The following is a 576,716-nucleotide window of genomic DNA, read 5'->3' as shown; positions in this document are numbered from 1 at the left end:
AAAAAAAAAAATCTTGAGTAAGAAATGAAGGATTTGACAAGGGGAAATGGGAAATGACTTAAAGCCAAACTTCCTTGTTTGCAAGCACTGACAACCTCTGTAGAATTACAGCGTGAATTTACAAACTTTAATGGAGGCCCAAAGCCGTAAGGTCCTCTTTAGCCCTTGAGTTTCTTCTCCAGCTCTAATGCAACCTGTGATGTAGTCCTGTGTAGATTGGTGTTGCCTAATGCTTGCTGAGAGGACATAGAAATGAGATTGTGAAGAAATCCATGTCAGAGTTTAGAAACAATGTTTATTTCTGAATAATTTTTTTTTTACCATAGAGCAAATTGATATTTCTACACTTTATACACCAGAAAAATGTTACAGCAGAGCTATCAGACAAAAGACGACGCATACTGATAACTTTCTTAAAGAAAGGATAATTCAGAGACCAAACGGTCTTTCTTGACAGTTGCCCAGTGGCAGTGACTATTGTTGCAGAAAAAATATTTTCAAAACTACGAGTTTAAAAGGTGCAGAACTGCATCATCATGAACTGCCTCGTGGAACGGTGCCATCCAAAGCTGAGGAGTTACACCGGCAAGACGCTTGCTCATTCAAGGTGGTAACCACCAGCTGCTTTTCAGGTGTCAAGTAACTAGATGTGTCAAAATGAAGTTTAGTTCTGTTTGTTGATCTTTTAGAAAGACATAGTTATCGTAATTGAAAAGTGAATATTTAACTTTCCCATTCTTTGAAAATTAGCATTCAAAGCCATTCCTTTACAAAGGAATCTTATCCCAAGATGAAGGACTGAAGGAGGAGCAAGGCAGACTAGTGAGGTCTTTCTGCTAGGTCAGAGCACAATATTGAAAAGATGAACTGGAAATTACTAAGGAAATAAAATTGCCTAAAAAATTTGTTGACATTTTCCTAAGAGAAATTAACGTGATGGAGAAAATTCAGCAGAGGGAGGGCAGAGCTGCTCCCCAAGTGTGGGAGGTGCCGGGGAGGAAACGAACCAAATGCATGACTTGTCCTTGGGTGGTGGCACAGGACATGCCCGTGGTAAGAGTGGAAGAGTCAAGCTGAACTACCAGCTGAACTGAAGAAGAGACCAGACACTATGGACAAGAGAAAGATCTCTGGTAATATCCTGGCTGAATCAGGAGTCTTATTCCTAAAACATGCCGCTACAGCTTTAGGCAGAGCCAGTCCTCTCCCAAGTGCTGAACTGGCCAGGGACATGTACAGTGGGACAAAAGCCCAACAAGAGCCTTTTCTTCTTCTCATCGAATGCCTAATCATAGTGTAAACCGTTCATAATAACATCAGTGGCCTCAGTTGATGGGCTAGGAAAGATTGATAATTGCTTTAGGGTGCTGGGGGAGAGGGAAGGAGCCTGAAGCAGAGGCAATCCCAGCAGTCTGTGGAGCTCAGCTCCTGAGGGGAATATCGCTTTGGATGGATGATAATGAATTGGTCACTATGAAAGGACAAATAAATCTAATGCCGGCTTCCCAGGCTGCCTCCCCGTGTTACAGATGTGTACATTGAGGGCAGCAGGGGCTGTGGAAAAGCTCTATCTGAAGGGCCGTAATTTCAACAGTTCTGCATGGTCTTTGTGGCTGTAACTCTGCTCTCTGAAGGAGGGCAAATATTTCCTTCTCGTTCTTCCTTCAGAGGAATTCCGCACAGCTTGACTGTCTCTATCACATGTGAAAGGTGCATAGCTAGTGCTGTTCTAGGTGTTTGCACAGATGATCTCCTTGGGCTATTCCTAGGCATAACACGAGCCCTGGAGGCATTACCCTCGGTTCCGCTTTGTAGCACGTCATTGGGCAGAACTCACTGAATTTGGTATTTACACATTTTATCCGATGCTTCGTAAACACAAAGCACCTCCTACAAAAAAGAAGATGTTAGGGAAAGTTGTACCAGTATAAAATTTTAGAAGCTCCATTCCTTCCGTGGAAATTAATGCAGATTTACATCAGTGTTGCTGCTGAGGAGAAATTGTGGTCCACAAGGAGGATGCTGGAATTTCCAGTGTGAAGGGAAGAGCACCAGTAAAAATGCATGGGAAGTTGCATTGAGTAATATTAAATGAAAAAATAGAAATATATGTAACTTTTTGAAAGTAAATTCTGTCTGATTAGAATGAATGATTTGGGAATACTCTCTAAGGTAATTAAGCACCTAGTAGATTACAAGGGTTCGATGCAGAAGACAGGGAATATAACCATGTCCAGATTCTGCCGTATGGTTAATTTAATGTTCCACCCCCATTAAGAAGATCTCAGCCTCTCCTGGAGTCTCCCCAGCCCGTCCCCTGTGCTGGCTTTGGTGGAGCAGCATCCGAAGACCTTCTGCCAAGACACGGGATATCAGCTGCTCAAACACAGCTGAGGGAAAGTGCAAAATGTGAGGTGGGGTGTCAACAGTCAGCGTTTCGCTGATCAATAGCTGCTGATTTTTGAAGGATACACAGTGAATGCTCCAAAATTAATTGCTGGAAGCTGATATTAATGCATAGGGGGGAAAAAAAAAAAATCAAAGGAAGATACATTTAAACTCCACCCACGAGTGATTTCTCCATAAAGAGCACTCTAGGTTATATTTTTCTGCCAAGGGTAACTCAGCATCCTTCCTCAGTAAGAATGAATTAATTGTTCAGTTCTTAAGGCAAAGGCATGAAGCTTATCTTGGTTACTTAATATTTTTAAAAGTGCCATCTGCAGGTGTTGCTTTGGCCCTCGATAACTCATTTTTCTCTGCCTACTGACTCACAATTTTTTGTACAAAAGACCCTAGAACACCACCCTTTGACCATGCAGGTGTGTTTGCATCATCCCCTCTGGAGCTTGATGCAGCTGAGGTGAATCCCTGGACAAGTCAGATCATTCACAGCAACATTAGATCCTGTATCTTGAAAGGGGAAGGAAATCTCCTGTTTTACCATGAGAGCGTGTCCTCCTGGGAAGTGGGAAAGGAGAAACAAAGCTACTGTAAAAGTAGTTTATAATACCCAAACATGAATATACTGAAATAGACTGATTGTAATTTTTTTTAGAGGAATACAGGAATGCGTACACTGGCCACTTTGCCATGCTGGAGACTAGAGAGCAGAAGTGGGTTTTGAAAACTGGGGCTCAGGAGAGCTGGAGTACCAGAAAGCGCCAGATGTGAAAAATTCTCAATGCTGCAGCTTGTGCTTTTTGCTGTCCTGAACACAAAGATCTTTCTAGTTGGTTTTGGGTTTTTGTTTTGTTTTTTATTTGTTCGGGTTTTGGTTTTGTTTTTTTTTTTTTTTGTAAAAACTGTTCCTTTGCCTAATGCGCTTATAATGCCACTTAAAAATCCTCTCATTTTACTGCTTTTTCTGTGACAAAGAAAAAAAAAAAAGCCCATAAAATCAATTTTCATTGAAAATTTCACAATATTCATCCACAGGATTTTTCGAGCAGATCAATGTGATTTAATTAGCTTCAGCTCACCTTGTACGTTCACGTAGAAAAATTTGTAACTGCAACACAGGGAGGTCCACCAAGGTGGAGTTGTGTACCTGCTTCAGAAGGCTTTGTCAGATATTTGTCCGGAGATCTCTGGGGAAGCCCATGATCGATAAATGAGTGGTAATAAAGGAAGAAGTAAGTTGTGTATTGATGATATGGAGTACAGCTCCACTAAACATCCACCTCCTAAAGCTTTACCAGCCCAGGAGATAATGGCCTGGCTCATGTATCCACAAACAAGTACCGTAAGGTTCAGGTCTAGATGGAAATCTTTGCATCTCGCAGCCTTTTAGTAATATTTTTGGCCGGAATTACAGCTCACATTGCGTATCATCATTTTTTTCCACATGAAGAGAAAGCATTGCCACATTTGGAAGATGAAAAATTACAATTCATTATTCAAGATACCTACTGAATTGCCTACATTTTCTTTGCCTTCATTACTAATTAGGATATTTGTGGGTAAACAGCAGCGATTCCATTTGCACTTAGCCGGAGTTCCTGCCCTGTCCATGCAGTAATGTTATAATCAAGTTTTTGTGACATTACCCATTTGTCACCATGGGAACAATTTCGAGATCACAAATATGGGCTGTGGCACTAATGAATAAATAAGGAGGAAAGAGTGCTGATTACAAAGAGGGCATTAAAAATTTTTGCAATCAGCAGTAATAACAATAGAAAAAAATATGCATGACAGATAATAAATGAGAAAATTCTCAGCATTACAGTTGGAAAACTCTAGTTGTGTCCTGCACTGTTTCTGTGCATCAGGCCAAGATGAATCTTCACGAGGCCGCCATCTGCCTTGGAGAAAAATAACTGCCGATCAGAGCTTCATTTTAAAGGATGAATTTTCATTATAAGAATAGCATTTAACCAGTATCAGTTTCCAAAATCTTGTGAAGAGAAATATAAACCTGAAAATGACCATGAACAAAAATAATTTCCTTTCCACATTTGATTTTTAAATACTTAGTAATGATGGATTTTTTATTGTTTGTTTTTATTATTTGATGAAGTGAAAAGAAACCAAGTAGGACCCTCAGGCTGAAATATCTTCTTATATTAGTAGAAAAGTTTCATTTTGACCAGATTTCTGGTCTCTCTATCTACAGGTTATAAGGAACCTTGGCCGCTGGTTGATGATGTAGCAAAGCTGTCACATCCCTACGGACAGTGATTATTGTTCCTGGAGCGGGCTAGACCTCTTTCTTAGACCCGTTCTTCCAAAGCCTTCAGCATCCAGCATAGACCAGTGGGTCAGGGCTCTGCAGTGCAGCCGGCAGCCTCTGTGATGCTCAGGAGCTTTGCAATCCTCCCAACCCCCCTGTGCACGCCCAGGGGAAATACTGGGTGTGGGGAGACTTGTTTGCAATATAGTCCACGTCATGAACGTGTTCAGCTGAAGAGCCGGGTGTCAGTTCTTCCTGGTGGTGTGGGTCGATGACAGACCTCCATGAGTCAGAGCCAGGACTGGCATTAAAGAGAAGACCAAGCAGCCCATCCACAAGATTTTTTAATGCCGGGTTCTGAGTCTGGCTCAAACGCAGTGGGAAGATGTAAGCTTCTCCCTTCTCTCTGCCAACTGCTGCTCCCAGCTTTGCTGAAGAAACCATGATCACTGGGGTTTAAAGATTTTCAGAGCAGCAAAAAAGGCCGGTCTGCTGGCATGTCTGAGGCACAAATGCATCCCCCCCTCTCCCTGCTGCTGCCCAGCTGCCCTCCATGTTCTCATCCAGCACTTTCTCTTAATTTCTCGTTGTGAAATAAGGCAGCTAGTTCATGCCACAGATCCTTTAATTCATTCTCATGCGAAAACATTTACAAAAGGCTTGTGGGTTTTGGCTGTCAAGCCATGGAAAGCTGGTGTTTCTGACAGTGCATTTAGTAAACATCCTTCCTCCCATAGGGAAGGGAGAGAACAACTACAGTTTCCAGCTCTATTAGGGTAAAGACTTTTAATCAACAGATTTTAATCAAGAAGGTAGGCAGGATAAACCACATAACTAATATATTTGGCTGTTATGCCAAGCTCCAGACAGCGTCTGTTGAGGATTGTAAAGGCCAGGGAGGATGGGGAAACAGTAATATTGACAATTATAAAACTCAATTACGCCGAAACTTAGAAGAACAATGGAGCAAAAGCAGATTCCAAGGCAGATAAGCGGTAACAGCCCAATGGAATTATGTCTTCTCTGCAATTCATTAACAGCTGGCGTTAATAATAAGAACACTGGTGTCACATGAACTCCTGCCTCACCGAGTTCATTGGCCTGCTACTTTAGCACTTCACTGTGAAATCCCTTCTATATAAGTTTATACAACACAGAGTAAGCACTGCAACAAATAAACCACAGTGCCAGTATGTGTCTTGTGTGCGCAGAAGCTGAGCCTCCCCTCCTGGAAATGAGGAGGCCGTAGACCAACCATCTCCAGATTTTTGAGAGTACCAGTGCAAAACTCTCCGTCAAGTCCCTGACGCCACTGCCATGATGCTCGTTATTCCACAAACATTTTAGAAGGTTTTGCAATAAGCCAGATCATCTCCTCACAAGCTTCAGTGTTATTCAGTCAGGGTTTGTACCTTTTTTCCTGGGTTAAGTCCCCTGGCCAAATAGTGGAGTTTCTTCCCTGTTTTGCAATTATCTTTTATGGTAAATTCCGAGAAAATAAGTCCATAAGTTCATACGTTGATTAAATTAACTCATGTTCTTGTTCCCATTGGAGTGGTCCAAAATCTTGTACCTGTACAGAGAAGCTGTCCTCACTAAGATTTTCTTGTCACTGTTGGCTTCTTTTCTGGACATTCATACATTCAGAATCTATTTGCATGACCAAACAAATGTGATTTTGCAAGAGTTTATAAAATCACCTCTTCAATTTGTTAATACACATTACAGTAACATGCCGTTAGTACATAGACAGATATTGCTGGATGCATTTTATTGTTCAAGCTGCCAAAATCATACATTTAAATATACTCAAAACTAGAACTCACATCTGGAGAATCTGTCTACCAATATTGCAGAGAAGCAGCGACCTACTCGAGGATTTTTGTATTTTTCAGGCCTTTCTGAGGAAGAAAGGAGTACGAATGACCTTCAGATCTTAAAGGGAAAACCGATTTTCTCAAATGTTTAAACAAGTGTATGTAAAGTTATCGTGCTGGACAGAGATAATTCTGTAATATGCATTCAGTAATATTAATGTAATATGCTAATATGCATAGCTTATGTTATACGTCTTCTCTTTAAAGAAGTTAACATTTTAGTCCTCATGTGTATCGTATCTCACTAGAGCAAAGAAATGTGTCTTTATTTCCTATTATCCCTATTATTTTACGATTTATTTCTTTCAGAACCCTCAGAATTTTTACCCCTGAGGGTTTACTGTTCTTTAAATTCTTGTGGTTTGGGTTGTTGGTTTGTTTTTTTTTTTATAGCTTCCTCAGAGACCTCAGTCTCTGCCAAGGCCTCATTCTAAGCTCCCAAAGCAAGTGCCCTTGGATAAAGAAATTTTGCATTGTATTTTAAATGGAAAGGCAAATTGAAACCCCATCATCCCACTTTCCAGCTACTTCACCATCCTTCAATCAGTTCATTTCCTCTTCCTTATCAAGAGGTCCCATAGTCATCCAGTAAACTTTCTTGTTACTAGGAATTTTTAGTAACTATTATTTCTTTATTCAAAGCTCTTCATGATGTAAGTGAAGGTTTGAAATTGGCAGCTTATTTTGGTGATAGGAGTGTTACCATACTCCAAATGGCCTGGCCTGTTGTTTGGCAAGTTCTTACCCTCCAGCAAAGAAAGGCTTGCAAGGTGACCTGCTCTCTTTCTGCAAGCTCAGTTGAGTTTCATTAAAAAAATCCGGGCTAAGCCCGCACGCAATTCCAGCTGAGCATCTGGAGGGGTCCAGCTGAAGCCATGTGTACTTTGTGCCTGAGGGCAGAATCTGGCTGTTTCCCAGTTTTTTAGATAAAACAATTAGGACACGGGAAAATCAGCTTGAGAGCCGCTCTCTCTCAGTTTCACAGAATCCCAGAATCATCTCAGTTGGAAAAGACCTTGCAGGATCATCTAGTCCAAGCATTAACCTCACGCTGACGGTTCTCAACTCCACCAGATCCCCAAGTGCTGGGTCAACCCAAACTTGAACCGAATTTGATGGGATATTTTTAAGTAGTTGTTTTTTCTTACATTTCCATATTACCTTTTCAGCATTATTATATTTTTTTTTTAGCTTTAGTGCCCATTCTAGTTGAATAGTGTCTTTTTAGAGTACATAGAATCTTGCTCTACCATAGAAGTCCAGTAGATGGTTCCAAGCAAAACACCTACAAGACCTACCATCATTTTTTCCACCATTTCTACACTTGTTACCTTACACCTTAACTGTCTGTGGTTAGTTAGTTATGTTGCTGTTTCCACTTTCTGCTTCCTCATATGAAATTTCTTTGGCTGTGATCTTCACTGCACTGGAGCCTCGGTCTCTCTCGGGGTGCCATGCAGTCAATGTTACCTTCTCTTCCTTTGAGGGAAACCCCTGTTGCATGTATCCGTGATCAGATGGTCACATCTGGTCCCAAACGTGCATTAACACTCTGGGAATAAACACAACAAGAGTTACGCTTACACTGTATGGGAAGAAATCAAAACTTTACACGGTCCACAAAATTTATATAAATTATATCTGCGTAAATTATAATGCATTTATATAAATTACATCTGCGTTCTACAAAAAAATTGATTCTGGTAAAAATAATGCTGAAATTATATACTTTTAAAGTAGAAACCTTGATACCAAAGATATTTAAGGCTACAAAATATTTTTATTTTTTTAAGGTCAAACCATCTGGACATCTTGGAGTTGCATAAATTTTCCACAAATATTAGTTTATATAATACGCTGTAATATTCATCATATCAAAAAAAGATATCATCAACCCATTTGACCATTATTAAAATGTGAATTATATACAATCCCCTCTCTCTTATTATTACAGTTCTTTTGTATTTCTTAAGCCACATGAAATTTAATAAATCTTTGCAGGACTTAATAAAGAGCAGAAGATTTATATATGTACTGAGACATTCATTCAGTCTTCATAGCTGTATTGAATTTATTTTCATCGGATTCCTCATCACCTGCTAGTTACCATATTTATTGCATTCCCTCCATTGCTTTTCCAAGCACGTACGCTTGAAATGTTCTTGGAAGACTGTGCAGATGTTGTGTTCATCAGGTAAATGTAACAAAACCGCCTGGTCAGCCAGGACTTAGAGTAATTGAGAGGTTATGGGTTCAAGGAATCACTGTCAGTTGTGTGACAGCTCCTGGAAGGCAAGAAGTTGCTCTTTTTAATTTTTTTTTTTTTTTTTTTTTTTTTCCCCAGAAAGGGCCCTACTGTTTCAAAGAATAACCAGAAATCTGCCTGAATATTAGCAAGAAACAAGTGTCGTATTTGATAGCAAATAGATTATTTATGACGCTTGAACAGACCCAGTTCTGAATCCATTAGTTCCTCAACAATTCCAGTGTGCAGGTTTGTCCAGAGAGGAAATAGTTTCCTTCCGAAACCAGTTACAACAGCACTGCCTCCTGCAGTGATGCCCAGATTGACCGTGCGACTGCCTGGGACCTCCCCTGGGAATTAATGAATATGTCCAGAGATTAATAGGAATGAAATTACTTGAGACTGTTGACTGATGAGGATCTGAGAGATCCACCCTGCCTTTGTAATACCGGTATCTCTCCTTGAAACAAGGGACTTCAGGGACAAATTGTGGGGCTGTCCACGTGCTCTTCTGCCTCCACAGAGAGTGGCTTCCAACTGTGTCAAGAGTACAGGGCGAGTTTGCAGCAGACACTGCGAGAGCATCAGTCTGGCTCAACTGCCAGCGACTTCAGCCCTCTGACCAGGTATTAGTCACCATTAGTGAAAAATTCACCTCGTGAGGAGTAAAATACGTTGCATCTACTCGGGCAGAAGTTGTGTTTAAAATGCTTTTCTGCCCTAAGGCATGAGAGATCCCGCTCCTTACTAGCTGCAGGAACAAAAATAGGTTCTACTTGTAAAAAGTAATTCTCTCCAACTTCCTCTCCGACACCTTCTCCATCAGATAATACTATTTGTCTCCCTTTTCAGCCTGGCCTACAGGGCTAGACCAAAAACCCCTCTGGAAGGGAACCACAGGTCAGTCCCTGTTCTGTGTTGGGTCAGCTACACTTAAAACAATTCAGTCATGGCACTAAAAAAATGTATTAATTGCCAGCTATCTTATCTCTAATCAGCAATGGAAAAGAAAATCAGATTATCTGTGTAAAAATAATTTTTGACCAGATCACTTCAGATCAAAATTTTATCTACCGCATCATCCTGCCCTCGACTACAGCCAACAGAGATGGTTAAGTAAGAGCGTAACACAATGTGAATAAGCAGTGAGAGACTTGCCGTAAAACATCTTTTTTTTTTTTTTTTTTTTTTGTCTTATTTCCAGTGACTAAAACTGTCTTCTTGGATGAGGTTTGGTACATACAGAACGATGAATCGTGTATAAGAACAGGCCCTAATACCATGACGAGATTTTTAGTTAGCAATTGTTCCCCACTGGCATTCAGTTCAGTGAAGCCCTTGGTGTTATAACATGATTACATTTATATTACTTGAAAAGATATCTCTAAAAAGAAACAATTTGCTATAAAAATTTAATGCCACTGAGACAGGTCGTGTTTTGAACCATGTAAAATTGTCCTGAAATGATTAACTTGTTTACCTGTTTTATCCAGATACCTGGCATTAAACATTTTCATGAAATTTCTGATTTTTTTTTTCTATTTTTCGATACTGCCTGTCTATAAAAATATTATTTATTTATTTTGCTGCCTGTCTGCAAAGATACAATCCCAACTCAGGAAAAGAAAGAGTCAAAATATTGACTGAAGCGATGCCAACAGAAACACAGAGAATATTGCTTTTGGTTGTAAAAAGGCAGTTTTATCTGGAGAAAATTCAACTCTGCTAACGCTGTGGAACTACACATCTGTCTAAGCATTTGTAAAGCTGTTTCCATACCTCAGAGAAAGATTGCAACATGCCTCACTCACTGAAATAGAACAAATATGTCCTGGAAAATTGTATTAGAATAGCCCAGATGGAGATTGTCAAAATATAAATCTTTGTAAGTAACTGATATATATCTCAGGGAAAAAAAAGAAACAAACAGCACATGTAGGCCGCTGCTAATGAATCACATTATTCATAATGCTGTTAATGACTCAGGCATGGATACCTTGTGTAATTAAATTATAAGGAAGCATAGTTTAAGCAGATGGAGCTTGTCAGAATTTTAATATGTTGCAAACTGCATTTCATACTAGAAACGAGGCTAATTGTTTTGTCAAGATTTGTATTCTAGTACTATTTTTATATATTACGATCCAGCAGTTCAGATTTTCTCTTTCCAAATAACTGCATCCTATGCACATCAGCCTGAGAGTTGCTTAAACGACATTTCTTGATTTTTTTTTTTTTTTTTTTTTGCTTTCAATGACATCTTCTGAATTCTTAGTTTAGCCTCCATTTCTACATTCCTCACAATATAGATAGGAGTTATATCGGAGTAGAAGTTTTATTCTAAAGAGCTGTACCAGCTTCCAGTTCAGGGATTCCCTGGGAGCAAAAAAAAAAATTATGCTGATAGAAGGAAATGTTACAGAAGTAACACCATGCTAGATGCACAGACAAGAAAGTGCTATTAAGGAATTCTGACAGGTAGACAACCAATTGTGTCCATCTTTGTTTCAGATAGACGAAACCGAGTAAACACCAACAACTCTCCTCAACAGCTTTTGTCCCCTGGTCTCTGCGATTTGCTGTGAGAGTTTGCATAGGGCCGGGTGTGAGTTCAACGTAAGAACCCATGAGACCCTTCTCCATGGATGTGGAAATGTAGGACAGTGACTTTCCTTCAGTAACGTGTAAGTAAGAACAATCACTGCCTGGTTAAGGACACAGAACAATAAGCAGTTATTTTTGGACAGAAAATGGAATAATATTTTTGGTAAATTTGTGTCCTTTCAGTCTTCCCTCTTGTCCTATGTCCTATTTTCAATTGATAGTCTTAGAGTACGTGAAAATAAACACACTCAGTGTGAAATAAATAGTCAAATAGGATTGCTGCATAGAATCGTAGAATGGTTCTTATTGGAAGGGACCTTAAAGATCACCTAGTTTCAACCCCCTGCCCCGGGCAGGGCCACCTTCCACCAGCCCAGGTTGCCCAAAGCCCCGTCCAGCCTGGCCTTGAACCCTTCCAGGGAGGGGGCAGCCACAGCTTCTCTGGGCAGCCTGTGCCAGGGCCTCACCCCCTCACAGGGAGGAATTTCTGTTTATTATAAGAAGGTCCGTGTCCTTCTGCTGTTGGTGCCCCAGAGCTGGACCCAGCCCTGCAGGGGGGTCTCCCAGAGCAGAGCAGAGGGGAGAATCCCCCCTGGCCCTGTGCCCCCCCTGCTCTGGGTGCAGCCCAGCACACCGTTGCCTTTCTGGGCTGCCAGCGCACGGTGCTGGCTCACAGGCAGTTTCCACCCTCCGACCCCCCCAAGCCCTTCTCCTCGGGGCTGCTCTCCAGCCCCTCCTCGCCCAGCCTGGGTTTGTGCCTGAGGCTGAGGCACTTGACATGATCCCTCCCCATGGTCAGATCTCTTCTGACCTCCTGTATATTATAGACTTCTATATTTCACCCACATACCTCTACACAGATTCCCAGAAAAGTCATGTAAAATATACCATTTTTGTTCTCATGACACTGAAATGCTGTGGTGTTACCCCCAGCCCCACACTAAGGCTGACATCTGGGTGATCCCCCCAGCCCTTCCCAAAGGGGGGTGAGTTTCCCTTTAGGCTCCCCCCAGGGTGGGGCGGCCTGGCAGACAGAGCCATGGGGTAAAGGAGCCCCAGGGGTCCCGCAGTGAGTAACCCAAGGTCAGGGGTCCCACGCAGGGAGAACAGCCGGGACCCCTGGCAGGAGGGGCAGTGTCTGTGTGTGAGGGGGATGCCCCGTGCAGAGTTCCCTGCTGGGGAAGGACCTCCCGCCTCCCTGGGACTGGGCTCCGCTCAGCTCTGGCTTTTGTAAACGCGGGCTCTGTAGAGATTCGTGATGGGGCTTCCTTGGTCTGATGCGTTGGGCTGTTGCCCTGGTTGTCTCCCGTCCCTTCTCTGGGAGACTCTATTTCACTGTTTCTTGCCCCCGTTGCTGGTCGTGCGGTGTCGTTGTTGGGGTCGTTGGGATTGATGTCGGTTATGTATAACCTGATAGGCTTGTTTGTGCCCCCAGCGCTCACCCATGTACTGACCCTTTTGTGTCAAGTACAGTTTGGTTATTGGTTCATCTTTACACTGGCTGTGTCCCTTATGCTAGGCCTGGTATTTGGCAAAACAGAGACTAAACAAGGGCCACTGAGATCTACCAGTACTGAAGACTCTGGAGGAAATCAAGGACCTACACTTAGAGGAAGGCAAAATCCAATATCAACACAATTGAAGCTCGTAAAATTCTTACTAGGAACAGCCCTTTTACCATTTGTCTATGGCCAGCTGTCCAAACATACCCCACACCTGCTTATGCTCTGTGTCTGTGTTGCGTGTAGGGTGAGAATAAATTTGGTAAGAGATAAATCCCCTTGCATTCTTGTCAGTCCTCAGATATTAGAGGGGCTAGGGGTGGCTGGACTTATCTCTTAATAGATGTGCCAACTGGGGCCATAACTATAGGCCTGACCTAGTCACCTGAACAGCCCCTATGCTGTAGGTCCAGCTACATTCAAAAGAAGCCATCAGATTCACAGACAGTGTGGATTAGTGGCCGTCACTATAGGTCTGACCCAGCCCGAACACCCCCTACACTGTAAGTCTGATTGCATTCAAGAGCAGCCGTCAGATTCATGAACAGGACAGTTTATTTTCATGCAACGTTTACAGATTCTTTAAGATTGTCTACGATAAATGCACAAACTGCAGGTTGGCTCTAGAGCACTACACAAAAGAAAAGGATTGCAATCACACACACAGAGTTCCCAGGGATAGACTCAGCATAGCCAAGGAAGTCTTACCAAAAGGTGTCCCTTCTCCGGGGGGGTGTGTGTGTGAGAGAGAGCACAAACCCATCGATCTGTCCCTCCGATCTGGTGTTGGATTATCATCCCTCCACGTTAGGTACAAACTTGGAGTACTGTTTATCTTAGTAGGCACGGTGAGTGGGTGGGACTGTAGTCAAATCATTATTCTGTCTGTAATGACATAATTAATGTCGTGGTGCCAAGGGGTACAGCTGGGTTTTGTGGGGAAAAAAGAGGGATGACAGGAAGCAAGGTAAGCTTGGTATAATGGGTGCAGCTGGGTTGTGTGGGGCAGAAGGGAGGATGAGGCACAGAGCTGGACGGTTGCTACAAAAAAAATCCTATTTCGAGGGAAACGAGTAGAGCAGGAGATAAATCTGTCCTTGAAGTGAAAGAATGGGACCACACGGCCTGCACCCCACTTCGCATCCCTCCTTGGCGCCACAGCAAACACCAATCACCGGACCTTTGTCCCGTTCTGTGTTTATTTCTGTCAAGGAAAATGTGTGCGTCGCAAATTTCTCATTGGTTTGCTGTTTTGTCTTCCTCATGCTTCCAATACCTAAGAGTCTGAAAAATGGAGAAATTTAGAAGTGATCCTTAGCTAGTTCCTTTAAGACTCGGATGTGCTATAAAAACGTTTAATTTTCCTTTGCTAACTCCTACCTCATCAATGCTAAAATGGAACAACTGAACAAGTCTTCCTTTTCTACATCACCACTTAAAGGGTTACAGTCTGTATGTAGCAACGATCTATATGCAAAACCTGGCCTGGAGGGTTTTTTTACTAATATTTCTAATGACTGTTACTTATCTTTAATCCTGATAGGGATTTCCAACTCATTCCTAACTCTAGCTTCTCTGGACAGTTGCTTCCTTTTTCAAATTTTGAATTTCTATTTCCTTTGCCATGATGCCATGACCCTCAGTATTCTTTTAACTAGTATGTTTTCTCAGAGAGTTTTGAAACCAGCTAATAGGGTATTTTTAAAAACTGTTATCTTTATATTTCTCGTTTTAAATATTCACCCCCAGGCTATACTGCCAGCAGCTCCATAAACTCTGGATGTTTTTTTTTGAAGGCGCGGGTCTATGTGGTCTGAGCTCGCGTCAAATCCCATGAGACACTGGTCCCCATCAACCACCACCTCACTGTGCACTGCTCACTTTAAAATCTCGGCTTAGAGGCACTACAAGAAGGTTGTTTCTCAATACTAAAAGGGCGTCTATGTTGTTTTTTTGCTGTGTTTCTGTGAGACATATTTAATAAGATGTCTAGCTGATGCTGCCTCATGTGACATTTCCAGGAGCTGAAAAGTGGGGTTATATGTGAAACCACCATATGGTAAGCACGATCAGTGTTTTGTTGTCAGATTCAGAGGACATTTCAAATGAATTCCCATGAGATTTAGTCATGAGTTCAGTTCTAGTCAATGCTTTAATAGCCTGCATGATGGAATAAAGGACTCACCCACACAATTTGTGGATGGCAGCTACGAAGGACTGCGAGAGCTTTGAAGTTAGGATTGAAATTTTGGGCAAACGGCACAAGAATCATAGAGAAACAATCCAGCCAAGACAAGGAAAGCAGGAAACATTGGAATTTCATGTAGAAAACTGGAATTTCCTGATGCAGAGCAGTATGGGGTTAAAGATGAATTCCACCGATAGCCAGAGGGATGTTGCAGAGCACACAGACACGCAGCAGTACAATTCCATGTGTAGGACCCAGGGGCTTGGGAAAGGATCCATAGGGTTCAGGAAGTCTGCTCCCCTTCCCAAAAGCAGGACAAGCTGATCTCGAGATGTAAGAACATCCATTAATGGAGATTTTCACAGTCTCGTCATGTAATTTATTCCTTCTCCTTTCTTCCCCCACATACAACTCATAGTATATGCATCTGATGAAATCAGAAAAAAAAAATAAATTTAAAAAAAAAAAATAATTTACCTGTTGTGTTTTGGAACCTCTGCAATAACTTTTGGAAGTCCTTCTTCTTCCATCCCTCTGACAACAGTATGTCATCCGGTTGGAAAACCTTTGTCCTAAGGCACATCATTGCTGTGAGGGAGTCCCAGGTGTGCTGGGGCTTTTCTCCCTGTGAGGCTCTACATCCCTGACCTCTAAGCCTCCTTCCTCCTCTTCCTAATAAAAAAAAAAAAAAAAAAAAAAGCACAGGTTTTCAACGCATCAGTGCTTTTTTTTTGGTTACTCAGACCACAGATTGCTAAGACATGTCTAGCCAGAACATGCTTATAAATCATCCTTGTTTGGAGGGGAAGCTGTGCATATAATGTTGTACCATTTTCCTGGGTTGGGTTGGGTTTTTGGTTTGTGGTTTTATTTTATTTTTTTTTTAGTTCCACATCTCTTAATTAAATCATGCATTTACATAAAAAAGTCTTACAGTCCAAAGCATAATCACCTCACTGTACTGAACAAGTCACAGCCTGCACTTAGATTATTACATAGCTATTCCATATTAAATTATCTTCACAGCTATTAAAGGTGAAAGAAAAAGCAGCACGGAGGAACACGTGGCTACTGCTGGATGGCAATAGCCTTACAGAAGGCATTACAAGAACCACAAGGTCGTTTGCAATTCACCATGCCTAATTAAGTTGTTCTCAACGTTAACAGCTGAAAAGCCATTCAAAGTAGTTTATGTATCAGCTTTGTGAAGTAGAATGTTAGCTGTACGGGGGTAAAAGCAAATAATGGACAAGGGAAAATTCCTCCCGCCTTAAACAATCAGAACACGATCTAAAGGAAAAGCTAATTATAATGCTTCCTTTCCGTGCAAGTTAACAGATTTCATATGGGGAAAATACACAGCCATGCCAACTTTGGGACCTGACAAAGCCAAAACAACTTTCTCTCTGTTAGAGCTCTGAAGAAAAGAGGACTGAGAGAAGCTTTTCACAGCTCTTGCTGTTTCTCATTACAGCCCAGGAGGCTGCCTGGAACCACAATCTACTATTGGAGTAAACCAACAAAATTCAAGCTTTTAATGTTGGTTATGCAGAGACATAAAAATACCATTTCCATCACTGCATTCTTCTCCCTTTGAATGCATGAATATACTTTAAAAAAAATGTATTGGGAATTCTGAAACAATAGGAATATTAAAATTAAAGTGAACACTGAGGAGACCAGGCTGTAGATTTGATCCACTACAACACCCCCCTAAAGTTTAACTCCCTTCTTATTCTCTGCTCATGGCAGCTACAAAGAATAATTTTCTTTGACTGAATGATTTTTTTTTAAGGCATTTCATTTCAGTTGAATGAAAAAGTGTTTCTCCAGAACTGAAATTGTCTCTGGGAATTCTACCCTCCTCCTAATAAAAAAGATGATCTTATTGAGATGTTTACTTTCAGGTCATTGAGAACTGAAATAGAATAATTTTTTATTTTTTCAGCCCAGTCGTGGTCTCTGCACCACTTCTACAAAAAGTCCCCAAAGTGTCACCAAATTCCCAGGCACGTGATTTTTCCTGCATTGCTTCCGGGAGAGCCCGTATTTCTCTGCCAGTCTCCCAGCCCCTCTGCGGGCATCTGGGGAGCGATTCCTGCCTGCTGCCAGATTGGTATGCAGAGCCTGTCCTCACGGCAGACCTGGAGCCAGCAGACTGCTTTCCACCCAGATGACCTCGATAAATTTATCCAGTGAACTGCAATTAAAATGAACTGAGTAGTTCCGCTCAAACCAAGACATTTAGACCATCTCAGTAGGCGACATTGGGACATTCAGCATGAAAATGCCAGAGATTCATAACTTTGCTGTGTTTTACACAATGCAGAAAATTAAATGTCTCTCTGCCTGAAGAACAAGTCAGCTTGTCCACACTGTTTTCCTACTTCATATGAGTCATTGAGACACGGGAAAGGAAAGATGTGGTGGAGAAGCCCAAATCCAGTTGTCCGTTGAAGTTAGTGCATATTGGAACATATATAATTATTCAATTTAAACTGTCCATTTGAGAGGACAATAATAAATGAATTATTTAGAATAATTCGTTTAGAACAGAGATACAAAATAATCTAATAATTATTAATCAAATTCTGACCAACCCGCCGTTTGCAGTTTTACCTCTCGTGTCCACGACCGACATTTCTTTAAAGGACAAAAAAATTTCCAAAAATTAATCACTCTTTTCGTTCTTTTTCCTAAGCAACAATTCATTGTATTTTACAACCAGCGGTAGGACTTTGGGAGTTTATATCTGCAGCTGCTCACTGCAGCTCCACAGCCCCGTCTGACATAATTCAATGCAGCACTTGTGACTTTCAGTGGAGCAGTGCGTAGTTACGCTGCCTGACAATCCTGCTTGCAAATTTTTGTGACGCTCTGAAATCCTGCAGGATCTGCCACCATTTTCCCTCGCTAACCACCTCCACCATGCTTCTGAGTCCGTGCGGCGTGTACGTGACAGGGAAACATGCCTCGCTGCCTTAAAAACATACGATTTCTATGTCAGGCTGTGCCGAGCATCGCGTTCAACTGCCGGCGTTACATCACAAGCTGATGCAACGCACAAATCCAGAGCTGCTGAATTGATGGTTCAGGTGATTCTTTAGCTGTCTAAATGCTAAAATAGCTGCAGTAGTCAGAAAATGCCAAACGCAGTGATGCACTCTCTACTATTGAATTATTCAGGATACTCCTCTCCAAGATCTGAAAGGGCTTCATTGATGTATTCTGCAACATTCACCAGGGTGCCACATCTGCACGGGAGGCTGCTGTTTGCACATGTTAGGGTAGAAATCCCGCCTTTGAAAACATGGCACTGTATACAGGGGTCTGTGGATTGTGCATCACTTCACTGCCTTGGAGGATGCTCTGTGGATGTGCGAGCTAAAAGCGAACCGGTTCGTGTTAACATGTCAGTTTTCCAGTTCCATGTGATCTCATTCTTAGAACCGGAGAATTGTTTAGGCTGGAAAAGACCAAAAGATCATTGAATCAAACCATTCACCCAGCCCTGCCAAGGCCACCACTAAACCACGTCCCTAAGCGCCGCATCTACACAGCTTTTAAATCCCCCCAGGGATGGTGACTCCACCACTGCCCTGGGCAGCCTGTCCCAGTGCTCCACAACCCTTTTGGTGAAGAAATTTTTCCTAATATCCAATGTAAACCTGCCCTGGTGTAGCTTGAGGCTGTCTCCTCTCATCCTGTCACTTGGTACTTGGGAGAAGAGACCAACCCACCCACCTTGCTACAACCCCCTTTCAGGTAGTTGTAGAGAGAAATAATGTCTCCCCTCAGCCTCTTTTTCTCCGGGTTACCCCCCTCCCAGTTCCCTCAGCTGCTCCTCGTAAGACTTGTGCTCCAGACCCTTCACCAGCTTTGTTGCTCTTCTTTGGACATGCTCCAGCCCCAGAATGTGTTTCTTGTAGGGTCTGCCTTTCACAAACCCGTGGCTGACTGGGCCTGATTGCTTGTTTGTCCTGTACGTGCCGTGTGATGGCACTCGACATGATCTGCTCCATAACCTTCCCTGGGACCGAGGTCAGGCTGACAGGCCTGTAGTTCCCGGGATCCTCCTTCCAGCCCTTCCTATAGTTGGGTGTCACATTTGCCAACCTCCAGTCACCTGGGACCTCCCCGGTTAACCAGGACTGGTGATGAATGATGGGAAGTGGCTTGGTGAGCGCCTCCGCCAGCTCCCTCAGCATCCCTGGGTGGATCCGTCCAGCCCCACAGACCTGTCTGTGTCTAATGGTGAAACGGGTCACTGACCATTTCCCCTTGGTTTATGGGGGCTTCATTCTGCTCCTCATCCCTGTCTTCCAGCTCAGGGGCTGGGTACCCTGAGAACAACTGGTCTGACTATTATAGAGAGTGTAAAGATATGCTTTACTGATCATTTTATTTCACAGCCTCTTGGAGCTACTGGGGAAAAGAAAAAAAAAAAAAAAAGTTTATCAAAGTCTTGTGGTCTCAGACTTGCAGAGGTGCTGGTGGAGTGGGCTCTCTACCATGTAGGATATGAGGAAAACAGCACACGTCCTACACCTGCTCTCACCCCTGGCAGCCATGGCTTCGCAAGGCACTTCACTGCTTGTGTTGAGTGTGTTCAAATGCCATTTTCACCTGCAAATGACTAAGCAGACTCTATATAAATTTTAAAGTCAGGGTTACTGCCCTGCATACGTGTCTGGCATCAGCACTGTCTCTCCACAGAGAGAATCTCTTGTAACACAGTTAAGGAAAAGCTGTAATTGTTGACTGTCTGTTGCCCCCCCATCAGTCCCTGAGGGATGCTCTTTGGTCAGAGCCCCAGCCCCATCCCACACAAGTGCAAGAAAAGAAGAGCACACAGCAGTGTGTGTAATAAGCAGAGAGCTCATTAACAATTAAGACATCAAATTTGCAGAAAACTTCAATTATTTATTTATGCTTTCTTTGCCTAAGCTCAAATCCGTTGTGAATCTCGAAAGGGAAGTGACAAGTTTGCTGACAAGAAGGAAGTCTCTGCCTCTCGGTGTTGGAAGTGGGGTGAGTAATCTGGAGAAGTGCAGCAGTTATTCTTTTCCCTGAGTATCCCTTTCGGTCTCTGAGATGGGATACTGTGCAACCGAAATTACTGCTCTGATCCAGTATATTGTTTCTTAAACTTTTGGTGTGATGCAGGAATGCGTTTATATTACAGCACAGTTAACTGAGTGGGGAAAGGAGAGAGAGAGCAACAAATGCAAGTGCATTGTTGTTAATTCCAGTACGCTGCTCAAATAGTAAAACTACTATTTACATTTTGTCAATATGTAGAGCAGGGAGAGCAGCAGGAACTCCTCTGGACTCTGACCCAACTCATGCTGCAGTGTACCTCCCAGCAAAGGATGGGCTTGCTTACCTTTCTGTAAGGACAGAGTTGGAGGATTTACAAAAAAAAAAAAAAAAAAAAAAAAAAAAATCAATTACAAAGTTGTCAGCTACAACAAAAAAACTTCCATGATTGTTCTGCACCTGAAACGAGTGAGGAAAACAGGGGGGGGTCAGCTCCTAGACTGGCCAAGGTTCTTTGTGCTCTGCTCTGGGGAAAAATGAAGGCGTAAAGAGCTGATGTTGATGAAACTATGCAGGTTTATATTCATAAACGCTCTGGGTTGCTACCTATGGACCAGTACAGGCAGCCAAAGCCAGGCAGCTCCTTGTATTTACTCTGAGCATTGAATCCAACCCTACTCCCTCCCATTACATGCTAGACTGGCTTGTTTTAACCAGCCTCTGTGCTTACAGAACAACTCAATCTCTCGTCCCCATCCTCTGGCTACTTATGTTTCAGGTGAAGCAGCTTTATGCAAGGAACTAACTGGGATTTGATGAGGGAGATGGACACCAGCCAGGGCAGGAGGCCAAAAGCTAACCTGCCACGGCTTTTTGATTAGCTTGGCAGGTAGTGACTTGCTGTAGCTTTGCACAGGATCCCAGCCTCCACGGTGAGACACCTCATTGCTTTCATGCCCTCACCCCAAGCCCATCGTCCTGTGGAGCTGGCAGGGAGCCCACTGCCACCTCCCGGCGCCTCCCTGGCTGTAAATTGCCGGGGTTGGCTCCCATGTGCTGCATCCGCTGTGAAAAATGAACTTTCAAATAAAGAAGAAATGCAGTCCTATAAATCTGTTGAGGAAAGGGAGAGGAATATACTCTGCACGTGCTTTGGTTGTAGAATAAGAGATTCAGCCACAAAGCTTTTCTTCTAAGAATAAAGCATTCAAAAAAAAAAAAAAAAAAAAAAAAAAAAAGGACGTGCAGAAAACGAGAAGCCTGCAAAGGCACAGCCGGTGCTTTTTCGGCTTGGTGCTGAGTGATGGGTCAGAGTCACAAAGCCTCCTTTCCCCTGCAATGCAGCCATGCTCTCCGGCATGCCAGGAAGGTTGATCAACCCAAGCTGCCCAGTGGCAGGGCCCCAGCTCTCACGTTTTGCACAGAGCAGCAATTCCCCCCCTCAAAACACAGCAATCCCTCCATCAAAACACGGCAATCCCTCCATCTAAACACACCCCGCTCTTAAATGCCAAATTGTGCCATTTTTCAGGTTCTTCAGAGGAAAAGGAAACTGCCTTAATTTCTGTACTGTTATATTTCACTCATTATATTTATTGTTTCTCACTGTGCTCGTTTATTACAAATGCATATTCTGCCTTGAAGTTGATTGCCTCGGCAATTCATCATTCCTGAAACCGCTTTGCTTTGCTTCCCTAACTTACAGCCCAGAGCTTGCCTCATCTGAATCTCTTCTCTTTTGTTATTGACTTTACTTTCAGCCACAGTTCTTTAACCAGGCCAGCGCTCTGCCTGCCTGATCATCCCTGAGTGCCTCAGCACGTGGCTGTGTTGCAGGGGAGAAGAGGTCTTGAGGCTCTGACCCATCATTCAGCACTGAGCTGAAAAGGTGCATTTATGTCTTTGCAGAAGTCTCATTTTCTGTCCGTATTCTTTGAGTGCAGTATCTTCGGGAGAAAAAATGTTCTTTTTTAGATGGTCAGTCAAGAATTATAGCTTCTTACTTTACCTGAGTGCTCTTTTTGTACTTCTCTCTGTTTATTCCTTCCTCTCGAGGATGGATAGAGCAGACATTCAGTGAGTAAAACACTTGCCATAGGAAACTGTAATGTTAGCCTGAATGCCTGAAGTGTTCTGCATTCATCCCCAGTAATACCTTCCTCTGCAAGAGCCGCATCTCCCCTGGGCTAGCAACACGGCAACCATCAGCTCGCAAGTAGCTTTCAGGGGAAATTTAGCCCTTTCTGTCCAAAACTCAGGTTCCAAAAATGGTTCAGCTGTTACTAAATGGTGAAAGTGTCTAAAATCCATCAATCCGCTTTTTGCTTTGAAAGCAGGACTGGCTGTCTTTAGTGTGTAAAGTCAAAACAAATTCTGGGGGAGAACAGTTATGGGGTTTGGTTCCATCCTTACACATAAGTGTAGTTATGCTTTGTTTTTACCTGATTTGAGTGAAAAATAAGCACACCTGTGGTCATGTCACTTCATGGTAGATTTTCTCAGTGCATTTAAGTGACTTCACCCCGTGAGGGGTGTTATGGGGAGTTGTAGGTCCACCCACAGCACCTGAGGGACAGGCGGAGATGGGCAGGACCGGGGCGTGCTGGAATGCCCGCGGCACCCTGGGCTTTATCCCTGGAGCTGCCCGGACGCAGGGCGTGCAGGCACAGCTCAGTACATGAATGACCCCAGGCACTGCAGCACCTCAGCCCGTCAGAACATTGCCCAAAATAGCAAATATAGCTCTCAGGTTTAGATAAGTCCATGAAAAAAAAACCTAGAAATACGGTTTCTTCTTGTTGTGGAAGAATTCGTCAAATCTCCACTGAAGCCAAATCAGTTGATCGTTGCTGATCGCCCTGAGTGCTTCACTAAAAACTGGTTATTTCACAAAAACTTCCAAGCTACTGATCCCTGGCCATCTGCTCTCCGGAGGCTTAGTCTGGCCTAAATGCTGTGCTCAGCTTCTAGCATGGGTCAAGGTGCTTTAGCTGATGGCGGGGGCTTGTCAACCTGCTGGGCTGGGAGCTGAGTTCATTAGGAAAGTGTGTTTCATTTTTAAATATGTTGGGTCAAAATTTCTATTTCTTAAAAACAAATCAAAATAACAACAGTGACAATAACAACAAAAACACTTCAAAAGGGTTGGTACCTAAAATATAAAAGTCATCATTAGAATAACTTGTTTTAGTTTGGAGAGTAGAGTCTAATTAACTTTTTTTAAAAAAAATTTTGTAATATTAGCTCAATTTCTATCTTACACTATCTAACAAAGAAATAGTTGCAGGAAGACATAAATTATCTTAAAAAAGAAAAAAAAAAAAAGATCATTTCATCTGGCTTTTGTGTGACTTCATTTTAGACTTGATTGAGCTAAGGTTGAACAAGAAAGTTTAGTTCATTGAAACCAGAATTACCAACTGTAACGAGAACGACGCTGGTGTTGAATTGTGGTGGTTTTGTACCAACTATGTTTTAATTTCGAATTAAAATTCTTCTTGTTCTCCCAAAGTCTGTCTAGTTTTGCCCACAGGTCTCCTGCACACCAGCATCAGCATATTTCTTGAATGTTACCTTGCAAACCTCATACATGTGGGAATTACTATGAAATAAAAATAAGCTTGGGCTTGTTCTCATCCACCTGCTGTTTTCAAGATGAAAACACATAGGAAAGCAATTTAGAGTGACAGAACACTTTTTAATTAAAAAAAAAAAAATAAAAATTGTTTTTATGGAAGCCTAGAGCATCAGATGAACTGTGAACCCGAGGAGAAACATTATGTTTTAGACTTACTAACATCTCCTGTACGGCACAGTACTGTTAAATACCATGGAGGTCCACCAGGAATCTAAAATTCTCCAATCAATTAAAGCAAGCTAATTCAAGGCAGCAGCGTATGTCAGACCCTTTTTTATAAATGTTTCCACAGTTTAGAACTTTTTTATATACTGTATCTGAATTGTCAAATGTTTCAAAGCTCGATTTTCTTTACTTTTGTGTTTTATTTTTGTTTTTTTCTTTTTTTTTTTTTTTTTTTTTTTTTTTTCCCCACGGACTTACTGAGACTTCCTGCAACTAGGAAAGGCTTATTTTGGTCTTCCCCCAAGCTTTTGTAGTTTCCCGGGTTTCAGCATTTCTTTTGCATGTTTGAAAACACACCACTGGGATAGAGAAATGCCTTTGCTGACATACAGTGTTTCATCTACAGCTGCAGCAAGGCAAATGCTTCACTCCAAGTCCCATTAATAACCCAACTTCAACGAGCAGCACTTTTCTTCTGTAGTCAGTTCTGACTTTCCCAACTTTTAACTAATTCAGGCAAAAAGACACTTTTCCACTGCAACAAAACGCATCCTGTAGAAAGGCCTGAAAGGGACTGTCTTTGTTGAGTCCTGCCTTTCCACATGGGGATATCCTCTTCAAGATGCTTGGAGTGCAGACAACCTCTGAGCAAACACCTTATAACTCTTCTTAAAGCCTTTCATGTCTCTGCCCAGCAGGTCTTGGTGTCATTTACCGCCACTTTTGCTCCCCGAAGCAGCACTGCATGTGGGTCAGCGGGTCCCCCAGCCATGTCTGTCTGTCCTTGCAGCCTGACCTGATCCATGGAAACATGTGGCTAACAGGAGCCTTGCCCTCGGGCTCGTGCCCGGGATGCAGCTCTGCAACAACGAGATGAATCTGGTTAGCTGCTCACTGCTTGTCTACCAGGAAGAACATCAGGAGCCAACAAAAAGTAATATATTTTGACACATCAGGATCGTTCAGATTGCACAATTTCTATCCCTGGGTGTGTACTCGCACCGCTGCCCCCATCTCTACCCAGATGTGCCTGCAGGACCTCAGCTGTGCCACCACATCCAGGTGGCCAAATTTGTGCTTACTCAAGTTAGACTTTAAGCCTGAAAACATTTGTGTAACATAATGTTAAGTGTCCGTACTCCACTCACATGGCTGGAGATGCTGTTGCGTTGGGAGTCACACGCTGGTGTAGGGTTTGCTCCAGAGCTTCTCAGTTTGGGTGGTTTAGGAGCGAGTACAGAATGTTTCCAACCTCACTCGTGAATGGGGCAAAACTAAGAAGGGGTGCTTACATCAATAAATCCGGTAGGCATTTGTCCTCCTATTGGTTAGTAGAAATTAAAGTAATTGACAGAGATATGCTGGGGTTTTATTTATTTTATTTTTTTATTGGAAGAACACACAAGAATTAAGTGGGTTTTTGACTTTGGGTCTTCTGTTTCAACCCAACTGCTCAAATATGTAGTCAAAGAGAAAATAAATAAATAAATAAATAATTTCAATTTATTGAAATATGATTTTCAGCTGACTCCAAACACATTTCTGATGGTTTCTCTTCAGCAGCTTTCTCTGTCCTCTCTTCAAAACCAGACAGTTTTTAAATCCCAGATTTTCTTGAGAAACCCAGCCCCTGCCCAGTGCTGCTTAGTACCAGTTCAGTGGCTTTTACAGGGGAGTGCTGCACAGGGGAGTGCATCCCTTTCAAAATCAATACTGTAAAACATGAGAAATATTTCCAGCCTTAATTTTGTGCAAAAAAAGTCTCAAGGTTTCCTGGACAGCTTAGGGCTACCAGGATCTAAGCGAGTACAATTAATAGCTAAGCCATAGGAAGGCTACCAAAGAGTCCTACTAGCACTGAAGCTGCTTTGACTCAGAAGGATCAATAACACTTATTTGCAAGTGTTTAGAGTACATTATTTGCATTTGTGAAGGTAATGAAAAAGCTATTGAATTTTAATTAGCATTTTCTGACTCTTATGGGAGAACTCTGATTCAACCCATTGATACTTTCAGTATATTTCAAGACAACATGTGGGCAAAATTCAGAATAGTTTCTGATGTTCTGCCATTACAGAAAACACCTCCAAAGCATAGATTTCCATAAACTACCCACTGCCACAAGTTATTACAGAAGCATAATAATGGTTCTATTGTACTATAAATTGTTTTGTCATTTTAAATTTCTGGTAACTGCTGAGAAGAAAAATTAAATAAATAAAATGACCAATTTTCTTTTATGAAACTAAGCTTCATCTGTGAAAACGATTTTTTTTTTCTACTGCACATAACATTTAGATAAATAGATCAGCTTTTCCTCTACTACATGCTTCAGAACAAATAATTGTACTAGATGTCCATGTAAATGTTTTAGAGAGAAAAATACACAATGGGAAAGAATAAATACTGTAAGTCAGAATGGTCACACAGTGTAGGATTGCTATTCATCTGATGAGAATGGGTGTACCGTGAACAGGCTTTTCAGATAAGAAAGGTAGATAGAATAATGCACAGCTATTTTAAAACAGATCATAAAAAAAAAAAAAAAAAAAAAAAAAAAAAAGCATTAGGGTTGTGTTCACAGAAAAAAACTGAAATGCCTCAATTGCAATGAATGTTATTAATGTGTAGACAGAGTTGAGACATTCAGATTCCTTAACTCTTATTTCCCACTCGCAATCCATTTATATCTTTAACCGTTCTTGGCTCTATGCTCCGAGTGGGTTTTAATTCTTATTTTAAATACATATTTCCAGACTATGAACGAGTAAGTAAACTCTTTTGTATTGATCTTCATTACTTCAGCGATGAGAGCAAAGATTCCGACTCATCAAGAATCAATCTCGATTTCTGTCAGGAAAGACATGACCCAAGTGAATTTTCAAAATAACAACCCCCTGTGCCCAGCATGGAAGTTCTCCAAGATGAAGAAGCTTCAACAAAACTGATGTGGTCTTTATCTGGTCCTTAGTTTAGGTGAGTAAATCGCTTTCAGTCAGGCCTGGATGGTTTTCTAGAAGCTGGCAAGAATAGCTGGTGCTCTGGACATGTGTGTGGTTCTTCAGGATTAGAAATATATTCCTATAGAGGGGGTTAAACAAGACAAAATAGTGGTAAAATCTTTGTCTGAATCAGTTGGCCATAGACAGAACAGGAGCTTGGAGAAATAATCTAACCTGAAGACTAGCACTGCTTTAGAACTGAAGGAGGCTATAATCGAAGCTGTGCAGAGCGATGCAGGATGAGATGAACGTGGCAGGTGATCGCCAAACATAGCTCCTGCCAGCAAAACACAATAGTTTTTCCTGTACCAGCTAATTTTTTAGTCAAAAAAAACCCACCGTAGGACCTATATGTTGGGATTTCAGTGTCATGTTTACTGCAGTGACACATCTCTAGTCAATGTGGAGCTCAGAGTGTAAATTCAAGACGACGGGATCAGTATAAAGAAAACAGTGATGTGATGTCCATGGCTGGGAAAGGACCTGACGGTCTCTTTTGGTTTGTCTCAAACCCCAGCGCCTCGGTGGCGTCAGATCTTGTGGTCCTCACGGAACCCACACTGAGTAGGGATGTTTTCAGGCTCACCCTGGGTTGCTCTGAAACCTGGTACGTGATGGAACAGCACATCCCGAAGAGAAAAAAACCTCTACAAAGGGGTAAGCAGCATCAGAGTGCTCCGTCTTCCAGTCCCTCTTCCACGAAGGCTGTCTGAATGGACCATACCCTCACACCACACCTGCTTGGTCCCAAAGACGAGCACAGGCGGTTTGTGGCATTCACAGGGCAGAGTTTAAGACCTTCAGTACAGAGGTTGGCGTGTCTGGAATACGTAAGAAGAAAACCAAAACCAACCAGTCTTTGTGTTGCCCACCTTCCACAATTTGCATACCTTCTGGGTATTCTCTGTCAGTGTCTTCAATGTGGCTTATACACACATCATCTGCATCACGTCTGCGCACGTGTAACACCATCCAACGGCAAATTAAACTCTGAGAACTTTGGTACATGGTTAGAAATAGGGTGTCTGTCACTAGTTTGGAGTAAATAGCTTTGGCTCTACACGCTTGGAAGATGATCTTGAATCATCGCTGCTACCTGCTAAGACTGGCTAGTGCAGTTTTTTGGTTTTTTTTAATTCCTCCATTGAAATTCTGCCCTAGCTCTAGTCCCCTCCTTGCAAGCATCCCATTCATCAGCTCTCTCATGCTGCTTCAATTAAATCCTATCGCGCTCCGAGGCAATGTAGCATCCGCTCTGGAGAAGAATTTCAATTCGGTAAACAGGCCTGTAAATATGCTGCTGTGGATAAATTGGCCATCAGTGTGATAGAGAGAAGTAAAGTAAAATGTGTGATTACAGCTCGTTTTTATGTGCTAGGAAGCCACTGAGACATTATTGAGAGCAGGAACTATGTTTTTGCACCCCGTGCTTATCAGGCAGTTTTGTACCTATTTTATATTAGCTATTTTCAGGCAAATGTTCTATGTCTGACTGATACTTCTCCCTTGGAAAGCTACTTTTAAAATAATCTTGACCTAGATTTTTGTAATGAAAAGCAGCAGACAGTGCCAGAAAATGTTGTGCTGTTAGTGCCATTTCATCTCCATTCCTTAAACACAGTTCATTTAAAAGATACGAATTTAATCCACAGCAGAAGACTGATGGACAAACACTTAGATTTCGGGCTTGTGTGGATTTCAAGCAGAGCGCTCGACTCCAACATGTTTCTGCTGGTGGAAGAGAGGGCTGTCCTTTTGCAGAGGGTATTTCTGGTTGCATCCTTGCTTGGTTTTGGCCCTCTGCTGGAGGCAGTAATGATGCAAAGACAATTTTTGGTGGCTTGGCCGTCATCCAGAAGGCCAGGGTAGCACTCCTGGCCCATCGTGATCCCTCTAAAGCTCATCCCAGAGCCTCAGCAGTGAAAAAAGATAAACTCTTTTTTTCCAGTTCACTGGCCAGGAGGACCTCTGGGCTGTGGAGCAGCAGTAACTACCTCATTTTGGCACCCTGGGGACCAAGCAAGTGCAGTCTGGTACCTAATGCCAAAATATTAGTGACTACCTGAACTCCTTTCCCATCTCCCAGAAGGATCTGTAAGCTGCAGGTATTACATACATCAAATATTCCACTGCATCCTCATAATCTTTCTTCTTTATAGCAACATGTCCAAGAATGAGGAAACAGCCCTTAGGAACAAAACAAACTTTTACCTTTTACCAGGTAAATGGCAAGAACCCAAACCCAGGTTCTCACAGACAAGCACAGAAAACTACCACATCGCTGACGTGGCAGATGGCAAACAGAGGAGAACACCCCAAACACAAAGACAGAGCAGTCTCCTTCCCAAGCTGCAGTCATCTGGTGACTCTCCTTCGAAATGCTGAGTTCAGCTACACTCGGGCTCCTGAAAGCAGGGAAATGTGCAATAAATAATTAAACTATGATGTTATTGTTAAGGTGTTTCCCCAAATAGAAATGTTTTCAGAAAGGATTAGCCATAGTCACAGGAGGTAGGTCCTTCGGAGCGTTTTAAAAATGCTGATTTGGAACTAGCTTAAACTGCTTATTGCTGGCAGCAGGGAGAATATCCTGGGGCAGAGGTGATCCCTCATACACAGCCTTCCCCGGCATCTGCTGTTGCTCACCTGCAGACAGGACACCGGGATGGAGGATCTTTAGGGGTTTTTTAATGCAGAAAGCAGTTGCTACCCACTGATAGGCATTCAACCGTTTCCCCATGCAGATGAGGAGCAGCTTTTACCCATTCCTGCACCCTGCCACATCTGCTCAGGTCACGTCCTGGTGCACGGAGACTTCCACGGGTGAAGTGATGGGGGGATGCATTAGCGCTAAAGCTGTGTCTATACCGTGACTTTTCAATTATACACTCTGCAGAGCTGGAGTTTAAATTTCTTCAAGGTCACAAAGCACCATGGACCAACCTTAGTTCTACAGCGACCATTGTCCTCCCCTGCTCAGTGGTGCCTGGAGCAGTGATGGGCTGGCTGCAGTGCCAAGGGGCTCTGGCATGTCCCCGAGACCTGAGATCCCTTCGGGGAGGCTGGGAGCTTGTGGGACCTGACCACGTGTCTCGGCAACATTCATTCAACCTGCTGAATATCGATACAGCTTGCTAATCCCTTCATACCTGTCAGGATGCATTTCTCTGGAAAAAGAGAAAAAAAAGAATCCAATATCTGAATGATTTCCTTTGGACTGTCTGTGTTCATCTTGAAGTCATCTGTGTATATATGAATATGGGTATAACAGTTAGAAAGGAAAGGGGAATTGATTTAGCCTGTTTGTTGGTGAGCTGGTGGTGGATTAGCCTGGGTTTCACTGCTGCATATTGGTTATGTTCGGAGAGGAATTCCTGTCTGCGCTATCCTCACAACACCTAGAGCATACGGAGAGTACGTCCATAAACAGATATAACAAGCACATGAAATATTGTTCTTTTATAGCATGCTTTCCCTCAAAGGGCTTGATGCTATGCCATTGCAAGGGTGAGAATTCAACTGCAATAGTAAGGCCACGATATTCAATGAATTAAATTTTGACAAGCTGTTTCTATACAATTCTATGAAGGCGGAAGAATCCCAGTTATTATTATGATTTCAGTATGATCTGACATTGAGACAGCTCTGCATGGGCCGAAAGCACCCATCAGAGCTCCTGGGAGTGCTCTGCCGTGGCCTTGCTCGAGATCTATAAAGTAAATACAGCTGCATTAAGTGCAAGCAAGCTCTATCCGTTGGGTTGATTATAGACTCCTAGTCAATCTTTTCAATCTGCTCTTACAGTTTGAAATGCTTGTAATTCCCTTCCTTCTTCACCTCTTTCACTGCAGCACAATAGTCAAGAGAAACATTAAAGGTTCTCGCTGTCAGATGAAAAAAAAAAACCCACAAAAAACCAAAACTGCACTGTCTCCCAGTTGCCCTTGCACAAATCCCTCAGGTTGCTGATCAGTTTAGCCAGTTTTCCAGTGTCTTTCGTAAGCTGCTCCTTGTAAGGCATTTTATTTCCCTGTAGGAACCTGAAGCTCAGCAAAATCCATGCCCTGAATAAAGGAGTTATCCACTGGAGCTGCTGCATCTCTTTCTCCTCTCAGTAGATTACTGTTTTATGCAGGGAGAGGTGACGAAGGACAGCATGCAATTCAACTCTGATGGGAAAGAAGCAGCTTGCACTGTATTTTGGGGGAGCCATATCACCTCATCAGGACCAGAGAGCTACCAAATATCAGCAGAGTACTGCACTCTGGCAAGGCTGGGTCACCCAAACCCCAACTGAAGGAGGGCTGCCCAGGATTGGGAGCACTGGGAAGTATTAACTGGTTTATTTATGGTCCCTGTTAGATACTTTCAGATACCCTTCCTCCCAGCCTCAGACATTTCAGGTGCTTAATGCTGTGCTACAAATATGTGAGACCACTTCACCCATTCATTAAAAACGAGATCTGCCCTAGTGACTCAGATGAAATAATCCTCCAGCCCTGCATTTTGTCTCCTACACAATCAACAGGGAAAGACTATGAGGACATGTACAGAATGACCCTTGCTCTGGTGTGGTGGTGTAATTCTTACCCCTCCCTGCCATCCTTGTTGGGCTGCTTGGTGCCAGGTGTGATTCCATCCACATTCCCCCGAGCCATACACCAATCTATGGAGATAAGGACTGATAACCTTGAGGAGCCTGGCTCCTGCCCCTCCCAATTGCTTGGAAAAGGTTGTAATGGCCCATCACCTCCTGATGGCCTGACACCCCTGTGCCTGGGATGTGGTCAGATGGAACAATAACAGGGTTGCATGTTATTCAAATTCTTGTGCAACTGTCGGAAGGCAGCAGATAGTATTTGACAAAAGTCAATTATCTTGGATCCGATAAACTGCGACCACCAGAGAGGCCCTTTGAGCTCTCCTGGATCGCAGCGGGCTGTGACCAGCATCTCCCCTGAGCTGGGAGCCTCTCAGGTGTCGTCTGCTCCAGACGGAAGGCCAGGGCAAAGTCCCCCGGCTCGAGTCTCAATTATCGCCCGTTGAGGAATGCCAAGGCATTGGGAGTGTTTGCTCCAAACTCGAGAGGGAAATTTTCTTTGAGCTAGCTTCTATTTCACCTGTTTATTGGTGTGTGTGTGTGTGCGGGTACGTACCCTTACCCTTGTTCCTGTGTGCTTGTCCCTTTTGTGTTCATGTTACCGAATCCAAACCCCTTTGTTTCTGTACGTATATGTCTTGTTTGTGAATGCGCATGTACATATGTGTATAAATTAAGGTACCGTTAAGTAAGTTAGAGTGAATCTTGTCATTTTAGAACCTGAATAAGTCGCTTTTCTTTCTGAGTTATTTTGTATTGACAAATAGTTGTTAGTTATTAATAAATCTAGATTATTTTTACTAAATCATTACCGTGTCAATACTTTCACCCACGACATCTGGTATGTCCCCTCCCGTAGAAGGGCTACAGCTGGCACAATGAGGTTAAAGTAGTGGACACGTGCAGAAGATGTGTGGCAACAGGTAGATGATGCCATAGTGGCTCTTGTCTGGACACCCTTGGCCCATGGTACTTGCTGGAGCTACCAGCAGAAGGACACAGCATTTGCAGGGTTACTCACTTCCCAAGGTAAGTTTTAGGAGGAACATGCACAAAAGGAAAAAATAAAGGCACCAAAAAAACCCCTCCAAAATATTACTGCAGGGCTTCCCTGTGTTATTGCAGGGGCTCAGTGTCATGAGCCTGAAGACAATAACAGGAGGAGAATTGTGTCAGAATTGGGACTGCAAATGAAGACACTTGAGAGCTACCAGTGTAATGTGTTGTGTGTAGTTTTTGCATTAGTCTCTAAGTGTATTAAAACATTAATTTCTAGCTCTGCCTAAAAGCTCTTCTGCCAAACTCCCAAAAGGATCTGCATATTAAAAATCGCTCAGGTATTCATACCCGTCTCATGAAAATTCAGTTCCAAATTAAAATAACTTGTGCAAAATCTCGTAAGGTATCTGTCTTTTTTTTTTTTTTTTTTTTTTTTTTTTTCTACTTTCTGTTGCCCAAGTACTCTTTTTAATGAGCACCGGCTGGGATAAATCACCCAAAGGATGCTCTGTTTGTAAATAGGTCATCAGTCAGTCATTAGTCATCATCCAGCACGACAGCTCACCTCTGCTGATGTTTGAGCACGTCGGCAATAATCTGGGGAATGCAGCTCAAAAGCTCAGTTTAGGAGGAAGTTGTAAAGTTTGAGGCTCCACCACCTGGAATGAAAATGAGCCGGGATGGTGGGCAGGGAAGAGAGCTCTCTCCCAATTTGTAGAGGTGATCCTGGCTTCAGATGCCACTTCAGGGATTAAGACTGTGATGCTGCTTAGCAACATTTCAGCGATGGTCCTTTGTGGATACAATCACTGTGATCTTCAACAATTGTATTGCTGTAATATAGAAACTCAACACGTGTTATTTTTACAGCTATTTTCTTTCTGATCATCTTCCTAAAATGTCGCAGGGTTTTTAGGTATTCCTAAAATAGATTTCTCTACCGTGCTTTGTGTTCAACTTGAAAAACAGCAAAAAATCCTTCTTTTTTAATCTTTTTTTTTTTCTTTTTTTTTTTTTTTTTTTTTTCTCCCCGTCACTGAAAGGTCACGAGCAATAAGAGATTTCATGTTGGCAGCTTCCAGCGGTCCCACTTGCACATACAACACTATTGTTGACCTGGACTCAGCTCCCTCATCTCTCACCTTAGCCAGAAAATGCTCCCCATAGTTCTCCAGAGCAGCACTGCTCAAAGAACAGGGCTGGCAGTGCTCCATTTCTGTTGTGCATCGTCTAAATATTATCAGATCTGATCCGCGTTTTAATTGTCCTTTGAATTTACGTTTTCCAGCAGGAACTTCACAAGAGTTTTGTTGGGGGTGGTCGGTGTGTATGTGAATATTCTAAATTTAAGCTCTAAATTTGCAGAAAGGCTTCAGCAGAATGGAAATCTGAAATTTTGTTACCAAATTCAAACAGTTTTTCTAGGTTGTTTTTTTTTTTTTTTTTTTTTTTTACCATTTTGAGTTCATCCAGTGTAATGTCTGCCATTCTTCACTACACGTACCTTGTTTTCTGGAGCCAACTATTCTCTTGCAAAATGCTTATTCTGAGGTAGTTTGGGGAAAGAACTGTGTTTTTACTACATGAAAATTATATTTCTTTACCAAAGAATATAATAGCTTAGAAAGTGATACAGATGGATTATAGTTCTAATTGTCCAAAAGCTGCATTGCAGCTCTGTACCAACAGGTGGGAAATTCGATATTTTTGACTTTTGTTACTAACTGGAGCAGCATTATGTCCTCTAGGGTATGATAAGAGCTGGGGAAAAACCGAACCACCTGTAATGAGTTACCATAGAAAACTAAAATTCTCAAAATCAGTTTCATTTATTGTGTTAAAACAGAAAGTAAAATTTTGATTTTCATTTAAAGCATTTATTATTTTTTTTTTTATTTTACTCCATTTTTCTTTGCTTTTTGTATTCAGGTTTTTTTGTTTGTTTGGGGTTTTTTGTTTGTTTGTTTGTTTTTTCTTTTTCCCCTTTGTCTGCTTTTTGTTCCAATAGGAATGGGAAATGAAAACAAACAAAAAATGCAAACCAAACTCTTTTTAAGATATATTTTTTTTATAAAATACTTGATAAATTAAAAAGTCCTCTCTCCTCAAAGACCAGGCATTTACAGTGGTTATTCCAGCCCTTTTCCTTCTCTTCTTTTTTACTTTTAGGGTTCACACTGTCAGAGACATCTCAACACCTCCAGCCTCCACCTGGTCGTTTGGTTACACCCCATCTTCCTTCCTCCAGCTTCTTTCTTGAAATCCCCTCAAGCTTTGCTTCATTGACTGACACAACCTTCATCAAGTCCACATAGAGCTGCAAACACATCCTGTCCACAAAATAAAATGCGAATCTGTCTCTATTAACAGCAGGGTAAATACTTCCTACGTAGCCTTAGGACAAAACTACGTCATTAGGACCAAAGAGTATTGGTGTGTCAGGTCCACTGTCGCCTGGCGCTGTGCTTTGTCATGACTTTATGAACTCCTTGATGCTGCTAAAGTGGACAGTCCAGTATTAGGATAACATGAGGATTATTTACTTATTATAATTAGGGTTAGTTTGCCCATGATTGGTGGCTACTCATGATGACTCTGGAGAGGCACCCAGTTGCTTAAGTAGTATTCTAGTCTTGTATACTCCTACCTACCAAAACTCTGCCTGGAAATCAGAAACCTCACCGCTATCTTTAAGGTACTGTGACCCTCACTGGTCCATGTCTCCAGTTAAACACAGACACTCAACATCTTTTTAAGGAATATGTATTTTTCAAACTGTGTCATCTCACTAAGCACCCAGGTTCCAGCTCAGCCTTTAGCTTTTGATTCGATCCAGGAAGTGTGGATCCAACACTCGGGGCAGCCCAGAGCTTGGCCCTCCTGCCTTTTGGCAGCAGCCGAAAGAGAAAGAAGTTAATTTGGGTTTGTTTGAGTTTATTAACAGGCTCGATGTGACGAGGTATGTCCAGGTAACGTAGATCTACCTTGGCATGATGTTGTATCATTTCTTGACCCTTCACCATTGCAACCCAACAGGCAGCAGCTGAGCTACTGCCATCACCCAGGGACAGCAGCTTTGTTTTTCCTGGCACATCAAGATCCACAAATTCATTGCTGATTAAGAGGGTGATAGCTTCTCACCCAGTGCTGCACTGAATCATGGATCTGTTTTCTGAGCACCAGATTTATCGGCCAGCCCCATAATGTGTTAAATTGTTATGACACATTTTGCTTGTTTAGAACAACTGCAGTTCTAATTAAGATTAAAAGCAAGTTATGACTCAGAGTCCAATAGAAATACTATGTGAATTACATACCCTTAAATTGAATTTATTTACCCATAGGCTGAATATCCTCATGAATGCAGGAAATGCAGCAAAACAATTATTCCAATTAAAAGGAAAGATTTGGTTAAGCTAATTTGCATTTTAGTCCAGTCTCAGCTGTCCATTAAGAAAAAAAATCAAAGTGGTTAAATTGAATTATAGATTAGGATCTTGTTGACAAACCCTAGAGAGCAAGAGACCGACAGGAATAAGTAGAAAAGAAGCTGTAACAGATTCACGGGCAAAGTCAGAAGAGTTTCAAAAACTCCTGGCGCTAGTTCAGACGTACGGGTTATAAAACCCGAGGTGACCACTGGCGATTTGTCCTTCCACACAGCACAAACTGCTGGAGCTCGAGTGAACACAGGACAGAGCAAAGAAGGGCTGGAAAACCAAAATAACAGAATAGAGAATTCACTGGTGGTTTCTTTGCTAAACTGTTCCAGTGATTAATTAACTACCACTGGGTGAAGCAAGCAAGGAGATGCACGGTTACATGCGGACTGGGGATCAACTTGAATACTTCAGAAGAGCCCTGGGAAAGCTGGTTGGACTGGTGGAGGCAAGACAAGGAGCTCACCGAGTGTCCAGGCACCGGTGGGATGTGAAGGGACAAACGCTGCCCAGTTTGGGACCGAAGGCTGGACTGCATGGGTCGTTAATGAGAGCCAGCGGTCAGGCACAGACACCTGAAACTTTCCCCTCTCTGGCCATACCCTTTGTCAGTGATTTATACAGCGCCACCAGGCAGAGCAACAAGAGTCCTTTACGCACTAAAGATATGAAACACAAAGCGTACCTGAGTACCCAGAGCTACGTGTCTTTTGAATAATTACCTCTGGTTTGGGGATGACGATTGCAGGAACAAAATTTGTGTGAAGACATCCACCTCTGAACACATACAACCTGGTAAGTGCGTACGTAACTGAGGAAGGCACAAGAATAAGATTGTCTTCTTGGTAGCGTAGAATCCATCAAAAACCTCTGTCCTGAAGTTTTATGACCCGACTTCTTCAACGCTTATTCAATATGGAAATTTTTATGTAGGTCTCATTAACAGATTGCATGGTGGTGCTGTTACACACAGTGTTAGGCCACTGAGGGAGAAAAGTATTTTTCAATGGCCAATGGATACATTGCTCATAGAATCACAGAATCATCTCGGTTGGAAAAGACTTTGAAGATCATCTAGTCCAACCCTTAACCCAGCACTGCCCGTTCCCAACTCCCCCAGATCCCTCAGCGCTGGCTCAGCCCGACTCTTCAACCCCTCCAGGGATCCCGGGGACTCCCCCCTGCCCTGGGCAGCCCATTCCAAGGCCCAACAGCCCCTTCTGCACAGAAATCCTTCCTCAGAGCCAGCCTGACCCTGCCCTGGGCAGCTTGAGGCCATTCCCTCGGGGCCTGGCGCTGGGGCCTTGGCTCCAGAGACTCATCCCCCCTCTCTGCCCCCTCCTGGCAGGGAGTTGCAGAGGGCCAGGAGGTCTCCCCTCAGCCTCCTCTTCTCCAGACTGAACCCCCCCAGTTCCCCCAGCCGCTCCCCAGCAGACCTGTGCTCCAGACCCTGCCCCAGCTCCGTTGCCCTTCTCTGGCCACGCTCGAGTCATTCAATGGCCTTTTTGGGGTGAGGGGCCCAGAACTGAACCCAGGAATCGAGGGGCGGCCTCCCCAGTGCCGAGCCCAGGGCTCAGATCCCTTCCCTGTCCCTGCTGGACATAATATAAATAAATACATTAGGCCCTCTAATATAGAAGTATGACAAGGTGTAATACATTCGACTGGTGATGACCAAGACCTTGTACTCTGTTTCTGGTTTCTTTGCCTTTCTGTTCTCGGTAACACATGAGATTTCAACAATGATTATGATCAATTTAGAAGATACATGGAATGATTAAGACAAAGGCAGGCGGAATTGTATTATTTCGGGTGAAAATTGGAAAATAATCCTTCTGGTCACATACTTATTATAGGGGTAAGATTTTCATGCTTCCTCTGTTACAACATAACCACGCAGTTCTGCTGGATGCACTCTTCCGCCCCAGGATTTTCTAAAAGTGTCATTCTCATCTTGCACCTCTCATTCACTACCAAAAAAAAAAAAAAAATCAGCTCGTCCTCATCTCCTGCTATTCCTCAGCTGATGCTGCGACTTCTGCTGTTACTGGGTTTTCTCTTGTGCTGTTTAGAAAGTACTCTGTAGGAATACTCTTGCCACTGTTTGAATAGCTATTTTATTACTTTTGATCCAATTCCATTTATCTTGAAAAAAAATGAAAAAAATCCTACCAAGAGATTACATTTAGATATCCGTATGGTATAACGTTTATTCTGCTGTTGGCCAGTATAGAGCTGCTTATCTGCTGCACGAATTGGAAAATGTACTTCAAACAGGGAAGTGTGAAATATAAATGAAGCACAACTGACTGTCTGAAGGGATTCTGTGAGTAAGCCGCTACTTGCGATAAATGATTAAAAAATGAATTGGTTTTGTCTGTATTTTTATTATTATTATTATTATTATTATTATTATTAATTGTTATTTGACTTTTGTTGTTGTTAAACTGCCAAATAAAGAAATCAATTCCCTGAGAGGTTTCAGACTTAGTTTTGTAGAAAGTTCATCCCATTTTTTTTGCTTCTGACCAGAAGTGTTAATTATAGGTGTTTTTCTCCATGGGTTTCCTACAACACATATCCCTATAGTATGGTGCTAAACTAACTTAATTTTCCATTGAATTCCTTAACACACTCTATTTTTTACAATTTTGACATTGCCCTTCTATATTTATTAGTGAAAAAAATGTAAAACTTCACATTCAGAAACTGTGGCTTTATGTTTTTCATGCTAAATCCACAGATTTTTATACCAACCATTTTTTTTTATATATATACCATCAAGGTATAATATTTATTTTATACCATCAAGGAGAGCATCTGGCTGCCCCAAGGAAAACCATTTTAATTTTGATTTTAGATTTCATAGTGACGTTAAAACTGGAATTGCATAAAACTGATTTTGGAGAACAAATTAAGAATTTCATTTCTACAATCTTTAAATAGAAGTTTTTAAATACTCATTTAAATTGCAAAGAAATGTTTATTCTTTCAGCTGTAAGTGAAATAATTAAAAAATAGCTCAGTAATTCCGAGTCTTAGTTCTTGTAATCTGTCTTTATGAAGAAATCTCTCCTCACATCCACACTGCAGACTCCTTCACAGTTTCCTAATTAAAGAAAATGAATTAATTTTGGTTAAGGCTTTAAATTTTAAGTTTAGAAACAACAGGGAAGTGTAACAGGCCTGGGAAGTTATCAATGTGATCTGCAGATACTGAGTCCTGTTAACGCCCACTGAAACTGCAGCAGATCCATTATTTTTCACCCAAATATTTTTAACCAGAAAATCCCAAATTCCTGAAACTGAAAAACCTAATGAGAAACAACTTGTTTCAACTAATAACCCAGAACTGTACTAAAAAGAAACAACAATTTCACATGTTCAAACTGTCAGAATCGAAGGTTTCATTTTAATTGGCGGTAAATGATCTAACACATTGGTCTAAACACTCACAGGCATACAAAACCAAACAATATCCTTTTTGTGGTTTTTTTTTTTTTTTTTTTGGGGGGGGTTTGGTTTGTTTGTTTGTTTAGGTTTTTGTGGGTTTTTTTCCCCCATTGCTGTTGACAATACATTTCAAGCCATTAATTTTTCCGCTTGAATATATTTCTCTTCCTTTAAATAGTGAGGTTTAATAGAAGCTGGAAAAAAAGCTAAAAAAACTCCTAAACAACTACTCCAGCTGCCTTTGACAGGGGTGAGCCCAGCTTCTGTGGCAGTCAGGCTGCTACATACACCTCTCGTGCTGGGTACGCGCTGTTGCTAGCTGATGCAAAAGGAGAAATAAGTGTTAAAAATCATTCTCACTCTATCCTAGACATCCTTAAAGCTGGCATAGCTGGAGGGGAAGATTTTTTTTTTTTTTCCCATGTGATTTATAAGAGAATACTATGCACAGTGGAGAGCCTGTGTTATGCTTTGTATTCAATTTCTATGGGATTGAAAGAAAATAGAGAAGTCCTACCTGTGTGTCACGAACACAACGATGAGAATAGATGAACCCTGTGTTCTCTTGTGCGATTGCAGCAGGGTGTTGGATTTGATTTGTTTAAAACAAGTGTTTTCATTGTGCTGAGGCATGTTGGGGAGGCTGGAGGTCTCACAGGCTCTGTCACTTCCCAGCGCCCCAGGGTAAAACCAACAAAACCAACACCAACATGAAAAGCTGCAAATATTGTCCAGTTAGCAAACCAAGACGAGGGTTGGAGATAAAGCGGGTAAACATTAGCTAGATTGTCTCCTGCCAAAAGGTTAAGGACAAATCCTCCTTTAGAGGGAGTATGAGAGGCCACTCCTGGGCTGGAAGGACAGACTCGGTGGCAAAGCACCTCCCAGGGTGATGTTCCACCAGAAATGCAGGTTACAGAGCGGTTCTTCACTTTTCCATGTTGTGTTTCTACCAGCCTGGCCCAATCTTGCAGTGAAATCCATTGAGGCATGAAGCCAGCGGATGCTCTGTTCAGGACAGGAAAAAAAAAAATCAGAGCATCCTCACACAGCATGCTGCTCTCGCACAGCTCGGTCTCAGGACACTGCGGGTGATAAAACTTGACATGGGTTTAAGAACTGATTAGGCAATTTAATGGAAAAAAAAATAATATTTGTCTAGGGTTTTACATTAAGAGTAGAAATATTGATGATCTCTCAGACTGCCCCGTTTGCCCCTGCCAGCACCCTGCTCTGAACTGGGGTCCCTGTGCAGTACCCTCTTGCAGACATCAGCCATGCATGGCACCTCTGTCGGGTTTCCATGACAACGTGGAGATGGATCCTCCAGGAGAGCAAGGAAGGAGAGGAGAGGAGGAGAGGGAGGAAGGAAGGAAGGAAGGAAGGAAGGAAGGAAGGAAGGAAGGAAGGAAGGAAGGAAGGAAGGAAGGAAGGAAGGAAGGAAGGAAGGAAGGAAGGAAGGAAGGGAGGAAGGAAGGGAGGAAGGAAGGAAGGGAGGAAGGGAGGAAGGGAGGAAGGGAGGAAGGAAGGAAGGAAGGAAGGAAGGAAGGAAGGAAGGAAGGAAGGAAGGAAGGAAGGAAGGAAGGGAGGAAGGAAGGGAGGAAGGGAGGAAGGGAGGAAGGGAGGAAGGGAGGAAGGAAGGGAGGGAGGGAGGAAGGAAGGAAGGAAGGAAGGAAGGAAGGAAGGAAGGAAGGAAGGAAGGAAGGGAGGAAGGAAGGGAGGAAGGAAGGAAGGGAGGAAGGAAGGAAGGGAGGAAGGGAGGAAGGAAGGAAGGAAGGAAGGAAGGAAGGAAGGAAGGAAGGAAGGAAGGAAGGAAGGAAGGAAGGAAGGAAGGAAGGAAGGAAGGAGGAAAAGGAAGGAAGGAAGGAAGGAAGGAAGGAAGGAAGGAAGGAAGGAAGGAAGGAAGGAAGGAAGGCAGTTGAACACGCAGAATAAGGCATGCTTTTCACAGTGCCACAAAAGTTTCTGGGTCACCAAGTGAATTGTAATCCTATAATCTCTTAGGGGTGTCCCTCTGCCCTTTTGCTTTTTATACTCACCTGCAGACCTTTAAATGTTAAACAGGAACATGTTTCATCATAGACAAAGATTGATGAGTCTCTGGTAGTTGATGAGCTTCAGACTCCCCCTCAGGAGTCTATACAGGACCATACCAACCTCCTTATGTTCAAATGGAGGCAAATATTTTCCCCTTGCCTTGTCTGGTGGTCATGGTTCTCCACGTTAGCTCTTTCTAATGACTGTCAGGCAGCAGAATACATTTTGTTTTTCATTGGCATTTGTTTCTCATTCAAGGTTTAGGCCAAGCTCTTCCCAGCATCCCTGTGATGTCTGTGGTGAAAATAAATGAGGAACAGGAGGCTGACGCAGATACATCAGTGTCAGATTCATGGAAGCACAGATGAAGTTAAACAAGCCAGAGTATTGCCATTATTGCTGGTGAACTTTTCAACCAGGAGAATCTGTGAGCAATTGCCAAAAGGCTCCAACCACTGCAGCACCTTCACAGCTGCACTGAGGTTGGGTTCATTCTGGACCCTGCAAATCAAGCCAGTGAAGTACTCTGCCTTTTTTTTTTTGACCTAATGTATGGCACCTGCAGAAAATGAGATTTAGTTTGGGTGCCTAATCAGTTCATCTGTCCTGGAAGCTCACGAACTCCTGGGCACATCATTTCCTCCTCTGTTTAAATGGATGGTAACTCCTCATCCGATGAGCCACTGCAGGTTTTGAAGAATGAAGACTTGTACATCCATCCACCAAACACCTGTAGCAAAAAACAGAATTAAAACTAAGCTGTTAAAAAAAAAAAAAAAAATAAATAAAATTGGGCTTTTTACTTTCTTGTTATTAGTTTTAAATATCACCATTTACTTTCAAAAATATGGCAGAATTAGGAAGTTTATTCCAATAAGCTGTTCCAATGACTGCCCAAAGAAGCCAACTGCCATGTGGCCTTAAAAAAAAAAAAAAGCCAAAGTTGTTTCTTATAAATGAAGAACACAGGGAGCACAGGGTTAGTTGATAGCAATAGCTAGTGTTTCCAAATCCCGTTATAAACGAAAACCCTTCCTTGCTATTGAGATAAAAGAAGAACAATTTTAAACTCCTGAAATTTGCTATCAGGTTTTATGTTAAAAGCTTTCTGTGAACATACATGCAGACGCCCTTAAAGAACTATCATTGTGTACGGTTTTTTTTTAGCTTTTATGAGAGATGGCGTTAGCTGATAGAATAAAACTTTCAGCTGAGGATAAAAGGGAATAAATGCTGATGTTGTTTTTAATGAAAATCCGTTAAATTCATATGGCATCATATTATGTTTCAGCGCACGCTTGTAGAAAGCCCGATACAAGTGGTTTCGTACTCTGCAGTGATTTGCAAGTGCTGTTGTAATAGAGAATAAAAATGTTGTCTTTTGTAATATAGATAAAAAATTATCCTTTTTTGCACTTTTTGGCTTGATTCGAACGCACATTTTTACTTAAAATACTGCCAAGATGGTTACAAACATTTTTAATTATTCAAAAAAACAATTCCATAAATATATTATATCGACTACTACAATGGTTTTCCTAAACATGTGGATTGAGTATGCTCTTAGGAATGTGTTAAATTAAAAGAATTGTTCTACCTGAATTCTGAAAAACCAAACCAATGGTGATCTCTTCCAAAAATACTTTTCTTTTTTTCATTTTTTTTGGCTTTTTTTTTTTTTTTTTTAATTTGATCTAATAATGAATCAGAAGGGTAAGCATATTTAACACAAGTAGAACAAAGAAACTATTCTGGTATTTTCATTTTCTCATGACATGTAAATGCCATAAAAAAAGCACCAGAAATTTGTAAAGCAGCATTCAAGAGAGGAAGTAACTTTCTTTCTCTTTTTTTTTTTTTTTTTTCCTCCTGATTTTGAAAGTAGGCTGTACTTTGGTTAGTTCTTACTTTATTCAGGCACATTTCTCAGGAATATCTGGTGCAATGCTGTTGCAGGCCATAAAATTGCATTATTTACATTCTGTCATTTGTGAGGACCCGAGTTTATAGTCATAATTCACTGTTGTTTCCTTTCACACCTCGGTGAGATTGATAAGATGAGACAAAGAGTTTAGCATTTCCAGCTGCAAGACACAATGCCTGGAAGCATTTAGCTTCCAGAAATAAAACCAAAGCTGCTCCTTTGGCCAGCATTTACAGCTAATTTCCTTTCTGGTGAAAGCTGGAATCAATCACCTTTACGATATTTTATCACCAGGATCTGGAGTAGACGGGCAGATGGATCTACTCCAGAATAATCAGATGTTTGCCTTTCCTCGTGCTTTTTGCTTTTCACGGGGAAGTGTCTCCAAAGGTGCAGGTCTGGAGAAGCACCTTAACCAAACTGCTGTGGTGCTCTGGGTTTGCTGAGTGTTACAGCAAGAAGAGTCACCGCACACGATTTCATCCTCTCCTGTTGCAATGAGAATTTGGAAACACAGAAAAAGACATATTGCTACTTTGTGAAGCGTGCCCGCTTGATCCTTAAGGCATTCGTAATTCAGGGCAGAAGGTACTGTACTTTCCCCAGGAGACAACCTACCAGTTTTTTTTTTTGTTGTTGTCGTTGTTTTTTATCTAATCTCTACTGGCTGTATCTGTCTTATATATATTTTTTTTCTTAGCTACATCTAGCAAGACTCTAAGCAACACATTACTGAGCAGTCATTATGTCAGAGTAGTGTCACAACAGTAGAAATCTCAGTATACATTAATGAGTATGCAATCTATCACATGGGAGACCTGCTCTGACATTCTGGAACTTGAAATGGGCCACTTCTAGGAACTGCTGTTAAAATAGACATGGGGACTTCATAGATAAGCAGAACTGATGCTGTTACTTATGTTTTCTTCTGTGCCACTAGAAAAAAAAGCCCACTGGAAACTATTTTTTTCCATTTTACAAGTGAACCTCTAAAAAGCCATGTATGTTTTGCCATGTATTAATTTCCTCTGGGCCATATTCCTCTATTTTACTTACAGTAAGTATGATAAGGTCAAAAGCTTTACTAAATCAAAATATAAAATGTTCTTACCTCTCCCCAATCCACCGAGTCCATTACAACGTCACAAAAAGAAATTAGATGACAGAATCATCTAGGTTGGAAAGGACCTTGGAGATCATCCAGTCCAACCGTTCAAACATGACATGATCTGAATAAGCCGCGTTGAATCTTCATTCCTTGACATCTCCTAAGTCTTTATCAACACCCATTTCAGGACACATCGCAGTATTTTTGCAGGAATTGAAGTTGGTGGAGGTTGAAGTATTAAAAAGCATTGCAAATCTTGACCTTCCCTGAATTATCAGACGATAAATTTTCATACTTCCATTACTAGATGATCAGTTTGCTCTTGTTCAACTACTAACACACTCATCAGGGTGATTTCCTGATGTTTCTTTCTCGGCAGTATCTCACCTTGTGGTTCATACCTTCTCATTTTATCCTATCGTATGATTGCTATTCTTTTTTTTAACTCTTTTGCAATGAGGTGAAACAACTTTCAATTTCTGTGGCCTTGGTCATCATCTTGTGCCCTTCCTCGGCCCTGCTGGGACAGGCTGGTGGATTCATGGAGCTGGAGTTGCTGGGGTAAATCGCTGTAGGCTTTTCACTGATGGAGCCGTGTCCCCAGCTGCGGAGTATTATTCACATACAACCAACCCAAATTCAACTCTGTATTCACCAACCCTCCAAGCTGCTGACTGACTTAGTAAAGTCACTAACCAGCTTGAGTGGTTATTGCAAAATCATGCAAAAACCAAACATATCCTTCCAGTCAATCCTAATTTCTCAGTTCAGAATTTTTAGATTTTAATTTAATTTTAATGCACAATTTAAAATAGTGAAAATATATCCTTATATTATTATATTAAGCCAGTTGGTAAATAATTATTTGGCAATAATTAAAAAAAAAAAATAATAATTATAAAATGTAAATGTGTATTGCTTACTTTTCAGCCCAAAAGAAAGAAATGTTATTGGAATTGTAGGATTTGTTTGGCGTTTTTTTGTTGGTGGGTTTTTGGTGGGTTTTGTTGTGTTGGTTTTTTTGTGTGGTTTTTGTTTTGTTTTGTTTTGTTTTTTTCCCAAAAAAATAATATGACTAAATTGTCACTTTAAGTAGCAGGAGAAAATGTGAGGCTTTTTCCTTTGAAGAAAAAATAATGCAGAGAGATGTTTGAATCACAAGAAACTGAAATTGTAGAGTTAGAAGAATTTTTGAAACTATATTTTATATGTAATCAAGTTAAATCAATCAACAAGGTTGATTTCTGATTGCATAGGGTATTTAAAACACAAAGTGAGAATATTACAACCATTTAGTTTTCAGACTGAATTATGTTTGTATTTTCATGGAAATACTATGCTGTCTATGTTTGACTGACAGAAAGATTTCTTGGAGGTTTTTTTACGATTTTTTTTTGTAAATCACTTCAGTATGTTACATTATTGCCATCTCCTTAATGGCTTTGTAAGTATTTTTTTAAAGGTTATTGAATATTTTTTTTAAAGCACAACTTACTGCTTTTTAGCTTTACTAGGAAAAGTTAAACTGATGTGGAGGTTGAGTATAACCTGGTAGAAAGAAGAAGTCCAGCTGCATAGAGACCTAGGTCAAACACAAGAAGTTGTAGAGCAGGCCGACCCATCTGGCCAGGACTTTCATTACTTCATGGAAGAGTTGCTTTCTGCAGAGGATGTTGTAGTGCTGCCCAAGCGCCTGAAACGAGATGATGAAGGGTGCTCACGGCAACCCAGGAGGATTTGGGCTCCTGCTCCTCCTGGGGATCTTGATGGTGGCTAAGCAGCCTGCTGGGAAACATAGCCAGCTTTGAAGCCAACTTCATTTCTCCACATCCTGGCACGTGCCTTGGACCACTGCGGTGTCTCCGAGATCATCAACTGCAGAACCAAGGAGAAATGTGAACTGTGGCTCACAGCACGGCAGAATCTTCCTGTCTTTTGCTCTTTTGATCAAACAAGATGAATATATATACAGGACACTTCTGTCTTTGCATACTACCCACTGACACATGGTTGAACTGAGACACTAGGCAGGACTTCTGCCTTTTGCCTGCACTTCTTTTATTTCTCTTCTGATCATCCCTTTTATATTCTTTTGATTTGTTCTTTAATTTTTCTTTTATGAGAAGCTTGGTACCTAGTGATGGTCCTGGGCCATGAAGGTAAAATCATTTCTTGGATGATCTGGGGAGTGATTTGAATACCACACAAAGCCAGAAGCCAGAAGTATTGCAAACTGTCTAATAGGGAGGGACTACTTGGTCCTTCATTTATGGGGGCACACTGATCTTTGATGTGCTGGATGGAAAAATTTGTGTTGCTTCAGGCAGCAACATGAAATAGTAAAAATTATCAGTCTATTTTCTATTTGCCATCTCTTTATTTGTTCAAAGTCTAATATGGGTAGGGTGGAGCGATAAGGCAAGGTTGTGAATTCTGAGCATCATAAACTGAACACAGAAGTCTAGCCCTAGGAAGCCTAAAAAAGAATAAGAAAAGTCACAAGTATATAGAGGGAAAAGCACATTTCCTCTGGTTGGGGTTCCCGGTGTTCCTTTTCACTATCTGCTGAGTTCACCATCTGACTGAATTAACGGAATGATTTTATCCTCTTTCTTTTGATTTTAAAAAATAATCTAAAGCAAGTAAAATATATATATATATATGTTTTTTTTTTTTTTTTAAATCACATTCACTCCTTTTTTTATTTATGAGCTATGCAATTCCTTCTGATCCATGTGCATATATGTTTCCAGCCTCGGCCACTTTTACACTCTTCAGTATATATCTAACCAGGAGCTGGACATTAAAACAGTTTTACTGAGTTCCACTAAAAGTTGTCTTAAAAAAAACCCCAAAAACTTTTACTTTTAGCGAATTCATTAGGGACTTAGAAGTAGGCAAGGAAAGATTCTGAAATACCTCGAGCACACAATCGTTAGCTTCCAATAAGGCCTTTGAAAGTATTAACCTTTAACTGACTGATCTATTTATTGAGTATTGATCCATGGATTTGCTAGATGGAAGATGAAAAGCTCTGGACACTCTCTCTGCTTCTTTGTGAAGAGTAATAGATTCACTCCCTGATGCCAATCTCTATGGCATCACATCCACTGGAAACTTCTTTACAGCTCTCCTGAGCACTTTCAGATAGACCTACTTTGGGAGGCATTTTTTTAAGAGCTCCACTACATTTTGAACTATTCTTTAAATTCCACATCTTCAAGTAAGTTTTGCATGAATATGTAAATAAAACTTTTTCCGATTTTTTTTTTTTTCTCCTAAGAGATAAAACCACACAAACCCAAACATAATACCTATGAATATGTTTTGCCTGGAAGCAGTGATCATAAAAAGGCTGTGCTAAATGTGGGTGTTGCCTGCTACAGAGCTGGTTTGTTTTCCTGCTGAAAATGGATTAATAAGTCATGGTATTTCTGTGGTTTCAGGGATGCAGTCTGCTCTCTGTCATGTGAGACAGACCCAAATTTGAACCAGTTTTGGGCATGCAGAGAGCTAAGGTAGCTGACTGGAATCTCTACAGGCCCTTTAACGAAGAGAAGAGTTTTTGTGGTGAATTGGAGCACTGAGTTCCTCGGTGTCTCGGCAGACGGTCCCAAACCTGGCATCCAGCAGGACTATGCACACCACCATACGAGCAGTACTTGTGTCTGCTAAGCAATACCCACCTCCTTACCAGCTCATAACTGTCCTCTAAAGCCCTGCAGACATCTACAGAAAACATAATCTGGCAATAATCACTGAGGACAAACACTGGTTTCCAGTACAGACTGGCAAAGGGCTAAACCCTGAGTTTGTCGTTTGTTCACGATCATTGCCTGAAAGTAGGGTTGTCACAATACTGTCCCAGTATTAGAAGGGTTTTTTTTCAGGAATACAGACAAATCTCTTCTTTACCTGAAGGCTTTACAAAGGAAAAAAGATGAATGTAGCAAGCAAGAGACAGTTTGTTCACAGTAATGGGCTGTCATAGCTTGGGAATCTCGAGCTATGACAGCCCATTACCGTGAACAAACTGTCTCTTTTCTAGTTTGCATAGGCATTGCATATTCTTTTAATATTAATAATGATATAGAATTAATGATTCTAATAACCAAGCTATTGTAAACACATCACAATGTACCTTGCTCACATTCTTTCCTAATGGGGTTGTTCAATTTTAGCTCTGTACGACTGCAAAGCAAAAAGAATACTTGATCCCAGAGCAAGAAATTCCTCAGGTGTCCCAGAGGCTATCAGCCGTTTGGGCAAGACTTAGTGTGTAAAACAGTGATTCTCCATTTTATCGGAGGAAAATGAGATACATTAGCTACAGCGTGTCCACAAATGGTTCTTGTGTTACTGACGCTGGAGATGGCAGAGCAGGGAATGTTCTCCTTTGAAAAATCCAATCGTGCTTTGTCCGTAAGCTGGTTTCCATTAATACACACACTCATGAGAAGAGGACAGAATACAACCAAAATTGCCTTCCATTAAACCAGACTGTTTTGTCTAAAAACGTTTGAATTCTTTGTTTTCAGATCTACCTGGACGGTGTCAGAAAAAAAACCCAACCAAACTTCTGTATTATTAACCACACTGGCTTCTCTAGTATCCTCTCTCCATCTTTTTTAAAGTATGAGGACAACACTGGAAAACAGTTAACCATTAAGTATTAACCCAGCTTTCCTTCCAAGTAAAGTAGTGGTTTGCAAACCTCCTCAATATTTCCCTTTGGGATGCTTGTATCCTTTTTATCTGAGATGTTTGGCTTCAGCAGATACTATCTCACATCTGTCTTGCTGACAAAGATAAAACTCTCATTCCACATACAACAGCAGAAAGATACCTGCTGGATACGTCTGCATTTCCCATGCGATCTAATTCCCTCAAAGGCCTCATATTTCATTTTTAAGAAATGCTACAACTGCCCAATGGGCACCGCCTCGTCCTTGCTCTATTTGCCTTCCCTTATCAGTCATTCCCATACTCCCTTTTAACGATGAGAGCAGTTTGCCCTGCATCGCTCTTATTGCATCTGTGGGATTTTATCGTGTGCGAGCACATGTCCTAAGTTTCATAAATATTCCCCCCATTACATTGGCAGGGCTAATCATGCCAAAGATTGCTCGGAGCTTTGGAAGAGAAGTTTTGATTATCCATACTCTCTGGTGTCCTTTTTGTCAAATACTCTCCAAGTATCAGAGCGAACACCCAAGCCCACAAGCAATAAAACACTGTTGAGGTCTACAACGTCTCTCTCACTATGACAGTGCAAGAGTTAATGCACTTTTATAGACTTGTAGCTCCCGGAGTGTCTCAGAGTGCATAGTTCTCCTTGCTTTTAGACACCTCATGGAGAGCTGGAAGGTTTCATAACCTGGTGTCAGGCATGACAAATGCGCTAGCTGAGTGGGGCACTCAAACTATAAATGAGAAATGATTACTCCAGGAGCACCTTGATGAATTTGGAGAAAATCAGAGATCACTTTCTGTCCAGATAGTCAGTGAAACAAATGAATGGAAAGGTTGCTGGAATGATAATAATCTGTAAAAGCATATGTTATGAGTAGCTAATAATGTCCCTTCTTTGTTGGGAGTGATTATTTTCCTTTAGCAGATCTGAACAGCTAAGTAACTTGCATCTTTGCTTATTCCATTCCTCTGTACCAAATTACAGTACAAAGAGTGAAGTTATCCTAAGGGTAAAAAGAAAATAGAACAATATATTAAACCTAGTTGTAAGTAATTGCGTATTTTCTTAAATGGTCCTTTTAAAAATTACATTTTCTCAAATCCTTGAATTATGCAGCGCATTGAAAACATGAAAACAGACACAACTTACATGCTCTGAAAAAACAGCTGCTATTTTATTTACAATCTTTACATCAGTGGGACAAAATTGCAAAGGTTTTAGAGTAACATTTACAGGTCTGAGGACAAACTAAGGATGGATTGTTAGTTATAAAGAACAATCAGTTTGCATAAAATGTCATCACGTATTAATGGCTTTTTTATGGATTTGTGGTACCGCAGGTCTTACTATATTAAAGTTTTTGTCACTAGTTTTCTTGTTTCCTGTTGACTAAAGGGAACTGCACTGGATACCTTGTTATGTAGCCAAAGCCTGGGAAATACTGAGATTTCTCGTCCAGGCTAGTGCTGTGATTATGTCTGCAGTGACGTACCCACTGCTTCTTACCAACAGTCAATGCCCATTCTTAATGCTCCACGTTAAATTAAATTCAATTGTCCATTAAAATTCTCATCTCTTTATTTTAGGAATAGTTGTGTCAGCTTCAGCTTTGGGAAGCGTATGAGAAATATGGGATGCCTGACCTTGGAGAGGGGAATTTTAGGTGTGGCTAATTGAGGGGTTTTATGTAGACTTTTTGTACATCTTTTCCTGAAGATACCTCTGTTCAGTTATCTTCTTAGAAGATTCTCTGTCTTACTACTGGTGTGGATCACAAACATCTTTTTCTAGCACGTGCAGAGAGAGACTTTCTCATCTCTCACTTCAGGATGTGAGATCTTTCACGTAATAAATTTGGACTTTTACATTTTGCCCTTCTTACAGTCTTTTCCTGTTGATGCATCCAATTCTGCACGAGAATTATCCTCAGGGACAGTCACTGTTAGTTCATATTTTCTGTTTCCAGATAAAGCAGATAGGGTGGGCTCTTCCCGATGTCCCTCAGCTTCAGAAGGACAAATGCTTCCTTCTTTGGGGACCATCAGTAACGTGTGTGGTGCCTCTGTGGGGAAAAAAAAAAAAAAAAAAAAAAAAAAAAGTGCAGTAAGAGGTGTCTGGAGTGGACACACAGAGAGAGACTGAACCAGGTCAGAGCAACAGGAGGCGCTCCATGACAGAGCAGGTACAGCCCCGAAGGGAACACGGCTCAGGGATTACCCGTGCCAGTGCAGAGGGAGGGCATAAGAAGGAAGGAGCAGCAGAAGAAAAGAATAAGAAAGGAGTGGCACGGAGAAAACACTACAGATTTCCATAATTTTCAAGGAAAGATGGTTTGAAAACTTCCCACATTTATCCATATCTGTGTAAATTTTCTATTAATAATTAAAAATACTGCCATGGTTTGGAGGTAAGGGATATATATTACCTCTGCTGTTCTTTTCTTCGGAGACTGGATGCATAATCTCCATCTATATTAGAAGCGGTTCCCCTGTCATTACAGAAACATGACAGATTGATACCTCCACTTACCAGCTAGCTTACTGCTGCAGCAAATTAACACTGAAATACACAGAATTAAATTAAACAGATGTCCAAGTGTGATCACAGACAAACAAAATTTAAACTTAAATAATATGAAAATCCATCAGAGCTTTCGGACTGTATGTTTTCTTCACCCAGGAAGGTTTATGGTTTCACTACAGTGAACATTTCACTCTGCTTTCAATTTGGGGGAAACTGTAGTTGCCAGTCACCTGCAGAGGGGAAGGTTTTTGTCTCCATGTTCCAGGAGAATTCCTATCTAACTTCCCTAAATTACCAGCAGCATTAAATGCATTGTAAGAAAAGATACAACAATTTCGCCTGCTGCAGGGCATGACAAATTTCACTTAACCATAACAAAGCCATATCTTAGGCATCAATTCTCATTTTCTGTTCTGGATGATCCATCATTTTCAGGATAGGCCAATCTTGCTCAAAGAAAGGGAAAAAATTCCTATTCTTCTCCCTGACAAAGCTTTCAGATCCATTACGCTGGCATTTTAATAGATGAATACCTGCAGGGTATGAAGCATATTCATCCTTTAAAAGTTAAAACATACAAAATAAGGTATATTATACATAATAACTCCTCCACCATCTCCTAAGCATTAAAAGGCAGAGTAGATTTATGCAAAAAATGGCACTACTGATATTATTGATAATATTAAGCAACACTCAGCTTCTTGGCTAAATTATATTTTAATATCACATAGTCTTGATACAAAAGGCATAACAACTCTCTCCCAAGCTTAGGTCTTAGGAGGCCTGGTTTTCAAAACCCGACCAGGGAAAGAGTATTTGTTCAGTTAACTTACATAACGGATGCTTGGTAACTATATGCCCCTCATATGAATTTCAAGTGTGTTTGGCTGGAGAAGCCTTTCACAGTCAAATAAAAATGCTTGTTGAGCAGTGCTGGTAGCCAGGCTCATTGCAGTGGAAAAGCATCTGCTGCTGGAGTTCAATCTGGATGAGCCTGTAAGAAGCCAAATGAAGTTCTAAAGCCAAATTCAATGACTTTGTGGGAATGCAACAACGATGACCTATGGAAATGCTTACTATTGGATTTGTAACGGAGTTATCCGTTCTGATTAATTAATCATGGAAGGAAAAGAGAGAAAGGGGTAAAGAAGATGCCAAGAACATTGTACGAAGTCCTTTACATCTAGAGAGAGACTTACACAATCTTACTAAATAAAATTTCCCAAGGAAATGAATGCCCAGAAAAAGACCACAATTATTTCAACCAAATACCTGTTTTTAAAACAGCGCGTTCCCATGTGGAAGGCTGGTCCTGCCCTCTGTGAGATGACGGAGATGGAGCCTCTGCATCCCAAGGGACAAAGAGCTCCCTGGCCACTCTCCTAGGTCTGACTTCAGTGGTGCCGTGGGATGTCCGGGAAACCCTCTGCTGTGCAAGCAGTCATTCACCGCCTCGCAGCCCTGGGACACAAATGAAGGAAGAACAAAAGCAAAACTGTCGAGAATAGGGGTAAATTAGGAGAAAAAGAGTTACAGCTGGAAAGAACATAAGGCAAAGTAGCAGTAAGACACTAGAAGTAATGAGAGACAGAAAAATGTCATTTTGTTATTTCATGGGCAAGAAGAAACAATGAATAAGAAAGAGGCTTGAATTCTTAAAGCCCATTTTTCTCAGTCTTCATGGGGAAAAAAAAAACCAAACCACTAATTATGTTCTCCTAAGAATTACTATTAATGTAGCTAACAACAACACAACGCAGAATCAGTGCAACATTATTTATCCGAGTTATAAATATTCAGCTCATCAAGACCTGGTGAAATCCATCTGAGCACTCAGGGAACTAAACATAGCAATTTCTAAACCGTTAGTGATTGCTTTGGAAAACTCGGAAAGGGCTGGTAGGGTCCCCAAGGTACAAGAAAGAGCAAATACGGGATCTCTTTTTAAAAAGAGAAAAGATAAGGAGACAGAACTATAGACTTATCAGCATAACCTCTGTAAAGAAGGACACTGAAACATTGTTTAGCAATCTATTTATAAGTGCTAGGAAAAAGAGTCAGAAGATAAAACATCCAATGTGATTTTCTCAAAGGCAGTAGTGTCAAGCCAACAAATTTTCTGTTATCAAAAGAATAATTGGAGAGAGAGGAGAGAGTCCCTATTTTTGCTCTAGCAGCTCTTTGTACATAGTTGTACGTGACATTCCCATGAATGAAATATGATGAAGGTGAAATCATCAGATTATTGATGGGCCATCAGCTGAAACACTCTGAGATTAGTTATCAGTGGTCTATTTTAGGGCATGTGAAATGCGTCTTGCAAAGGGCTGCCCTGGATTTAAATATTTTCCTTAGCATGCAGATAATGAAACGGAGAATCTGGGACATACTGTGTGGCTGTGAAACCATTGATAGTAGTGATACTAAAGAGGGGTTTTTTTGTGTGTGTTTGACAAAAATATCCTGAGGATTGCTTAGAAGCTTTTGATCCTGTTTTAGAGCAGGGAGATGGAAAAGATGACCTCCCAAGGTCCCTTTGAGATGTATTTTTCAGTGTCCATATTACTCTCAAACTTTGATAATTTAGTAAAGTGATTGGAAAAAATCCGTCTCGTCATTACAGTGATGGCCAATTATCTGTCTTTGGGAAGATTGTTGCTCATGCTTATAGAAATGATGATATTAAGAAGAATAATACGTTCCAACAACACTATAAAGTGGGAACAGGGTTCTAAGTACTGAGCCACCAGTTTGTGAGATCACCCAGAGAGATGTGGTAAGAAATGCACAACAAACTGGAAATCATTGACTAATAAATACGAGGGAAAATAAAACAGGGCAAGACCCAAGAATAGTTAAAATTAAAATTGAGTGATCATATATAAGAACAATTAGCATCGCTCAAAGGCTCTATATTATGATTATTAAGAAAAGTTTTTTGTTTTCTCATATCATTTGTTAGTCAAATGGAAAGAGGGTCTGACTTCTTTCTGAGCTGTCAGTGATTGCAGCTGTGGCTTTTATCTGGTTTTAATAAAGCAGATGAAAGGATGTAAAAAAATGGTCGTACCAGGGGGAAGCATAGCACTTCTCTGCTTGTGGATGAGTTTTCGGAGTGGCCAAAGGACCTGAGCACGTCAGCCACAAAGCCAGCTCCCTTTCTCTTCCATGGCTTTAGTAAGCCTGGGTGGTTCCTCTCCATCAGCACCCTCCTCTTGGGGAGGAAGGGTTGAGTTGGGTCTTGGCTCACCATTGGCACTGCAAGAAAAGCTCAGGGAAGAGGAAAGACTCAGGGAAAAAAGATGGGAGAAACACTGGAAGGACAAAGAGGAATGCGCTGCCTCTGAAAGGGGCTGCAGCGTACGAGTGGCGAGGTGGCTGTGACCTGCCATAAATGAAAAACAAAATCCTTGGCAGCCTCTCAAAGGGACTCTCCTTCAGTTGTTTGGTTACTGTCCTTTCTCCCGCAGCAAACTCTCATTTGAGAAAGGGATAACATCCAGCATCACTCTGTCATTTTATTCAAGAAATAGATCCTCCTCACACACAAATTTTGGGGTTTTTTAAAAGCTGTCCTTGAGCTACGTCACTCGGCATATATACTTGAATGAAATGCAGCCACTACTCCTTCTTTTTGGTCTTTCCAGGCATTTCAGTGATCCAGAGGTCTGGGACACTTCATACGTGCCCTTTGGCTTGTTTTGAGCACAGCTTTCAGCAGACAGGGCACTGTCGGTCTGGGGGGACACAGAGCCCATTCTGGGGTCCCCCTGCCCTGCACGGCCACAGAGTCACGGCTCCCTGTTGCCCATCCTGGCTTAACCGAGCATCACGGTGTGTTGTGAAAAACACAGAGAACCCGTCACATTATAAGACAGTATGAAGGTGCAGGCAAGCAAGTGCTCAACCTTGGTTTGTACAGGGTGAGAAAAGTTCCACTTTGAATATTTCAAGCCTCTTTAAAAAGAAGCACTGCCACCAGCTCACGGGAGCTCCTCCGTGATTATCCCAGGGAATGGGCTGTGGTTTGTTCCAAGTGAAATGGCGTCTGGACTGTCACTCGAAGAGGTAACAAAATGCTCGACTAGGGAGGACTATTCCCTGCAAGCAGAACCCTCAGTAGGAGCCGTTGTTATTTCTCCACTGTGCTACTGGGATTCTTGCAGCCCAGCCGCAGGCTTTCACCTCCGCTGTTTGCCCACATTAGTAAAAAAGATGTATCTGACTTGCACCAAACTTCCCCTTTCAGTCATTCTAGAAGTGCTGCATCCTCCTTCAGTCTACAGCTGCAGAAAAAAGCCGGTTTTCCCCATTGCCTCTGGCTTTGAGACGTGTCTGCTATCACCACACGCCTTCTTCCGCCGTGCACAGAGAGGGCAACCTCCACCCAGCTCTGTGTTTCTGGCTTTCTCTGCGTGCAGCCTTTTCACTCTGCTTTTCCTCCCTCCCTCTCCTGCTCATCCGTTTAGATATAGTGCTAACAAAGTCTCAGGAGTGGGTAAAAGCACTGGAGGGAATTTTTTGAAATATATACACGCTGTTTGCGGAGAAGGATTTATTTAAGCGCTCATTTCTAATTCACCCCAGTAGCCTCACTTCTCCTTTCACGTGGTGTACGATAGTTTATTAGTTAGCTTGAACTTTAGGTTTCTGAGATCGGATGTGAAATAATGGTCTTGGATTTTGATACTAGCCTCAGTATTGGAAACAGGGTTTAATTTTAATTCTATTTAAAATGCCCTTTCTCTGATCTTGCATGAATTTCCTACCCGTGTAATGAGAACAGCAGTGTCTCCTACCTCCCAGCCTTTGGCTCTCTGGTGCACTGAGGCTATCGATGCTTCAGAACAGAGGTTGTGGTGCCAGGGGTAGCTCCACTCTTTGCTGTGATGAGTGGGTTGTCTTGGCTAAAGCATCTGTAGAATTGCAATAATAATTATCAATATTAAGATGTAAAACATTGCTATTTAGCATAAATGAAAATAAATTCTGAAGCATGAAATATAAGCTCCGGATTTTGAACTCGGTTGCCATTTTGTAACTCCTTGGGACTCGCTTTACCTTTTTTTTCCTTTTTTTTAATCTTATACACAAAGCATTTTGTGTCAATAGAGTAATTTACAGGGGGCTGGTATAGTTCTTGGCCTTTTATAAATTAGTGTAATAGAATATTACCTCCTTCTTTCATTCTCAACCAGCAACCCTCATGATTTATGACATTTAATGACACTTGATGGCATAACGCACTTATTTATTTTAGAATCTCTGCCATGCAAAGCACTGCACAATGAAAAATGTCATTTTTTAATGGTGCCTAGAAGATTCAGAAATAAAATGTAGAAAGCTGCACTTTATTTCCATTCTGGCAGTCACATTCATTAGAGCAATTAAATTAAATTGAAATTAACTTCAGAAGATCTTCCACATGCTTAAACCAGCATATTTCCCTACAGTCTTTTGTTGTTACTATTCTTTTGACATTACTGCCTGATCAGTTCAGAAATGGTGATTAATGACACTTAAGAAATGAACTTGATTGCCCTGAATGCTCGAACCGATTATTTACGAAAATATTGGAATGCTGAACACAGAATATTGATTCTCTTTCACGAGATGGTAGACCTCAGTCCCATCCACGCTCACGGGGCTTGTCACTTCCCTGACATAATAAGTAATAAACCCTCTCAGTTTCCCCCATCACGTCTCAAAGCACTTCACAAACATGACTATATCTCTTCACATTAATGAAGCAGGTTAAGGAAAAGGACTCAAACGTCCTTAAATCTGAAGCGTTTATGCTCTACCCTTATGCCTGATCCAACAACTTAGCTAAAGTCTAGCACTGAGTGGCTGAATAAAGGGAAAATCCCCACCCTCATACACGGCATATCCTCAGTTCTGCCTCCTGAGTCAAGATCACTTACTGAGAAAACGCTCTTCTGCTGACCAAATAGCTGAAAAGAAACTTTTATAAGGTTTCTGATTAGCAGATCGAATTCTGTGGTCATCAGTGGTGAAACACACCCTGCCAACGTGAGTAACACAAAGCACTCGAGCAATGATTAAAAATGAACATTAACAGTCATAGAATCTTCATAGTTGCTTCAGTACCTGAAGGATTTGCCGTATCTGGGACAATTGTTATCAACATTTAAAGTAATGAAACGATGGACAATAACAGATGCCCAGATTTTAACAACTCTCTTGGTACAGATATTAATTGAATGAAGGATAAGAATTTTCTTTTTATTGGCTATAAGCCGCAGATCACAGTTCTAGTTCTGTTTTTTGCTCTGTAGCTGTTGCAGGCTGTAGATTTTCATGCAGGAAATCTGTATCTATTATCCCTGCACACAGTCATAAAGATAGCAGGCTGAAAAGTTTCCAGGCAGAGCCCTGGGTACCAAAGGCCGAAGGGCTGGATGTTTGTGGATGCAATAGATATCAGGCCACTTACCAGCAAACCAGCAGCAATATAATGTCAGCAAATACAAGCCGATAATTTGGCTATAATAAACGTTGCGGTGTTTCTGCATCGCTCATCAGCGGCGCCGTTCACGAGTGCGGTGAGGGTGTATTTAAGAGCATTTTAATTCAGGGATGCGAAAGGTGGTTGCGATGCTCGTTATGGATCCAGGAGTGGACAGAGGCTTCCCCAGGGCTCTGTACAAATGCAATTACTATTAATTACTGCACAACCCTCCCTTTAAGGGTAAACACCCCACTTCCAAAAACCAGGTTGGGAAGTCAAATAGAACAATGGGATGAGCTGCCTTTTACCCTCTGTTTAAGTGATGGACCATGTTTCCCCTCATAAGCGTTTCCACAGCAACAGTAAATAGTACCCCTGTTGAGACAACAGTATATTGCACTCCTGCTGAGAGGAATTTGCATTTCATTTGCAGATTATTATACCCGAGGCTTAGTCTAAACTGCTTTCAAATTTCCTTTGCTTCTATTGGGTATTCATGTCTGTGTCTAGATAGAATTTAGAAACTTGAAATTATTCTCATATCACGTACAAGACCATATGTTTCACCACAAGAAGCTTGAAATAAGAAATGTCCATCATTTTGCATGGATAGCTAATGTAAAACAGACAGATTAATAAATCCAGGAAGAGCCACATCCTCTTTCATCTACGTGGATATACTTTCTGTGGAGGAAAATGGAGCTACAGAAAGTAGCTGGCCATCCAATTTAAAAGTTAGGCTGAGTTTGTTTAGGAAAAAAGATATTTCACAGAATCGCTGAGGTTGGAGGCAGCTCTGGAGATTGTCTCATCCAAGGGGCAGTGAGAGCAGGTTGTTCAGTGCTGCATCCAGCTGGGTTCTGACTCTCTCCAGGGATGGAGACTCTACAACCTCACTGAGCAACCTGCTCCAGGGTTCAAACTCCCTCATAATAGAAAGTTTTTTCAGGTGTTTAAGTGGAATTTCCTGGTTTGGTTTTTGTTTGTTGTTTTTTTTGGGGGTTGGTTTTGGGGTTTTTTGGTTGGGTTTTTTTTTTTTTTTTTTTTTTTTTTTTAATTTGTGCCCATTGTCCTGTTGCTGGGCACCACCGAGAAGAGTCTGGCTCCATCTCCATCACTACTTCCCACAGAATCCTTCAGGCTGGAAAAGCCCCTCGGGATCACCGAGTCCAACCCTCAGCCCGACTCTACAGAGTTCTCCCCTACCCCACATCCCCCACAGCTCATCCCAACGGCCCTGAAACCCCCCCAGGGATGGGGACTCCCCCCTCCCTGGGCAGCCTGTTCCACTCTCGGACCACTCTTGCTGGGAAACATTTTTTCCTAATGTTCCCATCAGGCTGTGGATAAGATCCCCACCCTGAGCCTTCTCGTCCCCAGGCTGAGCAGTCCCAGCATTCCCAGCCTTTCCCCATGATGCTCCGTTCCCTTCATCACCTTTGTGTTCCTGAGCTGGACACTCTCCAGTAAGCCCATGTCTCTCCTCTACTAGGGGAGCCCAACACTGGACCCAGCACCCAACTGTGTCCCACCAGTGCTGAGCAGAGGGGCTGAATCCCCTCCCTTGACCCAGGAGGGTGGTGGCCAGACTTACCCCAAGGACACGTTGCTGGCTTGTACACTCCATCTAATATTACAACATCACTCTTCTTCCTACCTGTAGATTTGATCTTCTTGTTCATATTACTCACTTCTTTAGTCTTTTCTGTTTAAATCATTTTTGTGAGGAAACGCCGCTCGCAGTGAAGAGCTGGTGAGGTGGGACTCACTGCCAGAGTTCTGGTGCACATCAGCAGCGCTGTCTCCACACTCTGTCTCAGGTTCTGTCGTGACGTATCTTTTGCTTGAGGTCTCTTGCTTCTGTCCCCATCACAAAAGTCAAATGCCATACACAGAAGATAAAAATTAACTAAATAGTTCTACTGAACAGATGGGCAAGGCACATTATTAGCACAACATCATCAAGTTAAAGCATCTTTGAGAGAAAAAAAAAAAAAAATTAAATACAAGTTCTAAATGACACATATATAAAGCAGCATAACCCAAACCTTCAGAGCACTTCTAATCCCACTGTGGTTGCTCAGAGGCTCAGTTAGACAAACCTGCCCTTCCACTGGCAGGGAACAAGCGTGACCAAACCCTCAGGCACAGCACCCTACGCTCAGTCAATGAAGAGATGATGGTGAAACGGGTTTTTGATCATTAAAATGTTGCAAATTCTCCTAAAGCAAATAGATCAGCACAACATATTGTATAGAGATGAGAATTCAGGAAGCAGCCAGAAATTATGTTTGGTAATTCTTGTATCATTACAGGTTTTCCGGGTCACTTTGCCTTTGTCAATAAGTGCAGCGGTACGGCTCTTTTACCGTCAGGCCAGGTAAGCAGTATAATATTTTATTAAAATATAAGACAGATAAGGATAACACCATTAGGTATCCATTATTATTAGAATGTCTATCTAATATGTTAAAAGAAAAATGGCCAGTTTCACATTCAAAACTATTCTTGGAAAATGCCTCCTTTAGCAAAGAACTGTATTCCATTAAGAAAATAAATCAAAAGTGTGGAAAGACTATGTCTTAGGTAACTAAATTCTGAAAAATGTTACGGCTGTGCTAGGTTGCCAAGTCAGGTGCTTAGTTTCCATTATGGAAAACTGAATTATATTATTGCTGTTCTTGCAGGTTTTCGTATTCAGGTGAAAATTTGATACATGCTGAAGAAACTCGGGCAAACCTATTTCTTCACTAGGTATTTTTTTATGGTAAAAAAACTGTGCTGGACAACAAAATCCGTTACTTATTTGTCAACACAGAGGCAGACTGACATTACTGGAGTAAAATTTCAGCAATGAGAGGATGACTTGGGGTGCTGTTCTTTCCAAGGCACGGTGGTGCAGAATGTGCCCTCATCCAGGCTGGGCAGGCACCAGGATTTGCATTAAGCAAGAGATCAGTCTCTGTCCAGAACTTTCCCCAAGATCAGAGCAGATGCCAAAGTGCAAAGGTAAACTCTTGAGACCCTTCCAGACCAAAATCTGTAGGATTTCAAATGGAATTAACGAGGAGATGGGAAAGGCAGTAAGGACTGCTCAGGTCCAGCGCTGGGGATGTCACTGGGGACCATTTTTGAAGGCTGGGAGAAGAGCAGATCTGTTGGCATCACCTTGTTCAATAACAGGGAGATGTAGAGCTCGGACGGGCCAACCCTACACTCAGCTACAGAGATTTTATGCATTTAACCTCCAGGGCTGGGGCAAGAAGCATGAGACCACGCTGCCCTGTATGACACAGGACAGGAGGGATCAAGGCGCAGTAGTGGGTCCTTCCAAGGGACACGGTCATGGCCGTGCTCTGTCGTTTCTCAGACCTCCTCAAAAATGAGCTACTTCATTTTTCCCTAAGCCATAAACTCTGGACAGTGACAATAGTGGCCGTGCTTTGCTTTTCAGCTTACAAAACTGTGATCGATGGAAAGATTTAGCTACGAGTTTTTTCCAAAGTAGCAGTGGAGACCTCACATGTATGAACTGTCATCCCTTCGCAGTTTTTTTCCTTAGGAGAAATAAGCATGGTAATACTTCCTCCTTAAGATGTCCAGGACTTAGAGCAAGTTCAGCATCCAAATTACGGTTTTGATAGTTCTAATTACCCTTCGGCCCTCAGTTCTGTCCATTTGACACGGACATGGCTGTCCCCTGCCACCGCTCCAGTACAACGTACCTTTGCAGAACTGGAAAATATTTTTCTTCTCTCTAAGATAAAAGATAGGAAAAGTAACATTTCACAATAATTATTCTCTCCTCTCTCTCTTTTTCTTTTTTTGGTTTTTAATTGCAGGTAGGGACTAGATCCTATTCTGTGAGAGAAGACTCTGATTCACCATTATCATGTTCCTAACCCATATGGCTATTTTACAGTTTTATGGACTTTGAAAGGAAAAAAAAAAGCCAAATGCTGCTTAACTGCACAATAACATGAAACCTTATTAATAGTTACACATTGGTTATTAACCCCAGACATAGCCTGAATCATTTACTGAGGCAACCAGTCGCTTTCGTGACATTTACGGAGTGTTTGGGTAAAATAGAAGGTGGCCCTGAAGAGGAAGCAGCCCTCCCTCTTCCTCCAAGTGACAGACAGAGGTCAGAAAGGAATGTTTCTGTCCCTGCGAATTATCATTTTTTGTGTTTTTCGAGCTGCCACAGCTTCAATGAAAGGAACAAGCCCTGTTCTCAGTTTTTCCCAGACCAGCCTGAATCCTGAGGCCGTGGTGTTCCCTCTCGCATTCAGCTGGGGTCGGCAATAACAGAAGATGTGTTCTGGTTCGTGTGAATGTTCCGGTCAACCTTGCATGGTGATTTTGTCTGGGGAGCTGTGGCATGTTCAGAGCATGGACAATCTGCTGGGCAGGGAAAGGAGGAACCACAGCTTCCACCTTCCAACCCACAATCCTGAGGACAGAGCAGCCCCATCTAAATCTTTTCCCCTGGTTTGGTTTAAAGCAGATCTTCGCTACCCTTTTTGGTGGCACCGAAGGAAATGTTCAGTATGTACGTACAGAGAGCGGCTCACGTCCCCAGCTTCCTACGTTCCTGTGTGCCTATTGCCCATCTCAGCTCTCTGCAGCACATGGGATGCAGCTGTATCCTCTGCACTGCAAGGGCTGCACAGAGGGAACCCCAACTCTGCCAGATTTGAGGCCACCTACTTACTGCATGGTGATTCCGAAGAAAATGTCGGAATTCCTGCAATAAATAAATTGGGAAAATAATAATAAGAATACATTTTCTCATTCTTTTCTGCAAGCTGTTGACTTATTTCCTAAGGAGGTGGGTTTATATCCCTTCCCAAAATAATCACGGAGAATATAAACCCATTAAATAATTGAAAAACCATTGCACATCTTACAAATGAAATATAGAGAACTAAATGAATTTGGAGGAGCATTATTCTAATGTCCTTCAAAAGTGTGTCAAATGCTTCTATTTACTGCCTGTTACATTACCCAGTCATTAAACATGTATTATCTTTTGAAGGAAAAGCAGAGATTAATAACCTGAACCAAAATGATGAATTCACTGTGCAAGATGAGGTAGACTTCTGAAACAAGCCAGCAAACAGAGAGAAGAAATATTAAAACTAGATAAATAATAGAACAAGAAGGTCAAAGAAGGAGAAATTAATAGGCTGTTATTTTAAATTATTTGAATTCCATTCCCTACAGTTTAAAAAAATATTAACCAGATATATATTTATATTTTCTCTGCTCTGACTTTCCTCCACAAGGAAATCTCTCCCTATCATAGTGAAAAAGTTCCATATTGCAGCAGAAAGCGAGGCTGTTTTAGATGGGACCTGAGAAGGAAGCTTGTCCTTTGCTGAAGCTGGGCTGCTTCTGACGAGGAACCCAGGGCAGCAGGGCTGGGAGACCGGGGGGATTCACTGCACCAGGCTCGTCCTCCTGTCCAGCATGAGCCCCACCACTGCCACAGAGGGAAACGCAGTAAAGCAATTCTGAATAACCACACTTTGCTTTTAGCGTTTAATCATCTCCTTTCTATGCCACACGTGAATTATAGTCGCTGAAATTGAAATTTGTTACATAAAGGATATTAATGTAGTTAATAAGACAAGTAATCGCCCACCAGTGGCCCTAGATATATCCAATAAGTTTTTAATGTTTTTTTATTGTTGCAGTTTGCTACGATAAAATCACTAGGCCGATTTATGTCTGTTTCATCTGTAACAAGAGGTTTTTCTGATGCGAGTAGCTTTAAGCATTGGTCCTTTTCCCTAACATTTGGGTATGCGCTATTTTCAAGCGGCGCTGACCATTTGCAGGGTCAGTTTGCTCCAGTGTTCATTTAAGTCTGCTCAGAGGAACATATTTGCGTTTATGGTAAGGAGAATGCACTGGGTGGGCTTTCAGACCGTAAGGTGCATAAAGCTGAAGCAATTACCGGAGCTTCATGGCAAGCAGTGACACACGCAGGTGCCAGAGCAGCGTGGGTAGCCACCATGGCTGTCCCGTTGCACGGAGGAAGGCACCGATCATAGCAGGTGTCGGACCTGTTGCCTTTCCAAAATTGCGGAAGCCGTTCCAGCTGGGGAGGAGACACATCACTTCATGACAAAGCGAGAAACTTTTCTACCCTCCTCCCTTAGCGGTTTACATGGACGCGTAACACTTCACCGCCGGTTTGATTTCTTCAGCTCAAGTGCAGGGTTTGCAGTAGAGAGAGGAAAGCCAGGAGTTTGTTCCCTACTAGCAATCCTCGCTGGGAGCTGCAGTGAGGAGAAACAAACGTCAGGAGAACAAAAATAAATGGATATAAACAAGCCTTTTGCCTGTGCCGGAATGGAGACGGAAACAAAGAGAACTGTAATAGCAGGAGATAGGAGGGGTTGCTGAAACAGTCGCTGCTGCAGAAGTCTGCTGCTGTCCTCTCGGATTTGAAAAGGTATCCCAGTTTAGAGCTGCCTTCGGGGCAGAATAGCGGGAGACCATGCAGAGAGCAAAGCAAACAGGGATCAGTGCCCTCCCGAAAAGCAAAATGACTGTTAGGGAGGAGAGAGGCAGCGCTCACCATGAGTGCCGGTGGAGACTGAACCTGATGTACAAAGAAAAAAAGTAGGAAAATATCATCCGGAAACTAACGGAAAAGTACATCCTCAAGGTAAGGAGTGCTACACACATGAATAATGCTAATCCGGTGAACTGCAGCAGCATGCCTGGCACTGCCTTTGGGGTGTTTGAAATATAGATTGGTTTTGTAAACCCGTATTTGCAGTTCAGCAAGGCTGTGACATTCCAGGCAGCAAATAGACACGTTGGTCAGGGCAAAGTGTTGTTATTCATTCCCTGAGAGGAACACATTTTAAGGTGTTCTGAGTACCAGCTAAAATCTTCAGCCATCCTCTCTCCTGTTAAGAACACCATCAGGTTTCCCAGCGATGGTGCCAAAGCAGGAGATGGTGGGTGTGCCTTGGGCAAGGAGCGTGGCTGGTCCCAGGGCATCCCGTCCCCAGGCAGCGGCTGAGCCCCTCACTGTGCCCAGGAGCTCCTGGCAGATTGCTGCCTGTTAGAAGGACTGACCGAGGAATGAAAGAGATCAAATATCACAAAGCAGAACATGGTCCAAAGTGGTAAGGTTGCAAACATGGGATACCTCAAGATTTCACAGTCTGCATCAAGAAAAAATCATGACTGCGGTACCAGCGCTCTTCCTTTGTAGGTGAAAAAATATTTTACTGCTCACTGGGAATAATGACAATTTCTACTCGCTGTGCACTGTTCTGTGGACAGATACTGCAGGGTTTTAGAAGACAGTTATTGCAAAATAGCATTAAAATGTTTAAAACTAGCAACCTCCAAGGCCTTGAGCGACTGACAATAATGATTCAAGTTCAGGCATGACACGATGCAAACGAAAGGTACCTATTGCAGCAAAGTCCTTTGGAGCGCCTGTAAAGAGCTCTCTGACTTCTGGCCAGAGCTTGGCAGGTACAAAAAGAATTAGTGATCGAATTTATACCACGAGAAAAATGCCACAAGTATTAATTTTGCAGAGCTGCAATGTCAAATCACAAATTATTAGAGCCCACACTTAATGAATCATGAACAGGATCTGTTAGATCAGAGGACAATACTATTGCTACTGAAAAGGAATTTTTCTGTGGTCTCTACCGGGACGCAGACCTGTTGTGTCGGGTCACACAGTAGGGAACAAAAGCACGCACTGACAGCAAAGAGAGTGATTGCTTTTAAAATAATTGAGATATTTGACAAAGAGATTAGCTGGGACCTGAGGTCCAAGGATACAAAACGCTGCAGCTCATCACACAACCTCACGTAGTATCATTACCGGCAGTGGGAGAAAAGACACCCTTAGTAGATTGTGAGACATGACCTAAGGGTCCAGACCTAACTTAAAGTAGTGAAGAGCAGTGGTAAGAGAAAGGAGTCCCCTACTGAGTATTCAATTTGTGCATCAGATTTGAATGTTTTGTGCATCATATTGAATATCTAGTTTCTTGTAGCAGATAAGGTTTTCATCACCAGGTACGAGTCTCTCTCTCTTCTCGCTCACAGATGCTGATGTTTCTCTTCTAATTTTCCTCCTAGTCCCCTCAACCTAAACCAGTCCACCCTCCACAGTCTTCCTTGTATCCTCTTTAATTCCCTTACTATTCTCTATTTTCACCTCTTCTTGTCCTCCGGCTCTTTGCTTGCATGACAGAAGCATTTACACATCTTAAAAAATACCCCAGTGACTCTACTGATCCGTTTCACACAAAGCCCAGAAAGTGTTTTTATCCTTTGTAACCTCACAGCTGTCTTCAAAAATACACATCTGTAAGTCTTTTTGCTGTTGGGTCCTCACTTGTCTCTCAGCCTCACCTTTCCCACTTCTCTGTGTAGGTACCATAGGACTGAGAGCTGTAGGACTCCATTTCCTTCCTCCCCACCTTAACCACAGAGACTTCAAGTTCAAGCATAAGTTTAACTACTTCTAACAACCCTTCAGCTTCCAGTCTGTGTGACCCTGTCCCAAATAAATCAGCAAATATCTCAGATTTTTGTTACTGGCTGTTGAACCATGAGCTCATGTTCAACATAACTAATAAGCTTCTACTTTTCCAGGATCTCTTTGCTCCTGCCCAGGACAAAAATACAATTGATAATGTTGCTAACCATCAAAGCAATTGATCACTATGTATCTGAAGCAAAAAAAAAGGATCGAGGAATGAAACAGAAAACTTTTGTGAGTACCTTTAGTGATGTAACACGTACCCATCCTAATCTTCTATCCCCCAGAAGGAAAGAATTACACCAGAGGGAAGTTCACCTGGCTGAGAACCAAAAGCTTATTAACAGGGGGAAAGAGTGGTCCAAGAGTGTCTTGGCCATTATAAAATAAACTGTAAATATGAAATGCACATTACATTAAAATCCTGACAGGTTATAAAGAGCTATTGAACTCTGATGTCACGGTTTAACCCAGCCAGCAAGTCAGGCCCATACAGCTGCTCACTCACTCCGCCCTGGTGGGGTTGTGGAGAGAATCGGAAAAGTGAGAAAACTCATAGACTGAGATAAACACAGTTTAATAGATAAAGCAAAACCCACGTGCACAAGCAAAGCAAAACAAGAGATTCATTCCCCCCTTCCCATGGGCAGGCTGGTGCTCAGCCATCCCCAGGACAGCCGCGCTCCATCACACACGTCGGTGACAAACGCCATCACTCCAAACATCCCCCGCTCCCTTTTCCTTTCCCCAGCTGCATGTGCCGAGCGTGATGTCACATGGTCTGGGACATCCCTTGGGTCAGTTGGGGTTAGCTGTCTCGGCTGCGCCCCCTCCCAGTTTGCTGCAGGGGAGCAGTGAGGATCAGAAAAGGCCTTGACGTTGTGCAAGCACTGCTCAGCAACAACAAAAACATCTGAATTGTCAACACCGTTTCCAGGACAAACCCAAATCCTAGCCCCATACTAGCTACCATGCAGAAAATTAACTCTGCCCCAGCCAAAACCAGCACATCTGGGAAGATAGATCTTTCGTGAGTGGCAAAAACCCACACAACCGTAATGGCTGGGAAACGCAATCTTTATCTTTAAATGATAGACCATGGAACCTGGGAAGAAAATCTAGAAATAATTTCATGGACAAGGCAGCGTTCCACAGAGAGAGGAATGAGAACTCTGTATTACATATTTTCTCATCAACAAATCTGGCCCATGACTCCCATCTTTCATCACTTTTATCTTTCTTGACAAGGTCTGGTTTTTGGGGAAAACCTTCTCTTCTCTTTCATGATACACCAAAGGAACAACAATATTCTTACAATTTTTTTCTTTGTGGTGTTAAAAGGAAAGGGAAAAAAAAAAAAACAAAAAGACTTAGTCGCAGTTGATAAATCAAATCACTTATTTTCCTGTAAATACTTTGGTTAAATCTTGACATATTAAATTTGCCAAGTATGACACATGGCTGGTTTTTCCACCCATACCTCCAAGGCAGTTCCGCCAATCATTTGTATGACTTTGCTGCTCATCATAGCAGAGACAGAAAAATAAGCTTTGGCCTTTGACCGCCTGCCTTTTTTAGCAAGCTTGATAGTGAAAAATAAAAATATATATAAAAATAAAATTAAAAAAAGACATAAACAAGAAGACTAGAGAGGAACAGAGATTTGGTCAAGTGATAGCTCCAGAAGGCAACCTCTAAGAAAACTTTTTTGCTGATTCTCCCTTCCCCAGTCCCTCCTTTTCACTGCTGAAATCTTGGAGGTGGCTTAGCTTGCGAATATGCCAAAGAAAACCTGTTGCTGATCCATTCTGAGCCTTCTTGGCAACTGGAATTTGTCTGCCATCCTCTCACAGGCTCTCTGCCTTCTCCCCGGCCTGGAGGTGTGTTTGGGTCAGGAAATAATAATGCACCTTGTTACAGCTGGAGGACAATCCACTGGTTTAGGTCAGTGACCGCTTATAATGGGATGCAAGTGTTCCCCCCGAGCATTTACACTATTTGGAGGAAAACCTATAGATTTTTAACTGCAATGCAGGGTTACAGAAGCGTGGATAAGAGCAGTATGCTTGAATCAGTGGGACAAGTACCGTGAGCCCCAGAAAAAGACCCATCTGACAACAAAGTGAACACATCTCTTCACTGTAGCACATAAAGCTTACTCAAGAAATATCTATTAGACCAGGCATTTTATGTTTTTACAATCCTTCCCTGGGCAAGTTTTTGATAAGTGTAAGCCCACAGCATAGCTCCCTCTTGTGCAATAAGTGTCTGGGTCAAAATTCCTCTCACTGGCACTAACATTTCTTCTTTACTAACTTTTCTCTTTAGCTGGAAACTGAGGAGAGGAGGGATGTTTCCAGCACAGCAGATAACATCAAACAGCGCGATAAGAATTTATGAATGGGAGATATGGACACCTCAGAAATTAGTAATGACTGAGTATAGATTACTAAAAGCAAAAAATCTGCGCATCCGAGAATCCACAGTCTAAGTTGCAGCACTGAGCAATTTTATTTGTGGTTTGTTTTTTTTTTTTTTCCCTCCATGGTTAATTTTTTGGCTCCAGTAAATCCAAACAGATAGTGATTTATTATGAGCTTCTATTTTGTGTCATTTGTTCTACAATAATACTAATATTCAGAGATTCATGTCCTTGTTGAGAAAGAAAGTCAATATTGCAAATCCCTCTGACTTCCACCCAGCAGCTGCTTTGGGACACTGCAGTGTCTCACTGACTTTGTGCTTTCCCTAGTGCTAGGACTAAACCTTCCTCGCCTCGGGGATCTGTTCCCTTCTTTGGTGTCTGCGTCTCCCAGACAGCCAGAGATATGACGTTACCTCTGCCATTACGAAGGCAATCCCCCGCGCACCTTAATTTTTCGTCTTTTGTTCTGTCAATACCACTCTAGATTGCTGGCGATCATATTTTAACTTTGGCCATTCCTGCACCCTCTGTCATCTGCCATGACAAATCTGATGTGTCTTACATGTAAATACATCTCAGGACGACAGACACGGGAGAAAGCGACTCTGAGGAATACAGGAACATCAACAGTAGGACAGATGAGGGTCCACTCTGACTATACCCTTTGTTCCACGTGGGAGATAAGGACAGAACATTCTTTCAACTTTGAAGGAAGAATATAGTTAATTTAGCTGAAAAAAGTTTATAGTTGTTGGCTACTGTGACCTAAAGCATTTCAAAACAAGTGATTTAATAAGAATCAGTCCATTGAAATATAGCGAATTACCAAGGGAAAAGAATAAGAGACAGGGATCAATTTCTCAATATTTACACATTTCTGCTTGTGTCTCTCAGGACTCAAACAAACATACAGGTGAAACTCTCAAAGTTAGTGTTAAATCCAGTGCTGGACCTACCGTTTTCCCCAGCTAATCTCAGATCTGTCCCTCATTCTCTCCCCCATGGTGGCAGATACATCTTCATCATTTTGATGACAGAAAAAGACTTTTAGATATCAGATCCCTTTGCTCTGAGATTGAAGGAGAAAGTTACGTGACGTACTTGCTGATAACGTTTCAATAATAAAATTCTTTCTACCAAACTATTAATTTCTTTATGAATTCGGCCAGCAATGTAATGTGTTCTATACCATACCAAAATATCATTTTGAACTGTCACTGCTTATTCTGAGCGCTTGATTCTTTCATACTTCATTGTTCTTTTAATTGAAGAGACATTTTCTTCCTTCCCTCACTGTCATGAATTTAAGGTTGATGGCTGTTTAATTTTTTTGTAGCACACCCAGGTTCAGAAACCATTAAAGAGCAAGGTGCTACCCAGGGCAAATTTGAGCTGAAAATGGACCAGTATCCACCCCTCCCTCTGCCCCTGACGGCTCAGCAGGGTTGAGTGGCACAATTACTGCAGAGGCTGCAATAAAGACTCCTTGAGTTTTAGGTTTTAGGGAAATTTTGCCTGAAGTATTGCACGTTTAATTAGTGGAGAATTCAGCTCGCCGACAGACTGAGTATTGCTATATTCCTCAAGTGTACAAGTTTTACTGCTAATCTGCAAGTGATCTGCTTTTATTCCTCCGTATGCCTCTGCTGCTGCGAATATCATCATTCAATCACCCTTGTTTCAGAATCTCCTTCAGCTATTTTTGTATTTAATAGGGCACATCTCAATCCGGGGAAGTTACTGTGATCTCAGAAGACCTGGAGATGTTGGCAGAGCCAAGATAACTCCGTAAAGCTGCATAAAGCTCAAAGCTGTGCCAAGGGATGAGGGAGGCACCAACATATCCAAGAGCTGCGGCCAAGATGTCAGCCCAGCAGTCGTCCCAGTGTACAGACTGGTCCCAGCAGAGCCAGCACGACCTATTTGATCCTCGTGTTAGAGACATGGGCAGGGGGTCCCAGGGGTGTGTTTTAGCATCAAATTTTCAACTCTCACTCTAGGATACAAAGAAAGCTTTTACTTCTTGATTTGCCAAAAAAGAATGGAAAATATGGCTTCTAAAGACTTAGAAATCAGATGTAATTGGGGGGCAGGGGGAGAAACAATGGAAAAATTTTATTATTTGAATGCAGGGATCATGGATACAAAATAAGGACAACTACTGAATAGTATATTTACCTGGTATGTCAGCCAACAATAAATAGCTTTTTTTCCCCCTGCTCTAACAAACACTTTGGTGTTTTAGACTGGCTTCTGGAAGGCTGGAGAGCCTTCCTGTGTAAGCTGATGCCTCCAGCGCTGGGAAAAGCTTGGCTATGGCAGACCTTGTCTGATCCGCTCACCGAGCGCAACCACACAGAGATGTAGCTGTGGGCAGCAGGTCAAGGCAGGGGGATTCTCCCCCTCTACTCCATTCTCATGAGATCCCGCTTCAAGTACCTCATTTAGCCCTGGGAACCCCAGTAAAAGACAGACATGGACCTGTGGGAGCAGGTCTAAAGGAAGGTCACAAAAATAGACAGAGGGCTGGAACACTTCTCCTGTGAGGAAGGGCTGAGAGAGTTGGGGTTGTTCAGCCTAGAGAAGGGAGGCCTTACAGTGGTCTTTCTCCATCTTATAAGCCCCATATATGTTGAAAGACTTTTTATCAAGACCTATAGGACAAGGGGTGATGGTTTTAAACTGACAGAGGGGAGATTTAGATGAGATGTAAGGCAGAAATTCCTCCCTGTGAGGGGGTGAGGCCCTGGCACAGGCTGCCCAGAGAAGCTGTGGCTGTCCCCTCCCTGGAAGGGTTCAAGCCCAGGTTGGACGGGGCTTTGGGCAACCTGGGCTGGTGGAAGGTGGCCCTGCCCGGGGCAGGGGGTGGCACTGGATGGGCTTTAAGCTCCCTTCCAACCCAGACCAGTCTGTGATTCTATGATAAGTCAAAAAGGCATTTGAAAGCAAATGAAGCATACCAGTTTTGATATGAATTCTGCCCAGCCATTTCAGGTCTGTCACCCCAGATCATGCATAAAGCTGTTAGTTCATTTATTCTCTCAATCATTACTACCAACTGTGCTAACTAACATAAAAAAGACTAATGGATTCCTTGAGGGAAAATTTATATGCAAGGGTCAACTGTTTTTTCTTTTTTAAAAGAGGCAGGCAATTATCACTACTTTTATTTAATGATGCCTTCTTTGAATATATGTCATATTTCTTGGAATAAAAGGCTACAAATTTGAGCATTCACTTGAAATAGAATTATTAATTCATTCAACATCAAATCTACTGTCTCATAATTACAGACAATGAAAAGCTCATCTCTCCCTCCTAACAGTGTCAAGCTGTTAATGCCAATCAAAAATACTGAAGAACATGATAAAAATTGAACAGTGCAAGATGAATGTTGAGACTTACTGTTCAGCCCAATCATAGGAGATGCTGAATGTCACCAGGGCACATGGTAAAATGTCAGTGTTATTTTCTTGTAATCTGTAAAAGGAAAATAACACAATTGTGTTGCAAGAAAGATTAGTGTATATTTTGAGTGTAATTACAGCATGGACTATATATCTTGAGCTAGCATTAGAGTTATGGCCAAGAGAAGATTTCTTGTAAAAATAGTTTTGAGAGAGAACAACCCGTGGTGTGGCTTTTTTTTTTTTTTAAAGCAAAACCTGTACAATTTTAATTTCATTTAATATGTCCCATTTTGCACCGAAACACAAATAGCAGCTTCTGTAGTTTTAAAAATACAAAATTTTATTTTCATATCAATATTTCCTTATCTTATCCCTTTCTTATCTTTATTTCCTTGTGAGCTAGGAAGTTTTCTTGAAGATCTAGGAAAGGCCACAATTCCACTTCTTTTTGAACCATCAGCGACAGCGTGCAGCAATCACTGTGAACTCTTCACTTGACTTCTCACTCGCACGATCCAATACGAATAACGACAACTCAAAACACCTATGTAAGCAACGCAAAACCTTAATGAGGTTTAGGTTTAAATTTCCAAAAATCTGTGTTTTTTCTTGCAATGCGAAAAGCAAAGTTTTTAAAGCTAAGGTACTAAAAGCCATGTAGTTGCTTTTGAGATGTGTTAGACCTCCGTGCCCTCTCTGCCTTCTGGAAAGAGCTGAAACTTGGCATCTCTGAAAACAGCCTGGACAGTTTTAAGAGGTTAAGCCTGGCATTTCACCCGCAGAATACTGGCATACCATGCAAAAAGACACCAGATCTCAAAGAAAACACTTTTGTTTGAGGAGCTACTCACCCAAACAGACACTCAAACCTTATTCTGGATTTCACAGAATCAACTAGGCTGGAAAGGACCTTGAAGATTATCTAGTCCATTTGTGTTACCGAATTCCGGCCACGGCTGGCGTTGCCCTGTACGAGATGGCACCTAAGTGCTTTGTATCAGACAGCCTCGGCTCAAGTGCTCACGCTCCAGAGAGACGAGACGATGTACCTCTGGCACTGGGACACTGAGGCACGACTGCTTCAGTAGCCGGGATGGCAAGGGATCTCCAAGGGAGTCAGGGCCCCGTTCTCCAGAGCACAAAGCCCTTGCCTAAAGCAACTCACGTCGCTCCTCTGCCACGGTGCAGCACTGGCATGGGACAGCCATTAGAAGGTGCCCAACCTTGTTAGGCTCCCAGTAACAACTGGAGCACGATCTCCCAGCTTCCCGAGAGAGCTTTCCATCCCTTGGTCGCTGCTGTGGGTGATGACTGCAACGAGGACCCACGATCACCACAAAAGGGGGCACAATCATTCCATTTTCTTACTGGTCTGAAGGTTGCTGTTGACTGCTCACCTGCCCTTGGTTAATAGATCAGACTGGGCTGGTTTACTCCAGGTCTCCCCTTCAGGTCCTGCAATGAGTTGCAAACGCTGCATTTAAAGGCAGATTTCTGTAAAACTATGTACTGCCACAGCTTAATAAAGCAGCCTAAAAACATGACACTTGGTTTAATCCGTGTGCTTTGCTATCTTCCCTAAAAGCTTAAGCAGCTCTACCTTGTACCCAGCCATACATCTCTTATTCGAAATATCAGTCCTTCTGTTGCCTTCCAGAGCTCTCTTCCAACCCAACAACTGGTCTCAGTGCCCAGCAGCTCAGTCTGTCTCCAGAGGTGGACTTCAGCCTGTGGATAGGAGGCTCCAGCCCGTTCCTCCCAAGGTCTATAACCTGACAAACCTACTATGGAATTAATTCAATAGGAATTCACAGTAAAGTCCAAAATAACCGTCATCTTTCACAGAAGTATTTTGAGCAGCTTCATATTTTTTCATATGATGGATTACTTGTTTCCCACCTTCCCCCATAAAATCATCTCATATTGACTTTAAACTAAGCTGCCTGAGTCCATGGAAATGTGCTGCATTATTTGATTCTATAGTAGGTGAGTCCCTAGGTTTTGAGATCATTTAATCATACATTTCCCTGTCCTTTACAATTCTGTTACATCACACTTTTCCGCAGCAGCGGTGTCCAGTAACTAAACCTTTTGCTGCACACTGAAATTTTTGCTACTGCGGATATTGCTGAATTACATGATGCTCTGGGATAATTTGTTGTTGCCAACTTTCTCTGAAGTCCAGTGCTTCTTGGTATGCTTTGTTACATTGTGATGGGCATGTTTTATGATGAACGGAATATCCTTTATTTCTAACATGCAACTATTCATTTGTTTTCCATTAGTTGGAAAGAAATGAGGCAAAACTACTTACTTGCTGGTCCCCAGGCAGAGTCTAGAAGGAGGAAGAAAGATTTTAAATTATGTGGGCTGATATAATTCTAACTTTCAAGCACAAGCGATTGAAAGTATGAAATCAAAATGAAGGAAAAAGAAATAACAGCCAGTCTGAAAGATTTTAGCAGGGAAACATTTTCACCTCTGCTCCTGCAGAAGGAGTTTGTCCCCAGCCTCCAGAACAAAATGAAGTGCAGAAGAAAGGAAATTGCTGCAAGAAGGAGTAAGTGCATTGTGGATGGGATTTTCAGAACAACACTAAATGCTAGCTCTTGCTGCACTCACTGGAATACAAATTAAAACTCCTATAACCACTGTAAGTAACTTACCTCTTCTGCATCAACCTGCAAAAAGACCATAGACACGTTAACTCTGCTCTGTTCAGAGCTGAGGTACACTCATGGGGTGCCTGGGCAGGAGCTGAAAGAGGGATCTCTCCTACGTCCTGCTCCTGCAGTGCATCACCAACCCCCTTGTGCCTCTACCCAAGAGCCTAGCTTGGTCCAGCCAGCACTATGGGGCTCCTGAATTACTCAAGTCACCATAGAATCAATTTTATCATCATAAAGTCATCATCACAGAACGGTTTGGGTTGGAAGGGAGCTTAAAGCCCATCCAGTGCCACCCCCTGCCCCAGGCAGGGCCACCTTCCACCAGCTCAGGTTGCCCAAAGCCCCGTCCAACCTGGCCTTGAACCCTTCCAGGGAGGGGGCAGCCACAGCTTCTCTGGGCAGCCTGTGCCAGGGCCTCACTCCCTCACAGGGAGGAATTTCTGCCTTACATCTAATCAAGGTATCATCCCTACACCAGGACCCCTCATCTTATTCTGCCCCTACACACACATCTGACCACCAATCAAATCAGGAAAATGGAAAAACTACTTAATGGAAAGCAATAGTACCTACCTGCCTAGCAGGGATACCTCCTGTCAACTCAGCTGATGCAGAAGGAATGGGATTGCCTGATCGACACCATTAGTACAAAGTACAAGAAAGAAGAGTTCTGTGAACATAGAAACTTTTGAAGTTAGGCTTGACGTAATAAATGTGTAAGGCCTTGTACACACTCTCTGATGCCTAATATTGGGCAAAACACAAAAGCAACCATTTCTCAGTTATTGGAGAAATTCTGAGGAGGAAGCAGGCTACAAATTTCCTTGAAGAGCGTATATACCTGGATACCTGCACATCACTGCCACATTCGTTTGAAGATGACTAAAAATTTGAAGGTATATTAAGTAAATGCAAAGGAGTTTGGCGGGTGCTCTCAGGGCTGGATTTCTTCTTTAGGCAGCCAGATTAAAGTTGCATTAATTAAATTGGAGAAAGTGAAATCACGCAACAGCTGCCAGACTTCCGTTTCAAAATAAACCGTCCTTGCTCAAGAATAATCTCAGATTCAGTGCCTTTTTAAGGACTAAATATTTTGCAGTCACAGAAACCTATTTCAACCAACCTGGAAATACAGCTCTGGGCATACAGTGTTACACCTGCACAAATTACATACACCGGTTACATGGATTTTACAGAAATCTGGGATCAAGCGAACAGCCCTGTTTGGTGGGGAAGAGAGGCTGCCCTTCAGCGACTGAGCTGGCAGCACAACCACACAATATGTTGCATGGTGACCTGGGGTGGGGGCACACAACAGCGAAGGACAGGAGGGAGCAGGAGCCACTGCTCTGCCTCAGGACGTGGGTGCCCGCAGTGGTAGCACTGGGTGGCTCTGGAAAAGATGGAACTTCCAGCTGTTATTTCACTCCCATCACCGAGTGAAAGCCAGGGGCTTGGCGATACGCGCACCAGTGGTTTGTCTCTCCCTTGAATATAGACAGTGCTAAGGGTATCCTGGACACGGCATTTTGTCTCTTCTTCTTCTCCTGCCTTTTATCTTCCTTTTTAGGTTGCGAATTCCTTGGATCGGGAATATTTCCTCAGAACAGCATCCTGCACCTGGCATTGCAGAGCCTCCATGGCTGCAGAAATGCAACTAGTAACTATAATAAAAACAGTAATAGTCATAGTAGCGATAATAAAATAAATCACACAAAGCTGACAGTCACGGCTGGACTCATGCCAACAGATGGTGCTTTAGCAACTAAAAAACTCCCCCCCAAAACAAGTCAGCAAGGTGAGAAAACAGAATCGTTGCTCACCCAACTTGCGTCAGACTCTTAGCCAGGTCATGAGAGACTATAACAGTAATTTATTAAATGGGGTATAAATCAGATATATCAAATTAATATTGCACAAATATTTTTAAAGCCCATGTTTTAGAATGCTTCAGGTAATTAACTAAACACTGGAGTAAATTCAGCCCCCACCTACTTTATTTTGGAAGGAAAATGGGAGGAATAAATTATACACTTACTGCAGGCCCTTATTGCCACCTGTATGTTTGCTAACAGCTTTTCTTTTCCTTCTGAATATGTATTATTTATGCATGTTAAAGAACAGCACGCAGCACAAAAGGACCTGGCCCTCAGCCTGCTCTCTTAAAGCAGGAAAAAGCAAGGTCATGCTGCAGATTATCCGTTTCATAGTGAATGAGTTTATATGCTAATTTTGTGGGCTGGTAACAGATTGAAATGTTTTACCGTTCCTCACACACATGGCAAGGTGGAGTGTGATTATTTTATGTTGCATTTTGTTTTGAGATTTAATAATGTGTGGGGAAAAAAAAAAAAAAAAAAAGTGCTTCATTCCCCTTTTTCCCCTACTAGAAGCTACCAAAACCTCACGGAAACTTCACAATCGACTCAATACTGAAAACATTTATTTTCTTTTTGCTTCTTCTGTTTTTATTTTATTGCTTTTGGGTTTTAATTGAAGCAGAACTTTTCTATTTCAAGACTAGCTGCAATTTTGCAGCAACAGTAAATAAAACCCAAGTTACTCTGGCTCTATTCCACAGCGTTTATAATTTTGTTCAGCAAATACATCTCACCTGAAAGCTGTACCTTGAGCAGCAAAGTAAATACTAGACTGGTAAGAGCTGCCAGTGGACTCATGCTTCTGTAGCTTCACGGACTTCTGCCATGGTGAAGACACATAAACCATCTGAAGCCTCTGGTTCAAAGGCATGAGGTGCTGGTGAGCATGAATGCCTGTGCTTACCTTACCTGTCAGGGAAAAAAAACACATGTGGCCACGATCAAAGCAATGCTCACCAAGGAACAGCTTTACTCCCTGGGCTTTCTCTGGAGGCAGGAGTCCTTTCAGAGCAGGTTTCACCATTGCACACCAAAGAGCACGTGGCTGGGCACAGAACAGGGTGGTGGAGGAGGCTCCCCTGGCCTGCCCTTGGCAAATTACATGAATAAAAACCACCTGCCATGAAAGGAATGTCGGTGCAAGCCACACAGGTTTGGGCAAATGCACTATTCTACACCCAAAGCTGACCATGCTATGGAGGAAGATGACCGCCACCTGGATTAAGCAGTAAATCAGTAATCACAAAAAGACTTTGCGAATGAAGAAGCTTGAGAAGAGTTAGCAAAGCAGCGTGAACAATTGTAATGGTAGGAAGAGACCTTGGGTGGAAAGTAGTAAAAGCTGGTTTGATGCTACCAGAAGCAGAGCACATGTCACCGTGACCCCAACAGGAAGGCTGCTCTGTGGAGCCTTGGAGGACACCACATCTGGGAGGGGTTTGTACACACACATCCTCTGTGTTTGCGTGTGTGCACCTGTAATTACAACTTTCTGGGATTAAAAACAAGTGTTCAGACTTTTGTAGGCATTTATCACCATTTTGTGAGTGTCTAGCACTGTTGGCTTACCTGTGGTACCACTGGCATTGATCCTGAATGTGCAGTTCACTGATTGCCAGTTAATTAAGTGTTGTTAATAAATCAATAATCCACTTCAGCCCTGATTTGGTTTAAACTACGTGAGCCAAGCAGGTTTTTTTTTCCTGCAGCAGAGGGGTCATGGTGGTAATTCCCCATCAGGGGACCAGCCATTTCTAGTGCAGAAAGAGGTGGGAGGGGATCTAGGCTGCATCCATGATCAGTTGTATGTGCTGGTATAAGAAAACACAGATGAAGACTATAGTTGGGATGGACATGCAGAGCAGGGGACTCCAAATCTTCTCATTTTTCTCCACTGCATGAGTAAAGCAAACAAAAGAGATGAAGCTTCCTACAAATGGCACCTTGGATGGGACCTCCTAGTACGAGGAGCATTGTGCAAGAGGAATATTAGTTATATATTAAAAATTCAAAGTGCTAAACCTCATGTGCTGCTTCCACTCACTTCGCTGTTGCAAATTATTTATGTTTGAATGCATATTTCAGCAAAACATATGCACAAAGAGCACGTTCACTCCTGCCCTACTGCTTCTGTCTTTCTGATGTGGCCACGAGACACTGCCTGGACCATAAGAACTCATCGCAGCCTGAGCAGAAAGGCATCAGTGCAGCAAATGAGCCCTGGGAGCCCAGGGTCCCTGTGGACCCCAGCAGCAGGCACCCGAACATCACCCTTCCCTGTGAGGTTTGCCAAACCCTCCCTTCACCCTCCTGCACCCCCGTTCTGTGCCCAGGATGGGCTATAGAGTGATACGGAGAGCCAAGAGCTCAGCAGAACCTGGAAATATCCCTCATCCCATCCCTCTCCCAAGGCTGCAGGGCACCCCAGCACGGACCCAGCATGCCAATACAAAGCAGATATTTCCCCAGCAGTAAACACTAGATGAGCCCTGTGAGGCCCAGAGTGCTAACTCAGAGCAATCCTTGACACACCTCAAGCAGCTACGGCACCCCAGGATGGCCTCTAAGTCCTGAATTTACAAGCTTGGGCCCTCACCCAACCTCTCACCTTCATGGCTCAGCTCGTCAAAAAGAGCGGGCAGGGACCTACTAGACTGGTGGGACACAGGAAAGCTGCTATTTGCAAAGCTGGGGACATTAAATTCTTTGCCTTTTTTGTTTGTTTTCTGTTTTCTGTTGGAGAGTGAGTCTGGGCAGAAAGATGGGGTTGGGGATAGGCACGTAGCTGCAGGTTCTGTCCCAGCTCTCTCTGGCAGACAGACATTGCCAAGAGCCAGCGGTGCCAGGGCCTGGGTGGTGTCCCCAGGGATTGCAAAGCTTGGAGAGCTCTGGGAAATGCTCATTGCAGTTTGTCTCCTGCAGACTCTTAGCGCAAAGATGCAGCTGAGCTGGGAGGGACTAGGGAGGAGGTCTGCAAATGGACTGAAAGTTTCTTCTGGGAGGGAAGAGGGAAAAAAAAAAAAAAAAAATATCCCAAAACTGGTAGGAAGGAGAAGTTACCATAGCAACAAGCACCACTTTTGCCAGAGAAAGGGAGGAAAGGAGAAAAGATAAGAAAGAAGTAATCAAACCAGCTTAAGGAATATAAAAAAATAGAAATTGTTTATGAATTATATATAAGTCTGCTAAGAACTCTTATAAATCAATTCAAAGGAAAATAGATATGTTGAATGAATTTCAAGAAAAGGAAAAGATACTATTTGCATTCTAACACTTCACTATAAATTATGGATTTTTTGTTTGGCATCGCTGCTTTGTTTGGGAAACAACTCTGTGAGGCAAGTGAATTAATGAAAGTTCAGATATGTAAATATAACTCAGATGGAGCCACCTTGCTGCTTACACCAGCGCAGGATAAACCACCACCAGTTTGGGAGAGCAGGCAGAGTGCCACTTCGGTTTTCACTGTGGCTCTTGTGAGTACCCCTGTGAAGAGACTGAATTACCCTGAAGAGTAGCTTGCCCTAAAAATAAAATATTTTCTGGCATAACAGTCATCCTAGGAAATTAATTGTCATAAGAGTCTCAGTGGTAAAAAAGGACTATGGTTAGGAAGAACAAGATTTTAAGTTACAAGACTGAAGATATAAAATCTGAGCAGAGTCTTCATTACAGAGTTTTGCAAAGATTGTGAAATCCTCATGCCTGGTACATAAAGTGGTTTGAAACCCGTATGACTGGAGGAAATTAAGTTGAAGGTTATTGCACACCCAACACACCTGCCTTGAGCTTCCCCAGACCGGCGGGCGCTGCCAGCACGAGCACGTGGGATGACAGGGACCACGGGGCTGGCTCACACCTGCAGTGCCTGTGATCACCCCGAGCTGGGTTTTCCCAGCAGCATGGAGATGGTTTCCGTTTGCCTTCTCTTCAGGAGCGAGTCTGGGCAGAGGGCAGCCAGTGCATCAAACCCATGAATTTTTCCTGACTTCCAAAACACATCCCTGAGGTTTCATTTGCATCTTCCACTCGTGTTACCCCAAACAACCACAGGCCATGTTGTTGCTCTCTCCCGATGTCCTAACTAACACCGTTAATCACAGGCCTCCGCAGCGGTATCGGCATGCTGCTTGCATTGCTTTGTGAGCAGCACACGCTTGCCTCGCCCCTCCCTGCTCCGAGGACGTCCTTGATGCAAGACCTCTCTCTGCATTCTGCTCCTCTGCCTCACTGAGGCACATTAAAGTCTTTCTCTGCAAGAGTGTCCCACTCAGAGACATAAATCTTGAGCTCCTAAAAGCAACTTCACAGAGCAGGTGGTTTATTTATTAATGCACACATTTATATAAAGTGCCGGCTGCTGCAAGGGCTTACTGCTTTAAATAAATATACCAGCCAAACAGTGCCAGACAGAAGAGGTCAAAGCCCTCTGTGTTAGCACGCACGCTGCAAAGGCTTCAACACCCACTCCTGGAGATGTGCTGGCCTCTGAAGAGGAGCTCCTCATCATTTGGCGGGGGCAGGCTCAGCAGGATCCGGAGAAACCCGCTCTTCATGATTTTACCCCTAGCACAAAGCCCCTTACAGCTCCCTGGGTGCGGGTGCATGAGAACCCACAACAGCAGGTTGGACACAGGCTTTTCCAGAATATCCTTTCTAATCTGATCAGAAGTGGGGAAAAGAACAAGGATTAAGTTCCTAATGGCTGTATCTTCTAGGAAACGCAGGCATGGGAAGATGTAGGCAGACCTACAGGAATACAGATGAACTGGAGAGATGCTTCATTACATACGTGTGAGGATTTGGGTCTTACTGGGCACAAGGGCTTGATCCAGCTGGGCCACCAAGTCTCAGTAAACAGCAGCAAAGGGAGATCCTTTCTTGGCCATTGCAGACCCTACCTGTGCATCCTCCTGCATCTTGAGACGTGGCCTATTTTTTAAATACCACTTTGGGAACCAAAAACCGACACCAATGGATGCGAGACACCCAAGTGTTCTGTCAAACCTATTCCTGCCTGCCACGGTCCCTTCCATAAGGGGAGACTTTTAAAATATTGTATTACATTGCAACATGTGGCAGCTTCATAATAAATATATGCATTACATACCATAATGATATCAATCATTATCGTTAATATTTCATATCGCACCGTGCATAAAATCAACTAGAAAAAAAGTAATTGAACATAGAAGCGGTCGCGTTAGGGTGGAAATTTTTTACAGATACCAAGAGCAACCAGAGGTAGAATAGGAAACATGAGCAGAAATAAACAGAGTTTGGGACAGTCTATATCTGATGTTCCCTAAATGCGTACAGTTGGCTACAGACGGTGTTCCCTAAAACTTCAGACTACAAAAAAAATGAACAACTTTGTGCCCATTGTGCCCCACTGCTGTCCCACGGCTCTTCTAGAAGCTGACCAGACTAGGTGGGTTTTTTTAAAGAATAAATGAAATACCTATCCTATAAAACTGTTTGAGGTATTCCTAGAAATTGCCCATCTATTTTTTCTTAGTTCCTTTAAAGAAGGAAACCCTCAAAAAAGTCAAATGTTAAGTTCCAACTTCAGCTTATGTTTTATCCATTAAAAAAACCCCAAAAAACATCCAAACTAAAACACGTCTTAAAAAAAAAAAAAATATCAATGAAACAATAAACTGTGTTCTACAAAATTATGCTTAAACTGAGCAATCTTTTGAAAAAAATTTCCATAAAAATAGGTCAGACACAGGGTAGACACTCCTTTGCTAAGCATCAGCATATAACTGATTGCTGTTTTACGGGAGATTTTTCTGTATATTGAAGACAAAGCAAAGCCACCTCCACTGAAGAGGTGGAAAAACCACAACTGCACCTATGAGTCTCCTGAACCCATTTTTTTACCTCTAGGAGCCTTTTGAAAACAGGAGTGCTGCAGTATGCGAGCCCCACCCCAGACACCTCAGCTCAGGGAGGGGGTTGAAAAGAAAAAAAGTTAAAGACGGCGTTTTACTAATTTAGGAACATGACCCAGATTGCCGAGGCCAACACATCACCTTGCTGTAAATAGCAGAGGAGGAGCCAGTGGTGGGAGAGGTATTTTGCTCTGTTAGTTCAGATCTTTTTTACTTGCCGTTGGCTTCTCAACGCACCACTAAATCTGTCATTTGGTAAATTGGAAAATACTTTTAAAGCCGTTCTGAGTACAGCTACGTGAGCAAAGCCAGCGCCAGCAAAGGAGACCAGGAAATAATGCTGAACATACACATTGGAGTGTACGCTGCATAAAATGCAGGAAAGCGTTTCATGTGCCACAAACCAGCCTGAAATGGAACCATTGACTGCTGCCAGGCAGCGCCTCTGTCACTGCCGATAGCAACCTCAGTACATGCTACAAATCCCCCATCATTTCCATAAATATTTTTGCTACTGAAGCAGCTCAGAAGCAGCAGGAGCTGAAATCAATACCTGGCGCTTTTAATTAATAAATTTCTGCTACCTCCAGTCAATTATAAGAACATTTTATAGGAATGCAGTGGGACATTATGACATTGGAAGTTCTTTCAATTCTGCCAATCTTGGTTTCAATGGTAACTCTGAATATTTTATAGGGATGACAAAAGTTGACATTTGTCACCCTCACATGGCCCGCAAGGCAAAACTTGATCTCCAAGTCCTAATCTATAGACTGGGACGATGAAAATATTTTTGTTTCTTGGGGAGGCATGCAGAAATAGTAGGGAGAAGGAATCAGTTTGCAACAATAACGAGAAGAAAAATGAATATTTTTTTCTTGCTAAAATGAAAAACTGAAAAATTCTGTTTCATCTGAAACGTTGTAGAAAGGCACATGACAAAGCTCTTTTCAGTCATAGTTAGTGCAACTAAATGGAAGCAAGGTCTGGCACAAGAGTGCTCTGGTACAGCAGGGAGGACATAGGACACTTGCCCATGGGCACCCCATGGCTCAGCACGCCTGCTTCCCAAGGAAACATTGATGGAAGCATTCATCACTATTGCTGGTTAGAGAGCGCGTGTGATGTTGGCATCTCCCATCAATGTTGTACACCACAGGTATTCCCTGAACCCAATGGAGAAACGCACCATTCTCCCTGATCAGTTTTCAGATCCGTTTTCTTGGATTAGACAGTGATTGTCTTAAGTAAAAAAGGTGAGAAAAAAAAAAGCAAAACAAACCTGCGTGAAGATTAAGATTTCAAGGGAACTGTAAAATCCATATTGTTTACTTGCCTGCTAAGGATTCAAGCCCATTGAAGAATTTTCAGCTAATTAAATTGCTTAATTGGCCAAAAGATCTGGCATTAAATAATGAAAATAATTTTCCATTCCCAACACAGAGTATCTAACAGGGCAGCTCCTCGAGTACAGAGAAGACAGACATTAATCCAGTCTTGGGGTGTTCACTGTGAAGACTTATTATGTCATTTTAAGCGTCCACTTCTCAAACTATTTACCTGATGCAAAGACACGCAGGGGAAGATGGGCTGTATAAAATCCCCCTGGGTGGGGACTGGAACGTGCCACTTGGTGAAAGTTTAACCCGTCACCTCTAGCAGTCCTGGTGGTCTTTGTACAGATTGGTTGAATATTTCCGTGGTATCAAGTCTATGCTGCCCACTTAAGTAATTTTGAAAGAACAACAACAACAAAAATATCAGCCACTCCACACAGACTTCATTTAAACCCCTTAATTCCGGACCCGTTTCTATCAGTCTATGAAGTCAAAAGGAAAGTGCAAAATGCATAAAGTAACAAAGGTGAATTAAAGTATGAACAGCCTTTCGTACGAGTAATGATTAAATAGCCTAAACTCAGCTTGGGAGGACGCGCATGACAGAAGTCTGTAAAGTCAAGAACGGCCTGAAGAAACGGTGCAGGGAATAATTGTTCCTGTCACATCCAATAAAAGAGCAAAGTAGCATCAGATGGGAGAGATACTCACAGTGGGCACAAGAGGTTCTCCTTCACGAACCGTGTGGATAATCTGTGACATCCCTTTCTGCACGTTCCTGTGGATGTTCCTGTTAACAGGGACTCAAAGAGCAATTGGATAAATATACAAAAGAAAAAATATAAGAGCTACAGTGTAGAGATACTTGAAATCTCTTAGCCGCAGCTCTCCGGGGAGTACTCTAAGGCAATGTGAGCACACGTGTGGTTTAATTTTTGTTTCTTATTTCCTATTGACACTGCTGAGGACAGCATGTTAGACCTGATAAATCTTTGTTGCGGTCTTATAAAGCAGTTGGCGTGGTTTTAGTTTTGGGGATCTGCTGCTGAGGGGTTGCTTTCCACAAAACCTATTAGCTGATAGAAAAATTAATTTCATTTTGTGTGTTCTGTGGTCAAAACAGAGCAGTTGCCTCTGAAGGTCTCTGTGTCCCAGTGCTGGTCCCACAGGGCACAGCATCTGTTTTTAACAGCTGCCTGCCAGGAGAGAGACCAGAGAGACAGCACCTCAGGCAGGTCAAGGCACCACTATTGCTTCTGCATAGTGATGTCCAGGCTACATCGAAGGTGTTACAGGCCAGAAGAGCACAACTACACCAGAAGCAGCCACCACAGCTGTTAGCTCTTCCAAGACCTTCTCTCTTCTACCTGGAATGAGACCAAAGTTCATTCCCCAAAGTGTTCCTGTAACATCTCCTCTGAAGGCACATGGAGATCAGCATCTTCCTTTTGACCAGTTGTGGCAAACCTACACCAGAGTTTTACTTTTGTATGCTACCCCTTACACTTCTCACTGAAAATTTGTGGTTACCTTGACCCTCACGTTAACTCTGAGAGACGTTGCCAACTGGGATGGACAACACAGAAGCAATAAAGTAGTAAAATAGCTGTTTAACTGGTAACTAATATATAGTTACACGCTTGAAGCATTTTTTGTTTTTCATTCCAGGTCTTCAAATTAGAGAGGAAAAATGAGAAGTGTATTCTGTTGGTTTTATTTCTAAGCTTCTCGAGCTGCATTATTTTAAGCCCTAACTTTTTAAATAATCAGAGATACAGCCACGTCCCTCGAAAGCATGCTGCTATTAACAGTGTACTCGTTTTAGTGGATGCATTATTGTTACAGAGCGCAAGAAACTAATTCATATTACCGTAACGTAACCTCAACTGATCCTGCATCACGTTAGCAACACATGGAGTTGTAGTCGAGGATGAAATATTCCAGTGCCAAACCAAATTCTCTTTATACAATTTTTCGGCAGGTTAGACACTTCTTCCCACTGGTGAAAGTCATCAGGCAATAAAATTAGTCTAAATGATCTTACAAGAGAGGGCTGTGGCCTTTCATCACAGATAGCTAGAAGGCCTCTACCCAACTAGATGGTATTTAGATGGACTTCAACAACCGCGTGGGTGAGTTAATCTCCACAGGCTTCAGAGTATTTTTAGTTTTTGAAGTCACTTCAACACATTCCTCCTTTCCCCTGCTCCTGAGCTGAAGGCTATTAAATATGTTACAATGGAAGCAATTTATCCCTGCCTACTACAATATAAAGGAAAATCAAATAGCATACAAGCAGAAGACAAGACACAGGTCTGATTCTGCTCTCACGCTGACCAGTGACATGGACACACAGTTTCTGTCACTGATGCAGCATCACTGCACATTTATACCAGCACAATCAAAAGCAGAGCTCAGCCTGAAGGATTTTTGGTTGTTTTGGTTGGAGTGATTTTTTGTTGGTTTTTTTTTGGTTTTTTTTTAATATTGGAGCACATTGTTTAAAGACTTTTAATCTTAAATGAACTCATTTCACCGATAGAGTGAACTGGTATTCCATGAATGAAGTTCTGCCTTTTCTCCAGGCAGCCTGAACACTAAATTTACTGTCCCAGGGACACAACAACCCAGGCAGACAGTTATTTCCTCATAAGAAAACCCCACGTTGAGCAAAGGATGGATATTCAAGGCTACAGTCACCTTAAAGCACATTACCAGGGGATTTCACTCACTTCTCACTAATTCCACATTAATTTCACACATCTCACTTAATAGAGTCCCTGCATTTCAAAAACAACACATGGGGGAAAAGATTCACACAGTGAGTAAAACACTTCATAATTTCTTTACATCCACACAGAAGCTTGCTATACTTTCACACATACCCCAAAGCCTAAGAGTGTAATCCTGCACCCCTCTGAAAATGAAAATAATAAAAAGCAGGCTTTTTCTGCTTTTGAGCTGACCATGTCCAACCCTGTTATGAACAGGGAATTAATCCAGGTCCAATATGTACACACGCACTGTTTGACAAAAGAGGTAATTCGTTAGCCAGAACAGGAACCGGGCTGGTACTAATTAGTAAGCTGTCCCTAGGAAACTTTCCAGAATATGTAAATGCTCTAGTGCATGAATCCAGGTTGTCACAAAAACAGTTAATGGTGAAATTATCCCAATCGAGAGCGATTTAAAGTAGCTATAAATGACATATCCATCTTCCTGATTCAAGCAGCACTAAAAAGCAGTTAGGAAAACAGTCCATATCGATATGTACTTGGCAATAAAAGTTTTTCAGAGATGAAACAGCAGAATTTCTAGTCCACAAAATGACTATGGAAAAACAATGTTTAGCAGCTCTTGCACTGACATAATAAAGATCAAAATATTCCAATTGTTTAAATAAATTATGAAAGGAAGCAGGGAAAATAAAAGGAGGATAATGGACTTCAAGAATGATTAGAGAAAATATATCCGAAAACAGATTATCACATCAACATCAGAGTCAGCGAGCTTGATAAATCACAATTAAAACACCCAGAGAGCACTGAGAAGTAAATCCTTGACATTACTACAAGAACAGAGGAGAAACCGCGGACCAGCCTCCAGAAGGACCCAGTTCTCACATGGGGTACCCAGTACAGGTTTGCTTGATGCTTCACCGCAGCTATTACAAACTCAACTAAGATTCAGTAAATTATTTACGTACCTGAATCAGTAAATCATTATTAATCAAGAATCAAGGTGCATATATTTAACAATAGATAAAGGGTGAGGTTTTTCCAGCATTTTTCAGCTTTCCCAGGACCTGTTGCAGACCGCAGAACCTGAGGACAGCCAAGGGTCTGAGCTAGAACCCGCCTTGGACCAGTCCAGCTAAAGCCTCGGGCTGGCTTTGGCTCACTTTGCTTCAGGCCAGTTTTTATCTAGAGGTAACAGAAGCACCGGTCACCTCCAGGAATCTCACTCCACGTCACCCAGAAAATTAAATGGTGTTTTTGGCAATGCCTCTCACTCCCAAAAACAACATGGTAGGCCTAAACACGTCGATTTTTTTTTTAGCTATATTTATGTGGAATTAAGCCTTTCCTTAGTTTACATCAACTATATTAACAGCAAATCCCATTGCTGACTTTTTTTTTTTCCTCCCCTGTCATAAACCATGTTGCACAGGATGGTTGAGGTTGGAAGGGACTTTTGGAGGTCATCTGGCTAAACCCCCCCCCGCTCCAGCAGGGTCAGTTATAGCAGATGGCCCAGGGATGTGTCCAGATGGCTTTTTAATATCTCCAAGGATGGAGACTCTAAAACCTCCTTGGGTAATTTGTACCAGTGCTTGGTCAACCTCGCAGGAAAAATACATTTAAGTGGAATTTCCCATGTTCCAGTTTGTACCTTTGCCCCTCATCCTCTCCCTGGGCACCGCAAGAGCCTGGCTCCTTCTTATTTTCACCCTCCCTCCAAGTATTTATCCACATTGATAAATGCCCCTGAACCTAAGCAGACCCAACTCTCTCTCAGACTCTCCACAGATGAAAGATGCTCCAGTCCCTTCACCATCTTCATGGTCCTTTGTTAGACCCTATCTAACACATCCCCATTCTTTCTTTTCCTGGGGAGCCCAGACCTGGACACAGCACTCCAGGTGTCCTCAGTGAAGGAATTTGTCATCAAGTTCACAGTTAAATCACGACCATGTCATCAGCAAAGCTGATGACCACCCACCAGGAGGCTGCTGTCTGCTTGTCTCATGGGAATAAGATCATACAGTTAAAATAAAGTTATAACACAAAAACTGTGGGTTTTTTTTTTAAAAAAAAGTGAAATGTTTTTTTCTTATCAGTCAACAAAAATAGTGGGTATCGGGAAAAAAAAGGAATCTGGTTAATTCATTGTTTGACAACTGAAGATAAATGGTTTTAAATAAAACCAACAGATGTGTATATAATCACTCTGTGGAGGTGAAAGAACAAAGAAAGAGCTGATGACTGGAGAGAAAGCTGAGGCAGGCTGGCCACGTTCAAGACAATAAACTTGGTTAGGTTGGATGGGATCACTGACCACATTGCTTGTGTCACACTGTTTACCGACTTCTTTTTAAAACCATGAGAAACTTCTTCATGAACTGCCTGATTACAGGGCAGTTTATATTTACAGGGCATGCTGCTTATTTATATTTGTGAAATTTCTTGATTCAGAGCTTGTTGGTTTAGCTTCTGTATGTATAGGCAGGAAAAACAGACAAAAGACCTAACTGACAATTATAAAAGACAAAAAATGAAAAATGGAGTGGAAAAGCTAGGTGAAGAAAAAGTTACGGCATTTATACGTGTATTGGAATAGGCATATGTACCCTTCTTATCAACAGAGAATGTGGGCAAGTCATACAAAGAACCTCATTTTTGCAGCTCATTCCCTTTCTATTCTTACAACTTCAGCTTCTTTTGGGCAATGAGGAAGGATGAGACTTGAGAATTTGAAGGAAGATGGATAGAGAGAGATTCTTTTCTACCTCTTCCAGTCAGAAGGTCACACCATCTGATCTTGTTATGACATAATCTGTGCTTTAATTGCACACTTGAGTTTTTCAAAGAAATAGATTATTTTATTTTTAAAGGTATTTTAAACACTAAAGCATGCTGGTACTGAGCAGACTATTCCCATTGGCTATTTTGATAGCACAAAAAAATAACTTTACCAAGGTGTTAGTTAAATTTCAAGAACTAAATCAAGTTAGCTAGATTCATAAATAAAATATAGCCAGCTGGAGACAGAATGTAAGCTATCATCATTCAGAGTTTGGAGAGTACAAGATTACTACTTTTAAACTAAATTGTTTTTTAGGTCAACTTCACCTTGGAGAGAAAAATCAAAAGTCTGATATTCTTAAGCAGCCAGCCAGGAACTGCACGACTACATAAATTTCCAAGAAGTATGTACCCAGGTCATTAACAATGCAACTATTAAATATAACTAAAACAAATGTTGCCAGCACGTGCCGAACATTTGCACACAGACTTGCAAGAGATTACCATGAACGTTTTGCTGTCAGACCACATGGGACCAATCCAAAGCATCTGTAAGGTTGAATTCACTCACGGGACTTTGGAAGAGAACAGGGACTTTTCTCCTAGGGCACTTTTGAAAACAGTCACCCTGTCATCCAAACCACTGGATAAAAGTTGGACCTCAAATGCTTTCAGCGTTGCTAGTTACCCTGACAAGTTTGGGCTGCAAATCAGGCCCATAAACCCCAAACAATTTAAAAGAAAAATCCAAAATACTCTCTCTAAGGTCTTACTGCAGAAATACCCCTAAAAATATTTCAAAATCATTTCTCAGGTAAGCTTTCAAGTGTTCTTCTCCTCTGGGCAGGACGTTGCCCAGCTGTCCATCTTGTCCCCCAACAGCCCCACAGCCACCGACAGGCAACAGGAACACGCTGCTCCTGGCTGGCCCTGGGTGACTGTTTGCATTTCAGGTCTCTGACCTTTCACTGCTCTCATTGTAGCCTACGGACGATGATATTATTTTAAAAATCTCTCTAACGTTATTTTGTTTTCAGTCGGAAGATTGTAACGGCTTATTCGATATAAAAATTGTGCTTGAGTATTGGTACAAGCTCCTGGAAAAGTTCCTCTGTTAAAAATACCTGGATAAGATACAAGTTTGAAACTTAAATAACTTGTTTACCTTTCTAAAATATTTTCCTTCTCTTTCTGTATATGTATTACCTTAGGAACAAAAAAAAAAAAAAAAAAGGATGTTTAGGCTTTTTTAAACTGATTTAACCTACTCTATACATACCTCAGCTTACCCCTAATGCGTTCCTTTCTATATTCTGTACAGTTTATAACAGGGTATGAAAACAGACAAGACACCGATATGATTTCGAGCATGCAGAAGCGCACAGATCTTACCTGGAAAGAAAACTATGTTTAAACAATAAATAATTGTAGATTTGGCTCATAAATATATAGTTTCTCATTTGAGGTGTAATGGGTATATGGGGCTTTGATGAAGTTATGTTTTTTAATAACACAGGAGGTTGATGCTAGCTGTCCATCAGTTAAATTAACAATGTCGTCTTCTGACTCATTCACAATATTCTTTTGTAGGACAGACAGCTTTGCTCTTCAACAATATTTTTGGGATTATTTTAGCTTGTGCACACAGAAAAAGGAATTTATCTACAGGTAAATTCAAGAGAGGCTTATCTGACAGGTCAAACAATAATCTTCTTTAGAAATCTGCATGTGCCCACAGTCCGGTGAAGGCAGAATTTACCTCACTGAGATTTAAGCAACCCAGTGTGGGTACCTCAAAAAGGTGAAGTGTAACAGCACAGGTCTGGGCTACAGCTGAGATACCCGACTCAAGGCATACCCTAGCTTCTACCCCTAGAGTAAAGATACAGAACAAGGGAAAAAAACCCAGATTTAACTGGTCAATGGTTTATTAAACACAGAGCTATAAATAATTCAATTTCTTCTCATTTATAATACAGACATTCAGAACTACACTGGCTTCATTTGAAAGTAGCTAGAGTGAATAAACTACCTGTCTGGCTGGAAGCTGGCGGACGTAGTTGTAACCATATCATTCACATATTCATCAGTATTTCATGGCTGCTAAATCATTCGCCGCCTTGGAGACTTTGGTCCTACTCTGATTGGTGTAGATTTCATGGCTGTATGACTTGTATTTCACTTTGTATTTCAGCGACAGAATAATTTTGCTGTACCAAAGCCACCCTACAATGACAGACTACGGTTTAGTTGGCCCAGAAATAATCTTGAAGTGGAAGAAACCAATGATGTATGAAGATTTGCATGTATGGTAAGTGAGAACATACAATGGCAGAAATATGCTTTATCTCTGCTATGTTGAAAAGAGAGAAATATTCCCCCTTGAATCCGACAAAACAGGAAATTAAGTAGATCAAGACATTTTAATGGTGCGAGATTTAACTGTAGAGATCGACTGCTAGGGAAAATATTTGGTTTTAATATCTTAAAAAACCTTCAAGCCTAAATGCCTTCCTGGAAAACGCATCTTAATCAATCACCATTTATAAGGCAGAATTCAAAGGCAATAGAGAAATACAAGACCTTTAACATGAAAGTTAGCCAATTAGAATAATTTGAATTTCTGCTTCAAGTCACAATATTTTTTATTAAAACTTACCCGGCATGCTTTAAAATATCACACAGAGAGAACTCCTTCTTCAGAAAGATCAGTCCCAGTGAAACCAAAAGCACACACACGCAGGAAAGGTTGATCTTGTTTTCCCCTTAAATTAAACTGAAGTAATTACAAAATTTGGAACAGCTGGAAGTGGTCAGTGGTCAGCTGAAGGAAATCATAGGAGTGGCTCCTCAATTTGTCAGGACTTGGGCTGTGTTTGAATGAGGGTTCCCTTTTTGTTCATCATTAGTTCTTTATGACTCTAAGAAATAGGGAAAAAATAAAAGAAAAAAAAAAAAAAAGGAAGAGAAGATCCTCAATTTCTTAAATAATTGGTGCTCCGCTAGCTGCCTTGTTCCCAGTATCTTTAGATCAGCAAAAAATCCAGGGCATCTTTTACAAGCTGCTGTACCTACTTGTTTCTCTAAGTGGCTTACTGGCCTTGGAAAAGCTTCTCGTTGTTCTTTTGTTGAGTAATGGAGAATTTTTCACACAAGAACGAACTACCTTGATTTACACTGAGGAAAAACAAACTGTTACCATTCGCGGGCCATATATCCTCTAGGATATGGCCATTGAACTCGTCATTAAAAATTTGTTAGCTTGAAGATTTATTACCAAAGCTCCTACAGAGCTCTAAGCAAAGCCCTGGAGAAGGGCACGGGAAAATCCCCTTAAAGGACCTGGCTGGGAAACCCAGGCTGACTTCTTCACTAAAATTAATTAGAACCGATACAGCCCAAGGAATATTTCAGTACTATTTAGCAGCATTTTCCAGCAAACTTCTCCCTTGACTTCCCATCTCTTAGAAGACTCTTAACTACGTCTCGTCACAGCAAATGGCTCTTGGGGAAGGTTTACCCCTTGCCATTGTCAAACCAGCTAAAAGCCCCCCCTGGGGTGGAGGGTCCTTAAGTCAAGTTGACCAGCAAATGCATCCGTCACAGCTTTGGCACTGAGGCTTGACCAGGTGCCCCTGGACCACGCCAGGTCTACTCTGCTCCTAAGGAAACTTCTCCATGGAGGTGGCATCCTGATGATTTCACTGTCCAGATGCAAACAGCTGCATGATAGACAACCTCACCTCCAGCGCCCGCCTGGGTCCTGCCACCCCATGCTTCCCCGGTGACACAGGCAGAGAAACGGGATGAATATTTTGATAATAAACTCTCAGATACTACAAGATTCGCAGCTTTACTCATCTCTGTTCTCCAGTGATCCGGGACAACTGATCATCATCACTCAGATGATCATCAGGTCACCCTGCTCATCTGTGGGCCACATAAATATCTGCTGATACTTTCTTGCCAAAAAGACTTATCCCATCCCCTTCCGTTATCTCTCTTCCAGACAAGACAAAGCCATTTCTCACACCTTTCCTCAGGAGAAAGGCCAAGCTGCTCAAGCACCTTCTCAGTCACGGCAGCGTCCTGTAGGATATCCAGCTTCTCTGGATATCTCCTGAGTTGTAATGCCCCAAACTGAACACAGTTTTCCAGACCACTCTTAATCAGTGCTGAGCAGACCCCAGTAGGTACATCCATCTTGCGTTGACACATTTCCTAACAGTCCAGAGCATTTTTTTCAGAGATGAACCATGGTTTATTTCTGCACTGGGGAAGTGAATGCATTCTTCACTGGGAAATCATATTTTACGGGTAAGTAGAATAAGCATCTATTCCTCTCCTGATTCCCACTACACCTTCTTACACCTCCTGATCAGCAAAGGGCACGGTGCTGACGGAGAGCATACTAATTCCTCTCTTCTCATCAGATTAAACCTACTGTGTTGTTGTGTTGTGGGTTTGTTGTTTTTTTTTTTTTTTTTTTCTGTCGGGTTGTTGTTTTGTTTTTGTTTTTTTTCTTCCCAATGAAAAGCAAATAAATGAATTTTCAGCTAGATGCTCAAAAATAGCCTAAACATCGTAGTTCATTCCAGGATTTCCATGATAATATCTTACCAGAATATTTCCATTTCTCCCCTCCATCCTTGACTACGTCTCTGATAATGAACTGTATCTCATACTAGTTTTGAAGTGTGGAGCCAGGTGTGATTTTCAGCAGGAGATAATCTTGGCTTTTCTCATATGTGAAATGAAACTCTCAGATGTTAATTATAATCCATTTGAATGAATTTTCAAATAAAGCAATTGGAAAGATTTTTAAATAATTTCTGCCTAGATGAAAGAGAATAAGCAATAACTTTTAGCTTAAAGAGAGAAAAAAAACAAAAAAAACAAACCCACCAAGTTCAGCTGGCATCTAGTCCTAAATTTATAGAAAGGAAAGCCAAGAAAACGGTGGATATGCTAGCGCTGCTCACGATATCTTTGGAAAGGATAGCAAAAGCATGGAGGCACTAGAGTTTCTCTGCAAGGATTCTTCTCACAACTGGAGGCAGAGGGATCTTGAGAGCAAAAGCCAGCACAGCCAAGAAGCAGAATTTGTTGGCTTAGGAGCGCTAGAGAGAAAACACGCCCTTTTCTACATCCATAAACTCTAATAAAGTTGTGCTGCATGATGTTTCCTAGACCTACACTGGTCAGCAGTGTGGGTCTCTCTGAAGCGTGCTGCCTGATAGATAGACCCTTAGAGTCCCAGGTGCCAGAGATTTAGTCACATGAGTATGTGAACACGATCCCTTCCAGAGGATTGTTCACTTGTGCAAAACTGAACATATGCATAAATTTGGCAGGATTAAGATCTTCGGTTGCATCTTCCAAGTTATTTCAAAGCAAAGCATAACGGGTGTTGGTGAGACTCTGAAGACTCATCCAAAGCTGGCATAATTAGAATTGACGTGAGTTTTCCACTGGATTAAAGTAACCAAGATTAAAAGAAACATGAGCAATACAGCCAGTGCATGGAGGTGTGCCTGGAAAACTGATTAACATACATTAAAAAATAAAGATGGTTACTTAAAAAGTCTTGTCTCCTTTAAGATTAATCAAACGAACCAATAAATCTAATACATTCTGAGTAATGTCTACAACTCAAAGAAAAATGCAGGATTTAGTCTGGATCTCAATATGATCATGTTCCTTAAGGGACTAAAATTAAGTTTTATTAGAAAAATAAATATACCACTTAAAAAAGTGAAATGGAACACGTACTTTTAGTAATGAAATTAAATTTCACTACGTATAGCAACAGCAGAAGCAGGATGATTAGTTCTTCAATTAGTTTTTCATCTTAAATAAAAGAACTATCTCTATATTATAGAGGAAATACATTTAATATGCCAGCTAGGTGTATAATGTATGTCCCAGATGTCAGAAGATTTTCATTAGGGGCGACAAAGCAAGAAAATATGATCGTCTGCAAAACAGCAAAGGAAGAACTCAATTCAATTAATAAAATTGAAGGAACGTTTACGGCGGTACCAATTCTTCATCATTCTCTGAAGAGATTCTCATTGTCCCAAGGAGTATGTCCATGAATCATGTAATCATCTTGCAAAATGAGACAGATCCTGCGCTTTGCTCAGGCTGTGCTCAAGAGGGGCTGTGCAAGAGGCACACAGCTCCTAAGTGTGTGTTCCCCCTCCTTTTGCACTGAAGCCCACACACCTGGCTCCGGGGGGGAGGACAGGGCACGCAGCTCCCTGCCCCAGCTGAAGCTGCTGAAGGTGGCACAGCCACGCTGCCTTTTGTGGTTACACTCCTTAATGCTGCGAATTTTGCGATTTTTGCTGAACAGGCCAAACGCAATCAGGGGAAAAGTGGCCATCTGGATTCATCCGGCCTCTCCATTGCAGAAACCGCGAGGAGAAGCGCTAAGGTGTGATGCGAAAGCATCATCAGCTGGAACTGGCTAGAGCTGCGTTTGCAGGGACCACAGTCCTGCTGGCACGGACTACAGCCGTGCACCACAGAGCCCCTGAAGAGGATCGGGTTGGAGATAAAAGCCTGGCTAAACCTGCTGAAACTCTAAAAGTTCTTGGCACGCTCAGAAATTATATATAGTATGCAAAGGTTGCAAGGTGGGGGTGGCAGGGACATCTTTAGAGTGAACAGGCAACTCCAGGACTAAATGGTATCGGGCCAGAGGTTATTTTCATTGCGGATTTGGAATCTTGTGCCAACACCTCTATCAAATTAAGCCCCTGAGCACTCAACCACAACACTCTCACTGGACCAGGGCAGAAACTGCCAGCAGGAATGTGGTCAGACTCATCCTGTCCTGGCTTAAGGTACGGGTTTGCAACCTCATCCCAGAGTCCCCTCCAGCCTCTCGCTGCTGCTGGTGCTCATTTCTCACAGGGAGTGAGGGCAGATTGGCCGGGAGGAGAGGCTCGGCACCAGCGGCAGTCAGCAGCCTGATCACCGTGTACATCCAGGGACCCAAGCGCTGGGTACTACATCCTAGTACCAACCCTGGCTCCTATCTCCAGGCCCATCCTTTCCCTGAGCGCCACATCCCAGCCAACCTCCCCAGATAAGCCAGACCTCACTTGCAAACTCCCTGGACAACATCCAGTCCTGTTGGGATAGATTTCACAACCTACATCTGCTCTGAAAATGTCTCAGTGCCTTCAGCTTCCTTCTTCCTCAAGTTGTTTCCATCCGAGATGTCTCCCAACACCCAACGAGGTGGAAGGCAGAGCCGTGCAGGAGATCGTGAATGTGTAGAGAAAGACCAGTGTTTCAAGGGGGGAGTGGAGGAAGGAGGTGGGACTCAGTCATGGGGCTGGTCCCAATAAAGTCGCCAGCCACTACCATATTTATTTAGAGTGTCAGATGCTCAGCTTTGACCATGCTGTAATATGACATACAGGTCATTAAATGACAGCAGCCCACGGAAACAGATGAATTGCAATCAGAAATTCTCCACACAAGGTGACTTAAATATTGTTATCGCCAAAGCCAAATTTTGTCAACTGCTCTACAAACACCAGTCCCACGTGTGTCTCCATTCCCAGGGCAGGATGATGGATTTGTGTGATTTAAATCCTGGCATTAGAGACACAGAGAAGTCCTAGCTAGGTAGGGCCTTGTTTTACAGGTCTATAAAAGGCTGAGTTCCATCAGGAAGGCACCACAATGTTTCTCCCTTTAACCACATAACAAATATAAAATCCTGCCAGATTACTAATTTGAAAAATATACTTCTGCTGTGAGGCTCATCTCTACACTAAGAAAAAATGCATACAGTTTAAGTGCAGATGAATTTCTTAGATCACCTGGATCGTAACCTGAATGTCACAGATCATTAAACTTCATTGGAAACCCCTATTCCACTCTCAGGGCAGTAAGTGCATGGAAATCTTTCATTCTTTGCAAAATGATCAGCTGTTCTGTGCTGCAGGAGACCAGCACATCATGGATGCATGGGCTGGGCAGGGAATTGGATAGATGACCCGTGCCAGACTGTCCTGTGGAGGAAAGCAGGAAAGAAGAAAACAGTCTCTATTAGTTCCACCTGCTTAAAAATTCCTGCATGACCTGCAAATACTCCCGCTTACCCTACAAATGTGAACAAGAACCACCTGGCAGGGATCCGGACAGAGCAGCCACAAGTACAACGCGCACAGCCACCCTGTCCATCTCCAGCTGGGGCAAATCTCCTCTGCTTCCGCATAACAGCGAGCAAATACAGCCGGAATGAGTGTGAGCAGCTGTGCCTGGAGGTGGATTCCTTCCTGGCACCTGCAAGCAATTGCCTGAAGCTGTGAGACATGAGATTATAATCATGGTCTTCACACGTTTGGAGCGTGCTTTGGGCAAGATGGGCTTTTCTCTCCTCTGTGGCCCATGAAGGGTGGGTGGGAGGTTGCAGAGAGTCATAGACCCCAATGTCAAAGAGGACCACAAAGGCTGACCGTGGCTGGATTCCTCTTCCCACGATAAATCTTATCTTTTACAGTAAAATCTACTCTCACCTGACACACCCAAACCGATGGTAAACTCACCATTTCTCCTGGCAAGCTGTTTCAGTGTTGGCACCTACACCTGCTAGCAAATTGCACCCTAGTTCCCGGATTGATGTCACTAATGCAACTCCAAAGCACTTTTTTGCTGAAAATGGTGCTTTCACCGTGGGTTCCTGGCATGCAAACTTTCACATGTAGCTTTGGGACAACTACGAGCTCTGCAACCACCCACCAGCCCATTGCTGTACCCAGGCCCACAGAGTCAGGCCCCACTTTAGAGTCGTCTCTCTCCGCTCAGACTCAGTGACAAGTAAAAATCACAGCATCTTCCTATTTTCCTTTATTTTCTGAAAGATGATTACGTCTTTGTTATCAAAAGTCAGACCTAATGCAAAGAGCCGCTGCCTCTCTTCCTGACAGTTCCTCTGTCCCACAGGGCATTGCTATCATTATTATAATGCTGTTGTTACTGGAAACAGCACTAATATCAAATTTACATCCAGTGCTCCTATCAGGCAGCCTCATTATACCCAATATGGAACAAATACCCAGGGACGCATGTTCCCCGCCACGCGAAGGGATGCTGTCCCAGATGTTCCCTAGACTGAATCAAACAGAAAATGTCAGACTGCACTTTCAGCCAGTTATCCCAATAAATAAGTCTCTTTAATTAAAAAGAGCTCTTGATTTTTTTTTTTTTAATCTAATCAAATACTTTTTTTCCTTTCAAGTGGTCAATCTCCCCAGCATTAGCTCCACATTAGTATTCATCTGTGTTCAAACCCAGCAGGGAATGGGACTTGCACTGAGAAGCCTCTTGCTGAGTGAGCAGCCGGACCCATAATGACAATTAGAAAGAGGTTTAGAGGCTATTTAAGCCTCAGTCAGTCTCTCTCAGTGCCTTCACACAGGATGCAATTACCACCTATTAGCAATGAAGACAATTCATTAGTAAGTTTTTGAACTTTTTGCCCTTTAAGGCAAAACCAGCTTTGTATTTGTCTTATTTCTCACTTTCTGTAAGGAAAAGGGAGTCTAGGGACACTATTAACCCCTAGGATGGATCTCTCCAAGGTTAACGAAATGAGGCAAAGGTGTGAGAGAGCATCAGTGATGTTTCACAAGGGAATTGGAAGAACAGCATCGAAGGGGAGTTGTCAGAGATGACAATAACCAGAGGAAGAACGAGGGGGACATACAGGGTAGAAACCCATGACTGTTACCAGCCATTCATCAGCCCGAGAAGAACTCCTGGAGAAGTTTCTAAACGTGACTGTCCTGGTCCACGTCTTGGACTGCATTTGCGAGAGTTACTATTTGCCTTTGCTCTTCGAAAGCCGGGACGGGGAGAATGCGTGTCCAGAGGAAGGCAACAAAGCTGGTGAAAGAGCTGGAAGGAATGTTCTATGAGAAGCAGGACTTTGGGTTTGTCTAGCTTGAAGAAAAGGAGGCTGAGGAGTGACCTCAGTGCTCTCTACAACTTCTTGAGGAGGGGACATGGAGAGGGATGTCCTGAGCTCTTCTCCCTGGGATCCAGGGACAGGATGAGTGGGAACGGTTCAAAGCTGGGCCAGGGGAGGGTCAGACTGGACATGAGGAAGCATTTCTTTACTGGGGGGGTGCTCAAGCACTGGGGCAGGCTTCCTAGAGAGGTGGTCGATGCCCCAAAGAGTGCTGAAGAGGACAATGTCCTTAACAACATGGTTTATCTTTTGGTCATCCCTGACATGGTCGGGCAGTTGGACTAGATGATCATTGTGGGTCCCTTCCAAGTGAAAATATTCTACTCTACTCAATTTCAAACCAGAAGGTGCCTGCCTGTGGGATCTCCTAGGAAGTAGGTGGGGAAATGCAGGACAAGTCAGGCTGCAACACAGGACAGCAGTGTATCAGCACATGGTATTTGTTGACACTGAGACAAACTCAGGAGGAAAAGCTTCTATAAGGCTGAGTAATTCTTTCTGTATTAGGAGGAATATGAGCAATCATTCCCACCTCTTTTCCAGACCCTGCTAGAATTAGCAGACTTCTGTTACACCCTCTTTTTTTTACCCAGTGCCTCTTTTTCAGGCTGAAGAGCCTTGACTTTGTGTCCCCCCTACCATGCAAAACCTCTTTGAATCCCTTCCCTTACCTCTCTCCATGCAGATGGCAAAAGCAGAAAGTCTCCAGACCATGAGCCCTTTCAAGGCTTGGTTCTTGGGAGCATGACACAGCTGGTTGGAAATCTGGCTGATTGAGCCGTTAGAGTGCCTTATTATCACCTAATTAGCAGTGTAAATATTGAGTAGTGCCTGATGCTGTCCTTAATAACAAGTCCTTTGCCCCTAAAGGAAGAACTGGATGCTGGTAGCTACACTGACTCCAGGAGATTATGGGTCAAAAAACTAAAATAATAATAATAAAACACCAAAGGGGTCTCTCTTCTCCATGGCCACTGTTCCTTAATATACCTCCTGCTTTAATTCAACTACTGCAGGATTGAGCCTGATGCTATTTTCAGGCCACTGCATGAATCTGGCTTCCTCTCAATGCATTTTCCCTGGCTAGATTTTTTTTTTTTTTTTGCTGGCCACTAAATCTTCCCCACACTCAAGAAATATTCACTGGAGACTCATCCTCCCCAGGGAGCAGTAACAAAACAACATTACCTGGTGGCTCATTTCCAAAAAAAAAAAAAAAAAAAATCCCCATTTTTAAATAAACCAAATTGTTATCGTGATCTCAACTGCCCTTCAAGCCCATTTGAAATAGGACAAAAATCACAGGACTTATGAAAATGAAAGGACAGAGATACAAAAATGGTTCATAGGAGGATTGTGTAAGCCTTGTTCCCGGAGGAGTTAGGCTGAAAATGTCAAGTATTACTGAACACAGCAGAAACAATTTTTTGCTGCACCCAAAATAAATTGGGATTTATATCCCTCATCAGAATGTCATTTTTTTATAGCTATTTTTTATTAATTTTCACTCTGTAATTAAGAAGCATTGTATTCTGGTGGGATTAGAGCAAATAATGGGGATTGTGAAAGGCCTAGAGCCACTACAATAAGGCTTTAATCCTTGCAAATACACCCCTGCCCTTCTTGTCATTAAAAAAAAAAAAAAAAAAAAAGGAAAGCAACATGCCAAGAAGTTCCAACAAGAATAAAAAGCCTTCCCTAGGGAGATCTGACAGTCCTGGCAGCTTGACATGCTGTGCTACTCATGTCCAGAGCACTAATACACCAACCCCCACAAAAAACCACGACTGATTAGGAGCAAGCGTTGTCCTAACCATGCAGTCTGTCTTACAGGCTAGGCTTGCCACTCAGTCCTAACTAATTTTACTCTGAAGTGGTCCTTTTCCCATCGATAAAAAGTTTCCACAAACCAAAAGTCAGCTAAAATCTAAAGTCAGCTAAAATCTATCCAACAAATTTAACAGTGTGGTTTTTGGGTTTGGGTTTGTTTTTGTTTGTTTTTTTTTTTTTTTTAAAAAGAGTGCCAAAATCAAATATTTTTTATAGATGTTTGTGTCAATCTATCAACCTCCACAAACCTTCCTAGAATAGTCTGAGGCAGATTGCAGACGGGGTGACAACTGCAGGCAATGATGCAGAGCACCTCCGTTTGACAGTGGATAGCTTAGCCAGGGTGTAAATACGATATATATATATATATATATATAAATACTTCTAACAGTAACATATATGATACTGACTGTCTTCATACTTCATGGTATGTGCCCTTGGATCTCTTCTTGGCCCAATGTGGAGCTAAGACATAATTACCATGAGCGAAAGAGGGAGCAGATCAATGTGACTGAAACGAAGGAAGGGCTGCAGCCCACCAGTGTGAGTACTGAACATCCTCAGGATAGGGTGAGGGCATGGAGAACAGTTTCAGGTCGTGAGATCCAATGGGAGAGTGGAATTTTTTGAGCTGAAAAAGAAGAGACCAGCAAGTTTATTTTTTTAAGATGTGAATTTCAGTGTGTTGCTGTTTGTCACCATCTGCGGTGGAGGCCACTGGAGAGCAAGACTTGCCTGGAAACTCTTGAGTTTTATCTTGTGAATTAATTTGAACATGTGCTTAGAAGCTGACAGCTGACAGTCACAAATCTAATCAAGAAAATGATGGAGGCAACCACCGTAACTGAAAAGGGCAAAGAAATGTCAGCGCTTGCAAAATGTAACAAGAAACAAAGTATGGTCTTATTTATGTAGATTGTAGCCTCATTTCACCTACAATAAAAATAGACTTCTAATTCTGAAAGGTTATAAAAAAAGTTTATCTCTGCGCAGAGACCAACACAGCTGCAGAAGGACCCACAAGTGAGGGCTCCCTCTTCAGTGCTGCTTTGCTCTTTCTGCATTCATTTTTCCAGCAGCGTGACACGGAGACACGACACGACCAAATCAGAGCACAGCACTTTACCCTTGATTTGCACCAAACACCAGAGAAGTTTAATGGTTTACTTAGACCTCTTCAGAATATAGAGGAGCTAGCCAGTGAAAACCTGGAGTGTTCATGTTCTTCACAAAGCTGGAGATGGTTCCTGGCCCCAAACAGCAGCCGCAATAAAAAATCTGGACAAAAAATAGAAATGCCCAGGTCACGCCTGCAGAGGACAACGGGCATCGACCCCACGACTGCTGAGGTGCGGATGGACAACCTCCACATGGGGCTGTGTATGCACTGACCTTGACAAACCCAGACTCGGCATGTAGTAAGGTCCAGGTTGGATCTGGGCACGCTGTCCTACACCGCAGCGTTACCCAAGGGCAGAGATACACTGGATGGTTGTGTGTGCCCATCACATCTATACCCACATGGCTGGCACGGGGAGGAGTGCTCTGAAACAGCCGGGTCTGGCACGGCACACACATCTTCACACAGGTTTCTCATGTTTTGCTTCTCAGGGATTGTGTGGGTTTTATAGAAAGTCAAAGAAATGGACTTTAACCCTCAACAGCCCGCAGAGCTGAGTACAACCTGGTTATTCTGCTGGCACCAAGGGAAGGAAAGGCCCCGGTAGAGAAGAGGGTGGCACGGTCTCTTCATGGTCTAATCAAAACCTTCCAGTGCCCAGCAAGAAGTGGAGGCATGAGACGGGGAGAGAGAGTCCTCCATAGTTACATCCCTCAGGAAGGCCAGGACACACCGAGCAAGAAATATCACCCACCAAACCGAGTCCCTCCCAACTGCCCTCCGCTCTTCAGTAGATCTGGGAGTCAGGAGTAAAGGCAGCATGTGGCCGAAGAGGAAAAGACAGAAAATACTGCTGGCAATTGCAAAGGTAACCAAAAATACTGAAGTGATTTTTTTTTTGTTGTTTCTTTATAAAATGTACATAAAGAACATATACCCTTTGAGGTAAAAGTGAGACCAGTTTGTAATTTAACCAGATACATTAACAACAATGACAAAAAAATAAATCTACAGTGGGTGTGCTAGTAAAATAAGAGACCAAGTTTTGGCTATATACAATACTTGAGATCGTTAAAATGTAATAATCATTATATATACATTAAATACATACAATTACAGTTATTTATAGAATATTTACACACACAGACACACAGATTTTTTTTTTTTTTTTTTTTTCCCTTTGCAGTTGGTAGTGTGCAAGCAGAAGCGCATCTAATCTTTCCTGAGAAGGTGCTGAGGCTGCTAATTCCTACTCACAGCAACGTGTGTTTCTTCAATCTCTTTTGTGGTCATATCCATCAAAACCAATTCAGTAGATTTACAGTCGTGGTTGTTGCAGGTGTTCCTGTTTCTTCCCTACAAGCGGGGGACTGCAAACCTCCAGCCTGCGGAAGGTGAAGACTTGTTGCATGCAAAGATCCTGGATCCTGAGGAATTGGCCGTGATATTTCTCCAGTTGTCAGCCATGACCTTAGCTGTGAGCAAAGCTACATTAATATTCATTTGTCCAAGCACTTGCCAACATTCAAGTCTCTTTCTCAATGGAAAAAAAAAAAAAAAATGTACAGAGAAAAGAAATGGAAGGAAATTGGCTGCAAGTCACCTGTCATAGGTCCTTGGTAGGCTCCGATAAGGTGACATTCAACCTGACCATGTCATACAAAGAACCAGCTAGGAGAGACCATGTTAGGTGAGGCTACCAGGATGCATGCAGACACACCTACAGAGGGAACGCAATCAAAACCATCCTATTTCTGTTTCAGTTTCTTGTCAGGTGGCAGACACAGATTTTATAATTAAAGTACTACCGTTGCTCTCAGTAAGTTACAAAATGTGGCGCATGACCAGGAGCTCATGGCTTGAACTTGGAGGGTTTTGGGGTGTTTGAGGAGGGGCACAGGGGGATGGGGGGAATTACTGCCCACAGGTACAGCGTCGCTGCGTTCTCTGATGACCTGATCAGTTTGTTCTCATTTAAGCGGTCGCATTATAACACAACTATTGCTCTGAGAGGTAAGATGCTACTTTCATAAAGGAAAGTCTTAGTGTCACCACTGAAACCTCTGAAAGACTCGCTTTCCAGAAGCACTCCAGTGTAAGCGGGATGGCGTCTTCACAGACTTTAGATGTGGTGCTCTGGGGAGAAAATACAACACACTTCCCATGATACAAAGCTCCTAGTAACGAGCTCCCTAATCCGGCAGATAAAAAGGAAAATTATATTGGAATTTAGCAAATCACACCAGGATGTACCACCCCAAGTACCCTGTATTTGGGCTAATCATAGCTGTTCATTTTTATTATATCTCTTTTCTAACCCAGAGATACAAATATTGTAGCTTGGCCAAAAACAGCCAAAGGGGGACCTGAAAGTGGTCTGGGGACACAGAGGGAGAGTAGCTTAACACCAGAAAGGGAGGAAACTACGTTTTAACATTACTGGCACAGGAACAAAAGACGCTCAACTGACCGTGAACACATCTATGCTGGCAACAAGAATGGTGGTGGCAAACCTCCCAGCAGCGAGGTTTTCCAACAGCCCTAAGAGGGCAAAAATCAAATGCATCTTCCCTCTTCTACCTCTTAATTGGTTTTAAGATTAATGAGTCGGTGAGCAGGGCCATGGCGGGTGGTTGCCGGCAGCGGGTGTGCCCAGCACATCCCTCCCCAGCCCAAGTCCTGCAGAGCTCCTGTTCCTGCCTACACCTCCCTGGGCCAGAGCCCGTTCCCGTGGGCTCTATGGGGGGACACCAGAATTGGGGGTTTAGGGCGACATAAAACTTCTGAACACTGAAGGGCCGATGTCTGCGGGAGTGCATGGGCTATGGGTCACTGAGCTCTTTTGCACGAAGGAAAAAAAAAAAGCTGGTTTAATTCCTTTATTTCCACACTGGCATCGTGGTGGGGCAGCCGTAAACAAGGGAACACGGTCCTGTGGTGTAGCTTTTTTACAAAAAAACAGCCAAAAAAAAAAAAAAAAAAAAGGAATTTAAAATGTAATAATAACCTTTTTTTACAGCTTTTTATAGTTTTATGGGAAGATACAAGAATTAATCCAGATGGCACCCAATCTCTTTATTAGCATATATAGGCAGAGAGTGCTTATAATACCAAACTGTATCTTTTTTATTGAACTGCTCTAGAAAGCCATTCTTGTGATGGATCACAGTTCTTCTTGGGGAGGAAGAGAGTTTCAATTATCCTTTGATACATGAAAAAACATTACTAGCAAGTAAACCCTCAAAAATAAAACCAGGTAAGCCTCTTCCACTAAGGGTGGAAAAAAAAAATCTGATTGTTCTGACTGAATTACTCACTATAGAGGGATTTCAGTGACATTACAAGGCAGTAAAAGAGAAAACAAATGAACAAGAAGCTGTTCTTTCAACTGATCAACTTTGTTTTAAAGTTAGGGGATACCAATTGCCCCAAAAGCTGTTCAAACTAAACTACGCTAGTTGCACTGGTGAATGCAGCAGAGATTCAAGTGCTGGGTGTCAAGAGGGAAACTGCTCCGCCAGTGGAGACTGGTATTTGTGCGTGGGGCTTGCAGCCATCTGGGGACTGGCGGCTGCAGATCCATTTCAATTGGGTGAACCAGCAGTTCCTCTCCCAAATTAGGAGGAAATTTCACATTTCCAAGGATTTCAGTGGGCTTGGCAGTAGCACACCCTTAGATAACCGTCTCCAAAAACTGGCTGATATGAGATGGGCTCGGAGCAAAGACCCTATCCTCCACTAGTTAACGCCTTCATCACGTAAGCCATCGCCACTTCGATGGGCTCTCAAGGAGCTGCTCGTGCTTTCAAATAACTGTGCATTTGTAGTAGGATTTGTACTGTGTTTGCCCCCTTTTAGTCTATGCTCTCGTGCATAGGCTGCAAGCCTGGCTGGGGAAGTGGTGGGTTGGGAGCACAGTGAGATCAAAGTGCTTCATAACTGTATGTGGGATTTCACATTCCGAGGACATGCTCTGTGAAAGAAATGAACTTGCATGGCTTTGTTGGAGGCAATGAAAGGGAAGCATTCCAATCATGTCCTTATTCTCCCAGATCATCCTGAGGTGGAATTAAAAAAAATTGGAAAGTTTATCATAGGCTCCACCTACCTCTGCCTTGGGAACCTACTGCTAACTCCCACAGCCACGCCCACAAAAAATATGGTCGTCGATCCCAACAGCCAAGTGCTGTAGATTCTGCAAAGGCCACATTTGCACAATCACGTATTTAATGTCCAATTTTAAAATACATCAGAAACATAACTGGATTGAATACCCAAGAACTAAATCATAGGGTTTGGCAAATTTCATAGAAGAGTGTCCAGTTCAAATTCCCTTTGTCTGTCCGTTCAAAAATTTTAGAAATACTACATCCATTTTCACACCAAAATGAAAAAGAAAAAGAAATTAAAAGTCAAGACTAGGAAATACATATCTCACTTTGTATTTCTTACAGCTCAAAGTAAAAACCCATTGCCTTTTCAGTGGCTTATATTGGGAACGTAGAGGAAGATAACCCTACTCCTAAATCAACACCTGAAAGAGAAAACCAGCTTCGGCACCCAAGCAGAGAAAACCAGAAATAGGCAATGGGAAATAAATTTCCTTCCACACAAAGACCTGGGCTTTTCAGGACAAGCAGATTATCCTGTCCCAAAAGAAGATGTCTGTGGTCTTTGTCTGTCAATCAAAAAACCTTTATCAACTACTCAATGTGGTCCTCGACCAGAGGAAAGAATAATCAAAACACAAAGAGGAAATATGAATTTCAGCTTGCAGTCTTAGCTTGGGATCTAAACAAGCAAGCACAATCTCCATGTCATTATCTTCCAGCTGCCTTCATCACAGCTGCCCGAGCATGAGAGGACATTGGAGGGGGTTTCCAAATCCTCCCTTCCCACAGAGTTCCCCGTCACACCGCTGCCATCAACCCTGGAGCTGGAGGTCTGCCTGCTGCTTCCAAGATGCCTCTCCTGGCCTGTGGCGATCAATTGGCATCTGAATTTCAGTTTATTTTGAGTCTATTTTTGGAAGGGATAAAGTCAAGGGGAAAAGTGCAAGATTATTTTAAAGGAAATGGAATGTTTCACATTTTACTTTAAAATGACTGACAGATTGCCACTCTTTTTTTTTTTTTTTTTTTTTCTGTATTCCCCAATTCATCTGAGCAAGACAGTGAAATCGGGTGTCATAAAATACAGCAGAACAAGGTCTGGCATCAGCTTAGTGTGGCAAGGCATTCCCCTGAGTGGCAGGGACCTGAAGCAACACCCGCCAGGAGCATCCCTGCAGCTGCTGCCCAAACCAGAAAATGAGCAAAAAGGAGCCGCTTAGATCGCACGATGGACAGAAAGAGAATAGGAAACGTAACAGGAGAGTCTGCTGAAAAACAGCCCTGTGCATCCACTTCTGGCAGGGCTCCTAGCGGCCTCGGGCAAAGCCAGCCCCTGGGAAGAGAGTCACACCAAACACACCCACAGAGAAGCCTCTCAGAAGATTCCGCCGTTCTGGGGCTTTCAGGAGAGATCAGCAGGGGGATTCGTGCCAAGGTTGGGTTTCCACAAATCCTGAATTACCAGACACACCAACCTCCAAAGCAAAAATATGCATCGAGGTCTCACCATACCTGACCTGGTCCTCTGTTCACAGTTAAAATCCAGTGCTTGCCAGTGGGAAATTTGGGGTTTTATTTAGGGTGTCAAACCCCACAATCCATCCAGACTTGGGTCTCCCACCATCTTCCGAGCAGCCTTCTCGCCGCAGCGAGGGAGATTACAAACTGCCTACAAACCAGAGAGCTGACAGCATCCTCGGAAAGCTCCAGCCACTGAGCATCACCAGTATGGACCATTATATCTTCAGACAACACCAGTTTACCAGGGGGAAAAAAAAAAAAAAACAAACCCCAAGCCATCCCAGTCACACCCCATCTGGGGTGAACAGGCACATTGCTCAACAAACACACATACCACTTGGCATACCTTACCTGGAAAGAGGCTTTATTGAACATAGCTGTAAAATTATCTCTTCAGTTGAATTACTGAATTTGCACAAACATTTCTCTACAGAATAAAAAAAATCAAGCCTTGATCATTGTTTTACTGCATCTTGTTGTGCTTTTTTATATTCATATTTGCAAATATTAGACTCGTCTGTTTGTTTTCATGTTTGTACTCCAATTACTTGCATATCAGTTGTTTGTTTGTGTTTTTTTTTTTTTTTTAAATCCTAGGGTGTTGAGAGAACACAGAATAATAATTATAATAATTATAATAATTATAATAATAATACTCTTCTTTAGACAAAAGTCTTTTTTTTTTTTTTTTTTTTTTTAAATGAAGTTAAAAGCTGAGATAATTTAAGGAAAAAGGTCTTCAAATTGTCATAACCAACTGTAAGGGAACTTTACAATGCAGTGGAAAACCGGCTGGCTAACGGTACGTGTTCGGGTAGCTCAAAACCATTTGTACAGCTTTTATTTTTTCGTTGTAAAAGTGGATTTTTTGGTTTTGTTTTTTTTGATTTTTTTTTGTTTTGTTTTTTGTTTTTTTTAAATTTCGCTACAGTAACAAAATAATCTTTCGCGATCTGCACAGAGTCTGGCTCCAGGGCAGAGGCACGGCACCCTGGGTGCTTCGCTGGCGCCAGGTTTGCAGAGGTTGCCAGGTTGCTGGCTCTGCGGTTCGCTCGGGGTCTCGGTACGCGCTGCCGTCCCCCACGCACGCCTCCCCGTCCCGCTAACGCTGGGGCCGGCCGCCTTGCGAATGGAGGTTAGAGTAAGAAAATCACTTCTGTGTGTTACCACCTTCTGCGCTAAGTGTGTCTTAACAACCTTCTCCTCTGGTTGACCCACTTGATAACCTGAAAAAACAACAACAACAACAAAAAAAGTGCTGCTCCCATTTCCAGGACCAACGGAAGCTATTTTCTAATGGATAATAAGCTGAAAGGCCATGGCTGTCTGGAAGGTTAAACAACAAACATCTCATCCGAAAGGGCTTACGCAGCAGCTTAGGTCCATCCATCTCCAGAAACGGCTTCGTCTCCTTGCCTGCAGTCTGCACACCCAGGCTCCGTAGTTTGTTTAGAAAATAGTTTGCACAAACCACATTTTAGCAGTGCAAGCTTCGTTGTTGAAACTATTATTATTATTTTATTTTATTTTTATTTTTTTTTTTTAAATCAGGCTTGTTTCATTGAAGGCACTTGGTTTCCATGGCAATTTATAAAAGACGGTGGTTTGGTTTCTTCACTTCATTAGAACAGATGACTTAGTCGGGGAGGGGAGAGGGGTGTTCGAGTGGCCGCAAGCAAACTCCGATAAGCCTGTGTAATATGTAAGCCCAGGTCGCATATCCTGGATAGTAATGCATGCAAAAGGAGACAGCATACAGTTATCAAGCATAGCCATGAGAAATGAAACATAAATGTCTTAAAACAGCTCTGATTTAGGGTTATTCTCTAGGGGAGGTGACAGCCAAAGTAGAAAGGGCCTACAATTATTTAAGTCTAGACTAAAAACCTTCTTGAAGGGAAAATGAATGCCAGCGCTTCACATACCCTGTTTACAGTGAGGTGTTTCTCTCTCTCTCTCTCTCTGTTTTTGTTTTTATTTCCTCTCTCTCTCTCTCCTTCCTTTTTTTTTTTTGTTTTGTTTTTTTTTTGGCAGGCCATTAGGTTTCCATGGTAACAAGCAAACTATTCATTTGAAACAAAACCAGCCATGACTTTGTGCTTTGACAAGGGTTTCTATAGCTCTTTTCCAAGAGTTCAACCAGATGATGCTGTATTCATTATTGACCACAAAAGCACCTGAAGGTCTCTTCCTTACTTAGGCCAGATCTCGTTCTCACACGTGGTTCATAGTGTGTTACACTCCCGTGATGCCTTTTATGTCCCCAGTGCTTTTTAATTTTTTTTTTTATTTATTTATGTATTTATTTAACTTTTGAGTCAGTCAGTGGAGGAATCTTTGGTAGTTTGTTTTTAAATGTCCATTTTACAAAGACTCTTTCTTCATGCCAGTGCCTGGTGAATCTTTTGTAGCCTCTGCCAGGATAAGGTCACCTCTGATGACTTAAGACAGACATGAGGATGATAACTGGGATAAGTCGTATATGCGCTAATGTCCCAACAGCACCTGATCGTAAATCTACAAAAAGGGGGGAAAAAGGTAGAATTAAAGAGCTGCCCAGACACAGTCAGCGTTGCTACAAGGCTTAGAAGACAAAGGGCTCAGCCACCACACTCTGTCCTGCACACCAGCACGGAGGCAGTCGGGGAGGACAACGTGCTCACTCGGGCTGTGCCCGCTCGTCCCGACCTCCCTGGCAGAGCCCTGGTCTCTGCAGGGACAGCGCTCTGCAAGGCCACCTCCTACAAAGAGGGGACGAGAACTGTGCTCGCCAACCGAATGAGGCAGGAGACGTTGGGATAAAAAACCACCTCGCTGTGTATAGGGGTCTGTATCGTAACGCACACGTGGGGGTGGAAGGATGAAACAAGGTCCACAGGGAATCACAACACTGATATTCATTAATTTCATATCGTTTGGACCCCCTGAATATTTTTTGAACGGTGCTTTCTCTGTCTTCCCACCTCAAATCATGGCCGTCCAGCCCAGCCCCACCATGGAGTGCAGCCCACTGCTCTCCCCTCTGCCTAATGTCTATCAGCCCTTCACTTGCATCTCTGCTAAACCAGCATTTTCCTATCTGAACAAAGACATTTTGACTCCAGAGCTTGCTTCCAAGGAAAACAGTTCACTTTAAGCCTCTCCAACTGAATCGAACAATATATTATTCTCCCGGAGAAAATCCATTTCAGAAGATGTCTCAAATTTATAACCACGAGAAGCAATTTGCTCTCCCCTGCGTGTGGAAGAGTCACTTACTGTTGGCCGGTTGGTCTGATTTCATACACTCTCCTTCCACGATTGATACATCATCAATAGCAATATCACCTTCGATGCCGGGACCCCTGATCCCTTCAAATATGAGCTGCACAAAAAATAAAGGAGCAGCAGATCAGAGGATGACGAATGGAAAACATTCAGCTGCATTAAACTACATCAGTGGGCTTGGAATAATTCACAAACAATTTATATGGTGCAAAAAAACTGCAAATGAGTTCAGATGTACTTGTCAGGTGCGCACGGAAGATATGTGAGCTGTGGAGGCTTTTACTCTTCAGAATGAGCTGAAAAATACCAGAGATACTAGTCACCTGCCTAGCTGTCTACCTGGTGTCTCCAGGTCAGCTTCACCACTACGCTAACTGTAACATGTGCTTATGTAAGTGGGATATTTCTGGAGCCAAGAGCAGGATTAAATGGAGGAAAAGACTTAAAAAAGATTTGGGGTGTTTTTCCCAGAAAATCCTGCCACCTGAAGTGAGTCACAGAGGCACGGGCACAGCTGGAAGAACAGCATCTGTGACGTGTTGCGGGACTGAGCATCCACTTGACCACAGACTGCATGAAGATACCGGAAAAATTCCACAGCAAAATGAGGTTTCTGGCTCTTGCAGGCAGCCCAGCCAGTCCCTCCCCTCCATCTCCCACACTGGGATCCCATCTGCACGCCAGTGGCACTTTTCTGCAGGCAGGAGAGGGACAGGAGCTGCCCCCCCTGCAACCTTCCCCTGGCCCATGAAAGCTTGGGTGAAACCTCTCAGGAGGCAGGCTGGTGTCCCTTCACCCGTAACACAAATCTGAATTTATCTCAAGGGGTCAGGAAGGGAAGACCTTTGATTTGGAACCCCTGCGGTCCCACAGTGATCTCCTGCGATCACCTCGGTGGATTTTAACCTCCTGGCTATCCTGCCGTGGCAGGAATTGATGACGGTGACAGTTGTGCTTCTCTCCTGCTCCTTTCAGTGGCTCATCATCATATCCAGAAGCTTTGATCCCTTCTAGGAACGGTCTTAGATTTATCAGAGGACATTGTGATGTGTTTTATGGCAGAGAGGGTCAGGGTAAAGATTTTATTCCTCTTTAAGGCTTTAACCTCTCTAAATGGATGCCTGTGATTTCAAGGTCCTATTAATCACTTTCTGTCAAATATTCCTAGTCTGAAACCCCAACTGCTACAGCTGGGAAAGGAAATGGTGTCTGTACGGAGATGGGTGGCTCGTTGCAAGGTCAGGAACATTATTTGCCGTGATGTTCGCTATTAGCTAAGGATCACTATTGTACTAAAGAAACAAAGTTACCCACTCTCCTTCCCCAAACCCGACGTGATGCTGGCCTGCATTACTGCTGCTTAATTAGCTTTGCAGAAGAGTGGACTCATTCTGTGTCGTCAGAAATTTATTCACTAGAAAACTTCAAAGCCTTTCTAAAGAGATGAAGGAATTATGTAAGGAATATATTTCCCAAGCAGAACCTTTGGTACAGTTATCTCTTCTTTCCCTTCCCCCTCCCCACGCCCCAGTCCTTTGAAATATTTTTGGCTAACTTAGATGACAAGTTTTTTAACTTTAATCTGCAACAATATATGCATGAAATTCAATGAATACTGTAAGGGCGTGCTGTGGCACTAATGGAGACATTAACTCTAGGGGGTAGAGTCAATTTGAAAAAAAAAAAAAAATTAATTCCATCTGGAGCAAAATACTTAAATTACACTTCATAATGATCTAACTGCACCAGGGAGATGTCTGGGGCACTCGGATGGGCTCTGTTGTCATTGATTTCAGCAGGACACAGATCCAAGCCTCTTCTTTTGGCAGCTTCCAACATTTCTTTGCTCATTAATACAGTTGAACGAGAGCTGCTCGTTTGAAATGAATACCTTTCATTACCAACGACGAGTAAACACTCGGGGCAGTGGAAGATGACCCCGTAAATCACAGGGCTCCTGTAGCGAGCCCAGCTGGATGACTATCCCCCAAGGACCGTATCACAAAGGTGCACGATGCCACCGGTATCGCATCGCAGACGCAATTCTCCGCTCTGCCTCTCCAGAGAGGGCACGTCCCTCAACCGTGGCCACTGACACAGCTCGTCCTTCTGCTAAGCTGAGCGTCTCCAGGAGGTGCCTGACCCTGCAGCCGCAACCTGGCAAGGTAAGGCACGTATTTACAGCCTGCCTGTTGTGTCCTAGGCCAGGCGCAAGGTCTGTGCTGGGAGCACTAAATCAACCTGAAAGCTCCGCATTTGGAGCAGGAGACTCCATCGGTGTTTTATTGAAGTGCGGCGCTGTAGGTTAATTACTCTAACAAGGTGGATATGAATGCAACGGGGAACCGTAATTGGGAAAACAGTAAGTTTTTTCCATAATTTACCCTGTTGTCTGAAAACAGTGTCTCAAGTAATTATCCCTCTGACAATTCTTCAACTCTACCTCTGATGATGGGAAGAATTCAGCTTGAAGGGAGGGTGTCTCCTCTTCTCCCCCAAAGTACAGCTTGCCCTCCTGCTCCTTGGCAGCAGGCAGATAACCAGCCAACGGAGTTTAAAGTCAAATCTTTCCCGATAATGAAAAAACACTGTTTCCAGACAAAAGGACTCTATACAAATACAACGGCCAGCATTTAATTAAAACCTCCATTTGGCAGTACGTTTTATGGGCCTGAGAGACGAGTTGCTCTTAGCCAGCTTGGCCACATGCTCAGAACAAATCACCGCAGATGAGTGTTGGCAAGGCCTGGAGCACAATCCAGCCTGCAGTTCACAGCTATTTGTGGGACGTGCCAGATGATCAGAATCCCCTATCAGTACCCCGCAAAACCTATTATCTGCACGTCCGTGACTTTACAAAGCTGCTGGTAAAAATACTGCGTTGAGCTGACGAATAGAGGGGGCTTGTGTGGACACCGCTCTGACCTCTTAACAAAAGAAATGGAAATAAACCCCTGTCGTGCCTCCAGAGTTATTCCGAGTGTCTCCAGTGATTCAGCTCGTGCTTCTTCAACAGGATTTCAGACAGATTTTACCCTCCTGGCCAGTCTCCTAATCGTAAAGAGGAGCCACATGATTGTCCCCAGCCGGAGAGTGTGGTGACAAGGGTGTAAGCCCCTTGGACCCACTGTAAGGGGATGAAAATCTCAGTGGTCATTTACTTAAGGGCAGATCAGGCCCTCTCCTGCCAAAAATGTCTTTGACACAAGAAGGTGTCAAGGAAAGTGTAGCTGAAGGCAGTGGTAGTGCTCCTGCTCAAATCTGGACAAAACCTGACACCTTCCTAGATGCCAGCGTGCAGTGTATCACTTCCAATTGCTCTTTTTTTTTTTTTTTTTTTTTTGTGTGTGTGTTTATTCTTCAAAAATACCTAATAAGCCAATATCTTACTGAGATAGATTTTATGCATTACTTTTTCTGATTCAAAGCACTGTAGGCCTCTCAGTTCTTCATGACAGAAGCTTTGGTATATATCACAGGGACTGGGAAGGTATAAACCAAATCTGAGCGGTGCTTTTACCCATATAAATTAACACATAAAAAGTTTTAATTTCTGTGTCAGTGTACTGTGCTACTGCAAAGATTCACTTCAATTCACTCTCCTTAAATTTAACTGGGAAGTTTATATTCTTTCCTAGTTAGGCTCCTAAACGGAAAATAAAGTTTGCTTGATGCAAGAGCTGCTAAAAAAGTAATTTAAGGTTCCAACCACTCTGACATTTATTTGTTATATTTGTGCAGAGCTTTATGGCTTTACATTCATTTTATGCTGAGGCCTTTAAACACAACAATGTAAAAGGTGAAAAATAGCCAAGCAGAGGAGCTTCCATTTTGTGTGCCAGCTAGCGGCACCAGTGCATACAGTTTCAAAGCAACGCGAGTGAGGTGCACCAGTAGCAGAAGTGACCCCTGTAACTTTTCTGAAAGCGTCGGGGCCCCGTGCAAGGGCTGATGCTCAGACTCCACGGTGAAAGCAGCAACCTGGGTACTGGCAGGTTGCTGGCTGTGGCCTCCGGCTGCCCCGCCAATGCCTCACCCCGCACGGCCCCCTGCAAGGCAGACACCCCAGCTTGCCCCCCCCACCCCAAACCCACGCCTTCCTCTTCATGCTGATGAGCCCCAGGTTTGCACCTCATCACCCTCCTCCACTCCTCTGCGTGTCTGGTGACAAACCCTTTGCATCTTTCTGCCTGGGGCTGATGTCCTCGTCCTTCCCCTGCTTCTGCTGAAGCCCATCCCAGGTCTCAGGGATCTGTCTCAGACACAACTACAATCACTTCAGTTTCAGCTTCCACAGCCGTGGAAGCTCTCCTCTCCCTTTACCAGTCCATTCATTATGTTCAGATACTAAATCATTTTTCTCTCCTTCACTGTTCAGACTTCTTGGATTTAACCTAACGTCACCAAAGCAGAACTCACCCCCCACGCTGCTCAGCTCCCTTCTACCTGGCCCCAAGCTCTGAGTCTACATTAAGACTCGTATCCCTCTTCTCCGCATTCTTCTCCCCAGTTCTGCCACTTTGTTCCACTCAAACATCATGCAACGCCACACTTCGCACATCCCTCTCCTGCAATTTCCCTCGAATTTTCCCCCCTGCAATGCTTCTGCGATCCCGTATGCCAAACCATTTCTGTCTGTCGTTGCCTCTCATGCATGGAAATAAAAACAAAGGGTCAGGATCAGTAATTACCCATAAAGTGAATCCCAATCTGCATGTGTAAGATAGCAGTTCTGACGTGCACTGAATGACTTTTTTCCCCAAAAGCTATTATCTCCCCCAGGAGACCTGAAGGTTACAGAGAGGGGAGAGAGGACCCCGGAGACCATCGCACCGCAGGGCACAGCTCGTGACTCCCCTATTCCATCATGACACTCCCAGGCTCAAACACACGAGGGCTTGCTCGCGGCAGCTGCCTTTTTGGGTCTGTTCCAGTTACAAACAGCTCACAGCGGGAATGAGAACTGCCCATAATAGTCTATCAGCATCTCGCTGTCAAACCAAAAATGAAATGTGCGAAAACCTGTCATAACTTGCATGCGCCTGGTGAATGAGGTGTGCAGCTCTGCCGTGCCAGGAGCTCTGCACAGGCAGCACTGCTGCTCTGGCACCTTTCAGCAAAGGCTCGGAGATCATTCCTTTTTCTGCAGAAAATGCATGTATTTCGAAACCTCTAACACAGGCACTGTACCATGGACCCTCAATATTTTTGTTCACAGGAAGCAATTTTGTATTCTAGTTGCTAATCTCAAATAGAAAAAGGTTTCATACTGGCTGCTAGCATCTTCTGAAAACTGAAAGACATTTTGCCTTCGAGCAAATAGCTGCTGCTCGGCCATTAAAGTGTGCCTTATTAATCTCTACGGTGCTCACCTATTTAAAACAAAGAAAGGAATTGTCTGTCCATAGAGCAGCTTTCAGAGCTGAAACGAAGATGTGAAATCCTGTCAGAAGGAAAGGGTCAGCGTACACAGGCCCCCCGCTCTGAAAACCAAATATTCCCGGTCCCGGTGTGCGATGCACAAGCCATTACCTGAAATGACGTTGGGGGATTTATATTAACGCGGGCTTGGTTCCAGTGCTGTCCCTTATTTCCACTTGAAGACCACAATGGGTTCTCTATCGCGGTCTGACCTTTCAACCGCAGGTAAACGTTCAAGCTTCCTAGAAAAGAGGTGGAGAACTGGAATTGGTTAGGCTCGCTGATGGAGCCGGGTACAGCAGCAGTCCCCTGCTCAACCCCCCTTCCCGTTTTGCATGGGCCTCTGCTGGGTCTGAGTGGATATGGAAAGTTTCTTGTTGTAAATTCAAAAGCTTTTAAGCTCGGGAACACTGTGAACTGGTGAAGTGAATTCACAGCGGAGGTAAACTGAGTGCGCGGGGAGTGCGCTCCCCCGCTGGGACACAAGGCTTCCCAGGGTGAGGTGGGCAACATGGAGTTCCCCGTGCTTTACTGAAAATGAGGCATTTATAACCTCCTTAACCAAGGAAAATAAGCAAGTTGGCTGCTTTATGCTTAGCTCTTACTTATAAAGACTGTCCAACTTGTTTACTCTGTACGTCGTTTAACTAATCAGGTGGAGTCTGGCAAATCTATCTCAGAGATAGATGTGATGTCCTTACTCCTGCTAAGGAGTGTTTTTCAAGGACAACACAATCGTCTGAGTTAAAACAACCTCGGTAAAGTCCCTCACTGTGGAGAAAAACCCCACAGACCTGGGTCTTTCTTCTCTGCTGACCATTAAGTTACTGGTTCCAGCACAGACATTATTTGCAACAGGTAACAGATCATCTGCACTCAGCAGCCCTTCCCTCTAGTTAACTTCGCTGGTTCAGACCATGAACAGAAACCAGACTGCCTTGGTGCACCAAGAGACAGCAAATGCATGGATTCCATTTATCGGGGTTCAGAAATTCACAGTTTGGAGATGTTGTTCCTTCTTGCCCACCACTGTCATCTGCAGATGTGTGGGCAGTGGCCTCTTTGTGCTGCGTAAAACATTGCGTTTAGCCTTCATTTGAGAAAGTTCTGACAGACAAGTTCACACAAAACTACTGGGTTTTTTTAGGGTGTTAGACATGGCAGCTGGGAAGCTCATACAAATTATATTTGCAGTGAAACCTCTCAGATCTGAGGCAGCTGCACAGTGACTCAGCTCCTGCTAATAAAAAGTTCTTATTTCTAGCAATAGCAAAACTCGGTGCCTTGAAAAACATAAGGCTAGACGTGTAATGGAGCAGCAAATATTCTCATCACGGCTATTTCACCAGGGTGCCCAGAATGAGGCCATACATCTTCTTTGAAGGAGGTGGGGGAAGCAGTGCTCGCCGGAGCGACTGGGCGGCACCGTGTCTCCCACCTACCTCCCACTGCAGCATTTTATTTTTCAAATGCAGGGGAGGGTGCAGAAGCAGCACAAAGGAAACACGGCTTCGAACGAGGACATTCCGCCCCTGCCTGTACACACACTCCTGGGTAAAACAAAAAGACCTGAAACAAAAAGGGCTTGGAAGGGGAATGCTCAGGAGGGTTGCCCGGAGCAGCCCTAGAGCCCAGCCCAGTAATAATTCACAGGGTTGTGCAGGGCTGCTCACAGCGAGTGCCTGCTTGGCCTCAGCCCTCTTCCAGACAGCAGCAACAGTTCTTGGGCAAGTTTATATTGGTCAGCTACAACAGTTTTCCCTTCCTTCCCATCTGCTGCTCTCCAAGACTTTTTCCAACAGCTGTGCTGGGTCTATGGTCTGAAAGAAGGCAGAGTCTTAGACAAGACTATCTAAAGTTATAAAATAGAGTTATATATAATGTTATTTTTCTAAAAGACACAAAGCAATGCCCATATCACGCAAGGGGTGAATTGCCAGCTACTAATTTCACCTGTTTTTGCAGGCTGATACAGCCCATGCCACAGGGCTGTTTGGAATAAGTGAATAATTTGGGTATGAAAAGTATGCAATGCCATTACTGCAGAGGTTACAGAGATTTAAGATTGTTCATGGCATACTCAGCCTCTCTGTGTCACATAATTTCTTCAAATTAATCACAGAATGATAGCAGTCTGACTTAAAATACAAATTAGCCATTACTGTGGCAGATATGCTCTGTTGTTGCCCAGCGTGTTGGTTAGTGCGGGTGTACCTGCCTGACCCTCACTGCTGGAGATGCACACACACCGGCCCGAAACGTCACTGACAACTTAACTAATGACATCTGAAACAGATGCTGATCCTTGACATTCTGCCAGTAAGGTTTTGGCAACGTTACATGGCCTTTGCAAAGCCGACGCTGCGGGGGAGGATGGGTTGGCTATAGGGTTCACGCCAAGGTGTGTCCAGCAAGAACCCATCTAAAGATTTCAAACTCTTCCAAACTCTAAAGAAATGGCTAATGAAGTGACTTTTAACAAAAAACAGTGGGCAGGAGTAACAACTGTGAATTAAGGAACAAAGTTTACTTCCTGACAGCATCGTCCTGCCAAGAGAGCGCAGGGTGCTCCGGAGATGCCGCCAGCCGCAACAGTGGGGCGGCACTTTGAGCGCTCAGCACTCTGCAGACACAAAGAGCTCTCACACTGTGCCCTGACAGCATGTTCCGCTCACATTTTTTTTTTTGTTTTGTTTTGTTTTGTTTTGTGATGGCTGTCTAATGACAAGAAGAATGATTGTTCTTAAGAGCATCAATTAGAAGTGCCCCATCTTGGGGTGTAGATGGAAAAATCAGACATATAGATTGTTTTACGAGACGGTGACAGCTCTAATGGAACTATAACCTATTTCTGTCTTAACATAGAGACACGATGAGGACAGTGACTCTTCATTTTTTTCTTCCCCAACAATGGTTTGCTGCAAATCAAGTAATGGGAACTTTTATTTCTCTTATGTTTTAGGGATGATCTACCTTCTCCTTTTGATGGGTGTGGAGCAAAGCGCACGCAGTTTCTCTGGCAGCCAGCACTCTGCGATCTGTCAGGAATTACAGTCTGACTGCTAAGTAAGAGCCATCTATTTCAGGTAAAGAAACACTTTATCTCTCTGAATCTAACTGCCATGGCATGGGATGTAGGTCCTTGTTTATCTCATCAGAGCTGTGCTGTAGCGTTAAGTGCTAATCTCAGATCTGTGCTCCGCTCTCTGCAAAGACTCCCAAGTACCTCTCCTTATCACTACAGAAATTTTCAGCCTCTTCTCCAGAGACACCAAAGACCTGAACAGAAGGCACAGAAGCTGAGCTGGATAAACTGGTAGAGTGTTTTTTTTCCCAATGTAGGGCAACAGGCATATTCTCAAATTGATGTCACTGGAATCACTTTTTTCTTTTTGTTTTTTTTTTTTTTTAAGAATGGAGAATGAAGTATCTTCACCCCAAAGCCTCCAAGACCAGTCCACAGAGGATCATTCCCGGATGACATTTTGTTTTATTAGGGATCCTTCAAAACCTTGTTGGAAATGCAGAAACATTTTGAAGAGCGCTGAAACTGTTTTGGAAACAAAGTGCTTTGCCCCTGAGACATGGGAACAATAACCCAAATACTGCTTGGAAATCTTATGGATATTGATAACTAGGGAGAATAAAGCAATCCAGTGGAAAGGCACCAAAGTCTGGTGAACTTTGCTACAGCATTTTGGATGAAAAATCAAAGGTTAATGGCCAAAGCATCTTCTCTGAACATGCTGTCACCAGGTCCAAGGAGGAAAAGGCTGGAATTTATTTAAGCCAAATTCCCCTGAAAGATACTTCCAGTTTTCAATAAAGTCAGGTCAAGAATCAGCAGCTCACAGTTATTCAAAAGAGAGATCCTACAGCACAGGGATAATACACGAAGTCTCAGCAGCTCCTATCCTGCTCTTGTGAAGAAACCTCTGAGCTGGCAACGCATATTGCAGCCAACAGCTGCCCTGACTGGCAGCACTCCTTCCCAAATGGGGATAAGAAACACCTTCTATATGTCAACTGCAAATTCCAGAACAGGCATGAAGGGTCAAGGCTTCTAACAGCCTATGATAAAACAGTCAATCTGTTCTAGCAATAAGATTCAGAATTATTCACGGGGCATTAATACTTAATTAAATGTAATTCGTCTGAAAAAAAAAATATATTACCAATTAAATATTTCCCACAGAACGGTTGAGGTTCGAGGCACCTCTGGAGGTTGTCCCATCCAAACCCTGGCCCAAAGCATGGCAGATCAGAACAGGTTGTCCAGGACAAGATTTCCAAGGATAGAGACTCCACAACCTCCCTGGGCAACCTGTGCCTATGTCTGACCACCTTCACAGTGATAGGTTTTTTTTCTTATGTTTAAATAGAATTGCCTCTATTTCAGCTTGTGCCCACTGCCTCTTGTCCTGTCCCTGAGCATCTCTGAGCTTCACCTTCTTTACACTTTCCCTTCAGGTATTCCTATACATTGATGAGATCCCCTGAGCCTTCTCCACGCTGAGCAGTCCCAGCTCTCTCAGCCTCTCTTCACCTGAGAGATGCTCCGTTCCCTTCAGCACTTTTGTGGTCCTGAGCTGGACTCTCTCCAGTAAGCCCATGTCTCTCATGTACTGGGGGGCCCAGCACTGGACGCAGCACCCAGCTGTGTCCCACCAGTGCTGAGCAGAGGGGCAGGATCCCCTCCCTCAGCCTGCTGGCCACACTCTGCCTGATGCAGAAGGTGGTGGCCATCCTTAACATGAGAGCTCATCATCTGAAACGCAGAAGGAGGCAGAGGGGAGACCTTATGGCTCTCTACAACTACCCGACAGGAGGTTGTAGCAAGGTGAGGCTGGTCTCTTCTCCCAAGTAAATAGGGAATAGGGCAAAAGGAAACAGCCTCAAGTTGCACCAGGGCAGGTTTATGTTGGGTATTAGGAAAAATTTCTTCACCGAAAGAGTTGTCAAGCACTGGGAACAGGCTGCCCAGGGCAGTGGTGGAGTCACCATCCCTGAAGGTATTTAAAAGCTGTGTAGATGTGGCACTGAGGGACGTGGTTTAGCGGTGGCCTTGGCAGGGCTGGGTTAACGGTTGGACTTGATGATCTTAAAAGTCCTTTCCAACCTGATTCTATGATAAGGTTTGATTTGTCTGGGCAAATCACCATGTGAAAATATTTCTAAATTTCTAAGACAACAAACCTTTAAAAACTCATTCAAGTAGTTACCTCATCAATACAACTATTCATAAAATGATCATGTGCTTAAATCATTGAAGTCTTAGAATTTCATCATTCATTAGTTTTTTCTTTTCATTATCCTCATGTGGAAAAATTTCAGTGACAGTTCACATCTGGGAAATCAAACGGTATATATTTTCTGATTTCATAATTTTTTTTCTCGTGTGCATGCTGCATTCTCCTGTGTTTCATAACATTTTATCATTATAAGGAATTGAAATTTTGAATTTAGTAGACATGTATGAGCATCTAGACGCATGGCTGACATTATTAATTTATGATTTTTCTGTCAGTCTGCTCCTTAAAGACAGAATAATACGTTTATTGTTGTACAAAACTACTCAAAAGTTGGTAATTTTGAACATTAGCTAAAATGATGGTAACTACATTTTTTAACATTAAGGAACAAAAACGATATTGAGCAATTTTGGTTTTCGACAACTAGGTGTCCACACTGGCATGATCAAATCCTATGCAACTATGATCCCTAATCATCACTGTCACCATCTCTACCCGTGGGTCAGCTCCTTCATCAGCCAGCATTATACATGGCAATTCAAGAAATTACACATAAAGAGGAAAGGTTGGTCTCAAGAAAAAAGCTAAGGACACAGACACTTGCTGAAAAGGTAGCCCACGAAAAAAAAAAAAAAAAAAAATTGCACCAATGAGAGGTCACTGTTTTATGGACAGATGTCAGCCTCAGTGGTTGATTTTTCTTATATTTTATCCCAACTGTAAGGTATTCCAGAAAAACTCTTTGACCCTTTGTGTTTATAGCTTTGCCCTTCACTGTAATACACCAGAAATAGTCTGGTATATGACCATATAGAGAAGTTTATATTTTTGTCATTAAGCGTGGCATGGCTCAATCGCTTCCTTCCAATAAACAGCCAAGCTCCCACTGCAATACTGAATCAGGAGAATTTAAACCTGGAGCTGCATTCACGCACTTGCAGTGCAGAGACAACTAAAAAAAAAAAAAACAAAAAACAAAACCAACCAACCCTAAGCGAACTTGTCTTCTCTATTTAAAACCTGAACTCTGCCTCGGGTCAGACAAAGGTTTTCTGAAGCAACCACCAGAATGCACTGTGAGGATGTGCCTGCCCTTGAAATACATATAAAAATATATCTAGTCAGGTCAGCTTGGCACTGGAAAACCTCTTGACACACTGGTAAGCACCAAGTACCCCACCGGGATTTACAGGATTTATAAAAACTGGTTCTCTATCATTTATACATTCATATTTTCCCACTTTTTTTTTTTTTTTTTCATACCATGCCAAGAAATTAAACGTGTGCGTTGAAAGAGCTGTGACTAAAAATAGACGTACAGATACACCTTGAAAATATATAATCCCACAGCTTGTGAGCAAATTTTTCACGCCTGTTGCAAAGGAGCCGTATGCTGCTGCGTCGCACACGGGCTGTGCCGCTCCAGCTGCCAGCACGCGAGGAGTGCTGCTGGTAATTGCTTGATCCTGAATCTAGCCAGGAGTGACTCAAAACACCGTGTTAGTATCCGGCAAAGTCCTTGAAAGGATCACCTTTTCTGTTTTCACGCTCTAAAGTGCTCAAAACCTCACACGTGCACTTCCCAGGTGTAAGAGGGGCCCCTGCTAGCGTGCTGGTTAGTGGGAAACACAATTTTACAGCAATTAGGGGCTATCGGGCACCTCTCTTGCCTGCTTTGGTTGTTAACTGGCCCTTGCAGGTGTTGGCGGTCCTCCCGTGCCCTTGTCCCATACAAGTGGCCATTCCTCCTGCTATTTCTCCCCAAGTGAAAAGACAAGGTCATTGGCTTTCTCTCACCTATGTGCTGTCCATACATGTGATAGTAGAAGCTGAAACAATAGGCTGTGTTCGTAGCTCCATAAGGGTTTTTTGGAGCGACACTGAAAACAGGACTAACAAGTCTGGCCTTTTCTCCTTCCAGCCTGGGGCGTGATGTCTCAATGTACATGTAGAAACCTAGGGGAAGTCCAAATGGAAATCATTAGGTTACAGTCTTCAAAACCCAACACGTGTACATGCAGGAAGACACCAGGGCTATCCAGCATCTTGGATTAATTTTTCACATTCATCTGACATCATCGTTTTTTCTGGAATATATTTCTTCTGCATTAAGCCTACGTGCTTTCCACAACTGCTTCAACGATGCGTTTTCTACCGAGAGTAAAATCAGGGCTAGCAGGTCAGTACTCGTCAACAACTTCAAATTGGCATAATGTCGTATATGCACAAGAAAACAAAAAAAAATCTTTATGGCGAGGTTCAGCCTTCAGTCTCAAGGTTGCAATTTGTACCTATAAACAGTGTGCAGGGAGGACTTGTAAAGTAAAGGGAAAATATCTCGATAGAAACCTTTCAAGGAACTTTTTCAACTGGCCATGTCAATCAGATGTTCAAAAGCTCACTTTCACGAAAGAAGACATTATTCATTTATTCTGATCCTGGACTGTGCCCACAACAGAGATAGTATTTACTTAATCCACCCAAGCAAATACAATGCAGCATGATTTTTTTTTTTTTCCCCCTTTTGGTAGTGCAAGGAGGGGGCATACAATAAAATAGCATGAGTTACTGCAGCACTCGATAAATTCAGCGCAATATGTCTGACTTTTCAAATGCAAATATACACTGCAGTCAAGATGGCACACTTCTGTTAACCAGGGTAGCAGACTGAAAATTACACATTTTAGCAACACCCGAAGTAAAAACAGGGCAAAAAAAAAAAAAATTCTCATTGTGACAGTCCAAGTTAGAATTTAAATGACATAAGCCAGAAGACTATTTCAAGATGTGCCAGAATATTTCCCCACTAGACTATAACAAAAAAGCAATCGCTTTGAAAATGGCACAACAGAAACAATACAAGATGCTTAATGGCACCATTAGCAGGTTGTGCTTTGGGACCAGCCGCACGCATCGGCACCAGCAATTTCTTTTAGAAGTCCTTGAAGTATGTTTATTCTTGGTACGATCAGGAAAAAACGAAGTAGCGGGCTGAATTGGCTGTCCTGGACAGGTCCCTCGCCCCGGGAAGCAGCAGTGCCGGGGGAACAGGCACACCGCTGGCGCTTACCTTCCTTAGAGCCAGTCCGATCCGCGTTTGGCCCCGTGTTCGGGGTGTATTTTGTGTCTCTAGTGGCAGTGCTTTGTTTTGTCCAGTCAAAATTGTCCGTGTCATCTTGAGTAAAAAGGCAAATGTTACCATCCTCAAACCCACAGTGGAACTCTCCTGCCAACGCAGAAAATGAGCAGAAAGTTAGTGGCTGACGTTATTCATCCTACGCTTCTTTCTCAAAGTACTTGTCAATTATAGCAAACACATTGTGGGATGATGCTTATTAGCAGCACTGGAAAATCAACGTACATTTATCTCACGTCAGCTTCTAGTGTTTAGCGTGTGTTTCCTTTTGCAGTAACCTCAATGAAAAAGAAATCATGGTCATCAATGTGTGTTGGGGTTACTTGAAATTATATTGCAGTATAGCCGCTCCTCACGTACTCAGATGTGTACAACCGCCCTTAGAGACATTGTCTCTTCTTACCCAGCCAGTATTTCTAAAAAGCTCAGAACAGGCAGCATGTCCATAAAACATGAAGTAAGGGAACAAAAGCGATAAGTGGATTATTTTGGTTTAGGGGTAAACCATTAGGCAAAAGAAGACAGCAGTTTTGCAAAATGAAAACATTATCCCCAAGTGACATCTCCTAAACTATTATTGGTTTTCAATAGGGATGGGAAAGCAAGTAATAGCTAAAATGAGAGCAAAGGAGCTTTAGTGTAGACACGAAGAAAATCTCTAAAAATCAGGACGGTGAAGCACATGAATGGATTGCTCGGGAAGAGCACTGAGTCCCCATCACTGGATTATAATAACCAATTAGACAAATACCTGAGAGGAAGGTTTAGGTCTATCTGAACCTATATGGGCAGGACAGGTAACTGTATGATGTCCCAAAGAGATCTAGACTTTCACTAAGATTTCTGTTAGGTACTTGACATAGGGTGGTAAAAGCTTAAGTCTAAAGAATAAAAATGCCAAGAACCCCAGAGAGGATTACTGGGAACCTCTCCTTTGAGAAACAGAGGTCCCTGAGGCACACCAGTCCAGCGTTCCTACCTGCTGGATTACGATGGGATGAGAAACTCCTACTGCCAGACATTTAGGAACCAAAATAAATCTAAAATTCAAAGTTCAGTTTTCATCCCAGGACAGAATAAGGCCCCATGCAGAACGTGCAAAAGCTTAATTTTATGCACATGAACAGTTCCTGCCAAGTTTACTCTTCCAGCAAAGTCAATTGATTTATCTGAGAAAACAAGCAAATCTCTCTTCTCTAGGGAGAATGCAGCTGTCTGCACACTGTGTCAGCTATGGCCTTCTTTATAGGGGTGCAATTTATATTCATTGTTATGAGGAACTCTAACACCAGGCGCCATGGGATTATTCATCTGTGTTACACTGAGAAGGTATATAAATGTTTGCAGGTTTGGGGTTTCAGTGAACTATAAATCCACTTAAGCCAGTGGAGCTTCCCTGTAAATCAGTGAAGACAGAGGGACCTGGAGCTTAGCTTCGATATGTACTGCTAAGCAAGGATGCTGGTCTGAAGCTTATTTAAAATCAGGTAATACTGCAGACTGAAAAAGCAGGCTTGAAAAATTCATCCCAAACCACAAGGTGCATTAGGAGTGATTTCCAAATCTTCCTCCTTCTGCTTCTGCCTGTCCAAAGAGCAACACAAACTGTACTCCCCCCACAAGTCCATATAAAACACCATTCTATAAAAAGCAGGTTACCACAAAAATGCAGACCACAGAAACTTCCTTGGCTATTAGTACCTCAAGCAGATTGGCTTGATTTCTCGGTAAATCCATCAAATTTATTAGAACCTCCAGGAGAATTAATTCCCTAAAGCACCGTTCTTTCAGTGGCAAATAAAACTGATAACCGTCAGCACGATGGGGAGCCAATTTCAAGACCTTGCCCCTTGGTTTGGTTCTGGAAGCAGGGTCTTCTCAATCCTGAATTTTGAACGATGAACAAGCGGCGATACAGAAAATCATTCCATGGAGGAGCACCATCATGAGCATTGCAGAGGAGAAATACAAGTGGAGGCCTGATTGTGGTTCTTCCTGAGAGGTGAGCAAATCAAAAACCCAGGCCACAAGGAATACACACGGACAGATTACCTCCAAAATCCCTTCAGAGAGAAGCATGTGAATAGATGCAGACCAACATCTCCGTCTTTATCCCAAAGACCAGAAAGAGAAAGCAAAGACCCTGACAAAGACACAAGGACTCAAATGGAGCACTCTGAACAAAATGCCAGCTGTGCCTCTCATCTTCAAGAATACTTTTTACATGACTTGAGCTCCAAATTCGCTTGGTTTACACTATATTTTGTGCATTTGCTTCAACCTCCACTTATGCAAGCCCTTCCCATAGCAAAAACGGTGCTGCTTCTACACAACATGATGAAATTAAAGGGCAAAACAGTAACTAAGGGAGAAAAGTTCTGACTACCAGATCCCGTCCTGCAGCAAAGCGAATGAACACAAAGATTTTTCAGCCATTCAGCGTTTTCCAACGCTGCCCCTCCAGTACCTTAAAAGCTGCATTTGCATGTCGCACCATGCCCTCAGAGCTTCATCAAGAAATTCCACATCAGCAAAATAAAAGATTTTTCTTCAAGTTAAAAAAAAAAAAAAAAAAAAATCAGGCCAGGATGAAAAGAGGTAAGTAAAAGTTTGCCATTTACTTAATAGGAAAACACTGGTTTCATGTGGGACCCTGCCATTTAGAATACATTGGAAAAGGTTAGTGCTAAATATTTTTGGCACTAAACGCTCCATAAAAACTGACAGAAGAATAAAAATGGGAAGTAGCTCCTGAGGATCAGCTCAGGACTTTTCTTATGCAAGAAGTAGGAGCATTTAAATAGATCTGGATGGTCTTGACCTGTTCATTAACGGGGCACACCGAGTGCAGGAGGAACTGCCGGCCCTTCCCCAAGCACCCATGGGTGCTCCAGCTCATGACACGGCTCAGACACTACGGTTGGCTGAAAGCACTAGCAATGGTGTTACTTATCGTTAAAGATAGGGGTCAGTGTTTGTCAAAGTAAACGCCAGCTCTGGAAGTGGACTCAGGTTATTAATAATTTCATTGGTAATTAGGGCAAAACCTGAAACTGTTCTCAAGGTGAAACAATCTTCATTGTAGTATGAATTTTTTGTCATCTATTTCCATAAAATTAAGGTTTCATATGACTAACATCTAATCTCTTCCGTTATTCAAGTGCAACTTCTAGCTGCACTAATTGATATGAAATCCTTATGATTTACATCAAATGGCTTATATTATGTTACAAAATAAAATGTAGCTCTCAGGCTACATCTCAGTGTTTAAGTCATTTGATGCTACTTCCTTATTTATTTCATAAATTTCATAATATCATAAAAAAAGAGAAGGATTTATGCAATGTGGTTATTCAAGAACTGAAGCAGGAAGAATGTGACTTCAGTTTCTAATACAGTTATCTTATCCCAGTTGAATACAGCTCTTATTTTCCATTCACAACAGTGTAAATAAAATCAGAATTCAGCCCAACAAGTTTAGAAAAAAACCCCAGAACTTTTGTAGAAAGCACGGAAAACAATGAGATTGAATTCATTATGGGAGACGGAATCTCTCTTCTCCACCTTACAGTTTTGAACCCTGTTGCAGAGCAAGATTTATTCCCTGTCAAAGGATTTCACTCAAAAAGTCTTTGGGGAAAAAAGGCAAACCAAAATTTTAACATGTTTTGATCATCGGAAAGAAGTTACCCTGGGTACCCTACAGTTCTGGTGGGCAAACTTTCCCATCGCTACCAGTGCCGACCTAGCGAGCAGCTGAAGGGTGGCCAGGATGCCAGAGCTGCCCCCCCTGCCCTAACACACTCCCCATTGCACGGTCCATTTGGATGTCGCCTGCACTCGACCACGTGGCCGCTACAGCTACAGAGATATTTCGAAAATTAAGAGTTTCGGAGCTTAAAATCATAGAGGATTACATTGTGAAGCACTCAGGATTGCAATGCGTTTTCTTCGTAACATCAGAGAGTATACGTTTAATATATTAATTAGCAAAGATCTCATCTACCGCTCGTTTAAGTCAATGGGAGTGGTCCCTTCAGCTCCCGTGAGCTTTGAGCTAAGCCCCGATTAATTATTAATGCGTTGCGCAAGATCTTCCGCAAATAAGTTTAAAATTTACAGAAAGGTTAAGCCGTTGCATGTGAGAGATGGAGAGAGAGGCTGCTCGCACAGCTCGGCCTGATTACTGCTGCACTACGGCACCAATAATGTCAGACTGAACCCCATTCCCTACGCAGGAATATTTTTTGCACATGTTGTTAAAGAAAGAGTGACGGCAGAATATGTTGCGACAGCACAACATGTATTGGCTGCGGCGTGGAAGAAAATCAGGAAGCGGATGTGGGGGCTGTTAGGAATAACTGGGTGGTTTTACTGGGACATACTAAAGCTCCAGCCCAGTCTCCTGTCTGCAAACGTTTGTGGGGATTTGGTGCCCGTGGAAAAGCGTAAGAACAAGCTGCGGGAGAAGTTCTTTCTACCCTGCAACATCCCTGCGCCCCAGCACCAGCACATTAGTGAATAAATAGTCAGAGTTTGCATTTTCAATCGTGCCTGTGGAGCTGCCTCCTGTGAATTTGTCTAAGCACTTTCACACCCTAGTTACACTTTTGGTCTCCACATTTCTCTGTGCAAATGAGGTCCATGATTCCTGTAAGCGCTGCATAAAAAAAAAAAAAAAAAATAACATTCTTCTTTTGGTTTTAAAGCTGCAGACGAGCTCTTGACTACCCTTGGAAGTATCAAAATAACTCAAGAACTGCAAACCTAGTTCTTATGCAAGGGCAAATGAATTTAGAACATTTCATCAACTGACTTCTCCTTCAAGATTTTTATCACACCTGTTGAGGCGCAGACACGGTTCCTACACAGTACTTGAACTTTCAGCTTTTTAATTTATCGGTGTGTAGCTATTCCCATGACTAAACCACAGCATCACCCATACACAGAGAGCTGCGATGCCCACAAATGGATGTTATTTCAAAACATTAGTAATTTCCTTTAGATGGACTCTTTGGGCAGTGGGAAAGAAAGATGAGGCGGAGCTATCATTTTTCTTTCCTCCATCTACTCTTGCTTTAGCGCCTAGGTGTGACATCTTCAGCCACCAGCCCAGCTTGCACGCAAAACTAAGGTGGTCCCTGCAATCCACAGGCTCCAACTGAAGGTGAAATAATTTTCTTTTTAACTGTAAGGGACAACAGGTTTAAGGATAATTTTATGCACATAAAAGCTAAAAGGATAAAGAAATACTTACGTAGATGTGGATTTACTGGAGCTGGAAGACAGAGCAAAAAGAAAATTAGTACAAAGAAGAAATTCTAGTTCATCAATATTCAGATTATCCTAAATTTCCTGTTGTTCCCTCCCCCTCAAGACTTTGATCATGGTTCCTACACCGACAGCCAGCAAGACTGTTAACTTCCTTTTTGAGCAAATTTTGTGGCCCCCTGGCTATCCAAAGGCAACGATTTCAGTGAGAAATGATAGCCTCTCCCATCCACGATGTGTACGCTCCATCACCAGGACCTGCAGCTTGGGGAACAAGATGCTGTGATTAAGCATCAAACCTAGATTACGGGCGCAGATACTGTAAGGGAGGGGACAGCTGCACAGCAAAACTCCAGGGTGATGCCTTTGTATAGGAATTCAAGAAATGAATGGAATATTGTATAGGAATTCCAGGATGAATTCATCAAAAGCAGAGGTTCTGCACTGGACCTTGTTCATCACTTAAAGTTTCCTTTTAGCACTGCTCAAGAATACTTAGCATAATAAATTACTGTTCTCAATAAATAATAAGATTCTTCAAGATGTCTGTGTAAACATGAGTCTTAAGAAACACACAACACTTGCATTCTTCTTAGAAATGCTATTTTTTTTTTTCTTTTAAATAGCAGAAAACATAAGCACAGCAAGTTTGTGAGAAGAGGTTTGATCTCATTAGACCAAGAGACACAACCCAGAAAAAAACATGAGAGTCTGCTGGCACATAAACCCTTTTCCAGGGAGGACATACTTCAAAGACAATGACAAAGGAAGGTGAAGTGTGCTGTCCTAAAAAGCTGCCAGCAGAGCCAGCACATCCTGTGCCTGCAGGGGAGCCATGACCAGGACAGGGACCCGCTAGCACGGCCGGGTCCTGGATGCTGCTCTCCTGGCGCTGTGCTCTCAGAGACGGGAGCATCAGTGCAGCATCCCGCCTCCCTGCATCCCACCTCTGCCCATTCCCTATCCCATGGCAGGAGAAGCCTTGAGATAACTTTGCCGAAAAATATTATTTCTGTCTGTTCTTTTGTGAGCCTGTGAAACGCCCCGCATGGCAGCTGGGCACGGGGAATCTTTGGGGCAACTGATAAAACTGGTACTCTTATTTCACAGGCAAAATGACAAAACCTCTACGTGCACAATTCTCTAATATTGAAATTCAATTATTTATCTATCACCTTAATAGGCTGAAACAGAATGAAATGTAGCAGTACCTGCAGATATCTTAACCATGGGAATGGCCACCCAGGCTGAGGTCCAGAGTAACCTCTACTAAAAACTGGAAATCAGGTTTGAATGAGAAATTAGTCTGCGGTTCTGTGCCACCTGTTTGCAGAAGGGTGAATTTGAGGATGGATGGCTTAGGAAACAGCCCTTCTGCTATAAGCCCTTACGTGAGAAACAGAAGGATGCTAAGCTCGCAGTTGGAATTGCATGTTACTGGCAGAAAATTTGAAATAAATGTTTATCTCCAAATAATGGGTACGTCTGGTAACGCCAGACACCACGTTGCTCCATGTTTCCTTGCTGCCCTTCTCACACCTTGTTTAGAGACACGAACTTTTCTTTGTGACCCCAGCCGCAGATTCTGCATAGCTCTAGATTCAATCTAAAAGTTGCAAACCAGCTCTGAATTAGCAACTCTGCCATTTTGTCTTGACTTTTCTGGAACAAATGAACAGTGATTTGCCCTAGTGCAATGTTCTTAAAATCAGTCATTACGTTATGTTAGATAACCTCGTGGCTTTTACCAACAAATTACCTTTCATCCTCCAAGAAACATTCATTTTGTGAAATCCTTGGGTGATTGAACTTGGAATTAGTTGAAATTGCTGGGAACTACGTTTACTGATGCTTGATTTGTAACTAAACATACAGGCTTTTATGGGAAACGATCATCAGCATGTAACCTCGAGTCATGCTATTCAAATTGTTCACAGCAGAGTGAAAAAAGGCTTCTTGCCAAACTAGCTTCAGTTTGCACTGATTGACAAGAGCAGAAAAGAAAATTCGAGCAGTTAGGCTGAACTTTTCTAAGATCGTAAATTAGGGAAAAAACCCACCACAACCAAAAACCCAAGGCAGCTCACTCTTCTAGGTAACAGAGCACATTGCTGTAAGACAAGGGGTAACGGCTCTGGCTCTCACTGCGGAAAGGTAAGGCTGCTGCCTGCACGACACACGGGCAGCAAGTTAAATTACCCATAAAGGGAAATTAATGGATGGCTGAGGGAGTAAATTCCCAAGGCTGACTTTGAAATGTCTGCAAAATCTGTGCACCTCGGAGGGTTCTCACCGCCCTGCGCGGCTGACCCGGGCTCACACTGGGAGGAAGGTTTTGCTGGCGGAGAATCTCGGGAGGAGAACAAAGTGTCAGGAAATGTTTGAGCTTCGTTAGAGCCAAGACAGATGATCCCTTAATCTTCCTGCCTTTCCTCCAGCAAGCGGAGAATAAAACCTGCTGGAATTCCGTTTTCTTGGATGATTTTAGCTTTCAGTGATCTGTACTTGTGCAGATCACAGCAGAAACATGTAGGCTGAATGGTTTTTCTGAATTCTTGCCCTTCTACTAGGAGTAACTGCAGTTATACCAAGACAGTTAAATTTCTCACAGATCCTTCCCAACACAGACGCTTGTTCAGGTTACAAGTGAGGTGGCCTTCAGGGACTGTGACATGATGTCCCTCTAAAAAACCAGCTGCAAATCAAAAACTATAAAAAAACAGAGGTAAGTAGAAGAATGCTAGATGTTCAGCTGCTATGTTTTCTGCCACTGGAAACTGGTTACTTGTGGTAATTATAACCAGCACCTAAAAGCTTTAATCAAGATCAAGAGTCCATACCTCTGAGCACTTGGTTTGCACAGGAAAAGCAATCTTCAGTGTAAATATTGCTGGTCTACAAGGACAGGGCTTTCTTCCTCCCATACTAGCAATCTGCCTAACTTACTATTTATAACACTAGATAATAACGGAAATATCTATCTGTGCAAACTTATAAAACCTAACATTTATGCCCTATTTGGTGCCAATATTATTTTTCTGGGGCTCACAATATAATCCTAAGAATAGTAATAAATAATAACTACAATATATACTCTTTTTCCATACAGAATTTGGGGAGTGTCTAAACCTCATATGAAAACGTGCAAGCTGCCCTACAAAGCAACTGGCCACCATCATCCATCTGCTGCAGATTCTACATACCAATAGTAGTAATGCTAAGTTGTTGGTTGTTTGGGGGGGTTTTGTTGGGTTTTTTGTTTGTTTGTTTTTCACAGAAGAGACCTAAGCTTGCTTCTTTGATCACTGGTTAACTTTAAAAATATTTAAACGCAAGTGCATGTCTAAAACAGCGAGTGCTGAAGCTTTAATTGGAGGAGTTGGAGGACTTTACAGCCAGTTCATATCAACCAGGCTGACACAGATTTATGTAAAGTGATGGAGATAATATTTAAACTGTTACTACGACACATATCTCTGTTACTATGAGACATATCTGTTTTGTATTAGCCTGCAAAACACTCATTAGTGCTACTGAAATTGCCCTGTTTGTATTTACTCGGCAGACTGTGTTCACTAGCAGAGTAACATATGTATCTACCAAAGAATTTGTCAAGTGATGTTTGGCTGTAATTATCAATGTCACTCCTACTGTGATGATTGCTCTTTTCTCCCGTCCTTTTGGCATTCAGAGGAGAGAATAATTCACGGCAGGCGAGGGATTTCCCTATGAAATGCCTGCACTATGGGTAAGTTTTTGATTCATGGGATTGGATACTGCAGAGTTTTTATTTTGTATTTACAGCTCCCACTTGGGATGGCAGGGTATACTGTAAAGAGCTCATTACTGAGGTTTTCCTGCTTTAATATCTCCTTATTTTGGACACTCAGATGGCTACCAGCAGCCTAGCACATTGGAAGCTGTTATTTTTATATATTAGCAATTTCCACGTTCCCCCAGTTGTGGGGTTTAATTTAAAAGGTGATGTGCTCTGCACCATGTATGAAGGAGTGTAAGCCAATAAAAACGGCTTCACAGGTAGGATTAATGTGGCTTAACTTTAACAATCTGGAAGTTCGACACCTCATCTAAGAGTGTCATTGGAGTGTCTCTGAAGTCACTGGAGAGATACGGGCATGTCCAGAGGGTGATTCATGCCCCGGAAGAAATCTGAGCATCCTTCTCCTCTCCAGTAAGACAGCAAATGCAGCCAACGCTCTAGAAATGTCGCGTTGATCCTTACACACTTTATTCTAGAGAGATCAGTTCTGTGCAGCACCTACCCAAGATTGTCCTACCACAAAAGATAAGCGTAAGCTGTCAAGGTAAAAACTAGGTAGTGCCTGGCCTACCTATCCTCCATTTGCACAAAAATGAAACTCAACTGTAAAAGTTAATGCATTTCTTAAAGGCAAAAAACTGCTACCATTTTTAGCAGCTCTAACTACAATGCGTCTGATCCGCTTTTCAAACTGCATTTCTTTAAAATGGGGTGAAATCCTATTAGCCTGCTTAAAGTTTAAAAAAAGAAAAAAATGAGGGGAAAAATGTTCGCAATGGGAATCCTCGCCAGCAATACAAATACATCTTATACCTAAGAAAAGAGCTTTTGTACTCCAAGGCTGATTGAGCACCAGACAGGTTGCCTAGAGAGATTCTGAAGTCTCCATCCTTGGAGATATTCAAGACCTGAATGGACATCATTCTGAGTCCTGGTCCTCCAAAAAGAGTATTCTTAACGTGGTGGGATGAGAAAGAAGTGCTGATAGTGCCAGAGGCAGGCGTACTTCTGGGTTACTGACCCGAACTGAACACACAGGGGCACACGCATACACACACAGAATCCTACTGGAACTATGAAAATTCAAATGTTTCCTTCCTTGCCTGAGGTCTCACAATCAAAAAAAAAAAAAAAAAAAAAAAAAAAAGTAATGGGAGAAAAATGTAAAAAAGTATTAATTTAGTTCTCCTTTTAAGAAACATTCCCATGATGTCTTTTATTTCCTGGGTAATGTTTATAATTATTTCTTACATTGATGCAGGCCTGCTGCTGTGCATCCTGCTAGCCCATTAACCGCTTTTCTAAGGCTCCACCATTTCAGATTATAACTATTGGATTTGCACTATAATAATGTATGTGATATCGTTATTTTACAGCTGAAGCTATAACATCCTTAAAATTAGCTTGGTAACAGTTTGCTGACACTGTAGTCATTGGACAAATGCTGAGATAAAAATGCATATTTTAAGCACACAAAGCCTCATCGGTTCTGGGATCCCTCTTCAAAGGGAAGTCGCTTTAGGTTTATCTTATTGATTAGCATCTGGCTCATGATTTCCGAAGCTGTGAATTTGTCAGCACCAGAGTAACAGCACTGCTCGTTGCTCCAAAAGCATCTCTCCATCTGGGGCACAGGCAACGGCTGCCTCTCTCCTGGGCGGCTGGATTTCGCATTGGCACCTCATCAGCACGTTTGAAATGGGATGTTGCTCGCGTCTGCGCTAATGGCAGATTCTAGCAGAAAAAATTTTCGGTAGACAAAATAACGCCTTTTATGCTGCATGGGAACGTTCTTCCTGCCAGCCAGGGGCTAGAAACGTAAATCACATAATGTTTCCTTAAAACCTCAAACTCAGCACGGTTGCGAGCCATAGCGGAGACCTCAATCAACCTCCTGAGACTTGCCAGAGTATAACCACCACCAAAAAGGAGCAGTAGTGACTGAGTGACCTAAATGGTGGGGTTTTTCCTCCTTATAGGAGTACTGGTCAGTATTTAAGTCACGGGAGAAATTTTGAGGCCCATGGAAGAGGGCAGGGGCTGCCTGGCACGAGCTGGCTGTGAGGATACATCTCCCTATCACAGCCAGCATGGAGAGACTGGGATTCTGCAGAGAAATCCCAAACATCTGAAGGAAGCTTCTGCTCCTCATCACCTTCGGGAAGACTCTGGGCCTTTCCCTTGTGCACGTGGGGAGCCCTAAAGAGACCGGACTCCTCCCGCTAGTGCCAGAAAATAGACCCTCAATAGGGTAAAGAGGTCCAACAAGGAGCCAAAGTCCAACAGGAACCGCAGCACAATGGCCATCTTCTCCTCATTTGCATGTCCACAGATTTAGCAAACAAGTCCTTTAATTGAGAGTTTGTTCTCGAGAGCTTTGGGAAACACAGACTTTGCAAACACTTACCTGTAACAAGCAAAACCTAAGGTTCACTCATTGCCACCGTTAGCAAATCTGGTAGTGAAACGTGCCACTACATTCTTTAGAACTGATACTTGAGATTGCTTAATGTTTTTTGTTTTTTTTTTTTCCCCTTGATATTAAAACAGTGATAAAAATAGTCTGTGATGAGGTTGAGTACAGCTGAGCTAATGATTGATCAGAAAGAACTGCACACACAATGCACAAGACATTTACATTTTTTTTCAGATTTGTTCACTACTTAAAATTATTTGATAACATTTTTTAAAAGTAATTCTCGATCTGTGGGTGGTTTCTGGGCCTTCTGCTGCATGTGATTTCCTGCTCTGGGCTCTCCAATCTGCACGGCACTGATCACTGTTGGATCCAGCTCCTGACCTATGTGCCTGGCTGTGACTTGACCTGTGTGTCACATGGCTTTTGTCTCGTGGGATTAGCAAGGTTCCTCACGACAGAATCACAGAATGGTTTGGGTTGGGAGGGACCTTTAAGGATCATCCTCCATCCTAGACCAACCTCCCCACAATGAGCAGGGACATCTTCAACCAGACCAGGTTGCTCAGAGCCACACCCAACTTGACCTTGAATGTCTCCAGGGATGGGGCATCGACCACCTCTCTGGGCAACCCGCTCCAGTGTTTCACCACCCTCGCTGTAAAAAATTGCTTTCTTACATCTAGTCCAAATGTTCCCTTTTTTACTTTAAAACCCCTATCCCTTCTCCTATCGCGATAGGCCCTACTCCAAAAGTCTGTCCCCAAATGATAAACTCGTACTATCACGATTCCATATTTACAAATATCTCCCCCTGCCACACACTTCCCTTTTTCAATTATAAAACATGCTCAGCACATCAGGTTCCACTGCAAACTGCACAACGATATCTTTAGCAGAGCTACCTTCTCTCTAAGGTACGTCTTGCCCATTCACTATAATTTTTGCAGAAGAAAAACAGAAAAGCAATTCAGTTATTCATTAAATAAATATCCTAACAAAGTTATTTTGAGGGATTTTTCAGAACTCTAGGAATGAATTCCTGGTAATGCTGGGAGACTGAATGGAAGGATGTATGGATACTTTATTTTTCTTTGTCATGGCAAGACCTTTTAGACGAAAATGTACAAATGCCCTTTTCCACTTGCAGAGGACTGGAAATGGTCACTTTCTTTTTTAAATCATTCACATTCAAATAAAAACTTCTCCATTCTGGGGTGAAAAAAAAAAAAAAAGGATTTTGATGATATCACCACACTGATTTGACACTTCCAGATTACTACTTGTTTTGTAGAGTTCTCTTCAAAACTGATTGCCCTTCAAAGTGTTCAAAGTAAGAACAAACCCTTAAAACGAGCTATTTCACAAAGCTAACATTAATCTGTTCTTTTTTTTTTTTTTTTTTTTTTTTTTTCCCCCCTTTATTTCACAAAAACTTTGATACGATTTTGCATTTTGGTTGTTCAGATTTGTTGTTCTACTGGAGACTTTAATTTCAACCCAGTTTTACCCAGAACCTTCCTTCCCGGGAGCCCCCCTGGAAGCAGCATTATGTGCAGGACTGGTAATCAGTTCACACCGTGCAACCCAGCGCAGCCACACCCTGCACAGCAGACAGAATCGTGCAGAACGCACCGCAACGCATTCGCTCGTACACAAAGGTCTTCTTACCACTATACTTGATGACCCGAATAGTTGAGTCCCCCTCCCCAAATCTGGTGATGGGTGTTAGACGGACTTCATACGCCTCTGGCTTGATCAGCTCAGTTAGGTTGTAGGTAATTAATTCTCCCTTTTGAATATTTCCATTCACTGTAATTTCCTGTTCCCACCAACGCTGTTGTCCAGCCTAAAATCAAAAGAAGGATGCAAATGTCAGAGCTTTTGGGATAGATGTTCTCTGCACCTTAGAAATGAGCAGGAGCACACACAGACCTGGGCAACCCCGGGTGCGTCCTTAAACCTTCAGACAGCCCACGAGAATTAGCAACACAGCAAGAACACAAACCTCCCTGAAACAACCCACTACTGGTGTTTTCTGTAAGATATAGATGAGCTGACAGATTGCAAACCCATGTCACCGAGAGGCCACCCCTGCCTGCCACCTGCCCTGTCCTCTGCCTGCGCAGGTCCCGCACCAAACCTTGGGCAGCCCCAACGGCATTTTTAAAAATCTCACTGAATCCTTCCACCTTTAGGACCCTAAATTTCTTTGCAAATCTGCCCCTCTCTTTAAAACCTACTTGTCAAAAAAATCTATTTTTTTTTTCCCTTAAAAAAATGCTGTTCATTTCAATTCAATTTCATCAGCTCACTGAGGCTGAGTCTACTGGCTGTCAAACGTTACACTTACAAACCTGACCAGGTAAATTGGCTCTTCATGTTTAGAAGCCCCATTCCCTCCATGATTTTAAAATAATATTGGGCAACTGGAGTGGGAGATGCGTTCTGTGCTGCTGTGTACACCAGGCTGGGTCAGCCGCGGCTCCGTGAGCTGGGTGCTGCCTCCTCGTTAGAGGCGATGAGGTTTCACAGCTGTCATTTGGGGCTTCATTTGAAGCTAATAAGAGCACACTGAAGAACTGAAATGCAGTTTGATTTCCAAGCACTTACCACTTCTGTTGATGAGTGAGAAAGAAATAGGCTAGCTATTAATGGCCTTAGTGCATAATTATCAGCAATCCTTGTAGTCTCAAAGATGGATGGATTTCAGAGAACAATGAAAGTCAATAGAAGCAATCAAGGGGCTGTTTTATTAAAAAAAAAATTTAAAAAAAAGCAAAGCATAGATTTTTGTGCTTTATAGACTGCACATTCTTTTCAACATCAAATCCATATTTTCTTTTATTTATATGTCTTACCAAGAAATGAAAAGGAAAAAAAAAAATCTAATTAAGAAGAAGCCATCACAAGAAGAGAGTGCCACACTGTCTCTAACATTAACTAGTTTATAGATAAGCAGAAATCATACACATTTTGGGCAGCTGAGTGATTTGATACTGCAATATTACTTGCAGATACTCTTGCCTTATTACAGACACTATCTGCAGAAAACAAAGGAAAAAAAATCATTAAATATTTACCGCACATCCCAAGACAACTGTACAGGTGCAGTGATGCTAAAATCAGATGTTCCACTAAGCTTACTACACCTGCCGGCACGCTCGAGTTCTTACCTATTACATGCTCACCAATACAGATTTTTTAAGGACAGCAAACTTTTTATTCCAAAACTTTAATTTGCTGATGCAATAAAAATGGGCACTGAAATCGCTGAAATCTAGTACTAAATCTACCACATTTCATCCAAATAAATTTGCAGCAACATTAACAGGCTCCAAGCCTTAAATTCATAGCGCTGGGACAGAGATGTCGATACTGTAGCATCAATACATATCGTATGTTACACAGCTATATGCCGATTAAATGAAACTCAGACTGCAAAACAAAAAAGCAAGAGGAATTCTTAAGAAAGTTGGGATGATGGAACAGCTCTAGACATCAGCTTTGCTTTGCTGCCACCAGTCAATGTGAGGTTTACTGCACTTTGAGTCTTTGCAGGGCTTGAGTTAGACCAATGCTGAGCGCATCTAAGATGTTACCTCAGGGTTTCTGCTCTTGCACATGCTGGGTGAGCCATGCCATAAGGCTCAGGTGGCTTTTCAGGGCTGGGCCTGTAGGGGTTAAGTCACATATAGGAGAAACGCCAGGAAAAAAACCCTCAGATTAGGTTAGAAACGTAAAAACAAGTTACCGTAATGGAAAACCACGTTGCTGCCTGCCTGATGTGCAAGGCAGGGGGATGCTGGTTAATACAAATCCCGCACGTGCACAGGGTGGTGATCTGCCTTTGAAACCTGGCCCTGGCACCAGCAAGCTTTGGGATGGACATGTGGGTGTAGAGCAGGACGAAAGGTAAGTGAATCGCTGAGGGCACCCCAGCGCAGGGGCCCTCTGCTGAGCCCAGAGATGCTGCAGCCCAGCAACCTGCAGTGTCTGCCCCGAGAAGCACCACCAGAGCGCCCAGCCCCGGTCGCGTCACCTTCTCCCTCTCGCAAGCATTAAAATGTCCCACTTCATAAGACGTGATATTCATGAAGTGTCCACCACAGCTTTGTACACAGCCTGGGCTACGAGGCGTTCCTCTGTTAATGGCCTCCCGAGGCCACAAAGCTATAGAGAGTTATTAAATGTAATAACGATACTGAAAATATGTATCTTTAAGAGATCATCCCAGTGGAGCTCATGAAAAATTTCAATTTGACAGATTCTGTTAGATGCCAACCCTTTCACAGCTCTTTGTACCCAAGTACCGAGACCAACAAAACAAGACGAAACCCAAGATACAGGTTGTTTAACAGAAATTCAGTCTTTTCTCCTTGACTTTTCTTTGGATAGCTGAGAATAAGAATGTGCCACGGACACCGCCTTCACCCAGGTTTTGCTGTGTGATATTTTGACATTGCACAGCTCACGAGACAAATATCAGCGTGCGTTAGGGGAACTGTTCCTCCCACCCTCTGCTCCGTGTTTATGCCACACACACGCCTCTCCTGCTCCCGTCTCACCGAAATCTTCCAGGCACCGCCGAAACCTGAAAGCTCAGGAGAAAAGTGACAAACACTCCGTACGGTCAACGTTGCGTCTGGAAAATCACGGGAAGGTGCAAGGCCAAGGCTCTGCTTCTCACGCACGCCAGGCAGAACAGCCATTGAGTTCTGATCTGCATTGAACGCTCACAACAGAGATGCACAGATTATTTAAAACGTTGCAAAAAAACAAACAGAAACAGCACCGGGACGTTTCATATCCGTTGAATAATGCATAAGCACACCTCACAGGCTGTCAGGGAGCCCTCCCAGTGACAGGTAAGCCCTGTCTTGAGTAGACCCTTATCCTTGAGAGCAAAGCAATGACTGTGCTGCAGAGACAATATTAAGGATAATTACAAGAAGATTTAGACTGTATTTTTAAAGAGGAGCACGAGGAATTTGCCCATATGGATCATCTCACGTGGACAGACACTCTCCTCGCCCAGAGTGGTCAAACTGGAAAGTGTTTCCAGGGAGGAACTGGAAACAAGCTCCTGTGACTATCTGTACATGTACCAAGTTACCCAGCCAGTCAAATAAGTTTTTAAATGTGCAAGTACTTTTGGTTTTGTATTTCTCAAACATCACTTTAAAATTTTCTAAACTCAACGTGGCTATTTTTAAAATGTCCTTCAAGTAAAATGACCAAAGTAAATGAGAACTTTTTTTCTCAGAGCGTCACTTTTTCATTCACATACCCCTGAGCCCATACTGAAAAATAAATAAATAAAAATAAAATTCCATTTTACCCAACATTTCTGACCATACCAAACTGTGGTAGGAGCTGAACTCACAGTATCTTTCTAGACAGTGATTACAGCAAGGCACCTAGTGCGGTTCCTGGCACAATTTCTAAAATATTTTATAATTAAGACTGAGTGGTTTATCTGAAATATGTGCTTGAATTTACATTTTAATTTTTAATATTTTTTTTAATATGCAGCAATTTATAGAATTCTCAAACGGGCAACAAATTTATATGCAACTAATTCAGCCCACAAATGGAAACATAAGTTCTATATATTTTTCTTATTTTGTCCGAACAGCTCCTCAAAACATTTAAGTGATATTTATACACTGGAACAGAAACTGCTCTGCAGACCTCACAAAGGCTGCTGGTCCTTCAGAAGAAAAATTCCCTGATTGTACTTCTGATTCCAATTTTTATTTTATTTTCTATTCTTAAATCCAAACTATCAAGTTAAATCCAACCAGTCTTCGCAAGGAAGATTAAAACCATTGACTATGTCCCCAAAGTGAGTGGTATACTACTGAACATAATTTCATGATTGTGTCTGTCCCTTTCAAAAAAATTAGGAAACAGAGAAACATAAAACTCTGAAGAAAATTACCTAATTTTCAACATTTTAAAAAAAAATAAAATATACATCATTAGTGGGTTTTTAAGCCACATTTTTTATGCCAGCATGTTGGTTACCAATTACATTTGTGAGCTCTGTTAACAATTCTGTGCTTCCAGTTGCGTTGAGCTAATACTGACTTTCTGGCAGCTCACCTTTGCTTCAAGGTACTTCTGTCTCATTTACAGTGGTCTTGTAAAAAAAAAAAAAATCCTTATTACACTTCATCTTTGGATAAGGAAATACGAAACCAGAGATTTCAGCAAATATTTTTGATAATTAATACTTCGTGTTTAAAGTTTGCAATTAACAAAACTAGTCATGAATCTGTATCAAATTCAGCTGCTGCTTTTTATCACCCTCTTCTACAGCCACCCAAATAAAAGCAATAAAGAAGCTCCATTATTTTATTCATTCTAAAAGCAAAACAGTTTGATTTTTCTTTTCGGTATTATGCATCCTAAGCCGGTAATGGGTATTGGTATTTCTCCATAGGAAGCAACACACATCTTTTTGCCTTGCAGTCAACACCAGATCTGTTTTAATTCTCATTTTTAGCATGGAAACCAGAAAAAAAAAAACCAAAACAAAAAAACCCCAAAAAACACAAACATCTCAAAATTTTCACTAGGTTTGGCACAAAACGTCCCCTGGCCTGATTTTTTAGCTCTGCTGTTGAACAAATAAATAAAGAAAATCAGTATCTGCACAAGTTTTGCCACATCCAGCTTTCAACCTCCTTCTTCCACTGGGAAATTAAACCCAGCCTCACGCTGGAAGTGAAGCAGCTGAATGGAGGCATCGCTCCCAGAGCCGGGGACAGCCCTGACAGACCCCTGCCAGCCGCGGCCTCACAAATCTGGTGTGAAACAGCAGCAGCACCCTTGGCTGACAAATATTAACTGTTGAAAATAAGGGTAGAAGTTGAGCCCACTTACTTGCTGATACAGAAAAAAATGAAGGTCAGATCTACATGGAATCGGATGCAACCGACTGGAAGAACGAGTGTTTTCTAGCACAACGTTTTTAAAGGTCTTCATGATGCTGAGGCACCTAACGGCAGCACTGAAATACCCAAGACACCCTAAAAATAGGATTTAGATTCCCACAATGCCTGAGGGTGGTTCAAACTCCTAGCATGAAACTGGGGAGGCTCTGGAGGCACCCAAAGCTCTTGGTCACTCACTGGTTGGCATTAAAGAACCAAGAACATCCCAGCTCTCTGCCTTTGCTCCTGCCTCCAGAGCTCTGGGCATTTATTTTGGGTCCCTTGGGTGAGAAGGAGCCTAATCCGCATCACCCACTTCCTCAAAACCACCTGTACAGCCTCTCCCTTACATCCAGGCTGTGCTTTTTTGTATCAAAAAGCGAAGACTGATGCTTCAAAGAGAGAGAATACACAAGGAAACACAACCGTAAAACATCTGCCTGCACATCAAACCATGTGTCCAGATCTTTAAGAATCGGGATTTGCTTGAAAAAGAATTTCTGAAGGAGAAAAATTCTTATCATCAAAGCCTTTTACCTTAGGCAGATAAGGATGAAACACATTTTAGGAAATTTACTTTGACATGCTGAATCAACAGTTTTCCAATGGTTTTTGAATATTTGTAAAGCACTGAGGAGAAATCACATTAGTTTCTGGGAGCTTTTATTAGCATTATCCTGTGCCTAACCTGTAATTAATTTAGCAGATCATACCTACGTTCAGTCAACCCAGAGCACGGAAGCCTTCACAGGGCCTTTCTCCTTGATTACTTTTGAATATTTAGAAACCTTTGATCCCTAAAACTAACAGAAAAGCAAAATGTATTTCCCTGAAGTCCGAGAACGGGACTGTACAAATGTGGCAGTGTTTTATTGCAGCAGGCTGGAACCATCTCCTCCATGTTGTCAATGGAAGGGTATTTATTCTGTGCCTGCTGCTGAGAAACACTATATTCTCTAAAACACTTGAACATATAGATTTCTTGAGAAATTAATCCTATGGGATGATTAAATATTGATTGCCTATATGCACAGTTATGTTTATAAAAAATAAACACATCCTTAGTCCATTGTACTTGGCCTATTGATTTCAACCATAAATTTCTTCATTGACTCAAAAAGTCAGACAAGCATCTCCTTAATTAATGACAACTGAATGCAGTGTAAATTAATCTACCGTATACTCCTATTAAAAAAAAAAAAAAAAAAAAAAAAAAAAGTGGCAGTCTTTAAAGTAATTTCTTTACAATTTATAACAATGACGACAATTGATTTTCCTTAATAAAAAAAAGAGTTTTCTTTAGCAGTTATATATATAAAGTAGCAATGTTCAGTTCATGGGCAAATACTTCTATCCGCAGCACACCACAGAGGAAAAACTCCCTTATTTCTGCCGTGGAAACCCAGTGGCTGCTCTTCTTTAACAATTTTGCCCAGCAATATAATCAGAGCTATCCAGTTTTGAACATAAACCCTATCAGGTAGGTGTCTCCTGTGTCATCGTCATTTCAAAGGACAGTTACGGCCCTGAAATGACTCACGGTGACAAATATCTGTAATTCGGGCAAAAACAACCAGGCCAGCTGCAAAGCATGTTCTGCCATGCTCATCATCAGTTTATTTTCCACCGTGCATCCCGTAACACCGCTCTTGATGACATCTCTTTTCTTTTTTGGTGTTTTCACACACTGTCAGTGGAACCGCCCCAACCTCACACTTGTTTCCGTGCCGAGCTGGTACCTGCTCTCTGCTCTCCTGCAAATGCAGATGCCAGATGCTCTTGAGGCAACAGGGACCAAGAGGTCAAACCCAGCATGCCATGAGGTTTGTCAGGGACGTCCCCTGAGCTGAAGTGCCCTGCAGGAGGTTGGACACCGTTCTGAGGCTGGAGATATTTGCTGGAGGAGGACGTGGCCACCCCTTCGCTGGGCAGGACCTGCCGCTGCTGCCACCAGCACCCAGTGGACCAGCACCCACCTCCCTTCACCAGGAGACGAGGCACATGGAAACGGCAGCCACATGATAAACCTCTTCCTTCCCTCTTTTCTGCCTGGAAAACAGAATCTAAAACAAATTTAACAGTGGGCACAATCCTTTTCAATTAGCTAACTTCTAATCCATAAGAACAATCGCAGGCATGTAATCAACTTTCTTCTTGCAGGATTACATTAACAATCGTTCTGTATTTGCTCCTACCATTCATTTCACTTATTTTGTGTTTACCATGTTGTGTAATTGGTTTTATGTGGCACACACAAAAGCATAAGAAAAAAATTACTCTATTTTTTTTTTCTTTTTTAAGGAACTAGAAGTCCTTGAGTCTTTACTAATTAAGAACTTGGACTCCAAAGATGAAGAATGTTATAGACACAGTTTTTATGGTCTACAGATTGATGGAGGAGTGATTCAGATGTCAGAAACATCTGTCCATGATCCAAATTTATGGCCTAATATTTGAAGAAGAGACAGGAACAATTTAAGGAAAGCTGGTACAGAAAAGCCGGAAGCTAGATGATCCAACAGTTAAGTCCTCTTTAAATACGCATTACATCGGAGGTTTTAAAGGCAGGGTGGAAAATGGTAGCCCAGGAAAAGAGAGGTGATTTTTATTAGAGTAAAATCAAAGTACAGCACAAATATCTGCTAAAAACTTTTTTACTGGAAGAATAAACACACTGCCTTCTGTTTTTTCCATACAAATTAATGATAATAAAAACATCTGTTATCATATCAATTAGGACACTTCAGCCCATTTGCTAGGTAAACTGTAATTGAGGATATTTCATAGCTGGAAGGTTGTTGTTGTTTCTTTCCTTTTAAGAACCTTGCACACAGGGACAAAGGGTAAGCTCTGGATTTATAACAGGTATGACTTTTTTTCTAATCAGAAAGGCAATAAAATTTATTCCCATTCACTTTTTCGTTTGTGGCAAAGTTGACGCCCATCTGTACGTGCATGGCTATGGGAACTACATGCTATGGCACAGACAGAAAACGATATACTCCATTTTGCAGGCAGCGGCCATGCAACCTTCACAGAGATCCCTTTCACGAGCACATAATATGTATTTGAATACGTCTGACCCTGTATGGCGCTGAATGAAAGCAGGAGTTAAAAATACAATAAAGCCAAACGGTGACCAGAAGGAAGCACACAGAGAAGTGACCTGCTCCGGGCTGTTTGAAGAGACTTTCTTATTATCAACTGACTGGGACCGCAGACATCTGTAGACTGAAAAATAAAGGAAAGGTAGGAACTTTAATCTTTCAAATAACAAGCTTGAACAAGTTACTCTCCGGTTTACAGGTACCGCTTGACTTTTTATTACTTCTTTAAAGCGGAGCTGTTCGTTTTCTAGGTCACCGTGGCTGCATCGCTGCTGGCGGTGCGTGAACGTGGCTATCGCCTGCTGAGGAGCAGAGCAGCCACCACGGAGATCAGAGCTGCAGCCCCTTCGTGTCTGCTCCGTCAAAGTCTCACTCATTTGTGTTCATCCTGCTGACAGTAAATAGCGGAGAGCTGGAAGCACTCGCTCATCACTGCTTGAATGTTTGTGCAACTCGGGATTCACTGTTATCATTTATAAAAACACCTACCTGAATCTGTCTCCGGTGAAAGACAAACTATGGAAAAGAAAAACCTCCACGTGATGCCCAGACAGAACCAGGAGTGTTGTGAGCAGCTTCCACCCTCTTAGGAGCCGGTATGGAAAAGCACAAAGATATTCACAGCTGCTCAAGAAAAACTGAACATGTGCTCGGTGAAGCAAGAGCTTGAAGGTGAGGTTCCAAAGAGGGTTTGTTCTGAGTGGATAAACTTCCAGAAACACTCTGAGTGATGTTTGGGACCATTTCTGTATGCACTTTGACAACACACAAGAATACGTCAAGGCAATTCAACATGTCGGGTTTCACGGCCCTTTAGCCCCGAATCCTGAATCTGCCCATGTTCCTAGCCGGGTGCATGCTATGCTATATCCCTTTGCTCATTTATTTAATGATCTTCAGGCTCCCCCCGAGGCAGGGCTCCACTTTATCACTGAACATCTAATGAAAGCAACTACTAGAGCACTGGCCATTTCCAAAGGCTGACCACAAACATGTACAAGGATGCTTTGAAATACAAAAAAAATCGGAGGAATCTGGGTCACTATTTCCAAAGCCAAACCCAAAACTGAAACACATTCATGTCAGAATATTTTTCAGAGAGCTATTAATGAGACAGAAGAACATTCCTTTGTGCAGACAATGTCTTGGCAGACCTCAGCACCTTCAGAAGCAAGCAGAGGGTGAGCAAATCTATGCAGTTCACCATGATGAAAGACAGACAAAGTTGTCCTCATTCTTCAAGTCCAGTGTTAGGCAGGATAGTTACAAACAGAAGGCTGTGTGCAAGAGTGACCCTGAGAAATGGAAACTCCCTGTACTCTACACTGCTTTTTCCATAAATGCTATACGCAGGAGGATTTATTATCTCCTGAGTTACACTGCGATACACAACAGGTGCCTTGATGGTGTCGTGCGGGAGAGCTGAGCACGCACACGACCAGTGTGATCAAGCAATGCCCGTTTATTACAGCTAAGAAAGCCCTTTTATAATGTTCTCCCGCACACGTGAGTAACATGCAGTACAAGTCCTCACGATTGGACAGTTAACTTAACCCGCGCTTTAAACCTTCTTATGATTGGATAAAAAGTGCCCCATCAGCCTTGCCAGGCTTCCCGCCTTGTGGAACTTCCTCTTCCAACCCAACCCCTTCCGGGGGTTGTTTGTCTCGTCGAGTTTCTCCCCCCTCATTCAGGGTCACATCCTTATCGCATTCTTGCTCTGCTGAGGCTCTTATCGGTCTTGTTCTCACGCAGGATTCCTCACATGGCCATTCTCTCGCAGAAAGCCCTCTAGAATCCCAACAGTGTCGCACATGCCAGTTTTATTGCCAGTTAGTTTGGACGCATCCTCACTCTACGGTTTAAATTAAAACCAACTAAATAAATCCAGTCTGCTGTTACTGATGGATGAAGTGTTGTAGCCGTCAGCTAACTCTACTCACCGATCAGAGGCCGCACCTCACACTGATCATATTCCCCACCAACACTTCAGGACCCCCGGGCTCTGCCACAGCACCCCCAGTGCCACCTTCCCTTCTCTGTTCTGCTCCAGGATCAAAGCTCACCTGAGCACTACGACAAGCTAATGTTTCCTGATTATCATATTGATGCTTATTATCAACTGTCTGTCTGGGTTACTGCTTCCAGTATTGTTTCGGAACTCTTCTCGAAACAAAGTTATCTACAGTTTGAATAAAAATGTGAACGCTACCAAGAAGTCAAGTATAAAAACCTTCTAAAAAATTATTTCCTTTCTTCCTGCGGCTGTAATATGTGGCTCTGATCTCCCCACAGTATTTTCATCACTGCCATCACCCATTCAGTCCTAACCCTGTCAGAGTCCACCATGCCGTGTTTGGTTTGACCCACTGGAGACGCGTCCTCTCTGCCTTCATTTTCATGGGAACAGTGGATCCACCCATTGACTGAAAGTGGGTGGTATGATTTTGCTTTTGGTAGAGCAAGTCTTGGTCACAATGTGAAGCTGATGTGTGGACTCAGATCAATCCCAACCTTGAATGTGATGACACTGCGTTCAAGTCACTATCTTTTTTTTTTTTTTTTTTTACTCCTTAAAGAATCCATTTTAAGACTTTAAAAATGGCTGGCTCCCACATGAATTCATTGAAGTCTGTGGGATTAAACAGGAGCTGCACTGTTCCCAACCTCAGCGGGGCAGGTTCTCCTGCTTTTTCACTACTGCTAGACTTCTACCAAGAGTTTTTAATTTTTTAATCCCTGTCCTGCTGGACATTCACAAAATGTGGGCTAATTATTAAGCCCCGTTAAGGCTAGTTTTCAGAAAAAGTGTTCTCATTCCTTCTCAGTGAAATATCAAACTTGAAGTTCAGATATTAGGAAACTGGGCTGGCACTGACTCTCACACTTCAAAGCTCACAGTACAGCCACATCACGGGTGAGCTGGGCCCCACCAAGCAATGCTCCTGCCAACAGCACGATGTGGGTTTGCATATTAAACAGCGGGTTCATCTATCTGCAATAGGCAGACCATTATTTTTATCAGGGCAACAAGAGTTACAATTATCAAAGTGGCATCAAGATTAAGTTCCTGTGTTTAAATTAAACACTTCATGCTTATACCAACAACTACATTTCCATGATCAAGAATCTATCTATCCCAAGACACATTTCATATTTCAGTGGTGACGACTTAGTGAGAATCCCACAGTGCTACAACCTTCTCCGGATGGATCTCGAATGACAGATAGTGCACTCCTGTCACTACTGAACTAACTAATTTTCTTGTGATTTCTAAAAGCTATTTACAAATGACCGTATTTTTTTCATACAAAATAATTACACAGTGACAAATTAATGACTGTAGCTGCAATCAAGATGACAAACCCAACCCTTTTAAAGTACGGCACGCTGGAGCTTCGCTGCTTAGTCAATACTATGAACAAGCGAGGTTGTCTTGGTAAATGAACTGGAAAAACAAGGCTGCATTTTAAGCAATCTACATGAGTCTCTGCATAAATAGATCAAGGAGTAACAATGCGTTAAGACAAGCGCATGATGCCAAAGTGCATTTCTAAGGAAAGTGAACATACTGATTTTGCTTAACTTTTTAAGTAAGAATGAATTTTTGCCAATAAATAACTGCTCAACTGTCAGATATGAATGTTTCAACAAACCATTTCTTAACTACTTAAGACAATTGCTGCACAAAAGGAGAGGAAATAGCCACTAGATGTTTAATGAAGTTCTCAAAATGTAAATGTGATGTTTTAAATCAGCTCAGAAACACAGATGCATTGCAGTAGGGTGCTCGTTTGCTTATTGAAAGGCAATATGGTTTGTATTCAATTTAAACATACGTATGTTTCAGAGAATAAACAGTTTTCTAACAACAAAAGAATGGATGAAGCAGTTGTCTATAGGAACAAATCACGCTCATCCCGATTTATAAGTTTTGTAATGCACAGGATTTTACAAAAGTGCCTACTTGGCTAGTATATTCTTGATATAACTACAAACAACCCTCACCTAGGAGCAAGCAAAACCTGTGTTTAAGGAATTGCCACGCTAGTTGTGTTATTAAAAAAGGATAATTATCAGTTACCACCTCTTCTCTCCAAACTACAACTAAATTTTGTACAGGACTTTTAAAAACAAAGCAATTCTTTCTAGCCTCAACTGGAAGAACAGAGACAGTACCACACTGGAACAGAAACAGGTTTTGTTTCATAATGGCACTTTTTTTTTTTTTTTTTTTGGGTTGGCATAATGTATTTTTTATAATTATTATTTTCCTAAATTACGTATATCTGTTTCAGTAAGGAGAGAATTTATGGTGAGAGACAAAGAGACTGTGTCCAGTAAAAAATACCCAAGTGTCTAGAAGATATCTGGGATTCCTAATCTATTCTCTTCAGATCGATATAAAAGTTAAGACTTTTAAAAGTAATAGCTGGTTTTGCAGAAACCTGGAGGCAGGAGACACGGGATCATCCCAACAAGAGGAAGCCCCAGTCTGCAGAACTCCCAGGGTCTGTCCTGCACTGGCTGTCCCTTAGGCAGTCATTAAGGCTGCTCAGGAGGAGTAACGTTTGTCAGGTGTCAGCTTTGATCACTGGCAAACAGTTAATTCATCTCATTTTTATTTTTTACATCCAAAGACCTGCAGTGTTCATTTTGTAAACGCACTCATTAACAGCGCTAGGGAAAAGCCAGGCAGACCTCAAAGAGATTTAATAGTTTTTGTTCATGCACTGTATCTAGATGTGCAGATACTTATTCAACTTGCGTGGCCTCAGAAACAGGTCAGGGAGCTCAGAAGATAAATATTCCCTTTAAAGGTTGCCAGAATTGCTCATCCCAGAGGGGAGTGCAGAGGGGAGATGCTAAGGGATGTGACAGCTTTCTTAGCCACACAAGAGCAGTTCCATTTCTTACCAAGGACCAGAAACACAGTGAATACTCAATACTTGCCTGACAGAAAAAACGCAAACTGGACTTTTTTCACCGTGAAGTATAGTGCAGTGAAGCTCCGTGTTCTTGTTTGAATTTGGTAGCCCTTGGAGTCTAAACTCTTTTGCCACGCTCTGCTGAGAGCTGCCCCTGCCCTCCTTATACCTGGCCGCGGCGCTGAGTTTGAAGATAACCTGCCCATGAGACCAGATGCAAAGCCTACAGAAACAGAGATGTCTCAGGAGGGTGGTGAGGGGAAACACTGCACAAAAACGTCCAGCGTGAGAGTGACAGCACGTATTCTTGGTGACATGGGACGTCCAGATTTCAGGCGAAGTCTCTCTGAGGGTGAATCTTGATGCTACCTTTAAATACGCAGAGGTAAAATCCCTCTCCCAAAGCGAGCCCTACTAGCAGTGAATATTTCTGACCATTCTCTCTGTTTCAGTTTCATAAAATCATCTCAGAGGAATGATGGGAAAAAAGTTCCTTACAGCCCATGAAATAAGGCACGGATCTATCCTACCGACACAGGGAGAACACAGCAAATCTATCTTTAGATCAGGTCTTGAAGGTGAGAGAACAAAGAAGACGTAAGGACACATATGGAAGGACATACGGAAGACACATAAGGACACAGGGAGAGAGCTGAAGCTCATTGAACGAGCAGTATTTATCCAGTGGGTCAAACAGCTCTATTCTGGCATTATTTAATTTTGGGCCAGGTGATGGTGTCAGGAATAGTGTTCTTTAGGCTACTTCAGCGTGCTTGCTTCTCCTGCAAGGGGCAGTGGCAGCCATGAACTGGCTGACGTGGGGTGATTGATATGGGGATCAAAAGTGCAAATAGTCCAAAGGGAACTCAACCAGTTCAGGGAAGAACGGTACATGAGGGGACACAAAATGTCACGGCTGAAGGACAACCTTTGGCTCAGACACCTTCCACCTCCATTCCCCTTTGGGTTGCACCTCTCCTTCAGCACCCATGGCTTGTCTGGGGCACCGATAAACTCCTGGGATAAGAGAACTACACCCTGAGCAAGGGCAGGCAAGTTTTATCCGGGTACCCTAATATATTTTAACAGGGTACCTGCAATATACTATGCAATTTTATTTACGATTCCTAGGCATCGATGCTGATCTGAAACTATCTTCACCAAAGACGATGCATTCCTCATCAGAATTAAGTTTCTGTAATGCTCAAAGGCCTCTTCAAAATTTATTTATGCTATATTTTACTATGACGAAAAGCATGCCGCATGCCAGACACACAACTCTTACTTGTCGTGCATTTGCCTGAGGACATATGCCATAATTTTTATGTAGATCTTCAGTTTTCAAAGTTTCATTGCTCTGTTTCTCTGTTAGTTTTCATTTTTGCATTAATATTTCTGAGCAATTGTATGACATCATATGAAATCAACACTAACAAGAAAATCGTTGCTGCCATTTACAGATTTTTTTAAAAAACCAGTCCTGCCTCAAAGGAATTTATATAAGTAAGGCAGAGTAATGAAAAATATTTCTAGGGAATCATATTTTTCATTTTAAACCTGGATCTGATCAGTGTCAAAATCCTGACTGCCTGCTGTTTGCATTCATTGGACAAGTACACAACAGCAGGGGGAAAAAAAACAAGTCGCGAAAACACACATCCCATCATATCTGCTCTTCTGCTGTTTGTACCGTAAGTGGAGCATGCTTTCATTAAGGGCCGAGCTTCTGCTGGAGGGGTGCCCACATGTGCTAGACAACGTAAAGAAAAGCACATCCTTGTTTGGGTGGTGATGGCGATTCGTGCAGTTCAGCCACCGCCACCCGAGGCTCTGGCTGCAGCCCACAAAGCCAGCGCTGTGCTTCCGTGCACGCACAAGGTCCATCAGGATGGGGAGCCTCAACCCTACCACGAGGGTGTAAATGTAGTCAAAAGCAAATAACTCATTGACTAAAACAAATTTCTGCAGCTTGAGTCATTTTTCTCACTAAATTGCTCTTCAGTTTACTCCATTTTCTCCCGCATGTTTCCTAAAGTTGGACTGATGCGCTGCCTTTGCCAACAGTAATCAATTCATATTGCAGATTCTTCTGCTGAGACAGAATAAATGAAAGTTGAGTGTTACCACCACGCACAGGCTGAGGCCACAGCCTGGGCCTTGATTTTGGCAATGTTGGGTGAAAGCGTACACTCCTAAGTACAAATAACTGTATTTTTTTTTCACTGAAGGGAACAGTGCAACAGAAGCCTCAGGTTACATCACCGTTACTGCTTCAAGCACAAGAGCGTGATAACCTCCTTCTCCTCAGGATTTGTCCTTTAGGGAATTACCGTTTTGCCATTGTTGGCAAAAGCCAAGAAGGAGACTTGGCAACAGAGCTCTCTGGCTCCTGCAATGCATAAATGTACATGAATATCTGCATAAATGTACAGATATGCCTGAGACACCCTGAAGACAAAGATCAGATATTGCCCCAAAATGCAAGGTATCCCAGGAGGAGGTTGCACAGAGCTTGCTATGAAGCTAGGGAATTCATACAGTCGGCCCCAGGTCCGTGTTTTTTTCTTTTTCATTAATGTGAATCTACCCTTCTTCTTTCTTTTTTTTTTTTTTTTTTTTTTTTTCTTCTTTTTTTCCTATAAATACATCTTTCTCAGCTTTCTCATGCTTTCACAGTACTGGTGGGACCCTCCTTGCCTGCTGCACCTCTCTTCCCCATCAGATCTGACCAAACTGATGAGCTGGCTTTAGAAATCACACGCAGTTAATTTTAGGACATACTCATGTGTCTTGTTTCCTTAAGAAACCAGACTAAAAAGTTAATATGAATTAGGTATTAACATTACTAATGAAATAGCCAGAGGTTATGCTTATATAATGAAAATCAGACCAAGGCGGCCCCAGCAGGCAGTAATTGCTTGGATCAAATGAGCGTGTTAGATTTTGCCTGTAAATTTTTATGAAGAAAGGGAGTTTAGTTTCACGCTCCATGTTTTGCGGTAACGTGAATGGGCACCGCTCTGCCTGGGGTGTTTTCTGTTTGCATCTCTAGAAAATACAGCCCACAGCCTTCAAAAGAAGCTACTCCAGAGGTGCACGGCTCAATTCCCAGACCAGGAAGAGTGGTTACCGTCAGGAGCCTCTTTGGGATCAAAGTCAGAAATTTGGGACCTCACAGAAAAAGATGTATTTATGTGTATCTGAATTTCTTAAGAGGTAATCAGTAGAATTTTTTTTTTCAGAATTATACATAAGAATTTGCTTAATCTATCCAAACATTGGGACACGTAACTGTTTTTAAATGGTAATTAGAAGACTTTGGTACAAAACTGAAATGACAGCCCTCAGCTTGCTATTTCGACAGTCAAGCCTCAGGCTTGCAAAGAATAAGCAAAGGAGGTATCAGTATTGCAAACTGCAAATTGTAAAACAGAACCAATGCTTCTCTAATTCGATTTACCAAACCCTAGAAAATCAATAAGAAACATGCCTTTGCATGTTGCACTCTTTTTCTTATTCCCCCCCCCAAAAAAAACCCCTGTGTCTCATTTCACAAGTGCAGACATAACAGGAAGGAGAAAAAAAAAAAAAAAAAAAAAAAAAGCAAAGCCTTGTTTAGACTTCCAAAAAGAAATGTGAAGTCTTTGGGGCAGCTTACAACTCTCTGTAGAAGGCAGCTTAAAATTTTTCATGAAAACAGCAGGAGAAATATTTCAATATACATGTGAATTTTCAACCCTCTCACTTCCCCGCCCTGAAATTAATTACTACAGATGTAAGTAATAATTATTTTTTGAATGGTTCTGAATACAGCTTCTGGATATATTTGGACGTACAGCTATTTTACGTGTTTTATAGTAAACCAAATGAAAATACTCAGCTTGCAAACATCTTTCCCTTTGCAGTAGATTGTGTGATGGCAGCACCATGATCCCGAGAGAAGGAACATCTGGAGAATTACTACCTATCAGGAGGAGGCCTTGAGTGCGCTGAAGTAAATTCCTTGTGACTTTCATTCTAAATACTTCAGTAAATAACAATTTCCATTCATTTATTTCCATTTTCATTCTATAGGTAGAAAAATGACACTATACTTGTGACTCCCTCCTTCAACTGACAGGACCTCCCCTTTCCCTTCTTGACTTTCTTACCTTCCCTCATATGTCATTAAACACATCTCCACTTTTTTTTCCTCAAATAACTTTTCTAGCATTTGCTGTACCAGTTTCTCTCAACTTCTCTTTAACCAGTGCTTAAAATGGCAGATAAATTTCTCCTATGCCCTGCTTTCCTACCCTTATATTATCCTCTTGTGCCTGAGACATGCCTTTATTTTAACTCTGGTAGGTGACAAGAAGCAGGATCTGACAGAAATGTGTAACACTGTGCTGGTAATTAATACACGGTGGAATCTGGCAGCCCCATTCCAGGAATATTAAGAAAAATAAAGCAAACTCCAGAGAAAGAGGGCTGGAGACAGATGGACCCACAGAGGCGATGGGCCATGCAATGCTCTGCGTTGTTGAGCACAGCCAAGAAGAAGATGGACTCTGAGCCCTAATTCACTGCAAACACATGCCGGTGTGTCCAAGAGCTCCACTCACAGAATGCAAACATGTCAAAATCCTTGCATTTTCAATATAATACTATCCCTTTTGGTCACTGCAAGAGGCAACGTGGGCTCTTTAGGGGTCAAGGAGGTAACTGGACTTGCTCTGCCGGGTAAAGGCTGCACGGCCATGGTCCTGCAGAAGAAGCTGTAGAACCCCTCCATGACTAGGTCGGGATCGCTGAGATGAACTGACTTCATTTGTTCTTCCTCTGCTTTCAGATCTGTATCTTCAAGTATGAAATGTCTTCCCCCCCATTCTCTACCAACAAGTGGTCGTAGACTCCTACCTATTCCTCTTGACTATACCCTGCTCTTGCTGTATCCCTAATTTCCAACTTAGTCTGCCATACAAGACTCTGGTAAACATAAATGAGCATCTCAAATGGACCTTAGTTTAGGCTTCATATGTCTCTTATTTTTCTGCTCAGATCTGTATTCAGATTCTTCCTTCGGCAGTGGGAAAACCTACTGATGCTCTGAGGTATTAGAATGGTGTGCTGCTCTTGAATCAGGAGTGTGTCCTCCTCTCACTGCCAGCCTGGAAAAAAAACCTCATGAAAACTAATAGGCAGAATGGATGGGCTCAATTCTTTCTTTCCTTATTTTGACACGTGGAACTCAGATGGCAGATGTGCCCAGATGTACCAAGATGGTTGTTCACCACCTTTATGCTCTCTAAATTTGGGCATCATGCAGGAGAATGCATGGTAGTGAAAGGAATACTTTAATCTTTGCTTCCTTTGGCTCTGGCGGCCCATGGAGATATTATATACATTGTGGTATTTCTCTGTCACCTTCAGAACGTTTCTTTATGTCAAAGGTTGGCAGCAGGACTGGTGGTACACTGAATCCATTGTCCTCAAGGGCATTCCCCCTTTCGGGAAAGGGACCAACCACTTCAAGCCCCTTTTACCCTGCCAAAATTGTCTAGACTGGTTTTACAAGAACTGCAAATCAGTCCAGGTCCCTTGCTTTTTTTTTTTTTTTTTTTTTTTTTTTAAATGAACAAGCCCGAAATTTCCGTGAGGAGAAGAACACATCCATAATAACTCCTTGGAGGGCCAGGGCCTGGATGCATACTGCAGAGCTGTGCCGTCTCCTCAAGACATGCTTGAGGGCTCTGAGCACTGTCAAAGCACATGAACAGCAGCTCTTACACTCACTCAAAAAGCAAAACTCTATGGCCACTTAGTTAGCGCCGCTTTTTTTAAAACGGTTATTTGTCACTGTTCAATTAAAGAGGAGCGCAGCCATGCAGACTGCTTGGTGACTAGATGCTCCGTCACAGCAGGCTTGGCAGATACTGCAGCTCAGCATCCTCAAAGATCATTAAAACCCAGCACCGGGAAGCCACTGTCCATGTGTCCATGTGGACAAACGTGGACAAGAGCTGGTGCTTGTTAAAAAATAAAGTGAAGCACAAAATGAATCCCCAAAAGGCAACGAGAGGAGTGTCTGGGCTTAAGTAGAAAACAAAGTGCTCTAAATAACTCCTGTTCCTCCCTGGTTCTCCCAGGAGGGAGCATCTGTCACACACTACCATGCCAGCAGGATAAATTCAACTGAACAGACTTCTGCTCACCATCAGTGTGCTGTACGTGCATTAAATAGTTTCAATAATTTTAATAATTTTAGCTTTAAATAGAGGGGTGGAGGGAGAGCTAGAAAATGACCTTAACGGAAGACACATAGATAACATACATATAAATGAAGTGATTCTTACGGATTTCCAATTCACTTCTCAAATGGATTAGTTTTGTTCTTCAAACGTTTCTTTTCCGTGTTACAAAGCACCCATGGAATCCTGAAAGTCCTGACAGCACATCAGCTCCTGGCATCCATGGTGAAACAGCTCGTTCCTCCTCCTTGTGCCTCTACGTACACAGAACTGAATTATTTTCATTGCATGCACCCCGCTCAGCACGGCATGGCAACTTTGCTTCAGCATCTCTGTTCCACCTGCTTCCTGCCTGCACTGTACCTCTGGCTCTGGCCTTTTCTCTCCAATAGTTTCTGCTCACAGCAAAACTTTTCAAAACTCTTTTTGCCTGAGCTGGTCATTAGAGACAACTCCAACTCTACAATCTTACTATATGCCAACCAGTGAAGATACTTTCCTGTCGTTATAACACTGTCTAATCTAATTATTCCTAGCAGAACAATCTGTCTTTAGTGAAAATCCTCAGTCTAGCACATTCTATTATCAGGCTTCTTTGCCCTTTAAAAGTTTCATTATTAAGCACATCCTCTGCGTTGGTTTCTACAACCACCTGGCAAATACAGAAATGGAGCTAAACCACTCTGCGTCTCATAAGAAAGTCTCACTTTTGTAAAATGGCATTAAAAATATTGTCAGTGTTAGAGACTTCAACAATTCCACAGAAAATTCAGCAAGCCTAAACCAGCAATCTACTAAATATTCCCCAAATCCTGCCTGGATTCTGTCTCAAGTGAAGCAGCAATGTACAGGTCAGGTAAAGAGGAAGAGATGCTTGTGCTCTGATTTTGGCATTCTTAATACAAAAGCAATTTACTGATCAGATAAAGGTAATGGTGTTAATCGAATCAGAAGCAGCTACCAAGACACTGACCCACTGCATAGCCCACTGGCAGTGTTTTGCAATGCATTAGAAGATTAAAACGAAGATTAAGAGCAGTCACTTCTTACAACAGCGGCGTGTTGGGCTTCAGGCTGCTCTCTAGCTCAGACCCTCGCTTCAACCTGGAAACCCTCCAGCCCTGACTCTGTGATGAACTTTGCGCAGCTGGGAGCTGTGTTTTCTGTCACTCCTGAAGGATGCTCATCCCCACTTTTATTGTTAAATAAAAGCCACAGCAAACCCCAGTAAAAAATACATTGCTAAGTCAAATAAACTAAACACAAACAGTGAAGAAGGCAATTTGCTGGTAGCTAGTACCCGTAGGTGCCAACAAAAATAAGAAGTTTAATTATCACCCTCGTTTCAGGGGGAATTACTGCAATAATGGATGTGTGTGTCCAGATAGCTCACTAGGTTCTAAATCACCCACTTTTAAATGTGGCTTCAGATAGACGAAAATATTTTGATTAACCTGACAGAGAGTGTTGTCAAGGAAATTAGAGCAAAGTAAGTCTAGATAATTATATAAATAGATAATTAAAAGTAAAGTAAAACGAAATGGAAAAAAAAAGGAGCTAAAAATCCTAATGCAATTAATTTAATTATATATTCTTTTACTTCAGCTTTTTTTTTTTATTATTTTTTTTATTTTATTAATTCCTCTCTGGCACTGGGAATAACGGAACCGATTTGTGCCCAATGATGCAAACACGTATTGAAAGTCACCAATTTTCCTTTCAAATTAGTTAGATTCAGGCAGAGACAAACTCTGAGTGAAGGAGAGTCAGCACCCTCCAAGTATCAAAGCCCTTCCCTGGACATGTCCCAGTCAACTGCACAAGTACCACGGAAATTATACAAGAAAAAAACCCCATCCACTCAGCATAAATAACATGCTCAAATTGTGTATTTATTTTGCAGTTTACAAAGCTAATCACAGTAGGAGATCTGCAAGATAAGAAAATACTTTCTGCACTCACATTTTCAATGTCTTCAAGAATCTGTCTTAATCCCTGGTCTCTTTCTCCCCACATGAACTATTATTTCAGGCACTGAATAACCAAACATATACTTTCTGAATCAATTTGTTGTGGTATTATTTGAAGAAAAGCAAGCTCAACAGGAGAGCGTAAAACAAGAACAAAACAATATCAGATGGATTCTCACAAGTAAGCAGCAAAACATCCTCATTCGATCATGGCAGGTCCCAGTGGGGAGCGGCAGCTGGGGGCACACGGGTGGTTGGACCCCCAAGACCCCAACCAGGCACGGCACGCCTCAGCCAGACCCCAAATCTGGCAGCCCAGCTGGTAACATACGACTCAGAGGTGGACATGGTGGCCAAAGAGGTGTTCGTAGCAAGGCACATAATTTTCTAACCATAATTTTCTCCCTGAGAAAGCCTAGCAATGCCGAAACCCGAGGCATCAGTATCAAACTGGCACACGGGTAGCGTTTGGTGTGGACAGACTGTAAGCAGGATCACGAATGAGTGTTACGGCACAACAATTTTCTGCCTTTAGAAGATAAAATTGTGAGATTTTCTATGGGCTTTTCTAGAGGAAAGTGCAAGTGCAAAGATCACTTTGCCCTGCAAAGGGGAGTAAGCAGAGGTGTTGCCATTTAACGAGAGTTTAAGCAATGCACAGATTAATTCTTTCACTACTAAACCTCAGGTTTGTAGCCTTCAAACCTTCAAACAATTACAAACAACCTTCAAACAATTCCTTTAGAATTGTTAAAGGGGAAATTAACAGGGATGGTTATGTTAATTCAACAATTCCTCTGCAAGTGGGTCAGTCCCACGCTGCTTTAACAGTGCCAATTCCCATTGAACAGTTCACAGTGAATTTGTGAAGACACAAGTGTGATCAGCTTTAATGTGGTCAAAAAACCATCTTGGTTCTCAGGGATCACCGCGTGTTCCCATAGGAAAGCTACAGCTCTCCCTGTATTTATCTATTTACATGGAAGATCTAATAAAAGATATATAGATACATACAGAGAGAGAAAAAGTTTAATTTCACTGCAAGTTTCTTTCATGTAATCTTTCTAGCGTATCTTGAGCCACAGCCTCTGCAAACTCTCTGAGGAACAGCTCTTTAATCTCTGAGTTTCACACTGCAAAGGTGCAAATTAGTTTCCGGGATCTGCAAGTGGCAGAGGACTACCTCTGCAAGATGGGAGCAAACCTTCCAGAAGGAGGAGAAACAATTCTGACTCACAGAAGATGAAAAGAAGGAGGAAAAAATAAATACATTTTAAAATAACATAAAATAAAATTTAAATAAATAACATTTAATAAAATTTAATAAAAATTTAATAAAATAAAATAAAATAAAATTAAATGAAAACCTGTCACTCCTCACAGAGGTCAGCAGACTTGAAAGGCACATCCTGCACCAACGAATTTCTTTCCTCACCTGCCTGATCCCTAAGCGATAGGCGAGGATGCGGTCCACGGCGTCGGGGTTCATCTGGGTCCACTGGAGGCTGTAGGAGTAGACACGGGGTCTGTTCTGCCACAGCGGGTTGTAGGTGTCGTAGTAGAACTCGGGCGCGTAGGCTTTGCCTGTAGGAGACAGGAACAAAACCAGGGAGAACAAAGAAACCGGAAAATGATCAGGCAGTCAGTTTTGGAGCCAAGTGTTGAGACCTGTTGAGATCCAGCCTGCAACCATCCCCTCCCCCTGTGTTTTGAGTCATTTTGTTAAATATCTTCTTCCAGAAACGCATTTTGGAATTATTCGCCTCCATCCACTTTATTTTAAAGGATTTGTGGCTATGGTTTGCCTTTATCATTAACTCACTCCTCAGTGGCATCCATGGCCCAGGTGTGGCCGTGGGAGGGGAAAAATTAACTGAGCCCCTAGCAAAGGCAAGCTGGAGAGATGTACAATGCCTCTGCACTAATTTTTCATGGCCCATGCTGACTAAAATAGAGAGATCAAACCAATCTGCACTTAACTGAGCCGAGAAAGACTCAGTGACAGCTGCTGTACCTGGCACAAATAATATGAACTGACAGCCGTGAGCTGGAAATACAAGATGGATATTTCCAGCGACTGCTGCCTTCATCACATCTTCCCCTCTCCAACTTCCCAAGTGAAAATGCACGCAAGCCGTCCTTCATAACACCGCAGATGTGCACACTTACATTGCTTAGCTGAACGTGCCGATTTGCACAACAGAGGGAATCGACATCTCACAGTGCACGTTGGGTACACGAGTGTTTCACCAGACTGTTATTACAGCCTTCGCCCTTTATAAATATGAAAAAAACCTAAGGATGATTTCCCGAACGCATGCCAAAATGTTTCTTGAACTCATTAAATTTTAGTTCCCTTCGACTTAAACCCAGGAATGCTAATGACACCTTTACATATAAATTACCTTTGCACCATCCCATAACGAGTGATTTGTCTATAATAGCAAAAATGACACCGGGTGCCCAACATGTTTGCCCAGCCAAATGGGCAATCTGAGATGCATTAGGGCAGCCGAGCCATCTAGACCAGGTGGAAGATGCGACACCAGAGCTACAGGAGACCCAGGACCTGCTAGAGCCATAGTTGGAGCTGCGTGCACCATCCCAGAGCATCTCATATACCACGGGGCATCTACATACAGGCTAATCAGTTGAGTCCATTAAGGCTACAAATACACGTGTGTCTGCAAAACCCTTTGGGGGAACTTCACTCCACTGGAATACACAATTCCAACATACTTCCCCCACCCCAAAAAAAAAAAAAAATCTCAGTGGATTTGTCCTAAAGAAAAGTCAAAGAACCTTAGAGCACACACCAGTACGTGCCAGAAAGACATAGATCAGCTTTCTATTTTTTAAGTCATTTTGCATTGATCTTTTTTTAGCATGTCATACCAACAACGCAGCATTGCTTCCGTTTCTTAAAGCAAAAAGGTTTGGATTGACTTGAAATGATTTTAACAGCTGCATTTGTAGGGAGCATCGTTAACCACCAGCTTTTGCCCTGACTGATACAACAGGAACAAAACCCCTTTGGCTACCAAAAAAATTGGGAACCAAAAAATTAAATTAAAAAAAAAAATATAAATGAGTGCAGCCCTGCCTGGGTGTACATGTGGATGAAAGGCTGGACATTATTCAGCAATGTGTGCTCACCAGCCAACCATGTCCTGGGCTGCACCCAGAGCAGGGGGGGCACAGGGCCAGGGGGGATTCTCCCCTCTTCTCCGCTCTGGGAGACCCCCCTGCAGGGCTGGTTCCAGCTCTGGGGCACCAACAGCAGAAGGACACGGACCTGCTCCAGCGGGGCCAGAGGAGGCCACGGAGATGCTGGGGGGGCTGGAGCCCCCCTGTGAGGACAGGCTGGGTGAGTTGGGGGGTTCAGCTGGAGGAGAGAAGGCTCCGGGGAGACCTTAGAGCGGCCCCCCAGGGCTGAAAGGGGCTGCGGGAAAGGGGGGGGGACTCGTCATCAGGGGGAGGGATAGGATGAGGGGGAACAGTTTTAAACTGGAAGAGAAAAGATTTAGATGAGATGTAAGGCAGAAATTCCTCCCTGTGAGGGGGGTGAGGCCCTGGCACAGGCTGCCCAGAGAAGCTGTGGCTGCCCCCTCCCTGGAAGGGTTCAAGGTCAGGTTGGACGGGGCTTTGGGCAACCTGGGCTGGTGGAAGGTGGCCCTGCCGGGGGCAGGGGGTGGCACTGGATGGGCTTTGAGGTCCCTTCCAATCCAAACCATCCCATGATCCTATGATCTTTCACAGAACAGGTCCATCCTTGCCTTGCCTGCCTCTGCCTCCGTTCTCTGGAGTTCCTGTGATTTGAGCTTAACGCTATTAGAAACAGAACGGGGGCAAACACAAACCGGGTTCCGCTGTGTTAAACGCTACTTTTCATCACTTGAACAATGCAAAAAGGAGACGAAACATGGGAAACCAAAACATTTGTAGAAGTTATCCTGCGAAGATCTAAAAGAGCGTTGGTATTAAAGAAAAACAGAAGCAGAGCGAGGTCCTTCCACCTCCCAAAGCTTATACCTCTGTCCTTCTATTTCCGCAGGGTTTTTTTTCAGGGGCATTAATTGTGAAATGCAGTAAAAAAAACAAAAACCAGAACAGCCTCATGGGAAGACGTGGTCTGCCTGCTCATGTTGACCTACGGGAGGGGTATGTATTTGTTACTCACCTCCTTTAATTCAGTTAGTAGCTTGTGCCAAAACACATACTGTATTTAGGGGTTTTTTGTCCTCAAAACTATTCTTATCTATAGGTGTAAATAGAGACGGCTGGGGAGGCGTTTTGACCTAGAAGTCTGAGAATTTCAACCATCAGAAAGGTAGAGAGAAGAGGGAAAAAGCATATAAAAATATTTCTTTTTTTAAAAAAGGGACAAGGGGAAAAATTCTGTGAATATATATACCAATCGTGTAGTTATTGATCAAGCTTTTATCTTTGGGTGTGTCATCCCCTCCAACCATGCTTTTCTTTTCAAAGGATGAAAAGCCCTCTTAGCCAAGATATTTTTGCCAATTGCCCAACAAAGCTGCACATTCAATTAGACCAGACTAAAGTAGGTATGTTAGTGCCGAAGTAGCAAACAACAGTACTACAAGGACAAGCAAAGCAAAACTGCTGGTTTTAAAAAAATGCAATGTAAGATAAATGAAAAGATCAGTGGTCGACAAGATTTGTTTTCCTTATTTATGTGCAGTGGAAATAATAGAGAAAAGCTCAAGCTGAATGCAAATTATAATCTTCCCCCTTCTATTGCAGGTGGACATAATGGCATCTTTGGGGGTCTGCAGAAAGGATCCATAATTAGACGTTTCTCTCAATACGGGCACTTGAACAACACAGTCACCTTTTGAGAAATAATGAGGACTCATGAAGAGTCACATTATTCTAAATCCCTCTGAACAGAAGAGCTTTCTGGTGTGAATGGAGATGTTGGAAATTTAACAACACAACATTAAGACCTTAACTCGTGAACTCCAGAAGTACAAGGAAGCCGGGCGGTGTCTCGGAGCGCACACAAAGCAGAGTTTGCCTTTGGAGGGGCGGGAGCTACGGGACACGTAGGGTCCCTGCCTGGGCTTGGCAGGCGTCCCCGTGGCCACTGTTCCCGTGACCATTTGCTCTGACTCTGGACAAACATCCCAACCAAGCCTGCCACCACCCAACCGTGCCTCTTCCAGAGTCAAGGCTGTCCAGCAAAGATTATTCTCCACTAGAGAAACTAAGAAATGATCAAGAGCTGAACAGACCTAGGAACAGCCTTGGCTTAACACCACTGTAGGGAGGCAGAAGCTTCCTTGGAGGAAATCACGGGCAGTACAGGTTAGCTCAGCGGCTCTGGCCATGCCTGGAAGAGGTTATCACATAGTCCCCACCTGCAGAGATGTCCCCAACACCCCATCCCTCAGGGCTGCCAGCTCTACCTCAACCTGCCTTTCTTCTACAGCCATGCCAGCTTCCCCTTGCAAAAGCAAACCCCTTTGTTTTGTTCTGAGTACAAGGAAACATTTTCCCGCCTCACATCATTTGCCCTTTTTAAGCACAGGCAGCAAAAATGGCCGTTCTTTCACTCCATCTTTCACAGCATTCAAGGATTTTTTTTAAAACATTTTAGGACGGGCAGGCAGAGCTCAGCCAAACCTGGGACCAAACCTTGCGAGGCTTCACCTCACTGGAGATAGTGGTGGGTGACCAACTGGCCACTCTGCTGCCCATTGAAGGGGATTGTGGTGTGCTGGGAGGGACCCTCAGTCTGTGACAATTCAGATATATATATAGGGGAAAATGGTGAAAATTTTCTCGGTCCTCAGAAGGCTACTGGTGAGAGGAGCAGCACGCTGTGGCTGTTGGTCGAGGGGCAAAGTCAGGGCAGCTTCTATGGATCCAGGAGCGCCGCATCCCTGGGAAGGGCAGCCTCGCAGTGATGTCCCAAGGGAGAAGAGATAATGCCATGATATTTTTTGTTAAAGCAATCTGAACTCGGGTTTAGAGCTCCATTAACACGTACTAGTTTTAATTAATCCCTCCCTCCGTGCTCACGCTGCTGGAATCCGACTAACTGTGATGCTTGGGGTTCTGCCAGGGAGAGGATACATGACACAGTCTGATGTGGAGTGCATTGCTTGTTTTCCTTTCTATCACTAACAAAACTTTTTTTTTTTTTTACCTTCTGAATATGTAACACGTGCAAAATAAAGTTGGGATTGTGCACATGGGGAAGGTGGGAGCGGGGTAAGGAGAGCTAATACTGAATGCAGTTTTGCTCCTCTGGGTTGGCCCCTGCATGAGACAAAAAAAAAAAAAAAATCATAAACAGGACAAAAGTTTCTGTTTGAAGACTACACTGCTAAAATAAAGCATGAATTCCTCCCCGGCACGCTTGCGGAGGCCACCCAGCACGACCAGCACAATTAGACCATTACATATCCTGCTGCATTTGTTGCTGTTGTTCCATCAGCCTGAACGCATCTGCATATGAAGCCCACAATTATCAATTAGGGTTAACGGCACTCCTGGGCACACGGGGCTTGTTCAGGATTTTAGTTGTCTCTCTCCTCAGGTTAGCACAGGGGGAAGAAATAAAAACCCAGCACCCAATTCTCCACTCCCATTCTTCTGGATTCACAAAGCACATCCCAGCCCTGCTGAAGCTCCTGAATAGTAGAAACACTGCAGAGGCCTGTGATTATTGGCAGTGAGCAGCAATTTTTCCTTCTTGCATCTTTAATTTCTAGAGGCCAAACAGCTCTTTTTATGGGGCATTATTGGTGCGTTTTCTGCATCTGCACTTAACACCCAGCAGCCAGGGCAAAGTCCTACTCACAGACCCCCTCCTAGGGAAGCAGCCACAGGCTCTGTAGGAGAGAGTCCCCCTCTCTGTCCTCTACCACCATAGTTACAACTTGCTCCGTATTAATTTATGTGAAAGTCTGAAATAGGACTTTAGGGAGATGCGATACCAGGTCTCAAGAAACACTGATCTGAGGACATGACTGTGATTAATCAGTGTGGCACAAAGGAATGTACATCCCAAGGTCCTTTCTGAGTAGCAGTTCCCAAGCACTAATGTGTCTTCTGGGTGGGACAAGAATATACTCACTTCTAAAATGTACTGAGCGTGAGGACTTAGTTGAAGAGTACTTCAAACAGTGGATAGGCAGCTAGGGACAACTTAAACAGGTATATTCATAGGAAGAAAAAGCTTACTGCCTGCAGACAGTCGCAGTTATCTGAGCCAGCTTCAAATGAGACAGCATCTCTGCTGAAAGCACTGTGGCTGCTCCATTGATGTGCGCGGGCAGGAGAAGCCAACGTGGTGGCAGGCAAATCAGTTCAGCGTTGCCCCACGCTCCCCATCGGCTCTCGGCCTCTCGGAAATAAGCACCGAGCACTTCTCTGCTGCTTGGCACCACGTGCCTGCGGGCAAGCAGTAGGTAGGGCACTGTACAGCTTAGATGAAGAAGAAACTATTCATTGTACAGCAAACTGAAGAAAGCCCATGGAAAAATATACTTAATGATGAATTTGGAAAATATTTCCATAGAAGTGTTTTATCGGTGGTTTGTGTTTTGTTTTTCTGGTGACAGGTTACATCCGCTCTAGGTGTGCTCCCTTCAGCACTGCCTGCTGCTGTGCGAGCAGAAACTCAGACACGTGGGGATGGGCTGCACTGCTCAGCCTAAACCCCGCTGAAATGCACCCAGGACTGGCCAGGAAACAGTCCCCGGGTGAAAGTTTCACGGGGAAAAAAAAGTGGGATTTGAGAGGAGAGGAATGCAGTGACTCTGCAGAAGCGATGGAGCAAGCTGCTTCCCTGGGGGCAGTGGGAACCCCTTTCTCCTGCCACACAAACCTTCTCTGGAGCAAAGCCAGCCCAGGGATGGGATGGGATGGGATGCTCTGAGATGGCTCAGGGCTGCCTGGAGACACTTCTCAAGGTCGAGCAGCTCTGCCACACCTACAGCATCACAACCACCCTCATAAACGAGGTCACCAAAGTGCACTGCCTCTTTCTTCCTTTCTAGCACCAAGACTCCCCGCGACAAACAGGAGCATCCCCGAGTTTCTGCAGAACAGGGCGCAAAGTTTGCAAAACCGCCTCAACAGCTCTGGCACACCCGAGCCTTAACCACTTCTGCTCTTGATTTACAGAAATACTTGCCAGCGTGGCGTGGGTTACAGCAGGACTCCCTTGGGTACTCCCTAGTGCCCAAGAAGGTACAGCTTATTTGATTATAACGGATACGATGTGTTTACCCATGTTTCTAAACAGTAATTAGTTTTTCATTCAATGTGCAACAGCTGACCAAGCCACAAGCAGACACGCATCTTTTTCTGATGTACAGATGAGACGGCAGCAGCTCCCTAGTGTTAAAGAGCATCCTATAGCAGACAGCGCTAAAACATCATCATTTGCTGATGGGTGAGTCATTAAGTTACAAGCCTAGTTTCAGTAATTACTTATTACATAATGAATCTGAGACTGGATCAGGAAGAGGAACAAGCATCACCTGTCACCGGACCCAGTGCTGCAGAACAAATGCCGTACTCGTCCCCAGTAACAGCCCCTCTCACTCACAGAGCCCCTTTGCAGCCATTGGCATCTCTTGTGCACCACTTGAATTCCTCCAGGCAGTACATCCAAAATATTATCTACCGATTCTCTACTAGCGTGGGGTTAAAAATGATATGAAAGTCAGTATGGAACTGATCCATAGACAACAAGCAAACAAAGAGAAAAGCTGCTCCAGCTGCTTACCCTTAGATTCATGTTACATCCCACTGCACCACTGGGACCTCAGCAAATGCCAAAGTGCCATCCTGAACACGAGTGGGCTGATGCACTTACTCAGATGGGTCCTGAACTGGTACCCATCAGAAAAACTCCTCGACCAGGCATAGGAGATCTTCCTGTTTTGTTTTGTTTTGTTGTTTTTGTTTTTTTTTTTTTCAGACCACTCAGTCATTTATCCCTTAGAAACATAGGAAAATAAAATAATCCTCTAAAAGGATTGTTGCGTTTCACTTACCGGTACACGGTTTCCAAAGTAACGTGAGAAATCAAGAACACGCACGGCAAATTTAAATTGTAATGAGTGCAAACATAACCCACTGATTTCCAGCAATGGCAATAAACGAAACAACGACATTCTCTCCCTAATTATAGCAGCTGACTACATACCCCAGATGGAGTTTCAGAGTACTGGGTTAGTGTTTATGCTAGCTTGTCATGCAGAAACAAACAGTAGTAACTGTTCAGGCACAGCACCAGTTACAGTGACAGCTTTAGTAGACACACAGACAGAGCACTAAAGGAATCATTTCCTTCCTTTGTCAGTTTATGTTCCCCTTATCTTCATATCTATTTCTGCTAATTCGCCCGGCGTTAGATGGTTTGCGAACGCAGCCTCTTTGCCATCTCCGTTCCGTATTGGCAGCACATACGCACTTTAGCTTATCATGACAAGGAGTTCAGCAGAAGCGATGATCAGGGTGTCTTGCACTTTATAACAGCAGCTATAAACGTTTAGCGAAAAATAAAATAAAATCAGAGATTTACAAATACTTCCCCTTTTGGCAAATTCAGCTCCAGAGCTTTCTATCTTTAAAATGCATAACGAGTGTAAATCCTAAACAAAACAATATATTTAACTGGGTAAAATACTGGGAGACACAGAGTTTATGAAAAATGCTGCCCATTACTGTTCTCTCTTTTATTACAGGATATATATTTTATGAAGGATATTCAACAAGAAAGAGAAGATACTTTGTTCTTTATTTGCATATGGGAAAGGAAACATATGTCTTCTGCCAGATCTGCTCCTCCTCCCTACACGGTCCCAGCCCGGCAGCCAAAGTGTCCCTGTCACCTCCAGCCTCCCTGGAATCCCACCCCTTTAGCTCTCCACATCCCTGTTTTGGCCTTTCCACCATCACTGACCCGACCGCCTGTGCCCATCCATCCCCAGTCCAGGCTGGAAGGTGGCTGATACACAAGTAGTTCAGGATGAACACCACAAAGGAATGCATTTCAACGTTTGAAAAAGTCTCTCCCTATGATTTTTTTGGCCAAAACTGCTCTTAGAGGCAAATATCCGTTTTCATCCAGACTCAGTACTTTCGGAAACTCCACCTGGTCAGGTACCAGAACCACCCGTCCACCCTTGTGCTCCCCAACTTTCCCCACAGCTTTCCTAAACCAAGCTTCCTCCTTTATTGAAAGCTCATTGTGCTTCGCAGATCAGCCCCCACTGCAGCTTTCTGAGGGTCCTCTGCTCTGTGACACCATTTAGAGTTCTCTTTGGTATTCTGTATTTCACATGCTGCCAGCTTCACACCAGAAGTTAACAGTGCTTTTTCTTCCATAGCAGTCTAGCTCTAACCAAACTAAAAGCTTGGTTTATTCCTTTCTCCAGCTACGCAGCTACAGATCCCCTCTTCCCCTGCTTGCAACCACCATCATCCTCACATCACACACTTTCAGATGGCATTTTTTTCATTTGGAACTTTCCACCGAGCCTCAAATCTTTCCATTTGCACTCGCGGGTTTAATCTGCACAGCATCGCTAAAATATTGCCTGGCCAAAACTTGAGGATTGACAGCAAACAGTGCAGACATGGCCCTCCCTTAGTCCTCCTAAAGAGTGACTTCCAGGGAGTAGTATTGTTTGGAGACAACCACAGAGCCTGAGAGTTGCAGTTCTGCAGTTCTACAGTCCGTACCTGTAGCCCCACTTGTGACACCTTGGTAAATTCTGAAATAGTCATTTATGCTTGCATGAGAAAATTAACACTGATACCTGGCTGGTCAGACAGAGCAGGCTGCAAAGCAAAGCCCAGACTAGAGTCCAGAGCTCTAGATCCTAAGTCGGGGTTCCTGCCCCACCGAAAGCAGGTTTCCCACGGGAAGATCTTTAGGCTTTGCTTTCCAGGAAAAGTCAACCTAAGCTGTGACAGAACAGTCAGCTGAGCAGCTGAAGAGGCATTTAAGTGCAGAGTAGTACTAAAGCTAATCGAGTACAAGAATTAATGATAAATAATCCCCACAAAGTAGGTGGATGAGGCTGCTCTCCTAGGGAATTCTGTACTGCAGGAACAGAGAACCATATACCGGCTGCTCCCAACACCGTGAACTTGAGGATGACACTTTCCCACACTTTCCAGTAAAAGCCTTTTCCAAGGGATGAATAGATTTGCTAATATATTGTAACTGGCAGGGAAGGAATGATTTGAGAATTGAACTGAGCTCTCAAATGTTTTATTAGAGCACATATTTAAATGTATACGTGCTCCGTCCATCCTAAATGATTTAAGAGGTTCCCATTCCAGGTAGAGAAGAGTCTGCTTTGACCCTGTAAACCAACATCCCAGTTAACACTTACACTAATACAAGTTTAAACCATGGAGTATGCTACACATTTCACCCATGAGATGCCTTCTCCATCGGCTTTTTAATGCTTTTTTTTCCCCTTTCTCCCTGCTTCTCCTGGTCCAGTCCCGATTCTCACACAGACAGCCGCACTTCCATCAAACGCCTCGCCACCGATAACCAAACGTGACATCTGCTGGCTGAGCCGTGGAAGAGCCCGCACTGCTCTCTCTGCAATTCCTCCTCCTTCCAACACAGTAAAAAACATCATTCCTTTTCACATCAAGACCAGATCTCACCAAGAACTAAACACAGCGTGTTGCAGAGTTTCAATCCGTTTGGGCCTAACCCGTCTGTGCTTGTTGACAACAAGCTTCAATACAATTTGAAATCAAGTTTATAACATGGCACAACAGATTTGGATTTCCTTTCAAACAGGTCACGGTAAGACGTGACCTGTGCGATGACATTTTGAGGGATAAATAAATCTAGTTTAGAACAGTCTCTGAAGCTGGCGGATTCAGACACACAGCCCCCCTTTTTACTGGCGAGCTTTCTGCAAGCTCACATGCACATATATACATACTTGCCATAATTTAATGTATTTTTATAGGTATTTACACACACGCTTACATATACCCTACATATGTATGCGTGCATGTTTGCAGACACGTGTCTGTGCCTGACTAGAAAGCTGTTACTAAATCAAGGTGAAATACAGCTCAACAGAAAACAAAGCGAAGCCTCTGCTCCAGGTGGAGGCAGTAATATACCTGTCACCAAAGTGAACTCTACAGAAATCCCCCAGGAACTGCGGGCGTGGAAGGGGGAAGCGGTGTCACTTGCCAGGAAGCGCTAAAGACCTGATAAACGAACGATGGGTAGGGAAACGAGAGTGGTGTCATAGGGAGAGCAGGATGCTGTTGTGAAATCATAAATAATAACGTGTCACCACATGCACGTAAAGAAAACTGTGGCCTCAGAGAAGGGGCTGAGGTGGGGAAGCTCTGACAGAGCCCGGCAAAACACATATCTCGGGATCAGAGCGCAACCCTGAGCCACAGGGGAAAAATTTTGCAGCCGGGAGAGGATGCGGCTCTGTGCAGTCCTTTGGGAGCAACGCAAGGAACAGGCAGCTGGACCAGCACCATCCATCCCTCAGCCACGTTGCCCCCACAGCCCACGGGTGAGCCTGGGGATCGCTCACGCCACCCCCGAGCATCCCCCCGTTGTCGGGTACCGCTGTTCTCCCTCCACACATGCCTGTGGCCACGCCCGCCCGTGGCTCCATCCATCAGACCCAGCTCAAGCCTAGCTCCTCAGCCAAGCTCCCCTGACGCTTTCTAAGCTTATCAGGTCTTCCTAGGCAGCGGTAAACTCTTCGCATGCAGAGTCAAGCAGCTGCCTTACTCCCATCCCTTCCCTACCGTGGGCTCCCCAGTTCCTGGTAAATACAACAGCTCGTGGCTGTTCCAATCCACTCCAGAACCAGCATGAAATAGCCTCACAACACACAAGCAAACAATCATTTTGGAGGAAGAAACTAAAGAAAATGCCAGCCAGCAAATGAACTGCCCCTGCTTCCCACCAGCAGTATTGAACTGCACATTTTCACTCCACCCTGGGCGCTCCTTGGGTCAGCTCCACAGTGGCGATGCTCAAGGGCTCCCTGCTAAATGCTCTTTAGTGCACGTTGTTCGTGCTCTGGGGGATTAAAATGCCGCTGAAATTATTTGCAGCAATGACGGCAGGCAGGCTTCTTCATGGGGAGGGCCGGGTTCAGCTCCAATATTAACTGGGGAATGTTCTTCACTCCCATGTGTGAGGCTCTCCAAAAACACACCATCAGGGCTGCCAGTAACAGAGCAGCCAGCCCATGGAGGGGATGCCTTTTGCTCTTTTCTTTTATTTTTCTGCTTATCCAACATGAAATAACTACCACCCGCCCAGAGCATCGCAAACACAAGTGTCATCCAAGGAGGCAGCTCCATGTTCTCTAACTCTCAGGGTCACCAGTTTGGCACCCAGACATAGACCCTTGAGCCCAGCCACCGAGAGCTCTCTACTTCAAAAGCTGCACCATTCTTCTTTATTCTTCTGGTTGCACAAAGCATCCTGTGCTCAACAAGAAGGGACGCGTTTACTCTTAACTGTCAGACTCTAGAGGGTGCTTTGAAACATCCTGCGATGCAATGCCAAAGTAGAGAAGCAGCAGCAACGCTGTGCTTGGGGATGTCCGGCTGCAGCTCACCTCCTTCCCCTGGGGACCACACTGTAACATCCCAAACCACTGCAAACCATGGAGGTCAACAGCACATCAGATGTTTAGACACATTCCTGGAGGCCACATCCACCAGTGCCCAAGAAACAGTGGGATGGCAGCCTCCTACGGTACTGCTCGCCAGCAGACCGGGAAGCGGGAGATGGCAATGTCGTCTGGGCTCCGTGCTCACGCTGAGCCCGTGGGACTGGTCACTGCTGGAAACTCCTGCCCAGGACCTGGCGTAGTGCTGGGATTTCCCTCGTATTGGCTTTATTGCACTGCAAAGGGAGAACCAGGCCAGGCTCGTCGCCTTCTGCCGTGGCTTTCAAGCAGCAACGCACAGAAACATGACTAAAACCAAACAGTACATGCAAGCGGTAGTTTCTCAGGTGGTGCAATCCACTGTTGCATTCACAATCCTTTCCTTTTTTGGGTGCACTAACTTTATTTTCCTTCTTCCCCTAGGGCCGACTTGCATTAAAAATTAGTAAGTCTGAAGCACAGTGAAAACCTCAGATAACCCCTCCCTCCACTCCTCAAATTAGATACTTCAGCCTCAGGATGGAAATAATTAACTTCATTTTTCTCTTCTTACTAGATGACAGAAAAAGCATGGTTGAGATCCAGTAATAACACCTTGCCACTTTTGCTAAAAGGTCACATTTGGCACTGCCTGCTCCACTGATGACCTGCAAGAAGTAAATATCCCAAATTTTAAAACTCTGCTGAGTTTGGAAATTAATTGTCAAGAAGGCAGCCTCTGGCTCAGAGTCCACTGCCTTCACTGGGCTTCGGACCAGGAGAATGGTGAAAAAACCTGTTAACACAGTAAGAACTGTCTTTCATATTTGACCACCCACAGTTTAAACTGCCCTGGTCAATCATGTGGGGTAGGGCAGCAATCTGCTTCCGAGGGGGCTGGCAAAGTTCCTCTTAATTCAGATTCTCCACCAGCAGGAGCGAGTTCAGCGGGAAACAAAACAACATCAATACTCGGCGTGCTTTGGAAATGGTCTTTCCTGTTGTACATTTTTAGGAGACGCTCTGGGCTCAGTCGCACTGTTACAGTCTCCACGGCCTCCAGGGTCTTTAATTAAAACCACATACCTACTGTGCTTAGCAGATGAATAAAAAATATATATTTTTTTTTTAAATGGCAGTGATATTTTAGGAGAAATTTTAAAGACCACACAAGTGAGAACATAGGTGACATATGGTCTTTGACTATTTTTTCCTCTTCCTAGAGTTCCCAGCCATCCATGACTGAAATGATTGAGAAATATTCAAACAAGCAGGGAGATAAAATTACTTATTCTGACATTTTTGCATGTATTTCTGATTTAAGGTAAGCATTGACTAGTTAATATTTAATGAAGGTAGAGCTTAACCGCTTATTCCTAAGGTCTGAGAATACAACAGACCTCTTGCCGCAGCTGGGAAAGCTGTGGTACCCCCCAAAGCGGGGGCATACACCGATGTGGAGGACAGATGTGTCCTGCTCGTAAGGAACAAAGTGCTGCAAGAGACAAAAACCAAACCAAACCAAACCTGAAAGGGCCACGTGCTACTTTTCCTGGAGGAAGAGATGGTCCATGCCCAACTCCAGCTCCATGATGCATTTTCCATCGGGAACGGGGCTGCTGCGAGGTGACGCTCGCAAGGGAACGATGTGCATAGGAAAGCACTTCAAGTTTCAGACCAAAGACACTGGGTGGGCAGAAATAAAATAAAATAACACACTGCCAGTTTGAGTTGAGACGTGAAACGGGGGTACAAGACTGTTGCAATCAGTGACACAGTAAGAAATTTTCTGCTGTTCTTCGGAAAGATATAAATGTTACTGCAACCATCATTAAGCTTTGCATGAGAGACTGTAATTTATATAGTCAGTTTATAGCCTGTAATATTCATTTAGACTTACTGGAAAGCTACTAACTTAGAGCTAATAACTTATAGTCAGCTTGTAATCAACTCTTCCTTAGAGATATAGTGCTATGGACAGCAAGGATTTACAGGTAGTTTGTATGGGTCCCTTCATAAAGAAATAAATTAATTCTAACAGTAATTCAAACCGCTCGCTCTATCAGCTCTCCCCATATTTAAATCTAATGGACTGTGGGTGCTAGAGGAGCCTCAGCTCCACACAGGCTCTCAAGGCTCTACCTCAAACTCACAGTTCCTCACCAAAACAGAGCATTTTCCACCAGGCCGGAAGGACCCAGTTCATGATATATATCTGTACTGAGAAAAGGGAAAACAACACACTGAGCTACCAGTGACGTTAAACCCCTGGTCACTTCTTCCCTCAGCTTCCCTGTGATAATTTTCCACCACCATCAATCAAGACAGTGATATTCCCAATGCCACCAGACTTGCAAAGCATCCATGTGCCCCACGGAGTGACTGGGACATCTCTTTGTAAACACGGCAACCTCCACGGGCACCACACAGGCACATGGGCCCATTTAAAAAAAAAACAAAACAAAACAACAAAAAACCCAAAAAAAAACCCAAACAAAAAAACACCCCCACCCCACAGAAGAAACACATCAGACAGGGATCAGCTATCCCAGCTGTGCTCAGAAATGTGTCTACAGAAATCAAGGGGTTTGCCTGCTTCTAACATCACCTGTGTCCTTACTTGCTGCTGCCCTGTGCACTTCTGCATTATCCAGGCGCCCAGATCTTCCGTGTGAGCAGCCCTGGTGAATTAAAAGCTATTTGCATACAGGCAAAGACCCTGAGTGAAACAGCCGTTATGAACACGTCTGCACACGGCAGCATAAAAAAAGATGAAAATGCAAATAATGTAAATGGCTTGCATGTGTCATCTCTGAATTCCTTCTAAAAAGGGAGGATTGGGAAGGAGCAGTCCAGGACGAGCCCCCACACCGAGGGGGTGAGATGATGCGGTGGAGCTGTACACGCTTGGGAGTTTCTCAGGACAGCAACTGGTGGGCAGGACTGTGGGTGACGACAGCAGGTTGCCACCCAGATCCCAGAGACACCAGCAAGCTGGTTCTGCCATAGAGAATAAAACCACACCAACACAGCGCCGGGCTTCATCTCCAAACTCTACCTGAAACGGCGAGAGGTCTCCAGCACGTTGGGGAGCAGTCGAGGCTTGCAGGCATCAGCCAACAGTGCTGGTGGCTCCACGCAGCACTGCAAGACCAGGCAGGCTGTGCTGGCAGCGGTTTGAGCATCTCTGCACCGGATCACGTGTGATCCACCACGTAGCACTGCCCAGGGTCTGGCTCAGATGCGCTGTGTAACGCTCCTCCGCCTCGGCAAGCGACTGGCCGGCGAGGAGAGAAAGAGCAGGCGAACCCGATGGTCAAAAACAAAGGGACAACGTGGGCTCAGAAAGCAAAAATACTTTGCAAAATCATTGATTTCAAACCAAATGAGGTTGAAGCAACCGATATAAAGTTCTGCCCATCAGTTATGAGAAATGCAACGGACAGACGGGGCATTAATAAAGCTGATTTCAGAAACGGGACTGCAAGCTGCTGACATGTTTGTAAAACATGTAATTTCAACCAATTTTTCTCCATTTTTAAACACTGCATCATTTTCACATAACTTTAAGGAAAGTCTTGGCAGGAACTGGTTTTCGTTGTACTACTGAATAATGGTAGGACGAGTCAGCTAAAAAGTGAATTATAAGGTAGAGTTCAGCCCGGAGATTAACGCAGAGGCAAGCAATACCAGATGAACTCGAGGGAAAAGCAGCTGAATGCAAAGACAGTGTTGGATTTTGGACTCCATAGAACAGTTGGCAAATGTAACGTATAAGTTTTCCCACCCACCAAGTTTTCAGTCAATTCAGCGGGACTTTCTGAGGCCCAGAGTCTAACTGGCTGGTCATATATTAGATATATAATACAATATAATTAATACAGAAACAAATGTAATCGTACTACTGTGTCTTCATTTCATTTTACATTGTGTTTCCTCAGAAAACGATCCTCAGTTTTGTGGCAAAATGGGACAGAGGTGAATTTTTCAAGGCAACCTAAAATGCTGAGGCAGAAGGCTCACGGTTTTGCAGCCCAGACCCCAAAGAAGTAAGGAGGAAGGCAAAGGACCTGGCAGTCCCTACCTAAAGTCACAGTCATGGGCAAATATCTCCATCCTGTCAAATCCCCTCTGTGAATATTGCGCCCCCTTTAGGGGAATGAACCTTGCTGATATTTAAACATGTTGCTTCTGTGTCCCTGAATGGGTTTTGAGAAGCTCTCTGCATGTGGCAGGCTTTGCTCCATGGCTAGATGCCAGCTTCCCCTCAAGAAGCCTAGATCCTTCTATACTAGTTTTTCCTTCAGCTAAACCCCTGGATTTTGCCCGTGAGCAGGTGAAAGGCTGGGCCTGGCATCAGAAGCCCTGCACTCAGGGAACAGGGCTCCACTGAAAGGCAGGTTCTGCTCAAAGTTGAGGATAACCTGCTGTAACCCATCCCAAGGTGATGTTTTCTCAAAATGGCTAAACAACTTAAGAACCAGCCAGAACAGAAAAAAAGTATGCTACTTAAAGTTTCTGTATGCACAGGTAATTTAAATCCAAATTGCTGACTTCCATCCGTGTTTCTGACTCTTCTGAGGTTCAGCTACACTCAAAGACCCTCTGCCAGTGAGACAGCTGTATCCAGAAGCGACTCAAAACACGAGACAGGAGTCACGTCACTAAAAAACGGCTTCATTCTTTGGTTGCTCTTCCTAATGCCAAAGCTTGTTGGATAATTTACACAGGTTGTTTTACTCGTCAAACACAAGCAACAAGCAAAGGGGTAGGGTTGGTTTGTGCCCTGGATGATGGGCAGGAGCGTATCCCTGAGATCTGAGGTCGTAATTCAATAACACACATGACTGTCAAAGCAGACTTGAGTCTTGCCACAGTAAAGAAGCCAATGACACAGTGCGGACAAAAGGTCTCAGAGGAGTTTAATTAATTTAAAGTGACTGTTATTCCACTGAAACATCAGAGCTGTAGCAACGCTCATGAGTTTGGCTACACTATTAAAGAAAATTAAAGTACATTATCCAAAGGTGAAGCGTGGTTTCAAACAGGTTTTAGGTTATCAATCTCCAACTTACTCCCTTTCTCATTTCTGCTTTCCCTGTTACCTCTCTCTCTCTTGTCAGGTTTCTCTGACACTCTGTACTGTTCCTGTTTCAAATTGTGTTTGAGTTGCCCAGACTCTGAAGCAGTTCGGTAATTTTTGGCCGTAGGTGGCTCGCAAAACATCACTGCTCCTCTAGCCAACTCTGCCATGTAGTCATACATAAGTGAATTTTTTTAACTGATTCTCAATTTCCAGCTGTAGAAAATATGCTAAAGATGATTTAGGAATGGACATAAACTTTTTCTTTAGTCAGAATACAGTCTTATTAATAGTCCACGGATTATGCCTTATGACTTCTCTATACTGGGACATGCTAAAGGCTCAAAGTGTTTTATCAGTACTTTCTTTGTGCCAAAAAATTCTCTTCCATCAAGATAATCTCTTACACTGATTATAATCTGTCAGAGGCTTGGAATCATTTTACATGATGTTGTTGTACTGGGGGAAAAAAAAAACAAAAACAAAATCTTCAGCATACACCCAGTATCTTTGCATCATTTTTTAGTATTAAAAGAAAGAAAACCGCTTAGTTTAGATCTTTTAAACAATTTTGTTTCCTTTTAGGCATGATTCCGTAAGGAATTGGGCTGGGACCAAAAGCCAACAGACTTCAAGGCTGCCTAGACCCTGCCGTCAGACAGAATGGGGACATCCCTCCCATCTTGCCTCACTGCAGCTCTTAATATTTTGAGCGAGTTTTGGTAAATCTAAAAGATCCCTCAGCTGAGAAGTACTGGGAGCTGCCTCTAGAAATCTGTACAGCATGACCTCCAGTTTGAAAGGGAATGAAAAAATAGCCAGGGTGGGGGGAGAAGCGAATGCCCCCAGCACTGTGCAGGGCATTGGGGACAGCAAGACTTGGCGTATTACTTTGCTGTTCTGTTAAATTATTACCGAGTCAGGGTACAGCTGAGCCCCATGCACTTACCTAACAACCTGCTGCCATCAGTCTGTTCATTTGTGGGTATTTTTTTATGTACGAAGAAGAGAGGGAGGCTTTAAAACACCAGGAGATGCCATTAGCAGCCATTCACACACAGAGGACTCGTCGTGCCATCATCACTGCCTACCTCGTCAGAGGGATGGCGATAATAATCTCAGTCTCTGATTGCTTCTCAGAAACCTCCTCATGGGAGGGTTGGAGGGTTTTTTTTGGCCTATAAAAAGTTGCAGGGAGGTAAAAGCCGCTGGAGAGGCAGCAGGGAGCTGTCCCAGCCCAACCCTCACATGGCGTGCCAGATAGTGCCCGTGCAACGTGCTTCCATCCTCGGGGCTTCCCTTGATGCCGCCACCCGAGAGTCAATGGTGCTCCTCAAAAAGAGCCAGGAGTTGCCTTGTATGGAGAAAAACACCACAGCCACCAAGATGAAAAACACAGTGGAAGACTGACGCAAGCCACTTTGGGAACCCTGCCACAGCCAGTCCAGGAAGGCCAAGAATGGACAGATGTGGCCACCAGACCCAGTGCTGCCAGTCCTGGGGACAGGGAAACCACCTCTGAAGGGTCTCAGCCACAGCACACTAATCTACCCACCCCAAAACCCCCGAACAGAAGCCAACAGTGGAGCTGAACCACAATAAAAGGTGCAATAACGAGCTGGTATATTGAAGAGAGATGCACAAAGTTAATTATAAGGGTTAAGTGAATAACTTACTGTTGGTTCTAATTTTAACTGCAAATGAAAAGCAAATTTTGACTGAAAACAAACAAAAATTGATGTTTCCCTCGGCTTTTGCTCTTAAAAACTGAATCTTGAAACAATTCAGTGTTGAAAGACAAGATCCAAAGAACAAGGCTCCAAACAGTCAACCTGGAAAAGAGCAACGTGTGGGTGATGGGGAAAGATGCTGCTGCTCCCACTTTCCCAGCAGAAGCCCTTCATTCTTTATCTGAGCTTCGTAATGAGCTAATTCTTGTGCTATGAGGTGCATTGAGTTGGCTTTGGGGAGAAGGTAGGATGAGGGTGGAGAAACTTTCATCCTCTCCTGCTGACTTTTTTTTCCCTCCTTTGTATATGGCACTTGAGCTTCTAAAGTGACAGAGATGTTCGGGTGTGCGCAGCCCCCCTCTATCACCGTTGGACATGCTCCACAGCCACGTCCTTCCTAAAATGAAGGCGTGAACCTGTTGCTTGCCCTGGATCTAGCTCATTATTGTATTTTTTTTTTTCTTTTACCGTCAATCCTTCTGTATTTCAATCTCATTTAACAAATAACTATGCCACTCATCCAAACCTCTGCTCCACAAAGTAACACTCCTGTATCCAGAGAGTTCTTCCCAGAGCACGGATATATTCTTACTAGCCACAAAACTGAGGAGAAAAAAAAAAAAAAAAAACCATTCTAAAAGATTCAACGGCAACTCATTTCTGGATAGATATAAATTATTTAGATTAGCACAAACATGAAATCTGCAGTTGAGGAAAAAAGCCTACGTTTTACCGCACCAAAGAAGTTGTTTTGATGTTTGATTAGGTTTTCTTTGAGCTCGGCAAATTTTCAAAAAACAGACTTCGTTTTACTAGGTTTAACCTCTCGGACTTAATCTTTGAAGGCCCCCATTTCTTCCCAATTCTGTTAAAAAGCCATTTCTGCTGTGTACCATATCAGGATTTGTTTGGTTTATTTCCACACACACACACAAAGTTTCTCTTTTGTTAATATTTTAAGTTTTTCAGGACAGTGAATATTCCTTCTCGTACAAGTGTGAAATGCTTAACACAAAGCAGATACTACCCCACAGCTAATAATAAAACAGAATAAACAACAGCAGATTTTGGTCACGGCATGAACTGCATCATGACCAAAGGTGGCAGTTCTTTTGGCCTCTAAAATCTGAAAATTGTTTCCTGTGGAAATTTGTGGAAGTTCCGGAAAATAAATATTAATGGAAAAAAATGTTTCTGTGGTTCACTTGCAAAAAACGCACCTTCTGGATAACCTATATCATTTAAACATACTGTAAGTGAATAACAGGGCTGTGCTGCCAGCTCCTGCAGCAAAGCAGCCCGCAGGATGGGGAAAAGGACCTTGCCTTGGTCTGTGTCGAGGAGAAGGGGCCATGTTCTTCCTGATATCCTTCCTTTTTCTTTGACATTTTGAAACTACCTGAAGCTATTCACCTCATTAATGTATTTGACATATCGGCCATGAAGTATGTCCTTAACAACAAGCTCATTTACATTTAATCCTCAAAGATGAAGAAAAAAGATTCTCTACCTATATTAACACAACACTTTCTCCAGAAAAACAGTACAGAGATATTTTATTTGGTTTTGGTTTAATTTTTTTTTTTAATCATATTTGATTTTTAAATACTGCTTTCTGGAGAAAGTGCCCCCACTAAATACAGTCAGGTTTTCAGTAAAGCTCCCCTCACAGTCACTTATTAAAACATCAGAACAAAGCAGCATTAGCTCTTAGCTTTTTTCAACACATAATTGCGTCACTGTAAAGAAAGAAGGAAGAAAATCTGGGACTTTTTCATGCTTGAAAATCTATCTGCTACACCTTGATAAATGGAAATGCCAGTATACCAGTCTGGGGATGTGAGACAGCTCAGCATCTGACTCTGGAACCTTTTGTCTAAGCTGTCTCTAAACTTCCCCTGTTTTCAGGAGCTCGCAGATGTCAGGCATCAGTTTTCCCCATCACACGGTGATGAGGTCACGGGGCTGATAACACTGCAGTGACAGACCCCAGATTTCTGCAGCGTGCTGGAACTTGGCTTTCCCAAGAGCACAGCACACATGGGCAAAGGCAGCATACCTGCAATTTAAGTAGTCATCAAATTGGGCAGAAAATAGTACAAATGCTTGGGCGTCTTCATCACTGCTCCCGTTAGCTGTCCCGGCTGCACCACTTGCAGGCATGGTCTGACCACGGCCAGGACTCTCCTCTTCAGTAAAGCACATGGAAGAAATCATCCCTCTGTCACTACGATATTATTAAAAGTGCTTTTGGTACTTTTGGTGGAACAGATACATCCAAATCCAGGCTGATCGTCAGACAGGATCACCTCAGAGGCACCCTCACCTGAACAGAGGATGTGGGCAGTGACACAACACCCACAGTGGGTCCCTACAGCTCAACCATCTCACAAGAGGCACAAAAGAGCACGTGGGTATCTGCAAACCAGTGCAACACCAGTTTCTCCCAGGGAGTCCTGCTCGGCGGGAAGAGCTGGGCTGGACCAGCTGGCACCAGTGGATGGCTTCAATTCTCCATGCTGCTGAGCACTCGTACAGCCCACGAAGTCAGTGGGCTCTGCACTTGCTGACAACCACAAAAATAAGACAGCTGGTCTTGCTAGCACTGAATTGAGAGGTTGTTTGTTTTTGGTTGGTTTTTTTTTTTTTTTTTTAAAAAAAAGGACAAAAAGGGAGAAAAAATGCATCGTTCTCCACTTTTGCATGGTTTTAAAGCAATTTTCCAAAACAGACATCACTGTGATAGCATCTTTGTTAGGCTGTAAATCAGCAGTAAGGAGATGAAAATTCAATCCAAGGCTCTCAGTAACACTACCCAAGAGAAGAAGATAAAGAGCAAAGGGAATCGGACCTCAGCCTCGGCCTTGCACTCTGGCAGATTTCAAAAGGATAACCATCAGAAAATTGGCCATTAAAGCAAAGTATCTGAGTGCCTGCTGACAGACGGGAACGCACCGCCAAACTACCCAGGGCCAAACTACCAGAAGTATCTCAGCGGTTCAGGAAAATGTCATGGCTAATCTTGAGGCAGATGAAATATCTAAAAGCATTAAGTAGGTTATAGCGCTCCATGGTCTGGAGCCAGCAGCCAGTCACAAACAACCCGCACGAATTCAGGCAGAGAGTCCAAGCAGCACTTTGATTTCGGAAACGTCCTCAGACAACACGTACGTGCTCTGAGATGGTTTGGACATTAAAGAGTAACACTAAATTGTTTTATTTAAAGTAAACTTTATGACAGGATAATGAATTAGAAAAAGAAATAATTTGTCTAACACTCAAAGAAGGTAAAATAGAGGATTTGGGGGCAGGAAGGAGATGGAGCACAGAACTGCAATGGAATACAGAAGCACAGTAACATCCCAGTACCTGACAGTGCAGGTCAGCTATTTTAAAAGAAATATTTGTGTATGTTGTTGGTATATTTGCATGGGCATTCTTTGACCTCATGCGACTTTTTTTTTTTTTTTTTTTCCTATGCTTTGAAACCAACGTGGGCCGTGTGGGGAGAACAGAGCGGGGAAGGGAGAGGATGAAAGGGCAAGAGAGGGGAAACAAGAGTCAACCTTCCGCAGTCGCCCTCCCCTGTTCATCCTTCAGTCTCCCTCACTCTTTGAGTACCAAATTTGGCTTAAACTAGAGGGCAAGTATATCAAGTGCCTAACAAATAATCTAAGGGAGAAAATGGCTAAATTGAATTTTCTCATAACGTGGCAGAAAGCTGGTGAAGACCCGCTCTGCCTCTCTGTGTTGCCCTTCAGCAGTGGCCCCCAGGGCACCCAGCTGCGAAGACAAGCCTTGCTCTGCATTAAGATGATAAAATGACAAAAAACAAACACAGGAGGAAAAAGAAAAAAGAAAAAAAAAAAAGCTGAAATAAACAAACAGGAATAATAACACTGAAGAGAGGATCTTTAGATTAAAAATTAATGGCAGCTAGCTAACGGGCACTAGCACATTGCTGCAGGGCTCCCGCAGACCCGTGCAGGGACTTGCTTAAGCAGAGAGGACACAGAGGATGGAAGCAAGAAGGCATTGGGGAGATATCACAGTATTAGAGAAGCAAATGCATAAAGAAGGAAGGTTTCGACTTTAGAAAAAATAAAATCTACCAACCCTCAAGCCCGCTGGTGCTGACTCTACACGACAAATTTTGAATTCAGCAAAGTGGATCAGTTTTCTTTAGACTTCAGTCGAACCAGGGTTTTACCCTGCCAAAAATATCAACAGTAAATGGTTTGGAGGGAAAATTTCACATATTAAAAAAAAAAAAAAAAAGATAAATATTTAAAAGAACAAAGCAAATATAATTCCTTAATTCCCACTGAGGGAAAAGTGTATAACCGAAACAGAAGTCTATCTACCAAGGAGCATATTTGATTGATTCTATGAAAAGAAAATGTCTGTATTTCCAGCACTGCACTTGCCTTTCCCATATAAGCTTCCTCAAAGACAAACAGCTGTCCCTAACCAGCCCCAGCAACACCCCTGTGACTGTCATTTACCATTCCCTTCTGACTTTTAAAATTAAGGAGATGCTTCCAATTGAACCACAAACATTTTTGTCCCAGCCAAATGGACTTTAGTGTTGCTAAGACACAAACACTTCACAGTGTAGAATGGAAAGGGAAAAAGGAATTTTTTATTTTTTATTTTTTTTTTCAGATTTCATTTTTCATGAGCACTTTGTGTTAATTGACCTGGGATGGCCAGCTACGCAGACAATGTCCCTGTATATTTACTGAGGACATCAGCAGGATGAAAAAACCAAACCAAAACAACCCCCAAAACAAAGCTTTACGCCTGAAAAATATAACTGGATATGTTCTTATTAATCAGAGAGAGTGGGTGACAGGCCTTGGTATATAAAATTACTGTAATCTGATTCTTGAGCCTGATTAGATTTCCAGTAGATGTCCTCCTTTTAGCCACGACACGCAGCAGTCCATGCTTGCAGGGGTTGGGTATTTTCAGCATGGGGAGGTGCATCCCTCCCGGAGGATGCAGGGAAAGGAGCAGGAATCCTGCCACCTCCTCAAACAAATTCCGTTTGGCAACACTGAACATTTTCATATCGACAAGCCAAAATAATTTTCTCCGAAGTCCCTGAGGAAAGAGCCAAGGAGCTCGCCTGCAGTAGGTGTCAGCAGAGCCTGGACTACAGGAGCACGGCCACCACGAACAGGGGTAGGTGAGGCTTTGACCACTGGCTGGGCGCTACCGGCTAGCAGGGCTCATACCCCGGGCAAAATAGCAGCATGATTACCACAAGGCTTTCCAGACAAAGAATTAGAGCATAAAATCATATTATCACTCCCCACTTACGCACGTTTGAGGCTCATGGGTTTGTCTGGCAGAAGCTTTCGGCGGGGGAGGACTGCGGCGTTACAGCACGGCGGTGTTGGGAGGAACGCTCAGGCCATGCTTGCTTCAGTTCTGGGTTACGGTTTTGTTTAGAAACAAACGTCAAATGAATTGGCACGCACCTCCAATGCGGGTCAAAATCTTACTCTTTGGTAATTCTGCCACGGATCTTGGTTTTGCCCCTACATTATGATTACTGAGTTCTATAGACCCCTTAAACTCACAGTGTGTGAAGGGCTGGTGCTACAGGAAAGGTAAGACGGTCTCTTAGAGCTTTAAAGCTTACTAAGGTAATGAAAATATTCATTTAAACTGTGCTGGCATACGTCTCATTGAAGAAAAAAAAAAAAAAGGTGAATAATTCTTTTCAACTCAGCAGTTAATCTTTCAGTAGTTTAGGAGGACTATTCTGAAATATTTTAGATGGGTAGATTATTCTTGATCCCTACATTTCTACTTCCATGCTTGCCAATGAGCTTTCCTAATGTGTCCATGTCATTGTACTCGTTGAGAGCTGTTACCAAAAAACTGAACTGGTTGACTGAAACTCACACAAATAACCCAAAGCTCAAAACAACTGCTAGCAGTTATCGACTAGAACAATGAGGAGGAACAGATGGTTTCAGGGAAAAAAAAAAAAAATGTATTGCAAGCAAGAATTCACTAATGCCTGTCATCCCTTGGTCACTGGTAGGGACTACCCAGCTGCAGTGACTCCAGTGACTGGCACAACAGCTACAGGTTCTTGGAAAAGGGAGAGGAAAACTGCTGAATTTGAAGCGTTTGTAAAGACAAATACAACACAGCTCTCGCGTGTCCCTCCACCAGTCTGGACACTGGTGGGCAACCAGGCAGTGAGGAACAGAACTGACATTAGAGGCATTGCCATGTCTTCCAGCCCACAGACATTCAGCTTGTGAAAATTGTGCTGATTTACTTGTCTTCACACTGACAAAAAAACCCCACTGTAGACTGAAAACAGTTCACTGGCAAAATCCTGACATTTTGGGATTGTGCAGGTTAAAAAGAGTACAAAGAATCTGTTGCCAAACAGGTTTTCTAAAATAGGATTTTTGCTTGTTGCTTTACACGAATCTCATGGAATTTCTAAGAAAAAAAAAAAAAAACACAAAAAAACCAAAAACCACAAAACAACTAAAATGGGAAGCTGCAAACAATATACCCTTCTGTCTCTTAGTTCAGTGCAAAAGGTCTTCCCTAATAAAAAAGGATTAACAAAGCTATAAAACTTTAAATGGCAGAGCATTGTTTAATTCAGCTAACAGGGCCATGGAGAAGAACTTGATATCCTGCAGTTTCAAATGTCTGCAATTTATTTTAAGGTGATGCCCTCGTGGCAAAAGCATCCCAGCTTTCACAGAAGGCCGGCTGGTAATTCTGACAGGATTTCAGCTCGATGCTCTACAGAGCCCCGCAATATCACATATGGTGCCAAGGGCGAAGAAGAAACACTGAGGCAGAAATTGCTGAACAGGTTTCCAGCGAGGATGTTCCCGCAAGGCTTCGCGAGGAACCGCACAGCTCCTTCTGGGAATGGATGCTAGGATCATACAGAAGGGATGATTCAGTGTCCAGCTCCTCAGAGTCAAATTTCCTAAGGCACGGAGGAAAGGCAGGCAGGAGATGGGAGATCCTCGGGCAGACTGAGCAGACACCCCAAGCGGGTATGTGCATGCCCCCAGGTTTGCTCACAGTGTGCTCTGCTCTCTCTTTAATTCAGTAACGCCAGGAAGCTCCAAAAAAAAGGGAAAGCTGTGGTCATGCTGGTAGCTAACAATTATAACCTACATAATTACGAGTTGATTGGCTTGACGTTGCTCTTGGCCAGAAGCACTGAAAATGTGACGCAAGACCGGATAAGTAAATAATTAAAGAATGGCTCGTTAATTAATGCAATATTTTATGCTGAAAAAAAAAATCCACAAAACAGAACAACACAAAATCAATATTCAAAACCGTCTTCGCTCAATGGTGGGATCAGAAGTTAGAAAAAGTAACTATGTCAACATAATGCCATTAGTAGCTTTCTTTACTACTACCCAGTGCTATGATTACTAATTTAAATAGAACCTCACAAATTACATATAGCATTGTCAAGCCAGCACCATAAAGCACGGACGGACAGATTGCATGATGTCGTTTAAGCAAGGAATCACGCACGGAGGAGTATTTGGCCCTTTTAATCACACCGATTCAACAGCTGCAAGAATTTAACAGGGATGAAACAAAATATTGTTTCCCTGGCTTAAAAGAAAAACCCAACAAACCTCCTTGGACAGCAAAATTTTGTGCACCATTCAGCCTGAGGCAGCCACCGCCAGCACAGCAAATTACAGCACAAGTGGTTTAAAGCTTGCCAAAGTTACAAAGCGCTGAAGATAAAGTGTTATGCTGAGATTTGTCAGGTAACCTCAATTATGGGTAATCTTAATCCTAAATAGTTCCCCAGGTGCGCAGAATATTGCTAAACAACCTCCGCTGTAGCACCAGCCCGTCTGACAGCAACGCAAGGGCTTGCTTGATCAATCTCTTGCACGCTGAGAACTTAGAAAATACAGTTTAACCTCCCCTGCTTTAAGGCAGCCCGACTCGCTGGGGAAAAGGTGTCTTGGGGGTGGTCTGGGCTGGCAGGAGGCAGGATGTGACCCCGGCAGGGCTCAGCTCTGCCCGCTGAGGAGACTTTCCAGGGAGGAGAACCCTGCCAGCCTCCTCCGACACTCAACTCGTCCCTCCACCTGCATGGAGGCTTCTCAACAGCCAGTGCCACTCATGATATTTTCTGCTTTTTTTTTTTTTTTAATTTTTTTTTATTTGCTTCCAGACTTGGCAGGGTTTTAACACCACACCACCTGAAATGCACTTCTTGCTGCTCTTTGGATGTGATATGCACTAACAACCACCGAATAAAATATATAGCTAGCGAAGCTGTGAGTAGCATGAACTCAACTTTGCTTTCCCACAAATACAATTTTGCTTGCACGTTCTTATTTATCTTTAAGACAGTAGCAGGTTAAATCTGCCTCAGATTGGCCCACCTGATATAAATTAACCCCCTTTTCCACACGTGATTTATTTTGCTTTCATCTTCTCAAATCTGGCTCAAAATACAAAGGCAGTAAAAACAGGTTTTGCAAACTCTAGGGCCACTATAAATCTTTTAATCCAGGCTGCTTTTAATACTGTACTGAAAACCTTTCTCTTAGCATACCAATGCTTCTCTGCAGCCCCTGCAACGTGAGCATTGCAGCACACTGCTACTACGTGAAAACCTGGAAATAAAACCAACTAAAAATGGGTTACAACTCCCATTATTCCACCCAAAAGAAAAGCTCTCCACCATCACCAGATTCCTGCCACCAGGTTATTTATGTGGCTTTATTTCTCCGTGTGTGTGTGTGTGTGTCTAAGAAGCGACCTGTTTCTTTTCTGTGTTCACATTCCTGGTGAAATGTAAGCCTCCTTTTTAACCACTTCGTCATTTTTCTTCCACTCGCTTTCAGTTCCCCAGTGCTTTAACTTCATCTGTCCTGATGAGACTTGGGACCAGAATACAGCTGCTGCTCTTTCCTGAGAGCAGTTTCAACTCCACGTGTCACAGAATATATTTATAAATATGTCAGGTTTAACCTTAAAAGACTGAGGAAAGCACAAAAGTAAAAATGTTACTCTCAGCATCCTTAATCCAACCATACAGCATAAATTCGTATAACGGTATAAACTAAAAATGAGCAAGGCACACGGAGGGCTGCGAGACAGAGTGTATCATAAAACCATTTTAGTACTAATTTTCAGTTATGTGGCTTACTTTGGCATGGTAATAAATCACAGAAAGCCACTCAGATTGCCCCAGTCTTGGCAAAATAATTGCCTTAGAATAGGTTTCCACAGTATCAGGTCCAAAGTGTGATGAACAGTAAATTGAACTGCATTTACTCATTTGAGGAAAAAGACTGTTTCTCTGGTTTCCTTCAGAGCCACCTTTTGGATTAAAGTCCGAAGATCTGGAGAAGTTGGTGGCTGTGAAAAAAACCTCCACGCAGGCTCTGAACAATAAATCAGCCAAAGGCTTGATTACATTTTGAAAGCAGCAGAGCCATCCGTCACTGGAGTGCTCCAACCACATTTGTGCCGTGCACCATGTCCCGATGAAATCCCTGACAACGAGATGCCATTCAGCTAAGGCCAGAAGAGGAAAAAAAAAAAAAAAAAAAAAAAAAAAGTACCCACGTGAAAGCAGGCCCACACTTTTTTTCCTATAAAATCAAATTTTACTGAAAAACACTGGGAAGCTGAACCCAATTGTTTCTTTTATTCCCGGGACAGATGTGTACGGAGGGTCCACCCTGATATCCAGGACTTGTGCAGAACAGGGTCCCTGAAGGGGCTCTGCAGCTCATCCATTAAATCCATGCCCTTGCTGCTGGTACCAGTGAAGCTGAGAACAACTCCCATTTTCCTAAAAAACGGCAGGGCTCAGGGAGCTGCCAGGCTGCCAGCAAACCCAAGCATAATCTCATTTAGATTAGATTGTAGCTAGACCTGAGTCGATTAAACAAGAATAAAATCTCAAATAAGATAGGGGATCTTTCCTTCTAGGATAGCTCTCCTCTACATATTCTGAATTTCTTTTGTTGGTTTATTTTCCCATCACTCCTTTTCAAGCAGCTGTTAGGAGGGAAATAGATTTACACCTCCAACATCCTTAGGGAGGCTGGGACTGCTCATGCTGACCTCCAGAGAGAGCCTACACGGGGCAAGTGGCTGGACACCTCTTTCAGCTGGTGCTGAGGAACAGGGGCTTCCTGACCCATCGCAAACCTTGGGAGAAGATGCTTCACTTAGTAGAGATGCTTCTTCCCTCCAGTGACTCTTAAAAGTGTCTGGACAACCAGCCTAGAGGGATGGGAACTCGCTGGTGTGACTCCAGCGACCAGAGTATTTCAGCTTGGGCTCAACATCTCCTGCAGGCACAAGGTGTTGCAGGATCAAGCAACTGAGTCTTCCAGTCATGGTACCTAATTTCCAGTAGAGGAAGAATCAAGACTTTCATACCTACAGCATACCACTTAAATCCAAGATACTAAAGATAAGAGACATATAAATTTTGCCTCAGTCCAGTGCATTAATTACGCAACATGGAGTAGGCCATGGCAGGGGCTGCACATCCTCCCCGAGCCTGTGACCTTGTGTACTAACTTCACAAAGACCTTTGCTTTTTTGAGAAAAGGAACAAGTATCTACCCGTCTGTACTTGGGTAGCTTGAAGTGAAGTGGCTTGAGACTGTGGTCTGCCCACCCCAGTCTCCGAGCTCGCTGAGCGTACCAAAAGAGAAGAGGAAATTGAAGCCTTATTGCAAACTTTAAATAGAGGAAGTTTGCAATAATTCTGCCCCATGACTCTCTCAAAAACATACTGACAATTCCGGCAGAGAAGGGATATTTACATTTTGCACATGAAAACCTTTATCCTCAAATCACCGAAATAAGATAAATCTCCTATTTTGTTTCCCACCTCCCCAGAATCCAAACCAGATGCCTTAAGCCAGGACTCCACTTCCAAGGATGTATCTCTTTGGTAATTCATTGGTTGAAGCAGGTGTAGCATTACCCAATGCCACACAAGCCTGCAGCACGTTCAGTCCATCACCTTGGCCAAGACACCGCCAAACCTACCTGTGACGAGGAAGCTGCACCGGCCAGCACCCGCTTCGTTGATGATGTTGCAGTTGTAGATGCCGTAGCTGTCGCGGGAGAGGCTGCTCACTGTGTACTCGGTGGAATCCTGCACATCAAACTGGCCAGTGCGCAGCAGCTTGCTGCCCAGGCGCCACTCGTAGGTGAGGACCCGGGTGGGATATGCCCTCAGGACTCGGCAGCTCATGGTGATGCTCCGGCCTTGGCCTTGCCGAATCTCCAGAAAAGTGGGTTCCACAGCGGGGGGATCTGCAGGGGAAAGGAGAGCAGGAGACTCGTTAGAGAATTAGCATGAGAGATGGAGTTGACCAGCCATTGCTGGAAGGCTGAAGCACCACAGCATGACCTGGCGACCACGAGAGGAGAACTAGGTGACGGTCAGTGTAGAGCCTCAATAGATACGGATCAGCTAGTGACAGAGATGTACACATCCACAGCGCTGCGTCCTGCTTATTGACCTTTCTGTGGAGTACTTAGAGACACTGTGCTGCCTCATCGACGTTATCACTCAAGATGCAGTGAGAGGTCCCATGCCCATGCAGCCCAGGAGGCTCAGCCCTCCCGAGCCTCCAGAGGAACGCCAGACTCCGACACACGGGCTTTCTGGGAGAGGAAGGGGGAGAAAATGTTTCCCAGCAAGAGTGGTCCAAGAGTGGAACAGGCTGCCCAGGGAGGGGGGAGTCCCCATCCCTGGGGGGGTTTCAGGGCCGTTGGGATGAGCTGTGGGGGATGTGGGGTAGGGGAGAACTTTGTAGAGTCGGGCTGAGGGTTGGACTCGGTGATCCCGAGGGGCTTTTCCAATCTGAAGGATTCTGGGATTCTATGAAAAAGAGATAAAAGCCTTGACTGGGTTTAGATAAAGCACACGAGGCGACATCAACCCTGGCACAGCGTTGAGGCAGCGGTTCTGTGTTCAGTGGGGGACCTGACTGCAGTGGCAGGAGATGGATCGACGAAGCAGCACAGACACCCCTCCACAGCCCATCCTGGCAGCTGCCTTCAGGCTCCAAATATATTATATAATCATACATTAATCTTTTCTATCTACTCAAGTGATAGTTTTGATATTTCAGTAAGCACAGAATGGGCCCATTTTCCTATAACTTGAATTAAACTGCATTTTAAATAATTTGCAGCTACAAACTGACAAACTTCTGATTCCAGCAAAATACAAAACAATAAATAAAATATAGCCTACATACTGTGCATGCAAAAACCTAACTTCACCTTCCCCTTTGCCTTTTGATAACTCGATCATTGCAGAAGAATAAGGGCAACCTGGACAGAATAATGTTGGCACTCAGCTCTTGTCAGCACAGTTATTGAGATCAGGTAATGTGCATGAGAAACGTGCATGTGCTTGCAATTGGATGCAAAACACTGAGTGACAAGACATTTTTGGTTCTTTAAAAAGACAGCTCATTTTTCAGCCCATGAGAAAGAAGAAATCCTGAAGGCCCCCTGTACCAGTAAGATACATGAAATCTTTGCATCCATATTAAAAGAGCTGTCTTACAGACATAAAACATATAAATATAAAATCCCTGACAAGCTCTGCAAGAGAATGATCCTCACCGAGTCCACTCTGTTCAGAAGGAGCTTTCTTTTACCATTATGTCTCCAGGACCATTTTGTCCTCAGGTTCATCATCGGTTGGTATCTCCATCACAGATATCGGTAACCTTCAGACTCCTGATATTTATTTTCTCACATAGTGGTAGCTGTAAACAGATTTCCTCAGCTCCTGTAAATTAGGAACCATCCTTGCACATGTACTGCTGCTCACCATCTCTCGCTTAGACAAGAACACAGCTAAACACAGATTACTTGAAATTAAGGGAAATTTTGGAGATAGTCGTAGTAAGGCAACATTGTTCACGACAACCAGCTTGATCATGACCCAGGTTCGGAATTACTGGGAGAGAACATCCACGATCTGGCAGCAAGGTCAGCAGAGGGGCAGAAGTGGTGAATAGCATCACGATGAATTATATTAACTCTGAGGACAACTGCGCCTGACTGAGATCCCCCCAAAAAATGACTAATGAAGGAGAGATGATGTGGAAACTACCAGTTCAAAACCCCATCCATGCCAGCCTGAACTTTCCTCTTTGTAGACTAAATATCACATGGCTTTGTATAATTCGGAGGCCAGGTTCTTAACGGGTACACAGACTACAGCATAGACACAGATAACGGCAAATAAAAGACCAGAAATTGTAAATCCTCAACACCACAAGCCTTCTTTCCATTGATAATATCCCCCAATTTTGTGTCATCAGAAAATTTCATCCCAGCGTGACTATTCTTTGTGCCCAGGTACAGAATAAAAACTACAAAAGAAGATAAATTTGTGAGAAATTCCACTAGTCTCTCTCTCCAGCCTGATGTTTGGCCTTTCAACGCAACCCAACAGTGTCTTCACCTGCCCTCACTGTACAATTCCTCCACCTTATTCTGCTTCACTAATAGTTTCCACAGGCAGTGGCTTTGCAGGGAATTGTTGGATTAAAGCGTTATTCTTGGGAAAGAAAATGTGCCAGATCTCAGCTTTCTTCTAAGGGAGAGCTGTTCAGCTAGTCAAGCCTGATCTGCCTTCACAGAATCTCTTATTTTCCTCTAACCACCCTGTTTGACAATGGCTCATACTTTCCAAAAACCTTCTAAATCACGAGATATAACGGATATCAGAGAAATTACTAATCAAATTTACGGATATTTACTATCATCCAGTCATTTCTCTGCCCTGAGAAGTAAGCTCTTCAGGTTTCCTTTCCATTTCAGCTGTGGTAATTCCACATCCATATCCACATCCATATCCACATCCTCCTCAACCCTATTGCCTTTACCCTCACAGCCAACACCATCATATATTTTCAAATCCAGGTAAAATTATCACCAACTTTCAGACGGACACAGATTAGCAGATAAAATAATATAAAAATATATATTAAATTTAATTAAATAATAAAAATAAATATATAACGTATTATATATATATAATATAATAGTAAATACATAATAATAAAAATAAGAATAAATGTTAAATTAAATATAAAAATAATATTAAAAAAATTTCAAAACAACAGCATAAGGATGCTCAAACAGCATCTGCCTGAAGACCCTCCTGGCCCAGCATCCTCCACTGGTCCTGAATGCCTGGGGGGAGGGAGAGCACCGAGGGCACTGGTGAGTTTGGGACAGGAACTTTCTGAAAGCTCCGTGTGTGATGTCTTAAATTGCCTCTAACTGATGATTTTGCTGTCATTTTCTCCCATTGCTTATAAGCCCATTTAACGTTTGAACATCCAAACCCTGCCTAAAATTTGAAATCGTGTCCTCTTCTTTTGTTTGTTTTGCTGTTTCCATTTGATGCACCGTATTCAGTGAACAATAATTCTCCGCTCACCTCTCCATGGCAGCTCTGCTTTAATGACTTTCGGCATATATTGGTATTCAGTCTCCTCTTTCTTCTTCCCCTGGTTTATTTACTTATAAGATACTTTTAGCCTTATAAATAGCTTTTAAATGAAAGTTTCCTCTGCCTTTAAGGTCAAAATAGTCTTTAATATACAGAATTTTCATCTATCCATGAACAGATGATACACAGTGACAGGAAAAGAAAATTAACTTTGGTTGCTCATTTCAGAGTTAGACTTTTGCAGGTAATAACTTTAATGGAAAAGGAAAGGGATGATAAAAACTACAATATATGATAGTAGCCAGAGCTCACAGTTTATTTTTCTGGGTTTTTGTTTTTACAAGATAGCGACTTGCAGCTAGCGAAGGTGCCGGTGTCTCAGCCATCCTCCGAGAGTAACGATGTTCAGAAGTAAACTTACTCTGTAGCTGTTTGGAACTTATGTGTGTTTAATTCATTTGTATTAGCTCTTCCCCAAGGCTTCAGCAATTTGATTTAATTTACTTTGCTGTACTTATTCCTATCTTTCATAATTCTTGTATTAGTTTTTGAAAAATATATGGAAAAGCCGCAAAGGGAGTACAGTTCATTCTCTTAAACACTTATCTGTGGGAAGCAAACAGTCTGAAGTTAAAACAGGCTTTATATTAATGTTTAATGAATTTTTTTAGCCTAAGTACATTCATGTCTTAAGGATTATAAAATGGAAAAAGAAGGCTCCCTAGCTATCAAGAGAAATGACAGCAAGGCTACTTGTTTGTTTTAAACCAGACAGCTGCTCTTCGTGGTGCGGCTCCTACCACGGTCTTTATTGTAAGATTTGTTAAAGAGAAAACATGCAATTCAGTGAATTTATTTTGACTGTGTGGCCTTGAGCAGAGAATTTACCTGCTGATTTGATTTCTCCAATTTGCATTCTAGCCTAAGCAGATTAATTATTTTCTCTCTCCCAGCTCTAGCAACAGGAATAAATATGAAAAACTGATGCCTTTGCTTTAGTGTCTATTGTCTTTCTGGCCACTTTTTATTGGATTCACCCAATAGAAATGTTATTCTAACAGCAATCTAGGTCAGCTACAGAATAAGGAGTAACCTTTAAATACTCTTGGGCTAAGCTTTGTACCACAGAAAATAAGACCAGTAAATGATAAATCGGACCAGGTGACACCATCTTATCAGGGGGCTGAGAGTCTCGGCGGGCAGGGGACCACACCGCTGCCTTACAGACCAGTCCATGATGGACTGGGCGATGTGGAGGTGGGACTCACACCTTTCCAGCCAGAAAATGGTGCTAAACCGCTGCATATTTAAAACACCAGTGAAGATGAGACGATTTAAGCAAGCACTGTTTCCAATATCTGATTGAAACATAAAATAAATTATTGTATTGCCTGAGGAGTGTGCACTGGAAAGTCAGGGTCATTCTAGCTTAAAAAGGCAGCCTTTCTTCTTTCTTTTTTTTTTTCCTTTTTTTTTTTTTTTTTTTTCCTTTCAAGTTATTGAGAGCATTTTTGCCTGTGAGGGAAATTTACTTGCTAGGATTTGTATCCTGGGTGGTAATGAAGGCTTGGGCTAGGCAGTCAATTTTATTTTTTTATTTTTTTATTTTGTGTCTACGCCTGTGCCTCTGATATATCATGCCCAGGCTCTGAAGATTACTCTCAGGAAAATTGTGTGACATTTCTTCAACTTCCAGCAGAGGCAGCACTTCGTCTCCCAGGCCACATCAGTGAGTATTTTATAGGTTACAAAGTAGGTATTACATATTACGTTGTTAGCAATGAGGTTTGTGTGCTTTTATAACAAAAAAAAAAAAAAGTAAAATTAATTGATCTATATGTGTAAATACACCAGAATTGGATGCACGAAAGTCTGCTGTCTGAGATGTGCTTGCATAGATCAACAGAGTGAACAGAACATATATAATGTCTACTTAAATATTTTAATGGGTTTTTACCTTCCTCCGCTACTATTTGCTCTGAACCTAAAAATAAAGAAACTCTGTGCACTTTTGTTTGATATACAGCTCTGCAGACTTCCTCAGCAAAGCTGCTCAGAGAAGCCGCACTGCTGGAGTCCCTGTAGCAGACAGCCAGTAGATTTGACAGTAAAGCTGGTTTTCCACTTTTTTTTTTTTTCCTTCTTTTTTTTTTTCCTTCTTTTTTTTCTTCTTCTTTTTTTTTTTTTTTTTTCAATTCTAACGAACTACCTTAGCAAAAGGCCTTAAGAAATCCCCCAAGCTCCCATGGATTAGGGTCTACTAGTGTGGGTAGGGGGTCTTCTTATTCATACAAGACCTGAAGACAGGAGATACGGGGAAAGAAGAGGTGCTGAGGTCAGAGTACCTGGGATGTCGGCAGGCCTTGGTGGGGCTCCCGGAGATGCTCAAAGACACGTGCTGCTCACCTCCACGGGCAGCACAGCAGGCTGTAACGCCGGGGATTTACATCTGAACCTGGCTAAGAGCGGCTGCCGAGGAACACTGCAATATTGAGTAAATCGGTAATAAAACCCACTCACGTAATTAATTCATCAGTTGCAAAGGATAACCCAGCTCCTAATGAAGTCCAATCTAATGGAGCCTAATCAAGTGGTGCCTTTCAGGAAGGAGATCTCAGAGCTGCGCTGGATATTTCCCTGAAAACAGCTCACTGTTCATTAACGGCGCAAACAGCCGACGACGTCCAGAGCTAACTGAAAGGAAGAGACCCAGTCAAGCTGTTGTGCAGCAGGTTTAAGGCAAATATCAGGAAATATCCCTTTAGACAAAGCACTGAGGCCATTTGGACAACTCATTGCCATTTTTTGTTCTGGAGGTTAAAGCCAGAACAGAGTCAGACCCAGCCGGGCACGACACGCCTACGAGCGGCTGTTAAAACCGGTGGTGGGAATACAGCCTCCAGCAGATCACTGGATGCTGAAACATGCTGGGGAAAGATCTCTCTATTCATCTGCACTGCAGGACTCATTACGATGCTGGCAAAGCCTTACACGATTTCCACCCCTCCACAGTCGTTATTCCCATGTCTCTCCATCCTCCAGCTGTTCTTTCCAGGCGCCTCCAGCTATTCCGAGGATTATTTTCATATGCAATTGAAAACTAAAATGAAATGGCACTTTAAGCTTTCCAGGTCCTGACTTGGTTTTATTTAACGCAGTAGAAAACAAACCATCACCAAAAAATAAATTCAAATCAGCTTCCTGGCTATTGTGGAGAAGCAGCCAGACGGATGCTAAGGGCTGGAGAGCTCCAACAGTGCTCCCTTCCAAGGGATTTGTATAAATACTCAACCGGGACCATTAAACTGCTCTCAACCCAGCTCTGCTAAAACAAACTACCCACTAAAAACCCTCTGATGGCAAAGGATGCGCCAAGCACGGCTGGGAGCAGGCGGCATCTCTGCCTGCAGCATCCACCCTGTCAAACCTTCTCCGCTGTGCTCCTCCGGTGATGAAACCAAACCCCCCAAGCCCAGGAGGACCCTCTGCCTGGGGAGGCAGGGGAAGGGGAAGCACCTTCGCTTGCCCATCTGCTCTGTTAGGAGCCACCGGAGAGCTGCCTCTGCTTTGGGCTCTGAAAAAACTCTATGAGTCAGTCCTCTCCCGGTGCCATATAAAACTGCTCTCAGATATGAGAATGGTGGAAGCACTATGCAAGTCTAGACAGTTAAATTATTTAGTCTTTACAACTCTTAAGTGATTTAGAGCTGCTGTTATTCCTTTATATAGGCAGGGCATGATCTCCATGAAAATGCCTCCAACAACTTCCAGAAGTAGCTGGATAACAGAGCATCTCAACCCCAGCTCATCTGCATCTTTCTGAAGATAAATGAACACTGTATTTCTCTAAATAAATAAAAATCAAATATGAAAACATTTGAAAAAATAATAAGCCCTATAAACTATAGCACTATAAATATATAAATAGCATTACAGTTTAAGATAACTAATCTGGGGTTTGGTGGCAGAACTGAGACTATGGGACATAATATTCCCTTGGTTCCCACAGAGACCTGTGGAAAGCAAAAGCATATATACGTAAATAAATGGAAAAAAAAAAAAAAAAGAAAAAAAAAGAAAAAAAGCATAGGCTCTGTTTCGTGAAGAAGTTGAGAGACCCTAGTAACACTGAAGAGTTAAGCAAAAATCAACTGTGAAAATACTCTTTTGAAGCAATAGGAATCTTCTTACAGTGCTGGCCTTACAGATCTTGCTCTCTTTTGTTGTTTTTTTTTTTTTTCTTTTTTTTCCTAGGCAGAAAATTCAACGAAATTTGACCAGAATTTAAAAGTACATTTCAGAGTGACTGTATTTCTGGAGTCTGTACTGTAGTCAAATTTGTGGTTTTACTTAGCAACTCCGTTGGATGTGGAGGTGACTGAGTGAAACCTGAGAGCCAGGGTACGGAGAAAACCAGACTAGATGGCCAGAGAGCTTCAGGAAACTTGAGTATGTAATGATTGTGATCCCCATGAAAATGACAACAGTAATTTTCCAGCCAGAGCTCGGATACAGATATTACAACCTTGGGTAATGGATTTATTTCAGTGAAATGAAAACATTATGTCCGGAAATAGAAAAAATCATTTGCACATCTACCCGTAAATTAAAACAGAATTGAAAAACCAACCTGGAACCGTGCATTCACAGCCCCGTGCAGAGAAAACAACCCACGGCATGCCAAGGGGAATCCCTATTTGCACGGAAATTCACTTTCTAGATGTGACACCACAGAAGTTTTCTGAATTTTTTGGACCGAGCGACAACCACCGAGCCTCAGTGTTTCTTCTCCTCAGTGCGGTCAGGCAGGAGCAGTGCTAGGGAAGGGAGGGGACATCCCTTTAGTGGTAAATGAGCTGTAGTTCTGAAGCACAGCTTTGATAATTAGAGTTAATTAGGATAGGTAGCACCTAGACCAACAAATGGAGAGGGAAACATCCACATTCACAGTTTATCAATCATTGCCTTTACAATATACCACCGGCACTTGAAAAATACCCTAACAGGCGATTTGTTAAAAATACATACCCACCACAAGTTACTGTATTCTCATCAGTCCTTAGAAAACATCTTATGTAGGAAACATCTCAGCACTCAGGGCAGGTGCCCGGCTGGCATGAATTGCCAGGGCACTGTGGGTTTCATCAGATAGACCTATGGATGCCGGCTGAGCATGTGCCCCCAGCTCTTGTTCAATTTCTGTCGACGTTCCCAAAACCTCATGAAGTAGCTTTCTGAGATCCTTTTCTTGTTGTGGGACTGTTGAAAAATATTTAAAAAACCCTCTATTTGGAAACAAAAAGGACAGGGGAAGATCGTTACCTGTGGTAGAACTGTTTCAGGTATATTTTTCATACAGAATTGTCAAGGTTGGAAAAGACCTTGTAGATCATCCAGTCCAACCATTAACCTCACACTGACAGTTCCCAACCACACCATATCCCTTCACTACAGTGAAATCTGAGATATATATATATATAAAAATATATATAAAGATATATTTTTAAATAAATAAATCACCAACATTTAAACTTAAAAAAAACCAAACAAACTTAGAAAACTAACTAGATAACTTAGAAACTAAATGAATAACTTAAATCCCGCAAACCTGGCAGCGGGTGTGCCGAGCCCCGCGTCGGCTGTGCCAGCACCTCTGGTTTGCTGTCAGGTCCATCCCTCGGTCACCCACATCCATCGTCACGTCTCTCCCTAGGCTGAACCCCCCATCACACGCTCTCCGGGGCAGGACCCGTTCTCCCGAGTAACACGGCTGTCACCCAGACAGCGCGACACCGCCGCGGCAGGGATTACAACTGTCAGAGAACACGCTAATAAATGAAATATGACAGCACTAACAAGTACGAAAACATTTTCCTCTGAGCCTAGCAATACTCTGTGTTGCCAAATCCAGTTTATAAGCAGTAATTATTCTGGAAAAAGGAGAACAAGGGAGGTGCATTGCCTTAGCATGCACAGATCTCTGTATGCCAGGACGAGGAAGCTGAGAATTACATTACAGCCACTCAGGTAATAAGTTCTATTTATTTTAGGTTATAGTGGTAAATTTAGCAGCCCTACCCACGTACAAAGGGTCAGCGAAATAAAAATCTGCTTTTGCTCTCTAGCTTTTAAAAAAAAAAATAAATCTTTTTCTCCAAATGAGGGCAATTACTATCGCTCGCAGAGGATTCTTCACTTGACAAGTAAGTTGAGTCTTGGAGCAAATTCCCCTCCAGCAATTCTGGAGGCAGAGAGGACTGTTTAGCTCTCACCCCAAAAGCGTTGGGAGCACATTCCTGCATTTTCTCGCTGTGGAAGAGATCAGAGATGAGCAACACTCCGCCCAAGCTGCAATGTGAGGTGATGCTCTGAGTCTCTCCTAGGCTCCTACAGGGTGACAGTTATGGAGAACTGAATGGGGGAAATCATACATGAAAATGGGGAAGCTCCTGAATCTAACTCCTTCCAGATAAACATGATGGTGTGTATTATCACCTACTTTTTTTTTTTTTTTTAAATTATTTTTTTAAGCCCATTGTAAAATTAATGTTAAATAGCAGTTTTCATTGATAGTGCTCAACAAGAACTGTCTTCAACATATCTGAATGGAAAATTGACTTCCCCTAAATAACTTTCAACTTCATCAAGCCGCTATTTTCTTCTTACAAAGTCAGGATCATCTGAAGCTCATCAGTGTCTAATTAGTTTTCAGATTATTTTGGTTAAAACCAATAGTAGTTTTCTTTGTTACTGAATGCTCGAACGCTTCTGTGGAGAGGGTCAAACAGATTGTCACAGTGAAAAACTCACCATTTTCTGCTCCGGGACTCTTAACAGTATAAATCAGACAAGGTCTGTGGGGACAGCATTCAGCGAGGGCTGGAAAGGTGAAAAAGGGAGCCGGAGCTCACAGCAGCGAAAGGTCACAGGAGACACAAGTCGCCAATGCTTTTTGAGGTTCTTTTCATACTCTGTTTAATATACCAAAACTGAATTAACAGCGGCCTGGTGGGGAAGCTGCCCTGACACCACTATGTCACACGAAACCTCTCTGACATCCTAGACGATGTAACAGGGTAAAATCGGCAAGAAAAAGGACTTCTCTTAAATACATATCATTCTTGGCTTGACATCCAGCCAGTGTCCAGGAGGTGGCATCTCACAGAAGACATCTGGCAGGGCTGAGTTTCAGGTAAGAGTGAGCCGTGACCCCCCCAAAGAATCAGGGAACGCTCCCACTAAGAGCTGCAAGCCAAAACCACGTATTACCATTCAGGGCCATTATTACAGAGCCATGCCAGTGGTAACTTTGGTTACCTAGCGCAGGGAGAAGGTGATCTCTCCTCCTGGAGACAGACAACGCCCGCACGAAGAAGTCGGAAGACCTGACACAAGCTGGTGTTTATTCCTGGCACACGAAGCGTTGCACATCGCCTTATCCACAGCACCAAGACTGGCTCTCAGCTTCACCCAGACAGAGCTTTCAATGGAGTCTAAAGTTTTCCAGCTAATCTAAATTTCAGACCTAACAAGGTCTAAATTTTAAGTCAGATAGATTTTGAGTTAGGTAGACTTCAGTGTAATTTTTTTTTTTTTTTTTTTTGAGCTGGCTGCACACGTTAGTGCGTGGTTTGCAGGAGGGTTTACAATCGCAGAAGCCGCGTCACCACTCTCAAGAATTTGATAACTTTGTGCTTCAAGTTGCATCCGCTGGCTGCAGACATTTGCTGGGATTTTCCTGGCTGATGCCTCCGTCCTGGCCTGGCTTCTTGAGAAGACAATAAATTTTCTGAAAATACTGAACCAGCGGCAAGCATCACACAGCAGCTCCGAGTTTTATAAGATTAAATATTTGTGCTAAAACACGTGAAACTTTTGCAAGTGAAAAATATTCAAATGAGTAAACAAACAAGAAATAACTTAGGACTAAAGCTGCAACATTAATTTCCCCACATATCTGCAAATCATTATTTGCTTTATTTGACTAGCTGTAGCGAGAATGTGATTGCTGAATAATGATGGGCTGCTTTAAAAAGCCATGAAGTGGGTATAATCCACAGTCTTTCAATAGCGTCTACTCTGTTGATGATCTTTTATGGGCTGTGCTGCTCTTCCTTATATTTTGTGAAACGAAAATTGTAATGTCTGAAAATATAAATCTTGAACACTACTGTGGCAACTCTTTTTCTTTTACAAGACGTCACGAAGGAAGCAGCGTCTTAACCCTTAAGAGCTGTCCCTCCCTCTCTACAGGCAAGTTGTGGCACCCAAATTTGCCCCTGCCCTCCCCAGGACTGAGGAATGTCTGCGGTGAAGCAGGGACCCACTGGTGACACCCCTGTAGCCCACACGCTTTGCAGAGAAAAACCTCTTTTAACTTATTTTCAAGTGTTTTTCAGCTGAAGAGATACCACACACAAGCATCATCTGCCAACTTCGTGGGGAGGTCTGAGTTGTATTTAGTTTTGCTAGCCAGGCACTTGGTCTCAAAGTGTTTTATGGACCCATAAAAGAGACTGCAATCCCACAACAACGCTGCGATGCAAAACAAAAGCTGCTTGCCCCCATCCTGCATAGCCATGGCGGGACTTGCCTCTGCTCGGAGCTCCTCCCCACCAGCAGCCGACGGTCATAAATCAGGGCATTTGCTTTGGAAGTGGATAAATAAGTTGTGTGTGTGGAGGAAAAAAAAAAAAAAAAAGGCACTGAAGATCCGTCAAACCCTAGGAAACTAGTTTTAAATTCAGATATGGGAGGGGAAAGATTTTCATATCCATCTCTTGGTTCTCCCTGGAGCAGACGTCCCGCAGCTACCAACGGGCTGATCTACGTGGAGATCAACTCAAAGCAACACCTGAAAGGAGTCCTACCAGAACCACCTTTCTGTTGCACCTCGGTGTGGTCACGTCACGCCCGTTCCTCCGGACCAGCCCTACCCAAACCGCTGTTGATCAAATCATCTCCTTCCCTGCTGCTAAAACTATATTGTTTCCCCCGTTCAAATCTCTTCACAGGCCTCCTGGATATTAAATCAGTGAATACAAGCTCCTTAGCTGGGGAGAAACTCAAGATTCAATGTGACTTTAAAGAAACTGGCAACATAACGACCTGATTAGACATGGGAACAGTTATTATTATTTTAGTACCAGACTTGCTGTCTCTCTCCATTACCTGTCCTCTACTTGCTTATTTTCCCTGTTCTACAAGATGTACCCTTCCAGTTATTAGGGGGAACTCTCACCTCAGACCTCAAAAAACCCACAAAGCCCTGCTGCCTTGCAAAGACCAGAAAGGTCTCTGCTTCTTCTCAGGCCAGTTTTTGATGTCTGAAGATAATTTAACATCCCTCTTCCAGATATTTTTTTTTTTTTTTTTAGGTAGGTTAAGATGGAAACTAAAAACCAAACCAAACTCACATAAACATAAAAGGACTAATGGAAATAGTACATAATGTTTATTAAAACATATTGGTTTAACTCCTGTTAATTCTTATATGCCTTTCTAAGAGATAATCAAATAAACGTTCAGGTAGACTACGTAAAAAGGTTAATTTTAGAATTGAGGGATCCCGCATTCACACATATTATTTATTTCCTTAAAAGTCATCCAAAAAATAACTACAAGATTTAAATAAGTCACTGTTAAGTATTATACTGCTTCAACCAAAAATCCCTAGGATTTAATCGCAAAGAACAATTTTCATAGTGGTTAAAGAAAACTTTAACACGCTTTATCACTTATGTACTCAAATAACATCTACTATTCACTTAGTATTTGCGATCTGCTGTATCAAGCAAACTTCTTAAAAGCCTAATTGTAAATATTGAAAAATACCTTCCCCTGCTTGGCCTCTGAACTGGGGCACTCAGCTTCCTTCCCTTAGTGACCCAGACAGGAGTGCTACACCCGCGCTCTTCCCTGCAGTGGCTCATACCAGTTACCTTGAAATATTTAGCAGTAAAATCAGTTTTTTAGGCTACTCAGTCCCACAGTAAGCACTTCATAATTTCATAGAATCATAGAACCATAGCATAGTTTGGCTTGGAAGGATCATTTACTTTTGACCCCCTGCCCCGGGCAGGGCCACCTTCCACCAGCCCAGGTTGCCCAAAGCCCCGTCCAACCCGGCCTTGAACCCTTCCAGGGAGGGGGCAGCCACAGCTTCTCTGGGCAGCCTGTGCCAGGGCCTCACCCCCTCACAGGGAGGAATTTCTGCCTTAGATCTCATCTAAATCTTTTCTCTTCCAGTTTAAAACTGTTCCCCCTCATCCTATCCCTCCCCCTGATGAAGAGTCCCCCCCCCTTTCCCGCAGCCCCTTTCAGCCCTGGGGGGCCGCTCTAAGGTCTCCCCGGAGCCTTCTCTCCTCCAGCTGAACCCCCCAACTCTCCCAGCCTGTCCTCACAGGGGGGCTCCAGCCCCCCCAGCATCTCCGTGGCCTCCTCTGGCCCCGCTCGAGCAGGTCCGTGTCCTTCTGCTGTTGGTGCCCCAGAGCTGGGCCCAGCCCTGCAGGGGGGTCTCCCAGAGCGGAGCAGAGGGGAGAATCCCCCCTGGCCCTGTGCCCCCCCTGCTCTGGGTGCAGCCCAGCACACCGTTGCCTTTCTGGGCTGCCAGCACACGGTGCTGGCTCACAGGCAGTTTCCACCCTCCGACCCCCCCAAGCCCTTCTCCTCGGGGCTGCTCTCCAGCCCCTCCTCGCCCAGCCTGGGTTTGTGCTGGGGATTTTTTGCAGGATCATGCCCTATAATACCGGACACGTACAGAGCAGACAGGATGCCCTTGCCCAAAGCACCCCTCTGAAATGCAAGCACTAAGAAACGGCCTGAATTGGGGAAGTTACGGCATACATCACCAACACGCAAAGAAGCAACGTGCCAACGGGGAACAGTTGTGCCACGCGCAGTGCTGTACGGCCAATAAATCTCTGGCTGTGCCCCATGCCTGCTTCCCCAGTTCAGCACAGACTCAAACACATTTAGGACAAAGGCAGGCTATGGAACCACTATCACCACTACTCACATTGAATCCATATCTTTTACTGAATTATTTTTCTGGTCACCATCTGGTCCTTCAATAAAAGGAAGCTCTCTCAATCTATATGATTTCCTTTATTTCAGTCAGAGAAGCACAAGCATATTTCAGTTATTAAAGGTCTTCCTGCTCTATGCTTTTGTATTTTTAGTTAAAGTTCTTTGGAAATATTATATACTTCAGTAGAAACCTCAGGCTACAAAACAATAAGGAGGAAGTCACCTTCTTTTAAAAAAAATTTTGCTGAAAGTCCATCTCCTGATGATTATGTTTTTCATAAAAAAATAAAGAACTTCTAGTTCTTCTAACAAAAACATCCTCTTAACATCAGATCCCGCAATCTTTGGAAACCTTTTTTTCCCACAGTATTACCATGACATCATGGCATTTCACAGCACGGTCGCTGGTCGGTGCGCAGAGCTCCCTGATGCTGGTACAGCACAAATTCCCAGTGGCATGGGCTGCTCTGCCAGTACTCCCAACATGGGCTCCCTTGTTTTTCTCTCTTGCACTCTGAATTGGTGAACTTTCTTTGCAGTGTCACTAGCCTGCTGCTTGCTGAGTGAGCCCTTGACCTTGTTGACTGTATCCACTGAAGGTCTGAACTCAGGGGGGTCACTCAGAGCAAGGAGTAGTGGCCAACTCAAGCCCTTACCAATGGTGTAAGACTCTTCAGGATGCCTACAGTGGGCAAACAACTAGGGAAGCTGCTGTAACAGCACCAGGGCTGGATCGAGGTCAATACAGCACAAGGGTGCAATGAAATGGCACCATCTCAGCCAAGGGACAGGGTAGCACTGAGTTATTTTTCTTTTTCCTTTCTCATTTAATACCTTCTGCAGCTCAGAGCAGAGCAGACAGATGTATTGCATTTCTATCTCTGTCCATCTGAGCAGACAGATGATTGTGGCTCTCTTTCTCCCTTGAGTTCCTCATTACCACCCTGGGCCAAAAAAAGAAACAGCAAAGGGACAGGCTATGGAGCAGGAGAAAAGATTCCTTCATCTTGGCTAAGACCCAAAAAAGACAAAGTTGCCTGTGGGAGGTACCTGAGTTATTCTGCAATCAGATACTGGAAGGATGGCTGCTCCTCCCTGAAGTTAGGACGATGGCCAAAGCCTTCAAATTTTAGTGCAACTCACTAGCCACAGAATGATTTGATGGTGCGTAGTGGAACGGAGTTTAAAACCAGATTTTCCAAGAGAACTTTTATGCAGATGGTGATGAAGTTTTTTTCAGCCTTAACAACCCATGAATATAAAGTCCTCCTGTTAGAACTATCATCACATTTCAGAACTATTATTCTCACAGGAGCTACATTTAAGCATTGTTATTGCTTCGCTAAAGCCAGTAATGCTACAGCGCTTTACACCAGCCCAGGAAAAGCTCCATGAATCTCACGTTGCTTTGCATTTACTAAAAATACCGTGCGGCATTAATACAAGATCCTAACGCATTTCAACAAGTGCCTTTTGTGCTTGGCTTTTGGATAAAAGTAAATGAAAGAAGATTTGAAAGGCCAAATACGACAAGTAAATAGCATCAATTCTAGATTTGTGTGACTTTAAACAAAAGTTAAGTTCTGCCATTGTCCTTCAAGCGCTGGCACACAAATAAAAGTTCAGGACTAAAGCAGCAAATCATTCACAACAGCATGTACTTTATAATGAAATCTTACGGAGCAATTTGCTAGTAATTTATGTCATGTAGCAGCCAGAATCAACCACTTATGTTTAATTTCCAACAAATTAGAATTGTCCAGGGTAGTAATTCTACCTGCGAAGCGATTCCTTTTAACGTAGTACACGTATGTAGGCATGAATACACGGTCATTGGAATCCAATTCCTACAGAAACCCCCATGGCAGCCATAGCGGTTTATTTGTGCTTTGGCTAATAGATCCTCTGCAGTGAATGAAGATATGCAAATTTTTATCATTGTGAAGATACATTACAAGAATTAAAATGCAATGCCTGCATGAAAATTAAATGGGGTATAAAAATAGCTGCGACGGGTTCTTTCTAATGACTTCTATGACAGATGTGGGCATGATTAATGACGACACAATAATGCCTTGGCTGAACTTAATCACTAACACATCAGTTAATATTGACAAAGAGGAAATGAATGATACTGAGGCATCAACACCCAGAATCACTAGAACGGAGTGCATATTAACTACTTGGGGAGGCTCAGCATAAGCCGGGGTGATACGTCATTCATAGCGCTGGATCCAACACGCCTGCATGACTTCCCGACAGGGGTCCTGCTGAACCCACGTCACCCACCACAGTCCTGGTGATTTCTTAGTCATCCGGTGGCTAAGAAATCCCCCGGGAATCAATCTTTAATTTGTCACCTTTTTTTGTTTAGATATATTTAGATGCATTAATTATGCCGGGACCTTTGAGTCTATAAACTATCTGGACACGTTCTGAGGTCCAAGGGGTCCAACAACAGGAGGGACAATTGCAAGTAGCCCTCATTGCCTCCAGAATTTAACTCCAGTATTTTCAGGCCATAACTCAACTCTGGGCTGGAAGATGCAGACTTTTGCAGAAGATGTCCCAGTTCAATTTAAAGATCTCTGACAATGAACATGACTCCACAACCGTTTTTCAGTTGTCCAAGGGATTCAAAAAATACATTTCACTCCTGGACTTTCCTCTACTTACGTTCAGAAACTGTATACTTAAAAAAGTTATATATACATATAATCCACGGTGGGTTTTTTTTGTTTTTTTTTTTTCTTGAACAAATTAAATAGAATTAGCTTTTCCGGTCTCCCATGACAAAGCAGTTTTACCAGCTCTTGAAGAGAAAACCCAGATCCCTTGCTGGATGTATGCCACAATGCTGCATAGCCTAACACCGCACCATGCAGCTGATGGACACACATGGGCCTGAGGAGGGATGTCATCAGGGAAGCAGAACACAGGGAGATTTCAATTCAATTCCATGGGTATTAGTACCACATCCTGAACAGTTTAATCAATGACCAGGAAGGACGCATGAACTTTTCATTGGGAAAGAGGACATACAACACAAGGATTAAATTCATATTAAATAGCAAAGTAGACGGGGCAGTCATACCTAGAGCTACGTTAACCGGCAAGCCGGACTTCTTCAACCAAATTGCAAGTTTCTGTACAAAAGCAGAGTTGCAGAGTTCTACACCAGCACCCGATGGAGACCAACACGGCACAGTGCAACCAGACCAGGCTCTGCGCTGCTGCTAACCTTGGACTTCTTCTGGGGCGGGAGAGGCATTAGGAAAGACCTTTTCATCAGGAGGGCAGTGCAGCACTGGGGCAGGCACCATCCTTGGAGGCTGCGCAGTCCCCATCCTTGGAGTTTTTCAAAATCTGGCTGGAAAAGTCACGGCTGATCTGGTCTATCATCCATGGTAGAGATGGTCCAGTGCCTCTGAAAAGTGCCGGCCGTATCTCCAGGAGACTGCAAAGGCAACGGAGACATCGCCGTGCACAAGCAGTTCACCATGAGCTCCTGGCACAGCACTGAGCAGCTGGGGAATTTGACAGGGGGAGAAAGGAAGGGACCGTACCTCTGTGGGCAACGGCAGCAACACTAGCTTTGCAAACACCCCTGCTGTCCGCATGCTTAAAAGGTTGTTAAGGGAGAGCCTAAGAAAGAGCTGGAAAACTGATGTGATGGAGCAACAAAATGGCTTACCAGAAGCAGAAAAACCAAGAGTTTCATCTGTTTAACTTCTTGAAACAGGGATAAAGAAGTGACTGGATGTGTATAAACACATCCACACTGTGCAAACGCTGCGTCCTGCGAGGGGACTCCAATACACAGGAAGGGAAGGCAAAACAGGAAAGAACAGGTGAGAAATAACGTGTACGGGCAAATTTGAAGCAGACATAAGCCACAGATGTTAACAGCAAGACTGCTAAAACCGCAAAGAAAGCAATGGATTCACTGTTCCTTGTTATCGTTGGACGGAGCTATTGACATAAGTCGTTGATACAAACGGTCAGTGACATCTGCAGCAGTACACCGAACCCTGACTAAATGATTTAACTGCTCATCTTAAACACGGCACCTCATTCCTGCAACCGCTCCTGGAGCTCTTTGCAGTTTTTCCAGCGCAAGGCAGGGGAGCTGCAGCCCAGCAGAGCAGTCAGCAGCAGCCCTGGTGTCCCGTAACTACAGCCATGCCACCCATCACCCCCCAGGCTAGAGCAGCTCGGCTGTCCCGGGGTGACCTTCATCCCCCAGAGACCGTGGGAGCGTGGGCTCCTGGAGATGCTGCTGGGTTGGGGTCACCGCGCTGCAGGCACGGCCACACATCGCCCCGCAAAGTGATGGAGAAGGATGCTACCGCCTCAGGTACAAAATGCAATGGGGATAAATCTGAAAAAAACAGACAAAGAGAGGAGGCAGAGTAGAAACATGCTGAGTGAGGAGCAGAGTACATCTGGAAACACCTTGGGGGAGATTCCTGCACAATGTTTTGCAATAAAAAGCGTTTTTCACCTGGACAGGGGAGGCAAATAGATGCTCTGACAAGAGCAGAAAATGTAGGAATGCGAGCATGAAACAAGCGTATGCACTTAAAACAAGGCAGAAAATTTTTTTACTGCTGCCCTGGATGGTGTTTGCAGCAGCCTTTATTTGGCTTGAAACGGGTATCAGTTAATTCACCTACATACTTTATTTCTCTTGTGGACAAGGTCATTTTATAAACAAATGGGGTTTTCTTTTGCTGATTTGTAGCAAAGAAACAATAAGAAAACAAATTTATTTCATTCTCTGTCAAGGCTGACTCTCTTCTTGGGAGACTTTGGGCCATTTCGTGTGCGAAAGTCATAGCATTAAGCTCCATTATGCTTGTACTTCTGCGCCAGGTTAGGCTTTCGTTTCCTTTAGAGGCTGGGACATATAACAAACATCAGAGACTACAGCCACACTGAAACCAGCTGAACTGGCCCTATTTTTTAAGCAGCCAAGGTCAATGCTTTCAAATTTAGAGGTCAAGGTTTTAAACCCTGGAGACAGCTCAGCCCAGGACTCTGCTACAGCCATGGAAAATGAGAGGGAATAGGCTCCAAGCGAGAGGGCAAATTGTCTCACAGGTTACAGAGACAACTTTTGGCAAGTCTAAAAGAAAATAGAAGAACGTAATTAGTGCCAGAAGAGAACAGCTCAGAGACACACCAGCAGGACAGGGGCAAACCAGGAGTTTTATACAGCCTATTCTCAGCCCAACCAGCCACTGCTCTCCTGGACCATTCCTTGGTGACTCCTTGAGCAGCAAGAGCAGAAGGAGATGCCCTCAGCTGAGGCAGAATGTCCAGTTTTGGGTGTGTTTACCCTGTTGGAATTAGTTGCCCCGTGTTTAGCATGTCTTAAGAGGTGGCACACAAATGAGAAGCCGAGAAATAATGTGTTTGGTGCCCATAGCTCACAAGAGAGACGGTGAAATCTGCGCTCTGCAGTCCTACTGCAGGAATTACACTGCACAGCACTGAAGGTATTGAACTGCAGCAACGCATCTTGGGGACAAGGGGAATGAATCACTTTCCCACTCTGGTTAACAAAATCCCTTGAGAACTGCCCACGGCACACCCTGGACACTCTCAGTGAAGCCATTCAGAAGAAGAAATAGAAAACCCTTTTCACTCCTACCAAAACATCCCAGATCCCATCTGCTTTGTTGATCGTACTTGTTCTTCAAGGTACACAATGGCTGGAAATCCTTGGGCAGAAGAGGGAAGGGCATCACAAATGAAGGCTTGGCTTTACGGGATAAAAGGGAAAATCGCTTCCTCCCATAGGCATGCGGATTTAGTTTGAATTTATTTGGAGTTTTTTGATTTTTTTTGTTTTTTTATAATTCATTTCTACATCCAGCCTCATGGGAGTACTGAAACAACTTTTTTTTTTTTTTTTTTTTTTTTTTTTTCTGTGCTTACCCCACTCAAAGCTTTCACTCAGTAATATCCAGATAATTGCTGCCTAGGCTGCTCCAGCACCATGAGTTGAATTTTCCAGGCAAGGGATTGAAAAATAAACAGGTCTGAGAAGGCAAAGGGCAGTGCTGGGTCTGCAACAGGGATTTGCAGGGCACGAACTGAAGATCAGGGTCTTATGTCAGGTCCCAGAGTGACCTCAGGGCAAAGCAGGTCCTGCCAACAGTGGAGGCTGAGGGAAAGAGCAGCACACGGGGGCACGATGGAGATCCCTGGACAGGAGCAACTGGGGGAAGCTCCTGCAGCAAGTGCAAGCATGGCAGAGCAGATGTTTCTAATTGCAATCTCATGCATCGGTGCAAACCCCTATCCTCTAACTGCAGGGTCCCTCCTTAATCCAGCAAAATGATCATCTCACGTGCTGGTTTCCTCTCCCACTGCTCCACAGCCCTAGCAGCTGAATGTCAAAGCAGCTCACCAATGACTGACTGACAGCCCAGAATGTCAATGTGCTGAGAAAAGAATAAGCATCGCGGACAAGATGGGCTGAAAGGGAAAGGGATGCTGTTCTCCCCACACACACCATATCTTGCATCTTCCTGCCAGCTCTTTCCTCTTCTAAGGGCTCTAAGAAATGAATAACATTTATCACTGTATTATTTATCATCATAAATGAGTATTAGATTGGTAGAGGCTACACCACTTTTATAATTAAACCCATTCTCTTCCCCCCTTTCACCGGAACTGGAAGATGCAGAACAGTTCAGAGTGGCTCAGCGTGCGTGAAGTGGTCTGCTAGGGAGGTGAGATACCGAGCTGAAGGAGAGATGCTCTCCTTTCAGGCAGCATGGAAGAGCAAACTTCTTTTAAATCAACTTTTAGGCTTGTTCACTTCTTATAGCAAGCACTGCAAGTGATATAAATCTATGAGTTTCTTTCAAAGCACGTGAATAAATGCTCTGGTAAACCAGATCACTTCTGCAGGACGGGTTGCAATCAGTAACCCCATCAAATAGGCAATGGTGAGCGTTAGATCGTGAGAGAGGGATGAGCCAGCTGCCAGCACTCAATTCACCGGCCGGTATCGAGCAAGAAGGGCAGAAAGGAAGATGTCTCAAAGATATTAAGTTCATATAATTTTAATGGAAAAAAAAAAAAAAAGTTGCTAGAGAAAGAATCAAGATCCTGCTAACATCCTCACTGACAGGAAGATTGAAGTGCAAGCTTGACTTTATTAGCCACGGCAGGACACAGATGGCATGGCATTGGCCTCAACATCATACTGTAAGCGCAGCTACAGCTGGAAAGCATCTTTATTAAATAAAATATAAGCTGGAGATGAACCCAAAGGAAGCTGCGCTGCTTGTTTCCCTCACCAGGAACTGTCTTACACTTTTCCCTATACATCCCTCACACCCCAGCTTTTACTTCTGCTATCCTGAACCTTCATTTCCTAACGACAGCTCCTTAGTCCTGTGCTTGCCACACTGACACAAAACCAGAGTGAACCCTCTTCCCATCCTACCCCTGTTCCTCTCCCCCAGGGTTATATTTTGATGCCTGGGATAGTTCAATTATGTCCATACTCCTGGAATGTCCTCCCCACTAATTATTTTTTTTAATGGTTTAACTGCTCAAAGCAATGCCTTCATCTAAATGCATTTTCTTAAGGACAAAGAAAACTTTGGGATGCCACGTAGCCGGCGTTTGGAGAGGCTGTGTGAAAGGCTGCTGTGACTCGGAGGTAGCACCGAATTGATGGGCCTGCCCAGAAGACAACAGCTCCCTTCCCAGGAAAAAAAAAAAAAAAAATGCCACGTTTTGAGTTTGGTGTTTGCTCTAAGTCAGAATGAAAAATGATGGAAAATGGTGGCCTTTTAACACTTTAAAGATTAAAACTCTCATGAAAAACAAACAAATAAACCAACTTTGACCCCCAAAGCCATGAGGCTGTTTCAATATCTGTATTCAGCGTAAAATCCAGGCATCTATTTTTGAAAAATTGGCCGTAGAAGATTTCAGCCGCTTGTTTCTACCTCCAGCAATTAGGGTTTGAACAGTTCTTTTCATTTTTTTGTAAGGATCTTGCCAAAACAACAATTTTGGCTCTGGCATGACCTTTAAGTGTACACATCAAGATCGCAAAAGCCCGGGTTCACCAAGCTGATGGATCTAGACTCTGAATTGGAAGCAGTTGTTCTAGCCCGTATTAATTACACCATTCAGAAAAGGTGCCCGGTCATGAGGATTTCTGCGTGAGATCAAGCCCTTTCCCTAAATCAAGTAAAGCGTGGACTTAAAAAATACTAGTCTTTGACATTGCATGCAAATGTCCTAGCACTTACCCTGTGGTTTGGTCTGGGTCCTTCTAGAACAGTAGTGAAAAAATAAAAACAAACCAAAACAAAACCAAGCAAACGCAACCTAGAAATCAGTCTCTAAAGCTTTTGTGACACTTTAATCCACCGCCAGTCTTTGCTTTGACAAGATAGCTTGCTGAAAGCATCATATTAGATCATCTAATGAGCTGGGGGCTGTGACAGCTCTGCTTGTGATTTTGAACATGCCATAATTCAATTGAAAAACAAAACAAAACACGCACTGCAGAAAATGTATCTGCTGCCCTTTCTAATGAAATGTGAGGCTCCCTAAAAATAAAACAGAGCAAATGCAATCAAAATACATACACTGGGTAGACCTGAGACTGCAGTATCCATTAACGATCATTTCTACTAAAACTAAAATAAGGCAGCCCTGACCAGTATATACAACAGGTCTCTCCAGCAAACAACCAGTTGCTGGATTTGGATCATTTTTGCTGACCTGAATACATGTTTTGGAAAGAATTAGAGAAAATAGGAATACGACCAAACCTCCAAAACTGTTTCCTTCCCTTACCCACCTGAAGGATTCAAAAGGGAGCAAAGTATTTCACAGAAAGAAAGACTGACAGAGCGATGGAGGTAGCGAATGACACCGGAGGCAGCAGTGGGATAAAAGAGCCCCCACAGAGGAAAAGTTGGAGATTCTGGACAGGGACACAGCAAATAGCCACCAGTGGTGGTGCGTGAAGCACCTGCCCAGCTGCCCCCAGCTCTCCAAACGGGCTTGGTGCGACCACTTCCAGCCCCTCGCACACAAACCTGGGACCACCAGGTCTGAGAGAACGAGGTGCAGAAATAGAGAAACCGAGATAAATAAATCTTGCAGGCTAAGATTTCCGTACGTCAGTGCCTACTGAGCCCTCCATTCAAAGACTGAGATTGAAAAATGGACTTTGAACAATTCTGCACATTTATTTTTAAAACCCTTTGCCAGAGTCTGCTCCTTGAAGGAGGCAGAGCTGTTAGCAGCAATCAGTCTCACAACAGCTCAGCTCTCCCTCCTGTGAGAGATGAGGGAGTCTCTTGTTTCCACTGCCAATGGCTCCCACTTCCCTCCACCCTACTTTTGCTCACATACAAACGCTGGGAGGGATTTGCCACTGGAATTTTTTTGGTTTGTTTTGATGACGGTAGGATGAGCTCTTTGAGTTTGTTCAGTTGTTTCTTACGATGAAAAACGCCCTTGCACAAAATAAAGGCCACAGACATCCCTTTCTTTGAGTTGCCTCCAGCCTGGCCAGCAAATGGGCCACCACAACGCGGGGAGAAGGGACATTCATGCTTCCCACCCATCTGTGGCGCTCAGAGATACTGAGCTATGAACACCCATGAAAAAAATCAGATGCCATATAGAAACAACAACGTTATTTGAACACAAATATTGCAATGTTGTGGCCGTGCAGGCGCAAGTTATCCACCCTCCTACACTGGCATCTCCCCATAACAGCCTCATCTGACACCACGATGCTTCACGCCCTCTGTGGGGACTCCAAAAGGGATCCCTTTGCTGTGATGCTACCGAAGCAGAGCAGTATCGCCCCAAACCCAAGCACCCAAGGTAGGAGGTGGCAGAACCTGCCAGCGACCCCAGAGCCACCCCCGTGTGAGCAACGTGCCCCAAAGCTCAGCCACGGGGCAGCAACGTGAGCAGCCACAGGGAGAGAAAGAGTTACAACCTCCTAAAACGAAATAAGCACACGATATCCCACGTCCTAAGTGTGGCTGAGGCCAAATGACTCTGCACTTTAATGGTTAGCATTAAACCAGAGACTTGCTCAGAAATGAAACCACTGTGAATAGATCGACCATCATACAACAGCCGAGAACCTGTTCTTAAAGTTCACTTGTATTTTCCTAGTGCTGACCGCTGTGAATAATTTAATCCCCTTTCAGAAGGCTGCTAATAAGATGCTGCCTTTCGAATGAAACGGGCTGCGCTTGTGAAACTTGGGCCTGGATTTATATTCAGATACAATTTCAAATAAATAAATAAATCCATAAATAAATCAATCCATAAATAAATAAAGCTTGTAGCCTCTGTTTCTGGGGCTGGTTTCTTGGGCAGTCACGCTTATCTTGTGTCCAGCAATTTTATGCAGAAGGGAATAAAGTCCAAAATTTTAATTGTTTGCCTCCTCCCACAGGATTCTATAAAATTTTATGTTATTTCTTCTAAGTATGGCTTTTTTTTTTTCCCGATGTTTTACACATAATTGCCTTTTTGTTTTCAGTAAATCTATATATTGCTATTCTCTTTCTTCCAGCTGTTTCCTCTACTGTTCTAGTTCATCTACCCTCTCAACCAATTTTATCAAGCTCTGTTTTATCTCCAAAATTGAATTTTCAAGGTTATTGAAGAAATATGTTTATCTCTATTTTCATTTCCTCTCTGAACTCCGCCAGGGCTTGTGTTAGATTTATTTTGGAGCTCTGCATAGTTAGTGGAGTTGCTGGGTTTATTCTACTTCATTGCTATGAAAAATGTACTGGCATATCCTTCCTGAACGCCCTGTGGTTTCTTTGCTTTTTCCACCATTCTACTCCACAAATCTCGCCTCTCTTTTCCACTAGAGATCCATCAGCCAAACCACAGCTCCATTCTACAGATACCAACTATCTTCCACGATTTGTAATTGGAAGGGAAAACAAATCGTGTCTCATTTCAACCTATAGCATTACACCCAGCTGATAGGCATTACCTCATTTTAAAAGATTACATACTGCATAATTTCAGTGAGCGTGAAAGTGTAGCAGATATCAATTACCTGAATTACAGCACATGCATCAGGATACTTTCCTCAAAATCTCTGGGCAAGAGTAACCTTTCTCAAACATAAGACGAGAATGGACTTTTGTCGAACGTCTTTAATTTTACTTAAACAATACAAACAAACCCTGCTAATAAACCGAGGCCTGAGGTTTAGCCCACAGGGTTTGCTTCTCCACCACTGGAACCAGAAGTGTGACAGGTTCCCAGGAAGGGACGAGCCCTGTGTACACATTTTGTACCTTGCAGACGTGTTGCACGCCTGCAGACGCAGGGAGGAACCACATCTTTGCTATTTCTGATCACTCCTGTGGAAAGCTCCTGGTTTCTTGCAGCGTTTCCAGACGCAACATCCTGCTGCATTTAAAAGTGTTCCACAAGCTTCTCTAAAATAGGTGCTGCCTGTGGGAACGCAAGAACATAAGATGGAAGAATACTCGCAGTCAACCAGGCTGGAAACCATCTGATAAATCTCACTGCTGTCACGATATAAAACCTGCATGTATTATTGCCTCCTCAGGAATACGAAACACTGCAAATTATTAGTGTCTCCTCCAGTAACATCCCATCCTGCTTCGCACACGTTCCATTTTGTGTCCAGCCATCATGGACGTGCACTCAAACGCATCAGAGGGATGCATGGCTGCACACTGGGCATCCTGGATGGCCAGTGCATCCCAGGATCAGGTTTTCAGGCCAGCAATACCTCAGTGATCCCCAGACCAGCGACTACAGCCAGGAAGACCCTTCTCTACATCCATTCCGAACACTAACAAACAACCCACGTGAGAATACATTTGCCCTGGTCTCCCCACAACAGCAGCTTCATTTTAACCTTTGCAGTTCTGAAATCACCGAGGTCCTTTCAGTAAGATAACTCTGCTTTCCTCTATATGAGCAATGCTTCCCGGGCAGGTTTCTATTAAAGCAGAATGATGAAGGTTCAGCATTTGTCTGCTGCTGGGCTTTGACTAATTTTACTTTTGAGAATCAGAAGTAAAAGGCTGGACAAAAGAACAAGAATAACGTAGATAAATTGCTTCTGGCTACGCCAGGACAGCTTTGGTGAGTAACTGGAACTGCCCTGGGGCATGTGGACCTTGCTACATGGCATCAGTAACTTCCCTCAAAACATGCCCATCTTTTGTGCATGGCCATCACTAAGACAATAAAAACAACTGTCCCCAGGACTGCTTTTGGAGGAACTCCTCCCATCACAGTAATATTTCTCTTTTAAAAAGCATCTGTTACTGCTCATCTCCAAGCCAGACCCTTTAGTCACTGGTTAGACACACCTGAACCCACTGTTTTTACCGATATATATATATATATATAAAACACAGTTTTGTAGAATTAATACAAATGGATATTCCACACCTCCCTTGCCTCAAAATCAATTTATCAATCTAAAATGACCAACTCTTTTTATGTCATCGATCTTTGTCCAACCAGTGCTACAGTCCACACTTCTTTTCCTTTAACTTCTTCACTTAAATTATATTTACCTTTGAAAGTTTTGCAGAAACTTGAGGTCAGGCGTGTTCTTGCTAGGATCATATTTATTTTGCTTTATCTCTAATAGAGGGACTTCCTTTGCCATTCTCTTCTTCTGACTCAAACACTAATTAGAAAACGTTGCTGCAGGACCTGAGACCTCATGAATCATTTCTTCAAGAAAACTGGACACCCCAAATGCCCCCATCCACGCAAAATCCAACTCCAAAAGTAAAACTTCATGAGTTTATTCTGGTAATTTCTCCTTTCACGTTCTTACTGACATTATTCATCCTATTTTTCCTTCCCATTGTTCACTTCAAATGAAGACCAGTTCCAAGTATTGACTTAGTTTTGGACACACTTTGGTGATTTTGAGCTCTACTTCAGATCTAGCTGCTCCTTTCACTGATCTGATACATGCAGAGATGAAGATCCTTTCAGACCCATGTTTTCTTATCCTATACAAGCCCAACTCCAAACAGACCCTGGACTCTCTCTCCTCAGCCAGGCACTTTTGAACTTCTCACATAACTTACTTTGCTGAATCTCCCCTATAAACTACTTCTGTTAGCCAAAGCCATCTTTAAAGCAGCCATAGACCCGCTCGCAGTGGGAATCCCTTCCAACCATACTTTAAGTCCCACGACTGGACTGGCAGCCAGCCCACCTAGAGAATCCCATTATCTAAAATTCAGAGAATTTTCAGTTCAAATGTAATTATCCGAGACTACACAATGGACACAGGGAGGCACAGCACCACCACCATAAAGTCAGCACGTTTCCATCAGAGTAGAAGGGATAAGTAAGCTTCTCCAGTCAGAATTTGACATCAGCCTAAAAATACTCCCCTGATGAAACAAGTCGCTGCATGAAGAGCAGAAGTAATGAACCCTGTATCTCTTGCACTTTCTTCTCTTCCTTTTTCTCTGGATTCTCCAGTGCCCACTGTAGCTTCTGCAATGGCTTTGAAATGGGGAAACAGATAAAGAATCCATATTCTATACCACCATCTGTTTTAACATAACAGTAGAATCATAGAATAATTTATGTTGGAAAAGGCTCTTAAGATCATTGAATCCAACTATAAACCTAAAACTGCTAGGTCTGCCACGAAACCATATCAATAAGCACCACGTCTACATGTCTTTAAATACCTCTAGGGATGGCAACTCAACCACTGTTCTGGGCAGCGTGTTCCAATGCTTCACAACCCTTTCAGTGAAGAAATTTTTCCTAATATCCAGTCTAAACCTTCCCTGGCACAACTTGAGGGTGTTTCCTCTTGTTCTATCATTTGTTACTTGGGAGAAGAGACTGACTCCCCCCTCTCTGCCCCTTCCTGGCAGGGAGTTGCAGAGGGCCAGGAGGTCTCCCCTCAGCCTCCTCTTCTCCAGACTGAACCCCCCCAGTTCCCCCAGCCACCCCCCATGTGCTCCAGACCCTGAACCAGCTTCCTTGCTCTTCTCTGGATGCACTCCAGCATCTCAATGTCTTCCCTGTAGTGAGGGGCCCCAAACTTAACCCAGAAATTCAGGTGCAGCCTCACCAGTGCTGAGCACGGGGCTCAGATCCCTTCCCTGTCCCTGCTGGCCACGCTATTGCAGACACAAGCCAGAATGGCATCAGCCTCCTTGGCCACCTGGGCACTCTGCCGGCTCACACAATGCTTGAGCTTTTTAGTTCTCTGTCACTAGGAAGAAGTCAGTTAACATTGCATCCCAGACTTAGAAAGATTTTGTACAGAGAGAAAAACGAGAACAGCAGAAAGTGGACTCTGGTCCCAAAAAATCACTCATGGCAAATGCTCCAAGGAGCAGCGAGCATGCTCTCCTCCCCAGAAAACACCCCTCTTTCAGCAAGATTAAAATACAACCTCAACCTTTCCATGCATGCTCTGCATGCCAACCACTCTCATCCTGGACCATGCCGCGTGGCACCAGCACCCAAGAGAGTGCACATGGGTAAGGCCTCAGGTACACCAAGCGTTAATGATGACATTACCATCCATATATGTGCAATAACTACATACACATATCAGCACACACAACTATCAGAGGTAGTTGGGAACCGGGCGCATTTTTTAGCTAGAAGCAATCAGCAACTATACATTGTTGAATTTCAGTCTGATGGGCGCTGATTATATATCAGACATGGATAATTTTTTTTCCTGAGAAACCCTTCTTGATTTGAAAAGAAAATCAAGGCGGCCCTTAAGAGTAGCCATAAACTGCTAATTTCCTCTTTTTCGCAGAAAAAAAAAAAAAAAAAAAAAAGCAACTATCAAAATTTCTTTTCAAGAAGGCTTTATGAAGGACTGGTCCTAGACTAAGCAGTATCCCAAGGGCCACAGAGTTTTGAGATGGGTGGCAGTAATCATCCTGCATAATACATCTACGAGGAGTAAACTGCTAATTACCAATTTTCAGAAACAAAGCTGTATGAGCTCCTGTGAAGGAGTGTGATTAGAGGATTAGTGAGATATGGCTGGATATGTACAGATTTGTTCTGTGTGAGTGTCCAACACAGCACGAACAGCACAACCCGGGGAAGATGCTTTTCATTCATTTCTGTAGATCATTTAGCATCAGTGTTCTTATTCTCGTTCGTCTTTTCACCATCAGCATGTCTACGTGCTGCCTACACACTGCAGCACATTAATGTTTGCATCCAGAGCCAAACTCTTACGGGTTAGAGTGCTTTAAAGAGATGTTAAAACGAATATTACTGTTAAAGGGTTGTAGGTTCACGGCTCCATGAGGTTCAGTAAGTACTAGGTGTATGCAGGAGAATCCCTGCAAAGGTCAATAATCTTTCTAAAAACTTTCCATCTCATAACTGCCATCACCTGGTGAGAGGGAGCACAGCCAAAAGAAGATCAAGCTGCTTTTGTTAGTCGTTCAACACCTTCTTTATTTTTTTTTTTTTTTGAACGACAAATTCGGGCTGGTCAAACATAGATCCAACAGCAAACAGGCTGCCAGACTCAAGATCATGAGATCAGAAATTAGCAAGCCAGGTAACACTGTAAAGAGAACCACACATCTGATTACACCTGGGCTAATTAGCATCCAGGTCAGAAGTCCAGCGAGGATTCAAATTAATTTTCTCCAAGGACCAAATTCCGTTCTGGCTTATATGAACACGACACCAAAATCAGTGGAGCTATCTCCATGTTCACCACTAGGAAATATGGCTTTTGTATCTTAAAGATACATACCAGCGCAGCAGAAAATGGCTTAAAATAAACTCTTTGATCTTTTGAGACATAAATCTTCCAGTCCAAATAAAATGTGAGTACAGTTGTGGATGCACTAAATAATGACCCCACCAAAGAAATTCAGAGACAAAATCAGAATTAGATAAGTCCAAAATATAGGAGGCCTCTGTGGATGTCTGAGCTTATTATATAGACTTTTAGTCTTCTTTCTCCTCTAATCCATTAGACAGAAGACAGTTTGCTCTCTTAATGAAGCTGAAAACAATAAATATTGTATATTTACAGCACTGTGGCCTTTTTCATGCTGAGCTTTGGCACTCAAAATACAGCAAGAGCATACAAGGTATTTGTTAATAAAATCAGTGGGTTTCTTCAAAAAAGCTTGTAATGTGAGTAATTAGGAAAAAGAAATCAATTGGCTAACCGTAGTGTGGGCTTTAAGCTCTAACACAAGACTTCGGATGAGAATTTCCAGCTCAGGCAGTCAGATGCTAAGGACTAAAGTGGCAAAACACCATTAACCGGACACTTGCAGAGGCTAAACTTCACACTTGGGCAACACAACCCTGCCAAGAGCCTAATGAAAAGGAGAGAGAGAAGCAAAGAGGGAGAAGGTTGGAACTTCCGTGATTAGCACCTCCAGGAACTGAAAGGTCAAGTCCTGATAACTTGGTTGTTTAAGAGTCAGTACCTGAGAAGTCACAAATTTGGGGCCTTGCAGGCTCCATGAAAGACTGGAATGAATTTTAATCTCTACATGATTGAAGAGAAGGGGCTAGGACTGCCTCAAATCAGGCTGAGGCAGAGGTGATGAATAGGACAGAGAGGGCTTGCAAGCGAGCTGACCTTGACATTGCAGTCAACTATCTTTTCTGAGAAGAAAAAAAGAAGAGTGTAACTCAGAGGCTCTGATTTCTATCTGGAGAACAAAAAGCCAGCCTAGATCTGCCTCAAGGATATGAACAAAAGCACATAGAGCACATATAAACTTGACCTGTGGTTAATCTAATTTTCCTGGTGACACTGTGCAACATGAAAAATTTCTTTGCAATTAATTAGAAAGATTATATATTTTCATTCCGTTTTAGGGACACAATACACAAATAATGTGTGGTACAGAAAAGCCAAGCTCTTTCTTTCCTTTGGTGCAGCAGGATTTTCTAAGAGAGCTGACCCTCCTCAGAGACCAAAAATAATTCACAGCTGTAGGAAGAACTGGGCTTAGAAGAATGTACTTAGAAGATGAATTCACACGGGAGGGGCCTGGACAAGCATCAGTCTAAAATAAACATTAAAACCTCTAGAGAAAACTGGTGGGGAACCAGGGAGGTACAAAAAGGCTGCCCAATGACAAACCCAACGCCTGCCTTGAAAACGGGGGGTGGGTGAAGGAGCTGAAGAGCTACAGCCCAGACACCTTAATTTCAGTTCCCAGAAACATTCTGAACAAACAATTCAATAATTTGCAAGCGCTTGGAAGATGACACCGAGATGAGTAACCGTCACTAGGGATTTGTCAACAGCAAGTCATGTCAAAATAATATAATTTCCTTCTTTGAGAGTATGAGAGAGACAGGGGGTTGGTGAGAAATCACCGATATCCTGCATCTTGGCCTGAGCCAGACATCTGATGCTTTTTCTGTGACGTTGCGGTAGAAGTGTGACCCGGTATGGTGGGAAACTTGAGCACGGGGTGGTGGAAAACTCATCAGACAGCCACATCCACATGGTCCTTGCCAGAGGCTCCTGGCCAGAGCCTAAGGGTGTATTGCGGGAGCCCTGGGGTCCGGGTCTAGCCAAGCCAGATACTTGGACAAGGAAAAGGAGATGAACAAAGACAGCACGGAGAACTGTTGGGTGGAAAGGGGATCTGCAAAATAATGCCTTGGCTTCACAGTAGATCACAGCTGAGTGGGAATCAGCAGTGTCATGCTGTTGTGTGTCAGCCTGTGATGGAGGAACGGGGCTACAGTGCAATGCTACACCTCTCCTCTGCCCACCAGCTGTAGGCAGAACGGAGCATAGCTGTGCACAGGCTTGGAGATGTGCTTCGAGAAGATGAGGGTTAACCTCGGAGAATATGGATGAAAAAAGTGACAGTGATCACATCTAGACAACTCAGTGTATAAGGTAAATCCGCAGGAAACAAGTCCATGTTGTAAAGAGAAACCTGAAGGTCGACTGGACAACAGTCTAACTAGGCGAGGAGTGACCAAAAGATGATCGCCTGCTCTTCATCCCCATTGTGGATTGGAGGAAGAATAAGGGGATAACCTGTATGAACAGAGGTCTGAATGAGAAAGAGCTGTAGGGCAGGGATGGGCAGAGGGCGTGTGGAGGCGGGAGAACACGAACAGTTTTGACTTGATGCCTTTTAGAAGCCAGGTAGGGCTGTCTCAGGGCAGCTCCCACCAGCGCACCACAGCCACAACACTGGCAATTTCAGAAAGCCCTGTGCATGTGCATATTAAGAAAAATACATTTTTTTTGCTAATATAGGTGTATAATTTCAACTCTAACAGAGCAAGATGTTTGGTTCTCTGGGTTCAGTTACAGTGCTTTGCTTAAAAAGAGTGATAAAACCCAACAGTCTCTCTTTTCATACCACCAAAGATTTAATGGAGGAGATATGTAGAGATGCCCGTGTCTTCCCTCCATAGCTCTGAAAGTACAAAAGCCTGTGTTGAGGGTACCAAAGGCAACACAGGAAAAACACATCTAATGAGATCATTCAACAAATAACAGGCTTCTTCACCGATGAAAGTGCTTGGCATGGTTTTATGTTGTAAGCCTAAACACATTGTAATTACCCTCACAAAACAAGTTACAGAACATACTGCATCTGTTGGCCTTTCCAGTGCAAACCACCACGTCCGAGAGAAAAAAAAAATAACCACGCCTCATTGCAGAGGCCAGTCCCCTGCTGTCTCATTCTAACGAACAACAGGCATTGCTTGTGGCCCTGCCCCTCTGTGTGCAAGCCAGTCCTGTCACAAACAGGAAAATGAGGATAGATAGAGTCTATTAGGTGTTACAAACAGGGTAAAAAGGAGAAAGTATGCCAATAATAAATATGAATGATAAAATAAATCTGAATAAGCTGCTACACCTTGAGGGAAACAGTCAATTAAAACAGGGATAAAAATGGCTTTATTGATAAAAATATGTATTAATGGGCATAGTAACTACAAAGGAGCCTGGAAAAGTGAGAAATACGTATCAATTCTGAATGGTTGGAATATATTTTCAAGGGCCTGGACTACCTAGAAATAACAATTCCTCTAAAAAAAAAAAAAAAAAAAAAGGATATGCCTTCTCTTTGTTTACTCTCCAGAATTTTTATTTACTGACCCAATAATAAATGAAAGGTGTGAAAATCCCCTTTTGTTACGTAGAAAACTTCTGAATATAAGGAGGACGGTGCAAGAAATCCCGTTGCTAGGGATTTTCTACCATGAACTTTCCTCGAGAAAGCAACTCGTGCAGCTTACCAATGTTGCCACCAACCTGCAAAGACCCTCCACGGCAGATGACTGTGGCCCCCACAGCAAGAAACGGAGGTCAGAGCAGGGCAGGGCACTGCTGCTCGGTAACGACAGGCATGATTTAAATCTCCCTGCGCCAAGCAGAAAGGCGGTGGAGCTGGGCAGCAAGGCCAAGTGCAGGGAGCACAAGGTGACATCCACACCCCACTAAGCCACGGACACCGAAGATGCACAGCCTGCGTGTCTCTGAAACCCTTCATCCACTGATGCTGCTGGCAAGACTCATCTTCAGCAATTTAACTCGTAATGTGGTTTCTTTGCTGGGAGAAGAAGAGTACAAGAAGACTTCTTACAACATGGGCAACACAGATTTTTCCAGAGCCTGATGGGAGCAACCCAAAGAAGAAGGGTCTCCGAAAAAGCATCACTACCCCAGAGCAACAAAGATCCTCCCAGTTTTCACAGCATCTCAGTGACTGCTGCAACGACTCTGGACTAGCTCCGTTAGAAAAACCTGATCATCTACCAGCACAGTTCAGGTTTAATTTCATTCCTGCTGCTGAGTGAAAGGAATGTGCCTGCTGACACAATTTTTTCCTCCACAGGTAAAATGATTTGCAAAAAAATTCTTATTAACAGCAGTGGACAACACATCTGAATAATAAAAATAAAATCTGCCATTGGGTAGCGCAGAGAAAGTGGCAACCTTTCTTTAACTATGGATGCAGCCCGAAAAGACTCTATTTTTGAGACACAGCCACAAAGCCAAACATTTGAAAGTTAGACAGAAAGACAGTGATTTATAGAGCAAAATCAATAATCACATAAACAAAGACATGATGTAACACAAAAGCATTCATGGACAAAATTAGTTGCATGTCTATGTCAATCCAAATAACCTAAAATTTTAAACGCTGCACCTGGCAATCATAGTTTTAGTTGAAATGCATTTTTTTCTTTTCATTATGGGAATAAATCTCCAAAGTAATGTGGGGGGAAAAAAGGAAATATATTTACCTAGCATCTTCATCAGTTAAAATGGCTGATGGCAAAAAAATCTAGCTGAATGGCCAAGCTAGTTATTCCAATTCACCTTTCCATGAGTTGGTTGGTTTTGACTTTGTTACAACTTGGCTTTGGTGAAAGCACGCGTTTGGACCCGAACTGCACGTAACTTTTTACAGCCAAAATAAGAACTGCTGGCAAGCATCTTAAATTACTAAGAGAGTAGTAAATGGGTCAAGGAGAGATAAACAATTTAAAACACCAACAACAGGCTAAAGGTGTTTGCTGACATTTGTGTTTGTTGGGTTTCTTTTCCTCTTATTTTTTTAATTTTTTCCTAACCGAAACATTCCTTCTCATTCTGCTGTGACTATTTCTAGACACTTCACTGAATGCCGCAAGTCCTAGCATAGTCTCACAGATTTCCCTCTCAACTTTTTGGTGATAACTCGCTGTACATCTGCCCTTTGATTTCTACCTCTTAACTAGTTATTAATTGTGAAGCCGGTCTCTCTTGCAACATAGCTTCTTTAAAATGGGACATGGCCTAATGCACAACACCAATCCAGAAGAAAACCTTTGTTCTTTTCCTACTCATAAGTAGGAAATAAAGCCCGATAGACCGTCTACTGTCCTTTCAGGAATTCCCATTCGCTCTCAAAAGCCCATTAAAGCCTTTCCAAGAAACAACCAGGTTTTTCTGGTTCCTTCCAGGAGGTGCTGTATATCTGGTAGCTGTGCAAGCTGACACACTAATCAACGTGGGTGCCACCAGCTTGTTCCTCCCCTTGCGTTATCTCTGGCAGGGTCCATCTGCAAGGACAGCACCGTGAGGAGGAACTAATCACTTGTTTGCAAGCCAAGGGAATAACGCCTTCCTTGCTGAGGTGGGAGCGGAGCATTGCCTGGTCAGGCAGGACCTAACCGTGCCGTATCTCCCCAGTACCTCCCCTCACTGCTACAGACTCAGGAAGAAAGCTCCAGTGTCATCGTGTCCTCATAGAAACCACGAAACCTGTATCCTACAGACGAGGAGAGCAGCGAGAGCTGTCGTGGCTCTGCAGCACTTCAGCTCTGCCAGGAAGTGGGAGGGAGCATCTCGCTAACCCTGGAAGCTCCTCACCCTGAAGAAGCCCTGAGCGTGAGTCAGACAGCAGCGGGATGTCCCCGGGTGTTCCAGACTTTCAGGGATACCAAATCTGCATAAAGGCCAGGGACTTTATTTAACAGCGTGTGCAGACACTCTCCTCCAGAGCTTCTCTGGTGCTGGCTCCATCCTACCTCCCTCGAATTTCCACAGCCGTCCCACCCACCTGCATTAGTCATAAAACTATTAGAAAAGGCACCATCCAACGACTATTTATCCAGTCCTAGCACCCACGCTGGGATGAGGCAGGGTGACACATCACAGAAAGATGTGGTCTCACTTGAGATGTACAAGAGGGGAGACACGCACGCACAAGCCTTTCTTGACTTTCAGAGGGTTACATTTATGTTGGAGGCTTCCTGCCCAACTTGGTGGCATTTAGGACCAGAGCATCCCTGTGCTCTGGGGAGAACAACCTCGTCCTTGCATTTGCGTGAAACAAAACCAAACTCCAGCACATTTCAAGCTACCATTTATACGCACTGAAGGTTTTTAATGGAGCAGAGATGCTGTTTGCTTCATGCTGATCCTCCCTCTCTTGAGTTTCAAGGGACGGCCTAACTTCATGGAGCTAACTCGAAACAGCTGGAAGTACCAATACACCGGTGTCAGTGAAGAGCTACCATGGTTAAGAGAGAGCAGGTTTCTGTGAAAAAAACCTGGAAGAAATACTGATTGATTAAGAAGTCCCATTTTCCCAAGATTATCAGTTTGTACATTCAGATCCTGGATGCCATCTCCAGAAGAAACAGAGCATTCAAAGACATCCTAGTCTGATTCTTCATAATTTAAATATAAATACGCAACATTTACATCTACTCCCATTCCTCCTCTCATTCTCACTTCTTAAAAAAAACAAAAAACTTTTTGTCTAGAAGACTCTTTGGTCTTGCCCTCAGACACTGCTGTGAACTGCTCTATCTTCTACATGACCAACTGTCAAAAAGAAACCTCTATGAATAATGCATTTTTTTCCAATAACATCCATGTTTATGCTTCAGGTTCTGGGGTACTCGCTGCTATGCTGTCTTTTGGAATTTCTAACAAGAAAAAGAGACATCTCAGGAGATTCTCTCAGTAACTCTAGTTTTAATATTAAATAAGAAAAGAATTCAAATGATCTCTTTCTCATTTACAATTTTCCATGTTGCCGGTGTTTGGATATTCATTACCTCTCCAGGTCACTAGATACACATTGACCTTGACCTTGCTAAATGTCAGAAAGCTCCCAGTATTTTGCTTTGCTGATGAAGCCATCAATTATTTCCATATATTTTTCCTCCCCTGCTCCGTTCAGATGAATTACACAGAAAGCCATAATTGCTTATGCGCTATGCAGAAATCGTTCTCTATCATCTTTCACTGAGAATTTTACAGAAGGGATTTTGACCGTTGTTTTACATAGAAGCACTAAGAGAGTTTTCTGGAAAATTTCTAGTCTGAGAACTGAGGACCTGGGAACTCTACCCATAGGTTAAACGCAAGGGCAGTGGTAAAAATATCTGGACTGCCTAAATAGATATCACCATAGGGCAGACTGAATCTTTAGGCTCAGGTAGGCAGCGTGTATCTGTGCCGTTTGAGAGCAACCCTGAGAAAAAACAACAACCCAGGGAGGCAAAGTTCCTCCAACACAACACACCAGGATGGAGAAAACAACTCCTAAACGCAAAGCAAAATGATAAAGGCGAGTGGGACCAACATGTATTTTGGTTTTAAAGTTGCTAAGGTAATTTATTAATTCCCATACTCCAAAAAGACATAAAAAATGGCTCAGAAATAGAAAACTAGCAAGGACTTCCCCCTCTCCCCCCACAAGCAGCCTAAATCAAACCCAAATCCCATCTACAGAGAAGGAAGTCATTCAGAAAGTAATAAGCTCAACAGTCTGGGAATGTATCGGGTTATGTAAGACTTGTCCTGAATACTAATCAGCTTCACCACTCAACTCTTCAATTGTAACATAAGGGGGGGAAAAAAAAAAGCATAACTGTGATGTAAATAATGCAAATGCAAAATGTAAACACTGACTTTATCATTTGAACCTGCTTAAAAATAGATTTTAATGATTATTTTAAAGCACAGACATTTTCCCCATTCAATTACTCTTCTTGCCTATGGAGATTCCCTGACTATCCCCTTTTTAATACATTTTCATAGTTAAAATTTTATAAGCAGATCTGGAAATCTAGAAGGTTTCAGTCTCTGGGAGTTTTACTTGCACTCCTGATCCCCACTCATGAAACAGTAACATCAGCTTGCCTGGTTCTGCCCAGCAATACGAATGAAGAACTTGAGAGTGCAAAAATCTCCCTAAGTAACGCGCTGTTGTCACAGTCCTGGGAAACACAGGGCGTGTTTCTCTGGAGCTGAAACTCACTGAGAACATCTCCAAACTAGGGCAGTGATCCTGCTCCCCGGCCCCCTTCACCTGATACAGAGAAATGATTACTTGTTTTGAGATTTATTTACTTATCTACTTATAGAAAACTGCTTAGCAACTTATTTACTTATTTACAGCAAGTTATAGTAATTTTTAAATATTGCTGAGAATCCTGCTTGCCCAGACTGTTCTGGGGAATTTTACCCAGGACTGCTGTGTCCATCAAAACAAAGCAGTTCACTGGGAAAATCTACCAAGGATTACAATGTTAAGCAAAATAGTATGCTTTTGTCCTTGAGTAACAGGTGACTAACTAGTTGAAATTTTGCTAATGAGTAAAGATAGCCATAGACGCATGGTAGAAGTTCTATTGGTTCTCTTAGATAAGATAGAAAAATAAATCAGCTGGAAAACACTTTTGTTATTCAAGAAATTGGCCAAGAGAATCTGTGCATGCTCCGTGGAAAAAAAACCAGGGTGAGAAAGACTACGAGTCTTCCTCCCAAAGGCCCCCGGAGATGACCACCAGGAGGCGATGCGCAGGTGCAAAGAGAACATAAACTGCTGACACCATTCTTTCTAACTAACCCAGCCCTACCCATGCATATGTATGTTTGTGTGATGTAACCCAATGAATATGGATATCCACACTCTATAAGTTTTTGGTAAAATGTGCGGTGGGTGTGCGAGCTTTGTGGAGAAATCCCCTTGCACCCCGGCCGGAGTAAAACATACCTGCTGCATAACTCTATTCGAGTTGTAGAGTCTGTTTTTCCACGAATCAACCATCTGCAGTGGTGCAACTCTCCCCTCTCTTGGGCTGCTCGGTGCTGGGTGCAGTTTCCACCTCCCGGGACCACATGCCATCCCAAGATGGATTGGGAAGGGCAGTGAGCCAGAGTGTTAATGCACACCCTTAGCACACCGAGTGCCTATGTCCCCTGCCACTTGGACACAGGAATGACAATCAATCATCTCCTGACAGCCCAGCACATGCCTACTTGGGTCGTAGCCCAAATGGGTGAGAACAGAACTCCAAGATCTAGCAAGTACCAGGTGTGCACAACTGGCGAAAAGTACCAGAGTATTTAGTCATCCAAGTTGGGTTGAAACAGAAGAGTACCTGACAAAAGTCAATGATACCAGACCCTACAAATAGTGACCCTAAGTGAGACCCTTTGAGCTCTCCTGGATGGCAGCAGGATGTGACCGGCAGCACCTCCCCTGAGCTGGGACACCTCTCAGGCTCAGACCCCTCAAAGTTTGAAGACCCTCTGCCCACAAAGCCAACGAAAGGCCAAGGTGAAGACCGACTTCCCGAGACTCAACTATCTTCTGTTGAGGAATGCCGATGCACTGCGAGTATTTGCTCCAAACTGGAGAAGAGGGAAAAGTTTAACTACAGGCTCGCCCCTTCTATCCACCTCGTTACCCATCTATGTGTTTAAATACGCACGTTTGCCTTCACGAGTGTGGGTGCCTACATAATTCCCTGGATCCAAATATTTCTGTCCGCCTCTGTGTGTGCATGTTTTGTGTTTATACGTATGCACACACACACATTTTGAGTTAGGGTACCTTGTAGTAAGTTAGTGTGAACCTTGTAATTATCAAATCTGTAATTAAGTTGCTGTTTCAACGATAACATTCCACCAAATCACCTTGTTAATCTTTAAATTGGTCAGTCATTAACTGCTGCTAAAATTCAACCTTTTTGATCCGCCTCGCACCACTGATAAATCTTGGATTGCTGCTAAATCATAACTGCATCAAGTATTTCATTGCAACACCATCCCCACTCCCTGCGGGGCTTTGTCCACTCAGCTTCAAAAAAAACCCATCCATGGACTCATGAGTCTGTAAGTCTCCTGGCAAACTACTGCAGGGATTAGCCACCCTACCTGTTAAAAAGTTTCTCAAAATTACTTTCCTAAAATCTCCATGAGTTTTAAGCTCATTAATTCTAGTTCTGTTTTGGATGGAGAACGCTCCATTCCTTTCTTTTGTAACAAACTTTTATTTCATTATTAATATAATATATAATATTTACATATAAATATTTCATCAGGCACATATTTAGACAGTCACAGGATATGGCAATTTTCCGAGCTGCCAAATTGCCTGTCGAAAGCATAAAAGATTATTTTTTTCCCCATCTTCAGCTGCAAATAACATCTACAATCAAAGCAAAGCAGACCCAGTTCTGAACTCTCCTGCCGATGTAAAACCCGAACAACTAATTTATGCCCCACTGATACACTGCAGATTTGCAATGATGCACCTGAGATCATAATTCAGCCTCATATTTCTTACTAATTAGCTCTGTTCCATTTCAAATATAATCCCTGAAGAATGTTCCCCTTCAGCGTGATTTCATTAGTTGTTTAGAATTTATTACCGAGCAGGAATGACATACATAAACTGGAACTCAAACTGAAAGGCAAACTCAGAGCATTACAATGTGGCCAACTGCTCTGCCAACCAGGTTACCATGAAATATCTTTGAGGTTTTAAGAGGCTTTACAAGTACTTGGAGACCAATGCATTTGGAAAACAGTTTATATTATAAACAATATTTTATGTAGCACCAAAGTAAAACTGGAGCGTATAAAATCCAAGCCCAATGTGCAGCAATGTCCACTGTGAAAAATGATTCTGTCCTTCCTGCTATCATTACTTGATAAGGTACACGATGTAAACATTTGATTATATTGTACCTGATGGCATTTTTATTTCCCAAGCATTCTCTTCCAGCAGTAAAAGTGGTGCATTTAAATTATTACTAGATTGCACCCCGTCTGCCAACAGCAGGCATTTATTTATTTATTTTAACTTTTATTTATCCAGATTTGCACACAAGAAAATGGTGCTGCGAGCAGGTGCAGGGCTCTGAGCACTGTCACCGCAGGCAATTCCACTTTCCACTCGTCTGTCTCGGTGCCCTTCTGAAACTGAACTGGGACGAGCCACCTTTGGGAGCACGTGTCTGGAACAGCCTTTCCTTTCCAGACGCCACACTCTCGAGTCAGAGCAAGGAAGCCACATCCTAGAGACCTTCCTGGCTCATGGAAGGAAGGTTCGTGCCCGGTGGGGTTTCTGATGGGTCCCCAAAGGTAGGCGCCAGCTTCAGCAGGAGCTGGGGCTCCCTCTGGACCAGCATCTTTCATTCTGGGGAGAAACGAGCAGTGTGCCTTGCAGCAACAGAACAATATAAGCAGTGCCGTTGCACAAGCATTTGAAGTCACCATGAGTCAGCACAGGTCTCTAAACAGCCACATCCGTGCCTCCTCTGCCCCTGCCAGCCTCCCTTTCCCATGCAGAGGCACGCAGCCAACCACACTGGGGAGATGATCTAGTTAAACCCCGGCACTGCTGCTTTGCGAGGCTGATTTTGCACCTCCCAGGAAACTGCTCGTGTCATTTATTATAAACCTGCAGAAGGGATCCTCCTGGACCCAGCAAACAACCTTCCCCGTGAAAAAAAGCTCTCCAAAACATGGAAGGAAGATGCAGAAGGATAAATGCTGCCATCCAAAGGGCTCACACACTGAGCGTGCTATAGATGACCCCACATTCCAAAGAGTCTAGCCATTGGTTAGAAACAGGCAGAACGGCCCTGTGAAAGCGGCACAGAGGAGCAAACCAGGACAGCAAACCAGGCTATTTGGTGCTGCCTGCTCCTCTCCGGGATAGAGACACCGAGACAACATCCATGGGTCCTAGGAAAATCTCTGCACACACGGCTCCTGGGGAGCCTGCGCCAGCGGGACTCCACGGACCAGGCTCTGCTGATGACTTCTCTACAACAGCAGAGCCCCCCCAGCTCTGTCCTTGCATCACAACTAGCTACCTTCATCCTCCTTTTATTCGGTGGGGAAAGACAAGGAAGAGCGAGAAATGAACTCGAGCACTTTACAGAGTGATCTTTTCCTCTTGTTTTTTTCCCCCAGAGGTCTTCTCCAATCTCCCATGGGAGGTGGACAAAACACGAACAGCAACGACCAAATCCCACTGAAGGTGTTCAGCTCTGCTTGCTGCTGGTGCTGTACTTCCATGATCCTAATTAATCTCTCAGAGAAAAGCTAGCAGCGCTCGCAAAATCTGCCAAACAATAAAGATCAAAGTCAGTAAAGCCCATAGCTTGTGATGAGTGCCAACACACCTAAGATAAAAAACCCACAGGATAATAATAGCAATAAGCAAAGGATACGAGGTTTATTGATCAAATCAGATATTGCACGTCTTGCCTTACTTCAGCATCCTCAGAATCTTGTCTCCTAAACCTCTTGGGTGGGAACTGTTATTTTTATTTCACAGAAAGGGAACTGGGACAAAAAGAAAAACATCCCAGAGACATTCCTTAGGACAGGCTCTGCTGATGTCTGTGGATGCTTCATGCTCCACAGCCACCCAGGGAGCACAGGTACCTAACACGCAGTTGGTTAAAAATTTCAGTTAAATTCCCCTCTAAGATCTACTCACAGTTAGACCTCCAAACAAGTATCATTTTTGCTGTATTTTACTGTTGAGTAATCAACTTCAGGACATGACAAGGATGGCATGACTCAAAGTGTACCAAAAAGCACACCGACCACGTCTTCTCCAGCAGACCTGGGCTAAGAGAGACGAGGCTTCCTTCTCTGTTGGTTTGCCATCAAGCATTTTCATTTTCCTATTAGAATTTTTACAATCTGACGGCAAACATGAAAAGTCAAAAATCTTAAACCACAACTTGAGGCCAAACTGTGACGAGGCACAGAAACCAGCCACTTTCCTAGAGGACTCAAGTCTGGGATCCTGGTGTCACCGAGCATGGGGTTAAAGGGATGGCAGAGGAAAAGAGAGGTAAGGAAAAGAAAAAAAACTGTTCAGGTGAACTGAAAGTGGGTCGAATTAAAAAAAAAAAAAAAAAGTTAAAAAAGCAGCGCCTTTATCTTTGAATTTATCTTTTTATTTAGTTTGAACCAAAAGGTATGACCTAGAGCAGTAGTTCCACTGAAAGATTTGCCCTTTGGAGCAAAATAAAGTAATACGCTACCTCAGGGAGACAGAAATTCCTACTTTCACAAGTAGAAACTCTTCTGACACCCCAGAGAATGGGAACGTACCCAGCTACCCACGACCATGAACATATCTGGTTACACACCCACGCACCGCAGACGAAGTGAAATCAATGAGTTGCTATATAAATAAAAGCGTTTCATTAAATATCCTTATAAGTGATAGAAGGATCTAAAATAAATATTATAAAAATTACTGAAAAGAACTGTTTTTTTATGACAATTAAATAAATGCCGTCCTCGTTACGGAAATGATGCTGAAGCCGATGTGAACACATGTACTTTTCCTCCCACAAGAAAAATAATGAAAGCATTACACAGTATCTTCTTTGTCCATTCGTCTCTAAATTATCACTTGCTAGCATCTGAATAAAGTGAGGAGAAATCTAAAAAGGACAGATTAAAGAAAAATCTGCTCTAAATACCTGTTATGCCCCTGCTCATTATAACCATTTTCAAATTGTGTCTCTCATCTCTTTCAGAATATGTGAACTGCTGCATCTAACACAGCACTAAAATTACATAAAAACAGAGCGTTGGGTTTGGGGTTGGGTTTTTTTTTGTTTTTTTTTCATCAGTAAAATATTGTAAATTAACAGCAATCCAAGCCATGCCTCCAGCAGCTTTGGAAGTCAGCGGGAGTCACCCCAGTCTACCAGGGACTGGCTCAGGCCCTGAAGAAGTGCAGCTGGTGGGAAGTCCTCACCCACATCCCGGGCAACGTTCCCCAAGACGCAGACCCAGCCATCCCTTCCTCTAACATAAAACACATGATTACCTCTCTGCTGAAGAAAATAACAGCATCTACTTAAAAGCCCTGAAATGGAGACCAAGACAAATGATGCAGAGCTTGCTAGATAAATAAAAGAATTTCTATGATGCGAAAGACTCAAAGTCTTTCAGGGCAAAATGGGGGACACATCACAGCTGTTATACAGAACCACGTCGAGTGCTTCTGAATACTTGTTCTTCTAGTATTCCCCAGTGAACTGAGCTTCAGAGAATTTAAAAAAAAAAAAAAAAAAAAAAAAAGCAAAGCTGAAAATTACCTTTTATTGCCTGAAAACACAAGGAACAGAGCTCCTTTCAGGCTCATAATTCTCCCAAGGAGTGAGATGAGAAATTCTGGGCACTGGGGACAGGACAGCCAGCTTGTCCTGGTCAGTATTTTGTGGGTTCACTGTTTGTAACTGCTGGAGTGGATTTACCTCCAGAGCTTTCCCACTGAAGGTCTTGCGCATCATCAGGAGCATCCTCCGCACCCGTATTTGTACATGAACGGAATGACTTGAAGAAGCCTCCATCATCCACACATCATCGCAACCAACCCAAACCAGGACGTTGCAATAACCAGGCTGGACTCTGCACAGACATATGGAAAAGACGATGTACGCTGACAAAAAGAGAATATAAACTAAATGACTAAGATGGAGGATCTAAGTGGCCAGAAAACAAAATCTTTTCTAGTTCCCATAGCAAATCACTGACAGAAAAGGGGAAAGAAGCCACTTTAGCTCCTCCTTATTTACGAAGATCGTTGTTCCACTGTTTGTGTAGTAGTTCTTGTTTGCAGATTCACAGGGGACTCTGCAAATCAGTTCTTACCGAGTTTATTTTTCATATTTCCTCTCTGCTGTTCAAGATCATCAAGGCCTGCAACACCACACCGGCTGATCTTAAGTCCAAGCTACACGAAAATCTTGCTCATTATCACCTTTCCCACCCACCACTGTTGCTCTCTGAGGAACTAGTCCCAGCCATGCTGCTGCCGTCCTCCTGAGCTGTCCCAACCCGATGTCCCAAGAGCAACAGGCCAGGGAGTATCACAGAAAGTTTCCACGACCAGTTTTCTTTAATTTACAACCGTACCGAGCAATCTTTTCTTGTGTTTTTTAAAGTTTGCAACGGATAACGAAGACGTGCCCCAGCAAAGTTGTGGTAGCCAAAATATACCACATCCAGCCTCGGCGCATACACCTGATAAACTGCAGCGACTGAAAATCCCTGCAACGGTTTTGTGCTGCTGCTCTCCACATTTTTCCCAGCATCGACCCCTCCTTTCTCACACTGTTCATGCTGTGAGGGCCCAGGACATGGCACCACCGACTCTATCAGCCCTGACAGCGACCTGTGCAGACAGGACAGACTCGGGGCCCTGTCCACACATCTTAACACTCTGCCCTTTCTTGTCTTTCATCTTCTACCTTATCACGATATTTACCTTCTGTAGATCACCTTTTCCATGCTGCTAAAACTAAACACCTACAATGCTGATGGCTTGTTATAGGAAATCCAGAAGAGAAGCTGCGTGTCATCAGGAGCAGTCCTAGTCATGATAACCGCAAACCCATCATCAGAATAACCATGATCCTAGTAATAATGACATGAGTCGTTATGAAATTCAATTTCTTTGTGTCAGCAATTAAATTTCTTGTGTCAGCAAGGGCTCCCCCGTGCTCACAGCTCTGATTTAAGGCAGCTCACGCAGGCTGGTCCAGCCCATTCGTACAGGAGCCAGTTTTCCCTACAACAATCCATGTGCTTTAAAGCTTCCATCAGTAGGAGACTAATCCCCCCCGTGATCCTTTTACACTCTACAGGGTAAGACAGAGCTCTCCAGAGGATGACCTAAGATTCAAGCCATTTCCTGCAATCTCTAGAGACGGAGCCAGAACCACTCCTGCTCCCAATTCAGATCCATCAGCATGGGTGGGATGAAGCCAGTCCTAAGGCAGATGAACCCACAACCAGAAGCCCAAGTGAGAAGGTTCCAGATTGCCTGCAGGATTGACTCCCAGGAGGCTTTTGGTGACATTAATCCACATGACTGCTGGATGGAACAGACTCAACGCTTTGATAAAGCCGGCACACCAGTAAATAGCTCTGATGAAAGCGCTGCAGATACTACAGCATGTAATCAAATGCATAAATAATTTGTTATACAACAGACCTTGGAAAAAACAAATCAGTTGATTATTAGTAATAACTATGTATATTGCAGCATCTCCTCCCTGGAGGCCCCAAAAGAGGTCAGTTGTGCTGAACACACAACACTTAGAAAGCAAGTCTGCCATAATATTTGGGCATCTGAAACTGGGATAAATGAGAGCTGCACAAGATGCTTTTTTTTTTAAAAAAAAAAAAAAAAAAAGTAAAAATAAGTACCAACAATACAACAGACACACGAAAATCATTTAGAGAACATCTTTATCAGATACACAGCAACAAAGAACGGCTCATTTTTTCCATAAACCACATCAAACCAGACTTTTCATTTTCCAATAATAAACGCTGAGCATTTCCAAAATAATCGATTTCCCCTTATGTTTTCCTTCCCATTCCTGATGCTGATGGTTCACAGTCAGAGCAGACTATGCAGATCTGCATGCAGATCAGCTAAGATGGAACAGCTTTTTATCTCTTTTTTTTTTTTTTTCTTCTTGTTTTACACATTATCAACAACTGAGATTAGTATCAGATGTGCATTTATAGAAATATGTCCTCCTATGTCATTTACTTGTTCCTGTGTCAAGAAATTTAAAGGTAGGCATTGGGAAAATAATGATTGCCTCACACTTTTTTTTTTTTTTTTAATATAAATAGTACTCCTATGTTATTTTTACTTCTGTATTTACATTAAAACCACGAATTCAGGGAACTACAGAGCCAAAAAAACACAGCACCAAAGATGTAACAACTGTAAGACTCTTGCTTCAGGGGAGAAGTCAGTCAACTTTTTCTCATCAAAACCACATGGAAAGAAAACAAGGATCTACTTACACTGTACAATGAGCTGTACCAAAGCTTCTCTGGGTTTCACATTAAACCCGTTGTATTGGCTGGTCTGGCACCTGTAGGTCCCCGTCATCTCCCTGGACACGTTCACTATCCTCAGGATCCCATCGTAGCTCTCCGTCTGCATCGCCCCGTCTGGCATCGCCACCTCCTTGTCTGCTCGGGACCAGAGGATGATGGGCTTGGGCTTCCCTGTCACCTGGCACTGCAGCTCGATCGTGTCCCCTTCCCGCGTGACCAGGGGTGACTTTTCTTGAGGAACAGTCAAATTGGGTGGGACTTCAAAGGAGAAAAAAAGACATTTCAACAATCAGCATTACAGAGACATCAGGTGGCTTTCCTGCTTGTACAGTCATAACTATATATGAAGAATTAATTTATACACAGACAGCGGTGCACAGTGACTGTATATATTGGAAGACTGTGTAGTGCTACTATATTTATGAGGCAGTGTGCTCAGCTGCTTGAAGTTAAAACAAGATTTAACAGCCCCAGCTCTGGCACTTATTTGCCTCCCTGTACATCTCTGACATGTCAATACGCCGTACCAGTGTACATCAGTGTCTTCAGACCACCGGTTGCAGCTAGTACTTTATCACTGCAAGTTATGTCCTTCCTTTTTATCAGTATTTGGCACTAAACCCCCTTTTTTATAACCGACTGGCGACTGATTTTATCCAGCTCATAATGGCCGCGCGATGAGGAGGAATCGTGCCAATTCAGAAATCAGCTCAGAATTCAAGACCTGAAACCGAAATGCAGTTGGCATCTATCACAGGAGGTTTATTGAAGTGGTGTTTTTTCCATGGAGATTTGCATTAACAAATCTGGAAGAAATACATGAACAACTGTTTCCAGCAGGATTTAGACAGCCCTTTGGTGCAGGAATACCTGGCACCACTTGTGATGCCCAAGGATCCATCCTTCCTCCCCTCCGCAGTCTTGCAAGAGCGAGACATTCTAATCACCCCCAACGCCTCTCCGAATTATGAGCCACGGTGCTGAATCACCAGTCCTCAGCAGAGAAGAGTGAGCTTGCTGTGGAGGAGATGCTGCTGTGCAAGGCGCTTGATCAGGACAGAAATGCTGCAGAATCCCTGGCAAAGGCATGGATGTTTGCACAACGGGCATCCCAGTGAGCTTCCACCATCAGAGGTGGCCCCTCCATTTAGGTGTCAGCATTTGATAATTACAAAGCACCGTGAGCTCCAGTGGCCTGGTGAGAACTGAGACTGGTTTTTCCATGTCCAGTTTTGCCATGTCCAATCAGGCCTAGTCAGCATGGGTTTATGAAAGGCAGGTCCTGCCTGACAAACTTGATCTCCTCCTACGACAAGATGACCCAACTATTGGCTGAGGGAAAAGCTGTGGGTATTGTCTGCCTGGATTTTCAAAAAGCATTCGACACAGTTCCCCATAGAATTTTCATAGAAAAACTGGCTGCCCGTGGCCTGGATGAGCGAACAATCTGCTGGGTCAAGGACTGGCGGGATGGATGGTCCCAGGGAGTGGTGGTCAGTGGAGCTAAATCCAACTGGCAGCCAGTGGTGACTTCAGGGCTCAGTGTTGGGACCATTTCTGTTCAACATCTGTATCGATGATCTTGATAAGGACACAGAGTGTGTCATCAGTGAGTTCGCAGATGACACCAAGTGGGAGTGTTGATCTGCATGAGGACAGGGAGGCTCTACAGAGAGACTTGGATAGATTGGATCAGTGGACAATGTCAACGGGATGAGCTTCAACAAGGGCAAGTGCCAGGTCCTGCCCTTGAGCCACAACCACCCCCTGCATGGCTACAGGCTCGGGGAGGGGTGGCTGGAGCTGTCTGGGAGAGAAGGGTCTGGGGGTTCTCACTGACAAGCAGCTGAACAGGAGCCAGCAGCGTGCTCGGGTGGGCAAGAAAGCCAACGGCCTCCTGGCTTGGATTAGAACTAGTGTGAGCAGCAGGAGCAGGGAGGTGACAGTCCCCCTGTGCTCGGCACTGGTGAGGCCACACCTGGAGGGTTGTGTCCAGGTTTGGGCACCTCAATCCCAGAGAGATCTGGAGGGGCTGGAGCGAGGGCAGAGGAGGGCAACGAGGCTGGGGAGGGGCTGGAGAATCAATCCTGTGAGGAGCCAGGGCAGGAGCTGGGAGTGTTCAGTGTGAGGAGGAGGAGGCTGAGGGGAGCCCTCATCCCTCTCTGCAGCTCCTGACAGGACATTGCAGAGAGGCTGGGGCTGGGCTCTGCTCCCAGGGGATCAGGGACAGGACAAGAGGGAACGGCTGGAAACTGCCACAGGGGAGGCTCAGGCTGGGCAGGAGGAGAAAATGTTTCCCAGCAAGAGTGGTCCGAGAGTGGAACAGGCTGCCCAGGGAGGGGGGAGTCCCCATCCCTGGGGGGGTTTCAGGGCCGTTGGGATGAGCTGTGGGGGATGTGGGGTAGGGGAGAACTTTGTAGAGTTGGGCTGAGGGTTGGACTCGGTGATCCCGAGGGGCTTTTCCAACCTGAATGATTCTGTGATTCTAATTATCGTTCCCATCTCATCATAACTATATTGGGTTTACAGCCAATCTCCTGCTCCTCTCTTAGCGCAACACAAACAAAAGCTCCATCTCTGAAGCCACCTGCAATCTCCAGACCACACGTGATGCTTTGGGTGCTGCAGACCCTTGCTTAGGAGGAGGGGAAGAGCTGCCATGTGGATATGGAAAATATATGGAAAAGCCTGATTTAAGCACTGCCTGCCCTCTCTTTGCTTTTGTGCCTTCTGAAAACTCAGCTGCCCTTACAGGTCTTCTGTTCTGACTCATGTAGAAAGATGCTTTCTGTTTTAAAACAGTCCCTCGTAGGAGCATTACCTCTCCACACTCCCAGCCCTCAACCACTTTGCTTCAATGCCAGGACTGACAAAATACAGCTTGCACCGCAACTCCTGTCTGCAGGAAAAAAAAAAAAATAATCAAAGGCTATTTTCAGGCCTCCAGAGGTGGAAACAGCAGACTTGTACCACTGAGAAGCAGTTCCAGTTTCCCCTGGGATCTACCCCATGTATACAGACCTGAAAAGCCTGCTAGGAATCAGAGTTTCATAGGTACAAAATCCTGTTTTCAGCTGTTTTGAAGACTTTAATAGCTCCTTCTGAATCTGGTGAGACATGCAAAAGTGGAAATAACTTTTTTCCACAGGAGAGCAGAGGGAAAATTATTTTATACTTTAAAAAAAAAAAAAAAAAAGAAAGAAAAAAGAGGAAAAAAAAAAAAGAAAAAAGAGAAAGACTGCTTAATAAAACATTCCCAATATTAATAAAACATTCGTATCTTTCACTTATGCCCATGTGTGCCATCGCAGGTCCCGAGCACAGACCAGTGCCCAGGAGACCTGGATCCTTTGGAGGGAGCCCAGAGGAGAATCACCCCCTGAAGATGCCTAAAAGCCTCCGGCTGAGGAAGGGCTGCCGGACATGATGGTCCACCCCAGCGAAGGGAGGGGGGTACAAAGCCCTGACAACAGTTACCGGAGCTCAGAGAAAAAGTACAGGTGGAAAAGGGTGCTGAAGGTGGTGAGGAACGAGACAGAAGGAGCAGATGTGTGCTGCTCTGCGGTTCTCCAAGATACTCTGATTGCATTTCTCCACCAATATGCGCCCTTCCCTCTCCCTCATTTCTACACCCCGCACATCTGCTGTGAAGAGCTTGTGCTGGACCTGCATCAGCCAGGGGCTTGTGGTGGGACTCCTCTACCTTCCCTTCTAAAAGTGAGCACATCTAACAGATACCAAACTGTCACTTCCTAAAGCAACACTCCAGGAAAACGCAGACAAAACTGGGAAAAAGATTTTGTTCCAAGATGGAAAATACAGTTTAAAGAGGAAGGTTTGAAAGCACGCTGCGCTGCCCACCTGCAGGAAGGAGCATCCTTCTCAACATTTTTTCCAGCTCATCTGGCTTGTGGCTTCTCAGCTAAGTTCAATTAATACGCAGCTCTGGATCGGGAAAAATAAACATTTACTTTGTCCCTTCCCCCCTGGGCAGCAGATCTGCTCCCTGCAGTGCCTGTGCTTTGATCAGAGCATGTCTCAGTTGGTTCCGATGCTGCAGGCTCCCTCAAAGCTCTCCGCTCACTCCCTGCACCTCCAGCTGCCCCAGGGAAGCATCCCATCCCTCTCATCTCAGGGATTCACTGACAGTGAGAACTCTGAGGCTAAGACCATGGGGTCACAGCCCTCAAAACACCTGCTGTCAGGAGGGAAAAGGTCTGCTATCTGCTACATACCCACCTACAGGGCTATCGACACTCCTGCTTGCAACCCCATGGTCCAGATGGGTCCAGGACATGAGTTTTCCCTTTGGTGGTCGTCTGTGTTGACCTACTTCTGGACATGTTGATCTAGCAGCCTGTTCTAGACTCCATCCGTTCCAGCCTGCCATCAGAGCAACAGGTCTGGACTATAAAATCATGTCCTGCCTTGGCCTCAGAAATCACCCGCTTTCTGGCTGGGGCAACTTCTCATCTCAAGAACTGAACCAAGAGTGGTCTTGGGCAAATGCTGCCGGTGAAGGCAACATATGACAGAAGAGGGACAAAAAATGAGAGAGGAGGCAACAAAACCAGCTTTGTGTGTGGAGGTTGACCCAACCCTGCACTTGAAACAGGGATGGGAGACAAATAAACTGAGGAGCTGTTCCCCAGATACCCTCAACTTTCTTCTGGGTTAAGGAAGTCCTTCACCAAGCTTGTCAAAGGAGGAGTAAACAGACAAATCTAGTGTGTGCACGAGGTGGATTTAGAGAGGAAGGGTGGCAGCGATGTTGGGGTGCAAGTGGGAGCTCAGGAAGACTCGCAGCTGCACTGCGGGGATGAAGGAAGGCACCAGCCCCGAGCTCCAGCTGTGGGAGCCTGCCAGCTGCAAGATACAGCACCTCAGACTAAGAGGCAGGGGAAACACTGAAATTTGTACACTCAGAGAAAACTATGATTCATATAAGGAAGAAAATAGGAAAGAATAATCCCTGTTTCACACGGTCAGATGTAGCTTCTGGAGGCATTTGAGAGGAAAGAGAGTGAACGGCACAGGACATGCATCTTTGGGGAGGAAAAAAAAGAAAAAAAAGAAAGTAATAAAAAGAAGATGCATGCCAAAAAGGTCCTGTGCAAGTGTGAGCAAGTAATTTACCCTCTCTTTAGCTCAGTTTTCGTTCTGAAAAATAGAGATAACGGTACTGCAAAAACTGCACACTGCCAAGATAAGGACCATAGCCTACGAGGTCTGCAGGCGTGCTGATAAGATAGGCTGTATCAGTACCCCAGATGGAAAGATACCTTAAAATACCCTGACTCATCTTCTCCTGTGGCATTCTGCAACACAACCAGTCTCTGTCACATTGTAAGCCGGCCAATATATTATTATGGTTTACTGCATTTATTAAAGTTCTGGATACTGGAAACGGAGAAAGAGAAAGGAGGGACAAGGCCACCTATTAAAACAAATCATTTCATGGGCAATGCCATAAATAAAAAGCCTGGCTGAAGCTTTCATGTATCACATTTGACTGACAGTGCCCAAGAAGGTGAGCTCCCACAAAGGGTTTCTCTGCCCCCACCACAGCAGCTATGGGCACGGGTCCCACTTAACTCAGATGATGAGTTTCCACTGTCTCATTAGAAGGAGGACAGCACTGAATCTTTGCTCAGGGAGGAGTTTTGGTAGGGTTTCCCTTTTTACACTCCCTATTTCTTTTCACAAACTCACAGGTACTTAATTATCTCTGATATGTCTATTCCGCTGTCAAATTAGCTTAAATTAGCTACAAGGTCAAAAAATATCAGGGGGTGTGGGGGTTTGCAACACGCCAACTGACAGGAGCTGGCAGCCTGATCATGTATGACTTGTTTTCATAAGCAATAAAACTAAAAAAAAAAAACCACCCTAAAAAACAAACCACCACCACACAAAAGAAACTCAAATCAATGCAATGCCCACAGAGAAATCAGGGAGATAGGGGATGGGAGGTGTGTTTGGAGAGGGAGAAAGCTAGAGAATTGAGAAGAAAATGATAATTCAGAGTTTTTCTTCCTTTACTATGATCCAAGAAGTAGGGAGGCCCCAGCAACAGGCACCAGGCGGCTGAACCTGCCATGAAGGAGAGCCCAGGAATTCTGCTTGAGCAAGGGTGTAGAAACTTAGAATCGCAGCATCAGTTAGGTTGGAAAAGACCTTTAAGATCATCGAGTCCAAACATTAACCCAACACTGCCAAGTCCACCACCAAGTCCCTAAGCATCACGTCTACACTTCTTTTAAATAGCCCCAGGGATGGTGACTCCACCAGTTCCCCGGGCAGCCTGTTCCAGGGCTGGACAGCCCTTTCTGTGAAGAAATTTTTCCCTACACCCAATCCAAAGCTCCCCTGGTGCAGCTTGAGGCTGTTTCCTTTCATTCTATCCCTTGTCAGTAGAAGCAAGGATGCCTGAGCAAGGGTGCAGAAGCAAAGATGAATGAGCAAAGGTGGGTGAACAAGGGTGCACAAGCTAAAGTGCATAAGCAAAGGTGCAAGAGCAAAGGTGTGTGAGGAAAAATGCACGACCAAGGCTGTGCTCGCAAAAGTGCTGCCAGTGGGGCGAGCAGAGGGGGGGTGACAGTCAAGCAAGCAGAAACACCAAGTAATCAGGGTGCCACCAGCTGTGTCAGGGTGCTACTGGCTGTTGTTGGGGCATTGCCAGCTGTGCCAGGGTGTCGCCAGCTATGTTGGGGTGCTGCTGGCCGTGTTGGCATCGTCAGCTGTGCCAAGGTGCCACCAGCCGTGCCAGCCTCCCTGTCCCAGTGGGTGCTGCTGCAGCATAAGCCGAGTCTCGGAGGGGCTCATCCCCCCTCGTTGAGGCATCAGCACGTCTCCTGCAGCACCAGGTAGAAAACCTGCTGCAAATAAAGGCCGATTCTCTTGCTGCTTGTGCAGAATAATAAATTAGTTAAACCCCTATATTTGAAACAACGGAATTACCTTATTCATGCAGCAAGTGACTTAAAAAATAAGTTAATACTCTTAGCAGTTAAATCTGATTCCTGAAGAGGAGGGTTATCAACTAAAAAACAAAAGTGTTAGTAACACTGAAGTAGCACCTACGTTAAGAACACATACTGTTATCCTTTGAAACTGGCAGAGGCACACGCAGAAGAGGGCTCCTGTTGATATATGTCCACTCCTGGCTCTTAAGTAAAATGGTCTGAGACAACCTTTGCCTCTGAAAGTCGCTGACTCACCAGGAGGTCAGATGGCAGAAGGTATCACTGTATTCTTGTGCTTTTTATTTCTTTTTTTGTTAAACTGCTCCTTAGGCAGACGTGTCTGTCTGTTACTGGAGACAGACTAGATCCTCCTGCCTGATCTCCTGTGGTAGTTCTACTGTAACTCCATTGATCCAGCAAGGTCACTGTGTCTACAGAAGAATGGGGACAGGACCAAAGTAGCTATTTCAAAGAAAACACGTGAGCCTAATATGTTTATTCACTGCGTATTCTGGGTAGGTCCATTCTAGTTCCACAATGTCTGGGAAGACATTCTGGTTCTGGTCTACTCTAGATCTTTGAAATCCTGATGGGTCAAGTTATTGTCCCTATTTTGAACCTCTGGGTAGCCTAACTCATTCCCAAAGAGGCAATGGCAGAGGCAAGAATCTGCTTACACATAAATCAAGGGGCAGAAGATGACCAGAGTGAGAGGACAAGGAGGCCCCAGAAGTGATGACCCCGTGGTAGGCTTGGGAGGGGACAGCACAACTCCTGAGCTCTTCACCAGGGATTACAGGTGGCACAGGCGAAGTAGGGGCTACTGTCGCTCTGCATTTCTTCAAGTGCCTTGGACAGGCAAAAAGGAAAGCCAAAGTCCTCAAGCAGGGAGTGCCAGTTCTAGCAGTGATGGAGAGCCTGGGGGCTTGGGAGGAGCTGTGGGCTAGTGTGATCAGTCTGCTTAAAACAGACTAATGGTAATAACCAGTAATTATAGGATAAAGCAGAGCAAAGGAGTGTTTGAGCTGCATATCAAGAAATAATCCGTAGTGGAGATTACTCAGAGATAATCTCCCAAAAGAAGTGTTGGAAGTCACATTGTTCAAGTAATTTAAAACGAGCCTGGATAGGGAATATTGAAGAATCTGCACTGTTCTAGCTGGGAGATAGAGGTGAAATTATTTGCGTATCCTCCTTATCTAATATTTATGAATCTGAAGATCTGAATCTCTCCTATTAATCACCCTCTGCCAGAGACATGGATTTCGGTCCCTGTTCATGATTCATACTCCTTATGTGATGGAGGGTTTTTAAGGCAGGGTAGACTAAGCTGTCATATAGGAAGCCAAGCTGGTATACAAAATGTATCTGAGGAAGATCATTTAGCCTTTGAAGGGCAGCAAGTGATAATTATTCAGGTTCCGTAGACATTTCTGTAAACAGAGACTAAACCTGCTCAGTGTGCCCCTAACATGTGTTTCTTCTAGAAGGGAGCATATGCTGAAAGGGTCTCCTGAGGTGAGAAAAGAGCCTCGGGGGAGACTGCCGATCCAGCCAAACGGTTGGAAAAGCAGCTGAAGTCAAGAGAATTTACTTTAACCTTTCCATGGCCTTTCATCACTATGAAAGATCCATCTAGTCGTGTGGAAGGTAAATCGAGCGACCCGTAAGGAAATCAAGTCTGGATTTCACGGTCGCTTTCTGTTCTCATTGTTTCAGTTCCCTGCGTGCCATCCTGCCCATATGCAAAGAAGAGAAAGCACCACAGCCCATGTTTTCTTGGGCACAAGCCACTTGTGATTGCAAGTGAAGACATGAACATCAACCACCAATCTCCTGGTGGGGGCTTGTATAAGAGATCTGCTTAGACAGTAGAATAATTCCAGAATCAGTTTTTGTGCCTCTATGTACTTTCAATACCTTAAAACACCACCTTACTCTGCAGTCGGGCTCTGAAGAGGCACATTTTAAACGCAGAACATACACAGCCAGCAGCAAATTAGCCAAATTAGCTTTCAGTGATCTCGCAGGAGTCGTGCTGCGGAGCTCCATGAGCCATATGCAATGTGAGATGATGAGCTGACTCCACAGCCCTCCGGAGAAGAATAAAGAGACTCCACAATACGTGGTCGCTAAAGAGGGTGTCTGCTTCCAGAAACCCAGCAGAAGGAAATCCGCGGTGGATGAACACATCCCGGAGAAATCCGGTTTCCTGGGGGAACCGGGGGCTGGGGAGGGAAGGAGCTGCAGAGCAGGAGATGGCCCGTGCCCCCCGCAGGAGCAGGCAGCCGAGCAGCTCGGCCAGCCCTGCTGCAAACTGCGTGACGGGAAGGGACGGCAGCTCCCAGGGATAGAATTAAAAAGAAAAATCTCTGCACATTAAGTACTAAAATAGAACTATAAAAGAAAAGCTTTTTAACAAAATCTGGCATTTATCTGTCCCTTCTGTTCACCTCTTCCTTTCAAAGATAAACTCCAAAGATAATGGCTCACAAAAATAATCAATTCACTGCAATAACGAAACGTCTGTCTATTTTCCGGCATGTCTCACGGTTGCCTGTGAACAATCACTCTGGACAGTGCTTAAGGTTTACAAATATCTTAATTGGACCGCTAATTATCTCAACAAAAAGCATTTTTTCATTATGCAAAGAGGCAGTACTGTGATTTTAATAAACATTTAGAACTAAAATGAAGGTCTCTTTTATGTATCATCAAAGGAGGAACAAGATGACCAGAGGACACAAACTTCACAAACAGATCAAGGCCACATGTCCAAACGCATCAGCCTGGACGTTTAATAAATTCATTATTTAATAGATAGCTGATTAGCTTAACAGGGAAGCGCTCTTACCATACTGCAGGGAGGATACACGGCCTCATATATACTAGTTCTGTGGGAATTTCTCTGCCTGTTTCTGGCAGCAGTTATGTAAAACCGAATTTATTTGTTGACATGACTAGCCTTGAAGGTGGAACAGGAGACCTGGAGGCCACTAGCCTGCCCTGTGCTCATGCCCAAAGTCCATGTCCCCCTCCGGGATCTGCCTACCCCGGGGTAGCCGGGGTGCTACATGCTCAGCACATCTTCAGGTTCATCCGGAGATGAAGAATTCGGTTGATATATTTGCCATGCAGGACACCTAGTCGTGCCCACACTGGGTGGGAGCAAAACAGTAGAAAGGACTCTCTTAGGAAAAGAAGAGTCACCACCACCTCCAGCTCAAGAGTATCAGCTCTCTCCTCCGTCCAGCCCATCCAGTAGCAATTCAGAGCAGTGCAGCCAGAGAATAAAGTAAAATAACCCCCCTGAAACAACAACTCACTTTACTGCACAACGCTACCTCTGGGGGAAAGATGAAAAAAGACTCAGCCAGAAGTGACAGATGTGACATCTCTTACTCTGCTGACACTGATTTTAGGGGAAAAAAGACAGTGTAAAAACCTGTACTGAACAGAGCAGACCATACATCACCTAAAGCCTTATTCTTTCCGCTTTGAATACAATATTTAAGGCAGAGAAAAAGATTGCTTACAAAGACTAACACACTCTCCTGATCCACCTCTCTCTTTGGCTTACCACAAACCTATTTTACTGAGGGGTTTTTGTTACTGTTTTAACACTTTCTGCCTTCAGATTCCCCATGACACGCACACACACACACAGAAGAACCATCCTGTCTTGCAGTAACCTTTGCCCAGGGTTGGTGTTACAGATGACAGGGCTTTTATAGGGCAAATATTCAACATTTGAGTCTTTATTTCCACTACTTAGTGACCTACATCATGGAGATGTGGGTGAGGGAAGGCTGCTAGGGGATTACTTCAGGTCTATTTATATAAGATACTCAGGACATAAATCTACACCTTTCCTGCTGAAAGTACAAAATGTCAAGGGAAAAAACATTCCCGCTAAACAAGCGTAATACCGAGTATGCCAAGAGGTTGGCATGTCCCTTGCACTGCCACACGTCCCTTTCCGATCTGCTGGAGGGACAGAGGAGACCTAACTCTCTCCTCCTTAATTACGAGCCCCTCCTGCCTCACTTGGTGACTCCAGGAGGAACCTCCTGCACGTCAGGAACAGAGAATTCTCCCCCAAACCAGCAGACAGACACACAGCGCGATGTTAATGTATGCGTGCAAGTCCTGGCATTTGGAAAACGTCTTTGGTGCCTAGGCCTTATGTTCATAATTACCACAGCAGTACTGAATCCTGATGAATCAGTAATGACCTTCAAAAGCACACTGAAACTATTTCAGCTTCCACTTAATCGGGTAATGAAGTCATACAATTAGGCAGAACTTCTTTTAAGATGCTAAATAAGGCTGATCCCAAACACTGGGTTTTCTTCCCCCTTTCTGATTTTCTTGAGTGTTACGGGACAGTAGATTTAAGAGCTGACGTAATTCATCACTGCCTGGAGAAACAGTGACAAGCTTATAGGTACAGCCACCTAATGGATGTTTCCAATAAATCCCATCGATTTCCCAAATGATTCCCCAGCAAGTACAGATAACATAGAGGTTGCTGTCTGCCAGATGGGCAATGCATGACTGCACAAACATCACTGTCCACCTCACTCTGGCAAGCAGGTAGCAAAGTTTGCATGCAGCTGCCATCTGTCATGCCAAACTCGACTCTTACCCCGTGATAACCCTCTCAGTTCTTGACCTGCTAATAAGATGTGCGTTAATAAGCTCAAAGAACATGTTTCTTTTGGCCAAGAGATGGGCTGTTCCCGTGTCCATCAATCTGATGGTGTTTCTATCCTTACGGTCTCCATAGGATAATGGAGGGAGCTCAGGAGGTCTCTAGTCTAAACCCCAACTCAAGGCATGGCCAGATGCGAGGTCAGACCAGGCTGCTCCAGGCTTTATCAGGTCTTCACAACCTCCTGGGATGGAGATCCCACAACACCTCTGTTTCCCACTCGGACATCCTCATGGAGAAGAAGTTGCTCCTTATATCCAGTCTGAACTTCTCATTTCAACTCATGCCCACTGCCCCTCACCTTCCCAGTACACACTGCTGCAAAAAGCCTGGCTCCATCCTCTTGATGACTCCCTCGGAGGCAGGGGACAGTTGGTGTCCCAGGGCTGTCTCTTCTCCAGGCTGGACAAGTCCCCTTCCTCCAGCTGCTCTTGACCATCTTCACACCTTCTGCTGGACTCGCCCCAGTTTGTTGAAGCTTCTCCTGCATTGGGGGTCCAAAACTGGACACAGCATCCATCGGCCTCCATCACTGCCAGGGCACGATGCTGCTGGTCTTACTCCTGCCTCCTGGGACCCCACAGAGCTGCACCCTGGCCAGGCAGCCCCAGGCTGTACCACTGCAAGGGAACAACCCTCCACAACTACCTCCCCGAGCTCTGTGCATTGCTCCGGCATAGACATTCTGAAGGTAACCAGAAGTCCACAAAATTGTGCAAAATAATCTCAAGAGTTATCAAACAGTAAAAGTAAATACCTCTGGTTTATGCTTACAAAATTTAGCAAAAAGAAGTAAAAGATTCAGGGATCCCTGAACAACAACACAAATAGCAAATAATATAATAAGAACTAAACTAAATAAAATCAGTGTTTTCCTCCTGTCTCCGAACGTTTGTGTATGTGTGCCTTATGTTTCAGAGTGGGACACAGCAAAGATGGACGGCGTCAATGCTGACTGCTCGTTCCCTTATACACACACACACACAAATTTTGACGCTATCAGTGAACACAACTCTCCGCATCTCATTTTCCAAACACACTTTATGCCCAGTCCACCTCTCCAAACTATGCTTCACTAGTTTGGCTATAAAGATGCTACAAAAGACTGTGCTGAAGGCTTTATTAAACTCAATGCAACAGCTTTGCTTTCCATCTCCTTGCCCACAGAGACAGTCTTTTCATCACAGCAGGCAAGCAGGTCGGGTCAGGCACAGTTTGCTTCTGATAATCCATGCTGGTTGTTTCCAGTCACCTCTTGGTCCTTCACATGGATTGACACGGCTGCTAGGTGAACATGCTCCCTGGCCTTCCCAGGGACTGAGGTGAGGACGGCTGGCCTGCACTCCCCTGCATCTCCTTCTTGAAAGATGGGGTAAAATTTCCAGTCTTTGTTGGATCTCCTTAGGTCACCACATTTCAAAGGTAATAAAGTGGCCTTGAAGTGACACTGCTCAGTCACTTTCTGTCCAGTCAGATACCACCTATCCAGTCCCATGGGGGTTCTAGATGTGCGTTTTGCTGAAATAGCCCCTAACCCAGTCACATGGCTTTACTTCCCAGGCTCCTACCCAAACCACAGGTCAATCCTGTCTCTGCTCCCTGTTGTACACAATATTCTTCATGAAACCCTTTAAGTGGGCAAACCTTCCAGAATCCTGTCAGAAGTGATGTGGCACTCAAGAGGGAGCCATGGGACCAGTATCCTATTGAAGATGGAAGGCAGGCTCATATATTAAAATCTAAACAATAATTTATCAAGAAAGTTGAAAGAGAGACAGTTTAGATGTGACACGTACTGGCAGAGTGATGTAACATTTGGAGAACAGAACCGTGGATATACTCTTTGAAGCAAAAGTGTGCATTTAATCTTTTTGAAAAAGTAGAAAGTATATACTTGAATGTGTTTGGTAAAAATGGGTCAGAAGTTGTCTATTAAACATTTTCCTTCCATGTTATGAAGAGGTTTTCCAGTGTGTTCTCTCTTGTCTTACTTCTAATGGCACGCACCGCATGCCTTATCCCAGTGAATAACAACCACAGTCTGAGGAGCAGCCGAGCAACGCTTCGTATAAAAGACAGGATGGATAGTAGATATAATAAGGACACTATTTGCCTCTGCATTTTAACATAAAATCATGTTCTGAAGAGAAATGCTTTTTTTTTTATCCTTCTCTATAGAAATCAATCAGCAACAACTTTTTTTTTTTTTTTTTAAACTAAATTTTGGCAAGAAAAAAAACTCTTTGTTCCGAATATTTTCTAGTTAATTTTCTTAAGATGGACTACCTCAGTTATTAAAGTCAACTCTGTGGGAAAAAGTCTGAAATCCACTGGTTACAAACCAGCTATTAGCAAGGAGATAAAGAAAAGCAAGAACGTTACATATTCCTACGCTATAGTACAAGATATTTATTATCAAAGTAACAGCCAAGGCTCTAGCTCATCAAAGCGAGAGATGTTTCAATCACCGATCTGGAAACATACGTAACAGATACCTTAAACTTTTTCCCTCTTGGGAATAGGATGATTCACCAACACGCAATGTGTAATCTTTAAGAATAAGGAGCTCCTTCCTCCACACTTGGCACCGACTGATCAATTAGAGTAGCTGGATGGATTCAGTGGTTGACATCACCCCCTCCTGTTTCTCCTTGTACTTTCCTACCAGCTATTTTTTTTCATGACTCTGGATGCCTTGAAGTCCTAAATAGAGGCCAAAGTCCTTTTATAGAAGGAATATATAATGAATTTTTCTGACAGTAAAGGGGACACGTCTGGGTAAACCAGATCCTGGCATGTTCTTGGGAGAGCACACCTCATGCCACTTATTCAGGTTATTGTCCTTTAATCAAGCAGCTCAGGTCCTGATCTAGGGTCTGCTTAGATATCTTCACGGTGAGAAGTGTTTGGTGTATACACCTTTTTTTTCCGTGAGTAAAGGAAAGCCATAGCTTGGCTATTTAATGGTTGGACTAGATGATCTTCAAGGCCTTTTCCAACCTAGATGATTCTGTGATACTGAAGTAAAGCTGCTATCAAAGAAAGCCTCCTTACCTGTACTGCTGGAGATGTTGACATCAATGCTGATATCCGATATGCCACCTCCCTTCAGAGATGCAACGCACGTGTATGTCCCAAAGTCAGTGAATTTCAAGTCAATGATGTCCAGGTTTGTGGTGCCAGGTGAAACATCGGGGTCAGTCTGTGTAATGACCATCCTTTCAGAGCTTCGCAAGGGACGTCCGTTTTTAAACCAGCTGAACATAAGCTCTTCAGAAGGGATGGCTTCCACCTGGCAGGAGATTTTCACTTCTCGCCCAATCTGGATGTTATCGTCTTTGTGATATGGGTCAGGGGTGATCCAAAAACGTCCTTTTTTTAAGGCTGAAATATATAAAAAAAACCCCACAAAACTATAATAAAGTATAAATTTTGCATATTCAGACTTTGCAAAGACTTATGCCCATGCTTCACTTTATGCCTACATATGATTTTAATACAGCCTGTAGAAAGAGGACAAAGGGTAATGGTTTTAAACTAAAAAAGGGTAGACTAAGACTGGATATAAGGAAGACATTTTTTACAATGAGGTGGTGGAACACTGACACAGGTTGCCCAGAGAGGTGTAGCTGCCCCCTCCCTGGAAGGGTTCAAGGCCAGGTTGGACGGGGCTTTGGGCAACCTGGGCTGGTAGAAGGTGGCCCTGCCCGGGGCAGGGGGTGACACTGGATGATCTTTAAGGTCTCTTCCAACCCAAACCTGTCTGTGATCCTGGGACATTCAGGAAGTCACTGAAACTTTCAGTACACACATTTAGCACATGGTTAGTTTTTTTGCAGGATAAAATCTGAATCAAATATCATCACAGCGTATACATCACTGAAGTACTTGTCATTTCCAAAATGGAAAATAGGAAGTCACAGCACCTACATGCAGCTGAGCTGCTGACAACCAAAAAGTAACCAAAATATTTAATGAACCTTCAGTGTTTTTTAATCCAGCCCTGTAGGTATTTACAAGCCCTTCCTCACCTCCATGCTATCAGACTAATGAGAGGAGAGAAAACAGAGATATCAACCAAACATCACTAATATAACCAGTAGTGTCATCTCCAATCTATCTGGAAAAAAACATGGCCATGCAAAATAGGTTTGTGCCAGCTGGTTAAATAAGCAGAGGTAAGCACTTGCCCAAGGCTACAGCCTGCCCTGGTTTACACACCCTGCTCCTTCCCTGGGGCAATGTGGGGGTTCCCTCCATCCCTGTGACTGCCCTACCCCCCTACCCCCAACGAACGGCACTGCCTTGTGCCGGTGGGGAAGCTGTGGCCAGCTCTAAGAAGTAAGAAGGCTGAAAGTACATCTTCAGGCAGTGGTCAGTGGGAAAAGGCAAAAAGATGCTCTTCTGAGACGTGACGGTGCAAGACAGCCCATCACAAGCACCTTGGTTGTGCTTCCCTGGCTGGGTCTTCTCAGAGGAGGAGAACCCATCCCCTTCTCGCAGGAGGAACAAGAAGCTGAAGGTTACACACATGACTGAGAGAAGAACATCATCACTGAGAGGCGCACGGGGTATCCCAAAGATCTCTGTCTGCATCCAAGACTCTTCAAGCCTGCAGTACAAACTCAGTTAAATCTCTAACTCACAGCAAAGCAGAGATAAGGTAGTCTCCGTGTTTCAGAAGGGAACCCCAAGGTGAACGAGTGTTTTGAGGCCATCTCAAAGGCCGGCTCAGTGCTCAGGAGTGCCCTACACCCATGCAGGGCACAGCAACTCTGGAAAACATTTCCCACCATCTTCCCGGTGGGATCAGCATCTTCTACCAGCATTCCCTCATCCATCTACTGCACAAGAGCAAAATAATACTGCTACTCGCTTAATGTGATTTTTTTTCTCGTCAATCTTTAAATGAGCATAAAACTATCCAGAAAACATCACCATTTACATCAATAAAGTGATTGCTCTAAAGTAGTGTTGGTATGATACTTATTTTTGGAAGAGTGCTTCAGAATCAGCCATTAAGTCTTTCAAATACGCATCTATTTTGATGTACTGAATATAAAATGCTACTTATACAATCCCAAGATTCCTCTCCCCCTATATATGTGTGCATAAGTATGTATGTACGTTTATATATGCTACCTCCAACCGGAATGTCCGGCAATGAAAACACCAGCTAGAAATCTTGCAAGCGAATACCCAGAGCTTGAATGCAAGCACTGCAAGACAAAATATTTAAATCCATCATTTCTTGTCATTGTGCTGATTTGTGTGGAGAAAGTTCTCCAAGTTGTGCTGTTTTCCCCTCCCACTCTCTCTGCCCCTACCCAGGCACAGTGCCCCGCATGTAGAATATTTGGGTCAAGGACCCATTTGCGGCCCTCTCATTTCTGCCCTCCTGAATTTACAGGCTTACAGCCAATGAAGCATGACGTTACAAACGGCAAAGGCCAGAAAGTGAAAATTTCCCTGGATCCCATACTTTGGGTCATCCATACTTTTCATCTGTTGCATACAGAAAGTGTAACAACATCAAATGGAAATAGATGCAGGAGGCACCAGGCATGCTAAGCAAGCACGGTGCATCGGCTCCTCACATCTCTACAAGTGGTGAAAATGTTAATTCAGACTCGATTTTGCTAGTTCGGTACCTCCTTGAACAAAACAGCTCTTTGGAGCTTGGAAATGCCATGCTGAATTAGCACTTTCACAGCTTTGAAAAGCATTAACATTTAATTAATAATTAGGACTTTTTTTTTTTTTTTTTTTTTTTTTTTTTTCCCACTGTGGGAAAAGAAACATAAAATCTGGCTACTTGTGGACATCCCCTCAACACATGGTGTGAGAAACTTCTTCCATTGAGAAAGCTGGCCCTTTTCATCAGAGAATGAAAAAAACCATTACATTTGCTGTGCTAACCAGGTATGGCACGAAAGCAACTTGTCTGGCTGCTGTTATTTAGTTGTAACTGTGTATTGAAGAATCCGAGCGGTTGATGTGTTTTTAAGAATTTATTATTTCACTTATTTCAGAAAGTTTTGTGACTTTTATCAAGATTAAGTTTGCCACAAAATGCACTAGTCTTTACGGAGCATCTGTCACTCCCTTTTAAAAGCTGCAGCCAGTTCCCCAGGAAGCAGAATGAACACACGCTGATTCAAGAGGATGAAGCATACACTGTATGGCAGCTGGAAACTGCCACAGCAAGTAACTTTGAAACACAAGCTGAACTTTTTTGTTTGAAAATGGAAGAACAAACAATGCTTACATACACCAAAAAAACCCAGTAAATATATTATGCAAATGATTTTCAGATTGGGGAAAAAGAAAAAAAATAACGTGATAGGCATGGCGAGCAGCACATTTCAACCAGAATTAGTTGCTAATAACCTTAATAAACTATTTTTATTTCTGAATTTTGCTTTTTTGCTTCAAGTGCTCATACAGATAATTTCAGCAGTTTCTCATTTCTATAAGGAACAACACGGTCTAGCAGAAAAGTCCCATTAACTTCCCTCTGTCCTTTGTGATGGCTAGTGCTACAATACCACCGGCAAGATAAGACAAGGCGTACAGAACCTCAAACTTTGGGCCATAATCCACTTAATTCATGGGCCAGGAAGGGCTCCACAACCTGGCTCATGGACTGAATTACAAAAAAGTTTTGTGGCTGTTTTGTGGGTTTGGTTTCATGAAGGGTGTGTTACATATAAGAAACAACTGGGCTGGATCATCCACTGTCCTGACCTGCTACTGCAAACTCCAACCACCAGTGAATGTGCAGAGCAGAAAACCTGAGGTAAGTATTTTTCTGTCCATCCAAATGCAAGGAGTTCAGAGGAGAGCTGTGACTCAGGGCACTACATACCAAAAGTTAAAGACGTTTCTAGAAATCCTGAAATGAAGGAAGAAGACTCGTTGCTCTAGTCCCCTTCCTCCTCCCTTCCCCCAAACTGAACTTCTTAAGGTCTCTTAAGTCACGTGAGCGTACACGCTATAATCATCACTAACAGCCACGAAATCCCCACGTCAAATAATCCAACAATTGTGTAACTACAGCCTATAGTTGAAAGTCAATGTATTGTTTTTATAAATGTAATCTCCAAGACTCCACAAACTGCACAGTTACCGGCATTTTCTTCTCTGATCAACAAAATCAGCAGAAAATTTGACTCTAAAATACAGTTAAGTAAGATCATTAAACAACCCATATCTGTAAATCCCTAATCATACCTGGCACCTGAATAAACACAGCGATCTCTACAATTAACCCGCCTATCTCGGAATTTCTAATGCGCCATCCAAGCACATGAAAATCACCATCCATACCTGGAAGATGTCCCCAAGAAACCAACCACAGGTGCCCAAAGATATCTGATAGCTGCAGGCACGTGGAGCTGGAGGGCGGTGGGAGCAGCGTGGGGCCGTGATGGGCAGACACATTTCTCTCCGACCTGGGACCCGGGACTATGGCCAGAACTGTCCCAGATGTCCGAGTGTCAAGTTGCTCAATATTTGGCCCAGAAGCAGCCCAGTCTCTCACTGGAATTTCTGATGGGCTTGCTCCACCGTTCATTTTCAAGGATGGAAAGCACCACAAGCTGCAGTACTGCCACCACCCCTCAGCAGTGATAACCCTCCCTTCCCCAAATCCTGAAAACAACAGCACCAGTTGCAGTGCTACAGCACCTCAGGAGCTAGAGCTCTTTGTAGGAAGGGGAAATTGAACCTGCATCTCCCACTCCAGACTGGTGAGACTCCAAATCACTTCACATACTGAAAACTTCCTGACCCAGCAGGCCAGAAACCCTTCCGAGCAGATGAACCACTCAGATACACAGTCCTCTTCTCCACCTCGGTGTAAGACAGAGTTTAGGGTACTCCTGGTCCGCAGAGACAGGAGGAGCTGGGATGACCCTGCTCAGGTCTTTGAAAGAAAAGTTATTACAGCAACAAAGGGCTCCATTAAGCTAGTTTGAGACCCGGAACTAACAGGGTTGCCCTTGGCAAAACAACACAGGAGCAGTAGACCTCTCCAGAGTGACTGTGCCTCCAAAAGACTTGGGAATACAAAGCTGTTTCCTGCAAGCAAGAAGGTCTGGTCTTAGGATACACATATACTAGACGTGGTCTCCAAAAAGATTTCAGACCTGACATTTACATTGTGTGTCTCGTACTGACCTCTTGGGAACACCCTGAGTTGAACCTGGTACAAATACACCAGGAAACGGGAAAGTGATTTCTGTATGCGTTCTGCACATGGGTTTGCATTCACAGGCAATCCCCAGGAAATTCTCCCCGTGAATTTTCATGGAAAAATCCCCATGAAAAGTGGTTTGGATTATCCTCATGTGTAGGTTCTTGGACCTCCAGGCATCCCCCTATACAATGTCAAGTATACTGAAACATGCAATGGATTCTGGCTCTGGCTTTTCACTGTGTTATCAGTTATATTTGAGGCATCATTGGAAGGTTTCCATGGGGTTAGAAAGAGCAAATGAAAGAGACACAAGGTTAACCAGCAAAATGTGGGAGATGGTGCGGCAGACACGCTAACCACAGCTGCTTCCCAACAAAGAATCGAGAACATAATCAACACAAAGGGCTACAAAACAGCAGCAAATATGCAAATGAGTCTGTAACTGTACTTTGAGAATCGGCAAAGAGCCAGTCCTTCTCCAAACCCCAGAGAACTATGATGTGATCAAATAAACAAAGATGAAACAATTTTTGTCCTCAAACTCCTCACAAAACCGTCTTCGCCCTCCCTCATTAATTACATTTCAAAGTAATAAAATGCATTTCAGTATCTCAACTAAGGTCTATTTGCCTTCAGCAGGTTACGTCGTATCTTACCACCCCCACCCCAATCAACCCAAAAGGCTCCTTCAATGCATCAAAATGTCCCTATCTCGGCAAGGCACATTTCATGACATAAGAATGGCATCAAACACCGTAGCTGAATAAACGAGCTGCTGCACTATTTGCAAGCTTGGACTTAATAACTGTTGGCCACTGGCTGCTTCCTAAGCTGATGAAGGAAATTGGGAAATGTTTGGCTTTGTGTTTGCTCTTGTTTGTGCCTGTGTACAGTCCGAAGCAACAGCAATATTAAGTAGCAGCACTGTGTAAATTACCGATTTTAACCTTGACTGGGCATTTGAATGCCACATGAGGTCCAGCCTCTGTGCAGGTGGCTTCAACTAATTTTGATTGTTCCCCTTCACATTTTGTTAAGGCGCATGAGCAATTTTGTTTCAGCCTGTTCCCAGTCAACAAGATGAGAACGTCACCTGATAACCCGCCAAGCAGATGTAAAGACCTGCATGTGTCTTGGAGCACCACAAGTATATTTTGGAGGTTCAGTGCATACAGGATCCAGCACGTCACTTGTTTCTGAGCACCCAGCACTGGCGTTTTGTCAAGTGACAATATCTTTACCTCCAGATCCAGTTCACTTCCAGGATTCTCCAGTTGCTGGGGGTTCTGTGTTTCAACTGCATCCCCTGACTCAGGCAAGGCAACGACCCCCTCCCAGTGCTCAGACATTACTGACCCCTTCATGTTTCCCCCTCACGTACATGAAAAAGATTTTGTGCTAACTGGAAAGATTCTTGACTTTATTTTTAAGGCCTGCACAGAAACAGCAAGGAAAAGACCAATGATCTGATCTGAAGTGCACCCCAGTGAATGATGGTCCTTCCATGACTTCTATGCGATTTAGATTAAATCCTTTGCTGTGAATCCTGTTTCACATCAAAGGAAAAAAGCAGAAAAAGCACCGTGGGAACAGTTTGCTTGGAAAGTGAGCTGCAAAACCCAGCTTCACTCTCAGGAAACTCCAGTCTGTTAATCCAGACATAGGCTGCTTGCTTTAAGAGACGGAGAAGCAACTCTCCACATTACTGCTGTGATCTTTGTACCAAAAGATGATTACTGGGATGATTCATTGGTTCTTGAGAGAAAGATATAAGGCAGGCGCCGGGTAAAGAAAGTCAACTCTTATCACCAGCTCTTACTTCAATCACACCAGGTCCCTCATCTCCTCAGAGCCTTACAGATGGGAAAAGCAATCCTGCTTTCATACAACTGCAATTCAAAAGATTCACAGCCTTACAACAAAGATTTTAGATAGTCCCTAAAAGACTCGTAAAGTGTATTCGTAAACCTAACCCTTTTTCCTAATCTGTCAAGACATCTTGAGAAGCCAACTTTTCTCATTGCATGCTGTTGCTCATACATGCAGTCTGCGCTGGTTCCCAGATTTTGGAGAGGAAAAAAAACCCCTCAACTTCCTTCCCCTCAAGGAACAATTCACTGATTTTGCCTGTAGCTGTGGAGGTGTCAAGACACAGCTCACCTCTGCCTGTCCAGGTTTAAAGCACCAGATTTGTAAATACAGAATTTCAGCCATAAATAAATCCAGCAGTCAGTTAAATACACAAGTTCAACATACAGAATGAATGCACTTCATGTATGTGGTGTGGGCATCTGGTTGGGTAGATTCCATGACTAACACATGATCTTTATTAAATCATAAGTATCCCATCACTGAAAAATAAGAAAAAAAATAAATTACCTGGTTCACTGTCATCAAAGGCACAGCAGTACATCAAATGATGTTTTACTGCAGGAATTCTGAATTATTTATGTTCCCCTGAAATAATACGTTTCAAACTTCAAACAGCAAAGAAAAAGGCACATTTCAACTTACATCATTACTCCGATGCATCATTTCTGTGACCTGAACTTTGCTGTAGTACAACAATACACGTAACTAATTGCACAGCAATCAGAAATTCGGACTAATGTGCAGATCCCCTCTGTTAAGTGAAACAAGATCTGTGTTTAAGCTGGGGGATCACGGACCACCGGCAGACCAGAACTCTGTAACTCCGGTTTCCTATGAGATAAGGACCATCCTACCACGTGCCCTTGTAACACAGGTAAACATAAAACAAGTATTAACACCTCTTGATGCTTTCTTAGACACCTGTTTGTCAAAGCTATCACCTGACATCGACACAGCTGGGCTGGGTTCCACATTTGCTTGTCTGAAAAATTAAATAAATGAATGTATGAAACAAAGGAATCTGCTCGAGTAGCACACGTTGGAAATGGCCGTGCAGTCCGTGTTGTCTGGTTTCTTTATTTTTATGTGAAATCCCAGCATAAATGTACCTATATAGTAAATAAAAAGTCATTCCAACTGAAGAAAGACTCACAGAAATCCTTCTCTAATGTTTCTTCGTTAACATGTCTACCTCTATCAAATCAATAGAAGCAAAAAAAAAGTTTCTATCATTAGCTCCAAAGAAACAGAGTCTTTGTTTATTTTAGCCATGGGCAACAAAGCTTCACTGTCTTCAGTATTCTACAGGATATTGCCTTAAACTGTATTATCAAACAGCTAAGCTGAGTAGAGACAATTTAACAACTGTCCAAAATCTCTTTCTCACTGGTGAATATCACAGTGCAGTCTGTTAAACTTCATTCTGTTACAGTAAAATACATTTCGACGTTATCTTCTGTATAACGACACTGAAAACTCAAATTTGCTTTTGCCAACCACAAAAACATTTGAAAGGAAAATAACAAAAAGAAAATAATTCAGTATTACAGTCTTGTAGCTTTATTCTAAAACGCAAGAGCAAAACCACACTCCGCGTTACAAAGTTGGCAGGTATCAGCTCTCCATAATGAAAACTTATCTGGTCTGTGACATCTGTACAGGCTGCACATCAGTTCTGGACACAGACAAGACTACTCTGAAGTGTCCCGTAGATAATCACTTCTGTTCCTTTCTGATGAATGACTGTCATCCATCATGCTCAGTGCTGTTATGGACAACAGTCACGTAAGGAAAAAAATCAGCAACAAACAGGAGACTCCATTTACAAAATGAATGTTTTTTAGGCCCATGTTATCCAGCTGTCAACATCACGGCCACATCAACACCTGATGCAAAGTAACGTCTCACCTTAGCTTCAAACCCAAGTATATCCAAGATCTAACCTGGACACGTGCTTCATGCCATACTTCAAGGTAGTAGCCAGGTCAGGGGTAGAAAATTTTGCTCTAGTGAAACTGGACCACATGATGATGGTGGGTTTGAGTTTGGAGCATGGTGTGACTCTTGGACGATAAAGAATAGGAAGTTTTAGCAGCAGGATGCAGTTGTAGAAATTGTAAATTTGTTGCATAAAACCTGTGTCCAGCTGGTGCTTTAAGAGGTCAATTTTCCAAACGGTAAGGGAAATAAGATTAACAGATTTGGGGAAATAATAGAAGCTGGGGGGGGTCAAAAGAAAAAAAAAAAAAAGAAGAAAAAAAAAAAAGAAGAAAAAAAAAAGAAGAAAAAAAAAAGAAGAAAAAAAAAGAAGAAAAAAAAAGAAGAAAAAAAAAGAAGAAAAAAAAAGAAGAAAAAAAGAAGAAAAAAAAAGAAGAAAAAAAAAGAAGAAAAAAAAAGAAGAAAAAAAAAGAAGAAAAAAAAAGAAGAAAAAAAAAGAAGAAAAAAAAAGAAGAAAAAAAAAGAAGAAAAAAAAAGAAGAAAAAAAAAGAAGAAAAAAAAAGAAGAAAAAAAAAGAAGAAAAAAAAAGAAGAAAAAAAAAGAAGAAAAAAAAAGAAGAAAAAAAAAGAAGAAAAAAAAAGAAGAAAAAAAAGAAGAAAAAAAAAGAAGAAAAAAAAGAAGAAAAAAAAAGAAGAAAAAAAAAGAAGAAAAAAAAAGAAGAAAAAAAAAAAGAAAAAAAAAAAGTATGTCCAAATTTAGTGTTACTTAGAGAAGGTGCATTTAAGGCTAAAATATATGGTTAAAGGCTCATTCATCTGCTGGTGAGTAATTAAAATAATGGATAGAGGAAAGAAAAGCTGCAGCTCACAGTTCCATCTGCAGTTCCTCATTGTCACTGTGCACTTCCAATTAGACAGCACATCGGCCACAAACTGAGCTGCTTAAGTAGCAGCCTTCCCTCTGGATGTGCAAGCCCTTCTGCTTCCTCTTTCCACTGTTCACCTTTGATTTTTTCTGCTATCCTAACACTCAGCTACTAAAATCAGTGTTTTGTGGTTTGTTTTTTTTTTTTTTTAATCAAAGACTGATTGGAAGGCAGAAGACACCTCTTTCCATCCGGCTTTTGTCTTGGAACAGTCTTGAAAACCATCCTGCTCCATAGATCACAAGAAGTCATCATCTCCTTGGGGTGTTTAAACCGGGTCTCAAATAATAATAAATCGTGGTAGATGATCCCTGAAAGGGTCTGCAAGATCCACCATACGGACCAAATCAGCGTACATTTAAATATCTTTCAGTAGGGTCACCGTCCCTGGTCATTCTTGAAACTAAAGCAATAAACCCCACAGAAAACCAAAATTGTGGAAATCTGCCAGCATGTGCTTTGCCTTCCAGCCAGTTCATAGGACCTAGAAACTCTTAGAGTGAGCACCTTGTGTCCAGCCATGGGCTTCACCTTCTTCTCTTACAGAAATACAAAACTGGATGAGAAGAAAGCGGATGGGACAGATCCTTCAACATCTGCCTAGCAGCAGCCCACAGCATTTTTTTTTTTGAATTAAATACTCAAAGCCTTGCCAGCTTGCCTGCACAGCAGTTGCATCTATTTTATACTCGTTATTCAGATTCATTCTCGGATGATGGGAGACCACTGGGTCTGCCAAGGTCAGCGTCACACCGTTGTTTTATTTCTCCTCAGGCAGGGAAAGCTCTCTTACCTCAGGGCTCATCTCTATAACCCCATAACTGCTGAGACAGGGAAACTTCCGTGTTCCGAAAGGAGGTCCGCACGTTTTGCTCAGAATTAAAAAGTCAGTCTAACATCAAACAAAATCACCCCTAAGCTCTGCACAGAGCTAACTTCACCTGCATTATCAGAAAATAATGCGAGTTGATGTTTTCACATAAAAGAACTCTCTCCAGCAGAAAATACACTTGACAAGCGAGCAGGCAGGGTGCACCTTGTTTGGGTCAGAAGGAGAACATTAAAAAAAAACGGCAAAACTACACAAAAATTCACAGAGCTTTTAGGGGGAATGCACCAACGTTGACCACTCTCTAAATTTAAATTTCTTAAATAAGATATTTAAAACTCTAAGATAATTATGACAAAATTATGCTGCCTGAACGTTCCCTACGGTCACCTTTCTATTCAAAGACAGATTTGAAGAAGCAGTCTCACTAAAAAAAAAAAAGACACATATTCTCAGCATTTTACCAACAGTTCATTTTGCTTCTGTCAACATGGTTTTAAGTTAAAGTTTTTTAAAACCTTAACTTGCAGTAGCTATCAGAACAATTAAGTTGTCAAGCATCTTCTACTAGAGCATCTCCAAACTTTTTAATATCAAGTAATTATTTGGCACTTACAAGACCAGATGCATTCACGTTTTCAATTTAAATGCAAACACCGTGGAGAGATTTCAGGTTTTGTCTCTATTTTTATAAATGCTTCTAATTTTTAAAAGAAAAGGATTTATTATTCTGGAGATGCCATGTGGCAGGTGTCTGTTTGTATGTATGCTCTAGTTAATTAGCTCCTATTTCTTTCACTGCTTTTCTTTTGAAGGAATGGGAGGTGTATACTTCTTTGTCATGAAGACGACTTCAGTTTACAAGTTACTCGGTATATGATCCATTAAATAGATGAAGCCGAGATCACAGTATGTGAAACACAGCATGGCTTCTCTTTTAACTGCTTTTAGAAGTAAATATTCAAGAGGAATAAGCATAATCAGAAGAGCAAAGACATAGAGGTTCATAGAAATATTCAGGTGGGAGGGGAGCTCAGGAGGTTTCTAGACCAATCTCCTGCTCAAAGCCTGGCCAGGTGTGAGCTCACACCAGGTTGTTCAGGGCTTGAAACCTCCAGGGATGGAAACTGCACAACCTTCTGCCTCTGGTTCCCCGCTTGTGAAAACCAGGAGTGACCCCAGTGGTGTCACCCCAGTACAAAGCTGATTTGTAGACAGAAAATGCAGTGTCCTACCAGGGACCAGTCCCATCTGCCAGATGGAAGGCTGCTTTCATCTCTGATTTTAAGCAGATGCAAAATAAAGATTCAAACACATCAAAGTGGGTACATGAGGGTGAAACAGCAAAAAAAAAAAAAAAAAAAAAAAGTTGATCAATAAACGGCGGTGACAAATTGGCAGCTGGCATTCAGTACTTTTTGAAACCCCAGGCAGAAAAGGGGAAAAAAAAAAAAAAAAACCAAACCACAACCATTCCCTGTGCTACAAAATCCCACGCCGTTGCAGCTTGCCAAGACAACGTACCACACGCAATCCCAGCCAGGCTCAGGGCTGCCCCATGCCACAGACTGCCCATCGCTCAGGCCAACGGCAACTTCACAAGTCTCATCACAAGCCAGACAACAATTGGGATATAAATTAAACAATTCAGAGAAGCTGACACAATCTCCAGAGGGCTGTGAACTCGCCAAACAAATTATAAATCCTCTGAACATCGCAGCTGGGTGTTTTCCAGGGCCAATGCCTTTATAAAGTTTAATTCTTGTGCCAAAGCTGTCAAAAAAAGAAAATAGCCTTGCTGAGTTTTCCTGGATGCCCAAAAGTAATATATTACAAACCTTCACTCTTCTCTTTGCCCACACACTGCAAATAAAACTCAGCACACAGTACTTGCCTTTCTTCCAAAACCCAGAGCAAACCCCCAGTTTCCAAGGCTTCCACACTGGCTTGTCCCCATCTCCTGCTTCTTGTGTGGCTCAAGAGCTTTAGTTGACTGCAGGATTTTATTAGAGCCTGGATTTGTTCCAATGTGGGATGCATTTCCCTTCAATACTTTGTTTTTATCTCACAGTTCAATGCTTCAAAAATTAATCGGAATCCTATAAAACTTTCCAAAATGATTTGTCAGACTGGGCAGAGACCTACCAATCTCATTCACGGTTGCCTAATGCAATACCAGTAAGGACCTCAAAACGCATTTCAAGGTCATCAAAGTACCTTGAAAACATCAGAACAAAACTTTGCACACCTTTCTTCTCTTCCTCTCCCTTCAAAATGAGATAAAACTTTGAAAAACTCGCTTTTTTTTATATATATATCAAAATGACAACGTTGTTAAGACAACACAGATCTCATCACGTATTAATCAGCCAAGATCTAATACAATATTAAACTATGACACCACAAACCTGCCAAAAATAATTTATCGTGTATTAGTAGTTAACGATTGCTAGCCAACCAACAAGTAGGGATAACCTTTTTTTCCTTGTCCCTGGTGAATAAAGACCACATCTACCTGAAGCAGCCCCAATGCAAAGGTCAGACGGAGAGAGATCAAATGAATATTACATCTTGAAAACCCTTCTGATAAAACTTTACAGATATGTGGTGTCCAACAGGAACCACATGATGCTTTGCAGAGCAGCAAACTTATTTATAAATAAAATTTCTGTACACAAAAATCCTGGGAAGTCCTAACGAAAGGGCAGAAAAATCAATAAACCATCTACATTTTTATATGGAACCGTTTTATGAACTTGTCGGTGATACACTCCAGCCTGGGAGAGAGTGCACATGTCTGAGACGACTATTGCAGATAATAAAAATAAATGGACTTATTAAACTCTGAAGCTCAACTTTTTTACACATTCATTCTCAGAGCTGTAAACTTTTAGGATAGCACACTGCTAACTTATGACTGTAGCAACATGCTGGACGGGATGCAAGATCAGGTTTTCTAGGCTAAAATCTTGTCTCATTGAAATCCCATTCACAGGGCGCATCTCTCGATGGAAGAATCAGAATTGGATGGCTTTTTCCTTTTACTCTTTTTTTTTTTTTTTTTTCCCTGACTAAATTGTACTCATGCTCACAAAGCTGGAAGAGCCCCAGGGCGAGCAGCAGTGCTGGCTCCTGTGGGTAAGCCGGGAGGGCTGGTGTGGGGTGAGACCCCAGGCTGGTGCCCAGCCCCCAATTCACAGTGTTGTTCCTCATCCTCACCCGGCACAGGAGTGAGGATGTCTCCCACAGGGAGCGGTCTCCCAAAACCCATTTGCAAACATTTTTCAAAGGTCCATCTAAACCCCACACAGGAGGAAGGTAGCTTGTCTTGTCCAACAAGACACAGCAGAAACTAAGTGAGGTGGTGAGTGCTGTTCAAAAAAAGTTAAGTAAATTGATTCAGATTGTGGTAAAAAAAAAAAACAAAACAAAACAAAACAAAAAAAAAAAACAAAAACATTGGCATAAGGCAATAGGAAGGACAGGGAGAGCCTCCGGCAAGGTGAAGGTGCCCAACTGCTACGGTGGTTCAGCAAAGGCAAAGCCCAGCCCTCTGTCACAGCACGGCGCTCGCAGAGCCTGGCTGACGCCACCACACAGCAAAGCTGCTTTCAGGGGATGGCAGCCTCACCACAGGCACGTTGTGATGGCAACAGGAGAGGATCCCAATGTCAGAGCTGTGAGATAGAGCAAGAGATTCCTGAGAAGAGCTGGAAAGGTGCTGGAGGAAAGCTATTGAAATTGCAGGTGGAGCTGGCCATTTTACAAACAAAAAGGTTCTATGAGAGATGAGAGGAGATGAAATGAATGCCTGGGATAAGGACAGCTCGATTCGATGACCCAGGGGGGCCCCTCCAGTCCTATTCTGAAATAGAAATTTCAAAACCTTGGCACTTTCACAAAATCACTCTTGCTTTCTAGTCTGCCCCAAGGAAAGCACAAGCACCCCTGGATGCTGAAAGCTGGGGGGGGGCGGGCTGCGGAATTTCCCCCCTGCTGAAGCATCCCAGGGAGCTCACCTCTGCCAGCCTCCTGCGGCCTGCAGCGCCCACGGCCACACAGCACCACGCAGCTCCACGCACCTGCACAGTCCCTCATTAGGAAGCCAACAGTGTTCGTCACTTCTGCATGACGTAGTAATGCCCGTATTATGCGTATGGATGTTTGCCAAGGCTTTCGGCTTTCTCCAGCCATGAAACAAGCACTAGTATAATCGGTCTGGTGTGAGACCTTCCCAGAATAAAGAGGGAGGGAAAAGAAGGAGAGAAAAAAAACGGTCCTTCTGCTAGTTGCACAGAAAAACCAACATTTTAGACTTGGCATGCTGGAGCCAGCATCCCCAACCAGGGCTCCTGCTGTCACAGATGATGCCAGCTAACGATCAGACGGATGCATCGCTCAGCCACTGGCCAGTGTCCAGCAGCTGCACAACCACCGGGGTGACCCACCAGGTGACAACTGTCATGAGTGTCACCAAAAACCAATTTCCACCTTTAGGAAAAAAACTTGTGAGCCTTGCCTCTGTTCGGGCACTCGGCATCAGCCCGTGGGGGCCCTGCTCACATTTCAATTAACAGCATTGGAGGATATTCAAGGGGTGACAGCAGAGGTGATGACGTGCAACCAGACAGACCAATTTTTATCCTTTACTTCATGCAGCTGCTCTAAAACATGGGAAAGTCTTGAGAAAAAGCTCTGGGACGAACAGAGCCACTGCAGGAAAGCAGAAGGGTAAGCAGGTGTGGGAGGATGAACATCACTACTACCAGATTACAGGATTTTTTTTTTTTAAATCTATTTCAAAAATTTCAATTATTTCACAACCTATGTCTTTTTATTATTTTTTTTTTTCACCTTCTTTTTAGCAGTCACTACTACACAGTTCACATACAGTTTTTAAAGACATAATGGAATAGGTACTTCCAGCAATCTTGGCCTTCAAATTCATTTCCCCAGAGTGCTTTTTTGTTCAGCAAAAGCTTTTGTGCTAATGTTGAGCACAGGTCATTATTTTATATTTAAACTGACAGGGAATCCCACCCCTTTGAAAAATTAACTCCAAACACCATGTTTCTGGTTCACAGAAGGGAAAAGTCACAGTCGGAGTCAATGGGCACTAAAAAAACCCCGTTGTAGTTACAGTGGAAGAGACAAAGGGATCTATTTAAAGAAGGTATTGGGAGAAGTTGCTGATGAGACAACAAATCCGAGCTGGTGCATGCTGACACCCTTCCAAATCATTTCAGTGCTCGGCACTTTAAGACCTGTACAACATATTCCTCTGGTTCTGCCTGTTTCCCAATCTGATGCACAGGTGTCCTTCAAAGATGCTACCCAGCATTTTGGCTCTCTTACGGAACGAAGGAGCCACCTTACATCCTCCATCATCAAAAAGCCTTTAATTCTTCATTGACATATTGGTAGCTACAGAGAGATTTTATTTTAATTTTTCCCCTTTGCAGCGTCTTTGGAGTATTTGTTCTTCCATGCTCTCATAATTCTGAGTACCCAGTTTGAGTCATGTTGAAAATGTATAATTTTCCAGAAGCCGTAGACATATGATTATCTTGATTCCTGCCTCTTTTGACATTTTCAATTGTCACCCAAAATCTGTATGGTATTGTGATGATCACGCTTTTATGTCGAACCTTAAGGATTACAAGGCCAATATTACCATTCCTCTAATGCCTTTCGCTTCCCTCTCCAAATACGCATTGAAGAGAGAATTTTACAGGAGTAAAATAACCTCCAACAAAAAGTCTAAAAGATCCTCAGGCTAGAAGAGTTTCCTGAGACACAGGATAAGCCAGATGTTCAACTCCCCATGCCAGATCAAGGCGGGGAACTGAGCCTGGGACCACATCAGAGGTGAGGTCTGTAATTACCAACCTCCTGGCAATAATGTGAAGTCCTCTCTGTATACACGGAACATTAAGATGTACCCGTATCGCTGTGTGTTGGCCCAAGGGCTGTGAGTAAGCGAGGTTTTGCGTTTAACACAAAGCTATGTGCGTGCGTTTCTTTCTTATTTTAACTAACAAAACATCCATAAGGAAGACTGATTATCATTTCCCTCTAGTTGAGACCAACAGAGGTATGCAGTGAGAAATTCATGATGAAAGCAAATTAAGAGAAATATTTTGGGCGGGAAAGAACTGTGAAAGAAGTGCTACAGATTTCTCCCATCCCAGCCTTTATGACAAAAGATTTCCACTGCGTCAGAGCAACAGTTTTTCTCTCTGCCACGGAAAAGTCAGAAAAACAGAATGTCCTCCAAGCAAGCACAGCAAAAAATACACACACCAGGCATGAGGTTGTTGGGAGCTTTGTTTATCCAGAGGGGGTGTGCTGGATTTGCTACTTGAGAACGTTTTGTTGGGTTTTTTTTAAAAAAAAAAAAAAAAAAGAAGAAAAAAAAAAGGATAAAACCATGAAGTTTTACTGAAATGAGAGGAGTCAAGATTCCCTTAGAGCTTCCTCTGCTTTCTAATGGTTTTGTCTAGAAATATGCGATGGGAAGCTATTCTAATCATGTCTGAGAGCAGGATGTGAAGATGCCACTGATGAGAACACCCACCAATACTCAAATGCTAGCAGCCTTGCAATCATTGAAAGAACTCATTAATCTAAAGAAAATACTTAGAAAGAAACTTTCATGATGAGAATTGGTGAGCAGCCAGCTTTGCTGAAATGAGAGAGCATTTCTCCTTTCTCCGGTTTGACCCAAGACACCTTGATGGACGACAATGTCTTTGATGTAATGAAATATTTTGCAATAACTTTGGGTACAGTTCAGCTGATAACGGCATTCTTTAAAATGCTGTATTTCACCGACTTTCTCACTAAAATTTTGACAGGTAAACAGCACACGGTCACTGATTTGCTTCTGGTGAGCTCCCGCTCAAAGCAAATGGAGGAAATGAAAGATAATGCGTTATGTCTGTACCTCTTGGCCCTCAGAACAATTTCTCTTTATCGTCTCAGCAAAATTTTCATTAACATTATCTGAGGGCCAAAAGGGAAAGGCACTAACACAACAGCTCAGCAAACAAAGGGAGCAGAGTTTGCAGCTTACAACTTGTTTAAGAAAGGGATATCTTTAAAGGATGCTGTTTTGTCCAAAAGTGTTAATTTAAGCACTTGAGGAGGCAGCATATGAGGGAGGCTCTTTCCTCAGAAGCTGCGTGCAAGTTCTGTTCATCCAAACCAACAAGCAAGCACCCAGCTTGTTTTTGCAGGGAGGATTTACAATCGCTTTTAAGTTATACAAGCCAAAAGACAAAAAAAAAAAAAAAAAAAAAAAAAATTATCCAAGATGGTTATGACTAAATGGCTTCCTCCCCGCAATGGCAACTTTAGTCTGCTTTTTATTTTAAGAACAAACGCCTCCTTCCATGCCAATGCTCACTGGAAGGGAAGGAAATCAAGTAACGGCGGAAAAACAGAGAACATATTAAAGGCTTATGTGTATTAGGAGGCTTCCAGATAAATCCTGGAGCTAACAAATGGAAAGCAATGCACTGAGACCATTACTGGCACCCACTATCCCACCGCTCCTCCAGCAGCATATGGCAACTGCAGAAACTAGTTATTTACAACCCGCAGAAGTGGAGAACACGTATTACTAGTTATTTACACCCTGGAGAAGCAGAGAACTCACATTGCACAGCACTTCCACACCAGCACATTTTGCACCATCTCGTAGGTGACCCCAAAATCATCCTAGCTGGTCCTCTTGCCTTTTCACTGCACTGATCCTCACTTCTTAAGGGTCCCAGAAAAGATGGAGGGAGGAGCACAGAGCTGACCTGAACACACCTCGGTGTCACGTCAGCACCTCAATGCCCGAATCCGTTCTTTAAACACAGCCTCATCTATTGCCTTTATTCCATATCGATCCACATAATTTCCGACTTTTAAAAAGGATAAATTATTTCTGCTACTCATTCATTTTCTGGTATTTGTTTCTTTTTGAAGCATTCTCTCTGGTTTTCGATTTTAAAAATTATTATTAAGTGCACGCCAGTCATATGGCTCTTGTTTGTTTCTTTTTGAAGGATTCCCTCTGGTTTTAGATTTTTTAAAAATTATGATTAAACGCGTGGCAGTCATATGGCATCATTCACAATGGGTTCGAAGTCAGGTGTGGTGGGTAGTCACAGACTTAAGCAGTCAGTCTCAAAGATAGGAAAATGCCCAGAAAAAAAAAAAAAATTAAAAAAAATCAAGACCTGCTGAAAGTCAGGTAGCATCCATGGAATGAAGGAGATACAATAAAAGCACGTTCAGATAAATGCATGGTGAAAATTAGTGAATTTTAAAGGGAGCAAATTTCATCTGAGCTCTGATGATGCTCTGAGACAACTTCCCATTTCTTTCAGGGTAAAATTAAGGGATTAATGTCTAATCCTGGGATGGGTAGTCCACCTAACAAACGATGTGAACTTCATTTACCAAACGCTGCTCCTTCAAGGCTCAGATGCTATTTCAAGTAAATAGTCTTTTCTCCTCAGCTGCTGTGTGAAAATTCTGATACACAACAACAACAAAAAAGAGATTAAACAGAAAGAAGCAGTGAGCTACAGGAAAAAAAAAGCTAAGAAATACATACACAAAGTAAAATCAAAACTCTTGATATGAATTTCTCTCATATTTCACTCCTAAACGCAGTATCACTTCTAGCAAAGATATATCAATCAAGACCAGAATAAAGAATTTTATTTTTTTTCCTGAAAGACAGTTCTTCCCCTTTAACAGAAATAATAAGGGGAAAATCATAGCAGGTAGCAATGAACCGAGGCTAGAAGGGAGCTGTGCTTCATTTATTTGATGGGTTGTTCCTCATTGCGGTCCCTTCTCAGAATTAACAGGGCCACACAGCAGAGAGGAAAAAAGAAAAAAAGTCACCTCAAAAGCTTTAATGATATTTTGTTCGACATCTTGCAGCTCCTAGGCATGGTCTTCTATAAATAAAAATGTGAGGGCATATTATTATTACGCTATGACTCATGAAACTTGTATCTGCAGGGAGTTAGGGACTTTGGCTTTTCCTCTGGGCTCTTTGGTGCTGTCTTCTGGGTCAATTAAAATATTGAGATCTCTTTCCACACAAAGCCTTTCCTCTCCCTTTGCTTTTTCCGAGTGCGTGTTTCACTCGCATTTCCTTTCACAGCCTCATCACCATTGTAAATCACAGCAAATTAATGTCGACACTATGTTCCTGAAACAAGGCTGCTTTAGCCTCTTGACAACAAAACCCCTAAGCCAAATATCAAAAAATCAAATGGAAATACAGTAGTACAAATAAATCTGTGGACATCTCCTGAGAAACTCCCGCAGACTTAGGCTGGTGCGATGCTCTCTCCCTGACCCCCAGAACAGAAAGAGCTTCTAATTCCTCGTCCCGCTGAAGAGTATGATATGTTGGGCAATAAGAAGTGAACAGGGGTTATGGCTCTCATAAAATATTCACACCACTGGCTCGCTATACAGCAGTTTCTCCTGAGTATGATTAATCACATGCTATTATTTAAAGTTCCTATAGTGTGGGAGTTTATGTTTCACCACCATTCACAGATTAGATTATAGAAAATTAGTTTCAGATGAACTGTTTGGTTCAGGTAGATTAATCCACTCTGATGATGCCTATCAGCCAATCGAACTGCTTCTTCAAACCAACTGGCCATGTCCCTGGGGTTATCCAGAAAGCGATAAACAACCAGGGAGAGTTTCTCTCCACCTGGCAGTAATTGTTCTGCAAGCACTCTTCTCTTACTTTTATCTAAGACAGACATTTATCCTGCTATTTAGCATAATTAAAGCATAGGTACTAATCTAAAGCTCCTACCCAGGGAGCAGTTGTCTGATGGCAGCAGATTCACAGCAAGCACAACAGCCTTAATTTCAATAACACGTTCAGCTGATGAGGAGGAAGAAAAGGGTGAGGTAGGTAATGACATCTCCAGAGCTCAGGATGCATCCACTGCCAAGACAGCACGTGCAGGGGATCAGCACAGGCAGTGCCCAGAAGACAGGGTGTCCTTTGGCAACCATTTGCCTCCAGTTTGGACGGGAGAGCTGTTGCATCTTCACAAACAGGCACCACGCCACCCCTGTTCTAGAGAAGGGGTCTGAGCCCAGCACAAGGGCCTCTGGCTATTTGAAGCCCATAGTCATTCATCTCACACGTGATTAGAAATGACCAGAAATAAATTTGGAAACATAGGAGAGAACGATATGAACACCGCTATCCTGTCAGATTAGGATTCAATTAATCTTCCAAAGTCAATAGTTTGCCAGCTCAACTTACCTCTTACGATGATGTTGGTGGACTTTTTTGCGGGATTTCCGACATTGTTATTGGCAATGCAACTGTACGTGCCAGCATCTTCCGACGTGATGGCAGGTATCGTTAAAGTGCCGCCGTTCAGGACCGTCTTCTCGGGCAGGATGCCAGCAGACCTCACCCACGTCAGGCTGGGGGCTGGCTCCCCTCCTGTCGTCACACAGACTAAGGTGATCGCTTCTCCAGGGTTCACCACTATCGGGTCATCCACAAGAAGCTTAATCGAAGGCGATGCTGCAAAACACAACGGGAAGAGAAAGATGTAGCGGGGCTACGTCTGTGGTATTGCTCGGTCCTGACAAGCACACTCAAGCCAACCAAGATCAGCAAAGGCACGTTGGCTGCAGCGCTCCTCGCACGACTGAGCCCCCCCGAGAAGGGTGCTCCCCATCCTAATACTCCCCCTGACACCACATTTCTCACCCCGCTCAGTCATCTTTCACCTTGCTGTCAAACTGCAGATGAGGACTTATGTACAATCAACCCCGCGGCTGTGCTGGGGAACAAATGTATAATGTACGGGACAGGTGCCAGAACACTGGATTTTAAACCCTGCAAGAAAGGAATTAGTAACAATCTTCTTATTTGGCATGGAAGGCGTGTTGTTCTCTTCAAGTCAGATTCTACCTATTGAAAACCAGCCCTCTTAGTCCACCTGCCTCCCCGAAGAATGCCTTGGGCTACCAACTGAGATGAATTTTACAGTTCGAGTTGTGTCTGTTGAGTCAGGAAGAGTCGTCTCCTTTGGGACAACATCTCCTTGGGCACAGAGAAATTGAAGAATCCAACACAGATGGTTTTTTCCCTGTATGGCCTGTGCAACCTGCAGGTCACAGCACCAGCAGACAGCGTGGCTGCGGCTCCGTCTCCTCACAGACACACAGGAGAGGGGCAGGCTTGGCTCCCTACTAATTTCCATACAATATGCTATGACCAGCTGCAGGGGCTTTGTTTGGGCAGGACCACCAAAGGTGAACTACACTGCAGCACAGGCTAATAGAGCGATGCTGCTGCTCTCAGAAAGGAGGAGCAAGTGATTAAATTTCATTCTCTCCTCTTGACTCTTCTTCTCCACTAAATTTTTGCATATGATGGAAGAGGAGCAACAGAAATGCTCAATATAAAGGGACAGGGAAAGGCAATTTGGTTTAGATGCTGGAATTTAAAACCACGGTCTGAGCTGTGACATCCCCTGTCACTTCCGTTGAGGGATCCACCTTTGCTGAATTCAGGCTTTGCTTGAAGACAAACCCTAAAGTGCATAAGAGATGAGCTGATATATAAACACATACCACTAGTACAGAAAAAACAACACTAAATAAACACAGACATAAAGGTGAAGGATTGAAATTCTGGGCAAAGAATAGCAGAAAATGTGACAATAAGAAATGAAAGGAAATAAAAATCTTACATCCAAAGGTCATCACCGTTCTCATTATTACAGTGTGTGGTGGGTTGACCTCGGCTGGAAAACAGGTGCCCACCAAAGCTGCTCTATCACCCCCCTCCTCAACTGGACAGGAGAGACAAAAATATAACAAAAGGCTCCTGGGTTGAGATAAAAACAGGGAGAGATCACTCACCAGTAACCATCATGGGCAAAACAGACTTGTCTTGGGGGAATTAGTTTAATTTATTATCAATCAAATCAAATTAGGGCAATGGGAAATAAAACCAAATCTTAAAACACCTTCCCCCCATGCCTGCCTTCTTCCCGGGCTCAGCTTCACTCCTGATTTCTCTCCTTTCTCCCCCAGGTGGCACAGGGGGCGGGGGATGGGGGCTGTGGTCAGTTCCTCACCCGCTGTCTCTGTCTCTCCTCCCTCCTCAGCAGGAGGATCCTCACACCCCTCCCCTGCCCCAGCGCGGGTCCCCCACGGGGTCACAATCCCACCGGCAAACCTGCTCCAGCGTGGGCTCCTCTCTCCACGGGGCCACAGCTCTGCCAGGAGCTTGTCCCGGCGGGGGCTGCCCACAGGTCACAGCCTCCTCCGGGCACGTCCCCCTGCCCCGGCGTGGGGTCCCCCCGGGCTGCAGGTGGGTTCTGCTCCCCCAGTCACCTCCCGGGGTGCGGGCACAGCTGCCTCACCACGGGCTGCCCCAGGGCTGCCGGGGAACCTCTGCTCCGGGCCTGGAGCACCTCCTGCCCTCCTTCCTCACTGCCCTGGGTGTGCGCAGAGTTGTGTCGCTCACATATTCTCACTCCTCTCTTCCGCTGCAATTGTTCTCCCACAGTTTTTTCCCCTTTTTTCCCCTTCTTAGATACGTTACCCCAGAGGTGCTCCACCCACCACCATCGCTGATGTTCTCGGCCTTGGCCGTGGTGGGTCCGTCTTGGAGCCGCTGGCGTTGGCTCCATCGGACATGGGGGAAGCTTCTGGCAGCTTCTCACAGAATCCACCCCTGTGCCCCCACCGCTACCAAACCTGGCCGCGCAAAGCCAATACACAGAGATATATTCTTGCGTGTTCTGCTTTATATAGGAATCTTATTTCAATATTAAAGGAATACACACTAATCACTAAAGGCAAATACAAGAGTCAACTATAAAATAAGTTTTCTTTATTTGGAGTTCACCCAAGAGGAATTAGCTTTCGCTGCATTCAGAAGCTGGAGCACACAAATGGGAAGGGCTTCATTTCCACCTGTCCTAGAATAGAGAGCAGGCAACCTCCAGCCAGGGAAACACTTTAAGAGAGCAGAAAAGTGGAGGTTTACAAGCAATGTTTCCTATTCGAGATCCACCCAGCTTGGGACCCCGCAGATACTTCCCAGCTTAAATTCCTCGGTTCACGTTACCAACTTAAAAGCAAAGAAACTGGGTGCACGGCTCAAAAAAACACAGACAGAAACCAAGTCAGCAATGCCCACTGAGTGTGTCAGGGCTTCTTTGCTCACATCCTCTGACCTCACATTGTTTCATCAGTTGATCCATCCATCTGCCTGTGTTTTGGGATTAGAGGTATGAAACTGGGCAATATGTCATGTTTCACGCTTAAGTAGATTTTCCCTGGGTGAATGCAGCAGAAACAGGGCTCCAGGTACCCACTGTGGAATTAGAACCGAGCTCCAGACCTGCAGGGTCATCACCAACCAAGGGGTAGCACTCAGCTGGCCCCTCTTTCTCCCTCCCTCCCTCCCTCCCTCCCTGAGTTTAATGCTTTTTCCTGAACAACTCCGGCAAGAAGCTGCTCTTGGCTCTCACTAAACATCAAGTCATGAGACAGGGAACAAGAGAAACACAAATAACGCTTCAAAACTTAGAACGAAAGATGAAAGCTCTAACAATGTCAACCCAACCCGGTGGTGCTGTTTACCGTAATGGTCCTATAATCCTCCAGACGAAAGGGGGCTCTTTGCCATCCTTCAGGTAGAGACAAAGATAGCAGCTGATGTGATAAAAATGTTGTGATACATCCCTTTCATCACAGCACTCAAAACAGTAAGTACATGAAAATTATGGTTTGCATACAGTAATTTCCGTTTGCTTACACCACACATTTCACTTAACTACAACCTATCCCAGTAGACAAACACAAACAAGAAATTCAGCAATACACTCAACTACTACCATTAAAAGCCTGATTTAAACCAGAGAATATTAAGAAATTCAGAAGGGATGTTAAGGTTTCCAGCAGATGAAACCCAGTGTAGCATATAAAGGGTCAAATACCTATTATGAATAGAACATGAATCCACGATGACAACAAGCTATTATTCTGGTATTTCTCTGCTTGAAACTTTATACAATCCGCACTGTATTGTAATGCGCCAGTAACACAAAAATCTCTTATTTTCAGCTTTACGGTGCAACTGAGGAGTGAATTGGGTCTAATACACCACCTGCCTGATTTATTGTCACGCGCATGTTGCCAAACTCTGGCCTAGGAATGGCGAGATTGGACGTTTCCTGGTGGTCACCTGGACTTTGTGAAGCACGTTCAGCCCCACACCAGCCCTACACGCCTGTCTCCGCAAGCACAACCCCCATTCTCAATGCAACCAACATTGGCCTCTCCTCCTTCCCACCAAGGATGGGGAAAGGGGGCAAGTCAACACCCATCGGCTCCTGTGCCAGGCACGAACTGGAGACCCGTGGCTTCCCATCACAGCTCTCACTGGATGTCTCAGCAAGGAAAAGGGAGAGAGGAAAAGGGAGAAGCAGGGAGAGTTAGTCAGGGAATGAAGGAGGCACACGGCAAAAACCCCAAATGTCAATAACTCCAGTGATGTTTTCAGACACAGCGGGGTGGCAGAAAATTACCCTTAGCTCTAAGTAAAGACAGAGATTGTGTTCACTTCTCATCAGCCTGGACCTAGATTTGGAAATGAATGGGGCTAAATCACAAGTTGAGTCACCTGCTGGAAGACCTCTATTAATTAGCGTGGGTTAATTAACAGCATGTAGGGCTGCTTCAGGGCTGCTTTACAGGAAAGCTCCTCCATTTGACTCCATCCAGAAATGCTTTCCGCTCCCAAAGCGGAGGAACCCCTCTAACTGCTCCCCACGGGATGCTGCAGCAACGCAGCTGCAAACAGCTGCCTCTCCCTATGGATCGGGAATGCAAAGCTGTGGCAGAGAAAGGAATAACGAAGGCACAACAACAAAACTCCGTGTTACAGTGTGGGGACAGTAAGCCCTGGGCTGGGCTGCTCAGGGTTGCTGCAGAATATCTCTCTCTTACGGATTTTCTAAGCAAACATCTGTTAGACAAAAAGTTTAGGACTAGCTCTTGTTTGAGCTAGGGAAATGGAGCTATCGTTGTGAGATCTTGCCCTGTTCTAGTTTCAGTGACAGCCAGAGGTACTGCCAAAAGGCGATTCCTCTTATCTACCTTGAGCTATCTTCTTGCAAGAGTCTTCCCCTGTGGTATCCATCTCTCTGCTGACTGCAGACAGAGCCCAAAGATTAGTTTAATCTAGACAGGTAAGATTTAGATGACAGAAGATGGGCGACATCAATCCTACCTTTCGGATGAGGATTTACAAATGCATCAGGAGCCTATGGATGGGAACGGGCAGAAAGTGCCATTTTTAATAACATACATGTGCCAACCTCGCACTGATCCCAGTGTTTCACAAATCCTCTTAGATCCTTGCACTTTCAGAAAACTGAGATTTTGGCCTAATCCTCTCTCTAAAATGGATTTATTGTCTCTTTTATTTATTTGTAAACTTTTGGGGCTAAGCACCAAATACAGCATAAATCTGAACTGTGTAATTCATCGCCACATTTTTTTCTTTTTTTCGTCCAGCGCGATTAAAAAATGGAGTAGGCATTTATAAAAATGACAAGATGACCCAGAGCAATTATGATAGTTGATGATTATACCAAAATATTGTTGAAGGATTATTAAAACTCATGCTTCAGGGCATAAAATGTATCTTTTTTCTGGAACGGGAGGGCAGGCTATCACATATCTCTGCTGCACACTTTTTATGCACTCTTCTGAAATGTCTCCTTCTGGCTCTTGTACGGGGCAGACGTGAGATCTGATCCAAAAGGACAATCCATGTGTTTATAAATCCTTTGCGTTTGTAAAGCATTTAGTGACTGAACCCTAACTAGGAGACCCACAATGCAGTCCCAGCGGCTCAGGCTGTGATATTTGTTTAGATAGCAGGAAATCGTGGAATTAGTTTGGAAGGAAGAGGAGATAAAGACGTCTCCAAAAGATCTGATTCTTATTAAAATGACACTACAGTAAAAGCCAGTACGCGCAACTGCATATTGCTCATACAAGTCTGAAACCTGTTGGTTTTGCCTTTATAGTGCCTGTTGCTTTCAGGAGTCAGGCTTCAGTCTCCAAGGCACAAATGGTTTCACCCAATGGCCTCCACACGGAGTCTGGGAGCAGACATACAAGTGTGAGCCAAGCTCCCTTCCATTTCTACAGTCCAGCTGCTTTCCCAAAACAAGGCTGGAGCTAGTTCTGACATTCTGCCCGTTCAGCTTTTGAAGGCACAGGAAGGTGACCTAAGCTTTCTGAGCTTGTGAAGACCCTCACATCCTTACAAACAGCTTTCACATGATCCCAACCAACAAGACACATACTGCAGTGACATTAAGCCAGCAATTTATGCCTCCAATCTTGATTTTATTATTGAAGTCTTATAAAATTTAGTTTCACCAAGCAAGGCACTTTACTGGTCACCACATTTACACAGGAGTCTTCATAGATGGAAAGCACTTCGAAACAGAAGTGCCTCGAAGCTCCCAGAACTGAGCAGGTAGATGTGCAACCAAAAGAAAAGATGCACAACTGCACCAGCCCAGAATTTCCCTCTGCTAAACAGCTTCCTCCTGGCATAAGGACAAGGTCCTCAGGTTCTGCTTAAACCTTGCTGAGATCCCACAAAATTCCATGGAAAGGTTTAATTCAGAGATATATTTTATTATTGTCTACTGCTGTATTCTTCTGGATTTGGTTTAATCTCACATATGTCACTTACTTATTTCTGTTGTCTTCCTTCTTATTTGTCTCCTCTCCTAAGTAAATAGTCTGAATTTTTAATACTAAATAGTTTGAATTTTTTTTCAATTTTCAGCCCCAGAGCTCCATCTGTTCATACTATAAAATGCTGGGTCACGGTTCTCATCGTGGAGACACGCTGACACGCACACAAGCAGATACAGGAACTGAAATTCTCTATTTGATGTGGAGCTGAAGAGTGATGGATTTTATAGTTCTAATGATGTTCAGTACCAGCTTGGAAAGTTAAGCATCAGAGCCAATAGAACTGCACAGTATCGAAACTGATGGAGACACAGGAGGTACTCAGGTACGAAATCTTATAAATTTTTACAGACTTCCTAATGCAACAAAACTACGGCTGCCAAAAGAAGTCAATACCAAATGGAGCATATTATTGCCCCCCAAAGCCACCTCCAAAGTTTCACCCCAGCTGAGGTCCCTCTTAGATGATTATGAGCCATCAGGATTAATGAGACGAGTGCTGGGCCATCCAGGTTTGGCAAGCAAAGCATCTCCCACCCAGAAACTTCAACCCCGACACCGGCAGAGGCTCAGCCAGGCAACCTGCCCAGCGGAAACTTTCAACTCTCTGATAGGAATAATAAAATTCATTATCAAACAATAGCAAGCTTTGGTAAATATTTCCATGGGTGAATGCATGGAACAAGCTTTCCAAACATCGTATTTGAACATCGTAATGAGAACGGCTCAGTGTTCAAAAGAGCTCTGCATCTTTACTGCCCTTTAGAAGTAGGGGTTTCTGAGCGCCAGTCCCACATTTCAAAGTCATGGTTGGTTTGCCAGGGGACAAAGACCGCCGCAGTGCCACTGCGAGCTCTTCCCCGCAAAGAACAAGGCACTACTCATGACGAGGGAAACTGTTCAGGTCCCCATTCATATTGCAGCTGCATCCTTTTTAAAGGACTTCAATTCAGAGGGTTTCGTGTGCAAGCACTGCTTCTGCATCCAATGTATTTCATGGGACAGCAGAGCCTGGCTGCGAACTCAACAGTGCGTATGACAAAGTGCTCTTGGAAGTACACCCGGCCACAATACACCACCCTGCTAGTCAAGTGACTATGGAGAATTTAAATCACAATCACATCAATATTTTTACCTAGTATTGCCATGTGCACACAAGTTAGGCACTGATGACACACAGATGGAGATTAATTATAAAACGTGGCCCCAACATATACCAGTCCTCACGGAGCAATAAAACAGCATGCAACACACACTGGTTTTGATTAATGACCGGGCAAAAGTTTCTCAGATCCAGCACCAAGCCAGCAATCGTTAAGTCATCATTAACACTCTGAGATACCCGCTTAACAACACCAGTTTACCAAGCACCTTCAACATAACAACCTGGCTGAACAACAAAATGCTTCCAGTTTAAACAGAGCTGCCACGGGATCATTGGCAGGGAGACTGGAAACATCTTCTAATCAATTATCTGATACAGATGTTCACTGAACTTGAAAGAAGCGGAGTCTTTACTGCTGCCTGAGAGGGGTATCTGAGACAGATACTATACAGGGAGGAGAAAAGATACCTCACTGATGTAGCATACAGACAAAACCCGATGCCAACCTGTGTTATAATTACAGTGAGACAAATATATATATTTAGACTGGGTATACGGAATTGAGAAATGTCACAACTGGCTTTAGGGATTACTGGAAATGCAAAAGAAATCTAATACTTTAATAGCAATATCAAAGTAGAGGCAGAAAGTTATGTCCTTGACAACTCACTCGTCTATGATGAATAAAAATGAAAGCACATTATTTCCTCTAGTTTTGTGAATTATTTCATATGCAGAACTGAAGTAATAGAACATAATTGAATTATACTTTCATATATACGTGTGTGTGTATGCATCCGTTTAATTTACAGCCATGATTTCTTGCAGGAATTCAATGCATATACTCCTAACTATACACGTTATGAATAGTCCCTTTCAAGTCAGAGTAAAAAGAGACAACTTCTGAGGTCCCTGCTGAGCTGGGAGCATCATTTCTGTACTTATTTACTCAGTAAATTTAAAAAAAAAAAAAAAAAAAAAAAGATTAAAATTCCCAGCTGAGGTGCAGTTTTTGAATTACAGGCTAAAAATAAACTTTTTATTGACCACACTGGCATAGCCTCCTGCAATACGGAAGGTTCTTTCTCTTCATCAATAGTCCTTAAAAATAAAAACAAACACCCCAAACCAAACCAAAAGAATTCAGAACTGAACACCGTTAAGAATCACTTTTATGCACCCATCCTCTCTGCTTTATCCTCCTTGCTGCTACTGAGAGCGCCATAACCTTCTGACTGCTATTTAACAGTCCTACTTGTTGGTCTCACAAAAGAGACAACTCTTCCAGGCAGAAAGTGCCAGCCTCTATTGAACCAGCCAGAATAAGATATTCCAGTGGTCCAAACTGTCAAGAAAACATGCACCTACGTGCGCCAGCAGCTCATCTGCTCTCAGGACATGCCAACGTAGCTGTGGACTCTGCTGGGAAGGGGCGAGGCTTCCCAGGACAGGTTCACCTTTTGTCTTGGCAACGGGTTCTCCAACAAAGCCGAGGGAGAAAAAATCAGGCAGAGACACTTAAATCTGAGCTCTTCAGCAGGTTAGAAGCAGAATTCGTCACAGGATGGTTGCGGGTGGAGGCACCTCTGGAGGTCATCTGGTCCAACCCCCTGCTCAAGCAGAGTCCCCTACTGCAGGTTGCCCAGGGCTGTGTTCAGTTGCCTTTTGACTATCTCAGAGGGTGGAGACTCCACAACCTCTCTGGGCAACCTGTGCCAGTGCTCAATCGCCCTCACTGTGAAAACATGTTTTTATAAAGCCACTGTCAAGTTGTGACCAGCCATGTAGAGCTTTTCATTTCAGCGGTGTCTCATTCAGGTGCTGCATGCAATCCAACTGTGGAAGAGGAGCAAAATGCTCCAGCTGTAACGACTTCCACTGGTAAAGCCTTTGTGTTTAGACACAGAAAGCAGATATGTCCACCACACATCTCAATCCTTTTTGTTTGTTTGTTTGTTTTACTTGCTCTTTTTCCCATTTCATTTTCACTGCTTTAAAATTCCAGGACTTCTAGGGGCAAAGGTAATAAAGGCAAAGTTCTCAAATCCCAGTTCTTTGAGGTACGTGTCTTTCTTTTGACTTCACACATGGAATTACAGAAGTAACATATTCCCAGACCAGCTTTCAGTATTGCAACTGGTTTAGGGTTTACTCTGACACACAAGGTGAATTCTCATCTTTGCAAAAGAACCCACACCTGCTCTAGCACAAAGGGGTGGCTCCCCCCACCCAGGGCAGGTGCCCCCCACAATTGCCAGAGCCACCTAATAGTCTGCATGCCATAACCTCAGACGTGTACGTGCCCCCCGTGTACCAGTAATCACTGCTTATTTTGAGTATGCTACTGGACCAGAGATTAAAAAAAAAACAACAAACAAAACAAACCAACAACAACAAATCAAACACCCTCATATTTTTCAGTTTTCCCTGAGCCTGCCACCAAAACAAAGAGTCTTAAAAGTTGAGTAAACTGCAAGACCATTTTGTCTGGGCTTACTACCAAGTATGGAAAATTATGAGGGTTCAGGGGAAGCAGAGAGAGGAGTTACAGGGAAGAAATAAAGCAAAGCATGAGTCTGTATTTAGCAGAGTCCACTGGCAGCTGGACTCAGTCTTTATACGCTCACATACATGTGAACAGGCTGGTCTGGAGTGCCAGCCCAGGTAACCGTAGCCCACTCCCTGCGCTCTCCCTCTATTCTCAATAGTCTTTTTTTTTTTTCCCCTCTTCCAACTTTTTCTGAAATCCTCTGTTTTTTAACCAATGGGGATGCAGCTTTGATGACTCATCTCTTTATTCCCGATTTGCCTGGCTGCTTTTCATCCAGCAGCAGCAGCACTTTGATGACTCGCACTCTGCTCGTGCTGCCGTTCACGCACAGATGTGGCATTGATAGCTCCAACAGGGAGGAAGGGAGGCGGATACGTTTGCTATTCAGAGCACTTCCTCGGTGGTTACGCTCTGGAGACGACTACAATAGCTCACAGCTCCCACGCTGTATGAACTATTCATTCTGTGGACATTTTATCAAGAGGGTACGAAGGGAAGGCAGGATCCTCCCTTCAGCAGCAGAGCAGCGTTAAATCAGCTTAACCCAATCACAAAACTGTCCCCTTCATCGCTATATTTAGATGCACGATTGTACACGTAGGCTTAAATTCGTCTCGGCTAATTTCAACCAGCCGAAAGTCAGGCATGCAACCCGAGGTCATGTATCTCGGTGAGATATAAGCACCCCTAAAGCACAATTCCTGCTCTCCAAAAATAGATGGGATGAATTGCTCTTCGGAGCCATCTCTCTCCACCGAGTACAGTGCTCCCTGAACAACTGGCGTAGTACAGACACCTGAGCTTTCAGACTGCTAGTTAGGTGAGACAAATCCTGTCTTGCAACACCAACAATCGCCCATACAATCAGCGGATCAGGAATGACTGGCTAACGAGGAGATGCAGAGAAAGGACCCTCAGGGTTATGGTGGATGCCAGTCTGGACACAAAGCAAATATCGGCAATACGTGCCAAGTAAAAGGGAGTTTTTATACAGGGATGCATAAACAAGAACTTTGTTGGAAAATGCACGGAACAAACCCTGCACTGAAGCCCGTGCTGATGAGGCTGGGCGCTGTGGAGCACTCTACACGCCCTGAAGCACTGAACTTCACGGAGGAGACGGACAGAGGAGATCAACAGGAACACTGTGAGGTAGAGATGCTGCGACTCACAGGCAAAAATTAAGGAGCTCAGTTCATTATCCAACAGAACAGATGGGACAAGATAAATTATCTTCCAATACATGAAACGTAGATGCAAAGGGGAAGAGGAAAATTCTTCTTCATACCATGGTGGACAGGATCAGAGCAACAGGCCAGACTGACCACAAATAATGCAGCACCTCTGCTGCTGGCAGCCCAGTTAAACAGACATCAGTAGGGTGAGGTTTAGGTCTAGTGCCTTCTGCCATGAAGAATGAGACTAGGTAACCTCTTGGGGTCCTTCCCAGCTTTGTTTTCTATTACTCTCTTTTGCTAAAGCATTAAAACCATCCACCTTCAGTATTCAGCCCTGATTATAGAGCTGGCTGTATTTCTTATCTGACAATTTCAAGCCTCTTTAGTGCAGGATCACACCTCGCTGCCGCACTCTCCAAGAAGGCCAGGGGATGCTAAGAGAAATAATTTTTCGAAAAGAGATATTATCTTAACACTGTGTTGTCTGAATGAAGGGAAACGAAACAAGTTTATCACGACAGACTACTGCTTAATGGAGGAATTAAAAAGTGATTCAAGCCTTTCTCAACTGGTTTCCCACTCCATGCCCCAGACAGAACGCCAGCTTCAGCTGTGATTTGAATGAGCTGAAAAATCACATATTGAAATAGTCATTGTGCTTGGTAAAAGTTACTGTTGTGGATGATTTCTATGTTGGAGGCTGCCAAAAATCCGCCTCAATATTATGTATTAATGATCACCCGCACTGAGCAGCCTGAACTGGCTGCTAATATACGAACTAATATACATTTTCAAATTAATCTGTGTCACTAAAAATGCCCTGTAGATCAAAGATAAACGTTTTATTTGCTTTCACTCAATCGTATTAGAGGAAATATAAGGAAGCCCAGAATTTTGGTGGGTTTATAGGTAAATATCCTGTCTTCTGACACTTTGAAACAATGAACACTCTTAAAAGCATCCATTCATGTTGTTATTAGACCTAGGCATTCAGATGTGCAATTCAGAGTTAGCTGTACCTAAAGTTACCTTTCCCAGCTCTAAAGATTAAAGACTGAGTCACATGCAAACCGGTGACAGATTTTAATCTCATCTGTCAATAATTGTTGTTTGACACAGAGCAGAATTATGCTTGGAATCACATAACCTCTGTATTTCTAAAGGAGATTGCATTTGTTCCTGCTAGACAGCTTCAAAAAGCAGCGCCTCCTGACCAACGTATGGTCCAGGCTAAGGCAGGGCGATAGGTCTTCAGGACTTTCAACAGTTCTTACATAGACAACAATATACCGGGAAGAGGAGATAATGCCGAATTCCAACAACAATTTCCACAACACTGTTTTGTAGTTTAATGTGCTTGCTTTGATCCCAGAACTGTGGCATGATCTCCATCAGAAGGGATCTCTGGAGGCCTCTGCCAGAGCCCTGCCTGAAGCAATGCTGATTAGATCAGGTTGCTCGGGCCTCATCTAGTCGAAGTTTAAGCATCTTCCCCAAGGTGAGCAAACCCAGCTCCTTCAGCCTCCTCCCACGTCACCTGCTCTAACTCCAAGACCACCTCTGTGGCCTCCACCGGTCTCGCTCTAGTCCCTTCATATCTTCCTTGCTCTAGGCAGCCCCCAAATGAACGGAGCAGTCCCATGCAGTCTCACAAGCACTGAACAGAGGGGAAAGATCACTGCCCTGGACCTGCTGGCTGCAGTTCGGCTAGTACAGCCCAGCTCAACGCTGACCTTTTCCACATGGGCACATCTTCAACTTGTCTGCGGGGCAACCCAGCTCCCTTTCTGCAAAGCTGCTTTCCAGCCAGTTGGCCTCAACACGTACTGGTACACAGGGGGGTTGTTCTTCTCCAGGGGCAGGATGTGGCATTACCCTGAGCTAATTTCATGAGGCTGCTGTCTGCCCTTTTCTCCAGCTTGTCAAGACCCTGTATTGACCATTACTCCCAGTCTGGTATCTGAGAACTTGCCAGAAGTTCACTGGGTCCCATCGTTTTGGTCATTAATAATTATATCGTCCAGTATTGCTCCTGGTTTTGATCCCCAAGGGATGACATGAGCAAACGACCACCAGTTAGACATCATATCACCTTTCAAGCCCAAAGGCCAATCCAATTTGCATCTTGCAAATCTGGCTATAAGGAAACTATGGGAGATCATACCAAAGGTCTTACTAAAGACAAGGCAAGAGGATGAGAAGGTAGAATAGAGGAATCAAGGTGGTGATTCCAAAACACTTGTAAGTGGGAACAGGAGTGAGAAAGGTGTTGGGGACTTGCTCCTGTGAGAAGACACAGTCTGTAGCACTGTGCTCCCCTCACCCCAGAAGGCTTTGCTGACAGCTCTATTTTTTGTGCTTCTTGACGTCTCCAACTGTGAGGACTAGAGTTAAGACTAAGTTAACACTAAGAGCTGGAAGAGGGTGAAAAACATGAATGGGGAGAAAACCCTCTGAGGCCTTGGGGAAGAAACAGGACCAAGAAAATCGCCACAGGTACAGTAGGAGCCAGAATCGGATCAGTCAGATTTCTTCTTGGGTGCAGCACGGACATAGTGAGGCAACAAAAACGGGCAAGGTAGACAGAAAGTGTGGAGGTCGTGACTCAGTGTGACACCCACCCTCACAGCTGCTCCTCTTCCGACAGCACGGATTCAAGCACACGCACTGAGAAAACTGTCAGGGTTCCTCCTCCTTGTCAGAATAACCCCTTGATTTTGTTGCACAGCAGCTGCATTTGGTTTTACAACTCCTGCTTGCATTAACTTACCCAAATTAACTTCTATGTGCTGATTTTAAAGGGACTCAGTCTACTAAAAACAAATGAGAGTTGCAAAATTAGTCCCTTAGCTGTTCTTCCTCACATCTTGACTTCTATTTCTGTTCCTGCCAGTCACCAGCAATCTGCCAGCAGGTGAATCACTTCACAGTGTTTCTGCTTCCCTTCAAACTTCTCATCTATTTAGATAATAAATTTGCAGAGTAATAGCTGTCTTTAGATAACAAGTGGGTCTGTGCTCAACAAGTGCCTCTACCTGCTGCTGTGCAATATTACTGCTAATTGTCATCTTGGGCTTCAGCATATGCATAGTCACATGCTTCTGAGATGATCCCAGCTTCTCTCATTACAACATCCACTTTAGGTTTGTTGGTTTTTTTGGTTTGGTTGGTTTTTTTGGGGTTTTGTGGGTTTGTTTTTTTTTTTTTTTTTTTGTATTTTAAACTAGTCTGCAGTGGAACAAAGAAATCTGCGTGTCTGAAAAATGATGCCAGACACATCGATGGTGTGCCTAAGGCTTCAGCCTCATGCAGACCAGATGTAATTAACACACCGCTGTCGAATGAAGGGGGTGTGAGTGTACCTAATTACACCTACGTGTAACACTTCAAACCTGCATCATGTCCAAAGTGTACTGATGAATACATGTTCATCTGATGGCATCAGCTTAATTAGCTCGCTAATTATTCAACAAGTACACAGAAAGTTTCCTTTGGATTGGTTCTATCACAGTAATTGATTGTTACTCTGGTGATGCCACGACACGCAATCAAATAATCAGCAAGACGGAGTAAGCACAGAAAACAAAAGGGTCACAGGGACAAGCTGGCAGACGGCGCTGAACAGAAACCTGAACTACTCACCCAGAGATGTGCCTGGTGTTCCATAAATCAGGCGTTTGATTCAGGTGGGAGCACAGGCATGTAGATGTATGAAAGACCCTGTGGCATAGAGCAGCAGAGCACCTGGATCTGCAATGTCTTCCTTGAAATAAGAGTCTACACTCATGCCCGAGTCACCTCCAGCTCTTGCTGAGGGAAGGCAGGGAGACTTGAGTGTTTCAGAGAAAGAAAGAGGAAGAAAGAAGCGTTCATGTGCCTCTGTCACCATATTCGCTAACAATACAGGCAGATTATCAAGTAGAAGGTTCAACGGGTGACGTGACTCATCTGTGAGAACCTCAGTGGCCCTGGATACAGACAGTAGGCAGGGCAGTAGCAGGATATTGTAAGACCAGTAAGGATTTCCAGGCATACAGTAATAGTTACACCAAATTATTTTCACACTTCCCCAAGCGCAATCTGCCAATGATCATCCCACGTGACGAGCGCTCGTGGCAGCATGCAGAAGTCCTGCTGCACGTCGGCGGGCGGTGGCAATCGCTGTGCCAGCGCGGAGCCGAGGTGCTCCCGGCAGCCCCGCAGCTTCCCTGCGTGCATCACATCCATCAGCCGAGGGGAACGGCCAGCCACCGCGCGCAGATGGTCCACAAACCCTCGCCAACCCCACCTGGCTGATGTCCCTGAGCAACCCAAGCTGGAGAGCACATCCATGGCAGGCAAAAACCTTCCCGACTTTGCCCACAAGACAATCGATCAAAGCGAGCCTGACAAATCATACAAGAGTCCCCGTATCCTGCAGTAAAAGCCTGAATTCAGAGAGCCAAATCACTACTGGAGCGAGATGGAAACCCACAGCTGCTGTAAGCCTCAGGTATCCTCCTCTGTCACCTCTCTCATCAGCAACATCCAAGTCCAACAAAAACTTCTCACCCTAGTTATACTTACAGACCTGATGAATGCAGAGTAGCCAGATTGACACCGATTTTACATTTTGATCCCATAATGTGCAGCTGAACTTAAATTCACTAGTAGCCACATTAATTAAAATAAATATAATGCATGTTTGCCACGTTACAGACACTTGTTTGTCTCTCCTTTGTTTTCATTAGATAGGCACCTCCACTACATGCCTCCAGCTTTAAATTAAAAACAGATGGACAGCCTAGGACTGCTCTACACCAAAACAGATATCAAGTTCAGGATCTGATTTTCATTACTTTGGATTTATCCTGGATTACTCTGGATTTACAATTTATATAACTTCTATCAAGTTACACCAGGTGAAGTTCTACCAAAGGATTTCTATATCAGATGAAGTCATACCAAAAGAGAAAAGTTTTGTCTCAGTCATCAACACATCAGTCATTGTCTTTAATGAGTTGTTGCAGTAATCACTTTACATATTTAATCTTGACCTTGGTGATGGTTGCAACCGAGTTCTTCATGAGAAAGTATGAATCCTTGAAATTTTCAGGCTCGTTTACTTTGGAAATTACTCCAGAAGAGCAATTCCTGTCATTGTAGGAAGTCACCCTTCTTCCAAAGTAAAATGACTTTTGTAAGGTGGGAATAATTAATTCTTTCTGCAAAATGAGATCATGATCACCCATCCTCGGTTTGGAATAGCTACGGTATTTGATGTTCCCCTATTACTGTAACACAAACTTCTGTTCTGGATGAGGTCTAACACGGACAGAGACTGTTGTGGCCCCAACAGCAAAATTATCTCTCTGAGAAATGGAAGCGGAAACAACTTTCATACTCTGCTCTCATGGATGAAGAAGGTGGATGAGTTACTACTGGTGTTGAGAGGAACGTTGCACCTCCCCATGGCAGACACGCTTTCATGCCTCTTCTGGTGTGAAACCAGAGCAGCTAATGAGGGGAAAACCTCTTATTACAATATTAATTTTTTTTCCTAGCAAAATAAATGAAAGATCAAATTAAGGGCTTCCAAATAATTTTGCCAGATACCTTCGGGGCTGACTGTAACTCCCGACTGCCAGCAGCAGCTCTAAGGCTGAGCTGTGAATTTGCTTTGCAGTGGGTTGTGTACAGAAATGGTACATTACCACACAGTTCTGAAATCTCTGCTGTCAACTCAGAAATTTAGAAAAAGCTGAAGGCAACTCCTTGGAATAGAGTCATGAGGACAGAAATAATGTGAAATGTGCAAGTGCAAATAAAATTCATAGTTCATCTTAGAGGCACTCAGCATGTTAATGCCTCAGCTCTTTCATTCATTTGCTACCAGTTCTCCATGCCCTGAGGCATTCGCTCTTAAGGCATACACCAACAAAAATCTAACCTGGAGCCACAATATTTTCTGCAGAACTGTTCTCCAGAAAACACTTTTCTGAAATTTCTAATTGTTTAGAAATCTAAGCTGAGGACTTTTGCTCTTTGGCATCAAGTTTATAAACCATTTCCTACACATCTTCTGGGGATCCTGGACACAGAACCTTTAGCAGAGTTAAAATCTGAAATTTTCGTCCTCCTGGAAACCAGGATTCCCAATTGCACTCAACCACTGGCATAAGGCTCTTGAGATACATAGCAGTGATACAGCCACAAAGAGAGGGTGATGTACAACTGGCTGCTTGCTCGGCCAGGGACAAGTCCAAAGAAAAGAGCAAATACACAAGGAATTGTGTCTCCAGAACATGGAGACAGCTTGGTCAGAGACTACAGCTAAGTGCCTAGTTATCCTCCTGCAAAGCATTTCAATGCAACTGCTTGAATATTTTCATTTGAACCAAGCAAGTCTGAAAGAATTTTTTTTTTTTTTAAATCAATGTAAAAAATCAGTTTAAATCAGTGCAAGAATATATCAAATCAGTTATGTAAAAACATTTAAATCAATGTAAGAATATAAAAAGGTTTTTCCTAAAATTTGTTGACCAAAATTTATTAGCTTTCAACAAAGCAGTGAGAGAATTATTTGAGTATTTGTTTTTATTCTGTGCCCAGCTTTGAATGACGTGCCCCTTCCTCTTACCTTGCTGCAGTATCTTCTTTGAAGTCTCTCCATAACCATGAACCTCCCCCATACTGGGGGAAAGTGTAAATCCCAATAATAAAATCCAGAGAGCAACAAATCATAGAATCATAGAACAGGTTGTGTGGGAAGGGACCTTAAAGACCATCTAGTTCCAATCCCCCTGCCCCGGGCAGGGCCACCTTCCACCAGCCCGGGTTGCCCAAAGCCCCGTCCAACCTGGCCTTGAACCCTTCCAGGGAGGGGGCAGCCACAGCTTCTCTGGGCAGCCTGTGCCAGGGCCTCACCCCCCTCACAGGGAGGAATTTCTGCCTTACATCTCATCTAAATCTCCCCTCTGTCAGTTTAAAACCGTCACCCCTCATCCTGTCCCTACACTCCCTGATTAAGAGTCCCTCCCCACTTTTCCTGTCGCCCCTTTCAGTCCTGGAAGGAAGCAATAAATTGAGTAAATAACAGTAAATCTCTTCTTCAAATCTTAACTTTGTTGAGAAAAAAAGAAAACACCTGTAAACGGGTTCTCCAACTCACTCCTGAATAGCTCCTACCACTGTGTGGCTGCATACAGTCACGTACGTTTATGCAAGAGAACAAGAAACACAAAAGACCGTGGGGACATCAAAGGACCCGGGAGGGTCAGTGCTGGAGGTCCCACCTGTTTTATTAGAGAGTCGGAAGGACACCATCTTGTCAGGGATGCTGCAGACATTCCTCACCGAGGCGATGCAGCTGTAGTTAGCGTAGTCCTGAGGTCGGAGGTTCTTCAGCTTCAGGATCTTTGTTTCTCCCTGCACGTGCAAGAGAGAGTGTTAGGAAAGGACCGAGGCAGAGGAACAAGCAGGGATGCAGGAAACGCTGAGATTGGCTTTCAGGAGCGAAGAGGAAGATGCAGAGGTGGCTAACTAGAAGCTGATGTTGAAGTGGTCAAGAAAATGTATTTATTTAATTACCTGAAAGAATGACAGCTGGCATCACCTAAAACTGTAGCCCCACTTATATATTAAAGGTAAGAGAAAAGAGAGCAGCAAGGGGGAAATTGGTTTGACAGAGTCTTTCAAGTTGCATTATTTGGGATAATATATTTTAGGGTACCGGTCTGTGTGATGAAAAAAATCACAAGCTACAGAAATCCTGCTGTTTTCCTTTGAAAATGAGCTGCTGATGGATTTTATTTTTAGCCAGCAGTGCAAATGATGGAGCAGGGACCTGAACGGGCTATGTAATGAAAGAGTTCCTTCAGACACAATTCAAGATGAAACTGAAAAAGATGAGATTTCCACTCTGGTCCTATGTGAACTGGCACTGCAGAACCAGAAACTCAGGAGAAACAGTAAATTGCTGAAACATGCAGGTAAAATCTTACGGTATTGTTAGAAACAAGAGTAACAAAGAGCGAAAAGGAGTGTCAAAAGACAAAATCCTGACCACGCAGAGATGTCATGGGACAGAGCAGGGAGACTGGAAGCACAGGGAGCACAGCAAAGCACGTCGGGGTGTCAGGCATGAGGATGTGCCAGCATAGAGGGCCGTGAAAACACCAGATAAATCTTTACGTATCAATACCTGCACATTATTCACTGTAGCATTAAAATAACAAACTTCCACGGGCTCTCAATCTCCTCCAACTGCCCGCTTTCAAGTCTTTGACTGCATTTAGAGTGATAAGCTAAAAACGTATTATGCTTAGACAAGGCTAAGGCAGAATGCCAGCCCAGGGAGGCACACACCCCGAACGGGCTCACAAAGCATCAAAAGAGCAAACTTTGGAAAATGTTCATTATCATGTGTCCTGTTAAAGCTGAAGAACTGTTAATACTATCACAGCTCGAGTAACACAGGGGGTTTTTTAAACGGTATGTGCACCAACGGCCCAAGCCTATATAAGAAAAAAATATAGTCGTTTGTGAAAAAGCACGTACAGAACTAGCCAAAAAAATAATAAATAAAAAGATATAGCTAGCCAGAGAAGAAAGGAAACAGCTGTTGAGCTCAAGCTTGGTAGATTTTTTGAGTATTGGAACTGAAATTATATGATTAAAATTAAGCACATGCTGATTTCGTGTTTGCAAAACCAAGTCTTTGAAAGGCTGTTCTTAAAGATAAAGATCCTACTTTAAGAAGAGTTTATCTGGGCTAGAGAAGGGGCTGGCCCAGGTTAGTAGGAACACAACTACCGAAGTCAACTGAGTTCTGGAAACACGGAGCAGCTGCATCTCATCAATTCATTCCTTAGCTGTGGACTCCAAGCTGACCTTGTGGGCTGAACTCACACTGGTATTCTGGATCATGGCCCCAGATTGCAGAGATTTATAAAAATGTATATATTTTCTTCATTGGTTTGGATAATTAGTCTAATTATGCCTAATTGCATAATTATTGTAAATACAGCAAATTTAATCTCGTACTCAGGCTGTGCAATTACAATGCGCAATGAGGATGATGCAAACTCTTGGGAAAATACTCTGCACCGAGATTTTTGGGTTTGAAAAGTTCAGGATTTCACACACTTCCACAGATGAGAATGTGTATGTTCAATTTTTTATTTTTTTTTTTTTTCCCCTAAGGCAGCTAAATTAAGTAGCTGACATTACCTGACTCACAAAAAAAACCCCAAAAACAAACAAAACAAACAAAAACAACAGCCAAATCTGTTCAAAGTTCAAGAATCTATTTGTATACTCCCAGTTTTCCAGGTGTCTTCTATGATTTAATAAAACAAGAAAACCACCGGAAAGAAAAACTAGTCTTTTTTGGGGTACGATGCCTTAGAAAATTTAATTGTGTAACTACTTGTTTTCCTTTACATTTAATTGAATTTTCAGATTGATAATCCACCTTCAAGGCAATCAGAAAAAACGCCACTCAAATCCGTATCCCTTGATGAAGTCAAACACCCTCTATCCCTCTTCACACCAGTTCTTACTGGTTGTTACCACAACATGAGCTGAACCAATTACGCAGAGGTGTGCAGTAGACGTTTATGACTCTTGAACCTTTAATTACATCTTTTCCTCTTATAAACATATATCAGATCTTGTAGACACGCTGACAAGATACACTAATTCAACCTGACCTCCAATAATCGTAAAAAGGTTATGGATAAGCTTTCACTATCAACATGACAATCTGATTTATTCATTAATTCAGCCCGGACAGAGGCTCTGGGAAGAATGCTCTTAGTAACCTAGAAATATTTATGATTTTTTTTAATATTGAATCTAATTTCATGTGACACATTTTATTAGATATGCTCTTATTAGATGATAGGGAAAGTAATCATCAGCATTTCCATATTAAAATATAAACCAAAAAGTCCCACATCAAGGGAGTCTCACACTTTTTAATTAAAACATTAAAAAACTCCCGTTTACACACTTGAGGCCGAGGAAACAAGCCACAGATTTGCTAAACTGGGTCTGTACATGTTAAATTAAAAATAATCTCATCACATTTAGGAGACCAATAACCTGACTATGTAATCTAATTCTCATCTCTGCAAGGTTCCAGGCTACATGTTTCTCAGTAAAATACCAAGCCACTGTAGTAATATAAAGCTGTCAAGTACAATAAAAAGAAAAAATGAAGGTGCTCTCAAATCATTAGCTGAAAATTATTTATGGAAGTTGCAGGTTGCTTTCTGCTATGAAGACCAAATTACCAGGCAGTTTTCACCTCTATCTTTACTCGTTATTGCTTGAGACTTTCCAAAACAATTTTTCTTTTTTTTCCTCCTTTTTTTTTTCTTCTTCTTTTTGCAAACACCATCACACGCTTTTGTCCACAGACAATAGGATATGCCACCTTTTTTATTCTGAGACCGTGCAAATGTGCTAACAATAAATTAATCTGATCTAATCTGACAGACTCTTGACGGCCCAGTCTGCCTTCGTGGCTGTGAGTGAGAGTAGAAAGACTTAAAAAAGCACTTATTTCCATTTTTGCTGCCTCATCTTTTAACTGTGTAATTCTGGAACAAAAACTGATATTCAAGGAAGGGAAAGGCAGAATAAAATAAATATATATATATATATATATTTAAAAAAAAAAAAAAAAACCAAAAAACAACCACCAAAACACAACAACAAAAAAAACCCCAAACCCAAACAAGACGGGGAGTTTAGCTTTCCTGAAAAGCTTTTTAGGCTGTAACTTCTGTGCAGAATCACTTTGCATTGTATTGGAAAAGATTAGGAAAGAGCAGTCAAATCAGAGGTTTGGGCTTGCAGCGCCCAAGCAAGGAAGACTTGAAGGGGGCTCCTGCGTTTAGAACTCACTGTGCATCTTCCCATCATCTACTATTTCATAAACTGACAAAAAAATTAAAAGATATGTTTTATATTAGGGAGTCCTAACACACGGATGCATTTGTGCCGGGATGTAGTTATCTGGAGGGCACCCACTTACCCAACCACAAACCCAGCAGGGATACACGGGCAGATCCAGTTATAATCTGCTACAAGGAGCCTAAAGGAAGGAAAAATCCTTTATTTTCATTCCTACCTGGGTAAAGAAGGGCTCATAGATCTCCACTCCTTTATCAGAGCCTTGCAGCAGTACCTCTTGGCCGCGTCGCCAGCTGTACCGAACAGGCGGGTTGGAGTTGGCAACGCACCTGAGAAACACCGTTCTCTCATAGTAAAACTGCTCTTTTGCTTCCCCGATGCTCTGGTGGACCGTTACTATTGGATCGTCCAAATCTGGGAAGACAGAAAGAACAACCGAGGTAAAGTCAGGCTGGAGTTGACTCTACGAGGGTTCTGCGACGGGGTCCTTCTACACAGGCCAACGGCAAATCGGAGAAAATACAGCTCTAAAAGCCACAGATGCATGCTTTAGGACTTTTTCAGCAGAATTTACAGTCGTTTTCATTTGCACAGCATCTAGCACAACTGGATCTGCATTCACAACTCAGGCTTTTGGATATAACAATAGACACGCTATCACGTATGATAACGTCAGTCAAATTTCTCTTACGTTTCCACTAATACTTAGGTTTCATCTGGTTTTCATCTTTACTACTTGTTTCTTATGTATGATTTTAATTTAAACGTCTCTTAGACAAAATAGTTTATAAAGCTTAGGAAATAAATAGACAGACTAATTTGCATCCTAATGGTAGGATCCACTAGAACATAGAACTTGTGCATGCAGCTGTTTTCCTTTAAAGCAGCAATTTAATACAGTAATTTAATGCATATTCCCTTCTTTTAGTTACACGCATTTAACTTCAAGCAGGTAAATTCATCACAGGCTTTAGAACACACTTCTCTTGATTAAAATACAGATATCATATAATTACTCCCAGTGCATCAGCTCAAAGAAAATTAGATCCCCACAACAGAATTCACTCATCTTATACAGGGAAAAAATAACGATAGCCCTTGGAAAGAGAGTACAGCTAATTAATTAATTTGGGCTTTGTTCCATCAGGAACAAGTAATATCTGTTTGCAGGGTGTTACTATTGTTTATCACAAGCTTTCTCTGAAGGTGCAATTACATCGAAGAATGAAAGAAAAATAAAAAAGAAACAAAACAAGAAAAGCAATGGCTAGTTTTACTAATTACTAGTTAAAAACACTCCACCTCCAAATGACGTGGTAAGTAACTCTCTGGTGAGCTTTAGGGAGAAGCTACTGCTGGAGGGCTGGCAGCCAAGGGGAAGTGGCTTCTCTAAATCTAATCCCTACATTTCCAAGATACGTCCAGGTTTGCCTCCGACAGTCACAATACAGGCACCGATGCTGTTACTCACAGAGAGTACAAACAATTTGCCTAACTATACCTCTACCAGCCCGGTCTGCAGGCACACAGCAACTCCGCATTTCCATGTGCAACTCAGCGCTAACTGAACTAATTTCAAACCCTTACCAGCAGCGCTTCTTTCCCAAGCCGAAACATACGCAATGCTTTAGGTAGCGCTTAATTACTCTTCCACAAATTTAACCCTATTTTTGCAAAGTCTTGTGTGACCAACTACCCAAATGTCAATTCAGCAGATTTATTTAAGGCCACGGTTCAGCGAAACGCAGAACGAGGTGTTCAAATCTTCCCATGCTGAAGGGAACGCAGAGTCATGCTCAAAGGTGCCCGTAGCCTTGAGTCCCTTCTCAAAGGTGTTGAAAACAAGGACTGTTGTTTTGGGGAAGCATCACAGGTCCTTTCTCCAAGAGCTAGACGTACACCGCTGTAACCACCACGGTGTATTGTGGTGGCAAGATGGACCATCAGCACGGTCGTTCCTAAAAAACTGGGGAGATTTAATAGTTTTATCAGCTAGAGGTGAGGCAGAGGCACATGGCATTACTAACGGAAGCCCATCATTAACAATCTGAATAGATTAACATGTTTCAAACGTCCACGCTGAAAAGCAGCCTGCACTTTAAAATTATTCTTTAGATGCTTACATTTTGATTTGCATAACAAGAATAAAGCTTGAGAGTCTCTTGATTAATTAGAAACAAAACATGTTCCAAAATTTGGAATAATTCAAGCAATAATATGTGGTAATAGTGCACAGATTTTAGGTAAATGTTACCTTCATTCTACTCTACAAAACATTTAATTTAATATCACAGAAACAAATTATGAAACTGTTGCTCCAAATTAGGATGGCATTTTCTAATGAGAATTCATTTTTGTTTTAAAGGTTATTTTAAATCACAGTAGCATTTGAAAAGGGATGAGATTGCTGAAACGTTATGTCTTCTACTCGTGCAATAGAAAATAAAAAGAAGGAAATTAGCTTGCTTCAATTTCTAGGCCAAAACACCTGTTCCCTATATTTTGATGAACAACAGAACGTTTCACACATGAATGCTTTCCCGTGTCTATTATTAAAGCACATCCTTAGACCGCAAACAAGGATCACTAACAGCCAAGAACCAGCAACACGGAGTCTGGGGACTGCTCCTGCAATCTCTCACCATTCCATGAAGGAGCATCCCCCTAGGTGAAATACCCAAGAAGTCCGAGTCTTGACTCAGCTTCATTTGTATGAAATTAATCAAGACTAGACAGAGTAAATTACTTAAAGCCTAAAAACAGGATTTAAGGCAAGGCCTGCCAGTGTAAGGTGGCAATCAACACCCTGACAGAAGGCAGGCTGAGGCCGACTGGCCAGAAGGCAGCTTTGCAGAAGAGACCCTGGAGGTCCTGCTAGAGAAGCTGAAGAGGAGGTGGCTGACTACATCCCAGGCTGCAACAGCACGTCCGGAGAAATGATCCATCCCCTCTACCCTGCACCTCAGAACACATCCTGAGCACCTTGGCCATCCAGGTCAAGACGTGGACATACTGTATTGAGTGCAGAGGAGACCACCATGATGATCAGAGAAGGAGAAGCTGGGGACCTGGGTTTGGCCAGCCTGGAGAAGATAAGATGAAGGGGTGATCTAATCTCTTGTCTTCGACTGACTACTGGGAAGTTACAGAGAAGATGAAGGCAAACTCTTAGACGAGCAGAACAAAACATGAGCCAATAGGTATCAGTTGTACCAAGAGAAACTCCTCAGGGAAAACAAATTCCCCATGCATGTGAGAGGTGCCCAGAGAGGCTGCAGGATACCATCCTCGGAGACTTTCAAACGCTTGACTGGACACAGCCCTGAGCAACCTAACCTAAGCATGAAGTTGGCCCTGGTTTGAGCAGGTTGGACAAGAGGCCCCTTCCAACCTAAATTACTCCACGACAACACGAGCTGTGACGCCACCGCGCGACACCTGCTCTCTTGCAACAGCTCCAAGCTGCGTGTGTGATCACCCCCTCCAACACCGGTACCCCTCGACCACAGGGAGATGCAGACCCCCCCCTTCCTCATGGTGCTGTACGCTGACAGGGGATGGATTTTGAGAAGAGCGTAAGGAAACCTCAAAGAAATTTAAGGGAACGCAAACGTGGCAAGCCCTCTGCCAAAGCATTTCATAACGGTCAGTTAATAGAAAATTTGCACCGCAGAACTTAACTGATTTTTTCCATCGGCAGTGCTGGAAAGATCTCAACAGCTGCATCAAAGCAAAAGAAGCAGCACTAATAGGAGACAAAATAATGCTTGCAATTGTTGTGAGATTTCACAGAACACTCAACTGCCTGCCCCGCTGTTGGGCAGGGTTAGATAAATGTTTTACGGGATTGTTATAGAAGACTGTATTTTGCTCAGGCAGTGTGAGAGCTGCAAAAACACAATACAAAGTGTGCTTTTTCTATAATACTGCCAAGGTATTCTGCAGAGCGATTACAATGGAGGCATGCAACTGCCAAACTCATTGCCTTTAGAAAGGCTATTTTAAAGTCACCTAACCTTGGTGGCATTAATGCTCACTCGTCAAAGCTCTCCAGAGCTCCAGTTTCAGTGGCTAATTTAACTTACTAACTGATACTCAAATTTCCAAATAGACTTAAAAAAAAAAAAAAAAACGCCACACCAAAAAACCCTCAAACAACTATTTAAAGCTCTGTGCATATGTGTATCTGTGGGTGTTTGTTCCCTAAAAGCACTGGAATAGTCAGAGCCTCAGCAGTCTGGGAGGGAAGTTATGGGCTTCAGGTATTGCCCAGCAGTTAATCCGGGAAGAGGGAACATGACTGAAGAGACAGGGAGATCTTAACTGCCATGGAGAAAGATTTAGCATGAGGAAGCTCAGCTAGATGAATTGTTGAAGTACTTTACAAGAAAAAAAAAAAAATAGAATTTTCATTTTGGGTTGATCGAATAATGAAGAGTTAACTGACTAATCATTCTTTAAATTAAACTGAAGTCACGGGTGTTGCTATGTAGTTAAAGTCTATTAATCAAAATGAAAATAATTACAGAAGTATGTTTTCCACAGAGGTTTATGCCACCATTAGGTTCAATTTTTCAGTCTTTAATTTTTGAATTGAACCAAACAGTTTCCAAAACCCAGATGGCACAGGCATGCTAAACACTGCATTGGAAGAATTCCCTTTGCACATCCCTAAGCTCTCAAACAAACAGAGAAGCCAGTATATAAGCTGTTCAAAACAAGTCTAATCTAAATGCACTGTGAATTGCGTCACGTCGGTCAGAGATGTTGGTGTGGAAGGTGCACAGACGTGTGGCAGATGCTATTAATCTCCTCTCTGTGCTGAATTGCAAAGCACCGGAGGCATCGCGCTGTCTGTCAGTAGGAAACACAGACCATCTCCTGCAACCCTCACCTGAGCTCCAGAGGAGCTTCACCTATCCAAATAGGAGAGCAGCATCACAGACTATATTTGCTATATCATCTTTCTTCAGCTGCTGGGACTACACAGCTTGCTGATTTCATTTGTTAATTAGCTGCCTTTGTCTTCAGATGTTCAAAGCAAGAGATGCTTGGAAGTCAGGATAATAATAAAACACGCATCTGGTAAACTGATTGAAGCTGCTTCATCAAGACACCCAGAGAGGAGACAGCAGTGACGCATATATTTAGACTGCCTAACCCATAAGTTATTCTTAAATATAAAAATACAATGTTTTTCATGCTGTTTTCCTTACTATAGCCCCCTGGACCTAGCACAAGCTACCAATTATTATGTAGGTTTGAAGTGCTTTGTGGTACTGTACGGTATACAGCAGTTACACATGGTTCAGAAAGCGCACAAAAATTCAACAAATACATATTTCTTGCATACCTATGGAAGGGATAACGAGCTGTCTTGCGTGCCATCCGTTAGCACACGCAGTGTGGAGACACGAGAGCTCCAAAGAAGCTGGAAACAGGGGAGCCAAGTTACCTGGAGCTCCACATAAGATATTTTTCCCTCTACAGCCATTTAAAAGAGATTTATTATGCATCTGCAGTGCTGTGCTGCATGTGCAGTACAGATCCAGCAGTAGAAAGCAAGCATCGTTTACAAGGCCAGATCCTAAAAGAAAGCAAGCCTTTCTTCCTTGCTCCCACAAGACTAAGAGCGTGACCCTGGGAGACCCCCGATGAGCTTATATTGATTTCCAATACCATTTTGGGAAGATCAAACACACGCTAGAAGGCTGCTAACATGGTCAAACACAGAAGGACAAACAGAATGACCTGAGTAGTCAACAACACCCCGCGCAGCTCGAGACCATTTCTGCCTGCCACGGTTTACAAAGGGTTGGAGTCTATCAGCAAAGAATCCACGAGGAGAAATGTAATGAACACTCGGTGATGGCTTTACGGATTAAACGTTTGCTTTATTCTTTTGATGAGGTCATAAATATACCTGATTGAAACCCGTATAAACCACACCCCGCGGATGAATGTTTCGTACTAGCATGTCCTAATGCCACAGGGAGGATGGCACAGGGCGCACAGCCCTGCAAGAGGGCAACAATAGTTTTGTTTACCCAAAGATACCAAACTCACCCAATTCTCATTATTTATGAAACAAAATTAGCACTGGTATATATACACCGGTGCTGAGGATTTTGCATTCACAGTACACACAGCAGAAAAAAAAAAAGCCACCCTTACTACAGTGCTGAACTTCTACACGCCTGTGCATGCGCATACACGAATAAAGATCAGTGGGTTTTCCAAATAACGAAGAGTCGGGTGCTCACACAGAACGATACACATCTATGAACTCATAATAGAGGTTAACAGCGCAAGACTGTACCCTGGCACGGGCTGAGAGAGACGCCAGCAAAGTCCTCTCAGCACAGTTCTGAAATAGATGGGGCTGCTGGGATCGCTGCGTGCAGTAAGAGCACAGATATAATTTACTTTCATATATAGAACGGATGACCTGAGCACAGGACCCTAATCTGGTGCCAGCCATCGTTAAGCAACATTTAAGAAATTAAAGGGCAAAGAAAAGAGCAACAGAAAAGTACTTATGCGCTAGAGAAAGTACCTGTGACTTCATCTGGCAGTGAAAGATGTAACGAGCAAGATGCATTTAATTTCTCAAAAAAGAAGATTGAATGGTAACTTTATTGTAGCATGTAAGCACCTCATGGTGGGAAAACAGCAGGTACAAGAGAGTTCTTTTCGTCTACCAGTAATATATACAACAAGTAACAATAGCTGGGAACTGAAGGAAACCCAATTCAGTATGGGAAAGAATCAGACTTATTTTTCTGAAGATAAAGCAGTTGAACAGAGAACAGACTACCTGGGCATATAGAGGATTCCTCACCTGTTCAAACCAACACCAGATGCTTTTGTAGTGAAATACAAATTATTATGTTAAATGTAAGAACAGCTACTAAAAAAAAAAAAAAAAAAAAAGTCAGATTGAGCTGTAAGATTAAGAAGGTCAAACTAGATGGATGTCATGGTCAATTCTAACATTAAATTCTATGAAAAAATGTAATTAAAGAGAGAGATGATTACAGAATCCCAGATCATTATTATTAAATCAAGTACACTTGAATCAAGAAATTACATTATTTAAACTACCTTTCCATTCCACTTGTATTAGGCTATACTGGAGTGTCAGCACACTTTGGTTTCCCAGCCTGCCAGACGTGGCTGTGAATAACGCTGATGAAGGGTGACTACCCACAAACAAAGCGTGTGAGAAGCAAGAGCTAAAGCCTCTCTGATAATGCAGGGATTGGAAACACAGCGAGGTAACACGACAGCAGTTACAAAAGTACTCGTAATGTACAATTCTGCTACAGGATTTTCACTTTCCAGTGATTTATCTTCCCTTTATGAACTAAGATTCAGCTAAAAGCATACGGGAGTTGGACAGTCTTCAAGAAACACAATTTCTTAACCCAATATATACAATTGCTTGAGGAGGAATTCTGCAATAACTGCCCTGTTATTATTCTTGTTCTTTAAACAGGTAACCTTGTTTTTATAATTTTCTCTGTACCTATAAAGAAACAGAAGATTCCATGATTACTATGAGGACAGGCTGGGAGAGTTGGGGGGTTCAGCTGGAGGAGAGAAGGCTCCGGGGAGACCTTAGAGCGGCCCCCCAGGGCTGAAAGGGGCTGCGGGAAAGGGGGGGGGGACTCGTCTTCAGGGGGAGGGATAGGATGAGGGGTGACGGGTTTAAACTGACAGAGGGGAGATTTAGACGAGATCTAAGGCAGAAATTCCTCCCTGTGAGGGGGGTGAGGCCCTGGCACAGGCTGCCCAGAGAAGCTGTGGCTGCCCCCTCCCTGGAAGGGTTCAAGGCCAGGTTGGACGGGGCTTTGGGCAACCTGGGCTGGTGGAAGGTGGCCCTGCCCAGCACAGGGGGTGGGACTCGGTGATCTTTAAGTTGCCTTCCAACCCACACCATGCCATGATTCTGAAAGAACAAGGGATTTACCAACCCAGCCAGAAGAAACAGGCACTAATAGGTCAGGCAACCTGACGTGCATGACTGACACGTTACTAGGAATAACTGCAACAAATAGGACTTTTTAACATGATAGGCAAGTAATTATTGGTTGAATAATCACAAACCTACTTAATGCTTGCTCCTTTACTTTTTAAAGAAAAGAACCTTAATTTCGTTGAAGTAATGAACATCAAACTGGGATTAGAAGGTCTAGTTTCAGAGCACATCCATCTCCGGTTAACGGCTTTTGTAGAATTCTTCCAGAGACAACCCACAAAGTTTAATTCCCTGTTAACAACCACATTCTGAATATATCGAGTGCAAACAGCCGTGCCTTGGAGAACAGGTGCTCCTGATAACACTCCACTGCTCTCTTACTGCCTTCTTCAGGACTTCGTATGTTCTAAAACGAGCACAAAAATATTTTACTTCAGTAAAAAAAAAAAATCACGACAGTCCACACATAAAATAAAAAGAGCCAGGTTTCCTTACCCTCACCCTGTATATGTTCTGCTCTTCCAAGATTCACATTTATTTTCCAGCCTTAAACTCTTTACCATTAAAAACGTCAGTACAGAAATCTCACCAGTGCTCTGCATACTTTCTCACAATCTCTACTCTTAAAGATGACCATATTTTTTCCAAGTTTCACTTGAACGGAATACAAAATATGCATTTTAGCGGGAGAGAAATAAAAAGAAAGCCAGGACTAGATGAAATAAATAATGCTGAGTGGATGATGAAAAAAGAAGGGCATGTAAGAATCTCCTTGGAGGCAAATGAAGATGACAAATCAAACAAAACTACAGCAAAGAGAAAGAGGAAAATGAATCTGCCCAGAATATTTAGTGCCCACACCTGAACCCAGGCAAGTGAAGTCTTTCTGCTGACTTGAAGGAAATCCCCCAGCCAGTGCATTTCAGGAGCACAGGCAAAAATCCCATCCACCTCAGAAGAGACCCTCAGGAGGTCGCCTAGTCCACATCTTGCTTCTCTGAATACAGATGATGCCCATCAATTCTGCACCATCGGCAAAAATTAATCCCAAAATATTATTATAGCATGTAAACGCAGTTGAATCCCAAAGAGCAGCTAAGATTTGCTTCCTTAGATAATTGCATTTGGCTGCCCATCTGCCAACCCCCCCTTTTCCCAAAACCTTCTGAGCTTTTTAGCTTCTTTTAGTCAAATTTCAAATGGGGATTGAGATCCCAAAGATAATTAACCTCCAGCACATTTTATAAAATCGGTGTATGCACGTGGGGAGAGACGGGCACTGGAGCATGGCTCAGATCAGCTGAGAGGAAACGCTGCCCAGTGAGCTCACCATGCCGGCCAGCACCCTGGCCTCGGGCACCCATGGGTGCCCTCCACGGAGCTACCAGGGAGTCTACGGGGAACAGCAAGTCTCACAGAGTCACTCAGGTTGGAGAAGACCTTTCGGATCACCGAGTCCAACCCTCAGCCTGACCCTACAAAGTTCTCCCCTACCCCACATCCCCCACAGCTCATCCCAACGGCCCTGAAACCCCCCCAGGGATGGGGACTCCCCCCTCCCTGGGCAGCCTGTTCCACTCTCGGACCACTCTTGCTGGGAAACATTTTTTTATGTCCAGTCTGAACCTCTCCTGTTGCAGTTTAAAGCCGTTCCCTCTTGTTCTGTCGTCTCTTAAGAAGACAGAAGGGAGCTAGAGGCATGGGGAGGAAAGACAGGAATCTGTAAGCTTTATTAATTCTGTTACTCTATTTATACAAATTTATATGCATAAATATTTATATGTATATTTCTGCAGATGATGTTGAGCTGTTTGGTTCAATGTCTTCTGCAGTCTCCTGGTAGCCCTGCACAGGCCCCCAGGACTGCGCCTTCCTCTGCACCTTTTGCTCCTTAGATCAAGGAAATTAAGCGAAGGAGTGCATTCATGTCTGGTTATAATGAGACAACCCACACTACATTTCCTCAGAACAGCAGGAAAACTTCACCTTCCGGAGGAGCAGCCAGCAAAGCAAACCATATGCCAGGGAAGTTTTCAGACAGATACAGTTGCCAGAAGGGGAATACTTCCAGTTCACAACAGCAAATTTTAAAGGCACCGTAAACTGTAAACTCGGTGCTTTATATAATCTAGGCCTATTTCTATTATGGCTCAAATCAGATTCCTACAAGCAGACTGAATTTTCAAGCCATTAATATGGTCTATTTTTCCACTCAAGGGATATTTACAGCATCAATTATCTTGAACCTCATCTTACACGTACTCATCTCAGACTGATCTAACTACAGCTATTATCATGTGTTAGAGACAGCTTTAATTTAGAAAAGAAATAGCATAAAAGGCATTCAAATAACCTTATAGCACTCTTACTAGATTTTTTTTTTTTTTTCAAGGAAGAAAATAAAATCTGCATACACAGCCAGGTAACACTATGGAATTAATACTCCGTAATTAACTGTGAGCTTTTTTTCTTTAGCTAAAAATATACTGATGTCAGGAGTATTATACTGAACAAATTCTGCGAGGTACTTCCTCAGCAGCTATTCAGGGCTAATTAAACATCATTGAAATGAGTTTAACGTGAAAATAAAAATCTTCCTTGGTTGATCCTAATAGAAATTTTTACATTTCCATTCCATGCATGCCTGCATATTTCAGCTTCACTTCTGAATTGTCACGAGCAACGTTTTCAATATATATTAGTTATTTTAGGGGTTACTATACAAGGTCTATGTCTTTGGATATAGAAAGAGAAATAGCAAGGTGGGCGGGTGTGCTGTGGCAGCTCTCGCTCCTCCTGACCAGCACCATTCCTCTGATTCCTTGTTTCTGTCTACTTCTATCTTTTAATCTCTTTTCTCACACAAACTGTGTCTGTCAGGGTCCTGTGCTAATACATCCCCTAGTATCACAGTTGCAGCACCATCAGTGTATTATTCTCATGACAATATTAACCCATAATTGACATAATCACATGTACGTATTTTAACCTAATGGAAAAATAGTCCTGCTTCCAGCTCTTTTAAAAACTGTCTCCTTTCAGAGCATCCCTAATCCAGTCAAACCTGTAGCAGAACTGCAGACAGACAACTGGAACTCGGTGCCAGCAGCGAGGGGACGGCAGCCACAGCCAAACCCCGAGCACCCCTCCCCGGCTGGATGACACCGGGGGACAGCCCAGATCCACATCTCTCCCCGGTGCTCAGTCTCTGAGTCACGCTCCTAATGACAACAGATGGCAAATGCAAGACAGACAGAGCAGGGAGTCTTCCTCAGTTCCTAAACAACAAGAAATCAGAGTTTGCAAGAGCGGTGCGTTTGAGTCAGGGTGTCTAGAGGAGACCCTGGAAGGGGAAATATCTCTGCATCTCGGCTGTAATGGGTTCCCAGACACACCTCTGTGCCTTTGCATGCTCATGCCTGGCACAGGGGATGGATGGCTTCTCCCACAGGGCTCCTACCCCCAAGCAAAGCACAGGCCTTCCCACCCGCCCTGCTGCAAAAGCGTCGTCTGACGAGAGGTGACAGTGCAATTACACCTCCCCTAGCCCCAAACTCCACAAAACAGCCCCAAAACAAAGAGGCGAGTGCAAGCAATGGCAAGGCACAGTCAACAAACCAAGAAAGCACTCACCAGCTTAAGCTACATTGCTGTATTTTCAGCCTCCAATGATTTTTTTTTTTTCCTAAACTGAGTTTAATTTAGCTAAATTACACAACGGCAAACACAGACTAGCACAGTCTGGATGAGGTGAGGCCAGTTCTCATCAGTGCTGATGCACACGCAGAGGACCAGGAGTCCGACAAGGCGAGCACAGGCCGGAGCAGTCGGCACCTCCACAGGCGGTCACAGGGGGTTTGGTGGATGCTGGGGCACAAACTGATTTGGAGCAAATGAATCCTAACAATGTCACATGTTTTTAAATCAGCAAACAAGCTAATATTACTTTTACCAGCCTGCTTCTGATTCTGCACTCAGATGAACGCCCCGGGGCTCCTGGGGAGTTCGGTCGGCGCAGCGCCTGGCTCTCAAGCTCCCATTTCCATCTCCAATGAAATAGAGGCTCCCCTCATCCCCAAAAACCTTGAGGGCTTTGAGCCTGTCACTCTCACATGGAATAAGCACTCCTGCTTCAGCTGCAAAATCAAATAGGAGTCTTTATTTATAACCACAGAAGCAATTTTTTTTTTTTTTTTTTTTTTTTTTTTTTTTTTTACACAACTCCCTGTATCAGTTGGATCCTCCACAAGTTAAGGACTGAACGACTAACACAGGCCTACTGACTTCATCATTATATTTTGATAACACTATAAAAAGATTTTTTTTGACCAGGAAGGCATTGTAGGGTGTTGCTTGCTCTCTGAGGGGGAGCTCGACAGGCTGCAAACCCACAACAGCACTTGGATCCCTGCTAAATCCCCAAATCAGCTCGTGTTCCTGAGAAGGGACGCAGAGAAGCATCACTCCTGACACAGCCTCGCTCTGCTGTTGGTAAGGGGGTGCCACCTGTGACAGACAGTGACCAGAGGAGAGCAGCAGCAATGCTGCCAATCCCCGCAGAGTCTGTCACCGGTTGGGAGATACTTTCGAGCTGTGGGTTTTTTTTTCCCCTTCTTATCAACCTCACGGAGGTTCTCACATTTCATTAACGCTCAGGCCATGATTGTGGGGCAGAGGGATGGCTCCTCCCGCTCAAAGCTGGCCTGCAGCCTTGTCTCCGTGGCGTGAAAATTCAATAACTGCAAAATTTTGAGCTCAAAAGCACCTCTAAACCCCATCCTCTCCAGGGATGGTGAGCACAGCCACTTTGCTTTTCCATCCACATTCTACCACGCTCGGAGCTGCTCCTGCTGGCTGCCCACGGACCTTCCAGAAACAACAAATCATTGACCCACCTTGTAACGTTTTTTTTGGTGAGGTTTGTTTGAATTTCCATAAACAATGGGCACAGGTCCTACACTTATCAACCCACACAAATAAATAGCCCGTGATAAACTTTTATTTTTCCCCTCTCCAGAAAATAACCTGTGCCAGGAACACACTGGGATGCAATCAGACTGATGAAAAAATGTTAATATGAGAGTTTGAGAGCCTTTTTGTGGAACCAGAGGCTCGACCTTGCATTTGTTTTATACTTGGCTTGCTTTTATTGAAATTGCAGTAATTTTAGTAGAATTTTCTAATGGTTTTCAATGTCTGTTCTTACTGCTGGTTTGTGCTTTCTGTGTCTTCCTGATACCCATCACTTTGTAAGAAACAAGCACACACTAAAGTAACCTTTTAGAACTCCACATCACCAGCAACCCTGTTTTAGTGATATTTCAGGACTACGGATTCAAAAAAATGCTGCACATTTATTGTCAAGATCAGTGGTCAAGTCATATCAGAGACTTCTTGTAAGTGAAGAGATTGCAAATGAAAGCACGGTAGAGCAAGTCCTGGACTACAGACAAGTTGTTTGGTGTAAAAATTCAACATACAAACTGTGCTTGACAGATGCAAGTCACATCATTTAGCGCCGAAATAACGGTGGAAAGCACTGAAATACCGCAGCAGTCACACAGGATGGGAAGAATCTCCACTTTTTCAGGAAATATGCGCATAAGTATCCCAAAGTGATGCCGTGTCAGCAGTCTTGCAGTTATTCCGTGGTTGTTTAAGCTAATGACAAAAATCACAACTTCGTTGCTTCATCCCTGGGTGACAGTAGTATTATAAAAAAGCTATAGGGAAGGGGAGGAAGAGGCTTTGGATCTCGGCTGTTCTGTCACTGACCAAGAGTTTAACAGACTGCAAACGGTGCAGTGCAGATCTTGCAGAGCTTACAAGACAGACTAAGGCTCACTTGAAGAATAAAAAATTCTCTAAAATCAAGGTAACTCTTTCTTAAAAAAAAAACAAAAAACAACCAAACAACAAAACAATCAAGATATTTGCTACACTGTTCAATGCTTCAATTATGATCTGCAAAGAGAAAAAAAAAAATAAACCATATACAGGATCCTTCCCTTGAAGTCCGATTCATTTGCCTGGACGTACTAGAATTTATATCTAAAGTTGCAGAAGAAAAGGAAAACGAGCAGGAAGGCTCCTGCTGTGCAATTCGAACCCATGACAGCATCTGAGGCTCAGTCAATCGCAGCACCCATCACTTCCCTACAAGCTTTTGGAAGGGATTTTTGGGGATGATCTACCAAACTAATACTGGTCAAAGAGAAATTCTCTTTTGAGCTCTTCAGTTGCTCTCTACAGACCTTCTGGCATTTTTCTCATGACGACTCCAGAATTTCAAAGGCAGACTAAATTAGCTGGTTCTTTGTTATGAAACACGTAAAGTCCCACGGGAATGGACACACGTAAAGCAAATTAGGCCATAGAATAAAGAATTAAAGAACATACTCCAATCAGTATATACCTAGGACCTTATTCTGAGATATTTGACTGCTTTACTGGAAGTAGGTTGGTAAATTTGAGGTTCCACCATAATTTCTCAGTTTGTAACAGTGGCAATATTTGCTAAGTAGTTTCCCAAGAATGATAAGCCTTGAAAGTGCATTTATACCTCCTCAGATCAAAGAGAGAGGCAATAAAATGCAGCAAGTCCAAACTTAAGCATTAGCAGCACTATCTACGCCGATGTGTTAACACACAGCTACCCAATCAATGCTAATTAGCCAAAGAAAATCATTCAGAAAATGAAACTGAGCTTTTCCTTGCAAGAGTTTTGAAACCGAAGTGAAGGACATCGAAGTTGACAAATGGCTCCACGGAAGCTGAAGAAAAGCTAGATTTTTATTCATGTTCTCCTTGTAGATATTATTTTTACTAACACCACCGCTGGATATCGGTTCATATATGCAGAATTGAATGACTGACTTGCCCACAAGTGCTCTGGCAGTCTCATAATTAGCTTTTGTCTCACACTCCTCCTTATCGACTCCTGGAGTCTCCCCCAATGTTGCTGGAGGCTCCCCAGTGAACTTCTGCATTTCCAGCACTGGCCCAAGCAGCAGGTTAAAAGGTGCACAGGCCAGGAGCTCTGTGACCCCAGAGAGCTGGGCTGTGCCACATTAATTAACACAACCAAAGGGTCCAATTGATGAGCAGGACGTAGAGAATTTGACTCCTGCTTCTGAACATGTAACCCAACAATTATGACACGGTATGAGCTTGTGTTAGGATTGAGACCCGCAGAATTAGTCTGGAGACCTTGAAAAACATGTGCTGCCCAAATTTACTGTCTTCTGCATCACCATCCTAGCAGGGACATTTAGTTATACAGTGACAGCAGCAACTCCCAGCTCTGCTGGGCCACGGAGACCCAGAATGAAGCCTCCTGCTCTTCTTCACCTCATAATTATTAAGGTCTTTTTTTCACGTGACTCTGGCCAGGCTTACACACTCCCTGGCAGTGTGATTGCCAGGAAGGAGCCCTTGCTTTACAGGCTGGCTTGTAGGCATTCCTCCCAGAAAGATATGGTAAATATTTTTTATTTATGGTTTAGATGCAGAGTTTGCCAACTTTCAGTCATTTACTTCCAAATCAAAGTCAACAAATATTTTCATCAGAATGCTTAATATCTGTCTGGTCAAAATAGGAGGGACACATATATTTTGAAGTTATTTTTTCCACCCGTTCCACTTACATGGACTAAGAGCTGACAGAGACGATGGACACACTGCACGATTACAAGTCTGAGGAGATGGAAAGTCACGATGTCAGCTCCTCTTACTTCCATGGCTGACTCCAAGAGAAAGTCTCTCACGCTGAACAGCGCACGTCACACATGCACAAGCCTTTCAGGTTCCAAGACTGATTCGCTTTGATGCTGTGCAAAAAAAACCCCTGGGTAATCTAGTCCATCAGCTACTTAATATATGATCAGCTGATGGTACTATATGCAAAGCATGTAAGAGAGGTCGCATATAAACCTCTTTGGTCTCCTGTGAATAGCAATTATTTTTGAGAACTCATAGCTCGTGAGCTGAGCTTGGATTTCACTGTTCCTCTTATCTACCCTGTATCACAGCCATTTCACCTTCGTCCCATTCAAGGAAATTGGAGAGATCTGAGTGATCAGTGCAGACCAAGATACGAGAAAGCTTTTCAATCCACTGTATATAAAACCAGCAACAAGAAATCTTCATACGTGGCATCCTAAAATCTCCAAAAGCAGTTCAATTCTACTTTTTTTCTAACCTACAATTTAGTCCAGTCTAAATATGAAAGTGCAATACATATTTTGCACTAATTCAGTAACTACAAGACTTTACAGAATCAAATCTCTTGTGATCCCCCTATCCATCCCCCTTGCTCAAAGCCGGGTAAACAAGAAGCATGTTGCTCAGTTCATTGTCCAGCTTTTTCTAAGATACCACCTCCTTGAAAAACAAAATTACACTTGGCTCCAAACACATTTCTGAGTAATGGATCCCCTTATGCATATAATGATATCCAGTGACAGGACCCGTGGAAACGGCGCAAAGCTGCGTCGGGGGAGGTTTAGACTTGACATTAGGAAGTGTTTCTTTACTGAGAGGGTGGTCAAACACTGGAATAGGCTTCCTAGAGAGGTAGGCGATGCCCCAAGCCTGTCAGCATTGAAGAGGCATTTGGACAATCCCCTTAATAAAATCATCTTTTGTCCAGCCCTAAGGTGGTCAGGCTGGGCTAGATCGTTGTAGGTCCCTTCCAAATGAATTATTTCTGTTCTAGTCTATCATGAAATTAATCATGCAATAGATAAATATTTATTCTTCCTCATTTATTTAAAAAAATAATAAAATGTGCTTAAATAATGCTTAGTAAATTCTTTGAGAAGAATTAATAGTCTTTAAAATGGCTAGCGAACACTAAAGCACTGCACTGGAACCCTCATGAAGCTACTGCACTATTTCAATGGAATTTCATTTTTTGTTCAGCATTTTCTAAGTAAAAGGAAAGAGAGAAAGCAGTAGCAAGTGTAGCCACTAAGAAAACTTCAAGAATGGGAGGTGAGGGAGACGACAGAATAGTTTGCAAAAAGGCTGAAGAAGCAGCACTAAGAGCCATATGCCCCTTGATGCATTTAAATAGGAGGTTAAATCAAATGCACAGCCAGTTGAATCGCTCCAAAGTTTCCTTTCAAGATACTGATTTCATTGAGTTATAGGGATTAAAAAAGCAACCCTGCAAAAACAGAGTATTTTTGACTAGTATTGAATTTCCTCAAGGTGACTTTGCTTTCACTTGAGTTCCTCCGTAATTAAGTTACGGAAATAAATAAAATCATAGTCCAAGCACGTGGCTAATATTTTTCACATATGCCATTTAACCAAATTAGAAATGTTGATAAAATGCTACGTTTCTTTTTGCTTGGTTGGTTTTGGGGGGAATGTTTGGTTTTGGTGGGTTTGGGGGGTTTTTTGGTTTTTTTTTAGCAAAGTCAGAGATCAAATAGTCATGCAAAGAAAACCAGTGTTTCCTTAAATTATTGACAGTCCAGCATCCTTAGTATTCTAGACCAGTCTTTTGAGGAAGTATTTTGCCTGTGTTACCCATCCACAAAACCCATAAAAAAGCAATAAAGGAGGCCGCAGCATGTTTCCAGAAGTTCCTAGTTAATTGATTAACTCTACAGACACCAGCACCGTCAGCTTCTGTTACCACCCAAACTCCCTGTACCGAATGCACAACAGCTCATTTAAAAAGCTGAATCCAGCACTGGTCTAGTCTGGAAAATAACGACCATACTTGTAAAAATCAGGTCATCACCAAATCACCCATATCACAAACCCAATGAGAATTAGGCACGGCTGACTGCTTCTGGTCGGCCTCTGAGCCCCGTGCTGATCTCCATGCTGAGGACAGACTCAAGTAGGTTATTAAAGCTCAACATTTGCTGTCCCACACTGACTGGCAAGCTGGAGGATTTCCTCAAGTAAGGAAGGAGATGCTGTAAATAACAGCATACGCTGCAGGAGAGATGGGGAGAATGTAGGCTGAATTTCAAATGGTACCCACTGAAGCATCTTTAGGATGCAGCTTGTGATTTCTTTATTTAAATGGGCACTATTCTCACAGGCCCAGGACTGTCTTTTTTATTTCAAAAAAAAAAAAAAAAAAACCAACCAAAAAAAACCCAGGAACAAAACCCCCCATCCTTTTTTCTAGTAATTAATTTCCTTGGGATCTTTACACGTTAGGGTGGTTATTTGTCTCCTTCTACTCAATGTTTCCCAAAGCACATTCACATTTCCAGCATAAATTCCAATGACAGACCAGGGCTGCAAGATTCTCCCACTCTGGTTTAAGTTTTTTCTGTTCTGGTGAGCTGTTTGCCAAAAGGCTAACCCCAAACTTCCAGAATTCGAATACAAACCCTTCAACAAAGCATACATGCCCAGGGCTTGTCCATCCAGCAGAGCTCCTCCCCAGGAAGGCTGGCGTGAGTCTGTACTGTGCCAGTGCCACATCCCCTCAGAAAAGAAGCGACTGTTTTCTTAACAGCCCATCCTGCAGCATCACCTCTCCGAGGCCACAGCAGGATTGAACCAAGTGATGCTTCCTTGACTCAAACTGTTGGAGTGCACGAGCCATGCAGCGTAGCAGCGGTTGTGCAGACTCCCTACAAACAGCTGGTTTGCTTCTAAATACTTCACAAAAATATCAGCAGCATGAGTTACTCCCCCTCTTAACACCCAAGTGTCTAATTGTTTCGTTCAAGAGTTACTGTAGACTTATGAAAAAAGCAGGAAGATGCCACCCACTATACGCTAAACGGCCGTCGGCACTCTAAGAGATGTTGTATCGAGGGTTTTTTTGGCGATGCTGATGTTGCTCACGAGGAAATACAGGTTAGGGCACAAGAGCAGGAAAAGGCAGGTGGGTGAGTCTCATCTAAGTGTAATACCTGTCTGCATCAGGATGAATTACGCTCACTCTCAGAGTGCCCATTCTTTTCAACCTAGTGCTAATTAAAAAAAAAAAAAAAGTAACTGGCTCAGGGAAGACATTTACATGTGGGCACACGTATCCCACCACATACAAATGGATCAGGTGTGGTCACGTTCTCAAGAAATTGTTTACCATCATGATCCTATTGATGAAAGAGAAGCACAGTGCACGTGACCAGCAGTCCCCAAACTCTCTTCAGGATTCCTGTTATAAATATCCGGGTTTATCACGGGTAAATTTCAAAAGTTCTTCTGTGACCTGAGAAGTTAAATGCTACCGTGCTTTTGAAGAGCGTCTTGTTTCACCTAATTAAGAAGGCCTATATACTTGATCTAAGATTTGCTTCACTTACACTCTCCTGGCTTGTGGAGTCCAAAACCTGGACTCAAATACCTGATCCCTGGACTAAATGCCCAAAGCCCATGAGGCAACTCAACAGATGGCTCGGTGGGGGCAGGCATACCTTGGGGAGCCCTTCCAGGCTGGATCTCCTAATACCAGTGCTACCAGTGCCCATCGCCTGGAAACCCCTGCAAGCAATAAACCAATTTTCTAACACCCACTGCTTAAAGTCACTACTCAAAAAGTGGGATAGCAACCCATGACTCTCCTGTTTCGGAGGGACACCTCTCCTTCCCAGAAGCCTCCCCTGACCATGGGTGGTTCTGGGAAGCAGCACTATCCCAAAATGATGCCACGTTCCAGAAAACAGTACAATGTCAATTAATCCACAGTGAGATGGTGGTTAAGGACATGAGTTTGTAGCTCAGCATTCAGTCAGCTCTTTAGGAAGGGGAAGATCCGTGTCCCTGTTCCCATGCTAACGCTGGAGGACTGAAGGCACACGGGCTATTTATATTTCCCCTCATCATAGTATCAGAATACACCTTAGGGGGGGAAAAAAACCCAAACAACCAACAAAACAAACCAAAACAAACATTAGGAAGAACATTTCCTGAAGACTTCCTGGAAACTGCATATTTCCTTTTTTTTAATGGGTAAACTACTGTGCAGGGAATCCATGCAAAATTTAGTGACTATGAACGTCCCCAGGTGCAAGGCCAGTGCTGCACGAGTTCAGTTTCCAGGGGAATGGTGGATATCTGACTACTCCTGATCAGCCGAACCACCCCTCTCCTTGCACAGGAAAAGACTAATTTTCCGATTAACTCTTCAGCACAGTTACCAGACCCAAACCCACTGTGTCAGCTTTACCAGGCTGTGGCTAAACTGAAGCAAAGGCACAAACCTCCATAAAGCAACACCCAGGACGAGATCCTAAGACAACTGCTCAAGCTCTTCTTCCCTCTCCAGCAGCTTGCGGAACACATTTACCTCTTCTCATCTTAGCAGCAACGACGGAGAAACGTCGTGGCGCAAATCAACGCCAGTGATCCTCCAGCCCTGCTGAATTACCGTGTCACCAGTAAGGAGATGGGTGCACTCAAGGGGTCCATCCCATACTGCTCCACGAGCACAACAGTTCATTGCACAAATATGTTTTGCTTATGGATGTAAATGATGGGCTAAGCTTATTTTTAAATTTCCTGTCCTTCAATTTTTTATTATTATTATTTAAGACAAAGAGGGGGAAAATGAATGCATGTAGCTAGTTTAAACTGACACTTCAGCCAAGGGTACAGACTGGATGTGTTATTAGGAGGACGGTAAACAAGCCTCCTTTTTTGAAACCCAACCTGCTTTGCTATTGTCCATATTGTTGATTCAAATGTTTCTACTTCAATGTGCCTTAATTAAAATGTTAGCGGTCAATATTTCCTTGAAAGCATCTCGAGAAGTTTTTATTCATGTGTAATTGCTTTGCAGATAATGCCAGAGGAAAACAATCAAACAGCTGGCAAATAAGCTCTCTGTTGGGATATTTTAACACATCCCATGTTCATCTGTTTAATTTAAAATCAGCCCATGCCATTCACAGCCTTGCAGTACTGCACTGGTGTTGGGCTGGGCCGTTTCATAAACACAGAGGGACCAACTCGGTTTTAATTTATTTCAGTAGATCTCCTGGATCCGTCAGGAATATAATCACAAAATGAGCAGTGTAAGTACATGGGAATTCAAGTCCAAAGCTTAAATAACATGTACAGATTCCTCTCAGCACTGATGAATTTATGTGAAGATAAACTGAATAATGGCCTCTGAGCTGGTTTGCATTTTCTGCTTTCAAAAGAGACTAATTATTATTTCACACACACACACTCACAAATACCAGCAGTCTATCTGCAAGTCTCTTGAGCTGTATTTTTAGAAAACATAATGCATTAGTATAATCCAATACGATATATGGTTATGTTTGGGGGGCGGGGGGCTGGGGTATTTGGGAGGTGGAGAGGGCTTGGGTTTTTTTCCCCAGTTTTTCCCAGTTAGCTCATCTCTGTATGTTCCAATGGACCTTCTGCATTCTTCCTTCTCGCGGAAAGGCCACCTCAGCCTGTAACGGTCTTGTGAGGAAACCACATCACAGCCCTAATGCTGGGAACAGAATCATGGAAAAAAGGGACCAGAAGAGCCCTCAAACTCTGTCTCATCCTTTCCCATGCCTGCAGGCAGGACTGGCTCTGCCACTGCCAGCACGGAGAGATGTTCCTCCAGCCTGTCCCCAAAGAGCTCCCTGTCCCCTGCAGCTCCTGTTTCAGTATCTGCCCATCTCTACCATCAAGCAGCTTTTCTTGTCTAATCTAGATCTCCCACTGCATTTTAAGCCAATTACTGTCTGTCTTATCCTTCGGAGATCTTCAGAAAAAAAAATTCTCCTTCTTTTCTTTTGCCCATTAGAAAGCTCCTATTAACGGCACCCTTCCTTGGCCTTCTCCCCTCCGCCGTGAACAGTCCTCATGAATCATTTCACTCCTGCATCAGAAACCGATCCTGCTCATGTCACTCCTCTGACCTTTTCCATCGATTCACATCTTTGCTGAGGTATGACGCAGCACTCCCCAGACGAGGAAGCACTAGAGTAGAAGGGCTACTTCAATTCCTCACAGAAATATCCCCTCACCTCCTTCCAAGCGCAATATTTCTGCTTGCCAAAATTGCACAGCAACAGTTACAGCACGTTCAGGCTCACTGTAGCTCACAGACCCTCCCTGCTGGCTATTTTCCTTTGCAGACTCTGAGGACATAGATCCTGGCACCTTCTTACCAAAACACACTACATAGATCACTTTTCAAAACTGTCCAACCTGTTCCTAAGGTCAAAGCTGCCTCCTTGCAGTCCTCCTCAGCTTGGTGTCATCTGGTGCCATTTAACAAGAAGCTACAAAAAGCCATCTGAGACATCAGCTCTTTCAAATTCCGGTTACCCAATGTTTCAGTTTTTCACTAATCACTGGCTGTTTAATTTATGAGCAGTGCCTCCAGCACACTGGAACAAGATAAAACAGGATACATTAAATTTTGACACTACACATGCTCTTACATCCCATTAGAAGTTAGGGATCACTCGAAATTCCCATCTCACAGTGTATTAGGGTGTCACAGGAGGGTACGTTACACCTTACTTTAACTGTAGTTTTACTAAGCGTAGGCAACGCAGATACTTCTACAAAAGCAAAGGAAATGTGAACAACATAGGATTTTTTTTTTTTTCCCTGAAAATCTGCATGTATTAGAAGTTCCTACATGTTCCATCCTAGTGACCTACCAGATATTTGTATGTGCAAACTGAAAAATATCTGGGGAGAAAAAAAAAAAAAAAAAAACAAACAAAAAACCAACCCCAAGACCCGGGCAGCAAGTAGCAAAGCATGGAGACATTGGCATACCCTTACTCTCCGGCCTGAGTCTCCTTTATTTCAAGGAGAGGATTAAATAAAGATTTTTTTTTTTTTTTTTCAAAACAAAGTGTACTTCGACAGAGGTCACTGTCAGAGTGGGCTACCCACAGGGAAAGGGGGCATGCATCAGATCGCAGTTTCAATTTTCTATAAGAAACTACACGGACAGAGGTTTTCAGAGGTAACACCCCTACACCCCCCCTGCTCCTCCTCCTCCTCCCTGGCCTTGCTCCAGGGATGCTGCCTGTAGCTCCAGAGGCCATGCTACCGCCCTTGTGCGTGGAGACCAACAGGGTGATGAAGGCAAAAAACAGGGGAGGGTGAAAAGGAGGGAAGGAGCATGAATAGATTTCCTGAAAACTGTAAATCAGTAGGTAACCTGGCTCCTATTTTACAGGAAAATGCAGATTACAGGAAAGCTTGCCTTAATGCTGGGAGGCTATTTAAAAATCCATCAGAACTCTAAAATATGCTATTAGGGACTCTGCAGTCCCAACACCTACTGCATAAAAATCCCAAGCTATTAGGCAAACCAACATCATTTCAGATCAGGCCACCAGCAGGTTGCCAAGCCTTAAAATAGCAGCTGCATTTAAATGATATTTAAACAAGAGAAGCGGGAAATTCAGCTCTGATCTTCAAGGTCTTTTCCAACCTAGATGATTCTGTGATGAAACTCGGCACTCGGCCCCCAGAAGGTGAGTTAAAACACAGCTGCCAGGCACCGTTGGCATTGGTGGGATGTCTAAAAACCCCAATTGGTGGGGTCGCAAATAGCACCTAAAACACCTCGGCGTTACAACACAAGGGAATCATGAGGCTGTGCTCCAAGAACCCGCTGAAATGCTGCTCTCCAGGTCTCCTTCCTCAAGTCTCACTCATTTGCCAAATCCCACCACCCCCCTTGTCTTCTACCAGACCACTCGCAGCATCTGCTGAGGTTTCAGCCTTCTGGCTCTCGGATTTGCTAAGCAAGTAGGTGATGCCAGCCTCACCCCAAGCATGGCTGGTGTTAAAAGTATTGGAAAACAGATAAACCCACAGCAATCCCACTGCCTTCCCATCCCACCGGGAAGAGCAGCCTGTCACAGGGGTGCTTCATCACACAGCTGCAGACGGGAGAACTGCTCTCCCTTGCTCTATGTTACCAACGCTCAGGAAATTCTGGGCCAAATATGTGACACGGGCGCTGACTCCCACATTACTGGTGCTTTTGACTTTCAGCTCTTATTCCTTAATTCGACTCCCCAGCACTTATGAAATTAGCAAAGACATAAGGCATCAGACCAACGATAAACTGCTGCAAACAGAACCATCCTGGAAATGTTACAAGTCCAGCAAATCACACGTGTAGACTCAGGGGCTTATAGTAAGTAGGGACTGTACCATCTCTGTTCCTGGGCTATACTACTCATCCTCTTTCCCATTTCAGAAATTTTGAGGAGGCTCCTCCCCTTCATAACCATTTTCTCTCCATCCCTGCTAATAATAAGCTTTGTCTTCCCTGCAGAGCAGCGCACAGACACCACAACACTCCCAATGGTATCAGAAATAGCTGAAGAGGGCAATGAGACATCAAATACAAACAGCCCCGTGGCAAGTTCAACTCCAACAGGAGTTTATGCAACCCCGCTGTGCCACCTCCCCGGGGTTCAGCGTTGGGGGTTCACAATAAATTTCACTGCTCAGGAGCATCCAGGATTCAGATTAGCACCCTAGGGGAAATCTCTACAGCAACCTACATCATCCGAGGTTTGTATTTTCAATTTTCGACCAGGAAACAGAAGGTATGCCAATGGTTTGTGTAACAAAAAAAAAAAATGGACATAGAGACCCGACACCCTAATGCCTTCATTTTGGACAACTAAGCCTTACATCAGTACGCTTAACTTGACCCATCGAGCACCCTAACGTGAAACACTTGTGGAAAACAAGCCTCATCCAGCACAAACCCAGGGAAGGTGCAGGCAACCACACGGGCCAAAACAACATCTCCCTCCTTTTCTCTTCAGGATTGAACTCAAACGGGGAGTAGGTGCGGTGCCTGGGGCAGCAGCAAGCTCTCCAGAATTTCCAGTTCCCAACAGGTTTTAAGGATAAAATTTTTTTGGTATGACCAGTAAGTCACAACAGACCATTCTGCAGAGCTGCCTGGCAAAGCATAAAAGTAGCAACAAGGGACTAAAAAGCAGTTTAGGAGAAGGACACGTACACTTTCACACTCTGCAGCTGGTCAGTTTAGGGGTTCCCATGCAGAACTGAAAATCAGACATGCAGTTATGGAGGTTAAATAAAACAAAAGGAAATAGAATAAAAATATTAAATAATTTTAAAAAAGAGAAAATATTAAAAAAAAAAAAGCCAACCAGCAGCTGGCCGTCTTTGCAGCCTCCCAGAAAGGCTCTGTGCCGTGCCGTCGAGGTACTCGGGGCTCAGACTGGAATGACCTTGTCTCCCAGAACCACCCAGCTGCTCACTCCACCCCAACCACACACGAAGCTCCTTGCCAGCCTCACAGCCCCAGCAGATCTTTCTGAGCTGGATTAAACCCGGAAAGTTCACCATTAACTATGTGACAGAAAGTATACCACAAACCAGGAATTCTGCAGCTCGTGAAGCCCGCAAAGCATTTTATCATTCTGGCTCAATTCTGAACATACAAGTATTTTGTTGGCATTTTACAAGCATTAAGTACAACCTTTCATCAGTGAGAACATCAGGCCTTTTTTTTTTTTTTTTCTTTTTTCTCCTCCTGCTTGTACAAAGATTTTCATTGTAGGAAATAAGAATGCACACAAGCTAGTAAGGAACTGATAACATTTAACAGTCACTGCAAAGCTATTTAATTCAGTCTGAACAGTGTGTCTGCTGGGGGTGTATAAAGGTATTGAAATTACTGTAAGTGCTCTACATTTGCATTAATATTTTATGGTAGAGCTACCTCACTTACTCCACAGTACACAGCTACATCCTTCCTTACTTTTTTTCGAACCGTTGCCAGGGACCACTGTGGTGAATAATGTCCACGAGCACTGTGCTAGGCTTTGCTTAACCCTCCTAAACAGGCTTGCTCTCAGCTCCTCAAAACTTACGTTTTTTTTGATGAGCAGCAGAGGTGCGAGGGTGATTTCTACCAGTACTAACTAAACCAGCCTCTGAGGTGCCTCGACCAGCACCATCACCAAGGACAGCCTGAGACACCGCTATCACCCCGTGAACAAGACTTTCAGGGAAGGTGTAAATGCAGAGATTAATGTCTCCATGAACCCCGTCTTACCAGCTCTGCTGTTTCCTGCAAAACAAAAATGTTGCATGAAAACTGTCCCAATCCAAAATCCATTGTCAGACACCTACCCTAAACCTTCTCAGCTACTCAGTCAGATCATTAAGTCTGGACTCCTGGGCATTTGATATCCAATTTCCAAATTACAGGTACATGATAATAAGAATAAAAATTCAAATCTAGACGGAAGCGGTAGAGCCCTGATGCCAGAGGCTCTCGTGAAATACATTTACACCGTTTATATCTTCACTTCCATTAAGAAGAACGGTTGGGCTCAACTTTGGTGGCTTTGATGTGAACGTACAGCAAGACCTCATTTCAGAACAACTCTGTGAGAGCTGAGCCCTGGGCAGAGAGCCCACCCTGCTCCCCACAGCAGGGAGCAAGATCTCAACTGAAACCAGAACCCACACAACGACAAAGAACATGGCACGTTCCCACTCAGGGGAAGCTGGAACCTCTATACTCACACGTGTAACAACTGTATAAAAACCAGGAATAAACCCGGTCTTGTGGTGTGAAAAGTAGTCTTCAATCTTTAGGCAAATTGTTTTCCATAAAAAAAAAGTTACAGAAAACTTACTGAAATATACACATGCGCTGAAATTAAAAATAACAAAACAACCATGAAAAAAAAAAAAAAAAAAAAAACAACCTCCCAACAACCAAAAAAAAACCACAACCAAAGACAAATCTTTGCGGGAGGCATTTCTGTTTGTACGCTTGATGCAAACCTCTTTCCAGATAATAAAGGGTAGCTCACTGATTTGTCACTGCCCTCTGAAATTCTGCAACACTCCCACCCTGGTCTGGGCATTCTCGCTTACCCTCGTGGGTGACGCGCACGCGCGTAGCAGGAAACTAATTTCAGCCAAGTACAGCTAAGCAGCCTCTGATCTATTTGTGAGACACCATCACCTGCCCTTCGGCTTCCCAAATGCATCCTCCACTGCAATCTTGTACCTCCTCGGGCGATAATTAGGCAGAATAATTCTCTGTGATCCAACTGTCCAGCCAAAGGATTCATCAGAAAGATAGCGAAGGATAAACAGATTCTCCCAGGGTACTGACCAAATGTAATGGCCAAAGTGGTGACAGAGAGAGGAAATCTACCCCTTTTACAATTATTTGAAGGAAAGACAACTTCCTTGAGACTTTTACTGCTCTCTTGCTTCAGCCATCACAAAATTCTCAGACAGGGGCTTCAGCTGTTGAGCACCACCTGGCACTTCACCGACAGGATGGTCTTAAACCTCCTTCGACAGCACTGGGTCTCAGTCGTTTTCCTCCTCCATCACTTTCTCACCATGCTCCCAGTGAGGCTGCAGAGGAGTCAGTTGTGTGGTGGCCGAACTGCACCAGGTATCTCTAGTACCGGTGAGCACCCCCGGCTGCTGCAATCCCAGTGACCCGAGACACTGTGCACAACACCTTTCTCTGAGAAGAAGAGAGTTTTAAAGTGGTGCTGGAAACAAAAAGAATCACAGAATGGTTTGGGTTGGAAGGCAACTTAAATATCATCTTGTTTCAAACGCCCTGCCCTGGGCAGGGCCACCTTCCACCAGCCCAGGTTGCCCAAAGCCCCGTCCAACCTGGCCTTGAACCCTTCCAGGGAGGGGGCAGCCACAGCTTCTCTGGGCAGCCTGTGCCAGGGCCTCACCCCCTCACAGGGAGGAATTTCTGCCTCAGATCTCGTCTAAATCTCCCCTCTGTCAGTTTAAACCCGTCACCCCTCATCCTATCCCTCCCCCCTGATGACGAGTCCCTCCCCCCTTTCCCGCAGCCCCTTTCAGCCCTGGGGGGCCGCTCTAAGGTCTCCCCGGAGCCTTCTCTCCTCCAGCTGAACCCCCCAACTCTCCCAACCTGTCCCCACAGGGGTGCTCCAGCCCCCCCAGCATCTCCGTGGCCTCCTCTGGCCCCGCTCGAGCAGGTCTGTGTCCTGATATTGGGGGCCCCAGAGCCAGACAAAGTCAGTTTTTGGCTCATAGTCAGTTTTCCATCCAAGGGATGGATCAGAAAATAGCAGGTAGCAAGGCTGGGCATTAGTACATCTCTCTGTAGCTTCAGCAGTTGCTTCCAGCTCATGCAGGCTGCTGACCACACAAAAATCCCACCGTGGCTATATCCCAGCGATGGAGTAAAGTCAGTCTCTGCCTGTGTGATGCTACTCCAGCTGAGTTGTAGGGACACAATCACTATAGACCTACCAAGGCCCAACAGTCCCGGAAGCCACAATATTATGACTTAGTACCAACCAGTCCAGACTAACATCCAGCTTTCTGCAGTCTCTGGTACTCCCAGAGAAAAGCTTTGTGCACGCAAGTGGGGCATCTCTAAAGCAGCGGCTGGTGCTCTTATCCTCTTCCCACAGGGAAACTTACCCTCACTTTCCAAACACATCTGCAGCTCCAAAACCCACGAGTGTGGACTGAACCCAAATCTTTCTGTTTCTCTAAGTTAGGAAATGAACTGGGGTCTGATGAAGACGTTCCCATCATGGGATACCCCAGGTGCTGTGAGTCTTGTGCCAATGCGGCGCAGAGCCAGGCCATGGCGCTCCCCAGAGCCGTCCCACCCAGCCAGCCCGACCTCTCCCAACACTACGTACTGGGGAGAGATGGTCCTCCTCCAGTAGAAACCACGCACAGTCATTTTCAGATGCTTTAATGTTGTAAGGCACGAATTTGACCTCAGAGGGGGAATAATCAGAAAGCCACAAATTAAATTTGTATTTCTCTCATGTTGAAAGATTACAATTATCAATACTGGAAAGCTTTTAAATGCTTTCCCCATGTGCATAATATCTCATTTCAAAGTGTCTTCTTTTATTGTATCATGCAAAAAGAGTGATGAAAGATGAATGTATTTGCTTTCCTTATATGCCATTGATATTTTGCTATTGCTTTATATTTATTTTCCTTTTTTTTTTTTCTTTTAAATTTGCATTCATTATTTCTGCTCATCCATCCAACTACGTTAATGACGATTTAAGCATGTCACTGGGCTTCTAATAAACGAAAGGCCAAAAAAGAAGATCAAATAACATATCAATGAATATTGGTAGATACCAGAGATGGAAATTAAAAATGTCATTGCAATAAGAACACATGATTCACTGCAGCCAGTACAAGGCAAACACAAGTCAAAGAGGCAGCACAGAAAATAATGAAGCAGCTGAACTATATTTTCAATCCCTGAATTCTATCTTAATTGCTGTGGCCAGAAGACTGATATAAACACCTGATAAGCAATATGCAGAAAAGATGTACCAGGAAAATATGGGATTGAGGTGCCACCCAAGCAGGATATATTCCCAGTGCAAAGCCTGACATGAGCTAAACGTGCTGTGGACATCTACAGCCAGCTCCTTGCACAGCCCTGCTCCCATCACGGAGAGCACAAAACCCAGGAGTTCAGCGCCCAGGCAGCGCCCTGGCACCCAGCACCCATCAACACCACACCAAATGCTCCCTGTGTGAACCCCAGAGTAAAAAAGGATTAAGCTGCTACTCGGGCAGTATAGTTGTACTAATTTTAGTAGTCCAACAGCTACATCTGTGCTAGTCAGGAAAAAAAAAAAAAAAAAAAATTAAGGGAATTCTGTAGCAGTCAGGATAGAGGTTCAGCTCACACACATGCATCGCTCACCCTCCTAAAAGCAACTCTAGCAGCAACAAAAACGTGTGAATCTAAAGAAGTGGATGCTGCCAGTGCTGGTATTTTAAAATATCTGATGGTTATTTCAGAGGGAGAAAGATGAGCGAGTTGGATTTTTGAAAGGGATTTAACACTCTCCTTCAATGGAAACTGGAACACATGGGATGGTGAAAGACTGACGCAGCAATTATCTAAGGAGTAAGACTCACCAGAAAGCACCATCAGTACTCCCTTTTGCCACCAATGTTGTATGCATAAAACAGCCCCTTGCTTTAAGTCTTCCCTGCGAACTTAGCATTAATTGTTTCGGTAGAATTAGCATAAAGAGCTCAATTCTGAATATTTTTCCATATAAAATTCCCTACGCTCTTTCCTTCCCCGTGCCAGGCAGACTTGGCCACATACTAGCAGTGTAGTGAGAGGCAATCGGAGGGCAGCCTTCTTATCATTCAAGAGCAGCACACAATTATCTCATCCAGATAAAAATAGCACTCCAGGAGAAAGCATCACCTCCTCCTCATCCCAGCAAGTTGAAATCCAGCTTCTTAGGACTGCGGTGAACTGGGGAAGGCTGAGAAGGACGCGGAGCAACGTGAGGAGCAGCTGGCGGTCTCAGCTAATCTCCTTCCCCGTTCCCAGTATTGTATCTTCATTATCACCTCGATTTTGCTGTACGTAAATAAGCACATCACGCTCGTTGTGTGCGCAAGCGTGTAAATGCCATTTGTGAAGAGATAAAGCAAAGCCGTGGCTTCCCAACAGGCACGTTCGAGCCTTCGGGCACTGCACCGCAGCAGAAGTTGGACCAGGATGAAGAGTATTTTTGCTGCGATCCGACAGAGCAACTATTAGGGATTAAATAATTATCAATATTGCATTTAATTCTGCATTCTAACAACAGGATTTGTGCAGCGGGCAGAAAATTAGGTGTGAATTCGGACTGGCGAGTGTCAGGACAGAGCAGCACGGCTGCCATTAACACAAATGACAGAGAGGGAGAGCAACGCAGCTAAACCCCCTCTGCACAACACTCAGCATTTCCCTGCGCCATCCTTTTCCAGATTGATAAGGGAAATGAGCGTCATGATCCCTGAATTACAGACCCTGCTCTCCCTTTGAATAACACTTCTCCTGCAGACTCGTGATTGCACATGCTACTAGGAGACACACTTGAAAGCTGAAGAAGATTAGCAGTTTGATATTTTTGTCATTTGACACGTATTATCAGCAGCATTCCGTGTCATCCCAAGCCAGGAAAGCTGTGATGCTCCTTGTTTGCTGAAATAATCTGTCAACACGGAACATGTTTCAGTCAATCCCACATCACGAACATCAAAGCTGGGAGGTCTCATCCCTCCTGACTCCAAAAAACCTGGGAGACAGGTACAGCCACAGGAGGTGTTTTGTCAAAGTCTCCAGTCTGAGACAGGAATTGATGAAGTCTTTAATAAATGACACTGATGAAAAGGGGTGCTCTTCAGAAAAAAATGATCCCAATTATTAAGGACACCAAGACTGGGCTTAGAACTGAGAGCAAAGCTAGATCTTGCTTTGCTGTCTTCCTCGCTGACACCACAAGATCAGTATGCAATCCTGAGCGCTCACAGGCCTTGCTAATACCAGTCCTAAAGCTTCCTGCTGCTGTTCACAGCTAGCCCAGGGCCGACGCCGCAGCTGCCAACAACACAAACTTCCTCGCGGCAATGGAGACAATGGACAGCACAGGGAATCGCTGCAGCCACGTGCCACGAGACCCATCAGAGAAGGGGAAAAACGTATGAATAACCCGCAAAAATTTGAAATGAGAGATTTGAACCTCGAAGTGAAGGAGTTAGGGAAACCTCACAGGTGGTAAGCAGAGAACCAAGACGACTACAACCCCCAACAAATATTACACCTAATACACGTGGACATCAGCAGGTATTTAGGAGGAATAGCTAGGGGCCTGCAGGAGCCTTCCCCCTTCTATAACTGCACTGGTGTTACACAGGACTGGAACTGGTTCAGGGCACATTCTCACCAGAGGATAAACTGTGTGCTGTGAGGAAACTACATCGACCTACCCCGGCCTCCCCCATGCCGTAATGCTATCACGATGCAAAAGTAGCCAAAATCCAGAAGCAGCCGATGGCGGACAGACTTAATATGTTCCATGCGAACCGAATACCCTGTGGTGGATCCAAATAATCTTGCGCAAAGGCACGGTTTCTAGAAATAAAGATGCAAGTGAAAATTTATGCGGATCTCTGAGCAAAAGAAACCGTTGTTTCCCCTAAACATCTTAATGCTGGAATTACAGATTTTTCTCAACCAGCGGTGTTTTCTGCACAATGTATGTCTCGTATACCACGCAATAAAATCTTCACATATCTGTGCACTAGAACTGCTTGATAAACATTTCTCAGCTTGACTTCCAAATCAATTTCAGAAAACTTAACATAAACCCGACCTTCTGCTCCACCTTCTCTTACTCAAGCTGTACAGCCTGCCCTTGTGTCCATAACTATCTGTGAAGCAAGACGAATACAAAAATACATTTTCAATGAAGCAATTAGTGCTTTTTTGTTAAAGATCTGGTAAATTGTCCTTCAGGAACAAGCAGAAAAACTTTCCTGTAGGAGCTATGCTTCTTTAAATAAAAATACTTAATTTATACCGTAAGTTTCCTTCCTTCTAAAAGGAGAAAGTGTCCTCCACGAGTCAAGCAAAATTTTCCTAAGAGTCAAGTACAAAAGCTTTTTCTTCAAAGAGTAAAGACAAGATGTACTTTAAAGAGATACTTCCAGAGAAAAAAGAAAAAGAGTTCAAGTCTAGGATGAATACAGCTTGTATATACGAGGCAGTTTCTTCTCCTGGTGGCTCAGCAAGAATGGAAACCTCCCTCCTGAGAATCTGCTGGCAAGGGGACTGAGTGTGTTTGTTTTAATCTGATGTGAGAGACGAGGATCTTCAGCCAAAGCTGGGAGAGCAACAAACTATATTCTGAGACACAAAGAAAGGACAGAAAGTTGTCTTCTAAAGAAGAGATTGTTGCCAGTCTATTTACCATGGTTCTATCCCTCCAGAAAGCAAAAAGGAAATTTTTCTGAAATAAACTAGTAAAGAATCACAGAATAATTTAGATTGAAAAAGACCCTTAAGACAGAGTCCAACAGTAAGCCTAACACTGCCAAATCCACCACTAAACCATGTTCCTAAATACCACATCTACACATCCTTTAAATCCCCCCAGGGATGGTGACTCCACCCCTTCCCTGGGCAGCCTGTTCCAGTGCTCCACAACCCTTTTGGTGAAGAAGTTTTTCCTAATACCCATCTAAACCTCCCCTGGTGCAACTTGATGGTGTTTCCTCTTGTCTCGTCACTTGTTACTTGGGAGAAGAGACCAACACCCACCTCGCTACAACCCCCTTTCAGGTAATTGTAGAGAGCCATGAGGTCTTCCCTCACGCTCCTTTTCTCGAGGCTAAACACCCCCCAGTTCCCTCAGCTGCTCCTCATGGGACTTGTGGCCTAGAAAGAAAACCAGGAAGATGAGTTGCAAAGAGTTGGAAGGAGGCCCTGGGCCTGCCCACGAACCGGTATGGACTCCCCACTCTTCCCAAGAGTAGCTGTAGATGAAATGAGAACTTGGGCAACACTGAACCATCTTTTTTTTTCTCCTTCACCTTTTTTACGTTCAAGTGTTTCGAACCAAAAAGGACTGCTAGTTTTCAAAGGTTTCACTTAGATCTGCATATGTTAAAGAAACAGAAGAGATTGTAGCAAAGTTTGGCGTAATCCACGATGGCTTTAAATAAAGTAGGTTATGGTACCACCGCCATCGCCTGCAGAAATGCCAGCAAAATTCCCTCTCCTCCTTGGCGCATCACTAAAGACAGTGTCACGACTAAATGCAGCTTGATGGGTAGGATGCACCTGAAGGACTTTCTTTGAGCTCTCTGAGATTTAGTCATCTAGCAGGTCTGTCTGGTACGAACAAGTAAAACCAGCCCATCGGGATACACACCTACATACGCTTGCCTGTAAACAACATGAACTACTCATTCTTCACAAAGTGCTTTTTTTCTCTTCAGTCCAGCAGAAGATTTACACCCCTGGCTATTTTCTAAATGATTACATGTGTTTAACTCCTTAGCTGTGTTCCTTACCCATGAACACAGTTATAAAATGTTTAGGGTTTTGTTTAACTTAGAGCAGAATAAAATACTATGCCCTCAAGCAGCGTATAATTCAGACTAATAGCCAAATAGTTTTTAGGAAAGTGGTAAACCAGAATTACAGGGTACACCAAAAGAATACCGAGGAACCATTATGCCTGCATTGAACTCAAAGAGATGAAGGAATAAGATGCATTTAGGAACACTAATATTATTTACTTCCAAATACTGAATGAATTTACCCATCTGGATCCTGCTTCGCAATGTGCAAACCGAGACACAGCACCTCCTCTTTGCAGATGGTCCCAAGCAGAAACGAGCGCTGGGTGAGAGACAGGGATGGAGATTTTCAGAGGAGCGTAGCTCACGCTTTCATTCCCCAACCACTTTGGGCAAGACCCAAAACACATCGATCCAGCCAGACACCAGCTGCTGGTGTCCTACCATTGGCAGGTTTCTGCAAATGCTCTGCAGCCACCCAAGAGCTTTAATTTAGATCTTCTTTTCAGAAGATGCATCAAGTACCTTTGGAACACCTTGGACCAAGAGGTTAGAAGATCTGGGCAGTATCATCTGAGATCGTGAGAAACGGATAATGAGATTTTGAGACTTAACAGATAAGCCACCTGACATGTGCAGATGCATTCAAAGCACCTGGCAAGTTCTGATGGAACCTTCCTGCAAAAACAAAACTAAAAGCATTTTCAAGGCTGCAGAAAGTCCATAAAAATAAAGTAACCGCCCCCTCTCTTCTCTCACACAACCCAACACTCCAGTTCATTCACCACTTATATCTGTATAATTAATTATTGCAGTAGTAACAAACGTGGCTCCAAGTGCTGCTGAATGCCAGAACTAACTGGAAAATGAAAAACAGGAAATTACTGGAGAGTGAGGTTTCCCATCCACATGTCGATATTAAAATTTCCCAACCAGCCAGGAAGTCAATGATAGAGATGAATGAGGAAACAAAGATTTTCTGAGGATTTTTCAACAACTCATTTTCAAGCTACACCGCTATAGCACCTTTTCAAATTGTGAAGTAGAGGCTGAAGATTTAAATTAGCCCTTAGGAAGTGCTCTCGATCCAAAACTAACGTGAAACACAACTTCAACACTCTTTTCTCTCGTTAGCTTTACAAGCCAAGATGCCTCCAAAGTGATTTTTCATTCATACTGGTTTTAAGAAATATAAACATTTTACCTGTTTCTTTAAACACATTTGAGAGTTTCAGAAAAAAAAAATTTTAAAATTCTTTTTTGTTCTGATACAGTTTTGCTTTCAGAAGGGAATATTATCTGTTTTCTACAGGTGTCTGACAGTCACCTAAATCTGTAGGAAAACTGTCTTTCTCTGTGTAATTTTACCAAATACATGTTCATTAAAAAACCAAAACATGTTTTGATAGAAAATGTTGGCTGAGTACTTGTGATCATTATGGTTCCATTTTGGGGTATCTGAGAAAAGGCATCTCATGATGCAGTTATTCAAGAAAACACTCCTGCCCCCAATATTCCTGCTCAGTACTGCCCGGAGTTCTTGACACGGCCCACAAAACATACAATCTATAAAGTAAATATTCAACAAACAGAAAATTAAAACAGAAAATTTCAACTGAAAAATGACAAAATTATTTTAAGCTACTTGGAAATTTTGACAGGAACATTTCAAGTTCCAATACTTTCATCTCTTACAAGCTTTTCTGTGGGGTACAGGTTTTTTTCTCCTGAATTTTTAACAGCTAGATCCAATCTTTGCTGGCACCTTAAGCTTACTGCAGCAGTACTGTCTACCTGCAAATATTTGATCATTAATAGATCAAAATACCCATGAAATATCAGGCTGTATATGAAGGGAAACCACCAAGGATTTAATCACAGCTGGAACCTTAAGTTTGTCACATTCCAGAAAGACAACATCTGTATTTGAGGCATATTAAGAAGGAGCATATGATGTAAAACCCAAAATTAAACCCGTAACAAATCCCAGCCAGCAAATCCATGAACACATATTAATAGCTAAGCAAAATATTCTACAAGGCAAAAGACGTATTCTGTAAGGAAGACTCAATGAAATTCAAGAAAAATCAGAATTTCAAAACAATGTTTCTCAACCGTTCCTGATCAGACCATGGATCTTGCAACTGCCTTTCCTGACAAGATCAGTTTCACAGCCATGCTTAAAATTTAGAATTAAGGAGAATCTAACACATGGATGGTGGGGTAAGAGAGAAGTGCTTCGATTGCTCTTGGGGTTTTCATTGTACAGCTGCACAGGGTTGACCTGTGAAATACTTTGAGTAGCCGAGTGTGCGTGGAGGACTCTGGGACTCACGGGGGCAGCCCAATCCCCTGCCTGACCCAGGTGCCAGGATCATGACCTGCACCACGGAGCCCTGGTGTTGCCTGGACCAGGCATCCTGCTTGCCCCTCGCTGCAAACCTCGGGCCAGCCCCATTACAAACCCCAAATATTTTGCGTGGTGTGCTTATACACCGTCATTACGGTTGCCCGTTCATTCATTGGACTCCAACAAGTTAATGAGCAATTACTTCCTAATTCAGTTACTGTTCATGAAGGATTTACAAAGTTGGCATTGGTACGTTACAGCTCGTTAAGCACATCATGAAGCTAAGTGCACACACTCGGCAAGAAAATCCCCCAAAAGGCAGTTGTCCCCCTCCACCAATCACGTAACTAACCCACAAAAACTCTCACCACTTGGGTCTCTAAATTAACAAACAACCTGAGAGTCATCCGACAGGTACATTCGGGGAACACAAGCCCAATGCTTGTACAGTCATAAGACAGGTTTATCTTTGAAGGACTCAGGAGATGCAAGGGCTAACTTTGAGCTCTAGCTATTTGTTTAACCATATACGTGGCACGTAAACTACGTGACATTACAAGAGTCTCCAAATGTACACTGCAAAGACTTTCAATCTTTGGAGCATTTCAAACAGGTTTAGAACAGTTTTTCTTCATCTGAAACGTAAGCAAAACCACAGTTGTTTGAGGCCTTCAGGTCTTCTCACTTCCTAAATTACAGCCAGGTGCAAAGTTGATCATTAAACCTACAGCAATAAACTACAGGATCACAAGCGAGAGTCGTGCTTCATCCAAGTAGCCCACTCGCTGACACTGGAGTCTGTGCAAGTCAGACTAGTTTGTTTTGTTTTGGTTTTTTTTTTTTTTTTAATTCCATTTTGTGCATTTATTGCAGTAGGATGCTTTCAACTGTTTCCTCTTTTCCTGTCAGCTCTAGTGACCAATTGCATTGCAATCCTAATACTTCAGATCTTCCACCGCCCAACATTTCAAGTGCAGCTTTTAATACAGTGTATCACAGGAAGAGATTGCCATTTGGAGGAAAAAAAAAAAAAAAAACCAAACAAAACCCAACATCTTTCAACAGCAATTAAGGCAAAATAGGAAAAAAACCATCTGTACTTGCTCCTATATTAATTTCAAGGGCAAGTGGAGCCAAAAGTAGAAGAGATTAAAGGCTGTGCTACAATACCAGATCTTCACCCAACGGAAGCTGCAGACAAATCTTCGTCTGATATCTAAGCAGGCCGAGTTGTACCTCAGCTTCATCTTTCTTACCAACGTATTGAGACTTTGTTTAAAGATATTTCCATATGCGAGCAGCCCCACCTGACTCCGCTGGGAGTCTTCTAAGCATAAACACTCCCAAAAGCTACAGAATTTGCCCTAAAGCACTGTTTAAAACCGGACTTCACAGAGAGCTGGTCACTTCTTTGTAAAGCCAGATATTATAAGAATTTAATAAAAAGCATAGTAGCACTTTCCAAGCAGTTTACTTACAGTACACATCCACTCTTATGGACTTTATGGCTGGCGACCCCAAGCCGTTCTCAGCCTTGCAGTAGTAGCGTCCGCCCTGGTGTCGCTGGATGTTGGATATCCTCAGGGTTTCATTGAAGACACTCGAATCTTGGAATCTGTCAGAGGCACTTCCTGCTGTTTTGGTCCACCTGATCTGAGCAAGCACCAAAAAAGATTGTTACTTTAAGTCTGTAAAAGTGAGAGGAGCACAGATCTCTTCACTGAACCGAGAACCACACGTGCGGCGGCCAGGATTGTATGTTGGAGGACTCTGGGAACTTCTCCAGAAAACTGAATAGCTCACATTTCATCTAAGAGCCCCTGAATAGTAATCTTTCATTTATCACCCTCTCTTAGAAATAGTTGATTACTTTTCATGAAAACACCCCATTAAAAATAAATGCCACCAGCAGAGAGATGGAGAACAACTCCAGCCACCATCAGCCACACAAAGCTGAAACAGCTGCAGAAAATTTCTCCGTGAACAGCAACGATCACAGCTCACCAGAGAAGGTGGCTGTACTCGTGCACCCAGCACGAATAATTATAATTGAAATAGTATTCATAAAAGATGAGGGCACACTGGAAAGCACCTTCGAAACAACTGATGGATTGTCTTTTACCAGCAGTGAAATCCAATTTTAAAGAGTCAAACGCTCAGTTGCTTGAAACGGCAACAAACATCTATTTCCTCCAACAGGTGGTTTGGGATATTTTTTTTTTTTTTTTAATGTTATTTACAGCAGTTGGATTGCTTTTCTCTGGTAATTATTTTCCAAAAGTGAAGACTTCTTAAAGGGAACTTTTTAATTCTAAAACCCACAAAAATGTCAGTAGCAGCCCACTGCAACCAACAGCTGCACAGAGGTGGAGGCTCACATTGCTAACACCCATGTTTGATAACCCGTGTCCTCGCCTGCATGACTTGGAGGACTAAGCAATCTCATAAAATGTGCCAGACCTCCAGAGACTTCCCAGGTACCTCCTCCTCCTCCTTCAGCTCACCCTAATTCAATGACCAGGACTACGCAACACTCAGTTCCAGACCACAACTGCTTTTTTAAATGGGAGGTTTTTCTTGCCTATAGAAGCCACAAGTGGGATATTTGCATAAAGTGGAGTTTATGTCTCATCTGAAGCTTCACAAAGCTGTCTCTTCTCAATCCTATCCACTAAACCCATGCCAGGATGAAGAGCAAAAATTCTGTAGTCATTGATAAAAATGAGATCGACACAAGACAAGATAACAAACATTTGGCTATTAGTTCCCAGGTTACGGTTCCCAAAGATTGTCCAAAAGCAGTCAGTGAAGCCATGATACCTTTCAATAAAGCCATGATTTGAAGAACAGCATTCAGACAGGGATCTGCTGGGAACTGCTAGGCTGGCTGTCTGCAAGCAACCTTGAGCCAGCATTGGCTTGGGCTGGACGAGGTGTTGCAGCCTTGGCAGCTCGGGCAGCACACGCCTACCACCAGTAGCAAGTGCCGCTCTCCATGCCCAGCCAAGCCCGAGCTGGACACGCTGTGCTTCCAGCCCTCTCGCATGAAAAGGAAGGTTCTATGGCTGAGCCAAACAGTCCTTGGTGGACACCAAGATGGCCTGAAGGGTTGCCCAGGCTAAAGGGAGATCATTCCCCAGGGTTCAGAGACACTTGAGTTCCACCATTCCCAGTCCTGACCCAGAACTGGGGTCCGGATCCGAGTACCCTGCCCCAGAGCACAAGGTGGGCAGGGATCAGCCCTCCTCTCATTGGGAACTTCTCCTGGACAGAAGGGATCTACAAAAGGCTCCAAACTGAAAAATTCATGACCAGCCGCAGCCCATGTAAATTCTCCTCCCCTTGAAACAAGTGCAGGTGTGGGCTTCAGAGACTGAAATTACAGCAAAAATACTTAAAAAAAAAAAAAATCATCTCTTTCTGGCTTGTTAAATTCATAAGCCTGACTGGCTTTGCCCTCTTGCCAGGTGACCTGCATAACTCTCCCACAGTTCTGCTGCTCTGGGGTGAAGCAAATATGCCAAACTCCACATCTACAACATTCGGTCTGCATGTGAGAGAGACACTATTAGCACTGCTATATTTACCAGTCTCAATCTGTCTGTACTTCTATTCTAAACTCTTGGCTCTAGGGCTTTTTAAATCATCCATATAAATGTGCTGCAGGATAATTTTGGAATACACAGCTTCTGCGTGCTGCAGAATACAATTTCATCATATATATTTCAAACTCTTGAGAAGTATTTTAAAACAGTGTTTAAGACGTTCACTGCATCTCTTGCGTCGCTTTATTTCCCTTTATGGAATCAGAATTGTAAAACCAGCTGTTTGATTTTTAATTTGAAAAAAAAAAAAAAATTAATAGCACTACTTCTCTCTTCCTCCCTGACAAAAAAAAAAAAAGTTTCCAGTGGAAGGCAATCTGCCCTGTCAAAAGAACATATAACTTAAATAACATGTTATACGTATTATCAGTATCTATGTAACTGGTAACGTTACATAACTTATACAAAAAAAAAAAAAAAAAAAAACCAAAACAAAACCAAAAACCTAAACACCCAAAACAAAACCACACAGCCAAGTTTATTTAGATACTGTCAAGACTTTTATCTTTTTTGATGTTTGCAAAAGTATTCCCCCTCCACTGCATCTTAACATTGATGTATCTACTCTTTATTGCAAGGAATTTTAACAGGATGCTGCCTGGCTGTCAACAAAAGTAGGCTTTTCAGCTTAAATATATATATATAGACATTGTATATTTTAGAGGAAAGAGAAGTAATTTTAACATATTAACTAATTTTGTAGCGTATGTAGAGATCCCTGAAGAATAAAAGGAACATTGTCAACTAGATTCTCTCTTAAAAGATATCCTCCAGGAATGCCACTGTTCTGATTTAACTTCAGCTCATTATTTATCTTAGCTTTAACTCAAGACACTCAAACATGCTGATCACTGTTGCATTGTCATTTCTTGAACGCACCTCGAAGAAAGACGACGCTATGCTAATGCAGGAATCAAAAAAATTGGGCAGAGGAAAGCCACATGTCTGAGGCTGAAAACCTCTTCAGAGAGATCCTTGGTGGCTTCACCCTCTGCGAGCTCCAGCCCATGCTTCGGGGTGACCTCTAATGACTTTTAAGAGACTGAGACCACCAAATCCATCCTTAGAGAGGGAGCATCTCATGGCTGCAGCGCCCAAGCCCTCACCGCCGCTTAACACAGTGACCTTCAGAGCAACTCCTGTCACAGCGCTGACGTGATCCCGTTTGCAAGGTGAGGAGCAGTGGCAAAGGGGGACCACGGGCTCACGGGATGCTGTGGTAGGTGTCAGCCTCAAATCCCAAAGCAGCTTCCACATGTCTTTATGGCAGAAGATTCAGAAAACCTCTAGATTACTAGCGCTTTTTTTTTTTTTTTTTTTTTAAAAAAAGCATTAGGTTGTATATTCACATAGTTCAGATACTCCAGTATTTTCAAATAACTTGGCACAAAGCAATTGCTCACCCAGATGCATTTTATCAGCGTTTGCTATTCAGAATCTGCTCCTGCTTGAAGCTTCCCAGTCCCCAGTGCAGAAGCAGCACCGCGTGCTCTGCGTGTCTACTCAGAGAGCGTGGGTAACGTTGGAAGTCAATAAACTCCGCTCCACCCAGAAGTCAAAGCCATTCTTGCTAATAATGCAAAGTTTTTTAATTAAAAAGTTACACAAATTGGACTAATAAATGTTAATCCATTACGCAGATATGCACTCGCTGTTTTCTGATGATACAATTTTCCAAAGTTATTCACTGTTACTCCAGTGCACCTTTGGGAATCCCACCCATGTATTGTCAGCGCTCTGTCATGTAATTATGGTGTTTATTTATAAAATTTTTTATTTTCTTCTTTAGGGTTTTTTTTCTTGCAAAACACGCATAAATTAAAAAAAAAAATATGAACAATCCAATTTAAAATTATTCAACTTTTAAAAACTAGTAAGTTATGACCCATCTAGCCATATCATGACCTATGTTCTTGTCTGATTTGTATCTGCCCGTAAGTTCTCCAACCATCAATATCTTTGACAGTATTTTATTGGCTTAAGCAGATGCCCTGAGACACGCAGTCATATTTCACTCTACAGCTTCAGTTTTCTCATTGAGCTGCCCTGCAACTTTAGAAGTCATAGACTTTACACTTTGAGACAATAAAATGCAGATTAAAAAAAAAAAACAAACCTCAGAGAATATTTTGCCTAACTTTTCTCAGTTTCAAAAAACTTCTCATGCCCCAAAAGAGAGCAGCAGAATAAGGAGTATTTAATTTTGACATGATAAAAATCAAATACTTCTGGTTTAAACACTGTCTTGGTCAAAGATTATGAACACTAAAATATCTTTACTCTGAATATCAAATATTTTGCTTGGTTCAAAACAATAACCACCACCAACCACTTCATCCAAAAAAGAAAAAAAAAAACCCAACAAAAAAACCCCAATCAAAATCCACAACCATTTTTCAATGGAACCTTTAGTTTCTTCCATGGAAATAGTTGGTAGAAAATGAGGTTTTGACAATCATTTTCTCATACGATAACAATGAAATCTGCCTAACGCAGCAACTGCAAGTAAATACGTTCCTTAAAATATATCCAGTGCCCGCACTGGGGGTTGGTACCACATCTCACAGCCACTGATTGCAGTCGCTGCCTTCTGACATCGCTAAGAAAACAAGGATGAGGAGAACCCCCTGATCACTGTTATCACCCTCAGATCAATGTTTCAAATTAAAAACCTCCTTTTTGTGCAGTAAGAGATCTTTACACAACTGCACTGGGATGTGCTGGAACATTTCTTCATGCCTAAAGATACTAGAGCCTTGGGAAAAAACATTTTAAACATACCCACCGCCCCTTTTCCAAGAATAAAAAAAAAAATAAAAAAAATAAAAAATAAACCCTTCAATTTATTTTTCCTTGAGATTATTTTTGTTCTCAGGAAAGCAATGGTTGGGGCAGCAGCTACTGAAGGCAAGAAGCACTCGCTGCCTTCACGATAAACACCGAGGACACAATGCACAAAAGACCCTTTTTGGGCCAGGAAGGAGAAAGTGACTTCTGCTCCTATATTTAAGGGAACTCTCTGAAGCAGTTTTTAGCACACGCATCTCTCCTGACCTCTTCCTTCTCTCGGTGGGGATGTAACCACACTGCAGACCTCAGTGCCCTCTGAGGTAGACCCAAGCTCATTTCAAACGGGTCAGTCTGGGGTCTCGCCACAGCCTTGTGGAGATTTCCATATGCTGCTTTGTTAGACAATGAAAAAAAAAAAAAAACAACAAACAAAACAAAACCAAAAACAGAACAAAACCCACCACTCTATAAAACACACAAAAAATAGAGAACAAAACAAAAATCCAAGTTGCACATTGGATCCAAGTTTGCGTTGTCTGACACCAAGAGAGACCATTAATACCCATATGCAATTAGACAAGAGGAACGTGCTCTGACCCAAAATTGTCTTTTTTTCAACAAGCTGCCCCTTCCCTTCCTGCAGGTCGCACAGCCAAATGACTGCAGATGTAAACCACCACCACAGGGCTGGCAGGGATGGATTTTGTACCGGACTTACAGGGGCACAGGTTCACGGCGGAGGGCAAGTTATTCAACTCCAAGGTTTCTGCACAGAACTGCTCAACATCCTCGGCACGAAGACCATCACCGGGAACTTCCAACAGCTCCTTGTCCGAAAGGCTGTCCACTCACTGGTGTCCAGGCAAACGCTTCTGCAGGGCGTTTTGATGACTCAGGGACAGTCAAATCAAATTTACACCTCCGAGGGTTTCTAAACATCCTTCCCTTGGTCACCCACAAAACAGGAGACACAGCACTGATCTAGAACACCGCCACTCTGCAGGACACCACCTTGCACGTACTTTTGCAAGGACGTATTTAGTCCAGGAAATCCACGTGTTCACCAGGTCACCCTCACCACGTGTGAACGGAAATATTTCACGTGTCTAAACTACAGGATTAACTACGTATAACTAAATAAAATGGGAGGGGGATGTTGCGTTTTGATTTTTTTCACTAAGCGGAGGCAGCACGATGCAGCACGCCCGATGAGATCGAGGGTACGAAACATCTGCCATTATTGGAAAAGATGTTGCTGCAGGCTATCAATATGCAACAGTGGGATGAAAAATTCTATTCCTATTTATTTCATATGTTAATGTTTGAAATACTGGGCTTGAAAAATGGCTTCAAGTAAAAGTACTGTTCATTGTTCAAAACTTCTTACGTGGAATATTAGAGTGGCAAAACAGCCAACTCAACGCAAGCCCTGCTTGCTGCAAAAAAATAAAAAATTATGATCCTCTATCTTGGACGGAGCTAGGAAGCTGTTATCGGTGTGGAACCAAACGCAGAACTGGAAAGTCTTCGGTTTCCAAATGTATTTCTTCAGATCTGAAGTAGCCAAGATGCAATCATCTGGGAAAACCGGGCTTCACTGCTCCATACCTGGACTGCTCAAACTTCACAGAAAAACAAGAGACGACTGAGCCAGGCCACGAACGTGACTGTTGCCTTCATGGGAAAGCTCCTGTGCTTATGTTTACACACATACTAATGCTTCAGCAGGCTGGCATGCAAAAGCACAATTTTTTACTCATCTAACTAAAAGCAGTGTATGACAGTAACTGTTAACATGCAGGACATGATCAGTTCTGATTCAGTGCCAGAGATCACAGAGAAATTGTTATTTTCCAGCTTGATTGCTGTAACACATAGGAAGAAAAATACTTCCTTTTATTCTCCAGCAGAGGAAAAATTGTGGTTATTAATTACAGAGAAAATCAGCTTTAAAGCCACAAAGTTACAAGCAATCAAGTCCTACAGAAGAACTTCAGTGCTTTGTTCGTGTTTCACTTTAGCCCAAACCACACCAGTCACAGCAACGCTGTGGCTGGAGTCTACAGATGAAGACCACAGTGTTGTGACTCCAAACCGGTAATCTGCAATAAATGAAAGGGTCAAGAATAACAACTGAAGACCCCAACGTCCGATAATGAGAGAAAAACTGTATCTAAGCTGACTATTCCTTCATCTCTGAACTTCCTGCACTTCTGCGAGACAGATGATTTAAACCTAAACCCAAGTCACCCAAGCCCCACCGATGTAATTCAGCATCCCAAAGGCAGGCGTTTTGTATGAACTGACACTCTGCGCACAACAATGACGCATCTCATGGGTACACTGAGCAAAACGAGCTCCTCCCAGCAGCAACTCCAACACCTAATTGTATCAGGAAACTTTAACAGCAATTGTGTGAAACATCACCTTATCCCCCATCACCTTGGGCTGCACGTCATATCCAACAGGGGAATGGTCAATGACACACTGCCACTAAAGAAAACAGCAGGCTTAAATTCCATTTTTAAGTTTGAAGACAGAAAACAGGCTAATATGTAACAATGGGATATATATACGCAGTCCAAAATCATTCTAATTCATATTCGCCCTAATAGGAATCTCCTAGATGTGAAGGAACAAAATAGCCACACAAAAAAAGACCAAAGCTGGCAACAAAGCCAACTTTTACACTTGCCACGCGTTTCCCTTCACAGTCAGCGTTGGTTAATTTACTATAAATGCTGCAAAAGCATTTGTGGAGCTTTACCACAGCACAGCTCAGCACCCACGAGCCGACAGAGCAGAGTCCATCTCAGACGTGCCACCAGGCAGCAGACACGCGGATGGGGTAGTCCAGACCAGCACGGTGGAGTAACGTAAGGAAAGGGTCTGCTTTAGGTAAGGACACGCCCCAAACAAAAACACACCTTTGTTTTGTGTCGGTCTTTCAGGTTATACGTCTATCTGACTTTCAGAGAGGTTTCTTTCAATAAAAACTACATCTCGAAACACAGTTTCGAACAAAACTATAACTCCAGTGTTATAGTTTTAAGGCAGCAAAAGTTACTTCACTGTTCTTAAATTTAAAAGGCTCGTGTCTCAGTTGTTCCATCCAGACGTTGTCATCAAAACCGCTCAAAATTACGCACCGCACATGTCTAAGGCATCTGAACACCAAGAATTAAGAATTTTGGCTTTGAAAGCGCGGAGGAAGGATTTCATACACGCAAAGACTGAAAACCTAAAGACTAACTGAATACAAATGAAGACGTTTTAAGTGATTGCTAAAAAATTTAAGAGGAAATTAACAACTGAAGAAAAGAATGTCGCGATCATTAGGTAAATTGGTAAAACAACTCTCCTTTAGACCCTTCTTACAGCATCTCGGTTAGTTGAATAAGTCTATGTTTCTTTATGAAAAGGCAATGTCTGGGGAAACATCTACACAAACTTTCTCAAAAAAAACTTTTGAGAAACCTGCTAAATGATCAATTGCACCGATTTACCCTAATTTGATTACTATGATGTTTTTCCTTATGAGTTTAAGGTGTTTCACTGCTTCAAAAAAATTAGCGCTTCTGTACTGAAGAATCAATACACATTTTACTATAAGTACCTCATGGAAGGATGAAGGGTTTTTCATTCTGCATGGCAGGAAAATACCTTCTCTAGCATTAAGTGGGAAGGACCGAGTTCAATGAATTTCACAGAGCCTTGTTGCTACTGAGGTCAGTACCGTTTTAAAATTGCCAAAAGCTACACGACTTACAAGGGCCTTGCGTGGTGATGCAATATTTCCCTGATGGAAAATTATTTACTGTCCACCAACTAAATTATTAGAGGAGTTCCATGAAATGATCCAAACATCTCTGAATGTTCTATTTTTATTATTACCTCAGCTTTTGTTTAATCTGCAGCATTAATTTGCTTCAAAATGAAATTCAACCTTTCACCTTCATAATAAAGAACATAATCTAAGGGTGGAACAAAGCAAATATAACACCATTGAATTCCTAATTATTAATCTTTTTGGTAGCTTTTTGATGTTTGTATAGCATGTTAAACCATCAGAGTCATAAACACATCCTCATAACTTAAACACATCAAAATTCATTCACTATAGTTCTTAAATGGTTAAAAGGAAAAATAAATACAAGATGTTTTGTAGCTTGTAGCTACTACCACTAGCACAGAACTAAGCTTGGTGATGAGACCGTATCATGTAATATAGAATCGTGTCATAAAACAGTGTGGGTTGGAAGGGACTTTAAAGATCACCCAGTGCCACCCCCTGCCCCGGGCAGGGCCACCTTCCACCAGCCCAGGTTGCCCAAAGCCCCGTCCAACCTGGCCTTGAGCCCTTCCAGGGAGGGGGCAGCCACAGCTTCTCTGGGCAGCCTGTGCCAGGGCCTCACCCCCTCACAGGGAGGAATTTCTGCCTTACATCTCGTCTAAATCTCCCCTCTGTCAGTTTAAATCCGTCACCCCTCATCCTATCCCTCCCCCTGATGACGAGTCCCCCCCCCCTTTCCCGCAGCCCCTTTCAGCCCTGGGGGGCCGCTCTAAGGTCTCTCCGGAGCCTTCTCTCCTCCAGCTGAACCCCCCAACTCTCCCAGCCTGTCCTCACAGGGGGGCTCCAGCCCCCCCAGCATCTTCGTGGCCTCCTCTGGCCCCGCTGGAGCAGGTCCGTGTCCTTCTGCTGTTGGTGCCCCAGAGCTGGGCCCAGCCCTGCAGGGGGGTCTCCCAGAGCGGAGCAGAGGGGAGAATCCATGTGCTCCATGCCAGTCCCACCACTACTCTGAACTACCAGTGAATCAAAAAGTTGAGAGATTTTTTGGTTGTATAAAATAGAAAATCAGACTAGGAGTTCTACATTTTCTCTACCTGAGGCTTCTACAACTGCCCTTGGAATAAAGTGTAAGGCGACAGTCCCAGTCCGAGGGTTATAAACCGAGGAGGATGTTGAAGACCTGGCAAGGGTATAGAGAAAAGCCACAGTACTCATTAAAACAAGAGAACCACGCTCAGGAGTGCAAGTAATAAGCTCAGCAAATTTTCAGTATCAAATGAAAAATCAGGGAGAAGCAATCAACATCTTGAAAACATACATGAGGGACCGAAATTCGATAGCAGATCAATTTTTCAACATAAAAGGCAAAGTTAAGTCAGTAATAAAATGGATTAGAAATCACTTTCCATTTGCTCAGCCCCAAGATGTTTATGCAAAACATCTTCTATCCAAGACACTTCACTAAATCAAAGTCAGCAGTGCCAAAGGACCTTTCCAGGAGTGCTGGAAGTTTCAGCACAGATCCAGGGATGTGAAATCTCCTCCCTGTGCTCATCACCGGGAACCAGCTCTACAGCCCAAACCGTCGCTGGGAACTGCATTTCCACCACCCAGCAATTCTGAACAACTGCAACCAAGGCACCGCCTTCACAGTCTCGAAACACATAAAAACCCAACTTTAACATAAATAACTCTTTGTAGTCCAGTTTTGCAAGCAACATGCCTTGCATGGCTGCTGGCCTTCCCTGCACAACCTTCCAGAGACTAGTTTTACCCAAATTCAGTACAGGCATGCAGCTGGCCTTAGAAAAGTACAACCTTCACCTCCCGGCACCCAGAGGCGATGCCTCTGTCCAGTTTGGGGACAGGGATATGGGAGGACGTTAGAGGACAGAGGTCTGAGGAGCCGCTCTTCAGCCACAGCACGAGCAGCAATGGGAAACTGGATGCCACCAGCTCCTACGTTCCCAGAACTACTTGTCTGCCTCAAGAGCAAAAAGGCATAAAAATGTGTTTCTGTCATTAAACTGAAGACAACTGGAGTCTAAACACAGAGAGAGGAAAAAGTGGCTGCTAAACAGGATTTTTCTACTTTCAAGTCACTCTTCATAACAGAGTCGCGTTTCAAAGTGACAAAGCCATCTTGAAATCCAGGCAGTTTAAAATTGACGCTTTTTCCTTTTATAACAGTCCTTTCAGGTATTATTTCTGCTTCGCATTCTCTCCATCTCTACCCATTTCACTCCCCTGCAAGACCCCTGGGAGAAACAGAGTATTCAAGAGAAACAGCTCTACAGATCACACCCAAAACGCTGTCAGAGACGTACAACAAGGAAATTGATGCAGACAGAAGAAAATGTTTCTCTTCTGGTCTTTTGATAATACAAATCTTGACTACTTCCTGCAACAAACATTAGGGAGGGGGGATTTTTGGGCAGACATGCAGCCTTTAAACTGACAAGTGTCAGGAATAAACGGATCTGAAAATGAAAAAACAAAAGCAGCAGCCGCTGACGCCAGCACGGCTGCATACGTGGCGAAAATAGAATTGCAACACAAAGCTATTTCTGTGCAGATGGTGAATGCTACGAGGCAGAGATCTAAATACTTTTGGTACGGATGAGCCATCAATAGAAAGAAAAACGCGCGTATCTTCCTTATGCGCAAAAACAAAAAGACAAACTTTGCTTCCAGAATGTGCTTGTACCTCCAAGGGATAGTAAGTCCAAAGTTTGGTGGATCCTCAACACTTTCCTCCTGCAGGAACATGAGAAGTGCTGCCTTCTCCACTCCAGAAAAGCTCAGGACTGCAGAGGTGCCACCGCTTACACCGCGTGGCAGCTGCACCATCCTGTGCGCTTGGGCAGTAACCCAGGCACATTCCTGGCCCACCTCTGCTTGAACAAATTAAATCCACTTAACTGAACATCATAAAACATTGGGTTTTAAATAGCTCTTTTTTTTCCACTATGTTGTCTTCTGCAAATAGCACCGAGGTTATTGATTTCCTGCGATGCAATATCAGTCTGTTTACTTAAACTAGCTCCCATTTTAAAAACTTCATAAAACGTAATCCAGAAAAATCACGTTCGACTTCAAACGCCACTGATAGCAGCCTTGATGCACAAAGAGACTCTTGGAGAAATCCCTTCTACATATTGAAAGCTGATGGCCACCGGGCTCTGCCTTTACGTTCGCACTGGACCTTATCAGCATTTCCCACAGCACACCCTGCGTTGCATCCCTCCGAGACTCAAGATGCACACCTGCCTTATTTCCAGGCATCTCTCTGAATTAAAACTTAAATCTCAGCGATCCAGTAACATTACCTGCGCTTTATCTGCCTTCCTCAGGAACCGACGCTCATACACGCTGAATTACACCTTACGATCTCATTGAGCTAAAAACAAGAGCGAGATCCTGAGATTTAACTTGGTTTAGCTGTGATGACAAAGAAAGGAGATGACATTTTATTTTCCTTGAAAAGTGGGAGAACTGGGAAGGGGGGTAGCAGGGAGAAAAGGGAAAAGAAGAAATCTTGACAAGAGAGAGTTGGCGGCTCAGCTGAGACGGCAGCTTGGTATGAAATGCTATCAACAAAACTTAAGGCCAGAAAAGATCAGCAGCTGCTGAGCACAAGTCACAGATACTGCATCAAGCCTACGATTTCCTGTAAGAAATCAGAGGCATCGACTGAAATTATCAAACAGCCAGGTTTGTTTCAGTTTTTTGAAAGAACACTGGTTTTCCTCTCAAAGTACAACATATAATTGTGTTGTGTAACTAATAGTCACAAATTATTAACCAACACGATGACATGAAGGCCAGGGCTCTAGACTGATTCCAAAAGAGAATAAATATTCATTGGAATTAAATCTATCCATACCTAGTTACCACAGTCATCAGATACAACTTCTTGATCAGAGGCTGCAAGATTAAGCCCATCCTACCTCTACACTCCAGGTGCTGGGCAGGAGACGGGACAAGGGCTCAGTCAGGATGGAAGTTCCTAGGTTTCTGCTTGAAAGTGTCAGCGACAGACACCGAAAAACACCTCTGTTGCCATGTTTTTGCTTCTGTGTACACTTTTTTCCTCCCCTTTGTTTCAGAGGATGAAGAATTGGCAAAATCTCCTTCTGACAGTGAAAGAGTCTAAAACAATATTCAACAATGTAGGAAAAGGAGAGAGTCTCTTCTGCTCTATACCTGATACAGTTGAGAAGGGTTCTAGCAAGACCTTCAGGGCAAGAAACAGAGCACACGTTTGAATCCTACTGACTTTATCAGTTTAGCTTCTTTCCAATTCAGAACCCAACAAGAAGAAAATTTATGAAAAATCCAGTAATCGCAAATAGCATCATTCATGTCTTGCTGAGCTTTCCTGGCATACCTTTAAATGACTCCCACGGGTGCCAAGGAAGGGATCTGGGAACAGTTCCCACATATCAAGAGAATTGCAAATAGACATTAAGGGGAAAAAAAAAAAAAAAAAAAAAGAATGTGGTTCAGCCTGCAACTAGAAATAAAAGGACAGGATTAAGGGAGAGAATTAAGAATTTGTAGAGTGAAGGCTAAGGAAATCATAGTGATATTAAGCAACAATGAACTGAGATGATTTGTGAAGGGAAATGAAGATAGCTTCAAATCAGGGAATACTTAAAACTGGAAAAGCTGATAGCACAGCCACTCATTTAGCATTGCCTGGTACACGGTAACGAGCCAACCCCAAACGCACCTCTACGCTGAGGAGCTTACTGAGGCTCTGGACATCCCACTACACTTCTACTGTATGAGCCTTAACCAATTTTTAGCCGTTGGAAAGGACGTGAAAGGCAAGCTGGGGCATCAGGGGAAATGCAACGCAGGGGCTGGTGATGAGGCTCTACTGAGCCCCCACCCCACAGCCTCACTAGGGCAACGTTGCCACTATGAGCCCGTTCTTGGTAGATTAAAGTTGCCCTGTTGCATTAAAATGGGAAAAAAAAAAAACTAACGTTGAGCTTTCCCTTCCTTCTACATTAAGAACCCACAATTATGAAGACGAAGCAACTCCCTCCCCACCCCAAAAAAACCCCACATCCCAATCAACCACCAAAATCCACCCTACGGAGGTCGGAAAATCGTTGCCAGAGACCAAGACAAACGCAACCACAGCACAGCTTTTTGCTTCAGTGTTCACCTTCTTTTTACGAGGAGACTACAACATAGAGGAGGCAGCTGAACTTCAGCCCACCGGAAGTTAAATGGCCAGGTCTTCTCCAACTCTTCATGGCTGGCTGGCTCGTAAGAGTTTTCAGACTGAAAGGATTTGGGTGGGGTTTTTTTTGGGTTTGTTTTTTTTTTTTTTTTATTGTGATTTTTACTTTCTTTGGCTGTTGTGCAAAATTCCTTGATTTTACAAGAGATTTTTAGTTAATTATGTATTTACCTAGTTAGCATAATTGTCTTCAATTATGTAATTAGTGTTCATATGTGTAATCATTTGAACATGTAATTATATCTAATTACACCATTAAAACGTGCAAGTCATAAATATCTTTATCATTTTGATTGATAGACGTACAGGGAGGAAAAAACAAAAAAATCTCACTTGTTATTTTTATCTCCTGGATCATGAAATCTGCAAGAGTAACAGGATTCAGCCTATAATGTTGCTGTAATTATTTATAAGGACCTATCAAGACTAGACCAAGGTTGTACCTTTCAAGGAGAGGTACAATGAGCTGAACCACTCAAAACTAAGGAGTAAAAAGCCACCCAGTGCAGCAAGATTCCTCTGTAAAAACAAAAAAAAAACCAAACAAACCAAAAACAAATCACCACAAACAAAACAACACAAACCACTAAGAAGAATAATCTCAAAATGCTTATTGTTTACTGTCTAATTATACACTTGCCGTTATGAAGAATAACAGCCCACATAGAAAAAAATAATACAGAAAAAAACCCACGCGCAGTTGTTCTTCCTTGCTCTGATGGAAAGTGCTGTTGTGCCCTAGAAAGGGATTTGAAAGCTCCTTGTACTTTTTAGCTACGTCTAAAACGAGCAATGTAGCCATACTTAGCAGAACAGTAACATTTTTTAGTTCTGCTCAGCTTTATTTCAGCAGCTGTGCCTCCTGCCCTGTAGTACAGTACCAGAACAAATACCTGGCGCATACCAAATGAATTAGGACAGCGACAGTCGAGTCTTCTATTTAATTGCTTTTGGCTGGGAAGGCAAACATTTACACGCAGATTAAATAGTTAAGCTTATTTAAAGTTCAGCTTCTCCTCTCCAGGTTCAGATTTCTTACTTTTACTAACAGAACAGTCTATCAAAAAAAAAAAAAAAACAAGAAAACAACCAAACCAAAACAACCCATATGTGCCCAAGCTGACCCAAAAGTTGGGGCCGGGGAGGGGAGGGGGAAGCTTGACACAACAACTGACATAACAAGAGCTCTTCAGCACCCCTTGGGAATAACCCTCAATTACAGAGCATCCTTCAGCAAAAGGCATATGGTTTTTCCAGCCTGATAATCTCCCTCATGCTCTGCGGAGCATTCAGACACAAGTGCTTAGGTGGATGGCAGCAAAAATAAACCCGGTACTTCCCAAAACGGCCCCTCCCAGCTGCCAGAGGCTGAAGAAGAGCTCAGCCTACGATATAATTTTATCTACGAGAACAGCAGCGCAGAGAATAAAACCACGCAGAAGGATCACAGAGGGGTCGTTTAACGGTCATCCCAGAAACAACCCGATTTGTTCAAACTCTATCACCACCAGACGCCTCAGAGGGACTAGGCTTTTGTGAGCAGCGTTTCTGTTGCTTTTGCGTTTTAAGGAAAAACTCAAGAGCCTGCCTTCATGGTTGAGGGTGAAGCTTCTGGTCCTCGGGTGCCATCAGGTCGCTGCTGTCAAAGCACTGTCTGTAGGACCACATGGAAGACAAACCAGTAAGTTCACTGCAAGCAGAAGCAGTGTGATGCAGAACCACCTTCCCTCTGCTCCCTGAATTTAGGGGGAGATAAGAAAAAGGCTCTGAAGAACAGTCAAGCCTCTCAAGTTCCACCACTGAGCTGCCAGTCACGGAAGGGCGCAAGGGTGTTGAATCAATCTCCCCTTGAAGAGCATCAGCGTCAAGTTGCAGTCACATCACACCTCCTCAGAGGCACTAACGTACGTTTGGACCTTCAGATCTAACCGATATCATGTTGGGCGAAGAACTCAAACTCATGTTGTGCAGCAGAACAAACATGGTGTTCAGCCACAAACGCTTCTTGCTGCTATGGGAAAACATACGAGGAGCTCGCTGCTCTGAGGTTCTACTTGCAGGTGTAGGAGAACGTGTCTTTCGCTATGTCCATGGCGACAGGAATGATCCCCTATTCTGCTCCATAAAAAGTATCTTCAAGCGTTTCTTCAGGAGATATTTTTTCCACAGACCAGCTACCAGAATGTACTTCTGCTTCAGCCACAGCAGAGCTGCATATGCTGCTAGTTTCCCCGGGTTACTAAATTATCTCTTTACTCATCAAATACATTCTTTTTCAGCGAGCAAGACCTCACGGCAACAGACCTCATTCCAAACCCACCCACTTCATTTTTGCTTATGAGACTAGTATGTTCAACTGTCTTGGAAAAACAGCTACTTCTACAGCATCCCAGAGCGACTCCTCCATCCTTTCAGCCAACATCCTACCTTTGAAGGGCCACCGACAAAAAGGAAAACAAAAGCTGACAATATACAGGCAGAAACCAAAGACTGCCAGAGCACTGTTTGGGCAGAAGATGTAGGGGAAGGGGAGAAGACAGATGCAATCCATTCAGAGGACAAGTGTCCACGTTAACTTGTAATTTTATTATATTAACCCTAATTAACTGGAAAACGTTGCTGTTTTCCTTGTGATTATGGGAGAATCATGCTCTTTGTTCGCTGGAAACGTTCTGTAAGGGATTTCTGGCAGCTTTTAAGCTTCCATAAGGGTCAATATGAAACGGGTATGGTAAAAAAAATCACCCACAGGGATTGTCATTTCCGACTCCACGTGATTCTCTGATAGTCTCATTTCAGTGATCGCTGATGCTTTAGCAGGCCTACGCTCAATATTCTCAACTGAGATAGTGTCACTGAGATACACACTTCACTTGCCCTGATGCCGCATTTATCTTGATTTAAGCTGACCTCTTTTCCCCCACCACTTGCAAGCCCTTTTTAGAAATCTGCAAACATATTTCTTGTCAAGAGACAGCAGTCACCCGGAACCAGGAGAATCAGCAAGACACGACTGGTCAAATTATTCAGAATAAAACAACCAAGGAGTTTCATTTCTTTATCAGCTTGCAAAGCACATGCCTTTTAATCCAGCTTCCTGCAGATGATAGGGTGAATGGCTTTACGTTTCTTTCAGTGGCAGATTCACAAAATATTCAGTGGGATAATGTGCTGTTTGCAGCATACGACCTGAGTTACCAGATCAAAATGATGTCATTCCAGACAGGATTACATTTTAATGGTTACAGAGGGAACAGAGACAAGTCCAACAAGCCCTTATAATATAACTTAGCTGTGAGTTTTTAGAATTAGATTGCCACTAGGCAAGGACTTCAGCTCCAAAAGAGGTTTTGGGGGAAATACCTTCTTTAGGGGTTTGTGTTTTCTCCTGGGTTGCTTTTCAGGAAATCTAAATTCCTATAACCTTCACCAGCAATTCCATAACCAACAGAAACAGCTGAATCTCACCACCTCTGGACCTCCCTCTTTCCTCACTTATTTCACCACTTCTGCCTGCTCTTACTTCAAGGCTCCCATAGTCATCCTCAGGAAAACCCTTCCTCCCACCAGCTGAGGCTCCGTAAGATTTAGCATCGAGAAAATACACAGAAGCATTGAGACAAAACTATCTTTACTGACAATATCAATAAATGAGGTTCAGAAGCAAGGAAAGGCAACTTTTCAAACACGTGTGGCACGTGCGGATATCACAGAAGCATGGCAGAACCCCGGTCCGTGAGCGTTTGGGTTGACATACCACACACAGTGCTTCACTCTTCTTCCAGCTCCGACAAGCCACCTCCCCGCCAAGCAGCCAGAATCTCCATCAGCAGACACGTGCAACCACGGCACATTATGGAAACACCTTCATTATTTAAAATGCATACAACCTTAATTACTCAGCACGATTAGCGTAGCCTTCTCTAATGTTTCAGAACAGAATCCTACCTTCACCTTATTAGCGTGCGGAAAGAAAGAATTAACATTTTTTTGGCACTCCATCCATTAAAATATAAAAAGCAGCATTTCAGAAAAACAAAACAAAAAACCCACACGATGTTCTCTTTGATCAGCTGCAAGCGAAACATAAAAGGCTCCTTTGAGGTAAAGTGAATGCTACATTTTCTATTTTAATTGAGAGGAATTCTTATTAACTGCTACTGATGTGGCCAAAGAAAGTAATTTGTGGGGAGAGGGGGTTACTTACACTGGAACAGCTGTTTTCCTATTGCATTCTGCATATCCTTGTTACAATAATTGTACTCTTGTTAGGAAAATTGATGATGATTTCATATGACACTCCTCTCAGTTCATGGGAAGACTTTACAAATGTTCAGTGAACACCTGACAAAAATCCAGCCTGACTCACAACTAAATTAGCCTGCATTTTATGCTGTTAAAAAAAAAACTTTCATAAACATTTAACTCAATAAAGCTCACATTTAGTTACGAAGGACATGTGTTTCCATTGTTCTTCAGTATTAAAAGAAATATACAATTAAACTGCACATGCCATTTTTGCTGTTGATTTATTTGATGCTTTCTTCCTAAAGTACAGGACCTGAAGTCACACCTCTGCAAAGCACTGCAGATACGTTCAGTGCTCACTCACTACAACCCTCCCCTGCTCTGTCTGACAAGAGAAATAACTGTTAAATGTGGGAAAAAAAAAAAAAAAGTCTGGGACAGAAATCACAGCATCCACAGCGAGGGACAGCATTGAAAGACAAGCGAGCAAGAGACAACTTGAGTGGCACCAGGCTTCTTGGGACCAAGACACTCGTCCATCCGAGCACATCACAAACTCAGCACCCGACATGCCCTAACCCAGCACGACAGTGCTGCTTTGTGTAAAGAAGAGCAGTTAACCGCTCCATGGACATGCTGGGACCTACCAAAAACTGATTTAATTCTAGAAGTTTGGTTTATTCCCACCACTCGTTTGAGACAGGAAAAAAAAAAAAATCCCAATAGCGAGTGAAAGCAGTGGTCCTACTTTGTCCTTTTCATTTCCTCCCCTGCTGTCGCTTCTAAATGCAAACTCAGAAGGCCAAGCAAAAGCTGCTGCTGACTTGGGCTACGCTGGGCTGGACTGACCTTTCAGACTCTCTCCGCACCATGGTTTTGCCCTGACAAGGACAAATGTACTAGCCCTTTATCCACCCATACATTCTCCCTATCGATCCTCCTCTCTAATTTGAAAACTTTGTTGCTTTCTGCTTCTCCAAAGAGGCTTTGCATTTGAGGAACTCAGACATCCCATCACACAGGAAGGTGTTGGCCAACATCCCAGCACGGGCCTTGTCCACCCCACCTAACTCTTCTCATTAGGTTTAACATGCTTCCTTTGGAAAGGAAAAGAAAAGAAAAACAACCCAAAACCCAATAAATTAAAGGCTTTCTCCTCCCTGGGATATCGTTGCTTTTGTCCCGCCTGTTGCTTCTTTCAGTTGTTTATTCAAGCTCCATCATCCCACTCGGCACTGCATGATAAGTAAAATCAAACAATTGCTTCTTCTGCAACATAAATCTGCAATACAAACCCCAACAGCCGCACACCGTGGACAACGGCTGCAACAACGCGGGTGTAAAACAGGTCAGCCCTGCTAACTCCAGCCCATCCTGATGTGGCTTCCCCAGGTCAGCCCAGGGTCCTCTGGGGGCTCAAGCCCACACCAGGAATGTCCCCTGCCAGCCACCACCTCCATTTCTGTAGGACAGGCTGTGTGCTCAGCACCCTGCTGCTCCGACCAAGCTTGAGTGGGCTCAGCATCCCCAACAGTCCCCTGTAGCCAAGGAGAGGCCCGTGCCCCTGGGATCACCCCCTTATAGAATCACAGAGTCATTCCGGTTGGAAAAGCCCCTCGGGATCACCGAGTCCAACCCTCAGCCCGACTCTACAAAGTTCTCCCCTACCCCACATCCCCCACAGCTCATCCCAACGGCCCTGAAACCCCCCCAGGGATGGGGACTGCCCCCTCCCTGGGCAGCCTGTTCCACTCTCGGACCACTCTTGCTGGGAAACATTTTCTCCTCCTGCCCAGCCTGAGCCTCCCCTGGGGCAGTTTCCAGCCGTTCCCTCTAGTCCTGTCCCTGATCCCCTGGGAGCAGAGCCCAGCCCCAGCCTCAGCCTCTCTGCAATGTCCTGGCAGGAGCTGCAGAGAGGGATGAGGGCTCCCCTCAGCCTCCTCCTCCTCACACTGAACACTCCCAGCTCCTGCCCTGCCTCCTCACAGGATTGATTCTCCAGCCCTTCCCCAGCCTCGTTGCCCTCCTCTGCCCTCGCTCCAGCCCCTCCAGATCTCTCTGGGATTGAGGTGCCCAAACCTGGACACAACTTCCAGGTGTGGCCTCCCCAGGGCAGAGCACAGGGGGACTGTCACCTCCCTGCTCCTGCTGCTCATACTAGTTCTAATCCAAGCCAGGAGGCCGTTGGCTTTCTTGGCCACCCGAGCACGCTGCTGGCTCCTGTTCAGCTGTTTGTCAATGAGAACCCCCAGATCCTTCTCCTCCAGACAGCTCTCCAGCCCCTCCCAGTTGCCAACAGGTAGGGTGCATGTCCCCAGATCCTGGCTCTGCTCAGAGTGTGCAAGCACCGAGCTCAGGAAGCAGAAGGGATCTCCTAGCAGCCTCTCAGCTGCAAGGGGAGTAGCTCCTTGTTGACAGAGTGGCCATCAGCACAGCACTCCACTCCTACAAGTGGAAAGAAAACACAGCGTAACAGAGCCAGGGAGAAAATGTTGGGTCTTCCAAATGCAGATCCTCCCATGCACTGCTTTCCAGGAGAGCCAAGCTATCTGCCACTCTCTACATACAGCCAGCAGTAAGTGCATGTGTCTTCCCCATCCCTGGAGGGGTTGAAGAGTCGGGCTGAGCCAGCGCTGAGGGATCTGGGGGAGTTGGGAACGGTCAGGGGGAGGGTCATGGTTGGGCTGGAGGAGCTGCAAGGGCTTTTCCAGCTAAGATGATTCTGGGATTCTTAGCCCCTTGATTTCCATGGGATAAAAGGACATAGTCCAATAGTGCTGCATAGGAGAAGGGGTGGCAGAAGGATGTGGAGGGTGGAACCTCCCATGGTTCTGCAGAGGAAAGCCTCAGTGCTCACTGGGGCATGCTGCATCCCCAAGGTACTCAAAATGCCAGAGCTCGCTGCAAGCAGAGAGCACACAACTCTGACAACTGGCCCCTCCGGACTCATGGAGCTTGGTCGGGTCAGGGGGACAGTTGTGGGGACCCCATCACTTGCCAGAGAGCATCAGGCCATGCTGGTGGAGACAACAGAGAGCGTTCCCACAGCTGCCCCCACTGCCACAGCAAAGCAACTGGATGAGGACTCGGCCTCCCCCTCCCTCCACTCAGCACATTTTGCAGAATGTACCACTCACAGTAGGATAATGTAAGCCAAGGTCTGACAGCACGCAGAGGTGAGACACGGGGAAAAAAACATCCAAAATAAAATTAAAATAACATGGGTGAGGTTACACTGATAAACAAGGTCTTTCGCATTCAGCCTTTAGTGGACAACAAGGAACAAAATCCCTGCCACTCCCAGCTCTTTCAAGATGCTGCTGCTTCCTCTGACCCCCGGGGCCCAAATGTCATTCCCCACCTTGGGACAGACCCAGTCGCTGTTGCCAGTCGCCAGACCCCCCCAAGCACAGGCTAGAGCAGCCAAGGAAAATCAGGATAAACTACATTCCCCTCCTGGCTGTGCAGGAGAGCCTCACTAGTGCAAATAAAATGTCACCTATTACCTAGACAAACCAGCAAATAACGTATTTACATCACGGGGATGAGCGGCCTCAGTACCTCCTCGCTCATCCCTTGCCGAGCTGACACGCAGGCACAGCCCAGCGCTCGGTTCCTGGGCTGCTGTCAGCAAACCAGACTGGTCTGAAGGGTGACACGGCGGCCCCTCACCCTGCGGGACACGCTGCCAGCCCAGCGAGTGCCACACGGGCCGTGGGCTCAGCTCGGACAGCCACGCACCGAGGAGGACTTGTCAAGTCGCTCCCCTCCCTCCCCAAGGGGCTTTGCAGAATTTTGTTCAAAAATCCAAACCAAACTCTGGGCAAAACCCTGAAAGCAGTAATTTATGAAAAAAAGGGCTGCATTTGCCCACCCACCGTTAGCCTCACCTGAGCATGGATGTGGCATTTTAAAAACTTAATCAAGGAAAATTAGTTTCTATGGCAACTAATGGCACATTTAATAGATCAAGTGATGAGTGCTGTGTATAAGAATGCTGCAAATTATGAATAGCAGTGATACATCAAACGCTACACAATCACTCCACAGATAACAAGCAGACACGCAATGATGTGTTGGGGTGCTCAGAGCTTTCTGTATAATTAGGAGCGAGGCTAAGTTTTGGGGAACAACAGTGTGCAAGTGTCTGTAATTCTCTTCCCTTGTAATAATTACTGCAGCCTTATATTATTCTCCCCAAAAGCTTCACTGATATTGCTTAGACCTCAACAAATCTGGTTGATTCCTGGGTTCAGTGTTGGGCCCCTCACCCCAAAAAGGCCATTGAATGACTCGAGCGTGGCCAGAGAAGGGCAACGGAGCTGGGGCAGGGTCTGGAGCACAGGTCTGCTGGGGAGCGGCTGGGGGAACTGGGGGGGTTCAGTCTGGAGAAGAGGAGGCTGAGGGGAGACCTCCTGGCCCTCTGCAACTCCCTGCCAGGAGGGGGCAGAGAGGGGGGATGAGTCTCTGAAGCCAAGGCCCCAGCGCCAGGCCCCGAGGGAATGGCCTCAAGCTGCCCAGGGCAGGGTCAGGCTGGCTCTGAGGAAGGATTTCTGTGCAGAAGGGGCTGTTGGGCGTTGGAATGGGCTGCCCAGGGCAGGGGGGAGTCCCCGGGATCCCTGGGGGGGTTGAAGAGTCGGGCTGAGCCAGCGCTGAGGGATCTGGGGGAGTTGGGAACGGTCAGTGCTGGGTTAATGGTTGGACTAGATGATTTTCAAAGTCTTTTCCAACCCAGAGGATTCTGTGATTCTGTGAAATTTTAAGCAAAGTTTCAAAACACTTTTCAGTTTGAAAGTGCAACCACCACTCTCAATACATGAGTTTCCCTATCTCCACTTGCCTGCAACTAACCCTAGGGAGAATTCTGCGGCCCGTGGTGGGAAGCCAGAAAGGGTAAATCTGAAGACCCATTTCCAAAGAGAGGCCCCTGCAGAGCACCGTCATTTCAACACGACTTGGAGCAGATCACCAAGAGGCACATGCAAGTCATCAGCCTGCTACAGAACAATTGATCAGAAAGTTAAAAGCACTGCCTGGAAAGATAAAAAGCCATAAATGTACACTTTGGTAAAGCACACGATAGCGCTGCCATGAAAGAGAGGAAAAAAAAAAAAGGAAACATTCATTCCACCTCCCAGACTTCCACCTGCAGCAGCCTCACATCACAGGAAGGTTAAAGCACAGCAGAGTGGCCCGGCACCACGGCATGCACACCCAGACCAGCCTCTGCAGGCTTGTTTTAAAGCTCTGAGAGTACTCTTTGGGGAGAAACCCCATAATCAGCACTTTCACTGTGCCTTTTCCAACCCGGGAAGGAAGAAGGAGAAAATACAGGTCCCATCTTGTCTGGTCCGATTCCCTACCGCTACAGTTCCTCGTGCCCGTGGGGAGGGAGTGTAAAATAACAGCAACACGCAGGTGGTACAAGCAGAAGGGACTTTCTCTTGGCAAACTGAAAGCACACTCACACAGAAAAGCAAACGTATTCCAGGGGTCTCAGCCCTGCCCTTTTCCCCAGGAAGAGTTATTGGATCTACGAGCACTCAGTTGCAGGCATCAATCTGCACACAAAGGTGTACTTATGTGTAAATATGTCCTAGATACAAAAATTGGATATTCTGGAGCCACCTTGCACAGCAAAAGAGAACACATCTGCAAACTTCTGAGAGAGATTGTTATCTCTCTCTTTATATCCCAGGGGAACTCTTAATGTGGTGGAAAGGAACATCAGATAGACACTGTGCTGGTAACAGCAGTGCTGCAGCGCAGGAGGGTGAGTAAAGCACCAGCAAAGTCTCATCTCCTTGGGGATGGTCCATGGGATGGTGAGGATTGAGAAGAAAGGTGCCTGGGGTGGCAGAGCAGATAGAGCAGCCTTTGGAGACGCCCTGAGGACCAATTCCGCTCCCAGCAATTCACAGCAAAGGTCTGAGGCTCGCTCGTAGGCACGGCTCTAAGCTACAGAGTCACTGTCATCTTTTTAGGCAGTGACTGGACAAACGTCAAGACAAGACCTGATGTCCTCTACAGGCAGCCAGAGGGCTCAGCTTGGTCTTTCTCTAGGCTCAGTTTCTTAAGTTGACCCATCCTGTAGCGCTGGCATCTTCTCCAGCCCATCGCTAGGTCTGGCACATGCCTGCCTGCCATCTGGCTGAGCCCTTCAGAGGACCCAGAGGAGGAAAGTTCACAGGAGATTTTCCTCTACCTACTTGGCTTTTGAACTGACTCTCAATAGTGGTGGAGACCCTACTGTGAGCTCAGAATCAGGAAAGCAGGTGAATGCTAATTAGCCCCCAAACCAGGAAAAAAAATAAAATTATTTGTTAAGTAGAGTGCATGATTTTAAAGAGACTTTAATTTTGTAGGTGTAATTAACTGTAGCTCCAAACCCCTAGCTATTAAGGTGCTCAATTACTAAACTCAGCTTGCAAATCAGGAAGAGAGCTTTCTGCTTTAGCACTTGCACCCGCTCTTAAATGCTATTCTCAAAAAGTGAAGGCTTGCAGAAGGTACTTCCACAGTTTTGCTGTAAGGACACTAAATAAAGCTTGTTACTAACACTAGCCTTACGTTTTGAACGATGTTTTTACTTGAGCGCTGCCGCCTGGCTCCCACACCTCGCTGAGCCGGAACGGAAGCAGATGCTCCATTAATGAACCAGTACAAGGTTTGTGAAGACTGAAGCCCAAAATCCAACTCTTGCCTCCGCGCAGTGGGGACCTCACATGTGCTTATGGGTAGAACTTGGCAGCCTCTGTTTAGCTTTAACGCTGTCACCTGCAATGGCCAAAGCAGTAACAATGCACAGAGACACGAGGCAGGGGAACGGGCAGCACGTGCAGAAAGCAGTTTGCTCTTGGTGCAGAGGTGCATCACTTCCCTGCCTGGCCCGGTGCTAACATCCTCATCCCCCTCCATGAGCCGCTGTCATGGCAGCGTGGCATTTCGACTCCACAAGACATCTAGCAGCTTTTCTTTCAGGCAAGAATCACACACAGAATCGTCTCGGTTGGAAAAGCCCCTGCAGCTCCTCCAGCCCAACCATGAACCTCCCCCTGACCGTTCCCAACTCCCCCAGATCCCTCAGCGCTGGCTCAGCCCGACTCTTCAACCCCTCCAGGGATCCCGGGGACTCCCCCCTGCCCTGGGCAGCCCATTCCAACGCCCAACAGCCCCTTCTGCACAGAAATCCTTCCTCAGAGCCAGCCTGACCCTGCCCTGGGCAGCTTGAGGCCATTCCCTCGGGGCCTGGCGCTGGGGCCTTGGCTCCAGAGACTCATCCCCCCTCTCTGCCCCCTCCTGGCAGGGAGTTGCAGAGGGCCAGGAGGTCTCCCCTCAGCCTCCTCTTCTCCAGACTGAACCCCCCCAGTTCCCCCAGCCGCTCCCCAGCAGACCTGTGCTCCAGACCCTGCCCCAGCTCCGTTGCCCTTCTCTGGCCACGCTCGAGTCATTCAATGGCCTTTTTGGGGTGAGGGGCCCAAAACTGAACCCAGGGATCGAGGGGCGGCCTCACCAGTGCCGAGCCCAGGGCTCAGATCCCTTCCCTGTCCCTGCTGGCCACGCCAGTACTGACACAAGCCAGGATGCCATTGGCCTTCTTGGCCACCTGGGCACTCTGCTGGCTCCTGTTCAGCCGGCTGGCAATCACCCCCCCAGGTCCCTCTCTGACTAGCAAAGAAATGGTCCCTTATCTAGTTGCTGCTGAAGCACAGGGCAGCAGTTGGCCAAAACTTGAGTTTACTGCAGAAAATAAGGGATCTCTATATATCCCAGAGTCATACTTAAAATAAAAAAAATTAATAATAAAGCAGACTCTGGCCATTCATTAATCGAAGCAACCTGGTAAAACCCTGCAAAGACTCCAAACCCCGGTGCTGCCCACTCTGTTTTTCAGTGGCCAGAACCACCCGGCAGTCCTTACCCCAACGCATGGTGGCTACTCGGTGGGAGAAATGAAGACGACGCAACCTCTGCGAGCCAAAACACAATCAAACCGACAGCTCCGGAGACTGAAATGCTTTTGCAAGGCAGAGGACTCCAAGCCACCCAGCATCTGCAAAGGTCACATCTTGGAAGGAAGGATGCAGGATGGATGGTCCCATCCACCGACTCGCAGCACGATTTCAACACTTTGTTCTGTCCTTGGTTAAGACATGTTTTCTGCCCACTCCTGACTTGGGGGGGGAATACAGTGAACAGTGATGGGGGATTTATAAATGCTTAGTGCAGGGTTTACTTCTTAGAGAGTGCAAAACAAAAGGTGTTTCTATGTATGCCAATAATAATTGAAAAACTTTCGAGACACACATGCAAGTTGAGTAGCATTCTTAGAATAGATACATAATTAATGTATTTTATAAACTCGCTTCCTGGGGTCTGATAAAATATCATTTTGAAAATAATTTCCATACGATTTGCAAACCAAATATGATAACCTTCTGTGCAAAATTGGTAAAAAATTGAAGTACTAAAAAGACTGGCAATTACCACAAAATGTGGATGGGAGTCTCTTGCAGAAAAAAGGAAAATAAAAATGTCTTTTCACCACTTGCATATGCAAGGAGAATACAAAACATCTTGCCAGATACCTCCCCTCAAACCCAACTCATATCAGAGGCTGTCTAAACATGAGAATCCAACAATATATTATCAAGTTTCACATATCGATTCTCCACATATGAAAAAAGGAAGGCTTAAAAATAAATGCTGTATCACCCCTTCCAGCCAGGGACTCTCTCTTGGTCACAACAAAAACACACTGCAGACCTCCTGCTACAGAACCAGGCCCATAAAGCAGAACGTATCCAAGCAAAATAAAAATCTTACACTACCTGTATTTAAAATACCCAGGAGTAATTACTGGCCAGTAGTTCTCTGACAGTTAAAAAGAGTGAGCACCCGCTCACTGATTTTACATCCACCCAGATCTCCTGCCTGACCCTGACCGGTGCTTTTCCCCAACAGCCCCACTGACAAAATCAACACAAGCGGTGGTGCAATTCACAGCAGTCTTGTTTAAAAGAAGCCAAACTCCACGGGCGACGAGTCCAAGGGGCTGTGGCTCCCACAGAGTTGCATGCTGGAGCTTAAACAGGGCAATGCAAAAAGTTATGGTGTTTTAGGCTATTAAAAAAAAAAAAAAAAACAACCAACAGAAAACAAACACAACTTTCCAGAGCACTAGAATTGAATGGAAATTTAATAGGAAGGTGATAAAAAGGCTAATGTTCAAACGCAGCCCTGCCAAGCCTCCTGTATTTTGCTGCAGAATCACCCATCTGAGACTACCAAAACTATCCCCCTGCTCGCAGGCAATTAATCTGCAAAAAATACTGCGAGTCTCGGAGAGCCGTAACATGAGAGCGAGCGCGAGAGCGCAGACCGAGGTGCCAGCTGACAAAAAAAAAAAAAATCTATAAACAGGTAAAATGAAGAGAAATCAATTTTCCACCCTGAATCCCTGATGCGAAAATAGAGATTTTTATGAAAAAAGCAGCCGTGTGGTTGCTTTTTTGATAAGATGTTTTGGTTGAACGGCTTTTTTTTTTTTTTTTTTTTTTTGATTCAGCAGCATCATAAGCTTTGTTACTGCTTGAGATGCACTTTTCATAGCTGGTCCAAAGCATTTCCTGACTGGTGACAGCCCCTCTCACTTTGAAGCTGCCTCAGGCCTCCAGGCAGGCAGGTTTGAGAGGGATCTTTGATTTCAGCCGCACCAAACCTCACAAGCTGCTGGTCAGCTTCGTTGGGGCAGATGGAGGAGATGGTTTGAGAATGAAATGTTCTCCAATGAAGCTCCCTGGAAGTGTTTAGTCTACCTTTATCCTGCTCTTTTCTTCCTGTGCACAAACATGCTATTTCCTTCCACCCAAACACGCAGCATGCCAAGAGCTGCTGCATCCAGAGCCAGCTGCTTTGGGTCTTAAAAAACTCATTAAATAAGCCTGGATAAGAAAAGTTTGGGAAGGTGGAATTAATCCAACACTACTAACAGGCGCTGAGAGACATGGACTTGTGTCTGGGGTGGCTGGAGAAGGCAGCCAGCCTGGGGCAGGTCCATCTCCTCACTCTGATCAGCGCCTCGCGCCGTGACAAATCCCCTAAAAAGCAGCAGGGTGTCCTCAAGGTAGGAGGTGCGCCCTTCCTGCCTCAGCTGGTGCTACATTAAAATGTTATTATCAACTTTTGTCAACGAGGTCTGTATCAATCCAGGGTCTCTCACTTGGCTCTTCCAGCGAGGAGCCACCAGCATCTTCCCCGCACGTCCACCAACAACATTCAACGAGGCACCAATCTACCACGGCGTGAGCAACGCCGGAGCAAAGAGGACAACTGGTGAGGGGAGAGAACACAACAGCAGGAGAATAAATACTTTTCATACCTCGTGAGGCACTGAATATTCAACCTCATAATAACAGAACTGATATTAAAACATCGCTGGGTTGGGGTTTTTTTGGGGTGTTACCAAAATATCTGGATACTTAACCCAGTCCGGGTGTTCTTAAGCGTTTTTTTTTCTTTCTCCTTCACATGGCAAAGGCTAGACAGAGATTGCTTAATTTAAAAGAAAAATGTTTTATAACATGGCTTTAATGTGTGACTGCGTCTGAGAGGGTGCAACTGTGTGCAGCTAGAGTTTTCTAAGACACATCCTCACCTACACCTTCCCTGCAACCAGCACAGGCTAAACTTCAACTTTTATTTTTAAATCTTCTCATTAAATTGGATGCAGCTACTGAATAAACAGTAGAGAATCAGCACGTTTCTTATTCCTGGAAGGACGTCACCCATCTGCAGACTTGGGGACTCCAGTGAAGCCCCCTTCCCCAGCTCCCACCTGTCCTATGGGGTTGCAAGAGGGAGGTGTTTAATTCACCACCTTGCAAAAAAAAAAAAAAAAAAAAAAAATCCTTGCAAGGTATTCTAGCGTTCAACATCACATACAAATACGCTGACTGCGAGGGGTGGTAATCTCAGCTAATTATGGACTGACCCTCAGCTCTCACTGCTCAGCTTGTTTCCCAGCAGAGCAAGATGAGGGGACACGGCAGAAGAGGGAACAGAGAGCAGCCTTGGTTCAACGAGCAAAAGTGGAAGTGGAAAAGCAGAGCGGAGGGGGAATAAAGCATTACACTTGCACAGGTCTTGAAAGTTCCTGATCTAAAATAACCTGTTAACAGGGTACCCTGGGCAAAGAGGGGAGTGACAGGGGACACAGCTGTAGCAGAGGTTGACAAGAGTCTTTGGCTTTGGATGTGATGCTATAAAACAGAGTTAGACCTGGAAAAAGGCAGTTTCTTTCTGTTTAACTTTTGTTTTCTGCAGCGCTGCAATGCTGTGGTTCCAACAGCACCCAAGACCCAGGTGCACAGTGAGACTCCCTCAAGCTCTCACTGCCCCCCTCTCCAGCCGTTCACTCTGGTGCATACTGTCCGCTTTTCGGTTGTCTCTGTCCTCATATTTGTTTTTCCTTTCCTTCTACCAACCTCTGTGGATCTCAAACACTCGCATCAGGACCCCATGGGAAAGTACAATAGAGATTTACTGATTTAAACGTCACATTCCAAGCCAGCCATTCAAAAAAAAGTCATAATCTTTTCTGCTGTTGATGCAGTTTTGCCACAACCTAATATTAGGAAGTATTTCTTTGCAGAAGGGGCTGTTGGGTGTTGGAATGGGTTGCCCATGGCAGGGGGGGAGTCCCCGGGATCCCTGGAGGGGTTGAAGAGTCGGGCTGAGCCAGCGCTGAGGGATCTGGGGGAGTTGGGAACGGTCAGGGGGAGGGTCATGGTGGGACTGGAGGAGCTGCAAGGGCTTTTCCAACCTCAATGATTCTGAGATTCTGTGACTATCAAACCAACAGCCTCGACAAATCATGCCCCCTCCCACCCCCCCATCCCCAGGATCCTGTTGCATTCATCTTTACCACCCTACACCACTCTAATCCTCAGCAGAAGACAAAACCAACTTGCAGAGGCACGGTGACCAGCGGGGGGGGGCTGCCACGGGGCACGGCGGGGGCTCACCTGTGGCCGAGGATGGCCGGTGACCAGGCAGGTCAGCTCCAGTGTCTCTCCCTCGCGGATGGTGTAGACCCTCTCCGAGTAGCGCTCCTCCTCGATGTTGCACGCCAGGCCCGAGTGCACGATCCGCACGGTTGGGGGGGCTGCAAGACCCAGAGAGAGAACCTAGGTGAACACCATCGCCCGCACCCCCGGGGTCTGCTCCGCAGCAGCCTGGGACCCCGGCACACCCCAGCCGGGAGAACCGAGGCCGGAGTGGGGTATTTTCACCACAGAGAATGCCCCTGCTTACTCAGCGTGTGCATATCTGGCACCAGAAGGGGTTGCCACGGTGTTTATTAATACCCAGCAATGCCCTGAACAAGACCTTCGCAAATTCATTTGCATTCCGGTTATTTTTGTTTCCATTTCCAAATGAACTCTGCATTATTGTTCTTTTTTTTTTTATTATATATCTTTCTAAATGCATGTTCATTATGCAAACGAGAAGCCTTAATTAAACCATTAAAATTAAGCAAGAGAAACAGAGGGACTGATGCTGCTTCCTTTCAAAGTTGATACCAAACCCCTGTTGCTGTCAGAGGGATCAGGATTTGGACCAGAATTTAAGTTCAAGCAGAACCCTTACTTTACTTTTTTTACTTTACTTGTACCTACAACCTGTACAACAGGAAGTTATGCTGGTTTACATGTTGTACAGGCAGGAAAATTGCAATACTGTTGCTCATACCACACGTCCAAATCACAGCTCTGTTTCAGCAAGTCTCCAAAGCATGTTCCCGGCTCTACGATTTTCTTTATTTCTGAACTGCGAAATTCACAACTATTAACATTTTCAGCGAGTGGATCGATAGGATAAGAAAGTTGAGTTACGGTCCTAACTGCCAAATAAAATAACATAAAGTAAACAGCAGAAGAGATAAAATGTAATTCTGGTGAGTTTTAAAGAGCCACTATTTCACCCTCTCTGCTCGTCAGCGTGCTGTTCCTGTTCGGTAGAAGTGGATGTGCCATAAAGTCCTAACTGAAGTCTTAAATCACAACCAGCAAGCAGAACAATTAGAGCTGAGCCCAACAGGGCTTGAAGCCATCGAGCCCCCAGCGCAGTTCCCCATGGACAAGAGCTGGGACATCATCCTTGTGCTCCCCCCATGTCCCCTGCAACAGCAACAACCAGCCCCCCCAAGACTGCAGCTCCCTTTCCAGGCTCTGTACTGCACACTTTGCCAGTCTACTGTTGCTCTGATTGATTTGAAATTGCTTGGCTAACCCCCACGTCAAGCGCCCGTGGGATTCCTGGGGTGCATTGCTCTGGCACCCCTGCAGAAGGTCCCCATCAAAAATACCATTACAGGTCCGGCCTGCACACGGCGCCCAGCTGACACAGCCCGTTCTGTTATCAAGTGCTGCACAATACCTAGAATTGATACAAGCCTGCTAATAATTCAAATTTCTGACCCTTGCTCTCTAGAGGCTGGAGAAAATGAGACTCAAGCAAAGGACCCTGAACAGGACAGTGTCAGGTCAACCAAATGAACAGGAAGAGAATAATTATTTCAGGCTGTAATGACTAAGCCTGATATTCCCAGTTACCTTGCGTTGCCCCGGTCCGTCTCAGTCTACTATATTTAGATCACTTTTCAATGTGTTTGGCCTAGGTTAACCTCTTCAGCAAGTGTTTAAGAAACCTGGCAGCAGCAGAGCCTCTCTGCAGAGCACCAGCAGAAGAGCTCGGGCAGGGAATGGATGTCTCCTGCGCTCCTGGTGTGCTCACAGGTCTAACGGGAGAAGGTGACAGAGGTCTGGAGGACCACCAGAATCAGCAGAGACAACAACCTTGGTGGGGCCACTCAAGATTAACCAAGCGGGCAGAAGAGCAAAAAGGCCCTCCCTGAGCTAACAGCCTCCCATCGGGTGGGGGTAGCCCAGCAGCTCCAGCCTCAGCTACGAACTCCTGAAGTCCAGCAAAGCCTCCAGCAAGTTCTGCTCCCCGAGCCACCCAACGCCGAGCATCACAGACCCACCAGCTCGCCCCCTTGGCTCTTCTGCAGGCAGCCCCTACTCAGCAAAGATGAATATGGGTGAGAGACCGACGTGCCCCTGCTCTCGGCAGTTTTAGGAGGCCACCAAAAATCGCTCCTTAGCATCAGCTACTTCCAAGCACAACATAACGACTCGATACAGCCACAGTGCTCAGCCTATGGCCAGGTTTAACCAAAGAAGTATATCTCCCTGCCTCCCTACACAGGAGCTGCCTCAGCTTTGCTCCCCTACTGCTCAGGAGAACTGTTTGGCAACCCCAGCACCCTCCCTGTGCAAGTACACAGCTGGCGCTTTGCAAGGCTAAAGATGCTATTTACTGTTTAAAAGAAACAAATCAAACCTATCCACCTCTTTATAGCGTAGAACCAGGCTGCGCTTCCCATGGAGCTCACTGTCCCTCCCGCAAGGACAGAGATGTCCTTGTTCATGAGTCAGTCCCATGTGTCATGTACTGACCTTAAAAGAATGTTAATTCTTAATTGTTATTATTTTTTCTAAGGAGAACAGCAGCTCTAATGCTCAGCATACTGCAGCTTTCCCTGGGCTAGGAGAGCTGCCCCCGCCTCCACACGCCTCAAGGGTTCAGTGTCCGGGGCCATGGAGCATCCTCCTTGTTCTGCCATGTGCAGCCACTGTACAACAGGGCTCTGGGCCACAACTGAGGCTTTTATAATCTCCCACAATACAGATAACAAAACACTGAAATGCTAAAGCAGTGCCGTGGAAGAGAAAGGTAAAACAAGGTTCAGCATAGATCATGAGACTTCTGATAAAATTAGAAGAGTCAGCAACATTATGCCAACATCCTGCTGCCTTTTAAATCCATATTACATTAATATTACATTTTCATTCATATTATATTCATACAACTTCAAATTACATTAGAAGCGTCCTTCATTTTAGTGTCTATGCCACCGCTCCATATCCATTAGGTTCTGGAAGGCAATACAGAAAAGAAAAAACACCCCCCTGTGTATTATTATAGCAAAAGAATACATTGCTTTAAGAGGAGATCAAACAAATAAAGGAAAATAAAAAAAATATTCTTACTACTTTAAGTTTTAAAGTCTTATGGTTCAGAAGACATTGCATAATTATGAAATGTCACCTCCCTCTCTACCGCAGGAATATTCATTACAGCTACTTCTGAAATATGCCTCCAAGGATTTAATACCAGACGAGACATTAAAGTAATATATACTCGGCGTTTATTTGGTCTGTGGCACTTTAGAAGAATTTGTCTTGTGATTATACACAGTAAATATTGCATGAAAGAATCCATCACGGTGCTGTTCCCAGCAACGCGCACACCCGGCGCAAGGAAAGCCAAGTGTCAGGTCAGAAGAAAAGGCCGTAACAACAAAACCAACAACAACCCTGCTGCAAAGACCTCGTGTGGCGCCATGAGATTTCTTCTTTCAGATGAAAAATGGTGCCAGCCTGACCTTTCACCAGATCTCATTATTTATTGACGTTACATAGGTCCCCTTTATTGGCTGCTCTTTTCCAGCAATTTCAATTTCTTTCCCTTCTGTCTCTCGCACACACATACACGCCCACACAAGTGATTTGGTTTCAACTTGCAACAAGTTCCCCAGACAGTGAAAAAAATAAAAACTAATAAATTTTCTGTGAAGGCAAAATTAGAAGTGTCCGACGTTGAATATGTATGCAGGTATCTAGACACTCCTAATAAAAAAAGAGAGAAAAAAAACAGATGCTGTGATGAGTGCTAGCTACCTTTGAAGGGAAACATGCGGAATAAAATGTATTTTCTAAAAGCAGTGCAGGAGTAAGTCAAAAAAAAAAAAAAAAAAAGAGGGATTTTGTTTTGGTTTTATTTTTTTTTTTTTTTTTTTTACAAACCAAGCTGGTCACCCAGAAAAAGCAAATAAACAAGTGAGAGTTAGCATCATGCTCAGCAAGGAGATGCCTCATGACTGACAGGATGTTTGTGTAGCCGTGCTGCAAATCAGAGACCTTGGACAACCGGTGGAATGCTCCAGTCTGCCTTTCTGTTTAACGTGCTGGTAACTCTCTTGTCCTTAATCGTGAGGTTTACAACAATTGGTGTTTTTCTATAAAAGCTCAGCTGCTGTGATCTTCTTAATAAATGACCGTTTCATATGTTATTCAAAAAAAAGGTCTTAGTCTGTGTGATTGTACTGTTTCTCAACTGCTCAAAATAGAAGATGCACCAAATCTAAAAAGTATTTATTCATGATTTCCAAGTTATTATGAGAAGTTTCTAGGGCATGAGATATTTGTACACATGCGACTTTGTGACATCATCCAATTAAAAAAAAAAAACAACAAACATATCAAAGGGTAAATTATTTTTTTGATAAGAGGGTTGAACCTCCACAATAATCACCCTCAGCTTCTCAGTCTCCCAGTGATAGGTAGAAGGCAAAGCTTTTCTCCTCCTCTTTTCCAACACATCCCCAGCCACCTCCATCTTTTGATATGTATTGATTCATCCTGGATCTACACGCCTGGATTTGCTCCTATCAGACAAAAAAAAACCCAAAGAAATTGCACAAAAAACGTTGCAAGAGTTTGTTCTCTTGCTTCACCAGCACAAAATGGGGGCCCTACCAGCTTCAGGCAGCCTCCAGCAGGTCACTGCAATTAGCAGGAGCAGAGGATGCCTGCTTACAAGATGCAACAGCGACCACTTCATCATTCCAAATCACTTTACATAAGAAAGAAGGCCTTAAAAGAGACAAGGATCTCACGTCCGAAGAGTTATCGCCGCCTTTTCCCCACCCCTCTCCAAAGCGCAGCATATCTGCCATTCCAGAAACAGATCCTGACATACAAGACACCGTATGCCATAGATCATAAGTTTTTAATACTTGCCCAGCAGGAGGAACAATAAACAACAGTGTAATGAGTTGTAAGGGGAAAATAAAAATAAATTAAAAAAAAAAAATCTATCTGTTCCTAGAAACAGCATCATGGTTCCCCTAACTCAATAGATACTCTGCTGATAAGCCTTGCAGTGTCAAAATTAGGTCAGGCTCTGACAGTAGTGTTGGGAAGCAGCAGTGTGATTTAATTAGCTCGGTGCCTTCTTATGTTAGTGCTATCAATCAAGGCGGCTTCCTGAGCTCCGGAATCACAGTTTAAGTCACAGAGATACGGGCGAAGATCAAGCAACGTAGCAAAAATCAGTCCAGCCGAGGAGGGGAAAAAAAAAAAAGTTGACTTCATTCTCTTGCGAGGTGAGGTCAGCTCGGGGCCAGCTCAGGAGAGGAGAGTACACCACAGATGCTACCATCTGCATAAAGTGAAAGTAGGTAGGAAATACTTACAGGAATCTTTTAAACAATGGACCTCTGCCTGCTATCACTCACCTACTAAGGCTACTGAAGGTAACATACAGCCGTAATGCCATTTAAAAAATAAATTTAAGAAAAAAAATTAAAAGATGATATTTAAGAGTTTTAGCTAAATAATTTCAAAAATTTCCACAGGAAGACCTGTGTTTGCTCAGCAGCACTTTGCACAAGACGGATCGAACGAGGAATGTCACATTTGATTTCCAACAGCCCTTACCCGGGCAAGCCCCTCGCCCAGCTCAGCATCACACCAGCCCCTGAAGGCTTCCTGCATTAGGAACCTGGCATTTGCCTCAGCTGGGACCCAAAATGAAGAATGCAATCAATATCCTGAATGTTTATTTAATGAAAACTTGTTGTATAACATTTCCCATTCCCCACTTCCCCCAAAGAATACTACACTTCCAAAAAAATTTTTTAAAACCGGCACAATAATAAATTGATTGGTAGACTGAGTATCACCTAACCTCCAGTTGGAAAAGGACACGTTACCTGCAGCACAATACTCTCAACTTGGTATCGAGGAGAATTATTGCTGTAGGGCAGTGACTTCATCATGGCAATACCACTGAGATTCCCGGTCACTTCATTGGCAATTAGCGGAATTAAGAGCTGATATGAGAGTATGGGAAAAAAATTCTGAGAGTTGCAAACGCAACTGCAGTTATACCTGCAGCTGAGCGGGAGGGAAAGCTGATGAGTAACACAGGAGTAAATATTTCTGCTCTCAAACCTACATCTGCCACGCTGCCCCCGGCCCGTTGGTTAGGGCGCTGTGGCTAACACGGGAGGGCAGCATAGCCATATGCTCATCTGGTGGCCATTTAGCGGCCAAGTAGAGACTGGTCCGGAGAACACCCAGTTCTCCAGGAAGCTCTGCACATACAGAGGTGTTTGTCCTGCTGCAGGACTGTGATAAATACTTTCCTGGAGGAGGAGAAGCATTTTATTCATGACAAATAAATGCTATGTTTTCCAGCAGAATCATTACGGATCTCCTATTTCACACATATATACACACACACACGTAGATGAACATATACAATTATAAATTACATTAAGTAATCCTGCAAGTTCCACAAACGATGAAGATCTTATCACTCAGATTAAAGGAAAATAATTACAGAACCTGAGTTCTGATATTGTTCAGAGTTTAATTCTCTCGCCATTGTTTTCCAACAAGGTCTTGGTCAAATCTGTGTAAGTGGAACTTTTCACCAGCAAATAACTGTGGCCAGAGATAATTACATTTGGGAGGAACTGTAACGCTGAGGCTGTCCATGCCTGGCAGCAGCCCCAAAGCAGATGGTTTCCAGTCTAACTGGCCTTCAGCTAATTACAGGAGTATAAATATAGAGCATCCTTTGCAAAAAGCTCTGTCAACGTGAGTTTGCTATGAAACTCGGAGAAGAAAATAATCCCTGAAAAAAAAATACAAGAACTTGGTTTCTAGCTAGCTTTAACCATTCAACAACTTGCTGCTTATTTTTCCTGAGTGTTTATTTGTCCTTAAACATCTACCCTTGTTTAGCAACACAAAGCAAAGTCGATAAGAAAAGCTGCGCTCTTCGCGGATGAATTGAAAAGACCCAGAAGAGCCAGGGAAGACCCCAGGCAAGACAACATTTCAGTCTCCCCTCTGCTCAGCCTGCCCAGGACAGCCACCATGCCCACCTAGGTGGGTGAGCTCAGCTTTGAAAGACTTCAGTACGATCCCAACCCCTGTATGTATTTCTGTACGTGTGGGTCTAACACAGGCTCCCTCCCCTACACACAGAATTAACTGATGTTGGCGCGTTTTTTCGTTTTTTTAAGTATTTTGGGGGACTATCCTGGAACATCAGATACACCATCATGCAGCAGAGAAAACCCTTCTCCTGACTCATACACATTTCTTGTATTAACTCTGCCTCTTTCTGCCTCCACCAAGCCATCAGAGACACCTCACTGGGATTCCATTTCTGCTGCCGTTTCTGCAGAAGCAAAGGGCGACCAATGCAACTGCCGTTGCTGGGTCACGATCATGCGTCCCTGACAAGGCAAAGAATTAAGAATAATTTCCTCTATGCTCTTGCAGGAATTTATCTCCTGACTCACTTCTTGCTCTTTTCTTTCACCCATCAAAAAGCCAGCTAATTAAATTCAAGACGATGGACTGCTCTTCTCCACGCTGCAGGACTGCTAGCGAGCACACGCTAAATCTGTGAGATTTACAGATTTTTGGCTGCCAAGTTACTCTCCCAAAAGAAATCTGAGGACAGCAAGGGTACCTCCACTTCAACCAGCACTGCACATGGGAACATACACACGGCAACAGTCTCTCTCTTCACCTTGGAAATAAAAATCGAATTGCCTCAAGTATTAGCACTGAGAAAACGTTCCTCTGGTACCGGACTTGCAGACAGGATTTCTGAGGAGGAGTTTCTTTGGAGGGTTTTTTTGTTTGGTTTTTAAACTGGGTCGTGGCTGCAAGTAAAAAAAGTCACTGAGACACGCTGCCTTGTAATGTTTGCTCCTGTGTGACACCCTTAAACTGGCAATTACAGCTCAGCAGAGCAGTCATGTCTTCCTATGCCACAGAATGTGCATATTCCACACTTTCCGTACTAAAATAATGGCCCCTGCAATCGGTACTTCTAAATTTCCCAGCTTTTTATTCCAGCAGGCTCAGAGAATGACACTGTCACGATTTCTGGGTTAGTTCACAACATGCCAGGTTGATGTATCCTTTGCACACAACAAATATGGCACCTTTCCAAGATCACACTGATTCGGGGGGAATTATAAAGACAAGTGTAGAGGGAAACCTTCCTACACTACATCCTCCTCCCAGAACTGCTTTTTGAGTAGTTTGCAACCTACAGATTGCAGGCAGTGGGTTCAATGAATCTTCTAAAATAAGAAAAGAAATGATCTACAAGTGACGGGCTTAATTGAAGCAACACTTTGTTGTTCCTGGCATCACAAAACAGATGATGTTGCCAGACCTGTTTCAACAGTATTATAGTCTGGCAGTAAACATGTCTTACTTATTTGGCTGTTCTGAGCAAACAGTAATATGTTGACTTTCCCCCACCTAAAATGGCAGAGAAACATGAAAATCAAACACGTTAAAAATCACCTCTCTGAAATGAATCCTCAATTCTTAACCACTGCTCCCATTCGCACGCTTTGACGAAACGCCTTTCAGAAATGTACTTTTTTAACCAAAAAAACCCTCTGGTAGCACAGTTCATGACAAGCAGCACCAAGGAGGTGGATTCAGCCCTGCAAAAATTTCACATATATAAATATATAATGCTGCAGAAATTAGCCACAGGTCCCAGCACAACATGGCAAAGGTCACGTCTCTCTTCGTGAGAAACTTCGTAACCTGAAGTTTCATTAAGCTGAGGCTGTGATGAATCACAGGAGGGAACCCAGATCCATGGCAGGAGCTGTAGGCAAGCACCAGACCTTGCCCAGCACCAAGAATGTCCAGAGCAGGCCAACTCCGGACCTTCTTCCTGTGATCTGTGTAGTCTCCCCTGTCCCACTGTAACGACCGAAGCTCCATTTGACGCTCGTACAAGCTGGTGGAGAACTACCTTGCCTCCACCTCCCATCCCCTCCGCAGCCAAGCGTAGCAGCGAATAAAGCAAAGTCCATTGAGATTTTCTCTGAGGTGCAGAGACGCCTGGACCTATTAATTTGATAATGCCACTATTACATGACACCTTGCTCAAAGCCGTGCTGAGGTCCAAGTCGTGGCACATCCGTAATAGATCACTTGCTGATGAACCAACGGAGTGCAACCAAGCAGAACGAGGCTGGGGCTGGCATCCAGTAAGAACATTAAAATGCCCTTCTCCAGGCCCATGCTTTCACATAATGCTAGGACCGAGTGAACCACAAATCACTGTCTGCTCCACGAACCTGTACTTACCTCCAGGATCTACGATGGGGTCAACTGAGTTTAGGTGGAAAAGCTCTAAGCTCCAGCTTTCCTGGAGCTACCTAAGCCCTTAGAGCCAAGCCCATCCTGGCTTGCCATCGTGAAGCACAGCTTGGCAGCATCAACACTTGGAAGAGGGATGCCCAGCAACACATGCCCAGCCAGGGCACCTCACTGGGAGGCCCATACCTGTGTTCCACCATCTGCAGATGGGCTGTAGGCATCTCATTAGGGTAAGGATGGAAACATTTAAATGGTGCAGAGCACTGCTTAAGCTCAAAGAAATTGGACCATGCTTGTAGGGGAGCTGCTGGGTGACTGAACCACCAGCTGTGAGAGAAAAGAGCCCAGAAGGATTGGCTAGAAGGAATCATAGAATCATTTAGGTCAGAAAAGGCCTTTAAGATCATGGAGTCCAACCATTAAACTAACATTACCAAGGCCACCACTAAACCATGTCCCTAAGCACCACATCCACACGTCTTAAATACCTTCAGGGATGGTGACTCAACCACTTCTCTGGGCAGCCTGTCCCAGTGCTGAGCCCAGTGCTCCCACAAAGAGCTTGAAGACAATTCCCAGAGCTCCTCCTTCCCTTGCTCATGCACACATAAGGTGGACAGGACTCTCGGCCCCACATGGCTTGAAGATATAGAAAAGGAGGTCAGCCTCACCTCAGAGCTTTGCCACAATCAGCCTTCAAACACACACACAGCTCCCCTGCCTCCTCCAAAAGCCAGGTAATGTTTCACTTCTCATCAGCCTAGGCAAAAAGCACTAAAAATACAGTTTATGAGGGTGTCCCCCCAAGCAGGAGGAAGTGCTGTAGGTGCTATAGATCCCGCGTGACTGCCAGCAGCAGGGATCCTGTTGTCCTGAAAAAAAAGCCTGTTCTTGTTCAGCTCAGCAATTCCAGTTTCCCTAAATGCTGTACAGGCCTCAGAAAGGGTTTTGTTTTAGTTTGCTGGCTGGAAAAAAAAAAAAAAAAACACACAAAAAAACAGTTTAATATTAAAAAGGAATTTTAAAAGACATAACCTTACATGAATGCAAATAAAAAAACCACAAAACATGCTGCTTTATAGCGTTAAGCAAGAATAAACTGCTTTTTAAACAACAATTTGCATTTCTGGTGAGATAGCGCAAATCTGTCCCAGTGAGCGGGGACTATCAAGAAAACAAACCTCCTTTCAGGAAGAAAAATGATTTCTTGAATTAAAATTGTGTTTCCTGTACTTCAATGTCTTACACCTAGCTGTTGCTTCTTTGTTTTGAAACACTCGGTGTAGGAGTAACTGTTGAATGACTGGAATATGTTCCATTGTATAAAGCTAGAAACCTATTCCACCTGATTTTATATATTCCAGGCACTATAAAAACTTGTGTAATTCCTTTTAGCTTCAGTAGGGAAAGAGCAATACAGTTAAAAAAAATAAGTAAGCCAGCAGCAACTCAGCTGAAGCACCAGGGAAATGACTCGTTTTTTTATTAGCTGCTGTACTCCAGGATTTTAATAGTTTTGCAGGCTCGGCCAGCAGGGACCCCCAGCCCTGGGCACTCTGGGGTGGGAGGGAGACTGCACACCCCAAGCTGTAACAGTGCCTGGCACCTACGGCTGAAAACCAACCTGCCCAGGGCTGCCCAGGCTAAAGCAGGATTAACCAAGCATGTTCTTACAGCTTGTGATCTCTTTTAGTTCATCCCCAAAAACTAAGGGAGGGGGAAAAAAAAAAATAAAAATAGTCATTTGTGGGAACTGATTCGTTTGAAGCAACTATCTGGATTAAATAATAAATGTTCAGTTTGTTAGTGCAAGAGGTTGTCACGTTCTCATGACTAAGCCCAGTCCTCCCACTCGCTGGAGGAGCGGAGCTCTCTCGATGCTCCGTGAGGAGAGAAGGACCAGGCTTCCAGGAGAAAAGCGTTGCCCGAGGAGAGCGGCAGCATCGCGCTCAGCCCACCAGTGCCAGCGCTCAACAAGGAGCTCCCCACCGCCCAAGGGTGGCAGGGCCAGCGCAACCTCACCATCACCAATCCCACCGGCTCTGAAAAATGCCCCAGGAGGGAGTAACACAAACAATATTTTTTATTGCCGAGTCTTTTAAAACTGTGTTTCTCGTTGAGAATTTGTCATCGGACAGAAAGTGCCCATCTCTGATTTGTTTTTAAAAGGTCCTGTAGCAAAAAGACAGCGATAGCAATGATTTTGTACAAACTCTTTTCGCATATACGCAAGGAGTGTATCCCCTGGGAATAGGATCCAGACCAGTTGTGGAAAGGCCCTTCTTTGAGGTTGAAGCCTTGGTAGACGCAGCCATAGCTGGCCTGACCTAGGGTTGGCGACAGTCCCACTTCAAATTCTCAAAGCCAGTTTCAACCAACACTTCCGTAACTGCGACTCTCCCCCCGATCCTGAACTGCATCACTAACAATTGGGTTATTTTCATTCTGAAAAGTGAACATAAATGAAGTAGAGCTGTGTTCTCTCTCTTGCTGGTATAAAATTATACCAAGCAAAACCAAGTACTTTTATAATCATCATAATTTCTGGGGGAGCTGCACACATAAAGCTTACCAGCCCCTGCTCGGCTTTATAGACCGCCTTTATGCTTTGTTTGCTGTGAACTGAGTCATGCCCATTGTGCCACAGAGTTGCAGGAGCTGGGTCTATCTAGGATCAGGCTGATCTCAAGGGACAATACACACCAGCACTGGTTTTAGCTAAAGAGAACGAAAGCGTAATCTCATTCTTGACCAACCTATTCCTCCAGCTTTCCTGGGAGAGGGCAAATATGGGGACTGAGCTTCCCCAGGGAAAAAAAGAAAAATCACACAAAAAAACCCACCAAAAAAACCCAACACACACACACACAAAACACCTGACAGCAGGAGCTGGATTAAAATACTTATGGGTGACACAGAATGGGAGCAAGTAGAAGAAAGTATGAGAACGTGGATAAGGAGATGAGGAATTCAGCGGGTGAGCCAGGTGCTGCAGGCCTCATAGGCAGAACAATCTCCACGGACCTTTTTAAACTGAGGACATAGCTGAGAAAAAAAATTGTAGATGAGCACTGTCTGGTGTTTTTTCATGCCTGTCCCATACTGGCCATTGGCCTGATTTCTTGAGGAAGAGCTTATACAACCTTCATCTCCTGACCTTCCCGGGAAAAGAGGACCCGCAAAGCCCAGCAGTCCAGCCCCCAACCACTTCATCCACAAGTATGCCTCATCACTTCAGCCATGAAGCCACAACCACATTTGGCATTTAAAATGTCCACAACAGTCACTTCAATCACTTTGCAATGGACAAGGCGATTTGCCTTAAACACACCCGTTTCCTTCAGGCACTGGCACGGGGAGCAGAAGCGGGGGCTCTGCCAGCCCTAAGCCTTTTCCTCCTGTGAAGGAAGTCTGGAGCACTGTGTTGTGGAGCCTTTCCAGGCAGCCTAGGGAAGATCCTGCCTGCTCATAGCATAAATCAACGCATTTCCAATTTTTGGCCAAAGGATGCCACGAGGCCAGATAAGCAGAAGCAGGAGGGTGACTGTTTTCCTTCCCATTAGTAAATCGCAGGCTGTGCTAGTACAGAAGGAGGCTGCAGAGGAGGACTTAAAATGGAGGGGACAGAGGTCCTCAAACCCTGCGTGATGCTTGCATGATTTTCTGTGCACACACGACTGACAGTGGTACAGGATCATCTGACCCACCACCCAGCCAGTTTGGAAGAACTACCAGGAAATAAGGAGGAGATGTTTAAAACAGCCCAGTTTCCAGCGGCTTGTCCTCCAAGGAGAAGCTCTGCATGGGCCAAGCTCTCCCCGAAACTCTGCTGACACTGGGGAATGGTTAATATTTCTCTGTCAGTCAATCCCCACCTTCTCACCTTGGCGATTCGTTGATGTCTACTAGGAGATGGTCTCCCACTGCAATTTTTCTACTGCAGGGAGTACTGTTAGGACACTCCTTTGTGTGTTTAACCATTGCAAGTGGAAACAGTCCTACAAGATCTAGCGGCTGAGCAGTCTTCGAGGCTCCTCTATCAAGTGTGCTTCCAACTAGTCCAACCATTTCAACATTAATTGGGACTTGGATTGACAGACAGACCAGCAGAAACACAAATCACCTCCTCATAGATCTTATTTCCTCGGGAAGCCAAACTAATAGCTCGGTATTGACGTGCTACTGGATATGTATCTTGTCTTCAGAGTTAAGTTTGCTATCAGCATTCCCATGATTTATTTGAATAGGCATCAATGAACGATCAACAAATCAATAAAAATTAACGATGAAAATTATTAAACTCCCACCTTGGTACTCAGGCAACATTAGGTTGTGTATTACTGTTGATATGATTTACCAGTCCCGTTTCAGTAGCTGATGACATCTCCAATTTTATTAACAGAGTGCAATTAGCCATTAAGTTTCATTAGAGTCGCTCCTTTCGCGCACAAGTTGAATAAGCCTGTTAAAACATTTACAGTGGGAAATGCAACTCATTTCTCCTAGCCAAAATTAATCACCGGTGCTAAGCTTTTCGGTAGGCTCTGCAACCCCCAGTTCCAGCGGCAGCGTGCCACATCTCATCCCCGTTACAGTCAACCAGCAGTGACTTCCCAGGGGTGGGGACTGGCAGGTAGGAGCCCCCAGCCATCGCTACGCTGTTTGGGCATTTGCAGATGAACGCAAGCAAAATGTTATCAAGCAGAAGAGCTCTGCTCTGCTTTAGTCACCACACGCTTGGCATGACGATAGAGCAGAGCATTGGGGCTCAGGCTTTAAGAATAAAAAGAGGGAGATAAGGGAAAAGATGAGTATATTCCTTGCAGCTTCTCTATTGTCAACAAAACCCTCTGGCATGCTGGATACGTGGCTTCCCTGGATGTAACACACTTAAACGCAATCTGTCTCTCAATTTCTTCAACTTTATATTCTACTGTGAAACCGTACCAGAGGCCTCAGCAGTGAAAAGGCAAAATGCCCAGGGCATACGCTGGTCAGACACGCTGACCTGCTAATCCAACCCGCACCGCACGGCTGGGACCACGACTCTAGCTTGCATTGTGCTCCATATGCACAAAAGCCACCGACCTGGTGCCATGCAGGAGTCAGGGTTGCTAAAAACTATGGCCCAAGAATGATTTGGATTCCTTGCAAAAACCATGTGGGAAAAAATAAAGGTCTTATAAAAATTACTAGGGTATTTTTTTTAACTCTTTTCTGTATTTAATAAAACACAACGACAAAGTCAAACACTTCCATCATTGTAAATTCTTTACCCATTCCCACACTTAAAGAACAAAGCCAAAAAGTCTAAAAGCTCCTCTTATAGCTGAGCTCTGCAAAGCAGCACAAGGCAAAACCATATTATTTATGAACAGAGGGAAGCCAAAATCAGCCATCGCTGCAGAAATAATTTGAAAATCCTGCGAGCAGCCTGCTCCCTACTATCATTTCAATTTAGATGAAAAAAAGACGACATTTTTAGTTCCTATCATGAGGTTGTCTACTCATAGTACTGGATGTCCGATAGCTGCAGCCCAAGCAGAGTGACAGATCCTATAACGGGTGAGGCAGAGTAATCTATCGCTGGGTTACTTAAAAAAAAATAAATCAGCTACTCACATTCAGCCAGTCAGCGTACGGTCCTGTTTATTCTGATTTCAAATCTTTGCAGTTGCTCTGACAAGTTTAGACACAGAACGCATGGAAACAAAGCGAGATGCAGGATTGAGGTCACCAAAGGTTTTCTGAGGACAGACTAAGCCAGAGACAGGATTCACCATCCAAGAAATCACAGGCAGAAGCCACTCCACGTGCTCAATTCCTAACAAGGTGCTAAGGCAGAGGATGAAGGCAAAAAGGGAGATTCTATCATAATCTTGTCTGGATGCCTGCAGACCCCCCAGCAGCTCAGCTCTTCCCCACCGCTTCCTTCATCCAGTTCCCTGAGGATTGGCCATGCAAGACAACAAACTCCCCTTATCCCTCCTCCATTGGAGCAAATCCATTCAACAGCACCAAAGAAAAAGAATGGCAGAGAGGAAAAAAAAACCCCAACCACCAACTTCCTAAAATTTTTTTCCTTCATCAAAAGAGAAGTTTTAAATTGACTTTTAAATCCAAAACATGGAGATCAACCTTACACCTTGTCAGACCACTGATTTCCCCCCCCCCCCCCCCTTCAGGAGATCTATTTAAATGGATTTAATTTTTTAAATTGCGAAACATTTGCAAAAAGACAAGTAATGAATAAGTAGCATCTACCTGCCCGGATTTTTGTGTAGACATTGAGACAAAGAGATACAGTGACAGAGCAAGTCCCCGCTGAGGACACCAGCAATGGAATAGTCACTGGGGAAATAAGATTCAGAGGATCTATTTAGATCTCAGTCCTGGTGAAATACATCAAAACACAGAAAACATCCCTTTATATCTTCATATCAACACAGACATTATCACCATTAAATAATCTGCAGAGTCAAGTGCCAGTTGGAGTTTCTAGGTGAAACAGATTCTGGCGACAGTCAAGGTGTTTCCAATCACATTTCTCTCCCTACATCTATCACAAAGTGTATTTTCATGCAAACAAGGCCTTGATTTGAAGAGTTTAACATTTCTTCTTGCATATTTCCCCAGGCAAAGCAATAAACTTCTGGCTGCAGAACTGACTTCAATGCACAGGCAGTGGAGGAACTTCACACAAGAAATGCGAAGCCACAGCAGATGAATTCTTGAGGGATGAGCTTTGGGGACTGCATCTTCAGCTGGAGTAATTCAGCAGCACCTCATCAACTTCACTAGCAGTACTTTGATTTCCAGCAGCTGACAATCTTGCCCTTACACTGCTGCTCTGATCTCAGGAAAAAAAAAAAAAAAAAAAGGCTTGAGAAATAACAGATGAAAATTGAAAAAAGTGTGAGCAGATTTCTTCAAAACTACTAGATTATTGGCTGTTTAAATGCACTCCTAATTAGCGTATCATCAGCTATCCTTAATACATTTCTCAGCACAGCAAACTGTCAGATTATGTGGACTCCTGGAATTTCAAATTAATTGGAAGAACTAAAGATAGCACTCAATAATGAAAATATCCACATATACTTTAAAGTGTTTGCAATAAAAATAACAATTGCATCAGTTCTTCTTCCTACCTCAAAAACTAAGAGCATGGCTACCTAATATCCTCCTCATTATCTAGGTCCTCGTAAATCACAGAAGTGTTTGATAGTTTTAAATTATAGCTGATTTCATAAGTGTCTGTTTAAGAACAAGCTCCAAAAGGCTTAACATCTCACCACGAGCACCCAATCTACACAGAGGCGGATGTAGGCGCAGAAAAAGGTTGAAGCTATTGCTCAAGGAACATTGGAGGCTTTGATCAAACGATATTCAACTGCAGTGAAAAATAATACATCAAAGGCAGCACGAATTCCCCTCTGCGTGAGCTGCTAGCATGGTGGCACAGTGGGGGACATCCCAGGAACCCCGAACTCAGACCACAGCACCAGGGCTGCCCTGGTTGGGTCAAGGTGGCCATCTCAACATGGACCTCCCTGGGCTGGGTTACTCTTTGCATGGAAGAAGCCACACAGAGAAGAAATAGCACCATGAGAGGGGTTTTTTTTCCTGGGTTTTGTTTCCCTCTGGAGCAACGTTAAGCATTTCTCAGGGGATGAAAGAGCTGAGATAGATTGTGGGTGCAGAGTATAGGAACAGTCTTCAGTGAAAATGAGGACTTCCATACCCCGACTCTTCTTCAGGAGCCAAGACCTTCTTTGCACTGGAAGTCTGGGCGCCTCCACTCAACACCCAAGAAAACCTAGGAAAAAACGGATTTTTTTCATGCATTCTTCTGCTAGAACTTGGCAAAACCAGACCTCTGTACTGACTGTGCAGCTCTAACTCCTAAATATTCAGCAGATGGTTCTTCATTAACCGAACCCAAAATGGAAACGAACCAGCAGGAAAGGAAAAAGTAGCAGGTTGCCCTGTCTGCATGATTAAAGTGTGCTGCCCACACGAGGTGTTTGGCCACCCCAAAGGGCTTCACCCCAGCCTGTGTCACAGACGGGTGGAGGCTCAACAGTGCTGGTCTGGGCTAAGGGGAGCAGACAGAGCAGCAAGCTTTGTTCCTTTGTCCAGCATAAAACTGATTCTGAAGGTGCTGATGTAAGTAGAGAGATGAAAGCGGTCTTCTGACAAGTCCAAGACCAAAAAAAAAACCCAAACAAACAATAGCCTTTTTGGTTTGATTTAAATGAAATTTGCACTGAAAACATTCAGCTATATCAACATTTAATTTAGCAAAATTTTCCACCAACACTAACAGCAAAAATAAAGCCACCTAACGTTTTCTCAAGGAAGAAGTTCCCCTAACCATTTTATTCGCACACAGATGGCAGAGGATGAAGGAATAGTTCAGAATTACTCTAAGGGTCAGACAATATAATATAAGCTAGTTTAAATTACCTAGTAATAAAGGACTTGCTCTTTTGTGATTTACAATAGGAATAAATGCCAATGGAGCAAAACTGGCATAAATGGGAAGAAAATACAGCCTTCTGTATGCAGCATAACCATCAGGATGAATTCTCCGTTCACCTGCACAACTGCATTTTCATCAGATTTCAGTAAGATCACAGCTTATAGCAACAGGACGAGGATATTCAGCTTCCACCACCTCCATGACCCTTCTTCGGGCCCTCACAGGTTGATTTAGATTATAAATTGCACAGCAGGCTAATACTTTTTGCTGGTATTCAGCTGAGACTTCATAAACCAGATCCTTGCTCCTGGCTTTTGCTAGAATACGTTCCAGGGTCCTGACTGGGCCATGCCACCGGAGAGATGCACAAAGGTCCTGCCGTCTCCCTCTCGGGCCTGTCTCTCCCCACCTACTCCTGCTGAAATCCCCCCCTCCCACCAGGCAGTTGGAGGATGCAGGTACCCCCATCTCCACTCACACCACCACACCGCAGCCCATGGAAAGAGAGGAGGAGCGAAGGTGCAAAAATACCTAAAAACCTGCCCAAACCAAAACGGAAAAGCGCCTTCCTTACAGTCTTTCACTTCTGGTTCACAGGTTTTATAAAACTTCTGTAACAGCTTGGAAAAATGTTCCGTGTTCTAACAAAACCGTTAAGCAGGTGGAAGGAAGGGAAAGGTGAGGGTAGAGGTGGTGGCTTTTTAGCTGCATACAGCATGTGTGCAGCTACAACCACGCTTAAATAGTTTATCTGAAATCAATTCTGAATCAACTAAGCTAAAACAAATTTACTCTTAAACTAAAAAAAATTGTCCAGACTGATATCTGCTGTTTAAGCAAGCAACTCGATTCAAAAAGGTTTACTTCTGACACACAAACTTTCTACTATGCATAATACTGCTGCGTAAGAGATTATTTCCAAGCTCAGACGAGCAATGCCTAGGAATCTCAGATGATGAAACCACCAGGATAACAGACCTGGCTCTGCAGCCTTCACAGGATCCACAAGCTCAGCCTGGGGCTGCTGTTGGCCCAGAGCCGGGTCTGCTCCGTGCGGGCTCGATGGCAGAACAGACACGATGCGACACCTCCAAAGTGGCCAGAGAAGCTGGAACTGCAGCGATGGAGCTCTCTGACAGCAGCTTCGGCTCAACAGCCAAAGCACTGAAGACAACCAGCACTTGTTTCACCCAGCAGCCATCTCTGAAGAAATGCTCTTTCCATGGACTTTCACCTGGGGCATCTTGTCCAGGGCTTTCTGTATTAAAAGGCAGTATTGATTTCCTAGGCAACGCTGAACAAGTTAACATGCTGAACAAATGTGATCCCAACATGTGTTGGCCTGTGTTTCTTCTCAGCAGGAAAATGTGCCTGATATTTACAATAAAGATACCATTCAAAAAGCTCTCAGAAAAGAGATCACCCATGGAACTATTAATATCAATCCTCGAGCATCCTGGGCTGTGAGGGGAGGCAGGGATGATGTCCCGGCACAGTACAGAGGAGACTTGCTGCCTCTCACGGGCACCTACCCTCTGGGAAACAACACATCCATGACACACAAAGCATCTCACCCAGTGCCCATCACTAAAAAAAAAAAAACACCACCACAAAAAAATCCTTTTGAGCTCTGTGTTGGCTGCTGCAGAGCCCACCAGCTGCAGGGGGGCGTGCTCACCCCCCACCCAACAGGGTCCCCTCCATTTACCTGCGGCCATGCCCCACACATCAGGAGGCGATACCCAAAACTGGATGAGGTCACGGCAGCTCCAGGCTCACCGTGACTCAACTCATGAGCAATCTGGGGCTTGCTGACCACTCTGAGCTGTGGGTCACTCGCACGATGATGGGAGTGGGGAAGGGGGGGACGGGGGTCCCCGGCTGCAGCATGGAGGGTGCACCTAAACCTCACTCCACCCAACTGCATGAATACAAGACAAGGCCCATCCATCCCAAGGAGCCCCTCAACAGTGGGAGGACACAGACAGCTCCTCTCCAAAGGGTGCTCTACCCTCTGCCTACCCACGGGCCTGCCCACGTACCCAGAAAGTGGAGGACTTGTGAAAACGCTCAACAGAGAGATGACAGAGTCTTTCCATCCTTCCAGTGGCCACGAGATCAAAGCTTTGCAAAAGAGAGAAGCCATATCTACATCAGTTTCTTGGGGGGGGGGTGTGTTTTGGTTTTTTTCTTCCCCCCCAAGCATCACAATGTGTTCAGGGCTGGATCCTGCTCTTATGGGAAAGTGCGTCATGACTCAAGCCGGAGCAAGACGCAGATTTTCACAGCACGATTTAGTTCCCATGCTGCACAAATGTGCGAACATGGTGTCAACCTACAGCCTGTTCTTGTGCTGTGATTTTTCTCCCACTCCCGCCTTTCCACTTTCTATCTCTCTGGGTGTATTGAGGCCAAAGAACAATTTACACGACATAAGACACAAGCATAGACCCCTTCAGGACTACAATCATAAATATTAGGTGTTAATACAGGAAACCCTTGAGATGCTCAAATCCAGCGTTTCTGTTTATACTTACTGACAGCAGAAATCCATACTTTCATTTTTTTATTAAAATAACCAAGCATGCATTAATTTGAGCCCATTCTCTTTTCGACAGTGCTTCGCTAATGTTTTACATTCTCTCACCGCTCGCCCTGCAACGCTGCTCTGTGGAGCCCGCTCTCTGGCTCGCCCTGTTTTCCAACACCTCCAACTCCTCACCTTACACAATTCACCCAGGCCTGCACTGTTGTGCTTCTCAGCGGTATTTCAGCCACCGTAACTGCCACTGAACGTTAGGTGTTGAAGGTTTCTCTTCTGACAACCTTAAAACGACAAGAGCTATTTATGAACTAATTCTGCATATCTGGGACCTGCTTGTGTCCCATCTCCCCTGCCAGCTCAGACACCTAAATGTTTACAGTCACTGTTGAAATCTACTGCATTTATCCTCCTTAAAAACTGAGCTCCGAAAATCCGTACAGTAAAAGTGCCAGCAAATACATATTTTATAAGATGACACATTAAGATATACATCTTTATATAGGCAGGATCGGTCTAGAAGGATTTCTGCCCAGATACTTTGGTATGGGCTGAAGCCAAATGGCACAAAATCCCTTTGAGCTGCATAACTTTAGACCATTACTGTCTTTGAGGATGAGTTAAGCAAACTTTCAAGAGAGCAACTTTCTGCATCCATGGGAGAACTGCCATCTGGCTGTCACCTATGATCTCCACCAGCTTTGCCGACAGTCAAAGCCAACACCAAAATTTCCCTTTCCATATCACCAGCCCTCAGAGCTCTGCAAGCCAAAGCGCTCACACGGCCCAGAGCCAGAAGGCACATGCCTCAGCTGAAGGGCATGAGTGTGCGAGGGGTAATTCTGTGTGGGGGTCCTCAGAGGATCCACAGATCCCCAACGAGACTGCGCAGGCCAAGCAGCCGAGCCCCATATCACATGGCATGAGCAGCACACCCTCCAGCTCCGCTCTGTGCTTTGGCCCAGTGGCTCACATTTTCCTTCCTCTGTTCAACATGGCATCAATACTCGAGCCCTTGTCCACCTTCAAACAACCGTGGCCCACAAAACGTTTACTAAAACAGGATAAACCAGAAACCTGCTGTCGCTTGCTTATTCCGTATCGCTTTGAACATGAAAAAGGAAAGTCAGAAAACACGGTTTGATATCAGAATAATGTTAAAATAATGCAGACGTGCATATCAATAAATAATTAAATTCTTTAGTAAGTTAAAAGAAAAGTCTTGAATTAGACTGCCTGCTCCACACTCACGTTACAAGGACTGGGAATCTCACACTCTTGTGCTGCAATGCTCATTGTATAAAGTTGCGAGGAAGATAATTATTAGTCATTGTTAATGTTGCAAATCATTAGGAATATAAACCCAACAATCACTCCGTGTGCTCATTATTCAAGCATCCATAATACGACCATTATCAAGAGACACACTAGGCAGGGCTGAGCTTTGACTAGACTCAGCACAGCAGGTCAGAAGTTCCTGTGAACTTGGACCCAAACGCGTGGAAAAGCAAGTTCTGAATAAGCGAACGAGGATGCTCACAGCAACTCTGTTCAGTCAGGATGCAGGAACGGAGCGCGGGCGAGAGCTGCAAATGGGAACAACTGAAATCATCTACTTCAAATGCTGAACGCCCTGCATGCTCATGGAGAAATGAATTACCAAAATTAATCCGCAAATAATTTCAAATAAACAAACTTGTGATGACCGAAAGCTGTTTACACACAATTAGCAATCAGAAAAAAAGAAGAGCAAGCAGAACAGCTCTCATTAACTTCAATAGGCTCTAGATCAGGCCCTGTGAATGAGTTGGTTATTACAAAGTTAACTGAAAGAGTTATTCACCCAACTCCATTTATGCTTTTAGACAACACACTGATAACCCTCTCTTAGCGATCATTAGAAGTGTGGGAGTTACAACGGGACCTCACAGGGCCTCCAACCACTTCATCAGCCCCTCTTCTTGCAGCCCACGAAGCAGACTGCTGCTCGCTGCCACGTGTTGCCCTCCATCCCTCCAAGCGTTTTCCACTCATGAGGCAGCACTCAAACCACGCTCAGTTATACCCAGCCTCACCAGGGAGGCTCCACCAGGCGCAGGTACTTCAGTCAAACCAAGACTTGTGCTGTATCTGCTGTGATATTCATTCAGAGACTTAGGGTATTCAATGAAAAAAAAAAAAACCCAACCAAAAAAAACAGCAATCAGCTTCGTATGAAAGAGTGTAAGAATAATGAATGAAGCCTTTAGTCTTTTTCTGTTAAAACTGCCGCAAACAATGTGTGCTCCATAGTCAAATCACCTGCCATCAAGACAAAAAGTGACATCTCTGAATGAGAGCTCAGCTGGAGTTTATTAACCAATAACGGCTAAAATGAGGCTGAGGAATACAAATCTAACCGAGCTTTCTTCCTCTTTATTTATTTTGTCAGAAGACAACCAAAATAAGAAAATGGAGGCGCACAGCTCTCAGGCGTCAACGTGAGCCTCTTCATTCACCTGCTGGTGAGGACTCGCGTGCAGAAACATTTTGCTAACCCAGGAGGTGTCATCACTCCCTCAAGCCAGCCTTGAGGGAAGCCCACCAACAAACCAGCATGCAAATTTTAGTCCATCAGAGAAACACCTCCCTCCCCAACACAAAGAGAAACGTTGGGATTCTTCAGAAGAGGTAAATACAAATCAAAGGTTACAAATCGTAAAGTTGATTAAAATTAAGAAAATTATTTTTAAACAAATAGGAATATCTTGACTTTTTTTTTTTTTCCCCCAAATCAGTAACTTTTTGTTCAAACAGAACTGGTTTGCAAAAGGTAAGATTACCTTACCAAAACTCAGTCAAATAATATTATTAATTCCCCATACAGCTTCACATTGACCTATGAAATGTAGAAACTGGCATGGGGTAGGAAAAGCCCCAGCAAACCATGGAGAATTACTAACATATCTCAATATTTGTGGCAATCTAGTTGGTCAGGACCGCACGAGGTTCTGAATGCTTTGAAATACTGTCACACACGCGGTTATTTGATTCCCACCCTCCCAGGGGAGATGGGTTTACTCGTACAATATTCAGACCACCACCCGCAAGCAGTAATACCCTACCCTGTCTGTTTCGACAACACATTTTCTGAAATATGTTCCACTTTGGCTAAATTTATTTTAGGTCTGGTTGCCTGGTTTCAATAATTCTAAAGATAACACAAGTGTCATGAGATATTGATGGAGAGAAGTATTTTAATCCAATTGCTGTTAATTCTTTGGTCCCTTTCACAATATAATGACCCACTTAAGAATATCCATTGTTTGCAGAAAACACAACCATAGAAAAACCACCGTCTCTATCAGCAGTCAACAAGGACCCTTCCCGTCAGGATAAACTCTTTGGAATCTATAATGACCTACATAAAGGCTGTGAAACCGGTCCTAAATACACATATTATTATAAAACAAAGGGAAACAGTATCAGCGCAACCTCCAGACTTCCCTGCTGCTGGTCAAGTTGTCACCTTGGTCCAAATTTGATGTCTTCAGTTGGATGCTCAAGAAAAGGGACAGCTAATCTTAAAATAAAAGACTATTTTAGCTTGTTGAGCTACCAAAGCAACAGTCAAGCAGCAATATGATTACTGCCTACAAATCCATGTAGGGAATGTATACTGAAAGGAACTTTCCAGAAGGGGCTGTTGGGCGTTGGAATGGGCTGCCCAGGGCAGGGGGGAGTCCCCGGGATCCCTGGAGGGGTTGAAGAGTCAGGCTGAGCCAGCGCTGAGGGATCTGGGGGAGTTGGGAACGGTCAGGGGGAGGGTCATGGTTGGGCTGGAGGAGCTGCAAGGGCTTTTCCAACCCCGATGATTCTGTGAATTCTCTCTACTGCATAAGAACAAACTATAATCAATTGGCTGGAAGTTACCTTAGGATGGTAAATGGGCAAGTTTTTACTCATCATAGGAGGTCCTAGAATATCATGGCAATAACTGGAATGAGCACAAAGGAGATGCATAACAACCTTCAGGTTGAAGTTTATGAAATTTATGAAGTTTATGAAATTAATCCTATGGGATAGCTGCCCGCAATAACAAGTCACAGGATTTGGTAACTCAGAACCATCGTTGTGGTCCTGTGTTTCTCCCCAAGTTATATGTTATTGACCACAACGTGTCCCTCAAAGCAGCTTTCCAGGCTGCTCCTTCCTCCCTAGCACACACACAAAGACCTGCCAGGGACCGACAGTCTGCCTGAAGGATTCATTCCCCCACCTGGCACCGGCTCCGGCAGCTTGGCTCACGCTTCTCTGGAGTCTCTCCCAACGTGCCTCCAGGTTACCCTAAATCAGATTTTCTGTTGTTGCTCTAATGGTCTTATTATCCACCGTGGCAAGTTGAAATGTATTTTGTCACCCTTCCAAAGGTAATTCTTATTCAACAGCAAAATTTACATCTCTTTAAAGAAGGAATAAAAGGAAAAAAACATCTAAGATGGCTGATTACATTCAGTTGGCAGAAGAGAAACGCTGTTTTGACTCTTACAAACTGTCATCCCTGATTTTTTCGCCCCCCCTCATACATAAAACTTTCATTTTCCAAGTGCAACTTTCACTCCAATACCAAATCAGTACCCTGCTGTGCAATTACTTAACAGAGTTTAATCCCAGTTCTTGTCATAATCCAAACAAAACATGTCTACATACATCTAAAAACCTTGGAGACAATTTATCCTGGTGATCCTTCATGAAAAAAAGATGAGAATGTTCCCAATATATTACTGAAGCATAAATACAAATTAATCACCTAGATGTTTGTTTGTATGTTTAAGCATATCGTATACAATTAATTTATCTTTACTCAGCCAGATTCTCCCAACATAAATCAGGAGTAATTCCATTTACTTAACGGTTTACCCTCTGCGTAGTGTGAGACTACCTTTTACTCACACAACCTTTTTTTTACTATAGAGGTATGTAATCAGGATTTGAGGTTGCAGTATCGGTTTTTAATGCCTCACTTTTCACAGGGTAATATGCTGTAATATTTAGTCATTTTAGCATTTCTATTTCTTGGGGTGTTTTTGTGATTTCTTAGATTATTATTTTTAATGCACGTCTTATCACGTGGCACCAAATTAATGGAAGCAAATCCTATCAAGGGCATCCTATTAAAGGCAAAGATGCCACCCTGATTTGGGGAGGCTCAGCACTGAAGGTTTCTAGGAGCTGGCAGATGCCAGCCAGCAAGCATCCCTGCCTGCCCTGCTTTGTGCATTCCCACCACACCCATGGCCGCCTCCTCTGTGCCTCTTCACATCAATGGCTGGCAAGTAAATCTGTTATCCCATGGCCTGCCAAGTCTCTGGACCACCAACCTCACACCCAAGGAGCGCAGCAAGGGCTCTGCACCCTCCAGACCGCAGCAGGAGACCTCGCCGTGCTCTGGTGACAACGAGGTCTACCAGGGGCTGTTGGCCATTTTGCTGCCTTGGTGGCCCACCACAGCACGAGGGTCTGGGATCACACCATGGAGGGAAACCTATGATAAAAGCCTGACATGAGACTTATTTGTAGCATCTAGAGGATGAGTTAGAGAGTAGCAGTTATTACTTCCCATAAATAAAAATACACACACATGCAATAAGGCAATCCCAAACTTCTGCCCAAGACAGGCCTCAGCACTAGCGAGCAGGACTCCCGCGTGCCAGATTCTGCCCAGTGGCGCACAGAAGTGCTCTGCTAGCAGCACATCCAGGCACTGCTGAGTTCCCAGCCCACTGGGATCCAACCTCCATTTACTCTCCAGCCTGCTAGGGACAACCGCCAGCATAAATTTAGAAAAAGATGCAAATTCCTTCTCCGTGGACTTGCTGCATTGCTCCTCCACCGCCTCCAGCCTCAGAAGGGGGCACTGCTCCCATTTAAGTAGCACCGCACTGAAAAGGTACCACTTCTAACGGGATTATCCATTTCAGCCTATTCAGTAAGGAGGAGTAATTATAAAATACTATTGACGACTGAGCAACTTCCAGAGCATCAGCTTAGCCTAAGACACTTCGCCCGTTCAACAGTTTAATTTAAACATGACTGAAAAGCTGAGTATTTTGCTTATTTTTTTAAACAGCTCCTCCAACATCTGTCCAGGTGTTTAAATATCTGAGGCTTATCAGAGATGGCCTGGTTTTGCTTTTTCCACATAAGATTATTTGGATGAAGCATGTACACGCTAAACATTTGGAGTTTGAAGTCAATGGGAGGTTGTTTGATCTAATTAAGCTATGGAACTGATTTTTTTTTTTTTTTTTTTTTTTGTGTCCTGTTTTAAAGCCGTTCCAGCTTCTGGAACTCTTGTTGCAGGATACAACATGCAAACAGCTCTTCCATGCTGTTCAAGACCTGTGGGTGACCTGTCCTTCCGAGCAGTATTCATAGATATTACCCACCCCTTCCCTCAACAGCCACTGAAAACACTTTTTCCTCTCCGATGTAGCAGGATACTTGTTTCCTCATTTTTAAAGCTGAAGATTCGCGGTGCCAGAGCAATTGCATTGGAATGGAGGGCAGGGAGAGCGTGCAGGCAGCGGATGGCAGGGCTTTTCACTGCTCTCCACGGCCGGCCAGGCAGCGAGCTCCTGCCAAAGTCGCCGCTGCTGCTCGCTTCCCTCGCCAAGACCATCCTCCTCTGTCCCGAGTACCTGGCACTCCCCACGCTGCCCACTGTGACACATCCCTGCAGGGTGGCGAGTCTCCCAGCCCCAAACCAGCAGGCTAATAATAATGTGTCAGAAGAGCTTAGTGTTATTGTGGGCGTAGACAGGCACCTCCAGACAAATCAAATTTTTCCAGCTCCCACGAATTAAGGCAGCAATTACTATCTCCTTTATGATGATGTTTGCTTGATGCCCACTTCAGGTGCTCACTTTGGGTTTTTTTTTTTTCCTTGCTTGTTCCCCAAGCTGCTACCCACTTCTGAAGAGGTCCAACCAGTCCACATCCATTTTTGCCAGAATAGCTTATTCTTAAAAAAGGCTCAGATGCTGACCCCTTCTTGCCCCCCAGTCGCTCTGCAGCCTGCCTGTTGTGCTCTGGGTGCATCAACAAAACACCCAAGATCCTCACTACTTATTTAAATGCTAATGATCACCCACTTCTTTTACAGGCACCATGGCGCATAGCAGATGGGATAAAAAGGATATAACAAGGATAAAAAGGACTATCCCAAGACATACTCTGAATTCTTGCAACAACTGGCAAATGAGAGAATCCTATCTGATACATCACCAATAAAAATCACCTAAAATCAACATAGTCTTCATCAAAGTATTATGTGAACTGAACTTCAGGACTTTTTTTTTTTCCTAAAATACATATAAAACAAAAATATAAATATTTATCTATTTTAAAACTAAATATAAACATTAACACTAACAACTAGCCACTGGGCGAGGCAAACCTGTGATAAAAATTATCTTGCATGCTTTTTTTGCCCTGAGCCAAAAATCCCATGCATATTATCTTGTTTCATGGGTCCAGTTAAAACACATCACTTCCTCCTTCAGCAATTTCAGTGTCTGGGGTGCCAAAGCTGCCACCCAGTTTCTGCAGAGAGCAGGAAGGCATGAAGCTGGCACAAACCACGCTGGCCCATCCTTTGATCTGAAGTCAGAGCTGGGCTTGTTCACATTCACACTACAGATTTCCCTGTTAAGCATCAAGGCCAGGTGGTGAACAGTGAGGAAGACCCATCACGATGGTGTAACTCTCCCTTACCCACTCTCCTGCTGCTGTTCACGTGCCGAGTCGCTCGGGGGCTCACCGCGAGCTGGATGGGCCAGGGAAGTGATGGAGGAAGGAAGGAAGAGCTTTGCTTTTGTGCAGCCACAATGAACAAATTATCTGTGCAACCTCCTCAGGAAAGCCATTGATGTTGGCTGGAGAGGCAGCTGCTCACCCATCTTTGCAATGCAGGAAAGGTCTTGGGCTGGAGCCATGAAAACATGTGACAGTGGGAAAATCCGAGCAAAAGAAATAAAGACAAGACTGTTTCCAGTGATCCACCAGAAACAGCTTAATAAGGAGGTCCCTGTTCCTCCGAGGAGTCTGACCATCGCTTCAGGAAGCTGCAACAAGGGACTGATGACAGCAGGGTGACGGGGGGCTCAGGAGACACTTCTGTTCCTCAGGGCTGGGAGCGTGGCCCTGGTTCCATCCGCAAACCCCACGGCCAGTGAAGGAAAGGGCAGCCTTGAGGGAGAACCACCTTCAGTGGTGGCATCTTCCATTTCTTCTACCATTTCTTCAAGAAAATCCCCTCATACAGAGCTGGCCGTGTTTACTGTGCAATTACTAGCTACTCCTTTACTAATACGTTTGTCTTCTGCTAGAAGAATACAGAAAGCCTTTTAAGTATCCTGCTGTAAGAAACTGTGAAGAAACAACAGCCTTGTAGGTAATGGAATGCCTCTTCGTACATCATAGAATAGAATCATAGAATCATTCGGGTTGGAAAAGACCTTTAAAATCTTCAAGTCCAACCGTTCACCCAGCACTGCCAAGTCCACTACTAAACCACGTCCCTAAGCACCACGTCTACACATCTTAAATTCCTTGCAGGGTGGGGACTCCACCACTTCCCTGAACAGCCTGTTCCAGTGCTCCACAACCCTTTTGGGGAAGAAATTTTCCTCATACCCAAACTAAACCTCCCCTGGTGCAACTTAAGGCCATTTCCTCTTGCCATATTCACTTGTTACTTGGGAGAAGAGACCAACACCCACTTCCCTACACCCCCCTTTCAGGTAGCTGTAGAGGGCCAGGAGGTCTCCCCTCAGCCTCCTCTTCTCCAGACTAAACCCCCCCAGTTCCCCCAGATATTCCGCACAAGACTTGGGCTCCAGACCCTGCACCAGCTCCGTTGCCCTTCTCTGGGCACACTCCAGCCCCTCAATGTCTTTCTTGTAGTGAGGGGCCCAAAACTGGACACAGTATTCAAGGTGTGGCCTCACCAGTGCCGAGTACAGGGTGACAATCACTGCTGGCCACACTATTTCTGATACAAGCCAGGATGCCATTGGCTTTCTTGGCCACCTGGGCACACTGCTGGCTCATCTTCAGCCAGCTATCCACCAACACCCACAGGTTCCCCTCCACCAGGGAGCTTTCCAATCATTCATCATATATTCAGGTCAAAGTAATAGTATGTAATAAGCCTGCACTTAAACACACGGATACCAGCATTATTTGAAGGGAAAAGATATTACAGATACAGCTGCAAATTGGAAATATTAGGGGAAATGCACTGCTTCTCATTTACTTTTCTTGATATCTCATAAAAAAAGAGAAAGCTTATTATACTCCAAAGGCAGGCTTGTGACATGCAATAATTACTTAAAACAAAGCCTAGCAAGCACATCCATTTCCAGGTCAATGAATCCAAAGATTTTTAATTGCTTCCCTGAAAGTTTTTAATCTGCCCGCCACTCTTGTTTTTGCACTACAGTTTACTGGCTAGTTTTGACCATGAAGCATGAGCAGAGCAACAACTACAGCTACTAACCATGACCAAAGAGTCAGCACCCTCCGAAAGAGCCTCCATGGTTGGGGTGGCTCACTCATCTTCTCCCCATCACTGAGGAGAGAAATCAAGCGCTTTGAATCTCTAAAGCCCATATATACAGAGCTTTCAAATACATTCACCAACACATTTTAGCTCTCCACTGTGTCAAAACCCATTTTCAAAATGCTGACAACCAAAATACTGTGGAAACAGCCAGACCAGTGCTATCCTCACCTCTGAAGCACAGGGACGTAGCACCACCACCCCAGCCCTCCCCGTGCTGCTGTGGCTCACCTTCGGTTAGTCCCTTGCTGTGAAACCCAGATCTTTGCAAAAGGTTTCACTCTCCCAGAGCTCCCCCGGGACTATGTCATGACCACAGGACTCGCCTCCCCTGTGTCTAGCCTACACACACCACCTCTATTTTCTATTTTTACCAAATCGGTTTTGCCAAACTTTTCAGACCTCAGTATACAAGCAGCCTGTTTTCATCACCGTGTACTCAAACTTGTTTCCAGACCATCGTATGGACACAGTAATCGGTGGTAAATTCAATCACCTGCAGCTTTTGTCACACCACAAGCACTAATTCCCACCAGCCACCATTCCCCATGAACTACTCCCGCTCAGGCCTTAAGCCTTTCAGCGTGTCAGGTTTAGATAGGCTGCAGGGATCACTTTTTAATTAGAGTGATATTTAGTTCTAGGTCAAACGGCTTCTAATGATCTAACTAAAGCATCTTGGTGAATTTAACGTTGCCGGTTAAACTTGCGACCTCATAGGAGGAGGAAATCAGTTCTTTCAAGACCATTTTTCCACATCCAGGCAAATGCCATGGATAATGCTCCTAACCTGTTCATCTTCACTGAGGGAATGCCACACTAGACCTACATAAGCAGAGAAACTTTGATTTCATCTTCAAAAACTAGCATTTTCCAGAAGACACAGAATTTTATCAACAAATTACTAGCAATGTTTAGTAAGGAATACCTGTAGAATCAAAGTCAATCGAAAAGCAGGTTCATTTAAAGAAAACAGACTAATTATTGTGCTGTTGGAAACAATGGATTTATGGAAATACTTTTGTTCTGTTCTAAATGCCACACTAAATAACGCAAAGATGTTCACTTTTACAGAGTTCTGTTCCACACACGTGGCTCTGCAGCAGGAACGAGTCTTTATATGAAAATTTTCAGTATTAGAAAATCCATTGAAATACTAAACCAGGAAAAATATTATGTATTTTCATGGTTAAAGCCACATGCCAAACTTCTATCCCAAGTTGTTAGCAGTGGTCAGAGCAGAGACCTTTGCTGCCATAGCCGAGGAAAGAGACTCTGACATACTCTGCAATAAGCTGGAGGGTACATTGGGATGGTGAGAGTTTGTGTAGTTTCAAAGAGATCTACAAAGAAGCCAGAGCAGAGCTTTGGAAAAAATAGGATAATTTATCAGAAAAAAATAAAATTAAAAAAACAGTTATACTGAATAAAGTCCATAAAATAAGAGCACGATTAACGCCAAATACACAAGTGGCATAGCACGACAAACACCTCTGCAACGCTGAAATGCCTCACGTGCGGAAGGATAAAGCAACGTATTCCACACCACACACAAATATAAAGGGATGTAACCTTAAAAAAAAAAAAAAAATACAACACAGCTGAAAAGCTACGCAGGGAGAACAGCGGCGAAAAGACTTGGGCGACCTCTTAGTGACTGCAAATGCTCTTCCAGCCGTGGCCCCATCAGACGCAGCCCGCCAGGCAGGTACACACGAGAGAGCAGGTGTCTCTCTGCGGAAGAAGGGAAAGCTTATCTCTATTTTCCGCCAGCACTTTGAACAGTAGGTATTACTTTTCATAGCTCAGAGGCATTCCAGACAGTCTCTAAAACTCTTCAAAATCTTATCTGCCTGCTTTGAGTATAAAAAAAAAAAATCCCAGCAGTTCTCTAAACAGCGGTTCAAAAACAGAAGTATTTTTGTATTTGTGCACAGATATGAGCTCATGCTCTATTTTATGTATAAATAACGCCTGTGTATTTATAGATATACTCACAGCCAAGAAACTTGACTATTTTAACAGTTACGCACCATCAGAAAACAGGATTTCAAAACCGTGCCATTCCCAACAAAACCTGTGAGGCAGTTTAGACCTACTGATGTTCAGAGCGAAGCCCAAAAGTATTGAACGCTCTTGCTGTCTCCAGAGAGAATGACTTGGGTTGATACCTGAAATATCAGGCATCACTGTTTTCTGAAATTGCTCATTTCCTTCAAAAAAAAACGATTGCATTAAGTTATCCCATGGTAAAACACACGCACACACCTTCATGTCGTTACTCAAAAGGCTGTAACATCAAAGATCTTCCTGATACTCCTGGAACCAAACTCTATAGACAAAACCACCGTGTAGTTTACAGCAAAAAAACATTGCCCAAAAAACGGCTTTTAGCAGGATTTATAGGCTTATAACTGGAGTAGGTTGTTCTTAACACAGCGTTGCACATCGCTACGGACAGTTATTGGAGGGTTAAAGACATGAAGTGGTAGCTCAAAGGTACTTTTTGGAAAGATTACATTTAACCAGAATATGACGTTTAGGCTCCAAAACTTGTAATTTCACAAGGAGCAAAAATTCATAAAATTAATTTAAATTGATTTTATTTTTGACTGAGCCATCTTCCTTATGAAACTTTTGATACTACGGCAAAAATAACATTCAAGGAAAATACTGCTTATATTTTTCTTGCTGCTGCTGATTCTAAGTACTTACTACCTAAAACCCAAGTCAGACTCTGTTTTAATTCTCCCATGGAGATCCATTAATCATTTCCTATGCGTTTTCTATAATACACACACTATTTACAGGCTACATATCCCCAGTCCAGAGCAAGCTGCCCACAAAAGCCTAGCAGTCTGCCATGCCTGAAAATTTCATGATGCCTTGAGCCAAAGGTGTGCTCATCGGTTTTAACATCAACCCCGCGGCCGAACAGCCTTATCGCACGCGCCGAGGATTGCTTAAGAACATGAGATAGCTGCACCACAATAAATATTCCTGTCTGGTGCGTTAATAGCAGAAAGAATCTCCTCTCCTCATTGTGTCTCTTAATGAGAGAAGGCAAAACTCTTCGGGAGGTAAAAAAAAAATAAAACAAGCGCATACATTTTTAGCTTTACCCCATCCCATGCGTCTGTCACATAATTACACATAATCCTCCTAGGATTTGAAGCACAGTACAATAGAGGAAGGACTTTAGATTATAAATACCTTAGGTGAAATAATGACACAGAGAAGTGGGTCAAATTTAATCTGTGGATTAAATTATCAGCGCTGGAAAATTATTTTCTCCAAAATATCCAGGAAAAAACATCTTTTCTAATCAGCGTCCGTGAGAAACTGAAGGGTAAACAAAACATTTAGAGATTTCAACTATTAATGCTCTTTCTCAGTAGATTAATAATCGTAGAAAATTATCAGCCTGCTATTTCAGATGATCCTAGAGACTTGGCTTGGAGAGGAAAAATAATTTATTTCACAGCTTGTCTTCAGCTTCTAAAGCATTGAGGTTAGCACTCCTACACGGGAGAGAGGCAGAGACTGTACAGAAGAGAGAAAAACATGCAATTGTGCTGGATTTCATAACCTTTTCTAGTCGAATCTGTTCTCTCTCTATTCCTTAAACCCTATGAGCCCACGACAGAGCTACGGAGCAGACCATCCCAGATGTGCATGACTGAGTACACACCGATACAATAAATTGCTCAATCCTGTGCTAATTAAACACTTGCATGCCTCCGTAGTTAATTGCCAGAAGCTTCTTGTAATCAATCACCACTTGCTAGAGTGAGTCACGCCTGGAACATCCCTCACCAGGCGCTGCTCTGGGGGAAGGCCACGCTGCGAGGACGCAGCGGCCGCTCTCAGCCCTCTGCAGCAGCTCTGCTCTACATCCTCATCACACCCTGCCTCGCCCCCCTCTCCTGACCCTCAGCTCCCTCACCGACTTCCCTGGGCACCAAGTGATGCTCCAGGCCAGCTCCTGACCCAGCCTTGGCAGCCCACCACATGCTGGGTTTTCCCCGTACCACCTTACCCCTAAGGTATTAAAATAAATTAAGAGTGATCTTAATACTCAGGAGTCTTGAACAGCATCAGTAAATGCCATTTGAAAATTCACTGGCTAAAAAAAATATATATATATATATTCTTTTTATTCTTTTCTCCCTTCTGTGAAAATATGAAACTCTTTCCTCCCTCTCCTACATACAGAGACATCCCCAGAGCAACGCTCCCATCCACAGGCACTGCGTAAACCTCCTGCTCACAGGAGGAAAACTGGAGAAACAAAGACAAAGGTCCTGCTGCCCCTTCACTGTATCAGTTACAGCCTGGGAATTCAGCAAATGGAAAACAGCGAGGAGGAACATGGGCTGGGTACAGCGGTTGGTGGTGAGAAATCTCCTTGTAGGTACACCTATGGAAAAGTTATCTAAATATGAAAATTGTATTAACAATTGAAGAACACGGAGGGTAAAAAAAAAAAAACAAGAGGAAACAAAAGGGTGTCACACACAACCTTATCTCCTGGATATCACTCACTGAGCCAACAGCTACAGGAAGACTTTTGCACAAACTCATCAACAAGAGGATTTGTTTTCACTGAGAGTAGGATGCTGCTCAGGATCACTGTTACCATCTGTGGTGAGCACTCTTCAAACACCCCTGGGGTAAATTCTGCTCAATGAGCTCACCAGTTCCAGGGAGGTGGGGGCTTTCAAGTAACTAGATGCAGAGAGAGAGAGAATGCACCTCAAAAGCAAACCATGATGCCGAAATGGTCAGCGTATTGCCCCGATTGCCAGCTCACCATCAGCTAACGAAACACAGCAAAATCTGATTTGACCGGGGGTTTGTGGGGTTTTTTTCTTCTGCGGTGGTTTGTGGGGTTTTTTTCTTCAGCAACAAGGATGGTTTAAGACCGGCAAAGGTTGTAGTCACAGGTAATTAGGGGTTTTTTATGTCAGAAGCTGAGAGCCAGAAGACCTCTTAACGAGTCATCTTCAGGTCCAAAGAGGAAGGAGCAGACTTGAAACAGTACAAGGCTGGAAACCACCTGTCTGAACCCAGAATCCTGGGATGGTTTGGGCTGGAAGGGACCTTGAAGATCATCTAGTTACCAAGTCCCTGTCACAGGTCCTTCTATTGATGCACTGGAGAGGGTAGTGAGCTTAGCCTTGTTTTCAGTGATGGGGGGAATCCTCTGGGAATTAAAAGTTTTGGTGGACACTTGCAGAAGATACTTTTGGGATGTGAAGGAAGGCAGCGAGGCATCTGTGTGTTAGCACAGAAGTATTTTGGGAGGCAGAGGTGGGGTGTGGGAATCCCAGGGAGGTGCGAGGCCGATAGCTCAGGCAAACAGCAGGAAGGCCACAGCGACGGACCATGGGGAGAAGAGCCACCCTCCAGCTCCCAGCGGCTCCGCAGCTACAGGAGATGATTGCAGACCACCCTCTTGGAGACACAGATCAGGATAACACCTCCATTGCATTCGCTCTTGTAAGCAAGGTTTGGCTGTTACCCATGACATCTCCCTAGCATCTCCCAAAAGATCAAACTATCAGAGAGAAAAACCAAGCTTCCACATCAGGCTGAAACATCTGCTCATGATTTGTTCCTGCAGTTCCTCCTAACCCTGAATAACACACCAAGTCTTTTTCTTTTCTTACTGCCTCAGCAATGTTCCTGAATTTCCTTCCATGTCCTCTCATTCTCCTTCTGTAATTCTCCAAACACTAAAACTTCCCCTTAGATTTTTTTTTTTTTTAGCGCCGTTTCAGTTTTTGACAAACAGAACTAAAGCTGCTCAGACCCGTGTGAATAAGACAACGACGAGGAAGAGTCAACTCCTGTCTTCCACCCTCGTCTCATCGAAAAAGTAATGAAAAGCAGCACACGACCTCCCTTATTTTTAGCTCTGCAGGTACGGTTTCCAGGAAGACTTATGCACCGTGACACCCCAAAGGGCCTGCAGGGCACTTATCTCAGAACTTATTATTTCACTTCAAATGTCTTGGATGAGGAGAAGTACATATGAAAAGCGGGTCCTTTTTTCCCTCCGAGGCAGCATTTAAGCAGACAGACAGCACAGCTGAGGTCACAAAAAAAAAGCAGAGAGATGTTACCATTCAAGTCACCCTTTCAGAATCAGACAACTAAAATACAGGCCTCCTTAAAGACGCTAATTAATTTCAAACATAATGAAGCGTTATCTCCTTATAGCGTTTCAGCAATTTCCTTCACTGGTAGGGAAGATTTAATGATAATGGAACTCTTGAACCATTTCATGCCGTCACATTTGTTTGTAATGCACATATCCTGGAAATAGTTTACAAATCCAGCTCTTAGTTTTGAAAAGATATTTTTACAGCAGCTCTCTGCACCAGTGGTTTGATATCAGATCTGCAGCTGGCTCAAGTCTGGCTATTGCACTCCTGGAATAGAAGGAAAAAATACATATTTGACTTCAGAAGCAAAAAGCCTGTCAGGCTCTCTCAGGGACTACTTAGTCTCCTGACTAACTTTCTAATCATTTAAGGACAAGTATAAATGTTCATGAATGATGAGATTACTTACTGCCTCCCCCAAGATTCTTACTGTGCGTCACAAACATAAAAGTAACAGGATAAAAGCGCCACAGAAATTCAATTCTTCAGCAAGGAGCTGAGAAGAACCACTCAAGAAGATGGAAGATGGACACTGTAGGGTCCCCAGAGCTGCAAGATTGCTTCTAGAGAGAGCTTCAGGACTGGCTGCTGGCCCATCGTATCTACATCCTTAGATGCTTAATTAGGGTGCTTCATTTTGTGGCCTGGTTTTAGGCAGTCCCGACCATATACCGTCAAAGCCAGGCCTGCTTTGAGAAGCAGCACTGAACCCTGAAAAAAACAAACAAACTGCTCCTTTCCTGTAAAAATGTAAGGTTGTGCATTGATAGGAAGGGAGAAAATAATTAAGGAATAAAATGGAAACTAGACAACAGCTGTTTGGAGAATCACGATACCGTGTGGAGCTCTCCTACATTTCAGGAATGGTTTTTAATTACTTCACTCAAGCCACAGTTAATTGTGCATTTCACACATGTGCCTTTAAACATTTGGCCATTATTACATTTTCATGAGGTTCAACCCTGACTTAAATTCACACAGACATATTACAAACCCAGGCAGCACCACAGATGCAATAAGCCAGATGCTGAGTAAAGCCAAAAGGTAAGTGAAAAAGATAACATCGTTAAAAGCTTACGTAACGCTTTATTTACGGACCTTATTCTCAAAATATTTTTAATTTTACCGCACATAAAATGACAAAAACTTATCGCTGCTGTGGCACAGCGCTGTTTGCTCTGACACTGGTCTTCACACAGCGAAAAGTACGTCCTTGAGTTTTTAGAGGAAAAACAAGTGAGTAGTCCTACAGATGTCAAGAGTCTTTTGCTCCTAGAAGCTCATAAAGACTCACACCTGATTATGCAAGTTTTTTGGTTGGTTGGTTTACTGGTTTGGGTTTTGGGGGTTTGGGTTGGGGTTTTTTCCCTTTTTTGTTTTATTTTTAGTAACATGGAAAGCTGAAGTTTCTGAAATAAGCCCCAAAAGTTTACAGCACACCTTTAAGGAGAAGAGGTGACATTATCTGGCCTTACAGGAGAGAAAGCTGAATACAAAAGAACAAATTTACCTGAGCATAGGACTACAGGATTATCCCATGATAAGCCAAACTATATTGATCCTAAACCCACCTGTGAACAAATAAGTCTTGAAAGCAATAAAACCCGGCCCCAATGATGCCCAAATATAAATCTGTGAGGAATCGGAAACAATCTCCTCACACTCAAAGAAGCTGCTTCACTGTCCCAGTGATTTCTCACATCCCCAAACATGACCGCCATAGAGGGATTTATTGCAAGTCCATTTCTCAGTCTTTGATTCTCTGTCCATCTGTTTAGACCTGCAGAAAGCTCACTGAGCCTTTTTGCCTGCAATCATTGCTAACACCCACCCGGCGCTGCCCCTGCCATCAAGCCCGCCCTCCCCTGGCAGCATTTACAAGGGCAAGATGGAGAAGAAAAAGGTCGTCAAAACCCCTCAGGAGACTCCTCTCGTGTGCGGACTTAAGCCGCATAGTGGGTTTTGGGAAAGCTTTGGGGAAAGATCTGCACTTCTGCTGGGATCGGAGCTAATTTCTCAAAGAGAATATCCTGGACATGGGGAACGTAGGGGATAGGGACTGAGCATGGGAGAGAGTATAAATGGAAATCCTAGGGAGCAAGAAAAAGCTGGAGAAAAGAGGAAAACTTGAAAAAATAAAGGATAAGAGGTGTGATTGATTGGAAGAGGGAAAAGGAATGGAAACAGGTGAAGAGAAAACAGCAGGTGATGCAGCTTTAAGATTATATATATAATTACTTACTCATGCATGTTTATCTATTCTGTATCATGATACAGTGCATCTACTGATACAAGAGCCATGCATACCCACACGAATATGTAAGTAGTTGCAGGCCATCACTCTTGGTAAAATGCCAGCGTGGCTATGGGGTTGAATTACAATACCTACACCTTGCTGGATTAAAAAAAAAAAAAAAAAGAAAAAAATCTTCTGCTTCCTGTGTTCAGCATTAAGGTAATCTTCTGATCTCCAGAGAGCAAAGTATCCCGTGTATTCTTACTTGCATGCCAGAACTCAGGAAGCAGCTTAGTCTCTCAGATAATCCTACCAGGAGCAGTGCCCAAGCCTAAGGGAGATGCCAAAGTGCTGAACATGAGATTGCTCCACTCCACTGCGAGGCAAAATCTGGGCTGCCCAAACCGCCCTTCTGTTTATCCGAGGCTGCACAGTGAAGTGGTCTAAAACACAGCGCTCCGCCTCCCACGAGGCTGATCACAAATTTTCAGCCTCATTTTCTACAGTAACTTCTCATTTAGACATAAAAAAAAGATCCTGGATTTTGAGCTGTTTTTATATCAACTAGAGTCTTTTACACAACTACCTGGACATGAAATATTTCAAGACAGTGCAATGCTGATGTGTTTCTCTATTGTGTTGCTCTTCTTTTTTTCCCTTACAGCTTGGCTTTGTCCACTATGCCAGCTAATTTCTTTCTCACTGGGTACACTGGAGCCAACTGTTAGCATCACTTCCAAATTTAAATGTCTCCAGAAAAGCCAGCTCTGCCAAGCAGGAAAACAGAAAATTTTCAGCTCGTAACCTGTCTCCAACCAGAAACTACCACTGAGCAGAGCTCCCTGCAAACCAAGACGTATTTCAGCTGCGCTTTGCTGAGGAAAGAGGGGAGGAAAAAAACGCGGAAAGGAGATTGAACTAAGGCAAAACTGAGGACAACATTCTCACTTTCTTCTCCCAGATCTTAAGACTGTTGTATCTGGCACAGACTACCAGCTGCTTCTAATTGTTTTATACTGCACACTAAAACAGACTGGTCTTACACCTGCAACTACTTGAAAGACTTAAGAACCACACCAAGATCATCAAATATTGGGGACTTCAGGGCGTCCTCTAAATCTGTACTCAGACACAAGGAGCTGCAGCAATAAGAGTTTTAACACCACCATGCCCTAAGCCAGAGGAAGACTTTGTTCTACTGCTCTAGGGGAAAAACTTGATCCTAGTGCAGATTTCCACACACCACCCCCCCCACCCCCCCAGGAATACCGCAGATGTGGCACCGCTCTGCCACCCCAGCACTGAGAGTGCCTTTTAAATGGGGAAAATGTGAAAGCTACAGCTTAACTGCTCTTAATTCTCTTTTCTCAAAAGGCAACTCAAATGATCAGCTACCCAAAACCTAACAGCTTCACGCTTTCCAAGGGGCTCGAATTCACACAACACTTTTTTTGACATATTACTTTATTTTCTGGCATGCAGTATGCGTGTTTTCATCTGCTTTAATTGCTTATTTCTGTCTCCTAATTTAATTTGTACTACTATCCAAGTTTTGGTTTTTGTTTTTTTTTTAAAAAAAACACTCATGTTTTGTGTTCATGCAGCTTTGGAAACCCATTTGGCATGGATATATGCTTTGTTTCTTCATGCTGATATCTTCTTTGTAGCAGTTATTCCAATAGAGTCTCTCAGTGGGACACATTCCAAAATATAATGTAAGAGCTTCCAAGTTGGGTGGCAGGATATGTATTAGGATGGAAGGAGGCCAAGCAGGTAGATGGAAATAAAGGGGACTACATAGCTCCAGTCCTCTCCTTTCCACTGAAGTGTGGGTAAACCATCACAGAGTGGTCGAGGTTGGAGGCACCTGTAGAGATCATGTGGTCCAACGTCACTGCTCCAAGCACACCAGCTAGAGCAGGTTGCTCCAAGGAACAATCAGGTTTTGACTCCACAACCTCTGGACAACCTCTTTGGCAAGAACGTGGAAGGTTTCTGGTCTTCCCACCCCAAAGTCCACATGTTCTCAACCTCCAGGCTCATGGCTCCCGAACACAAGCTGAACTACCTGTGTTTACAATGCACCATAAGGACACAACCACCTACACAACTGTCCTTCTGAGGCCACACTAACACAACTCAACAACTTCTGTATTCGTGAAAAGGTCTGCAAAGCCTTGGAGGAAAACAAGAAACAAACTTTACCAGCTGATATTTTCCTGAGTGGAAATGCTTTTTCTGGAAGGTTTTCCTCTGTGACAGAACACCACAATCACCTCTATTTTCCTGCTGATCATCTTTTTGCTTTGGCCTGTCATCCAAATACAATATGCCTAAGATTAGGGTTTTTTTCCACTTTCATTTTTATTCTTAAGATTCACTTAACTCACTTCTGTCATGAAAATGCATCCTGCCTCACACAGCTCAGCTCAGATTCAATTTACACTTACGCTGAAACACCAGCCATGTGCAGCTGAGGCATTTGGTCTGCACTACATTATATTTGCCACCTTAAAGCCCTCACATGACTAGTAAAGCAGCCTCAAACCCAGAGAATTACAGTGCTCCTGCAATTTGCAGTCATCTGGTCCTTTATGATGCCCTCAAACAAATCAGACATAAGGAAGGGGCAGACAGAAGAGGCGCTGAGTCTCTCTTGAGGATTCTGGGTGGGTAGAAGGTGGTGAGAAACTCTTCACTAGTATCACTACAACTTATGTTGCTGCATCAGTTGTACATTTTTCAGTCAGTTTAAATATGAAAAGTTAACGTTCACGTTCTTGTTCAGCATTTCCAGCTCAGGCCTGTGCCATCTAGGTGATGTCCCACGTAAGATGCAGCAGGAACATGTTGAGGTACAGCTCTCAGGGTGCTGTTCCCTGTTCCCCAGGGAATGGTACACATCAGCATGAAAACAGACTATGGCAAAAGAAGACAACCCACTGCCTGGCTAAAATGCCTGCCAGCTGTGGAGAACAGGTTGCTGGTCTATCTGCTCTAGCACAAGTCATTTACAGGAACCACTGTTACTACAGGTTTAAGCCCACGTAAGAGTCTCCAGAGGAAACTGTAGTGCAGGCAGTTTGTTGCAATACTACAATTAACCCCAAGCTCAAAGAGTCTGTAAATCTCCAAAACTGTAAGACAGACAGAAGAGGCAGATGACCAGAGGTGCAGAGTACACGGAAGCAGGCTCCTCTGAAAACTGATTTCTTCATTTTCACCCTCCTCAGGAGAAAAAAAAGACAAGCATAGTGGGGGAAATGCAAGGATTGCACGTGTTCTGCATAGAAGATAAGAGTCATACCGTGTAAAAAAAACCACATTCAGCTATACAGGGAACTCAGGACCTGTCATTAGCTCCAGAGAGTTCATAGCTGCTGCAATTACCATTCCAAGCTCGCTCACCACAGCTCTCAGCTTCTTCAGAGGTCTTGAGAAAAGTAGCTACAAGCTCCAGCTCATCTTACTTAGAACGTAAAAAAAAAAAAAACCCAAAAAAACAACCAAACAAACAGAAACCTCTACAAAGCAACAAAACCTTTGGCCATCTCAAGTGACGTGCACGAATAGCCAAGACATGATCTGGCACACTGAACTGCCCTCTGTCCTTCCTCTGCCGAGTTGCCAGCATGTGCGTGTGTATAATGATATTTTCTCTACGCTGTTCCTAGCACAGCCCCCTCAGCACTTTCTCAAAGCAAAACATTATAGACCGCAGCCTTTCCTCTGTGAGAAAAATCTCGATGGGCGAAAGTGCGAACAAAAAGGCTGGGGTTGACCTTTCAGTTCATTTTAATCTCCATGGGCACACCAGATATCTTGTATTCATTTAAACAGAGCTCCAATAAGCAAAGCACTATGTAAAAATGAGACCACCTCCCATGAGGCTTTATTAGTACGCCCCCAAAACCTCCAGGTGACTTAAGCTGAAGTGGCCTCTACTGCAAATAAAGCAGGAGCCCCAAGAGTGTTCGGAACGGTGTTGTCAAAGAGAAGCAGCAGCCTGGAAACTGCTGCAAGCGAACGAACAGCACAGCAGGGAGCAATCGGCGCTTTAGGAAAAATATCTGCGACGCCTCCTGGTTAGTTAATCACACACCTTGAGGTAGTGTCGGTGGGCTGGCAGCCAACACACCGCCCTGCTGCACCCTCACGATGCTTTCGGGGAGATTGTGCCCAGGGCTGGCTCAAACAGGGAGAGGCAAAGATGCCGGTGGGGCACTTGGCACCACCACCCACCATCCTGCCATGTTTAGCTTCTCCACAGATGCAAAGCAGAAAGGTTATAGCTACTTTCTGGTGTAGAAGCAAGCAGGTGATTACCTGCCTGTTGCTACGGCCAAGAGATAACACACAAGAGGCAAAACCCCCATCTTGGCCCATCTCTTCCTGACTTGAACATCCTACTCCCAGGGACAGGAGAATGAGACTAATTTAGGGGCTAATTCAAGCTGAGGAGCAGGCAGGGATGGAGTAGGCTGTGTAAAAGGTACAAACAAGCAAATCTACCCTACAGCAGAGATTAAAGCTAACGCCAGATGATGCTATTTTGAACCTAATGGACTCTGAGCTGTCTATTAGCAGTGGGTAACCAGGAGGTACAGATGTACCTCTTGGAGGTCAGGTTGTCATGAACTGACTTGCATGGGAGGCTGTGGAAATGGAGTCTTATTTTCTCTAGCAAAGTAAACCCGTTCCTCCCAGGAATAAGCCAGTTCTCATTAAAAAATAATATACGCATCCTCTTTTGCTGTTATATGTGTTTCATTACATGCATGTGGAATATTACAGTTTTCCAAAGAAAGACTCGGGTACAAAACGTACACACACACACTGATAAATGGGAGCCCAGACGAGATTTCCAGCTAAACAGAAACTCAGGGGATATAATAGGGACAAAGTTATTATTTACATTCAAACATACAAACAGGAGCAGAGCATCCCTTTCTGAGGGAAAAGAAATGCTGACATCAGTTCTCAGGCTGGGTGGCTTCGTGTAGAACAATCTAGGGCCTTCTGGATGGAAACCTTGGAGCTGGAGAGAGCAGATACCTACATTCACACTGGGGCACACCACGCATGACACAAGACAAATCCAAGTATAAGTACCCAAATACAAAGGCAGTAGGAATAAAAGATCTTGGAACTTCACTGTCCTGGACTCCAGCTCTTACTACACCGGTATCTCCAACACGTAGCCCTTTCTGTGAACTACCCACCTTGAAAGTACAGAGCTGTTTTTCACCCCACCGCTACTACTAAAAAATTGTTCTGGAGCCTCACTGTCCTCATGATTATAATTCTCCTTCCTAATTGGAGTCTCAAATGTCTTCTTGCTTTGTTTTATATTGATTTGTTCTTGTGCAATTGCTGTTCTCTGGCTTAAATATCTAAATAAGTAAGCACTTTTGCCTTTTCTGCTGAGCTTACTGGATCCCCTCTCAGCTTGCAATTAGCTCAGTTAAAGAAGCCAAACCCACAGGACAGAAAGGCTTTCCAGCTCCTGGCTCTTCCCAGTCATCTTTCTCTCCCACCACAAGCTCAGCTCCCTTTTGGCATCAAGCAAAGGCAGATGTTAGCTGAAACGTGCAGGTGGAAGATCAGATAAATTTAGTGGAAGACCTGATACACCTCACTGTAGGCGACCCTGCCGTTGGCTAAAACACATTCAACGTGCTCAACGTTTTCCCAGTACAAGTAGGCTTGGTGTATTCAGGCTGGAGACCGAGGTGGAAGACTCTTTAGGAATACTGTAGGTCAGTAAGAAATAGTAAATTAATAGAAAGTGATCTGCAGGGCCTAGGAGTTTATCCAGTTGCCCAAGATGCAGAAATATGACTAGCCAATATCAATGCAGGGAAGTGACTGGGAAGTTATTGCTATTCCGGTGTTTTGTGATGCATGTGCATCAAAACATATCAAAAGTAAGGCTGGGTGTGCACAGAGATGCATGGCCTTCTACAAGAAGCCCTGTGGGAATGGCTACACCCTCACTGTGAGATAAGCTGATCTACTGAGATGCAGTGGGGCACATCCAGCTCCAACTGTGCCATGAGTCTACACCCCTTGGTACCCATGTGGGGGTCAGGCAGCAAATGGTGACCACCACCTCCTCGGGCAGCACATTGCAGACCAGGGTCAAAAAGAGCAAGGGGTTCTACCTTGGATCTAGGGGTAGAAATATGGTCTTACTTTGTGTTTGTGCCAGAGATTATCCTTAGTCAAATCAGATTAGGTGTTGGAATGGGCTGCCCAGGGCAGGGGGGGAGTCCCCGGGATCCCTGGAGGGGTTGAAGAGTCGGGCTGAGCCAGCGCTGAGGGATCTGGGGGAGTTGGGAACGGTCAGGGGGAGGGTCATGGTTGGGCTGGAGGAGCTGCAAGGGCTTTTCCAACCCGGATGATTCTATGATTCTGTAAATATATGCAGGTCAACCGGGTGCATATAAAAAAACAGAAGTAGCACGAGCCTTGTTCTCACATGTGTGTGTGTGCCACTGCTGAGTGGTGAACCTTCACAGCCACATGGGCTTGGCTGACACCATCATGCTGTTTGATTAGCCCAAGCATTTTTTTCATAACCCATTTAAAAAAAAAAAAATGAACAAGACACACACTTGGGGAGAAAATCAGGAAGACTGGACCCAATTTTCTACCAGTCTATAAGTTGTCACACAACACCGGGCAGCCACGAGGCATCTGTCACCCAGACTGCATGCCCACCCCGGCATGAGCTGCCTGCACGCAGCAAGACAGCTCTCTGCATTTCACCCACCCCAGCAAACAGTTGCAACTGCGATCTCCCTTCGGAAAGGCTGCCAGCAGGTGTATGATAACGAGAGGTATCTGTGATGATCACACTGTTTCCCACATTGGCAAACTTTAATAATGACTGATAAGCTTTTCATTGACTGTGTCCTTTTTCATGCTGTTAGGAGCTTCAACAAATTTATACATTAGCACATACATTAGCTTGCTCCACAGAAAGACAAGAGACTTAAACAAGCACAGAAAGCCCTAGCCCTGCTATGAATAACAAATATATAGTTTCATCTTCCCCTCCAGTCTGTTTGCAATGCAAGACTATAGCCCTGTTCACTTTTCAGAGGACAAGGATCTAAGTGACAGTGTCACCTCCAATCCTCCACAGACCTCAAGCCTTGAATGCCAAATCCTCCCACAGCTTTAACTTCCCAAGTGTCACAACAGTCGCATCTAGGTTGCCGTCCTTCATGTCACCAAGTGGCTATTTTTCAGAAGACAAAAAAGCATATTTTAAGGAGAAACAACACTCCAAGACTGAGATTTCTGCCTCTACTGAAGAAATACCGTTTCGTGGCTGTAAGGAAGCGGCACGGAATGAGATTCACACTGAATGTTACAGATACGCTACGTTGCTCTGTTGTTTCCTCCAGAGTAGTATCTAATTTAGAGAGGAGCAATGAAAGGGCACCACTGTTTTTACTGAGGAAAAAAACAAATTCAGAGATTTTGCAGGCATCTGGGCTATTGTGCTGCAATCAGGACCGCAGAACAGCAGCTTTCATTGAAAAACTGATTGCAGAGACAGCATGACTACGTAAATGAAGGCCTTCCCACCCGCAGCCCTGCAGCCAAATGCTGACAAACATAAGGAGGGATCCACATCACCTCACTTAGCACCCGGCTCTGGGGGTCAACCACCATGGACATCACTGCTTGAAGAGCGATGGCTGCTGCTCCTCACACATAACTGGTGTTACCAGGTCAGCTCTGTCAGCCTCCCCTCTGCAGCCCCCTTCCAGTGCTGTATTTTTGGGTGATCTCACCCTCACGATGTTTATCTCACCTCCAGGTCCATCCCCTGTGACAGCACATCCCCCATCACCAAGCACCCAACCTGCTGCTGTCCTCAGCCAACCGCTCTGAGGGGACAGTCCTTCCCTCACGCCCTATCTGCCTTTCCTAGCAAAGAATAAAGACCACGGAGGGTGGATGGAGAGAGACAGCAGCTCACTAAGAGTCTTAGCTCAAGTTTAACTTTTCTTTAGATCCCCCAGTGTATAATGCCTCCGCTAACCCAGCTTAATCGTTTTTTAGGCCAAGTTTGAATTATTTCTTTTCTGTCCCCTAGATATGTCACCACAATGAATGATGGGTAACATGGCATCTGACAGTGATGGCACTGCTGTAGGGATAACAGAGGCTACAGATCGACAAGCAAATCCCACAGAGAAGCTGGATAACCTTGGCCACCCCTCAGTTCCTGGGCAGGAATTCACATTCAGCTGCACTCTCATACTGTCACTCCTAAAAAAAATAAAACAAGCCTCCACCGTGTCTCATTATTTTAAGTATTTCGTCTCTTTTTTCTTAACATAGTCTAAATTGATCACCCAACCTTCTTTTCATCCCCAAATCTGACTCATCTCAAGACCTACATCAACACCATCTATGAGGACGAGGCTGCCCAGAGGTCCCAACCGCTGCTTTGGAGACCCAGATGCTCCTGGGCTGAGGTCTTTCCACCAGCCTCTTCCACTCCGATCACCTGTCGTGACTTTGGAAGCAACAACACGGCCGCAACTTGCTCATCATATGGGACATGAGGTGGAGGGCACTGCCAGTTCACCTCACCTGAGTCAAGGTCTGGATCCCTGGACTCCCCAGAAAGTCCTCCTGGCTCTGAGCCTGTCTGGGATTGCTCAGCAGAAGGAGGCATCTGGATCCTGAAGGTGATGACTCTCAGCTGAAGCACACTAACAGCACCTTGATCTCAATTCAGCAATCATAATCCCTGGGTCTTGAATTTGCCAGAACTCAGACAAAAATCCTGGAGGCAGACAGAGGACCTGGATACCTGACAGTTCCTATTTTTAAAAGGCACTGACAAGTTGCTAGATTTAAAAACTGACCTACTTTAGTGGCTGTTTCATATTGAATTTTTTCGCTTCAGGACACCAGCTATTCTTCTTCTGCTTCTTCCTCCAAAAAGCGTTTTTGCACTTTGAAATAAATATAAATATAAAAAATAGACATGCCACTCCAATTATGGCAGTTTTCCTGCCAGGTTAAGTGCAAGCTATCAAATATTTTTGTGAAATATAGACCAGAGAAGTACCAGAAAGATATACATAAATGGTTTCCACTGTCATGTCTCTCGTTTCACACACAATCATTTACATATTAAATATCCACGTACCTTTGTGACAGGCAGTGCTCCTATGCACAGTTTAAGAGACTAGTTATCCCTGAGCACTTACACCAACCTGGCAATCATAAGCTACTCAAAGGCATAAATACTCGAAGTAGTAACAGCGATATTGCTTCATCTGTCAGAGCATCAGGTAACCTGCTGACCAGAAGTTAATACCGTTTCCTCAACACCGCTGCTTCACCAGCTACCAGGATCACACCCCTAACTGGGCTGTGATGGGAAGGACTGGTTATCCCCCCTCTTAATGACACTGGCTAAGGATGAACCAAGCTACTGACAGCAGCAATTGTGTCTGTGGCAAAAAGAGGCATTATACATATCTATTTACTGCAAATAAATATAGTTTCCTTAAATTGAAAGCTAACTTCTGTTGAAATGGCCTACGTGCATTTTTGCAATAAAACAGAAACTGGAAGAATAATTACAAATGTTTCTCCTAGAAACTTATGCTCAGTCTAGCACTAGCTGAATTTGAATCTCTTGCCTATGCAGGCACCCAGATTGCAAGCATTTGTTTAAACTTGTGCCACCACCATGTTTTACAGCCCCCCAAAAAATCTTTTTCCCTGTGGAGCAGAAGACCTCAGTCCAACACAGGACTTAACTTCACTGCTAAACAAAATGTCATAATAGGCGGCCTCTCTACAGCCTTTAAATGAGCCTCAAAAAATTTATAATATGATTAATAATATAATTGCTAGTCTTGCTGGATTTTCGCCTAAAGCACGCTCTCTTGGTTTCTACACTGAAGAGAAACTGCATCCCAGTGCCCCCATAACAACGACTTCACAGAATCATCTCAGTTGGAAAAGCCCTTGCAGCTCCTCCAGTCCAACCATGACCCTCCCCCTGACCGTTCCCAACTCCCCCAGATCCCTCAGCGCTGGCTCAGCCCGACTCTTCAACCCCTCCAGGGATCCCGGGGACTCCCCCCTGCCCTGGGCAGCCCATTCCAACGCCCAACAGCCCCTTCTGCACAGAAATCCTTCCTCAGAGCCAGCCTGACCCTGCCCTGGGCAGCCCATTCCAACGCCCAACAACCCAACTCCACGTGCAGTGGCAACTATTCAAGCAGTTTATTCTGTTCAATTGATTCCTTCCCGAGAAGAAAACAGTCCAGCCCAGTTTCCTGCTTCGGTCCAAAGCACAATGCTTCAAAGAGTATCAGCATATTGTTTCCGTAGGCAGCTGCACTGGTTAAAAAACACATCGACCTGTGGAAACACCTTCCTGGCTCTTACTCCTCTTGAATACACCAGATGAAAGTCTTCAGATTTTTTTTTCAGCAGCAAGAGAGGGGTTTTGGCTAAACCCTTGTGTCTGCAACAAGCAGCAAAACAATTTGGTGTGCTATTATGAAGGACGATACGGCTTAATTAAAACTGAAAAGGAGATCAATTGCATTGATATTTGAAGTGTTTCCTTTAGAGATATGACCGCACATTTCTATTAACAAAGCTTATCTAAGAAGTTGCATACCTCCTTCAAACAAATTCAACCACAGGTAGCCCTGCTGAGCTTGTCTGAAGCTGTACACCCGCATTTCACTGCTTTCTTGGAAACGCAATAGCCAGGCTTGTGAGAGCAAGGCGACATTATACAGCTGTGCAGGGAAGGCAGCTGAAGGGCTCTTTCATTCTGGGAGAGAAAAAAAAAAGTGACACTGTTCGACCAGGCACTCAGATAATCCAGTGATGGGCACTGTTGGAATACCAGCAGCACATGGCTACAGGTGAAAGCACACAAATTCAACAGGAGTCGAGGAAGGGATGACAAGCAGTGGGGTGTGGGGCTTTTTTCAGATTTATTTTTCTCATTATGAGCTGCGGGTAACGGTCAGCCTGAGGCGACGAGGTGCAGGAGCACACTCTGTGTCTGCAGGAGGAGACAGCTTGCCCTGCGCTCAAAGGCAGCGCCGCACACCACCCTGCTTTAAAGTTTATCAAAGCATTACTCAGATCATCAATTACAATTTCATTTTGAGGGAAAAACGACGCTAACAAAAAAATGAGGAACAAGAGCAACAAGAGAGAGAACGGAGAGGAGGAACAAATAGATTTGTAATGGTCTTCCAGAGACGTTAATTAGCGAATGGATGCTCTTGCAGGTAAGTAGCAGATATATTGCAGTTTTCATAGTGTTTCAAGTGCAGAAGTGTTAGTGAGCTGCTATATAATTATTCTTTAGGTCCAGGTACTTGAAGTCTTGGTGGAAACAGTAATTAAAAGCAAAGTAGAAAAGTATCTGGAACATGTAATTAGACAAATTTGAGATGGGCAGAGTGTGGACACTGGGCAGGCAAACTGTGTGCAGATACCTCCACTGCTCCACCAGCCTCCGGTGTGCGTTACCCCCACGGGAAGCCCACGGCTTCGCTGAGCTGTTGGTGGAATGTCTCGTAGGGCCTTTAAGGCACAGACCATTTTCACCATCATTTCTTCAGCAGTGTTAATCCTCAGTTAGAAACACAACCAGAATAGAAGCTTCGAAAGAGCTGGAGATGTCAGAAACAAGGGCTAGGAAGAGGTGGCCTATGGGTAGACCGCAGTAATCCTAAAAGCTTCCAAGAAGCAGCCCACTGTATCAGGCCCACAGTCTGTCCCTTTTGGCACTCAGCTGATCATTTATTCGCCTGAACGGGGGGTCAGCAGGCCCCAAGCTGGGCTGGAGACACTCCGAGACATCTCAAGCTCCAAGACAACCAGTCATCATTCATAAGGAGCTGTCACAGGTGAGCTGATCTGTCACAGCAAACAACTTCTTCTGGGCTTGGCCAGGACTCGTTAAGCCACAGCAACGTGGTCACAAGACTTATTTTATAATGCTAGCCTGAGGCTTGCTTACAGGCTGAGTTAATATCTGAGCTTTGCTCTGTCTTTTCTCAGATTCATCCCACGGAAGCGAACAAAAATATTTGTTTTAAGATATCTTTTCTTATTCCAAAACAAGCCTGTTACGAGCATTACATGCTGAGCATTATGCAAGAACTAGGTTTTCCTGGCCGCTGTGGATGACTATCACAATAATCTTCAATTACATTCCCGTATGCTGCTCTTCCACAAGCCCTCACTCTCATTCAGCAAGTGAGAACTTACTCAGGATTTCTCAGTGTTCCCTTCACGCAGCTGGTATTTCCACTCCATGCCCACATTTTCCACTACGCAGAGATATTCATATCCTTGTCGTTTTTTGGGGTTTTTGTTTTTTTTTTTTTTTTTTTTTTTTTCCCCTAAGATGGTCTCACTGTAATTGATTAAAGCTGAAATTTTAAAGGTGTATAAAGGTGCGCATACTTAACTAGCTGTGTCCAAGTGACTATTTGTGCACTGAAATAAAAAAGATAGGACAATTAAGTGCTTCTGAAAATCTCTTCTGTGCCTACGTGAATCCCCTTTGTGCTGAAATCCAGAAATTCACGGTTTGCAATACCCGATTCATAGAAATCTGAATCCTCACTCCAAATACCTTCGCTCTGGAAAAACACGCAGAGGAGTGTGAGGGTGTCTCCACGGGGCTACAAAACCCAGTCCCCTGAGCAAGTGACTGCCTGGCTGCTCAAGACAATGCTCTGTGTCTGATCAGCTACTCCTCATCCTCTGACATCTCCTGACTTCTTCTGGGGGCATCCCACCCTACTTTTCACTCCTCTGTGCATTGAACTTTTACAACGCTTGTTCTCTCCGGCTTTGAATTAGGAAAAGCTCCTTTAAGTCTCCACTAATCACACATTTAGATTTTTCAGGCGCTCCTAACTTGGTCAAATATGAGCATCTTTCACAGAGAAAGCATCTGCCTCCATTAACTATCAAGGCATTGCTCTACAGTACGAAGGTGCCAGAGCTGCCTCAGGGAAATGGCTCTAAGCCTATCTTTTAAGATGAGCAAAACAACGTAATTTTCCTTACTCTCATTTTGTCAAATGGCTGAAACATATTAGCTGAAATATTCCTGAAAACCTGAGTCCTACGAGGACTCCCTAAAGGGAAAATTGAAGCCTGAAGAGTTGAAAATGCCACTCAGTTATATGCTATCAAAACTCAGATGTTATAATGGGATCTATCAAGCAAACTCAACCATCTGGGCCATTATAAACCAGTCAAGCAATCGGTCTGGAGATGAGTCCTCTGGACCAGCGCAGTGCAGTTTCAGTGGAAGTCTGAGAGCCAAAACCAGAGATCTCAGCTGGATCAGTGTATATTACAGCATTTAATTCACCTGGTAGATGTCCTCATTAAATCTGAACCGGTGTTTTTCCTGAATACACATAAAGATAAAAATGTAAGGTCACCTGTGTGTTTTTTGTATCCATCTGCCACATAAGCAGTCACAATATATTAAGTTTAATACGCCAGCCACGGGCTTTTTTCCCAGAAGTGTCCTTGATCTACAGGTAATGCCTTCCTGAAAGCCCATATCTGGGTCTTAACAAACAGTACACTCCAGCATATTGACTATATATCAGACTTTCAGCAGCTCTGCTAAACCCAGATGATGCACTTCATCTTCTCTTTATGATGCCCGCTCACGTGGCGCCCAAGCACACTCACACCAACCCCAGCACAACCTTGCACATCGTACGGGCACAGGCACTCGGGTTTCTGTGCTTCCACCGTCTCCAGCTGCCACAGGCTTTCCATTCACAGGGCAGATATAAAAATAGACATTTTTATTCAAAAAATGGGTAGGACCTGCCTTCTGGAGGCACGTGGGAATAAGAATCCACCTCAGAAAAGCTCCCAGCAGGGCAAGACATCCTTGGGTGCTTCATTCTTTTTGCATGGGGGAGACCCACACGGCCCGAGTATCACCTGGTTTAGGTGCCTGCACACAAAACTTACGGTGTCCACACCTCCCACGGACCTAGAGCACTCAATCCACACCTGATTTAAGGGCTTAAATAGTTTTTTCTCTCCATCACCTCTATAAAAAGCATAAACTCCAGTCTTAGACACAAAAATCTCTCGCAAATATGGTATCTAAAGCACTCTATCTGTATTTTGGTTTTAAATATAGTGATAGAGAAGCTGCCCAGAGTCTGGGCTAAGAGGCGCTGCAGGGAGAGCTTCAGCAACACCGGCAAATGCCTCACTCTTCCCTTGGGAAAATAGTTTATTTGTAACTATAGATTCAGTAGTCACCTTGCAACTTGATCACCTCAACTATTCGGGTAGAGAAATGACCCAACTTTCAAATAAATTCATCAGATCCAAGAAGCACGAGGCTACCGTTCTCAAAGTCCTCATGGTATTTATGACCCTTTCTTTTTTTTTTCCTGGAGAATGTGCTCACTCTGTACACGCCAACAAAAAAATCTTTCTACATGACTAATTTTCAAGTTGAACTGCCTTGATAAATAGACTGACTCACTGCAGAATTTAACTATGCATTAGGTCCTATTAGTGAATTAGGCCCTTTTGTTTTGCTCCAGAGTGCTGTCAAGAGCTGTAACAGCTTTCCTGATTAATGAAGAAGGGAGAAAAAGTTATTTCAAAGACAAGGGCAGATTGGAATTTTCTTCACTTTTTCTTTTTTTTGGTAACTTTAGAAAGATGGGAGCATTCCATCAGTAAGATCAGCAGAAGATGCCACAGGCTTTGGCCTTGGCCTGATCCACGCTGCGGATGCAGAACAGACACCTCTGCTATTTCCTCTCTCATCCACCCCAATCCCTGAGTTTTAGCTCATGTTACATGAGCTCTGGCCCAGGATCCCTGGTAGCTTCTGACCAATGACTTGTGCCTCCCCTTGCCCCTGAGCCTACCTGTACGTACCACAGGATATACCGTGGTGAAGACAGCCATCTTGTGAAGTGACTGAAAATGGTTTATTGGTCTTACATGAATGACCCAGCTCTGGTTCTCTTGGAGTTGTTATCTCCCAAAGATACACCAAAATATCTTTTACCACATTTTTGCCTTGCAATACCCCATGGTTTTCCTGTCTGATTGCACACCCACACCATAACGCCGATCACCTTATAGCACATATTTTCAGTGGAGACTGTTACAAAGTAAAAGGATATTTTAGTGACAGCATTGATCTTCAGGGCTCTCTATTGAAGGAACTCCATTAGCTACGTCAATGGCTTCTTTGTTTTCCTTTATTTTTATCATTTCCCCCACTGATCTGATACTGATTGGACAAGAGTCATGCGTCTGGGACTTTTCTTTGAGAAAGGAAGGGATTTTGAAACTCAGTCTTAAAACAAACCCCAGAACGTGACCATATTGTGCAGCATTTACCTCCTCAGGCATCCATATCTCCTCCCTCCGTGGTGATGTGCTGGAGAAGTAATGGGATGAAACTCAAAACCATAACATGTGGCCGAAGCTAAACTGGTTTGCCTGGGGAGCTCCTGTATGAGACCCAAACCCCCACTCAAAAGGGACTAAATCCATTCTGAACAAGGAAGGCCCGTACCCCAAGAGAAGATGATGGAGTTTCTTCTTCTGTTCAAACATGTGCCATAGAAATAATGGACAAGGTACAAAAGTGCAAAAAGGAACAAAAAAGAAATCACCAAGGGTGTGTCAACGCTACAGGCCTCTTCTCTCAGGATTGGCTTTGCTGCATTTGCTCCTGTTCATTAATAACCTGCTTCTGAGATGTTGCCAGGGACGCTGCTCTTCACAACAGATTTCACTTCCGAGATTGGGGGGGGATGCAGCAGGAACACCAGCCACGTGATGAAGCACCAGAGACCTTCAGCCATGTCACATGCAGGTTTCCACACATCTGAGCAGTACTTGGGCTTTTTGGCCTTATGAGACCAACTGGGTGCATCTTTCCAGAGCCTGTGGTTGAGATGGTTGGGCATCACCTCTGAAAATCTCAGCATAACCTTCTCCACGGTCAGTTCTGTCCATTTGCACATTTACCAATTCAGCCTTTTGCCTAAATTGCCTTTTTTCCTGCCACATATTCCCACAGCAATGTATTTATGGACATCAGACAGATCTTCCATGCCTAATAATCACAGGCTCCAATTCTGAAATCTTTCAACTCCCACTTTGCACATCCTAGTCTAAAGGTCGACAGAGAATCAAAGCCTTCATAACAGTCTGCCAATGAAATCTTATTTTTAAAAAATAAAAATCACTAAAAAGTCAAAAAATATGTCCACATTTTCATTCTCCTGCTTCAGGAGAAACAGCATCTTTTCTTTTTTTTTTTTTTTTTCTCCTGTATAGTCTGCCACCTATCCATATTCTGCCAGTCTATTGTGTTAAATCCAACCTGTGTCTTTTCATTCATGCTTAAAGTGCCAGGCACAATTCTGGTGCTACATAAATAATAAACAACAACAGCATGCCATCAAATAAGGCAGTTTAAGAAAGGCAGCTGACAGGTGTTTCTCCCTTGACATTTTTACTATGAATTTCTTCACCTCTGTCATTTGACTTAATGGCATTGCAAACTACATAACTGTAATTACTCTTTAGTTACTATTAAGATACAAGTCTGATGCTTCACCAGGATAATACCTGAGAGAGAGGGGGAGGTAAGGCAGGAAAACGAGAGGGAAGGCTTTCAGAGTCAGAGCGATTTCTTGTAGGTGGCTATAACGGTGACAAACAAATAGGAACAGCAGAGTAATGAGTCAGAAAAAGGAATTCAATTTCTTAGTCCTGCAATAGGAAGGTATGTGATAAGTAGAAGGGAAAAGATGACAAACAGGATATCGTTACGCCCCGAGGATGTGATTACAGGCAGGCAGCTTGGGACCTTCCAGTCCTAAAACTTCCAAGTGCTCAGGGAAGGGACTGGATTTCTGGGTCCACCTCCAGCACAGCTCCCCAGTGATAACATCTACCTTGTGTAAACCTCTTCTGACCCCGATCAAAAATTGCAAACGCATTTCAATACCTCATTACAAACACTGGTAAAAACCATCCTCTCAACAACCATCACAGTAATTCATTAGAAATCCCAGACTGCCCAGAAATCCTCTGACCAGACAGAATTATTGCCAACAGCACATCTGAGTTGTCTGGAAGTATGCCACGGGAAGGAGTAGGTATAAAAGGAGAGTCCTGTGCGTTTACACGCACAGTATTCATTTATTATGTTTTATCTGAAACAAAGGTAAAATCCTCATTTGGTTTAACACAATGAAGAGCCATTACACTGGAGCTCTGTCACTACAGAGCAGGAAAGGGCTGGGCATGAGAGATGGTGCTGTAGTCCTCAGCTTGGAGAGATGAACAAAAATACAGTCCATCAACCTGTACAGCACGAGTAAGGTCAGCCATTAAGGCTGAATAAACTGAACCCAAAGCAATGCTCAGCTGAAGATGAAGGAATCATTCAGGCTGCAGTGCTTCAGGAGACCCATGTATTTCTTGTGTGTGTTATCTGGAATTATTCCTACGTACCTCTCAACCCACTGGTTTCAGTGAAGTTACTCCCGAGTTACTTCAGGAATGGAAAGCGGCCTTTCTGCTTTCAGGATTTGACCTGAAACCGTCTATTTTTCAACCTACATCATTTTCAAAACTCCAGTTTTTCAGATTCCCATTTTCCATCATCATCTTCAAGTAGACAAAGATCATTTTGACTTATAGCACTGCTCTGACAAAGAAAAAGATTTAAGGGGGATAGCAGTAACCCACCTGCACCACAAAAGCATCAAAGAGAGTCATCCCTGGCAGAGACTTGCTGGAAAGTTCCCAGTCTCCCACAACGCACCCAGCTACTACTGTCAGTACAATTACTTACACCCTGAGATGTCCCATCATAAGACAAACATGGACTTTGTGACTTCTGACAAATTCCACCTCACTCAGACCCTGGCCCCTTGAGTATAATCTTCATTCTCTTCACGACCGGGAACATTTTTTGAGATTATTTTGAAACCAGAAATAGAATTCAAACCTTGCCTGATGGTCAAGTGGAGAACAAGCAAACACCCATCACATTATCTCACCCACCGTGATTGTGGATGACTCCCAGGAAATAGCACACAACTTCTTGTAAAAATACGGCATTTTCACCCACACGTGTTACCCTTCATTGTCCTGTGATGAGGCGTGTATCTGTTTATTCCACACCTTCTTAGATCAACAGGTAAATCTCCAGCTAAGAATAACTCAAGTCAAAACAACCAGTAAGACAGTCACCAGTATCTTACAAAACTGCCGGCCAAAGCTGCCTATTGCCATTTTTTTTAATTGGCTTTTTAGCAGCAAGTCTTCCTTCACACCCTCCAGTTTCAGTGCCCCATCTTGTGCTCACAGGTGGGTTTTTTGCAGATGTTTTCTCCACTGTGTCAGACCGTGTTTGCTGCTTGTCACAACTCCTGTTGCGGGTCTCTGCAAGACTTCTGGGTACCCCAGGGTATTATCGCAATAAGTGCCTTAGCATTAAGTGCCACACACCATGTTCCCAGCACGGATTAGCCCTGTCCCACTCGCATGCAGCTGCCCAGGCAGGTTATGTCGGACACATTTTAGTGAAAAGCATAGATATTATTTCTGAGAGGTCCTCAGTCACCTTTGGACTCTAATGTCAGTTTGCAGCAGAAGTTAAAGATGGCAAGAGATGCTAAAAAAAAAAAAAGTCCGCGTAGGACTCATCCCACTTAATTTTAGCCAGCCTAAATGCGGGGTCTAACCCAACTAGGTGCCTACTCCTATAACCAGCACAGAAACGGGAGCAATGCCAGTGGATGAATCATTAAATTAAATGCCAGGGGATTAAATAGGATCACCCCACTGTTAGGGTCAGGCTCCAAAGAGAAATGAGATGGCAGCACATGCCAAAGGAACAATGGGCAGAATGAATCCAACCTGGCAGCTCTCTCCAAAAGCCTCCCCTTGTGTTTTGTTCAGCACGAACGTGGCAAAATGGCTCTTCCCTTACTGATGAGCAAGCTTTCTACGAGCTTGATTTTACTATTAAGGACCCAATCCTTCCATGGTGCTTTGCCTTGAAGGAGGAGTAACTTTGGCCCAGTACTCATACCTGAAGCTCATCTCCAGTTAACAAGGTGTAGAATAACCACTGAATAAATGAAGCAGCAATTGATCACACACTTTCCAAGTTCCCAAATATCCAAATAGCTGTTTTGTTCCCTGTGTTGGCGCAGACAAACCAAGTGATGTGTTTTCTGTAACTGAAAACTTTTGTGAAGGCTTTACTCTTCAGTCCTGGGCATGTACCTAACCTAGCTAGAGACAATGGAAATCTTACTGGAAAAAAAAAAAAAAAAACAACAAAACACCACAGGGTAAGACTCGAGGGAGGTATGAGCCCAGCTAAAGAGAGTGAAAGTACCCAACTATAGCAACAAGAACAAAACAGAGTAAAAATAAGACATGGGCTGCGGAATAACCACAACTGGCCCCTTTCCCCCTTCACCCCAGGTTACACCCATGAGATAGAGAGGACAAAAATGCTGATTTGGTCACTCCATGCCAACCAGAGTTTCCTCACAGTCCAGTATCTACATGGTTTTTGACCCCATAAGTATAGTACCAAGGGGCTGGTACCGGGCTCTGCACTGAGATTCCAACTATTTCTTATTTAGATCCCCACGTCCTGGCCTTTAGACCCCCATGTTCTAAATCCCTTTAAGAGTCTTTTTTGCTTGCCATGGAGAAGCAGCTTGCATTTTCCTTCACACCTACACACTCCTTTCTAATGGAAGAACAATCATCTAGTGAACTTGCAGATCCAGGGAGAAAACGATCCCTTCCACAGTCTCCTTCCACAGGTCAGAGACACATTCCCTGTTTTGCTTCTCTAATTTATGCAATCCCAACAGATCTGACTGTCAGTCATGACCATGTCTTAGGTCACTAAGCATGAAACAGAAGTGTTAGCATCAACCCTCGTTTTTCATCTTCTTCTAAGCATATGAACCCGCTCTGCCTCCAGCAGAGCAGCACTCAATTATTCTCTGCAAAAAAGGAAATAATTTGTCTACGGATATTTTTTTCTTCTTCCACCGCTGCTTCTTGTAGCTGTTTTTATGTCCCCATGGGTTACTCACCTCTTTCCTTTGATGCAAAGGTATATCATGTAATATTAAGTGTTCTGAGGTTAAGTTCAAGGTGCCTGTACCAGAATGTTTCAGATCTATTTATCTCCATCTGTACTCGTATGTGGTGTTCCGGGAACAGAAAAAGAACCCATGGGTGGAGTTCAGTAATATGTCCTTATGCTGCTTGGTTTTCCTTGGATCCATTAAAATTTGTTCCCCTGAAGAGCAAATAGCTCATTCCTTAAAGATCTTAGTACCACTTACTAAAAGCTGTTATCTGTTTACCTAGCATCACCTGCAAGGAAGCTTTTAACAAATGTTTTCTTTCCTTCTTTTCTTTCCCCCATTTTTCTCCTAGTAGATATTGGATGCTTTATGATATTTTTCATTTATTTATTTTAAAGCTTGGATGTACTTTTTATACTCCCATATTTTCAGAATAAATTGACTTCTGAGTCCGAGAGCTGCACATTACACTGAGGGATTCTTGGACGTCTTTTGCCAAAACGGTTTTCATTTAGATTTCAGTGCAATCTCATCTATCTTCCACCGAAGATTTGCTTTCTTCTGGCTCATCAGATTGAGCATCTGAAGATATAATACCAACAGTGTGCCAAGACAACTGCAGTCCCCTGGATAATCCAGTTACTCAAGCTGGAGCCAATACCTTATCAGCTGTGCTGGGAGTGACCTTCTGGTTAGACAGGTCCACACTCAACATCCTCAAAGATGACTACAAAACTGTCCCCTTTGATCAAGCTTCCCAGATTCATTAGATGCCTGAGCAGACCATAAGATAGTCTGATCCATTTTTGTGGGAAAACATTTACAGGTGCTGCCATTTCCAGGTGAAAACTCGTGGGATGCAAAGCAAGAAGCTCCCTGGGGCACGAGACCTCCACCCGGGTATGGCTTCAAGATGTGATGCTGCTTCTAGCAGTGCTGTGAAGCCAGCAAGGCCCTGATCCAACTCCTGCTGAAGTGCCAGACGCAAGGGGACCGGAATGGCACGTTGAAATCTCAGCGTGATTGCAAACAAGTCCGCTCTCTGATTTTAACAATCTTGTTTCTACTTCAGTAGAACACTCCAAGAACCTCTGCCAGTAGGAGCTTCACACCCTTATCACTTCCACAAGTTCTTCTAACCTCCTCTACACAGCTGCTCACACCATTTCTCCAGACTGCAGCTTTTCTGCCATCAACAACTTCCACCCAGGTACCACCTACCCCAGAGAGCTGTTACACTACACTCATTGCCAACGCATTGGACCAGCAAAAAAGAATGATGGGTATCTAGGAATGAAGTAGAGAGGAATGAGTCAACCAGGAAAAAAAAAAAAGCCCCTTTGGTCGAGAACATCTTCCTGCAAGGGGACAAAACACTCACTCAATTCCACTAATCGTTAGCACATTGATCCATCTCTCATCCACCAACTAAGTGAACAGAAGCAGGTCTGAGATCCCGGTGGAACATGAACAGCTCCCACCTGGTTCACCGATAAATGGGTATTCCTCATTTCTTCACTTGCAATTACGAGCAAACACAGGCTCACAATCCCTGCTGCCAGACTGTCCTACTGCAGGCCAGGAAATCCCAAAACAACCTAGTGCCCTGGACACATGATTAGGACCCCGGACATGGCGTGAAGAACGGGATGTAAAATCCTCTCCAGAGTACACTGGAAAAAGGAACCATCCTCTCCCAAACACCCTTGGTCCCCGTCTGAGCAGCCTTTTCTGCTCTTGCCTCGTATCTCGCTGAGCAAAGAGTTAACTCTGTGCTCAGACAGACTCTCCTTTGTACTCACCAGTAACATTATCATCGTGCAGCGTGTATTCATACCAGACACAACCAAAGGTCTTCATCTGGGGACTGTGTGCGAAATGAAAGATCATGCTCTTTGAATAGTGCTTTGTGACACAAACAAATGGAAGACAAGGCAAGCAAACGCGCAGCCCTGACTTTCTGCAGCAGTGCTGGGTTAGGATGCCATTTCTCCCGGCAATTCCCACCTCCTAGCAGGCAGGCGAGCTTGTCTGGCAGGCAGGGATGCTGCTGCTAACACAGCACCAGCATCTACTGCCTGTTCCCATCAACAGTCACCAAATCTGACACTGAGAGAAATAGCTGAGGCTCTGGGAGTTTCCTCATGCATGACACAATGCTCCCCCTCCGTGCCTTTGCCAAGGTGCCGTTAATCCTGGAGACTCAAGGAGACTTCTTGGTGGCGAGGACTAGTTGAGGACCTATAATATCCTCTCTAGTGCACCATCAGAGACATTCGGACAGTTCTTGCTTTACATAGACCATTCTCTGTATGATTTCACTGGATACTTGGATGTTTCTCTTTGTCTAAGGACCCACCAAAGCTTTCTACCAAAAAAAAAATTGACTTCGGGTCAGCCTTCCTGCATTCCCATCCCCACCCTGGGGTAGACAAACCCATGGGGACAGCTGCAGAAAGCCTCACACCCTTAAGGAAGAGCTCACACCACGGTGGTTTTGGAACCCGTTTTACATCTTCCTTACGCAGACACAGCACTATTAATCACAAAAGCAGCATTGTTGCTTCCTACAAGTGCCACGCTATCGATTTTACTGATGTTCGTGGGATTTACTGTGATAGAAGCAAGAACAAGAATTGTTTTCTTCGGGCAGAGAGAAATTTGCTTTGCCATCCAAAATATTTAGGAGGTTTCTGTGACATTATTTTGGATATCGCTATTTAACGTTTCTCCTTCACGTCTTTTTTTTTTTTTTTTTTTTTTTTTTTGGATCTTGTGGGTGAGCTCCCTTGTACTTTAGGGGTTGATCCCGAGTTTAAACTGCAATTTTTTGTTTTGCTCTGCTTTCCATTCTTAGCATTAGGAACCAAGATTTCTATCCTGCATATGCAAACACATCACAGATATATTAAAATGCCCAGCACAACTGGAAGGCCATGTACATAATGAATGACCACAAAGCCATGGGGATACCACTGTTATTTAAAGATTAGGGAGCAAATATAGGTTTTTCTTATAGCTAATTAATTCAAGATTTAAGAATATTTGGTGAAGGACGGAAAGGACATTGAGGAGAAGAGAAACTCATGTTTATGTGTTACTCTTCAACAGTACGTGTTGAATGAAGAGTAAAAAATAAAAGTGTTGTGACAGGAGAGCACGGAACCCCATGGGAAAGGCTGTGCTCCCTCTGGCCCCTTCCTCACAGCAGCCCCACAGCAGGAGGGCTCCTCCACCCCACGCCATGGACCTCCACGCCAAGGCCACCGGCGGTGAATGTGCCGATTGTGCAGGGCACGAAAGGCAGCGGGAGCAGCTCTGATCCGCTCCCATCGCCCCGGCTCTGCTCCAGACTAACAAAAGCAGCACAGTAGCTCTGCAAGCTGCAACGCAAACAGCACAAGAAAGCGGTGTTTTGTTCCGCCAGAGAGATGGAGAGCTGGGATTGGGATTACTCATGGACATCTGAATGCTCGTTACGCTCATTTGAATATTGTGGGGGAGGGAAAAAAAGTTTCTGATTCTACATTTTGCAGAGAAGTAACAGCTGCAGCTAAAGGGAGATGTAGACAGGCACTTTTAGAGAAGAAAAAAAGAAAAAAAAAATATCACTCAGCTCCTGCCCCAGAGGCACGACTGCCGCAGAGGGACCAGGGCAGCACAGGGAGCCACCGCTCAGCCCCACGGCGGAGGAGGAAAGCTATCAGTCTGCTCAGACAGCGGAGGGCATCTTTAATTAACAACTGCATCTTGAATGGCAAAGGGGAAGAGCAGAGCAGCAGATAAATCAGTACAGACAGTCGCTCTGGCTGCCAGGTCAACACCAAAACAAAGAAAAAAACACCATGGAGCTTACAAATTCCTTTAAAATAGGGAACTGGAACCAGGAAATAACACACAAAAGCTTAAATAAGCCTTGTAATCAGCATTAGAAGAATTGCAGCAATTTAAATTGCCAGTGGTATGCCCTCTTCTGAGGCAAGGGGCCACCGGCTGCTCTTGCTCCCCCCCCTCCCTATCAGGCTCCAGGCTGCAAAAGCATTCAGGTCCCAGGAATATCTGCAAAGCCTGCCAAGTGCAGGTTTTACCACAGTAAGTCATAAAAACAGGGTGACAGCAGAAACGTTCAAAATAAAGATCTCGGCACTGTTCGGTAGCAGCAGCACGCTCCTTGTGTGGTCAAAATGGCATCATTGCCTTTCAAAGTCAGCAATTTTGTCAGATCGTATTTTCCCAGTGATCACTACTGTGGCGGAGAATACAGTCTCATGCCAATAAAAAAAAATATCACTGAAGTGCCAACAGTTGAACAGAGCTGGATTTTACAGCTTTAAGCGACCTAAAAATAGCCGCACCTCGGACACTGCCATACTGCAAACTGGCTCTTTCAAGAGTAACCCAACTAACTCCAGCAAAAACCATCCGTATTTAGAGCAAGACGGAGAAAGGAGAACCCAAGAGATTAATCTGAAAACGTTCCTCTGCTCCATGTTTTCTCCAGGTGGAGGTTCAGCCATCAGAGTTTGTAAGTTCAGCCCCACACAATGTGCAGTAAGGTCAGGAGGTTCTCAGGGGTGCCCCGGGCCAGCGGCTCTGTTCTTGCTGACACCCCAAAGTAGAGAGAACAAAACACATGGCCAAGGGGCAAAGCATCGGATCTTGCAGTGACTGTTGGCTACATCCACAGAACGAAGGGATGGGAATTCCAAATGGATTCAAACGGGAACCTTTAAGGGGGTATAAACACCTCCCTACCTTATTCTCCACTGAAGAACTTCTTCATTAAAGTAGCTGTAAGCAACAACACAGCATCCACTGGGCAGATGGGGGTGCAGGGGGGGCACTTGGGGACCACTCGGCTCCCGCAGGCTGTTGGTGCCCTCACACCCCTTCCAACACCCACATGCAGCAGGTTACATCACGGTCTCGTCTCAAAGCTGCACAGCACTAACCCACTCTTCACTGCCAATAGGGAACTTCACCCAACTATTTTTACCTGAATTCTGGTTGTTGAACATGCAGGTGCAGCTGTTTGGGTTTTCGGCATACAACAGTGAAAAAACAAACCAACCCACATATATTTTCTGGTTATGGGGTGCACAGAGGTGTTGCCTCGGGTACACGGTGCTGTATCTTGGACTTCACCCCTGCATTCATGGGAAGGGTCCCACACAAACAAGCTTGCCGAGCACTAGCACAAGAAAAGCTTATTTTTATATGAGGAGAAGTTGTTATACTGTTTGCTACACTTTTTTTAAAAAATAAAATAAACAAAAGCCACCGGGCAGAACCAGCTCCCAACTCACCACACACAGAGGGCACGGGCACTGCAGGACACTCTCCCCATCCCCCAGCCTTCTGCACGTGCAGACCACTGCCAAAACGTTGCCCTGGGTTTATGACGACTGCAAATTACTGGTGGCACCTAACGACATCTGAGTCTGTAGAGAACTTGGCCCTCGCAACGTCACTCTATGAAACACAAAACTTTGCGCTGTTTTTTTCCATGGGAAATGGGGTTTAACCACTTAAATTAAGCTCGTTCAGTGCAAACTGCCAGAAGGGAATGAAAGGAGGAACAAAAAGAAGAGAGGAAACAACTCATGCCATTACGGGAATTAAGAGTGAACACAACTGGGAGGTTTGGGGACAGGCAGACTTTCCCGTGCCCTTCACCCTGTCACCCAAGCCCACGTGACAGCAATTATTTGTCCCTATGTGCCAGAAAGCTCTTAATCAGAGCTGAGAGGAATAAGTAGTTTCTCTTTCTTGAGGCCTCTTCAGGAAAAGATTTACGAACACCCTCGCAGCTCTGATCTTGATGAAGCATGGCATTTTAGGCCAAAATTACTCCAATCCCAAATGATACTTAATAAATCAATTAAAAACGCAGCCTCGCGTCCTTTGACACGGAGAGCAGATCTCTGGGTCCCCGTGGCTGGGAGGAGATATGCCCACAGGCACCCCACACTGCCCAGGGCACCGGCAACCTGAGCCGACAGCACTTCCAACAAGACCCCCATGGTCTCGCTGAGGACTGAAAAGATTAATGCGAGGTTGGGAAATCTTCCCGGCGGCATTTCCATCCTGCAGGATGCTGCTTTTGAACCAGTTTACCAAGTCAGAGCAAACGCCGTCCCTACAAGCGCCCGCATCGTTCAGCTCAGCCTGGCAACCCGCCCTTTAAAAGTGCTTGCTCCAGGAAACCGTAATTTGGCTTTTCAGAGTTGTTTTTAAAAGCAACACAGATTAATCACCACAGTCTCCATCCATACCTGGAAGATTTCAAGCCTTTAGTCTCTAAGCCTTACACAACCAGAACTGCACCCTGGGGCCTCTGGATGCTCACACATGGAGTTCTACCCCAGTTAAGAGCACATACATCAGATCAAGATCTTTTTAATTGTTTTCAGAGATTTTATAGGAATGCACAGAGATTTAGCGGGGTTTTTATACCAGGCACAACATGGCAACCTCTCTGCAAAACAGGAGGCGATTTGCGATTTGGCAGGGCCACCGCATCTCAGTGGAAGATCTCCCGCACACAGTCCCACCAACTCCACATTTCCCTTGCGACCTGGCAAAGCTTCTATGTTCAGCTCCGTTGTCAGTTGTCCCCAAGTTCTGATTTTATTAAAAAAAATGTTAAAAAAAAAAAATCACATCTGGCTTTTAAACTCCCTTTCTCCGCTCAGGTACCAACAGCAAGACTCAGAACAGAGCTGCGTGTTTTGTTTGTCCTACCCAGAAACTGCTTCTTGTGAAGTCCTTTCTATTTAATTATTAGCTTGTATTACTTATAAGTGCTCAGCCAAAACTCCAAGTTGAGCAGTCTGCAATGATCCATCTGCATCCCGTTTCCAGCCGTTCCTCAACACCCACATAGGTGAATGGGTGTCTCTGCCCTATCTTCACTAACAAACCTCTTCTGTTTCAGCCTCCCTTAATTGCTGCTGCACTCCCTGAAAGTCTCTTTCCCAGAAGGATGCTCGAGGCTGGTTTCAGTGGTGCCACAACACCCATACTGATGTCTAGCCCGTGTTTGCTCTGCCATCTCTGGGTTTTGCGCTCAGGCTAGTCATTGCCACAGATAGGCTTTTTCTTTTTTTTTTTCCCCCCTCTCAAAGACACAAAATCAAACACTGAGCTTTCAAAGGGTGCTGTTGACTCTGCTCCATCAGCATGAGCCTTGCTCTCACCCGAACGCAAGATCCCAGCCCTCTCCTCCTTCACCCATGGGTGCTGTGCAGAACCAATGCCCGGTGCAGCCAAGGATGATCCAGCATCAGGGTGCCAACCATCGCTCCCCTGGACACACAGTGACTTCAGGGGCCATGTTCCTGGTGCGGACCAGTCTAAGTGACAGTAATTCTTGTTACCACATAGAAATAAGTGCTTTCCAATGTGGTGCTGCAAGACAACGTGTCCAAGACAGAGGGCTGAGGGCAGCAAGGCCTCACCGCCCGACTCTGCCCACAGGCATGGAGGAGCTTCACCCCCTGACCCACAGTGCTCAAGAAGCCCTGAAACGTCTGGCGTGGTCAGGGAGACAAGTTAATGGTGTCTTTTCCCATGCAGAGAGGAGGCAAGCTGTGGGGAGCAGCTCTCCCAGGGAAACCTACAAGCCCATCTTGCAGCCAGCTTTCAGACCCACTTTGTTTCCCCCAGCCCCGTCCTGCAGCACCAGGAAGGATGGCTGAAGCCCATACACATTTCCAAAGTCTGGCAAAAACATCCCAGGTGACCCTAAGCCCTTCAGCCCATGGTGAAAGCGGTTCCACCTCATGGACCACCAGATCTCACTGCAGGGTGTTTTACAGCTCACTGAACCCATTCAAGCACTTTCTGCCACACCAAACTAACGTCACATAACTCTGGAAGCACCCAACTCGTGTCTAACTTCATTTGAGGGGCCAAAGACAATGCTAGAGACTCTCTTGCCATGAGCCAGCCAGGTCTAGGAAAGCACCAGCCCAGGTGCCAGATAAAAACTAAAAGATGATCATTGAAAAGCAGATAAAAAGGTCTGGGCTGCAAGGATATAATGCTAAGCAGCAGAATACTCGTTTGCTAATACAGCATCATCTCAACCTCAGTGTTTTTAAAGTAAACTTAGTCATATATGACCACCTAGGTTACATTCTCCTGTACAGAAGCACCAGGGCTCAAACTGCTGAGACACTGCAGTTGCTAAGGTAACTCATCTCTTGCAAATACATCCTGGGCTACTATGATAAATTCAGGGGTTGTAAGATATTAATTGCTCCAGGAAAGAAGCGATTTTCCAATGGAAATACTGGGTTCCAGTCTTTATGATGCAAATTATTGTACCTATAATATACTGCTTTTATAATCAATCGCATTTTCAGAAGGAGATCATAAAGGTCAAGCAGCAGTATCTCTGTACGTAATTAATATTTGTTTTGATATAGCCATAACTGGCTGTTTGGTTATTAAAGTTTGTTATTAACTATTAACCTTGGCATACAGCTTCTTTAACACATAACTAGCAGCTTCTTTCATTTAATAATTGTATTAAAATAGAAACTGTGTCAACTACAGATTAACTTTAAAAGCCTCCATGGGCTAAAAATAATGAACTAATCTACATTTACTAAAAGAACAGATTTCAGATTATTATTATTCCCTTTGCAGGATGCAGGGGAGGGGAAAAAGTTTGATCCTCTCTTTCTAACTTTAAATGTGATGAATTCACACTTAATCGAAGGCCTGCAGTCAAACAGGACTAGAGCATCCAAACTCCATCTACCAGAATCATGCCTGAGGGCTGTAGCTTCTGCAAACCCCATCTGAGCAGCGAGGGGATGTGACAGACGAGGCTGAAGCTCACCGAGTCCAAGCTGCCAGCTACTAACGTGGCTTTTGAAAGGCTGAAGCAGTAAGTAGGACATTTGCTGAAAGAGCTGCTGCAAGTTGCAGAACCGTCAAGTGATTTACCCTCCTGAGACCAGCCAGGTAATTCCAATTATATTACACTGAGTCTTGCCACGAGAACACCGGCTGAAAGCGAGCAGGCGAGCTGGTGGGGACACGCGGGGGCCTCTGCACTTGGCTGGCACCTCATATTTCCGAGTCTCCTTGCACAGAGCAGCTGTTAAACAATTACCTGTGTTTACAGAGGACCCGAGCTCAGAGGGCCAAGCTGAGGAGGGTCACGCAGAAGCTGCACATGAGAACGTTGCATCAACTCAAACCATCTCCCCCTTGCCTCGTGTTGCTACCACCGGGAACGCAGCTATGCTACTATGAAAAGACTACAGTGTAGTTAGTCTAAGAGAAGGGCCATAACCTATATTGTTGAGCTGGTAAAAGGCTCCTTTCTACTAATAAAAGTAGAAACCAGCAAGACCCAGACAAGTGGTTATCCGCTTAGGTACTCGGATGGTGATACCACTACATAATGTCTGTAAAAACAGTCCTGGAAAAGGGTAAAAGCCAGGAAGCTCAACATCTGACCCAAAAATAAGTCCTGAGTGCAGAAGGTAAGCTACTCCATGCATGAGGCATCCCCTTCCCAGGACAGGGAGCACCTCCAGCCCAAGCTGCTGCCCACCCAAAACCCTGCTGAGAGCTTTGATGCTTCCCATAACCCAGCTCTCGTAGGCAGAGACGATGACGGGGATGGAGTACGGCCTGTGGAGATCCACCCCATTGTCTCCAACACGCAAGCCTGGCCAACGCACAAGGGAGGCAGCAGGAGCAGCTCTGCCACGCTCTTACAGACATCGCGTCGGCTGGAGCACTTTCAAGTACAAAACCAGCCCTCACCTGAACCCTCCCCTTCACCTGCAGCTCTTGCGGCACATCACGTACAGGAACTGCTGTAGCTACTTCTCATGAAACAGGGAAAACTCTTTCACACATGTTCTGGGACAACAGGGATGCTGCAGGCTGAGCAGCTGGCACTGAACCCATGACTGTGGCTTCTACACTAGGAGCAACTCTCATTTAAGAGGTGCCTTTAACTGTAATTGTCCTAAGGAGAGAGAATCCTACAAGTAGGTTCTGCAGTGGAGCAGGCAGCTATAAAAGCAGCTGTGCTGAGATGCCTCAAGGCACTGCCCATACTCCCTTGGACCTGCAAGGCTTCTAGACCGAGCTTAAACACACAAGACACAAACCTCTGGGTAACCAGCATCAACAGAAGTTGGATAAAGGCACAGTGCGTGGAGACACATTTTCTGTACTTAGCTCCCGTTCCAGTTCTTAACTTCAGGAGTAAATACTACATAGGACCTCATTCCCAGCTGTGATCTGGGATCAGCTCCAGCTGGCTTCTCGTCAGCAGAGCCCTTGATGACTCCCAGGAGGCTGGGGCACACTTGGCTCCTCCTGCAGCCTAGCCAGGAATACCCACACACACCTGCACGCTCTCGCATGGCCCCCAAAGTCCATGAGCCACTTGCAAAGGAGGTAAAGTCCTAGAAGTAGTTTTTCCCCATAACTTCCAAGTATGAGAGACCACTAGCACTGCAACAAATCCGCAGCAAACAAGGCAGCCTGGTGACACCTGTGAAGAACAGAAGTGCTGGCATCCCATGGCTTTCCCGATTGAATTTCAATAGGGAAGCAGTGGGGTGCCAATCTTCAGCCAGGCAGCACTGAAAAGCTTCACCTGAAAGGGCACTCTGGGAGAATCATCTCACCTCAAACACTTGCCCTGTTTCAGGGTTGAGAGGAATGAGTTATTTGCTGAGGTTTGACAGATTTAACCCAAAACATATTTTTTCCCAGACACCTAGGCTGAGGTGTTGGGTCTAAAAATACCCATTCCAGCAATCCCCTCGCTCCCTTGCCATCTCCAGAGCTGCTCTTCACTCTCACACCTTCTCCAGCTCAAAGGTGCAAAGCAAATGTCTACTGCTTATCCTGGGCTGCACTTAATTAAACTCTTGTTATCAGCTTTCTAAGTGAGAAATATTCTTGATGTAGCACTTTTTATTGCATTGCTGTAGCAGGACAGATGGGTAGCAGGGACAACAGTATTGATTATTCCTTCTGGGGACTGCTCTGGTGCTAAACCTGATGGCTCATTTTCCAAGTCCTGTCTGGCCTGCCATACAGAGAGACACACGGTGCAGAAAATCCAAAGAAACATCATTAAAATGTCACAAAATAAAATATGCCTGCCTTTGCTGGAAGGAAAACATTCAGGCTGGAGGTGGCAAGTCACCCCACTGCCACTGGCAGGAGCTGGTTGCAGGCATGATCTGGCAAAGATTGAAATCTAAGGTTGACCCAAGCCATTTCTAGAGTGATAACCTAGGGTTAATAATTTTATAAGTCTTAAAGAAGTCAACTCTATGCTCTGCATGCATGTACACAGTTGCATAAACAAGGTCTTGGCAGCAAGAGGCAGCTGGTGAGACAGTCCGTGGGATGGCGAGACAGACAGACCAGCCCACAAAGATCTCTGTTGAAACAGGTAGGCAAAAATAAAGGACATGTGCTCTGGTGCCTGTCCAGTATCCAAAAAAAGATAAAGGACCCGAGTCCTGGTGCCTGTCCAGCATCCAAACCTGCGAGATACACTGCTGCAGCTTCAGCCAACTAATGTCATGTCTCACTTCTCCTCTGCCTTTCCTCGGCCCTTTTCCTTTTCCCATGATATTTACTAAACCTTTCTTTCACAAAACGCTGCAGAAGGAGAGGTGGGGCGGACACAGCTCGCAGGGTCTGCTTCTCCATTACCTAGCGCAACAGCAATTAAGAGAAATTTCTCCAGGGCACTAACAGATTTCCTCGGGGAGCACCTCCGAGCTGCTGAAATGACAGCGCAGAGCAAAGGTGTGGAGAGGAAAGGAAATAACTGGTCCTCTCCAAAAATCACTGGTCCTCGGAATCAAAAGCTTTATAATTTCTACTGAAACATGCACAGAACTCTGTCTATAAAGCAAATTCACTACCTGCTGTCTTTATAATAGTTTTGTTGTTGCGGGTGGCTTTTTTTAAGTCATTTAAAACCTTTAGTTCTTCACGAAGAAGCTACTTAAACCATCTCAAGGCCGCTCTGGTCGTTTCCTGAAACGCTCTCACCTGGAGCGAGCTCTTTAAATCTTAGCATCAGTCAAAAATGTCCTATTGCTCTCTCAGGGTCAGAAGCACTCGACAGCACTCCCCTGCGCCATCAGCACAAAGAGGAGAGCCTATCTCTGCCTAGTGTCACTCAGCCTTGGCATCCTCACGGCAAAGCCCAGAAGTCCCCACACAGGCACATCCCTTAGGAAGGGCCAAAACCAGCTGGGGGATGAGAGGTGAGAGTCATCCCTGAAGCCTTGGAGCCAGCAGCAGCTGCTGTGCAATGCTCAACTGGGGCAAAATTCAGAGGAAAGTTGTAAAGACCCACAGCTACGTTTATAGAGTATAAAATGCAAATTTTGCGAGCAGTGAGGGGACTGCCTCGTGGCTTGCTTGTTGGATTCAGCCATTTCTGCAACTGCCCCGTTTTGCTGCGATTCCCGTTACTTTCTATTCAGAGCAAGAACAGGATGAAGAGAAAAGACTGGAGGCGTCTGCACGGCTTCCCCCTCAATCCCACGCTCTGATCCCAGCTCACGATGCCCACCCCTCATCGCACACACACACACACACCCCCTTCCCGCAGCGCCCAGCTCCTGCCTGGCGCGACAGACACCACGGGAGCACTTCTGCAATAGGCAGGGGACTGGCTCGCAGGGATTAACTGCTGATTTCATCCCAGCCCACGGAAACACTCCGCAACAGGCAAGTGGTGTCGCCTCCCAAATGCGTGTTTCTGTGCAAAGCGTGACCCGCTATTCATTTAGAAACAACAGGCAGGCGGTGTGATTCATTGCCTTGCCTACCACCAGACAACTCATTTAATACAACTCTTCCTGTAGTCTAGATTTTATTTTGCCTCGTCTGGTAGAAAACTCTTCTCTATTTTTGACGAATTTTGGCATTTTTACATATTCGACGGCCGTGGCTGGGGTGTGTGTTTCCCCCCCACCTTTGGTAACGCAATTTTCACATCTGACTAAATCCTATAAAGACTGCTCAGAGGATGGGTTTTTGATCTTTTAATATCTTTTATAGCATTCTTATTTTTGGTGAGAAGAGCTGCTACTTTTGTTACAGTGATTCAGCAAACTGCTCTGGCTCTGTTGCAGGAAAGCACGCAAGCAGTTTTAGCCAGACTGGGCACCCGCTCAACATCAGGACTCCCTAAACTGGGACATGAAGTTGATCATTGCCGAAGCAGAATATTGGAAAGCCTTTCAAAAATACTCCCGTTACCCATCTCTCTCCATTTTATCACAGCCATCACTGGCAATTGGTGATTGTTTAACCAAATTAATCACACTCGGAAGCAGGGGGAGCAAAGCCCTCCGATACCTGAACCTCCACTTTCTCTCGCTGAAGCACCTGCCAACAGTTGACACTGCGTGATAGGGAACCTGCTCAGTTTTTGCCTTCATAGCCAGACCCAGTCTGCTTCTTCAATCTCCAGCTCTTGATCTCTTACAAACTCAAGAGCCATCACCCTTCTGGCAGGCGTGGTTTAGTCCATCATACGGTGTAAACTGAAACTTGGGGAATAGCTCACAGAAACACTTTTCTGGTGTTTTCTGTTAAAACCTGCTAATCTCACACATCCCGTACTAATGCGGGGCCTATTTGCACACATGTTGTAAAACAGGTTCAACAGAAATAATATTTAGGCTATACTTGTACCCTGCTTGTGGACAAGGTTGCTTTTCTGAGTCCCTAAGAAGTATTTCTTGGTGACTAGCCATTTTATTAAGGTCTTTGTAAACAGCCTGGGGGGAGAATCTGGTTGCTCCAGAGACTCCCATGTAGTTTACTAGAAAATTGATCCATCTGTACAGAGATAAGACACTTGTTCATAGTCAATATAAGTTGTTCCTGCAGATGCAGGAGTGGCCGTACAGGACCGTGGTTTTGTTCACGGTTTAGTTGTGAGATGTTTCATGCACAGTTTGCAATAACCTGACAGTGACTGCCCATCCTGTTCAAGAGACTGATTCCACTCCAGCGTTACCCTAGACCAAGATCCTAATAAATTATTTTTCTTACCTAACTCTCCACCCACAAGCGTGTGTGCACTGGTGAGAGGACGGGACCAGCTCCGGCACTGATGCTCGTCAACAGGCACCACCTTTTCACACACGGTACAGCAACAGGGTCTCTGTGCTTCACACCGCTTCCCAGCAAGCAGAGCTCACTGTCGGGGTCCCCAAGCTCCCATCCCTGACCCAGCCTCCTAGGAACATCACAGTGACTCCAACCGGGACTAATGAAGTAGCACATCATACATCCTTTCTCCACCCCACGACTGGGGCAAAAGACAACAACATATTCTCCTGTAAATAACCATATTTTGTCACTGGGCTTCCTGTCCCAAGTCCTCCTGTCCCAGGAACAGCTTGCTCTACCTGCACAGCAAAATTAGGCCACCGTGTTTTCAACACACAACGCAGGATGTAGCAAGGAAAAAAAAATCACTTCTTGCATTTAAAGACCGCCTTAGAAACCCGCTAAGCCATGCAGGGAGGAGAGCAGAGCCAAGCCAAGAACTCCAACACTACTCACACTGAATAAAGAGCAGAGCTGTTTCACTTAGTATGTCACGCTATGTCTCAAGGTCTCCAAACCCTCCTGGAAGACTAAAGCAATCTGCCGCTCATTTTAAGATATGGAGCATATCAGAAGGGATCACAATCTGTCCCATGCGATATCAGTCAGAAGACTCTTTCAGGTTAACAGACGTTTCCCTGAGGATTATTCTCAGGGAAATAGGCGCTGCAGCCACGCTGCTGGGGAGGACAAGCCATCACCACACTGCAGGGGCAGCAGCACTGCTTGGCAGAAGCCCGTGCCCAGTTTTTACTACTTATTGTCGCACTGAAGTTTCCCTTTCTTCATTTTTCCCCAAAAAATTAAATTAAAAAAAAAATTGTTGGAGCACGCAGACTGGTAGGGACCTGTTATACTTCTCTAAGCCACAAGATGAATGAATACACAAGACAGTTTGACCAGAAAGCTGCAAAGCCACCAAAGCCTTGTCCCCTAACCCTGGTGTCCATGGTGCCCCCTGCCTCGCTGCCCTCAAGACCATTCATCCCACAGAAGCCCCAAGATATGCACATCACCTGGTTGCTTACAAAATACATTTTTTCCCCCCTGAGATATGGGTGTCATTTTTTTACCTCTACAGAGCAGCGCATTATCCCAGAAGTCTTCACTATCCCCAAGACTACTTCTTCCGGTGGTTAAAACTGATCTCTGGGTTCAAAAGATTTTTGTTCAAGCAAGATGGCAAGGAGACAGATGGATGCACGGAGAGCGGGCCAACTGCCTCGCTGCCTCCGAGCCAAGCAATAGAGAGGCAGTGGCTTAATATAGGCTCCATCTGCCAGGCCATGGCTCTGGAAAGAACTGCAGGTCAGAAAGCATGTAAGCAAGCTCTTCGCTAGACATACATGACCAGATTCCCACACAGCATTGGAGCTTTTAGAGGCAGCGTGCTCTTTACACAGACAGCGGGTCAGGCTCTCTCCACAGCTGTGAGCAGAGGCTTCCACCATGCTGAGGGAGAAATGGCTGAACCCCTCTGTGGTCACCGAAAGAAAGAAGATGCTCTGCTCCAGACTCTGGAGGTGTCCTTGGGGTGCACCACCCCTCCCCAGTGCTGTATTGTCAGCATGAAGCCTTCTGAGTCCACTGTGGCATATCCTGCTGCTTCCCACCCACAGCAGCCCCGGAGCTGCCTTTCCCCTCTCCTCCAGTCCAGAAGGTACAGGGAGACTTCTTCAGACTTTGGTGTCCACGTCTTAAAAGCCTAAATCCGGATCAACAGGTTCCCTTGTGGGTGTCAGGAGAGGTTCCTACAATCCAAAAAAATTAGAAGAGCTCCATCAACGCCTTGGTGAAGCTTCTCCTGCTGGGACATTTATTGTGACACCCAACATCTGTAGAGTCTCTTGGAGAGCCCAACATTTTGTATCAGGGTTGAAAATGATGCTTGAATGCATATGGGAGGCTCTCTCCGAGACCCCCTCCATGGGAACAACTCCCATGTCAGAAATCTCGGCCAAACTACTATTCAAAACTCATCTTTCTCCTGTATTTGTTTTCAAAACAGTGACTTGGTTGGAAATAAGTGCTGGGTTGGCAAAAGCCTCATAAAAGGCTCATGACTAAGATGGGCAATAATGCTGGTGTCACCTACTTGTCATCACTTTAAGGTAATTTAGCAAGCTGATGGCTTTGTGTGAAGAACTAATGACATTATTTTAATCTGTAAAAAATCAGGCACAGGAAAATGAGCTTTTGGCATCATACTAAGGAATAAAATTAACGTACAATCTCTGTATGCCAAGCTGAAATACAGTCTTTTTTTTGGATGCACAGTTTTAAGCATTCAAGTATTACTAATACACCTGCAAATTTGAAGTGAAGAGGAAATTACATTTTTTGTTGCTTAATAAAGGATTTCTCTGTGCTGCACACTAGGAGTTTGCTGGGGCCAAACCCAGGGTAGATGCAGAGCAAACCCTCCCCTCTCTGCACAGCCCTACAACACATCACAGCGGTCCCAAATCCACTAGACGCAAGTGCCCCCGGGGCTGGGGGCAATGCCCTCGCAGTAGCCTGGGTCTCAGTTATGCTCAGGGCTTTTGAGCTGCCTTATAAGTGACCCAGGGGAAGGGAACGCAACATAAATACCCAAATAAATTCCAACCAGCTTGTGCAGAGCTAACCCCAAACTTGCAGGGAAAAGTTTTAAAAGAAAACAAAGACCCCAACCCCAAGGAGTTTGCTTCAGGAATCAAACTTACAAAGCTTTGGAAGAAAGGAAATTAACTCTCTCCTCCTTCTTATAGTTAATAACTTGTTTGTGAAATAAATACTATTACTTTATCTAAAGGAAGAATTCCCGCCTGCCATTCTTGCACATCTTGCTGGGTGTCGCATCCCAGCTCTCAGAGTATTCCTGCAGCTACAGCAGAGAGACCTGTTGGCTGTCGGTGCCGTCAGACTATCACATGCAACACATTTCATTCACATTGGCTTATCTACAAAGTCTTTTCCTTTTAATTTTTTAATTTTTTATTTTTTACAGCTTGCTTACAGTGAAAACCTAGATAATCCTTATAAAATAATTTATTACAAACGTGTTGCGAGTGTTCAGTTTCATTCTTATTTTGTTCTTCCCCACTCATCCCTGCTGCCTTGCTCGAGGTGTTAACAGTCTTGGCCTCACAGCACAGCTCTGCTCCCTGCCTGCCTGGTGAACGCCGTTACTCCCATCCTGGCACACGGGGTTGTAGCAATTTATCCCAAGTATCCAGGTTTTCCCACAAATCTGCAGCACAGGAAGGGACTGAAGGCAAATTTTCCCCTTTCAAAGGGCTTGTTCTAACCTTGGAGAACTTTATTATACGGTTATAAACCTAAAGGTTCATTTAGATTTAAAAATTCTAAACAGCAAGAATTAACATAGACTGCATCTTGTGTTTCTATATAATTTAGAACAAGTTTTTAGGATTTTTAGTTTTAAACCAATGCATAAAACCACGCTTCTTTGTGTCTACAAAACAGCGCAATCTCTGGCATACCGTATTCTCACGAAACATCTTCAGCACAGACACCAGAAAAAATAAGATATCGATAAACCAATAAAGATGTCTTTAAAGTTTAATGGATGATTCATAGGATGCGATTTAGCACGATAAAAGTCCAATGTAATGAAGCAAAATTTAATCTGAAATTAAAACAAAACAAATTGCCATTTATTATAAGTAACTGAGAACATGTATCAAACTGTTCAGTTGGGTGCTAGCTGACCCAACGGCAGACTGGCACAGCACCAGGTTACTAAACACTAGAATAAAATATCTGGATGTTTTTACATCTCCTCAAGTATTTTGGAGCAAACCTAATTCTTGGATGCCCTTTCTTGGCTCAGTCTCAAACTGGCCACAGCCTGGCATGGAAAACTGCCTCTGCAATGACTTCGCAAACAAACAAAAAAAAAACATGCTGAAAAAAATGTAGGAAGGCCTGTCCCTCTTCCGAGGTGAGTCTGTCTCCATGTCTGATCTCCCAAAAGTATAAAAGCATTTTTTGGGTTTAAAAAAGGGACTGTGGGATCCTCCAGCACTGGCACAAATACAGAGATTAAACACAGCAAGGGAAAAGTGCAAGTCCTCTTCCAACTGAACCAAAGAGAAGCCTTCAAATGTGCAAATACAGGAAGAAAAATTAGAAGGGCAGAGCAAATCATGTGTGAAAATAAAGAAGAAAACAGCAGGAAGACGCTTGAGGAGCACAAGAAATGACCACTGATATCAAGCTTCCTCATCTGTTGCCATAAAGAGCTACCAGAATAGCCAAAGCTTGCTTCAATCTACCGTCACACCCAAGAACCAGAGAAGCAATCAAAAGCTCGTTTGGTTTTCTCAGCTAAAGAGAAAAATAGTGGTAAAAAATAGTTCCAGGCAAACTGAAACGTTCTCAGCAGTCCCAGACTTTTGTTTTGTTTCCATTCCTAGGACTGCTTTAAAAATAAAAGCTCATTTTGACATGAAAAATTAATGTGTTTCCCTTTGAAACGGAAATAAAATTTCACTTTTAATTGCTATGTTATTAACTTTGTCTTGCTGTTTGCTGAAAGTAATCTGAATTTCTGAGTAATTTGTTTTGCTTCTCATGCTGAAAGCTCCTTGTAGAAAACAGTTCATTTTAAAAAATTGCTCAGCTATCACTAAATGCACATGATTTGTATCAGAAAGGTGCAAAGCAGACTGCGCTCGTGCCTTGGAGAGTTCTATTAAAATTAAATAATTGTTTTTGAATTTCTGAGGTCAAATTGCTGAGGATTACAGTTTTTTATTCTACTGCTAGTCAGACTTCGGCTGGCGCAGCTCTGGTTTATCAGGGAGCCTAAAGGAAAGCTCCCTGTCCTGGCTCAGCAGCGTGGAGTGTTAGGGGGGTGACAAAGGAGTTAAAACCTCCTTTTAAATGTTGCTGAATGTAATTGCTCTGCTAGGAAGGGGGAGAAAAAAAAAGAAATGAGACTGAACTCCACCTATTGTCTCTGTTCAACCAAGCCCCAACAAAAAGCAAGATGATCGTGGAACGACACCGTGCAAATTGTTTCTAGTTTGGCTTGCTCTGTACTTTGGAGTAACTCCTTCCCATCCACGTTTGCTGGAACCGCATGTACCTACAGTCACCCCCTTCCCTCTTCAGGTTTTGAAATACCAAGACCTAAAACCTGCTCAGCTTCTCCATTCCAGAAGGCTCCTCCAAGGATTGTACCTTCCTCCTCCTCCTCCTCTCCAGACCAGTTCCCAAGGAAAACAGCTCCCTCCAGACTCTGCCCATGGGACACGCCAGGACAGCCCCATCCTATTGCCCATGCTGCACAGCTGGGGACCAGAGCTGCATCCCCCCTCCCCAACAGCACCAGCAACCATCCAGAAGAACCTCACTCTCCAAAATGCTGCAAGGAGTTAAAACTTTGAGGAAAAAAACTTCTAGAGCAGAAACAATCACTAACTAAAAATGTTTTTTTCTTGTCCAGCAGAAGGACGGGATCTATCTGCAGCCTGTCCCTTGGCAGGGAGCTGGTCCTGCCGACACCGGGGCAAAGCCACACCACACGTCCTGAGCCACAACAGACTTCCCTCAGCAAATCATCAGGTGGACAAGAGAGGATTTATAGCGACTCCAGGGCTGGGAATGGCAGCAATAGCGTTTAACACAAGAAAAGCAAAGCGGATCCATAATCCATCAGCATCATGTGCTGTTCTGCCACTGAGAAACTAGAGTTAGGAACAAGAAAAAAAAAAGTGAATATGAATGAAACCGAAGCAGTGAGAAGACTTTTAAAGTTTCACAAACTTTTCCGCTCACTATACCAGGCTTCATCTGGGCTCGAAATGGGTGAATCCACAAAACTGCTGCAGTAGATGCCAGAATACACCCAGATTTCTGTCCTGCAGTGCTAATCCACTCAAAAGTCACGTAAAATTTGCACGAAATTTATACCAAAGAGGTGGATGAGAAATCACTGAAGAGGTCTTAATGGCCAAGAGAAGCAAAGCAGTAAGTTTTGCTAATGGTTATTTGGAAGAAGGACCTACAAACTTCTATCTTACAAGTATCTTACAAAAGAGGACAGGAAAAGAACTGAAGTACAGAAACACTCAGAGAGGCCGATATTGGGCAATCATGAGAAAATTTAAAAAATAAAATAAAATGGGAAAACAAACATTTACTGGGCCCTTATTATGCAAAAATTGCACTTTAAATTTGCCCATCTCCCTGATTAGGCCTATTTGCAATCCCAAAGACTTGCTTGACATTAATCAAGTCACATTAAATGGAAAGATTAGTTACTCAGCTCATAAACAAACTGCCCCCCGCCCCCCCAGCGCATGAGAAGTTTCTCGCTACTACTTTAGCTTGCCGCACCAGATTTTTCCCTCCTTTTCTCCTGATGCCGGGATTGCAGGCGCAGTACCAAAGGGCACAGGCTTTGCACAGCTCAGCTCTCGCTTCCCAGCTCAACGTAGACTTGTTGGAAGACCGTGGTTTCAGTTTTGTCACACTGTCAGCGAGTTTCTGCATCATTCACCAACTGCTGCAATCACTGGATGGGGGCTGCCAGTGCACAACACTCCCAGAGAGATTCTCCACCCCTCCAGACACCCACTTCCAGCTCCCGTTGTTGTCCAAAAAGTTGATTTGTCACCCGGTGTGCAGTAGGTCAATAATCACACACTCAGGAGAGATACTCCTGATTTAATTTAGGGTTCCACAAGCCCAGATGCTCAGTGGTTTCCTCCAAATCAAAGCTTGCAGAGTTAGTAATTTTCCAAGCCTACAATGATTGGTCAATTTACATACAATTATAATACTGCTGACAATACTTGTACATGCTCAGGGGAAGGGTCTTCACCCAGACAAGGATCGTCTTGACTCATGGGTGTGATTTTTAGTATTAGAATGAGGCTAGTTCAGTGAAGGATACATGAACATGAGTTTGCTTGCCAACTTGGCACTGTACCCTCTTCAAGGTCTAAAGGCTCTGGGATGTCCTTGCTCAAAGCAACCCATCTACTCGTTCTGCTGATGAGGGAGGCCTTTATCTTTAACACAGCCAAAGAACACCCTTCTCGAACTAAGCATAACATTGCTACATTGTTCGAAAAGTTTAACCTTCAACACCATCACCACCTTGGTGCTGACCAAGAGTCAAGTGGCTCCTCTCTGCACTTCTCCATGCTTTGCTGGTGGTACGGTAACTCTGTGTGGTGTAAAACACGCCCATAGCTACCTCCTGCAGCACTCAGCCAAGCACCCCAGTTAAATACGGGCAGGACGAGGAAGTTTGCCACAGTCTTGTGAGCTACAAATCAAAGCTTTGCCTTCAATGCTCCTCCATCAGCTGGCCTCCAAAGGCATGAGGTACCCACAGCACTTCTGCACAAGATTAAATAGAGCCTTTCTCCTTTCCAGCTCGAACACAAACAGGCCATGGGGGTCCCCGGCGCCAAGAGAAGGGATTTCAATATAGTTTCATGAGCAGAGAACCTAATTTTTGGAGAGTACTCAATTCCCCTATAGGTATCCCATGATGAAGCCAGGTCTCCACAGATGCTCAGAGCTAGAGTAGATCAAGGAAGGGTTGGGGAGTAGTTTTGAAAACTCTTTTCCTACACTCAAGTGACAAAAATCAAAGCTACTGACATGCAGGACTGTCAGGAGCTGGACACAAGGGAGACTGGTGATTTTCATTAGCTGTAACCATGTCTGCTACATTGACTGAAATTTTATAGCATCAGTTAAAGTGAACATATTAGGAAAAAAGCCAAACAAAATTAGGATGCAAAAGAGCGGCAGTTTTCTTGAATATCAAGGAGTGCCACTGTTTATTAATGTTGACTTGTGCATACCACACATACAAACAAGTACAATTTTTGTTGAGTTGTGGCTTGTTCATGTCCAGTAAGGCCTCAGAATGGCTGCTGTCACACAAACTGGAATAATCCATAAAATAGTTGTCTCCAACAAGGAAAGGAAGTTAAATACAAAAACCTGTTAAACTCTTGTTAAGGATTTAACTGCATTGACAAAAATAAAGGGCACCTCAGGTTCAAGGTTGCTCTTCTGCCCCTAAATCCCCTGCTCAGCAGCATACTGCATCCAACGCCCAAGTGCATCTCCTGCCACGCCTGGAGGGAAAGGCTGAGCTGAGCACAGTTAACCCTGGACTTTTCTTTTTGCTCAGTTTAGTTAGCCCCACCACATTGTGGTGATGTTGAGTCCATAGTTCTTTGTTCATCTTCTGCTCCTGAGCGTCACAAATGGTTTATTTTCCCCCCTTCGTTACAAAAGCTGCCACAATAGCATTGCTACAGCTTGTAGAGCTCTTTCTGTCTGCATTTGGATGGAGCCCAACTCCCACACCCCCAAGGAGGAAGACTCTTCCCCCAAGGCTCACCCAAAACCACCCAGATTCCCCATCTTTTGTTAACAATAAAACTACATCCTTTGCACAGCCATGCAAAGTCCATGCCACCAACACTCTCAGCAGCACTCCTACCAAAAAGTCTTTTCTAACGCTATTAGATACGAAGTCGCCCCGTTCATCCTTCCTTCCAACCCTCTTATGTCTTTGGGAGACTTATTTTTCTTTCCGCCATGAGAATAAGCATAGTAAAAAAAAAAAAGAAAATTATTTTTCTTTGGGCAGCTGTCAAAAAAGCAGAGAGAAAAGCAAGGCACATAAAGCATTTTCTTTTCTCTCCAGCACTGAGGAGCACTCTCCCCCAACATAACCCCGACCCCAATTGCAGTTGTTAACCTTTCTCCACCAAATTAGGACTTGGCACGTGGAGAGGGTGAGAGAAGTCCTTCCACTCGTATCAACAGACAACGAAGCCGAGACCCACACAAACTTTATGCACTTGCGGAGACTCAGAATGAAACATATTGCCCCCAAACTGTCGACAGTGCTGGCTGTACAGAGGAATATGGCCAGCAAGCGGGAAGCGGGGACCAGTGCTGGAAGATGGACTGTGAGCCAAGACCTGGGTTTTTGGCTTGCTGGATGAGCACACATGCTCTGCCAATGAAAAATGAAGAAGCTTCAGAATTTCCAGAAGGGGGATATTTTAGTTGGACAAAAAGGGGCTTTGTTTGCAAATCTGTTGGGTTTTCTGCATTTTATATATTAAACAGAAGCAGGTTCAGAAGTAAAACCTCAATTCAGAGTGGTAAAGTCATTCTGTTCCATTAGGAAATGTCAGAACGAAATAATCCATAAAATAGGTTTCCTTTTTCAGGGTTATTTAAAAAAAAAACCAACAACCCAGCCGAGGAGCTCGGGATGAATTCTTAAATAATTCAAACCATATTGATTGAAATATTCCACCTCACCCTCCTCCTGACAAGCTTAAAGCTACATGCATAAACAGTGACCTGCAGCCAGACTCTCATCTGATTGCAGGAAAATATCATCCAGGAGGTGAAGGAGGACCTTGAGCCCAGCCTAGGAAAGGGCAGGACCAACCCCAGGTACAGGGGCAGCACCAGGTGAACTTTTTCAGCCGGTGCCTCCTTCAGAGCATGGGGAACACATCAAAGCAACATCTTGCAAAAAAGGCAGATCAAAGCAAAAACATCTTGTTGTTGTTGGAAATAAGAGATAACACCACCAAATAAGAAATAAGCACCGTCCACAAAAAAAATTAAACCAAATCTCTCGAGTTAAAGCTTATACCGTGACAAGGCGTACCAGGGGAGAGGCCATGCACCTGCACTACAAAGGCAGAACCAAGTACATCCAGCAAAGGACATTCATCATCCTCATGCGGGAAGTACCCCCCTGCTCCTCTGCTGCTGTCATGCTCCAGCCCCAGAGAGCCATCGTTCACTCAGAGCCACGAAGAGTTAAGCCCTGCCGAGGAAAGCAACTCGCTGCAATGGCAAACCACTGCTTGGATGCCTGTGCGTGGTGCCCCCATGACCTGCTCACTGTTTGTCTTCAAACAAAAGGCTCAGTGCCTTTTCTTACGGGACAGGGAGGAGTTTCCATGGTTAATTTTGACACCTTTCCCCCCGCACTGGGGAAGCTGAGTGCTCCTGGTAGCAGGAAGAGTCTTGGCAAGGGCACAGCAGGGGATTGGTGCTGGAGCACAGTAAGCACAGACCTTGCCAGCTTATAGACTTAACACTACCCACATGGCCATGTAGTTTAATAATGAGACATAAAAGAAACTAGAATACAAATTAAACTGACTGTTTTTCTTCCTGAAAGGATCTCTACCTTAAGAGCAGACTCAAAGGTCTTTTCCAACCTAAACGACTCTGTGATCCTATCTCACCCAATGTGAAGGAACTGGCCATCTTCACACCGGTCAAAAAAATAAAGAAGTGGGATATGTCTCACCACACTTTAACATGTTCCAAATTTTTTTTTCCCCCCCCAAGCTGTGCACATACGCAGATTTCTAAGGCAAGGCTTGAAAGGGCAATCATTTTTATAGCAATGCCAATGAGAGATCTAACAGTAACTTACATTTCCGATGACTAAAGCAGAGCTATTTCAAGGGTAACTGAGGAACATAATCAGGAATGAGTCCCAGGCTGCCTTATGTAGAAGGCATTTAGTAAAGAAAACAGCCCTAACTAGAGCTGCAATGAAATATGTTTTCCTTCATTTACATCCCAAGAGCCTCTCTCGCTCACCCGTGGCCACGCTCCACACGCAGCGCTACCCAGCTCAGAGCAAAAGAGCTGCTGGAAGCACTAACGGACAGATGTCATTAACACAAAGCTCCGGCCTGGAGAAGCGATGGCCACAAACTTGAGACCATCCAGCTCCCGTTATCTTGTGCCGTTAGAAGAAAGGGGAAGAATGGCCTATCCAATTCCTGTTACATCAGTTTTGGGTAGGAAAAATTATATTCTTGCATCAAAACCAAGCGCATGTTATCTATGGCAAAGTCTAATCCAAAATCCAAACTCAGTTCGGATTCCATGACCGTAGATGAAATCTGAAATTAAAGCATGTTCACACAGTTTTCTTCCCCTGCCTCTGATCAAAACCTTTGTGTTTTGCCAAGGAAAAGTTAAGATGAGCCTCTCTGTGTCCTGTGCAGCTTCTCCTTCTGTCTGCCTTTTGAGAAAGGGACATCTCGCTCCCTATTTCTTTCTGGGGACTTCAAAGAAAGCCAATTTTTCATTCTGCAACGCTGCATCACTGTAATAGCTTCAATAACAGCTTATCGTTACAACCCTCCCAGGTATTGCTGTATTTGTACAGAGAGGACACAGACTCCTTTAGGAGTTGCACCCACAGAAAATACTACAGACAAGAGGAACCCCCACTCCTTTCCCCACCCAAGCCATCCCACAGGAAGGTGGGGCCATCTCAATCTCACCTGCAGCTCTAAGAGTAAGGCATCAGCAACCTGATGCGATCCACATGGTTACGAGCATCTTCTGCTCTTCCCAGCGCCCCTCTCATGTTGGGGGGGTTGAAGGAAGGACTTGGGGAGAGACTGATTGCCCATACACCATTCCTCCTGCAAGCACTACACAACAACGTGTCATTGGCTGCTATCATTGGGTGGATTTGCTTCTCCTGGAGGTACATTATGGCATGCTGGACTTTTACATCTGGAGGTTACCAGCTGAAATTTAAGACTTTTGAAATCTATGTAATAATAATAATACTTAACAGCTAGCACATGTCTAGGACATGCAGACCTCCATGAGGTACGAGTCTCAATCTTTCAACCTCTCTTGCCATTCCGGTATCTTCCAGCTGAAACCAGCCACAAAGCTCTCCAAGAAATGCCTCTCATTCTGCCAATCCAATGATACATCCTCATTCCCCCTTTTCTCAAAGAAAGGATCCTGATGTCATCTACCAGAAGGGGAAAAAAAAAATCAACACAAGGACCCAGAGCAGATTCGCAACGAGGGCGCTCACAATCCATCAGCACAGCTCAGATATCAGCAAATAATCTTCAAACATCGACAAATATTTTCCTAGTGCGAGTCTGCTGACTACTTGTCAGACTGGAAAAACATCAAGGTTCGATTGCGATTCATTTGGAACAGGACTTAGAGCACGTATTGAAAAAGTCTAGAAAGGGTGTATATGTGTGTGCGTGTGCCTGTATATATATAAAAATAATATCTATATATAAAAAAGCATGCCTGCTGAAAACATGCCTGCAGCTGCATTTTACAGATAACAGAATCTGACTGAAATGTGGGAGTCAAACAGCCATTAAAATCAAGAGAAGTCAAGAAAAAAAAAAAACACCCCGCAGATGTGTAAGGAAATTACAGCATGGAAACACATCCCTCGAAGAACGATGACGGGTGAAATTGTTGCAGGTAAAAAAACCGCAGACACTGATCCTGTGCTTTTTTAGCCCTATATATAATCCAGAAACACAAGAGAAAACAACCCAAGGTGACAAAGAAAGCGTAAGTGAGGAGCTCGGGGGAGAACTGCAGTTATGGGCTACTGATATCTTTATTGCATTTTTTCCAATCAACTCCACAAACGAGACGCACATTATCGCTGCAATTAAACCACTTTCCTATATTTCATTCAAACCATTTTTTCCACAAAGCATATACTCTACAGGGATGCCCGAGTACACGCTAAATTAAAAAGAAAAAAAACAAAACCAAAACACAACAGCACACACAATCAGCAGCAGCAATTATCAGAGTATCACATTCTTCTGAGTCCCATTAGCAGCGGGCTAGCTGCTGCTGCTTACACAACATATCTGCGCCTTCAATTTTGGAGGGGAGTGGTCTAAAACCCATTCAATTTGATGGCTTTAGTGGGATTTAGGTACTTACATACCCTGGTGGGCAACACTCAAATGGTCTCGACTCCCAGAAACTGCCGGGGACACGAACAGCATTCAGGTTTCTAGAGGAGTTGCTCTCTTGCTTTCATCAAGAGTTTCTTGGAAAACCCTATTCGTTTTCCTTGACCAATTGTGTCAGAAATAAAACCTTTTAACTAAAAATAGCTAGGCTGGACTGCTTGCTAATTTTAGAGGGTGCATTTGCGGAGACGTAATAAAAAGATCAGCAAGCAGCACAAATGTGCTTCGCTCATGCTAATAACCGAGTAGAACATTACACAGAATGACAACCATAAAATCATCCAACTACCATTCTGTACCTAGCACACATCCTGCTCTCCACATAACATATATTCACTTACAGCTCAAAATATCCACCGTTAGGCATGCCCTCTGCATGAAAATGAAAGTCTTCATTTTTTGACGTTACAGGAATTTTTAATTATTTGATCCAAACTGTGTTTCTAACAAACGTTCCCCTTGCAGTACCTCCAGGGCCAGCTACAGGGGATGCTGTATTACGATGCTGCAGAAACCACCAGCTGAAATGATGCCCACCCCTTCCATTTTATGAGCAGAGGATAGTCCTCCCATATTCTGCACCTGCTCTCAGCCATTTCGTACATTTTCTGCATAGACCAAAAGTCTGCAGGGAAAACCCAGACTGGTGAGTCTGTCCACTGGAAGGTTTTGGTGTTGAATTCAGCTGAGCCATGGTTTCAGGAGGGATGCTGCAAGTCTTTCTTCAAGGGACTCAACAACAACCATCCGTGTTTTGTGATCTTCCCCAAGGGCTGAACGCTTCCTTTAAAACATCAGGAGAGAGGATTTCTAGTGGGAGCTTGTGAAGTGCTCCAGGAACCTCTCCCAGGGCCGTGGTTCACCAGGGCAAGCTGGGCACCAACTGGGAGGCCCATAGGCACAGTTGGCACCTCTCCAGCAAGGACCTACACTCACACCACCCCCACAATAAAGTGCTTCTAGGCCAGAGCTGGTTCCCACCTGGTCTGCCTACACAGGAAAGTCTGGGATCATCAGAGGAAAGATAACAGGCACAATCCCCCTGGCATTAGTTGAGAAGCGGAGCTCAACGTCCGCCTTGTTCATCAGCTGAGGTCACCTGTGGCCTTGAGGCTGCAGCCCACACTGCAATTTGACAGAATAGCCTGTTCTATTTCCTTTTAATAGATTTTATTTAAGAAAGGATGAGCAAGCAAATATGCACTAAGCAAGCATGTTTACAAGATAATTCAAGATAGGACAGAAGGCTGATCAAATTGTGGTCGTAACTGAGGCTGAAACCAGTAAGTTTAAATAGCTCTAAATCATCAAACCACCCAATTAATATAACATGTAATCAAACTGAGTTATGAGATTGAAAATGAAAAGAAATTATTCATCACTGGTCTTGCTGTGGGAGTGTGCAAGTGGAGAAACAGATCTGTTACATCCGAGACCTAGTCAAAGGACTCCTCAGCTGAGGATGCATGTGAGACCACCAGCAAAAACTGTTCTCTTGAAATGTCTTCAGACTTACTCAAACACTCTCTAAAAATACATTTTTTCCAGGACAATTATTCTAGCTACTTCAGTATTTCACTAGATATCCTTTAATAGATTTTTCTGAGGGTTGTTTTTAAGTTAACCTTCCCCCTCAAAAAAAAAAAAAAAAACACTAGTACACAACCATCGTTTGACCTCAAACTTCTAGGTGTTTGATGGGCATGGGTCTTTCTCATGATTGAGTCATGAAAGTTCTGCTGGGTACAAATGAAGTTTGCCATGTTTTGTGTGCTGGAAAACACTAAGTTCACTCAATCTGCCCCCTTCACCAGGCTAGGAAAAACTTTCCAAATGTAAAGTGAAAAAGATTTATAGAAAAAAAATCTCAGTAAAAATAAAAGCTATCTATAAAGCATATCATCCTCTTGACATGCTATAGAGTCTAATATGGTAAGATGCCTTTGCCAGGCTGAGATCTAACCAATTTTTATATCCTTTAGAGAGCACCTTGGCTGGGACCAGAGCGGCCTCAGAAACAGTCTCAGCTCTGCCCTGCTGTCACAGCCCCTCATGCCTCCACCCCAGCGTCGTCCTCTGCAAAACAGAGGAAGTTACCCTGAATTTCTTCCATAAAACATTGATGTACGCAGACGAAATCACTCTACAGTACCACACCACCACCATTTCTCGCTGCACTGAATGGATACCATTCCTGAAAAAGTTCAAGTTTTTCAGTAAAAGATGGTATTTCAGATGTCAGACAGACCTGACCCTCAGTTCTCATGGCCACAAACACAGACTGGTCTCTAAAACAAGCACATCCAGCCTTGCTCACATCAACCACCAAACTCTTTTGTAGAGAGGCGACCTCCACGCCGCCTCCTGCGATCGCTCCCTACTGCTGCTGTCTCCAGTGTTCTCGGATCAAGGCTCAAACTCACTGCAAGCACCACCCCAGGAAGAGCTACTGGCAATGTCATTAACTCTACCAGAAACACACGCAGAAAATTTCACTATCATTATGTGTCGGTGCCAGGAAGCAAATGTAAAAAAAAAAAAAAAAAAATCACCAAAAAAGAAAATAAAACCTCTGGATTCCTGGGCCAGAAAGAGACTGTTACAGGTATATATAAAACCATGTGCTTTTAAACAGTATTTGTATTGATACTGGTAATTAAAAGCGATAGCACAGAAGCAGCCTCCCAACAGTTTAACGCTGGGACAGGTTTCCCGTGGCCCTCCCCAGCCAGGCTACGTCTGAGCAGCCAGCCAGCGGCACAGCACACGCCGTAGTTGACATTTTATTAACAGCTCCGTTAAAATAAGCGGGAGCGCATCCAAGCAAACAATCCCCAATCAATAGCAGAGTTTAAATTAAGACCTCAGCTGAGCCGGAGAGGTGGGGCAGGACCAAAAGGCAGCCAAAGCAGCATGGGGAAAGGTGACATCCCCGCCCCGGGGCGCGATGCCTGACTCACAGCTCTGCTCTGAGCCAAAAGTGGGTTTTTTTAAAAAAAAGAGAGCAGAAACCCACTCCAAGGTTCTGCGGAGGGCTGATCGCCATGGCGCAGCGGGATGATGGATGCAGATAAGAGTACATGATCCTGGCTTCTCCTGGCTGGGGTCAGAGCTTCACCTGCTGAGTTTCAAAGGCTGGAAACATCTCAGAGGAGGGGGGCGAGCAGCTTCAGCAGCAACACGTTGCCCGTTTGCTCTGCGCGCAGCATGTGCATCCCCAGCGGCTGCTCTCTCCACTCCCAAAGTATTTGCAGCAGCCAGAAAAGTTTCCTAGGCAGTTCTAAGATGCTCCCAAACCACCATCCTCATGGCACAAGTTGCGTCTCCAGCTAGGGGAGCCCAGCTCCCCGCAGCACCTGCAGAGCCGTGTCCGGGAGGAGCGGGACAGGAAGGGGAGAATTTACAAAATGCACACCCTGTGTAAGGCTGCATGAAGTATTTCAGGGGCAAAACGTTCGCTCTTCAGAGGCATGTTTATGATGCAAAGAATTAGATAAAAACCATCTCCTGTAGGGACAGTTCAATGCACAGACAAGGAGTAGAGTCCTGCCACGAGCAGAGAAATCACACTGAACCCATCTGTGGCTGAAACTGCCCCAAATCCGATTCTCCTTCCCGTCCCACTGCCCCATGCCTCAACAAAATGAATAAACCCAACCTCACAGCAGCATCCTGAGGATAAAACCCATATGTAGCTTGTAGGATGGGCAGGTGTTCTGGGGATGTGGCCGAGCAACATGGCTTGAGACAGGTTTTGGTCCTTACACACAGTAATTGTTCCCACTCTACCCTCCATCTTCATGTGCAGCTCAAAAAATAAAAAAGGCATCAAGACACACTGAAAGTTAACTCCAGTCCTAAAGAATCTCAGGTGGCAGCTGCATTTCCAAGCACTTTGTGTCCCTTGTCAGCTGCCAGGAGATACAAAGGCATTTACCCCTGCCCCAGCAGAGCACTACCCAGATTGAATCAAACGGACATTAACCATCACTTAAAAGGGATAGTGGGGAGGCAATTAAAAAATACTCTTTAGATTATGAAATTTATTACGTTTTGCAGTAATATCAAGGTGCTATAGCACACTGTGTACTCATTCTGGGCCAAAGCTGACTTCATCAGCACACCCAGGATTGTTTGCTAAATCAGACCAGGACTAGGGCATTTGAAAGGGCACATGCCCTTGCGAATGATGATTGATTAGCACTCCACCAAATTAAAAGCACAACAAAAGAAAAACCCGGATCATTAACTAATTCACTATTAGAGTAAATCAAGCTGTGCTGCTTTAGCAAAGAAGAGCAGGGATTTCTAAAGAAACAGCCCCACACACGCAGAGAGCACGCACACTCACTCCACTAGCCCACTGGCGTTTGTTTTTATCTTTTTGCTAAAAAGCAGCAAGTCCCAGTTTGCATCTCCAACGTTCATTAATCATCTTCTACTGACTTTGTTCAGTAGAACATTAAACGATGAAAACTTCAGCGTTGCTCTTTTAAACACTGAGGCACCCTTGTCATCTGCCAAGGATGAACGGTTTGGTTGCCAAAAAAAAAAGTTAAACAAAGCAACAGGAAGACTTTAGGCCGGCAGAATATAACGGTCCACGGCTGGATTTGGGCCAAATGACTAGAAGTGACCCCACTGCATTTTTAAATTGCCATCTGGTCCCGCAAGCGAGAACAGCACACTGATCATCCAGGCCAGAGTAAAATGGATGGCATACAGCCTGCACTTAACTCGCAATTAAATTTTCAGTGGTTAATGAAGCATTACTGCAAACATAAGCACCCATGTTCCTTCTGTTGGCCATGAAGAGAGGGAGAAGTGCCTCTTTAGGGGGTCCCCAGGGGAAAACCCCATTAGAGAGCAGTGGCTTTCAGATGCATCTCTTCGCTGACTTAGACAGGGGTGGCGACTTCATCAGCTGAAGGTGAAGAGGTCAGTTCATCACTTGGGGTTGGAGCTCTTTCTCAGCTGGTCATGACAGAGGTTAGCTGTGACAGGGAGCCCACACTACCTGGCTCTGATGGAGACATCTCAAGTTTGACGGGCCAGACTAAGCTTAAATAGTGAAGCACCCAGAAATCCTGGAGGATTATTGGAGTAAACTCCGCACAGATGTCAATCTCGTGAAAGTTCGGTGCATAAAGTATCTTCAATTTTATAATAAAAGTGCTCCAACACTCACAGCAAAGGAACGCAGCCTAGCCACAACGACGTGTTTTTCCTGCAACCCCTGCAGACCCTACCTGGCCTGGAGCAGAGCTTTCTGCCCCTCCTACAAAGCTCAGCAGCTACCCCAGAAGCCAAAACTGCTGGGGAAGCCACCACCAGCTTTTGGCCAGCAACGCAGAGACACGGTGAAAGTCTGTGTCAGCAGTGCCAGCAGGTCTGAACTGAGCATAAAAAAGGTGCTGATCCAAGTGAAGAAAACATTTTGGTTTTTTTCCAAGATCAGCACACTAAATTTTATTTTTTTTTATTTTGGTCATCAGTGTTAATGAAGTTGCAGGTTAACTGAGGCAGAAGGTGAGAAAAGCCCTCTAGGTCTGTATCCCCCCAGTTTAGAGGTGCTGATGTGCGGGTTTGGGCAATGACTGAACGAACCACACAGCTTGCTGCTTCTTGTAGTGACACCGCAGCCACGCAGCCCATCGCATCAAGATTCTAGTACCTGATTAGAACTGAGAGACATCCCCAGCCTTGTAACACAGCCCATCACGTTAGAAACAGCCTCTTGCTTTGGAAATGAAACTAAAGTGTCCCCATTTCTTCCTTCAGCAGCTTGCAGACTGAGAGGTGTATCGAATGGGAACATAATGCCTCGACCGAAACATTTACTTCCCTGAAAACAATCTTCATACAGCGGAACTGACAATGTTTTTCAGTAACACTCGAAGACAAGTCAAGGACAGATTAAAAAGATGCAGTAATCTAATTATTTTTTTTCCTCCCTCCAGTAGAAAATAATGCTTTCAAATGTAAAATATCTACTTCACTAACTTTGTTGTACAAAGCATATTTGGGAAGAAACATGTTATTATCATTTCAAACCAGAGTAAGTGGAAAGCTTTAAGCCTGGGTTATTAGAAGATGTGATCGAAGGTTTGCAAACACTACAACGTACAGAAAGCATTTTTATAGCAAAAATAATGATATAAAATATGCTGAGGGGAATGGCAAGTGTACAGAATAGTTAATATCCTAAATATACATGGGAACCAAATGGCAAGAATGAGCCCTCGGCACCCTCTGCTTAAGATAAGCTCCTACAAAAGCACCTACTACCTGGACTGCTTGGTGCTGCCAACCAAGAGGATGAGCCTAGTAGGGCTGCTTCCAGCCAAAACTCCGCATTTGGAGAAGAGTGAAGGTATTTGCACCCCGTATCAGCAGGTGTCAGTGTGCTGGCAAAGCCTGAGGAAACTAGCCATTGGATTTAGGTGCTACAGAGAGGCACAGAGGAGTTTGCCAGCAGTACCTCTGCCACCGATCAAGGTGGTACTGAAGTCATCTCTCCCAAGTAAACATTTTTCCCGACTTCCTGCAAGAGAAACACTACTGCATCCTCCCTTGCCCTCTTTGATGGAGGTTAGACAGGAGGTCCTGGGGCACCCAGGCTGGTGTTGAACCTCTGCACCCACAGTCACTCATCCAAGAGCTCTCACAGCAGCTCTCTGGCTAAGCCCCATGGCCACCAGTTCCAGAAGCATCCCTGCTAATCCATTTTCTGGAAAACATTTCTTTCCTTCTTGCTAACACCAGGCCCACACAGTTCATCTGACTCTTCCTCCAGTGTTTCTCAAGTAACTTGAGTACCCAGAGCCAGTTGGTCATATCTCAGGAGACCACAGCAGAGCATTGTGCAGGTCTCCTAAGAAAAAGGTTTGGATCTGGCATTGACACGCAGCACCGTCCCCATGTTTGTTGTACAACAGCATGTGCTTCGCCTCAACCATATCTGCCTGCCAGCTCCCTGGGGTTGCTCACGCTGCCGGACACAAACGATGCCCTCAGCAGGTTTCATCCAGAAAAATCCTAAAATGTGCAAATCAAAAGCAGCTCTGGCAACCCACAGTTGCCCCTTGCAACCTGCACAGCACATCTCATGGCTCCCCCCACACAGCCCACAGACCCTTCCTGGGTTACAACAAACACCCATCACACCGTCAGCTTGTAGGGCTCCACATCCACGGCAGGAGGGTGACACAGACAACGACTCTGCCAATTGTAGTCTCCAAAACCAGCCCAACACCCCTCCCAAGGGGCATCCACTGTGCTTGCAAGGCTGAAGTGACAGCAGAACACATCTTCCCTGGGAAAAATGAACAGAAGACTAGAAACAATTTGTGATGACCCAATGAAACATGGAATGAAGTCACCCCTCTCGCTCGAGGCAAGAGGGTTATCTTCTCCAGCCCCTCCTTTGCCAGAGTCATAACATAAATGAGCTTTCAGTGCAGTTTGCAGCTGACAGCCCGCAGCAGGACATGGGTTGGTACACAGCTGAGGGCACACAACTACAGCAGACCTGCTGCTGTAGCTTAAGTCAGCCTGAGGTTTCTCTAGTCCTCTTCCTACCACAAAAGTGTGGAAATACTCCTTCCAGGAAACTTCTTCCTCCTGCACACCTCCAGGCTTTCTCACCCCAGCTGTGCAGACAAGCCAAGGACAAGAGAACATTAAACAACATCACCAAGGAGGATCCTCTCCCCCATCCATCCCCACTGGCGCTCGTTAATCCCAAGCCATCTGCGCAGAGGGCCGCGGCGCTGCCACGGATGAGGAGATGCCACCAGCCGCCCAGGGAGCTGCAAACACGTGCTCAGGGAGGAACGAAGACGTGGTTGGGTTCAGTGCTGCAGCCTTGCTGCTGCCAGCAGTGGAGGAGGCAGCTCAGCACCCGCAGATGAGACACGGGCAGCCGCCCACAGGCACTACACACCCTGAGGAAACAAGCTTCCCCCAGCAGCAGCACATGTCCCTGAGCACACCAGAGCAGGCTCTGGTGTTCTGTGAGCATCTCTGGAGCCACCCCATCATGGAGGAAAAGGGAGTTTTCCTGATTGCCCATACCCAGCAGATTGTGAGCTTTCTGGGGCAGAGACTGTGCCCAGCACACTGTCACCAGAATGAATTAGACAATAGTCACAATGGAAGAAATTACCAAAATATGGAGAAAACCCGATTTGGAGGAAAATGTCCTCTTCACGGACATTCCTGAGCCAGGCAGAGCTCAGCCGCTGCACAGCAACGTGCCACACGAGTGCATAAATTCATCATGGGCAGATGGCTGATTTGACTAAACCAGCCTTAGTTTACACTGGAGCCCATCCATCCGTCCCGTGCCAGAGAGTTATGGCTCATGTTGAATTCAGCTTCGCTACTCCATAAATTTCAGGAGAGGGAGTCTCAGGAGGGTAACCTTCACTTTTCAGCATATTCCCTGTGCATAAGCAATGGCCGGGAGCACAGCGTACAGCCAGAAAGCAGCCGTGCAGAGGAGAACATGCAGAAGGCAACCAAGAATGGCAAGTGGATGACACGGAGGCAACCAGGGCCAAACGCAACTGGGAGGGAACATGATTAAGCTGATGCCTTTGAAAAGTACCTCTCACACTATTACAGAGCTCAGGTTTTGCCTCTGCATCTGCCATTTGCAATTTAAATCATGGCACTCAGCTATGCAAATCCATATTTAAAAGAGGCAAGAAATAAACAAGTGTTACAGAGGCTCTCAGAGCATCTTGAAGCTCTGATAGTATATTTTTAAGTGTATGCAAATATGGGAATAAATGACGTGGTGAGTTTGCATATAGAGGTACGTATGAGGCAGGTCTTGGTTGCACCTTCATTTTTCCAGTTTCACTGATTGGATCCCTCCATAAAGGTTACGTAAGGGCTGGGTGCATAGATACATGCAAAACAGAGCTTTTAATGATTTTTAATAATTTACAGTTATCACTTACAAATATACACATTTCGGCAGCATGCATCCACATGAGTCACTTTTATTCAGTCTCTCTCCCAGCCCCACTTTAATTTCATTTTCTAGAAATTTGAATTTAAAAAGTCCGCTGTTTTCCAGAATGACAGCAGCGAGGAAAAAAACCTTCATAAAAAGAAACCTAGTGGCTTTCTCCATATTTTTTTGAGCTACTCCATGACATTCCTGCTCGACCATGGAAATCCAGCATAGAGAAGAGCAACCCTCAGCCTACAGACACAATAACTACCTGGAAAGATGCAGCTGTGTGCTGAATCGAAGCGCTCACGCACAATAAGCAGCTCGTGCGGCATAGGAGACCTTCTGCCAATACTAAACACAGTTACCTGGGAGCATCTGTCAGCGTTCCAGTGTCCCCCAGAGACACCCCTCACCTCGTCCCATTTCCAACTCCGTTTGGTTTCAGAGTACTGACTTTTAAAGTTGTCTATCACAGACATAAGCATTAGCCAACCTAAACTTTGGGTACAAGCCATGTTTGGAGGACAATTACTACGTGCATTAGGGGAAAGAAGGGAAGATTGCGCTAGCAGGTTATTTTGGGGTGGTTTTCCCCACTTGTCATTGTCCGGAGTTATGTAAAAAGTTGCCATTCTAGAGTCAGCCCAAGGAAGAACACAAAGTGGCTCCCACTCGCATCTGAGTTATCGATTAGAGTTTATTCCTAACACATGTGGTCCTTTGGTTTCTGGGGTTATTCGACTCTGCTACTTGGGCTCACCATTATCACAGCTTTCGTGATCCAGTGTCAGAAGCAACCTGGGAGAGACTCTGGCACACCAGGCTCTGCCACGCAGCATGCAGCCCCCACGAGCCCTCACCCCATCAATAACCCCACCCGGGAACAGTTTTCATACCACACACTGACAACTTCTGGCTTTACAAGTCCAGGAATTTCTCCGTGTCCCTTACCTCCGCTCCCATTTCCAATAGGTCATCCAGGCTTCTAATTAAAATCAAATTTGAAATTATGAAACTCATTTTCACAGCCTTACCAACACCCTGGGGCCAGTGTGCCCAACACACCCCCAAGCCTCCATGGCCAGGACAAGCTCAGCCTTGCCAGGGTCAGACCTCATCCCTCTCTGCAGCTCCTGACGGGACATTGCAGAGAGGCTGGGGCTGGGCTCTGCTCCCAGGGGATCAGGGACAGGACAAGAGGGAACGGCTGGAAACTGCCACAGGGGAGGCTCAGGCTGGGCAGGAGGAGAAAATGTTTCCCAGCAAGAGTGGTCCGAGAGTGGAACAGGCTGCCCAGGGAGGGGGCAGTCCCCATCCCTGGGGGGGTTTCAGGGCCGTTGGGATGAGCTGTGGGGGATGTGGGGTAGGGGAGAACTTTGTAGAGTCGGGCTGAGGGTTGGACTCAATGATCCCGAGGGGCTTTTCCAACCTGAAAGACTCTGTGATTGTGATTCATGGCACAGCCCCACTCCTCACCCCAGAACACCCAAACAGCATCTGCCGTCCCATAACAGGGCTCAGACAAAGCAGAAACTGCAACACGATGAACATTCGAGATAACTCCACACCTCCTCTTGTTATCCCATCCATTAGCAATTGCTGGACCAGCAGACCAATCCGCCCATCTAACCACTTGAAGACAATACACACAGCAAAAGTCGACATTATTCCTGCATTTAGAATATAAACCCCCCACTCATTAATCCAACAATATATTTCAGTGGAGATACAAATGTTTTAATTCTCCTAATAAGGCTGGGAGTCATTTTACAAGACACACAATTTGGTTTTTGTGTTCCTTTGGACAGAGCTTCGTGCTTTTGAAGCGGAAATTTTGCAGCTCTTGTGAGTTTGCCATTTCCAGCTCCCTTATTCCCAAGGAGATGCTTTGGGAGAGCACCAAGCCTGCTCACAGAGCCATCAGTACTAGCAAAGTCCACGGCCAGAAAGGCCACCACAGTAATAGGTATGGGAAGTGAGATGGCATCTGCTTCCTACCACATAAAACAAAAAGAACCACCAAAATTCGACCTTGGAAAAAGCAAGGTGGACTCCCAGTTTCTTAGGGAACCATCAGTGCCACCCTGCCAAGCCACAGGCTGGGGACACGTTATGTACTAAAGCCACCTCTGACTGCATTTAACACCCAAACCCCACCTAGAAGCAGGAGAGAGTCTATGGAAAAGATGATTTCAGAGATTTAAAGACGCATTTCCGGCACTAACATGATGGGCTGGAGCCAGTTTTAGCTGCAAACCGCAAAATCCATAAAAATTAATTTTTGCTTCTAGAGGAAACAAAAAAGTGCTTGCTGGGCAGGGCAATCATTTCAATTTATACCATTCTGTATATGCAGAGATTAGACGAGATTACAGGGAGTGGTTGCAGATGCGCAGAGAGATAACCTAAGGGGACTGGGGAGAGTTTAGTCATTCAAAATATTAAACCGGTATCACTTGTTTAGACTGTAGCCATCAATGCTGCGTACAGGCTGCTGCTAACTTCGATATAAGGTCTGTGACCTCCAAAAGTGCAAAAAAGTCTTTTGCTGTGTGTTTGGGGTTTACCACATATACTGAGGATATGCGTCTCAAACATGTAAATTGCAGGAATAATTTTTAGCAACTGTTAACACAGCGAAAAATAAAATTGAAGTCTTAAAATCCCAGCATCTTTAAATGCAAAGACTCTGACCTCTAATTGGGCACCGAATACTAAACAACCCTTCCCATTGCTGGAGTCTACCAAGTCAACATGAGAAGCAAAAAGCCAGAGTAGCCCAAAAGGACTTCTTGGTAGGGTTCAGAACCACCTGCAGAAGGTCCAACCCAAGTCAACAGGACCTGGCTGAGTCCCTCATGCCCGCAGGGATGTGCGGAAACACTCACCCACACCCCACCACCACACCCAACCGTGGTGATGCTGGCGTGGGGCTCCCGCACTGCCTGGACCTGCTAGAAGGCGTGTAACCTCCACCCTGTCTCTTCCAGAAGGATCTCAGAGCCCTTCTGCCACCATTAATCCACACGTTAAAAAATAAATTAGATGATCCCAGCTGCTTCTGTAGCTCTGATGAGAGCTACACACCCTGAATTAGCAGTTACTTGCCTGGTATTATTTTTTATTTATTTGTTCTTCTGGGGAATAACATCACCACCCACCCTGCAGCACTGTCTGCTGACGGATGGTTTTAAGGCTGTCACCAGCAGCGGTGACAATCTAATGCCTCCAAAACCCAGGAAAAGAGACGCAAGGTGTTACAAGGGAAAGTTAAACAGAACCAGAAGTGCAGACGCAGCTCTTGGGAGGTTGCTGGGGTTTTTTTTTTCCTCCTTCACAAGTCATTAACAAGCAGTCGGATCCTATGGTGATAAGATGTAGAAATTAGTGGTCCTGTATTCTGAGCAACATCATGGTTCCTGCAGTGTGTCTGGAAAGTGAGGGGCACCTGCAGCTACGTGGCTGGCTGGGTTCCTGCCCAGCAACCACTCCAGCGCCACCACAGTTTATTTATTGTGCTATTAATGATGCGACAGAGCACACAACCCGGATCAAGCATCTTTTTCATTTTCTGTTCAGGTTTAAAGAGAAAACCCCACCGAATGATGAGACAAGAATAAATTGAACAACATACCTGCTCTATACATGAGTGGAGATCTTGAGAAAGCTATTTATACTTATCTAAAATTAAAGGCTATAATAAAAGTAATAGCAGCAGGAGTCGATAAGGGAAGAGCAACAGACATCATCTACCTGGACTTGTGCAAAGCATTTGACACCGTCCCACATGACATCCTCGTCTCTAAATTGGAGAGACATAGATTTGATGGACAGAGCACTCAGGATAAGGAGCTGCCTGGATGGTCACACTCAGAGTTGTGGTCAACAGCTCCATGTCCAAGCATAGAGCAGTGACAAGTGTCATCCTCAGGGCTCAGGGTTGGGACCGGGACTGTTTAATATCGTCATTAATGGCACGGACAGCGGGATGGAGGCCCCTCAGCAAGTTCCTCGCCGGTCCCGAGCTGTGTGTGCGGGGACACGCTGAGGGCAGGGATGTGCCATCCCCAGGGACCCGGACAGGCTGGAGAGGGGGGACCTGCAAACCTCGTGGAGTTCAACAAGGCCAAGGGCACGGTCCTGCCCGTGGGTCGGGGCAATCCCCAGCACAAACCCAGGCTGGGCGAGGAGGGGCTGGAGAGCAGCCCCGAGGAGAAGGGCTTGGGGGGGTCGGAGGGTGGAAACTGCCTGTGAGCCAGCACCGTGCGCTGGCAGCCCAGAAAGGCAACGGTGTGCTGGGCTGCACCCAGAGCAGGGGGGGCACAGGGCCAGGGGGGATTCTCCCCTCTGCTCTGCTCTGGGAGACCCCCCTGCAGGGCTGGGCCCAGCTCTGGGGCACCAACAGCAGAAGGACACGGACCTGCTCGAGCGGGGCCAGAGGAGGCCACGGAGATGCTGGGGGGGCTGGAGCCCCCCTGTGAGGACAGGCTGGGAGAGTTGGGGGGTTCAGCTGGAGGAGAGAAGGCTCCGGGGAGACCTTAGAGAACTGCCACCTCCACTATACTCCCCGCCAGCTCAGCACATTCCTCTACCAGTAATCAAAAAGTGGGTCTGTTCACATGGTGAAGGGAACTCTACAGCTGCAGCCTTAATTACTCAATCACTTCTTACTTCGAGATTTGGCAGCACTGGAGGAGCACAGTATGGTTATTGCCCTGTCTTTACCTTACCTGCAGCACTTAACCAAGTCATCAGCTCAGTTTAAACGGTAGTAATTGTTTTAGTTGCATTTCTTCCAGGCATGGGAGTCCTCAGCTGCAAAGGGGAAGGACATAGGCACAAGCAAAGACAAAGGAAGAGGTTTTGTCCCCAGTTTTAAACCCCACGATACCAGAGTGCCGTTCCTGAGCCATAATTGCTGCAGAAGAAGCTGAAGCCACACTGATGATTTTGAGTACAACCACACACTTGTGGACCCTCCTCTATCAAGCAGATATTACCACGTCCAGCACCACGCATGATGAAAAGGAAAACCTGTTCTTCTCTCAGCATGGATACAAGGGCATGATTCGAAGCAAGGATGAGGCTGCACCAGACTCGCTTCGAAGTGAATGCTGGATTGGTCGTTACTCACAGCACTCCAGTCAGCATCTGTGGTTGTTCAAACATTTCTGGGCTCACACCGAAGACAACTGGGTTTAGTTCTGATGCGCAAAGGCCAAGCAGTGCCAGTCTTACCTGTCACTGAAGAGGATGGGAATGCAACACGCCAAGTGGACATGTATATATCTACATCATCCAGAAAGCTGAATGACAGGTTGGGGTTTGTTTTTGTTGTCACAAGTCAACCATAGGCGCTCAATGCAAAATAAATATATAAAATACCCCGAAGAGATATGATTATTTCTCCTTAAGATAAAACCAGCCTGTTTATAAACCCTAGATATGGAAGATGTCATCCTAATAAAACCTTCCTATTTCTTCAGACAGCCCCATTTCTATTGCATCTTATCCAAGAGAAAGCTTTGAGGAAATCAGTGGTTGTGCCAACCCTGAAACATGGGCAAACCTTCACCCTGTTCACTCCCTACACATAAAAAATTAGGTTTTAATTGCCACCTCCCACTCCGTACAAAGCACAGCCCCTGTGCACACAGCAGCACCTCCCAACACCAAACTTCTGCCTTAAACAGAGATAAGGGGGTTTAACAGCCAAGCCCTCAGTGCTCCATTCTCCACCAAGCCAAATGTAGGGGTGCAGATTTCCAGGCAGCAAAACCTATCTGTGAATGGGCAATATTCAGATATTTAGTCTTAAAGTTATTCACACGGGAAATCTTGCATTTATTTTAGAGTTACAGCTATGGAAGTGGACAAATGAGAATACAGAGATAAATAAGCGAGGATGCACGACCAGCCGTAGGGGCTGAGTACCAACATCTCTGGAACAGGGCTGCTTCCTCTGACCCACACCTCGCCCAGCCTTAATTTTTAATGTATCTGTAAAGGGAAAAAATAAATACAAATTTCCCCTTCTACTACTGCAGCCTTCAATTCTAGAGATACAAAACAAACAAGTGTTTAGTTATTCAGGAGGAGATGGGTGCCCTTAGCATGTACGTTCAGCTCCTAGTGCTGCCACTGCGTCGGAGAAATAATTTCATCTTTTTGACCCAGTTCTAGAGCTGGGCAAATATTGAATATTGATTTTTTTTTTTGTTCACTTGCCAAACTGGGGGGGGGGGGGGGGGGGGGGGGGGAATTAGGCTGAACTGAACTAATATGGTATTTGCTGTTACCACTGGTTTTTCAATTTTGTTGAAACATCACCATCTTGAATCCTCTTACTCAAACACAAAATATTTACGCTGTTGTGCTCTGCTTTAATCTCTTCATTAAATATGAAAAAAAAAGCCCAAATAAAAATATTGAGACACAACAAAAACATTTTAATAAGATATCAACTGAAGGGAACTCTTGCAGTTCTCCAAGTTCTTTCCCCGTTTCTCAGCTGCAGCTATATCCAAGAGCTATTTTCATGTGAATAAATTATTCACGTAAAATGAAACAAAATGAGAGCTGAACTCTGCCCTGATGGCCAACTCCAAACGAAGGCAGCAAAGTTCTCCGAACCTTCTCCTATCTATTTTGATTTAATGGCTTTAGGTATATGAACTATGCATTTTTAGTACATAAACTACGTTAGAGAGAGATATATTTTTATATATATATATATATATATATATAAAACAAATAAGGACTGCCTTAAGGTAGGTATACAAGCATTTTTAAACCTGCTTGGGGCCCCAATCTCAAGTGGAACCTTTAAGCTTGGCCATCATACAACAACAGGCAATGTGACTACTCCATTTCAGTGCTGGAACAGCTACCAGCATCTCCATAAATACACTGGGCATTCGTTTCACATACCAGCAGTGTGAAACTGTCATGATCAAACCCCTCAAACCAACCACTGGGAACCTTTTGATAAATATTCATTATTGTGGCACTCATCTAAGAGGGAAAACTGCAGAATAATTAGCAATCCTTGCATACAAGCTCAGGGTGTCAGGCAAGATGTGCAATTACAGTTCTGCCATGGCACTCAAGGGGTATTTAATGAGTTTATTCGGTTGAACATTTGTTATTTTCTGAAGCAGATGTCAACACTTCTATTTCAAGAAAATAATTCCCCCCCTCACGATCATCAAAATGTCTCCAGTTATTCCATATGCCAGGAGGCAAGCGACTGCCCTCCTGAAAGTTACAGAAATGATTCAAAAAAAAGTGAAGACAGGATGCTGAAAAACAGCATCAGAGCTCCCACCACACTGCGAGCTTCAGGAGAAGAGCAGCTTCAGAAAACCACGGAAGCTTGTGGGTGGGAAAACATAAGTTCTGTCACTGGTCGTTTAATGTCATAATTACTTTTCACATTGATTAATTGCTCTTTAGTGCTAGAGTTAGAACCATGCAAACACTCTGGCAGCTTCTTAGCTCTCTTATTGTACGATTACTTCCACGCCAAAAAAAAAAAAAGAAAAAGCATGAAATACCCCAAAACTGCATCCTCCTGCTCAGCCCTTTAAGGCGAGACAGGCGGTCTGCAGGTTAGAGACCACAGCAGCGGCTGAGGATTTGGGTCAGGCCTTTGGCACAACACTCCGCAGATCACACGGATGCACTGAACTCCGGAGTTAAGCAGCACCAGGGGACATTCCTGGGAGGTCACCCGGAGGGATGAGTTGTTGGAATGATTTGGCCTGAGCTGAGTATGATGATTCTGTGATTCTGGGCGGTGCTCAGAGCCGGGAGCCCATCCCAACAGGCAATGCCACATGTGCACACCCTGTTACTGAGGTGAGCAGAGCTCTGGGTGTTTGACCACACTGCTCCGTGCCAGGTTGGGGCATTCCTGGGGACCCTGAATTCAGCTGGAAATCAAGACAGTAGCTAAACTAGGAGACAGGGGTTTGGGGGGTACAGATGCTCTCAGGATCCCAGCACCCAAGCCGGGGGTAACACATTGACTTCGAGCTTTGCCCGCCCGCTCCCCGCTGTGCCCCTCTCCTCCAGGTGCAGCACAGTTCTGGGGCGTTCTAACTTTTAGTCCATCCACTACAGACACCTTTTTACACCCCACTGGTGTTGGGGACCTGCATTTCATTCACCACAGCCATCAGCTCTCTCACTCGACTTTGCTACTGTTGGTATTTCAGCATCCCTCATTTCCCCACCTTCATCGTTCTTTCTGAAATCCATCTGCCCCCAAGGAGGAGCCAAGCAATCCCACTGCCGGAGCAGGGTCTCTGCTGTGCCTGCTTTTGCAGTCTTCTCTGGATTTTGTTCCTTTCTCCTTCAATCATTTTGATTTCCAGCTTTTTCCCAGCTACTTCCTTTGACCTTAAGCTCTCACCAACTCCATTAAATCCAAGTTGTTGTGTTTTGGGGCATGTGGTATTAACTGCACTTCCCAGACAATACTCAACCCATGGAAAGGGCCAGTACATCAAGAGTTCCTAGAAGTAAACTCAAAGTTATTGCTTTTCAAGCCTGTAAGAGTCACATTGTCAGGCTCTTCCATACTATCGTGAAAACTGTAAATTTACTTCAAAAGTAACTGAAAGCTCAGATGCTATCTGTGCCACCATCCTGAGCCTTTCAAATGGAGCTGACAGGGTCTTGAGGAGCACAGGAAAAAAAAAAATACTGTTAGCCCTTCAATAAATGCCTCATAGCAGCAACTATTCACACATTTTTCCTGCTCAGGCTCCAAAGCACTTTGCAAAGAATACCAAAGACTTCAGAACTTGTGTTCAGGAGGTGGGACACCCAAATAGACATGAAGCCTGTGAGCAGCTAGGAGTCATCGTCCATCCCTTCAACAATTGAATAAACTGTAATGCAACTAGTTGAAAAGGCAAAAGAATCTTCTGGACCAAAGCCAGGACAAAAATGTGCAAAGAACTACAAAAATTTACAGAAAGCATCGCTCTTCTTAATAAGGGTTTTCCACTTCTGATTATAGGATCAACCCTTCGGAACACACGTGAGTCTTTAAAGGCCTCCATGTCACACTGGAAATAATCAGAGGATTTCACAGGTTGCTTCTAACCTTAACATCCGGGAATCTTTTATTTTTCCTGCCAGAATATGGAGATTTGCTAAAGAATGCAGCCCCATTCAAATGCACACATAATTACATGCCATCAGCGTGCTGCAGGAGCACTTCTGTCATCTGCTGGAAGAACCAGCATCCGAGCTTGTCATACTGGCACTGCAAAGGAAAATGGCAGCAGTCCTTCTACCCGGCTTCATCTGGCGCTGCAGTCTCTCAAAATCATTAATACCATGAGAAGGTGGCAGAGGGAACCTGCACTGGTTTTCATAACAGAAGAACTAGGAGACAGCAATGAAATTACGTGGCTGGTGCTTCACACCACGCAAGGAAATTGTGTAGCTCTCAGAATATTTTGAAGACCCAAAATAGAAAGAGTTTCAAAAGCAGTGCAAAGAATTGAAGAAGGAAAGACTCATTTAAGACTGAAATGCAAAGATATGTGTGCAACCTCCATTTCAGGAAACCCTTCAGACACAGCAGAAATCAGGAGGGCACAGTGGAGGAAGCACCTTTTCCAGAGCAGACCTTATATTCTGCCTGCAGTCATCTGCCACGAGTTCCTGTGGAGGGAAGACAGGGGACAGCGCCTGACCTAGGGAGACCATTCTCACACCCTTGGTTTGGGTCAAGTCACAACTTCTGCTCTACCTGTTGCACATCAGCAAGGAAGAGACCCTCGTGGACAGGTGTGATGTTTCCTGTAAATACCTACAAGTAGCCACTGCAAAAAGCAATTCAAAGCCATTCAACTGCAGAACCAGCAGAGATGTTGCTCACCCATCAGCCACACTAGATGCTCAACCATCCTCCCAGCCTGCCCTGGCCATGAGGTAGGGGACAAGGTGGTACTAACAAGTCTAGATGTCACCTTTGGGTGAGCTCACCCAGGTCCCACAGCAGATGCAGGTCTGAGAGCCTGGACTTCGGGATGACCTTGAGGTGTTTGAGGGTGTCTCCCCATAAGAGCTTGCAACCCTACCTGCAGCCTTTCTGTGGATTCGCATCTCCGACAGCCAAAGAAACACCCTGCCAAAACAAGCACGGCCAAGGGAATTAAAGCTTTCCTGTCCTGGAGAAGTAAACCTGTGCTCCCTGCACAACCACCACACGCATAACTGCTTCCAACGCAAAGGCAAGTTGTTGACTGGAAAGAGCTGGAAGAGCTCCTGAAGGAGCCTGGCAGGAGGAGGAGGCGGCAGCAGCTTTCCAGCAAGGATCGTGGGTGCCCTACTAGGAGCAGGGCACACGTACGGGCGATAACCACGCTGTGTTCCGACAGTCAAGTGTCTGTGGAAATTCAAAGCAACTCTTGCTCTCCGTCTGATGATCTGAACTATTTTCCTGTAAAGTCTTGATTATATTCTTTATTTAGCGCTTATGTAACAGGATGGTAATTTTAATGTTCAGTCTCCTGAGCTTCACAGCCCTGCACTGCACACTCCACAGCAAGAAACAATGTGCCTTAAAATAATCTTTGACTTCTTTTTCCTCGCTCTTTCTCTCCCTGGAGACCTGAGGAAGGACTTTTCAGAACTGTTTTACCTGAAATATGTATGGTTAAGAACTCTTCAACTCACAGCTGCTCTAGTGAGCAATTTCATTCATGTGCTATAAAAAGCCAACATGCTGAACTAGTTCAACTTTCGCCGTTGCCATTTGCTTAAGCAGCATGATGTCATTCTGCACATTTTTATTCAATTCACACAAAATGAAAGCTATTTCTCTATGATAAAAGAGCATGTCACACAAACATAATTCCACAAGACCTACCTACCATAGCCAGGAATAGAGGGGGAAAAACAATGCGTTTATGTAGTTCTAACACTTCTACCATGCTGCCTAGTGATGAGGCAATTAATGACGCACTCTGAGATTCTCTCTCATGGCACTCACTTGACACACGAAAAAACACAGACCTGCAAAGCTCCTGCGATGCCCCAGACCCTGAAGAATTGGGTAAGAGACATTGCATGTATACATTTACAACACTGAATCCCTGATGAGTCTTTCACACCCTACACAGAAAATAGAAGACAAGCCAAAGGTTCCTAGCCCTCCTTCCCCCATCTATAACTCTACACAAAATTCAATCCCATCCAAGAAACATCCTAAACAGTCCAGCTCAGAACTTTATGGCAACATACCTATATAATTTGTATAACGCAAGGAGCTCTGCTACCTTTATGTAGAGCCCTTGCACATGAGGGCTCACTCATGTGCACCCCTCACTCCTCCTTCCCTCCCCATCGCACAGGAGGTGCAGCCCTGGCACATCATCACTGCAAAGCCTTCAACCAAGGAGCTGCTGTAAAAAGATTAAAAAAATACAATATCAGGAATGCCCTTTGCAGTCAGCAGGCTCAGCTGTACTCTGACCTGGGGTACTGCCCCCCTCCCCTCAGCTTTCACTGTGAGGAAAGGGGAAATCCCGCTACAAAATAAATTTCCACCCCCCTCACTGCTTATTTTGAGAAATTAAACCTGCTCATGAGAAACCTCAGTGCAGTCAAGGCCATTAGGGATATCTTTAGCAATAGCAAGGCAAGAGGCAAGACCAGGCCATAAATCTGAGCCATGGACCATCTCAATCTGTAGCTGTTAAGAGCAAGGGAATAAATTCAGCAGGAGTTGGATCCTGTCATCCTGAAGCTATCTTAAAGCCTTAAACCCATAAGGAATCCCCAAACACTCCTGTACTTCCACAGCAGAGTCCTGAAAGCAGCAGACCATCCCTCGTCTCTCTCCTGACCGCCCCAAAATCCTCATGGGAAACCACAACATGCAGATATATCTGTTAACCTTATCCCACAGCTCTCTCCTATTACATCATGACTTAACTCAATATCCATGTCGATGGACTTCGGGGCGCTACCTGTTCACCTGCCAGCGTTTTGGAAAGGATCAAGGTTCCTAGATACGCACATAGCCGGGCAAACCACAAGGAAAAACCTTCGTAACACTATTACTACTCTTTAGGAGATACACAGCTTCTCTCCTGCACCTCAGGCCTTGACCTAAGGACCAGAGTGGCCCATCCAACCTCCAGTTGGAAGGCAAGACATCTTCCACCACGCTTACTGAATGTCCCATCGCATCCCAGCTGCTCAGCAAGCGTTGTCCCCACACCAGCCCACTCTCCTCACTTTACTCTGTTTCTCGCTTTGACGAAAGCATCTGCAGGTGAGCAGAACACGTCTTCCAGTGCTACTGGATGAAGCGAAGCCTTTCAAGGAGAACCTGGTCCCCGCCGCAGGGCTACATGTGGTTTTTGCAGTACTCTGCACTGACGGCACAGACAACGTGGTATGTAAAGCCTCCACCTGCCTGCCACTTCATTTAATATACTGCTTTTGCAAGGTATAAAAGACTGCTTTACCTTAGGGCAAGTGTTCAAGGTTAGTTAGATGGAAGCCTAAATCTAAATCCCATTAACAAATAACAGGATCTACATACAAAAGGGCCCCATGTGGCCACACGTTGTGTAGCTCTCCCTGCCCGACGTGTCTTCAAGGATACACTATGAAAAAGGACCACAGCATCTCATGCCAAGACATTTATAACACTGCAATTGGTTGTAGCTACAGGGATACACTTGCAAAAAAAAAAATAATCTGAATGACAAATGGGAGCAGGAGTTCCCCTGACTCTGAACATGGACTGTGGCTAATGGAAATGAAGGTCCACAGCCGCAGGGCTCTGTGCAGGACCCAGCACCCATCCCTCATCTTCCCAAACTCATTCAGACTGTCTCAAACCCAGCAGATGGAGAGCCAGAGGTGCCAAGCCTTGGACCACAGCTCAGACAGGCAGAACTCACCCAGCACCTTTGCCAGCAGCCTCTGGGTGTTTAACAGGATTTCAGAGCCCACCTCCAGGTGCCACAGCACAGAGCTCTGCTCCCTGCAGATCAGTCCGAGAAGGTCTGGGGTTTGGTTCTGCCACAAACTTCACATAATTATTACCTTTTTTCCCCTCCCTGTAGCTTCCTTTTCCACATGTAAAGAAGCAAGCAGGGGAGAGGAGGAAAAGCAACTACAAAGATGCCTTCATTTCACACAAACTGCACCCATCATGCTGGTCTGCCTCAGTAATCCCTGGTGGGCTGCACAGGCAGGGAAGCACACACACACACACAAGTGACTCTGAGGTGCCAAATGATGGGGCTCCTGCAGCCCAACGATGGGAAAAGAAGCTCAGGCACCTGCCCTACAGTACTGCAGAGACAGGGATATTTTTTTCTTGCAGCAACTGCCTCCCGATAGAAATTTCTAGTTGTCTCTACATATAGGAACATGTATAATTGCTGTGCATCTGGGACTGCACAGCCCACAAAATTCAGCTCTCTCCAAAGGGACAGGAACACAAGTTGCACAACAGACTACGAGCCAGTGGTCTCTCCATCTGGCCGCTTTGCTTTGCGTCTGTAACATCGCTTTTAAGACACCCATAGCCAGCATCGACTCTGCTCTCCAAGGAAGCAGAGGGCAGGTGCTTCGAACCCCCGTGTTCCCTCGGGGTGGGCAGAGGCTCTTCCAAAGCACAGCCCTGAAATTGCAGGGCACTGCTGCAAGGGACAGGGGACACAGGGGTGGCAGGACAGAGCAGCCTGGCTGTGCTGCCCACCCCGATGCCTCAAGGCAACACCAGGTTTAATTGCAAGGTGAGACTTGCCCCAAATAATGCAGTGCAGTCCTCTGCTGTGTTAGTCGATGTGAATTTACAGGTCACCCAGATAAATAACCTGAGCAGGACACAGGCATGAGGCTTGTCGAGCCGGAGGAAGCAAACTTGAAGCACCACTCCTGAAGCAAAATATTTGTTCCACAGTTCTGGACCCCAGCACCTACACACCGGGTCACGTCCAAGTGCCATGTGTACACTTGGGGGTGAGTCCCTGGCAGAGCTTCCTCCATAGCCCGAAGCTCTTCACTGCAACAGCCCTAATTAATAATAATCCTCAGAGATGCAGAGCTCTCAGGACTTTATATCTGCCAATGCAGAAGTGCTTTCCAAAACAAGTTAACTTGTTTTCACGAGGGTACTTAGCCTCATCCTTCAGATCAGGCTTATACTTAAATCTCTCTTCAAACAAGCCATAAACTACTTTCTCCCCTTTCACTAAAGTGACTACCAACTGCACCCATGCAGCAAAATTAACAGCTCCAGCTTCCACAGCATCATCCTCTGCATTATTGAACTGCACCGGGTCTTTGCTCGGGCCAGTACTGATCCCCCTTCCCTGCAAGAGGAGAGGACACTGCCAAAACTCAGCACCACACATTAATTGCTACCCCCCAACTCCACAGGTATATCAGGGCAGCAAGAGACAACCATGCCATGCGTAAACATATCAAGCTACCAAAGCCAGGAATATCAGAAGCATCCCCACGCTGGCATGGGGCTCAGCACAGGGACCAAAACCTGCCCGGGATGCTCAGTGCAGTCCTCAGTGCCCGAGCTGCACAGTTACACCCACCTCAGCAGTATGAGAAAGTCAAGTAGTGCATAGGCAGACTTCACAGAATCAGCTAGGTTGGAAAGGACCTTGAAGATCATCCTGTCCAACCGTTAACCCAGCACTGACAGTTCCCAACTCCCCCAGATCCCTCAGCACTGGCTCAGCCCGACTCTTCAACCCCTCCAGGGATCCCGGGGACTCCCCCCTGCCCTGGGCAGCCCATTCCAACGCCCAACAGCCCCTTCTGCACAGAAATCCTTCCTCAGAGCCAGCCTGACCCTGCCCTGGGCAGCTTGAGGCCATTCCCTCGGGGCCTGGCGCTGGGGCCTTGGCTCCAGAGACTCATCCCCCCTCTCTGCCCCCTCCTGGCAGGGAGTTGCAGAGGGCCAGGAGGTCTCCCCTCAGCCTCCTCTTCTCCAGACTGAACCCCCCCAGTTCCCCCAGCCGCTCCCCAGCAGACCTGTGCTCCAGACCCTGCCCCAGCTCCGTTGCCCTTCTCTGGCCACGCTCGAGTCATTCAATGGCCTTTTTGGGGTGAGGGGCCCAAAACTGAACCCAGGAATCGAGGGGCGGCCTCACCAGTGCCGAGCCCAGGGCTCAGATCCCTTCCCTGTCCCTGCTGGCCACGCCAGGGCTGACACAAGCCAGGATGCCATTGGCCTTCTTGGCCTCCTGGGTACACTTTCTGACTATCAGGGAAATAATGTAGTAATTCAGGGCATAATTACAAAATTTTGCCAAGGGTTTTAGTGGGGCACCCATTTTAGGATGCTCCCACCTACATTTTCACTCCTGCCCTAAAATTTGCATCTCCTGGGTTCAACCAGGACAGCTGTTTGTGAAGACCCACTACAAATGGCATCTCTGAAGACACCCAGCTTAAAGACAAAAATCAAGGGATTTCAGCACAGCTGAGGGGGCAGAAAACACTGCTAGAGCCATGAGAAACTCCTAACACACCTCTGCCACCAGCAGAAGACCCTCACCAGCAATACTGAAGCACAGAAATTGCTGGCAACATTTGTTTTTAATGCAGCATCTGTACGTGGTTTTAGTTAAAAGACATTTGGGATTTTAAGAGTTTCTCACAAAATGTAGCAACTCTTGCTAAGAGTATAATCCACCTTCTAGAAATAACGTGGACGAACAGAAGATCACCAACCATCCCTTTATACAGTTTAAGAGCACATCGTATTTCAGCACAAGGAATGCAGCTTCCGGTGATATCAGGTATAACTGGAACATCGCTGCAAATCAAAGCATCCAGTGGCTTCTCCGAGAGCTCCCGGGAACCCTGCTCCTCAGCACAATGACATAGAAAGTGTTTGGGTTTTGTTTTTAGAAAGCTATCCATGTTGGTAAGAGCTGAACCAGTCACACTACGTGTACAGGGATGAGGGTGCAGGGTGGGAGAGCACCGAGCATCTCAGGTTTGGTGCCCTTGAGGACACCCTCAGATGAGTAAGAGCACTCTGCAGCTCCGAGAGCCAGCAGTGAGGAACAGGCACACAGACAGCACGGTTGAGTAAGCCTCATTTTCCTAGGACAGCAAGCCAATAAATCACTTGGCCCCAATCATGTTAAAACCCAGAGTACTGCTTTTTACCCAAACAAGCATTGCATCAGTTTGCGCCTCCTTTCATATTCCCAGGGAGACAGCGATGCTCTTAAGGTCTCAAAGACCGCTACTACCTGATAGGTTGTTAAAAGGAAGATTTCTGCCTTGAAATATATTTTTTTTGGCAACTGCACACCAAGAAGAGAAACAAAAAGCCCTATATCCTCCCTTAGAACTCAAAGGGCTGAGTAAGAAGTTTCCACATCCCTCTCAATGCCCCAGCACCCAGGTCCTGCTGTTCCCCCCACACCTCCCTCGACTTCAGAAGGACCTCTCAAGGATCCCCAGCAGCCACAGCCACTTCCCATCATGTCTTCTCCACCATGTCCCGCTTCGTGGTTGGGTCCAAGCACACCCTCGGGGATGTCTTGTCTCCTGGTCTGTGATAGACTGTTCCTATGGGGCTGCCCTGCTCCTGGGGATAGAAGTGACCACCTCTGACCCCTGACCCACCATCTCACACCTAGACACCGACATGCCATCCATCCTCCTGCATGCCCAAATACCCTTCTCAAAATTAAAGGTCTACTGAATGTCTACAGCCCAACCACCTCAACTCTGTGGACACAGGCACACATTCAGGAAGAAATCCTGTTTCTGGTCAGGTAACAGTATGTCTGGTTTAAGTCTGGATGCCTCACTGGGGAGGGTATTTTCCAATTTCTGCATCTCCAGTTTAAAGCAGCCCCGTGCACTTCTGGCAAGCAGACTGTACCTCAGCTAACACAAGATGTCCACTGGACATTTTATCCCTTCCTTCCCTTTAAAATAAAACCCATCCAGGCTGTGAATTAGTGTTCTCACTATTCACGTATCACAATAAAAGATATCGTGTAGTATCCCAGAGGAAGTGTGTTTGCAGGGAGGTTGGGGTAAAAGCTTCCTGTTGTGTCTGACATACTCTCAAAGTGAGCTGCTTCAAAGCACTGTCCATTTTTCAGATCTGTTTTGTCCAAATACAGCTGCTCTGCCAGTACATACTCCCTCTCCCCATTCCACCTTTTGCAGGCTCTACATTGTTTTCACTACGAAAAATCCATCAAAAGAAACACACAGCTCAAAACAAGCAAGACTTCAAGAGTTTTCCTACCACACGCCATCGCTTTTGGAAAGGCAAAGCTCCTTCCTGCAGGGGTGAAAGATCTATGGGATGGTTTAGTCATGCACAGCACAGAAGTTTAAGTCTGTGCCAGACTGCAGAGCAAAATGAATCAACACAACAATCTTGAAACCCTTACAGGGGAGCTGGTACTCAACAGAACCACGCTCAGAGACTAAAGAAGGGAGATGAACTTCAAGATTCATCTTAAAATGAAACTACACACCAGCAAGCCCAGAAGGTGGTTATTTTGTGAACAGATCCCCTGGACTTATTTTAGCTCCCACTATTGCAGGGATCAGAAAAAATATCGTGTACTTATCCCTGAAGAACAAACAGCACAATGCCTCGAAGTGTGCAATAGGACAGCTTTACCATTGGGATTATTTGAGTTTCACGATTTCATAACTCTTTAAATGCCTGAAAGCTTAAGTGTTGCTGTTTCTGGGCTGCTTTCTTTATCCTACACAGTGCCCTGACCAGAGTGTACCAATTTCTTACATTATTGTATCACTAAGGCACTAGACTGTTCTAGTCACGTATGTTACATTACAGAGAGGAAAAGTTGAAAAAGGTTGGTTTTTTTTTTTCCCCCCAGGCAAACGAGACTGAATTCTGCTGAATTACAGTATCAGCCTATGTCAATAGCAAGTCTTTCCCTAGAAGAGCATGAGAAAGTCTTTCAGTGAGCTAATGAGAGCATGTACTTAGCACTAACCACCCATGACCCCAATCAGAGGCCCAGACTGCTCCCTCATTTCCCACCTCTCTGCTCAGGTTTGGGAAGATTTGCTCAGTGTTTCTCTGATGCACATAGGACATCCTCCAAGAGAATCAGAAAACCATCAACATTCTTCCTTTGATTACCACTTCCTTCCTCTGTAAACCTCGTTTCCATCTTCCCATTTAAAAAGGCAATAAGCCGACGAGCCTTGCAGAGCCTACCACATTTTCTCATCTTCCTGTTTGTTTTGTGGTTTAGGCTTCAATTAATAAAAATGGAAACATTCCACAGGACCTTCTAGAAGTCACCCTGAAGTTGGACAACAGTTTACAGCTCTTCAGCACCTGGGGCTCACCCTGCTCCATCCCTGTCCCACTCCTCCAGCAGCAGCAGGGATGGGATCCACACTAAAAGGGGCTCTTGGCATCAGATCTCCTGCATTCACCACGCCTTTGTGGAAGGCAAGTGAGCCTTTAATACTTCTTACAGTAATTAATAATGCTGCTTTTTTCCTCCTCCTCCCCTTAAACTAAATACTACCATGACTGCTTCATAAGGACATGCTAATTATTATTTACATTGCAATAAATCCTTGGAAATCCTGCCAGGAGCTGTGATCCCACTGTGACAGGTGATGCACAAACACAGCATAGTCCCACCCTAAAGGCTTTGCAGGCCAACTAAATTTGTCACCAAAAAAAAAAGATGGAAAAAAGCTCTAGTCTTCTGCCCACTGCTAAAGCTCTTTATTTGTTTCCTTGGCACACTTCATCTCTCTCCTCAACTACCCACCCTACATAGTTCACCAATGACCTTTGCATCACACACTCCAAGTGGCTTTTAAATTGGAAAACCAGCCTCCTCTTTCCAAACCCTGAAAAGCTTTAATATTCCAGGAACCTTGTGTTTCCCCTGCACAGGGATACCCGGGAGCAAACACCTCTGAGGGAGCATCCACAGAAACTCCCAAATTAAAGTCTGTACACAGACAAAATAGTTTAACTGATCCATTAAAGCTTGTCAGCTTTGTACAGGTTTTGTACAGCTTGTCAGAGTTTTGCTTTAAACGCCCGTGCTTTAGGTAAATTTTATTAACATTTTAATGTGTAATAACACACTCTCACAATTATGAAGCTAACACAACCATACTCGAGTGGTAAAACGCATTTCCTGCTTTAAGTGAGCAGCTGTAAACTTGAAATTCTAATTGAGAAAAATCAACCTTAAGGGGATCTTAATTCCAGCCGCAATTTTGTTCTTGCTTCACAGTGATCTCGAACTAGTTAAAACTAGAAACTTTTCTAGTACAACACACATCTCAGCAAGGCAAGAGATTTGCTCCTTTGGGGATATTTTACATTTCTTGAACAGTTTGGGAGTAGCACTCAGGCTCCCTGCATGCCGAGCTGGTGGCCAGGTGGCTGCAGAGATTAAACCTCTGGCACAGAGCATGTGGGAAAGGTCCCGAGTTCTGTGTCCAAAATCCGATTGGAGAGAGAGAGAAGACGAGACAGACACAAGAATAAGGTCTTCCTAAAATAACATCGGGAACCATGACTACAGGTGTCTCCAGGCTCACCTCATCCTCATCACAGCAGCACTGAGCTCTGCCCAGGCTCAGCATGAACCCCAGGAGCTGAGCACAGCTGGCCTGCAGCTGGCAGACACCGCACACAACCTCTGCAAGACACAGCCCCCGCCTCAACATCCTAATCAAGATTGGCGAGAGACACGCATGAGGATTAGCTAAAGGTAAACCCTGTATTCCAGTGCACAACGCAATAAGCGCAACAGTTTTTCTAGTCAACATCTTATATTTAACAACATCAGGGAGGCAGCGGTGAAGCTTTAACAGCTATAATAAATTGCTTCCAAAAACCCCACAAGACCATCCTCATCACCCGTTACCCATCTGATCCGCTCCACTTGCTGAAATTAGATAGTTTTAATATGACTGAACCAGGCACATTCTCACACACGCCTGATCTTTGTGACCAAATATTATTGCTGCGCGTTGACCCAGCGCTGAGGGATCTGGGGGAGTTGGGAACGGTCAGGGTGAGGTTCATGGTTGGGCTGGAGGAGCTGCAAGGGCTTTTCCAACCTGGATGATCCTTTGATTCTGTAACTGGAGAATCTGGGCAAGCAAAAGGTACATCCAAAACCAGAGGCGCATTTCTGGAAGGCCGTGACCCAAAGCCCACTGTTACACAGGGGAGTAGAGCATCACACCTGGGAACAGCCCCCACCACCTGTGAGAGACTGAAATGTCACAGGACTGCCCCAAAGCTTGCTTGTGTCTGTGCAAACCTCCAAGAGAAGCTGCTGCGGCCTGTGAATTGGTCTGGGGGATGCTGCCCATGTAGGCCAGACCCCATGTGCGCATTGCTAGTGAACTGACAAGAGGAAACAAACGTTCCTGCCCTTGAAGCTGGCTGCAACAAAACCTGTTGGACCAGAAAAAAAAAACAACAACAAAAAGGCGAGCAGATGTGCTGATCAGTGGGTATGATGAACTTAAAAGGCAGCAGAAAATCTTTCTCTTTGTGCATCTCCCTTCGAAGCCAGACCCGTGTGCACCCACCACTGAAGAACTGAAGGCTGAGGACCAACGGGACACTGCTGGATCCATGGTGGTGACTATTCTTGCAGTCCCATCCCGCATCCTTGCTTTATTTCTGTCTTTTCCTTCTATTCTGTCCTATCGCTACCCCTTGACACTTTTTTAACACTAAAAACCTACTTCGGGTGTACAGTATTTGACCTCTGTGTCTTAACATTGCTCTTGGGATCCTATCAAAACCTGCCCCAACATTGGATAAAGACACCACCACAGCACACACGGTGCCAACAACCATCCAGTACAAGCCCTGCCGAGCGCTACTCACTTCGGGAATATGTTCTACAACAGCAGAAGTCAAATTCTGTTTTGTAGACACCAGGTCCTTCTTGCAAAGAGTGGCTTTCACCTGCATCAGCCCTTCCGAGGGGGACGTGTGGCACAAACTGTACGACAGACAGCAGGGAGCCAGCCAGAAACAACCACCATCCTCAGAGGGCCTAGCGCTATCGGCTAACATCACTCAGCGCTCAGAAAGAGCCAGGGCTTTATTTAATATTCTTCCATATGGTGCTTTATAAGCTAATAACTGCAGAACAAGCAGCCAAGTGCTGTACATTTGCTATCTGAAGGATGTGAGGAAGGAAGGAGCACATTCATCCCTTGCAAGAGCAAAACCACTGGTGAGTCATTACAGGCTTATGAAATAGAGACCATCTTGGCTAAGAAACCAAATGTGCCAGCAAAACACCTGGTGGGTTTTGCCCGCGCTACAGTTGTAGAATTGATTCCTTAATGTGCAGCTCTCGGCTTCTATTACCCTTCGTGGGAATGGCACAAGCACAGCCCTGGGCAACGAGTGGGCTACCAGCCCGACCGGCTGCAGGCCAGACCCCGTGGGACCAGCGCTGGGAGCACATCTGGGCACATTGACAAAGACATCTATATTAGAGCCGCGCTATGAAGCCTTCTGATAGCAGAGAGCAGCACAAAGCCAAGCAGCCACAGAGGAAAAAAGCATAAAAGAATTCTGCTATAATGGATAAATAACAAAATAACTCTAAAAAAGTATTTTTTACAGCAGAACGTTGATTTGCAGAGTCCCAGTGTAAGCAGAGCACTCCCCCATTCATCACAATAGTAGATTTATTCCTCCTTTATGGATTTCTCCCCCAGGCCAGCTCACTTTTACCCCCACTAGATGACTTATCTTGTTAACCTTCTTTCTTCCCCAGCCTAGGAATTACCACCAAATCAGGCTGCCAATATAATAATCAGCCTGGCAGCAGCAGGAGCCACAAGCCACCCACCAGCACCCACCCACCACTGTGGCTGCACAGTGAAAAACATCCCTCAACAACCATATCCCCCAACAGCATTTTCTTCAGACGGGGCAGAGCCACCAAGGACACGGACTCCGAGGCTCACTTTGCAGTTCTTACGCAAATATACATAACAGCACGTGGCTAAAATCAGTTTGCCAGAGCAATTTTAGCCATATTGTTCTAACAACACAAAAAATAAAGCAGGATTTCCCAGTTCTTGTCATCCTGAGCCACAGAATAGAACTTAATACCAGTTCTTCCATTTCTTTTTCTTTATCGTCCAGTGGCAACATGGACACTACCCGTATTTGCTGGCTTTAGAGGAAACAAGACTGAAGAAAATGGAAAAGCAGGACTGTCCTTGTAAGGACTGCAGTTAACGGTGGGCCAAAGCTCGTGGAGAATCACAGGATGGCTGAGGCAGAAGGCACTTCTGGTTCAACCCTCAGCTCAAGCAGGGCCACCTAGAGCCAGTTGCCCAGGACCACGTCCAGCTGGCTTTTGAATATTGTCCAAGGATCGAGATGCCACAAGCTCTCTGGAGAAGCTGTAAAAGGCTTTTCTGTGCTCAACTCTTCCGTTTTCTGACAATGGAATAAAGTGGTTTTAACCCCTTTTCAAACACAAGACCCTAAAAAAGAAACTAGGCTTTAAATAGGGACAGTGATAGACAGGTTCCTCTGGACATATTTTACCACACAACCAGTTTGTGGAGCTGGTTTCCAACACCACTCCTAACTAGCATTGCAATTTAATTTAGTCCTGTATTAGCTACAGCTGTGCAACTCTCAATGGTGGAGCACTGCTGACCCACAGATTAATCTTCAGCTGTCCTCATTAACACACACTCCCATCTGCTTCATTTCTGCCCACATGTAGATGCACACCCCCCCCATCAGAAGCCCAGGGACAGACCACAGGTCAGCACTGCCCCAAGCCCGCATCCCACTGCCAAGCACAGTTACACCAGCTGGGGATGGCCAACATTGGGTTTGATGCACTTAGACTGAAGATTATGGACCATCAAGACATCGGGATACGGATGTATTTGGTGGAAGCATGGAAAAACTGCTCCAGCCTGCAGGGCTGTTTTAGTAGCAGGATTTATCGGTGGCAGAGATTATATAAATCAGCGCAAGGGCTGAATCACAGCCCCGCAGTTAAGGTATTTCCTCGCTCCCCTTCACAACAGTTGTGTTTCCAGCACAGCCGCTCCCCAACACCCTCACCAGAGCCATCATCCGCCATGCCAGCACAGTCATACTTCATACCCAGAGTGAAAAAGGAAGCCTGGGCTCCTGCCTTGGAGGAGAGGTGTCATCTAACAATACCAGCTGCCAGCACTGACAGCTCCGGCAGCAGGTTTGCAGCACAGGCTGGGCTCTTCCACAGCCACTTTCGCCTCCGATCAAGAGAGTGCTTCCACTCCAGTAAAAACGTAGAGGTGAGAAACCCTGCTCACCCGTTGCGCTGGTACTGGAGAGCGTTTGGGGTCAGAGTGACGTCTCCTCCCGTGCACTGTGCTGCATTTTCAACCAGCAGTTTAGGAAATGCGAACAGAAAGCAGCTGAGCCCTGAGATCTGAACTTCTACCAGCACTGGAAGATGCCAGGAGTGCTGGTCAGGGCACTCAAGGTGGCTCTGCACCATCCAACCATGCTCTGCCCAGCTGCTTTGACCCAGAGTCATTAACGACAATGATACAAGGGCAAGATCATGATTTTGTGTGTAGTAAAACTGGAGCCACTCAGAAGCGTTATTCATCTGATGCACAACAGCCATGCCCAGAGCTCTCAGCCCTCTCCCACCCTCCTCCTGGCTGACTCACTGGCACTGATTTGGGTGGCTTCATGGTTTCCTCTCTATACCCTGCTGTGATGAGACAAAACTCAGGTCTCCCATGGGACACAAGCCATCAGGGCCTACTGCCTCAACAATATTTTGCTTACAGTAGAGTCTCTAAACACAAATTCAGTCATTTCATGGCAATGCATTTCAGTAAAACATCTCCCAGCCTGGCTAGCTGAACACCATGCAGCTGTGGCACGGTGTCAGGGAGCAGATGGGCATGTCCAGAGAAGGGCAACGGAGCTGGGGCAGGGTCTGGAGCACAGGTCTGCTGGGGAGCGGCTGGGGGAACTGGGGGGGTTCAGTCTGGAGAAGAGGAGGCTGAGGGGAGACCTCCTGGCCCTCTGCAACTCCCTGCCAGGAGGGGGCAGAGAGGGGGGATGAGTCTCTGGAGCCAAGGAGCCAGCGCCAGGCCCCGAGGGAATGGCCTCAAGCTGCCCAGGGCAGGGTCAGGCTGGCTCTGAGGAAGGATTTCTGTGCAGAAGGGGCTGTTGGGCGTTGGAATGGGCTGCCCAGGGCAGGGGGGAGTCCCCGGGATCCCTGGAGGGGTTGAAGAGTCAGGCTGAGCCAGCGCTGAGGGATCTGGGGGAGTTGGGAACGGTCAGGGTTGGGCTGGAGGAGCTGCAAGGGCTTTTCCAACTGAGATGATTCTGTGGGCACATCTAGAAGATTATCACAAGCAGCAATGGGGAACTGAATTCTGGGAAGAGAAGGCTATTATGCATCTTCCTCACTCCCAGCTACAAGGAGTTTTAATACAGTCAGGGGGCTGAACATTTTTGCACCCAGATGACCACACAAAAGCTCCAGAGGTTAGAACTGCAAGTCTCAAACACAAATCCCACTTCCCATGCGAACACTGGGTCTGTCCCACCTTTACAACACCGGGGTTGGTGAACAAGACTACCCTTGCCCTCAGGGATCAATCTGCCCCATTCCCCTCCAGCGCAACAAACCCAGCTACCAGTCCATGATGAATGAGTTACTGAACAAACCTGCCAACTGAGCTTCAAGTACTCAGTATGTCAGTCAAGCAAGAGAAGGAAGGTCTACAGAAACAGCAATACGCACATCTAAATATCACCCTGTTGTGCTTCCACACTTGGTGTCCACCATCTCTGTTCCAGGGCTCACCAGCCAGCTTCTCATACTGCCAAGACAACACTGTCCATACGTAGTGGAGTCTCCAGGCTTCTCTACCTGAATTCGCTATTACCTGAACAGCTCAGGCAGAGCACGGGGCACCACTGTTCCTCCAGAACATCAAGAACCACCCAAGAGTGAAGGAGTTCAGAACTTGGCCGGCGGGCACAGAAGGGAAAGACTCATTCCTTAAACACACTCATTTCTCATGCTCGCCCTAAGTCTGTGCATCACTCCTACAACTTATCATAATTCTTAAAGCAAAAAATACCCAGAAACTCCACTCCTTTTCTCTATGAGTCATCACACCACACTGGGGAGAGGGCTCTCCGGGAGCTCCTACGTGAGTGCTGGGAGGATGGGAAAGCCCGTTAGTGAAATCCCATCAGACTTCACTGGATGGGAGTTTAGTTGCAGGGTATTGGTATTACACTTCTAAAAGCCCCTGAAGTTTGAGGGCTTGACTCGCTTGAGTGCAGAGTAGCTGTGGGCAACATGATGTTCTCTTTATGAGAATGTTTAGCCACAACAGTCACAAATATTTTTTTAGGTGCCCGAGGTAAAGTTAAGCTTTCCTATAAGGCAAAACACATACATTAATTAAACTAACTAGAAAATGTGAAGGCTTCTGCCTCAGATGAGCAGTCTCATAGCTTAGTAGTAAAATCTATTCAACCTGGTTGACCACAGATCTTCTGTTTTACACAGAAATATCCACTTGGCTAAGAGCAGGCACTGGCTGAACGTTCACAGCAGCCCAGGAAGGCATTGATACCAACACGAAGTCACACCCCATGAATACAGAAAAGGCTCATTCGTACACATTAATCATTTCAGTCCTCTTTTCTGCTGACACAGACATCCCAGCTTCTGCATGGGAAGGGACACCTCCAACAATTGTTCATCCACATCGTCATTAGCATTTACAGTCATGTACAATGAATTAACTGATAATCAATTAATTAGCACTGCGCTACAACAGGACACTATAGGCCAGACAAAACCCAGCTGGCATCGTGAGCTGGATCTGACCTCCAGCCACAAAGAAAGCCAAGTAGTGACAACAGCCTTGCTCATTTAAAATAGATCACTCCAAATCTCCGTACAAAGGAAGCTGATGGCACATGTACAGTCTTATTATAAGAGGGGAAATTACTAAAGGGGACAGATTTCTTGCCTACGCCTAGAGATCAGCTCATTTCTCACTGACCTAAGACTTGGGACACAACACAGCAGATGTGGTTCACTGCTATGCAAGCTCAAGTGGGAGATTCCACACCCCCTCCTTCCACAAAACTTTCCTCCAGCAAAGCAGAAGATTTCAAAGCCTGACATAGTCTATAAATTCATGACAGCATTTTTGAATAACTAGAAAATATTTAAATGCTTTGACATCTTTTTAAGTGAAAAAAATTTTTCATTTTGAAACGGCTGTTTGAAAATTCCCTTCTGTTTTATATTGAAGCACTCATGCACCTTTTTTGTAAAAAAAAAAGCCAAAACCCAAACCAGAAAAACCCCCAGCATATTTCCATTTTGTCAAAACACTCTGATCACCTGGGACAACTCCCGCAACTCTTAAAAGTTACCATTTTCCCAAGAAAACACATATTTCCCCTTTCACCCCAGCTCCAACCTCAGTGAGCTTAGGTCAGGCACAGCCCAGAGACCCAGTTCTCCAGACAGCATCATTTTTCTCTCTCCCTCACTAGGAGTCAGTCAAACATCACACACAATAATCTGGAGAAGCATGTGGCAGCTCAGGCCCAGAGGCCACACTGGGACCAGAGCATCCCTACAGAGCCACCACAAAGCTTTACTCAAGAAAAACTGAGTCCCACAACAACAACAAAAAAACCCATCTCCTTAACCATGTTTTAATCTATTAATAGAGTGGGTACAGGAAAGAATTAGCTTCCCTCACACACCTTATCACTACAAGAGAACAAGAAATTTTAATCAAATAAAAAATTAAAAAAACTCACATTTAGAAGAGCAGAGTAAGTGGAGCACCCCAGCTTTACCAGCTCACTCCAAGGCTGCTCCCAGTCTCTATGAGAAGAAAAGCAAGCTGCCAGTCTGGCCTTGCTTTAAGTGATGATTGGAATTAATTACAGCTGTGGGGGTGCTGACGTGCCCCTTTTCAAGAGCTCTACAATTGACTTTGTATTGGCAGCCTTGCTTATGTACAGAGGGAAAAAGAAAAAAAAAAAAAAAAAAAGGAAGCTGTTCTAAATTTGAGGGGGGATTGCAAGAAAGTGTCTGATATGCAAAGTTCTCTTTGGTGTTATTTGGCAGTGATGGCAGGGGGGGAAAGGGCAAAAAACTGGGGGAGTGGGGAACAGCCCTGGCTGGCCACTGAAATAACGAGCTATAAGTGGCAGCTGGGTGTATGGGATGTTGTCAGCTGCATGAAATCAAGATGTTTCCCTCACGTCTGCATCTCACCCTTCTGCAGAGGAGGTAGAGTATGAGGTCTGCAAGGAGAGGAGGAACTTTGCCCCCGTCATTTGAGGAGATCTAATGGGCAAAACTTGTTCTAAAGCAGCTAGTGTGGCAACACTCCCTCATTGCTTTGACCCTTGTAGTGTCAAATGCTGCCAAGGCTGCCTGATGGCTTGATATTCCATCAATATAATGCTAAGCAAAAAGAAAAAAAAACCATAAAGCAATCCAACACCTGGAACAGCAGAGTAACTCCACCTTGAGGAAAAACAGCTATTAATCAGGTGGGCAGCCTCATGCAGCATCCAATTCCTTCAGGTCCTTCCACCAGGAAATACTCATTTATTTGCTAATTCATAATCCGGGCCCCTGAGCCTTAAACTGTAATGACCTTCAAGTTTTTAGCTCGTTTTGGTTTTAGCTTCAGTTTTTAACCACTGGTGGCATGACCGGGATAGGCAGTGCCATGATGGGAGTGAATGGTTTGATGGAGGTGGGGGCACAGGAGGGAACCACTACCATCCTCCCCCTCTTCTCACCTTTCTCCTGTCCCTCACCCACACACATCTCCTCTTTCAAGCATAAAGAGTCACCAAGAGTGGGCAGATCGCACAGCTGGGGTGGTAAAGAACTTTTTTTATTGACTCTTGGGGAAATTCTGGAGTCTCTCAGGTATCCAGCTCATTTTTTTATTAAATACCACTCTTAACAGTACAAATAATTTTCTTAGAAAAGGGGTCACATTATAAGATAAAGGACTATGAAGTCAGGAGAGGCTCGATAAAGAAGTGTGTGCATTATTGTTATAAACATTATCTCAATGACTTTTTATTTAATCAGTTCATCAGCCTGGCTCGTCCTCCAAATGGTTGGGTTAGTCTAATTACAGAATGCAAATCACCCCGGTTCTCTCCACCGCGTTAACTCCCACCAAGCACATTTCAACAGCCAGCGCTTCTTCCAGCACCCATCTCGCTGTGAGCACATTCACAAGGATTTTTGGTTTAACAGCGGTACGCTAAGATGCCAGATATTCAAAGCAAAAACCTGCAGTCAAAGAAATTGCACATTCCTCGTTCACGCAGGCGAGGACCCGCTCCCTGCAGAACCCCTCCGAGCTGCTCTGAGATGTGCCACCTCCATCAGGTTCATGAGGAGTTATCAACCCACCTCCACCAGTCCCAGCATGGCGAGCTGGGAACACAAACCAGACTTTTCTTTCCAAGCATGGGGTGAGAATCAAAGCATCACTCTGCCCTGTTTGCTCCTGTTTCCCCGTGCTCAGAGATGCTCAGATGCTGGGGAAAATAGAGAGACGTGGCCCAGGAACACAAAGAATGGATGGGCAAAGCCAAAGAGCAGGACAAGCTGAAGAAACAGGCTGACAAAAACTCCTGAATTTTGGTACAGACATATACAACTGGGAGGAAACAAGCCCATTTGGCAGGACAGGCTGAGAAAGTGTCTACAGAAAAGGTTTGGGTGCACTCCTGCAGGGATGAAAGCCAGCCACGTCCTGGGCTGTATCAGCAAAAGCACAGGGAGCAGGTCGAGTGACATCCAGCCCAGAAAAGAGAAGGTGAAGACACTAATTGCCATCATCACCCTCCAAGTCATAGAGAAGACAAATCCAGTGTCTTCATGGAGGTGTAGAGCAAAATATCAAGCAACCGGCACAAGATGCAGGAAGGGAACTTGATACTGGGTGCAAGGCACAACATTTTCACAAGGGGTTTGGCCAAACACTGGGACAAGGACCCAGAGGGTGTGGGTGAACATCTGCAGAGATGTTCAAAACTGGATGAGGCACGGCCCTGAGCAACCCATCCCAATGGTGGAGTCGGCCCTGGTTTGAGAGGGGCTTGGACCAGAGACCTCCCGAGCCCCCTTCCACCCTAAATGATGTTCTTATGGTCCAGTACTTTAAAGTACATGCCCCCTGCACACAGCAGCTACCATGCAACACGATGCTAATGAAACGCTAAGGCCACTGTTTCCAAAAGAGTTTGAGCAGGAGCAAACTAATGTGGGTAAGTGATTAAGCAATTGAAAAGAATGACTTCAACTGCCAAATGATTGCAATTGTGCTCAGTGAACATATAATCCTCGTCCCTGTAATAAAGGCAGTGACCACACGACGCTGCGGAAGGAACGCTCGAGCTGAATTTTTATTCCCCAGAAGTAGGTTATTGTACAACTGTGTCAAGGTAGCTCCACAAACCGCCGAGGGATGACTTTGGGAAAGGGAGAAAACAAATGTGAGCACAAATCCGTAACTATCTAATCACGGCTGCTCAAAACGGTGAGACAGTCAGCAGGACTTACCTGCAAGCCTGTCAGGCTCCCGTTAGACCAAAAAGATTTCCAAAAAGAAGGCACGGACCACTGGAAGAAGCTGCCCAACATGGAAACCCAGGTCCCCATCCCAGCAGGGCCAGGCTCTGCTGGTGGATGGCAGGAAGCTATTTAACGCCTGTGGAGGCGCAGACCCTTGTGACACGGAGGCAGCAGAAGTACTTTCTCAAAACATCACACAAAGAAAAGGTACCTAAAATCAACATCATTTTTATAAACTTCCTCCCAGACTGCTTGAAGCGGACTGCAAAGCACAGCAGCTCCAGTAACACCTCATTATGTTTCGCCACCTCCCTGCTATGGAAAATACTTTCAAGTTCAGCATTAAACTTCCCCAAGGCTCAAATATTCGTGACAAGAACTGCCCCGACAAAGCTTAACTCCAGTTTGAGAAATAAGACAGGAGCCTGGAATATTAATCCAAGTAGGAACAGCCACGCCGGCTCACACACGTGCGAGGGAGCCGCAGCGAGCCATGCTGTGGCACGAGCACGCCTCGCCCTGCACGGGGACGGAGCAGGCACGGCTCCTATCAGCTCCTCGACTGGAACTGAGCATCACAGCCCACCCCGCTAAAACAGGAGGATGACTGACTGCTCATCGGTCGGCCTGATGTAAGGCTTTTATCTCCCTGCCTCTTTGATCCCTATCTCGCAAATCCATAGGCCACCAGCCAGAATTAGGCAGTGAAACGATGTAAGGAATAAAACTCCCGGTAGTTTCACGTTCAAGATGATGGCGCAGTTTTTCTGGCCGTCTCCAGAGGATTGAAGGCTCCCAGGTTGTTGCATCAAGGACAGTTAGATTTTAGCTTCACCCAATCAGAAAGGCTCGCTTTAAAACGGACACCAGTGCTGCATAACCAGACCATTGGCATAGGGCTGCTGGATCCAGACTCTCCCACTGCACAGGGAAGATGATGGAGATGCTAAAAGCTGTAAGAGGCTGCCAGCACGCAGCAAAAGGATGGCACGTATCCACCTGGCCCCGCAGGACATCTCTACCAGGGATGGGAAAGCACCAGCACTGGTCGGTGGCTGTGGGCAGGCGGGCTCCCCAGGTCTTCTTAGCAGCACACCACCAAAGCTCCTCTCTGTCTTATCCCACCTGGTGGGTTACAAGGGGGGTGAATCTTTTCACAGAATCACAGAATCATTGAGGTTGGAAAAGCCCTTGCAGCTCCTCCAGCCCCACCATGACCCTCCCCCTGACCGTTCCCAACTCCCCCAGATCCCTCAGCGCTGGCTCAGCCCGACTCTTCAACCCCTCCAGGGATCCCGGGGACTCCCCCCTGCCCTGGGCAGCCCATTCCAACGCCCAACAGCCCCTTCTGCACAGAAATCCTTCCTCAGAGCCAGCCTGACCCTGCCCTGGGCAGCTTGAGGCCATTCCCTCAGGGCCTGGCGCTGGCTCCGTGGCTCCAGAGACTCATCCCCCCTCTCTGCCCCCTCCTGGCAGGGAGTTGCAGAGGGCCAGGAGGTCTCCCCTCAGCCTCCCCTTCTCTAGACTGAACCCCCCCAGTGCCCCCAGCCGCTCCCCAGCAGACCTGTGCTCCAGACCCTGCCCCAGCTCCGTTGCCCTTCTCTGGCCACGCTCGAGTCATTCAATGGCCTTTTTGGGGTGAGGGGCCCAAAACTGAACCCAGGAATCAAGGTGCAGCCTAAATACCCCAATTTTGAATTCCCCAAGAGCCTGTGAGCCGGTGGAAGAGCCAGTCTCTGCATGGCAGAGCTGCAGGATGAACGGGTCGAGTCACGTCAATGACTCCGAGGAACAATTGTGCTGGTGACTTTATTAACGGACCACTCTAGTGAATGGGTGGAGACAATTCAGCAACATCCAACTGACAACCTTGGAAGAGCGAATAAAGGCCCTTTGGCAATGAGACTATTTTCCAAACAACCCACCAATGATAAACTGATTGTGATTGTTACAAAACTTATATACATGAATATATGTAAGAGAGAGAGAGAGAGAGCAGAAAGAGAAAGGAGAAAAGAGAAGAGGAGGGGATAGGAAAAGGGGAATCTCCATCCTTGGATCCCGTGTCGTCGTAGAGTAGCAATCTTGGTCTGTAGGTGGTGGGTCAACAAAGACACACGTGAGGTGTTGCCTTTATACAGTCTTTCTTACGCCTGTGCAACAGGTTGTTCCAGAATGTTCTTGTTTTCCCTGGCTTGTGCCTGCACAGTGAGGCAAGTTCTGTCTCTGGGCAACAGGAGGGAGGGGGAGAGAAACAGCCCATCACCCCCCTCCACAGAGCTCGCTTCGCTTCTCCCCCACAGGGCATCCCACTCGAGTTGAGACATCCTCATTACGAACAGTTTATTTTTTTTACAAACAGTTTGTGACACTCTCACCTTTCCAAAGCCCTCGCAACCAAAAGGAAATGTCTCGCTGGCGGAAAGTACGATTTAGAGTGTAATTACAGCCCTGGCAATCAGCATGCTAAATGCTGCCCTCTCCTCCCGTCCTCCTGGTGGTCCCAATGACTTTGTAAATTCCCATCTGGTGGGTATAAGCCACAAAACCATTTTTCTCAATTGTGGAGAAAACAGAATGTTTAAAAACTCGTGAGTTGTAAAGAAAACTTGTCATTTTAATAATTTTTAATGGAAACTGCACTTTTCTAGGAAGCTAGAGGCTCATTAACTTAACTACATTGCCCGAGTTACTTCCACGCAGTGCAGACACGACCAAGCAAGGCAGCGGCTAGCAGCCGCCATGTGTGAGCCAACGCCAGCCCGCAGCCAGGGCCTCACCAACACCTCACCGAAGCACCAGTGCCGTTTCTAAGATGCCCCGTTTCGGTGAGGTGGCAGCGGTGACACTGAGCATTGTAGGAGCACACACCAACAGCCGGGGTACAGCCACCCCGGGCTTCCGCGCTTGCTGCACAGCCTGTGTACCCCCCGCCAAAGCTGCAGGCAGCTCACAGCTAAACCCACGGCCACGGGTGAGCTCGTAGCAACTGCGGTTCAACTTTCTCGGGAGTTGTTGCAGAATCGTTACCACCTCGTGAGCTTCGGGAGCCGTCGTTGATGGGGCTGGGTGCAATGACAAGCAGGGTGCCTTAGGAGCCCACCCTCTTGCGTGGTGCAGAGGGGTACGTGATGCTGCTGCGTGTTGGGGTACACCCCAGGTACAGGCCATGTGAGAAGAGCAAGGTGCCTGACAGAGGCTTCTCAACACCATTTAACGACCCACCCTTCTTCCCCAAACATTCAAATGCTGACGTATTGTGCAGCCACATGCATTTATTAATAAAGAAGTATGTTACAAGCTGAAAATGATTACAAACGTCGCACAGTTCTGCGAACGAGTACCAGCCCAACATGTGACAAAAGCATCCAAAAATGAAATCCAAATCGAAATCAGTGAACCCATGAGCACCAAGGTGTGTCCCTTGTCATCCAAACAGTGCTGACACGGGATGTTTGGCCGTTTGAGGTGCCTGTGCCAGTCCACAGTCTGGGATGTCCCAGCTCCAGAGCCATCCCCCTGCAAGCGGGACACAAAAGAGGCTTCAGCAGGACCTGAGGAGGCTCATACCTGTATCTAAAGAATGTTTTTACTTCATCCCAAAACACCAGTGTTTTAGAAGCCCACATGCTGTCTGTGTCTCCAGCCCCGGGACACCCCAGGGTACCAGTACGGGGTGCCAGGGAGACCAGGGGGGCTCTCCCATGGGGTGGGTGGTGGGAAGGAGGTTCTTCATCACTGACTTTTAGAAGAGCACTGCAAGGGCTAGAGGAGGGCTATAAGCACAATAAAGGCAGCAGTAGGGTGTTTTCTTCACCCTAAAATTACAGCTTTCTTCTTGAATTATTCCTTCATGAAAAATTGCCCGGTGAAAGCCAGGGGAGCAGCGCGGGGGCTGGAGGATCACGCCACATCGCGTCCTTCGCACCCCAGCTGGGTATCGCCTTGCCCTCCCCGCTCCACCATTCCCACCCCCGTTCCCCTTCACTCCTCCGCTGGCGCCTACCGCTTGTGTTAAACGAGAGAAAATATTACTGCTACTGTGGATTTGTACTGCTAGCAGGCTAAAGAGAGAAATGCATGTTGAAACACAGCTTGCACTTGCTTGCCTAGCAATTCCCACCTTACCTTTTATTTTTTTAATGACAGAATCATCTCGGTTGGAAAAGCCCTTGCAGCTCCTCCAGTCCAACCACAAACCTCCCCCTGACCGTTCCCAACTCCCCCAGATCCCTCAGCGCTGGCTCAGCCCGACTCTTCAACCCCTCCAGGGATCCCGGGGACTCCCCCCTGCCCTGGGCAGCCCATTCCAACGCCCAACAGCCCCTTCTGCACAGAAATCCTTCCTCAGAGCCAGCCTGACCCTGCCCTGGGCAGCTTGAGGCCATTCCCTCGGGGCCTGGCGCTGGGGCCTTGGCTCCAGAGACTCATCCCCCCTCTCTGCCCCCTCCTGGCAGGGAGTTGCAGAGGGCCAGGAGGTCTCCCCTCAGCCTCCTCTTCTCCAGATTAAACAAATAAAAATAATTATCTTTTTATACTTGAAATCCACCTTGGATGAAGTGTAAAAGGGGCCAAGGAAAGGACGTGGCTCTTCCCTAAGGCAAAGCCACAGCCATGCCATGTGGCATGTCTCTGAAGAGCTTTACTGGCACCAGAGGAAGGTTTTCCCACCCCACTGCAGCCCCCTCCTACAACGCCATTAAGAGGGGACACCTCCCAGTGCCTGCTTCCCCCCAGCCCAGCTGTGCACAGCACCTAGCACGGCCCCAGGCTCGCTCCAGGGTTGATCTTCCTCTTCCACCTTTCATCCAGCGCTGCTCCCACATCTCCAGTAAAATTCAGGCTGGTGATAGTAGGGGTCGGAGCAAGCATTTCGCAGCAAAGCGTGAAGGCACCTGCTCACCAAGGGCTGCAGCACCCTCCAGGACCTGTCCGCTCCTGGCATGGGGTGTCCTGTGCCTGGCACTCACCTCTTCGTGCTCTGAGGCCACGTTGCAGCAGCTCCTGGTTGTTTCTGCCCCAGCCCCAGCGGCCTCTCAGCTCTCCGTCTTCAAGACACCAACGCTTGTCTGCTCTGCATCTTCCAGGGCACTCTCACAGCACGTGAGGGATAACCAGCTATTCCGTCTTGTAATGAAAACATATTTCCAAGTTACAAAATGATACTCAGGGGATTTCTCCATTTGCTGGTGCCATGAGGCCCGACGATGTGGCTCCAGCAGAGCAGGCTCTGCTCAGGCACTGCCTCTCAGAGCGTGACAGCTCCAACACCTCCAGAACCCCCCCAAGAGCCCCGTTCCTGGGGTACTGGGGCACTGCTCTCATTTTGAAGCCAATAGGACTTGGGCACATTGGCACTCAGAGGCCACCTGCCAAAAACCTGGCTGTGAGCAATGACCACCAGGGCTGGAACGACGTGGGTGCCATACGCACCAGAAAGCCCACGGACCGCGACGCTGCAGGTGTCACACACACACACGCAGAGGCGTGGAAGGGACTTTTCAGACCCCTGATCCCATCTCCTCCTCCCTTCCCACACTGAGCGTTACCTACCAACACATTTCATCGACTGCACTCTGAAGGGTACTCGGCATTTTAATCCTGTAAAGTATTAATAACATAATTAAAGTCCCAACCATTTGCTAAGTAACACATATTACTCCGATCGCGGCTTTGATATATTAAAAATAGATTAACTGCTTCCTAGAGTTTGAGGCCAGGAGAGACAGTGGGTCTCATCTGGGTTGACCTCCCACATATCTATGAGCCAGAGATTTCCCTTAGCAATCCCTACCTGTATCGAGCTTGCCAATTTAAGAAGCAACATTTGATTGTATATCAAAGACATTTCAACATCAGGGAGTCCAGCACATCTCTCGGTGAGCTGCTCCTAGAGCTAATTACCCCAGCTGTTAAAAAACCTCATCTTTATTTCCACTGTGGGCTTTGATAACTTCAAACGATTGCTGTTGGCTCCTCTAACACCTTAGGTGGCTGCTTGGAGCTAGCTCTTCACCACTGCCTGCCTCTTCCTTCCTGAGATAATTATAACATATGTTTATCTCCTTCTTTAACTACTTCAGTCAGTCGTAACCACCTTAAGGCATGGAGCTCCTCTAGTCCCTCCTCACAAGATCCGTTTTTTAGATCACAAACCTCCCTGGTACCCAAATATGCTGGCAACAAGCAATTGGGGCAAGCAGACGTCAAAATCAAGCTAAACACTGTCAAGAGTGATGCGGGCCTGGAAGGATGTTCAAGGACACCACTTGGTCCTTCAATCTTTCATGGATGCAAGAAGCACTCATGGAAGGAGGTATCTCCCAAGCTGGGCCTCCAGTTTGCTCCCGGGCAGGCACCGTGTCTTGAAAGAAAGTCCTCCTGCCAGAAGAGCCGGGCTTCAAAATCTGTCTGAGAATAGCAAACCGACTTCCCTCCATTTTCAGCTATATTTAGCGAGGCCATTATTTCTGGAGATGGCAGGAAATAATTCAGCCGGATCCAGACATAACTCAAAATTGGAAAGAGGGTCTATAAAAAGATAAACCAAAGGACCTAACGGGGAGCCAGTCATGGGGACTCGGCGTGGCTACAAGGGAGGGCTCTTCCAGCGGTGATGGAGCACTGCCAGCACTGAACACATACATTGGGTCAGACCTGGGTTGCGGTGACCGATGGAGCTGCCTTCCCTCGGACAGCCGCTCTCAAAAAACCCTTTTTCAAAAAAGAAAAAAAAAAAAAAAGAGTCTTCTCCATCTTTAAGAAAGAACTTATGGCGCTGAGCCCACCCGAGTCAGGGAGTGTGCCGGGATCCCGGCACTGGCAGGGGGAGGCAGGGAGCATCCTCCCCACTTGCCTTTGCTTCCTGCGTGGCCTGTGGCTGGGTGTCTCCCATCCAAAAAGGTGTTTTTCTGCTGGAGGAATGGGATAGACCACAGAAGACCCAGTGCCCTACAAAAGCATACCTATATATACACACGCATGTATAGGCTGGCACTGAGGTGGGTGCAGGGAGCAGATCACCCCTTCACTGAAAGATGCCCCAGAAAATATGTGAGGAGAGCAGAAGACAGAAATGAACTTTACTCACTCATCTGTTTCCTTCCTCCCCGGCACTTCATCTGACTGATTCTAATTAAACTGGATTTTGCTCTTCTGAGCCAGGAGAACTTTTATTTCATTTGTTTAAAGACTGCTTCCCTGCCATCGGATTCCCTCTAAATCTCCCTCACACGGAGTCAAAGGCAACATTTTGGCCAGAGATGCACAGAGCATCAGCTGCTCCTGGGAGGATGAGCTGTGCTGCAATGCCATACAGCACAGCACGGAGGCAACTCGCTGCATGCCAGGAGGATTGCCGTGAGCTGTCGCCCACCTCCTGGGAAACGCGAGACCCGACGGAAGTTTCTGCGTCGAATCAGCAGACCTGGAGTCAGGTTTAATCTCCGTCGCTGATCTTCTCCCACACACTCACTACTGACCGTTTTTACAACTTGACTCAAGGCGTTTGAGCCCGTCGACCCCCAGATTGCTGCGCCCCAGGGCAAAACCAGCCCCCCCGAACGCACAGAGCAGGCTCCCTCACCTACGGCACAACCAAGAACCGGGGGGGCAGAGTCAATCCCGATCGCTCGGCTGCCCCTAAGAAGCACGATGGCTGCTCCCCCGCCTCCGCACGCTCCCAGGTTTAGCTGCTGAAGCTGAAGTTCATCTCAGACCGCTGCCGAAAGCCCAGTGTAAACATCTGCGGTGCGAGAGAGGGAGGAGGAGATCCCTCTCCGGGGCTCAGTGAAGAGTTAAAGCTCTCCACGATCAGTTGGCTCCTGCAAAACCTCCTGGAGCGGGCGGCGGAGGAGCCCACAGCTGCTCAGAAACGCTGGCCCCTGCGGTACCGCATAATTCCTCCCCTGTTCCTGGGGCCGCCGCGCTTCCCTCGCACAATATCCCGAATTGTGCGGGGTTAAACCGGCCCACACAACGCCCGCATTCACACCCGGTCGGGGCGAGCAGCGTCGTGGAAATACCCTCCGTCCCCACACTGCCCCGCTGACATCTGGGGCCGGTGATGCAGAGGCTGCCCTCGCCGGCAGAAACGGGCAACCGGCCTTTCTGACGGGGAAAACGCTCTTGCTCAGAGTGGATTTATTCCTTCCTTTCCCCTCCCTTCCTTCTTTCACCCTTCCAATCCACTTGTTCGACCGGGGCAAGTGTTAGGGAAAGGCAAGGTCAGCAGCGGCAGGCAGACACGCTCAGCTCCGAAGCCAGCCGTCGTTAATCCCCCCGGGGAGCTGAGCGTACCGCAAAATAATCATCATCATTATAAAGAGGCAGCCGGAGGCGACGGAAGATCCTCCCTGACACTGCGTGACCCCGCTCCACCTCCCCTGGGATACAAAGCGCTTGATCCGACCCCAATCAAGCTGCCATCTGGGTCGGAAAGGGCAGCTCTGGGCTTTGGGTTCCCCGTTTCCCAACCTGTTGCTTTACGCGCAACCGGAATAAAAATGAAGTCCGTTGGATAACGTTTTGTGCTCGGCACGAGGAAGGAGGCCAATCTCTCTGACATTTGAAACAATAAATACCTGCGCTTCCACGTTACTTCACATCAGCAATGACAAGCCCAGCTGTTTTCTTGGCCGTGGTCACTTCCCCCAACACTTTGCACGCTGAGTTCCCCCCCCTGCCCAATTTCAGGCACCGCCTCGGGGAGCCTCTGACATATCTGAGCACAGTGGATACTCATTACATTTGTGATCGCTGGCTTCTGGGGGACGTTTATAGCCGTCCTAACAATATCTGCATCCGCAGGCGGGACGTTCAGCACTTTTTGTTCTAAGGATTGTAGTGAAACACAGCATGGGGGTGCATGGGGGGATGAATATCGCACGCTCACACTTTTCCTGATGACATACCTGGTGTTTACACACATGAAAAACTTCTCCTCAGTAGCTGCCCTGCTTATTTCCAGCTGAAATCAGGGGGAAAGAACTAAAAGCTCCGCAAGGAGCAGGTAAACTAGGGCCCGGTGGCCCTGGGGAAACCGTGTGGCAGAGGGGGCTGCTCCGGGTGCTGGGGGGCTGCCGTGTCCAACACCCCTGTCTCTCAGGCAGGGCTGGCAGGGTACCTCCTGCCACCCCCCCGGGCATCCCGCCAGCCCCCACCCAGGAGGTGGTGGCAGCGCTGGGGCTCTTCAGGCTCTTTTCCAGGATTTCACGCCGCCGTTCCTCGCTCCGCAGGGCACGAGGTGGGACCCCAGGGGCCACCACACAGCTCAGCACCCAAACCCCGGGTTCCCAGTGAGCTCCCCCCCCACTGCAGCCGGGGCAGTTTGGTGCCAGGGAAACAGCTGTGGAAATCTGCTCTCACAGAACTCCCACATTTTGATCAGCTGCCGCTTATCTCCTTAAAAACGCTCCGTGCCCATGTCGGCCTCCTCATTTAGCCATTTCTTCTCTTGCAACTTGAAGTTCTGTGAAAGGATAACCATAATGTTCTGAATACCTACATTTTCTGCTTTATTAACAGTGCAAGTCATGCATAATTTAAAGGGGAGGAAAAGTGCACACAGCCCTCGAGTTTTTCGAGATTATTTCGCCAAGAAAACAAGCTGGGCAAAGCAGAGCTGAGGAGTTGTGCGTCTTGCTGGAGATTTTAGCAGTTTTGCTCTCCCCGTATCCCTGGAAGAAGCAGCGTGTGGTGGTGGGCACCGGGCAGAGCTCTGCCTGCCCTGGCTCCATCGCTGACCTGCTCTTCAACCTTGGGAAACTGTTCCCAGCATCAGCGCCTCAGTTTCCCCCTTGGTTGGCTGGCAGGAGCAACCGAATTTTTAATCACAGCTTTACTATACAGAAGCAACAGAAGAAAGTTAACGGTGACACGTACAGCCAGACATCACAGGACTTTAATTAGCTTTGGGGTACGAACCTGGAATAAGCAGATGTGGAGTATTTATTTTGCATTTAAAGGCACCAAGACAGCTCTCAAGTGCTGCTGTTCCGGGTGGACGTGCACGCTGCTGTGCCGGCACAGGGCAGAGCTGCGCGGTCCTTCTCTGCACCTCCCGCGGTGGCAGAGAGGAGCATCGTGGCAGGCAGGGAGGCAGGCAGGCAGTGCCAGAGAACAGCCGGGTAGAGCTTGGGCAGTGCACACCGCCAGCAAGACCCCGTCCCAGGGACACGGGTCCTCCTGAGGATGAGACACAGTCTCCACGGAGGCATCTGGAGAGGAGCCAGGGTGGCCAACGGCACCTGAACGATGGGTGTGGGCAACCTGCGAAGCCACACGTTCTCCGTGCAGGGCTCGGGGAGCGTGGCCAAGCACCCCAGCATGCTCCCTGCACCTCACGGAGCCAAGCAGCACCCCGAGCCATCCTTAGGGGGTGGGAGGGGGGGGCAGGGGTGGCTCCTGGGGGACACCAGCATTCCAGGTTATTGGCACAAAAGCAGGGAAACAAGTGGGTTAACTCAGCAACAGACCTCCCTAACCGCACCACGCTTCCCGAGCAGAGCTGTGAGGATCTCGAAATATTCAATCAGGGACAAAAAAAAAAAAAAAAAAAAAAGTTGTTCAAATCCCACAGACGTCTTTTTTCCAAAGCAACAAGGAGGAAGCAGGCTCCCTCTCCCAGGCTGGGGCTCACTTTTGCTCCTGTAACTCAAGGCACGGTACCTTCCAACCCTCCTTTCTCAAAATGGCCCTGGTGCACCGAGCGGGCTCTTCAAGGCGCTCCAGGCTGGAGGAGACAGACCCTTGGGCTTGGCTTTTTTTTTCTTTTTTTTTTTTTTTTTTTGGCAGAGCGCTGTCGGCTTTCTCCAACCCACCTCCAGAATCACTTGAAGACCCACAAATCCACAGGAAGCAGGTTTCAGACACAGTGCAGCCACATAGGACTGACTTCACACCCCTCCAACCCCCCCGGCCGACACCCTCACCAGCTCTTCACCCATCGCCCTTCACCTAAATTGAAGGCGTCACGTTTTACAGGATGAAAACGCACCGTTACCAGACAAAAAAGTCTTACTACAAACGTGCATGTGACACCGCTCGTGCAGCGATGCTGGCGTCCGGGTCTAGGGCAAGAGCTCCCTTTCCTGTAGGCCCCCACCATCCAGGCTCTGCCTGAACAAACCCTCTGCTATTCCCGACAGCGGTTGCTATTCCAGTGCATCCAACAATATGTGTCTGTGTGTCGGGGAAGGCAAGAGAGCCCCGGTGCTGCCGGCGCCGAGAGCTGCGCGTTAGTAATCCAGCGGCCGCGAGCAGAACCCCTCAGACATTTCCAATTACACTAAAATTTGGTAAAATGAATAAAAATAAGCCAGGGAACGGGGAGGGGAGTACATCTCTAGCTGGGGCTGCCTTGCTGGGGGGCAGCAAATATTTTAGTGCCGACACAGGCGCAGGGGCTCGAAGGCGCCGATGTCAAAGGGAGCGTTGACTGGCAAATTCATGAAGTCTCTCTCCTCAACACCGAGTGCCGGAGCCACCGCTCCCGGCAGCCCCGCACCGCCGCTTACATAACCCCCCGCCGCCGGGCCGGGGCAGCACCGGGGCATCACCGGGGTGTCACCGGGGCAGGGGCAGCACCGGAGCAGCGCTGGGGTAGGGGCAGCGCCGGGACTGGGACATTACCGGGGCTGGGGCAGCGCCGGGAGCCGAGCAGCACCGGGGACTGAATATTACCAGGACCGGGGAATCATCAGAACCGGGACATCATCAGGACCGGGGCATCCCTGGGACCGGGACATAACCGGGGCCAGAACATCCCCGAGACAGGGGCATCCCCGGGGCAGAGGCATCACCAGGACCGGGACATCACCGGGACCCGAACATCACCGGGGCCGGGTCCAGCGCACCGGGCGGCGTCCCCGGCGCGCAGCACCGCGGTCCGGTGAGGGGTCCGTCTCTCCCCGCTGCTCAGCTCCGGGCTTCGGCGAAACGGGGCCAACTTGGGGGGAAAGAGCAGGGAACGGGGAGGGGGGAAGCAACAAGACCCGCGGCCCCAGCGCCGGACCCCGCGCAGCCGCCCAGGACGCGGGGGCTGAAAGCGGGGCAGGGGATAACGCCGGCTCCGCGGAGCACAGATACACACACACCCCCCAAACACCCCTTTTCCGCGTCCCGTTCCGCGGCGGCGATTTGCAAGTCACTGCCGGGGGGAGGCCGGCGGAGCGGGGCGCTTCCCTGCGCGCCCGCCCGCGGAGCCGCCCGCGCCGTTCGGCCGCGGGGACTGCGCGCCCCCGGCGGAACACCGCGAAGTTTGCGGTTCGCCCCCGCCCCTCGCTCCGCGGCCGCGGCCGGTTAACAAGTGCGGCCCCGCGGCGCTCCGCGGGGCGCGGAGAAACCTCCATAGCAGCGGCGACCACCCGGGCCGGGACCGGTCCAACACACCCCCCCCCTCCCTCCACCTTTTCCGCGCAATGTCGGCGTCTCATGGCAACGGCGCTGCCTCCGCGGCCGCGGAACAGAGCAGAGACGGGACCCCCCCGCCCTCCCGCCCCGGCGACAGTCGCGACAAGGTCACGGCGCGCCCCGGACTCACCGTACACCCCTTGCGCGGAGCTGCCCTCCAGCAGAACCGTCAGCAGCCCCAGCAGCGCGATCGCTACATCCATCTTCACGTGAGCATCCACATATCCAGCCCGGCGGGGGGGGAGGGATGGAGGGGAGGGGGGGGGGGCCGCGGATTTGGGAGGGGAGGAGGGGGGGGGGGGAGCGCAAAGGCAGCGCAGCGCCCGCCGGAGCCCCGCGCTCCGCTGCGGCCGAGCCGCGCACGCCCGCGCAAGGCAGGGCGGCGGGGGCAGGCGGCGGGCACCGCTCCGGTCCTCCTCCTCCTCCTCCTCCTCCTCCTCCTCTTCCTCCGCCTCCTCCTCCTCCTCCTCCTCCTCCTCCTCCTGCGCAGCGGGCGGCGCGGAGCGGCGCGGAGAGGCGCGGGGCGAGCCCCCCCCCACCCACCCCCCCCCTTTCTCACAGCGGCAGCCCCCTCAGGGCACCGGCCGCCGCCGCCGCCGCCGCTTCCCGGGGCCGCCGAGCGCCATCAGATGCCATCGCAGCTCCGCGGCCCCCGCATGGCTGCGCGGAGCCCCCCGCGGGGCGCGGAGGTGGCGTCGGGTTGGGGAGGGGGGGGCGGAGGGGAGCGCGGAGGTGTGTCCTGTCCGTGCGCGCAGGGAGCGGCCCTCAGCGCGCCTGCGGAGGGGCGGGTGGGCCCATGGTGGGCTGCGGGGGGGGCTGTGGGGGTGTGGGTGGGTTTGGGGGGTGCGCGGAGGGTTCCCCTCCGCCGTGTGCGGTGGGTGCGGATGCGCGAGTGGGGGGCGGCGGGAGCCGTCACGTTGCGCTCTACGTGCCGGCAGCCGGGGCCGCGGAGCCGCAGCCCGGCGACGTCAAAGCTGCGTGGCTGGCTGCTGCGCGCCTTCCTCCGCCTCCTCCTCCTCCTCCTCCTGTTCCTCCTCCTCCTCCTCTTCCTCCTCCCTCTCCCGCGCCGCCGCCGGCGGGCGCGCAGGGCCGCGGGCGATGCTCCGGGATTACGCGGTGGGGTGCGGTGCTCCCCGCGCCTTCAGTGCGCGCTGGCTGCGCGCCCCGCTCCTCTGTGTGTGTGTGTGTGTGTGTGTGTGTGACACACGGAGGGGGCACAGAGGGGACAAGCCAGCCCCGTGCGCCTGGCAGGCAGCGATGCAGCTCAGCATCCCCCCCTCCGCTGCCCATTGCTGGGGTTGAACTGGTCACACACCGCACACCCCACACCCCCCATCCCTCCAGTGGTGTTTGGCCTCCAGCAAGTATCTGAGAGACCTCAGCACCTCCCCGGGTGTCCCCACATTTTGGGGTGCCGTGCCCGGTGTCCCCACATTTTGGGGTGCCGTGCCCGGTGTCCCCACATTTTGGGGTGCTGTGCTGGTGAAGGTCTCTCACCTCCCAATTTCCCAGAGCGAACTGAGGGCTCAGTTGGGAACCTCCCTCCTCTGCCCTGCTCGCTTGGTTCCTGCGGGGGTTGCACCAAAACCACGGTTCCCTTCGGCTTCCTCCTCTGCCTGCAATCATTCAGGATCAGCGCTCGAGGCCGGGACAAAGCGACATGCTCTGGACGAGGCAGTTGCTCTGCTAGGGACCCCCCTGGCATGAGGCGGGATGTTCTGGCTCTTCCAGCGCTCCTGGGTGTTCTCCTGGGTGCTGGTGGCCGGGGCTGAGCTCCTCAGCGCTGCCCTTCGGGGATGAGCCGCCGCACTGCTTGGTGAAGCTTCCACCCCCGAAGGGCTCGGAGCCATCCCGTCCATCCTTCGGAAAGATGCTGATGGATGCACGAGGCCAGATTCGGTTCTCGACGGGGCTGCTCCCTCTTCCTGACCTGGTAAAAAAGGGGGGAGGTGGAAGGAGGGACGGGCACAGCGCTCCTCCACTCCAGCTCCATGCCCACGGAGCACGGTGGGAGCCCGTCACCGACCTGCTGCCAGTTGGTGCCTGTGAGGAAAGTGTTGAGATTTCACTCAAAATATTGTGCCCCCCCCTTGACCCCGACACATTGTTCGGTGCCTTTGCCGATGCTCTCACTGCCCCTGGAGCGAGGGTTTAACGCAGAATTGACCCCGTACATGACCATTTTTATACGGGAAACCAGAGCGGGGGGGATCCAGGAAGGCTGAAGGTTGGGAGGTCTCGCAGAGACCCACGCTGGTGTAGACACACACCAAAACCAACGTGGTGGATGTTTCACTGCTAAGGCAGCCACTAGCCCCAGCAAGGGCAGGGTGGGCCTTCAACTGCACTGACTCCTTGGGACAGACAGTGTGCAGCCCCTGGGTGAGGGTCAGCAAAGGCTTCTCCACGTGGGAAGCCAGAGCAGAATCCCAGAATCACCTCGGTTGGAAAAGCCCTTGCAGCTCCTCCAGCCCAGCCATGACCCTCCCCCTGACCGTTCCCAACTCCCCCAGATCCCTCAGCGCTGGCTCAGCCCGACTCTTCAACCCCTCCAGGGATCCCGGGGACTCCCCCCTGCCCTGGGCAGCCCATTCCAACGCCCAACAGCCCCTTCTGCACAGAAATCCTTCCTCAGAGCCAGTCTAGTCCTAATATTCCCTAATAACCAGCAGTGTGGCCTCCTCACTCGCAGTGACATACGGGAGGAACCCGTCAACCCTTGACAAGCAGCTTTTTACTTGACTCTGAGATGTGGCAGCCCAGTGGCCATTTAATGCAGGTTTCCTCCTGCTTCCTGGGCAAAAAGCCTTCCAGGTGTAGTGGAACCGCTTAACCCAGAGGAGGTGAAAGACTTCCAAGGCGTGGACACGTCTCAGTCAGTGCTGGGGCATGGAGGGGTGAGGGGAGACTGCGGCCTGTAGCTCCCTCCTGCACAGGAAGTCCCAGGGAGGTTCAGCTCAGGGGACCCAACAAGAAGCCGTGGGCACCACTGGAGGATGGAGGGGGAGATCCTCAGCGGCCCTTGTGCTGCTCAGAGCTCAGCAAATCTATTCCCTCCGTGAAACCACCCGGATGCATCCCATCAGCCTCACTGGTTGGCCTCCCTATTTCAAGGGAGCCCCAGGTGACATGTCTGGGTCCGTCTGATGCTCCTTTGTATCTGTCTTTCAGTTGCAAGGAGAATTTGGGGTACTCTGCCTCAGCAGATCTCCAGAGATTGCACTCGCAGGGCGGCCTTCAAGGGGATTACATCCAAGCTTCAGCTGCCGTTTGTCTTTCCTCTACCTTCAGCCTCTCCATCCTCCCACACACGTGCCAAACTGCCCCTCAAAGCAACAGCTCTGCCGCATTTTCTGGGCTACGGTCAGTCCCAGCCCAGACTTGCACCCAAGGCTCTGGTCGCTCCCCACAAGCGATTTTTCCTCCCCAGAATCCTTTCTATGGCCAACAGCCCCACAGCGTGGAACATGGACATACTGCAAAAAGCTCTTTGGACCACATGAGGACCATGCATGTTTTCTTCACCTGTAAAGCCCCACCCATGGCAGATCTTGGCAGGAAAAGCCCAGGGCCCGGCTCTACCCCTTCTTCTTGGAGATACCTCAAGTGGAGATGGAAGGGAGAGACATGTACCCTATTTTCTGCTTTGTAGGTTGACCATCAATAACCCCTAAAGGGCTGGTCCTTTCTCACCGTGTTTCCAGCCCTTACATGGTTAAATCCAAGATCCTCACAGCACAGATATGCGTTATTTGATCCTGAAAGCTGCAATCATTAACTGGCTGCTGCTCTACCCCCTGGAACAGCCATTAGAAGGGACACAGCATTTTCTTTGCACATCATTGGCACACTTTCTTGGAAGTTCAGGCTTCAGCGCTGCAGAGGCTAAGGCACCTAGTAAACCTTACCGCAAAAGCACTGCGCCTGAAATTTGTGAAAATAACTCGGTCTGAAATCAAGCAGGTGCATAAATCTCTGTGAGATAAGTGCCCAGATGATTTCCACTTAATAGAATCATCTGACATGGCTTTTTTTTAAAGTATCTTGCTCTTAAAAGTTTAAACATTACAGCTACTGCTAGGATCCGCTTGATGGTGTTAAGCTGTGAACCTAAACCCAGCCATCTCACTACATAGTAGTTTACTGAAGAATAAGGAGGAATTAAAATAACACATTGAGCCAGCAGCTACCTGGAGTTTCCCCCAGTCGCTCTCTATAATGAAACTAATAGCAGTGGGGCTGCTCCCCACTGAAGTAAGTGAGCCAGGAATCGTTCCAGGGGTTGTGAAATTCAGCTGGTCTCATTCGGGGTGTTCCCAGGGCCGGGACTAGGCTTTGTGGCTGGGCTCCATCAGCTCCATCAGTTGCAGTTTGCTTTGGGAAGGAAAATACGTCGCGAGGAAGGGCCCCACAGACAACTTGTGTACACCGCTGCGGCCTGCGAATCCCCCCCCCCGGTTCATTTTATGCCTTTCATTTACCGCTGGAAAGGCTCACAAGGCTCATCTGCCGCTTTCAACCCCAAAATGTGTCTGTGTTTCAGTACCATCCCCCTCTCCCTGCCACCTCCCAGAAACACAAAGACCCTCCTCTTGCTCAGATGAGTCAGAGTGACCCACCAGCGCTGGCAAAGTCTACCCAGAGGATGCGCAAGACCACGTGTTGGACGGGCGATGCATCCACGGGGCGAAGAGCCCGGAGAGCAGGATGACAGCAGGGTCGACCCAGCGCAGCCTCCTGGGCCTCTGCTTGGGGTCCCGTGGAGAAAACGGGGAGCTCTGGGGCCCATCATCCATGAACTCGGTGGGTGTTTTGGTCAGGGGCAGAGCACAGTCCAAGCTCCTGATAAAAGTTTACTTTGTGCTGTCCAACCTGTTGGGTGTCCGCAAGTATCAGGTTGCTCTTACTTTTATTTTTAACTCCTCGCTTGGCTTAATTTTATCCAGCCCTCACACTTCAAGGAGCTGTGTGGTCAGTTCTAACAACTGGGGCTGCAACGGTTCAGTCTACCAGAATATCAGTGTTGATTATAAAAAGGTGTCGGATCCCAAGGAAATGAATGGCAGCACTTTCCTGGGGGAAGTAACGGCCACCTCAGTCCCTCACCTTCTCCTGACACAGGTTTGCAGCCGAGCACAGGGCTTCTTCCCAGACTGGGCGTTAACCGCCCCGTGTGAGCGATGCTGCCATACTGCTTGGGGCAGAATATTCCCATTTACATTAATCTGACTGTATTCTTCTACCCCCAGAAATAAGGAGCCATCGGTGAAGCACCTCACAGTGGGCTGGTTTGCATGTTTCAGCATCAAGAGGATTTTATAACAGTATGTATCACCGAGTGTGTGTTATAGTCCCCTCCGTTGCAGGAGGGAGCGAGGTAAATAAAATAAAATGAAATCAATCAAACTGAATTAGGCTAACTACTTGAATAACAAAAGTTCTGGGACTCTAATGCTTCCCACACTCCAGCAGCCATTTATTTCAGAAGCTCTTTTCTTAGCAGCTTTTTCATTTCATCCAACACCAGACAGAAGCAAATTATTTTCTCTCTCGTTGTTGGGAGCAAGTCTACAAATAACTGAGATTTGACTAAAGGAGACCATTAAGTACCATTAAGATTCTGAGTAATTTGGCAGTGTTAGTGAGCTGTGCATGTTACTCTAGTCCCTCCTTATCAGCCTGACTGGCTTGAGATTTCCAACATCCAACAAAACTAAGGCAAAAATAAATAATTTAACTCGGTCTCATAATTCTGTTGAGTTTGGGGACTGCACATAACTTGTGAGGCACGTTTAGAGTGTGAGCAGGTTATAAATAATTAGCAAATCATCCTGGAATGGGTATCTAAAAGAGGGGAAGGAAAGTATTTGTCAGGTGCCCGATTCAAGCCTGGAAGATTTACTGTTTGTGTTCTTGTAATGGCGTAGCAGGAATCACCGTGCTGGGACAGTGCCCGCCCCTCTACGGTGGCCCGGACTGGAGTTATGTCAGCCCATTGAAGCCTGATACTGCATTTCCCAGACTTTTTATTTGCGTGACAGTGCTCTCTGTTGGGCTGGGGAGGTGTTTGCTTCGCAGAGGGATGGTCTTTGGGCACGGAGGTGTCACGGGCAAGCGTACACCCAGCAAGAGGAACGCAGAGTAAATGGGAGCGTTGGCCTTGACCGCCTCCCCGCCCGTGGCACAAAGCGGGTCTAGGCCCTGGGGGTGTCGGGTGGGATGGGCTCGGCCAGCGTGAGCTGTGCGTGAGGAAGTGTTTGGCGTGGCCTGACCATCACCCACCGTCCTCGGGTGGAAGCGCAAGAGGGGGCAGAATGCCGGGTTTAACCGCTGGGAGCGGCGCAAAAATCGGAGCATTTCTGGCTGTGAAAATGTCACTTTTCTCCACAGCCAGGTAAGAGTAGACTGCCAGCTCTGCTTGGGCATCGCAGTCTGTAATATTTTTGTTAAAGCTCCCATTTCTGCAGCTGCAGCGTGATGAGAGCTCCTCCTTTTTTATGTAATTCTTACTTTTATCTCAGATGCACATACCCACTAAATCTCTACCCTTTGTACCGGCAGAGGAACAATTTAAGAGCACAAACACTAAATGCTCTCCTTTCGGACAGCACAGGCACCTCCCAACTTTATTCTTAGGCCGTGGGTTTCAGCTGCCGTATCAGTGAGGATTTCCCTTCTTCGGGCCAGATGCTGAAAGTGAAAATAGCCACTGAAGGCCTCTTTGAAGTGGCAGCCCCGGATCCTCCAAAGGTTTCGTCAGCATCTGCCGTGTGCCTTTTCACACTCTCTCAGTAAGATGTAGTTTGTTCTGAAAATTGAAACAGGCTCATTTAACAATGTTTGGGGCCAAACCTCCAAGGGATGGAGTTATTAGATAAATAACTAAGTGTGACGGACCCTTTAGACACACCTGTTATCTTCACTGGTGCAGTTTAAGTCTCAGAACTATTATAAATGATGTCAAACTACCTAATTTCAGGCTAGGTCTGCTCTCCAGGACTGGTGTGAATTGAGAAGAATCTTCGTGGCATCCAAGAATTTACATGGATGAAACAATCTGGGCGGCCGGTGGGAGCTACACCAGCCTAAGGCCAAGTTAAATGTTACCCTGTGCCTTGGGGCTTACTCCCTCTGGTGGGATTCTCATGTGTTCAGAGCATATGCAGTCACTTTTGGTACCCATGCACCCCAGGATAATGTCGGTTAACGGTCTGCCTGGTGCTTCATGGCTGAAATTTGTTGTCTGGGTTATTGCTCTGGATCCAGAGGAATGGCTGAAAAAAGTGACTCGGTTTTAAGGCCTTGGCAGCGGCAGCAGCCTTACACAGAGGGAGCTCAACCCCTGGGCACTGCTCAGTAAAATCTAGAATAAGGTCCATCTTCTCCAGGGCTGTAGCCCAGCCCAAGAAACCAGGCAAAGTATTGCTTTCCGCTAATTTTCAGTAGAAAACTTCATCCTGTAAAGAAGTGGAAAGAAGCAAACTGATCTGCTGATCAGGGTACCGGGAGGAGGAGAGAGGTCCCTTCCTCCTGGTACCCTGATGGAGGCAACAGCAAGAAGCCATGGCACTCTCAGGGAGTGAGGTGGATTCTGTTTGTTTGTTTGTTTGTTTGTTTTAATTAAAACAAGCTGTATGGTGAATAGTTTGGATTGGAGGGAAAATTTCCAACAGTCCATCGTGTGGTTCAGGAAGCGAGAAGCGATGATCCGTAGGTTGCGTCTGTGGGCCTCTCACTGAGCGGAGACATCTCTGCACAGACGTGTGCAGGTTGTTTTACACCACCCTGAGGGGGGATGTCTTGTCAGAGCAGCTTCAGGTTTACCTGCCTGGGACAGAGTTCAAATCTACGTAACACCCCTCTGGTCTTTCACTCTTTCTGTAATGCATTGCTCGCTCCGTTTCAGTCTCAAAAATAAAGCCGTGGAGGATGCAAATGAAACCGTTAATACCTGCCACGAGAACAGGGCTTTGCCATCGTCTTCCAACTTCGAGGTGCAGTTGAAGCTTCCGTGTGCGTCAAGCTGTAGGGGTGTACAGACACAATAACAACATCCAAACCATGCAAGAGCCTTCCCGGGCTCGGTGAGTCAGAGGGCAGTGGAAAACACCTGCAACAGCAATTCCATGTAATTAAAATACGGCGGATTTGGGTCACTCGTTTCCTGGATAACTCAGTTTCCTGTACGCCCATGAGCTCTTCATTGTCTCTGTGAAGAGAACCGGGTCTCTGCGGGGGCCTCCAGGGCCAACAGCCATTTCATCCAGAGACGATGAAATGATGGGGATGTGGGTGCTCCCGTTGGATCTATGTCTGTGTCTCTGGAGGTGGGTAGAGGTGGCCTGAATGAGCTCGTGCCTACGTACATGTCATCGGCTGTGAGTAACAGGAGGGTGGCCAGGGCGACCACCCTTTTGCCCCCTTCTCCTTAGAAAAGCTGTACTTGGGTGCTTGCTCGGGCTCGCTGAGCTTTGTAGGAAGCTCCTGTGCTCACATCTGCTGGTCTTTCTGCTCGACAAAGGGGAGCCCTGTAAGCAGCCCCTGCCTTCATGTGCTGGTCTCACCTACGTTTTGCCCTCGCCCTTATCTTGCATCATGAGCCCTTACCAAAAATCCGGCTTTGCTGCCAAGCTTCATCCCTCCGTAGGGTTTCCATGAGTCGTGGTCATGGGCAGGACAGGGAAGCTGGGGCCAGGGCTGGCAGAGGAGCAGGGCTGTGCTCTGCAGCAAACACCAGCTGTAACGTGGAAAATAAAATACCCTCCAAGTCCTTCGGCCAGGAGGAAAGGAAAAGGTCTTCTTAGATCCTCATAAGCAAAGCGGTCCCATCCACCACCGACACATCATCCCTGGAGGGATGGGCCAGCTAAATTTCCTTAAACCCTCGGTGTTCAGACACGTCCCCTGTCTGGTTTTGGCTTCCTACAACGGCGATGTTGTTGCGCCAGCAAGACGTGCGTGCTCCTGTTCGTGCCTATGCACGGTTTTGGCTGCGAAATGCAGCACTGTTGTGTCAAATAATCAAATAATATTCTGCCCTGCTGCGCTAACACTGACTGGCATGTGAACAGCGATTCCCCGGAGTGGAAGGGAAGGACAGCGTGAAAGAAATGGGTCACATTTAATTAACCAGTGAAAAATGGGGCTGCTCAATGTTTTGGCTACATTGTGGCTTCAAATTATAGGCAACAGAAGTCGGACTTTGGGGCAATACTAAACAAAATACTAAAAATTGCAGTCCTTACTATAGCCTGGCTATTTTACAAACAAGTAGTGCACAAAGATAACTCCAATAAGGCTGACATTCAAAAAATAATGAGTGTCTTGTGCGTTATCAGCAGAAAAAAAAAAAAAAAAAAAAAAAAAGTGAATTCTTGTTAAGTTAAAGGGAAATATTAATACACAACACTCCTGCTGGTGAAGTTGCCCCCGTTGCACTATGGAAATGAATCTTGGGAATTATTTAAAATAACACAATCAGACCGAGTTTATTTCCCTGAATAAAATGAAATCCCATTGGAGCGTCTCTATTCTTCTTCATAATGCAGGGGGAAACAATTAAGTTTCAGTAGCTCCTCACAACAGCCACTACATATTAAACACAGGATGGATTTTATTAGCGGGAGAGGTTTGCACGAGCAGAGAATGTCTTTTGAGTGCACTCTGCTGGCCGCGGGCCGAGGGATGAAGCACCACTGGATCCTGCTTTAATTCCTCACCCCAAATCCTTGCAGGAAGGCAGTTCCCCTGCCAGAGAAAGTTTTTAACTCGCTGTGGTTCAGGATGTCAAAGAATAGATTGATTTTAATTCAGTTTGGGGGCTTGGAGGGGAGCTGCTGGGATGCTGGGCATTGCCTCCCGGGCACAGGCAGGTTTTCCCTGTACGCGGTGCTCCTGGGCCACCTCCCGGGAAGGTGCAAAGGGATCGGTTCTGTGAGTCTGACACTTCCAGGGAACCTGGAGATGAACAAATTAATTTTTTGCTGGGCTATTACACCGTGAGAGCCGCTTATGATTCATGGCCGTGGACAGGGAGCTTAGAGGTGTCTGGAGAAAGTGTTAATAAAATTTCAGCAGGGTGAACGCTGTGTAACTGCAATAGAGTCCAGAAGGTTTTTGACTGAGGGGACCAGCCAGCCAGCCGGTGCAAATCAGTGTGTAATCATTTACACCTGCAAAGCAGCTGCCCCCGCAGTGTTACACTGCTGGCAGGATGGGGGGTGAGTGTGTGTGGCTGGTGTGGCCTTTGCTTTTTTATGCTTTTCTTCTGGAGGGTGTTGAGTTGCTCATGTCGGAGAGGTGGGTTCCAGAGGTTACAACTTGCTTTATGTCTTGTACCAGCTCCGTATCGGAGATATCCGGAGGACACGTGTGCTGCACGCAGCATCTTTCTCGAGGTGAAGCTCACATCTCCCTGTGCTCCAGCAGCCGAATTACTCCAGATGTCTCCTTGGGACACAGCACCGGGACAGCCACGATGCAAACTGTGAGCCCAGCATCGCCTGGCCCCGAGGATAACACCTTTGGTGTGGTCCCTGGGCTCTGTGCCTCTGGTTTTCTCTTACATGACCCTCCGTGAGAAACGGGGTTTTTTGGTTATTTTGTTTTTCTTTTTTTGTCCTCCCTTGGTGCTGTTACTAACCAAAGCAAAAGAAATTTAGACCAGAAAACCCTGCCCTCAAGGACAAATATCCAGCCTGAGCACCACCTCTGGCAGCTCCTCCATTACACCACTAACCCACAAGCTCCTGCCCCTCTCCCAAGCACCGGGAGATTTGCAGCTGGTCTCTGCCCTCAGCTGGGCCTGAACAAGCATATTGAAATTGCTTATGCTAAATAGAACATTCTTAAAGAAAAAAAAAAAAAAAAATGTTTTGGAAGTGTGGATGCCCAAGTTGGTGTCGTCCTCTTTAAAATGATGCTCCCGTCAGGCAGCGGAGCAGCACTGTCATAACAGGAGGCACTTTGCAGATCTCAGGCCCAGTAATTGCTATTCATATAAAAGAACAGCAATCAAATCAAGACCTCCTCTTAAGGGGTTATATTGATTTTTTTTTAAAGTATTTCTGCTGTGGACCTCGCTTTGTCTGTCCCTGATTACCTGCCCCTCCTTGAACCTCTCTCTCTCTTCTTGTGGATTTTCATGTCTTTTTTTTTTGACTCTCAAACTGAACGCCCATGCCGGCCTTGATTAACACTACGAAACCCCAGAGAAACAGGCTTTCAACAGCTCTGCAATGCACTTTGTTGCCTGAGAAGTCTCCTTCTGGTAGCAAACATGGCTTCGCCTCTGTCAGAGGCTCTCCTGAGAAAGTCTGCTTGGAAATGCTTTGATTTTAAGCTAAGATTCATGGCTGGCACACGAGGCTAGAAATTAGCGTGACAAGCCTGAAAGGAGAAAAAAAGCCTAGGAAGTGCAATGACTCCAAAGCACTTTATTTCCGAGCCACATGTTGATGCCAGCTGAGGATGGCCAGGAGAGATGGAGGGCAGGAGGCCGTGTTCATTCCTAAGCAGGAGCTTGTCCTGGGCTACTGCTCCCGTGTGCTCGGGGCTGCACAAATGCTGGGGGAAGATGGTTTCTCATCTTAGAGCGCATCTTGTGAGAAACTGGATGCCTTCTCATTCTCTGATTCCTGAAATGAGCTTACTTGCATCCCCCCCCCTGTAAGAGGAGCTATTAACCTCTTCTAAATGTTGATAAATGGAGATAATTCCCTTTTGGGGAGTGACTCTTACCAAAAGCTCTTACTGATGAACGACAAAGACTCTTTCCTCATCCTCATTTATATCTTGCCTCAGTTGGCCCCCAACTGTTGCCACAAACTGCCACAAAGATTTTTATGGAGCTTCAAGGGATGGATTCAGGGTCCAGCTTCTTCATCTTAATTATCCATCCAAACTAGGCCTTGTACATAGTGCATGAAAGAAACTCACAGAGGCACCTGCATGAAGTCCACTCCATTTTCATGCTGGCCATCACTCGAGCCAGCGCCCATGAACCCAGCACGTTTGACAGCTACGTCTTCATCGTCAGGTGTTTTAAAGTGTTGGGTTTTTTTTCTATAGGAGAGGTCAGACCAGCAAGGCTGAAAGTGCTGTCAAGGCTGTTAGCTTGAAGGAGCCCAGCACTGGCTCCAGGACCTGCCAGACCCCCTCCTGCCATGGGACGTGTCCAGGGAGCATCTTCACCAGAACTGCAGCAAGAGACTCGCAGTTGGGTCTTGCTGGTTTCTACCAAGTCACCTTTAGGTCCATGGTGTCCCCGGACTCATGGCACTAGCAGAGATTCAAGAGCATGATCCTGGAGTCTGGTTGGGAGTGACTTAGGAGCCAGGGAAAATTTAGGCTGGGTATTGTCCCACATGGTGATAGCTTCACTGACCTTCTGATCGTCATTATGTCCAGAGCATAACAATGGGGACAAACAGGTTGGAGTAATCCCCTCTCTTTAGCCCAAAGGGTGACTTTTTCCCAGAGACAGGTACCCCAGAGACTAGAAAACCACCTTACAGACACCCACACAGTGGAGGAAACCCCTTTGTCTCATGGCATGGTGGTGGGATTGGATCAGGGTTGCTTTCCAGGTGACCACTCCGTGGGACAGCTTTGCCAGGGGTCTCAGCATGGCTCTTGACACCACGCCTGGCCCTCGCCAACAAGGACACTCATCCTCAGGGGCGTGCAGTGCTGCACAGTGCCTCTGAGCACACAAAAGTCTTTGCCATCACCCCGGGAGGTTCACGTAGAGGACCACGCAGTCTGAACATTGCTCTGCTTTGAAAAGTAATTTTAGGCAAGGCTTCTTTTTTTTTTTTTTTTTTGTTTCCAAAATGTAGCGGTGATAATAACTCTTTCCCTTTCCACCTCAGCTGGATTCAGAGTACCGAGAGGAGCCAGGCTTCCCTGGACACATGTGGAAAAGAAGACTGGTTGATTTTTAAGACCTTTAGAACACTTATTTTAAATGTTACGGGAATATGCAGTGTCTGGAGTAGTGCAAAGGTCAATAGGGAATGGTCTGTGCCAGCCTGGAGTAAATGGGGGCAACTTCTCCATCTGCCCTGACCAAGTCCTTGGGGTGGAGCTGCTTGGAAATGTCTGCTTGGGTTATGTTACACCTCCTAAAGTCCAATAAATGCAGCTGCTGAGCTTTGGTGGCCGATGTGCTTTTGATAATCTAAACGTACCTGCACTTATAGGCATTTTCCTGTTTGCTGCAGTGGGGCTGATGTGCAGCTCCTGGACAGGCTCTTGTTCAGCGGGAGCTAATGTCAGACATTGCAAAACTCTTCTGCATCGTGAATCTAATTATTTGCCCCGATTCAGGCCAATGACAGGAATTTGAGACTCAAACAGGAATTTGGGACCAGATGCTTTTAGGTGCAGTCAATGGAAATGTCTCCTGGCTTTTAAAGAAGAGTGTAATTGTCTAATATGCACTAAGTTTTCTGAAAAAATCTGCCTTTTAATTTGCATCCAGCTTATTAGGTACTTCACGCACACCTGTCTAATAATTTTAACACTAAAAGGCTGTTCACCCCTGTAATAGCTTATGGCAATGAGTTTTTCAGGTGGATTCAAGACAAAAATTACTTCCTTTTCATCTATTTTCAGAAAAGATGCATTTCTATTCCTGTTTCAGGTGAGTCAGACTTTTCTGCTCCTTCTGTTATTTTCTAATGTCTCTTTTTCATCTTTGCAAACTGCTTAGCAAGGTGGGCTGAAAAATGGAAGTGATCTGAGCTGAACCACAAACCTATTTCTCTTCAACTTGGGTCAAAATGGCATGAAGTTTCTCCACTTCAGTATGATTGAAAAGTTAATTTAATAAAATTTCAGGCAGCTCAAGAGCGTGTGTGTATTTAATTTCATTCCACGGGCGTGTTTCCCCTGTGTCTTTAATCACTGCTGTGGGGTTTCCAGGAGTTGTTCTGCTGTTTCGACTGGTCCTTGGGCACGCAGGAGCAAGGAACACAGAGGGGACCTGATGCGAACATGAGCTTTTTGCCCCTGCAGCAGCGTTCTCTCAGAGCAAGAGCCCCCGTAGTCTCAGCTAAAGCAAGGACCAGGCTGAGGTCTGGCCCTGCTGCCTGCGGTGCCCACGCCTGTTGGGTGGAGGTTGCAGCTTGTGCAAAAGCTTGTCTTTTTGCAGATGAGTCTTAAGCCGTTGCTGCCAGATTTGAGGCTGTGCTGGACCCTGGTTTTAGTTCCCAGCTGGGGATCTGTGCCTGCTGCTGTGCAAAGCTCATCTGCTGTGAGGAGATGTCTTTGCGCCCCAGAAAGAGGAGATGTCGAGTCCTGGGGCAAGTTAGAGCATCCCCAAGACTGTTTTGATCTATCCCGAGGGACAGCCCACGACTGACAGTCTCCGTGTCAGCATGAAGGTAGTTTTTGACTGCTCTTGCAACTGCCAATCTTTCTTGAGATGCAGGTTCATAGGAGTGGGAGGAACATGGCATGAATTGGTGGCAGATGTGATAGAGGACCAGGGGTATGAAGTCTAATTGAGAACTCCAGCTATTCTTGTAGGAAATTGCCCAATAAATTAAAATATCAAATATTCATCCGGTAATCTGTTTGACATTCCATTCAAACTCATGCATTTTGAGGGGAATACGTATTTGGCCATTTTATTAATAACATCTCTATTATTTATCTATTTCTGTATTATTCATAAAACAGAAAAATAAAGAGTGTTTTTCTGTTGAAGTGCACATGTGGGAGTAGAAAGAAAAAAAAAAAAAAAAGAGTCTGCCATACAATAATTATATGAGGATTACTGGAACTTTTAAAGATATGCACTGTAGATCATATTTCAGATGGGTCAGCTCTCCATTCCTCAAGAGATGGTTTTGACTATTTTCGGTTTGAACTAGGAGTTTCAAACCAGTTGCTGGGATGAAAGGGTTTAATTTAGGATTTCAGCCAACTTTCAGAGGAAAAGGGCTCATAGCTTGCTGTCCTTATTACATTATTCAGCTTTTACTGTTATTTCAGAATGTCTTGAATTCCTTCTCAGACTTTACATACACTAGTGAGGTCAAGTCTGCACAGGGAGGTGACACTTTTAATTGGTTTGATGGGTACAAGTAGAAAACATAGAGAAGTCTTCAGCACATTTTCAAACCTGAACTGTTACCTTTTCCAACAATTTTTTTTCTTATTCCTTTAGACTAACACATTTGTATTCTGAAAATAAATCAACAGCAAAGCGTGGGATTAATTCAGGTACCACTTTTAGTGCCACACCATGGGGGAAGGCTCACAATGAGAATCACTTAAAAAGGTTCCAGCTTGACCCTCACAGAAATGAATATGAATCTCTCAATTTCTGTCTTCTGGGTACAATGCAGGTCTCTGATGGGTGACAATGGCAGCACCGTATCGCAGCATCTTCCACTGAAACCAAAATATCAAATGACTGTGTCACATAGAGACAAGAGGGAGGAATTGTATGGAGTACACGAGTTGCCTTGTATTACTGCTTGTGGGGTCTTTCTTAATGAAGAAAAAAAAATGAAATGAGGATGGTTTCTCCTGTGCAATGAAGCTCAGAATTGAACTTCGTAGTCCATATCTAATTTGACAGCCCCATCTCACCATCAACAGGATGGAAAAACGGCTCCCACAGTTTCAGCACGGTGAGCAGAGCAAAGGCTGAGTGCCCTCATTCACGCCTAAGTCAAAACACTTGGAAGCAAAACCAAACTTAATCCCAACCACTAATTCCCAGAAAACCGGGCAAAATATATTAGTGAAAATACATGTAAGGATAAAACAGTAAGAGAGGTATCAAAGGATAGAATGAGTTAGCCATAGGATAGTTTTGCCTCATCTGTCTTTGATTAAAAGGATAATACAGGATTTTCATAAAAGCTATTCTCAGTCTAGGACTGATAAATAATAGTATTTGACTGCATTGTGCACTCCTGAATTCCCTGTTGTGACTGAGGGTGGAGGTTGTAATTTTCTTTTTTTGCTTTAATTATATAAATATGATAAGAAGCGCTTGTTCTCCTCTTTCCCAACAGGGGGAAGGAAGAAGCTCAGAACATTAAACAGTTTACCAAAAGTTGCACCTTTGGTTGGCCTCAGGCAGCTACATGCCTACCTCCAAGAGTAAAATACAGTAAGCATTAGAAAACAGGCTATATATTTAATAAAACCAACCAAGGATTTGCTTTCCAGTTGCAGTTTTAATGCAGTCTGAAGCATTTAACCATGGACGTCGGTGTGGAATCGGAGACATCATGAGATTGGCTCAGACAGTGGCTGCACAGACGGGTTATCTGAGATGGGGAGAGTGGGATGCAGAGTTGGCGACGACATGGAGCAGTCAGGCAGGTTACGATGGCTGAGGACAGGCCTCCCAGGGCTGAAAGGGGCTGCAGGAAAGGGGGGAGGGATTCTGGATCAGGGGGGAGGGATAGGATGAGGAGTGACGGTTTTAAACCGACAGAGGGGAGATTTAGATGAGATCTAAGGCAGAAATTCTCCCCTGTGAGGGGGGTGAGGCCCTGGCACAGGCTGCCCAGAGAAGCTGTGGCTGCCCCCTCCCTGGAAGGGTTCAAGGCCAGGTTGGACGGGGCTTTGGGCAACCTGGGCTGGTGGAAGGTGGCCCTGCCCGGGGCAGGGGGTGGCACTGGGTGATCTTTAAAGTCCCTTCCAACCCAAACCATTCCATAAGCCCATGATATGTTTATGTCTAACAAACAGAGGTGAGTAAATCTGTGTCTGTATAGAAGCACACATCGACATGGATATGCACTGAGTACACAGCAATACACACGGACGTTCACGAGCACATGATTTCATTGTACTCTGCTGCCGTGTTTATATCAGCTTCCAATCCTCTCTTGAATCCCGTTAATTCTTTCCGTTTCTATAACATTTATTGACAATTAATTAGACAGGCTAATTCTGTGCTAAGCTCTTGTATCATGGTAGACTTCCCCACTGCTTCATTTCCGTAAAGTCGCCCTCATCCTGCAGCACAGGACAGGGAGAGGAGGGCTCCCAGTACTCCCTCTAGCAGATTGCTCATTATTTTGCATAGGTTTATTATTCTCCTTGCCGTTGGTGTCCAGCATAAGGAAAACCAACTTCACTGTGAACAGAGGAGGTTTGCAAAGTCTCCATTCTTGCTTTGTAAAGTTTTTCTAATTCCTCCTCTACATAAAATAATCAATATTCTATATAGACAAACCGCATAGCAGCTTGCAAATTTTTTCTGCATTATTTTCCATGTGTCGTCTAGTATTTTACTTGCTCTTTCTCTCACGCAGAGGACTCTGTTACACTCTGTGTTAACCCTGTTATCATTCCCACAACTGACACAGTTAATAGAGAAACTTGGGGGGCGTGAAGAGAGCTCAGTCATGCAAATGTGGAAGAGGCAAGAGGTACTGCAAGCTCCATATTGCCACCAGGAGATAAAAGAAGCACACCACCACTAGCTGAGTAAAGTCACAGACTTTCCTGGTCATAGAGGAACCTGAGAAAAGATGCTGAGAATGAGCAGAGACTTCTCAGCAAACAGACCAGGGGATGTGTGGAAAGGTAAATTTTACCTCAGAGGTCAGAACGTATAAAAGAATGGCCAAGAGCCTGTCGCAACAAGTTATGTGGTTGTTTAATAAAAAGGGCTAAACAGAATGAAGATTAGGAATAATTGAGAAAAGGCCAAATGTCAAATGAATTTTCCTTTGTTTTCTGTAAGGAGAAGGTTGTGTAGGAGTCTGAACTCTCCGTCTACTTTATGAAATGAAAGTGATGCAGCAGAAACTGCAAAATGCAAAAGGCAAGAAAACCTCCAACTGCTTCATGTTAACGAAGGTAGAGCCTATCCTCTCTACCTTCAGTGGTGGGAAGAAAAAAAACAAAACAAAAAAAAAAAAACCACAAAAAACAACCAAACAACCACAAAACGTCAGCATCAATAGCAGGGCAAGCCAAGGAACTGAGGTTGAGAGTCAGGTCTTTGTGGGTTTAGCATATACTATACTAAAAAAAACCCAACTGTATATGTGAAGGGGCCTGTGGAGCTCTGGCCTTGATGATTTGAACTCAATATTCTGCTCAGTCTCCAAACACCTTCTGAAGGAAAGAGTAATTAAGGATGTGAAAGCAAAGGGTAGACAGGATAAATTACATCATGGTTTTATCAATGTTAGATTACAACACAGACGTTGCGTAACCTTTTTTTTTTTTTAATATATATATGAAAACAGTTTCTTAGATAAGGGAAAAGCAGCAGATCCAGGCTATCTAATTTAAGTAAAGCATTTGACTTTGTTCCCCACAGGAAATTATTACTAAAGGTAGAGATGCTGGGGATTAATACCAGCGTTAATACCAGCTGGTTAAAGAGTTGCCCGGAGGGAAGGTGACTGTGTATGTTGACCTGGGGTGTCTTGGGATGGAGAAAGGTGACTGTAGAGATTACTACAGGTATGTCTTTGACAGGTCTTATTTAATAGGGACATTCGTGACATCAGAGAAAGAACCACAGATGAGTAGTAGGTACAGAATTTGGGGTACCTACCTGAGGTGCTTGCGCTAAGGCTTTGGCTCCATATGCAGCCGATGGGAGAGGAGCATCTGTAGGGATAAGCCGATTCTCCTAGGGAGAGGCCGACCTGTTGCAGACCTGCTGACTGGGAAGAAGCTGGAATAAAAGGTACAAACACCTCCCTGCTGATGAGCCACGGGGAAGTTTCCGTGGTGAGAGATATTGCTAGTAATGAAGAGGACCAGTTTGTTGTAAAGGCGTTAGACGACTTGAAAAACAAGATGTTTAACATCAGTGTAGCCAGCTAAGAGGGCACCTTTGAGCAGAGCAAGGTGAGACAGGGTCTGTGGGAGGGTCCTATGCGTTTATTAGCAGTGAATGCAAGCAGCCATCATGTTGCCCATCTCGCCTTGCATATCCAACTCAGTGTAAGGACTCATCACTCTGCTAGATGAGACCTGGAAATGATGAATTACTACATTCTTAGATTAACTTAACATTTCTTAAAACTGAAGTAGCTTTGTTGTGATTTTGCGGTCAGTGATACTTGATTAGATATTAAATTAATGGAATCGGAGGGTAATTTAGGTCGGAAGGGACTTCTGGATGTCTCCTGGCTCATGCTCCTTTTTAAAGCAGGCCAGATATAAAGTAAAATAAGGTAGCTCAGGGCTTGGGCCAGTTCACTTCTGAGTATCTCCAAGGACAGCCCCCTTCTTCTTACAGTCAGGGCAAATTCACATATTTCTACTTCTAGGAACTTTTTTTTGATTCATCTGTTTGCACAGTTTTCCCAAGGAGCCAGGACATTATTCACACCCACTAAACTCTCTTAATCTTAGAACAAAAAGCCCCCAAAACACTGGAGACCTGAATTCAGAGCTGGTTTCGGCAGGGTGTGAAGATGGTGACTGCTTCTCTCTTGAGAGTTTTAGGAGATAAAAAGGCCAATCAAACTGCTTGGTGTTCAGCCCTGATAATTGTTTCCTTTGGCAAGAGTCAGAACTCATTCTCTCAGGGAACTATCTAGGAAGTGAAGTTTCACACCCAGAAAACTGACTAAAACAACCTGTGCCCACGGTAAAGATGATGTGAAACACCACAAAAACTTGGGGCATCCCTGCAGCTGGGACAAGGCACAGCTGAGGGGACCAGAACGTCTTGTCAAGCAGGGTTAGGAAAACCATGGTCCAGGGCTGTGTTTAATGCCTGGTCAGTCAGAGATTTCTGCAGAAGTGCAAATTACAATAGTTATGAACCAGGTGTGAAGGTACAGACAAAACATGATGTAGTGGGTTGACCCTGCCTGGATCCAGGTGCTCCCCAAAGCCGCTCTATCGCTCCCCTCTTCAGCAGGACAAAGGAGATAAAAATATAACAAAAGGTTCCTGGGTCGAGATAAGGACAAGGAGAGATCACTCACCAAGTACCATCACGGGCAAAACAGACTTGACTTGGGGGAATTAACTTAGTTTATTGCCAATCGAATCAGAGAAGGGAATTGAGAAATAAAATCAAATCTTAAAACACCTTCCCCCCACGCCTGCCTTCTTCCCGGGCTCAGCTTCACTCCTGATTTCTCTCCTTTCTCCCCCAGGTGGCACAGGGGGCGGGGGATGGGGGCTGTGGTCAGTTCCTCACCCGCTGTCTCTGTCTCTCCTCCCTCCTCAGCAGGAGGATCCCCACACCCCTCCCCTGCCCCAGCGCGGGTCCCCCACGGGGTCACAATCCCACCGGCAAACCTGCTCCAGCGTGGGCTCCTCTCTCCACGGGGCCACAGCTCTGCCAGGAGCTTGTCCCGGCGGGGGCTGCCCACAGGTCACAGCCTCCTCCGGGCACGTCCCCCTGCCCCGGCGTGGGGTCCCCCCGGGCTGCAGGTGGGTTCTGCTCCCCCAGTCACCTCCCGGGGTGCGGGCACAGCTGCCTCACCACGGGCTGCCCCAGGGCTGCCGGGGAACCTCTGCTCCGGGCCTGGAGCACCTCCTGCCCTCCTTCCTCACTGCCCTGGGTGTGCGCAGAGTTGTGTCGCTCACATATTCTCACTCCTCTCTTCCGCTGCAATTGTTCTCCCACAGTTTTTTCCCCTTTTTTCCCCTTCTTAGATACGTTACCCCAGAGGTGCTCCACCCACCACCATCGCTGATGTTCTCGGCCTTGGCCGTGGTGGGTCCGTCTTGGAGCCGCTGGCGTTGGCTCCATCGGACATGGGGGAAGCTTCTGGCAGCTTCTCACAGAAGCCACCCCTGTGCCCCCACCGCTACCCCACTCCTGGCCATGCAAAGCCAATACACATGAAAATACAACTTTTTTTTTTTTTTTTTTCCATTGGAAATTGAAATATGACAATTGGTTCATAAGAGTTGTAATGCACGTGAAGGTTTTTGGTGCAAGAGTCATCCCAGTGCAGAGAACTGCCATTAACTATACGTTGACCGTCCATCCTCAGAAGTGTAAAAGGAACATGTTTGTGCAGTTGTGGCCCTGCACCAAGGCTCACGTGAACTTACTTTGCCTCTTGGTCCTGATAGAGATTTTCCGTGTGAAACTGAACATGTCCCTCTGCCTTTTGCCTCAGTTCTCTCGGCAAACCAGGCACAACACTCCTTCCCCTCCCAGGGTAAAATCACACAAGGCACATTAATGCTAATGAATTCATTAATGATAGCACTCAGGTAACTATGGTGATGAAGGCCATGTAAGTACCTAAATAAATTAGAGGGGCTGTGCCAGAACATGGCCCTTCTACTACCATTTATAACAGCATTCAGGCATATTACACTTCTCCAGGACTGATAAATTGTGCTTTGCAACATTAAATCTACTGCAGAATACAAGGAGGTTAAATAGTAAAAGTGATGTTCATTATACTGAAATTAAATAGGCATCAAAGCCACCAAATTCTTGAGCTATTAGCGGTGGAAACCAACCATGATTCTGCCAAAAAGCCAACTTGCTCCCATGGCTTGCACAATCAAGCTTACTTAGGTGAACGGTTCCTAGCTGGCCATGCTCCTCACCTGGGAGTTGGGGTCAGGGGATTGCTCCAGCCCCCGCCTCGGCTTTGCTCCCCTCGTTGGGGATGGGGGAAGGCGTGACGATGCACCCGTGAATAAAAAGCAATACCAACTTGCACAAATAGCTGGAATTGTGGCAGGAAGCTATTTAAGGCATTTACAGTGACCTAAAGCTGCCACCGACTTCAGGTCTCCGTGTTTTCTCTTCATTTTTGTGTCGCTGCCAAAATCCGATGATTTAGGAACCTGGTTGAAATATTGGCTCACATTTCTTCCCCAGTTGCCTTGAATGCTTCCAGCGTGCTATTCCTCAGCGAGTCTTGTCAGAAGGATGTCTTTCACTGTATTATATCTCTCTGGAAGTGAATGCAGCAACAGATTGTTATTGCCATTCAGAAACCTTCCCTCGCTGTGGTTATGGATGAGAAAACTCAGAGGCACCTTCCAGAAATGAAGCTCCTTCGAAACCTAAAATAATTTTCTGGTCTACTGGTACACTTTAGTATAAAGATGGAGTAAAGTGGTGAGTGGGACTGTCTTTGTTAAACAATCCCCTTAAAGGGGAAAGGCTAAGGAGCTTTAATACTTACCACTCCAGACCTACCGTAACGCAGTTATTATTTTATAGCTTTAAATCTGCACCGCTTGAAAGAGGCAGCAAGCAACAGCCTTGTTCAGCCCAGGATGGCACAGTCAGGTAGAGGAATCGTTTAAAATGAAAATGTGTGGCACAACTCGGGCGACTTCCCGTTATTCTCCAGGACCAGTGATGCTCCTGGCCAGCACGGCAGCCCCTGCCATCATCATTCCCACTGGGCTCTGCTCTGTGGCCAGTCCTTGGGCTTGTCCAAAGGCATCCATGGCCACATTAATCCAGTTTTGGTTTGGCCTCCATGCTTTCTTATAAGCCAGGTAATGAATCAGCTGACATGATGAAGGTGGGCTGCAGGTTTTACTCAAGTTTCAGCCAGTCTCAGCATCACTCCAGCACCCTGGTCCGTGTGCCGAAGCTGCTGTGTTCCGTGAGCAGGATGAGAGCAAGCTCCAGGGCTTTGGGTGGAGCATGAAGTGGAGCCAGCATGAGACTGGTGGGGAAGGGAGGTGGGCTGGGCTGTGGGTGTCCCAGCACCTGGGAGAGTCTCCAAGAAGAGTGGGGGTGTCCCGGTTTTGCTCCAGGCAGCCGTGTTGATGGGCTCCACGCAACAAGGGGAGCTGCAAGGTGTTGGCGTGTGGCTCTTTGCACCTCCAGCCGCATGACTTCAGCGCTTTGGGGAGTGCTGCATTCCCATGGAGCCATGGCAGAGCTGCTGGGAGCTGAAAATGCCGCACAGATGAAAGAGGCTCTGGTATGGATTTTACTTGAGATGACAATTCAAGGTCTTTGCGCTTTGCTGCAAACAACGCTGAGCTCTCGCAAAGGAGGCAGTGCCCTCCTCCGGCAGCGTGCTGCTGGCAGGCGGGTGCAGATGTTCAGAGCACAGCTGGGGAGTGGGCTGCAGGACGCTTCTCACCAGCTGATCTTCCCGTCGCGTGAAAATGCACATACCGTTTATGTTTGGGGCACTCTGGGAGCTGTGTGCCTGGCAAAGAGGAGCACAGGAGATCACTGCCAGCGGAGAAGAATGGATGTCACAGCGAAGCTGTCCTTTGGTGGTCTGTTATAGTGCCTATCACAGAGCCATTCAGATCTGTGGACCCGCATAAGGAGATATGTAACAGCTGCCATAAATAGCACAGTCCTCGGCCCAGGACCTCTCTCTGCACCCCTAGTCCCCTCTTGCAGCTACTCCAGCTGGGACATCCCACCATTGGTTCAGCCCTCGTGGAGGCAAAGCTCTCCATGAAGTTACCAGGAGATGCCTCCAAGCACAAGACAAGCTGGGCGCTACATTGCTTGGCCCAAGGAAATGAGAATAACCTATCAAAAGGGCAATTCTGTCTTCATTAATTAAAGCTTTTCCGTGAACGATGTACTTGGCTAATGAAGAGAGAGACCAGGTAGGCACCAGGTGAATTAATATCCAAGTGACATTATTGCTGAAGCAAGGCAAGCTTCCGAGGGAGCGGCAGGCAATGGAAATGCAAAGCAGCAGCTCATGAAAGCATCTCAAGCTAAACTTGATTCATTTAGACCCGGTACTTATTACAGGGGAAACCAGGCAGAGTCTACTAAAAGTGTCATGCACTGGGAGACATTGGAGCGACACGATGCTCATGGATCTAGGGGGTGGAAGCAGTTCCTCACTGCCAGGGACTTCTTGGGGGAAATTCTGTGAAATGAGCATGATTTAAATCCAGACTGGGAGTTACCTTTCTGGGAGATGCTCTTGTAGGCAGGGAACTCATTTATTAGCTTCATTTTGGGGGGTTTTTGGTTGTTAAAGAGAAACTCGTGTTTTGCAGTTGCGATTTGATCGCTGGCTCACTGAAGCCGCTAGCCCATGCTCCTGCCAGGACACCTGGAGCAGCTTCCCCTGACAGCTCCTTTTTTGCTGCTTTTTAGTCCCTTTTGCCCTGTCTGAGCATCTCCTACAGAGAGGGCAGAGGTGCTGGGAGCCCCAGAGCCCAGGGCCTTGCTCAGTCGCAGAGGAAAGCAGGTCCCCAAGACCACCCCTTGGCACGGGTCTGCCGCTCCCCACAGGGTCCCAGAGCTGTGCATGCGGCCAAGCGTGGGGGTTTCCAGCTTCTAAACCCACCACAGTAACAAACCTCAAGCAACTGACTGCCCAGGAGGTTTGCAGACATCGACAAACTCGGTCCATCCCTGCAAGACCATCTGTCCTTGACCAGTATCACAGTGTGTCTTAAAAAAAAAAAAAAAAAATCCCATACTGAGCTGCCCTGCAAATCATTCCATTAGTTCAGTTCAGTTCATTCCGAAGGGAAGGTACCAGGGTGGAGGAGCGCTCAGTGTTGGTGCAGATCTGCTGGCACCAAACTAGACGTTGCCTGCACAGCTCGGGACGGTGACGCTGGAAGCGTGTGCATGTCAGGAAGGGACTGACTTAATCAATTCTTGAAGGACTGAGCCCAATCCTGACAGTCGACTACAGGCACCTGGGAACAAATGCAGAGGAACTGATCCATCTCCCATTTCTGCCAGGGCAGCTGGGGAAGGCTTTCCATATTTCAGAAGGGAAGCAGACATGTGATGTGGTGATGTGTCAGCAGGCAAGGCTGAAGCCATTTGCTCTGTCATTTTTAAGAATTCAGCAAAAACTTGTTATGACCTGAAATTTGATAAACAAGGACATTGGCGCAGCATTTGCAAAGGGCAGTGGTTAAAAATACCTGGCATTAGTTCAACCCAGCCGAAGCAAGCCATGGGCATGGTCAGAAGGAGAAATGTCCCGGTTGAATTTGTGCTAAGTGATGCATTGACCATGTCCCCAACAACGGCATCTCCGTGCTGCCCTCCACTCCTCGCACCCACCCCTCAGGGCACCCCTGGGAGGTGTTAAACTCTGAAATCAGTCTCATCCTCGGCGCTTGCATTCCCAAGCAGATGGCAGGACATGGGAGAAGATGCTGAGGGGTCCCTCCTTGCTCAGGGCTGCAGGGTGCAGGGTGGAGATGGAGATGATGGCAACTTGTTTTAAAATATAAATTACACCAGCAACTGGAGGGTCCGTTGTAGGATGCAACTCTTTTTGAACTTCACACCAAGTCTGGTCCCTCTTTCATGCCCCTGCTTCTTTTTTTATCCTCTTTTTTTTTTTTTTTCTCCAGACTCCCTGCTTACTAATTATCAGAGAAATTACTTTCTTTGGTTGTGACTTCAGAAATGTTCAATTAGCCTCTGTGATTGGCTGCATGTAAAGGAATTAATGTAACATATGCTAAGTGTATGCATGACCTATTTAATGTGATGGATAATCTTTCCTGGTAAAACTCTTTTCATGGTATGTGCCTGCCACACATCAGCGAGTGTAAAACTTTGATTCTAAGCAGCATTACAGCTTCTGCAACTGCACGGAGAAGCAAGGCAAAAGCAGGAGCCGGGCGTTTAACTGATGCAAATCAACGCTAGTTATTTTTAACAAAGAAACTGTAGAAATAACCTAGGGGGATTTATTTATTTATTTATTTATTTTCTAGTTATTAATTTCGATCATAGGTTGAAGGTCAAAGCATCACAAACCTTGAATGCAGCCAGCCGGACAAGACCTTTAGGAAATTTGCCATCTGTTAGTGACATCTAACCTGAAGCTGAACATTTCAACAAAAAAAATGTTACCCTGATCTTGAGTATTGTTGAAGAGCTGAAAGCCCAGAAAAAGAAAACCAATTTTTTTTGTTCATAACTGAAGCCCCTTAGATGCATTGCAGGTTTTTGTTTTGAAACATTTATTGTGTTGTGTAAAACTTCCTCCTGTTTAAAGTTTCCTAAAATGTGCCATTTGGGGGATTAGACTAGACACTCCTTGAAAAACTTCAGCTTGAACTGAGCTGGCTTATGATGCGGGTTATCTCCCACCTCTGTCAGAGCCCCTTGCCCGAAGCGCCTGTATCGAGACTGCAGCTTCTCCTAACGTCGGGGATCCCTCAATCGTATCCAACCTTGATTTAAGGCCTTCCAGTGGTGTCGGAGCCACTGTCGGCTTAAATAAATTGTTTGAGTGGCTAACGACTCTCCTTGTTAAAAATTTCACCTCATTTCAAGTCTGAATTTTTCCAGGTCCATGTGATAAATATTATCCTTAATTATTCCTTTTCCTGCTGGATGAAAGAGCCCTCTCTCGTCAGAAAATGTGTCACATGCAGGTACTTGTAGATGATGAACAAGTCACCTCTACGCCTTTTTTTAATAGACCCATCTCGAGCTTCATTACGAGCAGGTTTTCGAGGTCTCGCTCTCTCCTGAAGCCCATGAGTTTTTCCGTGTAGACACCGAAATTGTATCTAGTCAGTGGGAACGGTGTCATAAATGCTGATCTCCTCCTTGGCCGGCTGGTGGCCGTAGTCCTCTCCAGGCTACCTGGTGCTGTGGTGGATGCTCGGTGGCATTTTTTAGTGCTTTACCAAACATGGTCTCTCATTTTATAAACGTCGCTTACAGCAGCAATTTGGAGCTGCAGAGGGTCTGCCTACTTGTTTATCAAAGTATCTCTGCAAAAATAAAGACAGACCTGAATCAGCCTTGGGATCTGTGAAGCAGGACCGCTGCAGGGCATCTTTTTTCTCACAGCATTAGGGAGGGGAGATGGGAAGAGAGGGCTTTGAGGTGCTCAGACCCCGCTGAGCCCAGAAATACAGGACAGAGATGATCCAAGGACAAGTCCTTAGTGCGAGGCTGCCCTGCCATGAACACTCACTTTCAGGACACACAAGACAAACAAAAGTGAGGAAGGGAAAGAAGGGCACAGAAGGCACAGCCAGCATTAGATCCCAAGTGCTTTCCCAACAGGCCAGCCAACATCTCAAGGTTTTTATCTTTTTGAGGCACCACATGCAATTTGGTCAGGCACCATTTTATGCAACCCCAAAAGGAAGGAAGAATTTGTTGTAAGGATCAATACTGCAAGCTCATGTGAAAATAGAGGGCACCTATGGGTGGGAGCCAATGAGACTGTCTTCCACTGGATTTTTTTTCCCTAATTCCAATTTTCTTCATATAAAATTTGTGACATTATTTTCCCCTGAAGTATGCTTGCCTGAAGCATAGAGTCCAACCTCCTTTGGCTCACGCTGGAGGTTTACCAAGGAGAGACTGGTTTTGCAGAAAAGCCAACACGAGAAATGGGTTTCTGCCAGTGTTTGCAACTCCAAACGGAGCCTACACAGCTTCAGAGGGAGACTGGACTGGTTCGTGGAGCAGAAATTCATTGAGAGTCACTAGCCACACAGACACTACTTCTTGCTCAGTTCATGAGTTGCAAACAGCTGTAGGATGGATTACCCAGGCAAGGATAGCTGGGATTTTCCTTGTGTTTATATTCTTTCCTGGACATCCACTTTTTGGCCACCATGAGGGACAGGACACTGGATTAACTGGACTTCTTTTGGTCTGAGAATGAAGCCGCTCTTCCCAGGGTGATGTGTGTCCTGCAGTCTCTCACCAACAGGCACGTGGGGTACCCAGGATGCTTGGACGGGACAGCTCTGTTCCACCACAACTCAGGGCTCCTCATCTTGCAAGTAGGAGCAGAAGCATCCCGGTGTCTGGTTCTTGCTTTGTACACTGAATGACAGCATTGCATGTGGGACAGTTTTTCCATAGAAGGATTTGGTGTTTTTCTTAATTTAAATGTAGTATCTCAGATGGCATGAGTAACGCTTTCAAGACAGCCTCCATGCTGGTTGCAGGAGAAGCGTAGACCACTGGCTCTCTGCTTTAAGTAGGGAAGATTTATGTTTCTCTGTTATTGGACAAATCTACACAGTTACTTCACAATTTCTTTCCTAAAGGACAAAGTTAACTTTAAAACAAACAACTAAATAGCTCTAGTGGGATATTAAATTTCTACCAATATGAGAGAAATAAAACAGCTGTAACTGTAGCAATTTATTTTTTGTGTTATTGTTATTTCCCTTTACTGTGTTAAGGCTTGTGTTCTGGGAACTGATTGCACCAATTTCCAATGCTGTTACCTCTTGATGTTGTAAGTACCGCGCTACAAGCAGATGAAGGACTTGTCTTTATTATGAATATAATAGATGTGCTCTTGACTTTACTCCAGTTAAGATTCTGGTGAAGACATGGAAATTTTTAGCTTTTGTACCTCTTCCCAGCAGCATTTTCACACAGCCCAGAAGAGACAAACCTTTACTATCAGGCACCAAGGAGCATTAGCTATCCTAGTGTGAAATACAGGTAAGACACGGCTCTGTATTTATTGCTGCCATAAGCTGGTCAAAGCTATAACTAGGGGTATAGTTTCTATGTGAAAACAGAGTACATTGTTCTAACGGAAGTGCCTTACTTCATGAAGATATTACAAAAAGTTGGCTGAGACTGTGGACTCTTGAGTGAACATGACTCTGTTTGGTGGCATGTCACGTCCCACTCCGATGAGGGGGACAAGTGACTCAGATTCGCAAATCCCCAATTGGAGCGGACAACAAGTCTCCAAGTTCAAGCATTTATTAACTCCCTACAATGCACTAATTGAACACGTGATAATTGGCTAAGTACAGAGCAAGTTGTGGTGAGCAATATAATATGCTTTGCATTTCTTAATAGAAAAAGGAAAAGAGGGAGATAGAGGGAATGGGGGAATACAGATCACCGGTCTGGGTTCCTGCGCTGATCCCGCCGGCGAGGGTTCCAGGAGGCGGCCGTCTTCTTCGCTGGCATTCGTCTTCTTTGCTTCACTGCTTTCTCCAGACAGTCGGGGGGGGGGGGGGGGGGGGGGGGCGGCAGAGAGAGAGCGAGCCCTTTCTTCCCCCCTTTGATTTATACCCATTTTCCTTGGGTCCGTCCCCTAGATCGACCCACATAGCTACGTATCCCATGTACAGGGAGGGGTAAGGTGTTTCATGGGATGATGTCATTAGCATGATCATGACAGCCCTCATTAGCATATTGAGGGGTGTCAACTTTAATATGCATTTTGTGGATAATGAAGCAAAGTTCATTCACCGGACACATGGCCCTTGAAATTTGCCCAGGTGCCCCAGGGCAGAGCCGTCCTGTCTCCACAGGGCTCTCTCCCCCAGCTGCATGGGGCAGCGTTATCAGCTTCGGCCCCCACAGCATGCACCCTGGGACTCAGAGTTTTGTCTTGCGAGTGTTTGAGGCATTTCTTCAATCAGCCTCAACTTTTGCTTTCCCAGGTTGTTTGTCTTAGTTTCTCACAGGCCTGGTTTCTCGTCTCTCACATGGCATCAGAAGGCATGGGCCCTGGAGGAGTGCTAAACTAACTCGTTTTATCTCTCATTTAGGGAAGGCTATGCTGTCAAAACTCAGTGGTGTTCTGGTGTGCCCCTTTCCACTGGGTGGTTTGTAAAAAAGAAAATTGTTTAAAACTTGTCCACTGTTTCAACACAGGTATAATCTGCTCCTTGACTGGGTAGCTCTCTCTGAAAACTAGGAGTAGCTTTGTTTTCATTAAGATTTTATTTTGGTTTAATTAGCTCAGTTTAGTAACACATGTTCAACCAGGTGAAATCAAGGATGTCCACATGGAAACTCCAGAGTCAGAGCATGACGCCAAACTCCTAAGAAGTCTAGGAAACAGGACTCTTTTTTGAAAAGGAAAATTGCTCTTGTGTTTGATACAAAAAAGGAGAACAGATGTGGACTAAAGTTTTTGCGGGATCTCAGGATCCTGTACTGTTTTTTTTTCCTTTTCTTTTCCACACGGACATCTCAGTCCCTGAGGAGACGGCCGTAGCTGCCCATCCAAACTCCCCATCAGGCACAGCCAGACCAAATCAGAAAGAGATTCATTCAAATGCTCTTCCAGATGACAGTCTCTGTTCTCTTTTCGGCAAACACTGGCAGTCTTGAAAATGGCCTAGCTGGGTGGAAACGGCCCCAGGGAGGACTCGTGGAGTTGTGCTGGCAGTTGAAGCAGAGGCTCTCCCGCCCCAAGCCCAATGCAGATGATGGACAGAGGCTCAAAACCGAGGCCAACGGGGGAATGCAAAACCCTTGAAGGGCCCCTGCAGCCCCCTCGGCAGTGACCGGGCTCTGCTGAGAGCCTCCCTGCCTGGATGGAGACGTGGGAGGGGATGGAGACACCTGGGGGGGGATCCAGCAATTGGGCTCCCTCAAGCATCCAGCATCTTGCTTTGCTTTTCCCTTTATATGAACTCGATCCTTCACTGTCAGCCCTTCTCTCAGCCATCCTGGGGGTTCCTGGCTTTGGGTTAGAAAGGTGTTAACACAGCAGAAAAGGGAAATCAAGGAGGGTGGGTGACAGGTTAAAGCTAAATTACAGTGTAAAATGAGACTCATCCCGAGGGAAGTTGCCCTCTGGAGCGGATCAGCAGCGACGTGGGTAACGCTGACATTTCTCTTCCTTGCATCTGGGATCCTGTAAGGGGCTGTGGACAAGCCCCAGCTGTCAGTCGCAGCGTGAGGGCAACAGAGGATGATTTGTGTGTCATGCAGAAGAAGAGAGACAGTGATTAAACATCATCTTTATTGGCCATTTCCTCACGGGAAGTAAATCAGTGTGGCTTTGCTGACTTCATAGATTTATGCTAGTTCAAGGAAATCGATCCGATGTATTTATGTTACTTTCTGCTGGAGGTTGTAAGTTCTGCACAGCAGGGACTGAAGGGGCATCTCGTAAGGCAGCTGCACAGTCTGGTCTCAGCACACTGGGCCCGGGGCTGGCAGCTCCAGGTGGACAGTGCTGACGTTGTCCTGGGGGCCCTGCCATCTTCCCTGGCCTCCCTGTTCCGGGCCACTGGTGGCAGCAAGGGACACTTTTCACGGTCACGTTTCCTCCCATTTATCAGACATTTCCCCACTTGCTATCTTCCTTTCCTCCTGGAAATGCTCTTTGTCAATGCTTAGTTAATGACTTCACCTAAGTGAGCCTGAGACTGGCTCCAGGCATTTTCCACGTGCTCCCAGGCAGGGGCATGTCTCCCCACAGCAGAGCTGTGCTTCGCAGTGCCCTCTCCATCCCTGGTACAGACCCAGTACCACTTCTAAACAAGCCAGGCTCTTCCTCCTGCTCCAGTCACCTCCAGTGCTGTGTTGTAAGCATGCCGCTCTGCCCCTTCCCAGCTAAACGTGTACGTGTTTCACACTTACCCAGCAATTATAGCACCACTCAAGCACAGAAAGAGCCTGATTCGCTGCTTCTCATGATGCACATCTACCGCTCCACTGTAAATCACGATCTTGACTGTTTAGTAGCTTCTACGGCGTAGCCTGCGAAGTGCAGAAAGAGCAAGACTAAATTGTCACTTTTTCTCTTCACGGTATGCTTTATAAGTGGATGTTTTCAGTGTTTTCTTATCAACAAGTGAGGGCTTTGAGAAACTCAAGCTCTGCCACGTGGCAGTAACATTAGTGAAATACCCAGCAATTGGCCTAATCAAGTCTTCAGACCCTCCATCCTGATGCCTGGGCGCGTGCAGTGAAGTTCGGTGTCAGCTTCTCTGCAGAGGAACGCACAAAAAAACAGAGATGTAGAAACTCAAAGAATGAAGAGTAACCCAAAGCATGAAGACCAAGCTCATTAATCTTTAGAGTGGAACGGAACGGAACGGAACGGAACGGAATAGAATAGAATAGAATAGAATAGAATAGAATAGAATAGAATAGAATAGAATAGAATAGAATAATAAACCGTTTAGTTGGAAGGGATCCATAATGATCTCCTTGTCCAACTGCCAATCTTGCCATGTGGATGGTCTGATTCAGAATTAAGACAACTGCCATTCACCATAGACCTTTGGAGGAGGTAAAACTAAGCCACAGTGAACTTAGGCCACCACGTGTCCACAACTAACGTATATTATCTTCACGATGTTGCGTTTACATTTCCCATTGACTTACGTGGAGAGCAGCCTTGAGATACTGACAGTGAAAGTCCAGAACAAAGTTCGTCAGCTTTTTCAGGATTCTTATCCAACAGATGGCTTATCCAAGAGACAGTCACTCGTTTACTGTAATTTAAATTGAGAAGTTTTTAACTAGCCTCAGGAATACTGTTTTGCCACCAGCCTTCACATCTCTTAGCATAGTCATCACTATTCTAGAAATCACTGGGGGTTTTGGGATGGGTTTTACTCTACCAGAGACTCCCTGAAGGAGCATGGCCGTGCACTGAATCCGTGCCTCAGTTTTTTACTGAGGTAGAGGAGAAGATGCGCATATCCATCATATTCATCTGATGTTCTCCTTCATCATTTTTGAAAAGTAAAATCCTCAGAGCAGGAGCTGCTTGCTAATGTGCTTTATAGTACCTGACCCAGTCTCTTGGGGGGATGATGTATTTTAGCAGAATTAATTACTATTAATAGTTATTTTATGATATTTCAGGTAAAGGTTTTACACGTGTTGCTGGAAAAAAAAAGTCGGTTATGCTGGATTTTTTCCCTTACTTTCAAAGAAAGGTGGATCAATTTTTATTATTGAGGAAAGAAATCAGACAACTGTAAACTAGTCTTTAATTCTATTTCATGTAAGCAATGTATTGATTTCAGATTAAGTAATAGTAACAATTTTTATTTTTTTTTTTAAATTGTTTGTCTTCCACATAAAACCTTGTACTCAGACGTTTTATAATATTGAGTCTGGAATTGCAAAGTGTCGAACTATTCGCATGCCTTCTTACTTCTCCAGTGATATGTTTGCTTTAGCCCATCTTTCACAACTCCAGGGCAAAACCTAAAGCTTCACCACAGCTGGCAGATCCATCCATCCTTGCTCTGAGCCGTGGGCACAGGGATGGTCCCTCTGCACACTCCGTGGCTTTATTCTCATCCTGATATGGAAAAGCAGACTTGGAGCACAGGCTGGTCTCCAGACAGATATGTTGTGTGTCCTGTGGCCAAGTGTCTGAACTCAACTCAAGACATTGATGGTCTTTGATGTGCTTTAGGTAGGGTTGAAGCTCCTGGTCTTCTGGCAGCACCCTAAAGCATTCCAGCTGTGGAGTTTTCATGCCGCAGAGAGGAGACTCTCCATGAGCCATTTGAACTTGATCTCAGAGCTCCCTGTCTTGCTTCAGGAAGCAGCAACGTTTTCATCCAGTATCTGGCTGCAGTTTGCTCCTCAGCCCTCATTAACAGCAGTCAAGTAATCATGTCATTCCTGTGGTGAACACCTCCTCCATTAATGTTATTTTCCTTAAACAGACGGTGCTTTAAACGCTGGCTGTATGCCTAATCACTTGCTGCAGAAATTAGGGCTGAGCCGCAAAGGTGTCGCTCAGACCCTCTGCGTGCCTCATGACCACTTCTTAATCCCAAAGGAGACACTTATTTACAGAAAGCCTCAAAATAATCATAGTCCTAATGTTTCATTGCAGCCAGCCTTGCAGTGAGAGTCCACAGCGGCTCAGGCTGTTCAGCTCAACAAAAGGATGGTTAAGAGTTGACTCGAACACAGTCCGGAGATTCCTACACGGAAAGATTATTGTGAGAGTCGTCTTAAATTCTGGAAAAAAAAAAAAAAAAAGCAGGGGAAAAAACACTCATCGATGGCTGGAAGATGAAATTTGACAAAGAAATTCAGGCTAGAAACAGGGCACAGATGTTGCTCTTTTTTAAAGAGGGAAACAACCGCTGGAGCAGGTTTCCTAGAATAATGGTAAATCATAAGGTTTTAAAATTTTTACTTGGTGTTTAGGCATTTCCTCTTAAAGATGTCATACTGCTGAACCACAGGTTAGGATTTGAGTAGTTCAAGCACATGGTAAAAGATACGTTTGATATAGGTAACAGACACAATTATCTGTTCCGAGCACTTTCTACTGACCTTAAAAATCAGTAAGCCGTTTTGATACCAGGTCATTCTGCAGAGGGTTTTCTGAGAAGTCCTTGCACTTGGGGCACACATCCTTCTCACCCCGAGCACCACTTGTGTCAGCTCAGGATGGTGCTAAGCCCTGCCTCGACGTGATGCTGCGCTGCACCAGCCCAAGAGCCGAGAGAGATTGGGATTGGAGGCTGCTGTGCAAGACCTGTCTCTGGTTGGAAAGGATGTCTGCAGAGGGGTTTCATACAGCTTCTGTTATTTTTGTATTGCTTACTGAATGTAAGAAATCAGTGTCTGGCCTATGAGAAACTGCCATGGTGGCAGATCGTAGCACAACCCATTGGCTGTGTGCTGGGTGTAGGAGTCAAATGAGAGCTTCTTATGGATCCATTCCTGTGGTCCTGTTACAAAAATGTCTCTGCTCTCATTATATTCACAGAAAAAGCTGGTTTGTAGAGAAATCAAAATGTATACATTCCCTTGAGGCAGACGCATTCCTCTTCCGTTGAGCGCCAGGAGGAAGCTCAGCCTTTGTAGACCTGTGGACTTTAAAGATGGAGAGAGATGGATCTGCCTGCCAGGGCTATCCGCCTCGGTCCCAGCCCTTCCCTCGGGTTCAGATGGACAGAGCAGCTGCTTCTGCTGAGCTTGGCTGACCCCAGCTCCCCAGGTCTCACAACCCTACATACCCAAGCACGGTGCCGGTCCTGTAATACACTGCTTCCCTCCGAGGAGCAACGAGAGTGCAGGATAACGCATGGAGATGAGAGCCTGGCTCTGGACTGTGTCACTTTGAGTATCAGATGTAAATTTAGCTCGTGAAAGATATAGCTTTGGTTCAAGGCTCCTGCCTACTTGCAGTGCCCTCTGCGATGGGCACAGGGTAAAGGGCTGGATGAGGGTAACCTCATTAAGAAATTGAGGGCTGGGGGAGCAGAGAAGAGAAGGAGAGGACAAGTAATGAACACCAACGAATTATTCAGCCACACACACTGAGACGATGTTAGGGGCCATGTAATTCTCTCTGCATCACACTGGTGACCCCTGCACCCCTGAAGCTGCGGCAGTATAGCTGCAGCTAAGACATCCATGCGAGAAGCTCTTCCAAGGTGTCACCTGTTTGTTCCTACCACAAACCTTGTCCAGGTGCCACGGAGAGCTCCAGCTCTTTGTCTTCATGTTCTGATTATCCTGTAGCTGCAGCTTTGTCAGAGTGAACATCTTCACCCTGCAGATGCAGATGCTCTCCCAGGTGTGCGTGTGGCACGGTTAAAGTGTCTGGCACGCCCTGGGGTCTCCTGTACGAAGAGTGGAACAAGCCTGTTAAAGTCTTGGCTTTCCAGGAACAGGCCACCTGGAGCTGCCCACGTAAAACACAAAGAGAACTTCTCAGGTCCTGGAAAATCCCATATAAATGTGGTGACAGGGGCTGAGGGTTAAGTTTGATTCAAGATTCCTGGAAGCTTTCTTCCTTAGTCCTCCTCAAAATGGCCTTTTGCTCATGATGCAGATAGGTTAGAGGAGCCCCCCAACTTCCTGGGACAGACCTGAAGCTGTAAATTATGGAAAAAGGAATCAACAGCCCACTTAGAGGCAACTAAAAATTTCATTTATATCCTACCAATCCCAGGTGGGACACTTGCTCTTCCCACATGCTATTCCAAGCCATTTTTAGGTGGGAAGCATGAGAAAGTCTTTCCAGGAGCTGTAAAGAACTGGATCCAGGCACACTACACCCCTGCTGTCCCAGTGCCAGGGCAGCCCCCCAGGACCCTTTGAAATGCTGGGGTTTCACCCCCAGCCCCACACTAAGGCTGACATCTGGGTGATCCCCCCAGCCCTTCCCAAAGGGGGTGAGTTTCCCTTTAGGCTCCCCCCAGGGTGGGGCGGCCTGGCAGACAGAGCCATGGGGTAAAGGAGCCCCAGGGGTCCCGCAGTGAGTAACCCGAGGTCAGGTGTCCCACGCAGGGAGAACAGCCGGGACCCCTGGCAGGAGGGGCAGTGTCTGTGTGTGAGGGGGATGCCCCGTGCAGAGTTCCCTGCTGGGGAAGGACCTCCCGCCTCCCTGGGACTGGGCTCCACTCAGCTCTGGCTTTTGTAAACGCGGGCTCTGTAGAGATTCGTGATGGGGCTTCCTTGGTCTGATGTGTTGGGCTGTTGCCCTGGTTGTCTCCCGTCCCTTCTCTGGGAGACTCTATTTCACTGTTTCTTGCCCCCGTTGCTGGTCGTGCGGTGTCGTTGTTGGGGTCGTTGGGATTGATGTCAGTTATGTATAACCTGATAGGCTTGTTTGTGCCCCCAGTGCTCACCCATGTACTGACCCTTTTGTGTCAGGTACAATCTGGTTATTGGTTCATCTTGATGCTGGCTGGGTCCTTTATGCCAGGCCTGGTAATTGGCAAAACACCCCTCCAGCTCCTTCTGCCTGGAGCAGTAGGGAGGCTGTCAGAGCTTGTCCTGGGGCCACATGAGTCCCTGGGTGACCACCAGATCGAGGGTTTGCAGCTGAGCACTTCAAGGTCTGTAGGATGTGGGATCAGGGTTTGGCCTTCAGTCACTTTGGTATCCAAAGCAGAAGGTAGATGGTCTCTCAGCCGGAGCCGTGGTGGCATTTGTTCATTAAAGGGAAGACAAAATTGGTTCATTCCAGTGGCAATGAGCTCTCCTGACACCCGAGTAGCAAAGAGCCACCAACACACAGAGGACAGAAGCCAGATGCAGGGAAAAGGGCTGAAACCTGGCGACTAGAGACAGGGAATGGCTGGGAGTGCTGCAACCCACCCGTGCAGGGGAGAGAAGCAGCATGCTGCTGCCTCACTGACCTCTGCACAAATCTCACACGGGGGGACTGGTCCAGCTCCAGTTTTTCTGGGAGGATGTTTGTGCAGCCAGAGGTGGATTTTGTTATGAAGGGCAGGTGTGCAACTCTACAGTGTTTAAAAAACACTGAAGCTGGCACAAGGACATGCTGTTTCCCCCTGCCTGCCTCCAGCCCTGGCGCAGGCAGCAGCTGCCACACTCCTTGCCAGGCAGGCTGGGGCATGTGGGGCAGCTTGGGGAAGGATGTGCCCTGCATGGCATGGGGACTGAATGCGCTACCAACAAAATGCTCAAGTAACACAGTGAAGAAGGTTAAGGGACCCATTCTGAAATGTCCTGTGATTGAACAGCATATCCTTACATCATCCAGACTCACAAACTGCCAGCGGGAGTGATATTTCTCATGGTAATGTTCACAACTGCTTTAGGCACCCATAAGTGACCCTGTACATAGCTATGGGTAGAGAAACGTTCTTTCTCTTTGAGCTATGCTGCCTACTTACAGCTTTCAACCTACTGGAGCATCATAGACTGGAAGGGACCTGGAAAAATGATGTAGAGTAGGGCTAAGGCTCTGCCTGTCTCCCCTGCAAATCTGTGTTTCAGCCTTTATCCCCTCCATCTCTCTCAGACCACACCACCACTGGCTACGGCCCCACCACTTGATGCCCCGTTAAAAGTCTTGCTTAGATTCAGATGTCTCTTTCCAGTCTTTCTAATTTCTCAAAGTCATTTTTCTGTGAGCAGGGCTCCAATACCTAATTTTGTTCTAAAGCTCGTTTTTACTGGCCAGGTCACCTGAAAAAGATCTTGAGCCCCACACTAAAGGATACAGCACTGTTGCCGATAATGCCAACTCACGCCTTTTCCAGGTGAAGTATTTTGAACTGATTGCAATCTGTTTAATTCGCTGTACACCTCTGGGATACAGCACCATGGTAGCTGAGCAACCCTTCATCCTGGAAATCAGCTGAAATAGTCTTTTTTTCCGACACGCTTGTACCTATCCTCTGTGAGAATTAGTCTAATCAGAGAAAAATAAGGAAGTTAGAAAGATTTTCAGGCTGCTCTGTCAGCACCATTCAGTCCCTTCCACAGCCCAGCAGTACCTGGATTCAGCAATGGGCAGAGAGAATCACCCTCTCCCTAATCTTTCTCTGTCTTTTTAGAGTAGGTCCGGTCTCCATGTGTTGGGTCTGGCTGGGACGGAGGTAATTTTCCCCACGGCAGCCCTCACAGAGCCGTGCTGTGCACGGATGGCTGCAAAGGCGTTGATAACACCCCAGTGTTTTGGTCGCTGCTGGGCAGTGCTCCACAGCATCAAGGCTGTTTCTCCAACGTCCCCCCTCACCAGTGGGCTGGGGGTGGGCTGGGCGAGATCTTGGGAAGGGACAAGGACAGCTGACCCAGACTGGCCCAAGGGATATTCCAGACCACGTGATGTCTGCTCAGCGATAAAAGCGGAGAGAAAGGAGGAGGACAGGGGCTTTCATTGTTTATTACATTTGTCTTCTGGAGCAATCGCTACATGTACTGAAAGGGAAAACTCCCCAGGAAGTTTCTTTTGGTTTATTAAACTCCCTTTATCTTGACCCATGGATTTTTTCCATCTTATTTTTTTCCCCACCCTGTTCTGCTGAAGAGGAGAGTGAAAGAGCAGCTTGGTGGGCAGCTGACGTCCAGCCAAGGTCAACCCACCACACTCCATCTTAATTTCCCGAATCATGTCAACAGTTCTAAGGTTTGGTTTTCGACAACTGCTTATGCACATGGGAGTGATATTACTCCTTTTGTTTCCCAATGGATAGTTCAGATGCTCTAAATCATCTGCGCAGGACACCATGACTGAGAGCATCCCAAATACCGTGATCTCCACTGCCTTGCTAGTGAACGATGGTCTGATTGACAGCCTTGGAAAATCTTTTCCAGACATTAAACCTAAATCTTCCACTTCCAATTTTCATCTCCTAGCTCCTAAGAACTTTTTCATCATCCTTCAGCTTTGCTGAACCAAAACCCCCTTTATAGCACTTCCCTCTGCTGTCATGAATGTTTCCTGTACGGAGTCAGGAGAACCTTAGAGCTCTACAAACCCCACTTCTTGGTACTCATCTGCAATGGCTCGGTCCTGCAGGAGCGGTACTTGTTTAGTCCATAGACACAGCTTTACTAAGCACGAGTGTTGCTTTGAATAATGTACAGGGAAAGGGCAGTTCTGCTACGACAGAACCACACGTCTCCTGATCGGGGAGCAGATTGCGTTTTATGCGTATTTATTGTTATCGATGCCCTGAGATGATTCTGGGCTTAGTAGTATACAAGGAGTTCATGTTAGACAGGAGCTATCTGCAGTTTCCCATCCTATTTAAGATACAACAAGCAATTGGGAGCATAAGGAGGGGAGACACTTTAGGTGCTGGCGGTCACCAGTATCATTGCTCTGCAACAGGGGATGTAAACTCCTCTTCGTAGGCTGAATAGTGTGGGTATAAAAAAAGGAGTTGCTAATATTTTCCACGCTCATAAATGTGTAAGTTGTAATGAAGCTATGAAAATTGTAACAGTGCAAGGCATGTTTTCTGGGAAGGATGAAATCAGATAAAATGGCAATTCAATTAACTCTCCAGATGAGGAATGAGTCTAGTGAGAAAAATCAACATATCACTGGCCTGGTGCATTTCAAAAGGCAAGACAGGCGTAAACACTCTAAAGCAATGTTTTATTTATATTCTCACAAATCTCTGAAAGAAGCAATATGTTTCACTGAAATTAGTAAGTAAGGTGAAAAGAAGGTGAGAGCTCTGATTAAATTAATTAGTCCACTGGAATGAGTGCTGGGTCCCAAGTGCTGCTCTGAAAAACCTGTCTGCATCCTGCTGGTATAAACCATGGGACGGGGAGGGTCTGAAAAGTAGGGCTCTTCTGAAAGGCAACATCTGTGATGGGACCTATTTCTGAACTTCCCATTAGCCTACTGTGATTAAGAGACTGCCCCGGGAGGACATTAAGTGACTTTTAAAAGCTAGGCTGATGTCAGGAATAGTTTAACTTTGCATTCACTCATTTTTACACTTTCTCAGTGTAACTGCATTTCCAATTTTATATTCCAGGACTTTATCCTTTTGCATCATGAAAAATAACATGCATGGCTTTCCTTTGAAATTGCATAGCTCTTTAAAGCTGTTCCGGTGAAGCTGATAGGGAAAGAAGGAAGATATGTTTTCTGAGCCCATGTATCCAAACCTCATTACAAATCTACTGCAATCCAACCCCCAAGGTGTGGTCCAAGAGTCAATTTAGGCTGATATTGCTGAGTCCCAAGAATAAGGAAAGAAATCTTCCTTGCCAGACTTTCAGTGCCTCTTTGGGTGGGGACATGGGTGGAATGTTTATTTACAGCTGCAGAACTAAAGCCCTGGGAAAAGCTAAACAGGAGGGAATGGGATGAAATGAGTAAAGGATTTTTACCAGTTAGGACCTCAGCAGATGGCCTGTGTGCAAGAGGCAGTTCAGTAACCTTGCTGTGACACAAAACACATGGGCCTGACCCAAGACAATATCATCTATGCTAACAAAGGCAGCAATTTTTTTAAAATTACGTTTCGGCTACAAATATGTTTTTCTGACTTTGTTTTGGGGGAGTGGGAGATGTTTCTGTGTGACTTCCCCTCATTTCCTGAATTAAAACTTTTTTTTTGGAGCAAGACAAGATTGAAGAACAGAGTGAGTCCTCTCCTTTCCTCGCCTTGTCCTGCTCTCCTCCTCCTCTCCCGGCACCCAATGCCAGCGGTGGAGCTCAGCAGGCTCCTTTGCTATTTGAGGTTTGTGTGCTCTTCTGGAGAGAGGCACCAGCTTGAACAGAAAGCCAATAAGTGCTTATTATATTGATCATCACAGTAGGATTAAACTAATCCTCCGAGGGATCAATTCACTATTGTTAACTCCTAGTCCTTGACAAACTGACAATGTCTGATCCCAGGTAAAGTGATCATCCAACCTGGGAGGTGTAGCTATTTCCCCCCGAAAGCTTCTCACTTCTCCCTTCACTCTAATTTGCTTGTCTTCACCCGAGGTTGACTGCAACATTCCCCTCCATGGGCCAGGGTCATTCAGAGGTCTGAAGCTAGGCAAAAAAAAATGCAAATGGTAAATACAATGGAATGGCAGTCACAGAACATGAGGGAAGAAACCCCTTTGCTGAGGCTGCTAAAGAGATGCTTTAATTCGGTTCTGCTAAAAGAAGCTTTGTTTAAACAAGTGTGCTAACTCCAGCAAGATCTGCGAGGAGGCTGTGTTTTCCTCTTCCTCCGTTGGGTAAATATAGATTCCTTTGGAATATTTATGTGCAATAACGGCTGCCCTTTAGATGGTGCCCCAATACGTGAAACCTCTGCGATGCAGCTCGCTCCAGCGCTGCTCGAGCACAAGGAAACATCACAAGATAAATGTGAAGTGCCAGGACACAGGCACAAACTGTTGAGTTAACTGAAAGGGAGCTGATGAGTTCTGTGGAAAATTGTTTAAGATATGTCTCTCTGAAAGGTAACAAACCTCATATGACAGACGCAAAGCCACAGCCAGATGCTCGGAGTTTTTCCTGCCGCATTTTCCCATCTGCCTGTTCCATCCCTAAGGGCCTTCCCTCCTGTTTTTGCCGTGGTTTGGCGAGTCGTTCGCTCTGGATCCAGGTGCCAGGAGGAAGCACACCCTGTAGCTGGCTGGCACGGTGCTGACAGGCACGAGGAATTCCGATGGGACGCAGTGACTGGGCTGCAACCTCCCACGGCAGAAGGTTGCGCACAGCCGTGTGCAGGATCAGACTCCCGTCAGGTAAGGCTGCTGGCAGATGTCGGAGACGCAGACCTGTGTCAGTAATCTCATCTCAGAGACAGCATCATCACAGTTACTGTTGTGCTTCCAGCAGTAAAGCGGTGCCACATATTTTTGGAGGGTGGAGGAACCCCTGATCGTCCTCCCGTGCTCCTCTCCGCTCACTTCTGTCATTTCTTCTCCCATGTCATGGACCAGACGGTCCTCTCTCAAAGGCTCCTCGTGGTTTCTCATCAGTATTCAATCTCCTGACACAAACTGGTCCTGTTCACTATCAGGGTGGTCCAAGGGCTCACACAACCCTGGGATATGAGGGCAGGGGCTGATACCCCTTTAAGTAATAGCAGAGCTGTCCTTTTTCACAGCAAACCCACCCACCATCAGCAAAGAGGGGACACCAAGTGCCCACCAAGGAAATTTCCCATATTCCAAATCCTTTCACTGGCTCTTGAGAGGAAGAAGACATAAATCCTAAATGAAAATTCATTAGGGTCTTCTAGCAAATCTGAACTAATGGGATTAATTAATCTCATTGTTTAATAAAGGAGGTTATTTAAAGCGATGATGAGAAGTGTAATGACAAAATTACTTGCTATAGAGGGCATTACAAAAATCACAGCAACGCCAAGTGATTAAATAGCTCTTTCTACAACCTTCATACTTTTGTCTTTTCATTGTGTCTTCTGTTTGGGTTCATAGGTTTTATTTCCCTTGAAACCTTTGCAGTCTGTAAATTTTGATTAGAGAATTGAGACAAGCTATTGTGCCACGTCTCAGTGTGCAGTAACCAACTCATCTGGTCCGCGGGGCAGCGAGCGAGGGGTCAGCCTACCTTAACAATAGCTCTGTGACCTGCTCTGTTTATGACAATGACAAAGCTAATGAGCAGGTTCAGGTTGTTTAAGTCATTCTCTAAGGGCTAATTGGCTTTGCCCTCAACCTATCTGCAGAAGAGACTCAGACTTCCCCAAGCCATTTATTGCCTTACTCTGATAAGTAAAGACAGCTCAGTCGCAGCTGGGACTGTGGTGGTTGCTCAGCCTGGCTGTGGAGAAGCTCACTAATGTCTACCGAGCGCATCAGAGGGGCTGTTACCTTCACTGCAGAGAAAAACCATCCGCACCCTTCTCCAAACAGGGTCAGCCTGAACAGGCAATAAGCCAAATTTACCTTCAAAATTCCCCTTCCACTGGGGAGCGGGAGTCAGAAGGGCTGGCCCCAAGGGCTAGGAGGGACCAGCTCTTTATTTTGAACCCTGATGGTTGCAGTCCTCTGGAAATAAGATGGGTACGTTCCTCAAGGTTTTGGCCAGAGCAAGAGCAACGCTGAGACAACTGAGTGATTGTGTTTCAAGGTAACAGCCAAGAAAGGAGTGAAAGTTGGACAGAGAGCTGGAGAGGAGATAGGGTCGGTTTGCTGCTCCTGGACAGGTCAGAGAGGTAAGGACAGCAATTGTGGAGAGGTGTCGCCTCTCAGATCATGAACCCCAAAGTCATGGGTTGGCCAGTAAGCTCTTTGCTTCCTTTGCTTAGTGCTGTGAGAAAGAGTATTTGGGGCCTTGGGATAGCCAGATGCCACCCAGCCATGATGGAGTTGTAGTGGGAAGATGAATTTCACTGGGACCACAGTTTTCTGTGAGCAAGAGAGTGATCCAGGCCGGAGTGTATGGCCATTGGAGACCTTGCTTGGCATTCTGACTGCCAGAGACAGAAGTAGATAGACATAAACTAAGTGAAAAGTTGATCAAACTTGGCTGAACTAGAACATCCCACATCTTTGCTTAGAAAGCTCATGAAATTCAAGCAACCAATTAGTATCACAGCTATGCGGCAGGAGCTGACGAGCCATTCAATAAACAAGTGATCCTTGCAGTACATGAAGTCAAAGGCAAAAACATTTCACACGCAAGCAAAACTAGGGCTTGAGGCAGTCCCACAGCAAGAGAGGAATTCTCAAGTTTTGCATTAATTGGATTTTTAATAGTTTTCAAAACTGACTTGATCTGTGAAGTACTCAATAATTACAGAGGATTAAGGTGACACTTTGAAAAATGGGTGGAACGAGAACATGAATGAAGCAAACCTTGCTTTGGCCTAATTACAGATAAACAACAGATAATGGGGGCTTGATAATCCTCCAGAATAAATAAACGGGAGAAACAGGCTCTTCAAATCATTTTTCATGCTGGCAAGTGACCTTTTTATGCTGGTGTTTGCTAGCACTTACCTCAATGCAACGGCCAGACGTCGCCCTGCACTGCCCACCACTGAATGAACAGATCCCCCACAATTCACTTTAGCTGCACTATTTGCAGCAAGAGACAAAATTATTTGCCTTCCTTCCACAGAAGAAGGATTTTGCGTGGGGGAAAATGTGGCATTTCACTTCCTTGGGAAGGAATATGTGTGCAATTGCTGCCGTCTGTACAGTGGAGTCATGTAGGACGCCGAGGACACTTGCACTAGTAAAACTGGTTAAGCCTATGAAAACTTTTGTGCAAAATATTTACACTACTGCCACAGTTAAATGTGTAAGCTATCAGATTGTACCCCCACACATGCCTAATTAGCCATTATGCATGCAATTACATGATTTTAATGTGCTCTCATCATAATTACAGAGGCAAATTAGGGGGCATAATCGCACATGCAAATGTGCATGTCTGGCTTTTTTTTTTTTTTCTTTCTCGTCTTCTCTAAGATGTTAGGGTCACCAAAAATTAAAGATAGGTCAGGCTTAAATTTCATTACCTGTTTTTTTAGGAGCATTTAAAATATCTTTAAGCAGCTCTTAAATATTGAGGAGGGTGGCTTCAGCTCTTGGTGTGGATCCAAGCACGCAATAGAGCAGATGCCTGAAGATGGTGCAAGCTCCCACTGCTGAGGGTGGTTATCCCAAACCAGCTATCCCAGCTGACGGTTTATTTTCTGCACCTGCTTTCCTGTTGTTGGTTTGTTTTTTTTTTTTATAACCTTTGTTTCTGTTTTTGTTTTACGTGGTGCTCAGAATGTGATTATAAAAAGCCTGCACATACCAATGGGACTGTTTGTCTCTGTCCTCCTGGCAGCTGGATCCCAATCAGCAGTCCTGTTTCTGAGAGATGACCTTTTAAAGTCGTCTTGTCTAAAGGTTCCTTAATGTTTTGCCTTAATTCTCTTTCAGATTCCTAGAATAGTAATTTTCCAGATTAAACTCGGGTTACTGGGTGAAACATTTTATTTGTTTAAAATGTATTCCCTTTATTTCGCTTTCCTAAATCTAGGGATGAAAAATGAGGGTGAGCAGATTATAATGCAGGATATTTTTATTCCAAGAAGGAGATTATAATACACATTTCGGTCGTGCTGCGGCTGAGAAAGATTGGGGTGCTGTACATTGCAAGCTGCAATTGGAAGCGGTCACCAGCTCTGCACCGATGGAATTACTTCCCATCTCTGAGTGGTTTTTGTGCTGGGTGCTGTGACAGCACCTCTCCCTCACTTCACCCGGCGTGATGAGCTTCTTGCCAGCTCTGGCTGCCGGGGATTTTTAGAAGTGCATACTGAAATCTCATTCTGTGGATTTTTTTTTTTTTCCAAGTCTCGGAGGTGGAAAAATAATAAAAAATAAAGTTTAGGGGAGAAAAAAAAAAAAAAAAAAAGTAACATGAAAGCAGAAATAGTGCATGCCTCCATCTGAGCTTGCCTGGTCAAACACAAGGTACATCCTTAACCCTTCCTGGTGACTGAGAAGAAAACAAATACAAAAGCATCCCTGCGTTTCTCACAGCTTGGAGGGCTTGGTGGGACACACCTCCCATGCTCATTCACACCCTCCCAGCAAGGCAGCTGTGAAGCTGGAGCTTTTCTTTTCGGAATGAAAGAAGTACAGAAGTGACTTTCTGTATTGTAAAGACTCCTGGTGCACTGTGATACAATTCATAATGAAAGGAAATACATGTATTTCTTAAACCCTGAGACGGTCCCTTTGCCTTTCCTTAGGCGGCTGATAGAGTCCAGCTGTTATGGCAGCAATGACACTTTCATCTCCCCGGCGTGGCCTGAAAGCAGCAGATCGTTGTTGTGCTTTAGAAATCAGTTGCTAGCCAGGGATTTTGAGGCCAAGCTACGACAAATAAAGGGAGCCTTTGATAAAACTTTTCCTACCCTGGTTACACCTTGGGTCCGGCCAAAAATGTTGTCTGACACTTCGAACAGAAAAAAGAAGAGGTTTAAAATCGCCAGCTCCCCCCCTGGAAAAATCAATGAGCGATGTTTCCTTTCAGACATACCCTGATTAACCAAAAATGCATTTTATTTGAGTCGTGGGTTACCTCACCAGGGCTTCAATAGCATCTACTCATTCCATGCACCATGTGCTGGAATCTATACGGGCTCCACTACTCTACGATCAACATTGTCCTTTGCAGAGGAAACTGTCCACAGAGGACTTTTGTCAGTGGTTTCACATTTTAGCTGCTGTGCAGTCTCAGAGGTGTCTTCAACGTAGTTTCCAAATTAGGATGTGATACAGTGAACCCTAAAATTAGCAGAGGAGAGGAAGGGTGTACGTGTCCTTGGTCTCAGCACCTGATGGCTCAGTCTTCCACCTCCACTGGTTAGGAACAGCGGGACATCTCCGCAGGAAGGCAGTGATGTCTTACAAAGCACAGGTCCCACAGACTTGTGGTCCAGTGGGTATCTGTGATGGCACAAAACACCAGAAGCGTAGTCAGACTGGAGAAGAAATTGTAAAAATATAAGGATGCTTAAATTATAAGACAGAAGGGAAGAGAGCACCATTACTTTCACAGAATCATAGAACTACAGAATCATCTGGGTTGGAAAAGCCCTTGCAGCTGCTCCAGCCCAACCATGACCCTCCCCCTGACCGTTCCCAACTCCCCCAGATCCCTCAGCGCTGGCTCAGCCCGACTCTTCAACCCCTCCAGGGATCCCGGGGACTCCCCCCTGCCCTGGGCAGCCCATTCCAACGCCCAACAGCCCCTTCTGCACAGAAATCCTTCCTCAGAGCCAGCCTGACCCTGCCCTGGGCAGCTTGAGGCCATTCCCTCGGGGCCTGGCGCTGGGGCCTTGGCTCCAGAGACTCATCCCCCCTCTCTGCCCCCTCCTGGCAGGGAGTTGCAGAGGGCCAGGAGGTCTCCCCTCAGCCTCCTCTTCTCCAGACTGAACCCCCCCAGTTCCCCCAGCCGCTCCCCAGCAGACCTGTGCTCCAGACCCTGCCCCAGCTCCGTTGCCCTTCTCTGGCCACGCTTGAGTCATTCAATGGCCTTTTTGGGGTGAGGGGCCCAAAACATAAAAAAGGTAAGGTATTATCCCATTAGTAGTTTTTTTTTCCTTTTCTTGCATGGACATCTAACCCTAGAGCTAGCAGCTGCAGTGCAGCCAGCCTCCCTGCTGTCTTGGACATGTGATAGGAAGGAAAACCCCACGTGAAGACTGAATAGTAAATGTTGCTGCTCCATGCAAAGCTCCCAGTGCTCAATTTGCACCAAAAAAAGTGAGGGAAGGGGCTGGAAATGCAAATCGCAGACAGAGGTGGGTCTGTGCCAGAGTCCAGAGCGTGGAGGGGGAGCTGCGGTGGGGAGCATGTCCTGCCAAAGCCAAGGACAGTCTGAGGACAATGTGGAGCATCACCCAGGTTTCAAAAATTTTCTCTCTTGGAAGGAAAAATCCCAGTCCTGCAGCCAAGCAGAGCTGAGCTGCTCTGGAGAGGCCTCAGACCTGACACGCCTTTTCAGGGCTCCTTTTAAACTGCAGCTGTGTGAAACGGCTGTGCACCCCCTAGAATTGTAATTATGGGTGTCCCTTCGGGAAGTACCAGCTGTCATCTCTCAAATGGATGTGTTCCTCCTTCTTTTGAGACTCAGTTTCAGATTCTTTTTTTTTTTAAAGGTAGCGCTGAGCGTGCACCTTGGTATGTGTTCCTGTGCTTCTGGTGTCCTTTCTGACAGCAGGGTTGCTCACTTGCCCACTAATTCAAGAACAATAATATCAATAATTACTTTTCTTATTCCCATAAGCATCTCTTCATGCAGCAAAGAGATGTTTCCATGTATTGTTCTGTGTAACAGCAGCCGAGGAGCTCCCTGTCCCGCCAGATCTCCCATTCTCTCCGGGCTGTTTGAACCCTGGGGTGTGAGGGTGAAGGTTTTGTGGACTCAAGTTCATCTACAGGACCTGGTTTGGGTCCTCCTAGTCGGAAGGGTTATGCAAACTCTTTTGTGGGCTTCAGAGAAAGGCTCATCGCTTTCGGCTGGGTTTTTGTATTCCATTGGATTGTAGCTTTTATTCTTGAGCTGTGCGATAGGGACTTGACGAGGCTGCTGGCATTTCTTACATACAAAGCTCTTAATTTGTTAGTGACATTTGTAAGTAAACATTGCCACACAGGTGGATGCAGCCAGTTTTACCTAAATAACCGAATCCCCACTAGACAGTAAGCTCAGTCATGCAGGAGAATCAGAGCTCTTGGTGAACGACACTTAAACCCCTGGATGGAGCAGAGTTTAGTGCTGAGCTGAGTTTAGTGCTGGCACAGCTGGAGCAAACAAGTGTTGTGGCCAGAGCCCAGAGCCTGGCTGCTCTCCCAGATGTGGGGCAGGAGGATCTGGGGGGACAAGGCAGCTTTTGAACATATTTTATTATTAGATTTATTGCCACGTTTTCCTGTGCAATAATGCATTTCTCTGAATGATTGCAGAGAGTCTCCGGCCTCACTCTGTGCTGGATTTCAGTGTCATGAGCAGAAGACTTTTCCGATCCACAGACATGTCCACACCTGGAAATATCTCAGACTATTTGTTGATAAGGTTTGAAAAGGGCTGAGACATCTTTTTTTACCCAGTTCCTGGCAGGAACAGGCAACCCCACCAGTACAGCGGGTTCATGCTAAAATAAATAAGTAAATCAGCTGAGACATGCATGTGTTACACTAGAAGTCTTCTTTAAATCCATTCATTCGTTACATTTAAATATAAGTAAGAGCAAGGAAGAGGAAAAAAGAAGGCATCGTCAATACAGCGGTTTTGTCATGTTTTCTGTGCATCAGACATTTGTTTTCCTGCAGAACTTCATGGGAAGCTTGCTGCAAGCTGTCAGGGAATTGCCAGCAATTATTTCTCTGGTATTTGCTTAAATAGCCCTGAGGTTTAACATTGTTTGATGCCTTCTGAAATGCCTCGGAAAGACAGAACTCAGATCTGTGCTCCTGCCCAGAGATAAATTTATTTACCAGAAGACGGGGAAATAACGCCGCATCACTCACTCCTGCCAGCAGCGGGGGAGCGCAGCAGCAGGAGACCTTCTCCAGCAGACATTGTCCACGTCGGGAATGCTTTACAGACGGGGCTGCATGCTGTCTTTATGAGACAGCCTGGAAGAAATTAAGAGGTCTGGAAAAAAAAAAAACCACCAAAAAACCAACCAAACAAACAAAGAAACCCCACCTGTGGAACATTTATTGTATTAATATCCCCCCACGGGGCTTCCCAGAGGCATCTGGCCCATTGGTCTGATAAAAACGTCCCCACATCAACCCTCAGGGAGATCTGACCTTGCTTAGAGACCTCTGGAAAGTTTCCTGGATCGTTTGCAGAGACTGCAGATATCCTGGGGAAACGTCACAGTTGTGAAGCTGTGCATGTAGGCGCACACACACACAAATACAGTATTTTGGGGAATTTCTCAATTTGGTCTTTGCAGATGGAAATGACTTTGGATGAGCTGATGTTTGGAGCTGATGTTGAGAAGGAAGTCAAAAAGCCTGAAATAGCACAATGCATGTAACATATATAGTTGTAAATAACTTCCTGAGCTTTTCTCACTCTCCTAATTGAGCGTTCTGAGATATTTATAATGATGAATTTTACTGCCACTGCTTTTGCTTAACAGTGGAGGGCAGGAGGGTAAGAAACATTTCACGTATGCGCTGAAATGGACCGCTTGCTTCTTCCATAGTTAGATTTTTTAAAAAATTTTGCTTTAAAAGGTCTTATTAATACAAATAAAATAGGTATAAACAGTCAAATTTAGATTATTTTAAACTGATTATTTAATTCAGACTTAGAGTATTTAAGCATTTAGATTATTTAAGATATAATGTCCATACAACTGCGGCGAAGCGAGCAGGATTGCATTGTTCTAAGCAGCCATCTGGGGAGAAGCCAGCTATGGGCACTGGCAGCGTAATAGCCTGAATGCACACAGCTGGACTTTGAATTATGTTTAAATATTAATAACTTAATTGCATTATACTGTACATTTAAAAAATATATTTTTACTTGCAATTGAACAGAAGTCATTTCTGTCCCCGCAACTGCAGCCTGCTCAGATTAATATTTTTGAGTATTAACATGAAAAAAAAAAAACAAAACCAAAACCAAACAATAACTGCACACAGATTTGAGATTTTGTTGGTGACCTGAGGTTTATACTTCCTGCAATAAATTAGAGCCAATCCAGAAAGCACATATTTATTACTGTCATAAGAACCGTTAGTAGTTCTTCAGTCAATAAAAGATTATAACTCTAAGCCCAGAAAATGGTTTAAGATCACAACAGATGATTTACTGGGTTAGGAGAGAGGAAAACAATGTCTGGGAGGGAAAAAACTCAGCGAGATGTTCTCACTAAGGCCTGTTCTACCTGGAGTAACAAGTGTACTGGGAGATTTAGCCTTTATAATTCAAAACAGATTATTGGCATTTTGTGACATGAACCTCATCATGAATAAATGAGCTCTGAAAATGGATTCTGTTCAACACATTTCCAAAAACCAATCACACATGAAATTGGAGGTGCTCACACGACACCCATGAAAGCACGGCTGAAGGTAAGCTGTGATAGAGACCTGCACGGCAGAATTTGCAGTTAAATTCCAGTTTGCAGGCTCTTTAGCTTTGCTTGGAGGGCTGAAGTCAAATCAACATTTCTTGTTGGTCTTCCGACTGCAGTGCCCTGAGCAGCATTTGTTTTCATAGATTCGGCAGTGGGTGTGGCACATCAGTACAGTCTCTGTTCATCAAAAATGTTATGGAACGTGATTTTGCTTCTTTAGTTGCTACTGCATTGGAAATAACTTTCTCTAAACCCAGACGGGTGATTTTACAGAAAATGTTGATCACTTCACCTAAAAAAGAAGTCAGAACCACTAGAAGTTCTCGGCTTTGCAACAGACAGATAAAAAAAAAAAAAACAAAAAAAAAACACTAGGAAAAATCAACATGTGAGATAAAAACCTGAATAACTAAACACCCACAAAAGAGATGGAAGTGGCATAGCCAGGCCTGGTACCTTGCACAGCCAGAAGCAATCCACCAAGACAATCTGGCTGGTGGTCTTCCTCAGAATTGTTCAGCTCATGTTCCCCCATCATGGAGTTGTTTTAGTGCAAGAGCCAAGTCGAAGCTTTGATTTATGCAGGTGAGAGCCCGGACCTTCATCTGCACAGCACATCGTGCCCTAAACATCCCAAATGCTGCGTGAGCAGAGGCAGAGTGCCAGCGAGCAAAGCCGGGGGCTGTCCTCCCCTCCAGCTGCCCAGGGCATATTTTGGCACCAGAGAGCAGCCAGAATATAGACATAGACACGTATATAATATATATTGGCCCTCAGCCAAGTTGTATTTTATTTGCTAACCTCTGTGAAATTGCAGCAGGCAGAAAGGACTGTGCAGTACCACCGTGCTCAGTGTCCATTGGATATGCACCCCCCACAAAAAAAAAAAAAAAAAAAAAAAAAGGCAAAGCCACCGTATTTCTGGCCCGACACTGCCTTTGCTATAGCTATGCAAAGCTTTCGTTGCACAGCACGAGTCCCTGCCATGCCAGCTTGTTTTCAAGTTCATGGGCACATTTCCGAACCAGCTGAGATTCAGCGAAGCGAGTTTTGATCCTGTTAACTTTTCTTTGAAACTTGAAATGGCATCTGGCTCTGTCTGGGGAGATGCAAATTGCAGAGGCCAAAATTTTCACACGTCTTGCATGTCCTCGCCTGTGAAACAGTCCCTGCCTCACCTCCTTTGCTCTGCAGGAAATGCTGCACTACACCCAACCTTCCTGTTCTATCTTTTAAAATCCTCTGTTCTCTATCAGAACAGTGTAAAGAAATTAAGTTGTCTCTTTTTTTAAAAAAAAAAAAAAAAAATTTATGTTTTAAAAACACTAAGGATCTATATCATAGATTTGTTGAAATCCTAATGAGTCAGTCACTTAACTCCCTTGGGTTTCTGTAATAAATGGCAGCACAAATGGCTATGGTTCAGCTTAATTGGGCATCTCATTAAATACCTGAATATTAAAGCCACCAAACAGCTCCAGCCCGCTCTGAAGTTGATGGGGAATGTAACTGAAGGCAAAATATCAAAAGCTGGTTGTTACACAGATGCCCAAAACCAGGTTTAAAAAGTAGCTGGGGATTTGTCCAGTGTGTTTCCGGGTTGTTTGGTTGTTTTGTTGTTTTTTTTTTTCAGGTTATTGACAATAACTGAAGATGTCATGAGCTTTAGCATGAGCTTTGTGTCCATTACTTTTGGAAACCTTGTGGTTTCCATTACTTGTGGAAACCAGGGGCTGTCCTTGCTCTGATGGACGGGATTTACCCGATATTGCACGGCCTGGCTCAGCTCAGCCAGACGTGGTCCCGTGTCTCTCCCTGAATGCTGACCCTCTTCTTCTGGGCTTTCAAAAGCTGAACTGAGCATGGGATTGCATCGACTGCCAGGCTTTTCTATGAACGAGCAAACATTTGGTTCAGCAGCAGAGAAGTACTTTGTTTCAGCGCTATCAGCGTAACGGGAAACAGGTTTACAGTAATTTTATACTAACATCAGATCCACACAGCCTCAAATACACAGTTTTGGACAAAAAAACATAGTCTCCATTTTTCAGAACAGAATGAAATGAAAACTGCCTCCTGGGCCAGATTTCTGGTTTTGTGCTGTCTCCTAAACCTGCTAATTTAACCAGTGAACCAGAGACATCAGAAAATTAGCCTGAGTGCTTGGAACAGGAGATTGCCAGCCATCCTGAGAAGAGGAATCTCATTCCAGGCTCCAGAGCCACCTGACAACACCAGTCCCCCAGACCGTCTCTTTTTGGTCTTGCTCCTCTGCAAGATAGGGATTTGTATTCCTCAGCATCCCAGCTATGGGTCAGAAGCAGCTCTTGAATAATTTGAGTTGGGTTTGGTTTTTTTTTTTTCTTTTTTCACTTGACTCGTCTCAGAACTTCCACTTATTGACCTGTGAAATTCTGGGCAGAACTCAAGGGCTCCAGCAAACCCCCATGCAGGCAGTGACTTTAGCCTAAAAGCACTTGCAGGTCCAGTTCCTGTGTGTGGGAAGAGAAGCAGATGAATACTCGAACACCGAGCCAGCTCAGAGAAACACAATGCCCTGGGCACCAGCTTGAACAGTATTTATGGGGATGTCAGCTCACCGTGTCAAAAGAGCCTGAGATCACTAATGGTGTGATCTCGCTGCTGCTCGGTTATCCATCACGCTGTCTCCTTGCCCTGCCAGCTCGCTCACATGCCCCCTGAGTGGTTTATAATGGAGAAAGCTGCTCACCCTGGGCTGTAAGCCAGAAGTGGCTCTACCTTTCCATGGGGGAACAAATCCCTGGGTCAGAGCCGCTCAGATGAGCTGGCTGCTGGGGAGCCGCTGCAGGGTGACCGGCCTCCCTGCCAGCTCTCTGCTGTGCGGCACACGGGTTTGTTGGCTGAAAAAACAAAACCAAACTGCTGTTGGGAAACAGCAGAGAAAAACAGAGAGAGACAGGAAAGAGCCAGGGAGAAGTTGCCACATACTTTGTTTAAACAAAGTCCATATGACGTTCTCCAAAGGTAGTGCAGGCACCACTAAAATACCACCAAACCCAGTCGGATGCAGGTGTCTCACTGTCTGCTACTGAACAGAAGGTTTTAGGTTCCTAAATCACCTAAAAGATACTTCAACACAAGTTTTGGGAAAGCTGAGGGCCCAGGGAATATGATGGAATTACTGTCATTGACTTCTGGAGCGATGCGGTCAGCCTGGCGTTCCCTGTACCCTTTTTCACCTGCTTTATTTCTTACTGTTAGGAGGAATGGTTGAAAGAACAAGCTCGGTTCAAACAAAATCTGACATCAGTGTTAGCAAAGAGACCTTTAGCATGTTCACTATCACTGGCAGAAGAAACTCTAAGTGGACCACAAACTGGTGCGAACCCACCTAGAAGAGCATCGTGTACCAGCAGGACAGGAGCAAAGCCACAGAGAATGTTTCCTCTGCTCATAAAGAGGAGCGGACACGACAACTTCTTGGCAAGCTTGTTCAGGGCAGAGCCAAGAGGGAGGACAGTCCCGCCGTGCCAGGGGAGGAAGACCTGCCGTAACAGACGATGGAAAAAGAACTTGGCCATGGATTGTGGCAGTTTGAGTAATAAGGCTAATCGAGAGACCATGGCACAAATTCTTTGCCACAATTCCAGATGTAATGGTATTTAACTTCTTAACTAATCTCGTTAACTTTCAAAGGCAATCTCTTGCTGCTTTCTGGGGAAGTATGTATTGATCCATAGCCACCATCAAACTGCAAATTCAATTCCATTACGAAAAGACGTAGATTGGAATAATCGCTTGCAAACGGGCAGTTGCTTAAGAAACAAAATAAAGAGGTGGAAATGGTTCCTCCCTCGTAGGAGCCATCTGCTGGCAGGACAGGTCTCTAACACGATGGGGCAGTCAGTCATCCACCAGACACCTTTACGCTCCTCTGGCCATGGGTGTATGTCGTGTAACGTGGGAGAGGAGACAACCCTCCAGCTTCTCCTGGATGTTCAGGTTGTCCTACTCATTTCCAGGGGACCTGCAGAGCGAGGCAGGGGCCTGTGTAACGCCTGTACCAGGGCACGGTGATCAACTGGCCCTTTGAAGCAGGACAGCAGAGCCCAGCCAAGCTGAAGCTGGTGCTGTGGGGTCATTGTGGGACTGAGGAGTCTCTGTGGCATCATATGAAGGGACTTGGTTGAGGGGGAGATTGCACAGCAAACCTGCCTGAGCTTCCCCAGTTGGAACGTGAGCACAAAGTAGATGCTTCTCCCAGCTGCAGCCCTGCCCTGCTGTGCTGCTGCCGCTATTGCACAAGCTATTGGGATTACTGCAGAAAGTATTTCAGAAACAATCGCAACCACTGCAGAAGGTACTGAGAAACACTTGTGCTCCTTGGTGGAGATAAAAACCTTCGATACAGCGGCTACATTAGTCCTTTGACTTCATGAGGTTATTTAGTCCTTTCCTTTCCTCACAGGAGCCTTCCCAGGCTTTGCTGGTGCCATCACAAGGTGGTGGGGACGGCTGGCAGAAGGCGCTTGTGGCTTTTGACCCATGGGATGACAGACAATGTAGGGGACACATCTTTGGTCCGCACACCCTCCCATCGCAGCGGTTGCACGGCGCTGCCCCAGGGCCTGTGAGGAGGGACAGTGAGCATGGCTGGGCCCAGGCTCTCTCCCCGCCTTCCTCCCGCTGGCTCCGGCGTTGCGGTGGCTCAGCATCCCCACATCAGGGAGCTGTGCTCAGCCACCAGACTGAAATGTTTTGCCTGCCCCCTTGAACGCTGCCATAACAGCTTTCAGGGGTGTCAGATAGCAGCGATACGTCTGCAAAGCAAGTGTGTGGTTAAGCAATTCCCATGATTACACAGGAACTGTTGAAAGGCTGCGAAAAAAAATATAATTATCTTAACTCTTCTTGCCTTCAAAGAATCTCGCAGCAATCATCTGGGTTTCTGTTTCGGGCAGATAGTATTGGTTGCAAGGCTACAGCCCGGTGCGCGATGAGGGAGAACAGAGCATCCAGGGCCCCCAGATTCTCCCTTAACCTTTGCAATCTGATTGCAACCACAAGTGAGCCCACTGGGTTTTTTTCCTCTCTGAGTTTTGTTGCTGCAGGAGAATCAGCTACATTTGATTTAGCAGCGATAAACAGGGCAAGAGCTCAGCCTCTCTGCATCAGAAATGAGGTGTCGGGATCAGTCTCAAACGTGGCTGTGGCTGTCCTGGTTTCCCTTGCAGAGACTGAACAAGGCTTTGTGCACCTCACTGCTGCCTGCAGCACCAGCAGCCACCTCCTGCCCCTCTGGCCACCCTGCCCCAGTGTCCCTGCACCTCCATCCCCACCCAAAACCCCTCACGCCGGTCGTCTGGCTCTTGCCTTTCACCAAGCCAGGTGCCTTTGGGTGATGTTGCACCAAGCCGTAATGGCTGCTTGGTCCAGGCTGGAGTGGCTCGCTCCTACCCTCAAACACATACACTGCTTTTAATTACTAACGAAGCCAGAGAGTGGGGCCCCTTCACTGCTCAGTGCTGTGTGGCACCAGCGGATCTCAGCCAGTACGTGATCTGGAGCTCTCATCAGCATGTAAAAGACGTAGCTGAGCCAGTGGAGATGTGGGTGACCGAATGACCTACATCATTACGGTGCTTTTCTGTTTAAAATTAACTCGTCTCTAGCAGCTATATATTAGCAAATGCATTGAACTGTGTATGAAGGAAAAAAAAAAAAAAGAAAAAAAGTGCTTTGATTTTCTAAGAGCTGGCTGGAGAAGTCTTTGAAGGAGGAGAAAAGGGGAAAAAAAAATAATGGGCATTTATCCAAATAAACATTGAACTTCCCATTTTGTTTGCAGTACTGCACAAATCTAAGTGTACTGCTGGGATTATCAAGGGGTTGATGATTCATTTATCAAACAAATCAAACATACGTGATAATCCAGGTTTATTCTGGCATCGACTTTATTGTCATACTATTGACTATGGTCGTGAAAAAAAAGCCTGTGCGAAACACAAACAGAGATTTTTGTCCATTTTTATTAGATTTTGATTTACAGACTGAAACGGCCTGTTTCAGTCCCCTGCTCTCCTTTAGTGTGCCTCACCTCCAGCAGGTCCACAGACACCGTGTTTCCTGAGCCCACGGCCGCTGCGAAGAGAAAGCTGTGAGAAACAGTTGCCAGGAGGACGGTCTGCCATAGTAATTGGGATAAAATCCTTAACGAAGCAAGCGGTGGAACAAACGTGGCACCCGGGGTAGCTGGAGCAGAACAGAGGGTGTCAGAGGTGCTATAACGAAGATTGTGCTTGCTCGGCTGATGGAGGATGTGCAAAGTGTGAAGCATCTCTTTGGGGAAAGAGCAGATGAGCAAGACCTGCTCCGCAGAAGTGCTAACTTGCAGCAATCTTGTTGATTTACAGAGCACGCTGCACATTTCCTGTTCTTAATATTTCCTGGTTTGGTTTCACATTCAGCTGAATTTCCAGAAGAGTCTGAAGATCTTAAAAGAGCAAAGTTTTGAAACATTACGTAGGGCTTACCTTCTTTAAAGATGGGTTTCATTTTGGTCTTAAGGCAGCTGGCCAGAACCATTCAACCCCAAGTCTGCCTCAGGAGCTGTTTCAATGCAGCACAAAATTGGGGCATCATTTTGCCCAAGCGGCAAAGTAATTGCTCTGAACTGGCAAACAGAAAATTATTTTGGTAAGTGTGACCTGATCAGGGCAATTTCAGAAGTCAAAGTAGGAGAGTGAAATGCTGGTTGATGGATGGAGTCAGCATGGCTCCGGGTGTCTGGAGCCATACACGCTCACTGCCCTGGGTCCCCACTGGCTTGGGCATCTCTGTAGCACTCAGTGGGCTCCTAGGAATCAGGGACGAGAGGATGAAAGGCAGAAGCTCACCACTGGATTGCACTTGCTCCTTTTTAACCATTTGCAAACCATTTCCAAACTGGCTCATGTGTTTGGGGAAGTGGGTTGTGCCTTTTGCCTCTATCCAGTGTTGCTCTCTGGGTATGTCAAGATCTACACGCTAAGGAAAAGGCAGTTCGGTCTACAGCAGCCGGAAGAGGTATGAGCTCTCTCCACCTTCTTATCCATCTGCCTCCTGGAAGTGTAAGGCAGGATAATGGTGGGACTTTGCAAAACTCAAGAGCAGCGCATGGACGTCAGGCCTGAACGCTCAGATGTAGCCAAGACCGCCGGTGTGCCCAGCAGGATGGTGTGGTTGCGGCTGACACACTGCTTAACTGGCTTTTCACAGGAACCAGCTGTTAGAAACAGGAACTCTTATGAATCTGCAAAGAACAAGAGAGAAGACACCTTGTCCTGGCACCACCTGACCTCTAACTGTTGGAGATGACTCTCCACTGCTGGCTCCTGGCACACGGGGACCACCAGCCCCTTCTCTACATTCACGTGCGTGCCCGTGGGAGGGACTGGCTGCTGCTTACGGGTTTGCCTGGGATTGCACTTCGGGCCCGATCCAGTGCTGGTGGAAATCGGAGTGTCTCTGAACACGGCCTGTGTGCGCAGCCTGCAGAGCGGCACGTGGGGAAAAAGGTCCAAATCCGTGCTTGGTGGGAGCCCTCATGCACAGACCTGTGCTTGCCAGACATGCCTGAGTGCTGTCCTGGAGTCCACATGGACAAGTTAACCCTAACCATGAAAAAACTACATGGAGTAAGCCTGAAGTCTCATCTACCCCACTGAAATCCCATGTTTATTATTGCTTTGGAGTGATGGGTATAACAAGCCACATTTAGAAGCACATCCTCCTCCCACTGTTCTGACTGCATCCTCCTCTTGCTCTTGTCTGGCTCCTTAATGCTCTCCAAGAGACTTGCCTGGCTCTGCTCCTCAGCTCTGGGGACCTGGCAAACATTTATAATGACAGTGCCGTCAAACCTCACTCCATAAAAGCTTTTTGGAAAGACACAAAGCAGCCTCCTGCACGTAGGGTAAATATGAAATGTCACTAACAGTCCCCAAGGGACAGGAACTTCATTCCCACAAGGATTTAAGGTACCCACACAGGACAATACAAGGTGAGACATGGGATAAAATCCCACCAGCCTCACCCCTCTGAGCAATCCGAGCCCCAATTCCATCATGCGTCTGGTTGCGAATTCTCCTTGACTTTCTGCAGTGAATTGTGTGGAAATGTGTGGTTAATCAAAAGAATCCTACAGGATTTCTTGCTTGGTTAGGGCAAATAAATATTTACGAAGGCAAAAAAATCAGAGCTGGCTTGAAGAAATCAGAGATTGCAAGTTGTATTTGCTGGAGGCTGATGGCAGTTTGTTTTCAGACAGTAAAACCTGCCTTAGGCTTGACCATAAAAAGCAATAAAAATTTCATTTTTAAGGGGAGGAAAAGAGAAATAGTATTTTTTTAAAGCCTTTCACAGTTGGTTTTTTGTTTGGGTTTTTATTTTTCTGAATAATCTTTCCTTTAAACAGAACAGAAAATGCCGTTTCTTTTCCTCCTTCTCTTATTCAAAGCTTCATCTTTAAGTACCTTGTAACCCTATTAAATCTCTCTTATTAGGGGTAGGTTGGTTACAGGCAGCTAAGCCTGCTGTTAATGTGGATGAATTAATTGCCAAAATATATAAATGACTCATCTGCTTAAAAAATAAGAACCTTTAAATCGGGATTCACCACTTCTCTGCATCTCTTACTGTTTCAAAGCTGCCTCTTAGAGTAGGAAAACAGCCAGAAGTGCTGTGTTTCGGAAAAAAAAAGAAACCTTACTTGTATAGTGATCATATCAGACAGTGAGGGTACCAGGTACTTGGGGAAGGGACTCTCAGGAGCAACACCGGAAAAGCAACTCAGCTATTTCTCACCCATTACACCTGAATTTATATGTGCGGTGCCCAGAGCTGCCCCACACCCAAGGTCCCATCATCAGATGTGGACATAGATGAAGTTTGTCCTCACCAGCCCTTTTTGTAGCTGGTGAACACAAGTCAAACAGCGGTGAGAAGTACTTTTTTTCTTTTTTTCTTTTTTTTTTTTTTTTTTTGCCAGGGAGGAGAGTCCATCTGTGTGGGCAGGACGTTGAGCACCAAATTAAAGAGTCGTTCTGAAATTTCCTTCTGACTCATTTTATTTTGAAATGAAAAGAAAATGAAAAAAGAAAAAAAATCTGGAGGTTTTGCAGTTCAGACGTGTGCGTGGGAAACCTGGTATTCCCTTGGTAGGTGTCATCTCAGCATTCAGCATTTAGAAACAGCAAAAGCTCATATAAAACTATATGTACGTCAGGCTGAACGTGTGCGCACTCAGGCTGGCGTGGACCGCTTTGGTTCAGAAAGGTCTCAGCTCTATTCCACAATGGCAAAATAAAGCTGAGCGTGAGCTGTTTGCAAGTGTGCTGGTGGTGTTTCATCAGCACTTCAGAAAAACTGTAGAAAGACTATCCCCCATCTTTAGGAGTAGAGTTTTGTTATCAGTTACAATAAGGGATTTATCTGTGCACAACAGGGGTTAGTGCGTGATGTGGGATCTAGTCAAGTGCTTGCAGAGGAAGAGACAAAAATCAAGTGCTCGTCTTGATGAAATAAAGGGGAATTTCCTTCCTGGTTTCGTGTAGGAAAGGTTCATCCAACCTGCTGCAGGACCTGCCTCCATCAGGGCTCCATTACACACGGACCATTCCCACCTCCAATGTGGAGGACCACAAGGACCATTCCCACCTCAGTAAGCACTGATGAAATATTCAGAGCTTACAGGTGGGTCCAAAAAACGAACTGAGGGAAGTTTCAGGGTCTGAGATCACGCGTGAATAGTTCATTCACCAGTCATCTGGTTTTGTTTTCCTTCTACCTTACATTTATGCAGGGGTGGAATAATCAATTTATTATGAAGTTTGTGCTGTCCAATATTCTCAGTAATTTGGTTTGCCAGGTGGAAGCATCCAAGTCATTAATCATCTGTTTTGTACTTGGTACTCTTTTAATATTTAACAACAGAAGAATGCATTTGTTTGTTTACCAATGTCAGGGACAAACAAGCCGTGATATCAATTCAATCCAGACGAGAAAGATGAAAACATGTTTTTTAAAAGTACTTTAAAACGGAGTCTGTTTCTTTAAACACAGAAGAGCCACAAGGTAGCTGGAATAAATCAAGCCAGACTGAAGCTTCAGAAATGAGAAGAGCAAATAAGAGAACAGCACTTTTCACTTTGCACTGCTAATGCCCGCAACAGCTTCCTCTAAGCCCGAAAGCGCTGTATTTCTTTATAATTACGTTGAGATGTGATTGCCTGCTTGAGTCGGGTTCGTTGCAAGAGCTTTGCAACAACCCTGGCAGCACAAATAGTGGCCCTGGGGAGAGGGTCTGCAGTTGTCTCAATATCCAGCGACCACATCCCTCTGTTGTGGGGTCCCAGGGGGGGAGAAACACCTGACAACAACGGTGTCTTCCACCCGGAGAGGAGGGCGGTGAGCAGGGGATCGCCGGGCAGGAATTCGGAGCTGTGCGCTGCTCCACATCCACCGTGTGTCCTCCAGCAAGCTGCGAACCCCCCTGCAGCCTGCACAGAGCCTGCCTCCTCCTCAGGGGAGAGAAAGGGCATATTCTTATGTCCTTAATTAGTGAGTGAAACCCTGCTCTTCACTTGCAAGAATCAGCCAGGATGCAGGAAGGCTTTGAGGACCTGTTTTGTTCTTGCTGCCCTTTATTCAAGAAAGAACCTTGAAAATCCCAGCAAATCACATAGGAGCAGACCAAATAATGTTGGCCCATCAAAAATGCTGTTGCGTAAATAGCTGATGCTCGCAACGGTCGGTCCTTCTGCCCTGCGGAGCTACAGCCTCTGTGGGCACGTTTGTGCACACCGCGTTTGGTCCTTCAAAGGATGTGTTTGAGTTGTTGTGTTGAAGCTGGGCCTTCCCTGTGGTTCATCTGAGGACAACCTTGCACAGATTTGAAATGAAACCACAGCTCATGTTTAATTAGCTCAGCCTCAGACTTCATTATGGATTAGAGATTCAAGCCAAGCCCATCAAGAAGTGTTTGAGAGAACACAGGCTGATGTATAGGCTAGCAGTAAAATTAGTAACACCTTCCAAATCTGATAGCAAACCTGGGGAGGCATGAAGGACATCGCCAGCTTTTACGGCTTATTAGTGACTGCACGGAAACGGCCCCATTGTCTCCGAGTCCTGGGCACTGGGTGGAGGATCTGTGCCAGCACACAAGGAGCCAGTCCCGCAGGTGCCAAAATGCCGCCCCATGGGGGCGACACTGGGGGAGAGGCACTGGGCTGGTGACAGGGATGAGAGGAAACCAGGGATCTGCAATGCCCAGCCCAGCAGCTGATGCAGATCCTGCTGCCCGGAGAGGATGGGTGCAGGTGCTGGGCCGGCCCTCCCTTGCTCTAACTATGGACAATAAACCAAGCTTATAACATCGACGCCTCTATAGACACGTAAGTGGGTGGCACTGGCTGCTGACATTGTGGTTTCAGGGAAACAGATTATTTTTTGCCTTTTTGTCTTCTTTGGGGAGGACGATCTTGGGGAGCCCAGCAGCCAGGTGAGGGCCATTCTGCAATGAGAGCTCTGCCAGGGACGATATGTCTCAGGGGAGAGCATCTATCTCTCCAAAGGCGCCTTTTTTTGTCCTGGGGGAAAAGGGAAGAAATGTAATAAGGATGTGAGAATGTGATTAACGTGATAGGTTGTACTGCAGGGAGCATGTCCAGAAAACAAGTGAGCAGGCTACCCCTAGTAGCGTTAAATGAGGCAAGAAACAGGGGCATTTAATGTTCTTCGCTTCAAATTAAAATCCCCAGGAAGAACAATGATAATTCTTTAATTCATCATTAAACTATCCTAAATATTCCCAGTCCTTCTATCCTGATCTTTATCTAGCAAAATTTTTTTTTTTTTTGGTCATATTATCAGCCTCATGAGTTATTATCTACTATTTGGAAGCCTGGATTTAAAAATCTCTATGTAATTAGTTACTGTAAAGTTCCATTTTTTCACCACCATTTGTATGGATGGAGTAAATGACTCATCTTAGCTCTTTCTGTAAAAATATTTACAGAAACCTTAGCCAGTATAAAGGCAACAAAAAAGCAGGAGGACAGGGGAAAACATTTCAAAATAAAACTCACTTTCAGAAAAAAACAGATGAAGTTGCCCATAGATATTACCCTCGATTCTGTATTTTGAACAGTTGATTAAGACAGAGACAAATGAATTGAACTTGTTGAGCTACTGTGTAAATCTCTCAGATTTACGTAGAAAGATAGATTTTCCCATTCTCCCTATTAGGAGAAAAGCTTCTTCTAATGAAATAGGCCACCTGCTGCCACAATGTTAATCCTCTCCATGAGTTTTGACCCGTAAGCGTGAGGCAACTGCATCAAAAACTGCCACTGAAAATGGTATTTTTACCTTTCCCTGCTCACCCATGCTGTCAGCTTCCCTTGGTGTAAGGAGTGATGACGCTGCGGATGAAATAAACCTGACCAAAAAAATTATTTCTGTCTTAACCAAAAAAAACCTGTTTCCTGAATTTCCCAGATGTGCTGAAGGCACCAGAGTGGTGGGAGCAGAGAGGGTGAAGGAGGAGTTCCGAGTGTCTCTTCCAGTCCCTGCACTTGGACAACCTGAAGAAGAGCCCAAACATGTGACATGTGACATCCCTGGGCAAGAGATCACTCTCCATCCAGGACAGGGGACACCAACTGTCCTCCGCTCCAGGGTGCCTCCATGGGGTACGAAGGGGCTTTCAGGGTGACAGGGTTCCTTGCAGACTGTGGCTGATGGGCACGGCTGTGTGAGAGCTCCCTACCAAGGCACGCCTGGGGACACGCTCATTTTAGTCATGTAGAGCTTTATTTATTAGAGATTTGTTGTACCCCAAGACCCCAAAAGTGCTGGGGACTATGGCTAAACCAGGAATGAGCAAACTCAGTCCATTTTGTTTGAAACTTCCAACAGGAGACATACAGGAAAAGTTCAGAAATTTCCAAAACTCTAGAAACTGCAAATGCTGACCCGCAGTCAGATACAGCCACACAATACAGGCAAATGCCATCCTCATCATCTTCCACTTCATTTCAATTATACCTCCCAGAGCTGGAGAACAGATTACACTTCCCGTATTGCACACACTTTCCTCATTTCAGTGGGAAACCAACGACCAGTTATCCTGTCGCTATCTGCACATCCCATTAGGGTAACGAACAGAAGTCATCAAATTATAATACTCTTAATCACACTAAATAATGCCTCACGCTACAAGTTGCCCCATTAAAATCAATGGCCTATTTGTAGAGCGGAGAAGATCTCAGTGTGAGTAATGACATTAAAATCCCTCCCTGGCTGGGAATAAAATTTAAAACTCCCCAGTGTCTCCCAATCTACCTAACAAACAACAGGGGAAAGGTATTGACTGTTAATGCATCCATGTATATGATATGTGTTTGTGAAACAGAGTTGTGACTCAAATTCAGCAGATGAGGAACATTTAATAAGAAGGGACACTCGCCTATGTCAGCCTTATTGATTGGGGGCACAATGGTGTCTCCTGCTGACAAAGTAAATTATTTACTCGGCCACAGGAGCTAGAAGAAAGCTCACGCAGCCTGTTCGCTTGCAACTGGTTTTTAATTTTCCTTGGGGGGGAGGGAAAGCACAACACTACAGGACAGTCTCGGGGAGAAGGAAATAGCGTAACGGCAGATCCCAGTGATGAGCCACTTACTTACCTTCCCTACAAACAAAAAAGAAATAACCAAGAGCTCAGCTTGAAACCCAGCGTTTTGGCAAAGCATTTCTGTGACACCCTGTGAGAGACTGAAATGTCCTATGGCTGTCTCAAAGCTTGCTTGTGTCTGTGCAAACCTCCAAGAGAAGCTGCTGCGGCCTGTGAACTGCTCTGGGGGATGCTGCCCAGAGAGGCGGGAGTGTACTGAAGGATGCACTCTCCACTTCTTTGCAGTTGCAGTGTCCGGACTCTTTAGATAAGCCTCAAAGGGGCAGAGGTGTGCTGAGCTGGCCCCATCCTGGAGCCCTTTGTGGCTCCGTTGTGTAGGCCAGACCCCATGCATGCATTGCTAATGAACTGACAAGAGGCAAACCTTCCTGCCCTTGACGAAGGATGCAACAAAACCTGTTGGACCAGAGAAAAAAAAAAAAAATAAAGGCGAGTAGATATGCTGATCAGTGCGTATGATGAACTTAAAAGGCAGCAGAAAATCTTTCTCTTTGTGCATCTCCCTTCAAAGCCAGACCCGTGTGCACCCACCACTGAAGAACTGAAGGCTGAGGACCAACGGGACACTGCTGGATCCATGGTGGTGACTATTCTTGCAGTCCCATCCCGCATCCTTGCTTTATTTCCGTCTTTTCCTTCTATTCTGTCCTATCGCTACCCCTCTTCACTTTTTTTTAATTAAAAAAACCTATTTTGGGTATACAGTATTTGACCTCGTTTGTGTCTTAATCTCGCTCTTGGGATCGTATCAAAACCTGCCCCGACATTGGATGGAGACACACCCACGTAGGCTGGGAAGCACCGACTGCTGTCAGGCCGAGCACAGGCTTTGTCCCCAGCCAAGAGAGAAAGACCAGGCTGTTTCATCGATAAAAATGAGAGAAGCCTGCCCATTTAGACACAAACACACATATACACATTCACACACATATTTTCTCACCTTGCGTAAGCAAAAAAGCCCGCAGGAGAGCAGCTCACGAAGACCAAAGAATTGCAAATGCCAAATCCTAGGAAAAAGTGGTGGGGGGAAGAATCTTCCAAACTCTAGTGTTAGGGTGTTTTTGTTGGGTTGTTTTAAAAAATTGGATTAACTGTAGGTCACAAAGGGCCACAAAGTTCAAGGAAATTACAGCTTGAAGTGGACAACTGTTGTGGGAGCAATCGCTTCTTCATCCTGTGCCAGGAGCACCAACCACCGGGCAGGTTTCCGGGCTCTCCAGAATCATGGGGGATGCTCAGTAGCATCACAGGTCAGCAGGGCTGGGGGGCTGCAAGGTGGCAGGGAAGAAATGGAGCCAGACAACAGTAATGCCTTTTCAATATCCTAAAAGCTTAGGAAACTAATTCAAAACCCAAAGAGGGTTAAACAGGATTAGAAACCTTCTTCTCTTCCAAATGCAGCTAAGAATAATCAAATTGTTATTCAAAACAGGGAGTGGATAGTGTTTAATGTATCAACCATGATCTTCATGAGGGTTTGTACCTCCCACACGCACTAATCTCTTGGCTGCCAGGCTCACTGCATCTTCTGTTTGAGAGGGTCCAAGGTGAGACGTGGGGGACCTCGGTCCTCAGGGAGGTGGCTTGTCACCAGCACGGCAAAGCTGCAGGGCCAAGGAGCAAAGGAATATATGAATGCACCGTCCTGGGGCAGCAATAAATTTGATTCAGTATGGATGCATTAAGGATATTCATTGCATTTCAGTTGTCTTGGATGTGAGGATCTTTTTGTCTGTTAGCTATACCTGCAGACAGCACGCACCTCGCAGCCCCATCTGCTCTGTCACGCTTTGGGGAATCTTCAAGGAGAGGAACCAACCATTTCCAAACCTCCTCTCCCTTTCCAAAGAAATCAGCTCTCAACTCAACACACATAAAAAAAGCAACAAATCTGATTCTCATCAGCCATGCTCAGGGCACCTCATGCCTGTGACTGCCTTGCTTTTGAACTAGTACCTATGTTTTTGAAAACCTGATGGAAAAATATAGACAAACATGTCTGTCGTGCATCAGGGCCCACACAAAGGGCTCACAGTTAAAGGACTGGATAAAATTCCAGCAGAAAACCAAATGCGTGTTTCTTCCTCTTTCTTTCCTGTTTACATTTTTCACTAAAGGACTCACTGTTGTGGCCTGAAGCATCTACAAGGTGTTTGGACAAATAAACATTGGAGAGCAGGTTGCAAGGCATATGTCTACTTGAAGACAAATGCTAAAGCATGGCTGAAGTCCCCACAGGATATCAGCTCATGCAGGGGAGTTCAGCATCATTTACTGTTCAGACCTTCTGGCTTTGCCCACAACAGGAAGGGAATCCTGCGGCTCCTGGTCAATACAAGGATGAGACAAGTCTTCCCAAGCTGCACATTATAAATGTTGCACGTGAGATGTAACTCCATCATTTCCCTGAACTCTACGACCACCGGTGTCACTGAATCTCACTATATCTCCGTTTCCCCAGCAGTAAAAACCATCCGTAATTCTTATTGTGAAATTAGTTTGAAAAGAAGAAAGATAATGCTACCTCAGAGGAGGGTTCTGAAAACAGGCAGAGAATGTTTCTGGCGGTGTTTGGGACCTTGTTTTGCAAAATATCTTGGGCCCTGCAAATATTGTCTGCCCAAATATGCACTTTAAAAGGTGCACATTTCCTTTAGTGGGACAAAAGAAAATGAGTCTCCCCAGATCTGGGTCATAAACCCAAAGCAGGGATGGGGAAAATGTTCAAACATCAACTCCTCAAATTCCTTCATTGCCGTGTTCATTCAGCCCATGAACCTCCCAGCAGCATGAACTGCGAGGACGTCAGTGAAACGAGGTTTTCTACACAACGCTGTCCACACATTTAACATGAAGAGATTTAGACCTGGACCTTCAAGACTGTCCAGCAACTCATGGATCAGGTGAGTCTTTCCAAGGAATCCCACTCCCAACTGATGACTCAAAGACTGAGCTCTGACTATGCTGTCCCAGCACCTGCAAGCCACCTTTAATTTCAAAACAGAGGACTGGGTTTATTGTAGGAAAGGGTTTGGGTATTACTATAGAAACAAGTAGAGGAAGGTCACTGTTGGACTTTATTGGACTTTTTTTTTATGGAAGAGTGAGTTTGGCCTGGTCGTATTGGTTTCTTTCCTATTGAAGCGCAATCTCAGCATGCCCTTTCACAGCCCTGTGGAAATAGGCAGCAACAGAAAACTTTCTAATTCTGAACCTGGCAATTTTCCCTGATAGATTGCTTATACCTGGCCATAAAACTACACGCTGATCTCGCCAGGGCTTTTTTTCTGGGGGAAAAAAAAAAAAAATAATAAAAGGAACAAAGACAACCAGTGAGATACCAGGCAGACTCTGATTATGAATGTCATCTTCTTTGGCCCAGGCACTGGTTAATTTGAAGTCCCTGAAAAAACTCCCCTGAATTTCTTGGTGTTAGCTGTACAAGAATGTAAATGATGTTTCCTGTTAAAAATGTATAGAGGAAAAATATTTCTTTTTGGGTTTGATTGTTCCCAGTGTGGAGCCCTTGAGCTCTCAATTTAAGTCTCAAACTCTTTACCAGAGCCAACTTCTCACTCTAACATGAGTTTTATTGGCAAAATAATGAGGTCGAATTAAAATATTCCAACCTGAAGGATACGAAGAGCCATCCTCTCCCTTCTCCTCCTCCCCTCACGCTCATCACGCTCTCTGGAGCACCATTTCTGGCAGATGACAGCTCTGAACAGTCACTCACACGTCTTGCTGCTCCCCGTCGCATTTCTCTGCTCCTTGCCCAAGGCAGACCCACGGGTGCGGCGCAGATGTGGGTCTCCCCTGGACTTGCACTTTGGCTCTCCAAAGCCGGCTCATTTTCTAGACACATAATGCCTGTAATGATGCACTGGCCATGCCCTCTCCTTGCTCTTCCAAAGGGGGAAAATGAAACTCATTTAATTTCTGACACAAGTCTTGTGTCCCGGGGTGCTGGGAGCTAACTCGCTCTGTAACACATGCTGCTGCAAAAGCTGGGAGACTGCTGAGCCTTTTGGCACGTCCTTATGCTTTTTGTTGAAAACAGCAAATAATGAGACAGATTTTAGTCAATGGACGTGCGCTAATTGACATCGCTTGTATTGTAATTGGTAGAGGGGAAAGTATATGGTGATTAACATTCAAAGAAGAAAGAGGCCTAGATTTTTCTGGCCTTTTCTAGATGATAAAGCACTCTTTCTCTTTGAACCTGACAAAAAGGAGCTGCAGAACTGGAGAAGCAGCACTTTGTGAGAGATAAAAAATTACAGCCCTAAATGCTAACCTGGTGATTTTTCATTTGAATCCGTGCATTATCTGTGGAGCTCAACCCTCACACAAGCAGGTTGGGATTATAAATAAGGCTCAACGGGAGTTTTCAAAAGCGTCTTTTACAGTGGATAGTATCTGCCAAAACCAGAGCCTTTTCCAGGAACACAAGAGTTTTGACAAGTTCCAGGTGTGAAGCGAGGACAGGCTTTAGCCTGGCAGCTGACATACGCACCAATATATGAGACACGCATTTCTGAGTTTCTGCTGGACCTGATTCCTACTTAAAACTTGGGCTTGACTTGCTCTTCTCACAGGGAGACCAAGCTGCTGCCTGCTTTGGTTTAAGTCCCACACCCTGTAAGAAAGCTTTAACATCTCCACTGATCACCTTGATGAAGAGCAGAAAAAGTTTATAACACTGAACCCCTCACAGCCTCCTGGTAGAGAGTTTAAACCACCCCGGGATAAGTCAGGTTGGTTTTATGATTCAGGAAGGAATCATCTTTGGTGGAAGGCGTGGGCACTGGGGGTACCCTGGGCAATATTACATGGGCAATCTACCGGTAACACCTCAAAGTTGGTGCAGTTGCTGGAGGGCAGAACTCAAGAACAAAGGAAAAATATTCAGATTTGATGTTTTGGCAGGGAAACTATAGTGTTTGTCAGACGGCAGTGTTGAGTTCTGGAGTTAGGGGGACAGAAGTTACCTGTGTCTCTCAATATCCATTGCCAGCTGCTGCCAAACAGGGTGTTTTTGAGGTGATTAATGATATTGCAAAAAGATTATAAATTGTACACATTCCCAGTCCGCAAACCAAACAAAAGGTGCAATTAACCATTTGATTATGGGCAGCTGAATGCCCGCCCAGGCCTTTTGTCAGCTGCAGGGTCTGGCTGGGCTGGGCACAGCCAGGTCTGGGACGGGTTCTTTGTGGTTTCTTTGTGGGAAGCAAAGAGAGATGGCTTTGCTCCCAGGTGGGACAGCGTCCCATTTCCATTTGCATGTTTTGTCCGGGGATATCGGTACAATTGCTTGCTATGCACTGGCTCAAAACTCATTAAGATCTCTGGAAAAACCTTCTCTCCTGTGGGAGCTGGGCAGTGAGAAACTTCAAGGAAGCGCTATGTGCAATGAGATCATTATCCACCCACGGCAGATAGAGAAGGAAACCCCCAGATCAATTTAATCAGGTAACAGGAGCCACTTGACTGCCAGAGTGGTCCAGGAGTGGGCACACAAGGAATACAGGGTGGGTTTGCACACACCGTGCCATCCTCAGGCTAACGGGCATTGTCGCCATGCTTGGGAAGCCTGAGGGGAAGGTGGAAAAACTCACTGTATTAGTTCCCAACAGATAAATACTAATTTTTAACTTGGTGCCCAGGTTCTGATCTGAGGCCTAGTTCTGTTTTTTTTTTTTTTTTTTTCTGTTAGGATCTTGGAGGAACAAGATGACTTCAACATCCTGATTGGCAATGTTGATCCATATGGGCAATCCAGACTTGGACAACAACTCGGTGGTGAATGAATCTTGTGCAATGGGCCGCATTCAGAAGACTGTGATTGAACTTGGTGCTGTGGTGTTAATGCCACTTTAGGTCAAAAAAAAATGAAGAAACTGGCAAAAGACTTGAGGCAATAGTTGTTGTATTAAGTATTAGTTAGTTAATTGGATATGTTTGAATCTTCCTTGTTAAAATGGTTAACCAGCTTCCTTCAATTTTGATTGTAATACATTGCATGGTTGGAGGGTTGTGTTTTTTTAAGATTTGATTGTATGATCATCTAGGAATGACAATCCACAACGAGTATGGAGACTCATCAGGACCGCACTCCCTTTTAGCCTTGGAGGCAAGAGGTGACTGCACCACCACTTCAAGGAAACCAGCCGAATCATGGCTGTAGTCACCGGGTGGATTGTGGCAGGTGCCCCCGCCCAATGAAAGCAGAGCTTCTTGGCTGCTGAAGTGTAGCAGCTACTCATTGCTTTTGTTCTCAGGGCTTCACGGTAGTTGGGGCCTTTGGCCAATGGGAGCCACTATTGACTCCAGGTCAGATTTTAAATGGAGTCCCCTGGAGGAATCATTTTGAGCTCGTCCCCTGGAGCAGCAGCTGCGGTTAAGACTCTCCTCTGGGCTTGGGATGATGCCCAAGGAAACTCCTTGAGGTATCTTGTGTCTGGATGCTGCCTTGAGCAGGTACTGGAGGTTGAGAGCTGTTGGGATTCTAGAGGGCTTTCTGTGAGAGAATGGCCATGTGAGCAATCCTGCGTGAGAACAAGACTGATGAGAGCCTCAGCCGAGCAAGAATGCGATAAGGATGTGACCCTGAATGAGAGGGGAGAAACTCGACGAGACAAACAACCCCCGGAAGGGGTTGGGTTGGAAGAGGAAGTTCCACAAGGCGGGAAGCCTGGCAAGGCTGATGGGGCACTTTTTATCCAATCATAAGAAGGTTTAAAGCGCGGGTTAAGTTAACTGTCCAATCTTGAGGACTTGTACTGCATGTTACTCACGTGTGCGGGAGAACATTATAAAAGGGCTTTCTTAGCTGTAATAAACGGGCATTGCTTGATCACACTGGTCGTGTGCGTGCTCAGCTCTCCTGCAGAGAGCCCTCACTTCTCAGGTGAGAGAGAAAGAGCATTTTGGGTTGTGGTTAAACCCTAGGGAGTTCTGTTCTCCTCTCACAGACATTTGAACCTGTAATTTACGGAAAGCTAGTTAATTGTGTGAATAATAATTTTTTTAATTTTGGTGGTTGATTATTTATTTGAGAGCCTCCATAACATTCCTCCCCACTCTTCCCCCCAAAAAACAGTGATGGTGATGATTTCCCTGCACTTCTCGCCAACAGTATTACCTTTGACTTCAGGACACACCCTGTCTATGTTAAAGAGTCTAGGATAGCTTTAATTTCAACCTCATTTCAAGGATGTACTATCAATAGGCTCTTCTTCCCATCGTAGACTCCAAAGATAATTTTCTTATGAATTCAGGGTCAGACGGAGGCTGGAAAACAACTTGCCAGAAAATAGCACTAAAATATTCTAAATTTCCAGTTCTGCAGAAGTTTTTTACAGAGTTGCATATGCCTGATAATGCCGATGTGTCACTTAGCATAGCCTAAGTGACACAAAGGAGAAGGGGGTTTTTTGATGGGTATTTTTTTTGGTCCTCACGGATGTGCAGTTGTTTCTCGCTCACGTACAATGGACATTCTCAATGTCTGGAAGCACCTTTTAGATCCATACCCTTATAGAGAAGGCAGATCGGTGAACAAATTTGTTTCGTTCCTTGTTTTACAGGGAACAGCTTCAAAAGAAAGTACATCCAGCATTTTCACATGGAATTCAGGTCAGGCATGCAAAGAGATTCATCAGATGATAGGTTTCTCTGTCTGACATCAGAAAAATTGCACAGGGTTTTTGACTCGATCATGTTAGACCTTTGCTATTTTGGGGGAACAAAGGAGAAGCCTTATTATTTTCTGCTACATATACCTTCCCCTGTCCCCATTGATGTCACTCATGTAAAATGGAAATAATTGCATCTTGCTGACACCAGATGCGAAGGAAGTCAGCAAAAATAAGGGGTAGCAATGGGAATGTGACAAACAGGTTCTGTTTCAAGACCCCGTTTGTCTTTTGTATTTTATTTTTTTTTTTCGTATTCATGTTGCTGTGGCACAAGAGTTACGTGGGTGCCGCTCACATCCAGGAGAGGATCCTTCACAAGCTGTCCTGGTGGAGGGAACATGGAGCAAAGCAGCCAGCATCCCTCTACACTTACATCCCTGGAGCAGGTTGAGTTGCAGCCTGGGATTTATTTTTTTTTTAACTTCCATCTCCTTTTAGCACTACTTTTTTTGGGAAACATGCCCCCAGCAGTCTCCCAGAGAGAGATGAGCATAGCTGATCCTGCCTTGGGGTTTGCTCTCTGAAACAGCTGAACAGTTCCCTCTTGAGGAGGAAATTCACTTTGCTCCTCAAAATGTTGCTCACCTGCTGAAGAGGTTCCTTTGGGAAGAAACCTGGGAGTTTCTGCAATGAAAAGAGGGGTCGCTGTGGCACTTCAGGGCTGTCTGGAGTGTGACTGCACCCTCAGAGCAATACAAACACCTGCCCATGGGCAGCCCTGACCCTTCTGAGACACGGACACAGGGACCTGGCCCTGGCCCATGGCCCCTCACCCTGCTTAGCTGGGGGCTCCTTTAGAAAAATCCACCACTACAAGTCCACCTATTTCTGCAAGAAACCATCAAGGTGTGAGCAAAATCGTGATCAGAGGCATTAAATCAGATCTGAAGCAAGCCATCAGGATGGCCACACCTCTCTGGGAAAGAAATATTGAGATTTTTCTTATCATCACTGGGATTATCATCATCACCTCCAGCACTGAAGCCCAGCGGGACAGAGCCTGTGCATGCAGAAGACTTGGGGCCAGAGATTATGTTGACTATGGGTTTAGCAGAAACACCCCAGGAGGTGGGTGCGGAGTGGGAAAACCCAGGAGTTTGCACTTCGGGGAAAGTTGAACAAACTCTTTTCCCCTGAGAGCTTTTGTAGCTGAACTGTATTGTTCAGTAAAGATCAAAATGTTTTGTGGGAACATGTCACTTCTGACATCATTTTCCAAAGAAAGAAATTGGAATGAATAATTTCAGCTCCGTCATTTTGATAAAGCTAAAATGTGTCAATAAGAGTGAAATGTTTTGATAATTTCCAAAATACTCTTTCGGATAAAACTAAAAATCTTCTGCCTTTCCTAGGAAGGATAAATGCAGATATTATTTTTGTGTGCCTTTTGCCTATTTATTTTACCAGCCTCCAACATGGTCTTCTCTTTTTCTTACCCAGTGATTTCTACAGATCACTCAAGAAATCCAAATGCATATCAAAATTCCCTGAAAAAAGGATGTGTTTTGCAGAAGTGTACCGCGTACTCCCTTTTGCTGACTGTGAATCCTCCAGCATCCTGGAATTCACACCACGTAGCGAGCAGGAGCCAAGGGCACTAAGTCAAGAGACTCAGACTTTTTGGAGACCAAAGCTCAGTACGGTGAACTCAGAACAGGTGTAGGTGGGTTAGCAGTGTTAATTCGTGATGATTGCAAGAAAATGAAGCAGTGCTGTCCCTGTATTTAATTAGCAAAAGAATTCTTGTCATCTAGGCTGAGATCTTAATGAGCCTTTTTTTTCCAGCTGTCCTTGCTCCCAATGCAGGGGAGGGGTCTCAAAATGCTCCATCTCCTTACCGAGGGCAAGGCTGCAGCCACAGAGCGCCTCACCCAGAGCTGCTGCGACCACAAAAGTGGCCTCGATGTGAATGGAAACTCAGTCTGTGCTCCTCTGGCACTTGGTAGAAGCGACAAGGTTTACTCCAGCCTTGCCCACAAGGTAGTCCGGACCCTATTTATGCTTCTCTTTCTCTCTTCTCTTTTTATTTTTTCTCTTCCTCCCTGCATAGCAAATATTGTCCAACATATGTGCATGGGATCAGTCATTTCTTGTCTCCAAAATTTCATCTGAAAATAGCTCAATAGGTTATTACAATGGATGCTATCTTCTTTTCTTTACCTCCTGGCTGCTATAACAAGGGCCCTGCCAATGTATCTATACAGGCTCAGCAGAGCCAGTAGGAATTTTATCAGCAACTGAATCAAATCTAAGCCACTGTTGTTCTAAAAATATAAGTTTAATAAAACTCTATTAATTTTTCCCCCCGTATTCAGATTTTAGAAGTAATTTCCAGTCCCTGTTTTGTAGCAAATGCCCTGCTGTTTGCCATCTATCCAGGAAAGTCGTCTGATGTTGAGCTTCAGTGGTCCCTCAGTGGTACCTACTTTTTCTCTTCTCTTGGGAGAGGGAGCTGAAGGGTTGTCAGTGGTACCAACGGCAAGCAGAGATGATAGTCTTTAGGTCTAATTTAGAGAGTAATTTTAAAGAAATACCTTTTAGTTAAGCACAGGCTTGAGTCAGTAAAGCCATTAGTTTCAATACACCCATAGTTTGAGTCTGGGTACTACCAAAATATATGCATGCATATGCACAGAAAGCTCTATTAATAAAAGGAAACTAAGTTTTGAAATACATTAAAAAAAAAAAAAAAAAAAGCCTTAGCAAGTATCTTATGTGTTTATGTGTGATGATGAATACATGTCTCTGCCTGGCATAAGTCACTTGGCTGAATGGCAGCTTTAATCATTCACAAAACTCAAATATTCACCCAGGCAGCCTTGGGCACACTGATCCCTTTGAACCTTCTGCCTTTGCAGTTACCACATTGGCAGTTTCCGAGTGTGCAACGTCACAAAGTCCAGAACTTGTTCTACACTTCAAGCCTCTAAAAGTTGTAGAAAAACCAAATGCAAAGAGGTTGCAAGATTGTTGGTTTTTTTTTTTTTTTCTCTTGATATTTTCTGACCGAGCCTCAGCGGATGCAGGGTGGCATTTTCCTCAAGAGGTTTTCCCTCAGTGAGTGGAGATTAGCTAGTTGTAGTGGGGTTTTTCCCTGCTATTTCAGCTAGGAAAGTCAGGCATAATTTACAGAGATAGTGTTGATAAGTGCCATAGGAAAAAGGCAATCGGCCAGTTAATTTATCATGGCATTTATTTTGTGATCACACCACTGGTTTTCAGATGTTTTATAAAAGAACTCGTGCTCAGATAAACAAGTGGTTTGCTGGTGCCGGGATTTTTTTTCCCTTTGGGCTCATTGGGAAAGAGGGATTGTTTGCATGAGTTTGGCTTTAATTAATATTTTGTAACATGCTGAGATGCAGTTGCATATCTCTAGTTTTAAAGACGTTGGTTCCTAAAGAAAGAATGGAAAAGCCATCACTGTAGGACTTTTTTTTTTTTTTTTTTTAAACAACTTCTCTAATTAAGAAACCTGCTGAGTGAAGTGTACAAACACATGATTAAGTCCATCTGTATTCAGCCAGGCACATAAGCACATGCATAAAGTTTGTCATGTGCTTTACTCAAGAGAAATTGTCTGATGAATTGGGACCTAAAGGAAAGCAGGGGAGGTACGCTG

At 44.7% G+C, this 576,716-nt stretch overlaps 1 protein-coding gene across 1 annotated transcript; it reads right to left on the bottom strand.

The window, feature by feature from the left end:
- Positions 1-109,133: 109,133 nt before the first annotated feature.
- Positions 109,134-501,709, bottom strand: MDGA2 (MAM domain containing glycosylphosphatidylinositol anchor 2). The gene is made up of 17 exons (XM_074909039.1): positions 501,399-501,709; positions 364,726-364,865; positions 334,488-334,662; positions 297,063-297,259; positions 293,218-293,350; positions 274,616-274,885; positions 253,597-253,926; positions 238,828-239,121; positions 191,693-191,962; positions 161,596-161,744; positions 138,656-138,833; positions 130,774-130,794; positions 125,451-125,606; positions 124,178-124,336; positions 117,240-117,370; positions 111,699-111,804; positions 109,134-110,957 (listed from the first exon to the last, which is right to left on the bottom strand). Exons 1-17 carry the CDS (start codon positions 501,469-501,471, stop codon positions 110,869-110,871), a joined length of 2,871 nt encoding a protein of 956 aa, XP_074765140.1. The 5' UTR covers positions 501,472-501,709; the 3' UTR covers positions 109,134-110,868.
- Between the last annotated feature and the right edge of the window lie 75,007 nt (positions 501,710-576,716).

The sequence above is a fragment of the Athene noctua genome, chromosome 6, assembly GCF_965140245.1.
Source record: "Athene noctua chromosome 6, bAthNoc1.hap1.1, whole genome shotgun sequence".
NCBI lineage: Eukaryota > Metazoa > Chordata > Aves > Strigiformes > Strigidae > Athene > Athene noctua.
This window is presented reverse-complemented; position numbering and strand designations above follow the sequence as displayed.

Coding starts and splice junctions, on each gene's coding strand:
- MDGA2 (XM_074909039.1), bottom strand. CDS start 501,471: ATGGATGTAGCGATCGCGCTGCTGGGGCTGCTGACGGTTCTGCTGGAG. Junction 253,927..274,615: donor CACCAACATCATCGTAAGAG/GTAAGTTGAGCT, acceptor TATATATTTCAG/CCTTAAAAAAAGGACGTTTT. Junction 138,834..161,595: donor ATCGCTTAGGGATCAGGCAG/GTGAGGAAAGAA, acceptor TTTTGATTTTAG/GCTGGACAACAGCGTTGGTG.